At 48.0% G+C, this 576,716-nt stretch overlaps 3 protein-coding genes and 1 pseudogene across 11 annotated transcripts; 3 read left to right on the top strand and 1 right to left on the bottom strand.

Annotated features, from left to right (window-relative positions):
* The first annotated feature begins 18,171 nt into the window (after positions 1–18,171).
* Positions 18,172–35,061, top strand: LOC146772206 (activated RNA polymerase II transcriptional coactivator p15-like). 6 transcript variants are annotated; one of them, XM_085640105.1, is made up of 5 exons: positions 18,172–18,231; positions 21,108–21,196; positions 28,987–29,073; positions 33,674–33,782; positions 34,583–35,061. In XM_085640105.1, the coding sequence occupies exons 2-5, from the start codon at positions 21,125–21,127 to the stop codon at positions 34,660–34,662; spliced, it is 348 nt and encodes a 115-aa protein (XP_085496231.1). In that variant the 5' UTR covers positions 18,172–18,231; positions 21,108–21,124; the 3' UTR covers positions 34,663–35,061. The 6 variants fall into 6 exon arrangements, with proteins under 6 accessions (XP_085496231.1, XP_085496229.1, XP_085496233.1 ...); XM_085640103.1 differs by having other exon boundaries at positions 18,172–18,330; XM_085640107.1 differs by having other exon boundaries at positions 18,209–18,292.
* A 54,675-nt stretch (positions 35,062–89,736) lies between these two features.
* Positions 89,737–465,960, top strand: CELF5 (CUGBP Elav-like family member 5). Of its 4 annotated transcripts, none has more exons than XM_085638933.1 (13): positions 89,737–89,984; positions 135,099–135,181; positions 259,921–259,969; positions 363,466–363,594; positions 365,154–365,233; positions 370,688–370,834; positions 376,418–376,562; positions 378,774–378,920; positions 412,460–412,525; positions 422,821–422,904; positions 436,585–436,728; positions 437,122–437,290; positions 459,864–465,960. In XM_085638933.1, the coding sequence occupies exons 1-12, from the start codon at positions 89,753–89,755 to the stop codon at positions 437,247–437,249; spliced, it is 1,434 nt and encodes a 477-aa protein (XP_085495059.1). In that variant the 5' UTR covers positions 89,737–89,752; the 3' UTR covers positions 437,250–437,290; positions 459,864–465,960. The 4 variants fall into 4 exon arrangements, with proteins under 4 accessions (XP_085495059.1, XP_085495058.1, XP_085495061.1 ...); XM_085638932.1 differs by having other exon boundaries at positions 259,921–259,972; XM_085638935.1 differs by lacking the exon at positions 363,466–363,594.
* On the top strand, positions 118,435–119,560 carry LOC146772205 (BTB/POZ domain-containing adapter for CUL3-mediated RhoA degradation protein 2 pseudogene; annotated as a pseudogene).
* A 642-nt stretch (positions 465,961–466,602) lies between the features above and the next one.
* LOC146772203 (repulsive guidance molecule A-like) lies at positions 466,603–486,484 on the bottom strand. The gene is made up of 3 exons (XM_085638936.1): positions 486,298–486,484; positions 476,314–476,807; positions 466,603–468,026 (listed from the first exon to the last, which is right to left on the bottom strand). Exons 1-3 carry the CDS (start codon positions 486,374–486,376, stop codon positions 467,352–467,354), a joined length of 1,248 nt encoding a protein of 415 aa, XP_085495062.1. The 5' UTR covers positions 486,377–486,484; the 3' UTR covers positions 466,603–467,351.
* Positions 486,485–576,716: the final 90,232 nt, after the last annotated feature.

Here is a 576,716-nt window from a genome sequence, read left to right as displayed (position 1 = left end):
CTTGGATGATCTCGGTGTGAGAAGTGCTAGGCAAAAGTGAAAAAGAGAATAAAACTAGCTGCAGGATACGCAGTAAGCTTTATTGGAGTGTCCCTGGACTAGGATTAAAATCAAGCTACAACAGTAGGGAGTTCAACCTGCCATAGAGTGAATAATAGGTCTATATGTTTCAGCCTAGTCCACGCAACAGAAGTGTGGTGGCCTTCTTCAGAACCTTGTATGGAAGCTTCTGCAAGGTTCTGTGCAAGAACAAATTGTGTATAAATGCAGTGAAACATAACGAGTAGTCATATACAGAACCAGTGTTCGGAGAGGTAGTCGACGTTATCAAGGATCCACTAGAAGTTTACAAGCAGACGTCAGGTATCATGCCTCAACTTTAAGCATAGCAAACACAAGGAGATGATGGACGGAGCGCTGAAACTTTTCAAGCACTCATCCCTAGTCACAGATCTGGGTTGAATCCATCATCATTCTTTAGCTCACTTCGCCACCCCAGTTCAGACACAGCTATACGCAAATCAGTCTTGACCCTGTCCCTCATGGGAACAGTCCAGGCCAAACTCCCAAGCCATGTCTTCCCTGGACCGTAAACAAGCATCCTGGGACCGGTTTCTGGCTAATCAGCCGTCATCAGCCAGGCTAGCTTGAATCCTGTGGCAAAGTGAGCAAGGGACCCACATCTGGGCATACCCTGCCACCTAGGGACATGGGTCTGAACTGATGTGTCGAAGTGAGCTAAAGAATGATGGATTCAACCCAGATCTGTTACTGGGGGTGAGTGTCTGAAAAGTTCAACATCCTGTGATTCTGGGCAAATCACATAATCTCCCCATGCCTAACAAAAATTAATTTTTCCATCTGTAACGAAACTGGTGCTCATGTGAAGTGCTCAGATGCCCGATTTCTCGGGTCTAGTTCGTGCTATATAAAACTCTAAAAATACAATTTAAAAAAGCCAATAGGTCTAGCCCATGGAAGACCTAATTGCTTTGTCAATTGGGTGGGTGTGGCTAACAAGGGTAGTCAAGAAACCGATTAGGTAGGTGGGTGGGAGGAAGGGGGGGGGGGGGTGTAAAAGAGACCGTTAAAAATACAGGGAGCAGGCCAGAATAAGTAAAGCACCACATTTATAAAGACTCACTGGTGTGTTTTTAAGCAGAATTAACGGACTCCTGTGCAGCCCCTCTGCTTTACAAGTATTGGTGGCTAAGGCAGCCTCAAAGTGTCAAGCGTCTCACTGTCCACTAGCGGAACTGTCGTGTAGTTCCTAAAGATACATGGGATCTGCGCGTTTGTAGGTAACAAACCGGGATTGGTGTCTAGACTGATTCCGGACACCCCCCCAGGATATGTCCGCCTGTAGACCAGCTAGCTCGCAGTGCCACTATAAGCCCCCGAACGTTTCCAAGGAGCGAATAGTTTCTGGCAAACATTGAACATGACAACCCTTGACCCTTCAGGGATCGTGGATACAGTACTTTTCGCTCAGTCAATCGTGCACACTTAGTCTCAGAGAGATACACAGAATAAACGTTGGGGACGTTTTCAATAAGCATTTTTTGAACCCGCGCCATTTTAGTATAAAACATGTTTGCTGCGACAATCCTTAGACACAAGCAAATGTAAAAGATTACAAGCACCAGCAGGGTAAATAGAAGGTAGAATTCTACCATGGTGCTAAAACAGTGAATTTATGCAGGCATATAAACACAACAGTAATCAAGGATACTCCTACGATGCAGACGCTACCTAAGTGTACCAAGCATGTATGTGGGTGTAAAGCCAAGAATCCCCTAGGAAAGAGCCAGCCCCATTACCTGATGGGAGAGCAAGAAGGACCCCGTCTTGGTCATGAGTTGGACACCCCACAAGGGATGTCAGACCGCTGTGTGTTGAAGCTTCAACGTGCAGGGACCTGTGTGTCTTGTATCAGCGTGTAGGCGTCAACTCTAGTTACCTAGTGAAGGTGCGGTTCTTTTATACCACAAAGATAGCCTCTGGGTTCCTATCAGAATCGATATGTTGTGAGTACGTTTATGGAAATGAACCTAAATTAATAATTGCAACTATGCAAAGTTGCTCTGTCACACATCATGTGCAGGGAACTTTACTAAGCATCATCATGCATAATAAATGAGGCTAGTTTCAAGGAAACCAATCGACGTTTATTCAGCACATAACTGGGTAAAAGGTCCGGGATAGAACTGTTCTACAGAACAAGGTAGGACAAATGTAGGTAAATGGTCATTTTGCTACTTAGGCCTAGGTTGGGGAACTTAACACCTACTCCTCATCCGAAGGTCGACAAGGTCAACTAATGCTAAAATAAACCTACTAAAAAACAGAAAACCAGTGTCTAAAAACATGTTGTATGTAAAAAGGATGCTATTAAAATTCAAAAGCTCTACAAGCCCACTAATGAGTCAATATATGATCAGACTGAATGAGCACACTGAAAGCCATGGTGCTCAGTGTGATGGAAAATACTGGCACCCTCCCAGGAGCAACTGAATGAAACTCACCAGACATAGCAGGTTTGCTCAGAAACAAAGTGAAATTTATTTATTGGTACCAAATGTATGCATCATTGCTAATTAGCAAGGAAGAAGTCAGGTTTCCTGCCATAATGGCTCTCAGACTGCCTCTTCCCAGAGTGACTGGTTTCTGGGTGCTATATACGTTTAGTAATGCCATGTCAGCGGAACTAGAATAAGGCACCAAGCCAAATATGGCTAACCGGGATGTGCAAGATCTGCACCATGCCAATTAAACACCGCTACATATGGGAAGACCAGAAAGGCTGGCTCGGCACTGTGTAAGCAACTTGCAGAACCAGATAAAGAACTATCATGAAGTCTGGACAAGCAAAGTGACCTCTAAGGGGGTTCAGAATAGCTCTTGAAGCTTGTCCAGTCAAGGTCAGATAGGAAACCCTTTGGAACTCCAGGCCTTATGTTAGTGCGATATATCAAAGCATGATATCTTTTGAAGTGCATACACATGAATTTATATGGATATACATATATATTTTAATTTTCAACACAGTGAAAGCAGAAAAATAAAACAACCTTGTTTTTCATTCCAATTTGGCTTGTTTTGGAACAAATCTTGAATTGTTCCCATCACAGGGAGAGCAAAAAGTTTGTATCCTGTATGGGAGACGCAACATCACTGTCACTACCATTCGCAGACAATGGTCCATGTAAAACCTCTTGTATCAAGTCAATGGAGCAAAGGTGATCTTCTCCAGTTCCCACAGCAACGACTGAGGAAGCATTCAACACCTGCGAGCCTGTCATAGAGCCATTGTCCATTCCACCAGGAGCTGAAGCATCCTGTGGAGGCTCTACGAATGCCGTCATCATCATGGGAACACTCTGAGGACACTGATGCATGTGGGCCTTTAAGGGGTCCAGGTGTAAGTCTGTCCGGTGGTGCAACCAACGGAAGGGTCAGACACAGGTCCAACATGTATTTGTATCCGCAGAACAGGCAGCGGAACACAGGCAAGATTCCGTCAAACCAGACTGGTCTGAACAATAGGAATCACTGCTTGTTGGGATCCAGAAGCGAGGTGTGCCCAGATGAAGCACCATGCGTTCACGGCAACGTTACACCAGCAGTGCTTTTTTCATATCTCGATGAACTGGGACAACGATTGTGAAGCAGGGAAATCAAAAACCAGGACGCCCACTACAAATAGGAGCAGCGGAAGCCCTCCAAAAACGCTTTCCAGTACGGAGTGTATGAATGCTGGAATAACTCCGAAGGTTGTCTGAAAGGTGCTCCATAGTCCAGAACCTATACGTTTAAACGGGTGCATGACCCCCCTCATATCAGACATGCTAAAGATAAGATGAACCATTTCCACGAAATGGAGCTGGAAGTTTATGGACTAGTGCCTGTATCTCAGATGAAGACGTTGCAACCTGGCGATCAAAAGTCCCCCGGGAGGAGGTTATAGCCACATCCTTCTGAAAAAGCATTGCTTTCAGTCTGCTCAGAGAATTAACTGTGTGGGCCGGTGGAAACAATACTTGCATCCAAGTAACCCTTGGACTTACTGCGACCAGATAGGCGATGCTTGGTACCATCCCAAAACAGTCTTGATCATTAAGCATCAAATAGCTCCCACTCGAGAGTAGCTCGAACACAAGAATAATCACGGCAGCCGGGGGAACCCTTCAAGTGACAGGACAAATTAGCAACTGAAGCATAACAGGCTCCGTGAAGCGAAATGTCTTTGCAAACTAGGGACACATTTAAAGCACCTTCCCAGTTTGAACCGCAGATAAAAACTTCAGTGTCCCCGTTCCTACATCAAAATCTGTAAGGCAGTACTCGTGTACATACCCTTCTCCTAGCGCTTCATATCGGTCTACGTGAGGATATTGGAGACAGTACTGAAATTGGAATGTCGTAACTGGCAGTGTAATGTAGCCATCGATTAACCATTTTGTGGATAGTGACTCAGGCACGGTGAAAGGTAATTGGTCCAATTTTTCAATGTGCAAAATGGTATATTTTGCATCTCTTTGTGCTATTACCATCTGTCTTTCCGTTAGATTGTATACAGAGAACAGTCGTAATGTTGATGTAACACCAGGTCGCGTGGCCAGAAGGCAATGATTGTAGCATCCAGCTCAATAACAGAATGGACCGCAATTGTGATCGTCCATGTTGGAGACTAGACGAATCCTGTTCCATTATATCTACTGCAGAAGATACAATGTTGCCCAGTAAATAAATTAAGGAGGATAGTGTGGTCATGCCATTGTTGACCACTGCCAAAGCCTTTTCTAGGTTACCCATATCAATTTCATGTAGTCTCTCAGCAGCCTCCTGTTGACAGATTTTCCATAGCTTGTTGAAAATAGCATTCAAGAAGCGCTTGCGAAGTGGCTTTTGGGGACCTAACAAAAAATCCTTAAGATCCATGTCATTTGAGAGAAGAGATAAGTGTTGTTTCACTTGGGACAGTGTCAAGGTTTTTAGCCATTCTAGGCATAACTTCCCTACACTGTAAGATGTCACCCACCACAGAGAGTTCTGATTGGACACAGCGCTGATTAAGCCTATGTATACTAAACCCTTCAGTGGTACCCCTGAATCTTGACTGATACCTATTTGTGTCGATAGGCCAAACCAACCATCCCTTCCAATTGGGGTCTGATGAATTGTAAGAACCATTGTGTAGCAAGGCATCTAATGTATACTCGCTGCATAATTTTGCCAACCCTCAGTGTGTTAGTGAGGGAAGCTGAGGTGAGTTCAAATCCTTGTTCTAGGCTAGACAAGACAGGAAGTCTGTTGCACTGTGTTGATCAGGAAAATTATTTGATGTGGTATAGGGCCTCAGTTCCCTGAACCTGGTAAAGACAGTTGGGAAATAAAGGAAGCAGAGTATATCAGCTTAGTGATAGTGAGCATAATTTTCTTTGCAGGTGTAGGTACAAGCTTATAGTACTAAGAGGTCGGATCTGCAGTTTTCAACCCAGAAAAATAAGCAAACGTTTGTGTGAATGGGGTGGAACTACCTTTCGGTGGTGTTGGGCAATGCTCCCATTGATGGTTGTGCAGACTTTACGTAGAATACTTGCTTTGTGCAAAAAAATGTGACCATAGTGTTAGTAAAAGAACATGTCGCCAAAATTAGATGTACCATCCTACAATTCATCATTTGAAAATGCAGCAGATTATTCTAAATCAGATAGCATAGTATGCACAGTTTTAATGTCCCAATCATCAGAGAGAGTACTAGAGGTGATATCACGAAGAGAAATTTTGAATAAATGTGGTATTCTTAAAAGTTCAGTAGGACTATACACATAAGAAACGCTGTCCCAAGCTAATCCTTCAGGAACTGGAATTGCTGTAAGGTTCACTAAGGAAGGTCTCTCTGTTCACTGTGTGATGATGCATGCAGTTTCAGGACCAAGTTCACGTGCTGTACTGCAGAGCGTTTTGGGTGGTAATGTCCATTTAAAAGCAAGAAAAAGACAGTCACTAGACCAATCCAAAGGAGTAGGAACAGTAGACCAATTACAATCCAGAGCTGTAGCCAGTGAAAAACAAAGTAAGTCTTCTTCAGCCAAAGGTAGAAATCACAAATTTGTTTTTTTGTGTGGAACAGGCGGTGGAGGTAACTCGGGTTCACTTGGATCTAAAGAAAAATCATCAAAATCAATGAAGTATCCAGACGCAGTTCAATCTATCTTTGGTAGCTCAGCAGGTTTTGTGGAACTGGCAGATGCCTCAATTTGAGATATATTCACATAGACGTCTGTGTCATTTGTAGTTGGATGTTGTTCAATTGCAACAGGTTCAACAAAGGAGTAATTCCGGATATGGATTACGGACTAATATGGGGAAAAAAGGAAAAAATTCCTTTTTTAAGAAGAACCCTCACCCCCCAACCTAGTTGGTGGCATGCTTCATCATTGGGTTCCCACCCGAGGGGCTGAGTGCCTCCTGGGTGTACTTCGACGCCTGAGTTACAGCGGAGCGGGTGTTTTTGGACAGTGCAAACTGAGTGACTTGCGATTCTAGCCGCTGCAGGCATCAGCCTGCAGCGGCTAGAATCGCAAGCGTCCCCTGTTCATGAGCTACGGATATTTCAGGGTGGGTCACAATGTGCATACCCGGTGCATATAGGCCTGTCCTACCTGCCCGGACACCCAGGTCCCTCCAGGCCCTAGAGGTGCAGGCTATGGTATTAATGTCCTTTCTATGTGTATCGGGTCTGCTGTGAAACACCATGGCAGTCAGCGGGGTGGGGGTGAGTCCCGTCTGCTTCTACTGCTAAGTGTGGGATATAGCGCTGAGGGAAGTGCCAATAGTGCGCAAATAGTGCCTGAGCGCACAGATAGTAAAGACGTAGATCCAGGGCCCCGAAACCTCTCCGCTCAGACGGTTGGACCAGAATGCCCCAGCTGCATCTTTGTTGTTTACCTGCCCATACTAGGCTAACCAGGCAAGTTCTGAGAGTTTTGAATATTGCTTTGTTGAGTACAATCAATATTCACAAATAGATAAAGAAACTTGAGGAGCATCGACATTTTTGCAACTGCTATTCTGTCCGTGAGGGACCGGGAGAATCGTGTCAATCTGGCCACCTGGTCCACTAGTTTTGCAATGGCACGTCCATAATTCATGCTGATAAAAATTTCCAAGTCGTTATGTACTCATATGCCCAAGTATCGCACCGGGTCGTTCATCCAGGCCAGTGGGAATTCCAATTCATGCCTGACAGTGCACGGAGTCAGGGGGATCACCGTAGACTTATCACAATTTTCCCGGACGCCGGAAAATCTTTCAAATCTTACCTGTTCCCGCAACAGGGCTTCAAGGTTTGACTCTGGGTCCCTCACATATAGCAGCATGTCTTCTGCATATAGTGATATGCCTAAGGGCCTCTGTTAAAACCCCAGCGCAGCCCAGGTATGTAGTTGTCTGATCTTGCACGCTAGGGGCTCAAGAGTGAGCGAGAACAGCATGGGGGATAGGGGGCAACCCTGTCTAGTTCCACTGTGGTTTTGTATAGGTTCGGACACTGTTTTGTTAATGCAAACTCTAGCCACCGGAATCGTGTAAAGCAGCTGCACCCATTTTGAAAAGGCTTGCGGCATCCCATCCGCCGCATGACCGTGAACATGTATCCCCACTGCAGCTAATGTTATGCCTTGGCCGCATCTAATAGCACCATTGCCCCTCTGAGCTCTGGATTCAGACTGTGCAACACTGCAAACAGGGTGTGGCGGTTGTGCAAGGTAGGTCGTTGGGGTACAAACCCTGACTGAACTGGCAAGATCAGGTTTGGAACCAGGGGCTGCAATTATTTTAGCGAGGATTTTGGAGTCAATATTTATTAACGACAGCAGTCTGTATGATTCACATCTATTGGCCTCTTTATCTGGCTTCAGCAATGTCACTATTAATGCTTCCCTCAGGGTGTGTGGTAGGGCATCTCTATCACATGCCTCTGTGTACATCGCTAACAATTTAGGGGGCAGGCTGTCCACATAGGTCTTGTATAAACCCCCTGGCAGGCCATCAATTCCTGCTACTTTGCCATTTGGCAACACCATTATGGCTTCCTTCACATCCTCTACAGTTCAAGGTTGGACTAAGTACTCTCTTTGCCCCGATTAAAGCCACCCAAGGGCAATATCTTCAAAATATTGGGACCCTTCATTATCCGGGAACGTTGTATTGTGCCAGTACAGTGTGAAATAGAACTCGAACACATTCAGGATCTCGGGTGTGGTGTGGTGCGTGACAGATGCATGGTCCACCATTTCAACTACGTGTTCCTGTTCCCTAGGCATCGCCAACTTGCTTGCCAGTGATCTACCTGGCCTGCCACTTTCCCTATAAGCCCTAGCCCTCCAGGGCAAAGAATAGGTTTCTTTGCTAATCTTAGGTAGTTGTCGATCCTGCTGTGCAGGAGAGACTTCCTTCAGGCATTGGCGTATAGCCACTGTTGCTGCCTCCCTTTTATGTTACCTAACATAATTGCTTATACCTGGGCAAAATTTGCTGATGAGTTTCATCCCTAAGTCCAGGGCAGATTCTGCCCCTTACTCATTCTGTATTTGCTTCAATACATCTGGTGTAACTGCTATTGAGTAGGTACCATGAGTCCTGGTATAAATGGCAGCAAAAACTGTACCCCAAGTGGTACACTCCTCTAACAGGGGAGCTATCCCCATTGGCAAGCAAATTGTTAGTATTCCGTTTTTTTTTCCTGCGGGCCCGTATGGCGAAATACTACTTCAAGCTGTGCTATCCAGAAGGGGATTTGCTCACGTTTGGTTGGCATTCTTCCCATAATCGCATTCAGCGTTTGTGGGCTGATATTTGTCGTGGTCATTTGAGGTTGGCCAGCTTAAGTAACACTCGCAGACTGAATTGTTGGTGTTCGCATTACGAACTGTGTAAAGTTTCTGTATAGTTTTACTACATCTCTGTAAAGTGTACGTAATTTTGAAGCTGACAATGTATCAATGTCTGGATGCAGTGTGTAAGGAGACAGGAACGGCCAGGTCGCTCCATCTCTGCTGAGCGGATTGAGTCTCACATATTCTGTGGTGCGGGGCAGGGCGCCTTTAAACCAATTAATATGTTCTTGGTATGTTAACGGGACTTCTAGGTCCACGTATGGAAAGTATTCTTCAGGTGTGTCATCTTCAATGTAAGTATGAAATAAATGTGTGCATGCATCTGCTGGTGGGAATTTGACCCAAGAAAAGAATACCTCTGTTCTGAATGCCTTGTGTGCCTCAGTCACTGAGGTAAAACTACCACACACTGCCGGGAGGCCGTATTCCATTAATGTCATAGTAATTGCATGTCTGCAATTCTCTGTAATGTTAAGAACAGCTTCCTGATCTTCTTCCCCTGTATGCACAGCGCCGTCCCCAGGGACAGGCATTATGGAAGGAAGTAGTAAGGAAAAGCGACAAAGGTTTTGCACAGTATGGGAAACTATACTCCTTCAAGCATGAACAACCTACACCCAATACATAGGATATACCTACTCAGCTACGGCGGATTTTCCTCCCCACTCGTCTCTGGATAAATGTGAGATGGGGTCTTTGAGAAAGCACGACTGAACTACTCAGATTTGACAGCTAAATAAGAACCATACCAACACTGGCAGTGCCTTGTTGTGTAGTTCCTAAAGATACAAGGATCTGCGCATTTGTACATAACATGAACTGAGGGATTGGTGTCTAGACTGATTCCGGACACCCCCACAGGATATGTCAGCCTGTAGACCAGCTAGCTCACAGTGCCACCATAAGCCCCTGAACCTTACCAAGTAGCGAATAGTTTCTGGCAACCATTGAACATGACAAACCTTGACCCTTCAGGGATTGTAGATACAGTACAGTGCTTATCGCTCTGTCAATCATGCTCACTTAGTCTCAAAGAGATACACAGAATAAACGTAGGGGATGTTTTCAATAAGCATTTATTGAACCAGCGTCATTTCTAGTATAAAATATGTTTGCTGCGACAATCATTAGACAGAAGCAAATGTTAAAGATTACAAGCACCAGCAGCGTAAATAGAAGGTAGATTTGAACCATGGTGCAAAAACAGTGAAAGTATGCAGGCATATAAACATGACAGTAATCAAGCGTACTCCTATGATGCAGACCCTTCCTAAGTGTACCTAGCATGTATGTGGGTGTAAAGCCATGAATCCGCTAGGAAAGAGCCAACACCATTACCTGATGGGAGAGAATGAAGGACCCCGTCTTGGTCACGAGTTAGACACTCTGCAAGGGATGTCAGACCGCTGCATGTTGAAGATTCAGCGTGCAAGGACCTGTGTCTTGTATCAGCGCTGAAGCGTCTCCTCTAGTTACTTAGTGATGGTGCGGTTCTTTTATACCACAAAGTTAGCCTTAGGGTTCCTATCATAATCAATATGTTGTTAGTACGATTATGGAAATGAGCCTAAATCAAGAAATGCATTTATGCAAAGTAGTTCTGTTGCCCTAGGCTGAAGATAGCCATGACTTTCGTACAGAGTATGTTAATCCTGTTATGTACGTCATGTGCAGGGGACTTTACGAAGAATCCTCATGCATAATAAATGAGGCGAGTTTTAAGGAAACCAATCGACATTCATACATCACATAACTGGCTAAAAGGTCAGTGCAAAAACCGTTATGCAGAGGATGAATATAGGTAAAAGGTTGCTTTGCTACTTAGGCCTAGGTTGGGGAACATAACAGTACTGGCTGTCATGCTTGCGCCTGCAGAAGTAACGAGCCACACATGCGCAGTGTGCCAGGAGTCAGCCCAGCCCCTCCTGTGAATGATCCTCTCAGGCGCTGTGGTTCTGCTAATGGATTAAGGGTTATTAGGATCAAAATGAGCCAAGGACGTTCTTTCATTTCATGCCAACATTTTAAAAATTAAATTCTACGCTTAAAAGAAAATAAAAACAAAATTTCAACACATAATGCAAAATATTTGGCACCTGTGTCATTAAACTGAAACGAAGATCAGAGCATCTTTCACAGCAAATGTAATGATAAACCGGGATGGAGCCACCCAAAACTTGAGCGCTTGTATCAAATTTGGCAAATGCGACGATAAACAGGAAAAGAGCATCCTCTGTCCAAGCAAATGTGACGATAAACAGAAACGGAGCGACTGAAAATACATGCACTTGTGTTACTAACAGAAACCAAAAAAAAAAATAGTGTGCCAAAAAAACAGAAATGCCCGAAAGTGAAAGTAATGGGGCCAGTCTCTGTGTGAGGGGGCACGATACAAAACGGCAGGACAAAGAACACATATTAACCACATGGAAGCAAGTCCTTTAGAAGGGCATGCCAAGTAACGAACAGAAAGCAATGGTCGGGTAAGCCTACAGAGTAGAATACAGCATGTCTCAAAGAGTCTGCGCAGGCGCTGCCTAGGCGAGACCTAATAAAATTGAAGCCTCAGATGAGCGTCATTTTTCATGAACATATTAGTTGTTGCAAGGAAAGTGAAGTATTTTAATGTAGTTTGTTCAACAGCATGTCAACAATGCTGGCAAATACTATGAATTTAGTACTGTGGCTTCATTTGTTGACTTAAGTAATTTAATGCCACAGACAGTATTTTTTCAGTAACTAAGGAAACCCACATAGGTTTGGGCAGCACTGTGGAATCATGTAAGCTCAATGGCTCTGCAAATGTGAAATCTAATAGATCCATTGCTACAAAGCAACCTGAGTACCATAGCAGTGTGCAAGTGTGGCAACAGCACGTGTCACAAAGGTGTAGAAATAGGACATGGCATATCGTCTAGGCTGCAGCTGGATTGGAATTCTGTCTATCATAGATCTGCCAATGTATGATGTAACTAAAGCACCGCTGCAAAGTATTCTGGGTAATCACAGCACTGGCTGAGAACAGCAGCAGAACAAGCAAAAAAGGCACCAAGAAGAGGGCAGACAAAGGTGAATAAAAAGGACACTTGCCAGTGCAACGAAATTAAGCTGAAATCAGATCAGGAAATATGGAAGATGGGTGAAAGCATGCCAGAAATACAGTGTGGAAGAGAAAATTTGGACAGAGATTGAAAACAGCTAGGTGGAAAATGAGAGGCTGTATGATTAGGACAACCACGGGCAACAAACAGAAAAAGTAAACTGTTCAATAGTTCAAATATTTACATGCAGAATACAGATTTAAAAAGTTCCCTAGAAAGAAAGAGTTTGCTCACTCTTTAAATAAAAAAAGTCTGTAAAGTGAAGAACATTAGATATTTTGAAGGGACTGCAACATTATTGCCTAGATGCCACTAGGAAAGTAAGGATTTAGTCAGGATGAAAAGAAATGAGTTGAATGGTTCCAGACGAAAATTCTCCAAAGCTGAGTCCGAAAAAAGTTCCTTCTTCAGTACACAAAGATTTACTATATACAATATTCTCATGCAAAATGGAGAATTTCAATGTTTCCTCTCAAGAAAGACAAACAGATTGGTCATTCTCTCAGTAAAAAGCCATAATGTACTAAACAATATAAATTGTGCAGTGACTGCAAAGTCATTGAGTAGATCCCACTAAAATAGCAGATTTAGCAGGAGAGAAAGGGAATAAATAGAGGGAAGATAAGTAGGTGTTCTGATAGGAGGCTTTCAGGTGGGGAATAGCAATAATTGAGGTTTGTGGGTTTGGCTTCTTCTTAACGCTACGCAATGATATCATTATATATTGTTTACTTTCCATCTCTCTAGTGCTGCTGATGGGATCAGTTAGAAAGGGATCTGCATGTTATGCCACATCCTTGTTTAAAACCAAACAAGAGAGTTTTGTACGCAGACCCGTTACATTGATTTTTCTTGAATAACTTTCTATCGCTGTGCCCTATGTGCAGTAACTCTGGAATGTAGGACCAGAATTGAATTAACTTGGTCGTTTTGCTGTCCGCGACATGAGGCAGACGGTAGCTGTCGGAGTTATCAAGGCGGTTGAGAAGAAGGCTGCCAGTGCTGGCAAAGTCATCAAGTCTGGAATCAAGGCCTCTGGCAAGAAGTAGCGCCAGCCACACCCAGCTGCCCTAATGGCACTGGGTACCCAGAATCCTCTGGTCTCGTATCGCCACCTGCACTCTATGATCAGGGACTGGTTACTGAGCATTAGGGTCCATCACAAGAGCCTCCGCAGGAAAGGGAGGCTGGAATTGGCGCTTGTTCTAATATTTTGTGACTTACATTCTGGTTATTCCCCGTCTGTGATTTCTGAATAAAATATTGGCACAACGCCAAAAAAATAATAATAATTCATTGACTAATTTTGGTATGGATTTTATCAAATCTCACACCACATGCACCACACCACACACGCCCTCAACTCAAATTATTCTCACTGCTACCCAACAACCAGAACTCTGTATTACACCAAAAAATATATTCCCTCGATGATAAAAAAAAAAAGCATATGATTCAAACGTAACACTGAGGATTATCCTGACCACCACAGAGCAAGATTAAACATGTTATCACTAGCCTTGGCAACGCAAACTCCACATACATTTACAACCAATGCAGACCTATCCTCAATGCCTGGAATGTACAATCAATAAGTTAATGTCCCTCTAAGCACGCCTATCTCAAATAAATAATACCGAGAATTTTCTGACCTGCTTTTCTACATAAATCACCATCAGACATCTTCATCCTACAAATAAATGCCCCACTTCCTCCCTCTTTCATCTCCACTCACTGCTATCTCAGTCTGTGGTGCTCTCCTACGTTTCCAACACCAAAACACAAGGAACTCAATCTCCATAGGAAAATGGGCAAATTACAGCATGCCACATCTGATCTCCTAAGCCCACAGATCATTAAATGTCTCCCTCTCTGCTGAAAGATTCTTCACTGCCTCAGCTCTCTAACCACACATATCACTGTTTCAACTGTGCAGTAATACTTACACTAAAAAATTAATATACTGTTGACCCTTCATCTTTTTTCAAACAACGATACAGTAATGTGACTTTTTTTCCTCACTAAGATACTGGAACGTCTAGTACTCCACCAAATAAACAATGCATTTCTCTTCCGATAACCTTTCCAATCTGTGCCCTCCGCTCAATCTAAACAAAGCTATTTCGTGGAGCCAACTTCAATTCCTTAGCTCCTCTATCCTTGTGGCCTGAGATCTTTTGGCAGCATTCAACGCAGTGCATCACTCCATGGTAACTTTCCCTCTCCACAGCATTGGCATCATAAGAACTGCCTGACGGTGGTTTTCATCATACCTCTTGGATTCCCTCTTTCTGTGGTATGGGATTCTAATCTATCCCACTGCCAGTTATAGTCTCCAAGACCTTGTCTTATGTTTTTCATTTTCTCTCTCTACACTACATCCCTTGGGGATATCATCCCTTGTTTGACTTCTCTTGCCAGCCCTAAAAAACAAATTGTCCTTTTTGTCTCCTACCCTCTCTGCCCCCTTCATTGATCACGCATTTCTAATTGCTTGCTGCCAGTCGCCTCTGGGTGGCCCAACAATCTCTTCTGCTTAACTCTTTGTTCACACTCGTCTCTTCACCCAAGTTCCATCTATTTCCCTCACGGCCCTTTGACTTTCTACTTCTTATCCAGAGATCTTTGGCCTCTAAATGCACAGAGACAGGTTTATCCTGCCACTGTTTCTGCAGCTCTTGATCGAGTTCTTAACATAAGGGAAATTTGCTCAGCCCTCCCATTTTGCACTGCAGAGGTAACAATCCACTTTTGATTAGTAAAGTAGATTGCTATTACAGTCTTATTATGGCCTCCCTGTAACTCCTTCTCTCCCTATGACAGAGTTATTACCTTTGCTACTCAAACATATCCAAGCTTTAAATGAACACACCATCACTTAATGTTGGCATAACACCAGATGGATGTGTACCGTAACAGGGCGCTCTCAAAACTACTGCCAATTGTATTTAAAGGAGTCCACAAACTTCCCATTGCTTACTGGCTGGCATTCTGTCTCTGTACACACCAAAAATCTTCCAGTTTCCAATCTGAACCTCCTTCTAAATGCGCTTAACAGCTGTGTGCAGGATCTAAGTTCTAATGTCTTTACCTCAAAGTGACCATCGCTGGAACGCCCTTGCTCCTCACACCCTCAATCACTGAATTTTAAATTAGCATGAAGAGCCACCCCAGGTGCAGATAAAAGAAAAACAACTAATCCCTCACTTTGGATCTACGTGTAAGTAGGTCACTTTTTAAAAATAAAATTCAACAGTACATTGTGTCCATATGTTAATTACATGCAATATCTGTTACACAAAATGGCTTCAAAGTTACTCACCGAAACTGGGTAAATCGATCTCACTGTTGTGTTGAACATTTCAGATACAAATAGTTCCTGCTGGATAAATACATAACATAAAATCAATAAATACCAAAAGGCTTAAGTGTTATTCAAGAAATCAAAAACGGTCATTCCTATGGTCTTATTGTGACGAGCTACCAAGAATCTGTTGCTCATTTGCAAAATAAACACTATATCTGCAGAGTTTAATGTGCTATTTATTAGCACTGTGGAGTGTGGTAAGGGTGATGACTCAAAAGAAAAAAACCTCTAGTGAGTCATGACTAATGATGTTCCTCCCCTCTCTAAACAGTAGATATAAATAGCGTACTACATTTTATCCATCTGCATAGATAGTTTGCCCTGGATTTTATTCATGTGTATTTGTTTTCATTTTAACATGCAATCTACAAGGAAGTAAGCAGTGTTTTTCATGTAAATGTTGCCCTACTGTGGTAATAAACTCGAATTTGACTTTTGTACTGTAGTACTACATTTGTGAATGTGTATTTTAGTACAGTTGGTCTAAATAATGTTAGTAGGCAATATTTATTTTCACTGCCATGTATGTGTGTATATTAATTATATATATATATATATATATATATATATATATATATATATATATATTATGTGTGTTATGTAAGCAAACAAACACTATATACATAAATTGTTTTGTGTTTTACAGAGATGGCCTTTATTCATGGTGGCTGCTAGAGAAAGGATTTTATTTCTAGGAAATGCTTGGTCTTAAACGTGCTATTTACTGGTAAAGTGTGTTTGATTAATTTTAGGTGTGTTTTGTGGTTTCTTTTTCTAGAAAGGTTTTTAGTTCTTCTGGTATGTAACTTGTTTCTTAAATTTTCTTGTTTACCTCGTGCTTCTTATCTCCACAGGATGGAAGTAAAGGGTTCTGAAAACAAGACCAGTTTGTTTTTGGTCTGCGATTCACTAGAATCCAAATTAGAAGTGATTTTAGTCTGTTTTGTAAGCCAAGCATAGCTCCTTTCCAACACATGAGTGTTTTGATTGTCTGAGCAGCATGAGACTAAGATTTCAGTATATGTTAGAGGCCAAGATGGCAAGAGCATAGCAAAAGGAACTGAAGCGATGATTCGGATGGAGGTAGAAAAGCAAATTGTGAGCTATAGATCACTGAAAAGAGGTACATGTAGGAGGATCAGGGTAACGGAAAAGAGCACTAGAAATCAAAGTGAAAATTATGCAAGTTTAAAATGGGTACATCTTGAATAGGTGAGCGAGAATGGGATGCTAGTAATGGAGCTGCACTTGAGGAGGCTGTAGCATGTGTGGAATTACAGCAGGGAGAGCTAGATAGGGTTGCATGGAAAAATAGAAAATAATTATATGTAGGAAGAAGGGAACATATAGAATAGAGAGAGGGAGACAACCATATAAACCGATTTGATACTTTTTACTATATGTTTTGTTGTATAAAACACTTTACAAATATTCTGCATTAAGCATAAGCAATTCAGCCAAGAATGAGAGGATCAGAGCATGCATGGCAAGGAGAGAAAAGTTTATTCACCCGAAGGAACCTGGGAGTGGTGACAGAAGGACTGCAAATTTGAGTATATTAACTATCGTGTATAATGTGATTTGAAGATGGGATATTATAAATCCCCCACCCCCAAACTTTACTAGCTGTCCTAGTTTATGAAGGGAAACTTCGGGTTCTGAGACATTTGTACTGTTCCTGTTGGAAAAACAAAATGTAACCATCTGTAGTGTTTTCCACAGTGCAGGTGCTTAATGTATTTTAGCGCCTCTCCAATGTTAATTGACACTTCAGAAAAACAATAAAAAGTGTGGCATAGGGTGTAAAAATGCAAAACAAGTAGAAGCCAAATAGTTAATACGGAACAATGTTATGTGGCAATAATGTAATGAACTCACCCGTCTTGTCTCCACCCGCGCACTGTATATAGCTTTATTTAAAAGGATTTTTTTGTATTTCCTAGGGTTTTGGGCTCCCTTGGAAGTTTTTTTTTTTTAATTTCCAATTGTGTGAGCAATTTTAAGTATCATTGACTTCACTTATGAGCTTTTTGGCCTCGATAGATTGTTTATGTAACTTAACTCATTTACAATAGTCATGAAACTAATGCTGGAAAAAAAGCGATTATACAAATTGACCTAGTTGTGGGGGAGGAAAATATGGCATCCTTCCTTGAGAGTTAGGGTGTTTCATGTGTGAATTTAGTAAATACGAAGTGCCTTAAAATTTTGAGTATACGCTTAATTTTCACCTAAATAGTATTTGAAAATGGTGAACCATTTTAATTGTTACACCACTGAAACCGTCATTAAAACTAAGATGTAAATATCAGGTACGATTGCGACCTGACCACGATTTCACCAGCTTAGCCGATGTTCTGGAGTTAATGCCTGTAAAACATTAGCAAGGTCTGTAAAAACTAGTATTTTCCCTTTAAAAAAATATGAGATGAGAATGACAAAAAGCTAAATTAGTTTAATGGAAACCGACTGAAAAGTGCCTTGTTAAAACATAAGATAAAGTGACATGGTGCTGGGAACAGCTTCGGACCCTAACATGAATTATAAGCATGTATAAATGGTCCGTATTTTTTTCAGAGGCGGTCAATAAGATTCATTAAAGCGCTGCAAAGCGTTACCTTTTCGGCGCCACGGCCTCGTCGACGCGCTGCAGTTTACCACAGGAAAAATGGTGGCCTGGGGCAGGCACGTGCTCACGTGCGTAACGCAGAACGATCCCGGGTGGCCCTTGAAGATGCTGATTGGTTAACACTTCGTCTCAAGTGGTAGGTATTTAAGTGTGATTGCGGCACTGCTCTCCGGATTGGCTGAGCATCAGAGAGGCGCTTGTCCGCGAGGCGTACGGCTGCTCTGTGATTGGGTGGGTCACTGGCGGGCGGCTCTCTTGTTCGGCGGTTCCGAACGTTAGCTTCCCTGCTGAGGTGATAACCGCGGAGCCGTGAGGAGGGCTGGGGCACAGGTGAGGCCGGGTCGAGCGAGCCCGGGAGAGGAGGGAGGAGCCGCCGGGCCACGAGAGAGTCCACTTCGAGGCTCTTCAGAGGGTCAGGGTGTCTGGAAGGCCCAACGGGCCTCTGAGAAGTGTGACTAGCCCGCGCCCAAGAGGACGAGGGGGTACGGAAGGGCCTGGGGTTGGAGGGGCGCGCGGCGGCCTCCTGAAACGAGGCCTTGGACGGGGGCTTTGAAGGATGGGAGCGAGCGTGTCGGGTGTGGCCTATGCTCGCACGCAGAGCATGCTGGGACTGGTAGTCCTGCTGTTGTGGCACGTGCCTGGGGCGCCCCCTGAGAGTGCCTCGGGATGGCAGTGCTTGCACAGGTGGACAGAGGGCCACGGGTGAGGGAGGCACCCTGAAGGCCTCTGGAAGGGAGGGGGCGTTAGAACCGGTCCACGTGAACCCAGAATCCTGTGCTTGAAGGTTTATTTAGAAGACGACCCATTGCCCTGCAACATGGAGGGAAATGCGGCTGTGAGGCTTTTGGAATGGAAGAGTGCAGTGCGTTCGTGGGGAATTTTCGATTGAATCCTGGAGGCCCTTCATGTGAACCCCAGCCGGAGCCCTGAAGACTGATTGATCGCGGAGTAATCGACTTTTTTATACAGGACTATTATATAGTCTCTTTGTATTTCCATATCTATCAAAAATAATGGTTACGTTTACAAACCTGAAGAACTTGTATTAAAAAAAAAAAATGCTTCTCATCTGCCCTTACCCTTGTGGCGGTGGTGGTCGCTAAATGAGTGGCTTTATGATCTCGCCTTCGCTCTGCTCAGCGCCGGTCAGCTCGTCGGTGTTGCATGCTCAGCATATCTTCTTTGGAAGCCTACAGCTGCTCGTTAACGAAACCTGGCAGTGGGAGTTGACCACCTATAGCCTCACAGCGGTGTGGCTGGGACGTTGTAGGCTTTATAGATTTCCTTTTGAAGGCCATGGACACACCCAAGCTCCAGGCAGTTCTGGGATCCCAGTACAACCGTTTATCTAGCAAAATAAGGCCTGGCTACCCAATCTGATCCTGTCACTCACTGCACTTTTCAGACCCATTGCAGACAGACCTGTTCAAACTAATTTTTGAAAACGTGGTTGTCCATGGCCTTCAGTTTCGGTGCGCTGATAACTGTATTTTCAAGGAGTCGATGGAGTTTGTGCCGTCCGTGGAGTTCTTTTCCGTCCAGTTTAGCTTGAACCAGGCTCGCCGACTCGAGGTTGTGCCTGTGTTCATTCATCTGCATGCCCGGAGTTGAAGTCGCTGCCATGGTGTATCTTTTCCAGTACTTTGAGAGTCTGCTAAATCTGTAAACCGAGCTGCCCCTGTGTTGGAGAGCCCGTGCAACCCTGTTGAACACTGCAGAACTTTCCTGCGGGGTCGAGACCCCCTGTGTCTGGGCGGACAGCCAAGTGCCCTCTGCAACCCGTGCCTGTAAGACTGTGCCCGAGCCGCTGTTTCTTCTCGTGGGAGGCGCTTCAAGTGTCCCAAAGCTTGTCCTTGGACCTTGTTCGCCGGGTCCCTTGCTGCAGGACCCGATCTCCGAAGTCCGCCTCATCAATTGCTTCAGCTACGGTGCAATGCTGCCGTCTATCAGCAGGACGAAGAGTTTCTGTTGATGGTGCAGTTCATGAGAAAGTGCCGTGGAATCTGCTGAACAGGTAATTAAGTTTCCCCTCTTGTCCCCCCGCCCCAGTAGATTAACACCGGCCGTAGGGACACCGAGGCGCAGCTTCAGCCAGGCTATAAGTGGCGGGGTCCAGGACAGGGTTTGTAACTTTCAAGCGTGCTCGTTGCGCTCGCTTAATAATTCGGGGCGGGTAGTGGGAGTCATAGAGATGCACATAAGAACTAAAAATCACCAATTATACAAGGTAAGTACTTGTCTTTATATTGTACCTGTATTTTTTTCAGGTAGTATACCTATTCATCCCGTTTGTATCCTACTCCCCAGTTCAATTCCAAAAATCTCTCAAAATCGAGAGCTAGACTTTGAAGTCGTGTTACATAGAATTTTCAGTGAAGACTGATAAGCAGACGCTGGAGATGCCAGCAATACATATTTGTAAACAAAAGGATGCACAAGATGCCGGCACCTCAGGTGGGACTTTGAACCCACAATTATTGTGAACTCGTCGGCTATTCCTTTCTGTAGCTTGTTTTTACATTATGCAATCAAAATAAGACCATTGATGGATTTTTTTACATATTCCAAATATTTTTGTTCACATTTTTGTCTTTTATGATTTTCGTTGTAAAAACAGAAATGAAGAGATTGATTTAACATGGTGTGGTGTAAAATGCTTTCTTGCTATGATCAGTTGGACAAATCCTGCCACAAAGGGGTACTTTAAGGAGCGTGGAGATGATACGTTTGGCCTCTTCTAGTTTTTCCTATAACTGCTGATTGTTCATGTTCTAGCACTTCTGACATACTAAAAGCTCTCCCATTGTTGGATTTCAACCATGGCCTGCGTTGCCCTTTTCTCCCAGAACAAATGCACGTGCACAGTAGCTTTCATCTGCCAGCCCACCCTTTAATCGCCAGATGACTCTTCTCTCTTGCGTTGTGCCATGATGCTGCCTATTTTTCTGTGGACAACGTTTGGGGGTAGAGTACTGATAAAATGATGGGGGGGAACTGGTGGTATCTGATTTTTGCTTCCCCAGTTAGGGCTTAAGCATTCTGTACGTTGGTACATCAAAAGTGGTTTGCACTGTTAACAAAGTGTTCTCATTTACGTTGTTTTCTAGCATTGGTTTTCACCACAATGTCCAAGAGCAAGGGGAAAGTTTCGAGCTCTGAAAGCTCTGATGAGTCTTCGGATGAGAAGGACGTACAGGTACAGTTTAGGTTGTGTATGCTTATGTGTTTTCTAGAACAATTAACACATTGGTTTTTTTATGTATTTTACTGTTTAGGTTGCTTGGTGCTTATTAGTGGTGAAGTGGAGGTTGCTGATGAAAGGTTATTAAAATAAGAGCTTAGTGACTCGGTCCTATCGCTGTCCACCAAGCAATGTGACCTTGTTCATAATTTCTCCCTTCAAATACTCAAAGCATATGAATTCGTACTCCTGTGCTCCTGATCTTATGGAGTATTACATTCCGTTTTATCGTGTCTGTTCACTTTCCCACATAGTCGGTGCGTCTAGGGAATTAAATTTGAAGGAATTCCATCGGAATTTGTGATTTGTTCCCATGCTACTATTGACACTTTTACACTACAACTTTAGACTCGTAGGCTTAATACTGCCCCAAAGACTATCCAGTACCTTAAGGCAATTCAATCCCCCCCACTTTTGTTTTTTTAGTGAATGCTTTGTCTTGCTCAATTTTTGCTGTCATCATCATAAAATACTTTATTTCGGTTCTTTTACAAACCATAAAAGTGCGTATACAATACTTTGTCACAAAAGAAAAAAACATACATTTCACCAAGTGCCAGTGCAAAGGAGAAAATACATTGATGGTATAGGCACATAAAAAGGACAGAGTTTCACGATTTAAACATTACTGGTCTAGACAGTTTCTCAGTCTGACAGATGATTTTAAAAACTCCTTGATTTGGAGGATACGGTCACTGTGCAAAAGCTGCAAATACAAAGTGCCGGCCTGATTTGTTTAAAACCAAGTTTTTTTTAAAAGAGTTACTAAGTATCGCTTGCGTGGAAATTCATAAAATTTACATAAAACAATCAAATGCAGCCTATCCTGCGGAGACTTTCCGTCGCAGCTGCAAGGCGCTGTTGATTTATTAAAAATATCAGTCTTGGGTCTAATAACCAGGTGATGGAACAGATTAAACCTGAATCTGGTCAGTAAGAATTTTTCATGTGTGGTCGGTGAACCTACCAGGTATGGTTCAAGAGCCTCAGTAGTCTTTAGCATAACAAACTTCCTCACACTATGTTTCTGAAGCTCCACTTCTTCTCTCAGGGTCCTCCTGTCCATCAGGAAGGCCTGTTTAACGAACTCCAGATCTCCCTTTGAAATTAGGCATGGATTGGCAAAAAGTTCAGATCGTCCAAGTTTTGCAAAGTTTGACTTTAAATAGTTTAGCCAAGGGGAACACATTGCCTTGTCCAGGCCCATAAAGTCCTTCACAATTAAATGTGTTAGGGGTATGTCCTCATTTAGCCATTATTTGAGCCAGCAGGTCAGGGGACGTAGAGAAAGCAGATCACATAAATATTGCGTCCCCAACTCCTCATGTACAACAAGGTTAGACGTACCAATGGGGACACACAGTAGGCGCTTCATGAATGAATTTTCCACGATCTGTAATTGCTCCCCGCCAACATACCCCCAGATTTCGCTGCCATAAGATGCAGTTGCCACGGACTTAGCATTATACAATTTCAGCATGGCGCAAATGGGTTTTTTCCCCAGTTTGGCAGCAAGGTTGAAAATAGATGCATTAACCCTCACCATTTCTCCTTTCTTTTTTACAAGATGAGGTTCCCAATTTAATTTTGTGTCAAAAAGAACTCCTAGATAGGAGAAAGTTTTAGATAAGGGAATTACTTCTTCACCAATCTTAAATGAGAAGGACCTTTTTGGTTGCTGACCAACTTGTAGAACAAACTATTTTGTATTATTTACCAGAAGGTCTCTGTCCGTCATAAACAAATTAAAAACATTTAACAAGAATTGAAGCCCCTTTTCTGTTCTTGAAATTAAAACCGCATCATCTGCATAAAGAAGTATTGGAATTCCACGCCTGCCTACTCTTGGGCAGTGAGCACAAACATCCTGTAACACACCATCTAACTCATTAATATATAAGTTAAAAAGAAAGGGGGCCAGAATACAGCCCTGCCGGACACCCTTTCCAATGCTAAAGTTATTTTTTACTCTCAGATCTTGGGAGTATCTCACGTTGGCTCTGGTATTGCAATGTAAATCAACCAGAAAATCAACCAAACCGCTATCTACCCCCTTCGACCTCATGGACTTGCACTGCTTTCCCCTGTTTACACAGTCGAAAGCGGAGGACAAGTCCATAAAGGCGAGATGGATGGTGCCTTTTTGTATTACGGTGTATTTGCTTAATATCCGAAAGAGGTTGAGGCATTGGGTTATTGTCGAGCGGCCTTTACAAAAACCATACTGCGAGGGGGACATAATATTCTTTTCCTCAACCCAATCTGTAAGTCTTTGCAGTACAATTCTTCCTACAATCTTGACCATAGAGTCTATCAGTGAAATGGGTCGGTAACAGTGTGGACTACCCTTGTCCCCCTTCTTAAAAACCAGGACAATTGGAGAAACACCCCACGATTGTGGACATCCTTCTTTCACAGCAGCATTGAAGACACTCTAAGATGGGTGCCCAAAAATTAGGTTCAGACTTAAATAAGTCAGGGGGAATCCCATCAGGCCCAGGGGCTTTCCCACCTGTGAGCCCCAAAATGCCCTCAAAAACTTCACCTCTGTTAAAAACAATTTGTTCACCAGTATCAATACAGGCAGAAGTCGTAATCGCATCCACTGTACAACAATATAACTTCTTAAAATGCGCTTCCCAATCCTCCTTGGATATATGGCTTTCTAGGCCGGCTCCCGGCTCCTGGGCCAGGAACGGTTTCCTCACCAAGGCCCAAAATCTAGTACTACTCCGAAGGGTGGCAGGATCTAGAATCTCTGACCACGCCTCTTCCCTAAGGGATTCCTTATGTCTAGCAATAATATTTGTATAGGTCTTTCGACACAACTGAACATCAGCTTTAATCCTAGGTTTTGACGCCAGTGCTGCTCTTAGATTTCTGGCGGCTTTTGAGCAGTCGTGATTAAATCACCTAGGTCCTTTAAGATCCGACTTCTTTACATGTGCTGATAATTGCTGAGACACTTTATCCGCTAGACATTGGAAAGCATTTAAGACAGTATTTGGGAGTGCACCCTCTTGTGTACAAACCGTGATTTCATCTGCACATGTAACTTTAATTTCATTATACAGCAGATCGGGGGTAACCGTGGACCATCTCAACCGGCGTCTGCCGTCTGTGGTATTCACCCTACCAATAGAGGAGTCTTCTCTTTCTTTAGCTATCAGTGGACCCCTCATGAAAACAGTGAGCGGGTTATGGTCACAGAATTCATTAGCTTCAATGGAGAGGGATCCCACAAAAGACTGCATTACTGATGTTAACAGAACAAAGTCTATAAATGATCCCCTCCCATGCCCCTTAAATGTCGGGGTATCAAAGCACTTGGTAGGGGCCATCAAAGCCATCGTAGTTGTTAGGTCCAACTCATTAAGCATGTCATTTAGATGTTCCCCCTCAGTTGTATGCTCAAAATGGAAATCCTCACAACGTGAGCAATGAAGTTCTGTAATCATTTTAAAAAGGGGACCTCCACAGGGATGCACATTAAAATCCCCCATCACCATGAGGTTGTGAATGCAATCCTTCATAGAGTTACCAATGAAGGTGTTCAGTGTTACTATCTGACTGGAAACAGTACTTAAATTAATAGCATTATAGAAATTGACCAGGCCAGCCCTACAGTTATCCCCTGTTAAAACTAACCCAGTAATACCAGTATGGTTTGTTGTGATTCTCCGCACCTTACAGCAAAGTGCTATAGAAATAAACACAACCATTCCCCCTTTGGGTCTGCCCCTAGTGGTCGCTACTGCAGGGACATAATAAGCCTTATACCCTTCCAGAAAATGATTGCAGTCAGTTGACCAGGTTTCTTGCAAACAGATAATAGTCCTTATTAGACCGCTTTCCCCTTTTTTTTTTTTTTTTTTTGAGATTTTTTCCATCGATAAGATTTAATTTATCGATCTTTATCTTTCATAACTCCTTCCTCGCTCTTTTAAGGTATGTTTTTTCACTTTCTCTTCGTGAATTCCCGTTAGGCAAACTATTTCCTGTCCACTTCTCAGTTATTGTTTCTCATACATCTCTTGGTGAGTAAAGGCTGCAAGATGGTAAATGTGGTACCGTTATTGAGGCTATTTACTGTTATTCTCTGCTTTGGAACAGGGTAAGATTTAGGAATTAACTGGTGTTTGCTACCCATACTCTTGTGGGAACACCAATCGGTCTTTGTTGCAGTCGTCGTAGTTCAAGTTGACATTAATTACCACATTCATGTGTGTCTTCTCCCGAAGATGAAAATACAAAAGATGTTCTTCTAACCCAGCATATTTGTATCTGTTTGTCTAAAAGGATATGTCTTTTTGACAAGCTTTCAAATTGATATTTCTAGCTTGAGGTAACTGACATAATTCTTTATACGAGGTAGGTATGATTAGATTTTGCTTTTTGCGGGTTTGTTCTTATTCCTTTGGGCATTCTGATGTAATCTCTTAAACTTGAGCTTTCTGGAAGCTGTCCTATTGAATAAACTAACCCCACAGAAAGGTAAGGGCTTCTGAACAGCTTATCATGTGAGTTACTACTCAGCTAAACATTTGTCGAAGTCCTGGCAACACAGTTCAGACTCCCCACTACGAATCTGAGTAAAAGATCTTTAGTTTCTATCCTTTTTGGTTAAACCACCCTGTGAGTGGTGTTCTCGGGCATAGTAATTCACATCCTCTTTGACCCTGGAGTAATAATACCTATGGGCCATGTGGGATACAAGAATATCCTGAAAATTAAAATCACGTTAAAATTTTTTTTTTAAAACAATGTGCAGTATTTGCTACTTTTTAAAAGTATATTCAAGCTCCCCCCCCCCCCCCCCCCCTTCACTTAGTAAGTCTGTCAATCACCATTTACATTTGAGTATCCGGTAGACTGCTTCAGTTTGTTTTTGACTCTGCAGAAAAAGAAAGCATTTTCCCCACTGACGTGGTTATTCATGTTTGTAATCATGCCTGCTCTTAAATTGTGTAGTGTGGGAAATTGAGTGAGGAGGATAGCTTTGCAATTTTTTTTTTTTTTTTTTTTTTTTTTCTTCCACTTATTTCTCTTTGAAGCCAGATCTCCTTAAAATAAAACTTGTGCTAATGGTGCGGCTTAATGAGCATCGTGGCATTTCTTTTTAAAGCATGTTGGCAGAAGTCCACTTTTATCAAACCATGCAATTGGGACTGCAGATTAACTTAAATGGTTGATATTCATGTAGTCCCTCCTGAGTCTCATGTTGCTCTTGACTAGCATGATTGTGTGTTTTCTGACAGATGATGTACATGTCTGAGGCTTGAGTCTGTCTTTAAAAGCAAAACATGAATTGACCTACAACTTGGAAGGATTCATAAAGCTTTTAGACATTACATTAAGGAGTCTCTTAACAAGTGGAATATTGTTGTCTCTCTGCAACAACGCCGAAGATGCCACTGGGGTAAATATGCCACAACTACTGATACAGGCCTGAGTATAGTCGAACCATTTTAACCGGAACTGTTTACTTTTAAGTTGTTTGACTCCCTGCATCATCCATCAGTCTTCAGGCGAAAACAGGATTTCCACTTTCCACAAGGGTTGGAAGGAAATGTCCAAGCGCTTTCGGATTTTTGACATTTTTCAGAATGCTTCTGTTCTCTAGTGCTTGTAGAAGCCAGCACCAAGGTCTCCAGGCAAGACAAGTGTTTCATTTGTGTCCAAGGAAGTTTAATTGGAGTTTTCCTGATGACGAATTAACTTCCTGTGTCAGTTCTGGGCTATTTGAGGTCTCAGAGCAATTACTTTTTATTTTGGATCAAAAAAGTTAATACATTTTTAAAATCTTTGTTTTTTTTTTCCTTCCCCAACTTAATTGGTTTTGCACAGTAGATCTCAAAGCTGCAGGTTTTCATATAAAAATATGGTGGTCTTGAAATTTCGGCGCAAGTGGTCCTTGAGGATTTTCTTAGCTTATGGTCACTGTAGCTATTGATTTCAAGAGCCAAGGAATATTTGTGTTTCCATGTCTAAACAATTAACTGGAAAAATACTGCTAAACAAGGCAGTTTACCGTTATTGCAGGTGCCAACAGCTAAACTGCCAGTAACCTGCCCTTATCAACTTGTCCTCCATTCTCCACACTTGCACAAAGATTAGCAGTGTTGAAGGATCTTTTCAGTGAAAAGCAGGCAAGGTGCTTTCTTGGGGCTAGTGGAGGCACTCCATTATTGATGAAAGCTCTTCCTGTTCTGTTAATGGCAGTGTTTGCAATCAAGGAACAGACTCTCATTGTGTCGGTGTTTGGGTCCAGCATCTTTCTCATTCTGAATACCAGACTCCTTACTTGAGAAAGTTGTATCCCCAACCAGTGGCACCAAGCATCTGGCTATGGTAGGTCAAGTTTGACATCACACAAGTTGCTGGATTCTGTGCTAGGGTGAATTTTGAGAAAAGGATGTTATGTCCTATCTTATCCAAGAACCGGGAGGTTTTCTTCCTAACAAATGAACGGCTACTCAGTTTGAAAGCGCTTCTTGTTGTCAGTTAGTGCAAGGCTCCTGAATGCCAGTTACTTGGAACTTGGGGCTAAAAATGTACTATCATTAGGAATACCAATTTCCTAATTGTGTTTCTCTCTGAATTGTAGTTAGGAACTCGGCATTCCTAATGTTTGAAAAACTTTAGGTGCGACCCATTAATAATGGCACCCATCACAGCGATGGTGGCCAGCTAGGATCAGCAGACCACCATTCTTGTGATGTTCCTTTTTGCTAAAAATAAATAAATTTTCGATTAGCCAGTTCAGTTTTCATCCAGGAAAAGTGAATGAATTAAAAACAAAAATTCTTTGCAGTATAACTTTTTGTGCTTGCTCTTAAAAATATTTTTATTTATGTTCTCAAATGGGAATGGACTTTGTGAATGTTTTAACCACAAGTTTTAAACTAGTGGTAAAGTATTACTGGTTTGCGTTAGCAACTCTGCTGCAAAAAAGTAATGTATACCAAACCGTTTTGGTATTTGGAAGGGACAACCTAAACATGCCCCTTCTAAATACCAAATTCAAAATGCGTTTCGCATTTTGTACATTTTTTTTTTTTTTTTAAAGGCACTGTTCAGTTTGCAAGTGGACAGATTCTGTGATTTGGACCATTTGCTGCCGGAAAAAGTACTTTGCACATCTGGCCCTTAATAAACCTGTTGGAGCAGAGTCCTGTCCTGTCCATAAAATACTTTAGTCTTTCCTGCCCCTGATGGAGAAAGGGAGAACCTTTCCAACTGGAGAGGAGTGTCTGCTGGCTGTTCTGTAAAGAGCACAGGTAGGTTTTAAAACCTTGAGTGTTTTAATTCATACTCCTGCCTCGGTTGAACAGGAATCCTTATTGAATGTAGTCATTTTAGATGCCTGAGCACCTTCTCAATGACTTTGCTGCATTCTTAGGAAGTGAGGTCCTTGGTGTGGCAGTGGCCAAAATTAGACCATTTCGGATTCTTCTTCCCCCCCCCCCCCCCCCCTTAAACATTGAAGGACCTCTTGCAGTTTGCGCAGTATTTAGTGTCAATATAAATTTGATCTAATTCTAAAGAATACTGCCGAATGTGCTTTTAATTTAAATGTGTAATGGGATCTTGACTAGAGATATCAATTCTTATATTTGTGAATTCAAGTATGGTAGCCATTATGGATAACTAAGATTACACTTGGATGTCGTCCAGTTACACATAAGTAGTAAAGCTAGAATGAGCTTTTACTGTATTTTTCTCCCCCCCCCCCCCCCCCTCAGAAGAGAAAGCGAGAAGAGCCAAAAGGTAAAAAGGAAGCAAAGCCTGTGTCGACAGACAACGGAGACTCAAATGAAAAAATGTTTCAGGTAACAGATGCATAGATTTAGTGTTTATCTTTATCGAATTGTGTTATGAATTACTGCAAAAATCACTGCATTTTGTTTTTAGAAGGACTGATGTACCTTTGTGGAGCCTGCACAAATTTTGCAAATGTGCACATATGAGAAACTTGGTTTAATTTAAAGTTTATTACATGGCATTCGCGCCTCATCTGCAGATTGGTGCCACTTACATGGCAGGCTGGCCACTTAACCATCGTTCTTGAACTTTGAAGTGCGTTATTAAGGTAATAAAACAAATTGTTTTAGATTACACCTGCATTGAGCATCCATTTGTAGAATATCACATTGCCCAGAATATGTGCAATATTAAGAGCATCATACGTTTACGATTAGCTGTTTAAGAAGTAGTTGGTAACTTCTAGTGCAAAAGCACAGTACCGGCTCTACAAGGATGTAGTGTTTGCAAAGCTGTATTCCAGAGGTGGCTTTCAGACATCTTTGTGTTTTGGTAAAGCTTTCCACGGCTTTTTTTTTGTTTTTTGTTTTTTAAAACCTTTTATTTTAAATCAGTGACACAGCTATTCAGCCGACAACCCGGAGGTACGGCAGCTTTAGAGACTCAACACATGCTTGCGTCCCCATTTTACTGACAGGAGAGTCAAAGGTTCTGTTTCGAATAAACATAAATCCAACCCTAAACACAAACAAGGCGATAAGTACTGTAAGCACCAAAAGAGGTTCCCATCAGGGGGGACGAGCCCCATTTCGTCCAACAGACACAGGTCTATAGTAAGGGAAAGGAGGGAAAGGCAGAGACTCAAGAAAACAAACACATATCAGCAAGAAATTCAAAGCCGGAAAGAAAGCTAAGGGGAAAGCTGCTCCTCAGGCGGGTCCGGGTCTGGGGGCAGGCATATGTCCCCTCTGTACTGGTTCCATGGCCCCCATACAGAGTGCCATTTCCGAGGGCGCCCTCGAGCACAATACGCGGTCTTCTCCCTAAACATGCTCCAGTCCATGTTTTCCATCCACGCTGTCAATGTAGGAGGCCTATTGGAGCCCCACAGCCGAGCAATATCGCGCTTGGCTACCATGTTCCCTAGGGTCACCCACTGAGTCTGTGCCGCGTTGTGGTCAGTAGGACTCCAGACATTCAGGAGACAACATCGCGCCTCAGGCTGCATGACAATTCCCGTCACCTCCCCCATCACCTCGTGGACTCGCCTCCAAAACTCCATAATCGCACCGCATTCCCAAATAATATGTAGGAAGGTACCCACCATACCACAGCCTCTCTTACATAAGCCCTCCTCAGAGAAACCCATGTGGACCAACCTGGGCCCCGTCACATAGACCCTATGGAGTATTTTAAGCTGCACCAGCCGCAGGCGCGCGGGTATAGCGACCTCTTTGGGAGAAGAAACTGCAGACTGCCAATCCTCATCATCTAGTTCAAGGCCATCCCTGGTCCATTGATCGCGCAACCCTAGAAGAAGATCCGCCCGAACATTAATAAGTTTCTTATAAATGAGCGAAATCGTGCTCTCTGGCATATGGCCATCCAGGATCTGGTCCTCCAACGGAGAGGACTCTGGCACCTTCTCCCCTTCTACAAGGACTGACCGCAAGGCGTGGCGCACTTGAGCATATCGGAAGAACTCCGTGCTCCCCAGCTCGTATTCCTTCTGCAACTCCTCGAATGACTTTATCCTACCCTTAACCAAAAGGTCTCCAACCCTGGATATGCCGATCAGGTCCCATTTCTCAAACCCTTTAGTATGCCAAAGCTTCCCCAGAATATCGGAGTCAAACAGGGGTGGCAAGGGTAAGCTTACCCTTCCAGCCCAGTGAGTCCGTCGCCACCTTCCATACATGAACGGCCACTCTGGTGGGCCCTGTAAGGGTGAAGTCCGACGACTTCGAGTACAACGCTCTGTGGTAATTACCCCCACGGAGCAACCATCGGTCCATGGCGAAGCCGGGGCTCAGCGCCGGTCCACGGCATTGTTAAAGCTTTCCACGGCATTGTTACTTTTTATTTTTATTGTATCTACCAGACACTGATTGAATGCAAATTATAATTCTGTAATGAGTCTTGACTTCAGCATATTTGATATTTTAGTTCATAACTTCTCAGTCGGATCAAACAATCCTATTAGCATTTTTAATTATGGTAACGTTGTTTGATTTCAGGGAAGGTGGTCCTTATATCATTTATGCTGGGCCTCGCACCCTTAATAGGGACATGATGTGCTCCTTGGGTGATTGGAGAAGTTATCACATCTGTCTCATGGCTAGAATGTGGATTTATAGCGTGGCTCGTGTGTTAAGTGTTGGGGTTTAGTGCGTGAGTGGGGGCGGGGGTGCTGCAGTTATGTAGCCATGCACTATTGGTTGCTCTTAACCATGAAGTGCTCCCGAAAGTTGAAATATTGTTGCCTCTTTCAGATGAGCATGATATCCTGGGTAGGAGAACAGGACACTCCAGGCCGCTTTCATAAAATTTGGATTCCTTAATTGGAAATCATGTGGAAATGGTTTTGGTAAGGTGTCCAATCATCAACTGAGATAATGACAGTTCCCTTTGCTAGGCCACTTGTAGACTATGCAAAAATGGTAACTTTGATTAGGTAAGGTTTAATTTACTTTCAATTTTGCGGTACCATCGTTTGGCTGGGAAAGGAGACATTTGAGGGCTTGAGAGTGTGCGACTATCCATATTGGAAAAGAAACAATGAGACTCTTCCCATTTTGAGGTCATATCTGTCTGCTTTGTTAGAACGTTGGTTGATTTGTAGTTCCCGTTCTGCACAATTTGAAGTCTGCACCCTAAAGCCGGGTGTCCGTTTTTTTTTTTTCTCCCTCAGTGGAAGAAGATGGTGTAACTGATCCAAAGCGGACGGCATGGCTGGGAGCAGAGTACAGCCGTGGAAGAGATTTGTGGAATGAATTGAGGCAAAAACATTAATATGCAAGCTGGCAGCTCATCTCAGAGAACCATGCAGTCCTAATTTAGGCAAACAGTGCGTTAGCGTTATCTGTGTTCTGAACTGTCTGCAGGTGCAGACAACCAGCAAGGACTGACGTTCTTTCATTATTGCACAAGTGCCTATGCTCAATGGCTGTGCAGTCCAAAGAAGAGTAGAAGAAGAAATGCACTAATGGAGATAAGTACAGTTAAAAGCAAATTCAAAAACTCTAGTTCATCTTTCAAGTACTGGAAAGTTGATGCTTGTGGCCTGTGAAGGATCTCAAGGAGAGGAGCCGAATCGCAGGAGAGGAGAGAGCGTGCGTGGAGGAAGATGGGAGTACCAGGGACCAATGGCAGAGGGAAACAAGTACACACACTACTTCTTTGAGAGTCCCACAACTTGGTACACAGTCTCTCCTAATGGTTGCGACTAAACCTGCTGCATGTCCCTATAACCTGCTGCATGTCCCTATAATACGCAATAGAGGATACTTAATTGACTGGCTGGCAGTCTTACATTGCACATTTCACTCTTTGGACACCCTTACTGTCGGACGGCAAATCTTGAAGTCTTATTCGCAGGTTGCACTCATTGACTTTAACAGTTGTGCACAAGTGATTCTGGGCCCAGACCTCTCCAAGCACCGTGGATTCGACTTGAAGTTTTTGTGGTGGCCATACCCAGTGCCTGAAACCGTGGGATTATTTTCAGACAGTGGGCAGGATTTAAGCTGCAGCAGGACCAGTAGCAGGATGTTAAGACATTGGTTGTAGGGATCAGTACAAAAAGGAGTGAATTTAGCTGATTGAAGACCAAGGTAGAGGGTTAGGCACTGACACTTCAGATTACGACAAGACTGATGGTGGCAGGCAGAATACAACTTATAACCAACACAACATGGCTGCAGCAGTGAGCGGTAGATTATGGATGAGGAAAGGAGCATGCTCGCCAACTACAGTCAAGGAAGCAGATTGGAGTTGTGGCACTTGGTTGGTAGTGCAAGGTCTAGCACAGCTTTTGTAAGGAAGGTGCAGCTGTCCTGGGCTTCTAGCAACAAGTTCTCAACCTTGGGGTTGTTGGACAGGGGACTGCTTTCAATTGTAATCCTTTTTTGATCATCACAGAAGACTCACCTGCAGTGCCGAAGGAAATCTGGTCACACTGTGGCTTCAGTGAAGTGTTAAATGTTGGACGATTTCTTAGGACCCTGCAACACCTTTGCATTGTGTGGTGGTGGCACTAGTAACTCATTCAAAGGAGTAGTGTTCTTTTTCAGCCTTGTTGGCTCCCTTCAGATGCGTTAATAACCTTTTGTTCTTGTTTACAAAGGATGTGGTAAGAGTTAAATCGGCCCTAATGTAATTTTCTAAATGTAAATTTGTAACTTTTAAAATAACGTTGCCTGCTGCTGGGACATATTGGATTTTTTTCCCCAAGGGGAAACAATTGGCAAAGGGGCTTGTAATTACCCTGTTGGTTGGGCTGTTCTGGGTTTGACTTTGACAGTCACATGGTCCAGAATTAAGAATTTTCTGGAGCAGATTTAAAATTGTATGGATATTCAAAGGATGCTGTGCTTTAAAATACCTTTTAATGATGGGTGACAATCAATTTGTACTCTGTAAGCATTGGTGATTGCTTTCCCCCCTCAGATTGGGAAGCTGCGTTATGTCCGCGTATCTTCTTTCAAAAAGAAAACCCTGATAGACATCCGGGAGTTCTACGTGGATAAGAATTGTGATACTAAACCTGGGAGGAAAGGTACTTTTGGTGTTAGTTTTAAAAGATATTAAATGGTTCATATTGCACTTCTAGAGTAGTGACCACGTGTCTTTGATTAACTGAGTTTATTGTAGCGTAGGGCTGTGAGGATTAATATCTTCATTCTAGATTGTGGATATCCTAATGTCCTGCAGGCTCTAGGAGAAACATGTACCACAATCTTTCTCCTCTGACACTCCTACTACAACAGCTTATCTCCATTGCTTAACAATATTAACATTTTCCTGTTGGAGACTGGTTTATTTTTTGGGATTTTATTATGTAATCAAGATTGTCATCTTTTCTAGCCTTTAAGCACCTGTTTAACTGCAAATATGCCTTAACAGGTGCAGTTGGTGAAAAGTGTGGTTGGGGTTCCTTGCACTATCTTTGACAGAAAAACTGCTTTTTAGTGTCTGCCAATGAATAATTATCAAATGTCTGAAACTTCAATCTGGTGGTGGCAGCAAAACTTTAACTGTTGGGCATTGCATCAAGACTATCCCCTTTTGCTAGGGAAGGTTTGTGTGCTCTGTTGTAGATGGCAGTGTTCCTTTTAGTCTATTGACCCTAAATGCAAAGCTCATTCCAGTAAGGTTAGCTGAATATACCCCTTCCGTATACTTCACCAGTTGGTAGTTAATAAGAATTGAATTTTACATTGATGGTCATTTTCCTTATCAAAGCCAAGGGTAGTCTTGACTATGGTCTATGCCATCATGGGTATTGGTTTAATCATTGTGTGTAATCCTGCCTGCTGCAAGGACCTGTCTAACACTTGTCTGTTGGTTTTGTTTTAGGCATTTCTTTATTTCCCGAGCAGTGGCAGAGCTTGAAGGAGCAAATTCCAAACATCGACGCTGCCATAAGAAAGTTTTGAACAGTTGTTCACAAATTAAAATACTTGTGATCTTTCTGGCTTATTATACTTTGGACTGGGATAGTTATCTTGGTGTAGATCTGTGGGCTCTGTGACCATTGCATTTTGAAGAGAAATATAGAGCTGCCTGTTACCTGTGTACAGTCTGTTGAGCAAGCTGGAGTTCATTGGTTGTCTACCTCCAGTGTTTTTGACGGCTACGTCGTACACCTCTCCTATGTATTTTCCTTTCATGGTTAGTAAAAATAAATGTTTGTGTGTCAAGTATAGATCCCACTAGTTAAATATAAAAACCTGCAATGAGTATTTTTTTTTTTTGTGAGATGTATAATTAGCGACGCCAAATCTTGTTATATACACTGATTTACAGCGCACTGATTAAAAATTGTTAATATCGAAGTGCTGATTTTATTTTGTGTGCATTCAATAGATGTCCTATAGGTCGGTGAGGAACCTGTGTAACAGGTTTCATTGAAATATTGGGACCCTGCTGCACCCATACTGTTTTAGGTCTCATCTCTCAAACAGCTCAAGCTGTCTGCTTGTGAAATAATTTTTGTGGGCTACCCAAAAACGTACGGTAGGTTTACAGCCTGCCCATTGGTTGGTTTTCTCGCGCTAATTTGATTACTCGCTAATTCAATGGTGTTTCTTCCTTTTTGCCCTCACCTAGAGCATAGCTTCTTTGCCATCATTTTGATTGGATGACTTGTATCCTTCCGTAGCTCACTTCTAATCGACAATTTAAAAATAAAAAAATCGTTTTGATTAAGCACTCCATGAGGGTGCATGTGTCCAGCTCTCCCCTCTTCTGCTTCTTTACCCACCAAATCGCCAGCCTTGCACTCCGTGATATTCTCTGTCCTAAGTGCATCACTCATGGTCCCTGTGTTGCTCTTTCACTTGTGTGCTGCTTTTCTCCATCCTGCTGCCTTTTTTTTTGGTTGCCAAACCCACCTACTCACCATTCCGTTCCCCCACCCGCTCCTCATAGGCGGTACGGGTGTGGTTTTTGTTTTCTGCTTCTTACTTGGAGTGGGTTCAAGCAAACTGGTGCTGGGCCCTCTAAAAAAAAAAAAAAATAATAATTTTCTTGTATTTAAATTTCACCGTCAGTCTAGGATCAGTAAATGGATCCTGCATCACTTTGTAAGCGTATGCTTGCCTCCGTGTATTTTATTCATATTTGACATTTTTGCTGATGCTGCCGAACATTTGACCAACATGATTTTGGCGGATGCTGTATAGCATCGGCAATTAACATTAGCAATGCCAATAAGTCACTGCCGCGACCTATTGATTGTTGTCAATGTTTGGTTTCTTGGTTGCAAGGATTTTCAACAAATAATTTTGCATACTAAGGGGACCTTCAGCCCTGTTCCAGGACTGTACAGGGACAAGTATCGAAGCACTTCATTGCTGTAGGTTACTAGAGGTCTGAGCCGAAGTAGCTTCTCTCTTCTAGGATCTATCCCTTTCTCCTGCTATTATATTGTAGTTGTCTTGCTGTCTCCTGTTCCTCCTTCATAAGTGGTCTGGGGTTTTCTGCACAGCAGGCAGATCCTGCTAGTGTCTGATAACACAGCAATTGCATTGCTTTAGACAAACTCCGTGCAAGATGAATTTTTTTAACCTGACTCCTCTCCTTTACCTCTTCCCTTCTTCTCTGCCTTGTTTTTCCTTAAAAGGGAGTGCTTCCCTACCCCCCCTTTAAAGCCCTAGCAGTATTTCTTATTTTGAAGTGGGAGGTGTTTGATTTGTTCCTCTGCTGACTAAAGATAGGCTATGGTATTCTCCCTGATATTCGTACTAGACTTGAGCTCTGCGCAGTTTTCTTCAAACTAGGTACTGAAAAATACTTCTACCGCCATGTCTGAGAACTCTAAAGTAAAGGGCTCTTCAGGTCCTGCAAGAAATGTGGAAAATAAGGCCCCTTCCCCCCCGAGTGTCTGTACTGCCTCTACCCTCAGCACAAGGTAAGACTGTAAAGTCAGTTGTACTTTTTCCACCAAAACCTTAAAGGACAGGGTAGGGAGGTGTCTGTGGCTTCAGAAAGCAAGGACACAGATCTCCATCTTCTGAGGAGGCTTGTGACCCCCTCTTTATCTCAGAAGAGATCTCCTAAGCAAGAAAGATCCCATGATCAGGTGACACCAGAGGAATGCAGAAGGCCCTTAAAAATAATCCCAGCATGGGGTCTGCCAAGGACATCTCAAAGAAAAGAGCACATCTCCTCAGAGTACTGGGCTCTGTCTGATCTGGTTGTCTGATCTGGCAGTCTATCTGTTAAAACTGGCGCACACCAAGATGTCATCAAGGACGTGTGGTAAGGTTTACTGTGTGAAGCAGAAGGTGGAGAAAGGAGTCGAGGAAGGATGCTGGGATAATGGAAAGTTACCCAAAGTTTGTGGAAGGTGTCTGTACTTGGTGGTTGGGTTTGTACTAACGAAGGTAAGGACAGCTGATGCTTCTCTTTGAGATTCCTCTTGTTGCAGACCTCTATCGGTGGTTGTGACTTTAGGCTACATGACTCTAGTTGGGCCATCCTTTAAGGAGGACTCTTGACAGCGGACACCATTTATGCTTTCTTTCTTGTGAGAAGTTGGCCTGGTATATGCTGCCCACTAGTTATAGTGGGCACCTTGCACCAGTCCAAACAACCCTTATTGATGATTAGGTTTAAGACAACCTATATTGAAAGCTATCCTAGTGGTAGCTATGGAGATCAGCCTTCAGGCTAAGTCTTGATGGAGTGTAAAGCAGCTTGGTTGACCAGATTATAATCTCTTGAATCACTAAATGAAAGGAGAACGACACAAAGTGTGTGTGTGTGTGTGTATATATATATATATATATATATATATATATATATATAATGTATTTAATTCTAAACACTCCCTAATAACCTCTTTATGAAGCTAGAGAGCAAGGCACACAATAATACAGTTCTAAAACGACAGTAAATAGCACCATATACAATGAGCCCCAGGGGAGACCAAACCATATGTTAAGAAAGTGGTGTAAGAGCATGTAGAGTTGCTGGTACCCCCAAGGAACCACCCAAGGTAGTGACCCCGGAGACCCATGGGGGACACGTGCAGCGTGAGAACACAGCCATCAGCCCCGTACAATCCTATGGGAAAGTCACGGTTGGAATGTTACAGTTTAAGGACACGTAGGAGAGGACTTGGAGCAAACCCTTTCAGACTTAGAAGGTTCTAAGGCCAACACCCACGTGAGCACCGGAGTACTCGTGTTACCTATCCCAGGGAAGCCGGGTGCATAGGTGTCAAATGGTGTTGGGGAATCGTAGATGTTGTCAATGGAGAGTTGCTGCAAAGTGCTGCTGCTATGGAAAGGAAAAGTGTCCAGTGTGATCCAAGCCTGGATCGAAGACGTAAAGAACCTGAAAGCAGAGGGGACTGAGTCTGGGTCACTTGCCAGTGACCAGGGGCACGATAGACAAATGCTCACCGATGTCTGGTGTTTCAGGTGCGTTGAGGTGAAGCTTGACTCCACTGCCACGGAGCCCATGAGGTGTCGATGACGACCACAGTCTGCAAGCGAGCTGTCCCACGAAGGATTTTGAGTGCCGAGGATCCCTTATTCCTCAGAGCTGATCCACCAGCGGACTCAGTCATTGTGGTGGCTGCCATGAGGTCGCACTCGGCGTCGGTTTCTGTCTCCCCAGAGGACAGTAAGCAGATGGACTCCTATGGCAGGAAAATATGCAATACGTTGGCTTCGTACATGAACATTGCAAGTGCCTCAGCCCTGAAAATTGCAAGTGCCTCAGCCCTTCTCGGCCGATATGACCGATCTCTTTGGGACTCCCTCTCAAGGTTCACTGAAAAGCCCCCTAAAGAAGACCGGCAGGACTTCAATGAAGTTCTTCTTGAAGGTGGGCTTGTAGCCAATCAAATCTTAAGTGCGGCAGCGGATGCTTCAGATCTCGCCGCTCCTAGTTACTCCCATGGCGTCTGTTCTTGGCGCTCAACCTGGTTGCGACTAACGGGCCTTAAGCCTGATGCGCAGAAGAAGATTTTAAACCTACCTTTTAACGGCTCTTCCTTGTTTGGGGCTCACGCCGATGACAAAATGAATAAAATGAAGACAGAAATGGATACTGTCAAGGCTGTTGGGCTGGAGCAGCGCAAAGAATATCGGAAGCGCTTTCGTCAGGGCGACAAACGTTCCTTTCAGCAGAGGGTTCAAACCCCTCAATGGTCCTCCCAGAACCAGCAGAGGTCCCAATTCCAACAGAGGGGTCGTGACGGAGGAAGAGGGAACACCAAGCAGCAGCAGTCCACCACGAAGCAGCCTCCCAAACAGTGAGGCTTTACTTTCTCCGCGCCCGTTCGCCACTCCGGTAGGAGGAAGTATCGTGTTTCACCTGGAAGAGTGGGAAACAATTACAAGAGACAAATGGGTGCTGAATATTGTGCAGCATGGTTACTTGCTAAGGTTCAAGTCTCCCTCCACAAGTGCCCCCGCAATTGAAGCACCTTCCTCAATTTCAAAATTGGCTTTTAAGGACAAAGTAGCTATTTTTTCCTCTCCAAGAGAGCCATAGAGCAAGTCCCACCTCTCCAAAGAAATCAGGGGGTATACTCCTGCTACTTTCTAGTTCAAAAGCGAGGAGTAACCAAAGACTACAGACCTATCCTCGACCTGCGCCTGCTGAACACGTTTATCAGAAAGGAAAAATTCAGAATGCTAGCCTTGCATCAAATCTTTCCGCACCTTCAACAGGGAGACTGGATGTGTGCCATCGACCTGCAGGACGCCTACTTCCACATTCCTGTCTCAGTGAAACATCAAAAATTCCTCAGGTTTCAGGTCACCACTACCAGTACCGAGTGCTTCCTTCGGCCTCAAATCCGCCCCATGGACATTCTCCAAGTGCATGGCGGTGGTGGCTACCTTCCTCCACAGGCGGAAGATCTTCATCTATCCCGATCTAGATGACTGGCTCCTGAAAAGTTCCACATCTGTGCTACTCCAGAGCCATCTCTCGTACTGCCTCAACCTACTGCAGTCCTTGGGTGTGCAAGTCAACTACAAGAAGTCGGTCCTCAACCCCAATCAGCGGATACACTATCTGGGCGCCTCCCTGGACTCCGCAGAGGCAAGCGTGTGTCCTTCGGAGGAGAGTTTATCATCAATGCTTCTCAAGTGCCAAACGCTTCTCGACACTGCACTTCCCACGGTCAGACAAGTGTCTTCACTATAGGGATCGATGGCCTCTTGCATCTACATTGTACCCAATGCATGCCTTCACATGCGGCCTTTACAACAGGCGCTAGAGGATAAATAGTCTCAGAGGTCAGGTCGCTGGGAAGATCGTATCTCTCTCCACCAAGCTGCCAGGGACTCCATCAAATGGTGGATGAAACGTTCTCACCTGCTGCAAGGAGTCCTTTTTCATCAGATGCCTCCAACGCAGACAGTGGTCACAGATGCCTCAACGCAAGGCTGGGGGGCTCATATGGACCAGCTTCAGGTACAAGGGCTCTGGTCCGAGACAGAGAAGTTATCACCTCAACTTCTTGGAACTACGGGCGGTCCATCAGGCGCTCAAATCCCTGTACCCATCTCTTCAATCCAGCCACATTCAGATTCAGAGATACAATACAACAACTATGTTCTATCTGAACAAGCAAGGAGGCACCAGGTCACGAGTCCTGTCTCTGGAAGCCCAATCCATTGGCTGCTGGCGAGAGGCCTTTCAATCATCGCAGTTCACCTGCCAGGAACCCTGAACGTGCAGGCAGAAGGCCTCAGCAGAGACTTCGTAGAAGCGCATGACTGGGTGCTCAACAACGACGTCACTCAGGAGGTCTTCCGGCAATGGGGAGTGCCGGACATCGATTTGTTCGCAGACGCGGCAAACAAGAAATGCCCCGTCTTCGCCTCCAGGTTCCCCCAGCAGGGATCACGGGGAATGCACTTTTGATCAGCTGGTCGCAGACATTGTTGTACACTTTTCCTCCTCTCCTTCTCATCCCGGCAGTCATAGAGAAGTTCTACAGGACCAACACCAGAATGATCCTTATAGCACTGGAGTGGCCACGCCAGTGGTGGTACCCAGATCTCCTTCAACTGTCAGAGGTTCCACACCGGAGGTTGCCCTGCCTCCCGGACTTATTGACCAAGAACCAGGGGAGGGTGTTCCATCCCAATCTCCCCTCCCTCCGGTTGACTGCATGGCTCTTGAAGTCATCCAGTACGGACATCTAGACCTTTCGGCTGACTTTATGAACATTCTTCGAGAAGCAAAGAGGCCCTCCACTAGAAAGTCTTATGCCTTCAAGTGGAAGAGGTTTTACCTTTGGTGTAGGGACAACGCTCTTGATCCGACTCAAGGTCAAGAGCAAGTGATTCTTCCATACTTACTGCACTTGGCAAGGTCTGACCTAAAGTACTCCTCCATCAGGTTCCACTTAGCTGCTATCACAGTTTATAGAAAGTCTCCTACCCAGACCTCATTCTTTCAACTGCCTGTAGTCAAAGATTTCCTAGAGAGGCTTAAGAAAGTGTTTCCACCAGTGAGGTCCCCTTTTCCTCCCTGGGAGCTTAACATTGTTTTCACCAAATTGATGGGTGCTCCTTTTGAGCCTATCCATAAGGCATCTTTACAGCATTTGACCTGGAAGGCTACTTTCGTAGTAGTCATCACTTCAGCCCGCAGGGTAAGTGAAATTCGGGCCCTGTGCTGCAAGGAGCCTAACACTGTTTTCCACGCCAATAGAGTGGTGCTGCGGACTCATCCAAGCTTCCTGCCCAAGGTGGTCTCGGATTTTCACATAAATCAGGTTATTATGTTGCCCACTTTCTTTCCTCAACCAACCACTCCCCCCGGAGAGAGCCTTACGTTCTCTAGACCTCCGGAGGGTATTGAAGTTTTACCTTGCTAAAACCCTTTCGCTTAGAAAGTCTGACCGGCTCTTTGTCAATTATGGTTTAACAAATACCGGGCTGGCTGCTTCCGAAAGATCTATTTCTAGATGGATCGTTTCCTGTAGAGCCTTGTCTTACCAACTAGCCAACCAGGTTCTGCAGGGCAGACCACGAGCACACTCTACCAGAGGGAAAGCTTCTACTACAGCTCTCCTTCGCAACGTTCCTATATCTGAAAGTTGTAAAGTGGCTACATGGAGCTCGATACATACCTTTACACACCATTACTGCCTAGATTCATATGCACAGGCCGATGCCCAGGTGGGGCAGGCCTCTTTGAGGAATTTATTTGTATAACTGCTGTTTGAATGTGATGTTACTTCATGTTCTATATGCTCTGTTGCTCGTCTGCGAGACTTTGGGTATGGGCTTGCTACTCTATTCATAGTTTGACTATTGATGAGTATCCCCTGGATGAGAAGGATTAGTTACTTACCTGTAATCTTAGTTCTCATCCAGGGGTATACTCATCAAAGTCATAAGCGACCCACCCACCTCCCAGGACGCGCATTCTTTTCAAGTTATTGTTTATTGATTGCAGATCTGCTCGGGTGCATATGCACTGTCAAAAAGTACTGACCTAATTGCCACCTGTGGTGCATCATGCGAGCAAGGGGTCTCCTGCAGGTCTTAAAGGCATGGTACCCCTACTCCAATGCCTTAAAGGCAAGGTGTCAGTTTTCTTTGTTTCTTAGTACTCTGCTGCAGCCTACAGGCAAATGCCTGCAATTCCAACTTTGCTTTATGTCAATAAAGCATTCTTGTATGACAATTGTTTAGTGCTTCCTTTTTTCCTTATGGGTTGGGGGTACTACAATGCAAACCTATGTAATTTCAGCATTTTTGCCATGTTTGAAACATTTTAGGCTGCATGTATATGTTTTCACATATGCATATATATATGTATTTTCTATATGCTCCAGGATCCCGCACATAGGTGGGGATTATTCATAGATTATGACTTTGATGAGTATACCCCTGGATGAGAACTAGGATTACAGGTAAGTAACTAATCCTTATTTCATCCATCCCAGTCGGGTTTTTGTCCTCGGCACAGTACCGAATCGCCACTGCTTGGTGTTACGGAATATCTTAGACAGCAGCTTGACTGCGGTGGTACGGCAGCGCATATCTTATTGGCCTTGGGCGCGGCCTTCGACACAGTCTCACACTCCATCTTGGTGGATTGTCTTGAAGCCTCAGGTATTGTAGGAGTGGCCTTGTACTGGCTGATCTAGTTTTTAAAGGATCGCACATTCCAAGTCTTCTCACATACCACTAACATCGGGAGTACCGCAGTGCTCGATTTTGAGTCCTCTGCTTTTTAATCTTGATGTCCGCCCTTTGGCAGACATTGCAGAAAAGTCTGGGTTGACCATTTTCTCTTACTCCGATGATACTCAGATCATTTTCTCTCTTTCATCTGCTCAAGCTCGGACTGCGTAATATCTCTCTGTGGATGTCCAGTAATGCTTTAAAGCTGAACGGCTCTAAAACTGAGGTCCTCATTCTGGGAAACAATCCTGATCTCTGGGGAGCAAACCATTGGCCTGACTCACAGGAGCCTCTACCTGTTCTGGTTCCGAAGTTTAAGAACTTGGGTTTTATCATTAATAATCTCTCTCTCAGAGCCCAAGTGTCTGAAGTCACCCCAACTTACTTTGCTGTTCTCAGCTGTCTTAATTAAAAAAAAATCCTTTGGTTGATTCCTCCCACAGTCCAAATAACCATATTGCAGGCATTGGTGATCTCCAGACTTGACTATGGCAATGTATTGTACTTGGGGGCAGACAAGGCCGCCTGTGGGAGGGCAGGTCGGATAAACAAACGCGGAGGCTGAATATACTTTCCAAGGGTGGGCTTTTTATTATCAGTGATTGAGGTAACGGATGAAGTTTCTGATGTTCCGTCGTTCCGTACTTGTGGCGCTGGGCTGGGGATTGGAGGTGGATGGACCCCACTCTTCTAACTCGTCGGTGTCACCCCGGAGGCTCATAACAGAGGAGAAAAGGGAGCCGTCAATCACTGGTGTGAGGGAGGGGAAGTGAGAAGATGGGTATGACTGTCGCCACACCCAAGAGTGTTGCACCTAAAGGGTCTAGAGTGTTCCAGATCGAAATGGATAACAGCAAAGAGGGCGTTCTTTCAGGTGTATGTGATCTGTGAACAAGGTAAGGGCTAGCAGGTAATGAGAAGTAAGGCTTAGTGAAACGATGGATAAGGGTGTGCGTCAAGACTCAGAACAAACACAGGGGTTGTTGCATACGAGTGTTTCTAGAGGCCAGGAGTTTTGTGAGTTCTTTACCCGTGCCCGTTAACTTGCCCACCACCTCCCTCGTACCCTCCCCCACTGTTCCCGGAGACGCTGATACTCACCGGCTCCGCTGCAACTCTCCTGAGTTGCGGCCGCTCTCCAGCCTCCTCCGGTGGGCACCACCACCACCACTCCTCGCTCCAACGCTCATCAGCTTCCTCGTCTTCTCCAATGTTGTCTTCGTTCTGCAGTTCTTCCTCGTCCTTTCTCCCGAATTCACCGTCTTTGCTTCTCCGCTCCTCCTCGCTCTGCTTCCCGCTTTGTCCTCTCTCCCTCGTCGGACCAAGACACCCCTCCTTCGCTCCAACTCCCTTTCATTGGTTCCGGTAAAGGACTTCCGAGGTCATCTCCTCCCATTTTTGGTCTCAGGTCGTGGTCCCGCTGTAGGGAGATAGGAGAGGTGGGTGTGTTTCTTCGTTTTGCCTCCGCCGTCTGGTATGTACCTCTCTGGGATCGCAGTTCACAGGGCACAATATTTCTACTGGGAGGGTCCTCCGAGTCAGGTAAGATCCCCTCGCTCGCCTTCTCACACCGCCGTTTGGCATTTGCAGCTCATTCAAAACGCTGCTGCTCGCCTGCTTTTTTTGTTTGCCTTGACAAGCCTCTATCTCTCCTCTGCTCCATCAACTTCAGTTGGCTTAAAGTAAACAAACGCATCGAGTTCAAGGCTTTTTAGCTCTGGAAAACCCATTCGGGTAGCTGTGCGCTTTATAAATCTTTTAAATAAATATTGTTACCAGCACAATGGTCATCACTTTTTGCACAGAGCTAGTGTTCCGCGCACTGTAAATACTTACCATCAATGGGAACATTGCCCAACACCACCGCAAGGTAGTTCTGCCACATTCCCACATAAATGTGCATACATTTCAAGGTTCAATACATCAGACCCAATTTCATACTATTATAAGCTAGTGCAGACTCATGCAACTGCGAAGAAAATGATGCTGGAAAATACCAGGCTCATATATTCAGCACCTTTTATCTCCCAACTGTCTATACAAGGTTTTGACTATTGGAGGGACCCGATAGATACAAAATCCATCTGGGGGGCAAATGATTGGCCGGTTCAGGGAACAGAGGCTTTATTTAGAGCTTGCCTCATACCGTTACAGATATTCCTGAACAGAACAGTGCAACAGACTACCTGCTACGGGTTTGCAAAAATGAAAGACCTGAACACACCACGTATCTGCTTACCTATACCTATTGAATGACACACTGATTAGTAAGGAAGTGCTGGGTGCAATGATACACAATGGTACATACAGTTCATCTGCTCCCAATTGGAAGGGATGGTTGGTATGGCCTATCGACACTAATAGGTGTCAATCAAGGTTCAAGGGTACCACCAGAGGATTTAGTATCCATAGGCCAGACCCACGCTATGAACACACCGACGACCCAGGGGTAGTGTTTCTTATAGTGTTGGGAAGTTGTGCCTAGGATGGCTAAAAACCTCAACACTACAATAGGTGAAACAGCACTTGTCCCTTCTAGCTGACAACATGGATCTTGGGGATTTCTTGTTAGGCTCCAAGAAACCGCGCAAGAAACGCTTCTTCTATGCCATCTACAATGAATTGTGGAAAGCCTCTCAACAGGAAGCTGCTGAGAGACTACGTGAAATAGATCGGATTATCCTAGAAAAGGCCCTGGCATGACCACACTTCATGTATTTATTCACTGGGCAACATTGTGTCCTCGGCAATTGACATAATGGAACAAGATTTGTCTATTCTACAACATGGGCAATCTCAATTGCGCCCCATTATGCTTTTAAGCTGGACGCTGCAATCATTGCGTTCAGACCATGTGCCATGGCGATACATTAACAGCACAAGTTTGTTCTCGGTTTACAATCTGACCGACAGACAGTTGACTTTGGCATGCGGAGACGCAAAGTACACCATGCTGCTCATTGAGAAATAAGAGAAGTTACCTTTTGCAGTAGCAGAGTCACCATCTACGGAATGGTTAATTCATGGCTATATCACACTACCGATCATGTCATTTTACTTCCAATACTGCCTTAGATACATCCATCAAGAACAAAATATCTGCCAATACTGATAATGAATATTGATTAATAATCCAAAATCGGCGCGAGAAAACTCAAACAAACCACGCCGTCACTACCTAATAGTGTTTATTTAAAGAATATCTTTTCTTGTTCGTTTTGTATTTTTTGTCCATAATTAATTTGAACACAAGTAACACAAACAGTTTTTTCTCTCTAAAACAACAGTACAATCCTACAAAATTTGAGACAATGACTAGCCAAGAATTTGGCATATCTCAACATTAACAGATATACTAGATCATTCATACACCATTCCTCATTCATCAAGCAAACACTCTCACATATCTAAACCTTGGTACCTTATATCTATTCAATTTTATGGACCAAGGGCCTAAACCGAACAAGGAAAAAATTAAACCACTTGTTTTAAGTGTACATAAATCCTACTGATGATAATTGATTTTGTAATTAGTATACAATAGTTTTGAAATGCACACCAAGAACCGCATTTAAACCATTGTTTGGTATATCAAAAGAAAAGGTCTACGCGTTTCAAACCCACTGTTTTTTGCAAGGAGTTCTCCTCAGGACCAAGATACTGTGGAGTAAAAAACAAAAAAAAAAAAAAAAGTTTTACTTTAAAAAGAACCTCAACACCCTGAAAGGCAACACCATTATTGAGACACCTCTAACCACCATTTGGGGTAAGCTCTTACCGAATCGACACTCACCAATGTATGTTGTTTCACAATTGTCTAACGTTGAGCCACTACAAAAAAATAATAATAAAAAATAAAACTAAATGTCTACAAAATCAGTCAATGTCAGTTTTAGTCATTGAGTTGCCAACGACAAAGGACTCACTTACTATATCAATAGCAGGGCATTTCGCGATACAAGTTGAGGCATCCGCCTCGGAGGACTTATTTCGTCTCTCTTCACTTAAATCATTTGTAAGTAAGCCCGCAGCTGCAATTGAGAAAGGCATCTCAAATGTATGTCAGGTCACTAAATATTACTACAGAGTACGTACCAATGGTAAAACAACGACATACCTGCCGTTGAATTTAAGTAGAATGACAAATCTCTGTATGTCTTCCGACGGTACAATTCTTTTGATTGGCGCCGTTGCTGCAACAACAAGACGCAGACCGGCTTAGTTGAAATGAAAGGTGGGGCGGGGACCTCACAAAATACCATCCGTATTACCCGTGGCTTACCTGCTCAGAAGGCGGCTTCAAAATCCGTTGCGGGAAAACAATTTGGACACGCAGCATGTGTTTTCACCGATTGGCACTTTCGTCTGATATCCATTAAGAATTGTGGGAAAAACAGGATGTATGGGAAATGTACTTCACCAACTTGGTTCGTGTACCCGGAACTTCTTACGCATTGCAAAGAATTTAAATCTGGAAAGGTGTCGCAACACTCCACCGTGGCTGACATCTTGTATAAACAAATTCTATTTAAAGTGAACACACTTTTGCAGCCCGCATGTAACAACACTGGATTCTATGACAGCATTTCAGGAATTTATGAACCAACTCAAACCATACCAAATGTATGTCGTGACTAATTCAGAATGAATAACACTAGTCGCCCAATGCTTAAAAATGGCAGACTAGAAACGGGTTGAAAAAGGAGAAATATATTTCAACATGAACAAAAAGTTCCACAAATTGACTCCTTATAATTTATATATTTCTGATAGTTCATTCAAGCCTGTAATCGCAGTGTCAAATTTCACAATGAGCATTGCTTCTCGTTGTGATAATTTTAAATCTAAGTCCCCTCCTCTAGGGTCACGTTCTACTTTAGAAATGACCGTCCAGGATAGATCTTTTTCTGTATGTCCTTTCTTATGCCAATGATTGACAAGAGGAGCGGTTTCCACACTTTTCCTGATTCGAGACTTGTGTTGGGTTATTCGTTGTCTGACCTCTTGATTTGTTTTGCCTATGTACAACATAGGACATGGACATACAATCCCATAAATTACATACTTGGTCTTACAATTTGAGAAGGTTTCATGTTTCCAGTGAATACCTTTATGAGAAAATAATGATCCTTCGATAGTTTGATCGCAGCACATGCATGTGCCGCACTTGTGGTGTCCTATCACCGGAGTTAAACCCATCATTTGTCTTAATGTTGGTTCAGGGTTTCTTTTGGCTGCTACCCTCACTATCTGATCAGATATACTTCTTTCTTTTCTGAAAGCAAATAGAGGTTTACTCGCCAGAGCTGGCTCCAAGTTCTCTAACTGATGCCAGTTCTGATTGATGACTATTTTGAGTTGATTAGAATTCGGGCAAAAAGTAGTGACAAATACTTGTCGCTCTGTAAGGGATTTTTCTTTTTTGTTCAATAGTGTTTCTCTAGGAGTCCACCAGGCTCTCTTCATCACTGACCACGCCAATTTGTTTGGGTAGCCACGATCTTAGTTTTTCAACAAGGATATTAGCATGTGCAGTATATTCGTCCTTGTAATGACAATTCCGTCAAATCCTTAAAAACTGTCCATAGGGCAGGTTCTCTTTTAGGCTCCTAGGATGATTACTCAAAAATAACAAGGCCTTGTTCCTATCTGAAGGTTTCTTATGTAATGTAGTTACTAGGCCCCCTTCAGCTGGATAGACCTCAACATCAAGAAAAGGTATCTTTTGAAATGAATGATTGATGCTAAACTTGATGTCTGGTGATCTTTGGTTGAGCCAATCAAAGAACTGCATTAATTGCTCAACATTTCCTGACCATGCCACGAAAATGTCGTCGTCGAACCGCAACCAAGTTGTTAAGAATTGCTTAAACGGATTGTTGTTATATATGAACTTTTCTTCATACATTGCCATGTACAGAACCGCTAGTTCTGGGGCGAATGGACAACCCATTGCTACACCTTTTGTCTGATAGAAGAACTCATTTCCAAAGGTGAAAAAAAATATTTTGAGAGCAAATCTTGCAAATTCAACAATAAATTCTGTAGGAACCCTCACGGGTTTTGATCTTTTTTCCAGAAAATGTACCAAAACAGCCAAAGCTTCATCCTGTGGGATTTGGGTATATAATGAAGTGACATCAAGGTGCCGGTTCCGATCGGGTAAAAAAAATTCCCGTACGACTCGTATCCATATTTTTTTTACATACGATTCGTACAAGTCCCGTCCCACCAGTGAAGTACGATTCGTACGTGAAAAATACATACGAATCGCTGCGGGAAAAGTCTACGAGACGTACCCGGACAGTTTTACATACAAATCGTAAAACTGAAGTCCGAGCGCACAAGTACAATCCGTACCGCCCTTCCGAATATACAAGCGTATGTAACACGTCCCGTACGGACCGAACTCTGTACCACTCGTATCCCGGGTAAACTTGTGCCCGGGATACGAGTCGTACATCCCCCTCCCTCCCCTGCGTATGTCCGCACGTCCCCCCGTATGTCAGCACCGTACCCCCTCTATGTCAGCACCGTACCCCCCCTATGTCAGCACCGTACACCCCCCCCCCCCCCCCCCCGGACGCACCGTACCCCAGCCCCGTACTTGGACGCACCGTACCCAAGCCCCGTACTTGGACGCACCGTACCCCAGCACCATACCCAAGCCCTGTACTTGTACGCACCGTACCCCAGCCCCGTATTTGTACGCACCATACCCCAGCCCCGTACTTGGACACACCGTACCCCAGCCCCGTATTTGTACGCACCATACCCCAGCCCCGTACTTGGACGCACCGTACCCAAGCCCCGTACTTGGATGCACCGTACCCAAGCCCCGTACTTGTATGCACCGTACCCCAGCCCCGTACTTGTACGCACCGTACCCCAGCCCCGTACTTGGACGCACCGTACCCCTGAACCGTCGCCCAGCATCGTGTATGTATGGACCTTACAACAACCTTGCGTATGCGAGCACCTTACATGCGCGAAAACGACTCGTACTGAACCAGGACACTGTAAAACAGCACAAGGAGGGTCAATTCGACTCGCACAACACCACAAAACACGTCTACAGTACAAAAAACATCAAAATGACTGACCTGGCACATCCAAACAGGTAAAGAGGCCCAAACTCACAACCACCTCTTATAACACACCCACCAAAAATTCAAACTCAGGCCCACCCACAAATGGACCAATAAAAAGGGCCCATACACACAAACCATGATCCTTTGCAACAGACTCACTGCAGCTACAGAGCACACCCCAACAACTGCACCCATACACCTTAACATATACACCTTCACACAAACCCCCTCTCCACATTCCCACACACACCTTCACATTCACATTCACACCCACACCCTCACCCCACACCATGTCCACAGACAAGAATCCAAAGTTCACAAGGGAGGAGCTGGACATCCTTGTCAACGAAGTCATCAGAGTCGAGCCACAGCTCTTTGGAACATTGGTCAGACAGACCTGCATAGCCGAAAAATCACGCCTGTGGCAGAGGATCGTCGATAGGGTGAATGCTGTTGCGCCCATCAGAAGGACCAGGAATGAATGCCAAGCCAGGTGGTTCGATCTGCGGAGGGCAGTCAAGCGCAAAATGAACGAGGACTACGCCCAGAGCAACATCACTGGAGGTGGGCTGCCCCGCAGACCGGTACATTACCATCCCTGGGAGGAGAAGGTGATGGCCCTGCTTCCGCCGGTGGGAGTACACGGAGTCGAAGGAGTTGCAGAGCCTGGTGGGTACACTAACAACTTACGTAAAATGGGGGTAATGGCATCCACACCCCAACGACACAAAATGCACGCTACTACCGCCAAGCCCTCACCAGACACCACCACACTCAAAAACAACGCTCATACCACTAACGTGTATGCCACATCCACAAAGCAAGGCCATGCCATGTCCCAGGCTACACGAAGCACAAACCCAAGACTGGATGTCCGGGATGCTGGGAGGGTGGGGCTCACAAAACACATTGTTCAACTCTGAATCAGACACCATTGCCCTCAGCCCATATGTCCCAGGTACATACCCATGCACCATGCTCAATGCACAGGGACTGGCAAAGTACAGGCAAGGTAGCTGACACTTGGCCCTGCTGTAGCCAGCACAAGGCCCTCCTGTGCCCACTGTAAACTCAAACACCAACACCACAAGCTCAGATATCTAGGACAGGAACTCACACTCACTGTCATGCTAGCATGCACCACGAGGGGACAGATACATCACCTGGGAGACCCACAGCCAAATCACACTACACCCACCAGCAGGCCCTGTCACACACATACCCCTTACACAAGCACACACCCCCGGGCAGGCAATGGATTTACCCACTCTCACAATGGACATGTGACACAACAAGATCAATCCATAGCCAAAGAAGCATCCAAGCCAAAAATCTACATGTCAAACACTCAGGAGAACATATCAATCTGTCCCCCGCAACATGCCCATCCACAAGTGAACAGTGAGGGGAATGCTAGGCACATACAACTACCTGGAGGAACTGTGCCAACTTGAATATGTATGAAACATAGATGTTGCATGAAACAGCATTAACATTGTCTCTCTCTCACACACAGGGCAACCTCATGGATCTCCCCCCAACAATGGGGGGAAGAATCACAGTCCCAGGCTCGGGAGGAACCTGATCCCACCGGCAGCGACGCCTCTCAACACTCCGCGGATGACCCCAGCCCACCTGGACCCTCTGGTGTCCAAGCCCCTGCAGCACCTGCCTCAGGTACATCTGTGCCAACCACCACCCCCATTCCTGCCACATCCCAGGAGACACCCAGGAGCCCTGCCCGCACTGAACAACTGAGCCAGTCTGACCTGGAGGGACAAGGTTCGCCGGGCACCCAGGAGGAGGCAGACAACCCCGCAACTGCCATCCCTCAGGGGTCCCGTAGACCCGATGTGCCCACAACGGCAGGCCAGGCTCGTGTGGGCAGGGGTGGTGGGAGTGGAGACAGGCGGAGGCGAGAACTTAACCAGCCAGCTGAAGGGACTGGTATGTCACACATACGCAACATCATGGACGCATACCGGCATGACACCAGGGCCATCAGCCAGGTAGTGGAGACCCTCACAGAGATTAAGAACCAGCAGACCGAGCAACACGCCAGTCAACAACAACACCAAGGACGGATGGAGGCAAGACTGGCTGAGCTCCTGGTGGTGCAAATGGACATAAGCCGTTCACTCCGTCGGATCGCCGCCAACATGGCCAACCCTCCCTGTGCCACCAGGCGAAGACCAACACCAGCCACAGGAAGGGAAGAGGAGGATTCGTCCGACAGAGCGTCCCAAACATCGTCAAGGCCTGCATCTGAGGGTCCCCCGAGGAAGGTGGGTCGTCCACGGAAAAGACCGTGAGAGGCAGCGGATCATCCACATCTCCCAGGTCACCTGGCCTGGCACCTGGCCTTCATGCGCAACAGCAGCACCTCATCCACTGACATTCTCTGCCACATGGACTTGCTGGTCACAGTCTGACCAATGATGACAAACTCTGTGTTCTGGACTCTGATGACTTCAAATGCAAAGGATCCCATCTCCCCCTGTGAACTTTGGATTCTAGCCACACTGTATAGCACCTATTTTCACCCACAATAGACGCCCCCCACCGAGAATAAAACAAACTTTCTTTAATTAGATGTTGTAGTCATTTTGCATGAGTCCACAACATACGTGTGGGGAAATGTCAAACTATGCCTGAGTGTTGAACGAACTCCAGCCATCCATACCCTTGGATATGAGTCCGGTACAGGACACACATGGGTCACAATGTATCTTCCAATACAGACATGGAGCACAATAATCACCCGTGATGGGCTCAAGCTGCTGAGGGGGGGCTTGCAATACTGTGCGGACAGACCAATTTGGAAGAGCATCATTAAGGTGTAGAGGTCATGGCTCATGTGGAGGTGCCCGGGGAGGGAGTCCCAGGTATGTGTAGCCAGGTGGGAGAACTATGTCCTGCATGCTGGAGTGCGGTGGATGTGAAGAATGTTGGCCAGGGCAAGGTTGGATGCATGGAGTTGGCCCAACGGGGTCTTGGATGACAGACGTCCAAGGTTGGTTTGGGGTCTGCGGTTGTGGACTGCCTCCTGAGTGTGGGTGAGGAGTCTGAAGGTCATCCTGCAGCAGACAGTGATCCATTGCAGCTATATCAGGTGGACGGTGATGTGGCTGGGGCGCGGGATGTTGAAGCTGAGGTGTGCAGATGCATCCTGGATGTGGACAAGTTTTCCGGGAGTCTGGCTGTACTTGCTCCGTAGAGGGCGGGGCTGTAGTTGACTCGGCTGGTGTCGTGGACCTGGGGGACGGTCTGTCTTGCCTTGGAGTGGATCTATCTGTGGGTCATGTGCATCATGCGGAGGGTGTTGCAGCATGAGGTACAGATGGTGGTGAGTTGCATGGCAATTGTGAGCGACGAGTCCATGATGCACACTATCTTGTGTGCGTGGCCACTGGGTGCTGGTGCAGTGCCCTGGCGGGTGGGACACAAGGAGTTGACCCAGCTGTAAGGGGACAATCCTCAGATGATTACCTCAGTCCTGTACAAGTCCTGCCTCAGGTGGATGATGTTCAGCCATTCATCAACGGACCTCATGCCTTCTTGAAGGTTGGAACTGGCAATGGCTGTGTCTTTGGTGAGGGTGAAGAGCAGCTGGCTGTTAATGGCATACGAGTTGATGATGAGGTTGTGTGCGCATGTGATGATGGAGAGGGGGGTCATGGACACATTGAAGATTGACACGCTGAGAGATGAGCCCTGGGCCATGTGCCAGATGACGCCACTGTACTACATGCTGAAGGCGTGAGTCCCACTCCCATGGCCTTGCTGGTGAGCCACTTGGTGATTTCATCCTGGTCCATCCCCTGGATACCAGTGTTGGAGATGTGTGAGCTGACAGTGTGTGAGCACATCATGCATAATGCTGTGGAGAGGTCATGGGTGGTGTCCTCACCATTGTTGAGCAGGGCAAAGTTGTCGGTGTTGGATGGCAATGATGACAGTTGCAGTGGGGTGATTACTGTGGAAGACGGTCTTGTGCAGGGTGCCTGGAGCTCTTTGCGTGGAGGAAGGTTGCCAGTTGCTTGTTGACTGTCTTCCTGATGACATTTGCTGGCTAGGGAAGCACGTTGAGGTTCCTTGAGAGCCAGCGTTCCTGCCGTCTATTGTCTAAGAAGGTCCTGGGTCACTGCATGCCTCTATCTACCATGGAATGTGGCTAACTCCAAAAATGCATACATACATGCCGTGCTGGACGGGGGCTACAAGGATGGGGGATGATGTGTGGGAAGGGGCCTGATGGAGATCCCCAGGGGATGTTGCACATGAGCCGGGTGTTGTATCTGCTGTTGATGGTTGGTCCCGTGTATAATAGTGCGTTCTGCCTCTGTGTGCCAAGGCTTGCGTGTATGTCCATGAGCTTGCAGTGGTAGGAAGTTGCAAGGGATTGGCTCAGCCTTGCAAGGGTGGGGTGTCTTTTGGATAGAGAGCTGATGTCAGTGCACTCATGATGCTGATGAGCTCCTTTATGTCGTGCTGTTTTTTGTCCTCCTCCCCATCTGAAGGATCTCCAATTGTCCTTGCTGATGATATGGTGATGGCTGTGTGTGCCGTTTTCCAGGGTTGTAAGGCCACTAATGGGTATTTGTGTTGCAAGCTGTGCACAAGAGTCCTGCTACGTGTATGAGTCCAGTAGGTCTGCCTTGACCCAGGTGGCTTAATTGTTGATGTGCGTCACAGGAAAGTCCGTCAACGTGGCTAGATTGTTGGATCAGTTGCTGATCCAGTGAGTGAAGTTGCAGGGTGTGGCGGTGGTGTTGGCTCCAGTGTCCCACACAGCATGTCTGTGTTGACTTACATCAAGCATCTTTGGGGGATTGGTAGCGGGGTGTGTGGCAGTGTGTTGCCCGTCGGAGACGTGGATGCTAATGTGGATGGACCAATGATGGATGCTGGTCTTGTTCTCATCCAGCCAGAAGTTCCTGGCCCACAGCCACATGTATCCTGTGGATGTGAGGGTGTGCGTGACGATGGACGTGTTGATGGCTTTGCGGAATTGTGGATGTAGGGCTGGAGATCTGTAGATGAGTGTTAATCTGATGGTTTGCAGGGGGTTTGTGCCAAACCGGATTTGTGACCCTGAGTGCGTACTTGGGAATAGATATCAATTCATCCTCCGGGATTGTTAGTGCCGTCCCTGCGAGTGCTCTTGTATCCGTCTGAGATGGCAATGAAGAAGTTGTGTGCTGAGGATGCTTTCATCCAGGTCACTGCCATGATGATGATGTGTGGGCCTGTTGTGTTGAGGAGGTAACAGAGTCCAATGGCGTGCTGTTGGACGGAGCTGGTGTGGAGTAGGAGGGACATGACCTGGTTGGTGTGACAGGGCCTGGAAGGCGGGGCAGCGCTGTGTAGGCAGTTGGAGTTGCACACTCAGCATGCGAAGGTGTCGTGTGTGCGCTTAGGGTATGCCTGAGAGCAGGTGGTTGATTTTTGCTTGGACATTGCTTGGAGGGTGGCTGCAACCTGAGACTGTTGTGTGCTGTGGGTCATGCAAGGACATGAGGGTCGTGCAATGTGCACGTTGCATGCGCTGACGGTCCTGCCTTTGGCACCGCCTGGCCGCAACAGTGGCACAGACAAGCTGATGACAGTCTAATGAATGGGTGGAGGGAGGAGCATCTTGGAGGCGTGTGGGTTGCAGAATCCAGGAACTTGGTGGGCCCTTGCCACAGCGCCCGCAGCAGCAGGCGACATGTACTGGAAAGTAGGCCAAAAGTAGCACACAAAGACAAGGATGTCAGAAAGGACAACTGCAACAGGTGCATGTAAAGGAAGGAGTGTCAGGTTACTCATGGCTCACCCAGAGAAAATGGATGAACAATCACCAAAGATGACTGACACAGGATCAGGAAACAGAAGGCCGAGCTGCGCACAGGAGACACACCCTCAGCAGGCGTTGACGGCCCGTTGGTGGGAGCAACCTGACCAAATACATACACAACCATGGACTTCATGCACAATAGAGATCATTATCCATGAAGAACTGCATGCATGTTGCCGAACTACGCATACACTCATATGCACAATCTTTGACAACTAGGCCAGAGATGACGCATGCAAAGTGGCAAGAGTCCTGCATTGACAGAGATGAGGCACTTCGGAGGGTGAGGAACACCTTTATTACTCAAGCTCACACTGAGGGAAATGCATCAATGCGAACAGACTCAGAGGTGATTTGACTGGACATGTGGGACCTACGCTGGAAACACCCTTCACAACATGGATGTAGTAAATCCAAATGAACTGGCACACAAGTTAAGGGGATGAGCCAAACACCTCTTGCTGCACACGGAGAGGCTGCAATTCCCCATTGAGCCCGTCATGGGGATGTCCCACACTATGTCCACCCGTAGCATTCCGTATGTTTCAGAGGGAAGTTTTACACACATTGATGCCTTCATCAGAATCCTAAATCCATTACAGATGACTGTCACGAAGGGTGACTGTCAATTCATGGGAGTCATGCTACATGTTATGTGCCCCATGGTGAGTCAACATGTATGCATGGTAACACAACATGCACAAAGGCAGTCCCCACACATTCCAAACACGTACCACCCCCAAAATGCCTTGCTGCAATCCTTACCCAAAATGAAATTTCCCCATGTCCGTGCATGGAACGCTGATTCAGCACACGTTGCAATACTCATGAGGAATAGCAGGAGGACAACGATGACACGAGCAGACAACATGCGCAAGAACCTGGGAATGACAGAAACACAAGAAGTCAGCGAAAAGATTTTTTCTCCGCATACATGGACATTTACTAAACAGGAACAATGTTGTCCCCATGCTAATTTAAAAGAAACTGTCCCTGCTAAAATGTGTGGAATGACATCATAACTCGAGTGACACATCAGAACACAAATCTAAGTCACTTAGCATACAGTCAGCTGGACACACACATTGCAACACATGCCACCCAAGCCTCAAAGTGTGCACACTCAGACCCAGTGACACACCATTATGAGAAGTTGCGTATGAGCTGACTCCGGATATCCTCCTCCTCCTCATCACTTGCCTCGTGACCAAGCCCTTCATCCTCCACGGGTGGTTGTATTTTCTGCTCATCCTGCTCCAGGATGAGTGGCACTGCCTTCTCCACTGCCATGTTGTGCAGCATGCAGCACACGATGAAGATTTTGCAGACCTTCGCCGGTGCATATGGGAGGGACCCGCCTGTCTTGTGAAGGCACCGGAATCGGCTCTTCAGGAGGCCAAACGTCCTCTCAATCACTCGCCTGGTCTGCCCGTGTGCATTGTTGTACCGGTGATCTGCAGCTGACCTTGGGTTGCGGAGAGGCGTCATCAGCCATGGCATGTTGGGATAGCCAGAGTCCCCTACATGGAAACATCATATAAATAAGTGGGTCACAAGATGCCGTAAGAGCCAGAGATACCGCAACACACAGGACCAACAGAGTATACCCACCAACAAGACATGCTCGTTCGTTGTGCAGCCGCAGCATCATTTGTGGCACCCTGCTACGCCTCATGATGTAGGCATCGTGTGCTGACCCTGGAAAACGTGCACAGACATGGGAAATCAGCATGTTAGCAAGACACACCACAAGGGCATTTATAGAGTGGTAATGTTTACGGTTGCGATAGGCTACCTCCTGTGCCTGTGGTGGTACCAAAGCCACATGTGTCCCATCAATGGACCCAATGACATGGGGCATCCCTCCCAGGGCATAGAAATCACCCTTGACACCTGTCAACTCCTCAGGAGTCGGAAAATGGATGAATTCATCAAGGTGCTCCAACATGGCTGCCAAAACATCACGCAGGACACGGCTGAACATGGTCTGTGACATGCCACCAACATCAGCTATGGTGAATTGAAACGTACCTGTGGCAAAAAAATGAGGGCTGCCATCACCTTCATCTTGGGGGTCAGCGCAGTGGGATACCTGTGTCGCGGTTGGAGGTGTGGTGCCACCTTGGCGGTCAAGTCCTCAATCAACTGTTGAGTGAATCGATATCGTCGGATGCAGGCACGTTCCCTCATGGCTCCCAAGTCTGGCATTGTTCGGGGACAGGCAATGCCCTGCAGAATTTGTGATGAATGACGAGGATTGAGAGCATAACAACATCAATGTCAATGAACAGAGCACATGCTCAACTGCTACTACACATCTGCTAAATACAGAGTCTGGTGTGTGCAATACATCCAGGACACGTATGCTAGCTTGGTGATACTCTTACGAAAAGCCAGATACACCCGTTGATTGGCTAGTCTACATGACATGCCCTGAAATGAGCTTGGGGCCAGTCTGAGTGAACAGCCTGAGACATCACAGGAGTGACACACATCCACATAGCTGCATTTGAAGGATGTCATCTCATACAGACAGATGATGGCAAGCTAGACGCACAGGTCACATGGAAACTTATATGTACAGATCCAACACATTGCCATGAAGGGGTACACGTGAAAACAGAAAACACAGACATTGAGACGACTAAGATATGTCCTGAGGTGAAAATATCATGTCCGATGCATACAGACCCTGCTTACGTGGGAATCCACATGTGGCATGGTGTGCGTAGATGTGTGCCATGCCCATCTCCACACAGACACATGTTGGATGCAGCAACAGCAGATGTAGTTGACAGAACAGTAACAGCAAGGTCATGGGAACACATGACACACACATGACATAGTCACATCGGGGCTTGGTGATTGTGAAATGTCAGTTGTTAGTGTCCTTGTCCCTGGCATCAGGGGACAGTTGCGGGTGGTGGTGGTGACTGTGCCATACCAGTGATGCTGTGCTTGACACGTTTGTACTACAGGCACACATGTGCAAAGTGTGAAGGGGAAGTGTGCCACATAGTGCCCCATCACACATGACGTGTACAAAGGTCATCACACATCAATTGTGCAACTACATGAGGAGACATGTGCAATATCACTGCCTGACGCACCTAGGCCCTGCACATGAAATTCTGCAATGATACTGACTTGATGTACAGCCTTGTGCGAGTCGGAGACCTCCATTCCTTTCGTGTGCGCCTCCTATCACCAGTGTAAGCGTGTGAAATGCACCATACACACGCTCTGAGAGCGTGTGTACGGTCTGTATCACTATTGTAATGGTGCCGTCGGAGTACGCGTTGTACGGACCGTACATACGCTCTGAGAGCGTGTGTATGGTCCGTATCACTATAGTAGTGGTGCCGTAGGAGTACGCGTGGTACGGACCGTACATACGCTCTCAGAGCTTGCGCACGGTCCGTATCACTATAGTAGTGGTGCCGTAGGAGTACCCGTGGTACGGACTGTACATACGCTCAGAGAGCGTGTGTACGGTCCGTATCACTATAGTAGTGGTGCCGTAGGAGTACGTGTGGTACGGACCGTACATACGCTCTCAGAGCATGTGTACGGTCCGTATCACTATAGTAGTGGTGCCGTAGGAGTGCGCGTGGTACGGACTGTACACACACGCCTACTCCTACGGCACCACTACCACAGTGATACGGACCGTACACACGCTCTCAGAGCGTATGTACGGTCCGTATCACTATAGTAGTGGTGCCGTAGGAGTACACGTGGTACGGACCGTATACACACGCGTACTCCTACGGCACCACTACCACAGTGATACGGACCGTACACACGCTCTGAGAGCATGTGTACGGTCCGTATCACTATTGTAGTGGTGCCGTCGGAGTACGCGTGGTACGGACCGTATACACACACATGCGTACTCCTACGGCACCACTACTATAGTGATACGGACCGTACACAGCCTCTCAGAGCGTGTGTACGGTCCGTATCACTATTGTAGTGGTGCCGTATGTGTACGGGTACGTGTGAAACGCACCGTACATGTTTTTGGGATAAAAAAATTACATAGGGGTCAAGTATTAGGCCCAAAATGCATGCTGGTTGTCATGGATACAGAGATTTCAGTTGCAATGTGGCCATCATGTGGCCTTGAAAAGTCAGTTTGGCCAAAAATTACAATGTTGCAAAGTGGTGTTTGCCTTGCTATGATGCTCAAAATTTGAACCATGCAAATTCGTGTCATTGGTGTATGTTTAAAGGGATTGGAGGAAACGTAGGATGCAAATGAGTCTGACCAATCACTCTGTACTCCTGTAAATGAAAGCCCCCAGCAAGACAGATATAAGTTAGCCAGAACCCATGAGAGGGCACTTGCCTGCACAACTTTCCTGTCGACCACACTGCTGCTGTCTGTGCTTCTTCTGGCACCATGTCGCGGACTGTGGAGAGGGCCCAGCCATTCACCCAGGAGGAGAATCAGGCCTTGCTGGATGTCCTCCTCCCACAGTACCCCAGCCTGTATGGGAGACCAGGGGAGCAGGTGAGTGCTGACCCCACTACCTTTGACTGTGCACCTGTTTCGTGGCTGTCACTTCCGGCATTGTGTCCAGGTGTGACAGACATGCAATGAGGTTTAGAGTGGGTCCCGGGGGGGGGGGAAGTCTTATGTCTGTCATGCAGAGCATGAAGTAATTCCTGTGTGCACTCTTCACTTGCATTGTGCTTACTGTGACATTCACTGCATAGTGCATGACACATTCAGCCTGGCACATCCTGGGTGGCATTTTTTGGCTATTGTCCTGAGGTGATTCTGTGGTCCCCCCGGTGTGACAGGTGACTGTACCCAAAGATGTGTATGAGTTGAGGGGAGCTGTGGTGAGAGTGTCCAAGTGATGTGTACGCCCTCCTGGACATTGATGTGTGTGAAGGTTCCTTGTCATGTGGGTGAGTGTCTATGTGAAGTGTTGCACCACAGCTGCATGGAGGAGGCAACAGCTTTACCCATCTGATGTGAGGAGTAAGCCGTGCTGTGTGTCTGACTTGCTGGGCTAGCCCGACACCTGTGACACCCCACAGGCAAGTGGCACATGTGCAGAGTGAGGTATGCATCCGCTGTTGCCAATGGCAGGTGATTGATCTGTGCCTGTGTGTGTCTGTGTACTCTGCTGAGGTTGTGTCAGTGGGCTGGGGCATGTAACTGCTTTGAGGTGCTGTCCATCAGCCTGGTGTTGCATGTGATGCACAGTGTGTGCCATGATCAGGGAGTGTGTCACACCACTCCTGCCACCTGTGTAGTTTCAATGCCATGTAGTGCATTGGGGCATCCACAGAGGCCAATGTCGATATGAGTAAGATGGGATTACTTGGCAGCATCCTATGCCCTGTTCAACATATCATCGATGTTCAAATGTGTGTCTCTGTGACATGGAGCAGGTGTAGTGATGTTGTCTCACTTTGTCATCCTCACAGGTAACTGCCTACGAGAAGGGGGTGATTTGGAAGCGGATCGTCAGGGCCGTGAGAGTGGCGGGGGGTCGCAGTCGGCGCCTAGCCCAAGTCAGAAAACGGTGGCAGGACATCCGGTGCTGGACCCGGCGGATCGCCCGGGTCCAGCTGGGGCTCTCACCTCCACACCCCCACGGCGGGCGCCGACGCCTGACCACCCACATGATGCGTGTCCTGGAAGTGGTGTTCCCTGACCTGGATAGGCAGTTACAGGAGGGACAGCAGCAAGGAGGGGGTAGGTACCTGTCTGTTTGTTGTGTTGTGTGTCCCCAGCTTTTGGAAGTGCTCTGTAGCCTGGATACACTGCCAGGGTTTATATGTGCAGTGCATATTCTGTTCCCCAAAGTCAACCGGTGCTCTTATTCGTCCCTTCCCCTGCTTGACATGTGTCCCCTGGTCTGTGTGTAATCACAATTGCACATGGTCATCTAGCCTGCCAGTTGATCCAAGTGCACATTGCTTTCAGCATCATGTGGGAGGGTGGTCTGTGACATGTGTTGGTACCTTGCCTGTGCCCTGTTCTGTTCACTCTGTTGGGGGTACATATTTGTTGGCACTGATGATGAGTCTCAACATGGGAGTGTGAGGTTTCAAATGTACACCCTTGCAGCATGCATGACCAATGTTGTGGCCTCAGACATGATGTGCATGAGTTGGAGATATGCATAGTGCCAGGACGGTTGCTCATGTTACAGTCAGATCATTCCAGGAACAAGGAGCAGTGTGCCCACTACAGTCCCCTGAGACACCCTTGCCTCGTAAACATGTGTGTCATCCAACACTGTGTCCATTCTCAGTGTGTTCAGCATATGTTTGCCTCTGTGGCATTGTTCCCTGGCCTTATTTGTATTTATCCAAAGTGTGCTGGATGTGTCCACTGGACAGGGAGACCCCATTTGGCTTGTGTATACTCACACTGGGCAGTGCCTGTGTGTCTATTCACAACTATCTGTCAATGGTTTTTTGTCACAAATATGTGTTGGCAGCCTCACAAGGTGATGTGGAGTACATTTGGGAAGTCTTGCTGCACATTTTAGTAAAGCCTGATTAAGAGGTGTCACGTCTTGATCTGTCTCAATAACATTGTCTCGGGTATGGGGGATTTGTGCGGGCGAGGCCTACATGGCCAGACCTTATGTCTCCTTGCCAGGTCTGACCTGTGTGTGATAATTGGCTGGACAGAGACTCAACGTGCAGTGTCCCAGTGATGTTGTGCAGGGTTTAATGTTTGTGCTTTGCAGCATGTGTCAATTGTTAAGATACATGATTCCTGCTCATTCATGTTTTGCACCAGTGTGTGGTCAAGATGCTACGTAGTTCGGTCTTTGTGTGCTGACATCTGTGTGGACATTCTGGCTTGCCATGGGGGTGTCTTCTCAGTGCAGGTATGCCTATTTACAACACAATAGCAGGCCCATTAGCTCATGCATTGTCCTGTGTTTGGACATGTGTGCCACTCCACATGACAGGCAGTGGGTCAGATGTGTTGGCAACTGTGTCATCAGGTAACGGATGGCCATGTGACAACTGACATAATTCAAGTTGTTAGTCACAAGGTATTGTACCTTGCCACTCACAACACTTGTCAACAGGTCTTCATGTTTTCAATGCTTTAGTTTGATGTTTTGTTGTTAAGAACTATTATGTGCCTGCATGACTGATGTCTCCCAAGGAAGTGCACACCAAACCACCTTTACACTTTCAGGGAACACACTGGCGCAATTTTAAAGAAGGCACTGTTCTAATGAGACTGTTTTTCTGATTATACATCTACATGTTCCCCCAGTGTTGTGGAAATTGGGTAGGTCGTTGGTTGTTGGTGATACCAACTTACGAGTGTCAAGTCATCAAGCCCTCCGTGGGCCCATGTATATGTACTTGCTGCAACTACATTTCTTACTAACAGTGGCTTCTTTAAAGAAGGATGGCTGCTTCTTCAATGACTGGGTACATGTAGTTTTGTGTGCACCTCCTTGGGAGCCATCTGTAATGAAGGCACATGTGTGTTCTGTTCACAAAATGGCACATTCCCACATTCTGACCATGTCGATTGTGTCAAGTATTGTGATTCCCAAGGGACCAAGTTTTTTTAGTTTTGTGTTCCACAGTACTTTCAGGTCTCGGAGTGTGGGGACACCTTTGGTATTGAGGTGTATTACTTAGCCTTGGGTGCACCACTACTGTTTCTTTCAGGGTAAACAAGAGGTGGCATGACTTCATTGTATTGCTGTGCTCACCTGTTCCCAGACGCTAGCTCCTCAGTGTTTTCTCATTCAAGTTTTGTGCTGGTGTGTCCTATTGTTCCTTGTGTCCAAGTGGCATGGTGGTTCTACCAACTGGCAAGTACAGGGCTTACATATGTGCGGAGTAATCTAGCTGTTACTCATGATGCATTGCCTGATATGCACTGTGACCTATTGTTTTTGTACTCATGTGTCAGATGTATACAGGTGACTGATGTTTTTCTGTATCTTCACCTTGCCCACAGCATCATCATTGGAAACCGAGGGAGACACCGGCACGGACCTGGATGAGGGACCCAGCACCAGTGGCACCAGTGCTGGCGAGTCTGCGGGAGCCAGTGGCACGGAGGGCGAGGGGAGTCAGTCAGAGGACCTGTCTGGTGGCGAATCCAACTACGACGCAGACGGGTCCGAGGCTGACCTCATCGAGGGGGCGGAGGCTGCTACAACACCTGGTAGCAGCCCAACATCTGTCCCCGCCTCCTCCATTTCCAGCACGGCCCTCCCAGTTGCTCCGGTCCCTTCTGTCCGTGCAGGGCACCCCCATGTCTCCTTCAGGACAGGCACCGCACCCCCTGCCCCTGTCACCCCTGCTGCCCTCAGTGCAGAGTCTGTGGACATCCTGCGGCAGTTGCAGGTTGGGCAGGCATCGGTGCTGACTGTCCTCGATGGCCACACCACACTGCTAACACAGATGGTGTCGTTCATGGAGGGCATGTCAGCATCGATGTCTGAACAACGCAGGTTTCTGCGGTCCATGGACTCTTCACTGACGGCAGCAGTGAGTCTCCTGCAGCGCTTCGTCCCCCCCCACCCCAGCTCCATCCACACTTCCCTCTCCCATAGCTGTCCCATGCACACCCAGACATTCCCAAGCACGCACCCCACCAGACACAGGCAGCACACCACCAAGTAAGGGCAAGCGCACACCTCCTGTCACGCACACTCAGGGGGATGTAGGCACACCCACTGGGTCTGGGGCAAAAAGACATGCACGCAGCCACAGCCGGAGTCCGCAGGCCTCACAACCCGGTCCCTCCAAAAGAACTCCCCTTGGCTCCCCTGCCAAACTGACACCCGAAGAGCTGGCCATCACCCACACTGTGACACCACCCCACAAGCGGGCAAGGAAGTCCCCGGCCAGGGTAGTCAAGTCCCCCCCCTCCCCCACGGGCGCTGCACCCCATCCCTTGCCCACACCCCCTTGGCCACCCCCCCCCCCCCTCCGTTGGCCCTGGGGTTTCTTCCGGTGCAGGGATTAACCTGGACACCCTGGCAGCAGTGTGCAGCGACATGCTAGCATCCACCTTTGCCGCTGCCCCACCCCCTGCATTGGAGACGTCTACCCCTGCACCCACCACACCTGCCCTTCCCCCTCCTGTCCCTGCGGTGCCCGGTCCTTCCCCACATGATGCCCCTCCCCCCCCCCCCCCGGTCGATGAACCTGAGGGTTCCAATGTGCAGGCAAGCTAGGGGAGACTTGTGCCCATGTGTCACCTCAAGGACTTCTATTGTGGACTGGCCATTGGCCTTTGTATATAGTGTCATTACAATTTTTTATTTTTATGCTGAATAAAGCATTTATTTTTACTTTGCACACTATTGCATTTCAGGTATTGATGTTGGTGCTGAGGCTCCTGGAGTTGGTGTAGTGGTAATGTGTTATGGTTCTGAGAAATGTTCTACTCTGATGGTCATGAGGTGGACCATGGTTTCTGCGTGCCATCACAAGGTCTCTGCAAAGATTCATTGTTAGTGTGTGTTATTTGGATTTTGAGACATTGTCCCAAGGAGTGTGCCTTCCTCTGTGGCACCTGACATCTTCCCTGCAAAGAGTTGCACAATTGTTGTGCTGACCTGTGTCTACATTTCCTTATTTTGGTGACGGATCCCTTCAACTATGGCCATGGCTGCTCAGCAATGTCTCCGGCTGCATCGTCTGTGCCATCCTTGCTAGTCACTGTACTTGTGTATTGAGTATGTCGAAATGCCTATGCACTATGCATGTGTGTACTCCCGGCCTAGCACACATATGGTACTTTTTCAGCTAGGTATTTGGACACCTGACTCACAATTGTGGACATTGTATCTGTGTGAACTCCACCCTAGTCCTTCCATGTGAGACAACATCTTGGTGGCTGGCCCAGCACCTGCACATTCCTATCAGTCCTGGTATGTGCGTGACAGTGTGTGTTCCCTTTGGCTCTCTTAGTTTAGTAGGCAGTGACATGACTATACAGTCTTGTGGCATGATCTCAGTGTGTGTATTGTGCTGCATCCGCCAGGGGTGGGTATGCATGTGTTATTTGTCCTCACACCCACATGTGGTGTGTCATGCAGCGGGGGAGTGACATCCATCCTCCTGGGAGTGGGACACTGCTGTCAGTGGTGTGTTGTTATGGCACTATCATCATTGTCCACAGTTAGGAATGCGTACATACACCCATGGAGTTGTGGTCATCTGAAAATGAAGTACACCCCCCATGTCTCTGTCCAATGCTGGGAGTCCTCTGCAGCCACCCCTCACATGTCTGTCCACTGCTGGGAGTGATATGCAGCCACCCCTCATATTGCAGGCCACTGCTGGGAGTCCTCTGCACCCACCCCTCACATGTCTGTCCACTGCTGGGAGTGATATGCACCCACCCCTCATATTGCAGGCCACTGCTGGGAGTCCTCTGCACCCACCCCTCACATGTCTGTCCACTGCTGGGAGTCCTCTGCAGCCACCCCTCACATGTCTGTCCACTGCTGGGAGTCCTCTACAGCCACCCCTCACATGTATGTCCATTGCTGGGAGTCCTCGGCAGCCACCCCTCACATGTCTGTCCACTGCTGGGAGTCCTCTGCACCCACCCCTCATATTGCAGGCCACTGCTGGGAGTCCTCTGCAACCACCCCTCACATGTCTGTCCACTGCTGGGAATCCTCTGCACCCACCCCTCACATGTCTGTCCACTTCTGGGAGTCCTCTGCACCCACCCCTCACATGTCTGTCCACTGCTGGGAATCCTCTGCACCCACCCCTCACATGTCTGTCCACTGCTGGGAGTGATATGCAGCCACCCCTCATATTTCAGGCCACTGCTGGGAGTCCTCTGCACCCACCCCTCACATGTCTGTCCACTGCTGGTAGTGATATGCACCCACCCCTCATATTGCAGGCCACTGCTGGGAGTCCTCTGCACCCACCCCTCACATGTCTGTCCACTGCTGGGAGTCCTCTGCACCCACCCCTCATATTGCAGGCCACTGCTAGGAGTCCTCTGCACCCACCCCTCACATGTCTGTCCACTGCTGGGAGTCCTCTGCAGCCACCCCTCACATGTCTGTTCACTGCTGGGAATCCTATGCAGTCACCCACCCACCCCCTTGGTGCAGTACACTGCTGTCTTGGGCCTACACACACACCAATATAGTGGTAATATGCTGCACCAGGCCGTAGGCCAACATTCGTGGCGTGTCTACACCTTGTATCCCAAATGTACTGGTGCCGTAGGGGTACGTGTGGTACGGGCCATACCCCCGCATTCATGGGGTGTGTACGTTCTGTACCACGAGTACCCCTATGGTACAAATACAATGGGGATACGGCCCGTACCCACGCTATGTATGCATGGGTGCGGTCCGTATCACTATGGTAGTGGTGCCGTAGGGGTACGCGTGGTACGGCCCGTACACACGCCCTGGGAGCGTGTGTACGGCCCGTACCACGCGTACCCCTACGGCACCACTACAATGGTGGTACGGACCGTACACACGCTCAGAGGGTGTGTGTACGGGCCGTACCACGCGTGCTCCTACGGCACCACTACAATGGTGATACGGACCGTACACATGCTCTGAGGGCGTGTGTACGGTCCGTACCACGCGTACCCCTACGGCACCACTACAATGGTGGTACGGACCGTACACACGCTCTGAGGGCATGTGTACGGTCCGTACCACGCGTACCCCTACGGCACCACTACAATGGAGGTACGGACCGTACACACGCTCTGGGGGCGTGTGTACGGTCCGTACCACGCATACCCCCACGGCACCACTGATATAGTGCTACGGACCGTACCATGCTATGTATGTGTGAGTACGGTGCGTATCACTATTGTAGTGTTGCCGTTGGGGTAGGCGTACACGTCCATTCCGTTGTTGCATGACGCAGGGATTGGTGGACACGCCCCCCGGAGTGACCAGACCCTTGAGGTAATGTATGTCCTCAATATTGTAGGTTTTAATTTGGGTAGGGGGTATGTTTCCTGGCCCTCACACCCCCTTGGCCCCTGGGTGTTGTTCTCACCTTCTGCGGCGTGTGCGTCGGGTTCGGTGCACCAGGTCGTAGGCGAAGAGGGCAGGAATGACACGTAGGATGGGGTCCATGGCTGTCCGTCGTGTACCGGGGCTCCGTTTTCGCGTCGGACTCAGTTTTCCGGCTTTTTTTGGCTGCCGTAAAAAAATAGCTGTGTGGAGTGACGAATCGTATTTGCTGGTCCGTAAAACGCTGCCTGACTCCGTACGGACGTCGTCTATGCGCTGTCCAGGATCAGACTCGTAAGTAATTTTTAGCCGTACGGTGTTTTGTACGATTCGTACGGAAATGGTATTTCTGTACGAATTGTACTTGCTGGATTGTACGGTGGATTTCCCGGGTACGAGTCGTACGGAGAATACGCTCCGTACGACGAATCGTACCCGGGTTTTACAGGATCGGAATAGGCACCCAAGTGTCACCATTATATCTTTATTAGTTTCAAAAGTGACATCTTCAAGTTTATTGATGAAGTCTGTGGTATCCTGGAGATATGATGGAACCTCCACCATGAATGGTTTAAAAAAAGAATCCACATATTTTGAAATAGGCTCATTCAGGGAATCGCACCCTGAGACAATCGGCCTTCCTGGCGGACAAGTCTCATTCTTATGGACTTTAGGTAAAATGTAAAATACTGGAATTCGAAGATGCTTATTTTGTAAAAAATTATACTCTTTAGGGCCCAAGAACCCTTGCTCGAAGCCTTTTGTGAGAGTGGCAAAAAGGTTACATTGGAGTTCACTCGTGGGATCTTTAGGAATACGTTTATAACAGGCCGGATCATTTAGTTGTTTGAGCGCCTCCACTGTGTATTCTAGGGTCCCCCAGACCACAATGGAACCCCCCTTATCCGCAGATACATCCAAGCAGGCAGGTATGAATAGTTAGGTGAAGGGTACATACAGGAAACCTGGGAGTTACCATATAGATATAGGAGCAGAAATAAGGACACAGATGTTTTCTTAAGTGGTACTGACTGCGGGAAGGCTTTAAGTAGGTCTTTAGTGTCCAAAGAAGTGTCACTTCATGGAACATGTAATGCGTCAAACACAAACTTATCTTGCTAATTGAAGGGCTCCCCAGCTGCCGTGATTTATCAGGTTTTTTAATTACTTTCGAATGGAAGTTATTTAGTGCTGAATGATCAAAACTATTGTGGAATGGTGCCAGGCATCACACATCTAGACACAGTAAACTTCAGGGTTGTTTGCTGTAAGCAAGTATTGTTTCCCCCTCCCCCCGCACAGTTAGGGAGGTACCACTGTGGTTTTCGTTGAAAGTTTCCGGTATAAGGTTTGATTTGCTGAGCAGACTGAAAGCCATGTTGTTTCAACAAAATGTGGCCATAACTTCAGCCCAAGAGACTTTTGATCTCCAGGTTGCAAGGTCTTCAGCAGAGATACAGGCCCTGGTCCGTAAAAACTTTCCGATCCATTTCGGAGAAATGGTTCATCATATCCTTAACATGTCTGATACGAGTGGGATCGTACACTTATTTAAGCGACTTGGATCAGGACTCTTAGCCTTCTTACACTGTACTTGGAAGCGTTTTTAGAGGGCTTCCTTTGCTCCCGCTTTCGGTAGCGGGCATCCTGATTTTTAATTCTCTTGCTTTGCAATGGACGTCGCAATCACTCAAGAAATGGAGAGAGCACTGCTGGAACAACGTTGTCTTGAGCGTATGGTGTTCTACCTGACTATGCATCAGCTTCGAGAACTGGGTAAGCATTGGTTCCTGTCTTTCAGACGGGTCTGGCTAGACTGTTCTGTCTGTGTTCCGTTGCCTCTCCTGCGGATTTGGCTGCATGTTGGACCTGTGTCTGACACTTCCATCGGTTGCGCCGCTAGACATAAAAGCGCTACTGGTGCCTTTGCAGCCCTACGTGCGCAGTTGTCACCAGCGTATTCCCATGTTGATGACTGCATTCTTGGAGCCTCCACAGGATGCTTCCGCTCCTGTTGGAAGGGATATCGGCTCTGCTCCAGAATTACAGGCATGCAGGCATCTAATTCTTCCCCGGTGGCTGCTGTGGGAACGAGAGATGAACATCTTTGCTCACTCGACATGATACTGGAAGTTCTGGAGGGACTGCCACCTGCAGATACGATGTTCAGCAATGTTGGGTCTTCAGCGCAGGATTCTAAAAAAAGAATTGGCCTCCCCTGTGCTGGGAACTGTTTGGCAACTTTTTAAATATTTACTGAATTGAAGGTCAAAACTGACTTTGTTTTATTTTTTCTTCTCTGCTCTGAGCATAACGGCTTTCAAGGTGCTCAGTGTAATATTACCAACATATACAATTTTAGAGGACCTTTTTGAACGCCTTTTAGGGAAAGAATGACTTTACCTTTATGAACATTTTTTCAGGCTTTTAAAGTGCTTTTAGTATGTTTTATTGTAAATAATATTTATGCCTTTTTAATAGCGTTAGCTTTATCATTACCTAGATGACATTGTTGACCTTTGGATGAGGAGTGGGTGTCATGTCCTTTAGGATGGTCCTGTCCTGTATAACCCATTTTACATACATTGTCCCATCCACACGACAATAATCATTCTAAATAGGTGACCTTTTACCTAGTAGCTTGCTCCTGTCTCTTCGACACCAGGCTCTCGGTACTCTATCATAATCCCTGTACCTGACGTACATAAACATGTCCTCCGGCATTGCAGAATTATTCTGTATAAGGGTCACCACTTTTTTCATCCTTGGCCACCAGCCAGCTGTGCATGATCGCACTTCTTTAGAAAAGCATTGGTGATTGTTCTCAAAACTTTCCTGATTGTCGCAACACAAGGCTGTTGCTGGACCAATAAATACTTATAGAAACATCCTAATCGCCATCATTTGTATTTTCTGAGAGAAAGCAAGCACGAGTGTCTGAACGAAACGTACTGTACTGTTTTCCACGATCCCTGAGGAATCCGGGTTGTCATGTTCAGTTGTTGCCAGAGACTACCTACACCACTCAAGAATACAGGGGGGTGGTAGTGGCACTGTAGAGCTAGCTGGACTAACAGGTGACATATCCTGTGGGGGTGTCCAGAACCAGTTGGGACAGCAAGCCCTCACTTTAGGTCATCCAAAACACGCAGGTCCTTGGGGGCCCCTAGGAACTACATGACAGCACCCTAGCTAAATTATAGAGGGAACTCCGAGAACTGGAGAGAGGCTTTCATGCTGACAAAGATAGGAATAAACGAGCAAGAGTAAGGGAAGCACTCACTGACTACCAAAGCACTGCTGAGAGGGAATGCCTTTTCCACGGGAAGTACCGCAGAGCCAGGAGATACAGGGAAGGGGAGAGGCCGGGAAAAGCAGCATTCATCTGGTGGTTCAAATATAATGTATATGTGGAACAATTTAGTCACTGGATTTGCAGGTAGGAACTGAACCCAAGAATAGAATACCTCTGATCCGAACACATTGTGTACCTTAATCACGCAGGTAACACAGCCACCTGTTAAGGGTACGCCGTGATTTAATAATTTCCTAGTTACTGCATGTCTGCAGTTCTCTGTGATGTTGAGAGCGTTAGCCAATTCTTCTTCCCCCCAGCTACTCGCTGGGTCAGTCATTTTTAGAAGACAAGTTGAGGTAGGGTTTCGCACAATATGGGGAACCATTTATCCTTACAAGCTTGTTAAACCTTCAGCCGATACACAGGATATATCTGCTCAGCTGAGGACGATTCCCCATCCGACTTCAGACGTCTCTGAAAAGTGTGAGTAGGGCTTTCTGAGAAAGCACGACTGAACTACTCAGATTTTTACTGTTAATGTAAAAACCAAACCAACGTTGGCGGCGCCATGTCGTGTAGTTCCTAGTAGTCACCCAGAACCTGCGCATTTTGATGACCTAAAGTGAGGGCTTGGCGTCCCAACCACTTCCGGACGCCCCCACAGGATATCACCCGTTAGACCAGCTAGCTCTACAGTGCCACTACCACCCCCCTGTATTCTACAGAGATGTAGGTAGTCTCTGGCAATCACTGAACATGACAACCCTGATTTATTTATTTATATATTTATATAGCGCACTATGGCCCAGGGGTGTCTAGGCGCTGACATCCACCTCCTACCAGCCATGGGGAATCGGAGAAAAAGAGAACTAATCGCTGCTTATCCTTAGGCCTAAAAAAGCCAGGACTTCAGACCCTTCCTGAAAGGTATCAGGTCTGCTAACTTTTTCAGTGAGAGTTGCAAGTGATTCCACAATCTGGTGGTAATGTATAAGAAGCTTTTTCCACCCCAGTGAGATAGACGTGCCTTGGGAACTTCCACCAGCCGAAGGAAAGAAGACCGCAGCATTCTGGGAGGGCAATCAGATATACAGGACCCTGATTGTGCAGCACCGTCAAAGTGATGCAGACAGCCTACAACTTAATCCTTTTTTCCACCAGGAGCCAGTGAAGCGAATTAAGGGCCGCCTTTGCAGAAGTATATTTAGGTAATTTAAATAGCAGGCTGGCGGCTGAATTCTTCAAAACTTGCATCTTAACGAGGAGGGCTTCATTAATTCCAATCAAATGGTCGTTGCAGTAGTCCAGCCTTGACAGTACTAATGCCGAGACCACTGTTTTCTGTAGGTCAGGTGGTATAAAGCGGAAGGTTTTCCTCAGAATCTTCAAGGTGTACCAGATGGCTGATGTGACTGCATTCACATGGTGGGAGAATGAGAGAGTGGTGTCAAAGATGACTCCCAGATTCCTTACCTTGGGGACAAGAGTGGGGAGAGGGCCAAGGTCGCTAGGCCACCAGTCTGAGGACCAATGGGAGACATCTCTGCCAAAAAGAAGAACCTGATGGCGATTTTGGATCTATGCTCCTTTTCCCGCATTGTTTATCTCCTTTTCTTAGTATGCTACTTACTTGTTTATTGTACTTTTCTCCTTGATTATTTTGTTCTGGGATTAAGGCGTTTATTTGTCTGGGATTTAGGCGAGAATTCCTGTGGTGTATTCTTACTGTTGTCGATATTGGATTTATGTCCTTCCCTCCTTCCTTTGTAAAGCGCTCTGATATCCTTCGGGATCTTGTTCGCGCTATATAAAACTTTATAAATGAAAATAAATAAATCCATTTGCTCACCTGTCCCATACAGGCATGATAGTTGTAAATAGGACTGTGAGAGTCCTCTGAAATGGATACTGTAATCTGAGTTTCATCGGTGTATGACACCATGGCAAAACCGAAGGATTTGATAAGCCTGGCAAGGGGAACCACATATAAATTAAAAAGAGTTTGGCTCAGAGAAGAGCCCTGTGGGACCCCACATGGAAGATTAAAACTTTGAGAGCTCAGGCCATCCATCGCTACAAATTGTTCACGGTTAGAAAGGAATGAATTAAACAATCACAGGGCAGTGCCTGCAATACCTATTTCTTGAAGGCGACGTAGTAGGAGGCCATGGTCCACTGTGGCAAATGCTGCTTACAAATTCAAAAGGATCAGTGCCGCCATGCCTCCCTTATCTACTGAGGGCCTAATCTCTTCAGCATCCGTAATCAATGCAAACTCTGTGCTATGTCCGCCTCGAAATCCATATTGAGATGAATACAGAATGTTGTTATCATTGATGAACACAGTAAGTTCTTGATTCATATATTTTTCAAGAGCTTTTGCTGGCAATGGCAGGCGAGCTATTGGGCGGTAGTTGCCAGGGTCTGTTTTGTCCAGATTAGTTTTTTTAATAGTGGAAGAATGGAGGTCCATAATTTTGGGTAAATACCGGATTGAAGAACAAGATTGAACAGCTCTGAGCTGATCGGCTATCGGTTCGATTGCTGAGATTACAATCTGGGGGGCGGAGGCACAGATCCAATGGTGAGCCCGATTTGGCAGCAGAAAGAAGTTTGACCACCTGCTCGTATGTAATTGTTAGGGACCTCAGGAAGGAGCCCAGAATCCGGTCTGCTGAGGAGCTTTAGCCCAGGAAGATCCAGAATACTTGCCACCTGGGTAGGATTCAGTGTAAAATTGTCGTAAATATCACAAACCTTACTACAAAAGGTGGAAGCCAGAGTATCACAAAAGGCTTGATCCAGAATATTCTCTTTGTAGACCTGCACTTGGCTAAGTTTTTGATCTGTGAAAACTGTGTTTTGGTATTATTCTTGGCTTTGCCAATAGTCTCTGAAAAATACTTGATTTTTGCAGAATGAATCCTACCTTCATATTGGGTGAGTGTTTCGCTATAGCGCTCTTTTTCCTTGGGATCGTACTTGAGTCTCCAGCGCCTTTCTTGCCTGCGGCACTGCCTTTTAAGAAGGCTAAGCGAATCCAAAAACCATGGTTCAGTGGGGGCTGTCCTCGTAATTTTTCTCAGTTTTTGGGGGACGGTTGCCCGTACTGCCTACCTGATCCAGTCATGGTAGTCTAGGGCTGCTCTCTCTGGAGCAAGGGATAGGGGTGGTCTATTATGACTAAGTTCGGAAAATAACTCAGTGTGATCGAGGCGATGCCAGAGAAAGTGACTCTGGCTTTTTGTGGGCACCTGCATGTTACTTGCAGAAGATGGCATGGTAGGCATGAGCAAGACTGCTGCGTGGTCAGACCAAAGTAGTTGCAGGATGCTTTTAAATTTCAAAAGCGGACAATCTGAGAAAACCGCAACCAGTAGGTGACCGGCTCTGTGAGTAGGGCCTTCTGTCAGCTGTGTCAGACAAACGCTCGTGAGAAGGTCCATCAAAGCCTTCGAGTCATTGTCCTGTGCATTATCTAAATGAAAATGTAAGTCCCCGAGTATGGTGTAATCCTTGAAGTTAACTTTATGTTCTAATAATTGCCCCAGGGATTGTAGGAAATTGGCCCCAGGTCAAGAGGGGCAATAGATCAACATCCAGTTGAAAGAATGGGTGTGACTAATAGCTATTTGGAAAGTGAGTGCTTCACATGATGCTGCCACGGGGATATCATTGAAGGTAGCTTTTAAGTAGTAACTATAAACATCTGCGAGTCCCCCACCTTTTTTCCCTCTACGGTCCTTCCTAAAGATGGCAAAACCAGGTGGAATGGCTACCACTAGGTCAGGCCCTGAAACTTCATCTGCCCAGGTTTCTACAACGAATAGGATGTCAAGCCTCTGCTCTTCGTAAAAATTGGCAAATTCAAACTTATGTTTGATAAGCGAGCGTGCATTAATTAACGCACACTGAAGCCTTGACTGGCCTTAAGGGATGTCCCTCTAAGTGTGCTTTTGATATTAGAAAGCTCTAGGTTGCATATTAGGCACACAGAGCGTGTAACACTATTAAGACTAGGGCATGCACAGTGCAGACTGGGTATAGACAAGGCCAGCAGAGCCTCTCGGAAGTAAGTATGCATATTGATAACGGGCTCACAAGAAACAAGCAGCGGGGCTGGCGCAGTGCGCGGTCCGTGCACGGACAGGCGGAGATGGGCTTGCCTTTGGCACGCCGGAGGCAAGCCCACTGCGCACGACCGCTACGCGTCTGCGTCAGGGCCGATTTAAGTAAGGGGCAGGCTCAGCCTAGTTTGTAGTGCTAGAACCGCCAACCGCCCCAATATGGCGGCCATCGATGCGGCTGTACTCTCCTTCCCGACTGCTCTCTCCACACAAACGGCCGTCAGGCGCCGCGGTGGACCGGAGAGTGGCGGGAAAAGTGAGGTAAGTGCAACTAGGAAAAAGCATTGGCATAGCCAATAGGTCTCGCCTTTGGGACCTTATAAGAATTTAGTTACGCAGCGCAATATCCTTGGTGCAACAACATCAACTGTTACATGGCAAAACACTTATAAGGTCCCAAAGGCGGTAGAGAGGTAGATAGAGATAGAGAGAGGGGTAGAGGTAGAGGTAGCGAGAGGTAGAGGTAGAGAGAGAGGTAGAGGTAGAGAGAGAGGTAGAGAGAGAGGTAGAGAAAGAGGTAGAGAGAGGTAGGGAGAGAGGTAGAGGTAGAGAGAGGTAGAGGGAGAGGCAGAGAGAGGTAGAGGTAGAAAGAGGTAGAGAGGTAGAGGGGGAGAGAGAGGTAGAGAGAGAGAGGTAGAAACACGTTTATGTTCAAACGAAAGCAACTTCCTGATAATAACTCACGGCTTGCAGAAGGGAAACATGAGTACACATGCTAGGTACGCAGCACGTCAAAATATATCGACTAACTACCATGCCACTAGACAGGAAGCACATACAACCTCTACATAAGGATAAACAGTGGAATTGTGGTGGGCGTAGTTAAAGCACTTGGTATGGCCATAGAAAGAGGACGTACATGAACGGACTCCGCACAGTTGCCATCGTTGAACTACGTGTAATTTATTTTACGGAAGGGAATGGCTAATAAAAGGCATCAATTAAAATCGCAGGCACTTCAAAACAGTACAGGAATTGCCACACAACGTTGTAAGCCATGGCAATTGCGTTTTCGTTTAAGTAAAATGCACAGAAATAAGAGTTAGAGGGAATCCCAAACTGTGCCATTCAACAGAGTACGGAGCAGCGTCTCCTGCTCCTGCAGCTGCCCTGTTAGCTCTCGCTATGCTGTGTGAGGGTGCAGACTGAGCCCTGAGAGGCCAAGTGACTGCGAGGGAGGATCGCGCTAATTACCCGCCGCCACCGCCCGCAGCAGCTGTTTTGAAGCACACTCATGCTTGTGGCGGCATCCGCCTTGCGGGAGCGAGCAACAGCCAATTAGCATGCGCGTCGCTGCTCGCTCCCGCAAGGTGGATGCCGACACAAGCTCAAGTATGTGCTTCAAAAAAGAGCAGAGCGACTGCTAAAGGCCCTCCTAGGCAGCGCATGCGTGCTGCGTAGCCGAGACCTAAAAATGAATGAAATAAATCTAAAATATTGATGCTAAAACTTTCTAAAAACTAACTACAGGGCTAAAATGCGGGCTTAGCTGTAGTGTAGTTCCTAGAGTACCTGCGCTGTTTTTGGATAACATATACTGTGGGTCAGGTGGTAGACTGATTCTGTGCACCCTCACCGCGTATATTAGCCTATCTCTGCATTAGCTAGCTCACAGTGCACTAGAATCTCCTTTTATCAGAGAGATTTGTTTTTGGCAACCTCAGAACACAACAAACCCTGATTCCTCAGACTCGTGGAAACAATATACTACTTTTCACCCAGCCACTCGTGCTTGCTCCTTTTGTCTCAGAGAGATACACGGAAGAAACAGTTGAGCGTGTTTATAATAAGAATTTATTGCACTGTTGTTCTTCTTGTGTAAAATATATACGCTGTTAAAACTGTTACACAGTAGCAGAGAAAAAGGATCAGTAGTACAGTGAATAAAAAGGAATAGAACAGTTCTATCATTTTGCAATAGTCATGAACATATACATGAATATAAAATGCATTTATAAAATAGAGCGCATACTCCTAAGATGCCTGTCTAGATGTACCTAAGTGTACCTAGCATGTGAGTAGGTGCGAAAGAGCTAATAAGCCTGAGAGCCTAAAAGTCTAAGAGCCAAGAATCCCGCTAGGATTTAGTCTAACCCCATTACCTGAATAGTGAGAGTGTGGGACTTCGTCCTGGACTTGAGTTGGACCACTGTCAGCTGGAGTGATTGCATGTCGGAGCCTCAGCGTCTCTGGTCAGTGTGTCGGCCTTGAAGTCTCGGTTCCCTCCTTTCTACTGATAGCAAGAGGTGCTGTATTTATACAGTCCATGTGAATGTGTTAGCCATTGTTCAGTATGAGGATGACGTTGGAGATTAAACCTTGTGCGTAGATAGGAGAGTTGAAGTATACCCCCTGGAGAGTGTTCTCATAAATTATTCATATGTGCTAAGGATGACGTCTTAGCAATATCGATTGGGAAAAACCCACCCTCGGCGCGGAACTAGGTGAAAGGTTTAGTCCTTAAAAGGCGTTAGTCCTTCTAAGGCTCTATGTCCTTATAAGGCATTCTGTCCTTATTTGGAGTTATGTCCTTATAAGGCTCGTTCATATGAAATGAAGGGGAGATGATGTAGGTAAAGTGTATGATGTTCCCTAGACCTATATTAGGGTACCGATATGAAATATAACACCCACTCTACCTAATACTTAACAATAATAAATCACAATTGAGATACACATTTATAATGGTGTCAGTGCATAAGATTATCAATGTCATTTAAAATGTTTCTAAAAACGTTAAAAAAATCATTTAAAACCAGTTTAAAAATGAGGCAAAAAATGTTCTTTGTTAAAGTTTGACTTTTGTTGTAAAGTTCCGCAAATCACAGTTCTAAATGAGTTTGATCACTCAAGTTGAACTACTGCAAGCGTACTTAGAAGGCCATGCTTAGTTATGAAAAGTGTCAATATGAAAAAGTTATTTTGAGAAAAAGATGAAAGAAAACCTGATTCGTTCCCAGCACACAGTGAGCCAGATTCAGATTAAATGTCCTGGGTGGGAGACATAATATTATCGCTGCCTGCTGCCGCAGAGCACAAACACTGTAGTACCTCGCATAGCACGTCAAGAGTGCACAGATGAAATTCTGCGCTGCCAACAGCTGTTGGAGAGGCAGCCAGTGCTGTAGTCGATACCTCGGTGCCAGTGCTGGAGCTGAAATTCAACTCAGTTGAAAACGACACCTGCGGGTCCTCGAGGAATGCATATGTCAAGATGGGGATACGCTGAAGACAGAGTTGAGCATGGGACCGCAGTGGTTCCAGCCTGGAGTCTAAGTACGCCGGCGTCTCCATTAGAGGTGTCAGACAGATGTCCAGCTCGCATTCTCTCTGCAAAACAGGCATCGGAAAACAGTTCTCGAAGACTGGTCTGAACGATAAGAACCAAGTGGCACTTAGTTCTCATAGGTGAGGTGCACCCAGATGTTGTACCATGCGCTCACTGTAGTATCTCTCCAGGAGCGCTTTTGTAATCTCGCTGGCGGATGGTCCGTCCATTGCGTAGCAGGTAGACGATAATCAGGATTCCAGCTAGTGCGGGCAGGATCAGAGGTAGACCCCCGAACATTCTTCCAAATACGGAGTGTATAAAGTTAAGAATAACTTTGAGGATTGTTTGGAAGGTGCTAAGGAATCCTGACCCTATGGTCTTAAATAGGTGTACAATGCCGCTCGTATCTGACATATTGACGATACGACTCACCATTTCTATGAAATGTAGGTGCATTTAGTATGTATTAGCGCCTGTATCTCTGTCGAGGTCCTTGCAGCTTGAAGTTCAAAGGTTTCTCGAGCTGAGTTTAAGGGTACGGTCTGCTGTAAAAGCACGGCTTTCATTCTGCTTAAAGCATCAAACTGTATAAAAGAAACATTCAGTGAAGGCCATAGCGGCGCCTCCCTGACTGTATTTGTCGGAGGAAACAATACAGCAAGTAACCCTGGTGTTCACAATGACCAGATATGCAATGCCCGGGAGCATCCCACAACAACCTTGATCGTTCAGCATCAAGTAACTCCCATTCGAAAGTAACTCAAACGCTGGTGTGATCACGGCAGCTAGAGTTCCTTTCATGTGGCAAGACGGATTTGCTATTGAACCATTACAGGCTCCGTGCAAAACGATATATTGGCACATGAGAGAACCGCTTAAAGCTTTCTTGCAGTTTGTCCCACTAAGAAACACTTCTCGATCCTCACTCCAGCATCAAAATATATATGGTAAATTTCAGGATTTCTTAATGTATTCTTTACCCAATTTTTCATATCTGCCTACCTGCCTTTACTCAAGGCAATAGTGAAACTGAAAGGTTGTGACCGGGAGAGTGATTTGGCCATGAAGTAGCCATTCTGTTGATGGTAATTCAGCCACTGTGAATGGTAGCCTAACCAGTTTTTCAATTTGCAGCATTGTATATTTAGCTCCCCTTTGTGCCATTTCTATCTGTGTATCAGTTAGATTGTATTCTGAAAAAAGAGACGTACTGTTTATAAAACGCCAAGGCACAAATCCTGCACGCAAAGATTGCAGCGTCCATCTTAATAACATAATAGAACGTAACTGTGATTGGCCTTGTTGTAATATGGCTAAATCCTGTTCTAGTATGTCAATAGCAGAAGATACAATGTTGCCCAATGAATATATTCTGGAGGTCAAAGTTGTTAACCCATTATCCACCACAGCTAAAGCTTTTTCTAAGTTTATACGGTCTATTTCCCGTATTCTCTCTGCGGCTTCTTGTTGGGAAATCTTCCAGATTTCAATATAGGCAGCATAAATGCCTGCATATATGAAACGTTTTTGACGTTGTTTCCATGTCCTAGTAAAAAGTCCCTAAGATCTATGTCATGTGAGAGTAAAGATAAGTGTTGTTTAATTTCTGCAAGTGTTGAGGTTTCTAGCCAATCTAGGCACAACTTCCCAACACTGTAGGATGTCTCTACCCCTGGATGTTCTCTCTGTACATAACATGGGTCTGGCCCATGCATGCGGAGTCCCTTGGTGATGTTCAGGAACCGTTTATGACATGTGTTTGTGTCTAAGGGCCAAACCACCCACTCCTTCCAATTTGGGTCTGATCTATTGTACTTTAGTATGTCATCAACTGTTGCCCATTCCTTTATAGAAGAATTCTGCCACCCATAGGTTGGTGTAGGAAACCTTGGAGTGTTCAGGTCCTTTATCTTGGCTATTCCAGGACAGGATGTCCGTTGCACAGTCTCAGTTTAAACAAGCATTGGCATAGCCAATAGGTCTCACCTTTGGGACCTTATAAGTGTTTAGCCATGCAACAGTTGATGTTGTTTTACCAATGATATTGTGTTGCATAACTAAATACTTATAAGGACCCAAAGGCGAGACCAATTGTCTATGCCAATGCTTGTTTTAGCTATCTAATTTACTAAAGGAGGCGGGCGGGGAGGTTGGGGGCAGTCAGAACAGCAGAGGCAGCAATGTGTTAGGAAGCGAGGGGGCTGGAGCGTGGAGGGACAGAGCGCCCGACTGAGGTACCACTAAGAGCTGTGTGGGTCTCAGTAATGGAATAGACAGTTTTAGAGGTGTGAGGTGTATTGGCAGAGCGCTGCACGCGCCCCTATAATAGAAGAGCAGGGCAGGACTGAACGTGATTGCAGAGTTGTGTGGGTCTTGTTTCTTAAATAGCAGGCGCCTTTCGGTACATTACTGAGGAGAAATGGTAAACGGGCGTATCGTTTATTTATACAGGTCAGGACTGAGGTGCACTGTCGGAGCTCTGCATGTGTACTAGCAATCGAATAGCGAGGGATGGCCGCGGAATAGGGTTAGGGTCTACAGGCCAAACCTGCAGACGAGGCTGCATTGCACAATTACAGCGCTTGTACCTGGAGGTCGAAGCGCTAGGGCTCAGGGCTGTGAGGGCTCGCTGCCTTCCATTTATGGCCTTCTTTAACTTTCCGCTGCAAGCGAGGGAAGGAGGGGTGTTTTTTATGGTCGCATTAAGGCCCATGCCATGCATCCTTGCTGCGCCACTGCCCTATTGATGTGCATTGGCAGAGCTGTGCGTGCGTCCCGGTGCTGTTATAAGGACTAAGAGACGTGTTTGACATGCAGAGTCACAGAGCTCTGACTGAGGAGACTTGGGAGAGCCATTGCATGTCGGACCTATGGCATGCAAATAAGGATTGAGATGCACTGTCAGCTCCATTTGCATATTTTAGGAAAGAAAGGGTGGGTCGTGGATCTTGATTGAGATACATTGGCAATGCTGTTTTCATGTCCCAGTAATGGAAGGACAGGGCACCCTGCAGACTAAGATTGAGACGCACTGGCGGAGCTGTATGCGTGCTCAGCAATGAAAAACAAGTAACGACGCATCGGTCGGCGGTAGCTCACGTTCTGAAAGCACGTCCATGGTGACTGCTGAGTGCCAATCACCAGAGTGCGAGGGACCCTCCTGATTATTGTACAGCCCAGATTTTGCGATTTTAAAAAAGTGTGCGCATGAGCCTTTCTTCCAAGGTTCTGACCAAACAAGATATTTTCAATAAAGTTTTTGTTTAAATAAAGAAGTCTGATGTTTTAAGTCTTTCTTTAGTCTGTATGCGGAACTAAACATCCGTACCCAAGTAAAATTAATTGAACTAATTGTTCTGAAAGCACGTCAATTATTGTGATGTGTGTATGTTCTGCCAGTAGGTTACAGTAAATGTTCTAATAGGGACCAGCCCATGGTTTACTATACATTTCCTTAAAGGATATCAACCCCACGGTTTGACGGCAAGAACGAGAGCGCGTATTTCGGCACTGCGTGCTAGATGTTTCCCTTTTTGATAGGTTTTTATTGTTAAACCTATAAATAAGTTCCTCACGCTGCAGTATTTATTCGACAGGTTCCTAACGAGGAGAACCTGGCAACCCGCATTTTGTTTACCAGCCGGATAGCCCAGTTGTTGTGTTCAATTCGTTCCGAAGCGGGCGATTCCTTTGAGGTAGTTGCCTAGCCGACCTATTTATTTGTTGGTGCGGAGAGGTTTCCCGAGCAGAGGGCTAAACCCAAACAAGAACGGTATAGGAAAGTGGTAATGGGGAAGCAGCATCGACAACTGAGGGAGCTTTTCTTCGAGCCCTGAAAGGAACAAGAGGAACGTGTATCAGTATCCTGATACCTGTCCGGTTTCCCAATATTATTCCTATTCCTAAGGTTGTACCTCTTTTCAGAGTGCTCCTGTTGAGGAGACCTACCTCGGGACTGAGATCTCTTGTCTTTTGAGTTTTCTTTTTTATTATCCCACTTCTTTTGAGAAGAAGTAGGTGTCTGCTTAGAAGTGTCTTTTCGGGACTGCCCTGTAGTTGAGATTATAAAGCTCTTCCCCCCAAACTTTCCCTGCCTAATTCTGCATACACAGTTTCAATTATTTTGAGTAGTTCATTCTCCTGAATTAATGGAGAGAGCTCCCTTAGGCGTTGGCGGATTGCCACTGATGCTGCTTCCCCTTTAATGTTAGCTAGCATTATGGCTGATACCTGGTCGTAGTTATTTAATAACTTCATCCCTAAGTTTAGGGCAGGCTCGGCTCCGTATTCATTTTGTATTTGTCTTAATACATCTGCTATTACTGCTAATGAAGGAATACCATGGGTTCTGGTATATATGGCAGTAAAGACTGTACCCCAAGAGGTACAATCCTCTAACTGTAGTGTAATCCCCATGGGCAAGCAGATTGTTAAATTCTGTGTTTTTCAAATGGTGTTGTATTTGGGAATACTGCTTCTAACTGGGTTATTTTCTGAGGTACCCAGAAAGGAATTTGTTCACGCTTTGTGGGCACTTTGCCCATTACCACGTGTAATGTTTGTCGAGTAATTTTAGTACCTGTCCTCTGTGTAGGAGCTGCATTAGGTGTAATTACTGTAGGTTGGACCGCTAGTGTCCTCAAGACGAAGTGTGTCATGTTTCTGTAAAGTTTTATCAACTCTGTGTTGAACAAGCAGTTCATCATGTGTCATTGTGTCAATGTCACGATGTGGTGCATAGGTCACTAATATCGGCCATGTTGCTCCTGGTCTTCCTAAAGGACCAAGCCTTGCTCTTGTTGTAACGTGGGGTAGGGCGCCATTAAACTAGAAAAAATGTTCCTGGTAGGTAAGCGGTATTTCAATCTCTGCAAACGGGGTGTAGACCGCTGGAGTCTCTTCATGTGTGTAATAATGAAAAGTATTTGTTACGGCATTCGCTGCTGGGAATGTAATCCATGAGTAGAATACCTCTGTTTTGAAATCTTTGTGTGCCTCTATCACAAATATTACTACACTTCCTCTGGGTGGTAACCCATGTTTGACGAGTTTAACTGTCAATGTGTGTCTTACATTGGCTGCAATCTCAATTGCATTGGCATCGTCTTCTTCAGACTGATTAAGTGTCTGGTTTATTGGGTTTAAGGCTCCTTCTCCGTTAGACATCGTGTTTAAGACACGGAATAACTGTCCAAGGAATTTTAAGATAAGGTTTTTTGCACAATTTGGGAAAATTCCTTCAAGCTTGAATACCAACGTCCAATAAATAGGATATCTCGCCTACTCCGCTGTGGCGGAGTTTTTGTGCCCACCCACTCCAGATGTCTCTGGTTTTGTAAGTAGGGTCTCTGAGAATAAGCATGACTGAGCTACTTCGATTCTACTGTTAAATAAGTACCATACGGTGGCACCATGTAGTGTAGTTCCTATAGTACTCTTCATGCTGGACCTGTTCTGTTTTTGGATAACATATACTGTGGGTCTGGTGGTAGACTGATTCTGTGCACCCCAACCACGCTTTTTTTTTTTTTTTTTAAATCATCAGACCCCAATTGGAATAGATGGTTGGTTTGGCCTGTGGACACATATGTGTGTCAATCTAGATTGCTGGGCAAAACCAAAGGGTTTAGGATCAATAGGCCTGATCAGAGGTATGCACAGTCAGAACACTTCGGGTGGTGACATCCTATAGTGTTGGGAACTTGTGACTTGATTGGCTAAAAAACTCAACACTTTCTCAAGTGAAGCAATACTTGTCCCTTCTTTCTGATGACATGGATCTCAGGGATTTTCTATTAGGTCCCCAGAACCCACATCAAAAGCGCTTCTTTTATGGAATATACAACGAGCTATGCAAAGTTTCTCAACAGTAAGCTGCTGAAAGACTGCACAAGATTGATACGGTTAATTTAGAAAAGGCTTTGGCTGTGGTTGAGAATGGTATGACCACATTATCATCCAGAATGTATTCACTAGGCAACATAGTATCTTCTGCAGTTGACATAATACAGAAAGATATGTTTATTTTACAACATGGACAATCACAACTACTGTCCAGGGTATTATTAAGCTGTACGCTTCAAACATTAGGTTCTGGACACAACCCGCGGTGATATATCAACAGCACAAGTCTGTTTTTTCTGCCTGTGATCTAACGGAAAGACAGATGGAAATGGCATGAAGAGATGCGAAGTATACCATGTTGCACATTGAACTATTAGACCAGTTACCTTCCACCGTGGCTGAGACACCATCCACAGACCGGATAATCTATGGTTACATCACCATACCAGTCATGACTTTCCAATTCCTATATTGTCTACAGTACCAACAAGTAGGCAAATATGAAACGCTAGGGGAAGGTTATGTTCATGAGTACTGGGAGTTACAGTTCATGTTTAGATGCAGGAATGGGGACACAGAAGTTTTCTTTAGTGGTTCCGACTGTGAGGATGCTTTGTTTGGGTCCCTGGTTTGCTAGGACATTTCACTTCAGGGGGCATGCAACACTTTAGTTGTGAATGTGTCCTGTAATCTGAAGGGCTCTCCGGCTGCCGTCATTCATCTAGTTTTCCAACTGCTCTCGGATGGAAGCTATTTGATGCTGTATGATCAAGGTTGCTCCGAAATGGAACAAGGCTTCGCTTATCTGGTAACGGTTAATTCCATAGTCATTTGTTTATAGACAAGTACTGTTTCCATCTGCCCGCGCAGTAAGTGAGGCAACACTATGGCCTTCGATAAAGGTTTCCAACATACGTTTTGATTCTCTAAGCGAATTGAAATCTATGTGTTTTCAAACAAATGTGGCCTTTACATCAGCCAGAGAGACGTTTGATCTCCAGGTTGCAAGGTCCTCGTCCGAGATACAGACGCTACTCCATATTAACTTCCCGCTGCATTTTGGAGAACTGGTCCACCGTATCTTTATTATGTCTGATGCAAAGTGAATAGTGCATGTTTTATAAATGTATTGGCTCTGGAATGGTTAGAACCTTTTAGACATTTTTGGGAGTTATTCCATCATTCATACACTCCATGTTGGGAAGCGTTTTTGGATGTCTCCCACTAGTCCTGCTACTTGTGGCGTGAATCCTGATTTTAATTTTTCTGCTCCAAAAATGGACATCCCAGTTCAACCCGGAATGGAGACAGCACTGCTTGTGCTCCAATGCTGTGAGCGCCTGGTACATTGCTTTGGCACACCTCTGCATCGTGAACGAAAGAACGAGCACTGGTTCTTGTCTTTCAGGCCTGTTCGGCTTCACTGCATTCAACATGTATTCCGTTGCCTGCTGTGCAGCCATGAATGCGTATTGGATTTATGCCTCCGATCACAATCGGTTGCTCCACTAGACCTTGATGCACTAATGGACCCCTTAAAGGCCCATGGGTGTTGTTGTCCCTAGCGTATTTCATTGCTGATGAATGCATTCTTCAAGCCACTCTGAGATGCTTTGGGTCCTAGTGAAATGGTTACCGGATCTACGATACGTTGACAGGATGCAGTCCATCCCTCATCTGCTGCTGTGGGAACTGGATGGAATCACCTGTGCTTCATGAACCTGCTTCGAGGTGCGACCCTGGGAACATCGTCTTTGGTTGCGAGCACCAGCTATGTTGCATCTTCCACTCGGAACACATAAACAATTGGCTTGTCCGTGCGGTGGGAACGATCTGAACTGTTTTTCAACAAAAAGAATCAAAATAGTTTTTTTATTATTATCATTTTTCTAGGCACCATGGCTTTCTGAGTGCTTGGTAGTTTAAACAGTATAATGACTTGTAACGGCTTTTATGAATATTTTAAAGGGCAGCTTGTTTTTAAATGATTTCAAAGATGGTTTTAGACCTTTTTAGTTTTCATTTCATATAGCCTGTTGGCTTTTAGATAGCTTTTATAAATCGACCCTTAGTATGAGGAGTGGGTGTTTTGTGCCCGGGTTAGGCCCAAGCAAAGGAGCTACACATTGTTTTACATTGTCCTAATTTTGCACAATAAGATTTCTGCTGTGACCTTCTGCACATATTTGCGTGTGCGACAATGTTGGATACGTTTCTCTGAAACTACTTTGTATACACAGCTGGCTTTGCATAATATTATCACTATGCCTCGAACACCATGTACAATGCCTCTTAACGCACTGTGTACAAATGTCGTTCTATCTTCATCCACCGGGCGAACGAGCTATTTACATATCTATACCATCAATAATCTATAAGTACATTGCAAGGATGCTTTCTATTATAAATAATGAGCATCCCAAAAGAGTGGTACAAAGGGCAATTCGGCTGACACCGAGGGTCCCTGCATGCTGACACTTCACCATGTAGCGGTCTGACATCTCCGTGAGGGGTGTCCAGTTTGTGACCAAGACGGGCTCCTACACTCTCTCCCGCCAGGTAATGAGGTTGGATCGTCCCTTTGGGGGTGATTCTTGGCTTCACAGCTACACACAGTCTAGGCACACTCAAAGTAGGGTTGCATAGTAGGAGTATGCCTGATTACTGCCGTGTTTATTCGCCTGCCTATATACAGTGTTTTAGCACCATGGTAGAACTGTAGCTACTATTTACTTTTGGTGCTTGTAATCCCTTTCAACTGCTTCTGACTACTGATTATCACAGCACATGTATTCTATACAAGAATAACATTGGTTTAATAAATATATTGAAAATGTCCCAGTGTGTATTCTCTGGATATTTTGCTGAGCACGAATAGGCACGAGTGACTGAGCAAAAGGTTCTGATCTGTTTCCACGATCCCTGAGAGATCAGGGTTGTTATGTTCAGTGGTTGCCAGAAACCGTTCGCTCCTTGGTAAGATTAGGGGGGATTACGGTGGCACTGAGAGCTAGCTGGTTTCTAGGCCAACATATCCTGCGAAGGTGCCCGAAATCAGTCTAGGCACCTCACCCAAAGTTTATGTTGTCCAACATCCGCGCAGATCCTTCGGATCAGTAGGAACAACACAACAGTGAGCCTCAACCGAGTCCCAAGGCTGCAGTACCCAGACTCCGGTACTAGGTGGCGTGCCTCAGCACAGCCCCAGGGCTGCAGGACCCAGACTCCGGTACTAGGTGGCGTGCCTCAGCACAGTCCCATGGCTGCGGTACCCAGACTCCGGTACTAGGTGGCGTGCCTCAGCACAGTCCTATGGCTGCGGTACGCAGACTCCGGTACTAGGTGGCGTGCCTCAGCACAGTCCCATGGCTGCGGTACGCAGACTCCGATACTAGGTGGCGTACCTCAGCACAGTCCCATGGCTGCGGTACCCAGACTCCGGTACTAGGTGGTGTGCCTCAGCACAGTCCCAGGGCTGCAGGGCCCAGACTCCGGTACTAGGTGGCGTGCCTCAGCACAGTCCCAGGGCTGTGGTGCCCAGACTCCGGTACTAGGTGGCATGCCTCAGCACAGTCCCAGGGGTGCAGTACCCAGACTCCGGTACTAGGTGGCGTGCCTCAGCACAGTCCCAGGGCTGCAGGACCCAGACTCCGGTACTAGGTGGTGTGCCTCAGCACAGTCCCAGGGCTGCAGGGCCCAGACTCCGGTACTAGGTGGCGTGCCTCAGCACAGTCCCATGGCTGCGGTACGCAGACTCCGGTACTAGGTGGCATGCCTCAGCACAGTCCCATGGCTGCGGTACGCAGACTCCGATACTAGGTGGCGTACCTCAGCACAGTCCCATGGCTGCGGTACCCAGACTCCGGTACTAGGTGGTGTGCCTCAGCACAGTCCCAGGGCTGCAGGGCCCAGACTCCGGTACTAGGTGGCGTGCCTCAGCACAGTCCCAGGGCTGTGGTGCCCAGACTCCGGTACTAGGTGGCATGCCTCAGCACAGTCCCAGGGGTGCAGTACCCAGACTCCGGTACTAGGTGGCGTGCCTCAGCACAGTCCTAGGGCTGCAGGACCCAGACTCCGGTACTAGGTGGTGTGCCTCAGCACAGTCCCAGGGCTGCAGGGCCCAGACTCCGGTACTAGGTGGCGTGCCTCAGCACAGTCCCAGGGCTGTGGTGCCCAGACTCCGGTACTAGGTGGCGTGCCTCAGCACAGTCCCAGGGCTGCAGGGCCCAGACTCCGGTACTAGGTGGCGTGCCTCAGCACAGTCCCAGGGCTGCAGGACCCAGACTCCGGTACTAGGTGGCGTGCCTCAGCACAGTCCCAGGGCTGCGGTACCCAGACTCCGGTACTAGGTGGCGTGCCTCAGCACAGTCCCAGGGCTGTGGTGCCCAGACTCCGGTACTAGGTGGCATGCCTCAGCACAGTCCCAGGGGTGCAGTACCCAGACTCCGGTACTAGGTGGCGTGCCTCAGCACAGTCCTAGGGCTGCAGGACCCAGACTCCGGTACTAGGTGGTGTGCCTCAGCACAGTCCTATGGCTGCGGTACGCAGACTCCGGTACTAGGTGGCGTGCCTCAGCACAGTCCCATGGCTGCGGTACGCAGACTCCGGTACTAGGTGGCATGCCTCAGCACAGTCCCATGGCTGCGGTACGCAGACTCCAATACTAGGTGGCGTACCTCAGCACAGTCCCATGGCTGTGGTACCCAGACTCCGGTACTAGGTGGTGTGCCTCAGCACAGTCCCAGGGCTGCAGGGCCCAGACTCCGGTACTAGGTGGCGTGCCTCAGCACAGTCCCAGGGCTGTGGTGCCCAGACTCTGGTACTAGGTGGCATGCCTCAGCACAGTCCCAGGGGTGCAGTACCCAGACTCCGGTACTAGGTGGCGTGCCTCAGCACAGTCCTAGGGCTGCAGGACCCAGACTCCGGTACTAGGTGGTGTGCCTCAGCACAGTCCCAGGGCTGCAGGGCCCAGACTCCGGTACTAGGTGGCGTGCCTCAGCACAGTCCCAGGGCTGTGGTGCCCAGACTCCGGTACTAGGTGGCGTGCCTCAGCACAGTCCCAGGGCTGTGGTGCCCAGACTCCGGTATTAGGTGGCGTGCCTCAGCACAGTCCCAGGGCTGCAGGGCCCAGACTCCGGTACTAGGTGGCGTGCCTCAGCACAGTCCCAGGGCTGCAGGACCCAGACTCCGGTACTAGGTGGCGTGCCTCAGCACAGTCCCATGGCTGCAGTTCCCAGGCGCGGACAGCAGGTGGCGCTCCTCAGCATAGTCCCATGCCTGCAGTACCCAGATCGGGCAGCAGGTGGAGCCGCCTCGCTCCTCTTTGTGGTCCTGATGCTGCCGTGATGCTGTTTCCAGCTGAGAGCTCTGCCTCCGCCTCCTAATCCAGCCTGCGCTGGGGCTGGAGATGGCCAGACTGACGGAGAGCGAGGCGAGAAGGCAGCTGCAGCCCCGAGCCTCCCCCATGAGCGGCCCCGAGCCCCCCCAGGACACCATGAAGGATCTGGATGCCATCAAGCTCTTCGTGGGGCAGATCCCACGCAACCTGGAGGAGAAAGACCTCAAGCCGCTCTTCGAACAGTTCGGCAAGATCTACGAGCTGACCGTGCTGAAGGACAGGTACACGGGCATGCACAAAGGTAAGGGAGCCGGGGGGGCTAGCCGCGGGGACCCCCACCCGAGATGCAGCTGCGCCGTGATCCCCGAGGCAGAGCATCCCAAACACGACTGGGCTAGTGTCCCCCCTCCCCGGAGGCGGCCGCGCCTGCATCCCTGAGCCACATCCGCCACGGCATGGGACGTCTCCTGTGTCCCACCGGGCTCTGCTGCCCTGGTGTCCGCGGGAACTGCGACCACAGCACCCCGAGGGGCAGCCGGCGCGAGGTAGGACATGTCCGACCGGGTCCAGCTGCGCTCGCATCCCTGGAGAGCAGCGGTCCCGGGGCTGGAGCTGCTCTACCCCTGCCCTGCTTTGGCCAGGAACACAGCCGTCCACCCCCGAAATACTGCCGCTGAGGCACCCCTGAGAAGCAACCGTCCCCAAGTCCCCAAGACCCTCTGAGAACCATATCCCACCGCCTCCCGAGGGAAGCTACCCTAGAGGTGTGCAGGTAGATGCCGCCTTATAGGTGACCCTCCTCCTGTGAGGGGCACCAGCCCCCTCAAGCTGTGAGAGACAGCTGACCCTTCTCCTGTGAGGGGCACCAGCCCCCTCAAGCTGTGAGAGACAGCTGACCCTCCTCCTGTGAGGGACACCAGCCCCCTCAAGCTGTGAGAGACCGCTTCCCCTCATTCGGTGAGAGACAGCTCCCTCCTCGACAGTCAGCCCCCCTCCTCCCGTGTGAGACAGCTCCCCCTCCTCCTGTGAGAGACAGCTCCTCCTTCGTCCTGTGAGAGACAGCTGCCCTCTACTCATGTGAGAGACAGCTCCCTCCTCGAGAGACAGCCCCCCTTCTCCCGTGTGAGACAGCTCCCCCTCCTCCTGTAAGAGACAGCTTCCCCTCAACCGGTGAGAGACAGCTCCCCCCTCGAGAGACAGCCGTCCTCCTCCCGTGTGAGACAGCTCCCCCTTCGTCCTATGAGAGACAGCTGCCGTCTCCTCCTGTGAGAGACAGTTGCCCCCTCATCCCGTGGGGCCGCCGTCCCCTCGCCCTGAGATGCACCTAAGGGATTTTGGGTGCAGGTGTAAGTGCTCCTCATCCCTGACTTACAGTGCACCAACATCTGTACGCCCCCCCGCCCCTCCCTCCGGAGAGAGGTGAAAGGTTCAGATTCAGTGTAAGTGATAGGCGGATGTCTGTCACCGAACCTTCATACAGCCATCATTGCCAACGAACACGGAGACTTTACAGCGCCTTGACGGTAGCAAGGCGTGTTTTCAGCACTATACAAACACGCCAATATATGTCTAATTTTAATCACATACTTAACGAAAACTTGCGCCAATCGAAGCCCCTTCTGCCTTTTAACCATCACTCACAACCCCCCAGCGCACACATCCAAAGTATGTCATGCTGTCCACCAGAGCCGTGCTAACGATGGAACAGTGACATGCACAAAACAGGGCTGGTAGCCAGAGCCCCCTCCATCCGCACAGCTCTCACCCCAGGATACCTAATCCCACACAGCCTTCGGGTGTATGTGGGAGGCACGCACAGAGGGGTGCAGCAGGGAGCATTCACCCCTCAATACAGACACTGCCGACCTCCACCACCCCCCCCCCCCCCCTTGCTGCAGGTAGAGCGCCGTGCAGCCGAGGGGTTGAGGGGAGGCAGCAGGGCTCTTCTACTACAGCGGGGCGGGCCTCTCTGAAACGTACCCCCCTCCCTTCCACCCCACCACCACACTGCTTGCTCCGCCCCCAGTACACCTGCTCTCCCTCCCATCCCCCTCCTGCTACCGAGGAACGCATTCGTATGAATGGTGGAAGGGGGTGGGCACGGCAGACTCCCCCCTCAAATATCTAGAATAAAGTCCTATCGCCCCCACTCTTCATATGCAGCCCCTGGCTTCACCGGCCCCTCACGTCCGTTGTACGGAGACAGATCGTCGCACAAAGAAAAGCCCAGCCTTCTCCCCACACATCCTGGCTGGGTGGGGGTTCAGCAAAAGCCCCAGAATCTTTGTACCCCTCGTTCCCCCTGCCGTGATAGGCTGTAGGCAGAAGGGGCGGGCACGGAGTGCCTCCGCCGAGGCCGTGTTCAGCACCGCGGAGAGCTCCCCTCCCTCGGCACCGTGCGATGACGCCCTGTGGGGTCTCCGGGGCACCTCCCCACAACTTGGCTCTGTCACACTCGCTATGCCTGAACCCCACTCTCTCCTCTTCATCGCCTTCCATCTCCCCCTCCTTATTTTATCTCACCAACCTGCCCCATATACTTATGTATCCCCCCCATCCTGCCGCCCCATGTTCTTATCTCGTCGTGACTTCACCCCTCCTCTGCTCGACCTCCGTGGCCCCCCGTCACCCCGTCTCATTCAGTGTATCCACACGTGGATCACCCTCTCATTTCATGCCGCCCTGCCCCCCCAACACTTTACCCCACTCACATTCTCACCTGGCATACTCCATGTGTCCTCACTCCGCTCACTGCCGGCGCTCCACCTGGGTCCCTCCCCACCAGTTCCCTCTTCCCTCCAGCACGTCTCCCCACCCCTTATCTCTCCACCACAGCCACCATCTCAGCTTCACTCTGGCTCAATCCCTTATGCTACACTCCGCCACCATGTCTGTATCCCCTCCCCCACCCAGCCTGGCTTTGTAGTACTACCCACCTCCCTTTCCCCATTAGTCTGTTACTTCAACTTCTGTTGGTTGTAGGGACACTGCACAGGGTCACAGGTGAAGCTGCGCCTTCTGACAGCGAGCCAGGACCGCGGAGCCTCTTTGACTCTGAGGTGGTAGCGGGGCCGCGCAGGCCTGTGTACCTCATGGGTGGTAGGTGAAGGGTGGCACCTCCCAGATATACCCCAGCTTATGAAAGGCCATGGCTCTCTCAGGTGGAATTGTTTTTAAAACAATTGGGCCATTGCCGGCGAAGACCTGGGGAAAGCACCAGGGCTCACTGCTCATGAGTTTTAAATGTCCGGAGCCCGAGCGCGTCTACTGAGCCGCAGTTCTTGAGAGCACGAGGGGACCCCTGATGTCAAAGCGTGGCCCTCTCTCGGCCCCTGCCTGCCCGGGGCAAAACGTCACGGGGCCCCGTTGATGCCACAGCGTGGGCCATGGCTCGGTCAGTGCAGAACGACCATGGACCTTTTCCTGTCCAGACAGACCGCGGGAATTCGTGATTTGCAGGTGAACGGCTCAGGAGCGGAGTGGGTGTCCGTAGTGGCGTGAGCTGGGGCGGTCGCTCTATGGGGCAGTTCGTGCCTGGAGCTTTCGTGTATTGCGGGGGTGCTGTGGTGTCCAGAACCCCCCAGAGCAAGTCTCATGAAATGACTCGTGCAGGGAGAGGGGGCGTGGGGGACAGGGCCCCCCTTCTGCTGCCCACATGACCCTTTCGCCGCTGGTGCGCTCCCTCCGGCTCGGCCAGTCAGGCTCCCTGCACGGTGCCACCGTCGGTGGAAGACTGGGCCTAGGAGGTGTCTCCCCTTCTCACCCCTCCTCTACCAGGCGACCCCCCTTTGTCCAACCTGTGGCTTTCATCTGGTGTATCCCTTCCGCTTCCACCACCCCCTCGCCTCGCTCCTCTGCTCTCCCTCCCCCATCCTTCTTTCCGCGCCACTTTCACCCCCTCTCCTCTCGTGAGCTCCCCGTCCCTCCTCGTTTAACCTGTCTTCTTTCCACAGCCCCGCCGTCTCCTTAATGCGTGCCTCACTTACAGATTTCCCCCAAAAACCCACAAGCATCTATTGCTCACTCGCTCTCTCGGCCTCCCCGCCCTTTTATCAGCCTGCTTCCCACGCACAGGATCGTGTGTGGGAGGCGGTGCGGGGCGGAGAGCACTTGTGAGGAGTCCTTGAAGCAAACGTCACGGGCGAGTGTTGGTCTGAGATATTACCTCGCCCTTCCTCCCCCTCCCATGATAAGCCCTCTCTTGGGGTGTCTCCTCTGCCCCCCCCCCCCCGCTCTGGTCTCTACCTGGACAGGTCACTGCACGCAGAGGCCCGGCCTGGTCCCTAAAATCATGATTCGAGTGGGGAAGCGGTTACCATGACATCATTAAGAGGGGTGACTTGCACATGAACCTCGGAACGCCAAGCAGGGTCCATGTCCGGGCAGAGGTCGGTGCCCAGGGGGCTCCTGGCTGGCCCTGGTGTGCGGGGAGGGGCCCTGTAACGCTTCGCTCCTGATGTCGTGAAGCGTTTATTGAGGGCGGGCGCGCGCCTTGTCACCAAACTACCCCCGTCCTGCTGGGTGGCGCGCCGTGGCCGTTAGGGGTTGAAAAGTGTTTCTTTCCGCTGGCCTCTTGTAGGGGCGCCTTTTATTAGAGGGTTCCTTCCTTGACCCCAAGTGTCCATAGGTAGATGGTCAGCCAGCGAGTTGGATGTGCCCCTTGGTGGCAGTGTGTGTGTGTGTGTGTGTTATTACCTGTGTAGATGTATGAACATAGCACGGAGGCACAGTGGACACGGGCAACTTCAGGCGCTCGCTTACCCTCCCAGGAGGCGTGTTACACACCGTGACACCACGCAACTCTCTTCAGATGCACAGTGCCACACCTGGTGACCCTGCGTCATTTGTTGTGGGCGCCAGGCGAACCACTTCTTTAATCTTCTGTGGCACCTGTAATGTCGACACTGCCTAGACACACCTTCCCCACTCCTACTGATTCGAGAGCTAGCACAATCTCTTCCTGGTCATGGTCATTTGTAGTGTCTGGACACGCCTCGCAAAGCAATCACCAAATCACAAAGACCCGAGAACAAAGACGTCTCTGATGTCTGATATGAAATGTAAAAAAAAAAAAACTGCAACACTATATGCTGTAACTACCCGCACAGAAACAGACTTCAAAATCCGACTCCATAGGGGGAATTCGGAGCAAATTCAGTGTAGGACACCGCATTAAGCACCTGTTCATACCGCAGTCTGTGTAGCCTTTCCATCTCATTGTTTGGGCCTTTTCTCAGACTAATGAGGTAGATAGGCTTCTAGTTCATACTTTGGGGCCATCTTCGGGTTTTTACCACTTGTGCAATGCTAGGGAGTTCCCAATGTCTGCTCTACTCTTCTGAACATTGCTATATATTTAAACAGAAGGGCTTGATCAAATATGTATTTGCTGTGTTTTGCGAGGGCAGGTGGGGACGGGGCTTTACCTCGGCCTTCCTTGCACAGGGGATGCAGTTTCTGTGAGAGTGAAAACCAGGCACACTTTGTAATTCATGAAACAGCCCCCAGAGACCCCAGCAAAGCAGGGCTAGTAAAGCGCCTAAGTAGACAGACCTTGGAGCGGGGGCTCTGTGAATGCTGCTGAAAGGTCACAAAGCAGGAAAGTGTGAAGAAGCCAGTGCAATCACAGGGACTGTTCCCGACACCCCATTTGGAGAATGAATCAGTGGATGGTGGCTTCTTTTATATTCACATTTCTAAATTAGTTTCTCGCAAAACAAATGTTCGCAGGGATCACCCTGCCAAGCGTTTTCCAATTCTGCAAGGTTCTAGCTTTCACGCGCCGCTGTCTCCAAAGCACAGAAGGTCCGTTCGATTCATAGTTACCAGAATGTGCAGCCATTGCATGGTTGTGGCAGCTGCACACATCCGAGGAGAGAGGTGGTGCTTCTGACCTCGTATATCCGACTGGATCCCACGTGCCCTCCTCGGAGGGATGTGTCGGCTCCGTACTTGCTCCAGGCTCTCCTCCTCTCTGTGGGCCTGTCAGGGAGCATCATGGGTCCGAGACTGGCCCTGGAGCGCCGTGTGTCTGTGGAGCAGAGCTTGAAGGAGAGCTGCTGTTAGAGGCAAGGACGCGCCTGCTGGTGATAGTCAGTAAGCGGAGCGTGGATTGGGCGAGCTCCTGCTGTGGCCCCGTGGTCCTCAGTGGTAGCCGAACAGAGGAGCTGTAGCGGGTCAGCGGGAGGACCCTCTGTAGCCTGTGCGTTGGCTCTGAGCTGATGGGACTATGGAAGCAGGCCTCACTGAGGGTAGAGCTTCCTCCTAATGGTCCAGGCCTCCAGTCTCCTGTAGATTCATCACAGTACTGTTGGTTGTGGGAACCCAGAGAGCCTGCGTAGGAGGTTAACGGGTTAAAACACATACATGTGCTGATGTTCATAGCACCCTTCGTGGCTCTTCAAGCCTTCATGACAAGTTTAAGGAAAAGCAGAGTTGTGGTAGACATTATATAATTTCAATTTAGCTTTTTGGGAAAATTTCTGACCTTTTCCCTAAAGGCACAACTCCTACTGAACAGAGCTAGCCAGAGGGTCAAACTGATCCCGACTGGGCGCCTCCCATGTACGATTAATGACCCGGCTGATGCGTTAAGCGTTAATCAGTCTAAGGACAGTGAGCCACAAGTGTCACCAAAGGATGCCCTTTGCGGCCTAGTTTAGTCCTCAGCTGGATCTATTCGCTGGTGCAGACCTGAAAACACTGCGCCTTCTCCCGTAGATAATTGTGGCCTTAGAGTTTGAAGTTAAGGGTTGTGGATTGCCTAGTCAGGGACGTTTGTGACCCTCTAATCCTCGAGTTCAGAAGGTTTGTAGAATCGTGGCGCAGCCGAACCAGGAGAGATGTCCAATGATCCCAGTGGCCTCCACCCCGGACCAGGCCCGTCTGTTACTAGAAGTACGGTGCACGCCGTGCCAGCGTCCTCCGATGACCCCATAAGAGGGGCGCGCGACTCTGCACCAATGTACGCTCTTTCTGGCGCTGCATGAATAGTTCATCGACTCCTCAAATATGGCCACCTCGACAAATCTGTTAAAACAATCGCGCATTCTGCACAGCGCTGTCAAAATGACTGACGCCTTCCTTGAGATGGAACAGATTCAGCATCCGGGGACGTGGCCTAGCCTACATGGCTGCACCATGAGCTGCTATCCAGCCCTTTACAGAGAGGCAGGTAGTTGTGATACCAGAGTACAGGAGATTGTGCAATAAAAAATTAGGAATTCTGCAACAAAAATGGAGGGATTCATGAAAAAACTCTTTTGAAAGTTTTCACCTCTCCACTTGCAATACCCCCCCCCCCCACCCCGACCAGCCGACTAAATAAAAAATCACACATAAAACGAGAGCTATCCCCGCGTATGCAGGGCTCCTTTGAATAATCGCTGTGTTCCTCGTCCCCAATTCTACCTCACTCCATGTAGTGAGGTAGAATTGGGGACGAGGAAGACAGCGATTACTCTGTAGTTAGAAGGGTCCTTTCACTGTTGGTTGCGTATCTTCATTTTATTTCATGTTAGTTATTTTATATAAAGTACAGCTGTGTCCGCCTTGGACGCTCCCCTATGCTATAGGAATAATGCTACTGTTAAGAAGTTGAAAAAATATTGTTCAGTGGACACGTTGACTTTAGAAATGTAACCCGGCACAGAAGGGTATAAACACGTATGACAGCAGTGCCCGGCCCCTGCGCTAGGGGGCGCAGTAACCACAGGTTGGGATTGGTAAAGAGAGCCGATACAAACTGCGCTAAGGGGACTTCACCCTTCCTCTCATCTTACAATACAGACACACAGACCGCCTTCGGGGCCCCTACCGTCCACCCTCGTCTGCCTGCCAGTGTGTGCAGCGCAGTGGGGTAGGGTAAGGGGGGAGTTAAGGTGCGAGATGGCAACATTGTGCTCCTACAGGGCCCTTGTAAGAGAGAGAATTGTTTCTGTTCCCACAGTGCACTGAGGCGGAGCTGCTTTACCCTGTGCGGGATGGGTACACCGGCAGGGGAGGCGGGGCGCATCGCTTTCACACTCACAAGTGCTGCTGCCACTTTGTTTCACAGCCAGGCACACCCCGTGGCCCCGCCCCCCCCCCCGTGGCCACGCCCCCCTTCACCCCTAGAGATGATTTTCATTTGGGTACTGAGCAGTGCTTGTTGACCGTCTGGCTTTGGCTTCCAGAGGAGGCAGTGGGTGGGGGGAGGTGATGGGGGTGTTGCATCGGAGCAGGTCGTTCGTTGTGTCCCAGTACCGGGTGAGAACAGGGGTGGGGTCTGGCGGTGACAGTCAGTGCAGTGGAGAGGGCCTGCATAACCAGCATGGAAGACTTCTCTCGTGTTTACCACAACCTGCTGCGGCAGAGGGAGTCCCTTCCCTACCTTCAGCCTCAACTGTCTATGTGACCTCATGCACCCGTGACTGCACACACATGTGTGCCAGGAGCAGTCTCGGTATGCCTGGTTCAAGCTGTCTAAAGTGACACCCCCTCACCGTGGGTAGAACCCGAGGCAGAGTTGTCTCCGAGGGAGGGGCAGGCGGGGCGGCCTGGGCACAGGGACTGTGATGTCTGCATGTTTTTGTTTGTATCTTGGACTTTGATGCTATCTTTGTTTGAGGGAATCTTACATCGTCATTTGGTTGTTTGTGAAGGGACTCACAATGATTGCCTAGGAGTAGTCCTTCTTAGAGCAGGTACAACTCAGATGATCGGCTCTTGGTGGTGGGTATTCGGATATTAACATTCTTATGTTGACAGGCGTCATTTCGTTCCCTCCGACTCTGCCTGGCCCCTTCAAGTGTCACGATGTCCTGGTCAGGTGTCTTTCCAAAAGCGCTAACAGTTTGCGAGGAGTTCCGGGGTCCTTCCCTGATTTCCACCAGGGTCCGCGTGGTTGGACGCTAGCAGGGGTGTGCGCCTCCGATTTAAGGCATCCTGTCCAGTAAAGCCTCTTGCTGTTCCTTCTCTTATTTGATATCAATTTTGGGCTGTACTGCACTGTATCAATGATTTCTATTAAATAAAAGCTCTGCCTACCTCTCCTCTCGGGCCTCTATAGAGCCCTTCTCTGGCTAGTGACATAGCCTCGTACAGTGATCAACGAAACCTGAGATTTCCACCACCAGTTGAACCACATTCCACAGGATTCCCTTGTAGGAAGCATCGGGTAAGATGTCCTGGTCTTCATGCACCGATACAAAGGCTAAGAGGACAGACTATGGCAAAGAACAAACAACATAGAGCATATAGTAGTGATGTGACGTGTGCCCAATCTCCAGCATAGAGGGCAGACACAAGAGCGGGCCACTGTGTTCCACTTTGAAGCGACCTCAGTAGATTCTGGTCCGGCTTTAAAGCACGATCCTTGTGCGAAAATGAGCACCACCCACCACCTCAAAAAATGCAACTTCAACCAAGGAAACACCTGAGGCTGAGCATTCTCACTGCCAGCCGCCTCCCTACAGAGTCAACTCCATCATCACTCACCTGATGCCACCAGGGTTCTTCGTACTTGGAGAACAGAGCCAAAGAAAGTGAAGATGACATGGTGGCCTAAATCCCAAGAAAATGCAGCACGCTGCCCTTCCACCGACATCCTAAAGTAAACATATTACCCGGACAACCATAAGGCGAAACTTCACCTACAAGCATCACATCTTCCATCAGAGATCTCATTACCGGCCAACATGCAAGCCATAAAGATTGTCCAGGTGGTTGACAGAAGCCTTGTGCTGCTTCTACGTGACTTCAACTTCTGGGGCAACTCCACCAGAGCTTCTGCACTAGACCTTCACCAGCTTATCAACACGTGTGCCCACACATACTCGAACACTCGCATTACCTCCTCGCCAGACCTCCCAGTTACAGTCCTTACACACATGAGCAATAGCTCCTCCCCACAGACATCCCAAGCTGAAACTCCCATGCTCCCATCCCTACCCTCCAGGCCATGCCCACATCCTGTGGCACATAACCTAGACCTTATCTCTCAACACCCTGTTGTTTTTTCTGCAACTCTGAAGACTTGCTTGAACTCTCAGGTGTACTAATGTCCCCCAAGAACGGTTGGTTCTGACGACGGATGCCAGCAAGCTGGGTTGGGGGTTTGTGATTGCTCAAGATTCAGTTCAAGTGATCTGATTGGTCCAGGAGGCTCGGATGTCTTCCAACTGGAGGGAGTAGAAGGCTGTGTAGTTGGACCTGGTTTATTTTCTTCCTTGGGTTCTGCAGAGTGATGTTCTGTTGAGTGCAGACAACACTGTGGTGGTGTGCTATGTCAACCACCAGGGGAGTGCAAAAGAGGCTCCAGATTTATCAGTGGGCCGAAATTAATTTGTAGTCACTGAGGGTGTTGCATCTAACTAGGAGGTAGATCTTTTCAGCAGGTTGTTTACCTCCCTGCCGGAAATGTGTTTGGATCGCACAGTGTTTGGGGTGCTCATGCAGAAGTTTGAGGTGCCCAAGGTGGATCTGTTCACGACCCCAGAGAATGCCTTGAGGGAGAGGTTTTGCTCTCTGTGCCAGTTGGAGACTGTTTGGCGGGAGGATGCTCTGTCCTTTCTGTGGGGGACAGGCTAGATGTATGCCTTTTCTCCAATTGCTTTAAATTAGTGGGTTCTTCTGAAGGTCAAGTTGGACAGGGCTTCTGTAATCTTGGTGGCTCCAGTCTAGAGCAGGTGGCCTTGGTTTCCTATGTAGTTACAGTTGGCCGTGGGGCCTTGCTGGAAACTTCCTGGGACCTCTGTCCTATGTCGTTTCTAGCTCTGTCTAGGGTGTGTCTGGTCTGGTTGCCACTGTCTGACTGGCGGTTGAAAGGATGAGCCTGGTGGCTCTGGGGTGTTCTCCTGCGGTGGCTCTCTTCATTCAGCAGTCTCGTAGGCCTTCTACCCTTAAATCTTATGCCTGCCATTGGGTGTCCTTTCAGGGTTGGTGTTTGGATGGGGGCTGGTCGGCCTCGACTGTGGATCCTGTATGTGTCTTGGATTTTCCGAAGAATGGTTTTGAGTTTAGCTTGGCGGTTTCCTCTTTAAGGGCTCAGTGGGTAGCTGTGAGGGTTTTTCGGGGTCCTGTCTGTGATGCTGTTGTGCCTTTGGTGTGCTGGCTGTTGACTTGTTTTCTCTAGAAGCCTGTGGTTAGATCCTTGACTCTGGGTAGGGATCTCCTGTTGGTGCTGCAGGCGTTGCAGTCGGCTCCCCTTGAGCCGCATGGGGAGGTTTCCCTGAGGCTTTAAACTATCAAGGTGGTTTTCCTGGTGGCTATTACCTCAGCCAGAAAGGTTGGGGAATTGGGCTTGTTGCTTTGTTCAGAGCCATTTTTGAAGTGCTATCCGGGTGGGGTGGTTCTCCAGTCTGACTCTTCTTTTCTTCCTAAGGCTCCCTCCTCTTTTCACTGCTGGAGGAGCTGGTGCTGCCTTTTTTGTGTCCTGATCCTCAGAATGAGGAGGAGGTGTGGCTGCACAGTTTGGATTTTAAGCATGCTCTTGAGGTGTACTGGTTCGCACTCTTCCTTTTCGTAAGGTGGATTCCCTTTTTGTTACTTTTGGCCTGGTGGGTGTCTGAAGCCTTCTGTTGCTATTCACAGTAGGGGCTGAGGTGAGCTATCTTGGCGGCTTATGAGTCCAGTGGAGTGCTGGTGCCTCGGTCTGTGCAGGGGCAGTCAACTCCGGGGATGGCTGCTTCCTGAGCTTGTTTCTGTGGGGCTTCTATGGCATTGATCTGCAAGGCCACCGGAGTGCTCCCCACACCTTTTTGTCCCATTATTGCTTGGGGGAGGGTGGTGTTGGATCTTCCAGCTTTGGGGAGGCTGTTGCGTTCCTTACATGGGGACATCCTCTTACCGGACACACTATAAACCAAAAGTATCTAAAACTACTCCCTTTTCTCAAAGCATTTCTTAACAGAGAAAAATCAAAACTAAATAACCTTATTTAGTGACCTCCATAACATCCTGCTCTTAGTCCATAAAAACGTTCACAAAACTAAAATATATTAAACTGGGCACTGACGATTAAGTCTCATTTCTATATCTTAACTCTGATTTCATCCACCCAGTTGCACTTCCGCTCTAAAATGATGCCACAATCTTTTCAAATTCTTTATTCTAAGAAGGCAACTAACCACAGGAGAGTTAACAGCCTGTATATGAAGGCAGTAGCATCTTGGATGGCCAAAAAACGACTTGAAGTTAAACGGAGATGAGATGGAGGTATTGCTCTTTGAAGGTCAACCCTCGATCTGGAATGGCAGCTGGAGGCTGGACACGTTAGGCATTTTACCCGCTCCAGTTGACACTGCTAAAAACCTAGGAGTCCTTTTCAACAGCGAATCGTCACAGGACCGTCAGGTCAATCCTACAGTGTCAACCTGCTTTTGACAGATCAGAATGTTGAGGAAGATATTCTGTTTATGGCCCTCTCGGCTCGTACACATGTCGCTCTTGCTTTGGTCTTCTCAAGGATGGACTACTGTAATGCCTCTAGCTTGAGACCAACAAGTCAACACTAGCAAAGCTGCAACTCATGCAGAATAGAATGGCAAGGCATTATTCCTAAGATATTCCTAAGCAGCATCTGATGTCGAAAGGACTATGAGAATTGCTCTGGCTTCCTGTAGAGAAGTGTATACTTTTGAAGACCTTATGCACTGTTCATAAAGCTCTCTACATGGCTAGCCCAGTTGACATCAAAGCCATGTTCCAGTGGTATGTTCCTGCTATAAATCTCCGCTCAGCACACCAAAACTGGGTAACAATTCCTAAAGTCCCGCTTGGACAACAACGCACACGACAGCACAGCGCTCTTCAGCATCGTGAAAGAACTCGCCAACCCCAGCGCCAATGCCAGCGACATCCCGCCCTCACAAGAACTCTGCGACTCGCTGGCCACCTTCTTCCACCGCAAGATCGCCGACATCCACGACAGCTTCAGCACGACGACCATCATGGCAACACCAAGCTCCACCACACTCGCAAACTCCAACAGCATCAACCGCCTGACCTCCTGGACCAACGACGACGAAACCCGCAAGATCATGAACTCCATACACTCAGGATCACCGTCCGACCCCTGCCCTCACCACATATTCAACAAAGCCGACTCAGCCATCGCACCCCAACATCGGAAAGTGATCAACGCCTCCTTCGAGACAGCCACCTTCCCGGAAAGCTGGAAACACGCCGAGATCAACGTCCTGCTCAAGAAACCCAAGGTGGACCCCAAAGAACTCAAGAACTTCCGGCCCATCTCCCTGCTCCCGATCCCGGCAAAGGTCATCGAGAAAATCGTCAACACGCAATTGACCCGCTACCTCGAGGACAACAACATCCTGGACCCGTCCCAGTCCGGATTCCGAAGAAACCACAGCAATGAGACAGCCCTCATCGCCGCCACAGACGACATAAGGGCCCAACTTGACAACGGTGAAACATCGGCCGTCATCCTCCTGGACCTGTCAGCCGCCTTCGACACAGTCTGCCACCGCACTCTAATGACACGCCTCCAAGAAGCCGGAATCCAAGAAAAGGCCCTGGACTGGACCACATCCTTCCTCTCCGGCAGAACCCAGAGCGTCCGCCTCCCTCCCTTCTGCTCCGAAGCCACCGACATCATCTGCGGCGTACCCCAGGGATCTTCCCTCAGCCCGACGCTGTTCAATATCTACATGGCCCCCCTCGCTCAAGTCGCCCGCCAGCACGACCTCAACATCATCGCCTACGCCAACGACACACAGCTCATCCTCTCCCTTACCAAGGACCCGCACACCGCCAAAACCAACCTCCACGAGGGAATGACGGCCGTCGCCGAATGGATGAGGAAAAGCCGACTGAAGCTGAACTCGGACAAGACGGAGGTCCTTATCCTCGGACAACCCCCTCGGCCTGGGATGACTCCTGGTGGCCGATCACGCTGGGAACAGCGCCAACGCCCACTGACCACGCACGCAACCTAGGATTCATCCTCGACTCCTCCCTCTCCATGTCGAAACAGGTCAACCCCCGTCTCCTCCTCCTGCTACAACACCCTCTGCATGCTTCGCAGAATCTACAAGTGGATCCCCATCGAAACTAGACGGACGGTGACACAGGCCCTCGTCAGCAGTAGGCTGGACTACGGCAACGCACTCTACGCAGGTATCCCGGCCAAACACCTACGACGACTGCAACGCATCCAAAACGCCCCCGCACGACTGATCCTCAATGTCCCCCGCTGCAGCCACATCACCCCCCATCTGAGAGACCTCCACTGGCTCCCCGTCGACAAGAGGATCACCTTCAAGCTACTCACCCACGCACACAAAGCACTCCACAACACCGGATCGGCCTACCTCAACAGCAGACTCAGCTTCTACACCCCCACCCTACAGCTCCGCTCGGCCAGCCTCGCCCTCGCCGCTGTCCCCCGCATCCAACGAAAGACCACCGGCGGAAGATCCTTCTCCTTCCTCGCCGCCAAGACCTGGAACACCCTCCCTATCCACCTACGGCAGACCCAAGACCTGCTCACCTTCAGAAGACTCCTCAAGACCTGGCTCTTCGAGCAGTAGCGGCACCCCCCTCCCCTCCAGCGCCTTGAGACCCTTACGGGTAAGTAGTGCGCTCTATAAGTGCTATGATTGATTGATTGAGGCAGAACCTTCTCAGTCGCAGCGGCAAGACTCTGGAACACTCTTCCCTTCCATCTCACATCCATGAAGCTGTATTTCACTTTTATAAAGGCCCTGAACCCTGGCTGTTCCCTGTGTGGGTGGGCACAGCACAATTAGAAGTTCTCTAACAGTTCATTGTGCGGCATTGCAAGACTACAGCATCTAGACGCCCACAGGTCTTTTTGCGCTGTATAATTTTGAGTCATTCATTCATTCAACAGTCAAACCCTCAGGCGACTCCCACCCAAACGGCCACTTCCAGTAGCAAAACTATCAGACTCCCAAATTTTTCTCAATATCTACCATTCGTGCTGCTATGGCCGCCCTCTATCATCAACTCGAAGAATGTATGACATCATCTGCACCACGTGCCCAAAGATGGCGGCGATAATCCAGGCTCTCCCCCCCTCTGGCTGGTGCAGTTCCTCATGACCTTAAGTCTGTAGTCGTCACCGCCCTATCAAAAAAATGGACACGTTCCTTCCTCTAACACCAAATGGCTACAGACCACTAGCAACCCCCCTCCCACATCACCCTTCACTTCTGAGGACATTGGCCAAATCTATATCTAATGTCAAAATATGTTTGCAAACGGTTATTAGGTCGTGATGTATCTGTCGGTAGATATTTCTATCGACGACTAGGGCTATGTCCTGGAACAGAAGCTGCACTCTGTAGAGTGCTGGGTGGGCATTCTCTGAATCAAACAATATTAATAGGTCCAACATACAATGAATATAAAAAAAAGGGGAAAATAGGCAAAGAGGGGATGATAGCATGAATCGGCAAGAGAAAAGGAAGAGCAGATGGAAGAAAAAAGGAGGGTTAGAGAAAAAAATGGTATGTGGGTTTAATTAAAAAAGATGAGAAAAAAAGTGGGAACAACTATTGAAGTTCTATACCAGGGCCACTGGAAGTATACAGCAGGTGAGGACCAAATTAAGGGGCAGAGTTGACTATATTTTGGTGCAAAAAATGATAATTATATGAGGCCTAATGCTGCACATTTTGTGATAGTATTACTTCGTTATTTTGTCATTTTTACACGCCATTGCACTGCCCAGGAAAAGATTTCATCTCATTAGTACCAGTTTACAAACCAAATGCAGCAATTGGCAACTGGAAGACCACCAGTCAAGCTCCGCATAGGGCCTCTCACTGTGAAGGAGCACTTGTCGCAGGTTCTTAATACCTTCTCATCTATGTGAGCTAGAGACACTTTTTTTGTTAAAATCTGCAGATTCTGCAGCAGATGGTGATGGATTGTGTGGCAAATGCAGCAAATGAATAACTGTGGAAAGCACCAGGACCGCAGGATCACATAATTCCAAGGGCCCTGTGTTTACCTCCATACTAGTCAGCGCCTCCTGCAGTGTGGACTGATTTGAACTTTTGGGATGGGGGCTGTTTTTGGTCTCAATTCTAGCCTTGTAGATGGTGACCAGAGGTCCCCAGCACATCTCTCCGACGTCATCGGCTACGGTGTTGCCAAGCAACCGTGCTCGAGGGTTGGCCGCTTGCATATGGATACTGCCTCGGCGGAACTTCATGTTTGTTCAGCATTACATATATGTGGTGAGCTCGCCTAGGAATGTTTGAACTAACTGTGGCAGTTTTCCAAGAGGAGTGATTTGTATGTTTGCTTCAGAACCACCAGAAGCAACAACTAATGACTCTTTCCCCTAAAGCTGGGATGAAGGAAGAGTGGAACTCTACAATTACATGTGATGGGGGGGGTTCTCTGGCTCGAAAATCAATGGCATCCCCCGACCACCCCCCACCCCGTGGCGGCGGCCTTCGTCGCCACATGTCGAAGCCAGGGGGGAGTCGGAGCAGAGGGGAGATATTTTTATCTGTAGATTTCTGTGTTTGAGAGCAGGTTTGTGTCTCCATGGAAACAGGCTGCACACATACCCTCGATGCAACAAAAACTATCTGCTGTCAGATCGACCGCAAAAATGGGGGTTCTGGAAAACTATGCGGAGAGGATGGAGGGTTTTTTACTGCCCAGCCCATCACCGTGCGCGGGATCTATTGATGCAGCCATTGACGTCATAATAAACCAATAGGCCAAAGGTCGAGAGGTTCTGATATGTCGCCAGAACCCAGATATGGCATACAGCTCCCGCAGCCCTCCATTATTAGGCTAATGCAAGCCCTGGAGGAGGTCTGTGACCATGTACGGGAAGGAGGCCGAAGGGCGAGCTACATCATAAGAAAGGCTCTCAGTTTTCGATTTTTACAGATAAATACAGACAGAAAATTTGTTTCTGGTCTGCATTTTTAAAAGCGGAAAACTGTGCTTCATGTGGGTGACTCTCTGTGCTGTCTTCGTGATTTCCAGAACACCAGCTGGGCAGATACACAGCATGGGGAGTTAAAAACAGGTTGTGATTTCCCTAAATACAGACATATGTTGACATATATTTGTATTATAGTGCTGATATTTACCTGTGGGTGTAGTGTTTTGCTATCTTTGGCTGTTTAATTTGCTAAAACGCGTCAGGCTGAAAATTATGAGTGTGTAGTAAATTAAATGTGTAAATGTACCACTCTACGGCCCTATTCATTCTCAAAACACAATTTAAATATGGTTAAATACCAGTACGGTGGCTAAAAAAACAAATAACAAAAAACCCTCACGGAGCCTCTGCCCGGACAACAGATTCATTGAGGGTCCAGCGACATCGCGCAAGTGCACATGGTCCTGGCCCCCGGCTGAGCTCCATGCTGAGTTGTTCGCTACAATCAGGTGTGCAACCCGAGAGGAAACACCTCTTGCACATATAAGCACCGTAGCGTGTGCTTTACACACAGGGCACTGACAAACTCATAACTACCCCTGTAACACCCCACACATATAAGGTCCTGACGAAAGCCAGTAGAAGAAACGGCCTGGCTGAAACTAGTTGACCGCACAGGACGTCGGAGGCCATAGGCCTACCGTGCACATCCCACAGCCTTTGTTTTTATCGACTGCCTGGGGCCCACCATTAAAACAGTCTTTGGGACACCCAGGACAGTATTTTAAACCTCACTCAGAGCACACTCACAGCACCCTCACGAACCAAAAAAACCCGCTCCGCAGTAATCTGGCATCGAAGCACACCTGAGGTACACTCGGTACCTCGAGTGGGGCCCAATGATGAAGCATGCCACCAACTAGGTTGGTGGGTGAGGGCCTTCATAAAAAACCTAATGTTTTTTTTTTTTTTTTCACCCGCAGACATACAAACAATTTAAACCAGAGGCTAGTTCTCATTGATTATTAACACATAAACTGGGGAAACGGACTAGCCTCTCTAGTCCTCCTCTCTCTTTTTGATTATAACATTAAAAAAACAAATATGCATCAATACAGACAGAAATGTTAAAAAATAAATACCCTAATACCGGGAACTTTAATTGAAAGTTAAGGAACTCCGAGGTGACCAGTAATATTCTCAAAGGAATGACAGGGCGTAATCTGTTCTTATAAATTCCTGGTCACACAGTTACCCTCCCCAAAAAGCATTTAATTATTCTACTGTTCTTCTTTCACGTCAACGAGTGTGGTTGAAAATGTGTGCACTATCCTTGCAATCTGTAGTGCCAAATTAAACAGACCAATGCATTGCTAGTAAATTGTTGGAAAAACCTATTATATGCAGCTTACTGTAAGCCATTTACAATGTACTTCTAGTTCATAGAATGCAGGATCAAGAGATTTGTGCTTTTTTATCACTTATAACCTTCTACTATAAATGGATCTTTTCCACTAGTGGCCTTTCATTTCAGAAAACATGTCAGGAATTAAAAAGTTAGTACTCATTTTCATTGTTTTGCAGTTGTAATTCTGCTCCTTGATCGGCTTTTCACTCTCACTTGCTACTGGCTTTTGAATTTTGACATAACAACTCAACTGCAATAAGTTATTACAGTAGAGTGGCCACCTCATGTTCTGATTAAAGGTCACTAGTGATGTCACTAGCAGACTGTAATCTGAAAATTAGAGACAAGTATTTTACTAACATTGCATATTAAACATGCCAAGCAATTCAATGCTTCAAATCCATGTACACTAAACCTTCCGGGTTTTATCAACAAAAGGTGAACAAGGCCAGACTATAAACATTTTGTTTTTATAACCCCCTCAATGCAAAACAAAGTGAACGCGTAATTGACATTAAACTAGGTGTTGATTTGCAATCACCCACCTCCCCCATCCCAGACTGGATGGACACTATTTGGAAAAGCAGGAAATGAAGATTCTATGTGTTGAAATCCTGGCTCCTGCTTTGCCAGGTTCCTTTGGTAAATGTGAATCTCTGTGGTTGCTGACTTGAATGTAGAGTTGATCCTGCCGGAAGCGTTCTACCATTGAGCCTCCAGGGCTTCGATGCTCTCTCAGGCCTCCATCTCCTAAGACTATTCCGGTAATGAGACAGAAATACGGTTGGATAATTAAGGTTAAGCGGCTAGGCTGAGCCAATGAATTATGGGGGTGAAGACATCGCATGTTATCCAGTATTGGATCTTTCATAGATTCACATGCCTGAATTATTCCCTGTTGTCAAAGTGGGTGTTCCACGATACTATAATAAAGCAGTAAGTATAAATAACATAGGCTTTAATGGCACTAGGCCATGCATTTAATACCCTAGCTATGTCCTTTAAAACAAAAAAAAGACCAATCTTTGAACTATGACCAATCAGGTCGTAGCACCAGCTAAAACCTTCCCAAAAGAGAGGCTGACTTCCTCAGATTTTCACCGCACGTCGTCTGTGAAGGCAGTCTCCCTAAGCTCTGCTCAATTTTCTCTTCTAAAAAGCTATTTGCGCCTACTGTTCTGCTATGTCTGACAGAAAGGCTTTTTTCATCCATGTAAGACCTGTGGGAAGAAGAAAGTGCATGTGGATGAACCACATAAGGAATGCATTTATTGCCTTCTTCCCAAACATGAGGTAAAAAAGTGCAAGGTATATTGCACTTTCTCCTCAAAGACTCTGATGGACAGAGAAAGGAGGCTACTTTTTTTTTTTTACCGAGTTTTATATAGCGCAAACTTGACCCGAAGGTATTGGGTATCGGAGAGCTTTACATAGGACCAGTTGCATTTCATGAGGACACATTCATTTTTTTTTGTTAGGCATTTCTGTGGCTTCAGAAAATTAAACATCTGAAATTATCTGAGGAGGATAGTGACACCTCTTCTAGGTCTCACAAAAGGGCTGGATCCCATTATGGAGCGTCAGAGGAGTCCAGAAAATCTGTGAAGGCTTCTCGCCAGCCTCACAGCACCAAGAAAAAGGAGAAGATAAAACATTTCTCCTCAGAAACATCCTTAACTAGTTCATCAACCCCACCTGCCAAGGATAGAGATCACCCTCATGCCTCTTCTGTTGAGCCGTCCCAAGGCAGAAATCCTCTTCTAAATCCCTCTGAATGATGCCTTCACCATCAACACCGAGATCATAGACAACCACAAGTACCACTACCTCATTGTTGAGAGCGTCGATGGTGAAAATGACTACGACAGCCATCATCGACGCTCCCATCTTGTCAACGAAGATTCAGGTGTTGAAGAAGTTCCTGCCGATTCCTCCGTCGATGACAAGCCAGTTGTCGATACTGACATAAGCGATGGTCCCATCGATGCTCCCGTCGAGGACGGCCCCGTCAACGATTGTTCTGTCAACGGTGGTCCCGTCGATGGTGCCCTGTCTTCAACGTTGACCACAGCACCAGAGAAGTACACCTGCATCCCGGCGACACTAACGATGCCACTGTCGATTAAGATTTCTAAGGTTTCCAGAACCTGTCTGCGTCCTGAAGTCACCTCACCCAGCAAAATCTCTCCTCTACCACCAAGCCACCTGTTGGACATTGAGGAATCTGATGATGATGATGGTGGCCTGTTTGGTCCAGTTCACAGTCCGTCAGAACTGAATGTTAAATGTCAGGAGGAAGATGAGGATTATGAGAAGGAAAGGCATTATTGTTAACATTACTACCCTACACCTCCAAGACATTATGAGCCCAGAGTATACTATTCTGATCCTCAACCTCAGCAGGATACTGCGCATCTTCCAGCTTTTTTTATACAGGACCTCCAGGCCATGCTTACAGATTATCGGATGCAAAAGAAACAATTGATGGACGGAATGCTGGACAATGCAAACATTCACCCCCAAGCACAAGGATCTGGGTTAAATCCATCATTTATTTGCTCACCACACCACCCCAGTTTGGACCCAGCCATATGTAAATCAGTCATGACCCTGTTCCTTGTGGAAACAGTCCAGCCCAAATTTCCAAGCCAGTTCCTCCCTGGACCAGAAATAAGCCTCCTGGACCGGTTTCAGGGCATCACTCTTCATCAGCCAGGCTAGCTTGAATCCAGTGGCGTAGTGAGCACGGGATCCACGTCTGGGCATACCCTTCCCAGATGTTTACAGATTATCAGAGGCATTTCCCGCAACCCCCTCACCAGTAACCTGTTGCGCCACCCCTCTTGCTCCTGCACCTCTCCCTCGGCCAGCTTTTAAAATGATGCCTGCCTCCCATCTGGCTGTGCCACCAAGAGATGATACATCCTCATCTGATGATGAAAGAGAAGTGGATGAGATTGCTGAGACACAGCCTCCTTTGGATGAATATTAATGTTAACTGGTATTTGTATAGCGCATAATCACCGGCAGGTCTCTTAGCATTGTGGAGAGAGAAGTCAGAGCTGCTAGTGGCACCATAACAATACAAGGACAGGGAGCTAAACGGAGTCTAAGGCTTCTCTAAACAGGACCGTTTTGAACTGCTTCCTGAACGGGAGGAGTGAGGGCTCCTTGTGAAGGTGATCAGGCAGTTGGTTCCATAGTTGTGGAACCAGGACGGAGAAAGCTCTGCCCCCTTTGGATGCAGTATTGCAGCGTGGAAGGGCTAGGCGGCAGGCCTCGGCAGACCGCAGTATACGGCCCGGAACAAAGTACTCGAGGAGTTCTTTAATGTAGGCTGGGGCTTGCCCATAGATTGCTTTGTGAGCAATGCAGAGGCCTTTGAATTTTGCTCTCTGCCTGATGGGGAGCCAGTACAGCTTAACCAGCAGCGGGGTGGCATGAGACCTTGGGAGCCTGAAAATCATCCTGGCTGCATCGTTCAGTAACACCTGTAGTTTAATACGTTTCTGGGGGAGGCCGATATATAAGGCATTGCCATAATCCAACCTTGAGACAATAGTGACTGACACAATTGTCTGTAATGAGGTGGCTGAAAGGAGGGGGACTAGTTTCCGCAACTGCCTCATGAGACCTGTACAAGTGCCAACCACTGAAGTGACCTGGTTGGCCATGGAGAGCTTGAAATCAATTTTTATAACCAGACTTTTCACAACCGGCACCGGTGTGGGGGTAACACCTAGCTCCTGGGGCCAAAAAACGTCACTCCAAGGGTTGCTTCTGTTTGGGATCACAAGGACTTCCGTTTTCTCCGGGTTAATTTTCTGTGAATTGGCTGCCATCCAATTCACTGTAAATCTGGGAATGTTTTGTGCCAAATCATGCACGTGGGAGGAGTTGTCAATACGGAGGATGAGTTGGGTGTCATCCACATAGTTGAAGACTCTGCAGTCCCAACTAGCTAGGGCTGCCACTAGCGGCTGTAAGTATATATTGAAGAGGAATGGGGACAGAGCAGAGCCTTTGGGAACGCCACAGGTAAGTATGCCACTGTTCGATACCTGCTCACTCAACAGAATCCTCTGGGACCGGCATGACAGGAAGGATTCTATCCAGCGATGTGTTAACCCGCAGATGCCTACAGCAGTGAGTTTGGCCAACAGTTGTGTGTGGCTGACCGTATCGAAAAACGCTGATAGGTCTAAAAAAATCAGGGCGCTCGGTCTTTTATTGTCTGTCATAATTCTGAGCTCATCAAGTACTGACAGCACCACCAACTCAGTACTGTGGTGGGCTCTAAAACCTGCCTGTTGCCCCTGGAGTAGATGATGTTCCTCCAGGAAAGCCGAGAGGGTTATAAGGACATGTTGTTCCACTGATTCCAGTGCTCTCAGCAGTATCAGTCTTACCAGCCCCAATACAGGCAGGGGTATCAGCAAAAGTCCTACCGTAAATCTTCTTTGGCTGGTTTCTCTAAACTAGGGCCTCGCTGAAGACCACCTCCTCAGAGAAGCAACACAGGCCACAAACAGTGACCATCTCCAGGTACCAGCAACTCCACCTTCTCATCCTGCAGGTGTGAATATATCCAATTACCTCCATCAATGGCACACCATCACTTCAGACAGATGGGTATTAAACCTTGTCAAAGATGGCCATTCCCTAGAGTTTACAGAGAAACCACCTACCAATACACCAAGGGGAGGACTCCCCCCTCATCTTCAATTACTATGTAAGGAAGCTTTCTTACTACTTGCCGAAGGAGCAATAGAGAAAGTCCTGGTTGCCCACAAAAGCAAAGAATTTTACTCCTGTTTTTTCCTTATTCACAAGAATAAGGAGAGTAGACACCAATCCTAGATCTCAGGAAGCTCAACAAATACCTCCGCAAGCAATCTTTCTGGATGATAACTCTCTTCGACATTCTTCATTGTCTCAAAAGCGTAAATTTCATGATATCTCTAGACATGGAAGACGCTTACTTCCATATCCTCATCCATCCCAAACACTGCAAGTATATTTGTTTCATGGTAGCTGGTTACCCATTACCAATTCAAGGGCCTTGCCTTTGGCCTCAATTCAGCCCCTTGTATATTCACTAAGTGCATGGCCCCGGTAGCAGCTGCACTCGGGAAGCAAGGTCATCAGGTATTCCCTTACCTAGACGACTGGCTGCTAAAAGCTTCAACTAGAGGACAAGCTGCCTGAGCGACTAAGGCCTGTCTCTTGCTTTTTCTCAAACGGGGCCTCATCATAAATTGGCGAAAGTCCTCCACCAGTCTCAGTCAGACGATTACATTTCTCAGAGCCAATCTAGACTGTATACAAAACAAAGCCTTCCTCTCCCAGGACAGAAATGGGAGGTTAGCACAGCTGGCTCAAAAATTTGCAAGAAAACAATAAGTTTCTGTGAGACTGTCTAAGTCACTCCTAGACATGATCTCTTCTGCCATAAACTTGGTACCTTTGGCATGCCTCAAGAGGAGGCTGTTACAAGAGGAGCTGCAACTCCAATGGATACAGTCAGACGGGTCCTTCAAGGACTTGGTTTCCATTACCCCACGAATGGTACCCACGGTGGCATGGTGGCCTCATAAACCACATCTCTCTCAAGGCCTCACATTCCTGCCCCTTGTCCCAGATTTCATCATCACCATGGGTGCTTCCATGGAGGGCTGGTGAAGCCATTTGCAAGACCTTCTGCTCCAAGGAAGGTGGTCAACAACTCAAAAGTCTCTACACATCAACAGCTTGAAGCTAAAGACCATTTTTCTTACCCTGCAGGCTTTCTTCCCAAGGATTGCAAAATCCTCTGTGCTGGTCCATACCAACAATACGTCCAGCATGTATTATATCAACAAACAGGGAGGAACTTGATCTCTAACACTATCTCAAGAAGCCCTGTGGGATTGGCTCATACCCCACTGCATATTCTTAAAAGCCAAACTCTTCCTGGAGTCCACAACATGGTAGTGGACGCTCTCAGCAGGACCAAGGACAGTTGCCATGAGTGGGAACTGGACCAACACCAGTTAAACAAAATATTCTCATTATGGCCATTATAGGGGAAGTCAGCGCTGGACCTCTTCGCAACGGACAGCAATGCCAAATGCCAGTTCTACTCCAGTCATTTCCCTCTCCCAGGGTCATGGGAAATTCCCCTTCAATGTGCTAGTCTGGGATTTATCGTGCGCTTTTCTCTCCTTCCCACTGATTACCAAGGTGCTCACCAAGATGAAGATGGAATGATGCAGTCTCCTACTTATGGCTAACAAGTGGCCCAGGCAGCACTGGTTTCCGGAGCTGTTCCTGTTGGAAACCAAGCCCATTTGCCTGTATTGTTTCTACCCACCGTCCTCTAAGGGTATTTAATTTACCTACTATACTGCTTGCTAGTCTGAATCAAGCATGCAAATCTATGAAATATGCAAAACTAGATAAGAAAATAGGCTACTTACTTGTAACTTCAGACATCCAGTATTGGTATCTTCCATAGATTCACATGTGACCCACCCTCCTCCCATGCGAGGCTTCCCTTTTAACGAGGCATATTATTCCCACTTGTGCTTGAAAATCTGAGGAAGTCAGACTCTCTTGGGAAGGTTCTAGAGGGTGCTGCAACCTAATTGGTTATAGTTCAATGTTTGGTCCTTTTTAAAAAAAGGACAGATAGGCTATTAAGGTCATGCCCTCGTGCCATCATAGCCTATGTTAGTTATACTTACTGCTTTATTATAGTACTGTGGGACTCCCACTTCGTCCACAGGGAATGATTCAAGCTTGTGAATCTATGAAAGATATCAATACTGGATAAGTGCAGTTACATGTAAGTAACTTATTTTCTTCCACAGACTTAAGGTTCTGTTCACTAAGAGTATGATACAAGGGAAGTCCTGAGAGCTGAGCCACAACAAATGTCTGTTCTAGGTGTGTGGCTTCTGTTTAATGGCAGTGTATCTGCTTTGGGATCTTGTAACCCTGAAGTTGATTGAAAATGGTAATAGAATTCCATTTTGGGGCAGTTATTTAACATGGTGGGGTTTCTAAACAAGACATGTATGTGTTTATAAATATAAAATACACATCTATGAGACACCCACCATAAATATTCTTCCAAGTCAGTGAGCGCTGTGCAATTGTTATGCTCCTCAATCGAGAAATCACGCATTCGTACTGGGTGTGAAAATCACCAAGGGAGATATTGAGGAGGCGGAGTGTAAAAAAACTGAAGAAAACAGAAAAAAATTATCTTGGAAAGGACTATAGACAAATACACACGCACAGACACACACATTGCTCACAGGAACATTTGAACAAAATCATTAGATTTGTTTATCTATGGTTCTTTTTCAAAATTTGAATAAGAGCTGATCCTATTCCAGAACTATGTTGTGTTCTCCCCTGTCAACAAAACTCAGTGGGGTCTTTGAAAAGCCGCTGAGAAGCAGACACGGGTAAGCAGACCAGGTACCAGCCACGGTCCTGTATTCAAAAGAGGCTTTTTGCATCGCTAGAGAGACTGCATGTCGTGTTCCTCTCCGTTCTCCTCTGGAATCAACCCTCCGAGAAGCAATATCTTCTCGAACAAATGATTTTGTCTGCCATTGTAGAACCTTCACATTTTGGTACAACTTATCATCCTCTGCAACCAGATACATTGATCACTCAGGATCCGGTATCCTTGGTATCAGGGAGGTCGCCATCTTCTGGCAACGGTCAGTCAGATAGTCAACCAAGGAATCGTGGACTTCCAACTCAGTCGTGTTTTGTGATCACGCACCCTCTCAATAGTGAATGTAGATCACCAGACTGGGCTGTACCCAGTCTCGTGCCCTTGTCCGCTGACTTTTGCACTGGCTGTTCATGAAGCCACTCTTCAAGAACTTCCCAGAACTAAATCTGTTCAAATGTACGCATGACGCAAATAATTTACCTTTAGCTGGTGTTACAGGTAGGATTACTTGTACACCCCAGCTTTAATGCTATTTTGGTAGTCACATTATACTGTTTTGCTTTCATTATTTAGTCGGCTTGTTTGAAGGTAATGTTTTTGTGTTTTTTATAAATATTGCAAGATATTTCTGATTGCACAAGATCACACTGTAAGAGAACTTGATTGACTTTCTGAGACTCTTGTACTAAGGGAAACTTTTATGGTTCTTTGAACCGAAATAAAGTTATTCTTGACTGACTGACTAAGGGAGGAAGCTGTAGTATGGTAACAGCGATCAGCAGTTTGAGTCGCACAATTAGATCTCAGTGGTGAGTAGGGCTTGAACCTGATGTCAGTACTGGGGGGGAGGGAGCTTGGTTTATTTTTGGATTGGTAGGGGGCTCTACATTTGAGAACCAAATGATAAATCGGTTTATTTAGAATCCCATCACACCTGGAACTACTGGACTCTCAGGAGGTCACATACGAAGCTTGAATAAGAATACGAGACACCTAAAAAGGATCTTGTCTTCTAGATGGACAACTCATTAGTGAACGGTCGATCAATTTTATGTGCTTTGGCCAAAATGCATCAACTTACTGCTCCTGATGTTAAGATATCGAAGCAGCAAAATGTAGCAGGACATACCACCTTGTGATGACCACAGGCAGTCTGAATATGCGAGACGAGATGGACAGCTATACAGAACTCGCCCGGACGAATGTCACTTGATAAGCGTGGATGGCGAGAGGGCAGGTGTGCAAGGGATACTAATGTCCAGGGGCCACCTCAGCTTCCTTCAAGGCTCCTCAGGCGCCCATGAAATGGGGCCACCCCAAGCTACGCCACTCTTCTCTATAAATAGATGGGCGGCCAGAGGTCATTGGTCTGCCTTTCTTGGGATAGATCAATCTTTTTAACCTACTTCAGTTTAAGACAGAGCATCTAAACATTGACTGCTCTTTAGATAAAGTAGACATCGACTGCAGATGGAGAAGGAATTAGCTGGAGAAATGGGGACTTGGTTTTCAAAGTGGAGAGACACTTTAGTTTCAGAAGTTCCTAAGTGAACAGATTACAATGTCAAACTACCAAATGTAACTTTTATTTGAAGAAACAAGTAAAGAAATGTATATAAGGAAGTTGTTACCTCCATTACAGGTGTAGTCAGGGTAGGGGTGTGGCCAATGTAATTAAGGGTGTGGCTTGAAACACTTTAGCTAAAAATCAGTACTTAGCATATTGTGCTGCCTGACTGGTATTTCGCTGCTTCTGTCCATTCATCCAGATATATATATATATAACACAAGTAACATTACACCTACAACAAGCCAGGACTATTGGCTTTGTCAATCGTTGTAAATTGCATAAGATAAATAAGCAACAACTATGACTTTGTTGTATATAATATTGAAAATTCTTTCGTTCTTGTAAGCAAGGTTGTGGCTAAGGCGAGAGCTACCGATTTTCTGGCTGAGAAAACTGGTTCCAGCCTCACTTCAGCTCAACATCCTGTGATTCAAAAGATGACTATGTCCTTGTGTAATGTAATCGGTGCTCCTAGTTTTGCTATATAAAACTGAACAATGAGTCTCTTTGAAGTTACATCAAAAGCAGTGGCAGGTGGTACTATTGCAGAGTTAAGCTTTCTTTTTACCCCACCCTGAGGGTAAAAACGGAGGGCCCGGTAGAGACCCGTCTCAGCACCTACATTTAAGGACTGCCGGTGCTGAACACCGGAAGGACCTGGCCCACTTAAAGCCCTTGGTGTAGTAAACATTCTGTTACCACACTCCCAATACAAGTGTGTTGGCTACTCCAGAGAGAGAAGATCGTTTTTGAGCTAGTGTGTTTATAAAAATCAATAGCATTGTTTTGGGGCGCCTCTTTACCTGATACAAAACGTTTTTAAGAGGTGAACTAACAAAATTATAAGATCTTCAGCAGAGAGCCATTGAATGAATTAATGAATTCATGAGCAAATTTACATACCCATCTCACAATCTGTTTATTATGGTTCTGTGACGAAAGAACGAAGAAAGGTGGCAGATTTTTGCAACCAAACAAAGCCCAGTAACAAAGATATATATATATATATATATATATATATATATATATTCCATACATACATACACACGCACCGCACCGGAGCAGCCGCACCACAGCTGGAGACATCAATTCAAGTAAGCCGTGCACAACAGGATGTGAATATCTTGTTTAATGAATCATATGCAGGCACCAAAACAAGAGCAGGACGCCTACGTGTTTCTGCTTACGTCCAGTGTTGCCAGATTTTTAGACCCGTCCCAAGCCCAAAGCCGCTCAAATATAAGCCCAAAATAAGCCCAATCAGACCAGTTTCAGCCCAAAAACCAGCCCAAATTAGCAAGTCTCCAATTATGCACAAATTGTCATCAGAAACAATTTTAACGACAAATATACATTCTATTCAATATACAGATGGTGGGAGGGTGTTAACTGGGCACCTGCCTTAATGCTATTAATTTTTAAGACCAGTTCTCTCTGATGAGAGTCTAGAGAAGGACCGACAGGTGTTCTGTGAGCTTCAGCCCATTTGATCTCACTCCGAGTTATCTGGCTTCACTGTGGAGCAACCACCACGGCGGCATACATCAAGCCTTCTATTTGCAGAGTTGTCATCTATTTACAGAAGGACATGTCTGGAGACACATGTTTCAGTGCCCTGTGCCCAAACTCCGCTGCCAAGCCGAAATCCTGCAGCATGAAAGGGGTTGGAAGCTTCGGTAATAAGTATGTGCGCTTGAACGTCGGTGGTTACTTGTGTTACACCACTGTGCAGGTGCTTACAAGACAAGACACCATGCTGAAGGCTATGTTCAGTGGGAAAATGGAAGTGCTGACCGACAAAGTAGGTTGGATTCTTATAGATCGCTGTGGAAAACATTTCGGAACCATTTTGAACTACTTGCGAGATGACACTATTACACTTCCAAACACTGGACAGGAGATCAAAGAACTAATGGCATAAGCAAAATATTACCTGATCCAGGGCCTTGTGGAGATGTGCAAGGCAGCCTTACAGGACAAGAAAGAAACTTATACTCCAGTATGTAATATCCCTATCATCACATCTCCAAAGGAGGAAGAGAAACTAAAAGAATCGTCTACCAAGCCTGTGGTTAAGTTACTGTATAATAGGAGCAACAATAAATATTCCTACACTAGCAACTCTGATGATCATTTGCTGAAGAACATTGAGCTCTTCGACAAGCTTTCCTTGCGCTTCAATGGGCGAGTTCTGTTCATTAAGGATGTGATTGGGGATGAGATCTGCTGCTGGTCGTTCTATGGACAAGGGAGGAAGCTGGCCGAGGTCTGCTGCACATCCATCGTCTATGCCACTGAAAAGAAGCAAACTAAGGTGGAGTTTCCTGAAGCTCGAATCCATGAGGAAACACTGAACGTTCTGCTGTATGAGAGTCCTCTAGTACCAGATAACTCCCTACTGGAGGCTACCAGCCGCAGTCGAAGCCAGGCATCGCATAGCGAGGAGGACGAAGGGCTGAAACGTCGAGACCGGGTGCGCTGGATCCACGTGAAGAGATACAGCACATACGATGACAGACAACTCAGTCACCAGTCTGCCCATAGAGACTAACGGGCTCTGGCTTTTTTTTGTTTAGCTGTTTTATTTTAGAGGAGGTGAAATCACCTATACAGAATCTGTTTTAGAACACTAAGGCTGATTTTTGGTAGCTTGCAGGCTTTGTGCCAAATCCAAGTCTTTTTGGTGCTTTCTGGTTTTCAGTTGCATCCTCACCTGCGTCGAGGCGGTACCTCTGAGATCAGCAAAGTAACTGTGGCATGTGCCTGGAACCATCTAATTAACTTGGCCCATTGGCCAAGGTCCTTGCTGGTGAGACTGCTTTTTAAATAATTAAGATCATGAAACACAGGTGCCTTTTGATGCCTTCGAACAACTGCTATTGACATTGATGGGGGCAAAGGGCTCTACACTGTATAATCCTCTCTCAAATAGGGAGCTCCAAGCTGACAAACTGAAGGCAGCGTTCATAAGTAGGCATATTGTGTATACCCGTCAAAGAAGAGAACCTGAAGCGGCAAAGCCTTGTCTGGGCTCAAAGGGGTTCTCCTTCTTTGGCTCGTCCAGGTCTTTTGCGAATGCACAACACTAATATTTAAACCAGTCTTCCAGAATGTGTAAAATTTGTTTACTATTGCAAAATATTCACATCAGTTATATACGCTCTACTGCTGTAATAATGAGCATAGTGCAAGACATTTGTCGGTGATGCCCAACTGAGCATCTTTGTATTTAGGCCAAATCCTACCTAGGCATTAGCCAACAGAAATACCTACGTTTATGTCATTTTTTCATTTAATTAAACTACAATAGCAGTTCTCACTGTGACTTCTAAGAGCCCCTGCAGCTCCACTCTGCCTATTGCTTAAAGATTCAGCCCCCCCCCCGAAATTTGGCTCCAGTTGCGCCTCTGACTCACTCTCACTCACCTGAGGTCGGGCGTCGAAGTCCGGACTCAGCAACTGCGGGCGCCGCCGGGCGGCCTACTGCTGTGCTGCGTGACTCCAGGCTGTGCTGTCGACTGGTGGTGGGCTCACTGTCAATGGGCTGGCTAGCCTGCGCTACGCAGAGAGCGCTGCCTGCGAGCACCGCCCGCCGCCGCCTGCTGACTGTGGCCTGGGTGACCAGTGGACCACAGTGGGCGGCAGCAGCAGTGATACCACGTGCGTCCGACTCCTCATGACGACGATGACGATCATGCGTCCACTGTTGAGCCGAGCGCCGCGCCGAAAGAAAGAGCTCACTGAGTGACTCACGTCACTCAGTCCCAGCATTATATGAGAACCGCAGGGGCTGGCCAAAAAATGATACCCATGGCCGTCATTACAGGAGTGATGGCCCTGGGGGACCCCCACCTTGGCCCGCAGTGCCCACACACACAAGTTGACACAATAACAAAGCTAGGTGACCCCTCTGGGTGGTGCTGCGTGCGGCGGTGCAGCACGCATGTGCAAATTAGGAGTGAGTGCACCTACAGTACAAAACGTAACAAGTAAGCGTTCTGCACAACATCACGTGCGCCGTCATGGTCATGATGCATGCCTGCTGGCTGGCTGCTGCTCTAGGGTGGGCGGGGTCATCATGTGCGCACAGGCAGGCCCAGAATCGGACCTCCAATGAGTAGCAGTCTCTCAGCGCGCGCTGCGCTCTCATTTGCCACTGATAGTGACTGCCACCATAACGCCACGGACTCCTCGCGGTCGGTGCCCGCCCAGGCCAGTAAAATTGCGCACACCCTTTTAATTCTAGCCCAAAAAGTAGCACCCCGCCAGGCATGGGTTTTTCGGGCACAACTGGGAAAAAAGTCGCCCAATTGTACGGGAAATACATATCCCACCACCAACGTGACTTAAGAACAGTCCTTCCTCGATAGCACTGCCGTCGATCTTCGCGGACTAGACCGCTGCCTTATTTTAAGTTTGAACTCAAGTCAGGCGCCATGATAGTTTTCCAGCTTCATTCCCTCTCGCAGTTAATACACTTGAAATATCGACCTAGTTGTTCCATTGGGAAATTATATTGATAAACTTTATTCTACTTCCAAAAACAACCATAATCACATTCATACTGATGTCTCATATTGAACGTCACTGCATGAAGGAATTTAATTAATATTGAATTATTATTACCGTTCTGTGTAATGCAATGAAGTAAAAATATGAAACAGCATAATATATTGAAATTCATTCGAAGTAATGAGATAAAAGTGTTTGAAACAACATGACTTAATATCAATGATGTGCACCACAAGGGGAACATCACACTTCGTTTATCCCTGCGCAGCAATAAGATAGAAATGTGTGAAACAAGACAACTTGAATCAAATGCCCTGGTGTAGGTGCCTGAAAATCTGAACATAAGCCAGCATTCAAAACCCTTGCATCATTGCCACTAAGTGTACCTTTACAAATGTCCAACCAACAGCTTGAACTAGAGGCAACCCATTAGACAAAATATGAGAAACTTCACATGCATGTGCATAGTGGCAGCAACTTGACATTTACAGTTCCAGTGTGTAGGATCCTCAATGGTAAATCTTCAGTCCTCAAATATGGCCCACCTCCCAGATAAAAAAGCACAAAGATGAAGTAAAGCACATATTGAGACACCATAAAAGTCAGAATCGCAATCACTGCAGCGTATTTTAAATGGAAGGGTCAATGTGCAAGAACGTGATCAACAAATTGTCAGGCCAAGAGTATCCGCCACTAATTTTCCTATATTGTTCGTAGCGGAGGCCTGACAATTCAAGTGCCTAATATGCTGGGTCATAAAGTGCTAACTATCAGGCCCATGTTATACGGTCAGGTAAAGAGGAACCCTCTTGGAACTGATCGGATTTATCACATATCATTCATTCCCACTCAATTCTTTTAGAGCCAAACATATCTTCAAGGATCTCACATAAACCCAAAATGTGGGCCCCAAAAAACAATTATAAGCACATTGGTGAACAACTCAATCATTTTGTAAAGATACAATTTTATTAAAAAGATTATTTCTAGAAACATATAAAAATACAATGATGTGATGAAAAATCGCAGTTAAAAATTACAAATTACAGTGCACAATAGACAGAAAGATACGTGACGAGCATTAAAATCATCATATAGTGGTTATTTCACAAGAATCAATCAATTAAAAAAAAACAACAATAGATATTAAGATTGGATAGAAAAAGTTCTGTGAATATAACCTAAATGAACAAACAAGGGCGTTGACGAGTTTCGGTGGCAATAGACGATGTCTCTCTCAATGTCTACTCTATGGTGCAAATTCGCGTAACCTAATTAAAAAACAAACATAAGTATAGAATCACAATCATGTATTCATACATAAATTTTGGTTATATTCACAGAACTTTTTATATCCAATCTTAATATCTATTGTTTTTTTTTAAATTGATTAATTCTTGTGAAATAACCACTATATGATGATTTGAATGCTCTTCACGTATCTTTCTGTCTCTTGTGCACTGTAATTTGTAATTTTTAACTGCGATTTTTCATCACATCATTGTATTTTTTTATGTTTCTAGAAATAATCTTTTTAATAAAATTGTATCTTTACAAACTTATTGAGTTGTTCACCAATGTTCTTATAATTGTTTATCTGAAAGAGACACGTAAGTGATAGATTCCTTACCTTAGAATAATCCCCAGGCGTTAGACTGGATTCGGAAAGTTTTGCTAGCAGTACCCCTGCGTGTCAGTAGGTGGTGTTGTGCGGCACCGCGTCCGTTGCTGGCGTCATAAGCGCCGAGATGACGTCACGGAGACTACTTAGGTGCCACCCATGCACGCTGACGTCAGTTCTTTCTTTTTCCGCGCCAGCAAGCGCAGATCCTGATAGAACACGTACCGTAGTCACTTTTTGACTACCCTTTTTTGAGACTTGGTGCACGTAGGGATGCCAGGATTTAAGTCTTGTGGGTCCGTCCGTCGCAATATGTCGGTGGCGGACCCCCACGATGTTTGCCTCTACTGCCTGGAGACCGACCACAACTCCCGGTCCTGCCGGGACTGTCGGGCCATGGCCCGAAGGCCTTGAGGGAGCAGTGACGGAAGTTGCTAGAGGCCCAGCACTCGTACCAGCGCCGTTCCAGGTCCGGGGATGGTTCCCGAGAACACTCGCAGGGCCGCAGTCATCGCTCCTCAGGCTCCAAGTCTTTGCCCTCGGATTCGGGTGAGCGACAACATAAAAAGAAGTCGAAGAAGTGAGTTCGCTCTCCGACGTCCCCCCGTCGGTCCTCGGATGCGGACGAGGGGGATAGGGGTTCTGCCCCTGCGGCTCCTTTGGAGTCTGTGAGTCCTGTGGCCTTACCCACCTTACCCGCGTCCGTCGGCGACTCCCGAACAGGTACAAGAATTTCTTGCTACCTTGGACCGCCTTTTTAGGCCTCGGGCTCCCGTGGGTGCGCCTTCGGGCCCCGCGGTCCCGTGTCCGGATCCTGTGGGGCCGCCGGCAGATCCAGCTTCGGCGCCACAGTATCCTGCGCTGTTGGCTCCGGCTCCACAAGGTTCAGCGCTGCCAGCTCCGGCACCGGTGCCACCCTCGGCTCCACCCTCAGCTCCACCTCCAGCACCGCAGTGGGGGCCTTTTGTCCCGCTCTTGCCGCGGTTCCAGGACCATTTTGTTCCTACCTGGGATCCGCATTGGTACACGGCGCCGGCTTGGCCCCGGCCGGCGCCGTTCACGGCGCCGTTTCTGACGCCGTATGTTCCTTCTCCTGCTCCAGGTCTGCCGCCGTGGTCTGTTCCCCATGCAACTGAGGTGGAGGACGACTGGAAGGGGTCCGAGGACCCTCTTGCCCATCAGTGTGACTCCCTCACTGATGTCTTGTTGGGCACTTGGTCGCGGCCAGCCACAGGGTCCCCTGTGGATAAGAATGTCGCCAGGCGTCACCGCCCGGCACCTGGTGACCCTGCTTTTCTGACCACTCATCCTACGCCTGAGAGTCTGGTCATTCAAGCCTCGACGTCACAGAGTGCTTTACATACGGCCCCGCCGGATAAGGACTCTAAGAAGCTGGAGCAGTTCGGTAAGCGGTTGCTCTCTTCGACCAGCTTGGGGCTGAGGTCAGTGAACACCACTTGCTTATTAGGCCGCTATTCCCACGTAGTGTGGGATACAGTTGCGCAGGTGTTGCCTCAGTGTCCTGAGGAGATCCACGCTGTGCTGTCCCAAGCTGTTGCTGAGGGTCAAGATGCGGCTAAGTTCGCCATTCGGTGTGGTTTGGACACCGCGGACTCCCTGGGTAGGGCAATTTCTACGACTGTGGCGCTGCGTCGCCACGACTGGTTGCAATCGACTGGGTTCTCGCCCAATGTCCAGGGCTCGCTCATGGACATGCCCTTTGACGGCACTCGCCTGTTTGGCGATAAGGCCGACAGTGCACTGGAGCGTTTGCGGGCCACGGCCAAGTCCTTGGGTGTTTCTGCGAAGAGCCCGGCCACTCAGCACGGCCAAGGACGCGGCTTCCACAGGGGCGGGTCTGGGAATCAGCGTGAGGGTCAGTCCACCTCCGCCCCCGCTACTTCTTCCTCCAAACCTTCCTAATCAGAGCTTTGTGGTGCACCCCACGCAGGTGGGTGGCAGGGTTCGCCGCCACCTCCCCCACTGGCGCGACATAACCCCAGACAAGTGGGTGTTGCAGATCATCTGCAGGGGTTACTTCCTTCCCTTTCAGTCCTCCCCACCAGCCATGCCACCTCTGTGCCACCGCATGTCTGGAGATCACTTGGTACTTCTCCAGCTGGAAGTCACGGCCCTCTTGGCCAAGGGGGCCATCGAGTGCGTTCCTGGGCCGGACGTAGGGAGTGGTTGTTATTCCCACTATTTTCTGGTCCCCAAGAAGGACAAAGGGGGCCTGCGACCCATCTTGGACCTCCGGAATGTCAATCACTACCTCCAGAAGGAGAAGTTCAAAATGCTGACTCTGACTCAGGTCCTGGGTGCTCTCGACCCTGGAGACTGGATGGTAGCGTTGGACTTGCAGGATGCATATTTTCACATCCCCTTCCTGCCGGCCCACCAGCGTTACCTGCGGTTCACGGTAGGCCAGGAGCATTTTCAGTTTGCCGTGCTCCCCTTTGGCCTTGCCAGCGCCCCTCGGGTGTTCACGAAAGTGATGGCGGTGGTCGCAGCTTATCTGTTCAGGTCAGGGGTGTCAGTCTTCCCTTACCACGACGACTGCTTGTTGAAGGAAGGCTCGCCCCAGGCAGTCATCAACCACCTTCAGACTACAGCCGACCTCCTGCATTTGCTGGGGTTCTCCATCAACGTGCCGAAGTCGCACCCGAGTCCCTCTCAGAAGCTCCCCTTCATCGGAGTGGTTCTGGATTCAACGCTGTTTTGGGTTTATCCTCCCGAGCAGGGAGTCCGGAATATTCAGGCTATGATTCCGAACTTTCAGCCTCTGTCCCAGGTTTCAGTCAGGATGATGCTCCGGCTTCTGGGCCTGATGGCCTCCTGCATTCTGCTGGTGACACATGCCAGATGGCATATGCGGGCTCTGCAGTGGGACCTGAAGTCCCAGTGGGTGCAACATCAGGGCAACCTGTCTGATCATGTCCGGATCTCGGAGGGCACTGCATGGCAATTGCAGTGGTGGCTCATGAATCGCGATTGGGTCAATGGCAGATCCCTCTCCCTTCCCCAACCCGAGCACACAGTGGTGACGGATGCGTCCCTCCTGGGATGGGGTGGCCACTTGGAAGAGGCGGAGATCAGAGGCCTCTGGTCTCCGGCAGAGTCCCGGCTCCATATCAATCTGTTGGAGCTTTGTGCGATCCGACTTTCACTGAAGGCATTCCTTCCCTCTGTCCAGGGAAGTGTGGTGCAGGTGTTCACGGAGAACACCACCGCCATGTGGTAATTTCGTCGCGAGTGGAGTTGCGGTCTGTTGTACGCCTTTCCACCTATACCACTTCTGCCCAGAGTGTTGAAGAAGATTCGGCGCGACCGGGCCCAAGTCATCCTGGTGGTTCCGGATTGGGCACGAAGATACTGGTATCCCCAGCTACTCAGCATGGCGATTGACCCCCCGATTCGACTGCCTCTTCGGGAGGATCTTCTGTCGCAGCAGCAGGGGACGGTCCTCCACCCGAACCTGTCCCGCCTCCACCTCCATGCGTGGAGATTGAGCGGCGACAGTTAACAGCTTTTGATCTTCCTCCCGAAGTCTGTGATGTCATTCTGGCAGGCAGGCGTCCCTCCACTAAGTCGGTATACGCCTGCAGGTGGAACAAGTTTGAGGCATGGTGCGCAGCTAAGGCTGTGGATCCCCCTTTCTGCCCCTCTTTCTGCGGTCCTTCTGTTACTTCTTTCTTTGGCCCAGCAGGGCTCTGCTCTGGGCACTGTCAAAGGTTATCTTTCGTCCATCTCCGCCTTTTTACGGTTTCCAGATCAGCCCTCTCTTTTTAAGCCCCCGGTTGTTAGCCGTTTGCTCAAAGGCATTAAGCACACGTTTCTTCCCGTGCCGTTCATGATGCCTCAATGGGACTTAAACCTTGTCTTGACATATCTGATGTGCGCTCCCTTCAAGCCCCTTCATACCTGTCCTTTGCGTCTTCTCACTCTCAAGACAGCCTTCCTGGTTGCAATCACCTTTGCCAGAAGAGTGAGTGAGCTCCAGGCTCTTTCTTCCAAACCTAATTTCCTTTCTGTTCATCTGGACAAGGTGGTTTTAAGGACCCGTCCTTCTTTCCTGCCAAAGGTTGCCACGCCCTTTCACATCGGGCAGACTATCACTTTGCCCACTTTCTTTCCGCCTCCGCATCCTTCGAAAGAGGAAGAGAGGCTCCACCGTCTGGACCCAAAACGTGCACTGTCGTTCTGCCTGCAGCGCACAGGACAGTTACGGGTGGATGACCAACTCTTCGTTGGCTACGTGGGCGCCAAAAGAGGTCGGGCTGTGCACAAACGGACCATCTCTCGTGGGTCATTCTGTGCATCAAGGCCTGTTACTTGTTGGCTAAGAAGGAGCCTCGTGTGGGGCTGCGTGCCCATTGTACCAGGGCAACGGCAGCCACTACTGCCTTGGGACGCGGCGTCCCCTTGCAGGACATTTGTCAGGCAGCTACGTGGGCCTCGCTGCACATGTTTACCAAACAGTACTGCCTTAACTGTCAAGTCAGGAGAGACAGCTTCTTTGGCCGTTCTATTCTCCGTGACTTTCTGGTGTAATCTTGTTCGCAGACCCACCACCGGGGTTGGTATTGCTGGGGTATCTATTCTAAGATAAGGAATCAATCACTAACGTGCCTCTTTCAGATGCACAAGTTACTACTTGTGTAACAATATATCTGTAAGAGACATTAGTTAGTGATAGATTCCTTACCGCCCCACCCATCCTCCCCATTCTGCGACCTGATTTCTAGGGTTAAGGTCTAGTTCTCCAGTATTGGGGTGTCTTTCATAGATTCACATGCTTGAATATTCCCCGTCGTCGGAGTGGGAGTCCCACGGTAAATAATATAGCAAAAAAATAAAATATACATATATATATAGTCATAATATATATATATATATATATATATATATATATAAAGTAATCATCTAAGACAGAGATATAAATAGGTAATAACCTCAAGAATGTCCCTATATGAAATCTGTATAGAGATACATAGAAAGAGAAAAAAGACATTCGCAGTCTATCTCTGTCATTATGTTAGTCCAAACTACGGCCAATCAGGCGCCAGCTCCTCTCCGGAACCTTCTCCTCAGAGCTCCTCACCTCAGATTTTCTACTGCACGTCGTGTGACAGGGAGTCTCCCTGAGCTCTGCTCAGTTTTTTCTCTTCAGCATGTCTTCAAGTAAGAAGTCTTTGTTTAGACCTTGTTCCTCTTGTGGAAAACTACGTTTATTCTCGGAAGATCCACACAGTAAGTGTATTTACTGTCTTTACCCTGACCATGAAGTGGGTAAATGTAAATTCTGTAGAACCTGGTCTACAAAAACTCTTAAAGACAGGGAAGGCCGTCTCTTGTTGTGGCTCCAGAGACTGAAAGATAAAGATGAAGTGGTTTCTGAAGTAGAAAGCTTTACTTCTGGCCGTTCCCACACAGCCTCAAAACGCAGTAGTGTACATGATTTACCTTCGCCTTTTCTTAAAAAAAAGAAAATGTCTCTGTCTATGACAGCTGCCACGTCTTCTTCCTTGGCTACTGCGTTGTCGCCCACGAGACATAGCTCTCAGGCTGCCGAGGTTTCAACTTCCCAGTTTTCTGGCAAAAAACTGGCTTCATCGTCGACGAGGCTTCCGACGACGAAATCCGCAGTTTCCTGCTCGTCGACGGTGACTCTGACGACGACATCAGCATCAGGATCGTCGACGATGGTTCGGTCGACGTTGTCGTCGTCGACGATGATCATCAGTACTATAAAGACTGTATCATCTATATTGTCTATTGCATCGTCGTCGTCGAAGAAGGAAAAGATCTCGTCGACGTTACCATCGTCGATTGACCCGTCGACGAGTGCTCCGTCGACGAAGAAGAAGAAGACCTCATCGTCGTTCCCGTCGACGACGACTCCGTCGACGCCGTTTCTGTCGACGATGGTCCCGTCGACGATAGTTCCGTCGACGATAGTTCCATCAACGATTCCGTCTACGAAGATGTCTTCAGTAGCCTCTATGCCTCAGATCCTGTCGACTGCGGTCTCATTGGTGAAAATAAAGAGTAAAAGGACGACTTCTGCGCAGAGGTCATTAAAAGACCAAACTTCTTCCACGCCTTCAGCGTCTACTGCGTCCTTTGCCGCTGCTCCTTTGTTACCTTTGCCACCGAGTACTCAACAAGATATGTCAGGTGAGGTTATATCTTTGGATGATTCCCACCTTCCTTCACCATTGTTTGCCACTGATTCGGATCAAGATTCAGAAGAAGGTTTATCTGAATCATTTGGGGCGGCACACAGTCCATCGGATTTAATAATAAAATGCCAAGATGATACTAGTGAGGATGAGGAACGATTTTATCAGGAAGAAATTCCTACGGAAGGACAAACTGCGACGCTACCATTGTCGCTTATAACAAATCTTCAACTCATGTTGGACGATTATAATCGGCGTTTTCCTTTATCACCACAACAGTCTGTGGTTCCGCCTACTCCAGTGGTACCAACAACTATATCGGAACCAGTGCCGGTTCCAATACCTTCTATTGTACTACCTTCAGTACCGCTGCGACATTCTCCAACTCGGACAGTACCTCCTCATGATACTGAAGAAGAAGTTCCTCAGGACAGGGAAGATGGTGAGATTATGGATGATGGTGGCGATGATGATGATGAGGAGGATGATGGTATGGCGGAGTGGGATGTCTACCATGCCCAAACACCATCTCCCTCTCCGGTGATACCTGGTGACTCACCACCTGTTGACATTGCAAGTTTTCACCAGTTAATGGATAGGGCAGCCCAAAGGTTCAAATTAACAACGGAACACAAGGAAGAGGATTGTTTCCTGTACGATTTTAAAAATCAGCCTTTTAAGCAAACACATACAATCCCTATTATCGAATTCATTTGGGAGGAAGGCAAAAAGATTATGAAGACACCAAATAGTCTTCCGGCACAGGTGCCTAGATTAGAGAAAAAGTACAAGTCACCATTAGGAGCGCCAGCGTGCCTCACTGGTCAATCAAAGCCAGATTCTGTAATCACACAGGTAGCGCAACGTCTGGCTAGAAACCCTGCATCTACGATCACTGCATCACTGCACCACCTGATCGTGATGGACGTCGTTTGGATGCTATAGGGCGAACATTTTCTTCGATGGCTTCTACCATTGTGAGAGCGGCTAACGCCTTAGCCATCTTAGGTCGTTACGACCGTCAAGTATGGGCGGATATATCAGCGCTAGTTGAACAACTGCCTGAACCGTCGAAAAGTGAAGCTGTGAAGCCACTCCAAGAGGGAGAGAGCACATCTGCGGAGATAAGACTGTGCAGTTGATATCGCCTGTACGGGTTTCCGTCAACTTGCTGGAGCAGCGGTACTGCGCAGGCAAGGTTGGTTGCGCTCAACATCCTTTCGTCAGGAAGTGCAGGCACGGATATTAGACATGGCATATGACGGAGAGGCTTTATTCGGAGATCATGTGGATGAAGCTCTCCAATCGATAAAGAAGGATACAGACACTGCTCGCTCTCTGGGCACATTGCAATTTCGAAAACAGCCCTTTCGGGGTGCACGCGGACGCGGCACCTCCTCTAATTTTCGAAGAGGAAACAATCAGTATCGACCATATAACCAGGGTTCCAACCGTTATTCCTATAACCAACAGCAATCCTCTCGACAGCAGTCTTCCAAGACTTACAGAGGAAAATCCTCTTACAGGGGTTCCACTCTTAAGAGACAATGACTTGTATCAGTCCCAGAAAATTGGAGGTCGAATCTCTCTGTACTCTTCTCAATGGTCCTCCATAACAAGGAACCGTTGGGTTTTGGACATTGTAGAAAGAGGTCACACTTTAGAGTTCATCGAATTCCCTCCACCCACACCACCTACGGGACCACCACCGGCTCATTTCAAGGAACTGTTACATCAAGTTCAACTTCTAATGCACAAGGGAGCCATAGAGGTAGTACCAAGATCTCAAAGAGGAAAAGGATTTTATTCCCGATTCTTCCTTATCACCAAAAAGAACGGGGAATGGAGGCCCATTCAAGATCTGAGGGCTCTCAACAAGTATCTAAAGAAACAATCCTTTCGTATGTTAACGCTTGTAGAGATCTTGCGCTTACTCTCACAGGGAGATTTCATGGCAACAATCGACCTCCAAGATGCACATTTTCATATCCCCATACGACAACAACATCGGAAATTTCTACGCTTTCGAGTGGGTCGGAAGGATTTCTAATTCAAGGTATTACCATTCGGTCTACGCTCGGCCCCTCGAGTGTTTACAAAGGTGCTAGCTCCTGTGGTAGCGTTCCTACGTCTCCAGGGTGTTCAGATCTTCCCATATCTGGACGACTGTCTCCTAAAATCACAATCGGAGGTTCAACTTCTACAGCACACACGTCTTTGCCAGGAGGTGTTTTGCGCCTTAGGGCTCTCCATAAATACCATGAAGTCCCATCTACAGCCTTCTCATCGCAAGGATTTTCTGGGAGCAACTTTAGAAACAGTGTCAGCAGGGGCACTTCTCTCCCAGGACCGTCTTCAAAGGATTCTCCGACTGGTAACCTTGAGAGTTTTTCTGGCGGCAATTTCCCGTTTCCGTCAGGATGGTTCGACTTCACTTTGTTCTTCAAGGATTATCCATCAATTCTTCAAGGGTTGTTTCGCAACTTTCCTCCTGTTAGACGCCCTCCTCCGATGTGGCATCTTAACATCGTTTTGGCACAACTAATGAGACCACCGTTCGAACCTATTCACAAAGTTGAATTGAAGTATCTAACATGGAAGGTGGCTCTTCTTTTGGCGCTAACGTCTTCACGTCGCGTCAGTGACATTCATGCATTTACAATAAATCCACCTTTCCTACAGTTCAAACCAGATTCTGTAGTATTGCGCACAAATCCAACATTCTTGCCGAAGGTGCCTTCAGACTTTCATATTAACGAACCAGTGATTTTAAAAACTTTCTTTGCTAATCCTCAAACTCCTGCGGAGCAAAGATTGCATTCCCTGGATGTGAAACAATGTTTAAAGTTCTACATCAGCAGAACAGCTTCTTTTCGAAAATCTAATCAGCTCTTCATAGCTTATGGACGCTTTCACAAGGGACGTCCAGTTACTAAACCAACCATTGCACGTTGGGTTTCAGCTGCCATCGTCTTCTGCCATCAAAAGGCAAACAAGCCTTTGCAGTCACCAGTGAGAGCTCACTCCACTAGAGCAATGTCATCTTCAACCGCCTTATTTGCTGGAGTGCCTTTACATCAGATCTGCAGAGCAGCTACGTGGTCGAGCATACATACGTTTACAAGACAGTATTGCTTGGCAACTTTAAATGAAGAAGATGCTGCAGTTGGGCAGGCAGTTCTTTGCAATCTTTTTAAATAAGGTGAGCCTCTTCATTCCCTCCTCCATATTGTTTCCATTTACCGTTGAAAAAATGGTTCATTTACGCTGATATAGATATGCAGTAATATCATATACATAAGGATATTGATTGTCATTACAATTTCAGCTCTTTGTGATTATGGAAACAATGATAGTTGGTACTGCTAGCTATTCTATATTCAAGCATGTGAATCTATGAAAGACACCCCAATACTGGAGAAGAACAATTGTTACTTACCTGTAAACAGGTGGTTCTCCAGTATTGGTGTCTTTCAGAGATTCACATGCGACCCTCCCTCCTCCCTTCAGAGGCTCTCTTCTCCTCATACACTCTAAAAGTCACTTTGGTGCTACGAAAATCTGAGGTGAGGAGCTCTGAGGAGAAGGTTCTGGAGAGGAGCTGGCGCCTGATTGGCCGTAGTTTGGACTAACATAATGACAGAGATAGACTGCGAATGTCTTTTTTCTCTTTTTATGTATCTCTATACAGATTTCATATAGGGACATTCTTGAGGTTATTACCTATTTATATCTCTGTCTTAGATGATTACTTGTATATATATATATATATATATATATATATATATATATATATATTATGGCTATATATTGTGACTATATATATATGTATATTTTATTTATTGCTATATTATTTACCGTGGGACTCCCACTCCGACGACGGGGAATATTCAAGCATGTGAATCTATGAAAGACACCAATACTGGAGAACCACCTGTTTACAGGTAAGTAACAATTGTTCTTTCTTGGCACCAGTGGTCAGTTTCTTGCATGGCTCTGCGTTCCTGGCGCGGAAAGTCGTGTACAGAACTGACGTCAGCGCGCATGGGTGGCGCCTAAGTAGTCTCCGTGATGTCATCTTGGCGCTTACGACGCCAGCGACAGATGCGGAGTCGCACGACACCACCTACTGGCACGCAGTGGTACTGCTAGCAAAACTTTCCGGATCCAGTCTGACGCCTGGGGATTATTCTAAGGTAAGGAATCTATCACTAACTAATGTCTCTTACAGATATATCGTTACACAAGCAGTAACTTGTGCATTGGGGCCCACATTTTGGGTCTATGTGAGATCCTTGAAGATATGTTTGGCTCTAAAAGAATTGAGTAGGAATGAATGATATGTGATAAATCCGATCAGTTCCAAGAGAGTTCCTCTTTACCTGTACTTTCTGTACCCTGTCTCTTGGCCAGTGGGGTCACTCCCTTTTTCTACACACCATGTTGTACGCCACCAGTCTTACTGGGTTCAGTGTACCCTGATCCCCAGCCTCATTGTAGACCCAAACTCAAATTCTCAAATCACGTTTGACGATAAAGGAACAACCTGGATTGTACACCTCACAGTCGCTGCCCGTTGACACTGGATGATGTAGAATGTGTGAGATAGTGAAGGGACTAAATAAAGCATTCATCCTCTCCCCACCAAAGATCAACAGTTGAGTTGCACGATCAGACCTCAGTGCTGTGGTTGGGCTTGAACCTGGTGTCAGTACTGGGTTCAACGGGGCTTGGTTGAGAACTGGATTGGTAGGGGGCTCTACATTTGAGAATCAAATGATAAATTCATTCCACTAGCCCCTCGACACTTTAAAACTGCTGGTCGTAAATGTCTGCTTTTCTAGAAGAGTTTTTAAGCATAGAATTAGCATAGTGGTCCACAGTGAGCTAGAAAAGTGACAAAGTCGTTTGCCATTCTTGTAGCAAAGTTTTTAATCATAGGCTGGTGCCATCCACACCGAGCAGAAAAATGACGAAAGTTTTCTAGCACTACACACACAGTGTTACAGCTTTAGATTGGTAAATTGCCATCCAAGTCAACATCTTATCTCCCCAAATTTAGTTCTGACCCTGGTCGTCTATTCCTTTGAGAGGTTTCATTAGAGATTTGTATTATTTCACATCATTTACCACATACTTTGGGGAGGTTTCGTGGGCACCCCTTAGTTTGTAAATGTCTTTCTCTGCAAGCATGCACCAGCCAATGCCACACAACCATTCTCTACAGGTAGGAACCCTGCGTCCACCCCACAGTTTTGTTATCTCTCATCTGGCCACCACCAAAACCTGTGTAACTGAGTGACTTTTGATATTCTGGGCCAAATTTTTCACCCCATATTCCCAGCAACATAATTTTGGGATCCTCCTCTATGTGTGCTCCTATTGCTTAAGTCAGTTGCAGACTAATTTTATGCCAGCATTTCAAGATTTGTGGTATTTCCCACCATGTGTGGAAAAAGGCTCTTGGGTGACCACATTTGCACAGGTTGACAGTATATGCCCTTATGCATGGATCCGGGCCCATGTGTGGGATATGCGGTATAGTAATGTATTACTAACTCTATTGTTACTTCACGGATATCGTAAATTTAACATTTGAGAAAGAAATAGTGCAAATGACATGATTGTATCACTGGCTTTAAAATGTTAACATATCTTGGCTAAGAGCTGTGCCATACTTGATTTTTTTGCATATAAAACCAAAGCAAATGTCTAAGATTTCTTGTCAATTTGTTTTACTTCTCGTGTGGCTTGGTCCTAAACCTTACTCTTCGGTTTATCCTTTTTCCACAGGCTGTGCGTTTCTCACATACTGTGCCAGGGACTCTGCAATCAAAGCCCAAACTGCGCTGCATGAACAGAAGACTCTGCCTGGGGTGAGTATAAATCCAGCACCGCAGGCCGCGACAGCCAAGAAGGGTATTTCAAGGGTTTGCGGTGTAAGTGCGAGGATGAGTGCTCTTCCCGCAGGGCTACTCCTCACCTGAGGTCAGGCACCTGGGTAGGTTTAGAATGAGAAGGACATTCCCACTGTACAGTGGGTACCAAGGCTGTTTATGACCAGAAGGGTGTACCCACTATACAGTAGGTCCTAAGGCTGTTCATGACCAGAAGGATGTACCCACAGTAGGCAGTAAGGCTTTTCATGACCAGAAGGACGTACCTACAGTCCAGTGGGCAGTAAGGCTTTTCATGACCAGAAGGAGGTGCCCACCGTCCACTGGGTACTAAGGCTGTTCATAACCAGAAGGATGTACTCACCGTCCAGTGGGCAGTTAGGCTGTTCATGACCAGAAGGATGTACTCACCGTCCAGTGGGTACTAAGGCTGTTCATGACCAGAAGGATGTACCCAACATCCAGTGGGTACTAAGGCTGTTCATGACCAGAAGGATGTACTCACTGTCCAGTGGGTACTAAGGCTGTTCATGATCAGAAGGATGTAACCACCGTCCAGTGCGTACTAAGGCTGTTCATGACCAGAAGGGCGTACCCACTGTCCTGTGGGTGCTAAAGCTGTTCATGGCCCGAAGGACATGCCCACTGTCCAGTGAACACTAAGGCTGTTCATGACCAGAAGGACGTGCCCACCATCCAGTGGGTACTAAGACTGTTCATGACCTGAAGGATGTACTCACCGTCCAGTGGGTACTAAGGCTGTTCATGACCATAAGGATGTACCCACTGTCCAGTGGGTGCTAATGCTGTTCATTACCAGAAGGACGTACCCACTGTCCAGTGGGTGCTACCGCTGTTCATGACCTTGTGATGGACAGACATTAAGGTGGTGTGATGTGAAATTAACTGAATGTACCACCTTCCGCCTGCTTGTATTAGGGTTATACTCTATGCTCCTGTGTTTTCAGACTGCCTTTCTGGTGTCGCTTACCGATACATGGTTTGAAGGGCGGTTGGACCTGATGATGCGTGCATCTTGATATGTGTCTGACAAAGTCTTTTTAATATTTTGTCTAATCCAGCTGATCCACAGCATCTCCCTCCAGCCGAAGCACTCCAGCCCCGCTGACATGTTAATTTTGTCACCTGTCACATTGTTTTAACTCCCGTTCTAATAAAATACACCACACACTTATGGAGGTGGAAGGCTGCAGCTGTCTAATATTATCACAAGAAATACTGAATTAATAAGGATTCGTGTCACCAGTCATTGGTAGCAGACACAATATCGGAAGGCGTGTGGTAGGGGTAGCCATACCAGTATAGTTGCTGTTAGGAAGGTGACGTGAAGGAGGTAAATGGAAGCCCGCCGCCTGGTCACATAGAGCGGGCAGGTTTTAGCGCTTTGGGTTAATGTTTTTTAGTTCTGACCTATAGACAGCTTTAGCTGTCTGTTGTTAAAGATTTATTGTGTCTAAGATATTAAAGAATACATATAGACATATGTTGTATTTATTTAGATCAGTCCATTGCTCTTGATTGGATGAATTTCTTTTCTGTTTCATTTCCCTGCTCCTTCAGTTGGCTCCTCCCTTTCCTTTGTTTGTTTTACCTCTGAAGCATTTCTTCTTCACCGTGTCCTGATTGGGTGACTTGTATCATTCCACTGCTTGCATTCAGGAGAACTTATGTTTTTTCTTGCACGCCATGGGAGTGGATGTGTGTTCATGCTCTCTCCCTGGTGTGCTGCTTCCTTCATCAAATCCCTCCCCTTCCTCTCTGTTGTCCCCCCCCACCCCCTCCCTCCCCCCCCCCCCAAAAAAAGCTATTCCCTTGCCCCCCTTCCTGTTTCCTTCATTGCCTCTGGCCCCCGCCGCCCTGCTGGCAGTGTAAATGCTGTTTTTTCAATCGTCTGCAGAAACCATCGGTCCAGCCAATAGGTTTTCATTGGCAAAGCCAAAAGGCGAATCGATTATCTCTGTCAGTGCTTGTTATAAACATGTTTTTCATACCTCGGCCCGCATGGGGTGATAGTTCAGTTTTGCAGTATGCTACCTCTGACGAGGAGTCGAGTAGACGCGTCGCCCCTGTGCCCTGGATCGGCCGTGCATGAAGAGTCCAGCCCTCGCCCCAATTCTTTCAAGCCCTTCCTTCGCACATGAACCCCACGCAGGGGATGCACGGACCCGCCACGCGTCTGCTGTCACATCCACAAATAGAACTTGTGAACACGTGTGACAGGTCACGTTGGCAGGTGCAGGGAAACGGTAGTGGCGCCCAGCGGGCTGTGCAGTGTGTGACTGTCCCGTGTGTGTGTGTCGGGGCTCAGCGCGGCTGTCAGACGAGGGAGTGCCTGCGAAGTGTGACGTGGAAGTGTCTGTCTGTCTGTCCGTCCTGCACCCGGTTCACGAGGCTCCGAACTCCATAGAAAATGCCAGTGACGTAACATAGGCCCCCGCAGTGAGGGGGTGCGAGCTGCAGGGAGCCCCCTCAGCACAGTACCCTGTGGGGGGCCCTCCATGTACCTATCAGGGAGGTCTCCCTCAAGTTTCGATACCCCACTGGAAAATGCCACTGTTGGGAAAATATGGTCTAATGTCTTGAAGCTATTTGTGAGGTGCACTGCTGAGTGTAGGATGCGTTCAGGGTCGTCACATTTGTGTCTGACGGGCTGTTAAACATGGTATTGCCTCCACTGAGGTGAGAGAGGAGAAACACTTGTGCCATCTACAAAAGTTGTTTTGGAGTCGCGAAAGTCTAATATTTTTAAGAGGCAGAGTTCGTACTATGCTGCCTTGGTTTTATTAACATTTCTATGCTTCACTTCCATTACATGTCTGCATTTTAAAGGTCTTAGAAGTGGGTCTCACTTTGGTATTTAACAGTTGGTAGGACACTTCTACAGCATTTGTTGCTGGGCCCTATGTACTCTTTTTTTACAGAAGTGAGCAGTTTCTCCCAGCCACCAGGGTGTGCGAAAGGCAACCCTATGTCCTGCTTTGGGTGACGCATGATTGTGGCCCCGGTGGTGGTGGGAGCTGGGACCGAAGAATGCTCCTTGTACCCTTTTGGGCTGGTCACTCTCCCTGGGAACTCATCACCCCTGCACAGGCACCATTCCATGGGCGCTTGCTTAGATGTTCCCCGTCAGTCAAAAAAAGATGAGGGCAGATCTGAGTACGATTGCTGAAGGTCAGGATGCTGCACTTGCCAGTCTTGAACTGCCGTTAGGATGCAGGCAGCCTTAACATGCATGGATGAGGGGCTAGACCATCCCTTGCTCAAGGCGGATCTCTTTGAGGCGTTTCATGCCATGGGCCGCCAGGCATTGCTGGACAGGCTGGCCTCAGCCTCACAGGGATCCCTCTGACCATTGAACGGCTCAACTCTTTCCTAAGTCACCCGTCACTGAGAGTTAACCTGGTCTCCGTCATGTGCACTCCTACCTCGCTTGTCTGCAGGTGCCACAGGGTTCACCGTTATCCCCTGCGTTATCCAGTGCATATATCGACCCCTGAAGGACCTCTTTAAGAAGAGGCATGTATGGGTCAGTCCTGTGCAGACAATACTGAGGTGGATGTCAGAAGGATTCCTCCTGCAATCAGTGCACTACGTTCACCCCATTTGGCCCAAAGATGTGTCAATGTTTATCACTAGTAGTAATTTAGTATCCCTAAAACAGAGGTCTTTCTGCTAGGAGACAAAAGCCAAGTCATTACCCATGGGCATTCTGTGCCAGCAATCCCCTCTAAAGTCAAACACAAAACTGGACTTTGCATTAAAGCGGAAATATCGCTCTATACCTGGGTGGGAAGGTGGTGGTAAGTTGCTTCCATGAACTAAATCATATTAAAACTTTGTTTCTCCTACTTTTCCACAAACAAAAAGCAGGAGTGATTTTGGTGTGAGTAAATGTCAGACAATATTATTCTAACTGCTTACACCGCCATCCGTCCTACGAAATCACCTGCTTACAAAGAGCCGAGAACGCAAGAGTGGGCCATAGAGTCGTACTTAAGAGATCACATCATATAGGTTGGAAAAGCTTTACGTTGACTTTAGATCAAGGAATGTACATGCTTTAAATCGGGGGACTTGATGTGCAAATGCTTCTACAAATTAGCACCAATTCACCCAGCTAAGCGCATGACACTCTACTCTCCATCGAGTATTGCGTAGTCAGTATAAAAATTTGATGGACAACCCTAAAGTGCAGCTGAAGTCTGGAGAGTCAGACACTCTCTCTGTAGCAGATCTCGCCTTTGGAATCAGAGGTGTTAAAGCCCACAGACTCCTGCCAGCTTTGGATCAGATGTGAAGTCGCGCCTATTCTGAAGTCCTATGCAAGACCAATACCAATGGACCTACTTGTAGGGTGTGTACAGCTTACTAATGCTATGATTGATTGACTCACACCTGCAGCTCTCTTTGCGTGTCCCAGGTACGCGGATTGATGCCAGGCCGTGCATATACTGTTTTGCATACTGGGTGTACACAGCAGTACAGAGCTTTCTGGTGGTACTTCTTGGTTTGAGGGCTACGAGTAGGATGATTGCAGCTGTGTCGCACACATCAACGCTTAACACTTAGCAAATAAGTTAGTGTATTGCTTAGATCTAATGTTACTGCTGTAATGTCAGCATAAAACAGGTAGGGTAGAGTGCTCTCTGTTTTCCTCCTTGTTACCTTTTTTTTCTTACGAGGTTCTGCAGACTTCCAGCACTTCCTTTTGATTCCCATTTCCCTTTTTACTCCTGCTGCATCGCACACAATATCCCCATCCTTTTTAGGGTCGAGCCAGCAAGAGCCTGCGCATGCGTCTCGCTTGTGAGACACTGTTGTATACATAGAAGCGCTTGGAGCCCGCCTGTTGCTTACCATTTGTTGACTTGCATGGTACTCTTCAGTACGTAATTCGTCAAGGTAGTCCAACATAAATTCCGTTACTCTCTGTGGAGCAGGGACCAAGCACTGATTGATTTAACTTAATCAGTGCCCGTCTGCTGCTCCCGACGTGATTGAGGCACTATTTTGTTCTGTGTAAGTTTTAGTGCCCTTCAAATAGAAGGCGTGTGACTGGCAAATACATGCCCAGCAGGACAAACAAAATTGCAAAGATTTATTTTCTATAGGCAAGTATCTTTTGTTTTTCCAAGTGTTCTGTTCTTACTCTGTATTTATGTATTCTTTTGTTTTTGCTCGTGGGGTCTGTTCTCAAATATGAGGATTATTTTATTGCAAACCGACTGTTTCTTTCTTATGTGTAATTTCTGAAATGATGCTTTAATACATAATCGTGGAGTACACCCCAATCAACCCCACTCCAGTCCACGCTACCTCACCGCACACAAATCTGCCCCACTCAATCAGATCCACCTCACACCAATTCATCTCATTCTAGTCCTCCTAACCTACCCCACCCCACTAAAATTTGCCCCACTTCTATCCAAAACAGCCTGCCCCATTCCAATTTTCCACACTCCAATCTGTCCCCCTCTAATCCAAAACAATCTGCCCACTCCAAAACAATCTACCCCAGTTTAATCAAAAACAATCTACCTCACTCCAATCCAACACAATTTGCCCCACTCCAATCTAAAATAATCTGCCCCACTCCAATCTAAAACAATTTGCCACATTCCAATCTGCCCCACTCCAATCCATAACAATCTAACCCACACCAATTTGCCCAACTTCAATCCACCTCACCCCAATCCACTCACTCCATCCCAATTCACCCCACTCCAATACAACCCACTCCAATCCACCCCACACCAATCAATTCCACTCCAGTCCAGCCCGATCCAATCTACACCTCTTCAATCCAATCCACCCCACTTGAATCCAAACCAATCTGCCACACTCCAATCCAAAACAACCTGCTCACTCCCATCGAAAACAATCGTCCCACTCCAATCTGACCCACTCCACTGCAGTCCAATCCACCCCACTCTACTCCAATTCACCCACTCCACCTTAAAACAATATACCCCACCGCATTAAACTCCACCCTGCTCCATCCAATCCACCCAGCCCACCACACTCCAATCCAACCCACTCCAGTTCAATCCACTCCACTCCAATCAAGTCCACCCTAAACCAATTCACCTCACTTCAGTCCGCTCCCCTCCAATCCAATCCAATCCAACCCACTCCAAAACAATCAAATTTACCCCAATTCAATCCACTTCACTCCAATTCAATGCACCCCAATCCAATCCAATCCACCCCTCCAGTCCACTCACTCCAATCCACCCCACCAAATCCAACCCACCCCACCAAATCCAACCCACCCTACCTGAATCCAATCCACCCCAATCTACTCCAATCCACCCCACCACCTCAATCCACTCCAACCCATTCCACCCTATTCCACCCCACTCCATTCCACGCCACTATACGCCACACCACTCTACGCCACTCCACTCTGACACTGCACTCTACAACACTCTCTGCCACTGACCCACTGAACTCTACTCCCCTCGACTCTACTCTACTCTACTCACCCTACTCCACTCCACGACACTCTACTCTAACAAATCCAGTCATCTGAAAGAGACACGTTAGTGATAGATATCTTACCTTAGAATATCCCCAGGCGTCAGACTGGATCTGGTAAGTTTTGCTAGTAGTACCCCTGCGCGTCAGTAGGTGGCGTCATGCGGCTCCACGTCCGTTGCTGGCGTCGTAAGCGCCGAGATGACGTCACGGAGACTACTTGGGTGCCACCCATGCGCGCTGACGTCAGTTCTTTCTTTTTCCGGCCAGCCAGCGCAGATCCGGTTAGAGCACGTACCTTAGTCACTTTTTGACTAACCTTGGAGACTTTTTGTCTCCCTTTTTCTCCCTGGTGCATGTAGGGATGCCTGGATTTAAGTCTTGTGGGGCCTGTCGTCGCAATTTGTCGGTGGCGGACCCCCACGATGTTTTCCTCTACTACCTGGAGACCGACCACGACTCCCGATCCTGCCGGGACTGTCAGGCCATGGCCCCTAAGGCCTTGAGGGAGCGGGCCGGCAGCTGCTGGAGGTCTGGCAGTCGTCCCGGCGCCATTCCAGGTTCAGGGACCGTTCCCGAGAATGCTCGCGGGGCCGCAGTCGTCGCTCCTCGGGCTCCAAGTCTTCACCCTCGGATTCGGGTAAGAGACGACCTAAAAAGAAGTCGAAGAAGCGAGTTCGCTCTCAGACGTCCCCCTGTTGGTCCTCGGATGCGGACAAGGGGGATAGGGGTTCTGCCCCTGCGGCTTCTTTGGAGCCTGGGAGTCCCACGGCCTACCCGCCTTACCCGGGTCCGTCGGCGACTCCCGAACAGGTGCAAGAATTTCTTGCTACCTTGGACTGCCTTTTTAGGCCTCGGGCTCCCGCCGGCGCGCCTTCGGGCCCCGCGGTCCCGTGTCCGGATCCTGTGGGGTCGCCGGCACCGCCGGCGGATCTAGCTTCGGCGCCTCCGGGTCCTGTGCCATTGGCTCCAGCCCCAGCGCCACAAGTTCCAGCGCTGCCGGCTCCGGCCCCGGCGCTACCGTCGGCTCCGCCTCCGGCGCCGCAGTGGGTGCCGTTTGTCCCGCCCTTGCCCCGGTACCAGGACCATTTTGCTCCTACCGCATTGGGAGGCAGCGCCGGCTCGGCTCCGGCCGGCGCCGTTTGACGCCGTATGTTCCTTCTTCGGCTCTGGCTCTGCTGCCGCAGTCTGTTCCCCATGCAACAGAGGTGGAGGACGACTGGGAGGGGTCCGAGGACCCTCTTGTCCGTCAGTGTGACTCCGAGCAGGAATGGGTGGACGACTTGGGGGATGCTGGTGACCTCAACGTCTCTTCTGACCTGGGGTTTGCCTCCCCACACCTACTATGGAGGAGGGCGCCTCCTATACAATGGTGCTCCGTCGGGCAGCTGAGGTCCTCAACCTCGATCTTCCTATGGTAACCCTTAAGACTAATCTCCTCATTGAGGTGCTCCAGAGGGCGTCCACTTCGTCGGAGCCCCTGCTCCCCGTTAACAACACCCTCACTGACGTCTTGTTGGGCACTTGGTCGCGGCCAAGCACAGGGACCCTTTGGATAAGAATGTCGCCAGGCGTCATCCCCTGGCGACCCCGCGTTTCTGACCACTCATCCTACACCTGAGAGCCTGGTCATCCAAGCCTCGACGTCACAGAGTGCCTTTCCCACGGCCCCGCCGGATAAGGACTCTAAGAAGCTGGAACAGTTCGGTAAGAGGTTGTTCTCTTCGGCCAGCTTAGGGCTGCGGTCCATGAACACCGCCTGCTTATTAGGCCGCTATTCCACGCGGTGTGGGATACAGTTGCGCAGGTGTTACCTCAGTGTCCTGAAGAGGTCCACGCTGTGCTGTCCTAAGCGGTGGCTGAGGGTAAAGATGCGGCTTAGTTCGTCATTCGGTGTGGTTTGGACACCGCGGACTCACTGGGTAGGGCGATTTCTACGACTGTGGAGCTGCGTCGCCATGCCTGGTTGCGATCTACCGGGTTCTCGCCCGATGTCCAGAGCTCGCTCACGGACATGTCCTTTGATGGCACTCGCCTGTTTGGCTATAAGGCCGACAGTGCACTGGAGCGTTGTAAGGACTCGCGAGCCACGGCCAAGTCCTTGGGTCTTTCTGCGAAGAGCCCTGCCACTCAGCGTGGCCAAGGACGCGGCTTCCGCAGGGGCGGGTCTGGGAATCAGCGTGAGGGTCAGTCCACCTCCGCCGCTTCTGCCTCCAAACGTTCCTAATCCGAGCTTTGTGGTGCACCCCACGCCGGTGGGTGGCAGGGTTCGCCACCACCTCCCCCACCGGCGCGATATAACCTCAGACAAGTGGGTGTTGCAGATCATCCGCATGGGTTACTCCCTGCCCTTTCAGTCCTCCCCTCCAGCCATGCCACCTCGGTGCCACCGCATGTCACGGGATCACTTGGTACTCCACCAGCAGGAAGTCACTGCCCTCTTGGCCAAGGGGGTCATCGAGTGCATTCCTTGGCCGGAAGTAGGAGGTGGTTGTTGTTTCCACTACTTTCTGGTCCCCAAGAAGTACAAAGGGGGCCTGCGACCCCATCTTGGACCTCCGTAACGTCAATTGCTTCCTCCAGAAGGAGAAGTTGAAAATGCGGACTGTGGCTCAGGTCCTGGCTGCCCTCGACCCTGGAGACTGGATGGTAGCGTTGGACTTGCAGGGCGCATATTTTTACATCCCCGTCCTGCCGGCCCACCGGCATTACCTGCGGTTCACAGTAGGCCAGGAGCATTTTCAGTTTGCCGTGCTCTCCTTTGGCCTTACCAGCGCCCCTCGGGTGTTCACGAAAGTGATGGCGGTGGTCGCAGCTCATCTGCCCAGGTCAGGGGTGTCAGTCTTCCCTTACCTCGACGACTGGTTGTTGAAGGAGGGCTCGCCCCAGGCAGTCGTCAACCACCTTCAGACTACGGCCGACCTCCTGCATTTACTGGGGTCCTCCATCAACATGCCAAAATCGCACCTGAGTCCCTCTCAGAAGCTCCCCTTCATCGGAGCGGTTCTGGATTCAACGCGGTTTCAGGGTTATCCTCCTGAGCAGCGAGTAGGGATATTCAGGCTATGATTTCGATCTTTCAGTCTCTGTCCCGGGTTTCAGTCAGGATGACCCTCTGGCTTCTGGGCCGGATGGCCTCCTTCATCCTGCTGGTGACACATGCCCGATGGCATATGTGGGCTCTGCAGTGGGACCTGAAGTTCCAGTGGGCCCAGCATCAGAGCAACCTGTCCGATCATGTCCAGATGTCGGAGGGCGCTTCACGGCAATTGCAGTGGTGGCTCATGAATCGCGATTGGGTCAATGGCAGATCCCTCTCCCTTCCCCAACCGGAGCACACAGTGGTGACGGATGCGTCCCTCCTGGGATGGGGAGGCCACTTGGGGGAGGCGGAGATCAGAGGCCTCTGGTCTCTGGCAAAGTCCCGGCTCCATATCAATCTGTTGGAGCTTCGGGCGATCCGACTTGCACTGAAGGCATTCCTTCCCTCTGTCCGGGGAAGTGTGGTGCAGGTGTTCACGGACAACACCACCGCCATGTGGTATTGCAACACACAGGGCGGGGTGGGTCCTGGACCCTATGTCAGGAGGCTCTGCGCCTCTGGACATGGCTGGAACATCAAGGCATCACCTTGATGGTTCAACACCTGGCAGGTTCTCTGAAAGCCAGGGCAGACGAACTCAGCCACCGGTGCTTGATGGATCACGAATGGCGTCTTCACTCGGAAGTGGTGCAAGGTCTCTTTCAGCAGTGGGGAGACCCTTGGTTAGATCTATTCGCCACCGCAGAGAACGCGCAATGTCTTCAGTTCTACGCATTGGAATTTCCAAGGCGGCACTCGCTAGGCGACGCTTTTCGTCACGAGTGGAGTTGCGGTCTATTATTCGCCTTTCCGCCTATACCACTTCTGCCCAGTGTGCTGAAGAAGATTCGGCGCAACCGGGTCCAAGTCATCCTTGTGGCTCCGGATTCGGCACGAAGATACTGGTATCCCAAGCTTCTCAGCATGGCGACCGATCCCCCGATATGCCTGCCTCTTCAGGAGGATCTTCTGTCGCAGCAGCAGGGAACGGTCCTCCAACCGAACCTGTCCAGCCTCCACCTCCATGCGTGGAGATTGAGCGGCGACAGTTGACAACTTTTGATCTTCCTCCCGAAGTCTGTGATGTCATTCTGGCTGCCAGGCGTCCCTCCATTAAGACGGTATACGCCTGCCGGTGGAACAAGTTTGTAGCATGGTGCACAGCTAAGGCTGTGGATCCCCTTTCTGCCCTTCTTTCCAAAGTCCTTTTGTTCCTTCTTTCTTTGGCCCAGCAGGGCTCTGCTCTGGGCACTATCAAAGGTTATCTTTTGGCCATCTCCGCCTTTTTACGGCTTCCAGATCAGCCTTCTCTTTTTATGTCCCCGGTTGATAACTGTTTCCTAAAAGGCATTACGCACACGTTTCCTCCCGTGCCGTTCAAAATGCCTCAGTGGGACTTAAACCTTGTCTTGACCTATCTGATGTGCGCTCCCTTCGAGCCCCTTCATACCTGTCCTTTGCGTCTTCTCACTCTTAAGACGGCTTTCCTGGTAGATATCACCTCTGCCAGAAGAGTGAGTGAGCTCCAGGCTCTTTCTTCCAAACCTCCTTTCCTTTCTGTTCATCCGGACAAGGTGGTTTTAAGGACCCGTCCTTCTTTTTTGCCAAAGGTTGTCACGCCCTTCCACATCGGGCAGACCATCACTTTGCCCAACTTCTTTCCGCCTACGTATCCTTCAAAAGAGGAAGAGAGGCTCCACTGTCTGGACCCAAAACTTGTACTCTCGTTCTATCTGAAGTGCACACAGCAGTTCGGGGTGGATGACCAGCTCTTTGTTGGCTACATGGGCACCAAAAAATGTCGGGCTGTGCACAAACGGACCATCTCTCGGTGGGTCGGTCTGTGCATCAAGGCCTGTTACTTGTTGGCTAAGAAGGAGCCTCCTGTGGGGCTGCGTGCCCATTCTACAAGGGCAACGGCAGCCACTACTGCCTTGGGACGCGGCGTCCCCTTGCAGGACATTTGCCAGGCAGCTATGTGGGCCTCGCTGCACACGCTTACCAAACATAGCACCCTTTAGAACACTCCCAAGAGAGGCTGAGTCCCTCAGATTTTCACCACAAGTTTTGCATGAAGGGAGTCTCCCTGAGCTCTTCTTGTTTTTCAATACAGCTTTTTTTGTTTTTCAACCTTAATTAAACTGTGTCGGATAAGAAAGACCTTTTTTGTCCATGCAAGACATGTGGGAAAAAAAAGGTTCATGTGGATGACCCACATAGAGACTGCATCTACTGCCTCCATCCCCAGCATGAGGTTAAACAGTGCAAAACTTGTCACACTTTCTCATCTTAGACTCTAAGGTATAGAAAGGTTAGGCTACTCTTGTAGCTTCATAAGATAAGATCACAGAAAACATCTTCAGAAGAAGACAGCGACACGTCTTCCAGGTCAATACAAGAGAGCCAGAACCCATGATGGGACACCTGAGGAGGCCAAGAAACGCTCCAAAACCTTCCAGCAGCTAAAGACTCTCATAAAAAGGAGAAGCAGACTATATTCTTCTCAGAGTCAGCATTGTCTTTGCCATCTACTCCTTCGGCTAAAGAGGGTAAGCGTTCTGCTTCCTCGTAGTCAGATCTGGTGAGGTACAAATCCTCTCGGAAATCCATGTCCATGTCGATATCACCGTCAATGCCGCACTCATCGATGACAACAATTACCACCCACTGGTCGTCAAGACTGTCGACGGTACCAATAACGACTATGATGGCTATTGGTGCTCCCATCCTGTCTACGAGAATTCTGCCATCGACGAAGATCTCATCGACGCAGAAACTATGCACGAGACCATCGATGATAACACCGTCGACGACAGAGCCAGCAACATGGTCAACAATGACTCCTTCGACGATGGTCCCAACTATGAGTTCAACAATGGTCCCATCTACTATGACATTGATGATGGTTCCATCGACGAGTACTTCTAGCAAAGGCAATTCCATTTTGCTGATAAACACCGTTGACTCCTTTGTCTGCAAGGCGCATTAGCAAACTTTCCAAGACATTTCTGCGTCCTGAGGTCACTTCCCCAAACAAGGTCTCACGTTGCCCCCAAGGTACTTGCTGGACATGGAGGAATTGGACGAGAATGGTCCTTATGGGACAGCTCATAGCCCTTCAGAGCAGCATGTTAAGTGTCTGGAAGAGGACGAGGACTATGATGATGAGGAACAACCAAAATGATTACCTGCCTCCTCCAAGGCAATTCGAGCCTTATAGATATTAGTTGAACCCTCCTAGAGAGGATACTACGCACCTACCAACCTTCTTGATCCAGGACTTAATGGCTATATTGTTGGATTACAGGAAGCATTTCCCTCAACCTCAAAAAGTACGTACTGAGGCACCACCACCGCAGCCCACTGCCCCTTCTACTTCACCTGTGCTTCTACCTCCAATTCAGAGACTGACGCTTTGCCCCTTGGCAATACCTCCTAGAGACTAACCATCCTCTTCTGATGAGAACACTTAAGAGGGCGAGATTCATGATCCTCCACTGCTGGCAGATGATTGGGATGACTATGTAATTCCTGTGCTATCCTCACTTCCATATCAACCTGAAGACTCTACTCCGGAGGTTTTCACAGTCTCAAGGAGAGAGTGACTACCAGATTCCACCTTCCTATGGTAGTGAAGCAACCAGACTGCTTCCTTTGCGACTTTAAAGAACAGACAAGGAAGTCAGTACAATCCATTCCGTTTATCTATTATAATTGGCAGGAGGGGCCTGAAGACACAAAGTATAGGGCCCCGGAGGATTCCCCTTCATGCCTCAAAGGGCACCCCAAGACTGATTCAGTCATATCTCAGGCGGCGCAGAGCAGATAAAAAAATCCATTGACCCCTATTAAAACGTCATGTGACAAGGAAGGGGGGTTGCTTGGATAATATTGGCAAACGCTTCTCCACCATGTCTGCCATAACTATACGAGCTGCTGACACTGTGGCTATTCTTGGTTGTTATGACCGCCAGATGTGGTCCGATATAGGTGCCATGTTGGACCTCCTCCCAGAGGACAAGAGACAGGAAGCCAAGAAAATATTGCTGGAAGGAGAGTGTGCAGCCTCGGAGGTATTTGACTACGCATGGATATAGTCACTAAAGGCTTTAGACAACAAGCTGGCCAAGCAGTTTTATGGCGCTAAGGATGGCTTAAGGTGGTCCCATTCTGACCAGGAGTCCAATCTAAGATCTTGGACATGGCTTATGATGGTGATACTTTTTTCGGAAAGCATATTGATGACGCCTTGCTCACCATTAAGAGGGGCACTGAGATCGCCAAATCTCTTAGCACCCTACAATATCGGAAGATGCCCTTTCGAGAAGCACGTGGACGGGGTTTTTCAAGCAATAGAGGTGCATACCAATGCACCCAGCAGTTCCAGCCATACCAGCCATAGTATAGACGGGGTTATCGGCAGCCAGCATATCACCAACCATGTACAGCGAGTTTCTCCAGACAGGGGTTCCGCAGAAGACCACTATCCCAGAGCTGCGAAACAAGTCGCAAGCAGTGACCTCAGTCAGGTACCAGCTATTACCCCCTCCTGTCCAGTCGGTGCGAAAATCTCCAACCAAGTCCATCAATGACAGAACATCAAAACGGACAGATGGGTATTGGATTTAGTCACCTATGGCCATACCCTGGGGTTTACAGAAAGACCACCAAACACTTAGTCCAGGGGAGCGTACCTCCCTCGTCTTCACTTACTGAATAAAGAGGTCAGAATAATGCTCTCCAGGGAGCATAGAGAAGACTCCTGTAGCTTAAAGGGGAAGAGTATGCTACTCCCGTTTTTCCTCATACGCAAGAAATCAATAGTGGAAACCTATTTTAGATCTCAGGAAACTCAACAAATTCCTCAGGAAGCAAACTTTCAGGATGATTACACTCTCAAACAAAGATCAGCACCTCAACAGTGAAGATTACATGACATTTCTAGATCTGGAAGATGCCTATTGTCATACCCTCATCCACCCCAAGCATCGAAGATACGCCAGATTCACCATAGCTGGTACCTATTAACAATTCAAGGTACTTCCCTTCCGCCTGAAAATTGCTCCTCAGATATTCACCAATTGCATGGCCCCAGTAGTAGCAACCCTAAGAAAGCAAGGTAAGAAAGTCCCCTACGTGGATGACTTGCTGTTAAAAGCACCAACCTCTCTGTAGGCAACCAGCGCTACAGTAGCCTGCCTGGCACTTTTCACAACCTCGGCCTTACCATAAACCAACAGAAGTCTTCTGTCATTGCCAGTCAAGCAATGACATCACTTGGAGCCGACCTGGACACAATCCAGAACAAGGCTTTCCTCTCTCAAGACAGAAAAGAGCGGTTGGGAAACTTAGCACAAAACATTGCAGGAAGACAGTACGTTTCTGTGAGAATATACAAATCGCTTCTAAGCATGCTTTCTTTGCCAATCAAATTAATTTCACTGGCTTGCCTCAAGATGAGACTACTGCAGGAAGAGCTGCAACTTCAGTGGGTGCAGGTGACGGGGTCCTTCAAAGACGTAATCTCCATCACCCCACGCATGAGGGAAGAGTTAAAGTGGTGGTATCTCAGACCACTTCGTTTTGAAGGTCCCACCTTTCTACCATTGGTTCCAGATTTCATTGTCACAATGTACGCCTCTCTGGAAGGCTGGGAGGCCATTTGCATGACCTGCAGGCTATCCTCTCAAGGATCTCCGGATCCTCGGTGCTAGTTCATACAGACAACACGACCAGCATGTATTACATCAACAAACAGGGAGGAACAAAATCTATAACACTCTTCCAAAAAGCCCAATAGCTTTGGCTTTGGCTCATGGATCACAGGACATCCCTAAGAGCCGAACGTGTTCCGGGACTTCGCAATACTCTACCAAATGCTTTCAGCAGGACAAAGGACAGTTGACACAAGTGGGAATTGGACCAAAATGAGCTAGTCTAGGTGTTCTTGAGATGGGGTAAACTAGCGCTGGACCTATGTGCTAGAGACAGCAAAACTGAATGCCAGTGTCATGCCAGGAGAATCCCTCTCCCAAGATCATGGGGGATTGCCCTTTCGATGTTATGGTCCGAAATATAGGCATACTCTTTTCGCCCCATTCCACTGATTCCCAAGGTCCTCGCCAAGTTGAAGGCAGAACGCTGTTGTCTCCTTGGGGGGCACCCCCAAGTGGCCCAGGTAGCACTGGTTTTCGGAGCTTCTCCTCCTCTCAGAGGCCAAAACCACATTAACCTTCCACCAACACCATCTCTTCTGATCATGAACAGGTGCCAAATATGTCACCCAGAGCCAGCATCTTTCCAATTGTATGCATGGCTCCTGAATTCTATTAATTTCGAGATGTAAAGATTGCGCAGTATTCCAGAGATATTCTCTGCAAGTCTAGAGCGGATGGCACCAACAAGACATAGAGGTTAAACTGGAAAAGATTATGCATTTGGTGCCAGCAGAACAATCTGTATCCGTTCCACTCTTCTCCGGAGCAGATCTTACCTTATCTACTCTCCCTGGCGAAGTCAGGCCTGGTCTGTGCATCAGTAAATGTACACCTTGCTGCAATTTCTCAATATAGAGGTTCTTCTATGAATTTGTCTCTCTGTTCTACAAGACTCATAAGGCAATTCATGAAAGCATTATTCCAAACTGTCCCTCCGGTGAGAGCTCCGCCACCAGTATGGCATCTTAGCGTGGTTCTCTTGCTACTCATGAAGCAACCTTTCGAGCCCATTCATCGAGCTGTCGTCATATTTCTCATGTGGAAAGTTGATCTTCTCCTCGCTCTCACATCTACCAGAAGAGTCAGTGAGATACAGGCTTTTACCACTAAAGAACCTTTCCTTCACTTCACGGATGACTCTGTGGTTCTCAGGAGAAATTCTAAATTCATCCCAAAAGCTCCTTCACAGTTTCACCTCAATAAGCCTGTTGTCCTTAGGTCTTTTTTTCCCAATCCGGTGCACCAGCTGAACAGGCTGCGCACTCTTTGGACATTAACTGATGTCTCAAATTCTACCTGCATGGAACTAAGAACATTTGCAAAATGGACCAGCTACTAGTGGCCGATTGGCAAGGTTGTCAAGGCACCACAGTGACAAAACCAACCATTGCCAGATGGATCACAGCAGCAGTTCAAATTTGCCATCTCACAGCAAGCAAACCTTTGGCGAGAAGGACTAAAGCGCATTCGACAAGAGCATTCTCCACTTTAGCTGCTCTGTTTCCAGGCATCTACTTGAGAAAATATGCCTAGCTGCGACGTGGGGGAGCACCCACATGTTCCCGCAGCACTACTGCCTGGAATCAGCGCCGCGAACTGACACAGCCCTGGACAACGCAGTATTGTGTCATCTATCCCAGTTAGATGAGCCTCTTTACGTAGAGGTTTTTCTTCATTATGTTCAAGATGTAAAATGTGTCCTGATGTTGGTATATAACTGCTTAACAGTTCTCTCTATTTTACTAAGTAGACTTTTTTACACATGAATGCTTATCATCTCAGTGTAGATAATGAAGGTGTTTGCATGTCATTTTTTAAATGCCCTATCTGCAAATGCATATTATTGCGACCCACCATTTACTAATGGTAATTACATTTATCATGATTCTGCTTGCTTGCTACTCTGATTCAAGCATGTAAATGTATGAAAGGTACCTCAATAACGGATATGAAAATAAGTTACTTACCTGTAACTGCAGTTATCCAGCATTGGTATCTGTCATGGATTTACATGCAACCCACCCTCCTCCCCAGAGAGGCTACCCTTGTTCCTGTGATATAACTCACACTTGTGCTGGAAAATCAGAGGGACTCAGCCTCTCTTGGGAGTGTACTAAAGGGTGCTAAGCGCTGATTGGTTATATTTTAAACTTTGGTCCTGTTTTTTAAAAGGACATAGGCTATTAATCTGATGGCCTTGGGTCATTATAGCCTATAATACTTTTATCATACTTCTTCAATTAAGGTACCGCAGGAATCCCACTTCGATGACGTGGAATGATTCAAGCATGTGAATCTATGAAAGATAGCAATACTGTATAACTGCAGTTAAAGGTAAGTAACTTATTTTCTTCTTCGCTAGTCATGACAAAACCACTCTTTGCCACAGGCCTGGGTTTGTCATTGTGAATCCAATGACAGGAAACTTTAGGCGGCTGCTCCACTTCAAGTTACTACTGCAGCTTGAAGTGCTTTTAACCATTCACCCATGTTAACCTATGGGAAGAGCAACCCTCATAGGTAGTGAAAACACACATGGCTATTCTTCACTACCTGAGCAATCACCCCTTAAGACTTGCCCTTGTGGTAGTGAGAGGTCCTCTCAGGATGGCTAAAGATTATGAAAGGCCAGCCTGAGTTGAAGCGCAATTGAGCACACACAGACCTGGAATGGCAGGCTAAACACATGTTTAGAAACAACATAGGTGTTAATGCGCACACCGGCGTGCAGTGGCAGGCTGGACACATGTTCAAGCACATCATCGGTGCAAGGGCACAGACCGTCCTGCAATGGCAGGCGGGTCACTAGTTTTAAACATCATAGGTGCAAGTGCGCACAATGGCCTGCAGTGGCAGTCCAGACACCGGTAGGAGACCTGACCTACATTTGGAAACCTCGGGTAAGCGGGTGCGTACAGCGGGTGAGTACCCAAGGCCCTAAGGCCACAACAAGAGAATCTGCCTACCCGGGAGGTTTCTCAGGGGGCGACCGGAGCCCTAGATAGGGAAACCCACATGGGGGTTCGTACTTACCTCTGCAGTGAACACGCAGGTGTACCTACCCGGCCACTCACCTACTCCGAGCTCCACCCCTCAGTTCTTAACCTAGAGCCGCTCTAGTTGTATTGAAAGGCCCCCTTAGGGTTGGCTAATGAGTGAGAAGGGCCACTCTGAGCGTGATACATGTTTGACAGGGTATTCCGGTGGATGGCATAATAAGTGCGGCTTCCCACTACTAGCCAGTGCAGTACCCGCCCTGGGTATGGGGTGAACCCTTTTACAGGGCACTCTCAGGTACGACGCCTAAACCAAGCAAGTAAGCACCCCTTCCTGGCATGTGTAGGAAGGGCGCACACACTTTCCCGCTGCAGTACAGTGGGAAAGGCCCCAGAGTCCCACGGTCATGAAAAGAGAGTTGCCAAGAACCAGAAAGACAAAAAGCTTTAGGGAAACCCCCCTTAGGAGCGCTATGTTCAACAGCGGTGTCCTATCGCACTGGTTATAAATGAACAGGAGCAGTGCACGGTCTGATTAATGGTATCAGGCATGTCATCTCACACTGATTATACAATAATAGGTGCTGCGTGTGATATGGTACAGCTGGCATCTTACACTGATTATACCATAACATAGGCACTATGTGATAAGGTAATTGTATGCAAAGAAAGTTCAGTGTACATTCGTAAGTTCCAGACCCTTATTCAAAGATGGAGCGTTTTTCTTTTTATTAGCTCTGCATTGGGGAGGAACAAGGCACGGAAGAAGTGTTCCTTGGTGATGGAGAAGGGGCTGTGCCTTGCAATATTTTGTGAAGGCCCACAAAGGTGTAATTGTGTCTTCACAATACATTGCTAGGACTTGTCCCAGCCTAGAAGGCAGCAATAAGCGTGTTCCCCTTCAAAAACAAACCTGACATTGGTTAGGGTTAGGAGGCCAACAGTTTACACTTGTACATGTACGTCTGGGATAAGGGCCGGACTGAGAAGGCAAACCGGCCCGGGGGGTGGGGGGGGGGGTCAAAGGGGTCGGAGGGCTTAGGGGGGGCGGGTGTGAAACACTGCTGCTGCTTTTGTTACAGGGTGCCGATATTGCATCACTATTGCAAAACTGGCCCCCAATTAAAAAAAAAAAAAAACACCGGTCCAAAACCAGCCCCCACCCTTCCGGCCTGCTGGGAAAACTCCCAGTGCCCACTACGTCCAATCCGGCCCTGCCTGGGATAGATTTCTGACTGTAACCCTCTGGGTTTCAGTGAATTTCCAGAATGCATCACTTCATATTGGGATTTGTCTTTTTTTGGGAACGAAGCTGTTAATTTGGGATGTGCTTCTTAATTTCAGTAGTTTAAACTCAGCTGATAAGGAGTATCTTTGTTAACTCTGTCTTCAGTATAGGGGTTCATATAGTGAAGCTTCTGCAAATTATATACTGTCTGAAAGGTCATACCTTGAGGGCAACATGCGAGGAGACCCCATATGGTGGACAGATCAAAACAAAATAGGGGCATTCTGTGTTTTTTTAAACGCATGTTATTGTTTTAGAACAACATCATAGTCATTGCAGACCAGTGCCCAATTTGATAACAACAATACAAACACTAAAAACATGCCCAAAGGTTTTCTTTGAGAGCCTTCTGCCAGCGCTGCCTAATGGTGAGGTGGAGGAATACCAAGGCTGCCTGGTCTTGATTCCACCTTATGCTCCTTTCTTCCACCCCCTACACTCCTTTATCTTTATCTCATGAATACCGAGGCTGCCTGGTCTTGATTCCACCTCACGCCTCTTTCTTCCACCCCCCCCACACTTCAAATCTCTTTATCCTGTGAATACTAAGACTGCCTAGTCTTAATTCTATGTATTACATCTTTCTTCTACCACCCTACATTTTCTCATTATCTCACTCTTGCAAGTTCTTTTTCATCCTTGTTTTCTCCCGTTGTCACTGTTTTCCTATCTTTATCTTCCTCGTCTATCTCCCTTTTCTGCCTTTCGCACTAAGTTGAAGTCTGATCATTAAAAATAGGTTCGACCCCACTTAAATGAGCACTGGCTCCATCACCTACAACCACCTGCACACATTATTCACTGTATGGTTTTAAGATCACCTTTTAATTTGCATTTTCAGTGCGCTTGAAATAAGGTAATTACAGAAAGATTAGCAATTAGTCAGTGTGACATCCTCTTCCACAATCTGAGTGGTCTTTTTGCTGAAACCAGAGCCAGGCTTTGCCACCCACATTTAGCGATAAGAGTGGGGTCAGGCGGTTCAGCTCCCCTATAGGTGTGACCTTAAGAGCGCCTCTGTTATGTTCCTAACTCTGTTTAAAACGCTTAATTTGGCAAACAATTGAAGGCCCTCTTTGTAAAGAAGGGAGCCCACCGCTTTAAGAAACAATGCTGAAACCCAGTGGGTCCTTCCCAGTTTGGAGCTGCAGGGCTGTCATTGTAATTTCCAGCGCGTGCATACAGCGTCTGATATTCTCTCCTTCTTGTCGACAGACGTAGTAAATGTGACCCTCTGTGAGTCTGTTCCTCTGCATCTTGCCACTTTTAAAGCACACTGACTGCTTTAGCAGTTCGGGCATCGCCCCATTTGGTGGTTTTCTGTTCAAGTCCTGCTGCTTGATCCAGTGATGCGCCATGTGTCGCCTCCTTGTTTTGCTCACAGTTTGCTGCCTTATCCCATATTCATGTCAAAGCTGCATACATCGCTTGACTTCTTCCATCGTTTCTAATCTGTGCTCCTCTTTACGTCGGTGCCCCTGAGGGTCTTGTCACTTAGAGCGCACACAGTCCGCCTCCCCTCCTCAGCTCATGTGCTCTCTCTTTCATTCTGCCCTGCAGCGGCTTCTGCGCTGCTCTCTGGTAGGAGGCGGTGTGGCCCCTGAGGAGGGCTCTGTAAGCCTCGCAAAGCGTGCTTCCCTCTGCTGTGAGCTGTCATTATCTTCTAAATATGATTCTGTGTTCAGCATTGAGGGTTGTCGGAGTCATCCAAGTGGACTGACTTTAGCCCCCAAACCCCTGAGGTTTTACACTTCTACCCACCACCTTCCATATCAGCCGAGCGGATCTCTCAAAAAGTCCTTCTCTCCCTTTACCGCCCCAAACCAAGGAACTAAAATAGTCAATGTGGGGAACGTGACAGAGAAATGGCTAGAAAATGTAAATTCACGAGCTCCTGGTTGTTGCGGGCTCTAGCGGTGCAGCAGTAGCTGGTGCAAGCCCCGGCTCTGGGCGCAGAGCCATGGAGACCACCCCTAGCCTGGAGGGCCCAAGCAAGGACCCTGAAGGTTGGAAGTTTTACCCCAGTTTTACAGTAGGCCCTCTGAAGAAAGCTGCAGGGCCAGAGCCCGCGAGGGTCTGGGTCTTATGGTGCTCGCAGGTGCATTACCATTCATGCCATAGACTCTGCCCCTTGTCACCTTAATGCTCAGAGTACTGAGCTGTGTTCTAAATTTATTAATCTCTTCATTACCCTTGATTTACGTTTTAAAGGTCAAGGCATTTTTTTTAATTACAACTACAGGTTCTCATGAGACTTGTTAATTCCGTTTACTTCCCAGAGAGAAAGAGCCCCTGAATATGGGCCCCTCGCTTGCCCGGACTGATAGATCCCGTGCATATGAGCCCTTCCTGTTTCGCAGCTCGACCCATCCGTCCTCTCCCGTCTGCTGCTCCTGACACACACTCAGTCAGAGGCGGGGAGATGTCATCCGCGAGGAAGCTTCTTGATGGATCTAGGCGGCTTCCGCACATGGCTGCGTTGATGAGCAGAGAAAAAGCACAGGGTTACTCGACGACGATATTAATGACGTCCTGGGAGAAGAGGACCCAGTGCCATGTCACACTACTCCTGACCAGAGAGAAAACGGGGAGACCGCTCCTCACCACAGACCACCCCTGACTAGAGGGTAAATGTGAACCTGGGTGCCACAACCCCTACCTCTGACCAGAGGGCCCTAGTGCCACATACCACGCCCCCTACCTCTGACCAGAGGCCCTTGGTGCCACATTAAATTACCCATGACCAGAGAGATAACGAGGACGCCCCAAGGCACCCCACGCTACTCCTGAGCATAGAGATAGCGAGAAAGCCTGTGGTGGCCGTTGAGAGATGTAAAGTAGACCCCATCCCAAGCCTTCACCCGGCACCCATGCAGCCCCCCAGAGCCAAGCAGTAGACCCCAGTGCTGGAGCAGTTGGACCAGTCAGTGATTCTCCTACAGGGGGATGAGGAGAGGGGTTTTCCAGGCCAGGATCTTGAGACAGCTTTTTCACCTACACAGGGGTAGACCTCCTTCTGTCTCACCAGCAGCGATAAAAGACATAGGACCTGGGTGCCCGCCCTGAGAGGCTTCAGTGCAGATTGCTTGTAGCCACCAAGTCTTTCTCCACCATCTTTACCACAGAGAGGAACGTGTGGGGATTTGGACAGGTTTTAGAGAGTATCAAATAGCTGTTTTGAGAAGGGGGGGTGGGCTTCCTGCCCCCACTTTAGGAATAATGATGGTCTTCTGATTGTATGTAAGGATGAAGTACCTTCTTCTGGTAGAAGGGATTGGTATGTGAGATAGCCTGGTGTGCACGAGTGAGTGTGTGACTTAGTGTATATGCACGAGTGAGTACATGAATGTCTTAGTATGAATGGGAGTGTGTCTGAATGAGTGTCACTGAGTGTGTCAGTGTGCCAAAGAGTTTCTGAGGCACCAGATGCTGTAGAGACCATCTACGTATAGGAGATTGTTTTAAACGCGTTATCCAAGTCAGCTCATTACAGAAAGAAGAGTGCAGACCACAGCCATGCAAATTAGACAAATATGTTGTCTCAAAAAGGAAGTGCTCAAGAAGCTGATATGACGGGTTCCTTGGAGAGGATTCATAGGCGTTGCGCTTCAAGGTTTTTGGCCCAGCACTTAAAAAAGTCACTTAAGTAACTTTGTTCTTGTCAAGAAATATCAGTCTGTGCTCACACTGGTGAGTGTTGTCCCTAAGGTTATTAGAAAGGCCCTCATTTCTTTATTTTAAGATCCCTTGGAATCTGAATCAGTTCCCTAGGGAGCATCGATGGCTCTTTGTGCCAGGTGCTGAACACAAATGCTTAAATAGGTAAGCTAGATTTGGGGCTCTGGCTGTGTGCTGCACCACACCGAAGCAGGCTTTAGGTCCGTGCAAGGAACAAGTCTGCCCTGCTGGCATTGCCTGATGACATTTGAGGGGGTCTGGAGGGTGGCAATGTCTGCCGTCCCTTTATTGGTCCTGGTCTTCGCAGCCATTTTCAACAGGTGGGCCGTACGAGCCTTCTGGCCCGGCTGGACACATGGTTGCCCATGGCACCGCATTACATTGGATTTCATCATTTGTCAGTTCAGTGACAGGCGATGAGGCTTTCAGTGTTTAGCTTATCTTACAAGCCTCTTGTGTGCAGAGGATTTCACTCCTCTTCTTCTGTACGTAGCTCATTCGGTGCCCATTGTTTGTTTTATCCGTCCAGATTAATATTGTTTTTTGGTCACCTTTACACCAACACTAATTATACCCGGATTGTGTTGAAAGTGACACATTGGACAGCGACTGCCACCTGCTTCTGAAAGTGCATGTCCTTAATTTCGGTCCGGATGCTTGTCAGTGCCCTAAAAACTTATCTTATACCAACACTGATTGTGACCAACATTGCAACCTTTCCAAGTTTGGACATTAGGTCTGACCCAAGTCGAAGTTTGATTTCAAAAGTCAGTACGACTGCTGGGGCTTGGTGTTTTGCATTGTCGGTTCCTTGTTTTTTAGGTCTCGCCTGAGCCAAAGCATGCGCTGCTCTGGCGAGACATTTAGTAAGTGGGCTTTAATAAGTCCGACTACACGCTTTTGCTTGTGGCCTCAAGCTTGCGGTTACGCGTGGTGGTTACGCGCACAGCCGCCATCTAGCTTTCCATCATGGCTCTTTAAGCCTTACAACCCTTAGACCCTCCCCCACCACAGAGCACGTCTCGCGGCTGCGGGTCTTGTTTTTTAAACTTTCAGCGCGAGGCGCACACGCTTGTCTCTCTGAGCTTCTGTTTCACCCCTCTCACTCTCTTTCACTTTCCCTCTCTATTTCTTTCGTCTCTGCGTATGTCTTCTTCCTGTCTCTTTCTCTCTGTCTCTGTCGTTCTCTCCTCCTCTGTCTCTCTCACTTCCTTTTCTGATACTCACTGCCTCTGTGTCTCTCTCATGAGTGGCACTCACTGTCCCCGTGTCTCTCAAGTGTGGTACTCAGTGCCCCCGTATCTACCTCAGATTTTGATACTCACTGCCCCTGTGACTCTCTAGGGTGCGGTCTCTTACTAAATTGCATCCTTTGATGTGAGGTACTCACTTTGGCATGTGGCTCAGTGCCCCTGTGTCTCTCACAGGAGTGGTTTTCACTGACCTTGCGTCCCTTCCTGGAGTGCTCACCCTGTTGCTTCCTTTGGTGTGTGGTACTGACTGTCTCTCTTTCCCTCACTGGTATGGTGCTTTCTGTCTCCGTGTTCCTCTCCGGCTTGGCACTCACCTACTGTGCCTCTCAGATGTGATGCTCACTGCCGCGTGCCTCTCATGTGGAAATCAGTGCGCCTGTGTTCACCTCTAGTCTGGTACTGCCTACGCCGGGTCCCTTCAGGTGTGGCACTCATAGATGCTGTGTCTCCCTCTGGCGTGGTACGTAAACACCATCTTCTCTTCAGATGTGAAACCCACTGCCCGCATGCCCCTCTCTCCTGTGGTCCTCACTGCTGCCGTGTCCCTGTCAGAGGTGTTACTCACTGTCCTGTCTCTCTCTCTCATGAGTGGTACCTACTGCATCTGTCTCTCTCAGGAGTGATAGTCACTGCCTATGTCTCTCAGGGTTGGTGGTCACTGCGCCCTCTTTAGAAGTGGTATTCACTGCCCCTGTCTCAATAGTGGTACTTACTGCCCATGGCTCAGGAGTGGTACTCACTGCCCATGGCTCAGGAGTGGTGCTCCTATATCTGTCATGAGTAGTACTCACTCATGCTCCTTGGAGCTCTTTTCCTTCCTCACCTCCGGCTTCGCATTAAGAGCCCCCCCCCATATGTGTGCTTTCACTTTACAAATGGCAGAGTGCAACAAAGGCAGGATGGCGTGGAAACCTACCCCTCGGCACAGTCATCGCAGGTAAACTTCCTCCTCGGGAGCAGTACACTTTTATCTCCCCTCCACTCTGTATGCACGCTTTCACTTTAGCAATGGCAGAGTGCAACAAACTTTAACAGGCCATGGTGTGCTCCTTGAAGTTTTTTCTCCCACCGCTTTGCATTAAGAGCCCTCCTTTCTGTATTTCCTTTGCACGCCGCAGCATGCGTCTTGAATTTAATTTACTTCCCCCCTCCTGCTTCGCATTAGGAACCCTCCCTCCCCCCACTCGCAATGCGAGCATTCACTCTAGCAATGGCAGAGTGCAGCAAGGGCAGGAAGGCACAGAAACCTACCCCTGGGCACGGACATCACAGGTAAACTGCCCTTTCAAAGATAGCACAGCGGTGTGATGTGTGCTTACACAACATCACGCTGAGCTGCCTATTGTTTGCTTCTTTATTGCACAGTAACAGCAGCTAACTCCCCTTAATCCTCACATCCTTGAAGTTCTGCGATATCCTGTACTTGCCAAATTGTTTGGACTGTTTCTTTGTGTGCATTAGTAATGTACGTCCGTATTGATTAGTCATTCCTCTTTTTTTCACGTTATAGGTGTTTGCGCTCTTTAAGCGATACAACGAATGGCATTCATCTTTTTGCATAGTCTATTGCTCGTTTATATCGCCACGTTTATGGGTTTTTACACCTGACCCTGCGAGTCATTGTGCCGCGTCGCTCTTTATTGCGGTGTGTGTTTCTACTAAGCAAAGAAAATGTATTTTGAAATAGGTGCCTCCATGGCGCAAGTAAAAACTTGAATTCTTTGTACAGGAAGGACCGCAATCCTCTGGGCATCTGTTGTGTCCGAATTCATGGACAAGCGTGTTATTCAAACGGGTACCACCTGCCCTCTCTGATGAGAACTCAGGGGTTGTACTGCTTCCAGCGCACGCTTTGCTTTTCCAAGTGTGTTGCATAATTTTTTACAACAGCACAGGTGGCAAGTGTCTTATTAAGTTGCAACCGGTGTCAACGAGACAAGTGGAGGGGGTCGATCTATTTCTCTTCTTTCCAAACTGGAGTCTATAAGCAGGTTTATTTGGGCAACACTGCAGTCATGTGTGCATGAAAGGATTCAGCTCAAGTGATCGATAGTAATAATATTCTCCCATCTACAAGTGATAGCCATTATACAGCACAGTGAAGGCTTTGGGAGATAATTTACATTTTATTGATGTTGCGCTCCTTGAGAGTGCATGTTCTAGCAAGTCGTCTCCCCTCCTCCCCAGTCCTTACTTGCACCTGGACTTTTGCACGAGTTTAAGCTATTGGCATTGAAAATGACAATGCCTTTTATTTATATTTTAAAAACCAAAACATAAATAAAAGGCATTGTCACTTACAATGCCAATAGCTCAAACTCGTATAAATGCGAGACCTATTGACTATGCCAATGCTTGTTTTTTTATCACTACTTTGAGACTTTTCATTCATTGGTGGACAATCCACAATTATTTCCTAGATTTGATTAGGGGAATACTTTATATTTGAGCTTCTTCAGCCTCTACAGACAGTCACGCCGTGGATACCATGAAGCTTTTTAGGGAACTACTACTGCAACCATGTTTTGTAGCTGGATGGTATGTGGCTATTTATTCATAAAAAGTGGCCTTTATTTCTCTTTTTCTACAACAGGACTTCTTGTACTCCAGTATTAGTACATATTTCATAGATTCAGAAGCTTGAATAATCCCTGTCATCGAGGTGGGAGTCCCACGGTACATTATAAAGCAGTAGCAGTGATTAACATAGATTACAATGGCATAAAAGCATTGAATTTAATAGCGTATCCATTTCATTTAGAAAGAACCAAACTCTAGCCAGTCAGTCAACGGCACCCTTAGAACACTCCCAACAGAGGTATCTTTTCTCAGATTTTCACCGCAGCCCTTCTCAGTTCTTCTGATTTGGTTATTCCAGATTACTTCAGCTGCATTCCAGTATGTCAGAACTAGCAAAGAAAGGACTTTGTAGACCTTGTGGGACTTGCGGTAAGAAAAGGCTACACTCTGAAGATCCCCATAGAGAGTGTATCTACTGCCTTCATCCCACCTACAAGGAGGGAGACTGTAAAATCTGCAGGAGTTTTTCTATCAAAACCCTCAAAGACCATAGGGGAAGACTTTTGAATTGGCTTCAGAAACGAACGGCCAAAACTGCTGTAGTTTCTGAGGATGATAGTAGTTCTACTTCCTCATGAAAATACAGGAAAAGAGAGGTCGTACCATGATTCGCCTCAGAGGTACAGAAAATCCTTAAAAAGACCCACCATAGGTCTTCAAATGGCTCCTCTCATAAGGAAAAGAGGTAATGAGCTTCTACAGACTCTAAATCTGAGCCTACCGCTCCATCTGTAGCCCTCCCGTAAAACCTAGATCCTCCTCTGAACCAGAGTCTGGAAAGCACAAACTGGTTGGAAAAACATCATTGACTGTCAACACAGTCAATTGTCATTGACAGCAGCTAAAACTAAGATACCATCGACGAGCAGCTTAGCAACTATGATCACACATTGACCATCACCATCTCGCCGAAGACTACCACGTTGACGACAGCATCCGCACCGACGAAGACTACCTCGTCAACGACGACCACCACCACCTCATCGACTGCGACCGCCTCGTCGACGACGACAGTGACATTGATAGGGACTATTCCGACACCACCGACTGCCACGATGCTACTTACTGAAAAATGTTCCTCATCATTATCAAAACTAAAACATAAGAAGCCAATCATGCTGATTTTGACCACACTGTTGTCACTACCATTGATAACTGTGTCTACGAGACTTTTATCACCACCAGATAATATGCATCCTGAATTTACATCACCTACCAAGGTGTCTACACTACCACCCAACCACTTGCTAGATGTTGAAGGAACAGAGGGAGATGATCAGGGACCTTTTGGTGCAGCTCACAGTCCTTCTGAGTTAAATGTAAAATGCCACGATGAAGAAGAAGACATTAACTTCGAGCCCATTTATCGAGGGCAACAATATGTAAAGCAGTACCATCACTTGGCTCCTCCTCCAACACCACAAGGAATGGTTCAGGTTCCTGCTACTTTAGTCGAGGACTTACAAAGCATGCTCCAGGACTATTACAAGCATTTGCCAACACCAGCCGGAGGGAAACAACCTTTTCAACGCATCATTATATCGCACTACCTTTACATAGCAGTCATTACATCGCCACATCTTTTACATCGCATGTCATTACAACGCAGCCATTACATCGCATGTCACTACAGCGCATGTCACTACAATGCAGGCATTACATCACAAGTCATTACAATGCATACCATTACAACGCATAGTACCCCATCTCTATCCAACACTTACCCTACTGTTGCACTCACTGGAGTTAGAATAGTAATTCTTATCCCTATACTATCCAACACTTACCTTAAATGCGATGTAATGGTATGCATTGTAATGGTATGCGTAGTAAAGGTATAACGCAATGTAATGAAATGCGTTGTAAAGGTAGTTTCTGAAAATGCAGTGTAAAAACTGTGTTGTAGAAGCATGCATTGTAAATGTATGCGTTGTAACATCATACATTCTCAGCCGGAGCACAACATTAATCTACAGGTGTACCAACTCCTGCACCTAGGTCACCAGACCCTATGCCGCCTCCACCTTCTCCAAGGAAGACCCCACAGTCTCATATTGCCATGCCTCCTTGAGACGATCCATCATCTGCTGATGATAGAGATAGGGAGGAAGTTGCAATTCCAGATAACCAAACTGTCAACAACGAATGGGACGATTATCTTATCCCTACACCTTCACGCCGAGCACCACATCCAGAGGAACCTCCACAGGAGTATATTAGTGAATTTCATACTCTCATGGAAACAGCGGGCAAGCGTTTTCAGCTCCCAATCACTATCAAGCAGTCAGACTGTTTTCTGTATGACTTTAAAGAACAGTCCAGAAAAACGGTAAGGGCAATCCCTATGTGGACTGTATGAGGGAGGAAGGAATTAAAATACTCAGCGGTACTCAGATGCCAGGGGTGGCTCAAAGCTACATCATTCCGTCCTGAGGTTCAGATGAAGGTTTTGAATATGCCCTTCAACGGTGATGCTCTATTTCGGAAGCACGTTGATAACGCCTTGCAGACTATTAAATCAGATACTGAGACAGCTAGCACCCAGGGAGACCTTCAGTTCTGTAAGTCACTCTTTCGCAGGGTTTGTGGGTGAGGTTCATAGTCCTATCGGGGAGGATACCAGAGGTATCAACCACAATCCTTCCAGTAGCCCTTTTGCCCCGCCTACCAGCAACACCAGTCGTATTGAGCACCACCACCAGCAGCTTACTCCAAGCAACAACCGCTGAGAAGGCAGACTGCTTCAGCCAGAGACACCGGCAGAAAGCAGTGACAGGCTCACAGTGCCAGTTACACCATTTCCAGAACATCATTCGGCGGGAGCGAGAATTTCATAATACGTACATCAATGTAGGAAGATCACTACAGACAAGTGGGTCCTGGATCTCATCACATATTGCTATACCCTGAAGTTCATTCAGATTCCACCTCATACTCCACCAACACAATCCTTGCCATGTCATCTTCATCTTGTTTGCAAAAAAGAATTGGCTATGATAGCCAAGGAGGCCATAGAAGAGGTTCCACATTCTCAGAAAGAAATGGGTTTTTACTCCCGTTCTTTCCTAGTGATGAAAAAATCAGGAGTGGTGCCCCATTCTGGATCTCAGGAAGCATAACAAGTACCTAAAAAAGCAATCTTTCCGTATTATTACCTTCCAGGAGATCTTTCACCTCAATCACAGAGATTTCCTAACCAGTCTCAATCTCCAGGATGCCTATTTCCATATCCCCATCCATCCCAGGCATCGCAAATACCTCAAATTCACAGTAGTCGGCACTCATTGCCAATTCAGGGTGCTCCACTTTAGTCTCCGATCCGCTCCCTGGATATTTACAAAATGTATAGCCCCACTGGCAGTCTACCTGTGACAGAAAGGCATGAAAGTTTTCCCATACCTCGACGACTGGCTGATAAAGGCACCGTCCTTTCATCACGCATTGATGGATACAACAATGTTTCTACAAATATTTAAAACTTTAGGGCTTACAGTGAACTACCAAAAGACTCTGCTTTCTCCCTCAGTGACAATACATTTTCTAGGAGCAACTTTAGACACATTAATGGATAAGTCATTCTTGTCCGTAGACACGCAAATGAAGATTCCCGCACTAGCCCGCTCTCTTTAAAAAAAAAAAAGTGCATTTCAGTTTGCCTCCTCAAGTCTCTTCTCTGCATGATGTAATCGGCCATCCTTCTTGTGTCTCATGCTCTTCTCAAAATGCACCCTTTCCAGTAGGAACTAGTTGCACAATGGTTTCAAGTGGAAGGACAATTCAACAACATCATTCAGATCACACCAGTGATGAAAATAGCTCTTCCTTGGTGGACAAGCTCCGACAACCTTTCAGCAGGATTAACAATCCTCCCTCCCCTTCTGTATTATGTCATTACAACAGACTCTTCTCTAGAAGGGTGGGGAGCTCATTTGCAAGATCTTCAGATTCAGGGCAAGTGGTGACTAGAACAGTCAAGGATGTATATCATCTTTCTGGAGCTCAGAGTGATCTCACTGGGTCTCCATGCCTTCTTACCAAGACTACACAGATCATCAGTGTTGATAAGAACAGACATGACAACAAGTATGCATTACCTCAACAAGCAAGGACGTACAAGATCCCAGGTTCTGTCACAGAAAGCACAGGACATCTGGCAATTGGTATTAGATCATCAAGTGACCATAAGAGCAGAACATCTGCCGGGAATCAACAACTCTCTAGCAGACACCTTTAGCTGAACGACCCAGAGTTGTCACAAATGGGAATTGAACCAACCCATTCTGGACGCCATATTCCAACGATGGGGCAAACCAAAACTGGATCTATTCGCATCTCAAGAAAACAAGGAATGCCAGTTTTACACCAGGTTGTACCCTCAAGAAGGGTCCTGGGGGAATGTTATGTTATGTTATTTATACTTATAGAGCGCACAATTACCCTTAGGTGTCCTGGCGCTAAGTACTGATTACCTGAAGAAGCTGAAAGCATACTACTGAGAAAAGAGCCACGTCTTCAGGCCCTTACGGAAGGAATGGAGATCTGGGGCACTTCTAAGCTGAAGAGGGAGCTCGTTCCAAGCTCTAGAAGCGCAAAGAATAAAGCTTCTACCTCCCCAGTTGTTTTTTTTGAATGAGGCGACTTGCACTTGTTTGGCCCCAGTTGACCGTAGAAGTCTACCTGGAACATACCATTGAAGTTTACGTTTAAGAAACTCAGGTCCTATTCCCTTAACGGCCTTAAAGACGATACACAATGCCTTAAAGCGTGTTCTTAACTTTCCTGGAAGCCAGTGCAGTTTCTTAAGTTCTCCCTTGACAGAGACAAACTTTTGTGTTCCGGACAGCATTCTAGCCGCCGCGTTCTGAACCAATTGCAACCTGTTCATATGTTGCTTTTGAACATTAAGATATAAGCTATTGCAATAGTCCAGACGCGACATTATAAGTGCCGTCACCACTGTCTTAAGGTTGCTCTCAATAAGGAACAACTTAATTTTCCTAATTGTTCTAAGAACCATAAAACAGGCTGAGGTCACCATACTTACTTGGTCCCCCATTGTAAGTTTGTTTTCCACCAGAATTCCGAGATTTTTGGCTTTTCTTGTGGGTACTGGACAAAGGCCCAGGTCCTCCGGCCACCACTCCGGTGTCCACACCGGAGGATTGTTGCCAAATTTTAGGACCTCTGTCTTGGAAGAATTGAGTTTTAAACAATTGGAGGACATCCAGACTGATATGGCGCTCATACAGTCATGGAATCGATCCCCAGCCTCCTTTCCAGCTCCCTCTGTCAGCGACAACACAATTTGTGGGTCGTCAGCGTAAGAGGTGAGCTGGAAGCCAAAGGTCCTGATGACTCCAGCCAGAGGCGCCACATAAATATTAAAAAGCGTTGGGCTGAGAGCCGAGCCCTGTGGCACTCCGCAAGGAAGTGAAAAATGTTCCAAGGTGTTACGGTCTAGGTTTGCAGCTTGTGACCTGTCCGACAGAAAGGATTGTAACAGTTTCCAAGCGGAACCCTCTACACCAATTTCAGACAATCGGTTCATCAATACCTTGTGATGAACCGTGTCAAAGGCCGCGGATAGGTCCAATAAGATTAGTACAGCATTTCCTCCCCTATCCACGGCCTCTCTGATTTCCTCCGTGGATTTTAGCAGAGCCAACTCCGTGCTGTGAAAAGCTCCGAACCCATATTGCGATGGGTCCAAGGAATTATTGAGAGAAACAAAAGCACTGAGCTGGGTGTTCATTTACTTTTCCAAGATTTTGGCCGGAAAAGGAAGCCTGGAGATCGGTCTGTAGCTGTTAGGGTCTTTAGGGTCCAGAGTATATTTCTTCAGCAAGGGAAGGACAGATGCTTTTTTCCACATTTTGGGAAATAAGCCGGATGACAAAACGGTATTAAGCAGAGGGGTGAGTGCTGTTCCAATTACTTCCGGGATTTGTTTAATGATCCATACTGGGCAAGGGTCACTAGGAGCTCCTGATTTGATTGAATTTAGCACTTTGAGTGTATCTGACCTCTCCAGGGATGAGAAATGGTCAAGTGACAATAGGGAACCCGTTTCATCCACTTCCTTCTTGTTAGGACTGATCTGATCCTTATTGATCATACCGGTAAGTGACGAAAATATGATTTCTATTTTATGTCTAAAAAAGTTCGCAATTTTATTGCAGAATTCTGGATGACCTTGTCTCTTAGGAGTGTTTGGGATCGACAATTTGGTTATAGTTTTAAAGAGTTCTTTTGAATTAGATTTAGCCAGGGCTATTTGCAATGAAAAATACTCCTTTTTTGCTTCTAGGAGTGATTGTTTATAGCTGATGATGCAGATTTTGTATCTTTCCTTGTCTACTTCTGCATAGTGTTTGCGCCATATCCTTTCTGATTGCTTGCAGACCAATTTTTTGGCTCTAAGCTCTTCAGAATACCAAGGAGCAGTGGGTAAGGCTCGTTTGGGAGTCCATTTTTTTCTAGGTGGTAACTGATCACAGGCATTGGTAAGCAATTTGTTGTAGAGAGCCGTTGCCTCTTCCACATCCAAAGGAAGATGATACATTGAGCTTGTGAGGGAGTTTTCAAGCTTCTTGGCATCTAGTTTGCCCCAAGCTCTAGTTACGATCTCCAGGGCCTGTTTAGAGCTAGTTGAGTGAGCTGAATAGCTATTCTGTTCAAACTTGATAGCACAGTGATCAGACCACGAGATCGGGAGGACTGAGATGCCAACTAAGTCTTTATTATTAGAGTATATACCGTCCAAGGTATGACCTTTTTCATGTGTAGAGGTCTTCACCAATTGTTTGAGGCCTCCGGCACCCATGATTTGTTCCAACCGAGTAGTGTCGGGATCACTAAGGTTTTCAAGATGGAAATTAAAGTCTCCCAACACCGAGTAGAACTCTAAGCATAGCCCTTCTTCGAGTAGTGTACCCAAAATATCTAGGAGCCCACTTTTAGATCCCGGTGGACGGTATAATAATATGCCTTTGAAGGTTTTGTGATTTACAGAGTACATATTAAAAACTAGAGCCTCACATGTTAGGTTAGAGGCAGGGACAAAGTTGGGTACAGGTGACTCATGATAAATAACAGCAAGCCCTCCCCCTTTTTTAAATGGCCAGTCAAGCGTATAGCAATGAAACCCATGAGGCGTTGCCTTGACCAGATCAGGAACGGAGGTACTATCAGTTCATGTCTCTGTATTAAAGGCCAATTTTATATTGCTTTTCTCCAGTAGCAGAGCACATTCCAAGCTGTGCCTAACCAACCATCTGGCATTAATTAAGATACATTTTAAAGGACCCACCTCAGTATGATCAGTCCTTTTCCCTATTATGCCATCTGGGCTACTAACTGGCAGGTTCAGAATATGCGGGAGAGGTAGCCGGCAGCTGATACAACTAACAATGCTACGACGAGCTCTTTGTGTATCAGGGGATAACTGGAAACAGCGTGGTTTCGTTTTACCGGGGTTCAGTTTATGCAATTCTATGTTGGTATAGTGCAGTACAGTTGATGTGAAACGGCCAGGGGGACAGGCCCTGTGCCCGGCCGGAGCGCGAACGGGTGCAGACGCGTCAGCGTACGTGCTAAATAGGCCAGCGTGAGGCTACTAGAGCGCTAACTGGTCAAGTGTCTTGTTAGACGGCGACCGCAGAGGAGCCCGGAAAGGGGGGGTCCTGACTACCCTGAGCTCCACCCTCAAAGTATCGTAGCCGGGCACTGGCGGGAGACTCCTCAGGAGGAGAAATCTCAGATCGAGGATCATACTTCTGGCACCACACGACACAGAAACACCACACCGTGTGTCCTTAGGAATCAATCTTTATCAAACAGGTTAGCACTGCAAATATGTACAAGGAGAGCGCGGGCTCAATGAGTCTCGGAAGGGATAGGGGGTAGCGGGACAGTCTTTGGCACAAAGGTTCAAGGCAAGGATGTACCCGGCGCACAGCTCACAATCCTCGAGCTGGGGGGTAGGCTGGTTGTCGTGGGGTCCGGCGGGACCAGTGGAGTCTGTGGTAGCCGCGAGTCACTCAGCGGGCTCAGGTACAAGTTCGGGGGTTTTACGATCTTCGGGGAGCCGCGAGTCACTCAGCAGGGCTCAGGTACAAGTTTGGAGGTCTTACGATCTTCAGGGAGCCCTGCGTCACTCAGCAGGGCTCAGGTGGTTCGGAGGTCTTACGATCTTCAGGGAGTCGCGAGTCACTCAGCAGGGCTCAGGTGGTTCGGAGGTCTTACGATCTTCAGGGAGCCGCGAGTCACTCAGCAGGGCTCAGGTGGTTCTAAGTTCCAGGAGCCGCGACCGCGTCAGCAGGCTCTCGTTGTTCCAGCGTCGAATCTGCCGGACAGTCCCAGAGCACCCCTTGTTATAGGTCGACCCCTCTTTGATGTCCGGAGTCTGTGCAGGCAGGGGTCTTGTCACCTGGGGGTCGCTTGTCGGGGTTTCCTGCCATTGTCTTTTGATCCTTTCAGAGCGGGGTCGGGAGGAGTCCCAGACACCCAGCAGGCGTGGAGCCAGCCTTCAGGGAGGCCGGAGGGCCGATCGAAACCCATCGTCCCAGGGGAGTTCAGAGGTGCGATAGAAACTGCTCCTCCCTCTCTCAACCCCTGGAAGCGTGATGTCCTCCAGCCGGAGTGGCGCCTCTAGGCCCGGGTCGCGCTGGGGCCGGGCGGCCATCTTGGTGCATGAAGTGGGCACGCGGGCCCGGGGTGGCCGAAAGGAGAGAGGCCATGGACGAGGATGTCCGGGTCGAGTGCGTGTGTTCTTGGTGGAAAGGCTTGGTGAGGCCGGGGGATTGGGGCTGCCGGCACCAGGTTAGGTGGTGTGGGGACCAGTAGAGCCATGTTATGAGGCCGGGTCCAACACGCGTCCCCCCCAGCTGAAAGCCGGAGAGAACTGCCCATCATCTTGGGGGGTTCTCTTCGCTGAGGCGGAAGAACCGGGAGAGGCCATCGGCGTTGGCGTGGTCCGTCCCAGGGCGGTGTTCCACAGTGAAATCCATCCCCTGAAGGGAGATTGACCACCGCAGTAGCTTGGGGTTTTCTCCCCGCATCTGCATGAGCCATCGCAAGGGCCGATGATCGGTTTGGACTTTGAAATGTGTGCCGAACAGGTAAGGGCGTAGTTTCTTGAGTGCCCAGACCACGGCAAAGGCTTCGCGCTCAATGGTACTCCATCGCTGTTCTCTGGGCAACAGCCGCCGACTGAGGAAGGCGACGGGCTGGTCCAGGCCTTGGTCATTCATCTGGGACAGGACGGCCCCAATGCCATGCTCGGAGGCATCGGTCTGGACTACAAACTCCTTGGAGTAGTCGGGAGCCTTGAGGACGGTGGCCGTGCACATGGCCTTCTTTAGGGCATCGAACGCCTCCTGGCAGGCGGTTGTCCACTGAACCTTTTTTGGCTGTTTTTTGGATGTGAGTTCTGTGAGGGGGCCGACAAGGCTGCCATACCCCTTGATGAATCTGCGGTAGTAGCCAGTGAGGCCCAGAAAGGCTCGGACCTCCGTTTGGGTGGTGGGGGGTTCCCAGGCCACGATGGCGTCGATCTTTGGTTGTAGAGGGGCGACCTGGCCACTCCCGACCTGGTGCCCCAGGTAGACTACTGATCCTTGCCCAATTTGGCACTTGCTGGCTTTTACTGTCAGGCCTGCCTGGCGCAGGGCGGTTAGCACCCTCCGGAGGTGCTGGAGGTGCTCACTCCATCCGGAACTGAAAACGGCGATGTCGTCCAGATAGGCCGCGCTGAACTGTTCTAGCCCGGCCAGGACTCTATTCACCAGTCGCTGGAAGGTGGCCGGGGCATTTTTCATTCCGAAGGGCATTACGCGGAAGCGGTAATGCCCATCTGGGGTGGAGAAGGCAGACCGCTCCTTGGCCCCCTCGGTGAGCGCAATCTGCCAGTATCCGCAGGTGAGGTCGAAGGTGCTGAGGAACCGTGCTGCCCCGAGTCAGTCAATGAGCTCGTCGGCTTGTGGAATGGGGTGGGCATCGGCTCGGGTGACGTCATTGAGCCCCCGGTAGTCCACACAGAACCGGAGCTCGGGGGCGACACCGGGGGCCGCTGCCTTCGGGACCAGGACCACGGGGCTGGCCCAGGGACTGTCAGATGGCTCGATCACTCCCATGGTCAACATCTTTGAGACTTCAGCCTGAATGCAGGACCGGACCCGGTAGGCTCGGTGTCTCACCAGCGGGCTGTCCCCGGTGTCCACGTCATGGACACACCAGTCGGTGACTCGGGGGATCAGGGAGAAGAGGTCGGCAAATTGTCCTAGTAGCTGGCGGCAGTCCTCTTGTTGCTGGGCAGTGAGGGCTGGGGAGAGATTCACTCCCTCCACGGAGCCATCCTGCTCCTTGACACACAGGAGGTCCGGGAGGGGATCGGACTCATCTTCGGCCCCGTCATCGGTGGCCAGCAGGAGGCTTAGTTCTGTCCGCACGAAGTGAGGCTTGAGGCGGTTCACGTGAAGGACCCGGAGGGGATCCCGAGGCGACTGGACGTCCACCAAGTATGTGACTGGACTCTTCCGCTCAATCACTTTGTAGGGCCCGGTCCACCTGTCCTGTAGGGCGCCTGGCTTCACGGGAGCCATGACCCATACTTGTTGGCCCGGCTGGAACTCGACCAGAGTGGCATTCTGGTCGTACCAGCGCTTCATCTCTTCTTGGCTTGTCTCTAGGTTGGCCTCGGCCAGTGCTCGGAACTTCCTGGTCTGGTTCCGGAGGGTCAGAACATAGTGGAACACATCTCGTGGGGTGGTCTGGGGTGCCGCCTCCCACCCTTCCTTAACCAAGCTGAGGGGACCTCGGACGGGGTGTCCATAGAGCAACTCAAACGGGCTGAACCCTAGGGACTTCTGGGGGACCTCTCGGTAAGCGAACAAGAGGCAGGGGAGCAGGACGTCCCACTTACGCCGGAGGGGCTCTTCTAGGCCGGTGATCATCCCTTTCAGAGTCCGGTTAAACCTCTCTACTAGGCCGTTCCCTTGGGGATGGTACGGGGTAGTGAATTTGTAGGACACTCCACATTGTTGCCACAGGGACGTCATGTACCTCGAGATAAAATTAGTGCCGCGATCGCTCACGACCTCGCGGGGGAACCCTACCCGGGAAAAGATCCCCATCAGGGCCCGGCCCACTACGGGGGCCGTGACTTTGCGTAGGGGGATCTCCTCAGGGTATCGGGTGGCGTGATCCACCAGGATAAAACGGTGACCTTGGGAGGTGGGGGTGTCCAGGGGCCCCACGATGTCGATCCCGACTCGTTCAAAGGGGGTACTGACGACCGGGAAGGGTTGGAGGGGAGCCTTGCGCTTCCCCCCACTCTTCCCGCTAGCTTGGCACGTGGGACAGGACTTGCAGTGGGCTTCTACGGCTGCTCTCATCTTAGGCCAGTAAAAATGGGTCACGAGACGGCTGTAGGTCTTGTCTTGACCCAGGTGGCCGGCAAGGGGGACGTCGTGGGCTAAGCCCAGGAGGAAGTCTCGGAAGCGGAGGGGTACCACCAGCACCCGTCCGGATCCCAGCTCCACCGACTTCTGCTCACTATACAAAATGCTATTCTCCCAATAAAGTCGGTGCGTGCCAGTTTGGTCGCCTGCGGCTTGGCCCTCGGCCTGGCGCCGCAGTCCGACCAGGGAAGGACAGGTGGCTTGCTCCCGGCAAAACTCCTCCCGGGTGGGCCCACCCTCGTGGCGCCATTGGGCCAACTCGGGTAGATCGCCTAACTCAGGGACCGGGGCGGTGTCGGACAGGGAGGGCTCGTCGCTGGCGACGGGCCCCTCCGATGGGGGGGGACGGGAGGACCCTCGGGGGTTACTGCTCTGACTTCTTCGGTCGGGGCGTCTTCGACTTCTCCCAGGGGGGTGAGTAGGGCTGACATAGATCGGGTGGTGGCGCACACCCACTCGGGGAGCCCCATCATCTCTAGGTGGGCCTTGCGTTCGACGTGCTTCCAGGGAGAACTCTCCAGGTCGTTCCCAAGGAGGCAGTCGACCGGCTGGGAGGTTCTTACGGCAACCCTCAGTTTACCTATCACTCCCCCCCACTCAAACGGCACCAGGGCTACCTGACACATACTCTCTCTTTTATCGGCGGAAATGACTGGGCAAAAGACGTTGGGGAGGATCTGCTCCTCGGGGACTAAGTGCCTGAGGACACCGGTGATGCTGGCCCCGGTGTCCCGCAGGGCCTCTATTTGGTGGCCATTGATCTTAACGAGCTGCCCGTATTTCTTTGCGTTGGAGGGCAGGAGGCTACCAGGGACCATCTCCCTATCTCCCAGGGATACTAGGGCCATGGCTGCGGGTTCCCACTCCCCGGTTTCCTCAACCTCCTCCCCCAGAGCTACGTTGGCTATCTGTCTTGCAGGGGTGTTTTGGGTGGCCATGGGGCACTCTGGGTCATTGGCGTAGTGCCCGGGCTTCTGGCAATGAAAACAAGTGACGGTTACCCTGTGTCCCCGTCTCCCGGGGGGTCCGGTTACTGGTGGGGGGGGCGCTGGGAAAGGTGGAGATTGGGTCTTCGGGGGACTAGGCTGGGACTCTCTGGCCTCCCTGGTTCCCCCCTCCTCTCTGGCGGGGTGGTCCCTGACTGGCTCGGGGGTATTCTCCTACCATGCCCCGGGTCATCCGGGTGTTGGACCAGCGGTCTGCTTCCACCGCCAGCTTCCTGGGATCGGTGAGTTTGCTGTCAAGCAGATGCTGGCGTAGTTCCACAAAGCAGTTCGCAGCCAGGTGTTCCCACAATAGGAGGTCGGTGAGTTCCTCAAGGGTGGTGACTTTGCTGCCCTTGACCCACCCATCGAAGGCCCGACTAAAAAAGTTTACATATTCCACCCAGGTGGTGCCCGGGATTTTCCTGCAGTCCCGGAATCGCTGACGGTACATCTCGGGGGTGAGACCGTACCTTGTGAGTAGAGCCTTTTTCATGTGGCTGTAGGAGGTCTGCAGAGAGAGGGGTAGGTCGAGCAGGGTGTCTCTTCCTTCGCTCAGAAACCGTCCCCACAACCCTGCCCCCCAGTCCTTCTGCGGGACCCGATGGGAGGTCATGGCGACCTCGTAGGCCCTGAACCATTGCTGAATGTCATCGTTTTTATAATATTCCTTGACCACATCCTTGGGGATGTGGACCTTCTGTTCCGCTGGGGAGGTCGCCTCTCGGTTTCCCGGGGGCCTCCCTTCCTCACTTCTGGCCTTGAGTTCGATTTCCTTCAAGCTGCGTTCGTGCTCCAGTTGGAGCTTCCTTCCTTCGTGTTCCCGTTGGAGCTTCTTCTCTTCTAGCTCTACTGCTAGCTTTTTCTCTGCTAACTTTAATTCGCCTTCGATTTTGAGTTTAGCTAGCTCGAGTTCGTGATTGCGGCTTCTCTCTCTGTCCGCGAGTTCCTCCGGGGACAGGCCCCCGTCTGGTACGATGCTTCGCACCTGATTGCTGCTGCTTTCGCCTTGGGGGGGGGGGGGTTCGGCCTCGTCGGGGCGCTCCCCCGTGTCTTCCGGGCGGGAGGCCCCGGTATCCACCCAGGCTTTCAGTGCTTTCTGCAAATCTTCCTTGGTGTTGAGACCGGTGGTAGCGATTCTAAGTTCTTTGCAGAGTTGCTTTAGTTCTTTGTGTGTGTATTCTTCTAGTTGTTCCACCTGGAACACCCTGTTGGCGTTGATTTCTGCGGGGATCATGGTGTTTCCTTCTGCCATCTTTGTTGGTAGTGCGTCCGTCGTTCACAGTACGATCTCTCGGTGATGGGCCAGAATCCCGTCGCTTGCCACCAATGTTAGACGGCGACCTCAGAGGAGCCCGGAAAGGGGGGTCCTGACTACCCTGAGATCCACCCTCAAAGTATCGTAGCCGGGCACTGGCGGGAGACTCCTCAGGAGGAGAAATCTCAGATCGAGGATCGTACTTCTGGCACCACACGACACAGAAACACCACACCGTGTGTCCTTAGGAATCAATCTTTATCAAACAGGTTAGCACTGCAAATATGTACAAGGAGAGCGCGGGCTCAATGAGTCTCGGAAGGGATAGGGGGTAGCGGGACAGTCTTTGGCACAAAGGTTCAAGGCAAGGATGTACCCGGCGCACAGCTCACAATCCTCGAGCTGGGGGGTAGGCTGGTTGTCGTGGGGTCCGGCGGGACCAGTGGAGTCTGTGGTAGCCGCGAGTCACTCAGCGGGCTCAGGTACAAGTTCGGGGGTTTTACGATCTTCGGGGAGCCGCGAGTCACTCAGCAGGGCTCAGGTACAAGTTCGGAGGTCTTACGATCTTCAGGGAGCCGCGAGTCACTCAGCAGGGCTCAGGTGGTTCGGAGGTCTTACGATCTTCAGGGAGCCGCGAGTCACTCAGCAGGGCTCAGGTGGTTCGGAGGTCTTACGATCTTCAGGGAGCCGCGAGTCACTCAGCAGGGCTCAGGTGGTTCTAAGTTGCAGGAGCCGCGCCCGCGTCAGCAGGCTCTCGTTGTTCCAGCGTCGAATCTGCCGGACAGTCCCAGAGCACCCCTTGTTATAGGTCGACCCCTCTTTGATGTCCGGAGTCTGTGCAGGCAGGGGTCTTGTCACCTGGGGGTCGCTTGTCGGGGTTTCCTGCCATTGTCTTTTGATCCTTTCAGAGCGGGGTCGGGAGGAGTCCCAGACACCCAGCAGGCGTGGAGCCAGCCTTCAGGGAGGCCGGAGGGCCGATCGAAACCCATCGTCCCAGGGGAGTTCAGAGGTGCGATAGAAACTGCTCCTCCCTCTCTCAACCCCTGGAAGCGTGATGTCCTCCAGCCGGAGTGGCGCCTCTAGGCCCGGGTCGCGCTGGGGCCGGGCGGCCATCTTGGTGCATGAAGTGGGCACGCGGGCCCGGGGTGGCCGAAAGGAGAGAGGCCATGGACGAGGATGTCCGGGTCGAGTGCGTGTGTTCTTGGTGGAAAGGCTTGGTGAGGCCGGGGGATTGGGGCTGCCGGCACCAGGTTAGGTGGTGTGGGGACCAGTAGAGCCATGTTATGAGGCCGGGTCCAACATGTCTCCCTTCCAATTCCCCCGAATCAAAGAAAGACAAAGGGGCCGATTCCGATCTTGTATTTTTTTCCCGTACGACTCGTATCCGTATTTTTTTACGTACGAATAGTACAAGTACCGTCCAAACGGTGAAGTACGATTCGTACGGGAAAAATACATACGAATCGCCTCAGGAAAAGTCTTCGAGACGTCCCCGGACAGTTTTACGTACGAGTCGTAAAACTGAAGTCCGAGCGCACAAGTCCGATCCGTACCGGCGTTCCGAATGCACAAGCGTATGGAAAACGTCCCATACGGAGCGAACTGTGTACGACCCCTACCCCGGGTACACTTGTGCCCAGGGTACGAGTCGTACGCCCCCCCACCCCAGCCCCGTATGTACGCGCCATACCCCCAGCCCCGTATATACGTGCTGTACCCCCACCCCAGCCCCATATGTACGTGCCATACCCCCACCCCAGCCCCGTATGTACGCGCCGTACCCCCAGCCCTGTATGTACATGCCGTACCCCCACCCCCGTATGTACGTGCCGAACCCCCAGCCCCGTATATACGCGCCGTACCCCCAGCCCCGTATGTACGTGCCGTACCCCCAGCCCCGTATGTACGTGCCGTACCCCCACCCCAGCCCCGTATGTACGCACCATAGCCCCAGCCCCATATGTACGTGCCGTACCCCCAGCCCCGTATGTACGTGCCATACCCCCACCCCAGCCCCGTATGTACGCGCCGTACCCCCAGCCCCGTATGTACGCACCGTACCCCCAGCCCCGTATGTACGCACCGTACCCCCAGCCCCGTATGTACGCACCGTACTCCCAGCCCCGTATGTACGTGCCGTACCCCCACCCCAGCCCCTTATATACGCGCCGTACCCCCAGCCCCATATGCACGTGCCGTACCCCCAGCCCCGTATGCACGTGCCGTACCCCCAGCCCCGTATGTACGTGCCGTACCCCCAGCCCCGTATGTACGCGCCGTACCCCCAGCCCCGTATGTACGTGCCGTACCCCCAGCCCCGTATGTACGTGCCATAACCCCAACCCCGTATGTACGCGCCGTACCCCCAGCCCCGTATGTACGCGCCGTACCCCCAGCCCCGTATGTACGTGCCGTACCCCCAGCCCCGTATGTATGTGCTGTACCCTCACCCCAGCCCCGTATGTATGTGCTGTACCCTCACCCCAGCCCCGTATGTACGCGCCGTACCCCCAGCCCCGTATGTACGTGCCGTACCCCCAGTGCTACGGCACGTACATACGGGGCTGGGGGTACGGCACGGTCATACGGGGCTGGGGTGGGGGTACGGCGCGTACATATGGGGCGGGGGTATGGCGCGTACATATGGGGAGGTTGGGGGGGTACGGTCCGTACATATGCAATGTTGGGGTACGCACCGTACATGATGACACGTACGATGTGGGTGATGGCGTGTACGTCGCATAGCCGGCCCCCTTTTCCTCGTGCATCGCGGCGTACTTCGCTTTTCAGGCACTTTTTGGCTCCCTTAAAAATATAGCCGTGCGGAGTGCTGTGGGTACGAATCGTACTTGCTGGTCCGTAAAACACTGCCTGACTTGTATGTCTTTTTTAGCCGTACTGTGTTTTTTACAATTCGTACGGAAATTGTATTTCTGTACGAATCGTACTTGCTGGTTTGTACGGTGGAATTCCCGGGTACGAGTCGTATGGAGAAAACGCTCTGTACAACCATTTGTACCCGGGTTTTACAGGATCGGAATTGGCACCAAAGTGTGCAAAATACAAACGAATAAAGTGTAAAATATGCCCCGAGTATCACAATTCACAAGTTAAAAAAAAAAAGTTTCTAAAAGATTCTAAAACGGATTCTAGCAGTGTAGCGTTCAATCTAAGGGAGGTCTCACCTGGCGAGCATTACACACACCTTCGCTCAGGGAACCAGCACTGCGCGAGCGTGTCAGCGTACGTGCTAAATAGGCCAGCGTGAGGCCACTAGAGTGCTAACCGGTCAAAGGAATGCCTTTTTGATAAGATGGTCAGGGGTTTATGTGTACCCTTTCCTCCGATCCCTCTTATTCCCAGGCTTCTTACGAAAATGAACAGGGAACCATACTGGTTAATACTCATTGCTCCATGACGGCCCAGACAACACTGGTTCACAGAGGACAGCCACATCCAGCTGAAGCCCCAGAAGGACTTGCTGGCAATGAGCAACTAGCAGGTCCTTCATCTGGATCTGATTCCTCTGCATTTAGCAGTCTGGCTCCTAAACACCATCAGCTCCAACACCTAGCTATTCCAGAGCACTGTAGAAATATCCTCGCAAGAGCCAGAGCTGACTCCACCAACAAAAAAGATTGTCAGAAGTGGAAGCGTTTCGATGTTTGCCATATCTACTATCACTTTCCAAATCCGATCTGACACACTTGTCTATTAAAGTGCACTTTGCTGCTAATTCAATGTAGAGATGAACTTTGGGATCGCTTTCCCTGTGCTCTAACCAACTAATCGTGCAATTTCTTAAAGGATTATTCAGGGTTTTTTTCCCTGATAAAGTCACCCCCACCTGCATGACAGCTCAACACGGTGTTATCCCAATTGATGAAAAGCCCTTTTGAACCTATCCAAAGGCCAGATCTTAGGTTCCTGACATGGAAGGTGGCTTTGCTCTTAGCTCTTACTTCCACAAGAAGAGTGAGCGAACTTCAGACATACACTATAAGGGAACCATTCTCATAATTGAAAGATAGCATGGTAATTCTTCGAACAAATCCCAAGTTCGTACCTAAGGCTCCCACAGATTTCCATCTAAATCAACCTGTAATGCTAAAGACTTTTTTCCCAATCCTCAACCACCTGTAGAATCCAAAGGAGGACCAGTCTCTAAACCCTCCATAGCAAGATGGATTGTAACAGCTACACAATTCTGCCATGCTAATAAGGTTGGTAGGCCTTTAAGACAAAAAACTAAAGCACATTCTACTAGAGCAGTCTCTACAACGGTGGCCTTGTTTGCTGGGGTGCCCATCGAAAGTATATGCCACGCTGTAACCTGGAAGTGCAGGCACACTTTCATCCAACATTACTGCCTAGATTTGGCACAGAGCAGTGATACAGCCATGGTGTCAAGCGGAACTTCGGCATCTTTTCAAACAAGGTGAGCCTGGCATCATAAAATGTATAATGGTGTACCCGCAATCCGCTGTGGTATTTATGTCTTCTTTTATTACATATGCATTTGGTGAACAGTCAAAATATCGATTTTTAAATATCGAAGTACATTTATATCGCGTTTTAAATATCGTAGGGACAGAATATCGACAACCAGAATATCGAACTTAAGGAAGAAATATCGATGTTGCAAATATCGATGTTAGTAATATCGATATTTATATTAGTGTTATGTATTTTAGTATGTATTTGATGTATGTGTTCTATATTTTTTGTTAAGTATTGTACTGTTTTTTTAAATATATGTATACATTTTTTAGAAATTAGTAATTTAAAAAAAAGTTAATTATGCGTTTTAGTACCATAGCGGGGTGTGGGTTTATAGGGGAATAGGGTGGGAAGTAATTCGATTATAGTAAATAAAATAATTATTTTTAGGGATTATTAATTATTTTTAATTAAATTTTGTGTTTTAGTTCTGTAGCGGGTTGTGTGTTTATAGTTGAATAGGGTGGGAAGTAATTACATTTTAATTAAGTAATTATTAGTTTTTAATTATTTGTATTAATAATTAATTTGCTAATTATTAATTGGTAATTAATTATTAATAATTGATCATTATATTATTTGTATTAATTTATGATTGGAATGGGCTGTGGGTTTATAGGAGAATAGGGTGGGAAGTAATGTAATGTTAATTAAGTAATTAGTAATTGTTAATTATTGGTATTAATATTTAATTTATTGTGAATTAATTATTAATTGGTAATTAATTATTATTAATTGATAATTATATTATTTGTATTAATTTATTATTGGAGTGGGTTGTGGATTTATAGGGGAATAGGGTGGAAAGTGATTTATTTGTAATTCAGTAATTAATTTAAAAAATGGGTATTGATGATTAATTGTTTTATTTAATTATGAATTGGTTATTACTTTTTATTAAATATTTCTTATTGGTATTGATAATTAATTTGTTAATTATTAATTGCGTTATCAATTGTATTAAATATTATTTATTGGTATTGATTGATTTATTGTTAATTAATTATTAGTTGCAAATTAATTTTTATTGATTGATCAATTGAAAAGCATGTGAATCTACGAAAGATACTCCAATACTGGAGAAAAAATGTGTTACTTACCTGTAACTCTCGTTCTCCGGTATGGGTATCTTTCATAGATTCACATGCGACCCACCATCCTCTCCTTAGAAGTTCTCCTTCTTTGCAGGTGGGGTCTATTCCCACTCATGCTTGAAAATCAGAGAGGAGATGCCTCTGTTGGGAGTCTAAGGGTGCTGTTACCTGATTGGCTGGAGTTTGGTTCTTTTTAAATGAAATGGATACGCTATTATTTTCAATGCCTTTATGCCATTGTAAGCTATGTTAAACACTGCTACTGTTTTAGAATGTACCGTGAGACTCCCACCTTGACGACGGGGGATGATTCAAGCATGTGAATCTATGAAAGATACCAATCCTAGACAACGAGAGTTTGTCTATGTGGCTGTGCTTCAAGTCAATTCCCATGGACCAGTAAGATCAGAATGGAAGGAAAACATTTTTCTTACTTTTCCCCCAGATTTTGGAGGAATTTATGTTCACTTTATAATACAAAAGTGACTATGTAACTTTTCAGAAAGGCTCCAAGATTTGACTTTTCCTCTATAGCTGTTAATTTTTGCACCATGTACAGCCGTCAGCATGAACACTCATATTTAGGCTGGCATTTTTTTAGTGCTATGCCATCAGTAGGCAGTGGCTCTCAGGTGAATCTTCAACCCATCTTCAGGCCTTAGTTGAAGGGGATGGAATTCCAGATGATCTCATCTTTTGTGTTGCAAGATCTCCTCTCTGAACTGCTTGTATATAATCAGTTGGAGAGCATGTCATTTCGGGGATACCGACCTGAGGCGTGTAATTGGGTTGCAGGGTGCTGAATACCTTAGTCAAGGTATTCGGGTGGTCCCCACAATGCTCTACCTTTTGTGTAAGACAGAATATTTAAGTGAATGGTCAAAAGACTGTGCAAGGTTATCAGAGCCAAGGTGATGTGGTCAAAACGACAGTCGGAGGATGATGCAGACATAGTAGTTATGGGCTTGTGATAGTTAGTTAATAGCCTTGATCAGGAGTGTCTTGTAAAGGGGATTGCAGTACCTGAGGTATGAATAATGTGTCCTTGACGGGTAGGATTAGAAGGCAATGAATCTTGTCATTGTTGCAGACTCCTGAAAACACTTCTGCAAATTGCGTTGACTTGTGAGATGAAGTTAGTTCTGTGGTCATTAGTACCCTAGGGTTTTCCAGAATCCAAAGACATCCCATTCCACAATGGATTGTTGTGGTGATTAAGTGCAGTTTGGTTTTCCAGTTATCCATTATATATTTTGTGTTAACAGTCGGTTGTCTTAAATTGTGTGGACTTCATATATCAATATTGGGTAAGTGCATGGATTAAGGTACCCTGTTTTAATCATGGTCACAAAAACCTTACTGGGGCAATGCATGTGCCTTCAATCACTCCAATCGCACTAGGTGGCAGTGTGCTGCCTGTCGATAGCACCTTAACATATTATGCCATCTCACTCCTCTTATTACTATAAGAAAGTAACTTAAGCTAGAAATTGTATTTATTTAAGCCTTTGCTAAAATTAGAATCTATTTTTATCTAAATTGTCTATTAATATCTGCATTTGATTCATGCAGAGATTAGCTCTGTGAAATTGGTAATACCGTAACAAGAATGTTTAAAACAATATCTTGCTTGATTCACAGTCTATATGGAATGCCTTCTTGTGAAATGTCCTGCCCTGAAGAAGGGCGTGTCAGAAGGAATTTCTACAGGGCTGCAACATAGAAGATGTTGATCATTAGCAGAAATAACGTTCTTATGGGGCATAATACATTCAAGAGCCATAAATGGAGCCTTCTGGTGGGGACACCTATTGGATGTGTGTCAAGGTACTGTCAGTATTGTATGTAACACCTTCAATGAGGCACTTGGAACACAGGAGCCTGAATGACGAGCATTGTATGTAGATGTTTGTTTCTAACCTTCCCCTACAACAGAGAAAGTCGCGTAGGGTAATGAAGGCCTCTTCTCATGCCATTTTAGTGTGGCAAGTAATTATTGGTGCACGAGCTATGCTTGTTGTACATCATGTCATCTTACATTCTCCATCATGCAATCTTCTTTTGAATTTTTGTGAACTTTGCACATATGTGCCTCTGTTAGGTATAGCAGGTGTGATTCCAGGCCATTGGTGGCTAAACACCATTTGAATAAATATAATGCCCTAAATGTTGTCTACAAAAACTTCATAATAACTTAATAATAGAAAACATTTACCCGGTGAGACGATATGTTTGAAACTGATATTAAGGACACAATCAGTATGTCAGACGATGTTTCTCTATACAATATTCTAGCATAAAGCTGAATAGCAGAAAAGTTTAGCAAGATAGAGAAAAATAAACAATCTTCAACAAACACATTTCCCTTTTTCAGCCTTTTAACAAACACGTTTTTAAATGTAAATTGTTACGCTAGAATAAGATTTGAATCTAATTTTAATCTCAGTTCATAAAATACAGAAAGAAGAGAAATTAAGAAGTAAGACATGCAGCACATAACGAGATTCGAATAAGCACCTTTGGGACAGAGAGGATTTTTCTTAAATAGACTTATTGATACTACAAGCACAGTTCCAGAAGTTATTCCCTTTCCAAGCTGTTTTGTTTTCTATATTACTATCGAGTAAAAAGCAGAGTGCCCCTTTAAGGCTGCTCTGGAGCTCTACCGTCCCACATATATCCCTGATTCCTTGTCTTTGCTCGGATATCTTTTCTAAAAAATAAAAACTATATTTTCAAAGGTTTTCTTTCAGACACTGATCAACATTCCTTTCTAGATTTTCTTAAAGTCTAGGAGTTTGTGTCTGATTTAGATCTGGGCGAACGGATTACTCGATCACAACGGTGACTGATGTCCCATCTGCCGAAATATAAATCCCATAGGATATAATTGGAATTATATTTCGGTGGATGGGAAATGCATGTTTAGGGGTTGTGTGGAATGTGCTGCATGAAGTGTCTCCCCGGCGGAGAGTTTTTTGCTGTTCAATCGAGATTAGTTATCTCCTGGAGTGCTTGGAGGTCTTTCCAGGTTTAGTGGTACCAGATTCAATTAAATCACAGAAAGCAATATCCTGTAGCCCCTGACGCTCCATAGTTCTGGACGAGTGAGAGGTTTGTAGGAGAGCCTACGTGTTCCTGCAATAACCATCTCTAGATGATGATTGATGCTCACCTAATAGAGCGATGATGGATGTCTATTGACCTAAAGAGACTGATGCTGGATGGAATCCTCCAGTTCCATTTACATGATAAAGCTGAGAATGGGCCGAAAGTTTTGATAATGCTCCTTGCGTTGTTTAGATCCGGGTCACTCTTGCTTCGGGCGATCATTGTACCTTCAAGATTAATTCTGAAAAAGTGGAGAATCAGCTGCGAGAATATTTCTGGCATGAGGCCATGCTTTGCTCTTCCAAGGCCAGTTGATTGCAGAGATAAATCCCCCAGCTATAGGAACAACAAGTAGACGATCTAAGCAGGTTATTGCAAAAAGTCAAGACTGTGTCATTAACCAAGAGCTTCTCATAAGCACCTTGTAACACAGAGGGATTTTAATAAGCATATGTATTGCCATGTCAGAAAATGCTGGGAGTCCATTCCACACATGTGGATACTACACAAACAATTAAAGAAAGAGTGAAGTCCCTGGAACGACCCAGATTTTTCCTCAATTTCCGTTTACATCAAATGATAAACATGAGGATCTAGCTTTCTCTCCTTGAATTCAAGGTGGCCTCTGCAATTTGAAATTCCGGACCGTCTTCATTTATTTTCTGTGATCCACGATTCATGGCACATTTCTGCACATTGCATATCTCTAACCGTTGAGCTTGACTAGCTCGCGTTGGACACCTGCAGTGCAGCTGCAAAGCACTCTTTTGATAAAAAGCAACGAAAAAATGGAGTGCAAAGATTTTTGTTTGATCTTCGTCTTCACTCTCGGTTTATGTGTGACAAAGGATATGCATTTGATCTCTGTAGATGTGCGATAGCCCTTCCTTCCAACCTCCATGCCAACACGTCTCAATATTACACCCACTTGTCCAGCAAAATTAGGCTCAGATGTTACCTGGAGCTAGGGAACCGTCTTTTGTGGCTTACAGAAAGGTCTGCTCACAATTCCAGTTTATTTTTGATTCTAATATTAATAGGCTTTGTAAAGAACTACAAAAAACATCTATCCCTAAAAAGGCCACTTCCAACTGCGGCACGAATAAAGAACCTTCCAGTTGCATGTGTTCTCTCTTAGACCCAGACACACATTCACCAGGCAATTCCACAGACAGAATTTTAACATATTGTTTCTGCCGTTTTCTCATGTCTTAGAGGGTCAAGCCCTGGTTTCCCCGGAAATATATTTTTCTCCTTTAGGTTAGACTGGCGCAGCTTTGGGAAAAAAGAATTGAAAAACGAACTTTATTTTAGCAAAAAGTGTATTTTGGATTTCCATGTTCATTATATTGTGATCTACTTATTTTCCTACGTTCTAGTCTTTTCCAAGGAGGGTTTCACCTATCTTATTTCTAATTGCAAGAGTTCTTCCTAATTACCTCAGTAAGATTAGAATTATAGTTGTTAACTAAGCCTTTGTCCCTACATACTGGTGATTCTTGTGCTTTCTTTAGGTGGGTGCACCCTTCCAGGTGCCACATTATGTTTCTGTGGTGGGCACGTCTGGCTTCTGGTGCAGTGTTTAGCAATATTTCTGTGGTTGTTATTAACCGGATACTCACCTATAGATTGCCTGTACCCTTGAGAATTGTTATTACAAGTGACTTACTTTGAGGACAGATTCCCGAGAGGTCTTGCCTTTTTGGTAACCTAGTTTGTTATGTGACAGATTATCGTTTTTCATTTCCTATATTTTCCAGTACCCCTGGCTGTTCCCCTTCTTAGCACACTGAATGAGTTTGCTATTCTATTAAGTGTTTATGACTATCCCCAAAAAATCCCATGATTGACAAGAAAAGGTTATCCATCTTGGCTATCTAATATGAAATCATAAATAATCCACTCGCCATCCTGCTAACAATCATTGGTAGTGGCTGAAGATCACTCTTTCCATAACAAACAGTCAAAAGGAAGTGGCTTTGAACAGCAGCTGAACTGCATTCTGGGGGAGTGGAGTTTGATGGCTGTATTAATGATGCGGTGGGAGTTTTCACCCCAGCCTGTGCTCCTGACTCGCCCCGTTCTAGCATCTTCTTTTTCAAAAATAAGATAAAGATTCATTTCATAGCGTGTCCTTAGTAAACCTGACATATTTATTCTGTATTCGTTTAAAACAAAATAGGGAAAGAAAGTGTGTAATTTAATAGGATGCTGTCTTAAAAAGAGAGTCTATATCTTTCTGAACAAAGGTGAAGATATTTACTATTTATAAATTCAAGAAATCTATCCATGATGGAGAAGTAGGATAACAGGCAAGTAACTTTTGCATGCTCTTTTACTTGTCCTGTACGGTTTGGAGCAGGTCATGTCCCGCTGATTGGTATTACATGCCTTGTCGCTGATGTTGCGGCTAGTATACAGCGCGTCACCCCGGTCTGGCTGACGTTTATTTGGTCTGTCAGTGTTGTCACCTGTGATACAGGCCATGTCATCTCATGGTCCTAAGCTTTTTAATGTCACTGAGACAGCAAGCGATGTAGGCCTTGCCAACCCTTGCTGTTTGCTGTCGCTCTTGTCACATACAGGACTGGGCATGTCGCCTCCTGCTCATGATCCGTCATTTACTGTCACCGACACTATATATGAAAGAGGGTACGTGGTGCCCTGCTAGCTGGAAGAGATCTGCTCCGTCACTGATGTCACATGGATTACAGTGCACGCCATCTCATGCTCACCTCAAGTTATTTTCTCTGTCACTGTTATGGTGCAGAACATATAACCCCCCAGGGATTCAACAGTATTTTTTCAGTCTCTCTGTCGTACCTAGCTTGTCATCAGCTGCTGCTACAAGTGTTCACTCGCTGACAACTGTCAGTGATGGTGCACACCATCTCTCACCAGTGTCATGTATGGTGCATAGCATCTCTCAGTAGTTTAAATCACAAGAGAGAGTGAGGAATTAGGGTAGCTCGATCACTTCCCCGGGGAATGTATATAATAATCAATAGGAGCTAGCTACACTGATAACGCTCATGTTGTATGTGTCTTAGGGAAACATTAGTTTTTTTTAGAAGGCCCTCACCCACCAACCTAGTTGGTGGCATGCTTCATCATCGGGCCCCACCCGAGGCACCGAGTGTGCCTCAGGTGTGCTACGACGCCTGTTTGAAGCGGAGCAGGTTGTGTGAAGTGAGTGTTTGCAATGGTGGTGTTGAGAGTGAGATTTAAAAACTGTCCTGAGGGTCCCAGTGAATTACTTTATTGATGGGCCCTAGGCAGAGTTAAAAACAAAGCTTTTGGACGTGGTAGGAGAGACTTAAGGTCTCCCACGTCCGGTGTGGTCAACTAGTTTCAGTCAGGCCTTGGATTAAAAACTGGCTTTCTTCAGGACCTATGTGTGAGGGGTGAAACAAGGAACTTAGATATATAAGCGTACTATGTGGAGCACTCGATAAGGTGCTGTAGCTGTAAGAGGAGGGTTTCCTCTAAGTTTGTACCTGTAGGGGAAAAAAGATTGGACAAACAAATGGACACATAATTGTAAAAAAAAAAAAAAAAGAGAGAACACAAAGAGAGCGAGGAAAAACGAGGTAACTTGTCCCCTTCCCCAAAGAACTTTAGAAAAACAAAATGGACAAGTTTTTGGTGATTTCAAGCAGGCGTTGTGCGCTATCACCTTATTGGAAAATTAAGGAATGCACAACTGTTGTAGAAAAACCCCTCACCCACCTACCTAGTAGGTGGCATGCTTCATCATTGGGGCCCAGCTGGATTGCCTAGTACACTCCAGCTGTGCTACGACGCCTGAGTTACAGCGGAGCAGGATTGGTGAAGTTGAGCAGAGAGTGACATACTATGTGAGGTGTGGCTATAGGTTAAAAATGTCTCTGAGAGATACCCTTTTGAGAAAAATTTATTAGAAGGGTCCCAGGACAAATGTTAAAAATTATTCGGGATCACTGGTTAGGAATTTTATTTTCTTTAGTAACCGCTGTAACTCAGGCGTCGTAGCACAGCTGGAGTGTACTAGGCAATCCAGCTGGGCCCCAATGATGAAGCATGCCACCTACTAGGTAGGTGGGTGAGGGGTTTTTCTACAACAGTTGTGCATTCCTTAATTTTCCAATAAGGTGATAGCGCACAACGCCTGCTTGAAATCACCAAAAACTTGTCCATTTTGTTTTTCCCACATAATTGTAAATGCAGGTAGCTTAGGCACGAGGTCTGTGATTGCGATAAGTGGTGCCTAAGTAGTGAGCGGAAAAACCGACTGTGTTATGCCGTTAGTGTCGGCAAGTGAAAATGCTGCCCGATTAGCATTGCAATGCGGTAATGGTGCTAATAGCTGAAGGCGGTTAACATATTACTCTGGTGACCAAGGCAGACAAAATGCAAAAGAATGGGAGCTTACTTCCTAGGTTCAAGGGACAAACTCCATGAGTCACTGGCGGGGATCTGAGACACAAGTGCACTCTAAATGGGTACAGAAAGAGGGGTTAAGGGGGGGGGGGAGAGAAGAGAGGTCTCGTCATGCGGTAAGGATGCTCACACGGGAATAGCCGATGGCTGTGTCCCAGTGGCGGGGCCGCACTCCGAGATGTCTCCCATACTCCCACTTACTTGGCGTGATCTCAGGATCCGCTGTTGCACCTCTAGTAGCCGGCCAGGAACTCCGTTGGTGGAGATGCCGAGTGCCCAAATGCGGTTTAAGTAGGTATTTCGCACCGCAGCTGGAGCTCGTTGCGGTGAGGCGTGGCTCTGCTGAGAGTAGCGTCTGTGAAGAGGAGTGCAAAACAGACAGACACAGGAGACAGACTCGCACTAAGGGCCTCATGTAGGTAGCCAAATACCGGTCGGTAACGGCCGATTTTCGGTAATTATACCGTTACCGACCGGTATTTTGGCTTTTGGTATGTAGGGGGATCATTTTTGTATTCGGTAATTTACCGAATCGGTAAAATTACCGAATCGGTAATTTTACCGATTCGGTAAATTCCGAATACAAAAATGAGATGTAGGGGGAGTGTGTGGGTGTTTTCTGGAGTCGGTATTTACCACCAACTAATAGTTGGTGGTAAATGAAGAATGGATGTTGAAAAGCATTTTTAAGCGCTTAGAAGTGTGCAATGTGGCAGACATACATGCCCTTAGGGCATGTATGTGTGCCACATGTGCACACATGGCCGAATCAGGGGTGCAACAGGGTGTCAATGTGACACCCTGCCACCCTTGCATGTGTTCCCCCCATTACCGAATCGGTATTTACCGATTCGGTAATGAGGCATACCTTCCCATCAATGGGAAGGTATGCCTCATTACCGAATCGGTAAATACCGATTCGGTAATTACCGAATTATTCCGAATCGGTAAAATTTACCGACCAATTACCTACATATCATTTACCACTTCATAAATACCGAATCGGTAAGATTCGGTATTTATGAAGTGGTAAATGTGTCCCTACCTACATGAGGCCCTAAGTGTGGCACCTTTTTAAGATGCTATGTTAAAAACAAGGATTGGAGTTTATAAAAGTATGGCGTGTTTCAGGCAGGGTTATTTGCAAGAGTAACTGCTCGGGAAGAATAATAAGGGAAGATCACAGGTTCCGTGATGTTTCACGGCGTCGTGCATGACGTGATGCAGGGTCCGTGTCTGTGGTGAAAACAGACAAGGGACTTTGCGTGAGGGCCGCATTTCAGAATCTAGGTCCTGTGTGACAGTGTCTAGATGCCAAGCACCTATGGTATATGTCTAAAATGAAATGAAGCATATTAGGCACATTTGTCCAGACATGCGCCTGCGGAGTGCATTAAATTAAAAAGTACAGTGTCCTGTTATTTGGTGCCCACAATCACAGTAAGGGGCTGACTGGGTTAGTGGACAATATGATGGCCCTGATGGTGGCAGTGTCATCGTGAGCTCAGAATATGTCAGGTGGGGGTGTTAGTCATAGCCAGCAGCAATGTGCTCTCGAGTGGTGAGTAGATTGGCTCAGCGGCTGAGGCTATTCCAAGGTATACTGTCGTTTAACCCGTGGATGTGGGTTGAGAGGCGGTAAATCCAGCGCTGCTCTTTAGTCAGGAGAGTTTTTTCATTGGTGTTGGGATGGTGTGGTATTTGCTCAATGACTGTCCAGAGCATGTCGTTGGGCGTGTGCCCTTCCTGTAATTAGTGGTCCATCAATTTGCTGTTTGTTTTTTTACAGCGCATAGTGCTTCTATGTTCCACAATTCTAGTCTGCACTTTCCTGGTGGTCATCCCTACATATCTGAGTTTGGAGGGGCACTCAATGAGGAATATGAGGTTAGTTGAGTTACAGTTTGTGTGTTTGAGTTGCTGCCATGTTTTGCCAGGCTCCAGGTTTAGTGTCTTGCTATGTTGTCTAAGGTGACAGACACTGTAGTCACCACACGGGTAGTGACCGACCACATTAGGTAGGCCCCATGCTGTGTGTAATGTGTTTGTTGGTGGTGGAGTGTTAGTCTTGGGGCGGATGGACACTAGTCGGTCTTTCAGGCTGCTCGCTTTCTTGTAGGCGAAAAGTGGTTGCGTCCAAATCCTGTTGCCAGTGTTAAGGATTCTCCTGTTTTTGCGTATTATTTTAGCTACATGATTGGATATACCATTGTACGTGGTGACACAGGTCAAAGGTGTCGATGTTTCTGGTCGTATAGTATCTTCCAGGAGTGCCTCTCGGTTCTGGTTCCTGGCGCGTTTCCAGGTCTTTTTGATGATTTTGTTGGGATAGCCTCGTTCTTGTAGTTTTTGTGCCAGTTCAGCTGACTGGGTGTGGTAGTCTGTGGTAGAACTGCAATTGCGTCTAATTCGCAAAAAAATTCCAAATGGGAGGTTCTCCCTGAGTGGTCGCGGGTGGAAGCTCTCAAATTGGAGCAGGGAATTCCTAGCCGTTGGTTTATAGTACGTGGAGGTCTTGAGGGTGCCGGCCTCAGCTTCCATCATCAGGTCTAGAAAAGGTATTTTCTGATTGCTGGTTGTGCTGGTGAACCGTAAGTACGAGTCACGTTCATTGAGCCAGTTAAGGAAAAGGATCAAGGACTCTTCTGTGCCTGTCCATATCATCAAAATGTCGATATATCGACGCCAGAACTCTATGTTGTCTTTGTAAGGGTTGGTGGGTGAGAGGATATGTAGTAATTCGAAGTGGTATACATAAAGAACTGCCACGCTAGGGGCAAAAACGCTGCCCATCGAGGTGGCGTTGGTTTGTAGGTAAAAGGTACCCTCAAACTCGAAGTAGTTTTCCTTGAGGGCAAGTGTGGCACATTGTAAGATGAATTCTCTAGGGGTGGGGTGTTCCCATGGGGACCTGGTGAGCATATCGTCGAGCACTTTCAGGGTGGCATCCTGGGGAAGGCTCGTATAAAGACTCTCGATGTCTAGTCCCACTAGTAGTTGCGTCGAAGGGTCAAAGCTCATATCTTTGATTAAGGATAGTAGGTGTTTAGTGTCTTGGATGTAGGTTGAGGCTTTCTGCACCAGAGGGTTCAGAAAAAAGTCACAAAGCCTAGAGAGTGGCTCTAGGAGTGAATTTATTCCAGACACAATAGGGTGCCCCGGCGGGGGTCTTGTTTCCTTATGAATTTTGGGAACTGTGTAAAAGTAGGGGACTTTTGGGTTTTTCATGCATAAATAGTCAGCCTCTTGTTTGGAAATGTAGTGGTGATTCACAGCTGTCTCGACCAATCTGATCATTGTGGTCTGAAGGGCGTTGGTTGGGTCTTCTCAGAGACGTTTATAATTGCGTATATCGCTCAGTAGTCTGTGGCATTCTGCAGTGTAATCCTGTTTGTTCTGGATCACTATGCCCCCTCCTTTGTCTGCAGGCTTGATGGTTATATTGGGATTTTCATGTAGTTTCCGTAAGGCATCTCTTTCTTTTCTTGAGAAGTTGTTGAATGTCTATTGTTGTTTAATTTTCTCAACATCATTGTAGACAGCTTGTTCAAAGGTAGACACTTCTACTGGTATGCTGGCTGGTGGAGGAGTAAAAGTAGATTTGGGTATGAGACCGGTTTCGTTCGTGTTTGTCGTGTTATCTGTTGGTTGTTGTTTTTCGAAAAAAGCTTGGAGCTTTAGTTTTCAGAAGAATTCGGCTAGTTCCATATGGAGATGGAATTTGTCCACTCGTCTAGTTGGGATGAAGGAGAGTCCTTTGTTCAAGACCTTTTCCTCGGATGTCGTCAGTGGGGAAGAAGACAGGTTGAATACAAGGGATGTTGGCTGTTGCGGTTTTGCTAGCAGTGTCCGCTCGGTCCCGGTTGCGGTTCCTTCATTTTGTTCCTTGTGTTGGCGCTCACCGGGCTGGCTTCTTCCGACCAGTGCACTTGTTGCTGGTTCCTTCTGCGGCCCCTGGATCGTCTGCCCTGGCCTAAAAAAGGCGGTCTGTGGTTCTGTCCAAAGTAGGCTTGGGGTACCTGGTGGTATAGTGGGAGCCAGACAAAATATGGGTTCTGGTGGGGGTGTGTAACATCTGGTGGTCCGTAATTCTGGCCTTGTTGGTGTTGGGCACCCCATGGTTGTTGCCATCGTAGTGCGCGTCCCCTGGTTTTTTGTTGTCGAGAGGAGCCTGGGCTGGAGTCACTCGAAATGGAGGTGTTGTCCCCTGATGTGTCTGATGACCTGTCCTGTCTCTGTGGAGCTGTGTAGTTGTCGTCAGAGTATGGGTAGATTTTTGTGTAACAGAATTTCTTTGTGATCTTAGCCTGCGTTAGGTACTCCTTGTATTCCGTTAGTTCTTTGTTTGACTTAGCATCTATCACCACTGTGATTTATGGTGTATAGCATCTCTCACCAGTGTCAGATATGGTGCACAGCGCCTCTAACCAGTGTCAGATATGGTGCATAGCATCTCTCACCAGTGTCAGATATGATGCATAGCATCTCTCACCAGTGTCAGGTATGGTGCACAGCATCTCTCACCAGTGTCAGCTATGGTGCATAGCATCTCTCACCAGTGTCAGTTATGGTGCATAGCATCTCTCACCAGTGTCGGGTATGGTGCGTAGCATCTCTCACCAGTGTCAGTTATGGCGCACAGCATCTCTAACCAGTGTCATGTATGGTGCACAGCAATTCTCACCAGTGTGATTTATGGTGTATAGCATCTCTCACCAGTGTCAGATATGGTGCACAGCATCTGTCACCAATGTCAGGTATGTTGCACAGCATCTCTCACCAGTGTCGAGTATGGTGCACAGCATCTCTCATCAGTGTCGGGTATGGTGCACAGCATCTCTCACCAGTGTCAGGTATGGTGCACAGCATCTCTCACCAGTGTCAGGTATGGTGCACAGCATCTCTCACCAGTGTCAGGTATGTTGCACAGCATCTCTCACCAGTGTGGGGTATGGTGCACAGCATCTCTCACCAGTGTCAGGTATGGTGCACAGCATCTCTCACCTGTGTCGGGTATGGTACACAGCATCTCTCACCAGTGTCAGGTATGTTGCACATCATCTCTCACCAGTGTCGAGTATGGTGCACAGCATCTCTCATCAGTGTCGGGTATGGTGCACAGCATCTCTCACCAGTGTCAGGTATGGTGCACAGCATCTCTCACCAGTGTCAGGTATGTTGCACATCATCTCTCACCAGTGTCAGGTATGGTGCACAGCATCTCTCACCAGTTTCGGGTATGGTGCACAGCATCTCTCACCAGTGTTGTGTATGGTGCACAGCATCTGCCACCAGTGTCAGATATGGTGCACAGCATCTGTCACCAGTGTCAGGTATGGTGCACAGCATCTGTCACCAGTGTCGGGTATGGTGCACAGCATATGTTACCAGTGTCAGGTATGGTGCACAGCATCTGTCACCAGTGTCAGGTATGTTGCACAGCATTTCTCACCAGTGTCAGGTATGGTGCACAGCATCTCTCACCAGTATCGGGTATGGTGCACAGCATCTCTCACCAGTGTCAGGTATGGTGCACAGCATCTGCCACCAGTGTTAGGTATGGTGCACAGCATCTGTCACCAGTGTCAGGTATGGTGCACAGCATCTGTCACCAGTGTCAGGTATGTTGCACAGCATCTCTCACCAGTGCCGGGTATGGTGCACAGCATCTCTAACCAGTCTCAGGTATGGTGCACAGCATCTCTCACCAGTTTCGGGTATGGTGCACAGCATCTCTCACCAGTGTTGTGTATGGTGCACAGCATCTGCCACCAGTGTCAGATATGGTGCACAGCATCTGTCACCAGTGTCAGGTATGGTGCACAGCATCTGTCACCAGTGTCGGGTATGGTGCACAGCATATGTTACCAGTGTCAGGTATGGTGCACAGCATCTGTCACCAGTGTCAGGTATGTTGCACAGCATCTCTCACCAGTATCAGGTATGGTGCACAGCATCGCTCACCAGTGTCGGGTATGGTGCACAGCATCTCTCACCAGTGTCAGGTATGGTGCACAGCATCTCTCACCAGTGTCGGGTATGGTGCACAGCATCTGTCACCAGTGTCAGGTACGGTGCACAGCACCTGTCATCAGTGTCGGGTATAGTGCACAGCATCTTTCACCAGTGTCGGGCATGGTGCGTAGCATCTCTCACCAGTGTCAGGTATGGTGCACAGCATCTCTCACCAGTGTCAGGTATGGTGCATAGCATCTCTCACCAGTTTCGGGCATGGTGTGTTGCATCACTCACCAGTGTCAGGTAGGGTGTACAGCATCTCTCACCAGTGTCAGGTATGGTGCACAGCATCTGCCACCAGTGTTAGGTATGGTGCACAGCATCTGTCACCAGTGTCGGGTATGGTGCACAGCATCTGTCACCAGTGTCAGGTATGATGCACAGCATCTGTCACCAGTGTCCGGTATGGTGCACAGCATCTGTCACCAGTGTCAGGTATGGTACACAGCATCTCTCACCAGTGTCAGGTATGGTGCAAAGCATCTCTCACCAGTGTCAGGTATGTTGCACAGCATCTCTTACCAGTGCCGGGTATGGTGCACAGCATCTCTAACCAGTCTCAGGTATGGTGCACAGCATCTCTCACCAGTTTCGGGTATGGTGCAAAGCATCTCTCACCAGTGTTGTGTATGGTGCACAGCATCTGCCACCAGTGTCAGGTATGGTGCACAGCATCTGTCACCAGTGTCGGGTATGGTGCACAGCATCTGCCACCAGTGTCAGGTATGGTGCACAGCATCTGTCACCAGTATCGGGTATGGTGCACAGCATATGTTACCAGTGTCAGGTATGGTGCACAGCATCTGTCACCAGTGTCAGGTATGTTGCACAGCATTTCTCACCAGTGTCAGGTATGGTGCACAGCATCTCTCACCAGTATCGGGTATGGTGCACAGCATCTCTCACCAGTGTCAGGTATGGTGCACAGCATCTGCCACCAGTGTTAGGTATGGTGCACAGCATCTGTCACCAGTGTCAGGTATGGTGCACAGCATCTGTCACCAGTGTCAGGTATGTTGCACAGCATCTCTCACCAGTGCCGGGTATGGTGCACAGCATCTCTAACCAGTCTCAGGTATGGTGCACAGCATCTCTCACCAGTTTCGGGTATGGTGCACAGCATCTCTCACCAGTGTTGTGTATGGTGCACAGCATCTGCCACCAGTGTCAGATATGGTGCACAGCATCTGTCACCAGTGTCAGGTATGGTGCACAGCATCTGTCACCAGTGTCGGGTATGGTGCACAGCATATGTTACCAGTGTCAGGTATGGTGCACAGCATCTGTCACCAGTGTCAGGTATGTTGCACAGCATTTCTCACCAGTGTCAGGTATGGTGCACAGCATCTCTCACCAGTATCGGGTATGGTGCACAGCATCTCTCACCAGTGTCAGGTATGGTGCACAGCATCTGCCACCAGTGTTAGGTATGGTGCACAGCATCTGTCACCAGTGTCAGGTATGGTGCACAGCATCTGTCACCAGTGTCAGGTATGTTGCACAGCATCTCTCACCAGTGCCGGGTATGGTGCACAGCATCTCTAACCAGTCTCAGGTATGGTGCACAGCATCTCTCACCAGTTTCGGGTATGGTGCACAGCATCTCTCACCAGTGTTGTGTATGGTGCACAGCATCTGCCACCAGTGTCAGATATGGTGCACAGCATCTGTCACCAGTGTCAGGTATGGTGCACAGCATCTGTCACCAGTGTCGGGTATGGTGCACAGCATATGTTACCAGTGTCAGGTATGGTGCACAGCATCTGTCACCAGTGTCAGGTATGTTGCACAGCATCTCTCACCAGTATCAGGTATGGTGCACAGCATCGCTCACCAGTGTCGGGTATGGTGCACAGCATCTCTCACCAGTGTCAGGTATGGTGCACAGCATCTCTCACCAGTGTCGGGTATGGTGCACAGCATCTCTCACCAGTGTCGGGTATGGTGCACAGCATCTCTCACCAGTGTCTGGTATGGTGTGTTGCATCTCTCACCTGTGTCGGGCATGGTGCACAGCATCTCTCACCAGTGTCAGGTATGGTACACAGCATCTCTCACCAGTGTCGGGTATGGTGCACAGTATGAAATGAAATGAAATGAAATGAAAAGTGGATTTGTAAAGCGCAGTTGCTGCCAGAAGGCGTCCAAGCGCTACTTGAAGAATCTCTCACCAGTGCCAGGTATGGTGCACAGCATCTCTCACCAGTGCCGGGTATGGTGCACAGCATCTCTCACCAGGCGCGCAACACCCATTGGACTCAAAGGGCTTCAGCCCCCCCCGTCGTGTGTGGCAGCCCGGGATGAGACACCTTCCCGGGCAAAAAAGCAGCCGCACCCGAGCACTTCAAAGGTCTTTAAAAGACCATTTGCATGTTAATGAGGCCTTGCTGTTGTTTCACCCCTTCTAAGAGCCCCTGCAGCTCCACTCTGCCTATTGCTTAAAGTTCAGCCCCCCCGAAATTTTTGCTCAGCCCCCCCCCCCCGAAATTTGGCTCTAGTTGCGCCTCTGTCTCTCACCAGTGTCGGGTATGGTTCACAGCATCTGTCACCAGTGTCAGGTATGGTGCGTAGCTTGTGACCCGCTGCTGGCTCTTATACAGTTTCTCTCTCGCCAGCCTGTCACCTTGGCCCCTAGGAGGTCCGCGCCCCCCCCGCCCCCCAGTGTTAGGACATTAATGATACATTGAGTGTAGACAGGCTGTCTGACGGGGACGATGAGCGTGCAGCATCGGACAGGGAGGTCTCGGGCACAATGGCCCATCCGTCCCTGGCGGTACAAGCTGCCCTGAGGCTGCTTCAGAAGCCACGTGCGCTTCTGCCTCGCTATTGCCTTCACACGGACGGTTTTTGGAAAAGAGCTTTAGGCATCTTTAGGAACCCAAACGTACACTTGCCACCACCAGGTTCCTTCTTTTTCTTAGCAAGAGAATCATTTCGCCTCAGCTCTACCCCCGTTAGAGGTCGGATTCTGTCATGGCCGGAGGAGTGCCAGCGGAAAGGGGGCTCAGCACCCCCCCCCCCACACCTTCCCGTAGATGGAGGCGATGGGGCTGAACAGACCTCGACGCCACACCGCTCTCACTTCTGCTGCCTTCAAATGGAGAGGATTCAATTTCTGAAAAAACACATGGAAACACGATTGAGTCAGTGCACGAGACCTCCCCTCCCCTCCTCCACCGCTTCCAAAACAAGGCCCTCCCCACCCTCCTGCTTGAAGCAGCGCAGAGGCAGTGGTACTCGCTTGCTGCATGGTTACAGGTTACCATGGCGACGGGAGTTAATTAAGGCCTGCACTCCTAGGCCTGGGTGGGGTAGGCCTCCATCATGCCTCCGTCTTCAATCACAGGGTGTAGGGGAGCGTGCACCCCGGCTTCACGCCCCTCACAAAAGAACGTGAAATTAGCAGGGGCCAGGCTTGTCAGAGAATAACTGTAATTAGGCAGAGAGAAAAAAGAGGGGGGGGGGGGCGCATGGCGCTGCCAGGTGCTGTCCAACTTCACAGCCCCTCTGAGGGGAGGGCTCTGGACTCTGTCGGGGGCTGCAGATGAACCAGAGTCTAAGGACGTGGCCTTCACGCGTGGGGCTAATCCTCTCTTCCGTGTAGGCCTTCTCATCCACTGCGCTTTTAGAGCGCCTAGTTCGGTTTCTAAACACACCCAACGTTGGCCGGTGAGACCCCGAGGCGCTGCGGTACATCGGGATCTGTCCCGTGTAAAATTACTTGGTCAAGAGGGGTTAATGGGGTTAGATCGTGTTTTTATTTATTTTATATATTCATTTTTGAAATTTTCTGTAGCGCAAACGTTGCCCAGGGGCTTTCGAGCGCTTTACAAAGAATCAGGGTTGAGGTTCCGTCAATCAGTCACATTTGTATAGCGCAGCACTGTCACCCCTAGGAAGGGCTTTAAGTGGGATGAAAAAACTAGGGGCGGGGTCTCTCAAAAGGGCGTGGCCGATGTAATTAGGGCGTGGCTTAAAACACATAAGCTTCAAATCTGTGCTTAGCATAGTGTGCCGTCTGACCGGAATTTTGCTGCTTCAGTCACTGCGTCCAGATATAGAATACAAGCAACATTAGAGGTACGACATGCCAGGACTATTGGCCTTGTCAATGGCTGTTAGTTGCATAAGATAAATAAGCAACAATTATGGCTTCATTGTGTAGAATATTGAAAATGCGTCAGTTCTGAAATGATTAAACTGCTGATAGAACTAAAACGAGTTTCTTTTAACTTATCTCTAAGTCAGTGAAGGGTGGTGCTGCTGCAGAGTGAAGATTTTTGTTTCATCCTGAGGGTGAGGGCAACAATGGAGAGCCCAATAGGGATCCGTCTTAGCACCTGCTTTTTAGAACTGCCGGCATTGAGCACTGGCAGGACCCGGCCAACTTAAAGCCCTGACCCTAGGCATATCGGGGTGTGGTTGGATCAACAATCGGCAGTACCGTCATGCTTAGTCATCTGAATTACGTTGATGGATCTGAGAAAGGGAAGTGGTTAGCTGAGCTCAGGGGGAGTGGTAAGCAGAGATCAGGGGGAGTGGTCAGGGGCGTGGTCAGCAGAGCTCAGGGGGAGTGGTCAGCAGAGTTCAGGGGGCGTGGTCAGTAGAGTTCAGGGGGCGTGGTCAGCAGAGTTCTGGGGCGTGGTCAGCAGAGTTCAGGGGGAGTGGTCAGCGGCATGGCAGCAGAACTCAGGGGGAGTGGTCCGCAGAGCTCAGTGCGAGTGGTCAGCAAAGTTCAGGGGGCGTGGTGAGTACAGTTCAGGCTCAAGTGAAGTGTCTTTGAAGCAGGAGGGCTTTGAGCTCCTTTTTAGAAGTTGCAAGATGGGGTGCTGCAAAGAGGTGATGCAAGTGACCCTTGGGTCACTGCCAGTGAAGGACTGCTTCATACACCACTCTTGTTTACATGTTGGGGGCCTCAAGAGGACCCCGTTGACCCCGTTGGCCACCTGAGATGTTCAGTTCCTCAGACAGAGAGGAAGATGCTGAGGTGTGCAGGATTTTGCGACTGATGCAAGGGGTCTTGAGTGAGCGGCTGTCTGAAGCCCACCTCTAAATGGGGCCAGATGGAATTTTGGGAAGCAGGTGAGAAGTAAATTCCCACAGTCCAGTCTGGAGACAAGGATCACGTGAATCTCAGACTTCAAGTCCTAAGCAGGAATGAACCCCCTGGTACCCCAAAGTAGCCCGAGTTGGTAGGGTGTACTCTTTGCTAGAGCAGAAGTTTGCCTGTGAAGGTTAATCCAGTTGTCAAGGGTGAATCCATTGGATTTAGCGTGATCCCAGACATGCGCTTTACAATCCAGGGGAGAACATGAGTCAGTCTACAATTGGACAGGTTGGTTGGGTTTTTATAAGGAGCTTAACAGGAATTCCATTTTCTTTGGGTTGAATTTTAGGTGCTGGTTTGACATTCATTTTTAGGTTGAAGCCTACCAGACAGCTGAGCTGTCTGGTTTGCTAAAGACACTGTGGGGACATTCACAAAGCTTCCCTGGGAATGCATTCTGCCCATTGCTTACCATTGGCTTTGTTGATTGTAACTCACATTTCTGGCTTTCTATTTGCTGGCTTTATTTGTTTTAGGCTGTCCAAGTTCAGTTTGTCCCTTCCCTGAAACAAAGCTTTTTCACACTACCTCCTTGTATTCTTGCACTACTGCTCCTTTATGTAAACAGGACTGTAATTTGTGTCCGTATCTTGTTATATTTGCTGTGCATTTAAAAGATGACGTCAAATATCAGGTTGTCCTGTGAGGGAGCTAGGTGTTTACTTTTCTTTCTCTGATTTCCCTCTGCACTCTATGCCACTCTACTCTGCATCACTCAACGCTACACTACTGCACTCTGTGCCACTCCACTCTACATTACTATACTCTACACCACTCTACTCTGCACCACTTTACTCGGTACCCTTCTACTCTGCATCACTCCACTCTACACCACAACACTCTGCAGCACTATACTCTACTCTGCGCCACTCTACATGGCCCATTTTGGAACACATGTCCTGTTCGCCCACAACACCCTTCATGGAGAACATCATTGTATGAAAATAATACATTGATGACATCCTGGCCCTCTGGAAGGCAGGCGAAACCAGATGCGGTGAATTTGGAAATTGGATCAACACCTTGAACCCTTACCTTAGGTTCACATTATCATCATCCAGAAAAGAGATACTGTTCGTGGACCCACTTATCTCTCCTGAGGATGGACACCTCCGCTCCAAAACCTACAAAAAAAGCACATACTTTCCCAGTTTATTGTTATTTGATAGTCACCATCCGAAAGCTCTACGGGAGAACCTGCCGTACGGGCAGTTCCTGCGCTTGAGAAGAAATTGTAGGTCAATAAAGGATTACGACACTCAAGCCAAGACACTCAGAAGGAACTTTTCAGCCAGACACAACCTGACTAGAGTCATAAAACAAGCTGAGAAAAGAGCCCGCAACAATCATCGAGAAGCCCTTTTGGAAACCAACACAAGACTCAAGGAAGATGTCATGATGTGTGTGACCACCTTCACCCCAAATTCAAACAAAATCAAACACATTATCATGAAACACGGGTGCATTGTCAACACAGGCTTGATGCAAATTTCCCGACCACGGTTTGTCTTTGAACGTACACACAACCTAAAGGATCTCCTGGTACATACCAGACCACGGAGCATGAAGACGCCCACACAGAACACCCTATTGGCCCTTCCATCTGTCAAAGTGCACCACCTATGTGGATCCCGTGGTGCATGCTTCTCAACTCAACCTTCACAGGAAATCAAACTGAGCCCATGATTCACTTGGGTACAAAGCAACATACCAACTGAAACTCTAAAAAAGACATTTATTTAATCACACGCCATTCAATCTCTGATGACAAGAGCAGTAAAGACAAGGATCACAGAACATCAGAGCACAATCCGCTGCAGACGCAGTGCCACTAGGATGTGCGTCCCCTTCAGTGACCTCAGACATTTCCCTGATGACCTAAGGTGTTCCATTGTCAAGGCCAATTCCATGTGGAACACAACAAATCTCTTCAAGAAAGAACATCACTGGGTATTCCACCTCCACACTAATAGCAGAGGCTGAATGACGAGATCCCATGGTGTGAGATATAACTCCACTACTTAGGTACTCACTTGTATTGACTGATCATTTCCATTTACGCCTTAATTTATGGCACTATCACATAGGCTAACATAATTAACCATCACCATGGGGATATATACACTTCACATCTTTTGTTGAACATCTTTTTCCTACTACAATTCATCCAATGCCATGCCTTTTCCTAACCCTGTCCCTGTGAATGTATGTGTCCCTATGTCTGGTCTACCACAATGACATATTATATGCAGCAGACTACCTAACCATGCCTTTCTCATTCACTAGTCCAGATAATTCCAACACTAGTGATTAGGGGTTTTATCTACCTACATGGTCACTTCACCCCTGTCTGTAATTTAACACGTCACCACGTACCACTTAATGGGACATTCCATGGACACATTACACACTACAAGATGGCCGCCATGATCTGATAAGCGACCTATACATATTTCCTTCTTTTGAACAAACTTTGCTCTATATTGTGAACCGGTTCCCCTAACTTATATGTGGTTTGCACCTCCTCTCCTTCATGCCACATAAAAAAACGATATATTGGGATCCTTTTAAAGTGTTGTTACACTCTTTGTGACAGATCATCAATGTATATCTAACATATACCTTGACACATGGTCAATTACTTGTTTTACACGCACCAGCATTGAGTATAACACTACATTGTTGAGCATAATAGCTCGTTCAGTAGGTCGCGGACACATTATAATATGGCCGCCATCACACTGAAAACAAACATAGATACAAGCTGGAGCCACCTCCACTCACATCAGCTCCATCGTCAGCAAATCTTGGCAGACCATGGCGTGTTGTTGCACTCTTTGTGACAGATCATCGATGTATTTTCAATATATAGCACAACACTACATTGTAGAGCATATCAGCTCGTTCAGTAGGTCGCGTACACATCGGCTGGCCGACAGCATCGCACTGAAATAGAACAGACGGGAGCCAGACCGCCTCCACTCGTGTCAGCTCCAGAGGCAGCCTATCATCACACTCCATGGCGGTACACTGAAACAGCTGAGGGTGATGTTTTAATTGAACAGCATTTAAAAGTTGACCACCCCCTCTGCTTGGTCTTGATCCGGGCGAGCAGAGAAGAGTAGGTTGTGTGCATCTCACACGCATGAACCACGTAAGTACCTGAGTCCCTGGTGCCTGTCTGGGGTTTTGCCCAGTACTGTTGGCGCTAGCACTGCAGCCACCTCGTGGCACAAGTGATTTAATACAATTACCTTTTTATGTTGCAGTTAGCAGCTACGTGCTAACCTCTGTCTTGGCCTATGGGACTAGACTGGTCGATCTATAGGGCAAGATCAACTAGTCACTTCGATAATGACTTGTCACACTATGATTTATTGTGTGACACCTACACAGGTTTTTATGATACAGTATACATATTATGTCTGTCCACCTGCCTGTTTTGTATGTGTCTACGTATTACTTTTTGTCAAAGTTTGGCAATGATCTTGCACCAAATCACAGCAGGCATGCGTCTTCCTTTGGACATAGTCTGGTATTAGAAAAAGTAATCGAGATGACACATTATACCAGATACGAAGATATGCAGAATTAAATCTGAATTGGACGACTGTTTTTAAACTTTAACCAGGCATTTTTCCTGTCACGGGGATACCTTCTCGACACATCACGACATAGGTGTGTGGTAGTTTCTCCACCTCCTTTTTCGATCCTGAAGAAGCGCCATGGATCATTTTCAGACCGTAGGGTGCGAAACATGTTGACCCGATTACACTACACCCATAATCCTGCAGCTACTTGGGTACATTGTGCCCCCGTAGTAGCACCAACCTCGTTTATGGCTTTTTAACCTTGTCAGGAGGAGCCTCACATTAAAGATTCTTTTGATATCTCCTAGATAGTTCTAAATGAGTCACTTTCACATACATTAGCACCCCACACACCTAAGACTCTCTCAAATTTGCACTTTTCACCATACTGCTGAAAAACAAAAGATCTCCACTAAAGTGACCTTTCGGGGTACCTGTAGGGCATTGCAGCGCCAGCCCTACGAGGAGCAAACAGCCCAATGATGAAGCATGGCATGCCCCAAGGATGTGTGAGGGCAACAAAAAAAAAGCCCTTAGGGTTCCCCCCAGGTTGTGTCCACCCTCTTGCATCTTTCTCTCTTCTTCTGACTTTCAGAGCCCAGGTACTGGACCTTCATTGGCTCCCATCCGCACCCCCCCCCATCCCCCCTCCCGCCTCTTTATATGTTTTTGTAGCATAATATGTTACCGTGATAATCTGAAGCTCACCACCCCACCTACACCCCCCCCCCCAACTTGCTGACCAAGCTACGCTTAAGTGTTGACTGGGCGGCGAGTAGGAGCTAGACACCAAGCGGCCGGGTTGCCTCAGCACACCCAGCCTCGCACTGCTTGAGGAGCTGCCTGTGCCGAGTTATATTCTGAAAACGATCATTATTTTAATTTTTAACATAAGCATTCACAAAGTTGTTAAGACTTCCTGCTCGCCTCACTGTTCCTCCTTTGAAGGCCAGACACCCCAGCCAAGGCTGCAGCATAGATTACCCAGGGTGCCCCACGCTCCTGCTTAGAAGAGCCGAGCCCAGGCTCTTCCTAGGTCCTGGACTTGGGGGGACAATTGAGGACAATTAAAGGGAGCAGCTCTGGTGGTAACACATGAACTCCGGGTAGTTAAGTCTTTTTTTCGAAAGCGAGGGCCGAATCTGGGCATAGTGCGTGCACTCTGCGAAGCGCAACGCACGTAACTGGATTTCATTGCGGGAAAGCTCTGGATTAAATGCTTTTTTTTATCGCATCCGAGGAGCTCTGCACCCCAGAGGCAGGCAGATGGCACTCCTGTTTTGAGTAAACATTTTTCCATCTCCCATCTGATACGCCAAGATGTTCATCCTCGCGTCCACTTCGCTTTGCCGGAGGGTCCAGGCGCTATCTTGATATTGCAAATAGTATCTTGGGTTAACATGAATTTATTATGTACATTAAAATGTCACGAGCCTCTCCCTCGGGCTTTGTGGGTAAAAAAGGAGCCATTGGTAGGCCAGGCATCATTTGGAGAAGCTGCTGCGTGAAAATGCAAAAGCGTGGCCTGACCTCACCATGCCGTTCGGCCCCCTTGTTTCCTGGGTGGGTGTCACTCCTTGGCAAACCTAAAGGCTAAAATCCTTTGACAATATGAGTCCTATCTGATGTGGGACACACAATTCACCTAAAACACAAGAGTCAAAGACTCCAGCCTAATTTACATGATGTACCCAGAATGCACTGCAGAAAAATTACTTTTTTATATGCTGATAATAATGCCTGTCACAGTAAAAACAGTTCTTGGGTGGCGGAAATGAATAGATATGCAATAAAGAGTCTTTTGCTGGTAAGCTGGAGGAGCAAAAGCGAGGTTCAAACAGTCTCCCATCATTCAAAGGAGAGAGCTGTTGCTCTGGACAGTCATAGTCATAGAGGTTTGGTAAGGCATTAGGTCTCAAGACTGACGGGAGGAGGGCAACTCGCGTAGTTCTGTGTAGCGTAATCAAGCGGATTGCAGGATTACACGAGAAGCGTGAGCTATATTTTAGCGTAAAAATGCCCCCTTGCGTCCATTTTGGACATGAGGGGCCATTTTTGCACTAAGAAACCGCTAAATGCAACAGAACACATTTAACTTGCAGCTTCTCGCGCTTGCTAAATGTGTGTTTGGGGTAGTATTGCCCCCCAATTTACTCCTGTCATTTATCACTATTGTCTTAATCCAAAATGAATTTGAGGATGCATTTTGCGCTAAGAAATAATGCAGCAGAACACAGCAAATGCGAGCGGCTGCCTGCGCTTGCTAAATGTGCTCTTGCACTAGGATTTTTTCCATTAAAATTACGCAATAAGGAGTAAATGCGTAATTATCAGTAATTCTGCATCAAAGAGTAACACAGAATTATCGAAGTTGTTCTGGTGTCGATTAAATTATGCCTGGGCCTTCTGAAGAGCACGTCTAGGCAAGTGACGATAGGGGTCCACTTACTTTGTAGAGCATGCGCTGGACAGAGTTAGAACTTCAAAACTGCCAATGGGTGAGTTATTGGGTTCTTTTTTCATGCGCAATTTTCAGTGGTAACGCATGCTTCTCTTCCAGAGGATACTCATCAATAGTCATAAGCACTAAATAATCCCCGCTAACGTGCGGGCCCCGGAGCATATACAAAAATACATATATACATGTATGTTTGAGGAATACCTGCAAAAACATACATATATACATGTATACATATATAGACATGCAGCCTAATATACCTCAAATAGGCTAATCTGCCCAAATTACATAGATTTCTCTTTAAGAAAGTGATTTTTCATATAAATACTGTAATAGAGAACATACACTGTAATACTGTTCCAAGACAGCCCTTTATTTTCAGAGAAACAATAAGTAATAACAGGCAATTAGCCCATAGGCTGTATAGATGAGAGAACATCACAGTACAAAAAACACTTGGCACCTTGCCTTTAAGACTTCCCGGGCACCTGGAACACCGTGCCTTTAAGACCTCCAGGAGCCCCCTGCTCCCATCATGCACCACAGGTGACAGTTAGGTCAGTTCTTTTTTCCGGCTCCTTCTGTGAGGATCCTGAGGCATTGAGCTCATCAATTTTTGATTGTTCCAGTCAGAAATTGGTGTATTTCATCTCTACATGATGTTTTGTACTGCTGGCAGCTTTTTCAGTGTGTTCTGACATTTTTAGACCTTTTTTCTGTCAGAAATGTCGGCTTTATTCAACAAATGTCCTTCCTGTGGGAAGAAAATGGCAAAATCAGACCCACATTCGGTCTGTATTGTGTGCTTACCATCATCACACAATCCAGAAAAATGTTACTACTGTCAGCAATTCTCCAGAAGAACTCTTTGTGACAGGGAGAAGATAAAGCTACATACCCTGCTGAAGAGAGGAAAGGAACCTTCAAAAAGTGGTCTTGAGAGCAATCCTGCTTTCGAGAAACCCTCCTCTCAGGAAAAGCACAGAAAACGGCGTCGATCTGCTTCCCCGGTATCAAAAAGGAAGCTAACACCTGACTGTGCAGCGTCAAGATCGACGTCGGAAAAGCAAAGAAGGCATGCATTGGCATCGAGGGACAGATCGCCGTCGAAGCGGCAAGAGTCGCCAAAGTCGACGTCCAGGGATACTACTTCGGGCTCAAAGTATGTTGGTCCCGAGAGACCTCGATCGATGTCAAAGCCTGGGCCGATGTCGAGAAAACATCTTTTGTCGTTGTCGAGACACTGGTCAACGTGTAGCTCTCCGCTGCCATCACGACAGTCGGCGTCGAGAAGATCAACATCAAAGACTCCGCCGCAGGCTAGCAGGCGGTCGACGTCAAGGACTCCATTGCAGTCCCGCAGTCAGTCGACGTCGAGGGAACTGGCATCGAGGGCATCTTCGCACAGATGGGATTCCTCGAATACCCTGCCGCAGAAATGGTCGACGTTGAAGGTGGCACAATCTGTGTCGTCGGCGAGAGGTCATCGTTCGCTGTCGAGGGAAAGAAATCCTACGGCGCCATCTGTGGAAGTGTTAGACAGGTCGAGGTCGAGGTCCATACGGTCGACGTCGAGGGAGGTGTCATCTTCTCCTGGCATTAACATTGTACAGATCACACCGGAGGGCTCTCCAGTTCCGGGAGAGCAGACTCCGCCTGCCAACCCTTCTCCAAGGCGTCTAGAGAGTACCTGACAGAAGGCTCCACACAGAAGTCCGGGCTCGGATTTCTCCCAAACATACTCTCCTTCTAGAGTCTCTACTGGGCCTCCTCCTACCACATCCATGAGGGCATCTACATGCAGGTCCCCAAGGAGAGCTCGGTCTCCATCGGCTCGACGTTCACTCTCAAGAACACCACTCAGACGATCTAGATCTTGCCATTCTTCTACTCCAAGAAGGAGGAGACTGAGGTCTCCCTCATGGTCCTCATCCTCAAGATCATCTATGAGGGACTATTCACCATCATTGTCTGCAACACCCCCAGCCAGAGTGTCTCCCATTGATGATATCGGGACTTTTAAAGAGGTTCTATGCCGGGTTGCCGTCAAACTGAACATTGACATGTCGGCTCTGACTGTTTCTTCATCAGTCATATTCGAAACACTCCACCACTGAGCTTCGACGGGGCCTCTACTTCCTTTGGTGCCGGGTCTGCTTGAACCAGCGATGCAGACGTTCCTGACTCCGGCTACAGTTGGGTCCCCCCCCCCCCATGTATTTCTAAGAAGTATAAGGCCCCGAATCAGGACCCCCTGTTCCTTCAATCAGATTCTCCTCCAGATTTGCTTATATTGGCGGCAACCAGGAAAATGCATCCAGCAGCGACATCGTCCACAGTCCCCCCGGAAAAGGACAGTAAAAACATGGACTTGCTGGGCAAAAGGATGTGCAGCACATCTGCATCAGCGATGAAGGTGGCTAGTGCCTCTGCTCTTTTGGGGAGGTATGATAGGTCTGTCTGGAACTCTTTGGCCCAATTCACAGAGAAGCTGCCTAAGGTTGGACTGGCAAGATTTTCAGGAAGTCCTGCATGAAGAGGGATTGGTCGCAAACCAGGTCATCAGTGCAGCTGCGGACTCATTGGATCTAGCAGCGCATGGTTACTCCCATGGCATTTGTGCTAGACGCTCAGCCTGGTTGCATCTCACTGGTCTGAAACCTGATGTGCCGAGGAGGATTGTCAATCTTCCATTCAATGGCACGTCTCACTTTGGGTCTCATGCAGATAATGAGATGTCCAAAATGAAAACGGAATTGGACACTCTAAAGGCTGTTGGCCTGGAAAAAAGGAAGGAGTTACGGCGCAAGTACCGACCCTACGACCGTCGCTCCTTCCAACAGAGAGTTCAAACCCCTCACTGGTCGACACAGCAACAACATCAATCCAGCTCTCACTACCATCAGTGAAGACCGAGTCGAGAAAGGGGAGCTGCAAGACAAGTACCTTCCGCAGCGAAACAATCTTCAAAGCAATGAGCTCTGGCTTCCTCCATCCCCGTTACTCACTCCAGTGGGGGGAAGTATTATGTTTCACCTGGACGAGTGGAAGAAAATAACAAAAGACAAGTGGGTATTGAATATTGTGCAGAATGGCTACTTGCTCAGATTCAAATCCCCACCTCCATCAGTACCTCCTCGAGAAAGTTTTCTCCAGAAACACTACTTTTTGCAAGCGGAGGTAAAGAGCCTGCTACTGAAAGATGCCATAGAAGCAGCCCCTTCTCTACAACAAAGGCATGGAATCTTCTCTTGCTACTTTCTCGTACAGAAAATTGGTCTTACCAGAGAGTACAGACCAATACTAGATCTGAGACTTTTGAACAAATTCATCCGCAAAGAGAAATTTTGGATGCTAGCGCTGCACCAAATCTTTCCTCAACTGCACCAAGGGGACTGGATGTGCGCCACAGATCTGCAGGATGCCTATATTCATGTACCGATCTCCAGAAAACATTGGAAATTCCTACGTTTCCAGGTAGCTCTCCAGCATTTTCAGTTCAAAGTTCTCACTTTTGGACTTAAGTCAGCCCCACGGACGTTCTCAAAGTGCATGGCAGTAGTGGCGGCTTTTCTGCGCAAACAAAAGATATTCATATATCCTTACTTGGACGATTGGCTACTGAAGAGCTCGTCACCCACTTTGCTACAGAGCCATCTGTCATACTGCCCTCAAGTGCTGAGCAATCTGGGTCTGCAAGTCAACTACAAGAAATCGATCTTCAATCCGACTAAAAAAATCCACTATCTGGGTGCGTCTCTGGACACGGTAAGGGAAAGCATGTGTCCTTTGAAGGAGAGATTATCCTCAATCTGCGAAAAGTGCTGCAATCTTCGCCAGTCTCAACATCCCACAGTCAGAAGGGTATCCTCTCTGCTGGGCTCAATCACATCCTGCATCTTCATCGTGCTGAACGCCAGACTGCACATGCGCCCTCTACAGCAAGCTCTGGAGGACCAGTGGATGCAGATATCAGGTTGCTGGGAGGACCATGTGTTTCTTCCTCAGTCGGCCATGGATTCCATCAGATGGTGGATGAAACGTTCACATCTGCGGAAGGTAGTCCCTTTTCACCAGGACTTGCCTACTCAGACGTTCGTCACGGATGCTTCCCTACAGGGTTGGGGGGCTCATATGGGCCCTCTTCAGGTTCAAGGATTCTGGTCAGAGACTGAGCAAGGGTACCATATCAACCTCTTGGAATTGAGAGCGGTGCACCTCACGCTCAAATCACTGCTCCCGTCTTTTCACTCAAGTTCCCTGTTGGTTCAGATGGACAACACCACATCAATGCATTATCTGAACAAACAGGGGTGACCCGGTCGAGACCTTTCTCTCTCTCTCTTTCTAGAGGCTCAGACCATCTGGAAATGGCTGCTTGCAAGGAATCTGACTATCACGGCGATCCATCTTCCAGGCACTCTCAACGTCCAAGCAGACTCCCTAAGTCGGGACTTCGTTAAGGCTCACGACTGGGTCCTACACGACGACATAGAGCAGGACATCTTCCACCAATGGGGAGTTCCAGGCATCGACCTGTTTTCAGATGCAGCAAACGCAAAATGCCCCATCTTCGCCTCCAGGTTTCACCAACCAGGGTCCCAAGGGAATGTGTTTTTGATAAAATGGTCTCAGACATTATTTTATGCTTTTCCTCCAATCCCTCTGATACCCATGGTGATCAACAAGTTCTACAAGACCCATATAATACAATAGCACCAGAATGGCCTAGTCAGTGGTGGTACCCTGGCTTCTTCAATTATCAGAGGTACCGCACAGGAGGTTACCATGCCCGCCAGACTTACTATCCAAGAACGGGGGGAAGGTGTTCCATCCCAATCTCTCATCTCTACAACTGACGGCATTGCTCCTGAAGTCCTTCAATACGGGCACTTAGACTTGCCTTCTGACTGTATGAACATACTTAAAGAAGCCAGAAGGACTTCCACCAGACAGTCGTACGCTTTCAAATGAAAGAGGTTTTACTTATGTTGCATTGAAAATGGTCATGATCCCGTTAGGGGGTAAGAAACAGGTGATTTTACCATATTTGCTGTACCTGGCCAAATCTGGCTTTGAATTTTCCAATATAAAGGTCCATCTAGCAGCTATAACAGCATACAGAAAGTCTCCTATGCAGGTTTCCTTTTTCCAGATTCCAGTATTTAAGGATTTTCTCGAGGGGTTGAAAAAGGTCTACCCACCGATCAGAGCTCCTTCTCCTCCTTGGGAGCTTAATGTAGTCCTAGCTAGATTGATGGGTGCCCCATTTGAACCTGTTCACAAAGCTTCTCTGCAGCATCTTTCATGGAAGACCTCTTTTTTAGTGGCCATCACCTCTGCTCGCAGGGTTAGTGAGATCCAAGCTTTGTGCTGTAAAGAGCCCTATACTGTTTTTCATGCAAACAGAGTGGTTCTTAGAACCCATCCGAGTTTTCTACCTAAAGTAGTCTCGGATTTCCATATTAATTAGGCAATCACTCTGCCTACGTTTTTTCCTAATCCCTCGAATCCTCCGTAGAGGTCTCTCCATTCACTAGACCTTAAGAGGGTTCTGTAATTCTCCTTAGACAAAACCAATGCGTTGAGGAAATCACACCGCCTGTTTGTAAATTATGGTTCCATTAATACTGGCTGTGCTACTTCCAAACGTTCCATGTCTAGATGGATAGTCTTGTGTATCACTTGGTCTTACCAGTTAGCCAATAAGTCCATTTCAGGCAAATCAAGGGCTCATTCTACCAGGGGAAAGGCCTTGACCACGGCGCTCCTTAGAAATATTCCTATTGCAGAGATTTGCCAAGCAGCCACATAGCGATCTGTACACACTTTCGCTCGCCATTACTGTTTGGACTCTGACACACAGGCGGATGCCCAGTTTGGGCAAGCCTCGCTAAGAAATTTGTTTGGATAATTCATCCATAAGGTGTTATATTTCCTGTAGTTATGCTGTCGCTCGTCCGCGGGAAAGTGGGTATGGGCTTGCTTTTCTATTCAGTGCTTATGACTATTGATGAGTATCCCTGGAAGAGAAGGATAAGTTACTTACCTGTAATCCTAGTTCTCTTCCAGGGATATACACATCAACTTCATAAGCAACCCTCCCTCCTCCCCGGACGAGTATTGACAGCATAATAGCGTGTTGTCTGCACCTTATGTCCTGGTTCTTACTGGTTAGTTTACTGTAAAAAAGAACTGACCTGTCACCTGTGGTGCATGATGGGAGCAGGGGGCTCCTGGAGGTCTTAAAGGCCCGGTGTTCCAGGTGCCCGGGAAGTCTTAAAGGCAAGGTGCCAAGGGTTTTTTGTACTGTGATGTTCTCTCATCTATACAGCCTATGGGCTAATTGCCTGTTATTACTTATTGTTTCTCTGAAAATAAAGGGCTGCCTTGGAACATTATTACAGTGTATGTTCTCTATTACAATATTTATATGAAAAATAATTTTCTTAAAGAGAAATCCATGTAATTTGGGCCTATTAGCCTATTAGAGGTATAATAGGCTGTATGTCTATATATGTATACATGTACATATGTATGTTTTTTGGCGGTACTCCGTATTTTTTTCCTCAAACATGCACATAGCTCTGTATTTTTGTATATGCTCCGGGGTCCCGCACGTGGGTGGGGATTATTCAGTGTTTATGACTTTGATGAATATACCCCTGGAAGAGAACTAGAATTACAGGTAAGTAACATATCCTTTTTCATCGTCGAAAAAACTATTTTTCCCATACTCTTACTTTATTTTGGAACATGGCAATGCTTGTGATCAATGTAGGGGAACAAGACCACTCTTCTTTGCTAATGTTGTGTAGGGATTTCAGCCAATCACATGCTTTAATGTGTATGAACAATGAGCACAGTTCAGCCAATCAGCGCGCTTCTCTAGTTTTAAATATGTTCCTGGTGTTTGCGCAGATTTATTAAGGTTCGTACGTGCATGCCTAAGGACAGCTTTGTGTTTTTACTTAGAATTTCATACCAGATTAAATAAAGCGCACCAGGGTGTGGGAAGGTACCAGAGCGGAGCTGGGTACTCTGCGCCTGCCACATCTGGTGTGGTTCCATTCAACCACTGGTAGTATGTCTTGGATAAAGCTGCTTATGGAGATTCCCCTGTTCAATTAAAGAGACGCTTGTAGGGGCCCTCTTATAACTTTTCACCACTTTTTTTCCAATGTGCACCATATTTAATATGGTGCAGGCCTCAATTGTGAACTGTGGCACTCTTTTGTTCGGTGCAAATTAGTCAAGAGGGAGCAAAGTTATTAAGGAGGACATGTGGCTTTCCTGTGACATGCTGTGTCAACCTTAACTTCTCAGGCATGAATGCTGGCTTTCCTGTGACGTGTTGTGCCAACCTTAACTTCTCAGGCATGAATGCTGGCTTTCCTGTGACGTGTTGTGGCAACCTTAACTACTCAGGCATGAATGCTGGCTTTCCTGTGACGTGTTGTGCCAACCATAACTTCTCAGGCATGAATGCTGGCTTTCCTGTGACGTGTTGGGCCAACCTTAACTCTCAGGCATGAATGCTGTCTGTGCGATGAATCTATTTAGTATGAGCCCCCCGACCCCTCGCTCACTATTAAGTGTTTCCTCTTTACCCCACAAACAGAGTGCTCACGGCTGTCTCACCTGAAAATGATTTGCTCTTTAGCGCACGCGTGCCACACACTGGTGCACAAATGAACACAGGACAGAGCCCGGGAGATGCCACTGAATGGTCTTTTCAGGGGTGTAAACACGGGCATGCAGTCCTCCACAAGCAGTCCTTGTTCCTCCTACCTTGTGGCAGCCAGCATGTTCCCTTTCTAACACACGAGAGGGAACTCTACGTAAAACCCTCACTAGGAGCTTAATTTGTTAAGACAGATGCGTTAAGTTGTTGAGTTGGAAACCATGGGAGAAGGTGTGGAGCGGAAGCCTCCCAGAGTGATCATTGACAGTAGGGAAACTGAGCGGATGTGACGCTTCTGCGTCCTACAAAACAGAGCGATAGGTGACACAGATAGTGACAGCTCTCTTTAAAGCACTGTGGGCCAGATTTACAAGCCCCTTGCAACACTTTAACGCCCTTGTTGCGTCACTTTTTGTGAAGCAAAGGCGGCATAAATAATGCACCACATTGCGGCTAATTTATAACGTGACGCATCTAGGGAGATGCTTCATGTTGTAAAGCCCTGCGTCTCACTATACCTGCGTCAGGTATAATGTATGCAGGGTGGGCGTTCCCACACAAAAAAGCCATGTAGAACTGACACAGTGAAATTTACAACATTTCACTGCGTCACTCTACCCCTTCACTGCATCAAAATCCCTATGCCTGCTAAGACCAGGCGTAAGGAATGACACAGGACTTTTTAAATGGGACTCGCTTATTTCTTGTGGCTCATTGCTGGAGTTGTCACTTTCATGAGCAGCTCCAGCAATGCGTCACTTTTGTGCCAACAGATGCTCCAGAATTTCTGATGCATCTGTCAATCCTTGCACCATGGTGCGCTGTATTGTAAATACGGCGCATCCATGGTGGCGCAAGGGTTTCGTATGGAGGCACAGCGAAACTGACACATCTGTACAGATGCGTCAGTTTCTTGTAAATCTGCCCATGTATGTTTAACGGGTTCGGGTAATGGACATTAATATAAAGGTAAAGGGTGTCTTGGCGCACGCGGCGTTGCCTTGGGGTTCGAAGGGCAGGTTAGCACGGGGCATTATTAAAAAGGTACTGGGTGTCTTTGCGCATGCGGCGTTGCTTTGGGGTTCGGAGAAATGGAAAGGGCGTCTTGGCGCACGCGGCATTGCTTTGGGGTTCGGAGGGATGAACAGGACGTTTTGGCGCACGCGGCATTGCCTTGGGGTTTGAAGGGATGGTTAGTACGGGGCATTATTAGAAGGGTACAGGGCGTCTTGCCATACACGGCATTGCTTCGGGGTTTCGGTGGGATGGACAGGGCGTTTTAGCACATGCGGCGTTGCTTTAGGGTTTTGAGGGATGGACGGCATCTTGCCGCACGTGGTGTTGCCTTGGGGTTTGAAGGGATGGTTAGTACGGGGCATTAGTAGAAGGGTACAGGGTGTCTTGGCGCACGCTTCATTGCTTTGGGGTTTGGAGGGATGGACAGGGCTTCTTGGCGCACGTGGCGTTGCCTTGGGGTGCAGAGGGATGGTTAGCCCAGGGCATTAATGTCTTCCTGGTGAACGCTGTATAATTGCAGGGCTAGAGAGGGGATGCATGCCACAGGGCATTACTAGAAGGATATAGTCAATCAATCAGGATTTGTAGAGTGTGGCTGCTTCACCCATAAGGGTCTTGAGGCGCTATCAGATGATGCTGCTAGTTCTCCTATTGGTTGAAGTTTGTGGGTCCTTCCTGAACTGCTGGAGGGATGTGGAGGCTCTGAGGTGGAAGTCATTCCAGGTCTTGGCTGCCAGATGGGAGAAGGAGCGGCCTTCGCTTTTGGTGTGCCGGATGTGAAGGGTGGCAGCTAGGGCCAGCACTCCAGATCGGAGTTTCCTGGTGGGCTGGTGAAAGGTCTCACGTTGGTTGAGGAACGCAGGTCCTTTGTTGTGTATTGCCTTGTGTGCGTGGGTGAGTAGCATGTACTGGCATCTCTTCATGAGTGGCAGCCAGTGGAGTTTCCTGAGGTGAGTGGTTATGTGTGTCCATCTGGGGAGGTCTTGGTGCACGCGACGTTGCCTTGGGTTTGGAGGGATGGTTAGCACAGGGCATTTTCAGAAGGATACTGGGCTTTTTGGTCCATGCGGCTTTGCCTTGGGTTTGGAGGGAAGGTTAGTACAGGGCATTAATAGAAGGATACAGGGTGTCTTGGCGCACAACGCGGTGCCTTGGGATTCAGGGGGACGGTTAACACAGGGCATTAATAGAAGGGTACATGGCGTCTTGGCGCACGCGGAGTTGCCTTGGTGCTCGCAGGGATCATGGTTAGCACAGGGCATTCATAGAAGGGTACAGGGCGTCTGAGCGCACGCAACATTGCCTCGGGGCTCGGAGGGATGGTTAACACAGGGCATTAATGGCTTCCTGGTGAACGCTGTATTACTGCAGGGGGAGCTAGGGGTGCATGCCACGGGGCATTAAAAGAAGGGTACAGGGCGTCTCGGCGCACACGGCGTTGCCTTGGGGTTCGGAGGGATGGTTCGCACAGGGCATTAATAGACAGGTACGTACAGGGTGTCTTGGGGGACGCAGGCTGAGGGGCGGAGGCGGTCCAGTTGCCCAGCCGTGTGCTGGGGTATTTTGCAACGCTTTTTTCCTGGATTCCAGCAGGACCCGAAATAAGATTGGCAGGAGTCCAAGGCCTGGCACCGAGAGGGGAGACGATAGGCGGAATGGTGGTAGGGGAGGGGGCGGGGGGGGGGGGGGGTGGATAAATGTGCGCCAAGATGGACGGACGCAGGGAGTGACGGAAGGGTGGAGGTGAACGCGGATGGATGGACACGTGGGGTGGACACAGGGAGAGATGGAGGTTTCGAGGGCGACGCCCTCTTCTCTTCCCTCATTATGTGGTTCAGGGACACCTGTACCGTGGTGGCAGATGGATGCCGTGGACGACGTGGAGCTGGGGGTGGGGGCGCCCGGGCAGGGGAGGCACTGCCTGACGCTCTTCTGAATCTCAGGGGGGGAGGCAGCACCTGAGATACCCCCACCCCGACAGCCCTGTCACTCCAGCTATCAGAACCTTGTGTAGAAGAGGGGTTGCCGTGGAAACGGGTTTTCGCCACATGGAAGCTGACATTTGCGGTTGTCATGGTAACTGGCTCTTAGGGCATTCCGCTCTCCCGCTTTGTACCAGAGGGATGTTCCGCCATGGTCTGTGCAGATGGACAATATTTGTGTCTGTTTGTGTGTGCTGGGGGGGGGGGGGGGGGGGCGGTGATCGAGTTGGGATTAAGGGGGTGGGGGGAGGCAACGATAGGTGCTGCTAGAGATAAGCACGCCCCCATGCGATATGAGAAGGGACAGCCTCAGCGCGGCCTTTCCTGTTATATTACTAACGTTTATATAGCGCCTTGTTTCATTGATATAGCGCTCTGGCTCCTTCATAGTCGGGGCCTCATTTCAGTGCAGTGCAGATCTGGGTTGCCATCTTCTGCTGCGCGTGCTGTGCCTGCTCAGCCGAGGTTGTTTAAACTGCTAGTAATGAGCATGTAGGTTGATGTGCGCGTGCTGTGTGTGTACCCCCTTACTTTGCGTTTCCCGTTGTGCAGAGTGGCAGCGGGGGGCTTTCCCTGAGGCAGCTCAGTATCCGACCACAGACCCCACGCCAGCAGGGCCACACACAGACCGCCACCATGTGCCGTTCAGAGCCATCGGGGCCGGCTGGCCAGCTGAGCTCCGCCAACTACATGCCCGCCTCCACCCCGCTGATGGCATCACCACTGAAATCTGCAAGCCGTGCCCGCTGAGAGGCAGTTCTTCTGTCACAGGCCGGCCCCCAGTGCCAGGCATGAGTCTGTGGCCTACGAGAGGCGCGTTCAGATGCTAAAGCTGCTATAACATGTGGATGTGTAAAGCGCACACTTACCCAAGGGTATCTTGGCGCTGGATAATAGATGTTTATTGCTACCCAACTCAATTATACTCGTTTTATCGACCTCAGAAGGATGAAAGGCTGAGTGGCCCTGCCAGGATTTGAAACTGTGACCATGAGATCGAACACATGCCATGCCTCTACAGAGGGCACATTAGTCATTTAAGCTACCAGACCTGGCAAACACATGCCACCAGTGCCAGACACGCACACATTGTGCTGTTTACCCTGGAAGTTGGTCTGGCATAGGCTAGCCAGCCACTGCTAGGTATCTACTGACGGTGCCCTCTGAGGGGGAGACTCGGGTGAGATGGTGTCACAGGCTGGTCTCTAGTGCCAGACACGTGTCTTCAATGAGGAAACAAACCAGAAGAGGAAAAAGAAGCAGAGGAGACAGAAAAAGTGGGCGCTTTGATGAGAAGCATAAGACCTAAATACAGCATGTCCTCAATTGGGGGCAGGCCAAAGTGCTAAAAAACAAAATCACGCTTTTATCCGCAATTAACAGCTGGTAATAAAATCGATACCTTTCATGAGGCGGCGATACATGATCTATATAACACGAAAAGAACAAAATATATTGACAATCTAAATATATAAGAAAGAAAAGCATTATCAGATTTAACTCAGGATGATCAAATCGTAATCAAAATTGTGGATAAGGGAGGAAATTTTATCATTTGGGATAAGGGAGACTGCATAAAGGAAGCTCACCATCCGGTAGGCAATCCTAACTATTATGTAAAATTAAAGGAAAACCCAACAATGAGCTTCATAAGCGAATTGGATACAAAACTGAAGGAATGGACAAATGGTAACCTCATTGATGATGATGAAGGTAAATATTTAACAACTGAATACCCTATTATGGCGACCATTTATTTTTTGCCAAAGATCCACAAGCATCCAACCAAAGCTCCTGGGCGGCCAGTCATTGCAGCCAAAGGATCACTGTTTGAGCCGGTGGCAAACTATGTGGATTACTTTCTAATGCCCTTCGTCTTGGACTCTTACATTAAAGACACCAGTGACCTCTTAAGACACTTGCAAGGAACCCCGTGGCAAGATACATACAAACTGATCACAATGGACGTGGTATCCTTATATACCAATACAGAGAACCAAATTGGCTCATCAGCGTGCAAATATTTTTTGAAAGAACGAAATCTACACTATGCTCAACATAATACAATGTTGTTGGAGATGATAAGACTATGATTAACTCATAATGTTTTCCTCTTTGGTGAAGAAATTTACATGCAAACAAACGGCACAGCTATGGGTTTTCATTTACTCCAAGCTACCCCTGCCTAGCAATGGGCTTGTGGGAGCAGCAACTGGCTTGGCAACCAGACAACGACCAATTTGTAAACGAAATAATCATCTGCTTAAGGTTTATTGATGCCCTTTTTATTATCTGGGATGGGTCAGAAGAAGAGTTCAGTGAATATTTCAAAATCCTTAACTCCACAAAAGCAAATTTCAAATTCACGTACAATATCAGTCACTGGCGAGTGACATTTCTAGATACTGAAATATACATACATGATAATAAAATACATACGACGCTACATTGTAAGGAAACAGCAACAAATGCAGTGCTACATGCTGGTAGCTTCCATCAAAATACTCTGATCCAAAATATCCCATATGGCGAATTCTTGAGAATTCGGAGAATCTGCTCTGAAGAAGAAGAATGAGATAAACACAGTAGCTTGACGTCACAGAGATTGAGACGGAGAGGATATTCAGCTGGAATAATCAAAAGAAGTCGTGAGAGGACCCAAATGAAGACGAGAGAAGAATTCATCAAAGTAAAAACACTGATTACAGAGCCGGATACAATCCGCTTGATCACAGCATTTTCAAAGGAATCCAAAGCAATCCAGGGAATCCTTAAAAAGAATTGGAAAATACTGCAATTGGACCCAACTGTAGCAACAATAATGGGAAAACATCCGAATGTGACATACAGAAGAGCTAAAAGGACAATTTGGTTCAGAGCCATTTTCGTAAAGAAAATAACAAACAAACGCAATGGCTGAACACAACAGGATTTGTGAAATGTTATCATTTTAAAGTTTGCCAAATTGCAAACAATACAAAAGAAATCAGATTGGCAGACAAAAAAAATCTGGAAAATCCAAAAGTTAATTACATGCAAAAGTCAATGCGTAGTATATGTAATTGAATGTCCTTGTGCTCTTAAATATGACGAAGCACCATCTGTGAGCTAGAACATGTTTTTGCTACTATAAATAGAGACCGTCGCAATGCGGCAGCAAAACACATGGAATCTCAACATGGTGGAGATTGGAAATTATTGTAATTCTATGGTATTGAAAGTGTTGTCTGCCATGAGCGGGGCAGTAACAGACAAACGAAAAAATTGAGACAAAGGGAATCACGTCAGATACTGGCTCTTCGTTCGTACACACCGTATGGCTTAAATCAAGATGAGGAACTATATGTACATTTAGCATAAATGAATTAATCACTTTGTGCTGCTTCTCAAATGAAACTTATATTTAATCACAAATACTTCACTGATTCACTTTTTTACACATTTTTTCACATATAAATAGAAGAATTTGGGTGAGACTTCACTTTGAAGTTTAATAGGATGGGAGTAACATTAGTCAATAGATAAAGATATCGATCAAAAAAGGAAATGTAAGCTAGAGACATTAGCACTGGTAACAACCCACTGGAGGGTTGCTTCACACTGATTGCTGCTCTTAAGAGTTACCTCACACAATAAAGGTGGGAGATGATATTTGAAAATTGTCTCTATAATTAACCCACTGGAGGGTTGTATCGCACTGCATGGTCAATACCCACTGGAGGGTTGGACTTTGCTCTTTTGAGCGTTACCTCACACAATCAGGGTGTGAGATTAAGTTTGAGAATTGTCTCTAAAATTGCATAAAACACCTTACCAATTGATGTATAATATACAAGTATACTCTCAAAGATGTCTCGTTCCAATTCTGAAGTTACCCTTGGATGAAAATTAATTGAAACATATAATGTTTGTTTTGCACAATGTCACCTTTTTTAAAAAAAAATTTCACAAATGAAATTATCATGTTATTTCTTAAACTAAATATCCCATAAAGCTTAGCGATGTTCGGACAGGAAATGAATACGGAAGTTGTAATGCACATCAATGTATTTAATTGTTCCAAACAATTCGCTGAGTGTAAACCATGAACAAGGTCTCAGGAAGACTGAAACGCGTTGGTTTGAGGTATTTTTGCCCATAATTAATTGAAAAGTGCTGAGATTAAAACTTTTCAAATCTCCCCGTTAGTGCGATCCATTTTTCCTGTTGTGGAAGGCTGTTTGATGCGACACGGAGTGGCTCAGCCGTTGGATCATGCACCGCTGAGAGCGACGAGGAAGCCAGCAAGAACGAGCTGGAGTGTAAAAAAACAATATATATATATATTTATATACACATATACATACGTACATACTGCGGCAATAAATGATTGACAAAATGCTGAATAAATCAAACATTCACCCCCAGTCAAGAGATGTGGGTTAAATCCATTTTTCTTTTGCTCACTACACCACCCCAGTTCAGACCCAGCCATATGCAAATCTGCCTTGACGCTGTTCCTCATGGGAACAGTCCAGCCCGAACTGCCAAACCGGGTCCTTCCTGGACTGGAAACAAGCATCCTGGGACCGGTTTCGGGGATCACCCATCATCAGCCAGGCTAGCTTGAATCCAGTGGCACAGTGAGCACGGGACCCACGTCTTAGCATACCCTTCCCACTTAGGGTGAAAAATTCTGTGGCAACAAATGATGGATGGAGTGCTGTGTCTTTTGCTCCATCTTCCCAGCACTGCTGATTTGCTCAGTTCTGCCACCAACATTCGCTCTACCACCTCACGGTGGGGCCAGCGACATGACTTTGCAGCATGAGGCATTGGCCCCTGCGTGCAGGTTGCCCACTCCCCGAAATATTCCCCAGGCTTGGAGACTTGCCACAGCCCTGTAAATGGCCCCATACTTGCCCCCTTTTTTGCCATAATGCTTCACACTGACCACAGCTGCATACATTTGTGCTAGCCCGGCACTTTGGAACCAGTCTTACTCTCTTATTCCTCCCATAGACACTTTTACACTAATCCTGCACAATAACCAGAGTCCTGCACACGCGTTTCAGCCATACACTTTTGTACTAGACCTGCACTATTACCATGGTCCTGCATGCTTGTCTCAGCCGTGCACTTTCTCTCTAGACCTGTACAATCACCACAGTGGTGCATGCTTGTCTCAGCTGTGTGCTTTCTCTCTAGACCTGCGCAATTACCACAGTGCTGCATGCTTGTCTCAGCCGTGCACTTTCTCTCTAGACCTGTACAATTACCAGTCCTGCTTGCTTGCCTCACCTGTGCCCTTTCAGTCTCAGCCTGCACAATTACCCAGCTCCAGCGTGCTTGTTTCAGCCGTGCAAATCATCTCTAGGCCTGCACAGCTACCTCAGCCATACAATTTTCTTCTAGAAATGCACAAGTACCACATTCCTCTACAATTATTTCATCTGTGAACTTTCTCTCCAGGGCTACAGAATTAACAGACTCCTGCACTTTGGTGTCAGACGTTCATTTTCTCTCTAGAACTGCACAATTACCACCGTCCTGTGCTCTTGTTTCAGCCGTACACTATTATTCTAGGCCTGCATAATTACCACAGTCCTGCACTCTTGTTTCAGCCATACACTTTTACACTAGGCCTGCACAATTACCACAGACCTACACATTTGTCTTAGCTATACACTTTTATTCTAGGACTTCACAATTACCGCACCAGTTTTGCTCCTGTGGCCGAGCCGTCCACTTTTATTCTAGGCTTGCAGAATTACCACACTCCTGCACAATATATCTGTAGGTTGATACTTTGGGGGGGTCGATATAGTGACATACAGCTCCTGGAACCATAGTTCATTAAATAGCAGCTATGGAGGAGAAAGAGGTTGGGCCGTCGCGATAAGGGTGAGGGCTCCTAGGTATGGTGTCCCGATGAAGACACAATGATTTCACGTACACATGCCTTCTGCCATTCACATGACTCCTGGGTGTCATACCAACAAACCGTTCTATGTGATGCCGCACCACATTGGCACCGTGTGCGCCAGTCGCATATTATGCATGTTCCCGGAGGAGAGAGGCGCCCATGTCCTAAAGCTGCCGGTCTGGGCACCTTGTTGGTAAAACCTACCTCCACCCAAGACCAGCTGAATGCACCTCACCGAGTAGTAATTCGGAAGTGGTGGCACCAATGCTAAAAACATACACAGAAATCATAAATACTGCAAGTTTTTGGTAGGGGTGGACGGAACTCGCTGAGTTTAACTCTGCAGAATTTAAGGGAGTTAGAGAAAAACTCTTTGAGATTCCATGGAATTCCACCAGTGGCCGTAAAATATGCAGGTCGCACTGCAGTTTAGAGCCGGTAGCACAAGCAGTGCTAAAAATCAGCATGAACGTCATCATACATTGCGCAAGAGCGCGCTGCCATTCGAGTTGATTTTGCTGCCGCTCAAGTAGAAAATCTACTCGAGCGGCAGCAAATCTATTCGAGCCGCTGCCCTCTGCCCACGACCCATCGTGAATGGCTGCATTAGAAAATCACGCTAGGGGACCCCAAATCTCGCTAGCACTCACCAGTTTGTATATTCTATAGCCTCGTGGGAGAAAAATTCCACCACGTGGTGACTGGCTGCATTTGGCCAGAACTCTGTATTGAAGAGTAACTCAGAGTGGCCAAAATTCTGTCAATTTCGCTGGCGGAATGGAACATACTGCTCACCCCTAGTTTTTGGCAATATTTGATAGCGGAGGTGGAAGGAAATGCATGAAAAGAAAGGGTGAACATAATGCAACCCAGCACTGAAATTGTCACAAATGCTAATTGACATGACAGCCAAAGGGCCGCCTATGTTGCAGTAGCTTTCGAAATATTTGTCCGAAAATGGAGCAATATTTTATTTCATCGGGCTATTCGTGTAATAATGTTTCTTCCACTCTGTCTCATCATATAAACACATATTCCATTTTCCTAATCTGATACGACTGCTCTTAAAGCTTTAAATTCCGGATTATCGAGGCGCTATATTTCTTCACCTAACATGTGGTATAATTGTAACTGACCTCAGGAGAATTAAGTGTTGAATTAACCTCCCTCAATTTGAATCTCCAGCCTTTAAGTTGCACCCATTTCTCTGCAATGGGAGCATAACTCTGCTGAGCTGTTACTACTACCCATCTGCTTTACGGCTATGAGCTTTACTTCACATTTGCCCACCTTCACATGTAAATACCTGGACACTGCGGTCACCTAATGGCATGAGCTTTGCCATCCCCCCCAGCTCAACTTTGACCTAGGTAGCTCCAAGTCAAAGGATATTGCTAGTCCATCATTGGCAGTGCTAAAGCCTTCATTCCTGGTCGTTCTTCAGCCAAGCTCACTCAGATACATTAAGAGGAACCTGCACCTTCAGTGTTAGCAGTGCAGAGCCCTTCAATCCTGCTCTTTCCTTGACTAACCAACCTTGGATACATACAGGGGTCTCAGCTACTTCAGTATTAGTAGTGCTGATCTCTTCGTTCTCAACCCTTCATTGACTGACCCACCTTGGAAACATACAGGGGTTTCAGCTACCTCAGTATTATTAGTGCCGATCCCTTGCATCCTGCCCCTTCTTTGACTAACCAACCTTGGACAAATACAGGGGTCTCAGATACTTCAGTATTAGTAGTGCTGATCCTTGTGTTCTCAGCCCTTCATTGACTGACCCACCTTGGATACATACAGGGGTCTCAGCTACTTCAGTATTATTAGTGCCAATACCTTCCATCCTGCCCCTTCCTTGACTAACCAACCTTGGACAAATACAGGGGTCTCAGATACTTCAGTATTAGTAGTGCTGATCCTTGTGTTCTCAGCCCTTCATTGACTGACCCACCTTGGATACATACAGGGGTCTCAGCTACTTCAGTATTATTAGTGCCAATACCTTCCATCCTGCCCCTTCCTTGACTAACCCACCTTGGATACATACAGGGGTCTTAGCTACCTCAGTATTAGTAGTGCTGTTCTCTTCGTCCTCAACCCTTTGTTGACTGACCTACCTTGGATACATACAGGGGTCTCCGCTACCTCAGTATTATTAGTGCCGATCCCTTCCATCATGACCCTTCCTTGACCAACCTACCTTGGATACATTTATTTATTTAATTTTGCAGGGTTTTATATAGTGCAAACTTGACCCGAATCAGGTAGGAGAGCGCTTTACATACCAGCAGTTACGTTACACGAGGACACACATTCATTTTGGTTAGGCACTGGGAGATGAAGTGATGTGCCCAGAATCACAGGATGTTCAGCGTCATTGCCGAGACTCTAACCCAGTTCCCCAGATTCGAAGTCGACCGCCTAGCCGTTAGGCCAACTCCTCTCTCAGCTACTTCATTATTAGTAGTGTTGATTCATTTATTTTCGCCCATTCCTTGACTAACCCACCTTGGATACATACAGGGGTTTCAGCTACATCAGTATTATTAGTGCCGATCCCTACCATCCTGCCCCTTCCTTGACTAACCCACCAAGGATACATACAGGGGTCTCAGCTACTTCAGTATTAGTAGTGCTGATCCTTTTGTTCTCAGCCCTTCATTGACTGACCCATCTTGGATACATACAGGGGTCTCAGCTACCTCAGTATTATTAGTGCCGATCCCTTCCATCTTGCGCGCTTCCTTGACTAACCCACCTTGGATACATACGGGGGTCTCAGCTACGTCAATATTAGTAGTGCTGATCCCTTTGTTCTCATCCCTTCATTGACTGACCCACCTTGGATACATACAGGGGTCTCATCTACCTCAGTATTATTAGTGCCGATCCCTTCCATCCTGCCCCTTCCTTGACTAACCTACCTTGGATACATACAGGGGTCTCAGCTACTTCAGTATTAATAGTGCCGATCCCTTCCATCCTGCCCCTTCCTTGACTAACCTACCTTGGATACATACAGGGGTCTCAGCTACTTCAGTATTATTAGTTCTGATCCCTTCGGTCTCAGCCCTTCATTGACTGACCCACCTTGGATACATACAGGGGTCTCATCTACCTCAGTATTATTAGTGCTGAACCCTTCCATCCTGCCCCTTCCTTTACTAACCCCCTTAGGATACATAGAGGGGTCTCAGCTACTTCAGTATTAGTGGTGCTGATCCCTTTCTTCTCAACCCTTCATTGACTGACCCACCTTGGATACATACAGGGGTCTCAGCTACTTCAGTATTAGTAGTGCTGATCCCTTCGTTCTCAACCCTTCAATGATTGACCCACCTTGGATACATACAGGGCTCTCAGCTACCTCAGTATTATTAGTGCCGATCCTTACATCCTGCCCCTTCCTTAACTAACCCACATTGATACATACAGGGGTCTCAGCTACTTCAGTATTAGTAGTGCTGATCTCTTCGTTCTCAAACCTTCATTGACTGACCCACCTTGGATACATAAAGGAGTCTCAGCTACCTCAGTATTATTAGTGCCGATCCCTTACGTCCAGCCCCTTCTTTGACTAATCTACCTTGGATACATACAGGGGTCTCAGCTACCTCAGTATTATTAGTGCCGAACCCTTCCATCCTGCCCCTTCCTTGACTAACCCACTTAGGATACATACAGGGGTCTCAGCTACTTTAGTATTAGTAGTGATGATCCCTTTGTTCTCAGACCTTCATTGACTGACCCACCTTGGATACATAAAGGAGTCTCAGCTACCTCAGTATTATTAGTGCTGATCCCTTACATCCAGCCCCTTCTTTGACTAATCTACCTTGGATACATACAGGGGTCTCAGCTACTTCAGTATTAGTAGTGCTGATACCTTCGTTCTAGCCCATTCCTTGACTAACCCACCTTTGATACATACAGGGGTCTCAGCTACCTCAGTATTATTAGTGCTGATCCCTACCATCCTGCCCCTTCCTTGACTAACCTCCCTTGGATACACACAGGGGTCTCAGCTACTTCAGTATTAGTAGTGCTGATCTCTTAGTTCTCAACCCTTCATTGACTGACCCACCTTGGATACATACAGGGGTCTCAGCTACCTCAGTATTATTAGTGCCGATCCCTTCCACCCTGCCCCTTCCTTGACTAACCCACCTTGGATACATACAGGGGTCTCAGCTACTTTAGTATTAGTGGTGCTGATCCCTTCGTTCTCCCCATTCCTTGACTAACCCACCTTGGATACATACAGGGGTCTCAGCTACTTCAGTATTAGTGGTGCTGATCCCTTCGTTCTCGCCCATTCCTTGACTAACCTGCCTTGGATACATACAGGTGTCTCAGCTACCTCAGTATTATTAGTGCTGATCCCTGCCATCCTGCCCCTTCCTTGACTAACCTACCTTTCATACATACAGGGGTCTCAGCTACTTCAGTATTAGTGGTGCTGATCCCTTCGTTCTCAACTCTTTATTGGCTGACCCACCTTGGATACATACAGGGGTCTCAGCTACCTCAGTATTATTCGTGCCGATCCCTTCCATCCTGCCCCTTCCTTGACTAACCCACCTTGGATACATACAGGGGTCTCACCTACCTCAGTATTATTAGTGCCGAGCCCTTCGATCCTGCCCCTCCATTGACTGACCCACCTTGGATACATACAGGAGTCTCAGCTACTTCAGTATTAGTAGTGCTGATCTCTTCGTTCTCAACCCTTTTGATGAGAACAGGCCCCAGCTAGGCCCGCAAATACAAGGGTTCGCCCTCCTGTAACGAAAGCTAGAAGGAAGTTGGCACGGAAACTGCAAATACAAAAACAGAGTTTATTAACCCTTAAGGGTGGTCCTACAACCTATACAACACTCTTCAGTATTGCATAGAGTAGCACAAAGAACTTGCGTACACAGTCCCCTTTTATACACAACAGAGGGGCTCATAAGTGGGTGGATGCAACATGAGGCAAAGAGTATTACCTTTTATGGACATTTTCGATACAGAACCAATATGTGGGCGGAGTAAACAATTTCCTGAGCCCGCGAAAACATGGTCAAGCAAGGACTAACTGATAACAGATGTGGTCAAGTCTGGGCATGCGCCAGACGGACAAAGGAGCTATTTATAGACTGTTACTAGGCAGATTACAAGAACAACTAACACGAAGATAGGACTCTTCTCGTGCAGAGCACGTGGAGACATGACAATACAAAATGGAGTCCAGACATTAGGCAACATAAGAGGAAAGACATGTTTCAACTGGAGAGAATTCATGTCTTTAGTGAATGCTTAATCATATCGCCATTTTAGTTTTCAACAGACGACCCTTTCAGCATTTACTGAAGACATTCGGCTTATTAGAATAATCATCATATATGTCAATTTTCATCATCTCTTCCACCTCTTTGGTTAAATGCTTCTGATAGGTGACATTGGAAATAGCTTTCTTATCAGGAATACAGAATGACACACATAGAGAACAGAGTAAAGGACCACACTGGACACAAATGCAGCAGGAAAACAGAATTGCCACGATAATGCAGAGACCAGTTAAAACCTTCCATCCCCATGCAGTGATCAATGCCCAAAACCATCCAGAAAACGTTCAAGTGCCGTTTTCTGTATGAATCTCAGCTGCGATTTTATGCAATTTATTAATAGCATTATAAACTGATGGGGTATGATCAGGAATAAACACACAGCAACTACTTCCGATAATTTTACATGCTCCACCTCTATCAGCTAGCATAACATCTAATACCATACGATTCTGTAATGCAACAATTCTAGTAATTTGTAATTCCTCCGTAAGATTCCCAAGAGCAGCAGTGGTTTGATTCGTCACAGCCTCTACAACTCTTGTTAATCTTCGAACCTTCCTACTATTTAGGGCAGCTCCAACAAAGAAAAACAATCCTAAGTTAAAATCAACATACTGCTGTAAGCTAGTATCAGTTTGATCAACACCATCAATAGATAGAGTACGTTTATATCTATTTACAGTTACATTGTTCAATAATTTCAAATCTTTATGATAAGATGCAGGTGCTAAAAATACAGGGGGTAATAAGAACGCTACATAACATACTCCAGACCAGCCGGCTGGCAAACGATAATAACCCTTATTCCCACATACAAAGTATGTGTTATGGGAGGCTAAGAAAGTACTATTATTTAATCCGTCAATGTTCAGGACAATAATACAATCGCTAACACCAACTGGAATATAACCCACACTCTGGACACACAGGTCCGCTTGAGCTTGTGCTACTTGAATCACAAATTTTTCTTTCCCTGCTGTGTCTCTAGTGTTCGTGAAAATGTAGGGGATCGATTCATTGTCTGGTCGATATTCTTCCCATTCCCATATTGTCCCATTCACTTGTGGATAGCCTTCTTTATCCTGATGACATTCCTTATTAAGTCTGAAAAGTCAAGTCAAGTCAAGTCAAATAGGCTTTATTTCGACATAAAATATCTTAAAAAGCGTACATACATTAAAGGTCATTTAGAGCATTTACTAAATAGAAAACATAAAAAACCCTAGATATTCTAAAATTCAACATTTTTTCTACATTTGTCTAAAAGGAAAATTATTTAAATTAGCTAAAAGAATTAAAATCATGATTAAACAATTTGCCTAAGTCTTTTTGACCGTTTTCGCCATGCCCAACCTAAATACTTCGAGGTGGCGCATGCGAAGAATGGGCGAGTGTCTGTAAGTAAAATTCGTAATGCCACGTTACAATGTCTAGTGCCCAAAGTAAGGCACATCGGTTTTAACCATTTCATTCGGGGAACCTTATAGGCGGGGCACTCGAATAACAGATGGGGGACAGATTCATAACGCTGAGGGCAAAATGGACACCATGGCGCAGTCTGGTGTGGTATTTTCCAGTGACATGTGAGTTCCATAACCGGGAGAAGACCTAATCTGAATTTGAAATACAGAGATCTATCCCATGGGGCAGTAACAATGTCCAGGTACAGTTCTCTGATAGGGACATCTTTATGCTCCACAAAATTTCTGGTGGATTTGCAGATCGTTGAGGAAGAATTCCTTTTACTTGCCACCCATGTCCAATAAATTTGTTTTAGCATGGATTTGGGCGGGGCTGACTGTTGGTGCCATGCTTCTTCCAGCCCCAGATTTATAAATAGAGCCTTGACGTCCCTTAGCCATTTTATTTTTGCCCAGCCGGGGCAATTAATTATCTCCCGTAGGCCATCCGCATAACTTGAGAGCTCTGGCACTCTCCAGATGCGGGCCCACAGTAACAGGGGGCGTAGTTTTGCTTGATCTTCAATCGCCCGGCAACCCATGTCCAATTGCAGGGGTAAAATGGGAACAGAAGGACCGAGAGACATTAGGCTTCTCTGGAAGGCATTCTCAGCTCGAGTTAGCACTTTCATATTTGACATCCCCCAGAGCTCCGCCCCGTAAAGTGCTGCACTTACTCCTCTGGCGGAGTAAATATCCATTACTGCCGCTATTGGTCTTGTAGATGCTGCTCTCTGTTCTTTCAACAGGGCCCCAGTCACTCTTTTTAAGCTCAACAACATTTTGGTCAAGTGGCAGTCCCATTTCATTGTATCCACCAAGCGAATGCCCAGATAGTCAAACGTTTTAGTTCTTTCTAGAGCAACGTGCCCCAATGTTGGAGGGGGGCCAAGCTTGTGTGGGGGATTCAAAATGAGATACTTAGTTTTGTCTGTATTAATACAAAGGCCTCGCTGCTTACAGAAGGTGTCAAATCCAGAAAGAAGCTGCTGGAGGCCCATCGGAGATTTTGACAAAAGTAAAGTATCGTCAGCAAAGAGTAAGGTAGGAATTAGGCGACCTGCCAGACGGGGTGCATCTGCTGGAGACTGAGTCAAAAAATCCACCACTCCATTTACGTATAAGGAGAACAGGGTTGGGGCAAGTACGCAACCTTGTCGTACACCTCTGTTCACCTCTATTCTTGAGGTCTTTTGACCATTTGACCCCCAACGTATTTGGGCATAGTTATTTTCGTGGAATCTCATGATCAAATGAAGCAAGTAGGGTGGCATACCCAGGTCGCACAACACTTTCCACAAGTTGTTTCTAGGCACCAAATCGAAGGCCGTGCGGAGGTCGATGAAGGCCAGATATAAGGTACCCTTTCCAATTGTGACGACCTTCCAGTAGATCATAAGTAGCCTTAGCGATTGTTCTATCGTCCCTGTCCCGGATCTGAACCCAGCCTGAAAATCCGAGAGTATCTTATTCTCGTCAGCCCACTGCTGGACCCTAGATAAGAGGACCTTGCCCGCCACTTTTTGGGAACAGTCTATTAAGCTAATCGGTCTATAATTAGCTGGGTCATCTCTTGAACCTTTCTTGTGCAGGGGAACCACCTCAGCTGCCATCCAAGAAGCAGGGAGGGGGGCGCCTGCCATGATTGCGTTCAATAGCGAGGCAATCATCATAGCCCATTCGCTTATATCCATGCGGATAAGATCGCCAGGTAGGCCATCAGGTCCAGCTGCTTTGCGAGGAACCAGGGATTTTATGGCAATTTCAGCCTCTTTCCTGGAAAATAGACTCTCCTCATAGCTGCCGGCACCTTGAAGAATCTGAGGTAAAGGGAAGACCATCGCTTCTGCAGCAGGTGCAGTATACAGCTTCGAGAAGTGTGAGTGCCACTGGTCCTCGGTTATATTGCATGTAATGACGGTGTCCAGGGGTCTATGTTTTTTCCGTAACAGGTCCCAAAAACCTTTTGCATTTTTTTCTATGCTTGCTGCGCGAAGCTCCTGCCAGAAGGTGTCTTCCCAGTCTCTCCTGGCTATATTAATTGTGGATTTGTAGGACTTACGTTTAGCAGCTATTGCTAGGGCATCACCACTCTTTACTGCCATGATTAGAGCTCTTTTTCCAGCGCGGCACGCCTGTGAGTACCAGCCTAATTTGCCCTGTCGCTTAACATGGTTTTTGTTTACCTTGGGATTTGGTTTGACCAGGAACAAGTCCCCTATCGCTGTCGAAACCTCACTGAACATGGCTGCTGTCTTATGCGGGCTAGGAGGTTGATTTTCCAGGGTTTCAGAGGCTGCGGCAATAACGGCTCTGATGCAAGATAGTTTTTCTTCATCAATGGCCACTTTGTCCCATTTTAAACGTCTGAGACAATTGGAAGGGACCACCCCCCCCAATGACCTCTGCTCGAGTGCCGCAGGAACTCCAATTAGTGAGCCACTGGCCCTCCACCAATGTATTAGGGATAATGAGAGTGCATTGTGATCACTTTCCAAGGAAGGCAAGACTATCATATCCTCCAAGTGGGCCCACAAGGAAAAGTTTAAGAGGATATAATCTATCCTAGATGAGTGACCCACCCTATTATACGTATGTGCACCCTCTGGGTCTGACCGTGTTCTCCCGTTTGCTGCTCTCAAGCCAAACTCAAGTGTAAGGGAATTCAGTTGGACGATTCTGGGTGTCCACCTTTTGACAATTGGAAGATCGAGGAGCGGAACGCCTCTCCTCGAATCTTCGTCAAACAGGTCCAAGGATTCGTCGGCCATCAAAGGCTCGAATGTGCAGTTAAGATCCCCCATCACCAAAATTAATGAGTCGCCACGACACTCCCCCAGGGCTGCTTCTAGAGCCAGGAGGGTTGGTGACGAGGCCCTCCCAGAAGCCCCTCGTGTATAAATGTTAAAAATCTCCAGCTGCTCAACTTTATTTGGACATATTACAGTGAGCCACATCAAATCTGGTGATTTTTGGGGATGGTGATACATTCGCCAACCTAATGTTATATCGACCCAGACTAAAAGACCTCCAAATGGGCGCCCTCTTCCTGATACTGGTATACCTGCCGGGACAGAGAAGGAAGCATATCCTACTCTGTGCCTTGGTTCCACGCACCACGTTTCTTGAAAGGCACAGACGGCGTGGGGCTCTGTAAGCGCCACCCAGTCCGGGGCGTCCAACTTGTTATTCAGGCCTGCCACATTCCAACTGATAGCCTTCAGGATAGGACGAATCAGTGGCCCTACACATCCAGCAACCCTGCTCGGGGACCCCGAGTATTCTACTCCTTCCATGAGCTCAGTAGACTCAGATCGACTGCCTGAAGGAGAGGAGATGGTGGTGAAGGACGTTGGCTGGAACGTGTGGGGGGTAACTAATGACGAGGGGACACTCACTGCTGTGTACAACCCATTTGCCTTGGGTGGAGGGGCGTTTAATGCAACTTGATTATCGAGTCACCAACCCCATCCATGGGGTGGAGCCACTTGAGTCGGCGTCCTTGCCCTTACTCTGGCATCCAAGGTTGGATAGTGAGGATACCATGCACCTCTGCCCTCATCCGGCAAAGGCTTCTCAAACCCAGATAACGGAGGGGGACGATAGAAATACCCCAAGTCCCTGGTTTGTATGTCGCAAAAATTGTGTGGCGACTGCTGACTGCAGATCATACCTGCTGCTCTGGGATCACTGAAGTTAATTAGCACGCAGTCCCCGGTTAAGTCCTTGCGTCTATTTCCAATCCACCCCACACGGCGGACATGGGCTATCCTACCATCAATATGCCCTGGGAGAGGTCTATTTAATCTGAGCCAGGACAGGGTCTTGTGTTTGAGATCAGAGTACAACTCGCAAGAACCCTCTTCAAGCTCCGGGACCCCCGTGAGGATTACCACATACGGTTGGCACCCAGGGGGGAGGCTAGCATTGGGTGTGCTAATTTTTGTCCTGCCCGGTGGTAATTTAACTGGGGGTTTAGCTAGAGGTTTAGGCACAACCTGACTGCCGGAAATGGAAATAGGTACAATTATATTTCCATTCGGCACGGTTGGCGTATTTTCAGCTACCTTGGAGGTTGACGCTATATCCTCTGGGTTAGGGGCAAAATTAACTTTAACTTTGGAGGTCTTTGCTGCTTGACTATTTGATTTTTTCCTTGGGGGGCCCAGACTAGGTATAAGATTAGAAGTTTGTGGAGCAGGACTGATACCTGTATTTGGTTGCAGTAACTGTGGGGCCTTCCCAGGTATAGGTACTGTATGGCAAGACATTGACTCCGAGGGTACTAGTGTTACTGGTGTTACTGTACCACACCTTGACCCTCCGTTGTCTTCTCCCTGCCTCTTGGAGTGGAATTTAACCAGTGATTTCACAGCGTAGAAGTTATCCAACATTGATTGCTCAAGGGTGGCTAATTTCCGTGTGAGACAATCAATCTTGTCTGCAAGGGGCATCACCACAGACCTAAGTAGGCCCTCAACGTCTAGAGGTCGGAGGACAGTATCAGTGTGCGCTACCTGAGGAACTGGGGTGGTGCCAGGAGACGCTGGCGGGACAGGTGTGCCTAGCGGACAAACCAGGCCCCTGGGTAGTGAGACTCTAGTATGAGCATTAGTTGTTTTAGAGATACCCCCTTTGGTCGCGTTGTGCCTGCTTAATTTACTACGTGGTTTTAGAGGACCCCCCCTGTAAGGGCTAACAGGGCGCTTTCTTTTCCTGGGTACTGCAGAACCTGAAACTGGTTTCCCAGATGGAACAGTCGCTAAAGCCGCTACTAAGGAGGTACCAACTTCGGTAGGTGCAGCTGTAAAGGGAAGGTGTAAAGCCTTGTTAGATGTAACAAGAGGGCTTTGGGCGTTATTAATCTCAGATTCAGGGTCGTCGTATTGGACCCCCAGCAAGGGATTGCATGAGTCGAGTAGGTTAAAATGTGTTGAGTCATGAGCAATGTCTGGTGCAATGGTCGTTACCGTTTCAGAGCTTACCCTAATCCGACTCACCCTCTCGACAGTGACCGGTGAGTCGACTACCACAAGTGGTGTAGGTGGTACATTTACTGGGCTAGGGGCTAGGGCGAGGGTGCCCAAAGATGAGCGCTTGTGTGTCAGGCCCATAGAGTCCCGGGATAGTCTTCGTTCAGCTAGAACTATCTCCTTTTCTACAATGGAGACTGCCCGGGATATGAATTGGTCCATTGTGCCTATGACTGTGTTTCCCGCAGCTTTCCTAGATTTACTAGCTCTAGTGCCTGTGGCCATACTCCCGTTTTTCTCGTACCCACTTAGCAGAGCCAAAAGATGTGGCCCGGCCCGGCCTCTTCTGGCCACTGATGGCCAAAGATGGTCCCGCCCTTGTCCCGGGCTTCTCCCGGATACTCCCGCGTGCTCCCGCACAGCGGGGAAGGGGCGTCCCTTTATGGGGGCGTAACGCGAGGGGTGGGAGGGGCAGCAGGTCAGCAGGTGTGCCGGAAATCATGGGCTCCTGGTTAGGTGAGTCCCTGCGGCGGCGCTGATAGTACAGGCTCAATCCCTGCTTCCTCGAGACCTTCCTGATGGCTGTGAGCAAACGTGCTCCCAACAGCAACACAAGCCCAGAACTGCGACGCGGCACCCGCGGAGCGGGTGCGGCTAGTTGTGAGCAAAAGTCCAACAGCTACAGAGAAACGCCGGTAAGCCCTCAGCGTGTGTGAATCACACCGGAGTGAGGAGCTCGAACGCTTTTCACCCTCTGAGCGAGGGGTGGGAGGGGCAGCAGGTCAGCAGGTGTGCCGGAAAGCATGGGCTCCTGGTTAGGTGAGTCCCTGCGGCGGCGCTGATAGTACAGGCTCAATCCCTGCTTCCTCGAGACCTTCCTGATGGCTGTGAGCAAACGTGCTCCCAACAGCAACACAAGCCCAGAACTGCGACGCGGCACCCGCGGAGTGGGTGCGGCTAGTTGTGAGCAAAAGTCCAACAGCTACAGAGAAACGCCGGTAAGCCCTCAGCGTGTGTGAATCACACCGGAGTGAGGAGCTCGAACGCTTTTCACCCTCTGAGCGAGGGGTGGGAGGGGCAGCAGGTCAGCAGGTGTGCCGGAAAGCATGGGCTCCTGGTTAGGTGAGTCCCTGCGGCGGCGCTGATAGTACAGGCTCAATCCCTGCTTCCTCGAGACCTTCCTGATGGCTGTGAGCAAACGTGCTCCCAACAGCAACACAAGCCCAGAACTGCGACGCGGCACCCGCGGAGCGAGTGCGGCTAGTTGTGAGCAAAAGTCCAACAGCTACAGAGAAACGCCGGTAAGCCCTCAGCGTGTGTGAATCACACCGGAGTGAGGAGCTCGAACGCTTTTCACCCTCTGAGCGAGGGGTGGGAGGGGCAGCAGGTCAGCAGGTGTGCCGGAAAGCATGGGCTCCTGGTTAGGTGAGTCCCTGCGGCGGCGCTGATAGTACAGGCTCAATCCCTGCTTCCTCGAGACCTTCCTGATGGCTGTGAGCAAACGTGCTCCCAACAGCAACACAAGCCCAGAACTGCGACGCGGCACCCGCGGAGCGGGTGCGGCTAGTTGTGAGCAAAAGTCCAACAGCTACAGAGAAACGCCGGTAAGCCCTCAGCGTGTGTGAAGTCTGAAAAGTAATCGTCCCACTGTAGGTTTCCGTGTGGCAAAAAGCAAAGTGTACCATGCTCTACACGAGCCATTATGAGAGAAAGGAAGAGGTATAAACGGCGTTCCTCCTTTCTTCTGATGAGCTGGCATCATACCGCATATCCAACAGTCCGTAGCATTTGTAGCAACATGGGTATGATGCAACATCTGGATAAAAGTGTTATTCAAATAAGCCTGGCGATGCTTCAGTTCTTGATACGGGAGGGTATAAAAGTAGTGCTCCTCAGGCACTGGAGTGGTCAAGACAAGCAGCTCAGGAGCAGGAGTCACGTCTTCGACAAACCATGTGGTTATACCAACAATAGCCACACTGATAATAAAACTCGTCGCACAAACAATCTTCTTCTTTTCCATCTTGTAGTGAAAGTCAATATCTTCCTGAAACTAAAAGGTTGTCAGAACTCTTCCCCTTAGGCAGCCGTTGATTTCTTCACCAGCGGGCCAAGACGGGTGTCGCTACACTAATGCAGGGCTGATCCCCCCCCCCTTGCCACATTGGCTCTCCGTTTCACTAACCTAAGGGCCGTTCTGACAACGTCTTTGGATACACAAAGAAAATCACTTCCTCGGTCTGAGATGATATCTTCCTCCTCCAGGAATGGATTGGTCCGGGAAGAGCTCCTCAGTGTCGTTCGGTTCCACAGCACGGTCTTTCTCCGCAGTCAGGATTTCTCGATGGTCGGTCAACACAGCAGGCTCCACCAATCCAGGCGGCACTTTACGACAGTGCAAGGAGTGGATCCAGTTCTTCCGATTGGAGACCCGCACAGCTGTCCTCGTTGCGAGCAAGACTTGCTCAGGACCAACCCATCTCGGCTCCAGACTGTTCGTTCTTTCGAACACCTTTATCATTACCTGATCACCAGGTCGGAGATTATGGCCTTCACCAGTGGACAGATCAGGGAGCGCCTCTCGAACCTGTTGATGAATAGAAACCAAATTATCCGTTAACTGTGCCAGATAATCATTCATCATTACACAAGGTACATCATACAGTGATTTTGGTTTTGGTGGACCCCAAATATTCATTGGGCGTCCAAACACGATCTCGTAGGGTGTGAGACCGGTCCGAGAATGCGGTATCGATCTAATTGACAATAATGCCAGCGGTAAAGCATCTGGCCAAGTCAAAGAAGTCGAAGCTTGGATCTTCGCGATCTTAAGCTTCAGAGTACCAATATATTTCTCGACCAATCCCGCAGACTGAGGGTGAAACACTGCATGAAATTTTTGGGTAATGCCTAGCCCTTTCAGGACATACTTGATAACGTCTGCTACGAAATGAGGTCCGTTATCACTCCACAACAATCTGCAAACACCATATCGAGGAAAGAACTCCTTCAATAGCATCTTGGCTGTAGTCATTGCAGTATTGTCTTTCGTAGGGTATGCTTCAATCCATTTGCTGAAGGCACAAACCACTACTAGAACATACTTCAGATTGTTACAGCGCTCAAGCTGGATGTAATCCATCTGCAAAACCTCAAAGGGTGCAGTGGGTGTTGCAAATCCTCCTGCTGGAGTTTGTGTACCCTTTCCTGGGTTATACCTCAGGCAAATCATGCAGGTCTGCACTACCCTCTTTGCCGTACTAGCAATCTCCGGATGCTCCCAAACTCGTGTGAGTAATTTGACAATTGCGGAAGCTCCGACATGCGCTAGTCCATGTGCCATCTGAACCATAGGTTGTACGAAGGCTGTGGGTAACTTCCACTTATCCATCTGCTTACTTCTCCAGCACCCTTCATCATCTAATTCTCCATCATTGGACCATTGCTCCCGTTCCTTATCGGAAGCAGTCCTCTGTATCTCCAGCACTTCCCTCCTAGCATCGTGCCATCTTTCTGTCTGTGACTTCACAACATACATTGCAGTAGCACCAGGCTGCATCGCAGTCTCTCGTGCCACCCGGTCTGCTAAAGCATTCCCTTCTCCAACTTTATCAACCACTTTCTTATAAGCACTACATTTAACTATAGCAATCTTCTTTGGATATGTTAATGCAGTCAAAAGATTGTGAACTAACTCCCCGTACATTATCTGTGCTCCATGTGACGTTAGAAACCCTCTCTCCTTCCAGAGTAGGCCGAAATCGTGCGCTACTCCGAAGGCATAGCGGCTATCTGTATAGACATTCACACACAATCCTGTACTGAGCACACATGCTCGTGTTAATGCTATCAGTTCCGCTGCTTGAGCTGATTTCTGCGGTATGCGTGCTGTCTCCACTATTGTTTGTAATGTGGTAATTGCATACGCTGCTGAAGTCGTACCATCTGGTAGCTTCAGGCATGATCCGTCCACCCACAGTTCTCCATCTACATCTGTAAAGGGCGTATCCTGGAGATCAATACGACCCTTTGTCTGTTCCTCAGTCACAAGAATACAATCATGTGCTTTCCGTGCTTCAGACTGAGTTTCCGGAAACGGCAACAATGTGGCTGGATTTAACGTTGCACATCTCTTTAACGTAATATGAGGAGCCAAAAGCGTCAACTCATATCCCGTTAAACGAGCACTGGTCAAATGCTGCGTCTTTGTCTGGTTAAGCAGGGCATCAACAGCATGGGGGACTAGTACCAACAGCATATGAGATAACACAATTCCCTCGCTTTGGCGTATTGACACAGCTGTCGCAGCAACCGAGCGAAAACAACCAGGCAACGCTCGGGCAACAGGATCAAGTACAGCCGAAAAATATGCACAAGGGCGCTGCTTGTCGCCCTGCATCTGTACTAAAACTGATAATGCACATCCATCTTTCTCATGCACATACAGTGAAAAGGGCTTCGTATAATCAGGGGTACCTAACACTGGTGCTGAACAAAGGGCTTGTCGTAATTGCTGAAAAGCAATTTCACACTTATTTGACCAGGGAAGAGGGATCGGTGTATCCTTTGTCAAAAGCGCTAACAATGGTTTAGCTATGTGTGAAAATCCCAATATCCATTGCCTACAGAAGGAAGCAAGACCCAAAAATGCACGCACGTCCTTCTGTGTGGAGGGTACTGGCGTGTCCAAAATTGCTTGAATACGATCTGGTGTGAGTGCACGCCCCTCCTTAGACAAAAGGTGACCCAAATAAGTCACCTTTGGTCTACAGAATTGCAATTTCTTCTTCGACACTTTGTGATTGTGAAATGCCAAAAAGGAAAGCAAAGATAATGTACACTTCTCCCACAGCTCAGGAGTGTCAGCCGCCAACAAGATGTCATCGACATATTGTATAAGGGCGACACCCTCAGGCAGAACAAAGGAATCCAATTGCCTTTTCAATGCTTGACTGTAAATGCTAGGGCTTTCTGTATAGCCCTGAGGGACTCTACAAAATCTATAAGACCTATTATTTAAAGTAAAACCGAAAAGGTATCGGCTATCAGGGTGAATAGGAATCGAAAAGAAGGCATTTTTCAAATCAATAACTGAAAAAGTGGTCGCCGTTGGCGGGACCAGAGTAAGTAACGTCGTGATATCAGAAACCACTGGATATTGAGGTATCACTATCTTATTCACTTCCCTTAGGTCAATGATAAAACGATAAACCCTAGTATCGGTATCTTTCTTCAAAATGGGTAAAATAGGACTGTTGCAGACATTATAGGGAACTTCCTCCACTACTCCCACCTTAATCAAATCCTGCACAATCTGTATGAGTGCCTCCTCCCCCTCCTGGGAAATACGATACTGAGGGAGGCGCGGTAACACCGCACCCTCCTGGACACTAATGTGGACAGGCGGAATCACCATCTGTCCCACATCAGTATCCGAAGTAGCCCACAAAGTACGAGGGAGGGAAGCTAAGACAGTATCCTCTGCAACCACACACATCCGTTCTGTCATGGGGTGATTATCATTTAAGATCACACGTACTCCAGTAGGAGAGCAGCGGATCGTTGCTCTGAAGTACTTGAGCATATCAAGACCCATAATGTTGTCGGGCGTGTTCGGGGCAAGCAGAAACGGACAGGACGCAGAAAGGTTGTCAACATGGAATGCAAGGGGTCGGGAAAGAGGGCTTCGAGAGAGTGTACCATCAAACCCTACCGATGTAACCATTAAGCCAGATGGGGGAGCCCTCGGAACCAATTGTTTGGACAGCGCACTGCGAGTAGCTCCTGTATCAACTAGGAACCGATCAGTAGAACCCAAGACAGTTGCTGAAACATAAGGACCCTTCTGATCAACCGGCACTTCAACTGATTCAAACCCCCATCCAACGCAATCCTACGCGTGCTGTGAGTCATGGTACCCAGAACGGTCATTCCCAGACATCTGATACTGATTTTGTCGATCAAATACATTAGGTCTATCTCGTTGCTGCACGTTAGGCTCAAACCGAGCACGATCATTAGAGTTCCCTCTAAAATTCGAAAAGCCCCCTCTACCTCTCGGTGGTCCCTGACCACGTCCCTGACGAGATGCATACAACACCGGACAATCTCTGGCCCAATGACCCGACTGTTTACAATACGCACATTGATTTCTATTTACGTCTGACCGACCCGAAGGAGGACCATAGAATCCTCCCCTACCTCTTTCTACACCCCGACGAGGCGGACCATATACTTGTGCTAACATCACCTTAGTTTTCAAATCTTTCGATTTCTTCTCCTCATTCCCCTTCGCTTCTTGTTCCTGATGCTCATAATACTGAGCCATAGTCAGGAGGGATGCCGGAGACGAGGTGGACCAAGAACTTTCACTCGCTTTTAAACGAGCTGCTATTCCCGGTAATAAATTCGCCACATATTTATCAACAAAAAGATGTCGACCCGTATCATCCGTAAGTGACTGACCACTGAAATCATGGAATGTCTCCTCAAAGCGCGTAAAGAAATCTGAAACTGAGTCATCGACCTTCTGTTTACATGAGGCTAACATATTACAGTCAATCTTTTTAGGGGGAATAATCGTTTTCAACTTGGTCAAGATAGCAGCGGGGAGATCTAAAATAATCTGGGGCGGTTTTTGCGCGGGTTTTCTCTCCCTATCCTCATCCTCAATCTCAGACCATTTGGCCCTAAAAACGGCTTGATCATCCACCTTCCGCACAGAGCGCCACATATCCGGTGGTAAAATAAGCCCAAAAAACAAATCTATATCTGCTAAAGTCATGGTACAAGAATTCAAGGCCCCTTCGACTTCTTCGTAAAAGGCCGCTGGATTCTTGCGGGGGTCAGGCAATGCATTCTTTAATGCCATAACATCAGCCCTATGCCAGGGAGTATAAACCCAATTATACACAAAATAACCCTTAGCATCGGAGGAAGACATATCTGAGCTAGTTCCTGCTCCTTTAGGAGGAACATACAAAGGTGCTGCCTCTCGCATTGGTTTAGCATGCACTAGTTCGCTCTTATCTGAGTAGGAGGTAGATGATTGGTCGCCGCCGATACGTGAGTCCGATTGCTCCTCCTCCCCTGTCTTTAGTCGCGCTCTCTCTTTAAGTTCACTCGCCGCGTCCCGCAATGCAAACAGCCGTCGGACCGCATCGGGTACCTTAGAGGGGGAAAAAACACCGTTACGTAATGCTTTAGAATCTGATACTACATCATCAGGCTCGAAAGCATCTGAATATTTCCGAAAGGCAGCAATCACGTCATGAGAAAAGGTTTCAAGAAAATACAACTTCTCTCTATCCCGCCACTTTTCCAAAGAATCCAACAATTCAGCAAGGGATAACTTGCCCTTAAGTGCACGAAGAGAAATTTTCCGAAGCTCACCCATACGCTCAACTGAACATGGACCGCGTGTCTACCTTATCCGAAACCGATCCAGAATCCTGTGATCTTGGTGCGGACGCGCCAACATATGGGGGCGGAGAGCGATCTAATAAATAAAAATCATCGTCAAGATTAGTAAGGACAGGATAAAGTGGCTGGCGGACAGCATATTGACCCGAGACTTGCAACCTACGCTCTTTCTCTTGTCTCTCCGCCAGTTCTCTTTCCTCCCGACGCTTCGCTTCCTGTGCTCTCACATGATCATTTTTCCGTTGCTCTTTATCAAACAGCGCTTTCTCACGCTTCTCTCGCTCACGCACTTCCTTCACCCATAACCGTACACATTCAAACATGTCTTGCCGAGCACGCCGTTTACACATACACTGTTCCACATACTCAATCTTAGGCATATCAAACGATCCATACAAAGGCCGTCGTAACTCAGGATCCTTTTTGGTGTATTTCCTCCACACTGTGCTGTACATTATAGAGGAAAGACCATGCTTCACATACATATCCCTATTAGGAGTCCCCTCTGGGGGGGCTGGAGCAGATTCCTCGAGGTTTAACCGGTTTCCAAAACAGCAGCACCACTTACGGAGTGCGCTAAAAGCAGGCATGCTCAAAAATAATGCAAAATATGCAGTATTATCAAAAAAATGGCACTTAAACTTTGCGCCGTTCAGATTTACACAGCTCCGGAGAAATATCTCCACATTACCTGCCTATATGTGTTGCAACGCATATATTCTCACAGTAATTAATACAAAATATGACCGGTCATCACAAATCAAACTCAAATAGCCAACCCAGGCTTCAAAACTCGGAGCAAGTACCCTACAACGGTTCTTACCAATCAAGAGTGTCCAGGTTCCAACTGCCAAGTTCTAAAATTCGCCCAAACGGCTGTCGCGGCAAACCGACAGAAGAGATCTCAGTCGAGGACCGGCGCCACCCAGAAGGTCAGTTCGGAAGGGAAGGAAGAAAGCCTCGGGATGCCAGGACTAAAATGCCACTGGCAGTGATCACATCCCCGGCCAAATTCCTCACCTTCGTCACGACCAATCCTTCGAGCATCCGAGTCGCCGATGAGCCCCACGTGACGGGCGCCAATTGATGAGAACAGGCCCCAGCTAGGCCCGCAAATACAAGGGTTCGCCCTCCTGTAACGAAAGCTAGAAGGAAGTTGGCACGGAAACTGCAAATACAAAAACAGAGTTTATTAACCCTTAAGGGTGGTCCTACAACCTATACAACACTCTTCAGTATTGCATAGAGTAGCACAAAGAACTTGCGTACACAGTCCCCTTTTATACACAACAGAGGGGCTCATAAGTGGGTGGATGCAACATGAGGCAAAGAGTATTACCTTTTATGGACATTTTCGATACAGAACCAATATGTGGGCGGAGTAAACAATTTCCTGAGCCCGCGAAAACATGGTCAAGCAAGGACTAACTGATAACAGATGTGGTCAAGTCTGGGCATGCGCCAGACGGACAAAGGAGCTATTTATAGACTGTTACTAGGCAGATTACAAGAACAACTAACACGAAGATAGGACTCTTCTCGTGCAGAGCACGTGGAGACATGACAATACAAAATGGAGTCCAGACATTAGGCAACATAAGAGGAAAGACATGTTTCAACTGGAGAGAATTCATGTCTTTAGTGAATGCTTAATCATATCGCCATTTTAGTTTTCAACACTTTGTTGACTGACCCACCTTGGATACATACAGGGGTCTCCGCTACCTCAGTATTATTAGTGCCGATCCCTTCCATGCTTCCCCTTCCTTGACCAACCTACCTTGGATACATTTATTTATTTTGCAGGGTTTTATATAGTGCGAACTTGACCCGAATCGGGTAGGAGAGCGCTTTACATAGCACCAGTTACGTTACACGAGGACACACATTTATTTTGGTTAGGCACTGGGAGATTAAGTGATTTGCAGAGAATCACAGGATTTTCAGCGTCATTGCCGAGACTCTAACCCAGGTTCCCCAGATTCGAGGTCGACTGCCTAGCCGTTAGGCCAACTCCTCTCTCAGCTACTTCATTATTAGTAGTGTTGATCCCTTCGTTCTCCGCCCTTCATTGACTGACCCGCTTTGGATACATACAGAGGTCCCAGTCACTTTAGTATTAGTAGTGCTGATCCCTTCGTTCTCCACCCTTCATTGACTGACCCACCTTGGATACATACAGGGGTCTCAGCTACTTTAGTATTAGTAGTGATGATCCCTTTGTTGTCAGACCTTCATTGACTGACCCACCTTGGATACATACAGGGGTCTCAGCTACCTCAGTATTATTAGTGCTGATCCCTTACAGCCTGCCCCTTCCTTGACTAATCTACCTTGGATACATACAGGGGTCTCAGCTACTTCAGTATTAGTAGTGCTGATACCTTCGTTCTAGCCATTCCTTGACTAACCCACCTTTGATACATACAGGGGTCGCAGCTACCTCAGTATTATTAGTGCTGATCCCTACCATCCTGCCCCTTCCTGGACTAACCTCCCTTGGATACACACAGGGGTCTCAGCTACTTCAGTATTAGTAGTGCTGATCTCTTAGTTCTCAACCCTTCATTGACTGACCCACGTTGGATACATACAGGGGTCTCAGCTACCTCAGTATTATTAGTGCCGATCCCTTCCACCCTGACCCTTCCTTGACTAACCCACCTTGGATACATAGGGGTCTCAGCTACTTCAGTATTAGTGGTGCTGATCCCTTTGTTCTCCCCATTCCTTAACTAACCCACCTTGAATACATACAGGGGTCTCAGCCACTTCAGTGTTAGTGGTGCTGATCCCTTCGTTCTCGCCCATTCCTTGACTAACCCGCCTTGGATACATACAGGTGTCTCAGCTACCTCAGTATTATTAGTGCCGATCCCTGCCATCCTGCCCCTTCCTTGACTAATCCACCTTGGATACATACAGGGGTCTCACCTACCTCAGTATTATTAGTGCAGGGCCCTTCGATCCTGCCCCTTCATTGACTGACCCACCTTGGATACATACAGGAGTCTCAGCTACGTCAGTATTAGTAGTGCTGATCTCTTCGTTCTCAACCCTTTGTTGACTGACCCACCTTGGATACATACAGGGGTCTCCGCTACCTCAGTATTATTAGTGCTGATCCCTTCCATCCTGCCCCTTCATTGACCAACCTACCTTGGATACATAGGGGTCTCAGCTACTTCAGTATTAGTGGTGCTGATCCCTTTGTTCTCCCCATTCCTTGACTAACCCACCTTGAATACATACAGGGGTCTCAGCTACTTCAGTATTAGTGGTGCTGATCCCTTCGTTCTCAACTCTTCATTGGCTGACCCACCTTGGATACATACAGGGGTCTCAGCTAACTCAGTATTATTCGTGCCGATCCCTTCCATCCGGCCCCTTCCTTGACTAACCCACCTTGGATACATACAGGGGTCTCACCTACCTCAGTATTATTAGTGCAGAGCCCTTCGATCCTGCCTCTTCATTGACTGACCCACCTTGGATACATACAGGAGTCTCAGCTACGTCAGTATTAGTAGTGCTGATCTCTTCGTTCTCAACCCTTTGTTGACTGACCCACCTTGGATACATACAGGGGTCTCCGCTACCTCAGTATTATTAGTGCTGATCCCTTCCATCCTGCCCCTTCATTGACCAACCTACCTTGGATACATTTATTTATTTTGCAGGGTTTTATATAGTGCAAACTTGACCCGAATTGGGTAGGAGAGCGCTTTACATAGCACCAGTTAAGTTACACGAGGACACACATTCATTTTGGTTAGGCACTGGGAGATTAAGTGATTTGCCCAGAATCACAGGATTTTCAGCGTCATTGCCGAGACTCTAATTCAGTTACCCAGATTCGAGGTCGACCGCCTAGCCGTTAGGCCAACCCCTCTCTCAGCTTCTTCATTATTAGTAGTGTTGATCCCTTCGTTCTCGCCCATTCCTTGACTAACCCACCTTGGATACATACAGGGGTCTCAGCTACCTCAGTATTATTAGTGCCGATCCCTTCCATCCTGCCCCTTCCTTGACTAACACACCTTGGATACATACATGAGTCTCAGCTACGTCAGTATTAGTAGTGCTGATCCCTTCGTTCTCCGCCCTTCATTGACTGACCCGCTTTGGATACATACAGAAGTCCCAGTCACTTTAGTATTAGTAGTGCTGATCCCTGTGTTCTCAGCCCTTCATTGACTGACCCACCTTGGATACATACAGGGGTCTCAGCTACCTCAGTACTATTAGTTCCGATCCCTACCATCCTGCCCCTTACTTGACTAACCCACCTTGGATACATACAGGGGTCTCAGCTACTTCAGTATTAGTAGTGCTGATCTCTTCGTTCTCCGCCCTTCATTGACTGACCCACCATGGATACATACAGGGGTCTCAGCTACCTCAGTATTATTAGTGCCTATCCCTACCATCCTGCCCCTTCCTTGACTAACCCACCTTGGATACATACATGAGTCTCAGTTACGTCAGTATTAGTAGTGCTGATCCCTTCGTTCTCCGCCCTTCATTGACTGACCCACCATGGATACATACAGGGGTCTCAGCTACCTCAGTATTATTAGTGCCTATCCCTACCATCCTGCCCTTCCTTGACTAACCCACCCTGGATACATACAGGGGTCTTAGCTACTTCAGTATTAGTAGTGCTGATCCCTTTGTTCTCCGCCCTTTATTGACTGACCCACCTTGGATACATATAGGGATCTCAGCTACCTCTGTATTATTAGTGCCGAACCCTTCCATCCTGCCCCATCCTTGACTAACCCACCCTGGATACATACAGAGGTCCCAGTCACTTTAGTATTAGTAGTGCTGATCCATTCGTTCTCCGCCCTTCATTGACTGACCCAACTTGGATAGTTTCAAGGGTCTTGACCTCTTCAGTATTATGGTTCTTCATTAGCCAAACCAAAGCAGAATATATATGTGGAAGCGGTGAGCCATCTGCTCTGCGTCTGTCACTGGCCAAGTCAACCTAGACACAGTCAGAGCATATGCTGCTGTGTCCTTCACAGCGATGCCTAAATTATTCATCCAGTCAGCTCCAGTACAGATTACAGAGTCACTGCACAGTCGACAATAGTGGGTCTTCTGTTCCTGGTCTTTGCTTGGCCAACCTCTTTAAGATAGAGTGTTATGCTAAGCTACGTCATCATCTCTACTACTGGGCTTTCTGTTCTTGGTCTGTTTTGGCCCACTCAACAAATATTAGTCAAGGGAAGCAGCAACATTTATTGTCAGCAGTGCTGGGTCTTCAGTTTGTAGCCCCTTGTGACCAAGAGAATCTTGTGGCCTCATTGGCTGCGCCTATGCTTCTGTGTCCAACCCGACTCTAACAGCCAGGATACTGCTCACCTACGCGGAAGAAGGCTAGGGTGTCTGCTCTCTGCCCTTCCTTCACCAAGCTGCAGTATTAGTAGGAGGATATTGCATTTCCTTCTTGGTCTTATGGGAGTAGCTGCCTTTTCACCTACATTTACTTTTATCTGAACCCCTAACTAATGTAATATGGCGTCTGCAGCAACAGCACAAAAGGGAGTCGCAGATATGGGCGTGAAGAGGGATATAGACTACGGCAGGGAAGATGAGCAACCCTCACACTACGTACTGCCTGCGTAAAACAATGTTCCACCACTGAAAAGAGCTACTTGGTCTTTCAGTTAATAAAATGCATCAGTTGAAATGCTCCAGTCTTGTATACTATTAGCTGCAATTTCCTTATTCTAATTCAGACCACGACAAGGCAGAATAAACTTGTATTTTCAAGCTATACATTAATACACAAAAAGTATTATTAACAATAATGTAGGCGAGAGGCTTGGAGGCACAACAAGTTGGAGCCCTAGTCTCACACTTGAAGCTATCTAGATGCTGATCATTTCATCTTGATGTGATTTCATGAATCGCCTTCTGCGAATTGTAGACAGGCGTGTCACTAATATTATCACTGTTGCATTTATTAATGTAAACATTTTGAGTAATTTGAGAAAGTAGGACTAAAAACTCTAATATATTTCCACTAATCTAGAAAGGTGTGGCCCTACACTTGTATCTAGAAGGCTGTCCCGTGCTGGATTTTAATCGTAGATCACAAATGACGTAAATAGCCCCATTTAGATTCACCGTATATGCATTTCTCTCCGGCGGGTATCCTAAACGTACTAAATAGGTTGGCTTTCTCTGGACCAGAGTTAGACTACACTGATCTAGAGGGACATAGATGGATTCAGTTATGTATAAACTGATTGTACATTAATTCAGTTGGACTATAATTTGCAATTTATAGAAATTATTTTTATAGTTTACCCTAACCTAAACAAAACACAATTGCTACATTTTTGACCAATACATAGGAGGAAATCTAAAAGTGATATAGAGATGTAATCTATATTAAGTATGCTTTATTCATCCATCAAAGTTTGATATTTTTTTCTATGTGAGCGATCATTGCAAATTAACATAACAAATACTAAATGAATTAGGAAATATGAACGTGCAACAAGGAAAGAGTAGATTGCCAAAGGGGGTATAGTAATACAATTGGCTACCTGTCACGTGATATAGGAAAGGGGGTGGTGCAAGAAGAGCCAATCATTTTACCTTTCCTCTTGAAAGTTTCAGTGTCTTGATTTACCCAACAATGCTAATACAGTCGTCATTGCCTTTCACATACCTTGCAAATATTCCACAAACTCCTTTGCTATCACAAGGCTCTTTCTCTAAGTCACTTTTCTCACCTGTTCCTTTTCCCACTTAATTAACTGTGCTCCACAACCACTAAGTACCAGCAATGAATAGTATCGCTTGTTTGCCTGCAAACAGAGCAGCCATCTTTGACTAATGTATTTTCCCACTTGCATTGTTGCTCTGACTAGTATTTTGCATGGACCACAGAAAGAAATCACTGAATCCATCTTCGGTTTCCTTACTTTAGGCCCATTTAAAAATCCTCTATTTCTGTATACATTTTAATAAAATATCCTACTTTTGTGGCATGAGAATTTACATGCTGATATAGTGTTCGTGAAATATTGTATTCATAAAGTACAATATAGTATCCTTCACAGTCTCAGAACATATTTCTAGAATGTGTCTAAGTTATCTGCTTAGAGTTCAGTGAAAATGTATCTGCTGAGAGTTCATGGCATTGAATAGCATTATATCAAGTGATCATGTATACCTATACTTGTAATCCACTAAAATACGTATATTCAGCTTAGAATTGGCTCCAGATTCCAACAGCATTGTAGTCACAACAAAAGGTCATAACATATCCAAGCCACAAAGTAAATGACCACAGTAGGATGCAAGATCATCAACAATGTGTAGCTGTTAATGAGGTCTTCCAACTCCAGTAGCTCATTAAACATTTATTAAACATTAAATCTTTGTAATAACTATGAAATCAGGTTGTTTAAACACAGATGAACGTTGATCTCAAACGAGCTGTACTTTATTTTGATTTTATTTTAATTGTGGTCGAAGGTATCCATCTGTTCATCCAGTCACGTTTTCTCATTCAGGCAACTTGAAGAAAACTAAATTATCTTTAAAATTGTATCAAAAAGACATAAACACTAAAAATGTTTTTTGAAGAGGGTGCGGGGACAATAGCAAAAAGAGAGATTTGTAAAATCCATACTTGGCATCTGGTTAGCCACATTGGCTGGTGCTTTCATTTGGGGCGTTCTGGAGGTAGACGTGTTTGTTAGGCCAGGAGGATAGGTCTGAAAGCGAGCCCTGTCATAAATGGTCAAGGAGGCCGCACTCCCTCTCCACTGGGTGTGGGTTGGTTCTTCAAATATGATGGGTGAAAGGTGCATCATTTCTACGCAGCTGTGAATGGTAAGTTATGAGATTTTGTAATATTTCAGGGTGCTTTCATAGTTGGGTAATGGAACACCACGCAGTCACCCATCAACCTATATGTTGTAAGTGGTAATGCTTTGCACATGTGAGTTCGTTTCCCATCCTCGTCGCCAAAATGTTGTAAGTGGTAAAGCAGGCAGCAGGATACTTCCTCCAAGTTACAAGATAGATTTAATAAGAACACAGCAGAGCGCACACCTCGCCAGCTGACAAGACCATCAACTGACAAGAGTGGAACTCTCAAATTGTACAAGGTAGAATGCACACAGGTATTCTGGGGAGGTGGGGACACAAAGGAAGGTCGAATGACCACAGGTGGCCATCTTGTCAGAAGCACAAGTATACTACAGTATACTGTAGGGTGGCGGCCCACCAAGAAATGCTCTAATGCACGATTGGCCCGTTGAGCCCAGCATGACCAGTACCTAGATGGAAGGCCGCGTAACTCATGAAAAATAGCCTGAAACCAAAATTCTACTGAGCGTCTCTGAGCTGTCCGACACAGCGCATTATTGTCGCTATCAGCGCCAGCCAGCATGCATCTACATTCCAAGCGATAGAAGAATGTGTCACACTGAGGATGTGGCATCAGAAACTGCACGCACACATATTGTCTCAGCACGTGCCCGCTATCACCTCATTCTCTTCATCACTTCCTAGGGCAAAAGGTTTTAATCCGGGAATCCATCTAATGAACTATTAATCAATATCAAAATGACAGCAGCTGGAACCCTAGAGAATGCCTAATCAGAGGCAACGCTAATTACGTCCCATCGTTAATGTCACCGTAATTGTTGGAAGTGTGTAGTAAGTGCGCCCCACCGTTCTGTGTCCAAAATGCCTTAATTAATTGAGCCAAACCTTTCAGTGCATGTCATTAATTAAAAACAGCTTCATGGGGCATGCTTACTGTAAACGAATACACTTGTTGAAAGCTCCCACTGGCCACGCTAATATTTACTCTTCACAGCAGCAAAAATAAAACACCTGCAAAATATGTCGGGGAATACATATTACGCACTGCGCTCATCATAATGTATATACCTATGTTAGCATGCTTGATATAGCTTGTGAGCCTGTAAACCCCAGTAAACAACCAATGAAAGGTTGTTGTGTTCTATGCTTCCTGGAGGTTCCTCGTTTGACCTATGTTTCTGCCCTGCCCCCCTGTATGCCGCTAGTGTCCTATCATGTGATTGGACTTAGGAACAAGGATGGTCCTGGGAAGTCACTCCTCTTCTATTATGGTCAATGTGTTGTTAGAACTGATTGTCTCTCATCCGCGCCTGTTTCACACATCTTGTATATGATTAGACACCAAATTCAAGAGGGTTCTGGCAGGTCAGCCATCTTGTATCATATAACTGAAGTGTTTAGTAGTGAAAGGCATTTTAGCGGCTCTCCCTGCTGTGTGTACCACTGCTTCTGTAATGTAATAGGGCGGATGTCTATCAGTAAGTTCCTCTTATATTTATTACTCTCTGGGTATCACACAGTATACGTCAAGTAATCCTTGGTTGAATTTGAGGCCTTCCGGTTTGCGTTCTGTGTTATTCTGTCACGAGCTTGGCGTACTGTGACTCCTCTCGGCATTAGGCAGGTATATTCAAGCCTTGTCTTTTATGAAATGTCAAGTAGAACCGACTCTACCAAGCCTTGGTCTGGTGGAAGTAGGCAGTCCACTGCACGCTCTCCTTCAAGCATGTTGCTTTTGGTGGTCTTCAAGTTGGGAGTGCTTTTTGTCCCTGGAGGATGTTGTAAGAATATCCCAGAGGTCAGAAAAGGGCACAGGGGAATCCCCCCTACTGTGGGAGGCCTGCGCAAGCTCTCTGTCTTAAGAAGGACAGTGTTAGCTCTTAGATTCTTGCATGGGTGGTCGAAATAACTCTCTAAAAGTAGTCATGGAAGTGCCTTTTGTCCACTGTTTCAATCTCCGATGAGAGAAAATTAAATCATCTCCCAAACATGGCATGAAGGCACCCCGGGGCCATAAAACTCCCCCGTCTCATCAGCTGTTTTTAGACACAATCGGTATATTGACAGATACCTAATGCTTTTTCAAAATTTACAACCCCTTTTAGGGCCAGTTACAATGCATTTTTTTTTTAATGCTGATGAGGAAATGTGTCAATTAGGCACGTCCCATCGCAGTTAATCTGTTAATGCCATTAAAGGCGCTGGTAGGTGCCAAAAAAGACTTCTGTTGTACTGCTGTGGCCAATCGATGGACAGCTAATGGCGCGGCGTGTCCTCGCAGATTACGCACTCCCTGATTGCAAGCAGCAGATGCGATATCTTTAAACTTGACATGCATTACGAATGAATGTTAAATCTGATTTGGGTAGTTTCTCTTCTTTGTCGAAGTCTCAAATTGGTACCTTGTTGTAATCGCTCAGAGCCTGCTTCGAAAGGACACACAGCACCGTCCACCTCGGTTGCCTGCTATGTGTATATATAGATATGTCAATCAATCAATCAGGATTTATAAAGAGCGGCTAATCACCCGATACAGTATCCAGGCCTTTGCAGGCCCCAGAAGCTTATTCGAACAGCCAGGTATTGAGGGCCATTCGGAATTCCGGAAGTGAGGTGATGGTCCAGAGGTGCGTGAGGAGGCTGTTCCAGGTGTTTGCTGCGATGTGGAAGAAGGAGCGTCCTCCAGTTCTGCTTCGGTAGATGCGTGGAGTATGGGCAATTGAGAGAGAGACGGCGTGTACTCTTCTCAGTGGTTGGTGGAAGTTCAGGCGGTCTTTAATTTACGTAGGTCCTTGGTTGTGTAGAGCCTTGTGTGTATGTATTAATGGAAATTGACCTAAATAGCCCAAACCCAGCTATAAAGTAATGGAGTGGTGTACAAAAAGTGAGAGGAGAGGCTACAAGCACAGTGGAGGCCCTACAGACCGGATACGGCAGAGTACTAGCTGAGGTCCCTCACTACGAGGGATCCACTTGGAGGAGGCGTTACTTGGAGTAGATAAGCTCCTCTTACTTGTAGAAGATCTGGAGCGGGGGCAGAGGGAGTTCCCCAGGCTAGGAGCACAGCAGGAGAAGCTGGTTGTCATGTCATCTCTTCGCTTTTGCGCATGTTCTTGTCTTGCGTCTGAGGAGGTTGCTGTGAGTCTTATGTGAATCACCAGAGTTCTTGGTTTGGCGGTGCATGGTGCTGGCTCGTGTGATTGCGATACATGTCACATGAATGTTGACATCACCGCACATTGAGTTGACTGCGTTAGAACCCCAGGACATCGCAGTTTACCGTACGTGTCTAGTTGACGTAAATCTACCTTTACAACAATACAAACCAGGAATCTGGGAGGCTCATTTTAATCATAAAAGAGGCTAAAAAGAGGTTAAGGTTCCTTGTGTGTTCAGATACATTCAGGTTGTTACACTAGATTATTATCTTCACTGGATAATGTAGACAGAAAGGTCGATACTTAGCAAGGATGCTAGATACATTTTGAAAATAACAGTGCTTTAGGGGAAATAAGGTGGTTTAATTGGTGTGAAGACGTCATATTCTGACACATTTGATTTTGTCATTTAACCCATTGGTGGGTCGATAGCTGCTAGACCCGATTTTAGGTCTCGCCTACCAGACAGCGCAAGCTGTCTGGTTGGAAAAGACCTATCGTGGGCTTACCAAGAACTTACAGTGGGCTTTTTGACCATCACCCGGAGCATAACATCTATACCATCCCCTTGATTTGACTGACTTGCGTCCTTCCACAGCTCACTTTTAAGGGAACTACTTTTCTTCTTTTTGATTAGCACTCATGAGTGTACATGTGTTTCCCAGCTCTCTCTCTCATGTGTTACCCCGCAAATATCCAACCCCCAGCACTCCATGTTTTTCTCTCATGTGCTTCACCCCCTCTTAATTTTATGCTCTCCCTTGTGTGGTCCTTCTGCTCCCTGTGTTGCTGTCTCCCTCATGTGCTGTTCGCACTCTCGTGTGTTACACCCCCTGACTTCAGTGTACTTGACTCCACCTTGTACTGCTCCCCACCTCTGTGTTGATCTCTCCCTTGTGTGCTACCTTTCCCCTACTCCCCCCAACTACTCCCTGACCACCCACATCTTCTTTGCCCCCCACCCCGGTGGTCCTTTTTTATGTCTCGTCCTCGCTTACCATTGTATGGCTTTATTGTCTCTCTTATTTTCTTGCTTCTTCCTCGTTAGCTTATGTGGGCTTTCCTTCCTCTTGTGGTTGTCCCACCCCAGGAGCATGGACGCATTACTTGTGTTCTTCCACTACTCGTATAAGCACTACCTTTTTCTTTAAGCACTCCACGTGCATGTGTTTTCTAGCTGTATTTCTTGTGTTCTTCTCTCCACACCCTCCACAGCTCTCTGGTGTTCCTCTCTCACCCCCATGTGCTTCTCCCCCCTTTCCTTCAGTTACTGTCTTGCCTGTGTGCTTCTCCCCACCAGCTTCGGCTCCAGATTTGCAAGTTGCTTCCCCACTCTTGTTTGCTCTTTCTCTCATTTGATTTCCCCCATCTGCACTTAGTGTTGCTTCCTTCACACATACCCCCATGTTACATTCGCCCACCTCCCACACACCCATGTTGCATCTGCTCCTGACCAAGAAGTGTGGCTCAATGATTAGAGCGGCAGACCCTGATGCAGAGGTCTAGCCCGGGACCAGGGTTCAATTCCCCGCCTCGGCGGGTCTTGGGCTCAAAATTTCCACGGACCTGATAATTCTCGCCTCGGTGCCTATTCCAATCATGGAGTCCCACTCTGCAACTCTGAGCAATAGCTTGCTTAATCTCCACAACGGCCCCCACAACGCTAAGGATGCCTGGCCTCCACCTTGGGGGTGCCCAGGAGTGGACGCCTCACAGGGAAAGCCAGGATGGGTTCCACAACGGTATTCGTACAAGCGCCTTGAGACCCTTGCGGGTGAGTAGTGCGCTATACAAGTATCAAATTTACATTTACATTTACCGTGTCCCTGTATTGCTTCAGCCCTCTCCCGTCCGCTGTGCTGCTTCCCCCACCCAATTCCGCAGACTTTTTAGGTCTCGGCCTAGTGCATGCGCTGCTCTCGCCATGCGAGGGCTTCTTGGAATCAATACGGATTCCTAAGCCATGTCTCAGCTCCGCCTGTAAATTTGATTGGTATGTGTTGTTTGTTGTCATTTATTATTCTGATCTGACTTTACTTATTGTCCCGGACGGTTTGTAGCCCCTCCTGGTTGCCACCCTGTCCTTCTTAGGCCACGCCACGCAGGATTTGATCTTTTACTGGCGGCGTGACACGTTAGGCTTAATAATAACTTGCTGCCCTTTTTTTTAATTTAAACTATTGGATGCGTTTCCGAGTGGAATGCTTTGCATGCTTGTACGCTACTGTGGAGCGAAAGTGAAATCCCGGGTAAGTAGTCTACCGAGAGACCGCATCTTTGCGTTCCTTTGAACTCAAACCCCTGTTTTAAATGCGAAGCTCACACCACACTCTTTCGCTGCCGCTGCTCCATGCGAGCCGTTTTAGTTGGGTAGTCTCCATTTTTATTCTTCTGGATATTGTACACTGTTATTGTTGTGAATGGACCCCGCTCCCCCAGGGGAATAACCAACGTTAAAGTCCAAGGTCCTCGTTACGCTTGGACCGGTACTCCAGGTTTGGGTGTAAAGTACACGTGTTTGCACAATCAGGATTATTGTTTGTGTACAAATTCTGCCCACACCTCTGGGGACAAATTTTTTCAGGTGAAACGCCGTGAAATGTGTGCACGAAAAAAGTGTAAGACGCCAGATCTGCGGGCTTTGAACGGGAGAAATCGTTTGTTACCGTCTTGTTCTGCGGTTCGACAGGCAGAACTCTGGATGGGGAAGTCACGTCTCACCGGGGAAAACTTGAACACCGCGATTTTACCGCACGGTATTATATTGAATTAGAGGACGAATATCCCCTAAAGCGTGCACCATTAATATTGCCAGGCTATCGGTCGGGGGTTTGTGTACAATGATTAATGCTGCTGCCCTGCACGCGTGATCAGTGTTCTGTCTCCTGCTGCATCTGTTCACAGCTGGAATTTGGCAGGGTGACTGAAAACTGTAGTACGCATCGTTTACTTATTGTGTCATTTGAAAGGAATCCCCCCTCCACCTTTGAAGCCTTTTTCTTTTGTAACTTTTGAAACTAGCTGAATGAATAGAAATTATGACCGGTTAGTAGCCATGAACGTGCCTCGTTGGTGATGTTTGACTCAAGGCGCTTAATAGATGGAAAGCTACAGTTTTTATCAGATAAGACCGTGAAGTGCCAGCCCAATACAAATAATTTAAAAAACGTACGGGACTTCAAAGTCATATTCATGTTCACCCAAAATATTTGCAATTCTTAAACCCTCCCCCTCCCGCCCTGAGGCTATCAAAGAGACCTCATGTGTGAAACTTCTAGCCCACCCTCCAATGGGAGATGTGCCCCCCTCAGCCCCACCCCCTTCAACATCACTGCCAAAGGGGGCAGGAACAAATGGCAGGGGTTAGAAACAGAAGTATATGGCTTTACTGCCCTAGAAGGCACCACTGGTCAAAGGTTCACTAGAGGCCAATGACAACGAGGGGGGTCGCGGGAAGGGTGGGGGTAGGGGGTGCTGAGGAGTTCTTTTAGCGGATGCATCTTCTGTAGATAAGCGCACAAAAATAAAAACATTAATGCTCTATAGGCAGAACTAAAACCCCACTTCAGATCAACGATGCAGGATTTGTGTGACAGGAAAACTAAATCGTTTGTCAGCGAAATGACACTGTCACCTCTCCCTGATTTAAAGGGAGACCCTCTGTTATAGCTAAAATGCTGGAGTCTTTCACCGCTTTACGTCCTCCCTTCATCCATAATACATGGTGAACATAACGTCAGGAATAAATAGACCACTCAATGCTTCTGATATTAAAAGATGCCTCCTAGAGGCTACCACATATGGGCTCCCGGGAGTAGTAACGAATTTACAATCGAATACAGCCTACAAGCTGCTGGAACTTTTTTGTTAGCGTTTTTATCCAGTGAAGTGTTTAAGATGCAACTTTCTACTGTAAGCTTGACCTGTGAGCCCTGAGCTACACACATTTGTGTCATGTGGACTCAGTCATTCAGCTTTTTGGGGTTCATTTTCACATAAATGTACCCTTTTGAAATGCAGAGGGACTCCGGTGGCGAGCCCACCTCTGCAGCCCTTTGTCCCCTTAATGAAGGAGCCCTGGTTATCATGCGAAGCGTTTTGAATGTTTAAGGCGCTTTGCCATGTGAATTGGTTACATGGAGTTCAAGTTGCATCAGGAAAGGGGGCTCTGGGGGCAAACAAAACATTCTTAAGCTCCTTTGGTTACACCTAGGGACACAAAGGGACGCTGTGCACGGAGGCTAGAGAACCCCTCGCTGCAGCTCCATTTTACCCTCAGTACACTTCTGCTCCCGCAAGAAGCAAAATGGATGGAGGGACGGGGCAGCGGCTGCCCACAGTGCGAGCACTAATTAGCCAATAGCTGTGACTGGTCTCGTGACATCACACGTAATACCCCCAATCTCTCCTGGTTGTGCAGAGAGCAGCAATCTGGGGCTAGGGGTTTCAATTTACCTTTATAAGCATTATGAAAAACAAGCATTGAAAATGCAATAGGTCTCGCCCTTGATTAAGTTGAAGCCATTCCTTTGCTAATGGTATTGTATAGCAAAGCAAATGGCTTTAACTTAATGAAAAGCGAGACCTATTGCATTTTTTAATGCTTGTTTCTTTTTAGCTACTGATGCAACTCAGATCAGTAACTGAAAAGAAAGAAAAGTGACAGTCATTATGCAGGCACGCGGTCAATGCATACGTGTGTCTACAAAATGACGTGGCTGCATTCTTTTCTATTTTGTGCATGTCAAAAGTATTATTATTCTTTTTTTTAAAAAAAATATTTAGCCACACAGCATAGCATTAGGATGCTCTGCAGCATGGCTAAAAACTATTGACAAAGTCAACGGTTTCAAAGGTGTGACCTATTGGCTTTGCCAAAACGTGTTTATTTGTGTTCTTTCACACTTTCTTCATTTTTTTTAAATTTACTGATCTAGGTGGTGTCTACCATTTTTGATCCTTAAATAAGAAACTAAGAAAATGGCGGCCGCATAATTCTGCTGGCATGTGCATGCATTGTAACACATGCATGTGTCAGCAGAATGACATGTGCCAGTAGCGGTTGCGTCATCCAGCCTATTAAAAATATATATTTTTTTTAACCCACGCTATGCAGCATCCGGAAAAAGCATTTAGCTTTTTCTCCCTACACTGCACAGAATCACCAAAAGAGCATAGGGGCGAGACCTATTGGCTTTGCCAATCTTTGCTGTTTCCTAAAATGAAAGACGCCTGTACTTTGATCACGTGTGTGTCGTTCACCAGTCCATTCAATCACAGTCCATGTCTGGTCACTTTCGGAATGTCCCTTTTCTTTATAATCTCCCACCAATTTAATGGTCAGAGTACCGCACCGGATGCTGCAATCTGATTTTGATGTTGGCTGTGTACCTAGCGTTACAGGAGCGTGAGATATCCCCGTTGATGCACCGCTTGCCTCGAGGGTGTATTAAGCGCAAACTCTACTTCTTTTGAGGGGGTTGTGAACCTGCAGGCTCCATAGTTCCCACAAGGCTAATTTCCTACCACCCGAGGAGTTTCCAAAGCTAGGTTTCGTATCTATAAAATTATCTAACACTTCTATATTTTTCGGCAAATAGCTGTTTCCGATGATTCATGAAGCCAGCATGCCATATTCCGATGCTTGTATACACTCTTCTTGAGTCTGTTCCAGATCAATGTGTACATTGTTGTCAGACTTATCTTCCGTTATGGGTGCCTCCGTTTATATTCTTAGCTCTCTCCCTGCAGTTATTAATATTTTCTTAGGAAATTTTCTGTCAACAAAATTAGTAGTCAGAGTTCCTTGTTTCACGTCGTTTTAATTTAACACGCAAGACCTGTCGAGAACAGTAGGTTTTCTTTCAAAGTTCAAGGGTGCTGGCTTTCGAAGAGCAGTGATATTTTTTTGTAAGTGGTTCTGTAGAAAACCTGATTAGTCCATCTACCCTCATTCCCTGTTACCATCAAATCAAGAAAGGAAGTTCCATGTCTGCTGCTGCTCGGTGTGAAATAGAAGTGTGGGTCCAGTTGGTTGACCCATTCCTGGATCCGGTTCAGTTCTTCCGCTCACCCTTTTGCGATCATTAGGACTTCACCAATATCAAGTTTCCACAGGATGATGTTGGAGGAAGGATTACTTGTCTCATAAATAAAATGTAATGCAACATTGTGAAAGTAGAGACAGGCTAAGCTGGAAGCAGAGGTACACCCCACCTGGTGGCATATGTCCTTCTCGTAATGGAAACGTTTTTGTTTGTGTGAGGGATACTTCTTTCAGATCCATAATCAATGAGCCTGGTGTCTCTTATTGCCACTCTGGTTCACTAAGCATATCTTCCGCTACATGATGGGAGGATTTCTGTGCAATATTCCCGTACATGACTTCTGTGTCTCCACTGTCCATTAGTGCCCACCCTTGTGCCTCTGTTGTCCCACTAGTGCCCTCGCTGTGCTCTGCATGGTATTCTGGGGATGAACCCTAGACAGCCTCTGTTCTCCCATGAGTGCCCACCCTGGAACATGTTGTCCTGGAATAGCCACTGTTCTCTCACTAGTGCCCACCCTGGTGCTGCTCCTGGTGTTCTGGGAGTGAAACCTCTACAGCATCTGTTCTCTCACTAGGGCCTATCCTGTTCTCCGCATGGTATTTTTGAGAGTGAACCTTTGGCATCTGCTGTTCTCCCATGAGTGCCTGCCCTGGTGCCACTCATGCTGTTCTCCTCAGAAGCCTCTTTGTGTCTGTCTCTGATCAGAGTTGAGGTGTCCCTGAGTTCTCTGAGTGCTTTGTTGAGTCATAAGCACTTTATTTACTTTCTCTCCTCTTCCTTTCCAGATGGCGCGACCCATCCAGGTGAAGCCGGCGGACAGTGAGAGCCGTGGAGGTAGTTGTCATCTGTCTTTGTCGTTCTTTACCGCCTTGAGGTGGGCTGTGGGTATGGGCAGAGGGTCTGGTGAGTGGGGCCTTCAGGGTTGCCACTGGGATGGGTATGGCGGTTGGGTGTGTGGGGTGGGGCCTTCGTGGCAGCCACTAAAGTGGGTGTGGTGTTAGTTGAAAGGAACCCTGTTGGCTGCCGTTGGAGTGAGGGCAGGGGACATGTCAGTGGAGTCATGATGGCAGACAGTGAAGTTATCCTGATATGCTTTTACCACCTAATTCTGAGGAGTGTGGCGAGTCGTTAACAGTAAGACTGGTGCATCTATCTTTGGATAGCCACAACCTCTTTTTAGTTACCCAAGCCTATTATTTCCCAGGTTGGTTCTGAATGTTCATTATTTTCCGCAGTTATTGTATCTCCGCTGTGGTTGGTGTAGTGGCAGGTGAGCGGAGTAGCTTCATCTGTGATCTGCTTCTGCATGCCTTGATCTTCTGCAATGGTTTGCACTGGACCAAAGAGGCAGGAAATCAATTACGTACCATTTTAGATAGAAACATTCGATTTGGTGCCATTTTGTCAGAGGGCCCCCAACATGGAAAGTTGAAAAAAAAATGTTTTTACCCCCATTTTACTTGTAAAATATGGGACAAATCTGTCTGCTGCATTCTGGATTAGTTAGTGGCAAAAAGGATGCAAAAGCAGTTTACTTAAGTTTTAGCCCATGTAAATGTGCAAAATATGTAGTGCAGGCATTAAAGGGTCACAACAACCTTGCTATACAATACAGTTTGGCTGAACCTCGTACACAGAAGCCCCTCTGTGTCGTCCTCCATACATGGTGCCCTGGGTAGAAGACCTCTCCACTACTGAGACCTTGGAAAGACTGAGGCAAAGGTGGTTGCGTGTGACCATGCCTTCCCCAGCACTTCTGCCTTTTCAAGGGCAGCAACTGTCTGGCATCCCCTTTATTTTCCAGGTGTCTGCTCCTCTGAGTTTCTCATAAATGTCATTGGTCACCCCATACAAGATTTTGGCTAATTTGGTAACAGCCGCCATGAAACTATGCTGATTTACTGTTAATTCTACAAGATTTTGGTGACTTGGCACTAAGCACCAAGAGACATGAGTAATTTGGTAACAGATTCTACAAGATTTTGTTTTTTTGGCCCCAGATGCCACAAGACTTGGTGATGGGTACTAAGTACCAGAATTTCTCCAACATTGGATCTTATATATATTCACATGCTTGAATCCTTCACCGTCACCAAGCTGGGAATCGCCAGTACCTTAAAATAAACAGTACGTAATGTAGAATTGCCACAGGCCTTGAAACAACATATTATGTTTAGTAGCACATCCACCTCATTTGACAGAACTCAAACTTCAGCCAATGAGGTGGAAGCTTAAGCTCTCCTACTCCCCCTAGAGGCCACCACAGCTCAGAATTTTACCGCATGTCGTTTGTGAGGGAGTCCGCTGTCAAAACTCTGCTCTAACCTTTCAGTGAACCTGAAAATGTGTCCATTTTAGGACTGCCTTGGATTTCAACCAGCTCTGTCTTCGGCACTACTGTACTGTGAGTTGTTTTTGGAAAGATTGTTAAAAACGTTTGACTAGGGAGACCTTTTTGGTCTGACAAGCAACTGTCACCATGGCTGACAAAGGGAAGAGATCTCTTTTTATCTTGTGGCATCAAGAAAATGTACACCAATGATCCACACTCTCATTGTATTTATTGTCTTTATCCCAAGCATAAGTCAGTGGAATGCAAGATCTGTAAGTCTTTATCCACTAAGACTTTGTTGGTTGGCTTTAATCCTTATGAAGAAAGAGAATTTTCCTCCTTCTAAAGGAGATGCCCCCTCTTCAGGGAAAGATTCTGTGAGAAGTGCCCCCCCCCCCAAGCACTTCCATGAATGCAGTGCACAAGAGGAGACTTTTATAGTTTCCTGAGCATGATCTATTAGGTACAGTGCTTGCAGCCACCTCCTCTGCTGACAAACCAGAGTTTAAGCGCTATAGAGACTCACCTGTGACAAAAGAAAGCCGTCTTCAAAGGAAACCTCGTAGATGACGAGACAGTCGTCATCAGACTTCAACTCCTTTGTTGACAAAGATACTGTCGATGATGACACCGCTGTCAACGTTGAGTATTCCGCCGACAACTGCACCGTCGACTTCGAGCATGCCGTCAATGGTGAAAAGACCGTACACCTCAGGCATGCTGTCAACAGTAACAATACCGTTAAATCCATACCTATTCTTGAGTAAGTCTGGTCATCTTCTAGTCCGCCAGAAAAGGATAACAAACGTATTGACAATCTGGGTTGGAGAATTTCCTCTATGTCAGCAACCTCAATTAGGATAGCCATTGCCCAGGCGATTCTAGGGCGGTACAATCGCCAGACGTGGCATGACATAGCTCCATTACTGGATCTTGGGCCAGATGTGCGACCATTTAATTTTGCGAGTCTCTAATAGTGATTTTTTGTGACTCGCAATTAGGAACTTGCAAAATGCAAGGTACTAATGTGTCTTAGTCACATTTAGTGATTCCTAATGGGGTCACAAATGACCTACCTCATCAATATTCATGAAGCAGGTCGCAATTTGTGACCCATTGGGAATGGCCTGTAATCAGCAGACCACCACCATATCTGTGATTGCTTTTTAAATAAAGCATTTTTAAAAATTGAAATGCAGCCCGTTTTTCATGAAGGAAAATGGGATGCATTTAAAAAATAAAATATAATGTTTCCTTTTCATTTTTTAGGAGTAGTCAGTGGTCTGCAGGACCACTGCCTGCTCTTAAAAAAATGTTTTCGCTACCATTCACAAAGGGCAAGGGGTCCCCTGGGGTCTCCTTCCCGTTTGCGACTGGCTTACCACCTACTTGAAGTAGGGAGTAAACGGCAACTGTTTTGTGACCACATTCTGGTCGCAAAACAATCGTACATCCCCCTCTGACTCGCTAGTAGGAAGGGACGTCCTTGGCATGCCCCTTCCTAATAGCGACTTGCAAACCCTATTTTGCAAGTTGGTAATAGCTTACCAACTTGCAAAATGGGGTTGGTACATGGTAAAAGCCGTTTTAGCGGTCGCAAACGGGCCGAATCTCCGTTCGCAACTGCCATAAACGGTTGTACATGTGCCCCTTTATCCCTGAGTATAAGAAGAAAATGGTGAAAACTATCCTAAAGGAAGGAAAACTAACCTCTTCTTTCATTATTGATGAGACGATGGATGCTTCAAATATAGATTTTTGCCAGTTGGCAGGAGGGGCTGTTCTGAGGAGGCAAGGCTGGTTGAAATCCTCATCTTTCCGTATGGCTGTCCAATCTAAAATCTGCGACATGCCTTTTGATGGGATGACTCTTTTTGGTAAACATATTGATGAAGCTTCGCAAGGCCTTAAAACCGACACTGTTACAGCAAAGGCGTTAGGGTTGTTTCAGGATCGCAGATTTAGAACATCGACTTTTCATGGCTCATGAAGATCGCAAGATTTCAGAGCAGGATTCAACGAGTAAGGAGGTCAAGGACATCCTTATTATCTTCAAAGACAGTCTTGATATGAACAAGGATACGCCTTTAATCGAAACCAAAGCAAACCTACAGGTGGTCTGTTGGAGGGAAGAGAGATACTCCACAAGTACGAACTAAAGATATTCATAAGAGAGCCTGACTCCCAGCTCGTTTCCCCTTTCCCGTCTGGTCCTCAGAAGTTGCAGAGGAGAATTTCCCATTTTTCTCCCGCATGGAAGAATATAACATCATACAAATGGGTGTTAAATGTCCAGTCAGGCCATACCTTGGAGTCCATCCAGAGACCCCCAGTTTGTCCACCAAGAAAGGAACCTCATCTTCATTTAAAGGAGCTGCAAATATAAATTCTCATGCTTCTATCCAAAGGAGCCATAATAATTGTCCAGAAGTCGCAAAGGAACCAAGGCTTCTATTCCAGGTTCTTTCTAATAAAAAAGAAGGCAGGTCAATAGAGGTTTATACTGGACCTCGGAGAGCGGAACACGTTTCTAAAGAAACAGTCATTTGGGATGCTTACTCAGCAAGAATTTCTCCTGATGATGTAGGAAGGGGACTTTTTCATCTCCCTGGGCCTTTGAGATGCTTACTTCCACATACCCTTTCATCGAAAAACAGACAGTACCTATGTTTCTCTGTAGCGGGTCAGCACTACCAGTACAAGGTGCTCCCTTTTGTGCTCAAATCTATATTGAGAATATTCAGAAAATGTCTCACTCCAGTTGCTGCTTTTGTCAGGAGAGAAGGTCACCAGATGTTCCCATACCTGGACAACTGGTTAATCAAAGAGCCATCCAGAGAAAAAGAAAAAGCTTTCATGAATGCTTGCATTAATCTCTTCCAGGGACTAGGCTTCACTTTGAACAGGGAGAAACCTTTGTTGTTGCCACAAACAGAGATACAATTTCTGAGAGCAATACTCAACACTCAGTTGGGAAAGCCTTTCCATCGGTAGAGAGAATAAGAAAGTTACAGACAATTTAAATCAGATGCAGAGAGGGAGCTCCACATCAATGTGTTGGAACTCCGTGTCATATGACTGGCATTTACAAGCGTTCCCTCCCAGACTGGCAGGTCAGCTAGTCCTAGTCAGAACTGACAACACATCACCCATGTTCTACATAGGCAAGCAGGAAAGGACACAGTCTAGGATCCTTTCGGAAGAAGTTTAACTGCTGTTGAAATGGGACATTTCTCACAGGATAGACATTGCTATGGAACATCCGCCAGGCTGCTAGAATGATCAGACGGATGCGCTTATCTTGCAAATGATGGATTCTCACGAATTGGAACTATAACAGAAACGGATGGATTACGTTTTCAATCAGTAGAGTCCTCCCACAATCGATCTGTTTGGCACTCCGAACAGGAATTGCTGGTGCTATGCAAGCAGGTTTTGGCATCCAGAGAGGACGGGCAATGTTGTTTCGATCAGTTGGTTCAAGATATTCACCTACGCCTTTCATCCTTTTCCCCTAATTCCCAGGGTGTTGAGAAGGCAAAGGTAGAACATTGCACTCTTATCCTTATGCTACGGCCTGGCATCGCTTGTACTGGTGCAGCGTGCTGCTGCATTTAGTAGTACGTCCGTCCATTCCTTTGAAGGAGCATCCCAGGATGTTGTTCAGACATCAAGGAGGGATTCTTCACCATGATCCCAAGTTTCTGAACTTGACAGCATGGTACCTGACCACCTAGAATTTGTCCATTTGGATCTATCACAAGAGTGTAAACAGAGTCTACTGCATGCTCATTCTCTTGCAACTAATAAGACTTACAGCGCTAAGCGGAAACGTTCCTGAGTCAGGTGCAGGAGTAAGGGTCATCATCCGCTTCAAATAAAGCCTTCTCAGATCCTGCAGTATTTGGTAAGTTTGACCAAAAGTGATCTCAAATATTCTTCAGTCAGGGTCCATCTGGCTGTAATATCCAGATTCAGAAGGACCGACAGTTCGACATCTACTTTGTTTTCCCAAAGGATCATTAAACAGTTCATGAAAGGGCTTTTTAAAGTATTTCCACCTCTTTGGCATCCCGCGGTTCCTTGAGGACTTAATACAGATCTCAGTCAGCTGATGTTACCTCCCTTTGAGCGCCTTTTGAGCCTATACACAGAGTGGATTTAGAAAAATATTCATGGAAGGCAGCGCTACCCCGGGCTCTGACATCTGCTAGGAGAGTGGGAGAGATTCAGGCATTCACCATCAGAGAACCTTTTCTCTGGTTCACTGAGGACAAAGTGATACTCGGAACCAACCCATAATTAATTCCTAAAGTTCCTGCTGACTTCCATCTGAATAAGCCTATCATTCTTAGATGTACTTTCTCAATCCATCTTCACCAGGAGAAAGATCACTACATTCTTTAGACTTGCAGAGATGTGTAAAATTCTGTATATACAAAAAAAGGACATACGCACATCAGACCAACTATTTGTATAATTTGCACAAACATGAAAAGGTCAAGTCCTGTCCAAACAGGGGATAGTACGTTGGCCCTCAGCCTGTATTGCTTTCTGTCATGCCAAAGCCATTCGTCCTCTCGAGGGAAGAGTGGGTGCGCATCCCACCAGGGCATGGCTTCAACTGCAGCGCTCTATGCTGGCGTCCCCTTGAAAGACATCTGCTGTGCAGCTACCTGGAGAAGCAGGCATACGTTCATGAAGCATCAATGCCTAGATGTGGACGCAGAAGCTAACACAGCAGTGGGACAGACAGTACTGAGAAGCCTCTTTCACTAATGGTAAGTCTGCTTCCCGCTTTGTTATATTTCAGAATGTGTACTACTTGCTATTCTGATTCAAGCCCGTGAATATATAAAAGATAGAATGTTGGCGAAGAAATTAGTTACCTCTAACTCCGGTTCTCTGACATTGGTATCTTTCATATATTAAAAATCACAAGAAAGAGACTAGGGAATGAGCCTTCACTGACTCCCCTTCAAATATCTAAACTCACAAAAAAGAGAGAAAGACTCCGAAAATTTGATGATCGTCGGAGGACCCGAGAGGGGGAGATAAGACGAACGCCGATCTTTGACGAAAGTGTGACAATAAGACGGCGTTTCCACGACGGTCCCGGGTTCAGAGAATTACTCAAACTCAGAAAATGAATATATTACGGATAAAGTAGAAGGCAAATCTTATTTTTTATATTAAAAAATTTCTTTTTCACATAGACCAAATTTAGGGTCAGGACCATACTATCCAAGGGATCTACACCCTGATGAAGGCCTTTTTGGCCCATGAGGGCTAGAGTGGAAGGCTGAAACATGTTGGTACTTGCAGTGGGGATCTAGGGGCAGTTACCCCTCCTTTATATCCCCAGATCACATTATTTTTAACCCTGTCAAGGGGAACCAAGAATAAAGGTATAGTAATGGTATCTCTTTAGACAGTTTTATCCTCTTGCTTTTCTGCACTAGAGATCCCTTCTTTAGGGAACACTCTTCCCTTTCACAAACTTTCTTTTCTTTATTGTTTCTCCCTCACCCTAAAAAAAAAACAGCGCTCCATCCAGTGCGTTGGTCAGCGCCTGGACGTCTGCAGCAGCCCTATGATGAAGCATGCCACTGCATAGTGGGTGAGGGCCGTATTATCACATCTTTTGATTTTCCCTCTTTTTCTGTTTCTCACTAATTAACTAGTCCCATGTAGTGGAGGGGGCAGGAACAAAATAATTTTCTCTAAATTGGGTTAACGTCCCTGGCCCTGTTTTATTATTCCTTCTCTCTTTTTTGTGAGTTTAGATCTTTCATAAATTCACATGCGACCCTTCTCACTCCCAGGTCAGAGGCTCATTGTATACTATTCTCACACTTGTGCTTTGGAATCTAAGCTATAGTGGCTGAAATTTCAGTTCTTTCAAATGAGGTGGATGTGTTACTAAACTTACTATGTTGTTTCTGGCCTCTGGCCTTTTTACATTACATACTGTATGTTGTATATTTTTTACTATGTATACTGCTAATTTAATGTCCCGGGGATTCTCAGCCTGATGATGGGAAATAATTCAAACATGTGAATATATTTAATATACCAATGACTGAGAGCTGGAGTTACAGGTAAGTAACTAATTTAATGTAGGGGCTGACTTAATATTAGGTAAATGGATTGTACTCCATCAGGGTGATGAAGTAAATTACTCTGTCGCACTGATGGAGTACCTGCCTGCCACATTTAGAAATATCCATCAGCTCCACGGACATTTGTACCAATCAAAGGAAGCGGCGATGGAGCCTTTGAATGTATTGGAACTTTGCTGTACGGCTCCATCAAATATGACAGGGACATAATGTAAAGATTCAAAACTTTTTTTATTTTCAAAAACAAAACCTCAAAGTGGGTTTTTGTCTGAAGATAAATTAAAAATGCCCCCCTCCCCTTGGCAGTCATCTCCCTTGGCGATGTAGGCTTTTATAGTTTTTTTACTGCCTCTTGCTTTTGGGATTTTACTAACAGTGATGGGCAGTAAAAAACGACTCTATGCCCACCCATCTAAATTGGTTGGGCAGACATTTAACCTTTTCTCCGATGACCCTTACTCCATTAGGCTGTTGGAAAAGTTCGGCCGCAGCGGAGACAGAGTAGCCTCCGCCGTTGCCAAACTTTGGTCTGCATGCATATACATTCGGCAGGCACACCATTATTTTGGCGGTATGGATAGTCTGTCGCCATTTCGATGGATTATACTTACCGCCAATATATAAATTGGCTTGTTAGTGATTTGCCCCTCCCCCCCCCCGAGAATTATTTGACACCAAACTTTGTTGCAGATCTGAAAGCTATGGTGAGTCCAGCTCCAAGTTCTCCACACATCAGCACAAGGACCGTCTGCAGCGGAATTGTCAGGCATGGCTGGGACAGTGAGCAGGTTTCCATGTTTCCTATGCATTGCAGGGCAGGGGATCGGGCATAGTGACAGTCACAAAGAGAGCTTTTGAAGTGTAAAATAATCACAGTGTATCCACTCCACTGGGATTCTGCCCCTGGGTGACAGAGGGACTTCCACAGTAACATTTGAGTTCCTCTTTTGAAAAGAAGGGGGATGTTGTTGAATACGTTGAAGTAAAGATCCAGATTAAGGCAGTCCTTCTCAAGCTGTAGACATTAACATTGAAAAGCATTCATACAGACAATCGCTCCCCAATTTAATACATTGATTTGAAAATCGACTTTAAAAATATGATTGGGCACACCCTTCAGAAGGCCTGTATGTGCCGTCCAGCTAATACGTTCCACCTGTCCTTTATGTTGTAGCAATCACGTATGCCACAGCAGGTGTCTAAACCGCAGCTGGCCCATATGTCGTAATGGTCCTGCATTTTACAGTTGGTACATGTGTTACAGCTGGCCCGCACTCTGCTTCAGGCCAGTTTGTTGCAGTATGTCATGTGTTGCAGCACGGCCGTGCACAACTACCAGGCCACATTGCTGCTGGCCACATTGCTGCAGTATGTTATTCATTGCAACATGTCCTTTTATTTGCAGTAGAACCATACATGGCTTGCACATAGCAGCTGGCCGGCACAGTGGTGCTGTGCTTCTAGCACCACTAAACTCTGTGCCCTCCATTGCAGAGTCCGGCCCTGCCCCAATATTGGAATAAGGTGTAAGGACTGGTCCCTCAGAAAGTCTGTTGAATCCATTTCTTGACTTCCCCGGGGAAACAGTGACTCTTCAAGGTAACCACGGTGCCGCCCTGCATTTAATGGCACACAAGAAAGGTGTTAAGAATCTCCCTAGGAGCATACCAACCAGGAGGACAATCCGCAAAGAGTAGAGCACCTCCTGTGCACAGCTGTAGCTCTTGATTGTACCTAAAGATTAATGTAGACGTGAGTAGAAGGTCACAGCCTTGTATCGATTGTATAGGATCAAAGCAGATCATACTCAAGGCTATATCCTTTTATCCCGATAGGGATACTTTGGAATCAGTTTACGGAGCATGAGTTTTGACAAAGCTTGGTTGTTTTATGAGGAGCTTTTCATTTGTAATGAATAAAGGAAAGGACCAAGTATTAAACAGCCTTGCTCACCCCATATGGACCTCTTGAATCTTATATCATGCATTTAGGTTGTGTAATATTGATATTTCCAAAAAATTAATCTGTTCATTGTTCCCTGATGTCTTGCATCCGTTTGTTTTGCTCTGTTTGGATGACATATTTGTGTTTTCAAAGACTGATGCTGAACTTGTGAGTTTAGTACTGTCAAGAAGTCAACAATATCATTTGCATTGCAAGCTGGAAAGTGTAAGTTTAAGAAGGATGAAGGTTAATATATTGGATGTAGATTGAAGGCTTCTGGCATTTCCATAGATCCCCAGAATGTTTATGCTACTTTGAATTTGCCTTCACCTTCTAATACAAAAAGAAACTGAAGGTCTCCTGTAATTTTCAAGCTTTTGTCATCAATTCATTGGGAACTTTAATAAGATAACTAACAATATCGCTAATGTTAATGTAGGGAAAGTCGAAGAAATGTTTTCGTTCGAATGAATAAGAAGAAAAAGCTTTTTGTACACTGCAACAGATATCCACTCAGGCTCCAATTCTATGTCATCCTGATGCTTCAAAACAGTTAACGCGGAAATTGGGCAGTTGGATCCGATTTATTGCAAAAGCAAGAAAATAATGTTCGAGAACACCTTTCCTCTTATCCGTCTCACATTTTATCAGAACAGAACGATTCAGAGCACAATCCCTCAGCTCTTCAAAGAGAATGCATAGCCATGGAAATGGCCTGCACTGAATGGAGAGATTTTTGAATGGCGCTAGAGAACTGCTTTCAATTCGAGCTCACCATCGGAATTTGCAGTGTCTGAAACCTTCGATGCAGGAATCATTGTCAGGGGACACAGTATCTTTTTTGCACAGTATGGTTTCACTGTTGTTCATATTCCCGCTTCTAATAATCTGTCGGCCGAAGCTTTATCTTAGTGTTATCCAGAGACACCACTCCCTTATGATGACCCTGTCATTTCTTCCAGTGCGTGCCTGGAGTAGCTCTGTCTTCGTAGACAAAGTAAAGGTAGCTCAAGAACAGATGGATCCAAAAGAACTAGAAAAAGTTCAACTAAAGATTCCTTTTTGTTTGACGGCATGAGTTTTATTGTAGCCAGTAAACCATCTTTGTGCCAACTAAGGACCTACAGTTGGATGTGATGAGAATGTGTCATGACTCGGCCATATCTGGTCACAGAGTTAGGACCACGTTGAGATTTTTGGTGGCCAACTGATGTTTAAGAATATGTTCTTGCTTGTCCAATTTGTGCTCAGTGCAAATCATTACTCCCCACGTCTTTGGCTATTTACCGCTGTTGGCCCGTAACCTGTGGCTCCAGAACCATGGCATACAATTTCTATTGTAGACACCTTTTTAACAGCTGACGAAAAGGCCCTTTGTTTTTTCACTGATATTTGGTACTCTGGATTACCCTTTACTCTCATATCTAATAGAGGAACTCTGTAGCTTTCTGGTTTGGGAGAGCCTTGTGTAAGGCTTTGGGAATTGAGCAAGCTTTTTCTTCTGGTTTTAGCCCCCGTTAAATAGTCAGACAGAGTCAACTAATTCAATCTAAGATCAATATCTGTAATGGAACTGCCATGAAATGTATGATCATTGGTTTTTCAGTAGCCACTGAGTAGTTGGAGCAGTTTCAGATGCATTAACAGCTTGTTTCTTAAAGTTTAGACTATTTCAAAGTCAAGATGAAGGAAAATGCTGATAAATCTATATCAAATTCGTCTTGTTTTGTTCCTGGGAAGAAAGTTTGACTATCACGTTGTTTTCCTACTTCTTCATTCACTGCCAGTTTCAAACATGATTTTGTGGCCCATATGTTATGAACTCCTCATATTCATTCTGGGTCTTCTAACTAAAATTGACACATACTTGGAAGATTCATCCTGTCTTTCATTTATCTCATCTGAAGCCATATATTCTTGACTATCGTTGGTTTCCCTTTGTACTTTCAACAATTAGGGTACAAGGACAAGTAGAATACGATGTTGAAGAAATTTCTGATTCTCAAAAATGTTGAGGCCGCCTTCGATTTCTCATCCTTCTAATCTTCGTGAGTTTTCTTGGGAAGATGCTTCTATCGTCCACGGTCCTTTGTTAGTTTGTTCTTTCTTTCAATGACAACTCAAAATACCTGGAGCTTCTATAAGGGTCCGTACTGTTCTACCTGTACGGAGAATGCTAAGAGCGTGAAGAGCTTCCCAGAAGTTACAGACATGCAGGTGGCACACTCCATGAGTGGTTGGGCGGCCGGGCTGCAGAATGGCATGCTCTGTCTCTACTTCGGCACTCCCACTGGAAAGACCAGCATTTCCGCACTCGTAGTCACTCAGAAGTGTTCCACAAGCTGTCTTGAGCCCCGGGTGGGAGGAGCAGCAAGGGTTCAATCGTGGATGAAGGATGTCAAGCTTGGACTTCTTCATATGCCTAACAGTGTTTTGGGAAGTCTTATAATCTGCCTTTGCGAGATAGAGATCCGGCACCGACAAGCCTTATGATCTGCCTTTCCAAGATGAAGATTCTTCCAAAAATCCTGTGTGAGCTTCCGACTCAAGATGGAAGAGGTTTTTCTTGTGATGTCCGATCTTTTTTAAATCACACATAAGGAGTCCCCTGCAAGAGATGAATGGATCACAGCAACATTTGATGCTATATTTTTCATCGCTTGTTTGCTAATATTTTGTCTCCGAAATGTTATCCTTTGTGACTACAAAGTCTACTGGAATCCTTCTGCAGTCTTTCCTGCTTGGGTATTGTAGGGAGAGCTTGGGGCCTTGCTACTCACCTCTACTTTAGTCTTTGTCTACAATCAATGGCTGCATTATTGCCAAAGAGGTTCTTTTGTCCTTAGTGGTTTTTCCTTCTTTTTGGGATCTTCGTTAGGAGACACTTGACACTTTTGTATGTGATGTTGAGTGAAGGGTGGCAGCGTGTCGAGAGGGAACAGTCACTCTTTCCTCATACATCACTGCAGGTCCATATAGAGAGACATTCGGGAGATGTGAGCCCTATAGTCTGATTTCCAGCAATACTAGTGTACCCTGAGGCGGATGTACCCAATCCCTCTCCCCCCAGGACTACATGGTGCATGGGGCCGTCACCTGTATCCATACATGGGCCTTACCTGTTCAGCTCCTAACCTTGTATCATCCATATCGAGAGTTACAGAAGTGATGCTTCCCTCTGTCCTTACATGGCGTCCACCTCACCTTCTCACATCCTGTTCTCTATGCTCAACATTTAGAAGTAGGTTTGGTGTGGTGCATTCCCTCCATACAGGGTCATTGTTTTCCCTGGTTTACATCCAAGTGAAACCCTGGGTCTGACCCTATAAACACTACACTAGGCCTGGGGTCTGCGTTTCTGCCTCATCTTTTGTCACTGGGTGCAAGCGTTCTCTTTTTGGTTACTGGAGCATGGCCATTAGCTATAACCCTGAGTAGCTAGTGCTTCGGTTTTAAAAAGAATGGTAGGTTATAATTTTAACAAGAAAGCAAGTAAATTTAACGTAAATTAATTTCTACCCTGCATAAAGCCCTTACTGATCTGAAGCGCCATGCTAATTGATGTTATCTTCAAGTCTCCACCAAGGAAAGTGACAAAGCCCTTGAAATACTGGAACATTTTGGGTAATTCGTGGTGTCCGCCCATGGTGCTTTGCCATGAAGTCCCTGAAGGGGGCAGCAGCTCCAGCCTTTACGTGGTGGATCCCCAGAGCCTCAGCTGCTGCTGCCCCCTAGAGCCACTTCACTGCAAGAGCTCCTACTGGCCATGATTCTAGCCGAGGTGACATCATAGATTGACCATAATGCACCAGGCAGCGCCTAATTGGAGGCAGGTGGGGCACCGACCTACTGGGATTAGGAAATAAAACGCCTCCTAAGGGTCTGTTTGATAAGAGAAGATGGTTGTTCGGATGAGTACCAGTTTCTTTCTAAGGGGAGAGAGTTTCTTCTCTCTTCTTTGTTTCACACTGCAGTTTGGTGCAGCCCACGGTTCAGATTTGATTCTACTGACCTCATATCTAAATCGAACTGCTACTGAGTGTTATTCAGTGTTCAATTTTGCAACAGGGACTAGAGCAACAACAGCAAATTTTCTAAGGGGTTTGCCTGTTGGCCTTTTTGCCACTTACCTATCAAGGACTGAAGCAGACAGATTGAATTCAAGCTGTATCAAATATTTTTTTGATGTTGAAACCCTGTCAGAGGTATTCGATAGCTGTAAATAGAATGGAATGCGCTGCTTTAACAGAACTGCATGATACTCATTTTATCAATCTCAGAAGGATGAGTAGCTCACTTCTCCCAGACAATCCTCAACTCTGTGGCCTACGACGTCCATTTACCCATACTTCTTCAGCAGTAATGTGCTGGGCCCTCTGAGTGTCTCGACCAGTTTAGTACCTCTGAACAACTCCCCCTTGATCAAATTAGTTCAATACCTTTGCGTGATACTTATGTTGTACATCATTAATTTGCTTCAAACCTCTTAAAATCACCTACTCTCATTCAATCCCTATCTTTCCTCTGCTGTCCCATACTTCCATCAGTGTTACGTGCTCAACAAAAAGGTCTTTCTGTCTATTTTGGGTTTTCAATTGTAGTTGTGTGGAAAATGGTACTGACTTTCCTGTCTACCATAGATAATGTGCTGAAGATATTGGGGCAATTGAGAAAGCTCTAGAATACTCGTATTATTTGTTTGAGGCATGTGTGACTGTAGATACACATGCTTTGCATACTCCTGCCATCTAGTGTTTGGTCCGGATGTGTGCAAGTTATTTTTTAGGTCTCGCCTGAGTCAGCGCTTTAGCGCTGCTCTGGCGAGAGCTATAGAACACGGGGATTTGGAAGTGCAAACGAGTGCTTTTCAGGCCCCCAACTACAGTGCATGTGCGCCGGGCGCGCGCACCATTTGGCAGGCTGCGTGTACATTTCGCAGGCGCTTTGATGTTCTCAGTGAGCCGTGCGGCCACTGCGAACATCAAAGCGCCCGCGAAAGTGCACACCATTTGCCACCCCCTCCCTTATCCCACTTCCTGCTTGTTCCCCATGTGCTGATTTCCTCGTCACAAACCCACACTGTGTATTGCTTCCCCCCAATGCGCTCACTGCTTCACTGCCCCTCACTGTTCACTGTTCCTCCACACAGCACCGTGGCCTTCTGTTGCTCCCACCCCTCGGTTGCTCCTCACCCCTCCTCTTCCCATTTTATTTTCATTTCTTCTTTTTGGTGGGCCAGGCAGATGTAATTTTCTTCAAAGCTGCTCCATTGTAAATAAAGGCATTTCACGCACTTTTCATTTACTGTTCCTAGATGGGTATCTGCCATCTTGGAACGGTATTTTACAAAGAAAGAAAATAGCTGCCACAGCAGAATGACATAAACATGCACATGCATGTTCGTTTACATCATTGTGCTTTTTTTTTTTTGCCTATGCAAAAGGCAAGACCTATTGACCTAGCCAAGGCTTCCCTTTTCTGCTTTCATTTTGTCCTGGAAGCTTTAGCTGTAATGTTGTTCTTTTATTTGCAGCCCCAGTCCTCAGGTTGTTTGTTCTTTGAAGAGTGTTGAATGTAGGGTTGCCACCAATCCCAGCGGGAAATAAACAGCCAGCTGTTAACCTTTTAAAAAGTCTGGGCATGATTCTTAAGTAGAACTTTATGCTCATAGCCACACGGAGGCCCAGTGTGACGTAACGCTACTAACATATCCATGTATCTCTTTTCACCTTCCCCAATTACTCAGCTTACGTATGCGCAACGACCTTGGTTGAATCCAGCAAGTCAATTGATCACATTCTCGTGCACGAATGAAAGCAGAAATCAGATAACATCAAAAGCAGGACCTCTGCATTCTTAAACGGCGCGTTTCGTCATTCCCCGTTTGAAATGTGACTCTGCATAACGGGCGATCAGTACAATGCATTCTCCTTGAGTTCTGCCGCCCAAAGGCACCAAAGGTGCCAAAAGCCTTATTTGTCTTCAATGGCTTTGCCCTTCTGAAAAACAGAAATCGATAGCACTTGGGATCGCAGGCGCAACTGGGAGGACAAGCATTTGCAATGCATTAGGTCTCGCATTTACGGCACGCGAGATTGAGCTATTGACATTGCAAATAACAATGCCTATTGGCATTGTCATTTACAATGCCAATAGCTTTAACTCGTGTAACTGCGAGACCTATTGCATTGCAAATGCTTGTCTTCGAAGAAGTCATTTGAGTCACAAGGTAAGGTGTCTCCTACTCTTGGTAATAGTGCGCATGGACATCGAATCCATAGTTAGATTGTTTTCTTTCCGTCATTGGTTTCAAACATGTATTATGGCACTGCATTTCAAGACATTTTCAGGATCCTTTCGGTGCATAATCTACTCTACCCTTGTCGGTATTATTTCAAATGCATTTTACTATTACTCGTATCGAAATCCGGAAGCCTCACATTCCTCTGATCGGACCTTTCCGGTTGCGGCCTTCAGTCCTCACCCGTCCGGGCTACCTTACTCTCATTTGATTTCATCGATGATACTCTGCTGATGGAATGGACTCTGTTTCGATTCTGCCCCGGGGGCCATTCTAAGTACCCGTGGACATATCTGCATGAGGTTTGCAATCTGTGCTTATCTCGGGAGCCCAAAGAATAAAATTGTGAGGCCTGTCAGTTGTTTCGCTCAAAAAAGACTCTGCAGGCCCATCGGGCATGGTGCAGAAAATGGCAGGGATGGGAAATAGAACACACGTCTGATATCTTCGGACAGTAAGATATAGACCCAGAAGAGGAAGATCTAGAGGCCTCTGTAGCCGAAGAATAAGGGGCCTTTTTGATTGGAGATTTGGACTCCTAATTGGAGATAAACTTGGAGTCACACATTCTGCCTCCAGGTCAAGGTGACATGAATACTCAAACCCCTCACATGCCCACACTAAATCCCATGAAACAAAAGACTTCTGGACAGACACTGCCATCTGGCCATGGTCGGCAATGAGATTCAGCTTCAGCTGCCCCGCCAATGGTCTTGGCACTGAAGCACATGTAAAGCCTGCTGGTTCTGCACCGAGCCGAGCCTCCATCTCTTCGGCTCCGACTGCTCCAGCTCTGAAAGTTAAAGCTGGTTAAGTTCTGAAACTTTCAGCACCAAAATGTACTCCCGCTACACTCCCGGTGCCCACTTTAGAGACAATGGAGGAAAGCCTTGATCCGAAACAACAACGGATCCATAAACATCCAGAGACTGTCCCCATTATCACAAAGACTGCGTTAGTACCTTCTGCCAAGTGTCAAACCTCTTTCCAAGAAACCATTGATTTGCTGATACCTATGAAGAAGGAGAAAAGGGACAAGGCTGCCAGTCCTTTGCAACCTGTTCCTCCTTCTTCTCCATCTCACATTCCACCACCTGTATCTTCTGTACCTCACACACCACAGAATCCCTTAAATATTACACCTTAGGGATCTCCACATACAGACCCAGATGGGGTGTATGATGAAACTTATGGTGCACCACCACCACCAGACCCCAGGCAAGATTATACAATTGACCCCCTGGGGATACAGATACAGGCCTGTACCCTGCCAAACTCTCGCCTTCTGATGGTACTGGATCATACCAGAAGCTCATTGCTAGGGCAGCAACATACCATGGGGTTACACTTACACTACATAAAAAATCTATGGTAAAAGATGTTTTATTTGAGACATTATGCACCACACACAGGTTGGCTCAATCTCTTCCAGTGCTAAAAGCCATGATACACCATACAGATGATATTTTTAACAATCCTACACAGGCTTGCCTTATCACCCCCAGGCTAGATAAGAAATATGAGGCTGCACCCTCTCATCAATTTTTGTTGGAGGCCAGCTTCCACCAGACTCCCTAACTGTTTCAAATACCCGTAAACGAGTTAACTCACAAACTACAGCTGACGCTCCACCTCCTGATAAGGAGGCCAAACGTATAGATGCGACAAGGCTGCGCAATCCACCAATCATTGGCAAATTGCAAACACACAGGGATGGTTAGACAGCTCACTGGGATGAGATGATAGAACTCCCCCAATTTCTCCCAGAGGAACATAAAAAGAAAGGGCATGAACTGGTTCAAGAAGGAAAGTTGATTTCCAACTCCTCCATTAGATGTGCACTCGACTCTAGGGATACCGCCGCCCAGAGGCATCAATACAAGTGGCCTCCTACGGAGGCATGCCTGGCTGCGTATCTCTAGATTTAAGCCAGAAGTCCAGCAAACTTTACTTAACGTCACATTTGATAAGTGGCATCTCTTCATCCCACAAATAGATGAGACCTTGAAGAAAATGAAAAAAGATACTGAAGTTGCCAAATTTATGGAGGCACATCAAACACCTGCTCCTCAGGGCTCCTATTGTTGCTCCTCTTATAGAGCGAGTTCCAAAAAGCTGTATCTGCAGATGCCTCTGCATCCTTCTACAGGTCACAAACCCAATCCTCTCCATCTTGAGGATATTTTAGAGGCAACTACAGGGCTAGCAACTTCAAAGGTCGGAGAAAAGGTACACCAACTTGTAACGCCCCATCCTGTAACAAACAGTGACTCACTTGTCCTTCCCCCCGAATAGTCTATGCCTGTTGGGGGTCGATTGTGGTAGTTTCTTCCCACCTGGCAGTCCATAACATCGGACCAGTGGGTGTTGAACATTATCCAACATGGTTATTGCCTGAAACTCACCAGTACTCCTCCCAATATTCTACCTCGCACCCTCAAATTCTCTGGAACATCAACAACTGCTCAAACAGGAAGTGCAAGTGCTCTTACTCAAAGTAGATATAGAGGCAGTGCCTCTAGAACATCAAGGGTCAGGAGTTTATTTCCTGTACTTCCTTATTCCCAAAAAGGATAACTCCCTACGGCCCATTTTAAATCAACAGCCTTTGAATCACTACATACTATCATAGCACTTCCATATGGTCACACTGCAATAGGTGCTTCCACTTCTACAGCAAAGTGACCATATGTAAGCCCTAGACTGAAAGGATGCATACTTTCACATCCCCATTCACCCAGTACATCGCAAATACCTATGGTTTGTGATAGCAGGAAAACATTACCAATTCAAAGTCCTTCCATTCGGAGTCACCACTACACCCAGAGTGTTCACTAAATGCTTAGCGATGGTAGCAGTGAATTTACACAGAACATTCATGTCTTCCTGTATGTAGACGACTGGCTTATCAAAGCACATACACAGCTTCTGTGTCATCAACACACTCATATTACCATAAACCTCCTACATCTACTGGGGTTCACTATCAATGTTCAAAGTCCCATCTTTGACCTTCACAACTGCAACCATATCTAGGGGCTATGCTCAATTGGCTTTAGCCTACCCAAATGCAGCCAGAGTTTAACATTTTCAAATACTGCTACCACAATTTCAAGCCAATCAACACTTAACAGTCAAACCTTTCCTGCGTCTTTTGGGAATGATGGCATCATGCATCGCCATAGTGCCTCATGCCACTCTGAACATATGTCCTGTACAAGAATGTTTAGCAAAACAGTGGACTTAGTCACAGGGTCGACTGGACGGCAAGAGTTGGTAGACAGCCACACTCATCACTCTCTGCAGTAGTGGAACACACAAAACCTGTTAAGTCAGCCATTCATCAACCCTCTTCCACAGGTCATGCTAACAGCAGACGCATCACTCATACGGTGCGGGGCTCATCTACAGAATCTAACAGTTTAGACCCTCTGGGACACTAGACATCAGAATCTCCACATCAGCTACCTAGAGCTTCAAGCTGTTCACCTAGCAATGAAAGTATTTCTACCTCACCTTATAGGCAATGTTGTCCTAGTCCGGATGGACAATATGACAGCCAAGTGCTATGTACGAAAACAGGGGGAGAGGGACACTCTCTACAGTTGTCACACCTAGGGGTAGGCGATGAACTCTGCTCTGCGGGAGTTCACAGGGTTTTTAGAAGAGGTTGAAGTCTTTTCTGCATTTATCTGAAAGGTATTGAAAATTACATTAAGGCAAACATTTTGATGACAAGTGCTTGCATTTTCTTCACACATTTAGTTATGGGCTACGTGTTTCTGCACCAACTGGGCAATTCACATTCAATAACTAATTTCTGTCTGTGGAGTAAATTGTGAAATGTGTTTCATAGCCAGAGAGAAAGGCACTGATTGTAGGTATCTATTCATCTGTTGAAAAAGGAAGCAAAGAGCTGGGTCTGATGTGGGTTTTTCCGCTAGTGACACTGCGGACGACTCAGATGTTGTTGATGGCATCACTGCAGAGTGGTAACCACCCAGTATGTTTATATGGCCATGTCTGTCTCAAACATCCAACACTGTAAAACGGCACTCACAAAGGCACCTTTTTCCGCTGTCATTTATTATTTGCTCGTTTACTGCTTCTGTCTTAACAAGCTACTGCCAAGAAAAATCAGAAGGGCTGCTTTTCTGGTGAAAAGGAAACTATGCAGAAGCACACCTATGTAAACAGATCTAATGTGATGGAGGACACCGTGATTGAAGTTTCTAAGTACATTATTTTTTTCTCGTGTTGTGAATAGGTCTCATGTAGAGTTTATAAAAGCCATTTTTATTGGCTACCGAGTTTATTATTCATTAGGTGTGATGGTGAGAGCACTATTGAATACCACCACCGGGGGCGCACCTTGTTTACTGAGTTGTGGCCATCATACTTGTTATCTTAAAATACTAGGGGTGGCCGAGCAATACCCTTTCCACTCGCAGAATTCTGCAGAATTTGGTGCAGTTTTTCGGCAACCCCGCAGAATTCCACAGAGTAAAACTCTATGAGCTTCGCCCATGCCTAGTCACCACGCTCGCAGATCATTTGGCATTGCGCGCTGCATCGCAATATTTATCTCCTAGCAGAACACCTTCCAGAATGGACAATTACTTTGCCGACATCCTCAGTAGGATGCAGCAACAAGTCTAAGTGGGAAATCCACCCCTAAGTCCTCCTCCCATACTTCCACAAGTGGGGGTTTCCACAGACAGACCTCTTTGTGACCTCAGAGAACGCAAATGCCCAAACTTCGCCTCCAGGTTCCCAAACCCCCTATCCAAATGCAGTGGACTATGGATGAGTTGGTCAGGGATATTTGCCTATTACTTTCCTTCTCTTCCTCTTCTTCCATTTGACTCAAGCAAACGTCTCTCACCCTCATTCTGGTGGCACCCACATGGGCTTGTCAACCGTGGGTCACCACACTACTTGAGCTTTCAGTAGTTCCACACTAGAAGCTTCACCTTAATCCGGACCTTCTCACTCAGAATGATGGCGCAATCAGACCTTCAAACCCAAAGGAGCTAAACCTTTGGCTCATGAAATCATAGAATTTGGGTATCTAAATTTGTCACCAGAATGCATGACCATCCTAAGGAAGCACGTAAGACTACCACTAGAGCTTGTTATGCAACCAAGTGGAATGATTTGTTTTTTACTGTCATAACCAAAAAATTGATTCACTCAATGCATCTTTACAAAACATTATTTGTTACCTCTTGCATTTACAGCACTCTGGCCTTGCTTACGACCCCGTACGTCTACATCTTACAGCAGTGGCTGCCTACCTTCAAAACAGAGAACACTTAACCTTGTTCAGAGTGGCAGTCATTAAGGCATTCATGGAAGGCCTTCAAAGAGTGATCCCACCAAAGGTCCTACCTGCACTTGCGTGGAATCTCAATATTGTTCTAACAAGACGTATGCGTCCACCTTTTGAACCATTGCAAAATTGCCCCCTCAGTTTCTATCTTGGAAGGTTGCTTTCTTAATTGCCTTCACCTCACTGAGGCGTGTCACTGAACTCCAGGCACTGACTTTGGAAGTACCTTTCTTCCAGCTTCACAGGGATAGGGTGGTTCTTTATACCAACACACAATTCATTCCAAAGGTAGTGTCCCCTTTCCACATTAACCAATCAGTAGAGCTGCCTGTTTTCTTCCCTCAATCAGATTCTGTGGTAGAAAGAGCTCTTCATAGACTAGATGTCGAAAGATTTAATGCATTATATTGACAGTACAGAAGACTTTTGCAAAACAACTCTTTGTTGCTGTTCAAACCTCTCATAAAGGAAAGCCCGTTTCAAAATCAGCCATTTCCAGATGGATCATTAAATGTATTCAAACATTCTATGTCAAAGCCAAACAAACATTGTCTATACCCCCTAGAGCTCATTCTACTCATAAAATAGGGATATCTATGGCTTTCTTGGGCAACATTTCCACAGCTGGCATATGTAAAGCAGCTACATGATCTACACCACACACTTTCACTAAGTACAATTGTGTGAATGTACTTGCACGCCAACAAGCTAATTTAGGACAGGTTGTTTTACGTACACTTTTTCAAACAACTGCAACGTCCACTGGTTAGCCACTGCTTTTGGAGGACACTGCTGTGCAGTCTATGCAAAGCATGTTTATCTACAACCACACATGCCTTGAACATATTATGTTACTTACCTTGTAAGCATCTGTTCTTGGCTTGTAGTGCTGTAGATTCTCATGCGCCCACTCTCCTCCCCAGTCACCTATGGTCATTGCAGTTCTTATCTCTCCTTTCATATGCATGGGAATCTCTTTACTAATACTTAATTATATTCCATTCTCACCCTCTTGCGGGAAATCAATCGTACAATGGAGTCGATGCCCATGCGCACCATTACCAAGAGGAGGGAGGAGTCACCTTAGCTTGTGACTCAAAAAACTTCTTCGAAGAACAACTTGCCCACATCCGGACCCAACATTAGATGGCAGGAGTATGCAAAGCCTTGGAATCTACAGCATTAGATGCCAAAAACAGATGCTTACAGGGTAAGTAACATAATCCTTATATTTTTGCTTGCATTGCCTACTGTTTTTTTTTCGTAGGAAAGAAAAACATTCATAAGTTTATACATTATTATCAGTGGTGGTTCCTCTGGTATGGCGGAGGAGCATCGCCCTACTGCTTTTAAGCAGTGCGAAGAAGAAGCATAAAATGATAATAACTTTAAGTTATTATCATTTTATGCTTTCTGCTGCTTTGCGAGTAGGCAGGTGGGTGGGGCTGCTCTGCTCTCGGAGCAGGGCAGGGAAGGAGTGGTTTGCCTACTCCTAAGTGCGCAATGACTGATTGGTCCACCCGCTCGGGCCGCCCAAACAAGTCATGCGCACCTTCCCTGTTTTCCATGCAGGCTGCATTACAGCCTGAATGGAGAACAAGCCCAGGCTCCTATTGCCTGGTTGAACGTCCAACCAGGATGCTCAAAAACAATAACAATGCTGCATTGTGCTTCCGTCCAAGACAGAGAAGAGCAGGAGCGGAGACGTGGAACCCAGCGCAAAGGTAAGTTTATTTATTTATTGTTTGAATATGAGCAACACCCGCCCGCCCCGCCCCGCCACACCACCCGCGAGCTTTGCCAGCCACTGCTGAATATTATGTGTTTTATTTACTGGTGTTGGGAATTTTTACCTTCTCTGTTCCTGGTTTCTTTTTTGCCGCTTTTGAGGTATGCTCTTACATCTCTGAGCATTGCTAAGGTTGGGGTGATAGGGATTCTGGGTTTACATGTCATGCTCCCTAGCACTGAAAGCTGTAAACATTATTCTCAGGAGGCCAAATAAATCAAACTTCTTAGAGGGGAGAGGGTGCGAGCAAGGGTGGCCGGTGGTTCCAATGAGACTAGTTAGTGTAACTAACAGGCCTTTAATTAAATTAAAATAACACTGCAAAGCATAAAATAGAAGATTGCCTGAAATGAGTGAAAGGTAGAAATAAACCTTGGAATCATTAAAAACAAATCTAGAGCACGCCGTGGACGTCTTCAGTAGACATGGGGCCAAAATACAAGGAAGAGCAGTGCAGCCCAGGTGCTGCAGCAGCCTCTTTCTAGCAACACCTCTTTTCATAAATAATGTGAATTATGAGCCAGAAACGGGTGGTGGTGTTCAGGTGGCATCTAAGTCATTCATCTGACACTATATTGCCCCCTCTCATTGACCACAAAGGTGGACCATGAGGGCGGGGAGGTCTTTCAAGCTCTTGTAAACAGTTCTTCTCTATGAGTAACATGCAGCGCCCCTCAAGTGACCCCCACCCTACTCGCCGAGACAGCTGTTATTTTCCACCTGATCCTTGTTGGAGCACATGGCTGCAGGATGGCGCTTGTCACCTGTCGGCCATTTTCCATCATGGATGGTGGATGTTTATGCAGCACAGTAGCCATTGAAGTGGTGGTGATTTGTATTTTAGCAGAGGACAAAGCTGCTCTGAGGAGACATGACTCCAAATGAGTTTGGTGGCCTTGGGCCGGCGGCCACTGGTGCTCTGGGTACCCCCCTTCCCGAAGGCATCGTTAGCCAGTGTTTCTTCTCTAGTCTCTTACTTAATGCCGGGCAAGTAAAGCTCACTGCACCATGTGCCTAGAGGTCCTATCCAGCCGAGGACACGTTAGTGCCCTCCAGGCACACTGTTCATGCACTGGCAGACCAGACCATCTCTTGCACCAAGATGCAGGGAGGGCAGGGGCTTCGAATACAAGAGCGTGAGAGGGATGAGCGGCAGGTCATCCTGGACTCTGGCTAACATGAGAAACAAGCATTGAGAAAAGTGATGGCGAGGCTTATCGGAGAGGGATTTGAATATATATTCCCTCACAGAAGTCTGCCTTTGCTCGACAGGGCTTGCAGAAAATTATAGAACGCTCAAAAACTGGCACCCGGAGAGGGAGACTCCCACACAAGCATAAGTCCTGGCAACTGATCCCCCGCAGCTACGTGCCTAGGACTCTATTCGCTAAGACTGACGTCCTCTCTGTGCAGTGTGCCAGGGAAGCAGAGAGCGGAAAGCATGGCGCTGCCTTGGCACATGCATGCCTCCGCAGGCAGCATGCAGTGCCAGGCTGCAGAGAGGACTGGTTTCGTTCTCATACAAGGAGAACCGGTTCTACTACAGGGGTCTGGCCTCAGTGCAGGTAGGCCTGGTTCTCCCACTGAACCCGGAGTCTTATGCAGAGGCATTGGCTTCTTACAGTGGTATGGCCCCAGTGCAGGTAGGCCAGGTTCTCCCACTAAACCCAGAGTCTTATCTGGCCCCAGTGCAGGTAGGCCAGGTTCTCCCACTGAACCCGGAGTCTTATGCAGAAGCATTGACTTCTTACGATGGTCTGGTCCCAGTGAAGGTAGGCCTGGTTCTCCCACTGAACCTGGAGTCTTATGCAGAAGCGTTGGCTTCATAGGTGGTCTGGCCCCAGTGCAGGTAGGCTTGGTTCTGCCACTGAAACCGAAGTCTTATGCAGAAGCGTTGGCTTCATACGGTGGTCTGGCCCCAGTGCAGGTAGGCCTGGTTCTACCACTGAACCTGGAGTCTTATGCAGAGGTGTTGGCTTCTTACGGTGGTCTGGACCCAGTGCAGGTAGGCCTGGTTCTCCCACTGAACCCAGAGTCTTATGCAGAGGCGTTGGCTTCTTACAGTGGTCTAGCCCCAGTGCAGGTAGGCCTGGTTCTCCCACTGAATCCGGAGTCTTATGCAGAGGCGTTGGCTTCTTACAGTGGTCTAGCCCCAGTGCAGGTAGGCCTGGTTCTCCCACTGAACCCGGAGTCTTATGCAGAGGCATTGGCTTCTTACAGTGGTCTGGCTCTTCACAGATCTTGGTTCTCCTTCAGGGCTCTAGTTCTCCTGAAGTAAGCACTGGCTACTCATCCAGGGGCCTGTTTCTCCAGCAGATGACTAGTTCTTCCATAGGGCCTGGTTTACCCGCAAAGACATCTGGTTCTACCTCGGAGTACTGCTTGGGAAGCAGTGGCCTGGTCCTCCTGCACAGAGCTCCAAGGCCCACCTACCCACACACAGAAGCCTGGTTTCGGTGTTCTCCTGCAAAGAATCACAGATGTCTGGTTCTTTGTATATGACTGCTTCTTTTTCAGAGCCTGTTTCTCCTACAGAGAAGCCTAGTTCTCCCCATAAACCTTCTTACAGTGGTATGGCCCCAATGCAGGTAGGCCAGGTTCTCCCACTAAACCCAGAGTCTTATCTGGCCCCAGTGCAGGTAGGCCAGGTTCTCCCACTGAACCCGAAGTCTTATGCAGAAGCATTGACTTCTTACGATGGTCTGGTCCCAGTGCAGGTAGGCCTGGTTCTCTCACTGAACCCGGAGTCTTATGCAGAGGCGTTGGCTTCTTACGGTGGTCTGGCCTCAGTGCAGGTAGGCCTGGTTCTCCCACTGAACCTGGAGTCTTATGCAGAAGCGCTGGCTTCATACGGTGGTCTGGCCCCAGTGCAGGTAGGCCTGGTTCTGCCACTAAAACCGAAGTCTTATGCAGAAGCGTTAGCTTCATACGGTGGTCTGGCCCCAGTGCAGGTAGGCCTGGTTCTCCCACTGAACCTGGAGTCTTATGCAGAGGCGTTGGCTTCTTACGGTGGTCTAGCCCCAGTGCAGGTAGGCCTGGTTCTCCCACTGAACCCGGAGTCTTATGCAGAGGCGTTGGCTTCTTACAGTGGTCTAGCCCCAGTGCAGGTAGGCCTGGTTCTCCCACTGAACCCGGAGTCTTATGCAGAGGCGTTGGCTTCTTACAGTGTTCTAGCCCCAGTGCAGGTAGGCCTGGTTCTCCCACTGAACCCGGTGTCTTATGCAGAGGCATTGGCTTCTTACAGTGGTCTGGCTCTTCACAGATCTTGGTTCTCCTTCAGGGCTCTAGTTCTCCTGAAGTAAGCACTGGCTACTCATCCAGGGGCCTGTTTCTCCAGCAGATGACTAGTTCTTCCATAGGGTCTGGTTTACCCGCAAAGACATCTGGTTCTACCTCGGAGTACTGCTTGGGAAGCAGTGGCCTGGTCCTCCTGCACAGAGCTCCAAGGCCCACCTACCCACACACAGAAGCCTGGTTCCGGTGTTCTCCTGCAAAGAATCACAGATGTCTGGTTCTATGTATATGACTGCTTCTTTTTCAGAGCCTGGTTCTCCTACAGAGAAGACTAGTTCTCCCCATAAACCTTGTTCACATTCATATGTTCGAGCCCTCGTACCTTTGCATCTGGATCATGGTAATGACCTCCCCCCACTGCCTCCCAGACTCCACCCTGGCCCCCATTAAGGGCATCCTACATGTCTCATCCAGGGCCAGAAGAAATATGATCACATCACCACCATCCTGATGGACCTCCACTGGCTCCCCTTGCCAGCCCGCACAGTACTCAAAACCAGCTGCATCATTTACAAAGCTATCACGACCGGCATCCCCGTTTATCTGACTGACAGGCTCACCATCTCTGGTGGCTCTCAGCACACGTGCAGCCAGGACACCCTCAGACTGAAGGCATAGAAGTGTTAGAAAAGAAAAAGGCAGGAGGCTTTTTCTGTATACGTACCGATGATATGGAACAAAATTCCTGTATCCATAATTGATGGAACGCAAACAAAGTTGCTCCAATGTACGAAAGAGCCGAAGACACACTTCTTTAAAGAACGTTTAAATGTTGATTGTATCGGAGCCTTTAATGCTGCTCAGAGCTCCCCTCCCTCTTGGCTATGTTAGTGCTATAGAAATACCAAATACATAACAGACATATCATGTAGACAGTGAATATTACAGTCCTGCAGTGGTTGGATCCCTTTATAGCTGTTTTGAAGTCTCTGTATTATGCCTGGTCTTTCTATGTGCAGACATAGACAAGTAGATGTTATCTCTGCTTTTTTCTGGTAGGTTACCTGGACGATACTGAAGGTCTGGCTGAAGGACAGTTTTAGCTTTTGCACCGGAGTCATGTTTGCAAAAATGTTCATCCAAAAAGGGCTTCTTACTTACAGGACCGTTTGGCAAGGACTCTTCATCCATTTGTCTGTTCAAGTGTCATTCACATTTTGCTTCCGCCCACCACAGCATAAAGCGTGGGGCAGTGGGCAGCCTATTAAATCCTCTGGCTCTTTCATTGCAAGCAACTTTATTTAGCCTGAGCACATGCAGGAGATGCCGGGTGTAGGCACTTGTTGCCTTTTTTATTCCGTTTAATATTTGGTTTACGTCCTCGCTCTTCTTTTAATTATCCTTACTTTGCCAGTATTCCAGAGGCACAGGGGACCCAGTGCTACCTGAAAAGGGCTGCTGGACCTTCATTTGTGTTTTTATTTCTCCACATTGTTTTTAGCGAAGGCGCTCTAGCGCGTCTTCTCACAGCGGCACTTCCCTGACACACCTCCTCATTAAGGCCCTCTTAAGTGGCTAAAATGCACGTCCGCGCTGATGGCACGCCAAAGGCAAGCTCGTCTGCACCTGGCTATGGCTGAACAGCACCAAGCGCCAAGACCCCTGCCCCTTTAAATCCCAAATCCCCCACCCCCAACCTATACCAGAGCTGAACTGCTGGACATCGGCAATCTTGGTAAGTCTTGTTTCTGCCCCCCCTCACCCCCATAAAACTTAATTTAGAAACGGCCCATTATTGCTGCAAAAAATGTCATTTCTCCAAGCTAACCTCCGCATGTATGCAACAAGCCATGATTAACGGTCAATCCCAAACACACACACAGATCATAGTCATGGGAGCAAGGACCAAGCTGAAGGGCCTGCTCCTGAATATTCAGTCCTTCATCAAACACAATACAGAGTTTGCTGATTTTATGGAAGCCTAAAAACCAGATGTCTCCTTTCTGACAAGACCTGATGGATACCACAAACACAACAGGAGCAAAGGGGGAATTAGAAGTCAGATTGACCCCCACTCAAACAATCATAAATGCTACAAGATCTGACCCCTATCGAACAGACCACTTTATAATTAGGGACCCACAGGGAGCTTTCACTGTGCACTGAAAAACTTCCCTAGCAAGGCCCGCTCGTTGAAAAAGGCCTGCTGGTCTGTACTGTTCAATTTAAACAAACTTCAACAACCACAGCCTATATACACAGCATACAGCGACTTCAAACCCTCACACTGGTGTGTATTACAAATTAAAAACAAAAAATGTGAGAGAAGGCCAGTAAGCACCTCATGTACACAAACCCAAGGAGCTGCTGGATGGTACTCGCCAGTATGCCCACGTTATCATCATCGGTTGCTTACGTGGCCAGGAAGAAAAAGGAAAAAGTGTGTGCTTAGACTTCCTCAGAGGTGAGAAATTGAACAGAGAATAAATCATAAAGACTGTGTGCCAAACAACACTGAGTCTATATAGCTCACTCAGTGCCCACTGGACCCCAACTGTGAACAAGAGAAACTATTCTCACAATTAATGAGGTACCGCTCACATGCAATACATACTTTATTGAGTTCTGCGAGTGTCCTCAGGTTAAAAAACGGGCATGTATACGGCCACTATCACCCCCGAAAGGCCAACATGTTTCATTGCCAAAACTCTCTAGGCAACTTCGTCAGGGCATTTGGGGAAACCAGCCTTCACCTCTTATTCGTTACTGCACCATATCGAGTAGTTGCTGTCGGCCCTCGTACCTGCAACCCTCTTCAATGACTAATACTGTGCCAATAGGACACGTTTCGCCTGCCGGACTGCAAATGTCAGTCTCCACCGCACCCGCGTTATAAAAATGCAATGCCTCATCTCACTCGATCCACGAGGCATTGCGTTTTTACAACGCTGGTGCGGTCCGGCAGTCCGACAGGCGAAATGTAACCTATTGGCGCGGTATTCGTCATTGAAGATGGTTGCAGGTACGAGGGACGACAGCAACTACTCGATATGGTGCAGTAAAGAATAAGAGGTGAAGACTGGTTTCCCCAAATGCCCTGACGGAGTTGCCTAGAGAGTTTTGGCAATGAAACATGTTGGCCTTTCATGGGTGAAAGTGGCCATTTACATGCCCGTTTTTAGGTCTCGCCTGGCGTTAGCAGCACGCATGCGCTATTCTCGCCATGCGAGGGCCTTTTGGAATCGATACGATTTCAGAAGGGGGCTTTAAGTCACACCCTTCTTTTTAATTGGCTCCGCCTTGTCCACTTTTAGGACGGCCCATTTCGACTGGCCGACGCCATGTTTGTTGTGTGACGTATGAGGGCTTATGAGGGCTTGTAACTGGCAATCTGTTTGCTTTCCGTTCGCGTTTCTTTATAGCGTTGTGGTTAGTGTCCATGCTTGGTGTGTACAGGCACATTTGATGTTTATAAAACACCAGAAAATGATCGTTTAATATGTTAAAGCAACTAGTCTCTATGTTAGCCCGGAGCATCGAGCTCTCCCTGCCCCGTACACCGGCTCGCATTAGCGCTGCTCTGCCGTGCAGTGCGCACGTGAATATTTGGCGACTTGCTTTTATTGAGGGAAGAATGGAGATATGTTTTCATGGCTCCCCCTCACTTCCACATTAGCGCTGCTCTGCCGTGCAATGTGCACATCAGTATTTGGGTGCTTATGCTATATGTAACAGTCCAACAGCTTTCAGAACGCCGCATTCCGCCGCTTGTGTGCACGGCGTCCACTTCAGGGACACCGCGCTCTGTTTGTTTTTTGTTTTTTTTACTTTAAAACTAAGCGCGGCGCCGCTTGAGACACCGTGCTCGGTTTCTTTATATATGTTTTTTTAACTTTAACACTAAGCGCAGCGCCCGCTTCAAGGACACTGCGCTCAGTGTTAAAGTTAAAAATAAAAAAACAAGCACAGTGTCCTTGATGCATCGCCGCGCTCAGTTTTAAACTTAAACATTTGCAATGCAATTGAACCTATTGCATTGCAATTGCTTGTTAGTGCTGTGGTATTCCTCTATTTAGTTAGCACCTGGTATTGCATCTGTTTTCACACCCATTACATGTCTGTTGAATGGGAAAAGGACACAGACATCAGTCAACCCCGGGGCCCTTCTGAAATAGATACGGGTCAGCACAAACTACCCTTATGTGTAATATGTTCAGAAACTATTTGCGCTCGGCTTTCCTCTTAACATTTTTTTTTTATATTTTGTTAGCGTGAAATCTATTGACTGTTCGGAGTTAACATTGTTGCGCACTGCTGGTCTGAACTTGCATATTTTAAAAGCAAAGTTGTTTCTGGACAATACTGTCATAGTTGCTGCAGAATCTACACTACAAGGCTCACACATCTCACTTTCAGCAGTTTCAAAGATGATGCAGAGTTAAAGACACTGGCATCTACAAAATGTTGAATTTTTATGCTTTTAGCCAGGGTTCATTTTTATTTAAATTACATTCCTAGCTCACAAACAACAATAACCGATTACTTTTTGAATATACCAATTTTCTTGTGCCGGTGACTAATGTTGCTGGTGGACTTTTGAATGTCTGCATCGTCTTTTGATTTTTATTAGATCATGGCTGTGTTTTCTATATGGGATGTTGTTTCACACAAAGGTCGCCGTTTATTAGACAGTCAGCTGACTGGCTAGCTATGCGAAAGACATCTTGGTGACTTTCAGAAAGTTGACCTGGTGATTCAATTCCGCCCATGGCTTGCTATTGGTTTTGTGGTTTCTAGCTCACGTCAGTATTCTAGCACAAACTCGTTTTCTGTATTAAAAGGCCTTTAAATCTTATCTCGTCACATTTGCTGAGCATCCACAGACAGAGGTAAAATGTCAAGCTGTGTTTTCTTGAGCGCCTGGTGTTTATTTTGCTTTTAAGTTGCTTGAAAGTGACAAGCATTTGCAATGCAATAGGTCTCACATTTACGTGAGTTTAAGCTATTGGCATTGTAAATGACAATGCCTTTTATGTATGTTTTTATAACGAAAACACAAAATGCATTGTTATTTGCAATGCCAATAGCTCAAACTCGCGTAAATGCGAGACCTATTGAATTGCAAATGCTTGTTTAACCTGAGGACACTCGCAGCACTCAGTAAAGTATGTCTTGCATGTGAGCGGTACCTCATTTTAATTGTGAGAATAGTTTCTCTTGTTCACGGTTGGGGTCCAGTGGGCACTGAGTGAGCTATAGAGGCTCAGTGTTGTTTGGCACACAGTCTTTATTATTTATTCTTTGTTCAATTTCTCACCTCTGAGGAAGTCTAAGCACACACTTTTTCCTTGTTCTTCCTGGCCACGTAAGCAACCGATGATGATAACGTGGGCATACTGGCGAGTACCATACAGCAGCTCCTTGGGTTTGCGTACGTGAGGTGCTTACTGGCCTTCTCTCACATTTTTTGTCTTTAATTAGTAATACACACTAGTGTGAGGATTTGAAGTCACTGTATGCTGTGTATATAGGCTGTGGTTGTTGAAGTTTGTTTAAATTGAAAAGTACGGACCAGCAGGCCATTTGCAACGAGCAGGCCTTGCTAGGGAAGTTTTAATGTGCACAGTGAAAGCTCCCTGTGGGTCCCTAATTATAAAGTGGTCTGTTCGATAGGGGTCAGATCTTGTAGCGTTTATGATCCCTGATGGATACCCTGTAATTAGATTGGAAAGACAGCACAAAAGAGGCAGTGAAATTGCCATTGTGCATCGTAACCATATCAATGTTACCCACCAACCCCTAGTACATTTAAACTGTGAAGCACTTCTATTTAATTTAATAATATGCAACATATTTACCTTTAACAGCCTCCTTATCTACCGCCCGCCAGGCCCAAAGGAAAGCTTCATTCAATCCTTACTTGCATTCATGGAATCAAGTATTGGTTACTCAAATTTCATGACTTTAGGAGACTTTAATTTCCACTTAAAACACACTGATGATAAAAATACAGGGCTCTTAATTGATAATCTTCTTAGCTTTGACATGGTATAACAGGTAAATAAACCTACTCATGATGCCAATCGTATCCCAAACTGCATTTTTACCAACAATATTGATTTACTGATCGAAAAGATTCTGCCTCTAGTATGGACTGATCACAAGGCCATTCTGTTTAAGTTGCATGGACTGGCTGAATATTCCCCCTCTTCCAAAGGATCTACAGAATTGACATATCGTGCATGAAAGAAAATTGACTCATAAACAATCTTCTTTGCAACTCCAAACCCCTATTAGATAATACTGTGAAGCAGTCTGTCACCAGGTATGAGGCCTGTGTGGGGGCTGCGGTATCACAAGCAAAACAAAGACCATACCCTTCGATCCATACCCTCCGTGCACTGGTACTCGCAAGAGCTCAGGGAATATAAAAAGACATGTAGACATCAACAGCGGCTCTGGAGAAAAATGTACAGCTCCGAGGAAAAAACAAACTATAAAGCCATGGTAAAAAAACTATAAAACTATGGTTCAGACAACAAAAACTATATGTTTCAGAGATAAACTCAGAACAACAGATAATATGACTAAGGAGCTGTTTAAAACAGTTAAATCACTTACATCCTTGGGTAACACTAATGCAGCAGCCCCTAGCCAAAAATATGTAACAAACGAGTTCTTTCTCTCAAAAGTGAACAAACTCTTTGTGGACTTAATATAGCACCAGATAATTCAATCTCTGTCTTGGGGACAGACACAGGGGATGACTTTTGAGAATGACCATGTCCACCATCCCTCTGCATTAAATTCTTTCAACCCACGTTTTGAGGGGAAAGTTTCTAATCACCTCCACAAAGACCAGAGCTCCTGGCGATCCCTGCCACCCGCATGTCTCCGCTACCATTTCCACCCATCTCACACCATTACTCAACAGGGCGCTCAAGTCAGCCATTTTCCCAGAGGTCTGAAAAAATGCATCTATTTTGCTTCTTTTAAAGAAATCCTCTCTTGAGCCCTCAGATTTTAAAAACTATAGGCCTATATTGTGCCCACCTCTTCCTGACAAAATTTTAGAAAAGGCCATGAATCAGGAAATTTCGATTTTCCTTGAAAACCCAAACAGTCTGGATCCTGCTCAACACAGACTCAGGCCCTACCACTGTACGGATCAGTCCTTAACTTGAGCTGGTGGTTTATGGTGCTCGGCACCGGCACTTAATTGTCAACAATGACGTTTGTGACAGTGTGCCACAAGGTGGTGCTGACAGCCTAATTTAAAGATGACCACAACAACAGTCATTTACTAATTGAATATACATTTAAAATTACTGTTATCTGCTGCCCAAACCATCCTTAAACTTTGGGGGCCTGAAATAGTTCGGATTTGTCACACTTGTAGAAGTGTGATGATTAGTAGTTGTGTTGTTACTATAATCGGCAGCATAGCAGGGGCAATGTGTAGTGCAACCTGCAGTGGTCTCCCGACGAGAGCGCTGGTACTTATTTTTGTTACAAATTAAGCACTGGTACGAATCTGCCTTATTGGCGGAAACTGAACAAATCAGGGCTACAGTGGACAAAGGAGAAAATGTGGCCCAGATCCTATTGGATCTTTCGACCTTGTTCGATACGGTTGGCCACCTTTCTCTGGTAAATTGCTTAGAAAGTATAGGCATTGAACGTTCTGCCCTCAGAATATTACAATGTTGTTTGTCCAATCGAGAACAATTTGTCACATTAGACCGTTTTATCGATATCACGCTCTAATCAAACTGCTTCAAACTTCTGGGTTCACGGTATTTCCTATGCAGATGATACCCAAATAGTGGTATCAGTGTCTGCTGATCCTGATAAGTGGCCAATGATTTCAGAACGCGTATGTTGAGAATAGTCACCTGGATGCAGAAGAATTTTCTAAATCTGAACTCAGAAAAGACAGAAGTATTGCTATTTGGCAAGCATCCCTCATTTTGGAATTTATCTTGGTGGCCTTGCCTTGGACCCCATCGGAGCCTTGTTCAGAAAGCCTGAAATCTGGGAGTCATTTTTGACTCAGAGCTCACGGTTATTGACCCCTCTAAGCAGGTTACATCATCATCTTTCCTCATGCTAAAAATTCTAAAGAAAATCCTACTGTACCTTCCAATAGAACTAAGGAAAGCATCACCCTCGCTCTTAGTTCTACCCAAAATAGACAACTGTAATGCTCACTCTGTAGGCACTCAATCACACCTTCTCAACAAACTACAAACCCTTCAAAATGCGGCTGCTAGAGTACTCAAAAAGCATTCAAATTCTGCTCAGCCTCCAAAGCCATCACAGACCTCTATTGGCTGCCCATTAGGGCAAGATCATATTTAAGGTGTTATGCTGGGCCCTTAAGGCACTGCATCAAGTTGGTCCCCACTTTCTCCAGGATACTTTCAAATGGTATGCTCCTTCTCGTACCCTCCAGTCTAGTACTGCTAGGCAGCGATGTGTACCCAGAATAAAAAGATGGCAATGGGGGGGAAGACGCTTTAACTATTCCACCTGTAAATGGTGGAATTCCCTCCCTTTTCAACTCGGAGATCAGCCCAACCTATGGAAGTTCAGGAAGGAACTGAAGACGTATCTGTTCAGCATCAGACTTCTGTAGATCTCCTGCTACCTAAATCTCCAGGTTTCTGTTATCTGACTTCCTTAAAAACGTCTTGTTTAAATGAAACTAACGCCAAAATGCCTTTTTGATAATCGCACACTCTATAAGATGTATTAACGTAGCATAACCTAACACAGCCACCAGAAAAGAAGGTGGATCACTTCAGTGCCAGGGCTGGTGTGGCTAAGCTTCTTTGTCATTAATGTATTTTTTTATGGTTCCAGTTTTTTTTTTGGGAGGGGGCAAATTGCAAATGTTTTTTTAAAAAAATAAGCAAGCACCAGTTCTTGCACTTTTTGAGTTTAACTAGTGAAGACTCCTTTTTCTTGCAGAGTGTAGATAATTAGATGCTTTTAGTGTTTTTGTGGATGAGATAGTAGTGTAGGTCAAAGAGACTTTCAAACTCTTTCTCTCAGTGCACACTGTTGGCAGATTCTGTTCTCTCTGGGTTTGTGGTTGGACCTGTCTCGGCCAGTCTATATTTCCAGTCTACGATCACTCAGTCTGTATTTGGTGAGAGCTTGTCTGTGCTTTTGGTTTTTCACCACTGACCGATATTCTGCCCGATTAAAGTTTCTTCCCAGGGATGTGTAGACTTCCATCTTGTTGTGTTGCTTCAGGTGTGTCTCCCAGTACATTGTGTGGAGCTTCCGCTGGGTCTAGTTCTAAAAGTCCCTTCGACATCTCTCCTCAAGCTTGTGTTCTTCCTATTCCTTGGGGGAGGGGTTGACCAACTTGGCCTTTCAGAACTTGCTAGTGGAGGGTATTTAGGTGACTTTCCTTGATATGACACCAGAATTTAAGATTACATTAACATAGGGAGAAACTGGAGTTAGTCCATCGGGAGCCTTATCATCTCGCAGTTCATTTACTAAAGGGATATGGTACCGTTATACATTGAGATTGTCAGGAAATGATCCTGGTAGGTCCAAGAGTTACACTGCATAACCCTAGCTGTGGTGTGTTGAGTGTTGGGGCAGCCGCCGCACGAGCAACAGCCTTTGTGTTGTTGCTGTACTCGCGTTTAGCTCAGGGGTTGTCCCGTCGTTTTCGCCCATAATTATTCTAAAGGATTTTTTCTAAGGGATCTATTGTAAGGGACGGGAAACACGTCATTAAAGAACATGTGGGTGCCTAATGCGAAAGAGAGCGCCCTCGTTCATATGAAACCCCTCAGGGCTCTTATCTACTGTGGCTTGGAAACCCACGATCAATTAACCTAAATTTACCCGTATGTCGTGCCTTGTCACCTTTTAGGTGATTTTGCAATTGAATTATATGCATATTGTATCTTTTGAATAATTAATATGTCTCTTCTAATCTTCACTCAAAAATCGTCCTTCCAAGTTCTGTATGAACGAAGGTTCCCTGTCCTAGCGGATAATCTTACTCACTGTCACAAGCTGTTGAAGAAGTCCATTAGCCAGCAGTTCTCTCCCTTTATAGAGGGCTCTTAACACCTTAGCACCTGTACAGGCAGGACTTTGTCCAATACAGACCACTGAAACAAACCAGCCTAGTCTTGGTTCCTGATGGCGCGAGTAGAATACTGGAGGTTGGCCATGTCGTTGGCACGGCACTGCTGGACTCACTGGCAGCATTCGATGCAGGTGGCCGCACCGTCCTCACCTGAACAATATTGGTATCTGTGGAAATAACCTGAAATGAATTGCATTATTTTTCTGAGCCCTGATCGTTTGTTAAAAAAACAAAATAATTCAAATATATTTTTAGGAGATCTTACACGGCACCCTCACCTTCAGAAAAGGCCACTCTGTGTGGGATCTAGAGCTTGTTTTCAATGTGTGTGTCTAAATCAGTCTTCATCTGTACGATCTTAACTGATGCCAAACTGGCAGTCTGGGAATCTAATTTCTCAGTAGTAATCACTTTATCTTGTTGCCTCCAGGAGCGCTGGCTTGTGTCTGCTGGGGAGTTAAGGTCACTTAAGTCAGGACTGGAAACAGGGTCGTGATCTGGGGGAGGTGTCCCTGATCTAGTTAAAGGTGTGCTCTGACTATTGTAACGTCATATACTCTGGTCTTCCAAAGAATGACACCAGCACACTGGAAAGAGTGCAAAAACAGTCTGCCACACATTGTCTCCACCTCAGGAAACAAGACCATGTCAATCTGACCACTGACCCCGGGCAGAATAAAGAACTGAATTTAACGATTTATGAACAATTCATGAGGCCTATTGGAGCAAAGTCTCATCATCCGTACAAAAACTGCCCCCTCATTGCATTCAAGAAACTTCCACAAGAAGCTGAAAACATGGATCTTCCAATAGGCTGTGACAAGGCTGAATATACCTTTTTATAGACGCCAGGATACTCTTCCGGGTGATAAGGGCACTAAACACATAAACATAACATAGCGTAACATCCAGGAATATATGCAAGAGATATGGTGCTTTTGGAACTGCGGAACCAGGTTCGGGTCTCTGCCTCGGCTCAGCACCCTCTGATTTTGAGCAAACCCCTTATTCCCACTTTGCCTAAAAAATGTGTAGTGTAATCTGGTGCTCGTGCAAAGCACTCCAAAGCCCGTGGGCCAAGTTTGTGCTATGTAAAATTTCCCCCCAAAAATCCCAGGTAAAGACTAGACAGTCACCCCCAGTCTGATCCATCAAAGAGAGTTCAGTCTGCTAAAACAGGGAGGAAGATTCCTGGGAGGGTAAGGACCCAAAGTCTGGCACAAGATGAACCTCCTCTTAGGGTTGAATCCACTAGTCAACTGCACTTCAGAAAAGAAATGAAAACTTAAGTTCTCAGACTGGCCTTCACCATCATACACTCTCAGGGGTAGAGTACAAGAGAGGAATACCTTGCACCGTATTGGGCTCTCACGGCTCCTCACATCATCTGAGTGCCACACTGCCCTACTTCGTGTTCTCATTGTTTGACTCTGACCACGAGTTGAGACTGTTCTAGCTTCACAAAACTCTGTATATAAATGAATATATTATGTCCTAGGCTTTTCCATGATATGGAAAAACCATCCTCAGTATGATTGGTAAAAGAGTGCTGTTTCAAGCGGACCGCACTAACATTTGGTTTCTGATAGATTTAGTGTTATTTAGAAAGGCACTACTTTAGGTTTAGAGAAATCTCTGCGTTCTGCTGCCTGTTGATGTTTATGTTCCTTTTTAGAATGCTAAACTATTCAGAGCTCTTTGCCATTTGCAAGTGTTAATTCTCTAGATTATGCACCAATGCAGCTTCCTTGGCTTTACAGGGAAATTCCCCAGTTGACACCATCTGCAGGGCAGCAACAGGTGCTCCGGGGCATGCTTTCTGTGAGTACTGCGCTCCACAAGTCTGCCCTAAACCCAGTATCTGCTTTAGCAAAGCTATAACGAAGAGTGTATATGATCAGAATATTCCAGGAGCCACAGCTGCCATCGCCACAGAGATACTTAACTCTAAGGAGTGTTCCTGCAACTTGAGTCAGAGGAAAGAGGATTGTAGGAATACAAACAAGACACCTGCGATAGGAATTTCAGCGGTGTGGTATGTTTAGTCTTACAATCTCAATGATATGTGGGAGCATACAATGAGTGAGAACTAAAATGGACAACCACAAGCCCTGGTGCACTCTTTGCACACCTCAGAGACTTGTCTCACAAAAGAAACATGCATTGGCAAAGCCACTGCATCTCTCCTTTGGATGCCAGTGCAGGCCTTTTGGCTTTGCCAATGCTTCTTCCAATACGATTTAGCATCACCAAAATGAAAACCTTTTTGCTGATGCAAAAAAGTGCAATGATGTGTGCACACCACTCAAGCATCATTACCCATGTTTGCCAATGCATCATGACGCTATAATAGCCCAGCATGATGATGTATGCGCATAAAACATGCGGGACCTACAATTTTGTTAAAAAAATCAAATAAAAAAATTAATTGATTGCAGCTGAAGCGGCGAGGGAGAAGCCTAGGAGTGGGTGTGAAGACAATTCAACGTGGGCGATAATTTGGGAGTAGGAGGTGGTAGAGAAATAGAGGAGCTTGATGTGGGAGAAGTTAATATATATTTATATATATCTCAAAACAAAGCTGGGCAGTAAATTTAGGGGAATGAGTGTACGAACTGGGGGAAGGAGCAGGAAGCAGCAACATGAAGCGTGCAGCGAGGAGAGGTATTTGGTGGGAAAAGCAGCACACAAAGTAGAAAGCAAGAAGATGCATGCACAGCCATTAATTGCTGAAAGAAAGAGAAACAAGCATTGGCATAGCCAATACGTCTCGCTTTTGGGACCTTATAAGTGTTTAGACATGCAACAGTTGATGTTGTTGCACCAAGGATATTGTGCTGCATAACTAAATACTTATAAGGTTCCAAAGGCGAGACCTATTGGCTATGCCAATGCTTGTAATTAAGAGGTAAACAGTTACCACTAGCGCCGAATCTTCATTTTAGAAGCAGTCATAGCGCTATTTGTAAGCTTCACAATGTTGCGGTCTCTTTTATAAAGATGTTCAGTGTGGTGAACACCCCGCCATGGATTTGTATCTCAGTGACTGAGAACGTGACCTCTTCAAACACTGAGCTCAATAAAAAGACTTTCAAAAGTAACGACTTTTCTCCATATTTTTATTTCCACAGATGAATGTTCCACAATTGACATTCACACACTACCAGCGCTGGACAGGGAAGGGCGCTCACAAAGACAGGCCCCACCAATGCTATAGTTACCTCCAAAGAGCTGCGCAGCGCTTTACAGATCTCTGTTTTCATAGAATGACGAGTCATAAAAGGTCACATTTCACCCTCGTGTGGGAGGCGTTATTGCGCAGGGAAGGTGAGACCAAAGCCAGCGCTCTTCTCATCTATAATTCTGTGGCGTTGTTAGCAACACGTAACTTTCAGACGGGGCTTTAAGTGGGAGGAAAAAGGGAGCGTTTCCTAAAAGGGGTGTGGCCTGCCCATTTCAGGGCGCGGCTTAAACATTCAATCCAAAATTCCCATAGAGTGCCACCTTACCCACAAATTTGCAGAGCATCACAAATGCAACTGGCGTACCGGATCATTATTCTGTGCGCGCTGCAGAGAGGCCAAGGATGGGATGTGCACATGTTCTTGAACACCTTTTTGACCCACCTACAGGCATTGAGTGACACTCACACTGCCTTCAGCCTGAACGCAGCTGTTATCCTAGAATCACCCGGATGTGTTACAATTCAAAGCATGCACTTACCAGAATGATATGCTGTCTGAAAAACGTATCGTGGCACAACAGCCTGTAAATAGCTAACACTGTTAGGAAATGCAATATTCATTTATTGTTATTACGTGAAATATAAATAGGAACGACATAGATTACCTTGACCTTTTTTACACGCACTTTTTAAAAAAGTTATCAGTGTTTTTGCCTGTAAAGTTGAGGACATGAATCCAGGGTCCGGAACGGACCCGTATCAATGTCCGTTTTTAAATACTACCGGGTCTGAGACCCGGAGAGACCCGCCCGACTTAAATCCCTGCTTTCCGCTCTTACACTTAAAGCACTAAAGTGACGCGCGCTAGGGTGAAATCCTCTCACTGCGTCAACGATATCATGCCCAGAGTTGCAGAGATAAGTATGTGTGTGTTTGTTTTAGCACGTGCCGAGTCCGACGCAGACTCCCAAGCGTAAAGGGGTGAGAGTGTGCCGCACACACAGCATGGGGATCTGTCTGTCACCACCCTGGGCGGTCTATGACGTTCAGATCTCACACACGGAGAGGAAGGAAGGGGCAGATTTACAAGCCCTTTGCGCCACTTTTGCGTCACTTTTAACGTGGGAAAAGTGACGCAAAAGTGGCGCAAGGGCCTTGTAAATCTGCCCGAAGTGCTTTGATGATGTCAGAGCGGGCTGCTGCGTGGCAAAGCTCTGCGTTGCGCACATTTAGTTTTCCAGGTGGGGCATGCGGTCACAGGTGCAACTAGAGTGAAATTTCGGGGGGGGGGGGGGGGGGGGTGCGGGGGCGGCTGAGAGAAAATTTCAGGGGGGGGCTAATTCTTCCAGCAATAGTGGAGATGCAGGGGCTTTAATAAGGGGTGAAAAACAACAAAGCCTCGTTAACAAGCAAATGGTCTTTTAAAGACCTGTGAAGTGCTCAGGTGCGCTGTGTGTGTGCCTGGGAAGCTGTCTCAGTCCGGACTACCACACATGGGGTGGGGGGGGGGGGGGCTGAAACCCTTTGAGCCCAATGGGCGTTGCGCATTTGCATGCGGTACTCTAGAACTTGTACCACAACCCTGTCGATTCCAGAGAAAGCGAAGCAGCACATCTGAGAAGAGTAAACTGTCCAATCAACATCACGGAGGCCCGGCTGTGAGGCGCTAGCTAACACGATCCCCTTAAAGGAACAGCAGCCCAGCAGAGAAGCCCCTGTGAGCACACAATACATGATGGAAATACGTGTCTGATAATAAGGCTGGTGTCCCCCGAGAGGAGTCTGCCTAAACAATCTTCATGGGCCTGTTCTTGATTCTCAAGTAGAAACGGTTCACCTATTACCAAAATAAGTGGCTGACTGACTGGTCACCATAGTATTGTTTAATATCAACTGTCTGGAACACTATTGATTGAATCCACAATATCATGACGGTGCTTAGATGTGGAATTAAGAATTATAAAAATACTCTTCCCCATGTATAGTTACCACAAACATGTGCTTGGAGTCGGTGTTCTGCATCCTATATTTATCTAGGTTGATATTGACCTAATATTAGAACGTTTAGCCTCTGAAATGCGATCCAACTGTCACCCAAGTCCGCGCACACACATCAATTTCAATGACAAAAAAGGTGTCAACCTTTAATGTGGTCACACATTAAACAACGCGCTCTGCCTCCCCCTGAAAAACATTCCCGCATACCTTGGTCCCCCTCTCAGTCTGCACGTGAATGAACGGGTCTGGAGCTTCCAGGGGTTTCCCACACTCAGCCCTGGTCACAAAACTGAAGAGATAATGTGAGGCAGAGTCCGGCCGAGGAACAGCTGCTTGCGGGTGGGGGCGCAATGACTGGAACATCAGGAGGAGGCTAACGACATGTGGGAGAGTCAGAAAGATGGAGCTGAAGGGTTATGCGCCTGCTTCTGTAATTTGAGATCAATCCATAGGAGACATTTCTTGTAAGGATTTCATCCTTTAGTGGTACACAAAAATGATGTGTTAGTTAAGGAGCCACACAATTTAACAATTCTGGAAAAAAAAGTATATGAAGAATTATTATCAAAGCCAGTAAGTTTTGCTTGTTTCATAGTGTACGCTCCAGTGTGTTAACTGTGATCCTGCTGTGTACGGTTTAAAATTGTGAGGGCCTATCAGGGTGCTTCGTTTTTCACAACTACTTAGAGTGATTAAGATGCGTGTGCGTTTACAAGCAACTTGCTTCTAGAACAGCATTAAAAGCTGGCTTTTCGAGTGGCGCGCGCACGCACTACAAAGCATTTAAGGAATGCAGCAGGCACAGTGCGGGGCCGCTGCTCGCTCCCGAGCTCCCTAGGTCAGGGGAGAGAGAAGGCGGGACATGCACCCATCTTTGGCCAATTGCATGCTGTCTTTCTTAGAAAGACGCACACAAAGGCCAATAGCGTGTAAAAGCACACGCACAAGAGTGTACTGCGAGTTGAAAGTCCTTACTAGAAGCCTCGCAGTGCAAGGCATGCGCGCTGGCTCAGGCAAGACCTAAAAAGTAGTTTCCAGGAGAAGGTCACAAGGAATCCGAATAAACAGTGGCGGCTGCCACAGATCGGAGGTAGGGAAGCGGGAGGTGGGGAGGACGCGGGGGTAGAGGGTATAAGAAAATAAAAACGTACCTTCTCGCCGCTTCTCTCCCCCATAGTCCTACCTCGCTCTGCCACAGGAAGCACACCCAGGCTACCTGTCAGCCAATCTCAATGCTGCCTTAGCAGCATTGTGATTGGTCTGAGTGCCGTGTTTCTGCGCTGAGACCCTGACTGGGAGCCTGGGCATGTTCTCCACACATGCTGTAATGCAGCCTGCATGGAGAACATGCGAAGTGCGGAAGATTGTTTTGGGTGGCCCGAGAGGGCTGGCCAAGCAGTCACTGAGCACTTTAGGAGGGTGCTACCACTCCTCCCGCCCCCCTCACGCAAAGCTGCCTAAGTAGGAGAAAATTAAATTATAATAATGCGAGTTATCATTTTATTTTCCTTTTGTTTCACTGCAAACAACACTGGGACGACGCTCCTCTGCCTTATGTGAGGAGCTGCTACTGCAATCAAACTAACAAACCATTCCCAGTGCCAGAGCCTGGGAGAGTGTGTCTGCACACCTCACTGATAGGAGCTTCTCACTAAAAAAAGGAACCTGTGACAGAACCTAGCTAGTTCACGTCTTCCCACCTCAGAGGTAGGGAGCTTCTCTCACTAACAAACCATCACCAGTGACAGAACCTATCTAGTGCATGTCTGCACACCTCAGAGGCAGGGAGCTTCTCTCACTAAAAAACATCCCCAGCACCAGAGCCTAACGCAGTGTCTGCACACCTCACCGATAGGAGCTTCTCTCACTAACAAACCATCACCAGTAACAGAACCTAACTAGTGCACGTCTGCCCACCTCAGAGGCAGGGAGATTCCTTCAACAACAAAACATCACTAGTGACAGAACCTAACAAGTGAATGTCTGCACACCTCAGTGGCAGGGAGCTTCTCTCAACAGCAAACCATCCCGGTGCCCAGGCCTAAAGCAGCGTGTCTGCTCACCGAAGAGATGGGGAGTTTCAACAACAACCATCCCAGCACCAGAGACTAAGGCAGTGTGTATGCACACCTCAGGGTTAGGGAGCTTCTCTCAACAATAAACCATCCTCAGCCTCAGGGCTTCTCTCAACAACATTTGTGGCACACATACAGAATCATATTTAAGCCCTGAAGAAGTTCAGTACATGAACGAAACGTGTTGGCTGTGGTTTTTCAGTATGACAATGAAGTAACAAAATAATAATAAAGAAGATTTTTTTTTTCCTGCTAGCCCCCCCGTGAGGCCCTTCTCTTAATTTCTAATGACCCCCTACACCCCACACACCATCAGATTTCGTTCTCAGTGGCCACCCTGACCCCGCCTGTGACCTGTCAGCGGGGGCATGTCAGTGTGAAGTGTCAGACCTGGCAGGCAGTGAGTATTTGAGAGGAGAGGCCCGTCCAGCTCCCACCATCGAGGCTGCCAGGGGGAGACAGGCATGACCCCTCACGAGCTGCCAGGTGGAGACAGGCGTGACCCCTCACGAGCTGCCAGGGGGGAAAAGGCGTGACCCCTCCCAAGCTGCCAGGGGGAGACAGGCAAGACCCCTCACAACCTGCCAGGGGGAGACAGGCGAGACCCCTCACAACCTGCCAAGGGGAGATAGGCACAACCCCCTCCGAGCTGCCAGGGGGAGACGGGTATGACCCCTCCCGAGCTGCCAGGGGGAAACAGGCATGACCCCTCATGACCTGCCAGCGGGAGACAGGAGTGACCCCTCATGAGCTGCCAGGCATGACCCCTCCCGGGCTGCCAGGGGGAGACAGGTGTGACCCCTCACGACCTGCCAGGTGCAGACAGGCACAACCCCCCTCTGAGCTGCCAGGGGGAGACAGACGTGACCCCTTCCGAGCTGCCAGGCAGAGACAGGCGTGACCCCTCATGGGCTGCCAGGGGGAGACAAGCGTGACCACCTCATGAGCTGCCAGGCAGAGATTGGTGTGACCCCCTCCCGAGCTGCCAGGGGGAGACAGACATGACCCCTTCCGAGCTGCCAGGTAGAGACAGGCGTAACCCCTCATGGGCTGCCAGGGGGAGACAGACGTGACCCCCTCATGAGCTGCCAGGCAGAGACAGGCATGACCCCTCTTGGGCTGCCAGGGGGAGACAAGCGTGACCACCTCATGAGCTGCCAGGGGGAGACAAGCGTGACCCCCTCATGGGCTGCTAAGGGGAGACAGGCGTGACCCCTCCCGAGCTGCCAGGCAGAGACAGGCGTGACCCCTCATGGGCTGCCAGGGGGAGACAAGCGTGACCCCCCCATGGGCTGCCAGGCAGAGACAGACGTGACCCCTCATAGGCTGCCAGGGGGAGACAAGCGTGACCCCCGCATGACCTGCCTGCGGGAGACAGGCGTGACCCCTCCCGAGCTGCCAGGGGGAGACAGGCGTGACCCCTCAGGACCTGCCAGCGGGAGACAGGTGTGACCCCTCACGAGCTGCCAGGGGGAGACAGAGACAGGCGTGATCCCTTACGAGCTGACTTAGTGGTATATCAGTGTTTTACTGGTCCTTTAGTGATCCGGGAAATGGAAGACTCAAGTTCCAGTTGTTGTGTGTGATTTGCCCGCCGTGGCCGGCCTCGCTGGAGAGGGGAGACGCTCCTCTCGCGGAGGTTGTCGCCCCCGGAGCATATCACGGTCCACAACACTGAAGGGCGGCGAGGGCTCGAGCAAGCTGGGCTTGTTTACAGCTGCTCTTTAGTGCCCCTCCGCCGCCCCCAAAGAGGGCTGTAAAGTTGACCCTGAGTGACTGATGCATCCACGGCAGAGTCTGTGTCTCTTCCCCGTAGATACCCGTGAGTTGAGTAATAAGAACACCTGGAATGTAGCGCCAAGAAACTCATTGAGCTAAACGTGCGCTTTCAAATTCACATTATGTTCACCTGTGAGGCAGTTGCACTCCAGGTAAGGATGAGTTGTGAGTCGCCCCTGTGAGACTGTTTCCCACCCAAACCCGCTTGTTCCCTGGACCCCTTTAGTGAGATGCTATCTGGGGAGGGGGGGGGCGGGGTCTTCTGTCTCCTCCGCGATCCCGTATTTTCCCCTCGAAGTATCTGCACTTTCCGCTTCCTGGGGTGGGGACTCCACTGCCCCTGCCCCCACCCTTCACTAAGAGGACTCCTGACTCGCACCCCCCGCCCCCCTTCCGTCTCTCCACCCCTGTACCCCGTGATGGAGGATGTGAGAGGCTGTCAGTAGGGACCTGTCACCCCCGTGACCTGAAGACCAGTTAAACTGACACCACGCACAGCAGTGATTAACAGCACCGCGGCATCCCCGGGGGCTAATTACCGCACAATAGCCCCCAGGGCCAGTGGTGGCAAAATGCAAAGCCCCCAAATGTATTCCAAGGCCTTGCGTATCGACTCTCGCACGCACTTCATTGGTTAAAACCCGCAGGGGGTGGGGGAGAAGTACTGTCTGATACCCCAATGTAGACGTTTCTGTTCTGCAGCTGAACCGTTGTGGAATGCATTGTTTCCTAGAGCTGCGTTTTATGCTTCAAAGCGCTACACCGAAAACACAGAATTCTGAAATACTAGAATGATATTATTCCCAAGGGGTGAACATTGCCCAGTGAGTCCCACTCCACTACGGTGTTATCTCCACTATCACCCACCAGAGGCCAAGGCCGTGCTGCCTGGAGGGTGCGTGAAGGCCCCAGTCACTGCTCCCACCACAGTGATGGAACATCCCTCGCCTGGATGACAGCAGACAGTGTCAATGAAGACACCGGCTTAAGGAAACTTGGGGGTGGGGGGGGGCAACCCTGCAAGCTACGTGGAGGGGCCCCCTCCGGGCGCAATCAGGAGCTCCGCCGCCAGAGTGCTGAGCTGAGGGAGCCCCTGCAACTTGCCCCCCCCCCCCACCGCTGGGGCTGTGGGGGCCTGTGTTACGCCCCTGAATGAATACCTCTGTTCTCCGTGCTGGGGTAGGCCCATGGTTCGCCTATGCGCGACATGCCGCTTTGTCGCTTTGAATAAGATGCTAGTATTCTGGCGGCCCCCACTACAACGCCGACCCTGTGTACGTGACCCTCACATGGGCCTCCCTGGGTTACGGTCAGCGTTGCTTTTCATGGGAGTCGTTTGGGCTGGAGTACACAGTCCTCCCTGCACAGACAGTGCCCTTGCGGTGTGCCCTGCAGAGGGGTGCCGCATTCTGCAGAGCCGCCCTAGTGTAAGCACGCAGGCCTGGTACACAGACTCCAGGGGGCACGGGGAGAACACGCAGGTTAACCTTTGAACTTGTTCGGCGACCTCTACAACCAGCAGACTTGGCAGAAAAAGCATGGAAACGTTCATCGAGAGTCAAGAAAACAAAACATATTACACACATTATAATATATGCAATTAGTCCACTGAATAAACATCGTTTTATGTTTTTTAATTCAGATTATCGTAAATATTTCGTTGAAAAAAGCCCATACAGTTCACTTTAAGGTTTGTGTTCTGTACAAAGTGCATCAACCTTTATTTTTTAATGACATTTAAGGGGCGCTAGTTACTAAATACAGAAATTTCAGAGGATATTGAATTTCACACACCAGGTTACACGACGTATTACGGAGGGTTCTATTGGAAAAGTTACCTAAAGAACGCCTGCCCTCCCAGCCCACTCCCCTGGCTCCCTCCTCTTAGAAGGATAGCAGCATTTCAGAAAAGGCAATTTGAGGGAGACCACAGGGGTGGCAGGGACTGCTCCTTAATTTGCATAATTTATTCTGTCCAGAATGCACCTGTGCACTTGGTGAGAGGGGGATGGTCTCTTATCGCTGTCCTTTCCCACATATTTTATTCATGGCTTGTGCACTGGTGAAATAAATCTGTGGAGTGTGTTGCATTGAAGAAATAAGCAAGGAAGTCGGGGGGGGGGGGGGGGGTGTTATTCATCTCACCGTAGGTCTGAAAACATTTCCCCAGAATGGGGCTAGAGGTACAGAAGGAAAGAAATGTTTATTTTCTTGTCTTTTCATGTTCTACGAGTTTTAGGAAGAATGTGCAGTAGAGGCTTTTGGGGGCCTAATAAGGACATGTCTAGATTTTTAGATAGGTTAGTGTCTTTGAGAAGTCGGTGCGGGTGAGAAGGAGTCAGTCTCGTTTTTTTACTCTTTGCTTAGGGAACTGGTCTCCATACACCAAGGCAGCCAATGAGCCCTCAGAAAAACAAATCCTTTCAACTCAAGCCCCTCCCCCAAACATCAAATTCCGTGTGTTGTCCTTATGGCATGAAATATGTTGTTCCTCACTCCTGTCACGTTTTCTTCCCTCCTGTCCATCTCCCCTCACACCTGCCTGGCCCTCATCACAACGTCCTTCCTCCCTTCATACGTGCACAACTCTCTTCACCTTTCCTTTGCCCACCGCCCTAGATCTCCCTGTCTTTCCTCTGTGCCTTCTTCCTCCATGCTTGCCTCTCACTTCTGTCTTTACACCCCTCACACCTGTTCTTCAGTCATCCCTCCTCCCCTCCTCCTCTGTCATGTCTCACTCCCTGGTATTCTCTCTCACACATGCTAGTCTCGCTACCCTTCGTCCCTTTTCACCTGTTCGTCTCATCCTTCCACCCCTTCTCCGCTGGCATGCCTCAATCTCTTGTGTTCCTTCTCACGCCTGCCCTCTTCGCTACCTTCTGTCCCTTCTCACCTGGCACTTGCGTTCCTCTCGCCCTCCTCTGCGTACACTTGCTCTCACTCTACACAATCCATGGATCCAGTGAGAACTCCAGTGATGCTCTACCCTGGAGTAGTCACCCAGTCTCATAGGCTTATCTTCCCTCAACAATGACCAACAATGATCATCGAATCCCCAGCCCCCCATCTGCCACTCTCCGTGCCGGACAATGGCCCGCCCGGATCGAGGTCACCCTGGTGGGGTCTGACGGTGTCTGGAGGACCTGTGCTTCCTGCAGGTTATGGCTTGTGTATGTATGCAGGACCTAACCAGAGACCTTTGGTAGCTGAAGGCGTCTTTTCCCCTACACCACACAGTCACATCCCAAAAGAACCCCAAAGATTAGGGACCACAGGTCAATAATGTTTCAGCATCAATGAGTGGTTTTCAAAGTATCTTGTAATGCTATGTTTGAGGCATAGGAGCTGCAGAATTCACACTCTGTGCATAGATCGCCATCTGGTGTTGGGCTCGGATGCTTGCACCTTGTTGTTGTCTTGGAAGAAGTCTTTTGTAGTCACGAGATAGGTGACTCCTCCCTTGGACGATAGTGCGCATGGGCATCGACTCCATCCTCAGATTGTTTTATTCCGCCATCGGGTTCGGATGTAACTTCTGCACTCCGGTTCGGTACTGTATTATCCAAACCTTTTCGACGTGTAAACCATCAAAAAACTCGACGGTATTGTTTTCGTTCGCGTGCCCTTCGACGCACTCCTCAAATACCCGATTCTAGTCGTCGACGCAGGCCGCTGGACCTATCGACGCCATCGGCCCTACGGCTAATGGAAAGGACTCCATTTAAAAAATGCCCCCAGTGTGGAGCTAAATTCCCACACAGCGACCAAGACAAGGTCTGTAACCTCTGTCTCTTGCCCGAGCAGGAGGAGAGTAATTGCCAGGCCTGCGCCTCCTTTCGATCCAAAAAGACTATCCGTGATCGCCGGGCCCGACGACACGTTATGGCGCAACGAGCAGCTCCGGTGCCGGAGGACATCTTCAACGATGGCCCTGATGTCCCGGAGGAGGATTCGGAGGATCTGGAAATCGTTTCCGAGGCAGACGACTCCGACTCAGATGACCACATCACTCCAGGTCACCGAGTGAGTACAACTGCCCCTACGCCAACCCCACCTGAAAAAAAAGAAGGCTCCAGTCAAGACTTAGCCTGCTGGCCCCAGTCGCGATCGAAAGAAAGCTTCAGAAGCCCCGTCCCCGGGCCCGGCTCCAAAGACAAAGGAGAAGCCTTCCGGCGGCTCGGGACCGACCAAGTCGCATATCAGTGCCCCGCAGACACCATCGGCACCGACTCCCGCAGTCTCCAAAAAGCCATCAGCACCGAGCACCTCGGCCCGAAGGAAAAGGCCTCGGATTCGAAACCAAAACATTCGGAACCCAAAAAGATTTCTACATCGAAGCTGAAGGATCCAAAAACCCCTTCGAAGGCTCCTGGGCAGAAATATAAACCCCGCTTGGACCCGAAAAAATCAGCGCCGAAAGCGGCTACCGAAGAGGAAGAACTTTTTCGACCCGATCCCATCGATCCAAAAAAAAACCTCTCCAAGTGGACCCCAAAACAGGAAATGTGATCAATGTTCCACACAAGAAGAGGAAATTGGACACCCCACACATCCCTGAGGTGCCTGTAAAGAAAAGAGACTGTGCCACTTCACCTTTACGACCCTCTTCTCCTGTTCTTCCTGCTAAGCCTTTCTCTCCTCCAAATTCTCCCATAATTCCACCATACTCACCACCACCACAGGATGATGATGATTTAGGGGGTGGGGGAGGGAACAATGACCCTTTCACTGACCCTGATGATGACACAGACGTACCACAGGACGATTGGGATGATTATGATGATCCAGTAGGTCCTCCAGACCTTCCTGATCCCGATGCATACCCAACAAAGCCATCTCCCCCAGATGACAATATTGGTTTTAGTCAGCTTATAAACAGAGCTGCCCAGTACCATGGTGTTCAAATGCATTCGGATCCTACAGAGGAGGACTTCCTGATATACACCTTTGCACAAAAGACTGTACAAACCTTACCAATGTTAAAAGGTGTCATTAAGCACGCCCCAGACATATTCAAAGACCCTGTAAGGGCTAGAATTCTCAATCCCAGAATTGACAAAAAATATAAACCCGCTCCCAATGATCCCACCTACGTCAAGGGTCAACTACCTTTAGATTCTCTAGTGGTGACCAACGCTAGAAAATGTGCCAACTCTCAAACCTCCGGTGATGCTCCACCTCCGGACAAAGAGTCCAAATTATTAGATGCTTCGGGCAAACGAGTTGCTGCCCAAGCAGCTAATCACTGGAGGATAGCCATTGCGCAGGCATTACTTGCCAGGTACGATAGGGCCAACTGGGAACAGCTCCAACACCCACCGATCACGCACGGAACCTAGGGTTCATCCTCGACTCCACCCTCTTAATGAAAAAGCAGGTCAACGCCGTCTCATCCTCCTGCTTCAACACCCTCCGCATGCTCCGTAAGATCTACAAGTGGATCCCCACCGAAATGAGAAGAACGGTCACCCAGGCCCTCGTCAGCAGCAGGTTGGACTACGGAAACGCCCTCTACACAGGAGCCGCGGCCAAATTCCTGAAACGACTTTAAAGCATTCAGAACGCCTCTGCACACCTGATCCTCGACATCCCTTGCCGCAGCCACATCACACCGCACCTGAGAGACCTGCACTGGCTCCCCATCAACAAGAGGATAACCTTCAAGCTCCTCACCCACGCACACAAGGCACTCCACAACACCGGACCAGTGTACCTTAACAGACGACTCAGCTTCTACACCCCAACCCGCCAGCTTCGCTCCGCCGACCTCGCCCTCGCCTCAGTCCCCCGCATCCGAAGAGCGACCTCCGGCGGCAGATCGTTCTCACACATCGCCGCCTAGACCTGGAACACCCTCCCCATCCCCCTATGGCAGACCCAATACCTGCTTACCTCCAGAAGACTCCTCAAGACCTGGCTTTTCGAGCAGTAGCAGCATTCTCCCTCCCCCCCCCCCACCCAGCGCCTTGAGACCCTCGCGGGTAAGTGGTGCCCTTTAAAAATGTTCTGATTGATTGATTGATTGTTTACGACCAGCTGGAAACCCTATTGCAGCATTTGCCTGATCAATATAAGACCAAGGCCAATGATTTGATTCAAGAGGGCAAATTAATAACTAATGCATCAATCAAGTGCGCCCACGATGCAGCAGACACTGCATCTAGGTCCATTACCACTAGTGTGTTACTAAGGAGACATGTCTGGTTGTGCATTTCTGGCTTCAAACAGGAGGTACAAACAACTATCCTCAATCACCCGTTCAATCACAAACAACTTTTTGGCCCAGCTGTGGATACAGCTTTAGAAAAAATGAAAAAGGACACGGAGACTGCTAAATCCATGGGAACATTACAGTCTCCATCCACACGAGGTTCCTTTCGACGCTCCTTCTATAGAGGCACATCCAAAAATATCAGTGCAGACACTGCTACTTCCTCCTACAAAAACCCCACAAAAACATCCCCCAACAAGGGATATTTTAGAGGTGGATACAGAGGAAATAACAACAAACGAAGAGGCCGAGGTAACAACAACACTCGCGCCTCTCCCTCTAATAAGCAGTGACTTTCCTCCAGACCATTCCGCTCCGGTCGGAGGGAGGCTCTCACAGTTCCTACCTGTCTGGAAATCCATCACTACAGACAAGTGGGTAAGACAAATTATCCAGTATGGTTACTGCCTGGAAATTACAAAAACTCCACCCAACATACCACCCAAGCAGCGTCCAATGTCCATGGAACATCTGACACTCCTCAAACAGGAAGTTCTTTCGCTGCTTCAAAAGCATGCAATAGAACCAGTCCCCATACAACATCAAGGAACAGGAGTTTACTCTCTATATTTCTTAATCTCCCAAAAAGACGGTACCCTAAGGCCAATATTGGACTTCAGACCTCTCAATCTCTGCATACAGTCAGATCATTTTCACATGATCACTCTCCAACAGGTTCTTCCACTGCATCAACAAGGCGACTTCCTTGCCACACTAGATCTCAAGAATGCCTACTTCCATATTCCCATACACCCTGCTCACAGAAAATACCTAAGGTTCACAGTGGATGGCCAACACTATCAGTTCAAAGTCCTTCCATTTGGGGTGACCACAGCACCCAGGGTGTTCACAAAGTGCCTTGAAGTAGTAGCAGCACACTTGCGATGACATCAAATCCATGTATTTCCATACCTCGACGACTGGCTCACAAAAGCCAAGTCATACAAACAGTGTGTTCACCAAACTTATCAAACCATTCAGCTGCTACACAACTTGCGGTTCACAGTAAACTACACCAAGTCACACCTTCAACCCTCCTACATATATCAGTATCTAGGAGCCACAATAGACACTTCCAAAGCTCTAGCATACCCCAATCCTGCCAGGATAGCCAATATGCAAACCCTCATCTCTAAGTTTCAGCCCCAACACTCTCTCCCAGCATGAGTGTTATGCAGCTCATAGGAATGATGGCCTCTTGCATTTTCACTGTACCTCACGCAAGACTTCAGATGCGCCCTTTACAGGAATGCTTAGCACGTCAGTGGAACCAGGCTCAAAGTCAACTTACAGATCTGGTGTTGGTGGACAGCCGCACACATCTCTCTCTGCAGTGGTGGAACACACAAAACCTCTCCAGAGGGCGGCCGTTCCTAGAGCCAGTTCCACAGATCGTGCTAACAGCAGACGCATCACTCACCGGCTGGGGAGCCCACCTACTAAACCACAAAATTCAGGGCAGGTGGACCACTCAACAAAAACTGTTCCACATCAATTACCTAGAATTACTGGCAATTTTTCTAGCGTTAAAGTCGTTCCAAACACATCTCCTCAACAAAGCTGTCCTAGTCCGCACAGACAATATGACAGCAGTGTATTTCATACAGAAACAAGGAGGAACACATTCTTTGCAGCTGTCTCACCTAGCGCAAAGTATATGGAGATGGGCCATTCCAGAAAACATATATCTTCTGCCAGAACATCTTCCGGGGGTGAACAATCAGATGGCTGATCTGTTAAGTCGTCAGACTCAGCAGATACACGAATGGGAACTTCACCTGCAAGTTCTTCAACCCTTCTTTCAGATGTGGGGCTAACCAGACATACATCTGTTCGCCACACATGCAAACGCAAAATGCCCAACCTTTGCCGCCAGGTTCCCGCAACCGTTGTCCAAGGGCAATGCGATATAGATGAACTGGTTAGGCAGATTTGCGTACGCTTTTCCGCCACTCCTGCTCATTCCACTAGTAGTACGCAAGCTCAAACAACAGTCTCTCAAAATGATCCTAGTTACTCCAACATGGGCACGGCAACCATGGTTCACAACACTACTCGAACTCTCAGTAGTTCCACACCAAAAATTACGTCTCTCCCCAAAGCTGCTAACGCAGAACCATGGAGAGATAAGGCACCTAGATCCAGCACAACTGAATCTAACAATCTGGCTCCTGAAATCCTAGAGTTCGGTTACCTTAACCTCCCACCGAACTGTATGAACATTATTAAGGAAGCCAGACGCCCCACTACTAGAGCTTGCTATGCAGCTAAATGGAAGAGATTCGTCATTTACTGCAATAATAACAAAATTGACCCATTAGATGCTTCAATTCAGAACAATATCTGCTATTTGCTACATCTACAAAGATGCAATCTGGCATACTCATCTATAATATTACATCTGGCTGCCCTTGCCGCCTACCTACAACACACACAACATTTGTCATTGTTTAGAGTACCCGCTATCAAAGCCTTTATGGAAGGTCTTAAAAGGATAATTCCTCCAAGACTGCCACCCTCTCCAGTGTGAAACCTAAACATTGTTCTTACTAGACTCATGGGTCCCCCATTTGAGCCTTTACACAAATGCGAATTACAATTCCTTACATGGAAAGTAGCTTTCCTTGTCGCAATCACCTCTCTCAGAAGAGTAAGTGAGATCCAGGCTTTAACCATACAAGAACCATTCTTACAAATACATCGTAACAAGGTGGTTCTTAGGACAAATCCAACATTCCTTCCCAAAGTAATCTCTGCTTTCCACCTTAATCAATCAGTAGAGTTACCTGTATTTTTCCAAAATCCTGATTCCATAGCGGAAAGAGCTCTTCACACGCTCAACGTCAAAACAGCTTTACTTTACTACATACACAGGACTAAAACCTTTAGGAAAACAAAGCAACTATTTGTAGCTTTCTCTCCACCTCATAAAGGCAATCCTATTTCCAAAGCCAGAATTGCCAGGTGGATAGTAAAATGTATTCAAATATGCTATCAGAAAGCAAAACGTACGTTAACAATTCCCCCTAGAGCGCATTCAACACGCAAACTAGGGGCCTCCATGGCATTCTTAGGGAACATTCCCCTAGAAGACATTTGTAAGGCAGCAACATGGTCTACAACACACACCTTCACCAAACACTATTGTGTAGATGTGCAGGCAAAGCAACAAGCTTCTGTAGGCCAAGCTGTTCTTAAAACACTTTTTCAAACCACTGCAACCGATACAGGCGACCACCGCTAGGGGAGACACTGCTGTACAGTCTATGCACAGAGTGTGAATTCTGCAGCTCATATGCCTCGAACGGAAAATGCTGCTTACCAGTATGCATCTGTTCTTGGCATGTAGAGCTGCAGAGATTCACACGCCCACCCACTTTCCCGGAACCTGTATTGGTTCCATTGTTATATTTCTTACATACATTCATGGACATCTTTCTGTTTCTTACAAGCTCCATCATTTCCCTTCATGGCGAAAAACAATCTGAGGATGGAGTCGATGCCCATGCGCACTATCGTCCAAGGGAGGAGTCACCTATCTCGTGACTACAAAAGACTTCTTCGAAGACAACAACAAGGTGCAAGCATCCAAGCCCAACACCAGATGGCGATCTATTCACAGAGTGTGAATCTCTGCAGCTCTACATGCTAAGAATCGATACTGGTAAGTAGCATTTTTCTTCTCCAGTAGGTACAATTTTTTTTGCCACAAACTGGTCTGCTGCCAGCAGTAAAGCTCTGGACATCAAAATATATATGGCCTGATTTAGATCTTGGCGGGACTACTGTCGTACCGTCACGGCGGTTCCAAGTACTCCGTCGAGGTGACGGTGTTCCATCCACCATATTTAGATGTGGCAGTCTTCTGCGCTGGCTAACAGTACTTTGTCGTCGGCGGGTTTGCGCCGAGTCGATTTAGATGTCCCCGTTGTGCTGGCGGTGGATTCCTGACAGAGTGAGTCTCATGTGGTGTGGAGACAGGTAAGTACTACTCATTATTGCCTAACTACACATATATGTTGTGATTGGGTCAAAATGTATATGTAGGTTATGAGTAATGCCCTTTTTTTGTTTTTTCAAATAGCATGGTAGTCAAACAACATACACACACTACTGAATGTACACCCAAAGGCATCACATGCATAACACCCTCAGCCGCCACCACCAAATAAATATTTTTTTAAGTGTCAATACAAGTTGGTACATTTTACTACGATAAGTTGTAAGACAAACACTTATGCATGACACATAAAAAAATTGCATGTGATAGAAATGTAAAAATACACAAGCCTAACGCAAAGGTTAACACACGATTCATAGTGAGTCAAGTGACACAGAAGCCTACCTTAGATTACTGCGATAGCAGGGTTGCTTAGCATCGTGGTTAAGTAGCGGCAGCACAGAAAAGCACCTGGACGATGGGGTACAAGACAGAAACGGAAGTAGGAAACTGAAAAAAGGTACGTTTTCACTTCTTTTTCTTCAGTTCTGCCAACTTGAGTTTGGCGGTTTCTCTGCCACAGTTGCCTCGACGGAAAGGCACATTCTAATCAGCACAGCAGTAATGTTAGCGGGACTCCAACAGCCATTTTGCCTATGACGCTGTCGATTCCATAGACTCGCCAACATCCAAACACAGCAGGTGGACCACCAAGTGGCAGGCAGGAAAACCACCAAAAAAGCGACAGCGGGACTAGATCCACCAACATCTAAATCAGGCCCTTTGTCTGTGGTACCCGGCTGGGAGATAATAGGCCTGCGAAGGTCCAAGGTCTTGGGGCCACCAGACGAAAATTCCTGGCAGGCCAGTTTAAAAACAGTGGCTTATATTGCACAACTGGTCACTCAGCCTGTTACCTTTGAAGCTAATTAAGCGAGAGTGTCCCGGGATAACTGGTGGGCCTCTGGAAAATATTATTTTGCAAAGCTGTGAAAAACCCACAGTTCCACATCAAATTTTGATTTTCTCCTTCATATGGGTTATACTGTGTTTTCCTCTTAGTCAGGGGAAGTACCTACAACAGTTTAATCCCCTTGAACTAAAGTAAATAAAAATTGTTTGCCTCAAGTGGATTTGCACCTCTTGCTTCTGTGCATTTCTTTTAGTGTTTTGAAATGTAAATTCCGTTGGACCAAAAGGTGTGAATCCTTGTGACGTGCTCAGAAAGCAAGACCACCCCCCCTTTCAGTAGTGTTAATACTGTGTAGCTTCATTCACACACGTTTACCAACTTGCTTTTTGCTCTTCTGGATATTTCTGAAGTGGCCCAACTATTGTTTAAGGGTCTGATTTATTTTCCTTACAATTGTCTCTTTTATTTTGGGCTCTGATTCAGTCAGCTCCATGAAAGACTTTCGACCTCCCCAAGGCAGGCGCTTAAATAAGCCTCTCGTCTCACCTTTATCTCTTATCTCCATTACAGTACAACCCTGTTCAAAAGTAGGGAGCTAGGCCAATGCATCTGTCCCCTTTATGGATGTCCCATTTAGGTCTTTCGGGATGTGCAGTGTGAGTCACCACTCAAGGGGCCACGTGACGGGCATGGCTCTGGGCATCAATCATGTGGCTAGATGTCATTTACACTGGTGTCCCGTGGTCTGTCCTTTTATGGCTCTGCAAACTGGGACAAGTACAACCTTTCTGCACATGACTCTCAGGGTAGTGAGGGCGAGCAGTCACAGGCTTCTCTAGAGGTATTGGAGGGGTGCTCGACGTCAGAACTAACCAATCAAACACCAGCATAATAAATGAATGCCTTAACCCAGTGCTTACCTTAGTAAGAAAACAATTACTTTAATCATACAGTTGTACTAAATGCTATACACTCCAATGAACATGCACATGTCACTGACTCTGAGCACTATCTCTTTTAGGTGCTACACCCATCTCCATCCCTCTCTGTTTAGTCCCAGGAGATCTCCCCATGTTCTGAGTTTGTCCATCTCTAAGAGCGATCATGTATAGTGTGAATTAGGCTTATGTGCAGTTCTGATTACTCCTGGATCAAAAATATGCTCAGCCTTTCTTACCCCTTCCTTGAGATAGGTAAGCTGTTGTTAGTCCTTTCTTCTGCTGCGGCACACCCAGAGCTGTTCTCCCATACGCTCAAGAGCTAAGGAGAACTGGCAAGTCCTTGCCAGAGTTTGTCAGAGGCTGGGCCGGGCCACGTGCAGCTGTGCTCCTGCTCAGCCTCCTCTTCAGAGGTCACGGAGCCAGGTGTGAGAACTTGGCTTGGTATATGCTGTCCACTAGTTCTAGTGGGCACCTTGCACCAGTCCAAACAACCCCTTATTGATGATAGGTTAAAGACAACCTTTATTGAAAGCTATCCTAGTGGTAGCTATGGAGAGCAGCCTTCAGGCTTAGTCTTGAAGGAATGTAAAGCAGCTTGTTTTACCAGTCTATAATCTCTTGAGTCGCTAAATGAAAGGAGACCACACCAGGTATATATATAAAATATATGTATTTATTCCTAAACACACCCTACTAGTCTCTTTATGAGTCTAGAGGTAAAAGCACATATGTCACACTTCAAATATCACAGTAAATTAGCACAATATACGTTAGGCCCTATGGGCGAACCAAACCATATATTAAGAAAGTGGTATAAGAACCACGACTTGACTAGACACAAGGTCTATAGCCTGTAGAATGACTGGGACCCCAAGGAACCACCCAAAGGGGGGGTGAGGACCCTTTTACAAACATAAGAGATTTTTTTAGCAAAAACAATATTGCGCAATTAATCTCTATAATCAGTAAAAACGGACCAGTCTATCAATTGTCTTTGAAGTTGCTATCTGGTACTCCGTAAATAGGAATACATATATGTGACTCAGGGGACTCACGGGGGACGTGTGCAGTGTGAGAACACAGCCGCGAGCTCCCGTTAGCTTCTATGGGGAAAGTCGTGGTTAGAATTTTAAAGTTTAAGGACACTTAGGAGTGGACTAGGAACAAACCCTTTTTGACTTAGATGGTTCTAGGGCCAACACCCACGGGAGCACTGGAGTACTCATGTTACCTCACCAAGGGAAGCCGGCTGCATAGGTGTCAAATGGTGTTGGGTCGCGTTGTCGTTTTCAATGGCAGCTTGCTGAAAAGTGCTGCTGCCGGGAAGATGAGAAGTGTCCGAAGAGATCCAAGCCTGGATCGAAGATGTGAAGAACCTGAAAGCAGAGGGGACAGAGTCTGGGTCACTTGCCAGAGACCAGGGGCACGATAGTCGAATGCCCACCGATGTCAGGTGCTTCAGGTGCGAGGAGGGGAAACTTGACTCTTCAGTCACGAGGACCAGGAGGCGTCGAGCACAACCAGGAGCTGGATTCAAGCTGTCCCACGAAGGATGCGAGTGCTGCAGTGTCGGTGCGCGGATTGGACACAACAAGCCTTGGCAACAGCAACCCACGCAGGAAGAGGAAAGATGCTTCGGTGCAGACCAGCAAGGTCCTGGGGACTCCCCAAGCGATGGAGAGTCAGGGCATGTCTGGAGCAACCAGGTAAGCCCAATTAAAGTAAGACTTGCCTTCACAGGGACCCACCAGTCGACGGACCAGGGATCGCGAAGGAGCCTCGAGCAAACACACAAAGGGCGGGCTCACAGAACACTCGTGGAATGTAGGCCAGCAATCTTCATTTGAAAAGGTGCTCGGGGTCTGGGCTACAAGTAACCCAATGCACAGCCTCAAAGGACGTCGAGAAGCTGATGCACTTGCAAATGTGCACGCTGTCCAGGGGTTCCGGTTCCACGGTACCCACGAGGGGTACGGGTCACAGCTTTGCTGGGGACTCGGGTCAGCCTCTGGGAAGTTTGGAAACCCACCTCCTGTGTTGCAAATTCTTCAGCGTCCGGCGGGAACTTCAGAGATGCAGACCGGACAGATGCGTCTTTGGTGTCTGCCAAGCAGGGGAGTAACTCTTTTACTCCAAGGGAGATTCTTCAGTCATCTAGTCGTGTAGATCGGCGAAGTTCCGGGATTTCTGTAGCAGAGTTTCGTCCAGGTGTAATCTAAAGTTCTGCAGTCAGGGGTTCCTTCTTTATACCCAAGGAAGGGGTTGGACTAACTCTGGGGACCCACCTATGGGAGGGTTTGGAAAGAGGGGTGGCTACACCCATTTCCTTTGTCCAGTTTCATGCCTGAGCAGTGGCTGGTAGCCGCTGCAACCGGTTTGAACTGGGCTATGCACAGGGACACCAAATGTGACCCCAGTGCAGACTTCAAGGCACTCTTGGAGTGCACCCACCCAGCCCCAATCCACTTAAGCCTGTCTGGGAGGTGGTAACACCTCCCCGTGACAGGAAGCTTATTGTCCAGGCCTCCCCTTCTGGAGTTTCGGTCAGCAGCAGGAGGCCAGACCCGTGTCTGTGGCTGGCAGCATCCATTTTGTGATGCCAGGACTCTGTTAGCTGGTACCGGGTATACCGGTGCTGTCATGTCTCTCCATCTAGAAGGGTGGGATCATACTCCCACACCAGTTACTGGTGTGGGGGTATGATTCCAAGGTGTTTGACACCAAAGTTAGCATTTACCTTTTGGTTATAATGCACTTAAGAGTATATGATCAGGCTGCATCACAGACAACCCCGGAGAAGAGATTCCGAAGGTTGCAGAGGGGGCTCTGCTCATGCATGGGCACCCTCTCACACAAAACCAAGCACCCTGCCTTCAGGATTGATAAGGCCTGCCATAGGGGTGACTGATAGGTTTATATGTGCAGTGATAGGGTGAGATATAGTTAACCTATATATCAGTAAGGGGTGCATGCACCATCTTACCCAGGCTGCAGTAGCAGACCTGTGGTGTCATTTTGGAGGGCTTCCCAGGGGTGGCATAATACATGCTGCAGCCCCTGGTAGGCCTCTGGGGTACCTATGCCCTGGGTACATAGTATACCATATACTAGGGACTTATAAGGGCACCCCAGAATCCAATCTGTAGTGTACCTAAGGTACTAGGAATCATTTTAGAGAGGAAGCAGCAAGGCTGGGGTCCTGAATAGCAGGGCCCCAGCTAGACTAAAGTCGAAAAACAGTGTTACATCAGCAAAAAGTGGGGGTAACCATAAGAAGCAGATCCTACTCTCCTACACCAGGTCTGAGGGGGATGAGATTGAGGACATGGCCACAGAGGTCTTGAAGGTGTGACTCCATTATAGCAGGTGCAGCCTGAGGGTTGGCTGACCGGCAGTCCTTAAGGTTTGCGGTTCTGATAGGACCAAAGGTAGTGCAGTCCAGGAGGGCCTTGGCAATCGGCAGTTGCAGCCCCTTCTGGAACTACTATATTCAGCAGATGCAGCATAGACTGAGATTTAGGTCAGCAGCAGTTGCAGCCTCCATCCTGGCCTACTGCAGTCAGCAGATGCAGCCCGTTTCGGGCAGCGTCGTGATTGTCACCAAGAGCCTGAGTGAGGATCTGGGGGGGCCCACAGGCACAAGGTTCCCTCCAAATTGTTCTTGTGAAGTCTCCTTTTTTCCTGGGTGCCCCACACCCACCGGGGACCTTCCTCTCGGCAGTACCAAGTAGACTCATTTCCTTTCCTAGCAAGCAGGCATGCTTCTAGGCACTTCAAGGCAGGTGCACAGAGCCGCCAGCAGGAAATCCAGACTTCAGGTGATGTTCCCTCATCTCTGGGAGACTGGCTGTCCGCCCTGGTTGCACAGCAGTCTTTCTAATTGTCTGAAGAGTACTCCTTTCCATGGTCATAAATGACTTGCAAATGGAACAAAGTGCAATGGGTTTTGGTCCCACTTTAAAACATCCTTTTTCAGACAGTGGATGCGGACCCACTGTCTCAAACAGTAGTACCTGTGTGGGGTCCGCTTTCAAGCGTCCTTTTCATACTGCTCTCCTGACACAGCCTTTATGTAGAGTGATGCTTCTCGCAGGAGGTAGCACTGGCTGTCTGGGGCTGTCTCCACCCTAGAGCACCTACAACAGAGGCACATAAAGGTGTGAGGTTTCGGCACTTGGCTTCATTAGTCCACCTGACAAAATAGTCAGGGATAAACAAAAGGGCAGGCTTTACCTAGCAACTTCATCACCTTTCAAAATCGTGTCGGCGGTCCTACTCCTCGCTCCTACCATCCACCTAATTGCACTGATGAAAGACTAATCAGCAGCCTTGTTTACCACAGGCTCCTAGAATTTCTAAAGCCAGCCCTGTCTGCATTCATCACTTCAGTATCTGGGTTCCTCCCTTCAGCTACTGGAATGCAAGCAATACTCTTCCTCGCTCTATGAGTACAGACCTCCCCTTCCATCTTGTGCTAGGCCAGGGCTCGAGTATTCAAAATGGATGCCACTGGCCACCAAAATTCTGGATCACTTACACCATGCATGAGTTACACTTGCTACCCACACAAACTTGCTTAATATGCACTCAGGATGCAGGGTCGGACAGGGATAAAAATTAGGCCTGGGCTCCAAAATAAAAGTGGGTCCCCTTAGCGAACCCGATAGCTAAAAAAGTGGCCCACATTTGAAATCAGGGCAATTTTGAACATTTAAATATATGCTGTATAGGTATTTTACAAGGTATGTGAGACTGCATTTTTGTTTGCTGCAGCCAATGTTTGTGGCAATATCGGGGAAATCATCAGTAAAACAAAAAAACAGCCACCTTGCCAAAAAACAGGCCCACAAACTGTTAAAAAACTAGCCCACACATTAATCCATCAGACCAGCCCATCGGGCGCTGCCTGATTGCCCTATAGGTCAGTCCGACTCTGTCAGGAAGTCAGAACAAGGGTAGAAACATACACATTGAAGCAGAACTCTACATAGATGGGCGAGAAGGCCTAAACCCAAATGACCCAGATAAAAAAGTCTGGTCACGCTATTAATTCTCTTAACCGCGCTATGCTGCCAACATTGCTTTGCGCTCTGTTCTCATGACTGACACATAAGTTCACTGTCGCTACTGAGGGCGTGTTTGGTGATTTCCTCCAGTTCACAGGACAAGTCCAGGACCTCTTGTAGTGATGGATGAATCTAGTAGGCCTCTGTGCACACACATCCTACCATGACTTGGGGCCTAAAAAACGAGTTTGTTTACCAGATACACATGCAGTAGGACACTGATTCCCACCCCAACATATATTCTTGACTATGATGTCTCCTGAACACAAATGGCGAGGAGGAAAATGGACGGTGGAGTCTCGCCATCTCAGATAGATCAACCAAGGAAGGTCCTTCTCTAGCCAAACAATGGATAATTATTTCCCTTTTGCAAATAATCTGCTTCCTCAAGAAACCTCAGAGGTTTGTAAAAGGGGGGGTGAGGACCCTTTTACAAACATAAGAGATTTTTTTAGCAAAAACAATATTGCGCAATTAATCTCTATAATCAGTAAAAACGGACCAGTCTATCAATTGTCTTTGAAGTTGCTATCTGGTACTCCGTAAATAGGAATACATATATGTGGGGTGAACATCTAGTGCAAAGTAATCATGTATGCTATAAAGTCATGAACGCACATAGGTTATGGAAAAGTTAGAGGCTACGAAGCCTTATGAAGCTGTGTATATAAGGTCAGGGAAAGGGGATAAAAAACAGAAAACTGAGCCCCCTGATTTTTCTGTTGGACACCATTGAACTTTAGCATCTCTTCCCCCTTGCCACCCTCTCATTTAAACAGTACTACTCCCCTCCATTCCTTCTACGCTTACACCTCCTATTTTTAGGTCTAACCTACCAGACAGCTTTCAACTGTGTCCGCAAAATATCTCTTCTAGACCACACCAACAACTGCCAGTGGGCTTGGAGTCCGCCCAGAGCTTCCCTTTGGTTGGTTTTAAAGTCAGGCAGGCTTATTTGCTTGCTTCTCAGTCTCTTCTTGTGTTTGGCCCTCTCATGGAGCATAGACTCTTTTCCATCCTTTTAATTGGTCTACTTGTATTGTTCCTCTTCTCACATTCAGGGAACTGTTTTTTTTAGCACTCTGAGTGCATGTGTTTTCCAGCCTCTCCCTCGTGTGCTGCTTCCCCATGAACACCTGCCACCACACACTCTGTGCTGCTCGTCTATGCCTTCCAAACTCATCCATTGCTTTCTCCACCGACTTTTCTTATTATTTTTTGGGCCGCGCTGGGGGAGCTCAAGCGCCTTAATTGTTCTGTTGCCCCCTTACCACTCCCTCCCACCTGGTTCCCTCACCAACTCCTCCCTTGCTCTGCAAGGCCCCCCTCCCCCTGCGGTCCTTTACAAATGAGTTTTATTTTTGGAGGGCCCATCAGTTGTTATTTGCTGTGACGTTGCTCTGCGGTACAAAAAGAGCTTTTGTGCAAATATATGTTTTTGTTGTATTTACCACACAAATTGGCAATTGCCATCTTGGATCAGTAAATATAAAAAATGGTACCTAGAGAATAGCACACTTTTTTAAAAAAAAAAATGGATACACGGCCTGTCCCTCTTCCCTCATCCTGTTTCCTTTCACAGTCAGTTCTCTTATCTCCAGCTCTCTTCCTTTCACGCTTGCCTGCCTCTATTCCCTCAGCCCTTCTCCCTTCACATCTGCATGTTCGCCTCATTCCTTCTCCACTGACACCTGTCTCCTCTTTCCTCCAGCCGCCTCCTACAGGTCTGCCTCTTGCCCCTCCACTCCTGCTCCCTACACCTGTCACACTTCACATCATCCCTTTTCCCACGCCTGCCCGTCTCTCTTCCCTCAGCACTCTCGCCTCACACCGTTGTTTTCTCTCCAGTCCATTCTTACATGTTTATATCTACACCCGTCTTACCCATGTTCCTGCCCTGTTCCCTGTCCCTCATTCTATCCTGTCATTCTCACATCTCCCTCCCCCGCACCTCTCTTTCCCTTTCCTGTTTTCTCCCTTTCTCCTTCGCCTGTTCTCTTTTCCACACTCGCACCCTCTCCTTTCTCTGCCTTCTCTCTTTCCTCGCACCTTCTCTTGCCCCTGCTTTCCCTCTCCTCTTCTCCCACCTTCTCTTGCCCCTGTCCTCTCTCTTTCCTTGCACCTTCTCTTGCCCCTGCCATCTCTCTTTCCTCGCACCTTCTCTTGCCCCAGCCCCCTATCTCCTTTCCTCGCACCTTCTCTTGCCCCTGCCCTCTCCTTTCCTCGCACCTTTTCTTTCCCCTGCCCCCTCTCTCCTTTCCTCACGCCTTCGCTTGCCCCATGCCCTTTCTCTCCTTTCCTCGCATATTCTCTTGCCCCTGCCCTCTCTCCTTCCCTCGCACCTTCTCTTGCCCCTGCCCCCTCTCTCCTTTCCTCGTACCTTCTCTTGCCCCCTCTCTCCTTTCCTTGCACCTTCTCTTGCCCCTGCCCTCTCTCTCCTTTCCTCGCACCTTCTCTTGCCCCCTCTCTCCTTGCCTTCCACCTTCTCTTGCCCCATCTCTTCTTTTCTCGCACATTCTCTTGCCCTGCCCTCTCTCTCCTTTCCTCGCACCTTCTCTTGCACCTGCCCTCTCTCTCCTTTCCTCGCACCTTCTCTTGCCCCTGCCCTCTCTCATTCCTTGCACCTTCTCTTGCCCCTGCCCACTCTCTCCTTTCCTTGCACCTTCTCTTGCCCTTGCCCTCTCTCCTTTCCTCGCACCTTGTCTTGCCCCTGTCCCCTCTCTCCTTTCCTCGCACCTTCTCTTGCCCCTCTTCCCTCTCTCTTTCCTTGCACCTTCTCTTGCCCCTGCCATCTCTTTCCTCGCACCTTCTCATGCCCCACCCCCTCTCCTTTCCTTGAACCTTCTCTTGCCCCTGCCCTTTCTCCTCTCTCTCCTTTCCTCGCACCTTCTCTTGCCCCTGCCTTCTCTCTTTCCTCGCACCTTCTCTTGCCCCTGTCCCCTCCCTGCTTTCCTCGCACCTTCTCTTGCCCCCTCTCTCTTTTCCTTGGACCTTCTCTTGCCCTAACCCTCCCTCTCTCTTTCCTCTTACCTTCTCTTGCCCTTGCCCTCTCATTCCTTGCACCTTCTCTTGCCCCTGCCCACTCTCTCCTTTCCTTGCACCTTCTCTTGCCCTTGCCCTCTCTCCTTTCCTCGCACCTTGTCTTGCCCCTGTCCCCTCTCTCCTTTCCTCGCACCTTCTCTTGCCCCTCTTCCCTCTCTCTTTCCTTGCACCTTCTCTTGCCCCTGCCATCTCTTTCCTCGCACCTTCTCATGCCCCACCCCCTCTCCTTTCCTTGAACCTTCTCTTGCCCCTGCCCTTTCTCCTCTCTCTCCTTTCCTCGCACCTTCTCTTGCCCCTGCCTTCTCTCTTTCCTCACACCTTCTCTTGCCCCTGTCCCCTCCCTGCTTTCCTCGCACCTTCTCTTGCCCCCTCTCTCTTTTCCTTGGACCTTCTCTTGCCCTAACCCTCCCTCTCTCTTTCCTCTTACCTTCTCTTGCCCCTGCCCTCTCTTTCCTCGCACCTTCTCTTGCCCTTACCCTCCCTCTCCTTCGCTTGCACCTTCTCTTGCCCCTGCCCTCTCTCCCCTTTCCTCGCACCTTCTCTTGCACCATCTCTCCTTTCTTCACACTTTCTCTTTCCCCTGCCCTCTCTCTCCTTTCCACGCACCTTCTCTTGCCCCTGCCCTCTCTTTCCTCGCACCTTCTCTTGCCCTTACCCTCCCTCTCTCTTTCCTCGCACCTTCCTTTGCCCCAGGCCCTCTCTCCTTTCTTCGCACCTTTTCTTGTCTTGCCCTGTCCTCTCTCTTTCCTTGCACCTTCTCTTGCCTCTGCCCTCTCTCTCCTTTCCTCACATCTTCTCTTGCCCCTGCCCTCTCTCTTTCCTTACACCTTCCCTTGCCCCAGCCCTTTCTCTTTCCTCGCACCTTCTCTTGCCACTGCCCTCTCTCTTTCCTCGCACCTTCTCTTGCCCCCTCTCTCCTTTCCTTGCACCTTCTCTTGCCCCTGCCCTCTCTCTCCTTACCCCACACCTTCTCTTGCCCCTGCCCTCTCTCCTTTCCCCACACCTTCTCTTGCCCCATCTCTCCTTTTCTTGCACCTTGTCTTGCCCCTGTCCTCTCCTTTCCTCGCACCTTCTTTTGCCCCCGCCTTCTCTCTCTTTTGTGGCACCTTCTCTTGTCCCTGCCCTCTCTTTCCTCGCACCTTCTCTTGCCCTTACCCTCCCTCTCCTTCCCTCGCACCTTCTCTTGCCTCTGCCCTCTCTCTCCTTTCCTCGCACCTTCTCTTGCCCCTGCCCTCTCTCTTTCCTCAAACCTTCTCTTGCCCCTCTTTCCTCGCACCTTCTCTTGCCCCTGCCCACTCTCTCCTTTCCTCGCACCTTCTCTTGCCCCTGCCCACTCTCTCCTTTCCTTGCACCTTCTCTTGCCCTTGCCCTCTCTCTTTTCCTCGCACCTTGTCTTACCCCTATCCCCTCTCTCCTTTCCTCGCACCTTCTCTTGCCCCTCTCCCCTCTCTCTCTTTCCTTGCACCTTCTCTTGCCCCTGCCTTCTCTCTTTCCTCGCACCTTCTCTTGCCCCAGCCCCCTCTTTCCTTTCCTTTCACTTTCTCTTGCCCCTGCCCTCTCTCTCTCACCTTTCCTCGCACCTTCTCTTGCCCCTGCCTTCTCTCTTTCCTCGCACCTTCTCTTGCCCCTGTCCCCTCTCTCCTTTCCTCACACCTTCTCTTGACCCCTCTCTCTTTACCTTGCACCTTTCCGGCCTTTACCCCCCCATCTCTCTTTCCTCTTACCTTCTCTTGCCCCTTCCCTCTCTCTTTCTCCGCACCTTCTCTTGCCCTTGCCTTCTCTCTCCTTTCCTTGCAAGAGCCTTCTCTCTCCTTTCCTCGCACCTTCTCTTGCACCATCTCTCCTTTCCTCACACTTTCTCTTGCCCCTGCCCCCTCTCTCCTTTCCACGCACCTTCTCTTACCCCTGCCCTCTTTCCTCGCACTTTCTCTTGCCCTTACCCTCCCTCTCTCTTTCCTAGCACCTTCCCTTGCCCTAGCCCCACACTCTCCTTTCTTCGCACCTTCTCTTGCCCCTGCACTCTCTCTTTCCTTGCACCTCCCCTTGTCCCTGTCCCATCTCTTTCCTAGCACCTTCTCTTGCCCCAGCCCCCTCTCACCTTTCCTCGTACCTTCTCTTGCCCCCGTCCCCTCTCTCTTTCCTTGTACCTTCTTTTGCCCCTGCCCTCTCTCTTTCCTCGCACCTTTTCTTGACACTGCCATCTCTTTCCTTGCACCTTCTCTTGCCCCCTCTCTCCTTTCCTCGCCCCTTCTCTTGCCTCTTTCCTCACACCTTCTCTTGCCCCGGCCCCCTCTCTTTTCCACGCACCTTCTCTTGCCCCTGCCCTCCCTCTCCTTTCCTCGCACCTTCTCATACCCCTGCCTTCTCTCTCTTTCCTCACACCTTCTCTTGCCCTATCTCTCCTTTTCTCGCACCTTCTCTTGCCCCTGCCCCCTCTCTCCTTTCCACGTACATTCTCTTGCCCCTGCCCTCTCTCTCCTTTCCTCGCACCTACTCTTGCCCCTGCCCTCTCTCTCCTTTCCTCGCAACTTCTCCTGCCCCTGCCCACTCTCTCCTTTCCTTGCACCTTCTATTGCCCTTGCCCTCTCTCCTTTCCTCGCACATTGTCTTGTCCCTGTCCCCTCTCTCCTTTCCTCGCACCTTCTCTTACCCCTGTCCCCTCTCTCTGTCCTTGCACCTTCTCTTGCCCCTTCCCTCTCTTTCCTTGCACCTTCTCTTGCCCCTGCCCTCTCTCCTCTCTCCTCGCACCTTCTCTTGCCCTTGCGCTCTCTCTTTTCCTCGCACCTTGTCTTGCCCCTGTCCCCTCTCTCCTTTCCTCGCACCTTCCCTTGCCCCGGCCCCCTCGCTCTCTCTTTCGTCGCACCTTCTGTTGTCCCTGCCCGCCTCTCCCCCTCCGTCTCTCCCGATAGCCTGTGTGCCTCTGAACGCTGAAGGATCTCTCCCTTCCAGGACATTTCTCGTCCTACCACAGCGCTCTGCCTGTAAAAGGCACAGCAGCCCGAGGGCTGGCACCGCAGTGCCCCCTCCCCCAAAGCACACCCCCTTCCAGCTGCTGGCCATCTGACCTAATTCCCCGCTCTTGCCACGGGAGGCTGTCACACTGTCGTCGGCGCCCCCGATGGCTGGCCCTAGAGTGGGCCTCAGCGCCATCAGGCGGCGTGCCTGGGAGAAGGCGTTGCCACGGCGACGCAACTCAACATCCAAGGATGCTGCACAGTTTCATGCTACCCGGACATCATGAAATTAGCAAGGGGAGGGTGAAAGGGGCGGTAGGGGCACGAGCAGCGGGGGGATGCCTGGGCACGAGCAAAGGGGGGACGTGGATTAGGAGGGGGTGAGGGGCTAGAACCTGAAGGAAGAGCCTGTGAGAGGGACATAAGAGCAGGGGAGAGGATGTGGTCCGTCGGCTGCGCTGCCGCCTTTGGTGCTGGAAACCAGGGTTCGAGCCTCGAGGTCGCGTCCACATCCTGTGTTTCTGGGCACATCACTTAATCTCCCCGTGCCTGAATATGTCATGTAAATACGGTGCTCATGTACAGCGCTCCACCCTTCGGGTCGAGTTCACGCTATATAAAAGATGCAAAAAAAGAGAGGAGTGCGAGAGATATACGAAGACGCGCCTGGCACGTGTAAGGGGGTTCCCGACGGCCAGAAAGTGACAGGGACCTTAGGAGGAGGAGAGTGCAGGGAGGTGGCGAGCCCACAGGAAGAGAGGCTGCCTGTCTCTCAGAGAGGCACTGGGGCGTAGGATGGCGAGGGTGTGCAACAAGAGCGGGTGGAACCTATGGAGACAGGTGATGCCTCGCTAGCAGAGAATTTCAGTTCAGCAGGGCTCAAAGGAAGAGCTGCAAAAAGAAGGGCTGTCCGAGTGTCAGTGGAAGAGAGACTGAAAGAAGATTGCACCAATAAGGGGCGGTGGAGAGACTTACAGGAAGTGGGGTGCCTCACTGTCAGAAGCTGTGATCCATAGCAAGAGGGGGCTCACATGAAGACCTGCGAAAAACCATCACCAGGGAAAGAGGGGCAGAGGATGAGGAGTGGTGCCTCAGAGAGGGGGTGAGGCCTGGAGGAAGCAAGACTGCGTCTCTCAGAAAAACAATTGGTTTCTGGGGTCCATATTCATCAGGGTGTCCCCAGAAAGCAGCCGGCTACAAAGATATTGCCTGGGAATGTGGTATAGTAATAGCCGTTCCCCGTTCCATAGGGGACCCTTTGAAATGCCGGGTTCATGTCACTTCCCATGTTTATCATTCCCTGCAGTGTTGGTAATTCAGGGGAGTGCATGACAGCATTCTAATTCCTGCTCATCTTGGAATCAGTGCCTCAGAGTATTACAAACTACTGATGAGTAATGCAAGCTTTACTTCTTCCTCCTCCAGCCATGGACAATTTAAGGATTACGGGGACCCCAGGCTAAATATAACTTGGGGCCCCCTGCTCGGAACAACTCAGAATGTATCATCCATTTTCAGCTCAGTCACGTATGTGAGCCCAACCATGGACAGCCCCTCTCTGGCTGGCCGGCACCAGAGAAACAGAAAAACGAGCAGCCTCAACCGCTGGCGGTGCGTTAGAGTGCCCCCTCGTCTTTTGTGCATATGGGGGGTGTTTTTTTGTTTACGGCGCTCCCATACCTGCACAGTGAGGAACAAGGATTCTGAGTCAGGTGCATTATGCTGTGATTGCACCAGCCCAGCAGCTCCACATGGCCAAGGCCAATGGAACCCTAGAGGCAGCGTATAATGCGCTCTGCGCCGCACGCTGACAGGTAACCATCCATGGAGGGTCCTACCTTGGTGCAAGTGGTCTCCAGCTGTCCTGTTCCAGAAAAGCAGAAGGACCAGTGCTCCAACCAAGCCTGGTATCCACAATGTGTGGTGACGCCAGTCTGTGAACGGTGCTTTTGTTTATTGCGCTGCTTGTGCTGCGTTGCGTGGGACTGGTATTCAGCAGCCGCGGCCCATGCAGGTATGAGCAGTGGGGCCAGGTGGGGGGGATTTCGACAGATGATGACGAGGGAAAATTAAACCAATAATTAATTTTCCCTCATCATCGTCCGTCGAAACACCCCACCCCTCTCTTACCTGCACAGGCTGCAGCTGGTATTCAGAGTCACGTAGCAGTAGGCTATTATAACAACAGTCTGGCAACAGCACTAAAAGGACAATGCAGTCATAGAGGTACCACACAATGCCAGTCTTTACTGCTCAGTAAGGGGCACATGGTGCATAAAGTCAAAGGCCTGTGAAGTTGGACCACCCATGCACAGAAGGCAGGGAAAGTCAGCGCCACGGACCGAGCCCGCCCCTCACAGGGACCAAGCGAGTCGATGAAGCGAGCACCCAACAAAGGCGAGAAGGACAGAAGGGCAGGGCGAAAACCAGAGCCGACAGGACCCGGAACCCCAAACCCAGGGACAAGAGATGAGGCCCCAAGCCACACCGGAAGCGCACAGGCCCGGAAGCAGAGAACCGGAGGCACCAGCACCCCCAGACAGCCAACAGCACTTACGGAAACAAAAACCCGCAAGTGAAAAAAGACAACAGGGGCAGGCCCAAGCGCAACAGGACAAAAAAAAGCCCGGGCCACACAGAAACTCCGCAGCAGAATGGCCGAAGAGCCAACACCGGAGACCCGAAGGGAGCAAACAGCACCAAAGGGACCCAGAAGAACACCCTCACACAGGCAGCCACAAACAGGGGCGAACCCAGCAAACACCCGGGAGCACAAGGCAGGGCCAGCAAGGCAGGGGAAAACCCCAGAGCAACCAAGGAACGGCAAACAGAAGCCAGACTGGAAAATCACCCAGAGTGAAAACCACAGACCCAGCCCAGAACCAAAAAGGTCACGACAACCACAATGGGAAATGGAGAGCAGAACAGCACATGTGCGGTGTCAACCAACAAAACGGCCCACAATGTAACAACGGATGAACGGCAGAGGGGACTCAACAGGATCAGAATCAGCGACCAAGAAGGCGAACACAGGCCCCTGCATGAGACGCATTAAACCATAGAGCCACCAGCCCCCAAACCCCCCAGCCGTACCAGGACAGAAGCGGGAAGAGGCCGGGGCAAACCGAACCAAGGAAGGACCAGAGGCATCGAGACCAACAGGAAGGAGAAAAACAGCCAGGCAACAAGACTGCAAGGAACGTCACACGAAAACGCGTGAAAAACCGAGTGCAGGGAACCTGCGAAAGGCACTGAAATGTACCAGGTGGAGTACACTCGCCGCCGAAGCGAGCACCCAAAACACCATACGAGGAAGGCCCCAATCAAGTGGAAGAAGTAGCATGGGAAGCAGGTAGTGAAAGCCCAATGCCAATGAGCAGTGCTCCAGTACCGTGGCAGTAATCCACTCACCTGAGCGCAAAGCACCATGAGAAAGTGCCACAGAGAGGAAGGAATGGGACACCCAAACACAAACCAGATCAGCTGAAGTCAATCTAGCGATCAATGGATCAATTATAGAAGTCACAAAGATTCCCTCACATCCTCCCATAAGAGTACGACAGTTTGCCAACATATGACACATTGACATCAGTTGCGGGACACAAACCCTGACCTGCGATAACCCAACAACCACAGGTACAAGACATACCACTGAGCCATAGCTCCAGGGCCATACAGAAAAAACCAGGGGAGCAAGACAAAATCACAACCCCCAGGGGTCAAGGAGAAGCACGGCGAACGCAAGAAGCCGACCGCCGAGACAGGGTGCATGAAGAAGAGGGAGCGGCACAGCCGCAGACCCGCACACGACAGGGAGAGTCCAAGAAGGACCCCAAAACCCACAGCACCCGGAAGACCCAGGCGGGCCTGCCGCCGAAAGCAGACCAGGCCATGCAAACCAGGGCGGAAAGGTATGAAAGAACTACGGGCACAGAGCGGACACCGACGGCAAGCTGAAAGCCAACCGAGCCCCGCGCCCCAAACAGACAGAGGGGGCCGAGGGACCCTTCGGAAAAAACAGAGAAGCCCACAGCCGCCCCCACAGAGAGGGGCAGCCAAAAGCCAAAACCCAAACCCCAGAGCCCGCTATAGCAGGGCACCAAGCACAAGGCGGCGGGGGAGGGGGGAGGGCAGGGCAGGGCCGCGACTGCCAGAAGGAGGAGGAACCAGCAAGAGAACCCGACAAAGCAGGGCCACCACCTGGGAACCCCGAACAACCGGGGCAGAGCAGTGGGAGTGGGGAGAGAAAGAAGGCAACACACCGCCAGCTCGCAGGAAGGACGACAGAGAAGCAAAAGACATTCGCCTACAGCCACCACCGCCCGCACCCGAATGGACGGCGGGTGGCGCCAGCGACAGAGATGAAGACAGGCGCCCCAACCTTTAGGCCACGCGGTCAACCTTGCATACAGAACGGAGGGACCGTAGGCCCAAAGCCTGGAAGGGAAGAAGGACAAGGGCCGCAAACCAACCGAAGCCGTGACCCCGCGGCACACCCCACATAAAGAAGAGTTTGAAATTTTGCCAACCAACGACACCTTGACAGCGCTTGCGGGACTCAAACCCTCGTCCTGTGAGAGCCTTGAAAACCAGAGGCACAAAAAAACCAAGAGCCACAGCACCCGGTCCAAAACAGCGACCAGTAGAGCACGCCACAGGGACACAACCCGGGAAGTTGCAAAGAGCACAGGCACCCCGAAGGGCACGCCGGCCCCGAGAACAGAAGTGCACAGGCACCCACAGGACCATGACAAACCACCAGGAAGAAAGAAAAAACCAAGTGGACCAGACGAGGAGTAAACCGCGACCACGAGCATGGAAAGCACAGCGAGGAAACACAACCTCGAAGGCCACCAGAGGAAAAAAAGGAACAGCTGGGCCCCACAGGACTCTGTCCAGGAGAAAGAGGAAGGCTCAGCCAGATGGAAGACGAGCGAAGCCAGAGAGACCCGGACCCAGGCCCCTAGCGTGCACTCCGTGGGGCAATACAAGCCAAAACCGAAGCAAACGGAACCGAGCCCGGACCACGTTGAGAAAGAGTCACAGACCCGAATACACCGGGAAGGAACCACACGGGGACAGTAACTCCGTTGTACAAGGAGTCCCACAGCAGCCCGGGCAGGCAAACAGCGGAGAAAATAGGAAGCCCCACGTGTAAAACCAAATGACGCCCCGTAACAAGGCGTCACAAACACCCACAGAAACGGCACAAGTTGCATAAACCCTGGCAACACATGGATCCGAACATGTAACTTTCAGAACAAGAAACAAATACCTTAAGCACTAGGCCACAGGCACCACAGATCCAAACACTCTCAGGAACAGCGGAACCGCCACCGTAGGAGAGAAATACGCCCGTGAGATGCCCCGCCCACCGGAGCCGTGGGCGAGGCGAGGACCGGGAACCAAACGCGTCCAGCCGCGTAGCCGAAAGGAGACCACAGCGCCGAGGACGGCACCGCCCCGGACAGCAGAAGGTGAGCTCAACGCCAGCCCCTAGGGGATGGCCCGCGGAGACAGGGACATGGTGGCGCTGCCGCGGCAAACGGGTCGCCGGGTGCCTGAGGCAGAGCCGCCCCCCCCCCCCCCCGCCCCACACGGTCGTGACGGGGCAGGGGAACACAGGGAACACGCACCAGTGATGCACGAACCAGGGGAGACTACAACCCACCAAGGAACAGTACCGGGTTGAAAGAAATACCAACCGAACACACCAAAGGGAACTGCAAGAACCACAGTAACCAATAGGCCACAGCAACTCCCAACGCCCGGGTAAAACTGAAGGGAACGGGAGCGCGTATCAGTGCGAGGCGAGGGGCCAGAAGGGATCAGACACAGCAGAGCCGCAGACCACCCCGCCGCCCCCCTATTGACCCCTGGCTCGCTAAAGCAGAGCCTAACCGGCCCCAGAGAGACCGAGGGAAGGAAGGGGGGAGGTCCAAAAGCCCCCAGAGTCCGCTAGCGCAGGACCACCAGCCAAGGACCCATGCTCCCGCTAAAGCAGGAACCACTTACCTGAAGACGCAACTGGAGAGAAACCATGCGCAGAACAAAAAAAACAGGCTGATGGGTTGGGCCGGCCCGCCTCTTATAGGGGTCATGGGTGACTGGGTCGGCCATATTGGGAGGGGATGGGAGGCATGGGATGCTGACTTTTGGCTTTGGAGGGTTCTGGTGTGGAGCTGAAGCTCACTGTGTTAGTCATGTGGCGAGGAAGACTAACGAGGAGGTAATGTGGTATAGTAATAGCCGTTCCCCGTTCCATAGGGGACCCTTTGAAATGCCGGGTTCATGTCACTTCCCATGTTTATCATTCCCTGCAGTGTTGGTAATTCAGGGGAGTGCATGACAGCATTCTAATTCCTGCTCATCTTGGAATCAGTGCCTCAGAGTATTACAAACTACTGATGAGTAATGCAAGCTTTACTTCTTCCTCCTCCAGCCATGGACAATTTAAGGATTACGGGGACCCCAGGCTAAATATAACTTGGGGTCCCCTGCTCGGAACAACTCAGAATGTATCATCCATTTTCAGCTCAGTCACGTATGTGAGCCCAACCATGGACAGCCCCTCTCTGGCTGGCCGGCACCAGAGAAACAGAAAAACGAGCAGCCTCAACCGCTGGCGGTGCGTTAGAGTGCCCCCTCATCTTTTGTGCATATGGGGGGTGTTTTTTTGTTTACGGCGCTCCCATACCTGCACAGTGAGGAACAAGGATTCTGAGTCAGGTGCATTATGCTGTGATTGCACCAGCCCAGCAGCTCCACATGGCCAAGGCCAATGGAACCCTAGAGGCAGCGTATAATGCGCTCTGCGCCGCACGCTGACAGGTAACCTTCCATGGAGGGTCCTACCTTGGTGCAAGTGGTCTCCAGCTGTCCTGTTCCAGAAAAGCAGAAGGACCAGTGCTCCAACCAAGCCTGGTATCCACAATGTGTGGTGACGCCAGTCTGTGAACGGTGCTTTTGTTCATTGCGCTGCTTGTGCTGCGTTGCGTGGGACTGGTATTCAGCAGCCGCGGCCCATGCAGGTATGAGCAGTGGGGCCAGGTGGGGGGGATTTCGACAGATGATGACGAGGGAAAATTAAACAAATAATTAATTTTCCCTCATCATCGTCTGTCGAAACACCCCACCCCTCTCTCACCTGCACAGGCTGCAGCTGGTATTCAGAGCCACGCGGCAGCAGGCTATTATGACAACAGTCTGGCAACAGCACTAAAAGGACGATGCAGTCATAGAGGTACCACACAATGCCAGTCTTTACTGCTCAGTAAGGGGCACATGGTGCATAAAGTCAAAGGCCTGTGGAGTTGGGCATAGGCGTATGCCCTTTAAAAGGTTAAAGCACTTGCTGAATCAGCCTAGAATCTAACAGGAATTTGTCTCTTTCCCCCACGATCTCTCTGTTGGGGGCCGTGCTGGGCGGACAGCCTATGCTGGCTCAAAAAAAGGAACACAAACAAACTGGCAATTTTAAAACTCATAACAGTCCGGTACTGTCCCGAAAGCTTAATGACGGGGCCCCTAAAAGGTGGGGGCTCTATGCCAGAGCACACTTCGCCCATGCCTTGAAATATATCTGCGCTTGCGGTGTGGGGGGGGGGGGGGGGGGTATCCCCTAGTGATGTACTGGGACTTGAGCCAGGACCAAGAATTGTGGGTTGAGGTCTAAGAAGCCATCACATTGTTATGTGTCTGTGTTTTTATAGCTCGTTAATCACCAGCGAGGGTATTCAGGCGCTCTGTAGCAGGTGTGCGAGGCCAGCCCTAGGGCTTTACTCGAAAAGCCAGGTCTTCAGCTTCTTGCAAAAGTGAAGAAGAGTGGAAGAGGCTCTGATGTGTTGTTGGAGGTCGTTCTACCATTAGGGCCAGGTATGAGAAGGCGCGGCCACCTGCTCTGCTTTTGTGAATGCGTGAGCTGTGTGCTAATGATTAATAGCAGAACGAAGGTGTCTGGACAGTTGGTGGAAGTGAATGCGGCTGTTCAGGTAGGGAGGGTCAGTGTTGTGGCGAGCTGTGCAGATGTCGGTGAGGAGTTTAAAGCGAACACGCTTATATATCTGGAGCCAGTGGAGTTCCCTAAATTGTGATGTGATGTTGACTTGGCATGAGAGGTTGAGGACTAGCCTGGCTGCTGTATTTTTGACAGTTAGCAGTCTTCGTGTGAACTGGTTGGTAATCCCTGTGCACAGTGTTTTTCCATAGGCTAGTCTCTGGTGAGGAGGACTCTTGTTGATTATCTTCCTGGTGTTGACTGGTAGCCACTTGAAGATTTTCTTCAGCATTCTTAGTGTGTTGAAGCAGGCCGAGACCACTGTGTGTGCAAGGGAGGGGCTATACTTGGTGATACCTGAGTAAGCCAGGGAGAGGCTGTACCCAGTGATACTCCAGTCCACGCCTGAGTGAGTCAGGGAGGGGCTGTACCTGGTGATACTCCAGCCCAAGCCTGAGTGAGCCAGGCAGGAGCTGTACCTGGTGATACTCCATCCTCCGCGTGAGTGTGCCAGGGAGAGGCTGTACCTGGTGATACTCCAGCCCTCGCCTGAGTGTGCCAGGGAGAGGCTGTACCCAGTGATACTCCAGTCCACGCCTGAGTGAGTCAGGGAGGGGCTGTACCTGGTGATACTCCAGCCCAAGCCTGAGTGAGCCAGGCAGGAGCTGTACCTGGTGATACTCCATCCTCCGCGTGAGTGTGCCAGGGAGAGGCTGTACCTGGTGATACTCCAGCCCTCGCCTGAGTGTGCCAGGGAGGGGCTGTACCTGGTGATACTCCAGCCCACACCTGAGTGAGCCAGGGAGAGGCTGTACCCGGTGATACTCCAGCCCTCGCCTGAGTATGCCAGGGAGAGGCTGCACCTGGTGATACGTCAGCCCTCACCTGAGTGTGCCAGGGAGGGGCTGTACCAGGTGATACTCCAGCCCTCGCCTGAGTGCGCCAGGGAGAGGCTGTACCCGGTGATAGTCCAGCCCACTCCTGAGTGAGCCAGGGAGAGGCTGTACCTGGTGATACTCCAGCCCTCGCCTGAGTGTGCTTGGGAGGGGCTGTACCTGGCGATTTTCCAGCCCTCGCCAGAGTGTGCCAGGGAGGGGCTTTACCTGGTGATACTCCAGCCCAATCCTGAGTGAGCCAGTGAGGGGCTGTACCAGGTGATACTCCAGCCCTCGCCTGCCAGGGAGAAGCTGTACCTGGTGATACTGCAGCCCTCGTCTGAGTGTGCCAGGGGGAGGCTGCACCTGGTGATACTCCAGCCCTCGCCTGAGTGTGCCAGGGAGGGGCTGTACCTGGTGATACTCCAGTCCTCGCCTGCCAGGGAGGGGCTGTACCTGATGATAATCCAGCCCACCCCTGAGTGAGCCAGGGAGGGGCTGTACCTGGTGATATTCCAGCCCTCACCTGAGAGTGCCAGGGAGGGGCTGTACCTGGTAATACTCCAGCCATCGTGTGCCAGAGAGAGGCTGTACCTGGTGATACTCCAGCCCTCGCCTGAGTGTGCCATGGAGGGGCTGTACCTGGTGATACTCCAGCCCTCGCCTGAGTGTGCCAGGGAGGGGCTGTACCTGGTGATACTCCAGTCCTCGCCTGCCAGGGAGGGGCTGTACCTGATGATACTCCAGCCCACCCCTGAGTGAGGCAGGGAGGGGCTGTACCTCGTGATATTCCAGCCCTCACCTGAGTGAGCCAGGGAGGGGCTGTACCTGGTAATACTCCAGCCATCGTGTGCCAGAGAGAGGCTGTACCTGGTGATACTCCAGCCCTCGCCTGAGTGTGCCAGGGAGGGGCTGTACCTGGTGGTACTCCAGTCCTCGCCTGCCAGGGAGGGGCTGTACCTGATGATACTCCAGCCCACCCCTGAGTGAGCCAGGGAGGGGCTGTACCTAGTGATACTCCAGTCCTTGCCTGCCAGGGAGGGGCTGTACCTGATGATACTCCAGCCCACCCCTGAGTGAGCCAGGGAGGGGCTGTACCTGGTGGTACTCCAGTCCTCGCCTGCCAGGGAGGGGCTGTACCTGATGATAATCCAGCCCACCCCTGAGTGAGCCAGGGAGGGGCTGTACCTGGTGATATTCCAGCCCTCACCTGAGTGAGCCAGGGAGGGGCTGTACCTGGTAATACTCCAGCCATCGTGTGCCAGAGAGAGGCTGTACCTGGTGATACTCCAGCCCTCGCCTGAGTGTGCCATGGAGGGGCTGTACCTGGTGATACTCCAGCCCTCGCCTGAGTGTGCCAGGGAGGGGCTGTACCTGGTGATACTCCAGTCCTCGCCTGCCAGGGAGGGGCTGTACCTGATGATACTCCAGCCCACCCCTGAGTGAGGCAGGGAGGGGCTGTACCTCGTGATATTCCAGCCCTCACCTGAGTGAGCCAGGGAGGGGCTGTACCTGGTAATACTCCAGCCATCGTGTGCCAGAGAGAGGCTGTACCTGGTGATACTCCAGCCCTCGCCTGAGTGTGCCAGGGAGGGGCTGTACCTGGTGGTACTCCAGTCCTCGCCTGCCAGGGAGGGGCTGTACCTGATGATACTCCAGCCCACCCCTGAGTGAGCCAGGGAGGGGCTGTACCTAGTGATACTCCAGTCCTCGCCTGCCAGGGAGGGGCTGTACCTGATGATACTCCAGCCCACCCCTGAGTGAGCCAGGGAGGGGCTGTACCTGGTGGTACTCCAGTCCTCGCCTGCCAGGGAGGGGCTGTACCTGATGATAATCCAGCCCACCCCTGAGTGAGCCAGGGAGGGGCTGTACCTGGTGATATTCCAGCCCTCACCTGAGTGAGCCAGGGAGGGGCTGTACCTGGTAATACTCCAGCCATCGTGTGCCAGAGAGAGGCTGTACCTGGTGATACTCCAGCCCTCGCCTGAGTGTGCCATGGAGGGGCTGTACCTGGTGATACTCCAGCCCTCGCCTGAGTGTGCCAGGGAGGGGCTGTACCTGGTGATACTCCAGTCCTCGCCTGCCAGGGAGGGGCTGTACCTGATGATACTCCAGCCCACCCCTGAGTGAGCCAGGGAGGGGCTGTACCTAGTGATACTCCAGCCCTCGCATGCCAGGAAGGGGCTGTACCTGATGATACTCCAGCCCACCCCTGAGTGAGCCAGGGAGGGGCTGTACCTAGTGATACTCCAGCCCTCACCTGAGTGAGCCAGGGAGGGGCTGTACCTGGTAATACTCCAGTCCTCGCCTGCCAGGGAGGGGCTGTACCTGATGATACTCCAGCCCACCCCTGAGTGAGCCAGGGAGGGGCTGTACCTAGTGATACTCCAGCCCTCGCATGCCAGGAAGGGGCTGTACCTGGTGACCCCGCAGCCCTCGCCTGAGTGTTCTAGGGACGGACTGCGTGCACTGACCCCATCAGCCCTGGCCTGTGCGTGTCAGGGAGGTGCTGTATGTGTCGAGCCCTCGCCTGAGTGTGGTAGGAAGGGGCTGCACATGCTTACCCTCAGTCCTTGCCTGAGTGTGCCAGGAAGAGACGTGCCCTTGTTTTCAGGCTGCTCACAGATGCCAGCAGGGCTCTCGCTTGTAGACCTGTTGCCTTTCAGGTCACTGCACTCTCAAGCACGAGGCAGGCAGACACACGTCTCATGATGTCGCCTTGATTTGTAGCGAACAGCTTTGCACCCTGTCACTTGCAATAAGGGACAACTCCCGCCCACTCACCACGAGCCTTGTCACGACATGTGCCGTGCCTTAAAGGGGCCGGGGAGCCTGAGCGCCGCGTCATTGCCTGCCTGTTTCTTGGTGTGGGGTCCTGTCAAGTGCATCTGTGCACACAACTGAGAAGTGTCTGTATCCAGAGGCCGAGCCCTGCCTCACGGCTGTATGGCAGAGACCTCTTTGAAGGTAAAAACTGCAGCAACAGAGCCCTTCCTGTGTCACTGTAATGAGACAGGGCCCTGGATAATGGCAGAGTAGGAACAGTGCACACACCAGTATGCCTGTGCAACACAAAGCCCTGTGTGTATCCCTCTGTAGTGACAGCGAACCGGTCTGTAACGTGTTTGTGAGCAGGGACGGAGCACCCAACCTTTATCTTTGAGCAGTAACAACAAAAATATGTGTATCTCTGCATATGTGCAGTGATATATATATATTCACTGAAAAAAACCATAGGTTTCAGGCACGTTATAGTTAGGAATTAGCATTTAAAAAACCTTAGAAATTCACTCAAAAAACCATAGGTTTCAGGGGCGTTATAGTTAGCTGGACTTTTCACTCGTACAAAACCATTGAAATTCCCCCGTAATAGTTAGTTCAGCTAACTATAATTCGCGCGCCCGCAATGCACTGCTGACGTCACATATTACATCACTCATGACATGGTCAGTGACATCACTCATGACATCACTGATGACATCTCAAATGACATCACTGATGACATCATCCAGTAATTGTGTGTTTTTCTGAAAATTACATATGTTTTATATATGTATATCTCAAGGTCAATGGAAGAATAAATGGGCATATAAGTGTCTAAATGGATGATTTGTTTTTGAAAAATTGATTGTATAACTGACTGATTAAGTGTATCTTAGTGAATACATGGCTTAGTGAGTAATGTTTAAACATGTAAATATCTGTATCAGTCTCTCACTTTGTGTATAAGTGGCTGCATGGGTTGGTGAGTAGCTACATGAGTGTCTATATAGGTTATTAGGTTTTTTTTTGAGTATCAGTATGAGTGTCTGAGTGTCTGTATGGTTCGGTGGGGGGGTATTACGTAGTGCATAGGTGCATGAATGAGTGACTCACTGTATGTGTTGAAGACAGCAGGTGTGCAGGACTGTATGAGTGGATGAGTGTGTGCATGGGTGTGTTAGTGAGTGAATGACTGTCTCAATAGTGTCTTTATGAGTAACTACATATGTTTTAAACTAGTATATGTGACTATTGGTGTATATAAGTGAGTATATGTGAGAGTGAGAGATTCAAAGAGTTCCTGTATGAATAAGTATGTGTTTCTATAAGTGATTGTTTAAAAGACTAAGTATGTGTAAATTTCTGTAGAAGTAAGTGTGGTGGTGTGTGTATAACTGTATATGCAAGTAAATGGATGTTTGATTCTTTATTAGCATGAGTGACTATGTGTGTGAGTAACTCTATGGATGAGTGGCATTGTGTAACAGGATGTATAGGTGTATGAGTACATATGATGAGTGAGTACATGTATGAGTGACTGTATAGGACTGTTGGTGAATGAGTGGATGTGTATGTGGATCTTAGAATTACTGAATAGGTTGTTGTAACTGATATTGGTATGTCCATTGTTTTGAAAATTTTAGTTTCTATTTTTGAATGTGTGTATCAAAGGTTATATTAGAGGGAGAGGAGGTCTGCCACTCTATCACAAGGATGATGTCATCAGTGATGTCATTTGAGATGTCATCAGTGATGTCATGAGTGATGTCACTGACCATGTCATGAGTGATGTAATATGTGACATCATCAGCAGTGCATTGCGGGCGCACGAGTTATAGTTAGCTGAGCTAACTATAACAGGGGAATTTCAATGGTTTTGTACGAGTGAAAAGTCCAGCTAACTATAACGCCCCTGAAACCTATGGTTTTTTGAGTGAATTTCTAAGGTTTTTTTAAATGCTAATTCCTAACTATAACGTGCCTGAAACCTATGGTTTTTTCAGTGAATTTCAAAGGTTTTTTAAATGCTAATTTCTAACTATGCCTACAGAGATAGGACATGTGAAGAAAGAAGAAAAAACGCACAGAAAGAAAACAAGCATTTGCAATGCAATAGGTCTCGCATTTATAAGATTTTGAGCTATTGGCATTGTAAAATTACAATGCCTTTTATTTATGTTTTGGTTTTAAAACAAATAAAAGGCATTGTCATTTACAATGTCAGTAGCATAAACTCGCATAAAAGCAGTGTGTGGAGTGCAGCAGTGTGCGGCGTGCAGCAGTGTGCGGCATGCAGTAGCGTGTGGTGTGCAGCAGTGTGTGGTGTGCAGCGGCTTGCAGCGGTGTGCGGCGTGCAGCAGTGTGCGGCGTGCAGCAGTGTGCGGCGTGCAGCAGTGTCGTGCAGCATGCAGCAGTGAGTAATGCAGCAATGTGCAGCAGTGTGCGGCGTGCAGCAGTGTGCGGCGTGCAGCATTGTGCGGCGTGCAGCATTGTGCGGCGTGCAGCATTGTGCGGCGTGCAGCAGTGTGTGGCGTGCAGCAGTGTGTGGCATGCAGCAGTGTGTGGCGTGCAGCAGTGTGTGGCATGCAGCAGTGTGTGGCGTGCAGCGGCATGCAGCAGTGTGCGGCGTGCAGCAGTGTGCGGCGTGCAGCAGTGTGTGGCATGCAGCAGTGTTTCGTGTAGCAGTGTGAGGCATGCAGCAGTGTGTGGCGTGCAGCGGCGTGCAGCAGTGTGTGGCGTGCAGCAGTGTTTCGTGTAGCAGTGTGTGGCGTGCAGCTGTGCGGCGTGCAGCAGTGTGCGGCAGTGTGGCGTGCAGCAGCGTGCAGCAGTGTGTGGCGTGCAGCAGTGTGTGGCGTGCAGCAGTGTATGGCGTGCAGCAGTGTGCGGTGTGCAGCAGTGTGCGCAGCATTGTGCGGCGTGCGGCAGTGTGCGGCATACAGCAGTGTGCGGCGTGCAGCAGTGTGCGGCATGCAGCAGTGTGCGGCATGCAGCAGTGTGCGGCATGCAGCAGTGTGTGGCATGCAGCAGTGTGTGGCATGCAGCAGTGTGTGGCATGCAGCAGTGTGTGGCATGCAGCAGTGTGTGGCATGCAGCAGTGTGTGGCGTGCAGCAGTGTGTGGCGTGCAGCAGTGTGTGGCGTGCAGCAGTGTGTGGCGTGCAGCAGTGTGTGGCGTGCAGCAGTGTGTGGCGTGCAGCAGTGTGTGGCGTGCAGCAGTGTGTGGCGTGCAGCAGTGTGGGGCGTGCAGCAGTGTGGGGCGTGCAGCAGTGTGGGGCGTGCAGCAGTGTGGGGCGTGCAGCAGTGTGGGGCGTGCAGCGGCATGCAGCAGTGTGGGGCGTGCAGCAGTGTGGGGCGTGCAGCAGTGTGGGGCGTGCAGCAGTGTGGGGCATGCAGCAGTGTGGGGCGTGCAGCGGCATGCAGCAGTGTGTGGCGTGCAGCAGTGTGTGGCGTGCAGCAGTGTGCGGCGTGCAGCAGTGTGCGGCGTGCAGCAGTGTGCGGCGTGCAGCAGTGTGCAGTGGGCTGCGTGCAGCAGTGGGCTGTGTGCAGCAGTGGGCTGCGTGCTGCGTGCAGCAGTGGGCTGCGTGCAGCAGTGTGCGGCGTGCAGCAGTGTGCGGCGTGCAGCAGTGTGCGGCGTGCAGCAGTGTGCGGCGTGCAGCGGTGTGCGGCGTGCAGCGGTGTGCGGCGTGCAGCGGTGTGCGGCGTGCAGCGGTGTGTGGCGTGCAGCAGTGTGGGGCGTGCAGCAGTGTGGGGCGTGCAGCAGTGTGGGGCGTGCAGCAGTGTGGGGCGTGCAGCAGTGTGGGGCGTGCAGCAGTGTGGGGCGTGCAGCAGTGTGGGGCGTGCAGCAGTGTGGGGCGTGCAGCAGTGTGGGGCGTGCAGCAGTGTGCGCCGTGCAGCAGTGTGCGGCGTGCAGCGGCATGCAGCAGTGTGTGGCGTGCAGCAGTGTGTGGCGTGCAGCAGTGTGTGGCGTGCAGCAGTGTGTGGCGTGCAGCAGTGTGTGGCGTGCAGCAGTGTGTGGCGTGCAGCAGTGTGTGGCGTGCAGCAGTGTGCGGCGTGCAGCAGTGTGAGGCGTGCAGCAGCGTGTGGCGTGCAGCAGTGTGCAGCAGTGTGCATCATGCAGCAGTGTGCAGCAGTGTGCGACGTGCAGCAGTGTGCTGCGTGCAGCAGTGTCGTGCAGCATGCAGCAGTGAGTAATGCAGCAGTGTGCGGCGTGCAGCAGTGTGCGGCATGCAGCAGTGTGCGGCGTGCAGCAGTGTGCGGCGTGCAGCAGTGTGGGGCATGCAGCAGTGTGGGGCGTGCAGCAGTGTGGGGCGTGCAGCAGTGTGGGGCGTGCAGCAGTGTGGGGCGTGCAGCAGTGTGGGGCGTGCAGCAGTGTGGGGCGTGCAGCAGTGTGGGGCGTGCAGCAGTGTGGGGCGTGCAGCGGCGTGCAGCAGTGTGTGGCGTGCAGCAGTGTGTGGCGTGCAGCAGTGTGTGGCGTGCAGCAGTGTGTGGCGTGCAGCAGTGTGTGGCGTGCAGCAGTGTGCGGCGTGCAGCAGTGTGAGGCGTGCAGCGGCGTGCAGCAGCGTGTGGCGTGCAGCAGTGTGCAGCAGTGTGCGGGGTGCAGCAGTGTGCGGGGTGCAGCAGTGTGCGACGTGCAGCAGTGTGCGGCGTGCAGCAGTGTGCGGCGTGCAGCAGTGTGCGGCGTGCAGCAGTGTGCGGCGTGCAGCAGTGTGCGGCGTGCAGCAGTGTTTCGTGTAGCAGTGTGAGGCATGCAGCAGTGTGTGGCGTGCAGCGGCGTGCAGCGGCGTGCGGCATGCAGCGGTGTTTCGTGTAGCAGTGTGTGGCGTGCAGCAGTGTGTGGCGTGCAGCAGTGTGCAGCGGCGTGCGGCGTGCAGCGGCGTGCGGCAGTGTGTGGCGTGCAGCAGTGTGCGGCATGCAGCAGTGTTTCGAGTAGCAGTGTGAGGCATGCAGCAGTGTGTGGCGTGCAGCGGCATGCAGCAGTGTGCGGCGTACAGCAGTGTGCGGCGTGCAGCAGTGTGCGGCGTGCAGCAGTGTGTGGCGTGCAGCAGTGTGTGGCGTGCAGCAGTGTGTGGCGTGCAGCAGTGTGTGGCGTGCAGCAGTGTGTGGCGTGCAGCAGTGTGTGGCGTGCAGCAGTGTGTGGCGTGCAGCAGTGCGAGGCGTGCAGCAGTGTTTCGTGTAGCAGTGTGCGGCGTGCAGCAGTGTGTAATGCAGCAGTGTGCGCAGCATTGTGCGTGCAGCAGTGTGCGGCGTGCAGCAGTGTGCTGCGTGCAGCAGTGCTGTGCAGCATGCAGCAGTGAGTAATGCAGCAGTGTGTGGCGTGCAGCAGTGTGTGGCGTGCAGCAGTGCGCGGCGTGCAGCAGTGTGCGGCGTGCAGCAGTGCGCGGCGTGCAGCAATGTGCGACATGCAGCAGTGTGTGGCGTGCAGCAGTGTGCGACATGCAGCAGTGTGTGGCGTGCAGCAGTGTGTGGCGTGCAGGAGCATGCAGCAGTGTGCGGCGTGCAGCAGTGTGCGGCGTGCAGCAGTGTGCGGCGTGCAGCAGTGTGCGGCGTGCAGCAGTGTGCAGCAGTGTGCGGCGTGCAGCAGTGTGCAGCAGTGTGCGGCGTGCAGCAGTGTGTGGCGTGCAGCAGTGTGTGGCGTGCAGCAGTGTGTGGCGTGCAGCAGTGTGTGGCGTGCAGCAGTGTGTGGCGTGCAGCAGTGTGTGGCGTGCAGCAGTATGCGGCGTGCAGCAGTGTGCGGCATGCAGCAGTGTGCAGCAGTTGCCGTGCAGCAGTGTGTGGCGTGCAGCAGTCTCGCATTTGTGAAAGTTAGAGTTTTTAGCATTTAAATCTAATGTCCACGGTCCACTTTCACTTTCGTCCGTTGTTAAAGCTTTGTTGTCTTTATGGGGCCATGTGTTTGAAACACATGGCCCCATAAAGATAAGAAAGCTGACCCTTTGAAGTAGTATGATGGCGAGGCTGACTGCAAAGTTGAAAACACTCCATTAAAAGCTCAGTTTTTCTTTTCTTCTGCAGTTTTATATAACGTGAACTCTACCCTAAGATATTGGAGTGCGTTCACGCCCTTAATTACATCGGCCACGCCCCTTTTAGAGACCCTCCAGTTTATTCATCCCACTTAAAGCCCTGAGTTTGACCATGTCATTTGTATATTCTTGTGTGTCTATTAGCTGTTTGCACAGATGCCGTGCTGGGTGTGGAGGAAAAGCGTTGCCTTGTCCTGTCCATCCTTGACTTACGACAGCGACTACAAGCCAGGCTGGAACTCTGACAAATGTCTTTCACCCCCACTGCCCTTTCCAGCCTGCCCCTCCCAACAGATCAAATTAAGCTGTTTTGTGTACTTCCACGTACAAGAGTGGCTGTAAAACTCGGAATGTACTAAAAAGGGCCGAATCACGAGGGTGACAATGCGCTCCTTGCAAGCGCTTCGAGCTCACCCGATGAGGCGCTGTTTACATGAAGTGATGTGTACGCACGAAGAATGTTTTTTCCAGTTTTATATAGCGCAAACTTGACCGAAATGGATTAGAGTGCTTTACAGAAGCACCAGGTTACGTTACACAAGATCAGATTTGCAGTTTTACATTTTTATAGGCACATGGAGATTAACTGAATTGCCTAGAATCACGGGCTGTTGTGCGGACATCGGGGCTTCTAAAGCCAGCATTTCTGACCGTAATGCCATATCCTCTCGTTTTTACAAATAAGGCATAGTTGTTAAACTTCTAGTTTGGCAAACAGTAAATGAAACACACAGTGACTGCAAAGTTAGTTGTCATTTTGATTGTATCTAGCCGCATAGGTAAACAGAGCCAGCTTTGATCCCAGGGAAGTCTGACTGCCAGATTGCCCCGTATGACAGTCCGACCCTTGCCATCACTACTGTCGAGGCTGAACCGGATACGGGTAGAGAAGGCGCGCCAGGCGTGAGTAGTGATTCTCATGCAGTGGTGAGTAGGGGGAGCAGCTGTGGAAGGATGGAATCTGTTCTGCTCAGAGTTCATTAAAATTCTATCCTGGTGCCTCTTCCTTTTCCCAGCATCCCTCGGGCCTGGTTAAGATCATTTTTATTAATTCATAAAACTCTGTGAAAGCATTGAAGATGCTGACAGCAGCAACCTGCACGGGTAGGGAAGAGGAGCTGAAACGGTGGTCTGTATCCGGAAAAAGTCTAGCCAGACTGGGAATGTGTAAGCCTGTGGCTAGCCCCTCAGATAGAGGGTGGAAGTGTATGGGGACTTTGGGACCCTGCTCCTCCACGACAAGCTGAAGAAAGCCTCGGCAGGAGCCATAAATGACAAATCACTGCTATGATCGAAGCGGCAGAAGTGACTTTACGCCCCTTTAACACACACAAAATGCTTTGATTTTGAGGTCTCCAGTCACATGGAGGGTTGTTAATCCACCACCCCGTTAGTTTGTGTAAGAGGTCTGGGTCAACAAGCAGGAAGGGGGTGGCAAATGGTCACGGCCGCTTTGATGTCCATCAAAGCGGCCGCGAAAGTGAAAGTGATTAGGCAGTGCTTTTCAGGCTGCCAAATGGTGCGCGCGCCCGGCGCACATGCACTGTATTTGGAGGCCTGAAAAGCACTGTTTGCACTTCCAGATCCCCCTTTTACAAAAGCTCTCGCGAGAGCAGCGCTAAAGCGCTGTCTCAGGCGAGACCTAAAAAAGAAATGCAGAAAGAAGCAACAGAAGACCTCATAGACGAAGAAAAGTGCAGGAAGAAGGATAACGTGCAGAAAGAACAAACAGAAGAGCAGAAAGAAGCCTTGTTGCAAAATCATCCTGTACCCTCAACCTTTTCAGACGGATACTGGTGGTAACTGAGTCTGACTAACCAGTCCTAGAGCCAGTGCTATGTTAAAAGACACTCAGAATACAGTGAAAACACCTACATACACTAGGGAACACTATGCGTTGGGGTCCCCCTGTGATCAGCATGACCTCCTCTGTAAGCCCCTAGTATATAATAGGGCAGGGGATTAAAACTACCTCTTAAAACGCGCCACAGGGCGTGTTTGCACACGTCACCTCAGGCCCCGTCCCCTCACTTCCCCACTGTGTAAACACGCCCTGTGGCCGTTTTAAGTTGGGAGATTAAGTCCCCTTGAATCCTGAGGGTCCCTGGGGTCCAACTAGACCACTAGGTACCTCCAGTAAGCGCCACAGAGCTGCGTTGCAGAGATGTAAAAAGGGGCATGGCCTAGACCACCTCTCTACAACGCAGTGCAGTGGCGCTTACTGGAAGCACCTGGTGGGCTAGTTGGCCCCCAGGGTCCCTCAGGATTGAAAGGGAATTATTTCCCCAACTTAAAACGCGCCACAGGGCGTGTTTGCACACGTTACCTCAGGCCCCGTCCCCTCCCTTCACCACTGTGTAAACGCGCCCTGTGGCCGTTCTAAGTTGAGAGATTAAGTCCCCTTGAATCCTAGGGGTCCCTAGGGTCAAACTAGCCCACTAGGTACCTCCAGTAAGCGCCACAGAGCTGCGTTGCATAGAGGTGTAAAAAGGGGCGTGGCCTCAGAACACCTGTCTGCAACGCAGCTCCCTGGCGCATACCTGTTGGGCTAGTTGGCCCTAAGGTACCCTCAGTATTGAAGGGGAATTAATTCCCCAACTTACAACTGGCCAGGGGGCGCGTTTGCAGAGTGCTGCAAGGAGGGGGCGTGGCCTCCAGCGCGATACCGGTCTTTTATTTATTTTATTTTTTTAAGAAGGAGGGCTGTGTGGCCCCCCTTCTTTTTCTAATTTACTGGCCCTGAGGACCCCATCCCCCAGGGCCTGCACCCTAATTTTTTTTGTTGAAAAAATAAATTTGGCCCTCCCAAGGCCGTAATCGGCCCCGGGGACCCCAACCCCCGGGTCATGGCCTTTTTTAAATAAAATTCTTTAGGAGGGGGCTGCGTTGCCCCCCTCCTCAGGCCACTTATGGCCCCGGGGACCCCATCCCCCGGGGCCGGCCTTTGTTTTTTATTATTTTAAAAAAATATATATTTATAGAAACACCTAGGACATGCTGGACAAACCGTATGTACCTATCACCATGACGTTTTGAGTGATATTCATTAAAAGGCAACTATGCATAGAATGAATCCACATGGAATGTATTTACACCGCTAGTGAAGCTCTGACGTGTCTGACGCCCTACCGTGCCTAATCCCAGCGCCCCCGCCGGTGGGTACTCTCCAAGTAGACACCCTTGTCGTTTATTTATATAAACATGCGTAGCTATTGACGGGCACATTTATTATACACGCACACCAAGCCATTCAAAGGGGATTCGACAAAAATTAGACCAAACTATGCAAGAAACCCCCCTCACGGTTAATAAAACACACATCCACCGCCGGATGTGTAATACCTTTTATTTTACTCTCTGGAAAAGAGACAAACCTCACTTGAGAGTCACAGCGTGCTCCTGGCTGAGCCCAATGCTGTGTTACACCCACCAGTGCCCGCCGAGTGCCTCACACCTCTGTGTTGTATTCCACCAGCTAGTGCGTATGCTATGACACTCTCTAGCCCATGTGCACTGTAACACCACCCCGTGAATATGTCATGCCACACTTACCTTCGCACGGGTTATATTGCCCCATCTAACGTGCCTTCCTCGATGCCTATGTTATAACACACAGCGCTATGCCATACATATTACAATCTGGGATCCATATCTTTGTCACAGTGCATATGCAACGTTACACTCCCCAGCACATATTTTATATTACAACTTTAGAGACTAGTTAGGTTACACAACACTGCCCTGTGCATATTACACCCCAAGGCGCATATCGCATAGCACGCGCTAGTGCCTGTGCTATCTCGCGCTCTCCAATGAATCTGTCATTGCGCACAATGTATTGCATATTATATTTCACGCCCCGGTTCATCTTATACCACACTTTTTGGTGCATAGTTTATACCATATACTATATCTAGTTTTCATTTTCAATCGTGCTCTCAGGACTATGTTCTATATAACACTGCGTCCACCTACCCTTTTCACGGGCATTACATTTTGCGATGGGGGGTGGAGGGTCAGGGGGTGTTTCTGCCAAGTGTGCCCGGAGTCACAGTCACAAACGTCCTCTTCTTCCTGAATAAAAGTGAGATTATGCTGCATACTTGTTCATATTTTAAGTAGTTCGCACAGACACACATTTTAAAAACAATAAAGTTCCTAATACCCACCTTCTCTGAACAGTTAGCTTGCTGCCCCATCCACCTCCTCCCTATCCTCTGTTGTCTGAATCCATGGACTAGCCTCTTCCCTCCTGCCATGCATGGTCTGATGTGCTGCCACTGCCCTCCATTTAGCATGATGTACCAGTCCACTCCTCCTGCCCTCCATTGCCCAATTATATGGCCCATCATTGACCTCCTGCTTAGCCTCTGTGCTTAGCTTGCTGCCCCTATTCTCCTTCCCCCTGCCCTCCGATGTCTTTGTGCATGCCCCTGCTCCATCCTTTTTGCCCACCATGTTCCATGGACCTGCCACTCCTATCTACTCTGAGTGTTCTGTTGAGCTGCCACTCCCCTCCCACCTGCCTAGCATTGTCAGATGACTGTAACCTGTCCCTGCCACCTCCACCCTGCCTGTCCACATGCCATGACCCTATCCCCTTCCTCCTGTCCTCCATGGTCCATTTTACTGCCACACCCTTCTGCCCTCCCTGGTCTGTTGTGCTGCAACTGCTCCTCCTGCCTGCCCCGTGCGGTCTGTTGTGAGGCCCCTTCCCCTGAACTCTCTTGTCTGTGCCCAGGTCCTGACCCTCCCTATCCTCCATGGTCCTTTGTGCATGTCCCTGCACCCTCCTTCTTGCCCATCATATCCATTGTACTGCCACTAATCCTCCTGCTTGCCATGCATGGTCTTCTGTGCTGCCATGGCCCCTCCCACCTTCCCTGTGTTGTCAGCTAGCTGCCCCTGACCCCCTCCCACCTTCCCTCCATGGTTTGTGTGTATGCCACCATAGTCTCATTGTTGCTCTCCATGGTGTGTCTTGTTTCTAGTGCCCATCCTGCCAGACCTCCATGGTCATCTTGCTGCTCATGCCCTGCCCCCTTGCCCCCAGCCCTCTTGTTTCCATTTGCAGACCCCTATTCCCTCCCTCCTGGCTTGTCTGTTCCATTGTAATGCCCCTGATCCGTCCCTCCTGCCCTTTATGGTCTGTTATGCTGCAGCTTTCTCTCCTGTCTGTCCATTATGGTCTGCTGGCTACCATAGCCTCTTTCCCCTCTGTTCTCTGTTGTCCATGTGCATGGTCCTGTCCCCTCCCTATTGCTTTCTATGGATTGTTGTGCTGCACTCCCGTCCCGCATGCGCTGTGTGGTGTATTGTGCTGATGCAAACCCTGATGCCTGCCCTGTAGGGTCAGTTTGGTGCACCTCTTAATGTCCCTCCTGTCCTCTGTTATCCGAGTCCATGTCCCTACCCCAATTCCTCCTGCCTACCATGATCCAATGTACCATACTTGCGAACATTTTGAACTTGGTAAGAGGGAGATGTTGAAAAAAAACTGGGGTATTGATTTTCCCCTTTGAGTTACATTGAAAAAGAGGAGATTGTAGACAGGAGACAGATCAAATAAAGCCCATTTGAGCTTAAAAACATTGGACGTTTCCTGGCTGAAACGGGTCTGTTGGCATGTATGGCTGTACTACCACTGCCTCTTCCTTCTGCCCACAATGGTCTATTATATTGCCACATCCTCTCTTGCCAGTCCTGTATTGTTGGTTTGTTGCCCCTGCCCCCCTTTCCACTGCCCTCCATAGTCTGTTGTGCTGCCACTGCCCTTCCTGCCTGCCCAGTGTGGTCAAATTGTTGCCTCTGCACTCTCCTACCTGCCTTCAATTTTCAGAGTCCGTGCCCCTGGCCTCTGATTTGATTCTTTTCAAATCCCCATATCTACAACCAAAATGAATTTGATCTTGTGGGATGTAACCAATGCTCATGTAAAGCACTCCAATACCTGACAAGTCTGCACTATATAAAACTGCGAATACACAAAAAATAAGTGTTTTGCACACTTCTGTCATTGGGCTACATGTGGGCTACATCTGGGTGATATGTGTGCTGCATTTGGGCTCTTTTGTCTCTGGTGGCCATCTTGGGAGATTTATTTGTTATGAAGTTTCCTAATTTCCTCATTTACTGCAGTCTCCTCAGTAGGAAATGCTTTCAGTTTTTTACTTTGATTCCATCACGAAGGTATTCAGATATGTCACACATTTGCCATAAATTCTGAATGTTAGCACTCTAGTTGCTCGTTAGATCACTGTAGTAAAGCTACTGCTCACCACGGAAGTCTGCTGCTGGTATTAAAAGTGCATGTTTCAGTCTGCATATCAGAATTTTTTAATGAAATAGAAGAGGATTTGAGAAGTCACTCAAAATGTGCCCTAATTTTTCTTTCTTCAGCACTAATCATAATTTCTATGGCAAAATGAACCCCCTCATTGTGCTCCTTTTTCAATTAAATGTTTTAAGTGTTACCAGTTTATTCAATCAAGATGGCTTCAGGTGTGCCATACTTTTGTCATAAGTAAGACTGTAAGCGCTCTAGTTGTTCTTAAGAACACTCTGGGACATTCTGTCATTGGGCTACATCTGGGTGATATTTGGGCTACATTTGGGCTCTTTTGTCTCTGGTGGCCATCTTGGGAGATTTATTTGTTATGAAGTTTCCTAATTTCCTCATTTACTGCAGTCTCCTCAGTGGGAATACTTTCAGTTTTTTATTTTGGTTCCATCAAGAAGGCATTCAGATGTGTCACACATTTGCCATAAATTCTGAATGTTAGCACTCTATTTGCTCATTCGATCACTGTAGTAAAGCTACTGCTCACCACGGAAGTCTGCTGCTGGTATTAAAAGTGCATGTTTCAGTCTGCATATCAGAATTTTTTAATGAAATAGAAGAAGATTTGAGAAGTCACTCAAAATGTGCCCTAATTTTTCTTTCTTCAGCACTAATCATAATTTCTATGGCAAAATGAACCCCCTCATTGTGTTCCTTTTTAAATTAAATGTTTTAAGTGTTACCAGTTTATTCAATCAAGATGGCTTCAGGTGCGCCATGCTTTTGTCATAAGTAAGACAGTAAGCGCTCTAGTTGTTCTTAAGAACACTCTGGGACATTCTGTCATTGGGCTATACTTGGGCTACATCTGGGTGATATTTGGGCTACATATGGGCTCTTTTGTCTCTGGTGGCCATCTTGGGAGATTTATTTGTTATGAAGTTTCCTAATTTCCTCATTTACTGCAGTCTCCTCAGTGGGAATACTTTCAGTTTTTTATTTTGGTTCCATCAAGAAGGCATTCAGATGTGTCACACATTTGCCATAAATTCTGAATGTTAGCACTATAGTTGCTCATTAGATCATTGTAGTAAAGCTACTGCTCACCAGGGAAGTCTGCTGCTGGTATTCAAAGTGCATGTTTCAGTCTGCATGTCAGAATTGTTTTATGAAATAGAAGAGGATTTGAGAAGTCAAAATGTGCCCTAATTTTTCTTTCTGCAGCACTAATCATAATTTCTATGGCAAAATGAACCCCCTTATTTTGTTCCTTTGTAAATTAAATGTTTTAAGAGTTACCACTTTATTCAAACCAAGATGGCTTCAGGTGTGCCATACGTTTGTCATAAGTAGGACTGTTAGTGCTCTAGTTGTTCTTTAGAACACTCTGGGAAGCTGCAGTAGAACACAAAGGAATCAACTGACAGTCTCTGCCCTTGTTGGATGTACATGTTTTACGGAGAATGTCAGACTTCATTCTCACATGACTGAGAAAGATAATGTGAATTTACAGAAAATATGCTCTCAGTTTAGCTTATAGATCACCTTCCAAACATCTGTGGGAAAAGCATGAGAAAAGAGTTTTCTCTCAAACATGATTCATGATATCACAGCAGAAGGCTTTTTCACATGGTAAAATCACCTTAGAACACACCACAATTCCTAAAATGAGTATGGTAACATCAACAAATGATTTATAATGTAACTAAAGTCTTAAAACCTTCAATTAACTGCAATGCTTTTTAATGAGGTGCTATCATGTATATTGGTCCCAAGATGGCTGCCAACACTTCTTGGATGAAGTTCTGACAGCCAATCAGATCTCACGATGAGATGTGTGGTTAGGCTCCGCCCACATATATATGTGATTTTACTTTAGATTTTCTCAGGAACTACTGAACGGATTTACACCATTTCAGCAAAAGGCACGAGTCTGAACTGAGGACTACCTATTTGCCAAATTTGGTGTAATTCCGTTCAGCACTTCGGGCTGTAGCTGCGTCAACAGGTCCTATGGGAAAATGCATGGGGAAAACGTGTTTTGGGACCCCCCTATTTTTCTCTGGCCCCGCTTGACGAATCACCGTGAAATTTTCAGGATAGGAGCGGACCGGAGCTGGCCAAAAGTTTGGAAAATTTCACGAAGATTCATCAATCGACGCCAATGTTATTCCAAATAGAATGTTGCGGATTTCCTATGGAAAATAGGTCCTAACTATAACTACCTACTGGCGACTGCCAGTGGGTAATATACACACACACATATATAAATATACATATATATATATATATATATATATATATATAGTTTACAGGGATGTTATAGTTGGGCTCAGATTTCACTCATACAAAGCCAGTGAAATTCAGCAGTTATAGTTATCTGAGCTAACTATAACTTGCGCCACAGCAATGCACTGCTTCTGATCTCACATATTACATTATTCATGACATGGTCAGTGATGACATCACTGATGACATCTCAAATGACTTAATCAGATGAGTGTGTTTTTAAGAGTTTCTGGGAGTTAAACATACATAGTAACCCACTACAAAAGTTAAATCAGTATACCAGGTGCACTACTGCTGAGTGATACTACTTGTAACATATATTACGTGTGTGCCTGTGTGACTGTATGTATCCTTGTGTGTATGGTGTGTACGTGGCCGTATGGAGGTATATGTGGGTGTGTGAGTAGCTGTGTGGGTGAGTGAGATGCTCTGTGAGTGGCTGTATTGGTGAGTGAGTGGGTGTGTCAGTGGCTGCATGAGTAAGTGGCAGTGTGAGTGGGTCTATGGGTGGGTAAGTGGGTGGGTAGTAACTGTATGGGTGAGTGAATGGGTGTCTGAATGGTTGTATGAGTCAGTGACTCTGTGTAAGTGGCTGTATAGGTGAGTGAGGAACTGAGCAGATGTTTGCTTAAGTTAGTTGGTGTGAGTGGCTGTATTAGAGAGTAAGTGTCTGTGATTGGCTGTATGGGTAAGCGGATGTGTGAGTGCTTGTATGGACGTGTGAATGGGTATGTAAGTGATTGTGTGGTTGTGTGAGTAAGTGTGTGAGTGCTTGTATGGGTGAGTGAGTGACTGTTTTGTGAGTCTGTTGGGTGAGTGAGTGGGTGTGTGAGTGAGTATGTCGGTAAATGAGTGGGTGTGTGAGTAGCTGTGTGGGTGGATGACTGGCTCTATGGGTGAATGAATGGTTGTGTGTGTGGCTGTACAAGTGAGTTGGTTGTGAGTGCCTCTATGGTGGAGTCAGTGGGTGTGTGAGTACTGGTGTGGGTGTATGAGAGGTTGTATGGGGGTGTAAGTGGGTGTGTGAGGGGTTCTGTGGATGATGTCATCAATGATGCATGTCCCCCCTTTCCTGGGCAATTTGGACCCCATCCCCTAGGGCTGTGTCTTTTTAAAAGGTGGGAGGAGGGCTAAATATGCAGCTCCCTCTCTGTAATAGCAATTTTGCTCCGCTTCTTGCAATTTTGCTCCGCTTCCAAGCGAGAGCATATTTCATGCTCTCGCTTGCTGGAAGCAGAGCAGAGTTTGCTATGGCTTGGCACGAGCGGTAAAGCTCCCACCAAGCCATAGCAAACAGCTATGTCCTGGGTGTGGGCTCCCAGGACATAGTAGGGGGGTAGCGGTCCCCAGGGCCATCTTTAGCTCCAGGAGGGGTGCCGCGTGGCCCCCCTCCTTTCTTGATGGGGAGGTGGCAGTCTCCAGGGCCAAAAACGGCCCAGGAGGGGGGTGGCTCACGGCCCCCCTCCTATCTTTTGAAAAGAAGTTGGCCCCGGGCATGTGATGGTTCCTGGGGCTAGGGGAAGTCTGAGAGCCCCACAATTAAAAATCAATAACCAACCGGGTAGGTGGTGGCCCCTGGGGCACAGGGTGCCCAAGAGGCCTCCTCGATTAATTGGTGACATGTGGCCCCAGGGAGGTGGTAGGTCATGATATTTCTACTCTGACCCCTTTTCTTCTTTTTTAAATGTTTTTTCTGGGACTCTGCTCAAGTCAGGTCTCAAGATGGCTGCCAACATTTCCTGGTTTTAAGTGTTGGCAGCCAATCAGATCTTAGTCACGGATCCTCCTTGTCCCTTTATATACAAATTTGGATTTTCTTTAATATTTCAAAAACTGCTGAACAGATTTACACCAATTTAAAAAAAAGGTCGCTTTCTGGACCAACAGCTACCTTTCTGCCAAATGTGGTGTAATTCTGTTCTGCAGTTCCGGCTGTAGCCGTGTCAAAAGTTTCCTATGGAAATTAATATGGGGAAAAGGCATTTTGGGACCCCCCTTTTCTCAGCCTCCGCTTGACGGATCGCCCTGACACTTTCCAAAACAGCAGATGAATTAAGCATGGAACTAGTATTGAAAAATTTGCGAGGATTTGTGAAATGACGCCAAAGTTATTGGCAAATGAAAATACACTCTTCGTATGGAAATTAGGTCCTTATCAGGATTCATGGTAACCTGACACCTAAAATGGCACCCGCAGTTCTCCATACCTGTCTTGGTATTGCGGACCCCAGGCAACACATTTAGGTATCTGGAAACCACGAATCCCAAAAGGGATCCGCAGATAGGGCAAGTTCATACCCGAGCACAGCAAACCAAGGGTAAGCTTCACCACCTGTGCCTCACAATTTATGGGTTTGTGGGCATGGCTTCAGAAATGCACAACCCTGGAAGGAGAGGCAAAGGTCAGAGAAGCTTGCCCTTGGTTCAGTGCACTCAGACATGGTGCTTTCTCTGGCTTTACAGTTCCAAACCTAGGGGTAAGAATCCCCCCCAAAAAGGCTTGGCTGCCAAGGTCTGTGGGCCAATCCAAAACAGGGAGTAGGGTGTCTTTGGGTGCAGCACCAGGCTGTAGGCACTGTGGCCAGCCACTGCTGCATTTAATGCATCAGATGGAAATTAACTCTATCAATAAAAACAAGCATTGGCATAGCCAATAGGTCTCACCTTTGCAAGAGACTTTTATTTTGCTTTGCAGTCAACAAAGAGACATTTTGACATGCTATTTGCAGAGCAATGTTCGTAAGCTTGTGTGGGCGGGGCAAGGCAGACACCATTCATTTAGCTATCTTAACTAGAAGTGCTGTCGACCAAAACGCTTTCAGTTTTGGACCCCAGAAAAGGCAAGCAACAAAAGCCATATGGACCCTCTCATTGGGACAAAAAGTGAAACTAACCGGCAGGACAGTGCCTGTCCCCCACTTGTGTCATGTAAAGCATTACCCAACCACCACCAAAACCCTTCCAGACCCGCTAAACCCTGCAACTGAAGAGGAAGCAGTTCTCTCCAAAACATGGCTCCATTTCACAATGAACGTGTTCTGACAGAAGCAGTTCTCCATGTGTAGTGCCCTGCTGGCCCCATGCCGATCAAGCCACCCTGTCAGTATGGCCCCCACATAAAAACTATTTCTTTGACCAGGCTCACGCAGTACAGCATGGAGAGGCCGGTGGCAGCACACTAGGGGCTAAGCGAGTGGTCTAGCATCATCAAACAAAGTTTGGAGGAGTAGAAGTGGTGGAGCTTCGAAGGAAGGAGGACCACCTCGGTACACCAACCTCTGTACCTCCTACTTCCTTTCCTTGCATCTGGTGGCAGTAGCATTGCCCCACCTGTATTCCTCCAATGGTGTTTGTAGTGCTCAAAATTAAAGGGCAGTCGCAAGCCTGTTCCATAGCACTCCTGCAGCTGATGCCAACTTCCATTGCAAATGCGATGTGGTTTCATATTCGGGGAAGTGAATGGAAAGGTAGAGCCGAGGTTTCCTGCTCATCTACGAAGGGGCTAGTGCTGTTCGTACTTATATCTAAGCAGACCACTCAGGATATTGAGTACACAGTGAGGACACTCAGGGAAACAAAAGGGAGGACGGGCTTAAGGTTAGGTGTATGGTGGGAGGGAAATGGAGACAAAACACCAAACAATGCTGATTGTTTTAGAAAGAGGATGTAGCATAACATCCAGTGCTGCTGACTTTGGGAACTGGGTTCGAGTTTCGGCATTGGCTCTCCCAGAGTATACAAAAAAACAAAAATGGAGAGAAAAGCCGATCTGAGAAATTTAAATAAAACAATGGAGAAAGCCAAAAAAATGCTGTTTGTAAAATACTTACGGAACGGAATGAAAATGACAAATACTGATCCGTACGTTTTTTAGCACTATGGCAATTGGGATGGGTGAACGCGTACAGGAAGAAAAGCTGACATTTCAAATGCATGTCAATCGGAAAGGGTAAACGCGTACAGGAAGAAAAACCGACATTTCAAACACATGGGCAGGAACAAAGTAAAAAAATAGAACACTTCAACAAACCTACAAGCACAAAAGGGCAAGCCAACAAGTAACAGGGGCATGATCCATGGGAGTGGTCGACAGACAAAAAGGAGGGGCATATAATCAACATTAACCACACAGAAGCAAGCCTTTGCTCAGGACATGCAAAGCAACAAATTAAAAGCGATTGGCGGGCTGTAAACCCACAGAGCAGATACAGCATGTCTCAAAGTGGCAACTCATGTGCTGCCTAGGCGAGACCTAAAAACCATGAAATTAACCGAAAATAAACACTTAAAAACAAAGTTATGTTTCCATCATAAATACCCAAAACCACTAAAATTGTCCATTAAGATATGCAACTCACACCATAACTCACATCACTTGCCATGTGGAAGGCATAAAACACACATTTCAAAATTAGACTTTAAAAAAGTCTGACTACCTAGAGCAAAACATGTCTGAGTTATGACAGAGAACATTGAAGGAAATCCAGGGCACTGAGGGGAGTCTGCAGGACAAAGAGCACTGAGTGGAGCCTACTGGACAGAGATCACTAAGGCGAGTATCCAGGAAAGAGGGTATTGAGGAATACTACAGGAAAGTGGTCACTAAGGGGAGGCTACAGGTATGAGGCACTGAAGGGAATCTACAGGAAATAAGTTATTGAAGGGACTACAAGAAAGAAGGCTTTGAGGGGATCTAGAGGAAAGAGGTCACTGCGGAACTTTACAGAAAAGAGGTTACTGAAGTAGTCTACTAGTAAAAAGGCTTTGAAGGAGATTACAGGAAAGAGGTCACTCCAGGAGTCTACAGAAAAGAGGTCACTGATGAAGTTTACAAGCAAGAAGGCTTTGAGGGAGGCTGCAGGAAAAAGGTCACTGTGGGAGTCTATAGGAAAGAGGTCACTCAGGGAGTCTACAGGAAACAGGTTATTGGGGGAGTCTACAAGAAAGAAGGCTTTGAGGGAGTCTATAGGAAAGAGGTCACTGAAGGGATCTACAAGCAAGAAGGCTTTGAGGGAGTCTACAAGAAAGAGGTCACTGAGGGAATCCACAAGCAAGAAGGCTTTAAAGTAGGCCTGGGCTAAAATTCCGTTCCGCTTGCGGAAATTGCGATAATTTGAAAATGTTGCGTTCCGCGGAGAGCGCGAAAATGTCAAAATTTCCGCAATCCGCATTTTACCGGAATTTTTTTGCTTGCTCGCGCTGTAAAATAATACATTCTCGCGTGCGCGCGATTGCCTTACCTGAATCCCCGCATTCGCCGACAAGTTTTCCCGATCCGGTCGCGTTCTCCACGAGATGTTGGATTGTTGGTAGCCATTAGCGCTGTCTCGCGACAGGTCGCGCCCGCAGTAATGTCATTCGTCGCGCGATCACGTCTTTCTTCTCGCGATCATGCACCACGAGACAAGTGAAAACAAGTTGGCCGCGCCCGCGAGCAACCACATGGGTAAGTTGGCGAGCCGCGCCCACGCAGAAAATACCGCGAACGGGCGGGAAAAAAACTTTCGCATCTTCGCGATATTTCCGCGTGTTTGCGGAGATTTTTAACATTTTCGCGATCAATTGCGAAAGGGAATTTCGCAAATTCCGCCCACCTCTACTTTAAAGGAGTCTACAGGAAATAGGTCACTGAGAGAGGCTGCAGGAAAGAGGTCACTGAGGGACGCTGCAGGAAAGAGGTCACTGCTGGAGTCTACAGGAAAGAGGTCCCTGAGGGAGTCTACGGGAAAGATGTCACTGAAGGGAGTCTACAAGAAAGAAGGCTTTGAGGGAGTCTACAGGAAAGAGGTCACAGAGAGTCAACAACAAAGGGGTCGCTGAGGGAGTCTACAAGCAAGAAGGCTTTGAGGGAGTCTACAAGAAAGAGGTCAATTAAGGAAGTCTACAGGAAATACAGCACTGAGGGTGTTTACAGAAAATATTCCTCTGAGGGGAGCCTACAAGAATGAGAACACTAAGTGAAGTCTTTGGAAAGAGAGTAGCAAGAGTGGCCTACAGGGAAAAGGTTTGCAATTAAAATCTACAGGAAAGAATCCACTGAGTGGAGTCTACAGGAAAGATGTCACTTAGGGAGTCTACAGGGACGAATCACTGAGGGAGTATACAAGGAAGAAGACTTTGAGGGAGAATACAGCAAAGAGGTCAAGGAGGGATTCTACAGGAACGGGTCACTGAGGGAGTCTACAGGAAAGAGGGCTTTGACTGGAGCATACAGGAAGGAGGTAACTGGATGTAGTCCACAGGAAGGACAACATTGAGGGGAGCATACAGAAAAAAGGACATGGCAGGGAATCGACCGAAAAGAAGACACTGCAGAAAGTCTACAGAGCAGTGACGGAGCCCCTTTTCTGTCTCTGTGCAGTGACAGGGGGTGGCCTCAGTATAGCATCGTTCTTGCACTGGGTGTTTAAGCAGTGATAGGGCTCGTGTCTGTGCTCCCGAGTAGTGAAAGACTTGTTTGTGTGCTGGAGCAGTAACAGTGCCCAGTTTCTATCTCTCAGGGCCAGCTTTAGGGCAGTGCAAGTGGTGCAGCCGCACCTGGTGCTGAGCTTGTTTCGGGGGAGACTGTGTTTAGAAATTATTTATGGGTTTAAAAGCATCTGCTGCAGCCTTCCTTGTGTGTCCATCAATTTTCAGGAAACGATAAAAATGTCAAGACAACTCTGGTAAGTAATGTTCCTCCTGGAGAGAGATCTTTTGTCAAGTTTCAGTTTTGACTCATTATAAAGTAGCACAGAAGGTTAATATGCCTGCTGCAAAGATCCTGTACCATGCAGGTCACAGAACTGTATTTTATGCAGATAGCTCAGTGGGTTACTGCTTTCGTCACAGACATTCTATAGTTACTTGCAGTTCACAAGTTGTGATCTTAATATAGCACATTGACCTTTGAACTGTAATGAAAGAGCTTCATGCAAACTTCATGGTATAGGTTAGAACTTTATGTTTTTACCCATTCTTTTGTTGTTCTAATGTTGCTAAAAAAAGGGTTTGCTTGAATAGAAATAGATTCTTATTGGTAAAGCCAACCCCATTCACTGTGGAATGTTTTAAATCCCGAGTTTCCACTTTTCCAGACCAAACACTCTTAAAACATGCTGATTAGTAGTATGGATGGCGTGACTCCTACAACTTGTAATCCTCATTGTCTTATGTGACATAGACTAACACGTATGATTCATTTTTTTGTATAATGTGTGTGTGATGTAAAGTGCTCTCACACCTTACACTTGTATGAGTAGCGCTGTAAAACAACTGAAATGCATGTGAGAGAGGGCTATGGAGAGATGAGGGGCACTGCTGGAGGGTGGTAGTGAGGGAATCCATGAAGAAGGAGGTCAGTAGTGACTAATCACTCACAATCTGCATCTCTGAAAATGTTTGCACCCTGTCTGTGTCTCTGGACAGGTGCCTGCCTGTGGGCCAATTTATATTTCGGCGGACGGGTTTCTCCGTGCTGGATATCCCGCCTGCCGAAAGAAATATAAATTCCACTATATACTATGGGATTTATATTTCGGCAGAGGGGATAGCCGTCACCGTTGTGACAGAGTAACCCGTCCACTGAATATAAGTCAGGCCCGGTGTCTTTGAGCAGTGACAGAGCTCGGGGGTCTCTCTTGGCTTTGAAGTCATCTGTGCTTGAAACAATGAAGATCTCATTTGTGTAACTTCTGATATACATTTGACTCCCTCCGCCCCATAGTTCCCCCATTATGAAACTACTTGTAATATATATGTCACGTGATGCCCATACACTTGCGCTCTTCTTGACAAGCACATTTCATCCCTTCCTGTTTGAATCATTCGTGTTGGCATGAATGTGATGTTTGAGAAAACAAACACCTACACTACCAATTTTAAGAATCCATTTCACCTAGCATGGTTCCTTCATCTTTCCTAAAGAATAGAATTGTGCAAATGTTAGAATCTGTCCAGTGAGTGCCTTTTATCTCAAAATTGCATTCTACAAGTATTTTTTGTATTTTTTTGTATTAAGGGATCACGTTTCGCTTCTTTTCCTTTTTTTCTACCCCCAACCATCACCTGCTGCACTATTTCCTCCATGATTTCTTCTCTTCCTCGGGGCAGAAGCCTGATTGCTTTCTACAGTACCCTTCCCCCTTTCCTCCTCTCTCCACCCCCTACTCTTCCCTCCAACTGTCTTTGTCTTGCCTTTTCTTGGAGAGTACATCTCTAACCTTTCTCCTTATCCCCAACACCCACTCCTGCTTGCCTCCCCCTTCCTGGGCATAATTTTTATCTTTTCCCCATTTTGTAAAACTAGAGGGCACCTTCAAGTCTTTGTTTTTTCTTCCCCTTATCTGCCCCCCGTTTCTCTGCCCCTTTTCATTACCTGTTCTACTTTCGCTTCTGTCTGCCATCTGTGCTCCTCGTGTGTTAGGGCTGCAGTATATATAGAAAACAGACTTCAACACCTTTATACTGTTTCCCCAATCTTTCAAATAATAAATAGGCTGAAATTCCTGCATTTTAAGGAATCTTTTGAAGTTGTGTTCATTTTGCTGACTTGGAATTTGATACCAGGTCTTGATGGGTTTTTTTCATGTTTTTTTTTCTAATTTTTGGCCATTCTCATTATTAGAATTTCTAACAAAACATTTTCGACATTTCGGATTTTCATACCTTGTATTCATGACTGGTTTTTCGATTAAACCACATATCACAGCGCGCCACAGCCAGAATACTGTCGAATATTGCCCTGATCCGAGATTTACAGAAGATTGATGGTTCTATGTTTAACTGTAGGAGACAGGAAGTTGTTTGTGGGCATGCTCAGTAAGCATCAGTCCGAGGATGACGTGCTGCACCTCTTTGAGCCTTTTGGGGTGATTGACGAATGTACAGTTCTGCGCGGACCGGATGGAAGCAGTAAAGGTGTGAGTTTCATCTCTATTTCTCACCTGTCTGTAGCTTAAACCTCCCCGGGCTGCTCTCTGGAGGGGCGTCCAGCAGGGTCAACGTGAAGCGTGTGCGCCCCACCTGGACCACATAGATGGCCCAGCGGGCAGTGTGACTAGCGGTGGATTGTTCTGTGTTGCCAGTCTAGACGTCATTGTCCTAGAAAGTCAGATGAGGAGGGTGGGAGATGTTTTCCAGAAGGATCCGAGACGGTAGGGACACCTTTTGTCACCTGCTTGTGTGATTGGCTCTCCTAGTTGCTCCTCCCAGACATTTAGAGTGCAGATTTTTCTTTAAAAAAGAACTGCCGCCCCCTTAACAGTCTGTATTGATAGATAGTAATTTGTAGACCTGAAACACCATATATATTTATTTTTTTATAAAAAATCACTTTCTGAGTGGTTCACTTGTATGTTTCTTGGAAACAGGAAGCTGGATGTGCCTCTGCTCGGCGCCGCCTTCATTAGGCCAGTATTGCACTCTGGGTAATCTTTCAAGCCGCACTCTCTCTCCCTTGATTTACCCTCTCTATGAGGTTTTGCCAGGAAGGGCCTCTAGGGGGCAGCAGCGACTGAGGCTCTGGGGATCCACTCTGTACAGAAAGTGACTGCTGCCACCTATGGCTCTTTATGGCTAAACCTGCCACATGCTTCAGGGCTGCACCTGGCATTACCCACAATGCACGAGTGAGCCATACAAAATGGCGCCGGTTAGATGCTCTTCCTACTTCCTGGTTATGAGAATCAAAGAAAGTAAAGGGAACACATGGAAATATATAAATGTAGTGGTTCGAGTTTATTAAGGTTTGGCTTTCAGTAGGGAAAATATCCTGGTGAGTCTTAGGGGTGACAGAAGGAAGTTTGCCAATCAAGAGCCTTCTGGAAACCCTGGCACTTCCATGCTGTTAAAGGCCACTTTGTGCACAGGAGACATCTGGGACAGTGTTGTGTACTTGTGTGTAGTTGCATCACCTAAGTGTAAGTGGGAATGCCACTTACGCCTCGCTCCCCTTGTCATTTACCACCTGGGCCTACCCTAAAATCATCAGCCCGTGACCAAGAAATTGAAAGATGTTGCAAGATTCCCATACTTCATCGTTGCCCGGGACACCTACTCAGCTTTGGAATATATCCTCTTTTGCATTAAAAAGGGAAAAAATACTATTTAAGTGGCAAACTGAGCAGTCATGGGGAAGCAAAGTATACATACACGCATAGATGTTTCCTTTGCACAAGGTGAGGTCTATAAATGTTGAGGAGCCCTTAGCTTGAGGACAAGTCCATCTCATCTGCATCTTGTCAAGTGGAGCGTTGCTCTGTTGGTGGAAAGTGGTGTGTAGGTTACTCATCTGTCTGTCTGAATTAGACTAAATTGCCTGTGCTTGCAGACGCTTGCCCAAGAGAGCACTTCTCCCTGTTGTCTGTCTACCATTTTTGTAAGTCTGTTGCTTGATTTCCTTGCTGGTTATTATAGTCTCACTACAATCTTTCTTTTTTTTCTCTTCTCTTTGTCTCCTATTTGTTTCTTTTGTCCAGGCTGTGCCTTTGTAAAGTTTTCTTCTCACACGGAGGCACAAGCAGCTATCCAGGCTCTACATGGCAGCCAAACTATGCCAGTGAGTATCTCGCCATCCTTCATGTGTGTGCCAAGATGACATGCATTAAGTACTAAGCACAGTGTCACAAGGTGAGCCTTGGGTGGGTTGGTCCAGAGCTGTAAGAAGCCGCTTCATCTCCACGAGTGTACGACCCAAAGACCGAGCAAGGCCTCTGGACTGAAGCCTCATGAGACAGCCAGAGGCATTCAAGGACTGAGTGCTCTACTCATTGGCCTGAGTGACCCTTGGGTGGGTTGGTCCAGAGCTGTAAGATGATGGGTCATCTCTGTGAGTGTACGACCCAAAGACCGAGCAAGGCCTCTGGACTGAATTCTCGTGAGACAGCCAGAGGGATTCAAGGACTGAGTGCTCTACTCATTGGCCTGAGTGACCCTTGGGTGGGTTGGTCCAGAGCTGTAAGATGCTGGGTCATCTCTGTGAGTGTACAGCCCAAAGAACGAGCAAGGCCTCTGGACTGAAGCCTCGTGAGACAGCCAGAGGGATTCAAGGACTGAGTGCTCTACTCATTGGCCTGAATGTTCCATCGGGTGGGTAGCCATAAGGATGCAGAGTCTTTCATTCCTATGACCTGATGGCTGTGGGATTTGTGTTCAGTATCTACCGCCTTTTACTTCAAGAGCCAGCTGGACCGGGGAGATTGCCTCAGGTGTAAGGAGTCTTTCACCCGAAAGGCTGGATGCGCTGCTGAGAGGACCATGGTGCCCCGTCCCTCCGCTGAGCCCTAAAACCTTCCCACATCAAGAGTACTTTAAGAAAACCAGCATCATGAGAAATGTCACAGAGCTCACGAACATCCCTTCTTCTGACAAACCTGAAACACGTATAGCCATCACAGAGTGTGAACCAACCGATACCGTCAACCACTGTTTCATTAACAAAAGGACCGCCTCTCGACTTCCGGCACCCACAGTGACAAACAATAGCAGTGGCACCCGAGTTCAAAGTCGAGGGAGACTAAACCACACCCCCTCTCTAAGGCAAACTGAAAGCCCAGTAAAATAATTCACATGGAAAAATGGTCCATGAAAAGGAAGATGTCCTCGATATTTCTGAAGATAACCAGAAAACAAAAGAAAAACGAGAATGCCGGAACCATGGAATACAGAAACAGTGTGAGGCGAGAAAGTGCTTTTATTGAGGGAATAAGTGCCACGACCTGGCCTTCCCTTCAAGAAGCACAAACCCCGGCGGTGGCATCGCCATGGAGCGGAGGCAGCAGGCAGGCAGAGGGCGGTGCCGCACTGCCCCCCTGTGTTGCAGTGGCTTCATTTCTGGAGGTTCTTTGTAACGTAAAAGGTAGTCACCGTGACAGCAGCGACACCCAGTGCTGGTGGCAACACAATCGGGCAGTGGCTGCGAGTCTGGCAGGTGGCCACACACTGGCAGTGCCTGCCTCGCTTCTTATATTCAGCTTATGTGAAGTCACTTGATGGTCCGCCCCTCCTAGAGACGGTGGTCCTTGGGAGACAGTGGGCATCGTCCCCTCAGCAAGCACCTCTCTTCTGCCTGCTCCAGCAGTGTTGTTAGAGGTTTGCACCCAGGCATGGGCCTTCCACATTTCATCTTTGAGAGCTCAATACAATGAGCAGTAGCACCTAGATACCACTACGAGGCGCTTCCTTCAAGAGGTGTGTGGCAGTGAACTGGGTCTCTTGTGCGAAGAGTGCTGCCTACTGCTGGGGTGTGGGGCGGTGGCGGGGGCAGGGGACACTGCTTCATGGGTGGATGGCGGTGGGTGCTGGGGTGTGGGGCAGGGGACACAGTTTCATGGGTGGATGGTGGTGGTGTAATCCAGAGTATTAATTGGATTCCGTGACTGGGGGCATGAAAGTGTTTGCGCCTGTGCCATCGTCACTCTAGTGTGTGCCTCGTGTGGTGCGCTATGTGTGTGAGTTTACACATGAGCGCAGTCGTATCTTCTTGTGAATACACTAGTGGTGAATGAGCGGACCAGGGCATCCACTGCAGGGATCTGTGTTTGATCTGATGGTCACAGGTTCAAACCTCAGTGGGTCCACTCACTCTTTCATCCTTCCAAGGCTGATAGAATGACTACCATTGAGTTGGGTAGCAATAACCATCTGCTGTTGAGGGCGAAGATACCCTTCGAGATGAACATGCGGTTTACAAATACACCTTGTGTTATATACTAGAGCAGAGGTCTTCAAACTTTTGGATGCCGAGACCCCCCTGTCAACATTTTGAGGCGTAAGGACCCCCTCTTGACAAAAATGTCTAAACCTGTTGACTAAATTGCGTGGGATGAAAATGTAAATAAGGTTATGTGATGCCGCGTATTTTGGGATAGCATTGCTTCATTATTTTGATATTTGTTACACACAGTAACGCTGAGGAAAGATTTCACCCAATCAGTACCCATTTATAACCAAAATACAGCAATTATCATCAGAAAGATTTCAAGTCAACCTTTGTGAAGGGCCTTCCACTCTGCAGCAATACGTGCTGCCACATTAGAAGCTCACCTGGCCCTGACCGTAAGAAGCAGGGGTCCCTTAAAACCCTGGCGGTTTTGTGTAGAGTTAAGCCTTTTACCCATGCAGCTTTCCTCTCACCCCCTCCCTTCCATCCCTCTCTCCTCTCCTAACCCTGGATCCCTCTCTCACTTTGCAGGTCATTTTCTTTCACCCCTTTTTACAACTTCTGAACTCTCCCCATTCAACCTCTCACTTCACCTTTAATCACCTCTTGCCATTCTGTCCTTTCACTGCCCTCATCTCTAACAGTCTCTCACATGTATCTCATCGCCTCTCTGGCCCTGTCACCTCCCGTGCCCCTCAGCACTTCTCATTCACCTCGTCTCTTCATTCAAATTTTTGTCTATTTGTATCTTACACCTCTCCAGTCCCCCCATTCCTCTTTCACATCTCCCCTTTGTTCTAACAGAAGCCCTCACCTTTGGATCACACTCACTTCTTGCGTGTCCACTCTTCTCTTCGGCAATTCACATTTCTCCTCATCCCTGACCTCTTCAATCAAATTCTCTCACTCCCTTGCTGTCCTCTCTCATTTTGGGTGCGGATGCAAGTTCAGAATGGGATGAATGAATGTATGATTACTGATGGGCTTGTTTGAGTGAGTTGCATATTGAGTAGTGAGGGGGACAGGTGAGTGAAGTGTCACATGAGTGCAGGATGAGTAGTGTACTCGTGTGACTGCAGGTTGAGGTATAGTGTGAGCAGGACAAGTGCATTTTGAGAGCAGAGTGATCACTGTGAGTGCAAGGTGAGCGGGTGAATGGTGCAAGTGCATGGTGATCAGTGTGAGTGCATTGTGATCACTGTGAGTGCAGGGTGAGCGGGTGAATGGTGCAAGTGCATGGTGATCAGTGTGAGTGCATTGTGATCACTGTGAGTGCAGGGTGAGCGGGTGAATGGTGCAAGTGCATGGTGATCAGTGTGAGTGCATTGTGATCACTGTGAGTGCAAGGTGAGCGGGTGAATGGTGCAAGTGCATGGTGATCAGTGTGAGTGCATTGTGATCACTGTGAGTGCAAGGTGAGCAGGTGAATGGTGCAAGTGCATGGTGATCAGTGTGAGTGCATTGTGATCGCTGTGAGTGCAAGGTGAGCGTGACAATGAAGGGCGAGAATGAGGAATGAGTTGTCTGAATGCAGGGTGCATTCCCAGACCCATGAAGTAACTCAGCATGTTATTGACGGGGGCGTAGACTTTAATATCTAAGTTAAACTATTGCAGCATTAATCGGGGATCGAGGGTCAAGGAAATAAATAATGTGCTGATCCTGCAACAAACTTCCAGTCCTATGGTTAGGGTTGCCAGCAGATTATTTTGGTGGCCCAGTCGGTACAAAAAAAAGCAGTCACCTAAAGCGGTATCTTCAGCGCTTATCTGTGCATACTTCCCAGGGCCGGCTTTAGTGCTGGTGGTGCCCTGTGCGACAATGTTTGTTGGTGCCCCCCACAATGACCACCCCCACCACGGATTCTCTCACTAGCACCCTTTAACAGTGACCAAGTCTCCATAACCCCACACTCTCAGATGCATTGAATTAGTTATATAGTGCCACTCATACCAGTGTAGGGTGTCCGAGCACTTTGCATCACACATACATTACACAGAGACAATCAATCATAAGTGTGTAAATCAGTGTATAGGAAATGTTACATAAGCCAAAGGACTAAAAGTATAGGAGTCACATGTCATCCATACTGGTAGGCAGTATAGTTCAAGAGTGCTTGGTGTGGAGAAGCACAAACTCAGAGTCGAAAAAGAAACAGCATAGTTGGGAGTTTCCTTTAATAATAAGAATTGATTTCTAGCCAAATTAACCCTTTTTGCAACATTAATCAATGGTCTAATAATGTATACTTTGCAGTGTGTATGCAGTTCTAGGATGAAAGTTAATCGCTCACTATTCTCTATTAGGACTTTAAGTTATAAATTGCAAGTAATAAAAGGATGCCTCTTTTAAAGCAGTAACCTGCTGATCTCTTCACATCATACGCACTCTGTAATCTACTTGGTACACGTTCTTTGCAGCAGGCATATTAACCCTCTGCACTAACATCACCTAAGTCAAAACCTCAACTATACAACATTCCATCTCTCTCCAGGAAGATAATTAATCACACAAGTTATCTTGACATTTATGTGAGGCCTGGTAATTGCCGGGGAAAGAAACGCTGCAGCAGGTGCTTCAAAAGCACAATAAACTTTCACTCACGGCGCCCCCAGGAAGCCAACTTTGTATTCCTTTCCATGAAATGCATTCTCACACTACGGCAGTGAAAAAACACGGGGGTGCCGGAGATAGGAATCCAGACACTGCCCAGCTGAGCCCCCAGCAGCTCAAGTTTCACTGCAGCAGCCGACACAGGAGGGGGGGCTGAAGCTCTTGGGCCGGGCAGAAGTGTGACTGGGAAGGCGCGACCCCCTTTGCATCACTCCACGGCCCCCCTGGGGGTCGCGCCCCACAGTTTGAAGACCCCTGTACTAGAGTCATTGTGGCCTTGAAAATGCATGTCCGGGACCACAAATCTCTTTCTCTTTCTCTCTCTTTGTGTTTTATAAGGTGTGGGATGGTTGTACAGTGGTGTTTTGTAATATCACAGCTGACACAGCTCACAGTGTTTTAACTGTGTAGATAAGCTCCTCCTCCTGCATTCCTGTGTTCACTCTCCTAGGTCCCTGTTGCCTGCACTTCAAATTCTTTTTTAAGCATTCACCACCATGTTCTCATATGTGTATTTGCCCCCCCCTTCCTACGCACACTGCCCATTCCATGATTCATGTTCCCACCTTTCTCTCTATTGCATTTTTGTTGCCACTTGTCTTCTGTTTCTTCTTTACCCTCTCACTCCTGTCCACCTTTCTTGTCCCACCTTCCCTCGTTCACTTGTCCTTTTCTTCCTCTCACCGCTTCCAACCTCGCCTGACTCCCACTAATGCTGTCTCCTCCCTTTAAACACAGGGTGCCTCCTCCAGCCTGGTGGTGAAGTTCGCAGACACGGACAAGGAGCGCACTCTCCGGCGGATGCAGCAGATGGTGGGTCAACTGGGCATCTTTACGCCATCCCTCACTCTGCCCTTCAGTCCGTACAGTGCATACGCACAAGCTGTGAGTACCTGACGCCTCTTTATAGGCAGTAAGCGCTTGTGTGGTGTCATAGTGTGTGACCTCTACAGCTGTGTTGTGACCTTGGGGATGGGAGTCCCATCCAGCGGTAATTCATCCTTTTTAAGGTTGAGGCCTTATTTGTATATTGTCACCGAAAAATCTGAACATAAGGATGCCTCGCAGGGCCAGAAGGTGGGGCTTGCAAGCTTAATATCATGGTGCCTGCCAACAAATGCCTCAATACCTTTATCCGTTGCTGTTCTCTTGCAGACCATAAGGTGTCACTGGAGGTCACAGTCTGTTCTCAGTGCTAACTCTGGCCACTGGAGGTCACTGCCGCACTACTTTGGTAGAATCACCCCAAGAACTAAGCAAAACTCAAGATTACAGGCCGTGTGGTATCCCTCTCTTTGAGGAAGAATATATGGAACTGAAGGATCAAGAGAGAGAAACAGAACGAATCAGTATCTCCATCGGGAGCAGCTGTGCAGCAGCCCCTGCAGGATGCTGCACGGCACAAAACAATGTGATATCCTTCCGACCTCACCCTGTCATGCCTGGTGTCTCCTTTCTATCAGTTTCTCTTCACCCACTCGCCCTCAGTGTATTTCTCCCTCTCCCTTCCCTGACTCTCTCCTGTTCCGTCTCCTGTCCCAGTTTCTCCCTCCGCCTCTTGCGTACGTTCATCCCGCTCTTTTAGTCCTTGTTCTCCCGCCGCGTCTGTGATCAGTCACGCGCTCTTTCTCATGACCTCTTGTGGACACCAAGTGTCACAGCAGCATCAGAATCTACAGGGTTGCTGCCATGCTTGCCTTGGCCTCTAGGGGTCACTCCTCTGCCCCTGCCTGCCCTCTCCCAGTAGGACTTCAGAATGTGGAACACCCTGAACCCCTAGGTGGCGCTGCTGCACCATTGTCTAGGCACTAGCTGTCGGTTTTCTTCTAATGCCACAGTCTGACCTCTAGGTGTCGCTATTGCCCTATTGTCTGGTTACCATAACATGTTTCTGCTCTGTTTACAAGCCTACTAGATCTGCCCCAGCTGATGCCAACGGTGACAGTTCACAGGGCGTCACTGTGGCACCACTGCCTCACTACAGTGCTTACTGAGGGGATGTAGGCGGTGCTGCATGTAGGAGCCCCAGCCCCACCTGCTTCCACAGGCAGAATGCTGCGATGCACAGTTTGGGAGTTCAGACGGTCCCTGCCTGTGGTGATGCCAGTTCTCTTTCTCTTCACTGACCCTGCCCCACCCCACCCAGTCTCCCTAGATGTTGCTCTCTTCGGTTGGGTAATAAGGTTTTTTTCCACAGAGGGTTGCTTGCCTGGCGCATCCTGTTACATTTCACAGTTAAACCAGACTTCAGGGTTTATGTGTTTTAAATCACACATTTGTAAGGCTAAGATAGTTTCTAGGTGATTGTAGCCCCCCCCCCCCATTTACACAGAGTCTGCCACGCCGCATCAGTTTACAGCGGCGTGGGGGAGGGGGAGGGGGCGTGCCACGTACGTGATGCACTCTGAGGACAGTGCTGTGTGCAACACCACACCCCTGACTGCTCAGCCTGACCTAGAAAGCTGTGTGTGCTCCGGAGGTGAAAGGCCTAGAGCTGGGGCAGAGCACCAGGGTAGCCTGCTAAAAATAAACCGTGTGTGCGGGAGATACTACCGCGGCTTCGTGCGCGTGTGTGTGTGGGGGGGGGTTCTACCACTGATAAAATATAACCATAAAGGCAAAAGTGTCAGTGGAGGAATTTGCACCTTATGAGTCTGTGCATGCATGTGTGTACACGTGTATCGCGTGCATGTGAATGCAAATGTGCATGGGTTAAGTATGGCTGCATGTTTCTGTGTGTTTGTCTGTCTTTGAGCGCATGTGTCATCATCATCCAGCTTAATCGATCTTAAGCAAAACAAAGATCATAAAAGCACGATACACCCAGAATGAAAACACAACATCCATCAAATAGTACAGTTTAAAAAGCATAAAATTCCAAGTGCACCTCAATATTACTATAAATGGCAAAAATGTTTCCTTTTCTTTATACAAGCCCAAAGGAAGTTGTCTACTACAAAGCAAATAAAGGGGTTACCAAGTGTTTTAAGAAATCTGAGAGCTACTCCGCATTGCCTCGCGGTGTATTGTCTCAGGACGGTCATATGTATCGAGCTCTTTCATTTTATACAATTCACAGAGAAGAGTGGCAAGGAGGGCTACTTGTTCCGAGACTCCATCACATGGTCAAACGATCAGGTCTCAAAACGTATGTTTACCCACTGGATGACCCACCATCAGAGGAAAAAGATTCATACGAAATCTTACTAGGATGAATCTGTACTGTAAGCTCTGAATTTCCTCTCGATAGTGGTAGTCACCCTCTGCTAGAGTCGGGAGGTTTCGATCTATCCTCTCTGTTGGTTTGACTTTGTTTATCTCTGTGCGCTCTTAAACAAACTTAGCTCCCAAAAAAGCTTTTAAAACCTTCTTAGCAATTTGGAGGCATCCTCTAGGGTTTATTTACAAATCCTCCAGACCCAAAGTGCTCAGGGTCGACCTTACATAATGCAGCCATCCTATTTTATGTACATTATTTAACTCAAGGCAATCCTTTATAATATGTTGTGTTAAGAATAGCGTGTTCTTCCTCCAATTTGAATGGCATAAAACTAAAGGGGCTAACCTTACCAAGTCTCTAATATAAGGGAAGTCCAATTCCACATGGCAATTGAAGTTGGAGCCTGATAGCGGGAGGGAAATCAGCCTCTTAAGGCATTTATCCTCGGTAATCTGCAACTGTTCAATTTGAGACGAACCCTACACCCCTGCTCCGTAGGTAGTTGCCGAAACTGTCTTAGCCTTATAGATGCTCTTTGTGACTTTTATAGGTTTGGTTCCCAGTTTCTTGGCAAATTTAATAATGGCTGCCATGCTACTCTCCATCGCTAATACCCTATTTTTGACCATATGGACCCAAGTGTGGCCTTTATCAAACATGACTCCAAGGTAAGGGAAAGAATCTACTACCACTAATTTGCGAGTCCCTAAGTGGAAGGATGGAACTTTCCCACGCCCTGTGGGATATGCTATTAAAATAAACAATTTTGATTTGTTAACCCTTAAATCAAGGGAAGTCATAAAGGAGACATAAGCCGTTATCATGTGTTGCAAGGCCCTGCCTGGTCTGGCCACTAGGACAGTGTCATCTGTGTATGCAAGTAAAGGCAGAGTTAAAGACTCAAACTTCAGGATATCTGGAGCCATGCCCGCTAATGCTGCCTCAACCCCATTCGTGTATAATGAAAACAGGAATGGAGCGAGGACGCATCCTTGCTTAACCCCCGTAGGATCCGAAATGAGCCGGTACTAGCCCCGTCCTTACAATACTGCACCAAAGCAGTGGTCTGGGAATTGACCTGTCTGATAAATGTAAGAATTTGGGGGTCCACCCCCATGGCCTCTATTGTCTCCCATAGCTTACGCAATTAAATGCGGCTGAGAGATCTATGAAGGCCATGTAGATTATTTCCCCTTTAGCCCAGGTGTATTTCTCAATGACAAGGCTCAGGTTCAAGCACTGATCAATCGTGCCCCTTCCCCGCTGGAAGCCATATTGGGCTGAAATCAGTATATTTTTAACACAGGCCCATTCTTCCAGCCGATGTAATAGTAGCTGTCCCATTCGTTTTGAGGTGGTATCTAGCAAAAATATGGGCCTGTAATTGCCTGGGTCACCTCTGGCTCCCTTTTAATGCGCATGTGTCAATTGTGAAGAAGGAGCACAACTTGTACTTCCAGCTTTTCTGCAGTTTTATTCAGGTAGGTTTAGCTGAGAGTCCCCCCCTTGCTTACCTAGGGCATCATCTAGTGAGCTTGTAGACTAGAGCTCTCCGTCCCCCAAGCCCCCAGAAGGCGCCAGTGGTTTACCCCCTCCCACCTTAAGTGAGTGGGCAGGAAGAGATTGCCACCTTCATGATGAACTTGCCAAAGTGCAGGAATGTCATGATCCGTGAACTCTGGGGGTAGCACCCCCCCTTCCCCCCTGTAGCTGGGAGTGCCAGCTTTTCTTAATGCATGAACATATCGTAGGTAGCGCATGCACACTTATATAAACTCTAGTCTGCGGTAAGAAAGTGATGGTTGTAAACACTTGAATTCATCTGAATCGCTGGTAAGTACTCTGGGAGCATTCCATTGTATCAAGTTTAGCTCGCCTGTGCCATTACTGAAAAGGGCCAACCATTTGCAAATAAATATTGCCCCTGATCAAAAAGGGTCGGCCCAGCTCGAACTGCTGGCCTGTGCCCTATCTGGACGGGAACACAAGCGACCACAGAATGGTTTCAGACTTGGTCCACCTCGTCCATGAGGCGCCGGTTCAGGCCTGTGGAGCAGTAGCTCAGAACCTACATCTGAACACCCCAATCGCATCTAAGGTGACTCACTTTCATAGCAAAAAGGGATAGATGGAAATGATTGGATTAATCTGAACCAGTTGTAATAACTCTGGGAGCATTCCACTCCAACGCTTTGCAGCTCCTCTTTTACATGTGGGTGTCGTGTGTGCAGAAAGTGCTGGAGACAATCACTCAGTGCCTCTGGAAGGCCAGCAAAGCTGCAACAAACATTCACAATGGTTTTGAGTGGAATCAGGCACACATTCTCTACTGTAAAGCTACTACACAACAGGAAGTTATTTTATTACAAGCCGCATGCAAAACTTCCTCCTGAGCGGGAAACCTGTCCTATCATTTTTGCAGGTGTGATGTTTAGCAGGGGGCAGTAGGTATGGAGAGATGGGGTGAAGATGCATGGAGAAGGGCAAGCAGAGACAGGGTGGCAGGAATGGGGAGATGGGGTGGAGACTCATGGGCAGTGTGGCAGGCATGTACAAGGCATACATGTACAGGGCAGGAGGCATGGGAAGGAGACATCTGGGCAGGGTGGAAGACATGGACAGGGCAGACATTTACAGGGCAGGAGGAGACATCTGGACATGGTGCTAGACATGGACAGGGCAGCAGGCATGGGGAGATGGGGTGGAGATGCATAGACAGGGTAGTAGGCTTGGAGAGATGGGGTGGAGACGAATAGGCAGTGTGGCAGACGTGTATAGGGCGGCAGGCATGGGGAGGAGACATCTGGGCAGGGTGGCAGACATGGAAGGGGCAGACGAACAGGGCAGAAGACATGGGAAGGAGACATCTGGGCAGGGTGGCAGATATGGATGGGGACAGACATGGGCAGGGCGGCATGCATGGAAGATGGGGTGGAGAGGTGTGCACAGAGTGGCAGACATGAACAGGGCCAAACATTGACAAGGGCAGCAGGCAGGTGGCGATGGGGTGCAGACATACAGGCTGGGTGGCAAACATGAACAGGGCCAGACATTGAAAGGCCAGCAGGCATGTGGAGATGGGGTGCAGACATACAGGCTGGGTGGCAAACATGAACAGGGCAGACATTGACAGGGCGGCAGGGAGGGGAAGTTGGGGTGGAGACACATGGACAGGGTGGCGTAGGCATGGAGAGGGAAGGACACTGACACCCATTGTACTGAAGCACCCTTTTCTACTGTTCTTTTAGCTGATGCAGCAGCAAACAACAGTCCTTTCCACCTCTCATGGGAGCTACCTGAGCCCCGGTGTGGCCTTTCCCCCCTGCCACATTCAGCAGATTGGAGCAGTGAGTTTGAATGGACTTCCTGCCACCTCGATAACGCCAGGATCAGGTTAGTACCACACTGCTGCTCAAGGGCTGGTTTCCGCGCTGCACGTTTTGGTTGGGCTTCATTTATGATGGATTGCTTGGCCACAGTTAAAAGTATTTGGTGGGCTCCACTGTGGTAGATTGTCTGGCATTCAGCATTGATACAGTAGTTTGCTTTGACACTACGGTGATCTGCTTGGGTTTCGGCTATGGTAATCTGATTGGGTTTAGACTTCTATGATCTGGTTGGGTTTTGAAGAACATAGATTAGTTGTCTTCTGGTTGGGTTGTGGGCATGATGGATTGTTGTATGGATTACAGCTACGGTGGGTTGGAGTGGGTGTACATCCGGGGTCTGGTTGGCGTCCCTCCCCTATGATGGATTAGATGAGTTCCAGCTAGAATAGACTGGTTGGGTTCGAATGATCGTAGACTGAACAGTATCCAGCTGTGATGATCATTTGGGGTCCCACAATGATGAACTGGTTTGGTTCCAGCTCTTTCATTGGTTGTGTTCCCATGTTGGATCAGTTGGGCTCCAGCTCCTTCATTGGTTACAGTTAACATTGATTAGATGGGCTCCAGCTCCGTCATTGGTTACCGCTAACATTGATTGGTTGTGCTACAGCTCCGTCCTTAGTTACAGCTAACATTGATTGGGTGGGCTCCAGCTCTGTCATTGGTTACAACTCACATTGATTGGTTGGGCTCCAGCTCCGTCATTGGTTACAGCTCACATTGATTGGGTGGGCTCCAGCTCTGTCATTGGTTACAACTCACATTGATTGGTTGGCCTCTAGCTCTGTCATTGGTTACCGCTAACATTGATTGGTTGGGCTCCAGCTCTGTCATTGGTTACAACTCACATTGATTGGTTGGGCTCCAGCTCCGTCATTGGTTACCGCTAAAATTGATTGGTTGGGCTCCAGCTCCGTCATTAGTTACTGCTAACATTTATTGGTTGAGCTCCAGCTCCGTCATTGGTTACAGCCAACATTGATTGGTTGGGCGCCACTGTAATATACTGGTTGGGCTGCAGGTATTCTACTGTGGTTCGGTTGAAGCGTCAATGATTTGGTTGGATTTCAGTTACGCTGGATTGGTTGGGTTCCAGCAATAATTGACTGATGGATTCCAGGACTTGATGAGACCAGAACTGGAATACCCAATATGCCAACTTTACTCTCTGCAAGGACAGCGGAGTCTGGAGAAGGGAGTTGTACCACATCTAGAGGACTACTTGAGCCTGGAAGAGTAGTAAGAGTAGCTATAGGCTGGGCAGGAACTGGATAAGATCTGAAGGCTGGAGAAGACTGTGGTCTAAAAGCTAGACAGGGATGAGATACTGGATACAGAAGACAAAACTAAAGAGAAGAAATGCACTACACAGGCCAAATGAAATGGTGAAAGCAGAAGTAAGAGGAGAATAAGCCCTTTGATATGCTCCTTGAAAAGTGATCAGTCAGCGACGGCTCGAAGAACTTTTAATAAGACACAAACAAGTTTTTGAAAGCCACAGAACGCATAGAGAGACAAACATCAGACAGGACAAAAGTACAGGGGCGCGTGGGACCAGAATACTGGAACAGGACACTTGGGGATTGTAAGGAACGGGGAAACGACCAAGAGTGACAGAAAACAGGAAGAGGACTCTGGAAAAGTCTGGACATAGATCCCTCACCATGAGTAAACTTAGCTAAGCCATTCTACAGCATGCTCAGACTTTACAAAGTCCACTTTAAAGAAAGATCCATTCTATGCGTGTTTTAAGAATAACACTACAACACTGATTCATGTAGTGCCAGTCAATCTTGTAGGGTGCTAGATCACCGCACTACAACAAACAGTAGCGTTGCCAGGCCTACTGACCTGATGCCATTTACTCGCTGTTCTTCGTCGCTGCTCTTTACAAAGCAGCTTCCGCTAGGGTCTGGACTTCACTCCAGCATGGGCACTGGATTATAAAGATTTTGTATTCACCTTAGTTACATGTGTTTACATTCTAACAGCTGGAGTTTGGGGGTTCAGTCCTGGATTGTCTTCCTCATGGACACATCACTTAGGGTGCTTACGGTGGAGCAATGGGGTTCCTACAAGAATTACATTGTTAGCCTTTTTTTCCTGTAATGTTGAATTTGACCTCGAGATATGATGAGTATTTCTGAATTCTTTGATTGATTAATCTGCATTCCAGTTATGACTCTCACCTCTGTACGTATTTATTTATCCACAGGTTTACACTCGCCTCCAGTCATCGGCACAGCATCGGTCCCTGGGCTCGTGGCACCGTTGACAAATGGGTTTACCGGGGTGATGCCTTTTCCCAACGGACATCCTGCTCTAGAGACAATATACTCCAATGGCCTGGTGCCTTACCCAGGTACCTGCCAGCCTCAACAGAGGCATACATACACTGCTAATCTGTTAGTGCCCTCCACGAAAACCTATTGTTCCAACCTTTTCAACTGGAATGCGGAAGTAGATTGTGTTCAAATAGTGTGATGTTGTTTCTCGTTAAACAGCATTATTTGGGGTGTCACAATTACAGTGGGGCTTCATGATTTAATATGGGGTGCTGTATAGATTAAGGCCACTACCATATACTGGCTTCTCTCTTTGTCTGGCAGATGGGTACAACTGTAAATTTTGAAATCCCTCTTGCTGCTGAATCAGCAAACCCAGGGGACCCAATTCATATGCATAGTCATAGAGACATGGTTTAATACCTCACACTTTTTCTTGTTTACATCTTTTTGGTGTTTTTTCTAAACTTTTGTAGATTAAACCTGGTAATCTTGCGATAATCCTAGTTTTTCAGGTGCAATGCGTAAACAGATTTTAGAATTCTCCAGTATTGGTATCTTTTATAGAGTCATATGCTTGAATCATTCCACATCGTCGAAGTGGGAGTCCCACGGTATCATAACAAAGCAATTTGCAACAGTATAATAGGAATAGCACTGAACCTTTGGTCGTATCTATGCCCTTTAAAAAAAAGAACTAAATGCCAACCTTTAGCCAAGCAGGGTACGGTGCTCTATAGAAGACTCCCAAAAGAGGTTGAATTTCTCAGATTTTTTACCGCATATCATGTGATGGGAGTCTCTCTGAGCTCTGCTCAGTTTTCAACATTTTACACAATTTGTGGGAAGATTTCTCTTCAGAACTTCATCTGTATCTACATTTGAACTGATAGCCTGACTAGACATCATGTCAGACCAACCTAAAAAAGGATTTTTTAGATCCTCTGACACCTGTGGGAAAAACGACTTCATATTGATGACCCACATAAGCAGTGTATATATTGTCTTCATTCGGAGCATAAGGTGAGGGATTGCAAAATTTGCCACACTGTTTCCCAAAGAACGCTCAAAGATAGGGCAGGTAGATTGTTGTTGTGGCTCCAGAGACTTAAAACTAAAGAATACCCTCTTTCACATAAGGACAGCGAGGGGTCTTCAAAAATGGTAACATCCAAAAAATGGGATAGATCTGGTGAAGGGCGCTCACCCCCTCGCAAACTTCAAAATCTCCTCAGTATCAGCGGTCACCTCATTGTCGTAGATGGATTAGTCGATAAGTACAATGCCGAGAGTGACATTTACTTCAGGGGCTTCGCCCATGATCCTTTCCTCATTGTCGTTGTTGATGACAAATTTATTAACAGCTAAGATACTTAAAAACATGCCATCTTCACAATCGTCATCTCTTGCAGCCCGTTCAGTCAGCCTAGCGATGAAGATAGCATTTGCAAGGCTACCATCTACTAGGAATCCATTGTAGGAGAGTAGGATCTGCTTCTTATAGTTACCCCCACTTTTTGCTGATGTTTCACTGTTTTTTTACTTTAGTCTGGCTGGGGCCCTGCTAACCAGGACCCCAGCTTTGCTGCTTCCTCTCTAAAGTGATTACCAGTACTTTAGGTACACTCTAGATTGGATTATGGGGTAATCTTATAAGTCCCTAGTATTTGGTATACTATGTACCCAGGGCATAGGTACCCCAGAGGCCTACCAGGGGCTGCAGGATGTATTATGCCACCCCTGGGAAGCCTTCCAAAATGACACCACAGGACTGCTACAGCAGCCTGGGTAAGGTGGTGCATGCACCCCCGACTGAGATATAGGTTCACTATATCTCTCCATATCACGCTACATATAAACCTATCAGTCACCCTTATGGCAGGCCTTACCAATCCTGAAGGCAGGGTGCTGGGTTTTATGTGAGAGGGTCCCCATGCATGAGCAGAGCCCCTCTGCAGCCTTTGGAACCTTTATTCCAGGGTTGTTTGTGATGCAGCCAAACCATATACTCTTAAGTGCATTATAACCAAACTGTAAATGCTAACTTTGGAATGGCTGCATGGAAACATGTCGTGTTTGGTGTCAAACACCTTGGAATCATACCCCCACCACAGTAACTGGTGTGGGAGTATGATCCCACCCTTCTAGAGGGAGAGACATAACATCACCGGTATACCTGGTACCAGCTAACAGAGCCCTGGCATCACAAAATGGATGCTGCCAGTCACAGACACGAGTCTGCCCTCCTGCTGCTGGATGAAACTCCGGCAGGGGAGGCCTGGACAGTAGGTTTCCTGTCACAGGGAGGTGTGACCACCTCCCAGACAGGCTGTAGTGTATTGGGGCTGGGTGGGTGCTTTGAATTCAGCACTGGGGGCACATTTGGTGTCCCTGTGCATATTTCAGCTCCAACCGGTTGCAGGGGCTACCAGCCCCTGCTCTGGTGTGAAACTGGACAAAGGAAATGGGTGTAGCCACCCCTCTTTCCTGACCCTTCCATAGGTGGGTCCCTAGAGTTTGTCCCACCCCTTCCTTGGGTATAAGATAGGAACCCCTGGCTACAGGACTTTAGATTACACCCGGACGAAACTCTGTTACAAAATCCTGGAACTTCGACGATCTGCAAGGTGCTAGATGACTGAAGAATCTCCCTTGGAGTAAAGGAGTTACTCCCCTGCAAGGCAGGCACCTAAGACACATCTGACCGGTTTGCATCTCCGAAGCTCCTGCCAGACTCTGAAGAATTTGCAACACAGGAGGCGGGTTCCCAGACTTCCCAGAGGCTAACCCGAGCTCCCATCAAAGCTGAGACCCGTAGCCCTAGTGGGGACCATGGAACTGGAACCCCTGGACACCATGCACATTTGCAAGTGCATATGCTTCTCGTCAATCCTTGAGGCTGTGCTTTGGGCTACTTGTAGTCCACACCCCGAGCAGTGTCTCCATCGAAGATTACTGGCCGACACTCACCGAGTGTCCCTTGGGCTGGTATTGTGTGATTCCTCTAGAGGTCCCTTTGCGATCCCTGGTCTGTCGACTGGTGGGTCCCTGTGAAGGCAACTGTAACTTTAATTGGGCTTACCTGGTTGCTCCAGACGTGCCCTGACTCTCCATTGGTTAGGGAGTCCCCAGGACCTTGCTGGTCCTCACCGAAGCATCTTTTCTCTTCCTGCGTGGGTTGCTGTTGCCAAGGCTTGTTGGGTTCAATCTGAGCACCGACACCGCAACACTTGACATCCTTCATGGGACAGCTCGAATCCAGGTCCTGGTCATCGTCAACGCCTCCTGGTCCTCGTGGCTGCAGAGTCAAGCTTCACCTCTTTGCACCTGAAACACCCGACATCGGTGGGCATTCGTCTATCGTGCCCCTGGTCACTGGCAAGTGACCCAGACTCTGTCCCCTCTGCTTTCAGGTTCTTCTGATCTTCGATCCAGGCTTGGATCACACCGGACACTTTTCCTCTTCCCGGCAGCAGCACTTTGCAGCAGATCGCCTTTGAAATCAATGACGATTCCAGACACCATTTGACACCTATGCACCCGGCTTCCCTAGGTGAGGTAACTCGAGTACTCTGGTGCTCCCATGGGTGCTGGCCCTAGAACCCCCTAAGTCTAAAGGGATTTGCTCAGAGTCCTCTCCTAAGTGTCCTTAACTTCTAAAATTCCAACCACGACTTTCCCATAGAATAGTACGGGGTTCGCGCCTGTGTTCTCATACTGCACCCGTCCCCCGTTGGTCTCCTGTGTCACTACCTTGGGTGGTTCCTTGGGGTCCCAGCGATTCTACATGCTCTAGGCACTGTGTCTAGTCAAGTCGTGGTTCTTATACCACTTTCTTAATATATGGTTTGGCCCGTCCCTGGGGCCATTGTATATTGTGCTATTTACTGTCGTTTTAGAACTGTATTATTGTGTATTTGCACTCTAATCTCATAAAGAGATTAGTAGTGAGTGTTTAGAAATGAATACATATATTTTATATATACCTTGTGTGGTTCTCCTGTCATTTAGTGATTCAAGAGGTTATAATCTGGTAAACCAAGCTGCTTTACACTCCTTCAAGACTTAGCCTGAAGGTTGCTCTCCATAGCTACCACTAGGATAGCTTTCAATAAAGGTTGTCTTTAAACCTATTCATCGATAAGGGTTGTTTGGACTGGTCCAAGGTGCCCACTATAACTAGTGGACAGCATATACCAGGCCAGCTTCTCACATTGGTGTGCAGTGGTTGGATTCAAGCTTGCTATTGCTTTACCAGATAATCTCTTTGAGTGGCTAACTGAAAACCACTATAGGTAGATATAAATCAAGTCTAAAATAAAGTAAGTTCTACTGAACTGGGAGTTGGATTAGCAAAGGTACCAGTACACCCCTTTTCCCCAACTCAAGAGAGTCTAGTAGCTCCCACTAGGTTAGGTAGGTGCAACACCTCACTACACTAGTATGTCTTCAAGACCTGAAGCCAGTGGCTCCTTGTCATCCAAGTATGACCATCTCACATTCGTGGAATTGAGAAACATGTGTACAGCTAGGAAGTTGAAGACAGGGAGGAGTGCAAACACTCAACGCCTCATGAAGGCTCTGCTGTTAGATGATCTCAGAAAGACCCCAGGGTCTGATGAGGCAGGCAGGTTGGGTGGGGCAGCAGAAAAGGAAAGGCCAAGAGGTGACAACACCTATGACCAGGAGGATCAAGATGATTCTAACCTGGAAAATCCAATCCATCCTGAAGGTGAGGGAGAAGGCCTCAGTGGCCCTCTCCATACCCCACCTGGAAAGGTTGGTGGTGTGCCTCTTGGTGGACCTCTATCTCTCATAGGACCATTTTTCCTCGCCACTTATGAGAGAAAGTGCAGACTGCTTGAGTTTGAGAAAGCTAAGCTTAGGATCAAGAGAGAGCAGTTGGCCCTAGCTAGAGCCCCATGGTGGGAGCAACAGTGTCCCGAGAGATCATACTCATGACCATAGGAACCTGAACAAGATTGTCCCTCCCTACCAGAGTGGGGATGACATCCACAAATGGATAACTGCACTGGAAAGGGCCTGTAAAGTACAGAGGGTCCCTCAGGAGCAGTGGGCAGCAATCTTGTGGCTCTCCTTTGCAGACAAAGGTAGAGACAAGCTCCTCCTGTTAGAGAAGAGGATGCTAACAATTACAAAGTCTTGAAGAGTGCACTGATAGATGGGTTTGGCCTAACCACTGAACAGTACAGGTTGAAGTTCAGAGATACCCAAAAGGCACAGACTCAAGACTGGGTTGACTTTGTAGATTGTGCTACTAAGGCTCTGGAGGGCTGGTTACTTGACAGTAAAGAGTGTGATTTTAAAGGATTGTACAATTTGATTATGAGGGAGCAGATCCTTAATAATTGTCAAAATCAGCTGTTGCATGAGTACCTGGTGGACTCTGATCTGACCTCTCCCCAAGAATTGGGCCAGAAGGCAGACAAATGGGTCAGAACTAGGGTGAGGCAGAAGGTTCAGAACTAAGGTGGTGACTCCAAGAAGCACGATTCTAAAAACTCTGATAATGGCGGGGACAATGGTAAAGACCAGAACCCAAAAATCTGCATCTGGTGGGGAGTCCCAATCTAACAAAGGAAAAGGCCAAAAGAAACCATGGTGTAAAATCTGTAAACAGAAAGCCCATTGGACAAGTGATTGTACCAAGTCCAAAGACTCAACTCCAGCCACCATTGCCCCTAAGGCAACTGTTCCCCCTAGTTCAACTCCAAGTGGTGGCACTCAGAATAAGGGTGTAGCAGTGTTAACCCTGGGTTCTGAGGTGGACTCTGGCCTAGTCAGAGTTCCAATTCAGGCTGTACTGATCTGTGATGGAGGCATGGATATGTCCTCCTTTGTGAGTCCCAGTAATCTGGGCAAATACAGACAGCAGCCTTTAATCAATGGAAAAGAGGCTGTGGCATTCAGGGACACAGGAGCAAGTGTCACAATGGTGACAAAAGATTTTGTGGCTCTTGAGCAGATCATACTTGGTGAGATGTACCAAGTGACCAATGCTAGCAATGTCAAGACAGACCAATCCTTGGCAGTTGGTCATTTCTAGTGGGGAGGGGTAGCTGGTCTTAAGAAGGTTGTGGTAATTGCAGACCTCCCTATTGAATACTTGCTTGGAAATGATTTAGAAACTTCAGCTTGGGCTGAAGTGGAGCTTAGGGCCCATGCTGAAATGTTGGGAATCCCTGCACATGTGTTTGCTGTGACCAGGTCACAGTCAAGAATGTCAAAAACTGAACAGGCCCTGGATCCTGGAAGAATGGACCAGGTGCCTCCCAAGAAAAGGAGCAGCAGGGGTAAGGCAGTGACTTCCCCCTGACTCATGAAGTACATCAGTCTCTTGAGGGAGATGATCTCAGGCCTGAAGAAGGAACTGTCCCAGATGAGCTTGAACCTGATCAGGTTGAGTTCTTGGGGACAGGGGGCCCTTCCAGGGCAGATCTGAGCCAGGAGCAGCTGAGCTGCCCTTCTCTTGAACCCCTCAGAAAGCAAGTCGCTGAAGAGGCTGCTGGGAATGCTAGTGGAACCCATAAGATATGTTGGGATGATGGACTCCTGTACTCAGAGAGTAGAGACCCCAAGCCTGGTGGCTCCAGGAGGTTGGTTATACCTCTGAAGTTCAGGGGCTTCCTATTAACACTAGCCCATGATATTCCCTTAGCAGTTCACCTGGGCCAAAACAAGACTTGGGACAGGCTTGCCCCTCACTTTCATTGGCCACATATGTCTGAAGACACCAAAGAGTTTTGTAGCTCCTGTGTCACCTGTCAAGCCAGTGGTAAGGCAGGTGGTACCACAAAGCCCCCCCTGATACCACTACATGTGGTGGGGGTTCCCTTTGAGAGGGTTGGGATTGACATAGTTTGTCCAATGGATCCTCAGACAGCATCTGGGCACAGGTTTATACTGGTGGTGGTGGACCATGCCACTAGGTACCCAGAAGTCATTCCCCTTAGGACCACTACAGCTCCTGTGGTGGCAAGGGCCCTACTTGGAATCTTTTCTAGAGTAGGTTTCCCTAAGGAGGTAGTATCAAACAGAGGTGGAAACTTTATGTCTAGTAACTTGACTGCTATGTGGAAGGAGTGTGGAGTGAATTACAAATTCACCACCCCTTATCACCCACAATGCAATTGGGTTAGTTGAAAGGTTCAACAAAACCCTCAAGGGCATGATCAAAGGTCTGCCAGAAAAGTTTAGGCACAGATGGGACATACTTTTGCCCTGCCTTCTCTTTGCCTACAGAAAGGTTCCACAGAAGGGGGTTGGTTACAGCCCATTTGAGCTTCTGTTTGGACATCCAGTTAGGGGTCCATTGTGTCTAGTGAAGGATGGATGGGAGTTACCTCTCAAACCCCCTAAACAGGATATTGTGGACTATGTACTTGGTCTCCGCTCCTGGATGGCTGAGTACATGAAAAAGGCAACTAAAAACCTTGAGGCTAGCCAGGAATTACAAAAGGCCTGGCATGGCCAAAAGGCTGTGCTGCCTGTTTACCTGCCAAGGCAGAACGTATGGGTGTTGGAGCCTGTGGCCCCAGCAGCCCTCCAGGACAAGTAGAGTGGCCTACATAGCATAATTGAGCAGAAGGGAGAGGTCACCTACCTGGTGGACCTAGGAACTCCCAGGATCCCCCACAGGATGCTCCATGTCAATAGGCTCAAAGCATATGTTGACAGGGTTGACATGGGCTTGCTCTTGGCTACTGATGAGGGACAGGAGGAAGAGAGTGACCCACTCCCTGACCTGCTCTCTCAGAACCCTGATGATGGATCAGTAGATGGTGTAGCCTTGGCAGGCAGCCTCACGGTCCAGCAACAAACTGACTGCAGAAAAGTTCTCAGCCAGGTAAGACATATGTTTTCTCTGACTCAAAGTCAGACCACCTGGTGCACTCATGAAGTGGACACTGGAGACAGTCTGCCTGTTCAAAATAAGATTTATAGGCAATCTGACCATGTCAGGGACGTTATCAGGACTGAAGTTCAGAAGATGTTGGATTTGGGAGCATTGAACCCTCAGATAACCCTTGGGCTAGTCCAGTAGTCTTAGTGCCCAAACCTCACACCAAAGATGGCAAGAGAAAGATGAGGTTTTGTGTAGACTACAGGGGTCTCAATGCAGTCACTAGGTCTGATGCCGACCCAATCCCAAGGGCAGATGAGTTTATAGATACTTTGGCCTCAGCCAAGTTTCTGAGCACATTTGATTAGACAGCTGGCTACTGGCAGATCAGACTAGCTGATGATGCAAAGCCAAAGACAGCATTTTCTACCCCTAGTGGGCACTACCAATTTGTGGTGATGCTCTTTGGTTTGAAAAATGCACCTGCCACTTTTCAAAGGTTGGTGAATAAAGTCCTTACAGGCCTGGAAGCCTATGGTGCAGCATATCTAGATGATATTGCTGTCTTTAGCTCCACCTGGGAGGATCACCTGGTCCACCTGAGAAATGTTTTGGAGGCCCTGCAAAAGGCAGGCCTAACTATCAAGGCCACTAAGTGCCAGATAGGGCAGAGTCAGGTTGTGTACCTGGGCCACCTTGTGGGTGGAGGCCAGGTTCAATCATTGCAGAGCAAAATCCAGACCATAATGGACTGGGTTGCTCCAACCACCCAGACTCAAGTCAGAGCTTTCTTGGGCCTGACTGGGTACTATAGAAGATTTGTCAATGGTTATGGATCCATAGTGACCCCCTTGAATGACCTAACATCTAAGAAAATGCCCAAGAAAGTTCTGTGGACAGTCAGCTGTCAAAAGGCATTTGCTGACCTAAAGCAGGCCATGTGCACTGCTCCCATTCTGCAAAGTCCTAACTACTCCAAAGAATTCATTGTTCAAACAGATGCATCTGAACTTGGGGTTGGGGCTGTGTTATCACAATTGAATGGTGAAGGTCAGGATCAGCCAGTAGCTTTTATTAGCAGAAGGCTGACCCCCCAGAGAGAAACGTTGGTCAGCTATTGAGAGGGAGGCCTTTGCTGTGGTTTGGGCTCTGAAGAAGTTGAGGCCATACTTGTTTGGCACTCACTTCATTGTTCAGACAGACCATAAGCCCCTCTTATGGCTAAAACAGATGAAGGCTGAAAACCCAAAACTTTTGAGGTTGTCCATTTCCCTACAGGGGATGGACTATACAGTGGAACATAGACCTGGGAGTAATCATGCCAATGCAGATGGACTCTCCAGATATTTCCACTTAGAACATGAAGACTCAACTGGTCAATGTTAGTTTAATGTCCTTACGTTTTTTTTTGGGGGGGGGGGGGGAGGGGTTTGTGTAGGAGAGTAGGATCTGCTTCTTATAGTTCCCCCACTTTTTGCTGATGTTTCACTGTTTTTCGACTTTAGTCTGGCTGGGGCCCTGCTAACCAGGACCCCAGCCTAGCTGCTTCCTCTCTAAATTGATTACCAGTACTTTAGGTACACTCCAGATTGTATTCTGGGGTACCCTTATAAGTCCCTAGAATATGGTATACTATGTACCCAGGGCAGAGGTACCCCAGAGGACTACCAGGGGTTGCAGCATGTATTATGCTACCCCTGGGAAGCCTTCCAAAAGGACACCACAGGACTGCTACAGCAGCCTGGGTAAGGTGGTGCATGCACCCCTTACTGAGATATAGGTTTACTATATCTCTCCATATCACTGCACATATAAACCTATCAGTCTCCCCTATGGCAGGCCTTACCAATCCTGAAGGCAGGGTGCTGGGTTTTATGTGAGAGGGTGCCCATGCATGAGCAGAGCCCCCTTTGTAGCCTTCGGAACCTTTATTCCGGGGTTGTTTGTGATGCAGCCAAACCATATACTCTTAAGTGCATTATAACCAAACGGTAAATGCTAACTTTGGAATGGCTGCATGCAAACATGTCATGTTTGGTGTCAAACACCTTGGAATCATACCCCCACACCAGTAACAGGTGTGGGAGTATGATCCGACCCTTCTAGAGGGAGAGACATGACAGCACCGGTATACCCGGTACCAGCTAACAGAGCACTGGCATCACAAAATGGATACTGGCAGCCTCGGACCCGAGTCTGTCATCCTGCTGCTGGATGAAACTCTGGCACGGGAGGCCTGGACAATAGGTTTTCTGTCACAGGGAGGTGTGACCACCTCTCAAACAGGCTGTAGTGTATTGGGGCTGGCTGGGTGCACTCCAAGAGTGCATTTAATTCAGCACTGGGGGCACATTTGGTGTCCCTGTGCATAGTCCAGCTCAAACTGGTTGCAGGGGCTACCAGCCCCTGCTCTGGTGTGAAACTGGACAAAGGAAATGGGTGTAGCCACCCCTCTTTCCTGACCCTTCCATAGGTGGGTCCCTAGAGTTTGTCCCACCCCTTCCTTGGGTATAAGATAGGAACCCCTGGCTACAGGACTTTAGATTACACCCGGACGAAACTCTGTTACAAAATCCTGGAACTTCGACGATCTGCAAGGTGCTAGATGACTGAAGAATCTCCCTTGGAGTAAACGAGTTACTCACCTGCAAGGCAGGCACCTAAGACGCATCTGACTGGTTTGCATCTCTGAAGTTCCCGCCGTACTCCAAAGAATTTGCAACAAAGGAGGTGGGTTCCCAGACTTCTGAGAGGCTAACCCGAGCTCCCAGCAAAGCTGAGACCCGTAGCCCTCTTGGGGACCGTGGAACCGGAACCCCTGGACACCGTGCACATTTGCAAGTACATATGCTTTTCGTCAATCCTTGAGGCTGTGCTTTGGGCTTCTTGTAGTCCACACCCCGAGCAGTGTCTCCATCTAAGATTACTGGCCTACACTCACGAGTTTCCTGTGGGCTGGTATTGTGGGATTCCTCTCGAGGTCCCTTCGCGATCCCTGGTCCGTCGACTGGTGGGTCCCTGTGAAGGCAATTCTAACTTTAAATGGGATTACCTGGCTGCTCCAAACGGGCCCTGACTCTCCATCACTTGAGGAGTCTCCAGGATCTTGCTGGTCCGCACCGAAGCATCTTTTCTCTTCCTGCTTGGGTTGCTGTTGCCAAGGCTTGTTGGGTTCAATCCGAGCACCGACACCACAGCACTCGACATCCTTTGTGGGACAACTCGAATCCAGCTCCTCGTTGTCGTTGACGTCTCCTGGTCCTCGTGGCTGCAGAGTCAAGCTTCAACTCTTCGCTCCTGAAATATCCGACATCGGTGGGCATTCGTCTATCATGCCCCTGGTCACTGGCAAGTGACCCAGACTCTGTCTCCTCTGCTTCAGGTTCTTCTGATCTTCGATCTACCCTTTTTCTCTTCCCGGCAGCAGCACTTTGCAGCAGATCGCCATTGAAATCAACGACGATTCCCAACACCGTTTGACACCTATGCACCTGGCGTCCCTGGGTGAGGTAACTCGAGTACTCCGGTGCTCCCGTGGGTGCTGGCCCTAGAACTCCCTAAGTCTAACGGGTTTGCTCAAAGTCCTCTCCTAAGTGTCCTTAACTTCTAAAAATCCAACCGCGACTTTCCCATAGAATAGTTTGGGGCTCGCGCCTGGGTTCTCACACTGCACGTGTTCCCCGTGGGTCTCCAGTGTCACTACCTTGGGTGGTTCCTTCGGGTCCCAGCGATTCTACGTGCTCTAGGCACTGTGTCTAGTCAAGTTGTGGTTCTTATACCACTTTCTTAATATATGGTTTGGCCCGCCCCTGGGGCCCATTGTATATTGTGCTATTTACTGTCATTTTAGAACTGTATTATTGTGTATCTTGGACTCCAATCTCATAAAGAGGTTGTTTGGACTGGTGCAAGGTGCCTACTATAACTAGTGGACAACATATACTAGGCCAACTTCTCACATCCATCATTGAAGGGCCCAACTGAGAAGAGTTTGCGCAGGAAGGACTCATCGAGGACGGACTCATCGAGGACAACAGAATCACACTTTTCGAGGAAACGTTCATCAACGAAGGACCCGGCGACGAAGAACCCATCGACGAAGGACTTGTCGACGAAGGACCCTTCGACAAAGGACCCATCCAATACAGATCCGTCGACATTGAACATGGCCACAAAAGGGCGCTTGATGCAGGATTCGCCGACAAGTGAGTCGTTCATGGACAAGTCCGCTGAAATAAAATTTGTGTCATCCACAAACACACTGACATTCATCACTCCTAGGAAGGAGATCCATCCCACCCACACCTCGCCATATAAGGTCTCCTCACCTCCACCCGTACATCTCTCCGATGAAGATTCAGAAGATGACGATTGTTTCAGTGTAGCTCACAGTCCATCTGAGCTTAATGTCAAGTGCCAGGATGATGACGAGGGGGACCAATATTACAAGGAATGCTATTACATTGGGAGCGAACAAGCTGAGCAATATCAGCAGGAATATTCACCTTATATGCAGCATGTCTGCCAGAACCAGTCTATTCAAATGCCAGTGTCCTTAGTGAAGAACTTACAACATATGCTGCAAGACTATTATCGTAGGTTCCCTCAACCAGCAGGTGGAGCCACACAGCACAGCAGCCATCCACTCCTCGGTTTTCTCCTCCACCCCGGATGCCACTTACACCACAATCAAGGCCACTCACAGCTTCTTCTACTCCACCTCCTCCGGTGCCTTCTTTCATAGCTGACCCTCCTAATGAGGATTAACTTTCCACAGACGAGGAGGGAGAGGAAGGTGAAATAATGGACACTGCATCACGCCCTAATGAGTAAGATTATTATTTGGTACCAATTCCATCCCCTCCACGACCACCAGCCTCAGATTCCCCGTCAGAGGATATTGGCGGGTTCCACAATGACCTTCCACTATTTTCCAAACAAACAGATTGTGTCCATTATGATTTTAAAGAGCCTACCAAAAAGTCTCTTTGGTTGATCCCTATGATGGATTACATTTGGCAGGAAGGTCTAGAGATAATGAAATGGTCAGTCTCAACAGTCATTCCCAGACTAGATAAGAAATATGAAGCCCCTGAGGACTTTCCAGCATGTCTGATTGGCCAACCAAAACCGGATTCAGTGGTTTCCCAGGCAACCGAATGTGCTCCAAAAATCCATCCAATCCAGTCTCAGCACCTCCCAAAAAGGATGGTCGTAAGCTTGATAACATCGGCAAAAGATTTACCTCTATAGCAGCCACAACAGTCAGAGCTGCTAACTCTCTGGCAATACTGGGTCATTACGACTACCAAATTTGGTCAGACCTTTCTACCTACGTCGACTTGTTACCTGAGGACACTAAGGTAGAAGTTCGTAAGATTCTACAAGAGGGAGAGAATATTTCAGCTAAGATTATAGATTGTGCTATCGATATCTCAACCACAGTTTTCAGGCAGCTTGCAAGGACAGCGGTTCTCAGGAGACAGGGATGGCTCAGAGCTACCTCTTTTCATCTTGAGGTACAAAGTAAAATGTTAGGTTTACCCTTCGACAGGGAATCCTTATTCAGTAAACATGTGGATGAGGTGCTTCAGTCCATCAAAGCTGACAGACACTGCTGGGTCTCTCAGAATGTTACAGTATCGGAAACAGAGCTGTCGAGGAGCCAGAGGCAGCTGGAATTACTCACATAGAGGAAGTTTTCAACCCTATGGAAGTCAATACCTGACTGGTCAACCACAGTATCATCTGCAATACCAGAATCAACAGCAACAACCTTACAGGAAACAATTGGCTGCACCATTCAAACACACCAATAGAGGCAAATTCTCAACCTGTGGAAGGAATTCCAGCAGAAAACAGTGACCCTCTTATAGCGCCAGCTACCCCTCCCTACTCACCTACTCAATTAGTGGGCCGCATTTCCCATCATCTCCATCAATGGTCCCTCATAACATCGGACAAATGGGTCCTCGATGTCATTGCACGGGGTCATAACTCTGGAGCTCATCTAAGCACCTCCAAACACCCCACCAAAGGGACCACCCATTCCGCACCTCAAACAACTCCTCAGTGAACTATCCATAATGTTACAGAAGAAAGCAATAGAAGTTGTCTCAAAATGTCAGAGAGAAATGGGATTCTATTCTTATCTCTTCCTCATTTGCAAAAAGTAAGGAGAATAGTGCCCTAATTTGAACCTTCGCAAATTGCACAAATATCTGAAAAAAGAATCTTTCCACATGGTAACACTCCAGGAAATTCCTCACCTTCTCAATTCTGGAGATCATATGATGGACTTGGATCTTCAGGATGAAAGCTTTCATGAACCAATCCACCAGAAACACTGCAAAAGTTTGACGTTCAAGGTAGCCAGCACACACTACCAGTTTACTGGCCTTCCCTTTGGACTAAAATTGGCTCTGCATATCTTCACAAAGGCCCTAGCTCCGGTAGTTGCTTATCTCAGACAGCGGGAAGTAAAGTTATTTCCATACTTAGACAAGTGGCTAATAAAGGCAAGGGCACATCACCAAAATGCCAAGGCCATGTTGACCTGCTTCACGCTCTTTTACAGTCTCGTCCTTTCAGTCAACGATCAAAACTCTCATTTGAATACCACCCAAACTCTAACGTTCTTAGGGGCATTCGTGGAAACAAATCCGAACAAGGCCTTTGTGTCAAAGGACAGACTATTAAATATTCAGCATCTAGCAAAAAGATTAGCCACCAAAAAGTCAGTTTCTGTCTGGATATACAAATCTCTACTAGGAATGCTTTCTTCATGCATTCACATAATTCCCAATTGTCTTCTACACACGAGACCGCTCCAGAGGACTTGGACAAACAATGGCTTCAAGCCAAAGGCTTGTCTGAGGACATTGTTCGAATCACCCCTCACATGTCCAAAAACATTTTCTGGTAGGCACAAACATCCATTCTTTCCAAGGCACTTTCATTTCTGGCACAAATTCTAGATTATACTATCACAACAGATGGGTCTCTGGAAGGATGGGGTGCTCCCTCCAAGAACTGTGAGAAAAAAGGGGTGGAATGGTCCACGCCTACATGACGCACAGCAAGCGCACTCGTGAGAGTTTTCAAGTTTTAGTATACGATTTAATAAACCAAACATCAAAGTAACATGATTATCAAGTATTCTAGTACATAACATGAGTCAAAAGCGTATTTTTAAGCATACGTTGTAGTTAAATGAAACATTCTTGGTTGCTGTGATGCTTGACAAACTAAATTAAATAATCTCGACAGTGAAATTCTTTAAACGACAAAATACGTCTGTATTTTCATCTTGTATCCCAATGCATTTCGGGTTGTTAATCCTCCAAGAACTGGCCATCAGCAGAAAATGGCAACCAGAGGAGAAAAACCTGCACATAAATCTTCTGGAGCTGAAAGCCATTGCCTTGGCATTGAAAGCTTTTCCCCCAGGATTACACACTCCTCAGTTCTCATTCGAATGGACAATACCACCAGCATGTTCTACTTGAACAAGCAGGGAGTAAAGCGCTCACTATCACTATCTACTCAGGCACTGCACATTTGGACCTGGGCACTCCAGCACCACATAACACTCAAATCAGGACATGTTCCAGGAGTATCCAACATCCTTGCAGACTCATTAAGCAGGACCAACATCGCCTGCTACGAGTGGGAACTTGACCAGTACACACTGGACAGCCTATTCCATCACTGGGACAAACCAAGACTAGACCTATTTGCTACGAAGGAGAACAAGAAATGCCAGTGCTTTGCAAGTTGGCATCACCAAGAGGGGTCAAGGGGATATGTATTTTCCATGAGATGGTCAGGAATCTATGTTTGCGCTTTTCCCCCTATCCCTCTCATTCCACCATTTCTCATGAAGATGAAACGAGAACCATGCCGCGCTCTCCTCATTGCCCCATGCTGGCCCAGACCGTTCTGGTTCACGGAGCTTCTCCTCCTGTCCGAACAACCTCAAGTTCATCTCAAACCAATACCAACGCTGCTCTCCATGAACTAGTGTAGGACGTTGGCTATGTATATACTATACCAAAGTAAGGTATAGTGTGCACAGAGTCCAGTGGAACCCCAAAGGTAGGCAGAGGTAAAAGTAGATAACACCTTACCCTCTATTTGTGGTAGTGTGGGCGAGCAGTAAGGCTTTATTAAAGGGCAGTGTTAAGCATTTATTGTACACACTCAGGCAAGGAATGATGTCACACACTCAAAAACTGAACTCAGGCCAATTTTGTTTGTATAAAAATATGATTTAGTTATATTTTATTTTCTAGAACCAAGCCAGGTCTGGTACAGGTAAGTATCATAACACTTTGCAGGAATAATGCAGTTAAATACAGTTGAATGCAATAGGATTGGTTACAGGTAAGTCATTTGGTTGTAAAGCAGTTTAAATTACTTTTCCGTTACTTTACAGATTACTTTTCAGATTACTTTTTAAGTTACTTTTTCTGCTCAGTGTGATATGCCTAGATATCACACTGGGACATTTCCAAGAGAAAAGGTAAGTCAGTGCTTTAAATGGGCCGGTACTCACCGGTACTGAGTACCGGCACTTCTTATTTTTAGCACTCGGAGTACCAGCACTTCTCTGCTGCCAAAGAGAGTACCGGTACTCATAAACGGTAGGCGCATTGGCTGCCAGTGCTGGTGACCTGTCTGACAGCCAAGGCATGTCTGTAGCCGTGACTGGTGAGCTGAGCCCCTGCTGAAGCTGAGGCCCCGCTGAACTATTCAGCGGGGGCTCATTTGTATACCGTCCTGGTGTTGACCATCATGCTGTGTTGCAAACACCAGATCTAGCCAGCCCAGTGACAGCGCAATTAAGAAGGCAAAAGGTTACGAGGTTAAAATGGCTTTAATCCTACCAGATTCTTTTGCCCGAGTGTGTGCTTATATTTTTCTGTTTGCCTGTGCCTGTTTTTGTGTGAGGAAAAAAGCAAGAGAAAGGGAGAGATTCGATACACTGTTGGGAGGTATATTAAAAGGGTGTGTGTGTGTGCGTGCGTGCGTCTGTCTCTCTGCAAGCAACAGTATGGAAGCTGCAAATATTATATAACGAGGAAATGTTCAAACATCACTGCGTTTGACTGTCGTTTTGTGTAACGAATTAACCTGTTTCATTTATAGAAACGCATTTCTCATGTGTTTTGGTATGTGCTGCAACTAGTATTGAAGTCAATAGGTATCAGCATGTCTTGCTCTTAGCCTCGCCCCTATCCCCGCCCACTCGCCCCATTTAAATGAGTACCTGCACTATTTTTTTCCCATTTAAAGCACTGAGGTAAGTAAATCAGTTTTTGTACATTTGCAGTTTCTTAAGGTTTCATACAAACCAACTCCACACTTAATAGAATTTTCAAAGAAAAGCAGTCAATGCAATCCTATGGAAGGAAATGAAGTTATCGGTTTACAGGTAGTTGTGGGAGTTGGGTTTCTGGAGTTAGAACCAGGGTTTCCCCCGGGTCAGGGATGCACTCTCAAAGCACCCTCAGCGACACTAGGGAGGCCGGGTGCCGAGTGCCGATGCCCAGTGTGGGATAGGTGGCCTCCGGTTGGTGGCTGCTCACAAGCAGGCCACAAGTTTGTGGGAGCAAAGCTCCTGGATTTAAGCTCAGGGCAAAGTGGGATCCAGTTTAGCATGCAAAGTGCACCCACAGCGGCACAAGGACGGCCGGGTGCAGGGTGCTGTTTTGGCGTTGGGTTCCCCGTTGTTTTCAATGGGAGTTGTCAGTTTTGGCTGCAGGCTCGGTCCAGGAAGACTTCCGGAGGAACCAACAGCTGGGCAGGTAAGTTGGAGGGCTCAGGGACGTAGGTGCACCTCGGGTTCTCTTCCCTAGGGCCCAGGGCGGCTGGGTGCAGGGGTATCTTTTGAGGTGAGATTTCACCTTACCAGGCCACTCGCAGTTGGGGGGTCTCCGTGCAACGTCGGAGAGTCCTGGAGGGGTCAACCCATGGTGGATTCGAACTCTGGAGAGCTGGGGGACCTCGCTGGGACCAGAGGGACACTCAAACTCAGGCCATAGGCGTTAGGTGCAGTGGTGGTTCCAGGCATTAGGGTTTCTTTGTCCTCAGCAGGCTCAGAGTCTGTGCTGGGAGTTTCCTTTGAACAGAGCTGCTGTTCACAGGAGATCCGGTCTTTGTTGAAGGCAGTCAGTCCTCCCAGGGGTTCTGGAGGTCACTGGCTGCAGGACAAGGCGACTTTTGGCGCAGGATCTTTGGAAACGGCAGACAGGTCGGTAGGGCTGTGGCCAAGTCATTTTTTCTCTGCAGTCTCCTCTGCTGGACGTCTTTTTTCCTCCTTCTTTTTCATAGTTTGGGGCAATCTGTCTTCTTGGTTCATGGCTGTCCCCCTAAATACTGTATTTAGGAGGCATTTTAGGGGTCTCGAGGTCAGTAGCCAATGGGCTACTGTCCTTAGGGTGACTACACCCTTGGTATGCTCAACCCACGTGGAGGAGTGGGCACAATCCCTAATCCTGATTGGAGAGTGCCTGCCATCTGCAAGATGGCGGGCACTGAAGAGTGGGCTTCACCTCGCCTTCCCCACCTGAGGGGTGGGGTTGGCAGAGGTGGGCACACCTTCTGGGCTGTGCTAATTTTTCCGGCCTGTCTTCCTGCTGAAAAGGAGGGGAGACAGGAAGGGGCCCTGCTCCTGATAGCAGGAGATGCTGGGGGTCGCGTTACAAAGGCGGCAAGGCCTCTGAAGCTTCCATGCCACAGATGGCTCTTCCTGATCTGGGGAGGTGTAAACACCTCCGCCCAGGAAACGCTTTGTTTCTGGGCTCAGGGAGTGAAGGCTTCCACCCCAGTGGTCCAGAAACTTGTCTTGTGGTGACAGGCTGATGTTTACCAGTCAGAGAACCCACCAGAAGCTGGTCATTTTTTAGGGGGTATCTCTAAGGTGCCCTCTGAGTGCATTGTATAATAAATCCCACACTGGCATCAGTGTGGGTTTATTATGCTGAGAAGGTTTCTACCAAACTTCCCAGAATTCAGTAAAGCCATTAAGGTGCTGTGGAGTTTGTAATGACAAACTCCCAGACCATATACTTTTTATGGCTTTACTGCACTTACAATGTCTAAGAATGGACCTAGACACTGTAGGGGTATAGTGCTCATGCAACTGTACCCTCACCAGTGGAATAATGCACCCATCTAGAGGGGTGTCTTACCTATATCATAGGCAGTGGGTTGCAGGCATGGCACACAGGAATGTGTTCCATATCGACTCTTCACTTTTCTCTGCACTAAAACATGCAGCCTGCAATGGCAGAGTGTGTTGGTTAAGGGACAGGACCTTTAAGGGTGACACAATATGTGCTGCAGCCCTTAAAGAACTTCCCTGGTCACAATGCCCTTGGTACCCATGGTACCTTTTACAAGGGATTTACATGTGGTCAGAGAGGTACCAATTGGGGTACAAAGGTACAGTTTTGGGAAAGAATACAGGCACTGGGAACCTGATTGCCAGGGACCCAGGGCACATCAAGTCAAAGTGCCTCAGAAATCTGGCAAAAAGTGGGGGGTTACTGCAACAGAAACCCAGCTTCCTACAACCAGGACCAGGTCCGTCATCCCAACCCAACATCGCTGCACTTATCCGCGTGGCTCTTGAATACAATGAGTTTGCCAGGGTAGATATTCCTTCAGAGTGCAGACAAATTCTTGCCCAAGCAAGAGCAGAGTCCACCAACAAAAGCTACAAACACAAATGGAAACTATTTTGCTTCTGGTGCACATAACATAACATTCTTCCCTTAACATCGTCCACTAAACAAATCGTCCCGTCTTACTTTGACTAAGTCTGGACTAATACATTCTCCATCACAGCTCATCTTGCAGCAATCTCTAGGTTTAGACACTCTAGTGAAGCAACATCGTTGTGGTCTTCCAAGATCATCAAGCAGCTCCTCAAAGGTCTCTTAAGGACAATTCCCCCAGTGAGAAGACCCCCACCATCATGGCTCCTCAACACCGTTCTAGGCCAACTCATGAAAGCCACATTCAAGCCAGTTCACAGATCTGAATTGAAATACCTTACATGGAAAACAGCACTTCTACTGGTGCTTACTTCTGCTAAAAGAGTTTGTGATATTCAGGGTTTTTACCACGAAGGAGACTTTCCTTCATTTTAAGTCCAACAAGGTCATTCTTCGCACCAATCCCAGATTCATCCCGAATGTCCCTTAGAACTTCCATTTAAATTAGCCCATTGTGCTTCACCTCTTCTTCCCAAATCTGCAGACCGTTGCAGAAAGGTCTTTATATTCTCATGATGGCATGAGACGTCTCAAGTGTTTTTTACACAGAACTTCTCAGATCCGCACTGGAGATAAGTTATTCGTAAAAGTACAAGTTATTCGTACTCGCACAAGGTTGTCCAGCTTCTAAACAGACTATTGCCAGGTGGATAGCGTCCACCATTTACTTTTGCCACAGACAGGCTGGAAAACTATTGCAAGACGAGGTTAAAGCCCATTCCAGCAGAGCTGTTGCCACTTGCACAGCTCTGTTTGCTGGTGTGCCCATCCAATACAAAATGGTCCAGCAGGCACACCTTCATAAAACACCACTACCTTCATGAGACATACAAGACAGATGCAGCTGTGGCCTAGCAGTATGGAGACACCTATTTCAATAAGGTATGCCTCTCATGATTTCAATCCCACCGTCCACTGTTTGATGTATGTACATATGTTCATAGTTCTTTTCCACAAATGTTCATATGTATCCACGTTTAGTATCAATCAATCAGGGAATTGTGAAGCGCGGTACTCACCATAACGGTCTCAAGGCACGGTGGGTTGCAGCTCCGGGTCAGCCAAAGGTCTTGAGGCTCTTCCTGAAGGTGTGCAGATTGGGGGCGCGTCTGATGTTGATAGTATAAGTATCTAAACATATTTTTCGTCTTTGTTTTTTAACTGCTAACTATTCTGATTAAAGCATGTGAATCTATAAAAGATCCAATACTGTAGAAGACCCACCCTCCTCCCCCTGAGGAAAATCTAAGAAACTCCGCCTCTCTTGGCAGTATTCTAGAGGGTACTGTAGCCTGATTGGCTAAAAATTGATATTTAGTTATTTTTAAAAGAAGGAGATAGATAAGCTATAGAACCAAAGGTTCTCTTCCAGGGGGTACTCATCAATAGTCATAAGCACTGAATTATCTCCGCCCGCGTGCGGGAACCCGGAGCATATACAAAAAAATACATATAGATGTGTATGTTTTAGAAAAGGAGTACATAGTACTATATAAACACACACATATACATGTATATCATATAAATATGCAGCCCCATACATATCCAATAGGCTAAGAAGCCAAAGTTACATGTATTTCTCTAGTATGAAAATAACACATATACATATAATGTAAGAGAAGGACATGCACAGTAATAGCATTCCGCAATAACCTTTTATTTTCATAAAGGAAAACAGGTAATAGCAGGCAATTAGCCTAAAAAAGGCTGCATAAATAAATAACATCCTTGTACAGAAAAGGAAACTGGCACCTCAGAGACCCTGAGCACCTTGCCTTTAAGGCCTCCAGGAGCTCTCTGCTCCCATCATGCACCACAGGTGACAGTTAGGTCAGTTTTTTTTCCGGCTCCTTCCGTGAGGAACCTGGAGCTTGAGCTTAACTGATTTTGACTTTTTCCAGTCAGAATTTGTTCTCTAACTACTTTATTCGACATTTCTTGTTACTGGTTGTCTTTTTCTGACAAATTGGTCATTCTTTTTAGTCAGTATGCCACCTTTATTTTAGAAATGTCCTTCCTGTGGGAAAGACCTGCTACCACTGTCTTCAACCTTCAAGAAGAACATTGAAAGACAGAGAGAAGATCAGGCTTCTCGGTTTGATGGAGAGAGGAAAACATCAGAAAAATGGGCCAGAGAGTCAGCATACCTCTAGAGAGCCCTCCTCGCAGAAAAAACAGTGACGATCTACATCACCAGATGCTAGAAGTAAGAAAAACATCACAGCGCGTCGTCGACATAGAGACCAACGATGCAAGTGAGATCGACGTCGAAGACAAGATCACCGTCGAGAAGTAAGTCGACGTCGAGACCAACGACGCAAGTGAGATCGGCGTCGAAGCCAAGATCACCGTTGAGAAGTAAGTCGACGTGGAGACATGCTTCGGGCTCGAAGTATGATAGACCTCAGTCGACGTCGAAGCGCCCGTCGACATCAATTCAGAGGTCTAGATCTCCGCCTCCTTCTCAAAGGTCGGCGTCGAGACATTCCAGATCACCCTCTCTGACCCATCAGCGGTCTACGTCGAGGGCACGATCGCCGTTGAAGAAGTCGACGTCGAAGATGCCGCATGTACACCAGCGGTCGGCGTCGAAGAGACCAACGTCGAGGGCTTCTTCTTACAGGTCTCCACCGTCAAGAGTGTCTGCGCCACGGTCGACGTCGATGGTGGCTCACTCCGGTTCGACGTGGAGAGACAGACAACTTGTTTCTGCTGAAGACATAGAAAGACCGACGTCGAGATCACGGCGCTCGACGTCGAGGAAGCTTCTTCCTCACCTGGTATCACTATTATACAGGTTTCACCGGAGGGCTCTCTGACTAACAGGAACAAGTCTCCTCCTATCAACATGTCACCAAGATGGTTGGAGGACATTAGGCACTGGAAAATCCAACCCAGGCCTGAGAGACCGCCTTCCACCGAACCCTCACGACCTTCTGCTGGTAGGTCCCCGAGGCGATCCAGATCTCCTTTACGGCGGCGTTCACGCTCAAAGGAGCGCCCAAGGTCCCGCCGATCGCATACACCAAGGAGAAGACGGAGGTCACCTACAACATCCCTTTCAACAAGGTCTTCGTATAGAGACTACTCACCAACTATCTCGTCAACGCCACCATTCAAGCGCCGAGATGCCTCCGGGTAGTCGTGCGCTATACAAGTACATCTACATTCAGGGTTTCCCCAGTTGATGATATTGGGACATTCAATGAGGTGCTCTGTAGAGGTGCCAGCAAGTTGAATATAAGCATGACTGTTCCTCAGGTGACTACTTCTATCATATTTGAAACTCTGCACCATCAAGCCTCTGCAAAGCCTCTTCTTCCTTTGGTGCCAGGATTGTTAGAGCCTGCGATGAAAACCTTTTTGACACCTGCCACAGTGGGCTCGGGGTCCCGCAAGAATTTCAAAAAAGTATAAGGCCCCAGACCAAGATCCTTTGTTTCTTCGGTCTGACCTGCCACCAGACTCCCTTATAGTTGCCGCCACCAGAAAGGCTCATTCCAATACTTCCATCTTGTCTGCTCCTCCAGAGAAGGACAGCAAAAACATGGACTCTTTGGGAAAGAGAATGTGCAGTACTTCTGGATCTGTCATGAGAGTGGCTAGCACAGCTGCTCTTCTGGGACGATATGACCGGTCTTTATGGGACTCTAACAAGATTTACAGAGAAATTACCCAAAGACGACCAACGGGATTTCCAAGAGATTTTACAGGAAGGTGGGCTGGTAGCAAACCAGATCATTAGTACAACGGCTGATTCTGTAGACTTGGCAGCCCATGGATACGCACATGGTATTTGTTCTAGAAGATCAGCATGGCGTCGACTCACGGGTCTCAAGCCCGATGCTCAAAGAAAGATAGTCAATCTGCCCTTTAATAGCTCGTCGTTGTTTGGCTCACATGTGGACGACGAAATGGCAAAAATGAAAACTGAGTTGGATACCCTCAAGGCTGTAGGCCTCGAAAAAAAGAAGGAATTCCGTCGTCTGTTCCGTTCTTATGACAAACACCCTTTCCAGCAGCGGGTTCAAACTCCTAACTGGACCTTGCAGACCCAAGGCCAGACGCAACAAAGGTCCCAATTTCAACAACGTAGACCGGGACGAGGTAGAAGTGCGAACAAACAACAGTCAACAGCACCAAAGCAGCCACAAAAGCAATGAGGTGTGTCTTCCTCCAAATCTGTTGTCCACTCCAGTGGGAGGAAGTGTTTCATTACATCTGGAGGAGTGGAAACGTATAACAAAAGACAAATGGGTCGTCAATATAGTACAAAATGGCTATCTTCTCAGGTTCAGAACTCCTCCTCCATCTATACCTCCGAGAGGGATTTCTCACCACGACCATCGGTTGTTGCAATCGGAGGTAAACACCTTATCTGATAGAGACTACTAGCTGCAGATTCCTTAACGTAGAATTATCCCCAGGCGTGAGCCTGGACCCGGAAAACTTTCTTGCCCAGCATCCCTGCGCGCCGGGGGGGGTGGTACCATGCGACTCCGCCCAACGTCTTCCACGGGCGTGACGTGAGCGAGGTCACATAAGCCCCACCCCGGCGCGCTTACGTCATTTTTCTTCTTTTCCGTGTGTAACGCGGATCCGGATCGTGTTCCTGGCCTGTTTCAGGCCTTCTTTTTCCGCTTTAAGCGTTTTTTCTTGAGAGCAGTGTGCGAATGCCTTCAGGCTTCAAGACGTGCTCGTCATGCGCGCGCCAGATGTCGGTGACGAATCCTCACCCCATCTGCTTGTGGTGTTTGGGGGAGCACCACGACTCCACAGACTGCGAGGCATGTCAGCAAATGAAGCCGAAGTCCCGGCGGGAACGCCGGATGAAACTCCTTTCGGCACGCATTTCCAGGTCGGTGGCATCTCTGCGCCCGTCCACCGCAGAAGGCTTCAAGAACCGCCGCTTCCGTCTTTGACATCGTCCCTCTCCCAGGCCGCAAGGGTGTCACTCACCTGTTGGTAAGTGTCGCAGTTTGTCCCCGAGGCCTGGTCCCCGGCCTATTGGGGGCGTGGGTTCTCCGCAGGTGGTGTGGCCCCGCGCGTGGCCACCCTATCCGTCGTTCCCCGGCGCGGGGGCGACCAGAGCCCAGATGGAGGCCTATGCAGCGGCCTTGCAGGCCTCTTTGGCTCTTCCCTCTTCTCCTTCTCTACCTGGGACGTCTGCGGATCCCTTGCCGCGTGCGGGGACTTCTGCGGCGTCGCCGGTGGCTTCGTCACCGACAGGTTCGGCTCCAGGTTCTGAAGACCTGGTGCCGTCGGGGTGCGGCCCTTTGGGGTTCCCTCCTTCGGACCACAGTGCCTCTGCCTTGCCGCAAACCCCCGCGGGTGTCCCTGTGGTGTCGCGGGAGGTTGCCGGAGCTCGGGTGTGTCCTCGAGTCCCGCTCGGTCCTCTGGGCAGGTGGCGGCCTTGTCCGAGGCCAAGATGACGCAGCTCAGGCGCCGGTGGCTGCTGGCCCTGGCGGTGCCGCAGGGGCCGGCTAGGGGTTGGAGCGTGTCCCCGGGCCCCCCTCGTTCCTCCACGCAGGTGGCTGCCTCGTTGGAGGTCGAGTCAACGCCTTTTTGGTGCCGTTCCTTAGCCGCCCCCACTCCGACCCAGCCCCGGTCTCCCATGCCTCGCGTTGTAGCGGAGGTCGTTCCGGCGTCCCCCTCGGTGCCGGTCGACGTTGACCTGACGCCGGTGGCGGACTCTACGGCACGGTGCCGGCGTCGGGTCGTTGATTCGTCTTCAGATGCCCCCTCTTCTCCAGAGGTTCGGCGGTTGTTGGTTTCATCTTCTCCGGAAACGGGTCACCGCATCGTAGCTTTCTCCCCCGCGTCCTCTAAGGACGGCTCTTCGCCGTCACCGCGCCCGCAGACTTCGCCGGAGACACCTCAAGTTCCCCATTCCTCGGTCCCCCTTCCCCCTTCCCGGGCTTGGCCTTTCCTTCCTCCGGTTGGGCTGGGAGACGGCCGCCTTAGCTTGCAGCCGTCGCCCACGGAGGAACTGCTTTCCCTGCCGCGGGGCCCTACGGAGGCGAGTGCTGCCTTCACTCGGGCTGTTTCCACGGCTGGGGGCGCAATATCTTCGCCTCCTCCAGTTCAGCTTTGCGGGCCCTTAACACTCTTTGTGTATTGGCTAGAGCCACTTCTTGCTTATGGGATTCGGCGGAGTCCCTTATGTCTTCCGCTTCTCAGGAGGGTGCCTGTGTTGATCTGCGGCACCATGTGTTGGATGGCCGGGAACTGGCTGCGTTTATTCTTCGCTCTGCTCTGGACATATCAGAGGTGATTCAGTTGTACCATGGCTTTTTCGGTGGCCCTTCGTTACCATGCCTGGCTACGGGATAGTGTATTCCCTGAGAACGTTAGAGAACGGCTGGTTGACCTTCCCTTTGATGGCGCTCTTTTGTTCCACGCCCCTGCGGATTCTGCCATACAGAGGTTTCATGCGGGGCTTCGTCCTCCTCCTCCTCCGCCCCCCCTTCCCCTCAGTGACCTGTACGTCGGTCTGTGTTTTGGGAGGTGTTCTTCCGTTGTTTTCCTGGGGTCCTGTAACGAGTAGCCCCGGTTGCGTGTTCTGTGTGGTTGATGTGCCTTAGGGTCCCCCTTTTTTTCTGGGACCTTGGTGCTGTTGGCTGCTGGTCCGGACCTTTTTTGACTTATGGTTTTGGCTGTTGGTAAGCCTGTGTAGGCCCTGAGATTAGGCCTTCTGTGTATTCTTTACTGACTGATTGGCAAGCCGCCTGCAGTTTTCTCCGCAGGTCTTTCTGTTTGTCCTCTGCTGCAGAAACATTTTCCTAAGAGGTGTTGCCATGTTCTTGGGACGTAACGTACCCTATGTGGGGTAATGGTAGCTATAACATAGTTCTAGTGTGTGCTGGGGAGGTGTGGTCGCACTTCGGGCATCTGCTCTCCGTGGCGTTGCGGTATGTCTCGGGTGCGATATTCTTGGTGATTGTTTTGAAGCAGCTTGCGTTGCGCCCCGGTCTGTCCTTCTCCTGGGTCGCTATGTCGCTAGCCCAGTCTGGCCTGCTGTTTGTGGCATTTTGTTGTAGCGGTTCCACACTTCTGTCCGGTGTTTCGGCTTGGTCCTCTGTCTGGTGTTCCGGGGGGCTGGCTTTTCTTGGTTTTTGTGTTCTGGTGGACGGTTTGGTTCGTCCTCCGTCTCTCTCTCTTTCTTTTCTTCCTGGTACCACTTCTTTCGTGGGTCAGTGTGTGTGTGTTTCTGGACTGGCCCCTCCCTTGGGGTGTGTCCTGGCCCTTCCTGGCCTCTGCCTTCGGCTGGCATCTGGCTTGTCCTGGGTGCACCATTCCGTGGTGTTGCCTGCTGCTTGTTCTAACCCACCGTTGTGGCCTTTGATGTATTCCCTTGTGCCCTGCCTCTGGTTCCGCTGAAGCTCTGTGCAACTGTGCCTTTCTTTTACGTCTGCGCTTTGGCGGTGGGGCTGTTCCTGCCTTGTCCTCTGCTTGCGGCTGAGGTGTGTTCAGCTTTTTTCTGTCACTGTGTATGTGTTTCTTACGATGGGCCCTGCCTCCGCTTCTACCTCTTCTTCCTGGAGGTTGAGGTGGTCCTTGTGTTCCTTGGGGCTTTCGGGCGCTGTCCGCCCTTTCGGGGTGTTTGGCAGTTCTCCCTTGGTTGGGCTTAGGATATCCTGGCCTTTCCCTTCTTGTCCCTGTGACGTGTCCCCTGCTGGGGCCCTGTGTCTCTCCTGGTGGGAGGCTCTCTCTCAGGCCCTCCTCCTTCCTTCTGGGTATGGCTCGGGTATCTATTCTACGTTAAGGAATCTGCAGCTAGTAGTCTCTGTCAGATGTACAAGTTACTTACCTTCGGGAACGGTGTATCTGGTAGAGACGATTCTAGCCGCAGATTCCTTGACGACCCGCCCTTCCTCCCCATTCTGCGAGGACCCTCTGCTTGGGTTTCTGCAGTCGCCTCCCTCTGGGTGGCTTGTCTTCTGTGGGTGTCCTCTTCGTTTTCTTCTGGTCAGGCATCCCTCAAGCTGGTTTCTTTCCAGCATGAGGGCCTTCTTCTGCTCTTTTCCTCTATTATTAGATTTTCTGACCCCCACCGGTCTTCTTCGTTTGGGGTTCTTTTACCTGTCCTTTGACCTCTTACTCCTTTCAGGGGTTATGGCCCTCCTTGGCAGTGTGGTCTGCGGATCGCTTGCCTGCCCTTTGTCCTCCTACTCCTTTCAGGAGGTAGGGCCATCCTTGGCAGTGTAGTCTGGGGATGGGTTGCTGTTGCTCCTCTGTTCCGGGCTTGTGGCCCTTCCCCTTGTGGTTGTGCTTGCAGTCTCTCTCTCTCTCTTTCTGTCACGGCGCTTTCACATGCTTGTGCCTCCAGGATGGCTCTTGCCTTGGTTTGCAAGGTGGTTCCAAGGAGTGGTGCTTTGCGCTTTTCTTGCGATGGCTTCACTGCTCTTGCCATCTGGTGCTTTACTGCCACCTGCTGCTTTTGCCTTGGCTTGCACGGTTGTTCCTCAAAGTGGTGCTCTGTTCTTTTCCTGCTCTGGGCTGCTGTTGTCGCCTTTTGATGCCTTGGTGCCACCTGGTGATGTTTCTTACCTGTTGTTTCTCTCTATTTTTATTTCTCTGATTTTTTCACACACTGTTGCCATGCTCTCCTCAGTTTTCTTGTGATGGCTCCGCTTTGTGGCGCGGAAAAGTTCTCCGAAGCAAACTGACGTCAGCGCACCGGGGCTTATGTGACCTCGCTGACGTCATGCCTGCGGAAGGCGTCGGGGCGGAGTCGCGTGGTACCGCTCCCTGGCACGCAGGGATGCTGGGCAAGAATGTTTTCCGGGTCCAGTCTCACGCCTGGGGTTAATTCTACGTTAATGAATCTGCGGCTAGAATCGTCTCTACCAGATACACCGTTACCAAAGGTAAGTAACTTGTACATTAAGGAACGGAGCTATGGAAAAAGTTACCTTTCTCAAAGAAATCAAGGAGTCTACTCTTGCTACTTCCTTGTGCAGAAAAGAGGGCCCACCACAGAATACAGACCAATACTGGACTTGAGACTATTGAACAAATACATTTGCAGAGAGAAATTTCGAATGTTAGCACTTCATCAAATATTCTCACAGCTCCATCAAGGGGATTGGATGTGCTCCATCGACTTACAGGACGCATACTTCCACCTGCCAGTATCAAAGAAAGATTGCAAATTTCTACGGTTTTAAGTGTCATTCCAACATTACCAGTACTCAGTTCTCCCGTTCTGGCTCAAATCAGCCCCCCAAACATTCTCCAAATGTATGGCTGTGGTGGCCGCTTTTCTCCACAAGCAGAAAATATTTAGTTATCCTTATCTGGACGACTGGCTCCTGAAGAGCTCATCTCCCACACTGCTGCAGAATCATCTGTCATGCTGCCTTCAGCTACTCAACAACTTGGGCCTTCATGTCAATTTCAAGAAATCCATACTAAATCCAACGCAAAAGATCCATTACCTAGGCTCCTTCCTGTATACCGAAAAAGCAAGCATGTGTCCTTTCAGAGGAGAGGTTGTCCTCAATCCAAGAAAAATGCCTGAACCTCCTTCACACGCATCTCCCGACAGTTCGACAGGTGTCATCACTGCTGGGCTCGATGGCGTCATGTATCTTTATAGTACCAAACGCACGATTGCACATGCGTCCATTACAACAATGCTTGGAAGACCAATAAATGCTGGTATCAGGGTGCTCGGAGGATCATGTAGTTCTCCACCAATCAGCCAGAGACCCCATCCTGTGTTGGATGAAGCGATCGCACCTGATGAAGGAAGTCCCTTTTCACCAGGACCCTCCAACCCAGACGATAGTCACAGACGCCTCTCTCCAGGGATGGAGTGCTCATATGGGTCCTTTACAAGTACAAGGTCTATGGTCCGACTCAGAAAAAAGTTACCACATCAACCTGCTAGAGCTGAGAGCTGTACATCAAGCTCTAAAGTCACTTTTCCCGTCGTTCAAGTCTCGGTCCATTCTAATCCAAACGGACAATACAACGATGATGTATTACTTGAACAAACAAGGCGGTACCCGATCTAGAACACTCTCCATAGAGTCTCAAACCATATGGAACTGGCTTCTAGCGAGAGACTTGTCAATAGTGGCCATTTATCTACCGGGCTCGCTCAACTCCCAGGCGGACTTCCTCAGCAGAGACTTCGGCGAAGCCCACGATTAGGTTCTCAACAACGAGGTCGCTCACAGCATTTTTCGAGATTGGGGAATGCCAGACATCGACCTGTTTGCAGACGCGGTAAACGCAAAATGCCCGTCTTCGCATCCAGATTTCCCCATCAAGGATCTCAAGGGAATGCCCTTTTGATTGAATGGTCTCAGAGCTTACTGTACGCTTATCCACCGATCCCGTTGATCTCAATTGTAATCAACAAGCTGTACAGGACCAAAGCCAGGATGATCCTAATAGCCCCGGAATGGCCTCGCCAGTGGTGGTTTCCGGACCTCCTTCAACTATCGGAAGTGCCTCACAGGAGGTTGCCATGCCGTCTGGATCTCCTATCCAAACAGGCAGGGAGAGTATTCCACCCCAACCTCTCCTCCCTCCGGTTGACAGCATGGCTCCTGAAGTCATACAGTATGGACACCTACATTTGAATCCGGACTGCATGGCTATTCTCAAAGAGGCCCTCCTTGGCAGTGTGGTCTGCGGATCGCTTGCCTGCCCTTTGTCCTCCTACTCCTTTCAGGAGGTAGGGCCATCCTTGGCAGTGTAGTCTGGGGATGGGTTGCTGTTGCTCCTCTGTTCCGGGCTTGCGGCCTTCCACGAGGAAATTGTATGCCTTCAAGTGGAAGCTTTTCTTCCTATGGTGTGTGGACAATGGACATGATCCCATCCGGGGTCAGGAACAGGTGATTTTATCATACTTGCTGCATTTGGCTAGATCTGATCTTCAGTTCACGTCTATCAAAGTCCACCTTGCAGCTATCACAGCCTATAGGAAGTCCCCCAACCAGACTTCTTTGTTTAGAATTCCTGTGGTAAAGGATTTTCTTGAGTGCTTGAGAAAGATTTACCCACCAGTCAGGTCTCCTTCTCCTTTATGGGAGCTTAACATTGTATTAACAAAGTTGATGGAAGACACTTTCGAGCCTATTCATAAAGCTTCCTTGTAGCATTTAACATGGAAAGCCGCTTTCCTGGTGGCTATTACATCTGCTCGCAGGGTGAGTGAGATCCAGACTCTCTGTTGCAAAGAACCTTACACTGTGTTTCACGCCAACAGAGTAGTTCTCAGAACACATCCTAGTTTTTTGCCTAAAGTAGTCTTGGACTTTCATATTAACCAGACTATCACTTTACCTACCTTTTTTCCGAATCCTTCGAATCCTCCGGAAAGATCTCAACACTCCCTAGATTTCAAGAGGGTTCTGAAGTTTTACCTAGACAAAACAAAGACACTGAGGAAATCAGAACGTTTGTTTATTAACTATGGTCCTGTTAACACAGGTTCTGCAGCCTCCAAAAGATCCATCTCGCGATGGATAGTTTCTTGTATTATTCTGTCATACCAATTGGCCAACAAATCCCTTCCGGAGAAACCTAAGGCTCATTCCACTAGAGGGAAAGCTTCTACCACGGCTCTCCTGAGGAATGTCTCCATGGCAGAGATTTGTAAAGTAGCTACATGGCGATCAGTTCATACGTTTACTCGCCACTACTGTTTAGATGCTGACACGCAAGCAGATGCTCAGGTTCGGCAGGCCTCGCTGAGAAACTTGTTTGCTAATACCGTTTAACATGTGTATGTCAATTTTGTTTGCTGTTTTTTGCTCGTCCGCGAGGAAGTGGGTATGGGCTTGCTACTCTATTCAGTGCTTATGACTATTGATAAGTATCCCCTGGAAGAGAAGGATAAGTTACTTACCTTTAATTCTAGTTCTCTTCCAGGGGTATACTCATCAAAGTCATAAGCAACCCTCCCACCACCCCGGACGAGCATTAACAGTTTATACAGTATTGTTGCATCTTAGATACAGGTTCCTACAGGTTTCTTATACCGTACAAAATAACTGACCTAACTGTCACCTGTGGTGCATGATGGGAGCAGAGATCTCCTGGAGGCCTTAAAGGCAAGGTGCTCAGGGTCTCTGAGGCCTTAAAGGCAAGGTGCCAGTTTCCTTTTCTGTACAAGGATGTTATTTATTTATGCAGCCTTTTTTAGGCTAATTGCCTGCTATTACCTGTTTTCCTTTATGAAAATAAAAGGTTATTGCGGAATGCTATTACTGTGCATGTCCTTCTCTTACATTATATGTATATGTGTTATTTTAATACTAGAGAAAAACATGTAACTTTGGCTTCTTAGATTATTGGATATGTATGTGGCTGCATATTTTTATGTTATACATGTATATGTGAGTGTTTATTTAGCACTATGTACTCCTTTTCTAAAACATACACATATATATGTATTTTTTTGTATATGCTCCGGGTTCCCGCACGTGGGCGGAGATAATTCAGTGCTTATGGCTTTGATGAGTATACCCCTGGAAGAGAACTAGGATTACAGGTAAGTAACTTATCCTTCAGTGCTATTCCTATCTATTATACTGCTGCGCATAGCTTTGTTATGATACTGTGGGACTCTCACTTCCACAACAGGGAATGATTCAAGCATGTGAATCAATGAAAGATACCAATACTGGAGAACCACAGCTACAGGTAAGTAACTTATTTTCTTCCATTTTACCAAGTGAAAATATGCCTGTTTATATTTTCATTTTGCATGAGAGAGAAAAAGGGGCCCAAAAGCACTTGCTAACTATCCTTCATTGTACTTCTCAATGGGGAAAATATTGTTTATGGTGAAAACCCCTGTTTCCCACACCTCCACCATTTTTGGGTGTCTTACCTTTCACTTCCTACCCGTAAAAAGGGTTTATTTCTACCATGTCAGCAATAAATCTCCAAAACTCTGCAATGCAAGAAATGTTGTGCCCAACGACGTGTACATTTTTGGGTGGGCCCAAACTTACAGGGCACTCCCAGCCTGGAACAAGCACCTCTTGTCACAGAAGGAGATTTACTAACATTGAAACCAATCTTAATGCATGTTTTCATATGAGTGCCATGCTGACATCTGTGAATTGCAAAGACATCTTGCATTCATAAAAGAAGTATTTGCACATGCAAGTTAACCATACAAGTAGCATCTGCAAATGTACTCCTGGAACATTCCACCCTCCTCCAGCGCAGGTTGCTTTTGGCTCTGCCCAGTCTGTTATGTGGGTGTTGGAGGGTGAGTGACTCCTGTTTCTAGTACGTTTTGTAGGTACATTTTCATGATTAGATTAATGAGTTAGTTTGTGGAGCAGAGTTAAGATGTGGTTATGCAAACATTTTAGGCTCCTCTTTTTCTACAGTAGGATATTCTGGTTCAGGGGTGCAGCGCTCTCGCCAGAGAAGGGTAATATCTCTCGTAATGGATTTCCATGTATACTCATAAGCGCTTGAATCGTCCAGCCCATGTGCGGGGACCGCGGAGCACTTCTTTATATATCTTCTTAAGTGTATATTCTTCGCCTTTCTTCAGGAAGGCCTGTAAAGACACTTAAGAGAGAGAAACAAATAATGAAGTCTAAGTGCACAGGCTACACTGGCCAAAGTCTTCATCCTGAAGTGAAAAAGGAGCCAGTGCACTATATTTGAAGGAATTTGAAATATTTTACGGACAGAATGACTCTCCTTCACAAAACCCATTTTCATGATAGTGATGAATTAGAGCAGGGCAGTGTTGCCTCATAGGCTGACATTGTATGGCTCAAAAATAGAGGCTGTGCCTTTAAGAATCCAGAGACCACCAGTATCCGATCATGCACAGGTGGTGGCAGTTACTTCAGTTCTTTTTTAAGGTTTTATTGTCTCAATTTGATCTCGATAAGGGTGTGGATACTCAAACTCTTTGCTGCTGTCTATACTTGTTACAATTCCATTCTCTAACTCCTATTTCTCCTCTCCTTTTTTTCAGCTCAAAGTCCCTCGTTAACAGCAGAGACGATACATCCAGCCTTTGCGGGCTTGCAGCAGTACGCAGGTACCATTAGCCCTTTCATGCAGGGTTTTCTTACTGATGGGTGTAGAATTGGCTAGGCCCTCATGGCTGCAGGGCATGTGCAATCACAAAGAGGCTGACTTCTGATTGAAATTAGGATGCAGTTATGGATAGACTTGAGTGTTGAACACGCAGCGGAGTCTGAAAGCAGTTGCAATGCAACTTTGCCATTATGGAGCACTCATGATCGACAGATTAATCAACTAGGAATGTAATATCATCTTGAACAATGCTGAAACCTTGACCAAACTTGGAGGGCATGCCACCATTGAGAGAGTGTCATTGGATATGCAATAGCATCTTCATCCGCTGGCAAAGATACTGGTTCAAGAGGAAGGAAGAGCCATGAATAGGCATGTCTAATGTGCACCATTTGGATGTAATGTTTAACAACCAATATATATACTTTTTTTATTTCAAAAAATTAATACATTAAAAAAAAGGAAGGGCCATTAAGCTGTTGTCATGGGACATGGAGTGGCCGCTCTGTATCCTGACGGATACTGATCCAAGATGAAGGATGAGCCATGAAGAGGTTGCCATGACATGCAATGGCCTCTCTGTCTCCTGACAGATATTGATCTAAGATGGAGGATGGGCCATGTAGAGGTTGCCATGACATGCAAAGGCAGCTCTGCCTCCTGACAGATACTGATCTAAGATGGAGGATGGGCCATGAAGCGGTTGTCATGGGACATGCAGTGGCCGCTCTGTCTCCTGATGGATACTGATCCAAGATGGAGGATGAGCCATGAAGAGATTGCCATGACATGCAGTGGCCGCTCTGTCTCCTGACAGATACTGATCCAAGATGGAGGATGGGCCATGTAGAGGTTGCCATGACCTCTCTGTCTCCTGACGGATACTGATCCAAGATGGAGGATGAGCCATGGAGTCATTTGTCGGGTGGCGTACAAAAATGGCTCTTAACCGCAATGGATACCTGTCTTCCTCCCTCTTAAAAAAAGGTAAACAACCACCGTCCCCGGGCACCTTGGTTCACAGAGAAATTAAAAATGGAGAAAACTAAATGTAAGTGTTGGAAAGACGCTGGAGGAGGAGCTATGCACTCATTTCCAAACTTGCCTATAAGAGGGCCAAAAGAGAATATCATAATCTCTGTAAGTCCGTTCGTGCGGAATATGTATCTGCAACTATCTCCAGTGCTCTGAACTGCTATAAGACATTATTTAAAATGGTCAAGGAGCTTTCTGGCTCGGAAACGCAATCTAGGCCCCCTTCTTTGAACAATCGGCAATGCAAAGACCTACGCAAATTTTTTCTCCAGAAAGTGGAGACAATATATTCTGATATAGAGGGGATGCAGTCTGACAATTCCCCCCAGTCGCAACCTGACAATCCGCCCCCAGACAGCATCTACACTGTCTTTAATAGACATTGTCTATTCTGATCAAGATAGGGCGACCTATGAATCCATGACTAAATTGGATACATGGTCTCCACTAGACATGGACTCTTTTAAACGTATTTTAGACAGTGTTAAATCAGGCACTCGCAGAGACCCTCTCCCTATCTCTGTGCTCCAGCAGCTTGAGCCACCATCATTGATGGTAATTATGGAACTATTGAATGCCTCCTTACAGGAAGCAACAGTTCCACCAGAGTGGAAACATGCTATGGTGCTCCCCCTACTGATGAAGGCTAACGTGGATCCTGATCTGCTCTCTAACTACCGGCCTATTACTTTGCTACCGGCCTTTTCAAAGATTTTAGAGAGGCATATTAATCTACAGCTGTCCCAATTTGTAGAGTCACAAAGGTTTCTACACCCATCTCAATCTGGCTTTAGAGCCAGCTTTTCAATGGAAAGAGCACTCCTTGGAGTCACAGAAAGACTACATCGCCACCTAGATTCTGGAGACACGTTGGCCCTCATATTGCTTGATTTAAGCGCAGCTTTCGAAACGGTGTCTCACACCGTGTTAGTGAAAGCCTTATGATCATTGGGCATCAGTGGGTCGGCTCTCAACTGGCTCATTTCTTTCCTTGCTAATTGGACCTTCCAGGTCTTCTCTCCTACGTCCAGTTCTGATACCCATTCTTCACCTTATGGGGTTCCTCAAGGCTCCATTCTTAGTCCCCTATTATTCAATTTATACGTCAGATCTTTGGCTGATGTTGCAGAGGAAGCTGGGCTGTCCTTGTTCTCTTACGTAGACGACACCCACTTCCCCCCTTAAGATGGGCTTGGGTAAAATTGCTTCGTGGATGCAGGCACATTATCTGAAGCTCAATGGAGAGAAGACACCGAGGTCCTGGTTTTGGGGAACAATAAAGATCTTTGGGGTCCCCAGCACTGGCCTATTGAAATGGGTGCCCTTCCTCAGCCCTCCCGCCAAGTTTGTAACCTAGGCTTTATCATCAATGACTCATTAACTATGCAACGTCAAGCAGTAAAGGTGGCTGCTACATGTTTCACCATCTTGAAATGGCTTAAAAAGATTATTTCGATGCTGCCGGATCATACCCAGAGAACCGTAGTCCAGGCTCTTGTCGCCTCTAAACTGAACTACGGCATCATTCTTTATTTGGGAACCAACAAGGAGGTGACTCGTAAGCTGCAGATTGTCCAGAACTCTGCCACCAGATTAATATGCCAGGTTGCTAGAACTGTTTCTGTCTCGGGCCCCCTGCGTGATCTTCATTGGCTCAGGGTGGAGAACCGAATTAAGTTCAAAGCCCTGAGCTATATGTTCGAAATCAAAACTGGAGTGGCCCCTCAGTATCTGCAGTCCTTGGTTTGTCCTCATGTGCCTTCCAGTTTCCTCCGCTCATCGACTCAAGTGAAATTCTCGGTGCCCAAAATCAGACTGTCGCGGATGGGCGGTCGATCCTTTGCTTGTCTTGGTCCCTCCTTATTGAACACTCTTCCCATATCGATTCGCAATGAAACAGTGTATAGCCAATTTTGCAAATCCTTAAAAACTTGGCTTTTTTACCAATAACATTCAACTTGATTTGTTCTCTGTTCTGGCTTGTGCTGGGAAACCCTTTTGGGTAGCTGTTGCGCCTTATAAATTAAATACAACATAACATAACATGCAATGGCCGCTGTGTCTCCTGACGGATACTGATCCAAGATGGAGGATGAGCCATGAAGGGGTTTTCAGGGGTCATGCAGTGGCCTCTCTGTCTCCTGACGGATACTGATCCAAGATGTAGATGAGCCTCTGGAAGATCTTCATGGAATGTCCAAGAGCCTCATTATCCATTGAGAGACCTACTGGTCCAAGAAGGAGAACAGGCCATTGGGAGATTGTTGTGGGACATGCAGCTGCCTCTCCATCTGCTGATGTGGAGACTGGTCCCAGACGGACTCAACTGTTGACGGTTGCAGCCAGTTTTGTGAATTGAGAAAAGCACTGTGAAAAACCTCAAAAGTCATGGGTCAAATGGGTTTCCACATACAAGTACCTCACACAATTTGAAATAGTTCTGTAACATTTCCTAAAATGCCCTGAATATTTCACCCGCTTTTTTAATGTAACAGCGAGGTGGCTACCATAAGAATGACAGATGCTCTAAAGAGATGGACTTTCAGAACTGTGAAATTCACATTTCTTTTCAAATTTACAGTCAGCACGTGAGAGGGACAGCGGATAGTGTGACAGTGACTGTAGCTGGGTCTACTTGCTGACTGATATTCCTAGAAAGATGCCGCTGGAACACACCTTGCATGTTAAAAAAGATTAGGGGGCATACTTACAAAGACTTAACGCCACCAGAACATCACATATTGCGACGTTTGGTGGCGTTAACTTCGCCTTATTTACAAGATGGCATTAAGCCACTTAACATGGCTTAACACTGCTGTGTAAGGAACATGCTACTTACCAGTATGCATCTGTTCTTGGCATGTAGAGCTGCAGATCTACACACTGTGCATAGATCGCCATCTGGTGTTGGGCCCGGATGTTTGCACTTGTTTTTGTCTTGGAAAGTCTTTAGAAGTCACAAGGTATATGACTCCTCCTTTGGATCATAGTGCGCATGGGCATCAGCTCCATCCTCAGATTGTTTTTCGCCAGCAGGGAAATGATGGAGCTTAGTGAGAAACAGGAAAGATGCCCATGTGTGGGGTATCTAAGTAAGATAATACTGGAACAGATAAAGGTAGCCGGGGAGGCGGGTGGGCGTGTGTAGATCTGCAGCTCTACATGCCAAGAACAGATGCATACTGGTAAGTAGCATATTCCGTTCGAGGCATATGAGCTGCAGATTACACACAGTGCATAGATTGTATAGCAGTATCCCCTCTTAGCGGCGACCACCAGTATCTGTTGCAGTAGTTTGAAATAGTGTTTTGAGTACAGCCTGACCCACACTAGCCTGTTGTTTGGTTTGCACATCAACACAATAGTATTTTTTGAATGTGTGTGGTGTAGACCATGTAGCTGCTCTGCAGATATCATCTAAAGGAATGTTCCCTAAACATGCCATTGAAACCCCTATCTTTCGTGTTGAGTGGGCTTTAGGAGGAACAGATAATGTACGTTTTGCTTTATGGTAACAACTCTGTATGCATTTGACAATCCACCTAGCTATCCCAGATTTTGATATGGGGTTGCCTTTGTGTGGTGGTGAGAAAGGCACGAATAGTTGTTTGGTCTTGCGAAAGGGTTTTGTTCTCTCTATGTAGTATAGTAGTGCTCTTTTGACATCTATGGTGTGAAGAGCTCTTTCTGCAACTGTTTGTGGCTGCGAGAAGAATACAGGCAGCTCTACAGACTGATTGAGGTGGAAGGGAGAAATGCCTTTAGGGAGGAATTTAGGATTAGTTCGGCGAACAACTTTATTAAGATGCATCTGGAGAAAGGGTTCTTGAATAGTTAGTGCTTGTAGTTCACTAACTCTTCGTAGAGAAGTAATGGCTACAAGGAAAGCAGTTTTCCATGTTAAGAATTGTAGCTCACATTTATGTAGAGGTTCAAATGGAGGCCCCATTAGTCTTGTGAGTACAATGTTTAAATTTCACACAGGCGAAGGTGGTACTCTGGGGGGAATTATTCTCTGGAGTCCCTCCATAAAGGCCTTTATGGCAGGTACTCTGAAAAGTGAGAGATGTTGTCTATTGTGTAGATATGCTGCTATGGCAGCAAGATGCAATCTAATAGAGGTATAGGCTAAGTTGCATCTTTGGAGGTGTAGTAAGTAGCCTATGATGTGTTGGATAGACACATCTAGGGGATTAGTATAGTTGTTATCGCAGTATACTACAAATCTCTTCCACTTGGCTGCATAGCATGCTCTAGTGGGAGGCCGTCTAGCTTCTTTGATGACGTTCATACAATCAGGAGGAAGGTTAATGTAACCAAATTCTAGGATTTCAGGAGCCAGATCGCTAGGTTGAGCTGAGCTGGGTCCGGGTGTTGGATTTCTCCATGGTTCTGGGTTAAGAGGCGTGGAGAGAGGTGCAGTGTTTGGTGCGGGACTATTGAGAGTTCCAGAAGTGTGGTGTACCATGGCTGTCTGGCCCAAGTTGGAGCAACTAGGATGAGCGTTAATGAGTGTTGCTGTAGTTTTGCACCACTAGCGGAATGAGTGGGAGAGGCGGAAAAGCGTACGCAAATCTGCCTGACCAGTTCATCCATATCGCATTGCCTTTGGACAATGGGTGAGGATCCCTGGGGGCGAAGCTTGGGCATTTGGCGTTTTCTTGGGTGGCAAAGAGGTCTATCTGTGGTTACCCCCAAATGTGAAAAAATGGTTGAAGAACTTGTGGATGAAGTTCCCACTCGTGGATTTGTTCTGTTTGACGGCTGAAGAGATCGGCTATTTTGCTTTGTACTCCTGGGACATGTTGGGCTAGGAGAAAAATGTTCTGAGGTATAGCCCACCTCCCTATGCTCTGTGCAAGCTGAGAGAGCTGCAGAGCGTGTGTCCCACCTTGTTTTTGGATATAATACATGGCTGTCATGTTGTCCGTGCGGACGAAGACAGCTTTGCCTGAGACGTGTGTTTGAAAGGCTTTTAGGGCTAGGAATATGGCCAGTAACTCCAGATGGTTGATGTGGAGTAACTTTTGTTGAGGTGTCCACCTGCCCTGCATGGTGTGATGCAGTAGGTGAGCTCCCCAGCCGAAGAGCGATGCGTCCGCTGTCATTACTATTTGAGGAAATGGCTCGAGGAACGGTCGTCCTTTGGAAAGGTTCTTGGTATTCCACCACTGCAGAGAGCGATGGGTACGACCGTCTACCAACACCAGATCTGTCAGTTGACCCTGGGCCTGGTTCCATTGGCGTGCTAAGCACTCTTGGAGAGGACGCATCTGGAGTCCGTCATGAGGCACTATAAATATACAAGAGGCCATCCCTATCAGTTGCATAAGCCCTCGAGCTGGAAGAGAGTGTTGCGGTTGGAATCTGGTGAGAAGAGCTTGGATGCTCGCTATCCTGGCGGGACTGGGATAGGCGAGCGCTTTTGAGGTGTCTATTGTGGCACTGAGGTATTGTTGCATGTGGGACGGTTGCAGCTGGGACTTGGCGTGATTTATTGTGAACCCCAGGTTGTGAAGTTGTTGAATAGTGGCATGAGTGTGTTGTACACACTGATTGTAGAATTTAGCTTTTATGAGCCAGTTGTCTAGATATGGGAAGACATGTATGTGTTGTCTTCTTAGATGTGCTGCCACTACTGCTAGGCACTTGGTGAACACTTTTGGTGCTGTGGTGACTCCAGATGGGAGTACTTTGAATTGATAGTGCTGACCGTCCACTACGAATCTGAGATATTTTCTGTGAACGCTGTGAATGGGAATGTGGAAATAGGCGTCCTTGAGGTCTAGAGTAGCAAGGAAGTCGCCCTGGGAAAGCAGAGGGAGGACCTGCTGAAGTGTGACCATGTGAAAGTGGTCTGAATGTATGTATAGGTTTAGGGGTCTGAGGTCTAAAATAGGCCTTAGAGATCCATCCTTTTTTGGTATGAGAAAATAGAGGGAGTAGACTCCCTTGTTTTGTTGGTGCAGGGGAACTGGTTCTATTGCGTTTTTTTGTAGGAGGGAGATTACCTCCTGCTTTAAGAGTAACAAATGTTCTTGTGACATTGGACGGTGTTTGGGTGGTATGTTTGGGGGGTAGATGTTAGTTTGAGACAGTAGCCTGATTGATTGATTTCGTGGACCCACCTGTCTGAAGTGATGTTTATCCAGGCAAGGAGAAATTGGTGAAGTCTTCCCACGACTGGAGTGGAATAGTCGAGGGGAAGTCATGGGGTAGGTGTGGAGGCAGAGCGGGAGTTATTGTTTTTGCCTCTGCCTTTGCTGTTATTCCCCCTGTAACCACCCCTTTGGTAACCTCTTGTAAAGGTGGATTGTGCGGGAGCTTTGTAAGAGGTGGAGGGGCTATCAGAGGAGTAGCCTCGATGGGTGCTTCTGAAGGATGAGCGACAAAAGGACCGTCTGGGAGCTTGCGATTGCAAGGCTCCCATAGACATGGATTTTTCGAGGGATACGTCTACATTGGGTTAAAATAGGTGTTGCTCATCAAAAGGCTGATTGAGTATAGAACTCTGTACTTCGGGTTTAAAACCTGATATACGTAACCAGGCATGCCTGCGCAAAAGGACACTGGTGTTGATTGCCCATGAGGCGGTATCTGCTGCATCTAGGGCACAGCGAATGGAGGTGTTAGTGATGGTCTTACCCTCTTGGATTAGTTCACTGGCCCTGTTTTCATATTTGTCAGGGAGGTGCTGCATTATGGACTCATGTTCGTCATAATGTGCCCTGTCATACCTGGCTAGGAGCGCTTGAATGTTAGCAATGCGCCAAATATTTGCTGCCTATGATGCTGTGCGTTTGCCAGAGGCGTCTAGGAGTTTTGATTCCTTGTCTGGTGGTGGTGCGTCACCTGACGTTTGTGAATTTGCTCTCTTCCTGGCATTAGAGACTACTAGGGAGTCTAGTGGTGCGGGGCCCTTAATGTATACTGGGTCAGTAGGGGGCAGCTTTATATTTCTTTTCTATTCTTGGGTTGATGACGCGAGCCCTGACGGGGTCTTTAAAGATCTCTGGTGCGTGCTTAATGACCCCTTTAAGCATGGGCAGTGTTGAGGTAGACCTTTGTGTGGTATCAAAGGTATCCATAAGAAAATCCTCCTCTGCTGGGTCTGTATGCAGGGCCACCCTGTGGTATTGGGCAGCTCTTTGAAGGAGCTGGTTGAATCAGATATTGTCCTCTGGGGGGGAAGGCCTGGAGGGATAAATATCATCTTGTGGGGTGTAAGGGACATCTGGGACACTGTAATCATCCCAGGGGTCAGGGGAGCCAGTAGGAGTAGGGCCCCCAAGAGGTTGATCGTCCGCACCTCCCACTGCATCATCTGAGGTGTTATCATCATCATCTTCATCATCTATTGGGGTAGGTGATGTTGTGGGAGAGTGGTGTAGTGGGGGAGGAGGAGGAGGAAGAGGAGAAGGAATCCTTAATGGAGAGGTAGCAAAGTCTCTCTTCTTTGGTGGTGGTGCGGGTGCAGGCATGTCTAGTGGTCTTTTCTTGATGCTGAGCATTAAATGACCAGTCTTAGGATCCTTCATTAGAGTCTTTTGGGTAGGATCTGGTCGAAACAGTTCATCTGTGGGAGACAGATCCTTCGGAGGTGAGGGCTTCGGTGCCGTACGTTTTTTGGGTGTCGACTCTTTAGCGGTTCTAGGCTTGGAACCGTGTAGTTTTGAAGTGTCTTTATCAGTTGGAACCGGTTGCTGTTTTTTCGGTTCAGAGGTCTTCGGCATGGAAGCGTCGGGGCCCTTCGGCGGGTGTTTTTTAGTCGGCTCCGAGGGTGTTGTCGGTGCCGAAGGAACTGGTGCTAGCCTTCGATGCCGAGTGCTTCGGTGTGGGAGCAGCGGTTGGCGTGGATGAGGTCGATGACGCCTTTTTCTTCGGTGCCGAATGTTGCTTTTCGGTACCGAGGGTAGGCTGACTGGAGCCCGAGTCGCTTAAAGGCTTACTAGGCTTCTTTACCGGGCCAGAAGGCGGGGCATGAGAAGCAGTGTCTCGGCGTGCACCTGAGCCCGAAGGTGGCGGTGGTACCGAAGCCTTTATTGACGGTGTCGAGGGGGTGGATGGGTCGGGGTCGACGTCTGTACTCACAGCCCTTTGAGCTGGAGTGATGTCTTCGACGTCAGAATCATCTGCTTCCTCGACTCGATCCTGCTCCGGAACATCGACGCCTTCTTGAAAGATGTTGTTGGGGATCGAAGATGACGAGCGTGCCATTGTTCTTCGAGCTCGTCAGTCCAGGATAGTCTTTTTGGAGCGGAAGGAGTCGCAAGCTGGACAGTCTTTGGCCTCGTGCTCCGGTGAGAGGCAGAGGTTGCACACCTCATGTAGGTCGGTGTGGGGAAACTTCGACCCACATCGAGGACACTTTTTAAATGGCGTCCTGCACATGAGCCGGAGATGAGGCCCGGGTGGGCCCGAAGGCCTTTGTCGATGACCGGAATCGAAGAATTTGAAGTTGAAGAGTCGCGTGTGGCTGTAAACGCGATCGAAAACAATACTATCGAGATGGGAAGGATTGCGCGTCAAAAGAGAAAAAGGTTTACGGTTCCGAACTGGAACGCGAGAACACATGCGAGCCCGATGGCGGAAAAAAACTTTCTGAGGATGGAGCCGATGCCCATACGCACTATGATCCAAAGGAGGAGTCACATGCCTCGTGACTACCAAAGGCTTTCCAAGACAAAAACAAGTGCAAACATCTGGGCCCAACACCAGATGGCGATCTATGCACAGTGTGTAGTCTGCAGCTCATATGCCTCGAACATAATGCTTTTATTCACACAGCACTTAGCATGAAAGCATCGTCCAATGGGTGTTACAGTGGGCGTTCTGCCCCAGATTTACAAGGCTGGGGCAGCACCAGAAATAAGACCAGGAAATTCCTGGTCTTAAACAGGCAATACGAGGATAAATGTTTTATTTCTCCTCTTATATTGCTCTTTCCACATGGATAGAGCAAATCGCCTGTTAAGATTGTTTATGTGCAGGAAGGTGTCCTTCCTGCACATAAACAATCGCCCCTGCAGCACATGCACCCTTGCAACAGAGCGCTAGGGAAAATGGAGGGGTGCCTCGTATTTTTGTCAAATCCGGCACATCCCTGCATTTGAAAACTGTCGGAGCGAGGCGTGACCAATTTTGGAGTAAGACCATGCTCTGCCAGTTTATTGTAAATATGTCCCAAGAGGTGAAAGCTCTTTCAATGACTTTCCAGACTCATCACAAAATGACATATGTTTCTTCTTCATTCTTGCACAGCCATTTATCCGACCGCTGCCCTGACGCCGGTGGCCCAGGCTGTCCCACAAGGCCCCCCCGTCCTTCAGCATCAGCAGAGAGAAGGTGAGTCTCATACAAGTGACCTCCCATTCCAAACTCCTAAAGCAAAAATAAATATTGATACATACATTTATTTGGAATGAAAAGACCCTCTAGTTCCTACCAGGAAACCTGGCTAACAGGCCTAGAGTGGTGGCTTATTGTGGAGCGATAGTTGGGTCTTATTGGGGGTCCAGGTGATGGCCTACAGAGGTGTCAAGCCTTGGTGTTGAAGATTATGTCCCTCATTCCCCCTGTGTTAAAGAGTTTCAAACGCCTTCCAAAGGGTTTCCTTTCTTTTTCTGCTGGTTACATTGTATCCTTTTCTCATGCGAAATTCACTATTTTTATAGTGAGGCGCTCCAGTCTCAGCTGCCTGCATGCTGGCTACACTGTGTTCTCTTTCTTCGGGAACGTGAATTTTTTCTTTTTAGCTAGTGATGGTGCGAGTTGCTGCGTACATATGCATTTGCTACTTTTACCACATAATCTAACGTCTGGTGCATGATTTGTAGGTTTTCAGAAAATAACTTTCAATAATGTATTCCTTATATGGATATAAATTATAGCATCACAAATTATATTATAGTATATTCATCAAACAATATTTTTAAACATAATAATGTGAAATTAATTGAATCCATGTGCTTACCAGTGTAGTGCCCACATTTCCTACCACAATATTTTATTAGTCAGTATTTTTGTCCTTTGCATTATAAGTATGTAAGGTCCATATTTTGCTTGTCAACATTTGGCCGACAATCTTTTTATACTATCCACTTTTTGTAGTCAATATTCTCTCATACAACGAGAACCAAAAGGGTTTACCCTGAATGAGTGAGGGAGAAAATGAAAAACACCCTGGGCCAGATTTACAAGAAAGTGCCACAGTGCAGCACCGCAAGCACAGGAATGCGACATATTTACAATAATTTGTTGCATTCCTGTGCTCTCCCCTGCGCTGGCGCACAAACAACTGCCATGCACCGATGCAGGCACCCTTGCACCATGGTGCAAGGATGCGTGCGTCATGGGGAGATTGTTTCTGTGCAAGAAGGGGCATCTTCCTACTCTTCCTACTCAAAAACAATCACTACAGGCATTTTACTCTTTCAATGCGTGCTGTAGAATGTAGAACGAGGAGAAATGAAAACATTTCTCCTCGTGCCTCGTTATGTCACCCCTAGGGTGGCGTAGCATTCTGACGCATTTCCAGGTTCACGATTCCTCGTAAATTTGGAAATGTGTCTGTATCTGGGTGTTGGGTGGGAACACCCACAGCAACACCCATGAAACACCCCTTTCACGCAAAGTTTTGCATGTAAAGGGGTCATATTTATAAGGACAGGAAAAGTCACACAGGGTGGCTTTTCCTGTCCTTGTAAATATGAGGCAGTGAAATGCGCCACCGGTGCGTCACGAAAAGTGACGCACTGGTGGCGCAAGGGGCTTGTAAATCTCCCCTCCCCTGTGTTTGTGTTTTTTTCCAACACGAAGGACCACCCTGAGGTGTATCACCTTGAATCAGAAACTTGGGCAAGGAGTCGCCTTTCTATGCTCTCTCACGTTTTCAGCAGTAGAGGAGCGCCCTTCTGGCTTGTAAGATGCAGGTGGGCCGATGTATGCCAAGTTGTCAGGATATCTTCATAAGTTTACATGGAATTAATCTAAGGGGAATTCTGTACAGCACTCTGCTGCCTTTCGACTAGGTTCACACAATATACGTACATCTCCACTCAAAAGAGGGCATCAGGTGAATGTTCTCCAAACACAAACTGGCATCATCAAACCAACAAACATTCTAGACCAGAGTTTCTAATCCTGTGGGCCGGGGATCTCTGGGCACCCGTGAAACCTCCTCAATGGGTCAGCGACTGCTTAAAAAATTAAATATCATTAACAGATTCAATAAAGTGTATACAAATTAACAAGTAAAATGCTAAATTGAACATTTGAAAAAGTTCTGTAAATGTAAAGGAATTTGACATTGAGGGTTGAGAATTAAGGGGCATATCATCAAGGACCGGCGATAATTATCGCTAAGCGCACTTAGCGCTAGGATAATTATTGCCGGGTAACATGGAATTTTATCGCTGAGATAGCGTGTTTTAGCAACGCTTATCCCAAAAGCGATAAAATTCAAGGCGCTAACTGCCAAATTGTGAGATTATCGCTGGAAATCCAGCGATAATCTCACAAAGTTTGGCGATAGCTTGCTGATAAGGAAAGGCATACTTAGCCATGATATCAACTCTACATAGGATATCATGGCTAAGTCAGTCTTGAAGCAGGCATCAGGAAAGTAGCGATAACAGAGGTTATCGCTACTTTGCTTGTCGCTCTGCAGGTTAGCATGCCCATTGATAATTGCAGAAATGTCGCTTAGCGACATTTCTCCAGTTATGTCAGGGCAGGAACGCCCACTTTACATCTCATTAGAGATGCAAAGATGGGCGTTGGGGGAAAGGGCGATAATGCAAGGATTCACGCGATAGCGTGACCTTGCTGATTAGGTGATACAATTATCACCGCCTTTCGGCCGAAAACGGCCGCAAAAGCGGGGATAATTTTTTATCGCCGCCTTGATGATATGCCCCTAAGTTAGTATCCTAAGATTGATTCCCGGGAGCAGTGCAAATGCTTCAAACAGAATATAGTATGTACGACGAGTGGCCTCAATTGAATTTAGAAAAGTTCCAACCTTCCCATTAAATTTTAAATTTTGATTTTTTTATATTTGTTTGTGAATTAAATTAAATATTAATCATGTGACCATTTTTTGATGAATGCTTTGTTTCTGTATTTTTTGTCTGTTCTGTTGCGGTTCATTTCATCAGAAATTATTAGGCCAGGGTCTCCGGCTTCCAGTAGTGACTCATTGTAGGGTCCATGGTTTTTAGAAATGATTCAGTGGGGGTTTCCGGGTTCCAATGATGATTAAGTGGGGGTCCACAGAAGTCACAAAGTTAAGAACCACAGTTGTAGACTACCTATGGATAAAGAAAACTGTTTCTCCTCTACAATGGATGACCCATTTAAAAATAAGTCTCCCCTTGATTTTTTGAAGTATTCACTTGTTCATAGCTAAGTCACGCCAGAGTAATCTGTAATCTGCAAGTTTTACCAGTATCAAAATGGAATCAAGTAGGCTTTCCCTTCTTCCACGACCCAGGATTCAACACAGGCAGCAGAGCAAACACATTCTGGCCACTAGAGGGCACCATTGCAAAACTTTACATTTTACAGTTTCGTCCTGGGAGATGGGAATGCCACAGTGGCTCATAACCTACTCATAACGTGCTGTGGGGTTCTTGGACACTGAACGTTTATCATTAATAGAACTGCAATGTTCTTTAGCAGGTATTGCACAGGGAAATACAAGGTTGACACCAGGGCATCAATTTCATTTGTTAAAAGAAAGAAAAGTAAGAAAACACGAAAAAACAAGGTTATCCAGCTGCGCCTACTGTAGCATCCCACCTGCTAAAATGTCCAAACGGGATGGCACAGTCCAGTGGCATCCAGTGGTCGCAGTCCTGTGGATTTAAGCTTCGGCGAAGATTGTATTTCCTATTAACTTGATAACACGTCTCCTGCTTGCTGAGACCACTTCAAGAAGAGCAGCCTCCAGACCAGGTCTTCTGGCGCCATCCTCTCTGCAGCCTACAGACTTCAGGAATGGCCCTTTCAGGGGGTCAGCCTCAACTCTCAGGCGGGACATACCCTCTCACGTGTATCAGCTGCATAGGAGAGGCTAAGGTGCTGGTTCCGTTTCTGCAAGCAAGAGGGTTAGAGTGTTTGTCGAGGTGCCACCAGCCCTACTCACCGTCCTTTCCCAGATATCTCCATTCTCTACTCTACTGGGGTCAACACAAATCTTCTGTTTTGCCAGCGGCAGTAACACTATCATGTTCTGAAGGCATCAAATGAAAGCCCATGGCATGACCCTTGGCGAGAAGACCAGGTGCCAGGCTTCTGTTCAGTTCCTCATCTCCAGTTTCTGAGATGCAGGCTAGAGGCCTAGGACTTCCATGTCCAGGTGAAGCAGGTTACCGAGGTCTGACATTTTGGACATTTTCATCTTCTGTATTACTGTGTTAAACATTTATGTCGGAGACAGAAATTCTGCAACCAAAAATTGTTGCATCGTGTTACGAAAAGGGACCACTGAATCCTCCTGTGCACCATCATCTCACATCTTGTCTACAGGTTCCTGCATTATCAGTTTATCTTTGCATAGAGAAGTGACTGCTTCCTTTTAAATCAAAGAATTTCCAAGGAAGTATTTTCTGAGCAGTCTTACAAAAAAGAACAGATGCCTCCCAGTGAAATTATAGTAGGCATGCCCAACTTGCAGGAAGCTAGACATTTGCATGGTTGGGAGAAAAGGTTTCCAACATGGAAAGTTCTTTATCTTCTGGTATAAATCAAGATTTTTGTCAGCACATCATTTGCCCAGATGCATCTTGGTGCTAGGACAAAAAGAAACCCGAGAAGAAAAAGAAACAGTGCCAACTGAGACAGGTGAACATAGAGGAACTCTGCTAACTTAAATGATGGTGCTTGTAGGCCTTATTAAAGGCAGAACAGTCTAAAAGGGACGGGTATGAGGCAGGGGCGGCTCCTCCATTAGGGCCGAGGAGCGTCGCCCCACTGCTTTCTCGCAGTGCGAGAAGCAGAAATATAAAATGGTATTTTAAATACTACTTTATGTTTCTGCTTCATGCGCTGCAAGAAAGCAGAACAGTATGCCTAGTTGGGGACGGGCGGGTGGGCAGTTCATGGAGGAGTAGCTTGCCCAATGTTGTGGGCCCTGTGCCGACCAAACCAGTCATGCGCACTCTGCATTTTCTCTATGTAGGCTGCATGAAGCCTACATAGAGAAAATGGACTCCCTACAGGTGCCCAGCTGGGCACTGTCCGCACCAATCACAATGCTGCCATTGTAGTGTTGTGATTGGCTTACGGGAGGGAGGCCACCTGCTTCCTGACACGGCCCCGGCCAGGAGCGGAGGAGGCGCGGGACCAGGTAAGTTAACTTTTTAAAATGTATTTTTAAATACATGGCTGAATCCTGTGAAAAGTAAATTAGTGCTTGTCAAGTGTTTCTCTTTAAATTCAGAAACTGACTCTTTTTTTTTTTGATAACCAGCTTTTATTGATTTTTGCATATAGAAAAACGATACAACACACAAGTAGCTTGTCGGGAAAAGGTATACAGCGTTTGCTTGAGGCATTGGCATTCAGCTGACACAATACAATAGTAAAAAAACAACAGTAGCATTCCTGTCTCTATTCTGGACCATAGGCTAATTGGTCCAGCCATTTCCCCCAAACTCGATCATGCTTAAGAGGACAGCCCCTGGCCTCTTAGACCGATTTTCCTTGTTGTGCGCACCACTCCACTCCCCAGCGCTACTGTGAAAAGGTGGGAGGAGTTTAGGGGACTTAAGGCAAATGGCAATGCCACGCTTGGCGACCATAAAGGCCGTTCCCAAGAAGGAACGATCGGCCCTCGTGCTCCCAGAGACCTCGAGGACACCCAGCAGAAGCACTAAAAGGGAGAGGGTAACCTCCCACCCAAGCACTTCGGTCAGCTCTTCCACCACCACAAACCAGAACACTTTAATCTCTGGGCATAGCCGGACCATGTGATAGAAATCGGCAGTAGTGTCACCACAGTGCGGGCAAGCAGGCTCAGGGAGGAGTCCCCTGCTCGGTGAAGTCTAGCCGGGGAGAGGTAAGCACTATAGAGGTAGTAAGTTTGGATCAGCGTGAGTCTGGAAGAAATTGTTCTAACCCTGGGCACCATCAGTGCGTCCCGCCAATCATCATCCTCAAGGGGGCCTAACTCGTTCTCCCACCGGGTTCTGAGATGATCTAGAGTGCCTGGGGCATTGACAATCAAAGTACGATATATTTTGGAGATTCCACCTCTTCCCAAATCACCCATCAGAAGTTTAGCCTCCCATGAGCTGAACTCTGGGAGGGAGTCTGTCTGCAGGATGCGAGACTGAAGAGCGCGTCTCAATTGGAGGTATTTATAAAACTGCATATTGGTCAGTTCATAAGTAGTTTGGAGGTCCTGAAAAGACGCATATGTGTCCCTGACCACACGTCTCCAAGCTGTGAAATCCCCATGGTGTATCATCTCCCAAAGCCCTGCAGCGCCGCCACCTCCCTCAACCAATTGCCATGCCAAAGAGGTGTTAGTTGCGCAGGTTTGGTGTTTCAGCGGGTGTGGCGAAGGCTGCCCTCCAAGCCAGAAGAGCTGTTTTGGTCACTAGAGATGTGGAGTTGGAGATGAGGGAACCACAAAGCATGGGTAGAATTTGAGGAAAGCAATTCAATTGCAAACGCTAAGAGGAGTGGGGACAGGGGGCAGCCCAGCCTCTTACCTCGGCCGATGGGGAAGGCATGGGATACAACACCATTGATCTGAATACTCGCCATAGGGTTGGAGTAAAGGGCCTGGACCATTCTGCAGAAGCAAGGCCTGATCTCGGCCCATATCAGCACTAGCTGCAGCTAACCCTAGTCCACAAAATCGATAAAAAGTAAGGCTAATTCTGGAGGCAGAAGATGACGGTGGGCCAGGGCCACGTGAAGGCGCCAAAAGCAATGTATCGTGCTATGGGCTGGCATAAAGCCACATTGGTCTGGATGTATCAGTGTGCATAGGACATGTATGAGACAGGTGGCCAGCAGTGTTGTGAAGATCTTAACTTCTCCGATAATGAGGAATATTGAACGGCAATCGGCGCATGCTTTAGATAGAGGTTGCGTTTTGGGAATCACCACGATCGTTGCATTGTCTATCCCTGTGGGAAAGGTGCCTGACTGACCAACTTCCTTATAGAGGGCAAGGAGTTTTGGGGGTCAGGAGATCGCAAAATATAGTGTAGCACTCTATGGGAAAGCCATCAGGGCATGGAGTCGTCCCGGGAGCCACCGCTGACAAGCTGCCCCTACCTCCTCGGCAGAGAAGAGCTTATCCAACATTCGATCTTTGGTGGGAGATAGGCAAGGGAGAGGAACGTCGTTGAGAAATTGAGAGGTGGAGGCCATATCCCTCTTGGGGGGGGCTGTATATAAGTAGTGGTAGTTGCGGGCAAATGCCGGTGTAATCTCAGAGAGGGTATGGGACAAATTACCATGCCCATCAATGATTTCAGGTACAATCTTGGTCACTTGGTGGTGGGAGGCCAGCCAATACAGCAGCTTTCTGTTCTGGTCCCCCCACCCATAGACTCAGGCCATTGTGGCACGCCAGAGATGTTTGCCAGCTTCCAGGGATTGGAGATGAATTTCTTCATAAAGAAGATTAAGTTGTCGGGGTATCGCTACCATGATCTGTCTCAAGGCTTCCCTCTAGTTGTAGGGCAAGCGTTTCCAGCTGAGTGATGTGAAGGGAGCGGGCACTTTCTTATATTCGGACGCGCCCCTTTGCAAACCCTCGTATAGCTGCCTTGTCGGCGGCCCAGAGGGTGCTAACAACTGCGACTGAGTCCTTATTAATGTGGAAGTATGCTTGTAGCTCAGTGCTCAGTGCCTGAACATAGGTTTTGTCCTGGGGATCCCAGGCAATAAAAAGCCACATAGGTCATCAACCATCCCTGGGGGAACCAAGATGGTGTTAGAGAGGAACGTAGCCAGATATGCCACAGAAGAGAATGTGGGCATGGGAGTTGGCACAACAATCAAGGACGGGCATGAAGACAAGGTCTATACGTGAGTGGGTGTGATGTGCAGCTGATGTGTGTGTGAATTGATGACGCATCGGGTTTCATACCCTCCAGGCATCGCAGAGGGCTAGGGCAGTGGCCCAGTCAGAGAGGTGATGGGCTCCTGAGTGCCTAGATACAGAGGGAGGTCCAGTGGCGTTGTCCTTCAGAACAGGGACCACATTGAAGTCGCCTTCGATCAATGTCAACCCTTGTGCAAGAGCCAGTAGGATCTTGGACAGATCGTAGAGAAAGGCACCGAGGGCCGCGGGCGAAGCATAAACACTTAGTAGGTTGATGGTCTGGCCCTCAAGCATTCCAGTGAGTGCAAGAAACAGGCCCTGTGGGTCTTGGACCTTGCGGGAGACCGAGAGGGGAATGGCCACTCCTTGCGACCCAGAAGTGTAACCTGTATGAAAGATCCTGTCATATCCTTTGTGTGCCAGGAAGGGGCATCGGTTACCAATTAGGCGAGTCTCTTGGAGCAGGAGGACCTCATAGGAGGTGTCTGTAGCAAACGTGAGGACTGCAGTATGCTTCACACGATTTAGGAGGCCGTTAACGTTCCAGGCCGAAATGCGAAAGGAAGCCATCGTGGGGGTAAAAAGTGGCACGTGCAATAATGATGAGGGGGAGGGAGACGGACCTTTGTATACGTGGACAGGAGTGTGCGCCTGCAAGGCATGATTGGGAACCTAACCTTAGTTCATGCTGCATGGAATATATTGTGGGTGGGTGTCGAAGCGTAAATAGAAGAAAAAAAAGAAGTTAGTACTAGCAACTGAAGTAACATTGACATTGTACTGAATCCCCATCCCCCAGCTCCCTCCCCACCCCATACTTACACTCTAGAAGCATCTGTCACCCTAAAAAGTAAAACTAGGAAGAAAAAACGTATGTATAAATGGGGAAAAAGGAGTGGTGGACACCTCCACAGTTTAGGGATAAGTGACTGCCATCAGAGTAGGTTGAACAACGTTCAGCTCAGAATGCACTTGTGTTCCGTAGACACTAAGTAGTGTAAGGGTTACAGTGCGGGACTCTGAGAGAGATCTGTATCCGCTTGGTTCTCTGTAGGTAATGAGGACGCTACATCCAGGAGGGCTGCTTGATCCAATCTCTGCTTCCCTTTACCAGAGGCCTGGGAGTGTTGCAACAAGGAAGGAGAGTGCCCTTGTGCTTGGGGAGACCGCAAGGGACATTTGGACATTCAGGGGTCTCAGCCAAGTGGTCCCTTTCTATTCCAAACCAGGAGGACAGTTGGTCCTCGGGCATCCAGGATTTAATCTACGCTTCTAGAAAGTCTGCAACTGGCTGAGGTTCAGTGCCTTCAGGGATGCCAATCTGGCACATTGTTGCACCGGGAGCAGTTCTCGGCATCTTCGGCGTGGCGGTGCAGTTCTGATGTGCGCATGAGAAGGCTGGAGACCTGGGATTCAAGAGATGTGAATTCATCCTCCACTGTGGATATCTAAGACTCAGCTTCAGTGATCCGGGCCGTGATGTTTCAGAGGTCTAGACAGAGTAATGCCACACCCATGCGCACCTCCCTAATTTTGGTCTCCACAGCCGCTTGTAAGGTTTGATTGGCCTAAAGAATGGTGGCAAGTTCCCCATCTGTTGAGGGGGCTTTGTTCCCCCCTCCCGCTGCTTCTAGGATGTCTGTTTGTGGTTCCGGTGGTGTATTGCTCCATTCGAGTCTGTGAGGACACTTGGCAGGCAGACTTATCTTTATCCATGTGCTGGCACAGGGACCTTATACAGCACCTCCTGCGATGGAGATTCAGCCCGCTTGCCACAGCTCCGTGGCTGTACCAGCAGCCGACCTCATGGTGGTGGAGAGTGTTCTCCGAGACTAGGATAGGGGGCGGAGGCAGCGATTTAGGTGATCATCAGGCACCACAATGGTCAGCATGGATGGTTCTCACAGGGTGTCCCCCAAGGCAGGGCAGGAGCGGAGCAAAGAGAAGGCGGTCTGCATCTCCCCAACCCAGCCCTTGCTTAGGGGAGGAGAAGGTATAGTGCAGTATCCCAGAGTGTAACGTTAAGCGTTATGGTGGGTAAACCAAGGTAGAACAGCGGGGAGTCCAAGCAGGCTCAGTGGGAGGGCCAGGCCAAAGAGTAGGTCTCTCGGGGTAATAAAACAAAAGCAGGCTGGTGTGGAGCTCAGCGGAGGCGGCGCAAGACCATGACCCACCACCACGTGCAAATAAATTGCAAGTAGAGCACAGGGTCTGTCAACCACTCTCAAAGAACAATGCGTTGCGAAAATAAAGTGAAGCAGAGTGGTATGTACAGATGCGGCTCGTGTCTTGTGGGCAGTGAGGCACTGCATCTCTGGGTGTGGAAGGGGGACAGTTGCACCGTCTTTGAAGGTGGATCTAAGCCTGCGCCGCTCACCACCAATGCAAGGGGGAGTAGCCTTGAGGAGCAAATAGACTAATCAGGAAGGCTCCGCAGCTCCTCACTCACCCCTGCGGCCCAGGCAGCTGTGCTCGCCTGGCATGTCGCAGGACCACGTGATCGGAGGCTCTAGAAGATCACTGGGGAAGAGAGCACCACAATCGTAGCCGGCGGGGCCCAGGCAAGCCCAAGCAGTTGGCGCACTTCCTGGGTCTCTGTCCCCTCCAAAGGCGAGCGGGGACGTGTCACAGACTCACTCAGATAGGACTGCAGGTCGCACCACCTCCCTGCCTGGGCTCCTACACCCGCAGCTGCAAGATGGCGCTTCGTAGTCTCAGGCTTTTTCTCCGGGCAGCTGGTTCAAAGGCTCTGGGGGTCCCCCCATCGTCATGTCCGAGTCCCAGGCAGTAGGGTGGCGAGGGGGGAATTGGAGCAGATCATACCCACGGAGCGCCAACTCCGACCAATTGGCCTGCACCTTATAGCCCTGCCAGCCAGCGAGGGAGGTCAGATCACCTCCACATCAGTGTCTTGGTGCAGGGTGGTCGGGGGGAAAAACAATGCCACCAACGCTCCACCTCTCTCAGGCACAGCCAACTTTGCTCACAATGAGGGCCTCCACTACGGAGCAACATCTTTCTCCCGGTCAACATGGCCCAGCAGCGCCGCAGCTCGCAGTATAGGGTACAGGGACTGCAGATCAATGGCAGGTATTAGACAAGATAAATGCCGGATTAGAGGGTTCAATGTGGAGCTGCGTTAGGGAGCGTCTGCCATGTTGGCCTCTAATACTTACTCTTTTAAAATTTTTGTTCAGAGTTTCCGGAGTAAAAAAGATTGAAAAATAAACCATGTCATTTACAAAGATTGAAAACATTGAATTTAGTTATTTTACTGTTTTATTACTGTTTTAAGCAGTAGTTTAAAAAGGTAAAAATCAATCATGTTCAAAGCCAGTAGCTCAGCACCCACATTATAGAGGCAAAACTCATTGGCTTTGCTAATGCTTGTTAGAAATGAGAGGAAGAGTTTCCTGACGCAGTGCCCAGATTCGCTCAATACGGTACAAGACTTCTCATGTACCATCTAAATTAATTGGATATAAGTGGAGACAAAATAAACAAGCTGATCGCATTCTCTTTGAGGGCGGTGGAGCAGAACTGATGGTACAACAGGAGATGCAAGGTCACTGCCACCCTAAACTATTTCCTCGCTCTGGATGATTGATGCAGTTTTTTTTCATAGGGTTTGGGCTATTTTGGGGACCAAGGATTCCTACCAAAGATTCTAATTTCCACATTAGCTGTTCCAATTGTTTGCCCATCTTTTACCAAATCATTGAGAGCAGTCTGTGTTCTTCCAAGGTTGCTAAAATGGTTCACTATTATCAAATCAGAAGAGCACAGTATTTCAGACTAACAAGATTTCTTTTTTTTTTTTACTGAGTGTTCTGTTGTCATTGGGAAGGCTGCCCCTCAGCAGATAACTAGATGTATTGGGCTGCCTATGAACTACTGAATAGTATTAGCTGCTGTCATCCTCCAACACATTTACAAGCGGAAAGCCTTGCAAAGAAGCTGTCTTAGTAATAAAGCAATGTTTTATCCCTTTGTAGTTTTGTGAATACTTTTTTTCAACTCAATAGTACCTGAAATGGAGCATTCCAGTGGCACAAATGAACATGTTACACTAAATGGAGGTCAGATTATATGCGTTCTGTATACTCATGCTTTCCTGCATGGCTTCCACAGCCACTCAATCCCATGTAAACTCTTCCCTTACTTGCTTAAAGTCCGATTTTCTAGTCTTTCTAGCTTAGCAATCTGTCAGCGTGAAGAACATTACTGACCTGTAAACGCTTTTCCAACTTTGGAATTTTCCATCAATTTACAAGTGCTCTTAAATCACCATTTCCCCTGTTCCAAAAAGCAATCCAAGAACACTTTGGCATAGAGTAACAAATCAACTGATACCTCAATGACCACCATGGCAAACACCAGCTCCTTTACTGCATGCAGTCCACATTCAAGCCCAAGTACAGTACAGAAACACTCATCACTACAGCCCTCTTTCTCCTGCACCTCTCTGCTTTTAACACAGTCTCACACCCCCTCCTCATCAGGAACCTGCACTATATTGGTGTCCAAGGACCAGCTCTCTGCTGGACCTGCTCCTTCTCAATGGATACAACTCAAGCTATCAGTCTGGCACCTTATTCCTCGGAAGCTCGCAAACTCATGCAAAGTTCCTCAAGGTTCACCTCTCTGCCCCAGCCTCTTCAACACATGCATGATCTCTCTGGCCAATGTCATCGATGCACAAGATATCAACATGCTCTCCTACGCAGACTTCACATAACTCATACTATGCCTCTTGTACAAGACCCTATACACAAGAAAGAAGTTCACTGAATACATGACCGAAGTCACTAACTGGATAAAAGCCAGCTGTCTCAAGCTCAACACCGACAAGACAGAAGTAGTGATCTTCAGCAAGACCACCTCACAATGGGACTCCATCTGGTGGCCGGCCGAATTCGGACCCACCCCAGGAATCTAGGAATAATCGACAGCAAACTAGACATAGCCACACAAGTCAACGCTGTCACTGTATCCTGGTTCCACACCCCGAATATGCTGAGGAAGATCTTCATATGTCTCCAAAGCAACACTAGAAAAACTGCCACTCATGCTCTAGTCACCAGCATGTTGGGCGGTTGGAACACCCTCCATGCTGGGATCACCAAGCAACTCACTAGAAGACTACAAACCACCCAACTCAGCATCCAGACTCATCCTCAACCTCCCACACAGAACTCATGTCACACCACCTCAGTGAACTACAGTGACTCCCGATATATAAATGTGCTCAATTCAAACTCCTTACAAACACGTTTAAGGCACTACACAACTCAGGTCCCACCAATCACACAGACACCGCCGCTCCACAAGACTTCTACTCGCCAACATCCAATCCATACACAGAACCAGGTCAGGAGGACCGGCATTCTCTTACATCGCTCTTAAAGCATGAACCGACCTCCCACCCCACTTCAGAGCCTCCTCCTCTCTTCATGAATTATGCAAGGTACCGTAGACCTGGGTTTTCAGTAACCAACCTACCACAGACAGGGCAAGGCACACACACCTGCTCAGCACCAGGATACCCTTTTGTGCTTTATAAATAAATACCCATAGGATTGGGTTGGTTAATCATAGCTGGCGTGACATCACCAAGGTACACCTCTAAGAACAATCCTTAATGCCGAGCTAGCACTTCCTTTGAAAACACCTTGAAAACGCTACAATTCTTACATGACTTGAGGAATTATTCACTCAAATAATCTAGAGTCATAGCTAAAGGCAACTAATTTCCTCCTATAGAGGTCATGTGAGCTCTTCCTCAAAGGATGGGCTAAATAATAGTTGCTTTTATTTATGTTACATTGCTGTGGTGAACATGACACCATTATGTCCTCTTGGGTATTCCTCTCTACAATGACAACAAATCACAATTTGCACACAATTTTGTCATCTTCCCTTTTCAACCTCTGCCCATCCTTTTTCTCAACCACCAGGCCCTGAGGGATGCAACCTGTTCATCTACCACCTCCCTCAAGAATTTGGGGACAACGAGTTGATGCAGATGTTCCTCCCTTTTGGGAACATTATCTCCTCTAAAGTGTTCATGGACCGAGCCACCAATCAGAGCAAGTGCTTTGGTAAGTGTGTGCATGCTTTGTGGAGCAGATTGGGTCATGCTCCGGGGGAGAAGCACAATGCCAGTTGCATTACACGTGGCCAGACTGCTTCATGCACTCTGATACAGTTATCATGAAACGCCAATTATGCCGCAAATCCAACTTACACTTCTCTAGATCCATTCTCGGCTCATGCATGCACGTTTGATCGTCTCAGTCTATGTGCACGTGTACAATACTATAGTTTGCTCTTCCACAGACATCCCACTCTTCTCTTCTTTGGTGTAAAAGAGAATACCATTCTACGTATGTTCTTTACCGCTGCAATGCTTCCACTTATTTGATATTTTCCAACTCTTGCCATTGTTGCGAATGATGACAATGTTGACCCACGTTGCCTGCTCTCCTCCACAGGCTTTGTTAGTTTTGACAACCCATCCAGTGCTCAGACTGCCATACAGGCCATGAACGGTTTCCAGATTGGGATGAAGCGATTGAAGGTGCAGCTGAAGCGACCGAAGGATGCAAGCCATCCTTACTGACAGGCTGCACATTGCCGATCAGCACAGCTATGGCGAAGCAGGTGAGTGTGCCTTCTGGAGGGCCATACACCAACTGGGAGTTCAAACAACCTGCCTATACAATACATGAGACTCAAACATGCTATGTTAGACCCACAGGGACCATGCACAGCCACCCCACACAGCATTACACCCCACAGACCCAACTCGATCGTGGGCCAACACGCCAGGGAAGTCCTTGTCCAAATTAGTAGCCCATCTAACCTACCTGGATAACGGGCCCATGCTAATTAACCCCCCACCACAACATGACGCTCAGACAATCTACACAGTGACAAGTTCAAACGTCAATACTGGGGACTTCAGCTTGTCTACTCAACCACAAACTATTCTCACAACCTGCCCCACCATCCATAGACAACAATCATCCCTCACCAACTGCCACACCCATTCAGTGTACTCGACAACATATTCTGACGCCATTGACTACCAGATGGGAGGGGTTCTAAGGAAGCTTGAAGCTGGCATGTTAAAGCACCCCCCCCATTCTAGGTCTCGCTCTTGTATAAAATAGGGGCCGAGATAGAGATAGAGAGTTGGAGACATATGAAGCATAAGCAAAAGAGCAGGGGTGTGTGGAGGATTTCTGCAATGAAAACGGTCCTCTGGTGGTTACTGAGAAAGCAAAGCTTGGGCAGGCGAGTAAGTATAATTAAGCTACTATTTAATCTACATCTTGGGGATTTCAACATTCGTAAACATAGAATAATTCGAATATATATAACACATCAAATAAAATATTATACATAACTAATTTCTCTACCCAAAGTAAAGATTGCCTTTTGAGGGTCCTGTTTGTTCAATCAATCAGCTCAGATTTAAAGAGTACGGCTATCACCCGTGAGGTATCCAGGCGCTACGTTCTCGTTGGACTCAGTTGAAGGGTAAGGTTGTTCCAGGACTTGGCGGTGAGGTAGGAGAAGGAATGTTCTCCACTGTGGCTTCGGCATGTGCAGGGAGCGTGGACAAGGGAGGCGGAGTGCAGGTTTCTGGAGGGTTGGTGGAACTTCAGGCGGAGGTTGATGTGTGCTGGTCATGGAGGGCCTTGTAGGCCAGTCAGTATTTTGAATAGGCATCTTTTCTGGACGGGGAGTCAGTGGAGGTTCCTGAGGTTGGGTGTGATGTGGGTCCATTTGGGGAGGTCGAGGATGAGTCTAGCGGCAGAGTTCTGTATTGTCTGGAGTCTCTTCAGGAGATGGGTGGGGATTCCAGCGTAGAGCACGTTGCCGTAGTCCAGCCGGCTGGTGCGTAGGATTTGGGTGATGGCTTTTCTGGTGCTGACGGGGAGCCTCTGAAGACCTTCCTGAGCATCTGGCTGGTGTGGAAGCAGGTGGATAAGACTGCATTGATCTGAAGTTTCATGGTGAGTGTGGCATCCAGGATGACGCTAAGGTTGTGGGCATAGTCTGTTAGTGTGGGTCCGAGTTCAGAGAGCCACCAGATGTCGTTCCTCAGGGAGGTGTTCCCAAGGATCAGCATTTCCGTCTTGTCCGTACTGAGCTTTAGGAAATGTCGTCTTCATCCAGTCCCATGACTCTTCATACAGTTGTGGAAGTTGGTTCTAGTGGCAGAGGGGTCTTCTGATAGCGAGAGAATGAGCTGGGTGTCAACTGCGTAGGATAGGATGTTGAGGCCATGGGTTCTGACTATGTTGGCCAAGGGCATCATGTAGGTGTTGAACAGGGTGGGGCAGAGGAATTAACCTTAAGGGATGACATAGATGATGCCCTTGGGTTCAGAATTGAAGGGTGAAAGGCGGATTCTCTTTGTATGTCCTGTGAGGAAGGATGTAATCCATTTGAGGGCATCTTCCTGAATCCCGATGTTAACGAGTCTTTTGATGATGGTGTGGTGGGATACGGTATTGAATTCGGCTGAGAGGTCGAGGAGGATCAGGACTACTGTTTCACCCCAGCCGAGGAAGGTTGGCATGGAAACAGGATTGAGAGGTGTCCAGCAGATAGTTTCTCTCCAGATGTTCGGTGATCTGAATCAATACAGGGTCACAGAATTTCGCGGATGACTACTTTGTGCATAGACTTTACATTACGCAATTGTTCATATGGTCGATAGTATAGATCTTTTAGTCATTTTTAGGTCTTGCCTAGCGATGCAGCGCTTTCGCTGCTCGCTATGCGAGATCTATTGTCGTCGACTTGAGTTTGGAAGTGGGACAGGAGATGTGCACTTTCCCCCGGACAGCCGATGTGCACGCTCACGGCGTCTGTTTGAGCTTCGGCCCAGACAGCCGATGTGCACGCATACGGTTTGCAGCGTTAGCACAACGCACTCTTCCGCTTCGTTCCCACACGCGGACGCTTTCGCTTTCCCTCTTGCTCTCTCCCTCCCTGTCTCCATTGAGATGTGCATGCGTGGACAGCATATGTGCACGTGTACGCCTTCCCTCTTCCTCGCTCCCTCCCTACCTCCATCAGGCCCCTTCTGTTGTGGATCTGCCCATTTCCTACGGTGCCCCTTCGTTTCTCTTTTCTTTCCTTTTTATATATTCCTGCACCCTACGGGCCGCAAAAACAGCCTGATGCTGATGTGCTCCTGGATTATGAGAGCCAGGCCAAGAGGCTCAAGACTGATAAACACTGCAAGCAGGCGGCCTATGTTACTCACGAGGACGACGATCGGCGAAACCACCGGGTTAGTGGTCTGGGGGTAACTGTGCCATGCACCTCCAATAAACGCTCTGGCCGAAGGTTGACTGAACACAGGGTCGCTGCTGTCGATAGCGTGAAGGTACTAATAAGGGGAGAGGAGTAATGGAGGACTTGAGCACAGGGACACCTAGGCCGGTTATATGCATTGTACTGGCAAGCAGAAAGTAAATGTAGGGGTTCCGCTTCCGTGGGGAGGGAGAGTATATTTCACCCGATATTAGGGTCAGACACCTGAGATGTTTGTTTATATTTGAAGATTATCTTCTGCCCCATTCTACCAAGATCACGGCTTTTGCTGAGAAATCCGGGTCATACAAATGTGATTTCTGGGCGCTTTATGTGAAATGTGTTAAGTTTTGTATTCAAGGACTCACCTGTAGGATTTTTTTTCTTTAACCAGTTTACTCTTTGGTAAAAACAATTTCAATTGCTGCCCTTTTACGTGTCCGCTGTGGAGGGGGAAAAAGCATTCTGTGGTAAGTGATGGGCCCTCGAAAATCGTTCGTTCGTTCTCCTTTTTTGTTTGAGGAAGCTTTGCCCTGGAGATCCCTAGTTGGCATTCTAAGTTGGTAGGCAACAAATGGTGCACGTGGGTAAAATCAATTTTTTCATTAAGCACAGCAAAATTCTTTCAGCGCTTGATATTATGCATACTTTTTGAGCGACTGTTGTCTTGACCCGTTTTGACCGAGTGGAAGCAAATGTGCTGAACTTTTTCTTATTTGACTGTATCTGGACACATACTACTGACGGTATCTTAATGCAACACATTTCCTTCTGGAATCTGTCCACTTATCCGTCTTTAGGAATGAGTTACAGAATCCATCTTATGAACACAGACCATTTTCTATGTCACTGCGACCGACACAAATATATTCATATATGCTTTACAATCGAGATACATCCTACTCCTTCATGCGTCAGTTGCATTGTTGTCAACTTTCTTCGTTGAGCTTCTTGCGTATATTTCCTTTACTTGTTATGTGTTTTGGAACAAGTTCTAGACAGATGATTTTTGAGAGGAAAGGCATACGCTTTCTGACCATGTGGATTTTCTTTTCCAAGGTCTTTCTACCATCTGGCAATCTCCATTTGCAAAGGAGTTGGCAGATTTACGTTGTGTATAAAAGTTCGCCCTGATCATGCCAATTCTAAGGCATGCTGCTAATGTATCTTGATATATCCATACCAGCTTCTTGGTTAACCCCCCTCTCCCCACCCCCATTTCAAAAGTTTGTTCGTAATGGTATGTTCTGGGGGCTTCTTGGAACATACTTAAGATACTTATGACATTTGTGCAATTTTTGGCATATTGTAAAAATGGACCTAACCTAACCTGAAATAATGTTTAAGCTTACATAAATAGATTCCCTACTATGTGGCACTCTACCTACCGCCTGTAATGTCAAGTAGGTGATATATTTCCGCATTGTTTGGCATGGATGAATGGCCGAGAACGGAACTTTGCAAAATGATCTCTTTAACACACTAATACCTGCCTGTACCACCTCCCACAATCTGCCAGGCAAATATGGAAGGCCACTTAGCACTCCCAGCCCCGAGGTACATGTCTGCCTTTCTGTGTAGTTTATACATGTTACAGCCAACAGGGACTTCCTTCATCGACCTAACTGAACTGTGTGCTGCAGCTTAGCTGTTGCATAATATAACAAGCATTTGCAATGCAACAGGTCTCGCATTTACGCGAGTTTGAGCTATCGGCATTGTAAATGACAATGCCTTTTATTTATGTTTTGGTTTTTGAAGCATAAATAAAACGCATTGTCATTTACAATACCAATAGCTCAAAACTCACATAAATGGGAGACCTATTGCATTGCAAATGCTTGTTTACTTCAGTTTCAAACACATGTAGTAATAATGATACAGGTGTATATGTAATTGATGTGAGATCAAGACTGGATAAGCCAGATAGATTGGCTTTGCCAATGTTGTTTTAAAATTAAAAAAACAAATTCGAAAGAAAAATAATCCCAAAAAAGATCAGTATGGAACAGTGCTAATAGCAGTTCTCGTCCAGGAGATCCTCATCAATAGTCATAAGCACAGAATAGTCTCACCCACCTGTAGGAACCCTTGAAGCACATATAGATATATACACATCAATCTAAAAATTATTTAGACTCACAATTGCAGCCTATAAACAAGCTAAGGAGTCAACATTTTATTTTCCATTTAAAAAGAAAAACATTTACTTTCATTTAAGTCACCATAGACTCTGAGTAAAGGTGAATATATCAAACCTTTCACAAGCTTTCTTTTAATGTGAGGGAATGGGGTGTATTATATGGTGTGGTTGGGCAACCTCACTGTGTAATACACTTACCAACCCCTTTAGGACCCTTTGGTTTCATTTGTCAAACCCTTAGCTCAACCCTGGGTAGCTGTAGCACTGAGCAGCAAGGCTTATACAGAGGAATACGTGTTAAGCATTTAAACAGCACCAAAACAATTGAAGAAGAAATTGACACAACACTCAAGAAATCCAACACCAATTTATAAAAATAGACTGTATTTTTATAAGAATGTAGACACTAGAACGGAAAAGATCCAGAGGGTTCTGGAGATATAGATTTTACATGCAATAAAAAAATCAAAGCAATTTCACTCAATCACGAACAACCCGTGGTAAAGTCAACAAATTGGACACTTAGAAACTTTTTGAAAGAAAACTTAATGTGGTTGGTTAGAAGTACTTGGGGCGGCCAACGCCAACATGGAGCTAGTCACGGGGACCAGCAATATCATCAAGAACAGTTACCTTCACAGAAGAAGCAGTCCTTCAGCAGTTCCTGGCACTTTACCTACGCTGCAGAACATTCCAATGGAGTGGTCGTGATGCATTGGATGAAGGATGCTTAAGATACACAAAGAATGCTGTGTATGCGACGTGGTCAACAGGAGTCTTCCTGCAGGGATTCTTGGTCCTCAAAGATAATGAGGGGTTCCTGTTTGTAGGGTCAATGTCCCACAAAGTCCTCTGCAGTCTGGCTGAAGTCCAGTCACCACTGGACTACCAGACTCCCGATGTCACTGTCACAGGCTAATCCTTCCTGGGTCAATAACTTTCCTTCTGAGGGTTCCAGCAACTCTTTTAACAGCACTCCCAGACTCAGCGGACTAGGGTCCACTCTTTGTTTCAGGCCTTGGTCCTCGTGCTGCATAGCGGCAGTGGTAGCAGCTTGAAGACTTTGGGCTACCAACTTACCCCAGAAGACTTCTTCTGCTGTGCTGTCAACAGGAGGCCGGTTGGCTGGCCCTTGGAGTTCTTTTGGCTTGACTAGGCTCTTGAAAAGGCTTCTCCTGGAGAAGCACACAGCAGGCACTGTTCCTCCCTTTGCTAGCCAGCAGGTGCAGTCCTCGTCGGTGCAGTCTCTCTCTGCTGGTCCCTCTGTTCAGCGGGGAAGTCCTTCGTCTGAGTGGGTCGGGATCGGAGTTCTGGGTGCTCTATTTATCTGCAGAAAATGCCCTCAGGGTACCAGGCAGTTGGTGGCTAATGAGCTACCAGATTCCCTCCCTTCTGATGACCACTTCCTGGGAAGTGTGGCATTTGGTTATCCCAGGATGCACCATTCTGCCCACTCCCAAGATGGCGAGTCCCTTCTCTCGACACTCAGAGCTCCCTGGCCCACCCCAGGGTGTGGCTACCTCAGGGCTACAGGCCCCAGGAAAAAAACTGTTTGACAACTGGTTTCTCCTTTTCTGTCCCCAATGCCAGTAAGTCTGCCTAAACAATAGAGCAGCCACTCTCTCAAGTGTTATCCATTTGCCCTTTAAAGGTGGCTTCTCCTTTACAGCTCTACTTTTGAGCTAACACCCATGTGGCCTCCTGCAGGAGGGAGGTAACACCACTCTCCTATGCAGGCCCCTATTGTGTCCTTTCCAGTGAGTCGTTAGCTTTCTGCCTTCATGGGGAGATGTGCTATCTGCAGGCAAGCCTCATGTACATCAGTAGCCGGGCACTGGAAACCTTGGGCAACCAAAGGGACAACTTCTAAAGTTGCACTTGCCTCCCAGTTATATTACAATCAATTTAAGCAGTAAATCAAATTTAATGCACTGATTGTTTTGATACCAAACAGTACTAGCCTTAGTAGTCCCAGTCAGAAGTTAGAAAGGCTGGGATGCCTGCCTGTAACTCTGTACTTGCCAATGGGCTGCTAGCCTTTGCACAGTAAAAACGATAATTTAGGGTTTTTACTGCTGGAACATGTAAAAGTACATGTTCCACTTTTTAACACACAGCACCCTGCCTTATGACTCATTAGGCCTGCCTTAGGGGTGACTTACATATATTAACAAGCATTTGCCATGCAATAGGTCTCGCATTACGTGAATTTGAGCTATTGGCATTGTAAATCTCAATGCATTTTAATTTTGTGTTTAAAACATACATTAAAAAGATTGTCATTTACAGTGCCAATAGCTTAAACTCGCGTAAATGCGAGACCCATTGCACCTGTACCAATACTTTAAGGTCTTTCCTCTCCCTGTACTGTGTAAATCAGCCACCGCTGGAATAATGGTGTCATTTACGTCATCAGAATTTGTATACTAGTGCCTTGGACCATTAGTGCAGCATTGGAGCACTTCCTTCTTTATGGTGCTTTTGTCATGAGTGTCTGGGATGTTTGTCTATTGGTTATGTATGTGTTTTTGGATTTCGATGGTTAGGAGAGATTTGTTAGAGTTCTCGTGGTAATGGTAGGGTGGCTCAGTGAGTTGAATGTTTGAAGCTGACAAATGCAGTGCTCTAGAAGTCAGGAGTTTGAATCCTGGACCAGCACACTCAGTTTTCCATCCTCCCAAAGTTGGTAAACTGAAGATCCATAAAATGGGCCGTGGTAAAATAACATCTGTTCCCTACAGATGTGGCATAAAGTGCGGTATGCAGCACTAAATAACAGCGAACAGTGTGTGTTGGTTAATGTGAACTAGGCTATCCTGCGTAGGAAAAACCAAGCCCAGCATCTGTAAGAATTACAAACAATAGGTATTCTCCAGTGTTATTTTGTTTGATGATGTCTTGTTTTTGTTTTGAAACCGAATATGTCATCATTAGCAGATAGCCCTAGATGGTAAAACGATCTCCTAAAGTGCTTTGAAACCTCCGGGTCTAGCTAGAGCTATATAAAACTCTCAAACAAATAAATAAATAAATACCCTTCTAGAGTTCTTTGTAGCCTGCTGTACATAAGGAGGTGCCGAAGGACTGGGCCACTGATTCTCAGAGACATTTCTACGAGAGGGGTCGTTTCAAACTCCAACCACAAAAAACAGCTCAGGTGGAGAAAGCTAATCACCCAGGTCGGTTGTGATTGCACAGTCCCGAAGGCGCCCAGCCCACTTGGGCTCGCTCGGATCCCCTCTTTGAGAGTTTTGGACGGAGTCCGGATGGCCCCAGCGCCTCCCTGAGATGTCACTTGATGGTTTTGGAGAGCCGCGCTGAGCTGAAAAGCCCCTAGGATGCTTCGAGGCACTGACTCACGCACCTGCAATCAACCCGAGGGCCGGCGCGCGCTGCTTCCCTCGCACACCTCAGTGGCTCTAATCTCCCTGCGGTGTCTGCCTCTTCCGGCAGCTCCCACTGAAGGGCCTAGAAGACCACATCCCACAGGAAGCGCCCAAACCCTGAGTGCACAGGCCCCTGGGCCACCGGAAACTGCAGGCAGGCATGGTGCAGTGTTTCTATTTCACTGACTTCAGGCAATCTAAGAGCAGGCATGAGCCCTTCCGGTTCAAGAACCACCCTGTAGCCCGTCCCCCGGGTGAAATAAATGTGACTACTTTAAGAAAGGTCAACAGGAGAAAGACAGAAGTATTCCACTCCCCTGGGTTTCTATTAGGATAATACAGCTTCACACCGCTGCCAGCACAAAGTTCGATAACAGGGCAGAACAAGCGCTCGCCATAGCGCTGTTTATATTTGCATCGCGCTTTCACTTTCAGTGAAAGCGTGATGCAAAAATAAACACGTAGCGCCCTGTCTCCTTCTGGGAGGCCTATCAGGACTGAATCTCAGAGGCTTGTTTACATAACACGCCTCTGAAATAAGAAATTGCTTCACGACAGCTGTGAAGCAGGAGACCCAGTCCGGATGGGCCGTCCCAAAAGGACAAAGGGCGGTAACACAGAAGCCTCATTTTCAATGGGAAGCCACCGTTTACCATAAATGGTGACGCTACAGAATGAAAATGAGGGACGGAGCTTCACGCCCCCTTCAGAAATATACTCACCCACAATATGTCGCGCAGATGCGAGCAGCACTTGAGCGCTGCAACGCAGGTCTGCAAGACCCAAAAAAGGAGGTTTGGGCTTTGCGATTACTTAAAATAGAAAAGTCAAGGGAGCAGTTTTATACTGCCCTTGCGGTCTGCAGTGGCAGACTGGGAGCCATTTTTTACCTTGTCCCAACAAGTGCTGCAGTTCCTGGGAGAGACACTAATTTACATGCCCTTGGTTCCATTTACTAGGGACTTACAAGTAAGATATGCCAATTAGGGACAAGTCGATTGAACATGCACCATTTCAAGGGTCTGAGCACATGCACCAAGTCCTGTTAAGCAGGGCCCAGGGCATTAGAGTCATTACACCAGTACCTAGTAGTCACAATGGGGGCAAAAAGTTGGGGTATACCTGTAAAAAGTCTCTTTCCTTACAATCAATATTTTAAGAATATCTTAACTGACCAGTCAGAATGAACTGCCTCGGGAGCTGCAGTCAGTCATTAGAGCAGTGTGCGGTCTTCAAATGAATACACCAACTGCCCCTCCAACCATGCTTCCAATCTGTCCAATTACTTGGGTTTTTCTAACAGAGATTTCCAGACACACATTTCTCACCTTTTGAATATTTCCCAGGTGTAAGACTGGATCCGGAAATTGTTCGGCAGAACCTCTGCTCGCCAGAAGGTGGCGTCGTGCAGCTCTGCACCAATGCTGTTCCGCCCTACAAAAGTTATGCAGGTCCTATAGAGGCGCCAATCCTTCAGGCTGATGTTGCTTCTTTTCGCACTACTAGACAAGGATCTTAAGCTCTCTTTCGTTTCTGACGCGTACGTTCATATTTTCCACAAAATTTTGTCAGTGTGCAAAGGATGTCACCCCCTAAAATTACAGGTTTCAAGCCATGTAGGGACTATCAAACAAATGTCTGTAAAGGATCCACATCAGGTGTGCCTATGGTCCTTGGGGTTAAGCCACCATTCCAAGCCCTACGGTAACTGGACGTCAATGAACCCAAAGGCCATCAGGGAATGCGCAGCGAAACTTGACATTCTGCATAGTAGGATCTTTATTGATAGTCATAAACATTGAATAATTCACTCTACCCAACCTCTGACGCTGCTCTGTCGACTCCAGGAATGAGATCGAGCTAGAACCTTGTACATTGAGCTTGACTTGGAACGATCCCGTCGCAGAGCCTTCTTATGCTTGATGAAGAAAAGTTATATACCTGTAGTCCTAGTTCTGCATCGTAGGTATCTTCATTGAAGTCATGAACATTTAATAATTCCTAGCAGCCTGTGTGGCCCACAGAACACCTTCTTTGACATAAATATACATGTAGATCTATATACACATGTATATTATATATAAATATATACATTTTAGGGAAATTTAATTGAAGAATGTTAATCACGGAAAATAATTTTCCATAAAGTCTCAGTGTAGGCTGTCAGCGATCCATTTTTGTTCTGAATGCTGTAGGAGAATTGTTGACAGAAACTCTAACATAGCCTTTCAATGCTCCACGGTTTGTCATGGAAAAAATCCTGCCTGTGTACAAACAGCATTAGGAAAAAATGAAGCCAGTTAGGCTACCACTGATAGGAGCTACAAAAGAAGCTTGTACCTATAAGAGCCTCAGACGCACCCTATCCCACAATGCACTGTAGTGCCAATTTGTCTGTGAGTGTCAGTTCTTTTTTACGGCTCTTTAAGGCAGGATATCTGAACACCGGAGGTGTGTTTTTCACACCTGTAAAATATTTCTCTTAATATTCTGCACTTAAAAAAAATATTATATTCGACAAGTTGACATCCCTTTTGTCACGTAATTTCATTTTGTTTTTTTCTACTTTGGACAGGATGTTTTAGTCAGAATGCCTTCTCTTTTTGCCAAATGCCCATCATGTGGAAGAAAGAAAGCGAGCACTGATGCTGATAAAGCCTGTGTGGCACGTATTTCACCTTTACACCTCACAAAAGGATGTGACATTTGTCAAAAAATTGTCAAAGAGGACGCTTAAGGACAGAGAGGGCATCTGGCTGCTTGGTTTGATGCAAGACTTGAATGCAGAACTACAAAGAAAGAAAAGAAAGAGAATGGAAAGGTCCGCCTCTCACCATTCTGAGGAGAAGTGTCAGAAATCAGGTATAGACTCCCACAGAGGGAGAGCTAAAGACAGAAAATCTCTTTCTCAATATTGGTGCCATTTTCTTCGGCGCCATTCACTGACGTCAATAATATCAACATTGCCGTCAAGAGGTTTGGCCCAGTCTTGTTCGCCATCCAAGGAAGGGTCAACGTCAACCCGGCATCATCACAGCTCGGAGTACAAGTTGGCAGCAAGATTGTCATCTCCCCTGTTGACACCGAAGCCTATGACCGTGCCACCTTCATACTCTCGATCAGCATGAGAAAGTTGCTGATTGACATCGAGATCCCAGCAGTCTGTGCCGAAGTCGGAGCAGTCAAAGACGAAGACTCATTTGACATTAAGAAGGCAACTTTCCCCATCGAAGACGCCGGTTCCAGCAAAGAAGGCTTGCATGACATCGATCACACCTCCCTCGACATCGAGGGTACCTCAAGTCAGCTTATCTTCTTCTCTGGAATGGCCCAGATCTCCCTCTACACATTTATCTGTCTCTCAGCAGTCAAGAGGTTCCACTGGATCAATCGGAGACCACGCCTTTTCCTACAAGGCCAATAATACCTGCGGACAATCCTTCACAGATTACTTTGAATCTGTCTCCGGTGGGAAGGTTTTCAAAAGCCACATCCATGTTGTCTATTAGAAAATGGAAAGCTCCATCTCCGATTACAACTTCGCCACCAAGGACGCCTTCTCACCAAGAATCCAGCACAGTCCAGATCAAGGTCATGATCACCTTATTCCACCTCAACGCATTTGTCCTATATTCCAACTTCTCCCAAGTCTCCGGCTAGGATTTCACCCGTTGACAACTATCACTTTTCATGAGTTAGTAAGAGGAGCTATGAAGCTAAATATTACTATGGATACGCCTCAACCAACAGTATCGGTGATCTTGGAAACTGCAGCCAAGAACAACGCCAAGACCTTTCTTCCCGCTCTTTTGAACATTATAGAGGACATGCTCCATTATTACGCCACACTGAAGTCTGCTACGCCAAGGCTTCTAAAAAAGTACAGACCATCACAACAGGATACATCTTGTCTAGAGACGAATATGAAACTGGATCCAATTATTGTAGCACCGGTGAGTTCATTACATGCTTCTGCTCCGGAATCCACAGCCCAACCAAATAGGAAGAGTAAACCAATGGATGCTTTTGATAAGAAAGTCTGTGGAACAGTCATCACCAAGTTGAGGAATGCCAATGCTGCTGCCCTGTTGGGCAGATATCACCGAAAAATCTGAGGTGGAATGAAAGTCTTTGTGTGATTTACCAACCCACAGGTAACAAGACTTCCTAGAAATGGTGAATGAGGGTTCCTCAATTTCCAACTAATCGATTAGTGCATCGGTGGACTCTGAGCTCTCGGCCACATCATTGTGGAATGGCATTTCCTTGTGACGAACACCCTGGCTTAGACTGTCTTCACTAAAGCCCAATGCCCAGTTCAAGATCGATAATTTGACGTTCTCAGGTTCCTCTTTATTTGGCCAACATACTAAGGAAGAGATGTTAAGAATGAAAAATGAGGCTGAAACATTAAAGGCTGTTGTCCTTGAACAGCAAAATAAAGCCTTCAAACAACAATACAGATATAGATAGGACAGGCAGTTTTATTACGATAGGGTTCATATCCCTAGGTGGCCATAAGAGTGTTTGCAACAAAAGTGGCAATCTCAGAGCCAATATCAAAATTGCTATCAAAGAAGGAGGTCCACCCCAACTAAGCCCTCTCATCCCGAGGGCATACACTCATCACACAACAATGAGAATCAGACACCCCCTTCAGTTTTCTACTCCTGTGGGGGTAGCAGTGACATTCTTCCCTTGAAGAGTGGAAAGCCATACGCTCGGACATGTGGGTGCTAAATATCATACAAAAGGGGTTTGTGCTCCTTTACAAGAACACTCCATCATCGGTTCGTCCACTGCCAGTCACAATGCCTCATCTGGACAACCTCCAAAAAGAGATGCATGCTCTACTGCAGAAAACAGCAATAGAAAAAGTACTTTCTAGTCCAAAAGAAAAGACTTTCCAAACCGGTTTGGGCAATTCTGGATATCTGACTCCTCAACAGATATATAAAGAAGGAAAAATTCAGGATGCTATCCCTCCATCAAATATTCCCCCACATAAGAAAAAGTGATTGGCTCTGTGCAGTAGACCTACAAGATATATATTTACATATTCCAGTAGCTCATCATCACAGACCATTTCTAAGATTCCTAGTGAGAACAGATCATTATCAATAAGCTGTGCTTCCTTTCAGACACAATTCAGCTTCCCTCCCATCCCCCCAACCATCTCCAAATGCACAGCAGTGGTAGCAGCGCATCTAAGAAAGAGAGGTATTTTTCTGTATCCATACCTGGATGACAGGCTAATAGCCACAACAACCCTATTATAGAAGCTGGGTTTACAAATCAATGCCGAGAAATCAATCACCACTCCAGTTCAGTGCCTCACGTTTCTAGGGGCAATAGATACACAAAAGGCAAAAGTGTTTACCTTGGAGGAGACAGCTTCATCAATTCAGATGAAATGTGCACAGTTAATAATGCAGCAAGTCAAACCAACTGTTCATCAGATAGCATCCCTTCTGGAATCAATGGCATCCTGCATAATCATAGTCCTGAATGCATGATTTTTCCTGAGACCTCTACAGATTTGCCTAGTGTGGTCGCAGATAATGGGCTGTTGAAAAGATGAATTTGACAGAGTGCATGTCAGTCTCTCACCCAGTGGACCAAATCCCAGAAATCAGAAGGAAACACCCTCACAGACTATCATCACAAACACCCCACTGTCAGGATGGGGTGCACATAAGGACCACCTCTCGATGATTCAAGGGCGTTTGTTTCAAAAGGAGAAGTCTTATTACATAAATGTGTTAGAGCTCAAAGGCGTACATCTAGCTCTAAAGTCTTTTCTTCCCTCTCTCGCTTCCAAAGATCTGATTGTTCAAATGGACAATACCACTACAATGTACTATATCAACAAACAAGGGGGAACAGAATCAAGACAATTGTCTCTCCAAACTCAGACATGTGCCATTGGGCACTAGCAAGAGGGCAATCAATAACAGCCGTCCACATTCCGGGAATCCTAAATGTAGAAGCAGACTTCCTCAGGCACTTTCATGCCTCAAGTAGGTTCTCAATGTTGAGGTACCTAACAAAATCTTCATGGGATGAGTACTCCAACGTTTGATTTATTCTTTACATTGCAAAACAAACAATGTCCAGACTTTTGCATCCAGGATTTTTTCATTTTGATCAACCGGTCGACTATTTGTCTACACTTTTCCACCAATACCACTCATACCACTATTAATCCAGAATGACAAAAATTGAATATCAGAATCATTCTAATTGCACTGGATTGGTCGAGACAGTGGTGGTACACAGATGTCCTCCAAATATCCATAGCACGTCACAGGTGCCTTCCACTAAGGCCAAATCTCCTATCCAGGCTCAAGGGCCAATTTTTTACATCCAACGATTGACTACTGAAATCACTCAATACGGCCATCTAAATCTTCCTGAAGATTATATAGCTATTCTTAAAGAATCAAAGTGACCGTCTTCACAATCATATTATGCCCTCAAGTAAAAAGGCTTTTGTATGTCGTATCAAAACAAAGGGCATGATCTTGTTAGTCTTCAATGTCATCCTCCCGTACTTACTGCACTTGGCCTGGTTAGGTCAACAGTGCTTTTCCATTAAGGTCTACTAAGCAGCTATTACCACATACAGAAAATCTCCAACGCAACCATCTTTCTTCAAAAGTCCTGTGGTCAAAACATTTTTGAAAGGAGTTAAAGTTTTTCCTCCAATTAGGAGACGACCTTTTCTTTGAGAATTAAACTTGCCGCTATCAAAGTTGATGGGTCAACCATTTGAACCCATCCATAAATCAACATTGCAACATTGGTCATGGAAAACAGCATTGTTAATAGCCGTTACCTCTGCACAGAGTTAGTGAGTTACAGGCTTTGTCATTTTCAGTACCTTTCACAATTTTCCATCATTATATAGTTCTGTGTAAGCACCGTTCCTTTTTACGGAACGTGGTCTCAGATTTTCATATTGACCAATCTATCACACTTCCTACATTTTTCCCTAACCCTTTTACAGCAGCGAAGTGACGTCTGCATTTGGAGAAGTCGAAATATATAAGGAAGTCGAACCATCTTCTCATAAACTATGGCTCATTAAGATTTAGCTGCTTCTAAACAATATATAGCTAGATGGCTAGTTCATTCTATTTCTTTATGCTACCAAACCTTTACCAGGAATACCTAAAGCTGACTCTACAAGAGGGAAAGCAGCAACCACAGCTTGGGTCAGACAAGTTCCAATCTTTGATATCTGTGAGACAGCTACTTGGAGAGCTATACATACTTTTACAAAGCACTTTTGACTAGACACACGACACTCCAGCCAAAGCAAATTTTGGGCAAGAAACGTTGAGAAATCTGTTTAAATGGTTCCAAGTTTTCGGCTGGATGGGTTTGTTCAGTGTAGTACGGCTATTACAGCTTACATGCATTAGAAATTTACCCCATACACATACCTGGCAGCCACAGTATGGAGATCTTTTTCTCCGCTTGCTACTCTATTCACTGTTTATGACTATCAATAAAGATCCTACAATGTAGAAGAAAAAGTTACATACCTGTAGTCCTAGTTCTGCCTCGCAGGTGTGGCTCCTCCGTAACCGCAGAGGAGCATCCCCGCACAGCCAGCAGATGAAAAATAAAATGATAATAAAACAATGTGATTATCATTTTATTTATCACTTCGTGAGCAGCCTTACTGAGCCATGGAGTCTGAGGCAGGGCAAGGCCATGGCAGGAAGGAGTGGGGGCACTTAGAAGTGAGCAGGTCAGTTAGGCTGGCTGTCTTAGGCCGGCCAAACAGACATGCACACTTATATTTTTCCAACCCAGGTGTTTTGCACAGCCGGGTTGGAGAAAAGCCACAGGCTCCCTGTGTCTGAGCGAGCATCAGGTCAGCCCACTCAGGCCAATCCAGGCACTTCTACCATGCTAGCTATAGCATGAGAGCAACGTCTGGATTGGGTGGGGAGCCTGTGCTGTGGCCCATAGACATCTGGGAGGAGAGCTGAAGAGAGCACTGAGGCAGCCGGTCGCTCCAGGTAAGTTTTTCTTTTTAATCCCCCCCCCCCTCCACTTTAGATTGCCAGTGGCTGCCACTGCTGCTTCATTTGCATCTTCAATGAGGTCATAAACAACCCACCTTCCTCCCCGGCTGTCAGTGCATATGTATTGTGTACTTCACATAAAGAACTGCCACTTGCAGGCAAACTGCCACTGCTGTGAATTGTGGGATAGGGTGCTTCTGTGGCTCCTAAGGTTCAAGCTTCTTTTTTTTAGCTCCCATCAGTGGTACTCTATCAGGCTTCATTTTATCCTCATGCTGTTTGCACACAGGCAGCCTGCTTTCCAAGACAAACGGTTGAGCACTTAAAGGCTATGTTGGAGTTTCTCAATAATTCTTATACAGCATTCAGATGCAAAATTCATCTCTGACCAACTACACGGAGACTTTATTAACAAGCATTTCCAATGCAATAGGTCTTGCATTATAAAAGTGTGAGCAGTTGGCACTGCTAATAATAATGCAACACTAGCTATTGGCATTGTAAATGATAATGGCATTTTTTATGTTTGTTTTATAAAATAGATTAAAAAAAGGCATTGTCATGAACAATGCCAATAGCTTAAACTTTTGCAAATGCGAGACCTATTGCATGTCTATTTATTAAACTGGTCTGCATATCTATGATCCAATACTTGAGAAGGACAATGGGGAGTTTGGTTACTGTAGAAGTCTTCTAAATCATAGGAGGTACCCCACCCACAACCTAAAAGAAGGCCATGTATTATCATATGGTCGCTCGGGGCCTCACCCATGCAAAACGACACATAGCAAACCGTTGGATCAAGGAAAGATGGTTCATGACTTATGGTGCAGGAATATTACAGATTCGTCCCTTATCGAGGAGACTGACAAGATTAACAGGTGCAGTGATTCAAAAGTGGATGATGACTTACAAGAGTGAAGGGACGAGTGATATGAATACTCCAAACACAATCAGTCTAATCAGGAAACAACTTGGTATTGCAAGTATAGGTTAACAATGGGTTATACACGTGACGGATTCCCAACAGCGCCAATATATGGGAAGGAGCGCTTTTAACACGTCATATTCTTTAACATTTAGAAGACTTTCACCAGCCTCGATCAAACAATAACTTTTGACACGGATCTTGGCATACGTGCAGGCGGGAGAAGCATCTTAGACACGGGGGAGGATGGAGCAGCAGACCTCTACATGCACAGGGGACGCTGGGGCTCGCTTTCAGCAATAAGAACACGCATAGCTTCCCGGGTGGGATACTAGGTACGTGTAGCCGCTCAGACGTGCGATCACCGGGCGACCATCGTTTCTAAAGCTCGCAGACACTGATTTACACTTACCACCAAGCCAAACCGTCCACCACCATCCTCCTGCTGCTGCTGTTTGCGGAAGTGACGCACAGCTGATCCGTCCCCAAGAAGCAAGGGGACTTCCTGAGAGAGGCTGCCTACTAGTCCCAGCACACAACCTCTAACCGGAAGCTACCTCCATGCACCCGGCTTATGTTCCAGAACCAGGAAAAGAATGTCTCCTCCAACTGCAAGTCCCGTCATGCTCTGTGCTGGTGGCCTGGCGCTGCCCTGTAGGTGTACGTGACACGCGCCTTGCCCTCAGCTGCTCAGGGTGACGGATGGAGCCGCGCGTGCAGGTGAGTCGCTGTGTCCCGCACTGCTGGCGGAGAACACGTGTGCTGCCTGCAGAGTCTTCAGTGACAGTGCTTGGTGCTGAGCGGCTTGACACATGCTCTGTACTCGCACATGGGGTCACGTTCTGCCGCCCGGCCCAAGTCCTCGAAGTGGGTGCGCCATGGACACTCTCGGGGCCTCCTTAGTTCCGGCCTTATTGACACAGGAGCTCGAGCCGTCACCGTATAAAAGCAATTTCACACTTAGACTGTTTTCACCTTCCACCAGGTGAGGAGAGAATAAAACCATATTTCATTAACCTAACAAGCGCTCGCCATGACGTTTTCGTTTGCCTTTTTCTGCCGTCCCACTTGGACAGCCTCGCCTGCTAAAAGGTTTCTTATCTTTATGGGGCCATGCGTTTGGCCCCATAAAGATAAGAAACCTTTTGCGACGAATGCAAAACAGGCAAGGCCGTCCAAATTGGACGGCCGAAAAAGCCGAGCGAATACCTCACAAGGAGCTCTTTTCCAATGGCTGGCCACCGTTTAGCATAAACGGTGACACCAGCCAATGGAAAAGAGGGGCGGGGCTTAATGCCCATTACAGAAAATACCCCATGTCATTAAATCTCGCCAACGAGAATGCGCATGCGCGCAGCCTAAGCCAGGCGAGACCTGAAAATAAAATCAGTGATGAATTCTTCAATTCAATTTTCCTAAAAAAATAAATATATATATTAAAGAAGGTGTTCCAGGATCTGCGCAGGCTGCAGGGAATTATTCAGCACTTATGACTTCAAGGAAGATACCTTCGATGCAGAACTAGGTCTACAGGTATGTAACATTTCCTCACCAAGCATAAGGCTCTGCACCGGGATTGTTCCAGGTCACACTTAATGTACAAGGTTCTATATCGATATCGTTCCTGGAGCCGACAGGCGCTTAAAAGGTTGGTCTTTGTCACGCTCAAAGTCCTCACATAAGCATAAGAAACACAAGAAATTTAAATGGGATTCCACTCCCTCGTACCACTAACATTTTGCCTGAGCAAGCATAGGGGTGGAGCCACCATTCTCAATCTCGCTCCCAAAGTTGGGCAACTTTGGAGTGGATTCTGCAGCTGGTTTCAGTGAAACCCATGTTTCTAGGGCCTTCAGCTATGGTGCATCGGATCAAAGAGTTCCATACAGCCATGTTCCAGCTCTTTGGATCCGTACCAGTCCCCAAGGTGCAGAGAGGCCTTCCACCGGGGATACCGCCAGCGGGTCTTCCACGCCTGTTGCGCCTCTGGCTCTTGTTCCGACTCTGCTTCTGGTGCCACCACCCACAGCAGGTCCGGGTACGTTGACACAGACATGTAGCCTGAGGAGGCAGCCCCATTTGTTCTCTTCAATGCCGAGTCCACGTCGGTACGACCTCTACTGATTTTGCACCCAAATCCGCCATAGGTGCTACTTCCACATCTTGAATTGCCACAAGGTCTACAACACTCTCTGCATTCCCTTTTTGAGATTGATTCGGATAATTAATGTGTCCTGGGTGAGGAGTTCACTCAGCCCTACCAGGATGAAAGTTGGTACAAGGACTTATAGGAGGCTAGTGGTCTCGATACCTCCCTGGAGAAAGGCTTTTTTTCTTCCCCCAGACCAGCCACTGAGAAACTGGCTCCCTACACCATGGTGATGCATAGGGCGCCTGAAGTGTTCATCCTTCGCTCCACACATTGGCGTTTAAAACCAGTGTCTTGACAGAAGTCTTCCAACCAGGGCAAACATCTTCTGACCCTTTTTTCCATTTAATGAGGAACTGATGGATGCTTTATTGGGGGCTTGGGCCAAACCTTGTCCATATACTCGTTCTGCCGACACATCGGCGCTACCTGCGGTTTATGGTAGAACAGGGGCATTTTCAGTTCACTTTGGACTCGCCAGCGCCTATTGAGTGTTGGCAGCACACCTTCTGTGGTCAGGGGTGCCAGTGTTACTCAACCTCAATGACTGGCTGTCAAACTTTCAAAACTCTGCAGCCTGACTGGTCCTCGACATCCATCACCGCAGCCACATCTCCAAACACCTCCGAGAACTCCACTGGCTCCCAGTTAACAAAAGGGTTAACTTCAAGCTCCTCACGCACGGCTACAATGCCCTCCAAGATGCAGGATGAGCATACCTGAACCACCGCCTCTCATCCCACATCCCCATCAGACACCTCCGCTCAGCTAGCCCTGGCCACTGTCCCTCGGATCCACAAGACCCAGGGAAGGTCCTCCTCCTACCTCCCCGCCACGACCTGGAAAACCCTGCCAACCCACCTCGGACAATACCCGTCACTGACCCAATTTAGGAAGGATCTCAAGACCTGCCTCTTCAACTGAACATCAAAGCACAGATGGATCAGCACCCCTCAGGCTTCACCCCAGACCCTGTGCCCTGAGCCTTATGTCCCTGAAAATGCTAGACCACCAAGGAATTTGCTTGCTGGTGAATCACCTGGAAGGATCATTAAATACCAGGGCAGATGAGCTCAGCAGTTCATGCCTAGCGCATTACAAACAGCAGTTACACCAGAAGGTGGCGAAAGGTCTCCTCCGCGATTGGGGAGAACCTTGGCTTGATCTCTTTGCCGCCACCAACAACACACAATGTCGGCACTTCTGCACATTGAAGTTTCCAAGGAGTCTCTTGCTCCACCTAGAGTAGAAGGGAGTCCTATATGCCTTTCCTCCAATACCACTCCTGCCCCAAGATCAGGACAGACCGGGCCCAAGTAATCGTGGCTCCAGATTGGGCACACAGAGTTGGTATCCAGAACTCCAGGACCTGAGCAGGCTGGCTCTCCTGGAGGACCGTCTATCGCAGTAATAGGGTAGCGTTCTGCACCCTTGCCTTCACACTCTCCAACTCCATGCTTGGAGATTGAGCGACAACAGATGAACACTTTCAACTTTCCTCCGGAGGTGGTTCATGTCATTTTGGCAGCCAGGCGTCTCTTCAGCGAAAACTAGACACCTGTTGTGACAAATTTGTGGCTTTGTGCGGCACATGCCGGATTGAACCCCTCCAAGCCAAGTTATCTGACATTCTGTGATTCTCACTTGCCCGGCAAGGCTTTGCTTTGGGCACAGTTAAGGGTTATTTTTCAGCCATCTTATAGTTGCCAGATCAGCCCTTGTAGTTTAGATCACTAGTTATGATGTCATTTTTGAAAGGGCTACAACATGTTTCCCTCTTCTCCCTTTCTCATGCCCTAATGGAACCCAAATCTGGTCCGGACTGATCTGCAGTGCCCCAGTTTGTGCTACTTCACATCTGTACTTTACGGCTTCTTATTATCAAGACTGTGTTCATCACCGTCACCTCGGAGCCTTGGTGAGCTTCAGGCTCTGTGTCAGTACTCCATACACTTCCTTCTTGCCATACAAACTGGTTCTGCACACTTGGGCACCCTTCCTGGCAAAAGTTGTAATGCGGTTTCACATCAGTACTATCACTTTGCCAGGATTTAATGCTCCGTCTCACCCTTCTAAGGAGGAGGAGAGACCCCATTGCTTGGACCCCAAGAGAGAACTGAACTTATACAGAGATCCTACTAAAGAACACCAGGTGGATGATCAACTCTTTGTGGGGCACCCTGGAGCAAAAAGTGGCAAGGCAGTGCAGATGAGAACTATCTCCCGCTGTATCATGTTCTGCATTAAAATCTGCTGCACACAGGCCATAAAGCAGGATCCGGATGGGCTGCATGCTCATTCCACCAGGGACAAAGCTGCTACTGCTGCATTGTCATGCAGAGTCCCTGTCAGTCTATCCAGGCATCCCTCCAAACCTTTACGAAGCACTGTTGCCTGTAAAGTCAGGTTTGCCAGGAAGGGCATTTTGCGTGCTATGTCCTGCAGGACCTTCTGATTCAGGTCTATTCACAAACCTCCCTCCGAACAGGTATTGCTTTGGTATCTACTTAAAAGATGAGTCTTATCAGAAAAACAAATTACTTCTTTTTGGTAATTCTCCTTCTGGTAGAGACCGTCTAGCCGCAGATTCCTTTACGAGTCTCCCTCCTCACCATGTTGTGATCTACCATTAATAAGAACCCAAGTCTAGGAATCTGCACAGTAGATTTGCTTATGGGGCTCTATATGGGGATGGGGGGGCAGTCTCAAAGGCAACTGACGTCAGTATGTGGGGGTGGCACTTACATAGGCCCTCCATGTACTTTCTGGAGCGGAATGTTATCAGTGCAGAACCGCACGTTGCTGCATGCTGGGGGATTGCTGAAAGAGTCAAGATCCAGTCCAACGCCTGCGGAGTATGAAAAAGGTGAGGAATCTGTGGCTAGATAGAGTCTCTCCCAGAAAGAGCATTACTGAGGGTAAGTATCTTGTTCTTTTTTACTTTTAAAGAGAGACATTGTATTTTTATTTTTAAAAATAGGCTTGTACAAATGCATTTCGTGAAACATTAACATTTATAGGTGTGCTAAAGTCCTGCAAATAAAAGTACATATGAATGGGAACCAAGACTACAAGTAGCTTTTCACTCCATAAAAAGTTCTGGCACTGTGTTCCGTTGTACCCCCCCCCCCCCCTCCCCCCTCCCCCCCCTACCAGAGATTCCAGGTTGGTGCTGGCCAGGCCTCTGCGGAGGCAGATATACACAACATTTCACATGTATTAAACTCTTTCCTTCTCTTGTCCTTCTCACTGCAGGTAAAGGGAACATTTCTAACTAACTACCAACGTAAAATCGATCTTATTAAAAGAAGATCCCGTGACATGCAAAGGAAGAAAAAACAAAAAAAGACTGAATCACAACTGCTACCCATCTACCCTGCCGTATCAAGTCCCTTTACCATGCTCCTTCCCAAGCGGGCGCCTTCCAAGGAGGTGTGCTAAAGAAGGCCTCCAGCTTCTCTGGATGAGGCTCTCACACACCTGCTGTACACCTGGCCCAAAGCACCTCACCTGGGAGCCTTCACCTAGAGAAAACTTGGAACAGAACTAGAGAACTCGCAGGGACCAGAACAAGGAGAGAATTTCATTCTTTTTTCCTCAATATATATTTATTTCAACTTAATTTATTTTTTGAGGCTATCAAGGGACCAAGATTTTTCAAGTCGGTTATTCTATACAGAGATTGTGCTGCAAGAGGGGCTACGTTTGTAAAAACTGGAATTCTTTTGCTTGGCTTCCGCATACCCAGTTGTTGCTGGATTGTACACGTGGTCAGGCGGATATCACGGGTGTAGACCTAGCATGAGGGAAATATTGGGTTTGGGGTAAACATTTTAAACAAAATGCCTCCAGAAATTAGTATCAAGAGATTAATTCAGAATTCAAACAGAGCTTTTGTGTAACACCTTCAGAGCACACACGCCTTGCACTCTCTCCTAGGACATGAGTACTTTATCACTGAACTACCAAGATTGGAAACCATGCCCTGGTCTCTTGGGGTGGGCCAGTTAAGAAAGCACAGCATTATGCGTACAGCTTAAATTACAGGACATGCCAAGCTTACAGCAAGGCATCATCCTGCAATCCTCCAGTCACCTCCTGATGGAGGCCATTCAAAGGATCCTTTTAACCGTCCGGCTCGCACCCGCGTGGCTTCCAACTTCTTATTGGCCTCACAGGACTAAGACGTTGAAGAATCTACAACTGGAGCGCAGACCTTGCTGCCTGGAAAGGGGACACATGCAGCTCAAACACACGGCAAGCTAATGCCCATCAAAAATCTGCAACTAGAGCACGGATCTGGCTGTCGAGAACACGTGTGCAGCTCAAACACAGGGCAAGCAGGGGCCTCAATAATTCGGAGCTAAAGCAGGATCCTGGCTTTCTGGAAAATGGACAAGCGAGTAGCTTAAACACTCGGCAAGCAGGTGCCCCTCAAGGATCCTCAACTAGAGCACAGACCTCGCAGTGTGGAAAGAGACCAGCACACGCTCAAACACAAAGCCCACTATTTTTTTTTCTTTTTTGTTGCCCCTTTTTACATTAGTTTGTAAAAGAGGTGAAAACATGTGCCCTCAATCGTCGCTCCTGGATTAGAAAGCTGAAGAACGCCATGCCGGAGAAGAACGGTGGGCTATGGATGTCTAGGTTGTAGCAAGTTTGTCCAATGTAGGAGCTGCAATTCTTCCCCACAGCACCAAAGCTTTGATTAAGCCTTGTAGCTCATGCCAGTCTTGTGCCAAAGGGGGTGCCCCTTATTTATTTTGCAGCACACTTCTGTGTCGCAGATGCAGTTACTCTTCCATGGTGCCCTAAGGAGCAGCCGCTTAAGAGACTGTGCCCTAGACTCCCTCAACACTTCACTAACCGAACAGAGCTGCCAACGAGCACCACCAAGGGAAGTATAAAGCAACTAGCTGCCGAGGCCTCTTTTCAACACAGTTCTGGCATCTCCATCATAGTACCACCACCTACACGGATCGCCTCCCATCCTCTGAAGCCTGCACCAGCTCCAAAAAGATGCTTCAGGCCCATACACTAATCAGTACGCCAGGTAACGAAGAGGCAAGGCTTGATTGCAACACAGTAGGAGCCCAACCTGTGTCATTCCTACAGAACAGGTCCGAACTCTGAACTGACTCACTAAAACAGTGACGGGTCTGCCAAAATGTAGCCCTCTGTGAACAGACAGCATTGGAAACATCTCAATTCTAAAGCGGTCTGAGACAGATCAACCCATAAGCCAGGATGGGCTTTAGGTATTAGGGATGGGGCTGGACACATTACTTTATCCTAGTGACAAAATGAGCAGTCTTTTGAAAAAGCCGATTATTAAAATGATCGGCAGTTATGTGCCAAACCCCAGAGACGTGTCTGCCTACAACAAGCCCCCGCCAATCTAGTGTTATGACTGCACGTATACTGCTCAGAGGTATCAGGAGTAGAAAGCGATCCTAAAATTGCCTTGGTTTGTTACTTTGGATAGATCAGTGGCTGCATAACACGGGCCGTCTCCAACAAAAGCACTAAGACGGGCCGTCTCCAACAAAAATTCACGCCTGAAGTGTCACCAGAGTAACGCACAAGGCTGAGAAGTTAGCTAAGCTCCTGGGAACCTGCGATAGCACAAGTCACCTACACTGTCCTACCGGCTTGGGGGATGAAGAGGAAGGAGAGCGCTGGCAGGTACCTTTGACAATCCCCACCGGTCCACTTCCTGGCTGGACCGGTGTTCTGGACTCTCTGCAGGTGTTGTACGGGAACTGCCTGAAACCTAAACACGCGAGAACGATGTTGGGTGAGCCTTAACGCAAGAGCCAGACTGCTGCAAAACTCTTCTGCCCTCGACCAGAGGCTCACCGGACCTCACCAAGTTCAAAACCGCTGGACCCGAACTCCTTGACTTCTGCCGATTGATGTAAATATTACTCGTGAGAACAGCGCACATACTGCTTGGGGGGCGGTGGGAAGAGACGACTCCATTTCTCATCTTCTTAAACATTCCTTATTCCAACTGTGTTCAAACAGACACAGGGATTTTTAAAAAGTGACCTTTTTATCTTTTTCATGACACTGCCTTCTCTTTGGGTAACCCAAAGCCAGCACCCTCTCCTTCCTTGCATCCCTCCAGACCAGAGACAGCAGCCCTGACCTGCACTACAGCACAGCACCCTCGTCAGCCTCTGAGCGACTGCTACATGTGTAACAAAAACAGAAGCAGGAAGGTTTCTAAGGGTAAACAGAAGTGCAACAATGGTTTCAATTGCACACGTTTCTCCACGCATGCGTTACAAACACACACACACACACACACACACACCATGCCCCATGTCCTGCTAAGATGTCTACTACTTTGTGCTCTAGTAGAAGCCTTTTCCACAGGGTGCGCTGTGAGGCTTTTCCGAAAGCTTTAGGCCTGTACAGAAGCCGTCCCCTCCCTTTATCCGAATACCTGCTCAGCCAAAATGTGTTCATGACACGTTTCAACACCGGACTGCAACAAAAGCCGGACGAACTCTAAAGGCAGCGCACCTCCTCAAACAGGGTGGCCATCTTTGTTGTATATACATTCTTTTGTTTTAAATATTTCTGCATCCCTTTCTTTCTCCAGGAAAGAGAATGGCAGAAACAAGTTTCCTGATTATGAACCAGAAAATATGTGCCATTTACAAGGTGTTTTCAAAGCAACGTTTACAGGTAGCGTGGGTCACCTCCATGGACTGACCGGAGTGCTGCTCACAGACTTGGAGGGGTGGGTGCCATGGGATGGGTGAGTCGGTACACTCCATTACATTCGTCACCCTCCTGCCACCTGGTGCAAAGCCTGGCATCCTTACTGATTGGGTGCAGTGGTTGTCCACATAGCACTAGGGGCACACCGTGTGATCTTGTGTTCTTGGACCGACTCGCACCAAGCAGGTTTTCAGGAGCAACCTTCAGATTTCAGGGAACAAGGAGACACTCTCCGAGAGCTATGGACATGAACCTCGACACGCTCAACAAGAGACGCAAGAGGCCAGGGGGCATTTTTACAAAAAAGTGAGACATTCAACATGCCCTTTGCCCATGGACTTTGGAAACGGAGAGTTCATTCTCGTCTCAAGCTTTAGGTGACCCCCAACCAGCCCTTCCCCATACATAACCCTAAGTGACTCCTTCCCTTCCACTGGTGTGCATACGTGGATGAGTGTGCTAGGACTTATGCGCGTCTGTTGTGCTGCTGGGTGACAAACATCCTGTTTCATCAATGGGGGGGAGGGGGGGGGGGAGCTCTGAACTGTGTTTCTTTGCAGAGTGTAAATATCATTTTTATACTTCACATCTGTTACGTATGTGATTTGTACGATGTAAGAAATTTCTCAACAAAAAAACTATTTAAAAAAAAATACTGAAATGCAGCACGCCATGGAGTCTGTTTTAGGGGAGTTCTCTGTGGCACTTGCACCACTAGGGGCTTGTTGGGTGTATTCGGCCATTCCTGGTCTCTTCGAGATCACAGATCACCAAGCTAAAGGCTCAATCCCTTGCTAAAGCCCTGCGTCACCCCCCTTACACACAACGTACTTTTGGAGCAGGCGTGATCCTTTCCAAGTTACATATGCTCCCTTTCCTATTTTTTCATAGTGTTCTCACTTTATTTCTCTATTTTACTCATTTTCTGATCTCACCTCTTGCTGCTTTCATATTTATCTACTCTGCCTCCTATAAAGTTGTAAAGGATTCGGTTTCTTTAACTATTACTATAAAGCGTAATCCCATCCCAGGACTGGGATTTTTACAACCCAATGCTTAGTCTGCTAATTCTTATAATTCCCAATACAATAAGTTTCCTACTGCATAGAACACGAAGGTAAGAGGCATTGTGGGATACCAGTGTATGTCCTAGGAATTGCTCTTTAATACCACACCTAGGTTTATTTAATACAAGTTTCACCAGACTCTCGGTCCAGCCAGTGGTTGAGAGGACAGCACAGATGTATGAACCTGCGAGCTTTACGCGTCATCAGTCCCACTGTGCTGTCATACCAACTCTTGAGGAACTAGTTTCCTGGCCTTAAATCCGCTCTGCGGGACCAACCTACTCATACATTTGTTTACATTTTTTGCCCATTTCCTAGCTGGGAAATAACGGAGGTCCTGATGTCAACTGCAGAGATAAACAGGTTGTCTAAAACCCAGAAACGTAACCTGGTTATTTATTTTGATGACTGAAAAAAATTATACACATCTGATCATTCTTTTATAGTTGATAAAAAGTCTCAAATTGCTTAGACTAAAAGCAGATTGCCTTTCACCCACTTTTTGCACCAAAGAATTTTTCATTTTTTGATTATAAGCACCATTTACTTAATGCTCAATACTTGCGCCTTATATGACTCTGTTGCAGCTTTAACAGAGCAAACAGGGTGTAACTTTCACCAAAAACTATGTAACTGTACTTGCCATTGTGTGCTGATCTCAAAAAGCCACAAAATACCTTCCTGTGACACACGTTTTGCTTTCGATCCCATCCTACCCCAAATTAAGTCCAGGAATTAAAGCACATTACAATTACGCAAAACTGCTACTGATTTCGCAAATCTCCAAGCCCAGAAAATGCAATCTAAGGTACCATTTGTTGAGCCAAGCACCCACATTTGCTGTTCATTGCTCATCACTGCTCAGGTTCAGCAAGGCGTGTTGTGGTGCACTGTGGGTAATCTGCCGCCACCCCTGAAGCTTTTTCATATCGAGAAGGTGGTCCCCTGTAGTGTACAGGAGATGATACCTGTAGGCCCTTTGTTACCACACGGCTTGCAAGAGCCAGCAGTCTCTCCCCGAGTTACATTACAATAACACTCAGGCAAATTATTTTTTTCTTCAAAAAGAAGCTGGTAGTAGTGGTCACTACACAACAGATATTATTTAAAAGCATTATTGGAAGACTTGTTCGAGTGGACGGGCTCTTTCTGGAATGTTACAGGTAAAGTTTGGAGGAATGCACTTTTATTTCAAAAGGGCAAACCTGGCTCTAAGGCAGCAAAGCACAGATCATAATAAAGGCGATACACATCACCGTCCTCCAGCAGCCGCAGGCCACAAAAATCCAGACCAACACAGTTCATGGCTCGCTAACACAGACTCCAAAGGCTGATTAAATGAAGTGTTAATAATTTAATAAAAAGTATAAAAAAATTAAAATAAATTTTAGAAGGATCTTATACGCTGTATGAAATTAAAGAATGTGACGTATCCATTCCACTTTTCTGAAGCAACTGCAGAGTGTTGAAATGTGAGACTGTCAGGACTAATGTGAAAAATCCTGCGAGCTGAAGATCCCAACACTTATTTAATAATAAAAGGTTTTACTTGATATTTCATTTGTCTAGTCATGTTCGTTTCGCCAAACTCAAGTTCGATGAATCTGGGGCTCAAAGTCGCCCCCTGTATACTGCATGGTAGGGCCTTGCGCGAGAGTGAAGACATCTTAATGTTACCAACATTTGTTTGAACCTACAACAGCTGAAGAGTGTGGGCACCCCTTTCATCCTGGGATGGTCAGGGACCAGAGTCAAGTGGTCTATATACACTACACTTTACCTATACAATATGGCTTTGGACAAGCACTGCCTGGCCGTCCCCCACCCCCTCTTCCCAGCTCACCTTAATCCTGACTCACAATAGGCGGGAGATTGTGCTGCCCTTTGCAACTCTTGATGTTTAGGGATGTTAGTGATGAGCACAAGAAAAAAATGTAGCAAAGTGATTAAAAAAAAACTTTTTTGCGAAGTCCGCTAGTTAACCGCATCTCCCTGGCATAATCACCATGTCTTCATGCACCCCAAAACAAAACTATACAATCCCTGTATTGAATACAAACCACTAAACAACCAGCTAGCATCCTCTTCGTAAGTGTTCCACCACTGCACATCGTGCAAGGGCACACCCACCCCACGCAGCAAATCCACATCCATAGGAGGGCGAAGCAGGAACAATATTGTGAACTGCAGACAGATTAAATATGAATAATTTTACTCTGTTCTTATCGCCGTTTGAACATTACAAATGCAATGAAAACACATATTACATACAAGTCTTAATGTACAAACACTTTCAGATTTTGAGTGTCCAGGTCGGAGTGTTTTCAGGACTATGCAGGCAGAACCAGGTGTTCCAGTAGCTCTACAGATATCTGGGTTAGAGGGGAGCAGTCTCCACTCTACATATTGTGGTTGCACAGTCAACACAAGTGTTGGGCATTTAGGAAAAAAGGGCAGTCTGTGCTTCCACCTTTCCAAGTGTCAGCTCGTTCACTTCCACTGCAGTGAAGGAAACCATGGCACACAGCGCCCACGCTTTTCCATGGCAGGGAGTTGGTGGCGTATAGACCTATCGGGCCTCTGAAGAAGCCAAAAGGGAGTACACAAAACCATATCATGTCAGAATGCTTGTTTTTGATTTCAATAAATCTCTCTGGCGGACTATTAAAATAAGGAAATAAGTCAGGATAGTTTCCAGCAGCATAAGACCATGGTTAGGTTTTGCCTTCCGGTACCGAAGGCGGCGGCATGATGTGGTGGAGTAACATTCTGGCTTCTTCAGGGATTCATTTCTGTCACACAGAAACTTGGTGGAACCTTGCCTTTGGCACCATAGCAGCAGAGTGAAGACGGGAAGCAGTTGGCCATCCTACCCTACCCTACGTCTTCCGGTGATGGCCTTATGCCACACCATAGATGTGTACAGGACATCCCTTCTTAGGCCTTATCCACAACACAACACAGCAAGAAGAAAAAGGACAGAGCAAAGCAGAGAGGTGGAAGAGTGTCCCTTCGCTGCCAGCGATCCGACCGGCAGGATGACTGTCTTCGGGGCAGCACTGAGCTTCAGCCTGCTTGGATACAGTGCCTTGAGGTCTTCAAGTGCCCCATGTGCCGCCTTGGAAAACTCTGGGTCACCCGTAGTGAGAAGGTCAAAGACGCAAGAATGGAAGTACACGTCCTCTACCTGCAGAATGTCCCGACACTGCTCGGTGGCTGCCTCCACGGTGTAGGCTTTATGGGATACTGGCCAGAGTGGACTGGACCGCTCCAAGCTCAGCCGGTGCTCCTGGATGAGTTCGTCCCTGGGGCACCCATGCAGGCAGAGCTGCAGGCTGCTGCTGCTCTCCTCCGACAGGTTCAGAGTGTCCTCTGGCACCCGGATGGCGAAGGTGAGGTAGCGGCCCACTTGGCGGATGAGGATAGTGCTGCCAATGTAAAGCGCTTGGATTTCTACTTGGCCAAACGCTGGCTTTTCAGTGATGCGCAAGCTGCCAGCCCCTTCAGCAAGCCCACCGTTCCTTGTCCCATCGTTGAATGCCAGCGGGAGGTCCCCCGTGGACGCTTGGTAGACCTTCTGTTCAACACAGCCAGGATAGCTCTTGAATATCACAGTGATCTGAAAGGAAAAGCAACAATTGGAATGAGTTGAACCAACAGGATGGTAGAGAACCCTATGCCCTGGATGAGGGCGAACGAGGGAGCATCACCAGGTTGTACAGTCTGTTGTGCAGGACACATCTTGCAATCTACCACGTTCTGGGACAAAATGAAGTTTCACTTTAAGCAGTGTAGTAAACTCACTCAACACATGTAAGACTTCTATCAGTCCTCACTCTGAAGGCAGCAGACAGGCCCCCTCTTGCACTTTTTACTCCTATAGGTGCCTTCTTCCACGCTTGGCATTATGACTGGTGTTCAATGATGAATCTCCACACAGGGCCGTTGCTTTATATTTAAACTTTGACTCCTCCCACCCCCTTCAAGGCTCTACATGGAGATTCGCCTCTCTTGCTTCTCCTGTAGAAGTGTTTTAGCTTGCCTTCTGCATGGTCCAGTGATCCAACACTCCTGTAGCACAAGGACTTCTTCATGTTACTTAAAAGGTAACCAAGCAGCTATTTCTCCTTCTGTGCAGTGTTACCCCTTTCTCTTTTACAGTGCCTGTTTAATGTGTTACTGTAAGCACTACAGACTGTGCGCTCCTGTGCCTGTGTCACACTTCGTATGTGCTGGTCCCACTATAAGCTGGCAGGGAGCTACGGCTCACTCACATTCATTGCCTGTGTTACTGTAAATTCTGCAGAAGGTGCTCTCAATTCTGCCTGTATGACTTGCATTACTGTTGGTTCTGCTGCACATGTTCTCACCCCTGCGCCTGTAAGACTTGTGTGACCGTGAGCTCTGGAGGGGGCGGCCATCTTGGTATGGTAAAACAAGGATACACTATGGACAAAACCCTTTAAGAGGGATGACGGGTTGCAGCAGTGGACCCATGGGATTCGGTGCACGGCAGATGAAATGAGCAGTAAACAAGTGGCCGGGTGCTGTGCTCTAGGAAGCTGCCAGGTGCTGCACATTAATAATTTTAAACAAGCATTTACAATGCAATGGTCTCGGCATTGTCAAAGTTAGAGCTATTGGTATTGCTCATGACATTGGCCTACTGCTCTCTCCTCTAAAATGGCAGTGCTTGGAGATATGTTCCCAAAGTGGCAGCTTTAATTAAGGGCAGAGGTGGTAACAGTGTGGACCTTTCCTGCTATACTACAAATTGAAACATGCAGTTCAATCTATATAACCATGTTTATGAATCTTTCACAAGAAAGGATTTCCCCCCAAACAGGCTATGACAGCAGATACTAGGTGCACTGCGTAATTTCTAAAACGAACCAAAAACAACTACAAAGAAAGAAAGAAACGAGAGAAATAGCCAAGTCGAGAATATCCTTCTTTCTCTGTCGCTATACCTTATTGGGAGGCGGACATAGACTTAACTAACAAATGAGTAAAAAACATTTTCTTCTGTAATCGATCTAAATCACTACACTTTAAAATTCAAACACTCAATGGTACACTATTGCCACTGAGACGGTTAGAAATAGGGCTCGTGCAGAACCATTCTGCATTGGGTTTCGCTATGTCCAGTAATATATAAAATTGCGGTTGTATTAGCTAACCAAAATTACACAACTACCTTGGCACTGGCCTCTCTCTCCCCTCTCACAGCTTTGTCGGGTCATGTGCTGAAGTCCATACTGGAAACCTGGTGCCCGAAAATATATTGAGTTGAAAATAGGAGTCCCCTCGTGTTGTATCAGGATGTGTTGCTCCCGCCCACAGTACAGAAGGATCTCTTCGGTAGGCAGGGCAAGACAGAATAAACACAGCTAAAAGTCCCGTACAGATTTTTTGTTCTTCTGAAAGAAATTACTGCAGGGCCTAAATTGTGCCACTGGGTTCAAGTGGGGAGCACAAAACTAATCTAGGAACAAAGGACCCCGAGGAAGTATGAAAGTAGGATTCCTTTCTGTCTTGATCCCCTCTAACCCCACCCCTGCCTTCACCGCAGGATTCCCTTCAGGTGTGTGAAGTCGGTAGGTGACCCCCGCTGCAGCCGGCCCTCGATCTGCCCCAGACGCTCGGCCAAGAAGCCGGGGGAGTCCGACAGGGCCACGTTTCCGAGGGAGGCGGCTAACCTGTGCAAATCCTAATCCAGGGCCCCCATGAACCCCCCCCCCCGATGTCAGCCATGGTAGGAAGGCACAAGCGCAAGGTGGGAGAAAGAAAGCGAGAGGTAAAATAAAAAAAGAGTGTGGCGAAGAAAGGAAACAGGAAAAGATGGGACATACGGGGCAAAGCGAGGCCCCCTGCTAAACCAGGAAGTAGCGTACGGGACAATATGGCGGAGTTAAACAATCGTCAGTCCCAGAGAGTGGCGCCAGGGGAAAGTTTAGCAACAGCGCTCACACACCTCAGCTGAAAGTTTAGCTCGGCCCCTGCGAGCCAGATGAACATAAAACAAGAGCGGGGGGCTGCGGAGAGCAGCGCGGCGGCGAGGCACTCACTGTTCTGGCCGTCGGAGAGAGGGAGCCGTTGGGGAGGTAGGGGTTGCCCAGGTCTGGGATCATGATGAAGGGATAGCCCGGGTACGGCGGGCCCTTAAACAGGCCTCCATCTTGCCTCTTTGCGGCTGTAACATGGCGGGGAGGAAAGGGAGATAGTGACGTCTTTCTCCGAGGTCAAGCAGAAATGCCTCTGCGAAACGCAGCGTCATGTTCGGATTCGGGGGCGTGTTTTTCTTTCTCTCCTCTTCCCATTGGCTGGAATGTTTATATTCCAGAGGAGAGAATGTAAAAAACACGCCCCCGAATCCGAAAAAGACAGGGCTTAAATGGACAGACGCCCCTCTCCTCCAATGGCTGGCCTCCGTTCAGGAAGCCAGCCAATGGAGAAGAGGGGCAGGTTCAAGCCCCGTACTAGAAAACATAAAATCTCGCGAGCGAGACTGCGCAGCCTTCGCTAGCCGAGACCTAAAAAAGAGGGGCCTAAAAAAGGAAAAAATATGAAACTAAAATGATTGTTGCACCACAAGTCAAGGAACTGAAGCTCACTCGAATTCAAGTGGATGTGCACGTGATAAGGTAAATGCCACCTATCAAATGGCATTACAGCTAGTAAGTCAAAGTTGTCGGATCTACTCTTCCACGCTACAGGCCGTCATGAGCGGGAACAAAATGTGAATGACAAACAGATCAATGGCTGACTCTACGTATGCATGATTTTTATGTTTAGCCAGATCTACAAGAACAAAAATACTTTGATACACACACTGCCTAAGCGCTATGCAGAAAATTACAAATGTCTGTAAAAAAGTTTGTTGGCAAAATATACAATCCTTCCCGAGAGGCCTCCCAAGGATTGTCAAATGGAAATCTTCTGCCACCATAACATGTCACAGAGGGAAAACCACCACAAGCTTTGCTCCCCACATTCTTATAGGCAGACACCATGTATGACGACTCCTTTGTCTGCATGCTTTAACTATCCATCCTTAAGGGCGCACTGTTCAGCATCTGTTTCACTGCAAATAAGACGCTCTTGGTAATAAACAAAACAGACATGAGGCCTCCGACAGTCTTTTCAAATTAGCCAATCTGGTCTGTAGCCTTGATCACTGGCCTGACACCATGACCAACGCTGGCCTACTGTATGGGGCATAAGCTTTGCCGCAAGGCCACCGCCCAGCATACACACGACACAAACATGTACAAAACTACAGTTTGCTAAACAATATACAATCTGTCCTAATGGGCCAAACAAGGATTCTCATAGTGCAAATGTTCTACCATGAGGGTTACAACTATGAAACCCCTCGTGGTAATCTGTGCTTACATGTAACAAAATACCTGTGTACAGGTTGTGTCACAGAATACTAATGTACTTTACAAGGCCGACTGGTATTGACGTGTGCTTTTCACAACCGACCTAGGGCATCTGACAACATGTTTTCGAACAACCAAACAAGCAAGGTTAAGCTCTTCACCGAAGCGGTACAAAAGGGGGTGGTGATGGACGGAGCATCAGAACCAATGAAACACTCACACCCAGTCAACAGATCTGGGTTTGATCCATCACCGTTCTTTAGCCCACTCTGCCACCTCAGTTCAGACATGGCCATATGCAAATCAGTCTGACCCTGTGCCTCATGGGAACAGTCCAGCCCGAACTGCCAAGCCATGCCTTCCCTGTACCGGATCCAAGCTTCCTAGGACCGGTTTCTGGCATTTCAGCCTTCTTCAGCCAGGCTTGCTCTTCACCGAAGCCAACTCAGGCCTACTGTACAGTACAAAAAACTGCATCAACTTTACCACAAACCAGCCAGCAGTCCGTCAGAAAAGAACACATATATAACCAGAATACATTTGGCAAAAATATAAACAATCCCTCCTAAGAGGGCTCAACAAAGCGTCTCAGAGTAAATGTAGTCTCAAGATGTGTCAGACAGAGAGTAGCCAACTCCGAAACCCTTGCCTACTACGGTAATTACTCGGATCCCAAGAAACAAAACTGCAAAATCTGCTCTTGCAGGCCTATTGTCGTCAACATGCTTTTCACAATAAATAACTCGGGCCCATTGCCTTTATCACATGTTTTCATAATAACGCTTCGAACCTATGGCAATTCAGGCCTGCTGTATTTAGCATGAGCTTCTAGTGAGGCAAAAGGTCTAATAGAAGCACGCTGTGTAAAAGCACACACTTCCCGCTCAACAAAATGCTGTAGTTGGGCAAATCCGCATATAGGAGCCAATGGCCCTCTCGGGGGCTTCTCGGAGCTTTTTGTTCCTATTGATCACATAAGGAAAAAAAACATTACTGCACAGTCAACCCAGACCCCAAAAATGGGCAGGTGCAAATAGATGTGCCCGGAGACTGAAAGTTTAAGCTTTGCATCGTGAGAGTTGCAAGCTATGTTAACAGGCTACACTATGCATATCCACCAGATGGCGCCATCCCACTGTGAATGGGCCAAACCCCACCCCAGACACGGATTCAATGTAGTTCTTTATCTTGAACACTTACAAGGTGAGGGGAGGAATCCTTGCCAATGGTCCAAACCACTGGCAGTTGTGTGTGTGTGTGTGTGGGGGGGGGGGGGGGGGGGGGTATTTTAACCCCTTGTTTTTTCGACCACTGAAACTCTGGACAGAGGACTGACTTCTGCCAATACCAATGCCAGTACCCTGCCTCTTAAAGCGCATACTGCTCGCTGGACAAGTTCTGAGTCTACATCACAATGCCCAGCTTGTGCTCATCCAAGTGAGACTGACTTACATATTATATTCTTTTGTCCCGCTTACAGAAGTGCAAGGAAATATTGGCTTGTTCCCCTCCTTAAAAACCTGGGCTTTTTGAAATAAGTCCGTGGCGAACCACTGTTTCTTTTATAACAAGAGAGTGGCACCAGCAGACAGTGTGCCCCGACTGTAATATCTCATACGACCAATGTGTCCCTGTTTAACACCTGTTTGTAACCATGGCCTATGCAGGTATAATCACAGGCTTGCTTACCCTCACAGAGGAATCTAGATTAAAAGACAAATTAAGTTTGAAAAGTCAAAAGTTTGTAACTTTACATTTAAAAAAAAAAATGTACTACAGTCCATATAATTTGTTCTAACTTTAAAACTTGGAAAAGATTATTTTTTCCTTTTTAAAGGTATGGCACGTGTTAACAAGATTACTCCGATATGTTAGCTAGCCATAATCTGTTCGCCTATAATAAACTGTCACATTTTCCAACATGAAAGATAACCCTCACAGGCTGCTAAAGGCCCTAACCCAATATTATCACTTTCTCATTCTATCACTCATCCTAAACTCTTACTTTAATCTTAAAAAAACTTACCCTAACCATTCCGGGAGAGGTGTCCTCATACAGGCATTACCTTTTTCCTGGATTCCCCCTTTCTTCAGAGTCTTAAATATGTATTTTCAGACAATTCGCTTTCAGGCTTTGAATTTTGCACCCGTGCTCTTTCGAGCTTTTGATTTCAAACTGTTAATTGATAACCTCAGAGATGGAGTCGCCAAAGAGCAGGCACAGAACAAACCCCTCCTTCTACCCATAAAGATGCCTCACAAGGAGAATGCATCACAAGGAGAGGATGTAGCCTAACGGCTAGAGCGGTCGACGTCAAAGCTGGGGAAGCGGGTTCGAGTCCTAGCTACTACGCTCAACATACTGTGATTCTGGGCAAATCACTTAATCCAATCCCCCCCCCCCCCCGCCTAAGAAAAATCAATGTGTCCTTGTGTAATGAAACTGGTGCTATCTAAAGCGCTCCAATACCTGATTTCTCGGGTCTAGTTCGCACTAGAATAAAATTCCCCCAAAAAAACCAAATCTTAAAAAGTTGAACACTAGCATTGATGTGATGCGGTGGAGAAGTGTGGCTCAATGGGGTGGAGAAGTGTGGCTCAATGATTAGAGCGGCAGACCCTGATGCAGAGGTCTAGCCCGGGACCAGGGTTCAATTCCCCACCTCGGCGGGTCTTGGGCTCAAAATTCCACGGACCTGATAATTCTCGCCTCGGTGCCTATTCCAATCATGGAGTCCCACTCTGCAAATCTGGGCAATAGCTTGCTTAATCTCCACAACGGCCCCCACAACGCTAAAGGATGCCTGGCCTCCACCTTGGGGGTGCCCAGGAGTGGACGCCTCACAGGGAAAGCCAGGATGGGTTCCACAGCGGTATTCGTACAAGCGCCTTGAGACCCTTGCGGGTGAGTAGTGCGCTATACAAGTATCAATTTACATGAGGTTGATAATGTGAATGGATATTAATTAAACGAATTTGGCTAATATCTTCTGATAAGGTTCAGAAAGGTCTTGACCAAACTGTAATATTAGACTAACGATAAAAAGCTGCATCACTGGTCCCCCTAAAACACCAGGAGGTGCGTCCAACTTTAAAGACGGACTCAACTCCAAAAGAGGTCGCAAGAGAAGATGGAGAAAGGAGGCGGACAATATAAGCTTATGTAAAGTCAATCCACTGCATTTCGCCCATCGCCAGGGCAACAGACAACCATCACTGTCCAGTCAACCAAGGACAGTGGGGGTCCATGATGTACATAAATACACTCTTTTTGGGACAGTCGGATGGATCCATCTCCAAGGAGATCCGGTTTACTGAAGGATTAACGAGGCGCAGCAACATGGTTTTTATGACAGCCTCTACACATGCCTCATCTTGAATCAAAAATGTTTTTCCCCCAAGCTCTTTGGCATCTTTAAGGAACCCACATCCCTTCTCTGCATCTTTGCGGTTGCCATTGGTCTAGAGATACCCTCACTCCATCCTCTAGGCCTCTCCACTGAGGACCAGACACTATAGCGACAGACAACCTATCAGAAGTACAACAACTCTGCAGAGGGGGGGGGTAATACAAGGGGTACGAGAGGGGTCTCTTAGGGGCCGGGCGACAGGAATATCCAAGGGCCCTGGTAGTTTGGGTAGGGTTACGGGAGGGAGTATAGGAGGGCTACATCAAGTTGCATTGGGGAGCAAGAGGCAGGTTTATTGGGGGGGCCTGCAGTGGTTGGAAGGATAAAAAAAAACACGTCTGATGGTCTGTAGGAGAGGCTGCGATAATCTGGTGGTGATAACAGGCAGCCTGTTGGATGCGACAGCCTACTGTCAGGTCTGCTGGCCGGGGCGTTTGTTGTGACAAGCTGCAGACGATCAGGATGAGAATCTGTGTGGTGAAAAAGTAACAAATAAGCCTTGGCAAAATTTGAAATAATCCGGAGTAATAGCAGTAATTTAGTGTTAATCTTGCGATGCAAAATTACAACTGTTCGTGTAATTGTTGGAATTAGCAAACAAAAAATCCCTGTCCAAGAGCATAAGTCTAGACCCCTGGTGGCTACTGCTTCTCCTGTTATGTTGCATTTATCACTATTTTCTTAACGCAGAATGCATCCCCGGGTCCATTCGGATGCAATGGGGCATTTTGCACCATGAAAATAGCCCTAGATGCCAGTATCGTCCCTTGAGTTGGTCTGTTCATCGTGACATGCCGTCGGTTTGCTTGTAGGAGGAAAGGCAGGTGGTGTGTTTTGGCAGACACTGAGGGTTTGTCTGTAGGGGTCACATGAGAAGATCCCTGTGTGAGGCATCGCAGGCAGCTGAGGTGGTAGATGGGCATAGTAGTGGGAGAGACCCTACAACAGAAGCAATGGAGCGGCAAGGGGGGGGCACAACAGGAGCCTGTGGAGGTAAGAGCGGCTCGAAGAGGGGCCATGAGCCGGCCAGGCTGGGACACTGAAGGACAGGCCACGATCGAGTGGGGTACATGAGGCAAGCCTGGCTTCTCCACTACACACAGTCGCTTACCTTGTTGGTGGCTGTTGCGCTGGAGCCCGGGGCCACGGCGACGTTCGTGACTTGCACGGAGAGGTACTGATTGTCAATGAGGGGCCAGGCCCCTGGCACTTTACAAGTCTGAAACTCATCCTTGAACGTCCTCAGATGAGGGTCCCCAAACAATCCGCAGTGGGCGAAGCGCCTCTGAATGTTCGCCCTGGCCACATAGTTGCAGGCCTCTGTGCGCGAAGGGCCCGCGGGGTCCCGGGCTCTGGCTGCTGAGGTGGGCCCGTCGCTGGAGCAGTTGTGCTGCGAGAAGAGTTCTCGGATGCGAAAGACGGCCGAGTGGTACACCAGGTCCCCCCGACAGGCTCTGGCAGTCTTCCTGGTGCACTGAGAGTAGGCCCGCAGCGCTGCGCAGTAATCCGCGTCTGCGGGCGCGTCCTCCGGGGCAGCATGGCTGGGCGAATAGGCAGAGAGGTATTCACTGTTGCACCACTGGATCCGGCACTGCTGGCAACGCACTGCAAGAGAAGAGAGCAAGATAAGAGCACTGGAAAGAACTGCTGCCACAGACCCACACCGGACATCACCTCTCTGGGCTCACCTGCTGACCAGACTACAGCCTGTGGCGACCTACAGTGTCACCGCCTGCAGACACCACTGACCGGTGTCCAGCCTGTGGCCGACCTACAGTGTCACCGGACACCACGTGGCTCCATGTCACTACTGACCGGTGTCCAGCCTGTGGCCGACCTACAGCGTCACTACCTGCAGACACCACGCGGTGCCATGTCACTACTCACCAGTGTCCAGCCTGTGGCCGACCTTCAGTGTCACTACCTGCAGACACCACGCGGTGCCATGTCACTACTGACCGGTGTCCAGCCTGTGGCAGACCTACAGCGTCACTACCTGCAGACACCACGCGGTGCCATGTCACTACTGACCGGTGTCCAGCCTGTGGCCGACCTGCAGCGTCACTACCTACAGACACCACGTGGCTCCATGTCACTACTGACCGGTGTCCAGCCTGTGGCAGACCTACAGCGTCACTACCTACAGACACCACGTGGCTCCATGTCACTACTGACCGGTGTCCAGCCTGTGACAGACCTACAGCGTCACTACCTACAGACACCACATGGCTCCATGTCACTACTGACCAGTGTCCAGCCTGTGACAGACCTACAGCGTCACTACCTACAGACACCACGTGGCTCCATGTCAACACGGACCGGTGTCCAGCCTGTGACAGACCTACAGTGTCACTACCTACAGACACCACGTGGCTCCATGTCACTACTGACCAGACTACAGCCTGTGGCCGACCTACAGCGTCACTACCTACAGACACCACGTGGCTCCATGTCACTACTGACCGGTGTCCAGCCTGTGACAGACCTACAGTGTCACTACCTACAGACACCACGCGGTGCCATGTCACTACTGACCGGTGTCCAGCCTGTGGCCGACCTACAGTGTCACTACCTACAGACACCACGTGGCTCCATGTCACTACTGACCGGTGTCCAGCCTGTGACAGACCTACAGCGACACTACCTACAGACACCACATGGCTCCATGTCACTACTGACCAGTGTCCAGCCTGTGACAGACCTACAGTGTCACTACCTACAGACACCACGTGGCTCCATGTCACTACTGACCAGACTACAGCCTGTGGCCGACCTACAGCGTCACTACCTACAGACACCACGTGGCTCCATGTCACTACTGACTGGTGTCCAGCCTGTGACAGACCTACAGTGTCACTACCTACAGACACCACGTGGCTCCATGTCACTACTGACCAGACTACAGCCTGTGGCCGACCTACAGCGTCACTACCTACAGACACCACGTGGCTCCATGTCACTACTGACCGGTGTCCAGCCTGTGACAGACCTACAGCGTCAGTACCTACAGACACCACGTGGTTCCATGTCACTACTGACCGGTGTCCAGCCTGTGACAGACCTACAGCGTCACTACCTACAGACACCACGTGGCTCCATGTCACTACTGACCGGTGTCCAGCCTGTGACAGACCTACAGCGTCACTACCTACAGACACCACGTGGCTCCATGTCACTACTGACCGGTGTCCAGCCTGTGACAGACCTACAGCGTCACTACCTACAGACACCACGTGGCTCCATGTCACTACTGACCAGACTACAGCCTGTGGCCGACCTACAGCGTCACTACCTACAGACACCACGGGGCTCCATGTCACTACTGACCGGTGTCCAGCCTGTGACAGACCTACAGCGTCACTACCTACAGACACCACGTGGCTCCATGTCACTACTGACCGGTGTCCAGCCTGTGGCCGACCTACAGCGTCACTACCTACAGACACCACGTGGCTCCATGTCACTACTGACCGGTGTCCAGCCTGTGGCCGACCTACAGTGTTACTACCTACAGACCACGTGGCTCCATGTCACTACTGACAGGTGTCCCGCCTGTGACAGACCTACAGCGTCACTACCTACAGACACCACGTGGCTCCATGTCACTACTGACCGGTGTCCAGCCTGTGACAGACCTACAGCGTCACTACCTACAGACACCACGTGGCTCCATGTCACTACTGACCGGTGTCCAGCCTGTGGCCGACCTACAGTGTTACTACCTACAGACCACGTGGCTCCATGTCACTACTGACAGGTGTCCCGCCTGTGACAGACCTACAGCGTCACTACCTACAGACACCACGTGGCTCCATGTCACTACTGACCGGTGTCCAGCCTGTGACAGACCTACAGCGTCACTACCTACAGACACCACGTGGCTCCATGTCACTACTGACCGGTGTCCAGCCTGTGGCCGACCTACAGTGTTACTACCTACAGACCACGTGGCTCCATGTCACTACTGACAGGTGTCCCGCCTGTGACAGACCTACAGCGTCACTACCTACAGACACCACGTGGCTCCATGTCACTACTGACCGGTGTCCAGCCTGTGACAGACCTACAGCGTCACTACCTACAGACACCACGTGGCTCCATGTCACTACTGACCGGTGTCCAGCCTGTGGCCGACCTACAGCGTCACTACCTACAGACACCACGTGGCTCCATGTCACTACTGACCGGTGTCCAGCCTGTGACAGACCTACAGCGTCACTACCTACAGACACCACGTGGCTCCATGTCACTACTGACCGGTGTCCAGCCTGTGACAGACCTACAGCGTCACTACCTACAGACACCACGTGGCTCCATGTCACTACTGACCGGTGTCCAGCCTGTGGCCGACCTACAGTGTTACTACCTACAGACCACGTGGCTCCATGTCACTACTGACAGGTGTCCCGCCTGTGACCGACCTACAGCGTCACTACCTACAGACACCACGTGGCTCCATGTCACTACTGACCGGTGTCCAGCCTGTGACAGACCTACAGCGTCACTACCTACAGACACCACGTGGCTCCATGTCACTACTGACCGGTGTCCAGCCTGTGGCCGACCTACAGTGTTACTACCTACAGACCACGTGGCTCCATGTCACTACTGACAGGTGTCCCGCCTGTGACAGACCTACAGCGTCACTACCTACAGACACCACGTGGCTCCATGTCACTACTGACCGGTGTCCAGCCTGTGACAGACCTACAGCGTCACTACCTACAGACACCACGTGGCTCCATGTCACTACTGACCGGTGTCCAGCCTGTGGCCGACCTACAGTGTTACTACCTACAGACCACGTGGCTCCATGTCACTACTGACCGGTGTCCAGCCTGTGGCCGACCTACAGTGTCACTACCTACAGACACCACGTGGCTCCATGTCACTACTGACCGGTGTCCAGCCTGTGGCCGACCTACAGTGTTACTACCTACAGACACCACGTGGCTCCATGTCACTACTGACCGGTGTCCAGCCTGTGGCCGACCTACAGTGTTACTACCTACAGACCACGTGGCTCCATGTCACTACTGACAGGTGTCCCGCCTGTGACAGACCTACAGCGTCACTACCTACAGACACCACGTGGCTCCATGTCACTACTGACAGGTGTCCCGCCTGTGACAGACCTACAGCGTCACTACCTACAGACACCACGTGGCTCCATGTCACTACTGACCGGTGTCCAGCCTGTGACAGACCTACAGCGTCACTACCTACAGACACCACGTGGCTCCACGTCACTACTGACCGGTGTCCAGCCTGTGGCCGACCTACAGCGTCACTACCTACAGACACCACGTGGCTCCATGTCACCACTGACCGGTGTCCAGCCTGTGACAGACCTACAGTGTTACTACCCACAGACACCACGTGGCTCCATGGTGCGCTTGGCTGTCGGCACAGCTCTGCCTCCAACCGCAGCGGGTTGTGTTCTCTATGGGCGGAGTTCGAGGGTGCAGGTATGAGGTCATGGTCCCACCTCAGAGTGGGCGCCGACTATGCCCCCCCCCCCATGGAGTGTGCCCGGTGATGGGCAGTAAGAGAGTAACACCGCAGTGGGGACACACTTGATAAACTCTCCCAAGCCCCAGAAATCCCCCAAGGCCCTAAACCCCTCCTCAGGACACAAAATCCTCGTACGGAATGACTCAGTCTGTACCGGAAAACACAACCCCCCCCCCCCCCAAAACCTTAAGATGGGGGGGAAACGAATGACCCACTTCAGTGGAAGGATGTAGGCGGATGACCCTCCGGATCGGGAAGGAGGGGGACAACGCGCACCCCAATACACGTGTACTAAGAGCTGGGGGGTACGCCCCTCCAGATCTGGATGGAAAGCGCCCCCACCCTTTCCAGGTCTGGGAGAAGAGCCCCCTTCCTCCCAGGATCCGCAGCTGGGAGGAGAATGGCGCCTCTGTGCTCCAGGCCGCCACTGCTTGTTTTCTTTGGCAGGGGCGCAGGCCAGCGCTGGGCTTGGGGGAGGGGTGGAAAGAAAGTTGTGCAACACCCCCAAAAACAACGTTGGTGGCTACAAACACGGGCTAAAAGGAGGGGCACCGGCCTAAACCACGGGTGGTGGTAAAAGGGTGTGAGGCTTCCTACAAGACCCACCCGATTGAGAGCAGGGACCCGAGAGCACCCGTCGCTGAAGACCCGAGACTGTGGGTGGGGCTTTAGTGGAATGGGGGCTACTTGTATTCATTCTGTAACGCCCACAACTGGATATGCTGGTTAGGAGGAGGGGGGGGGGCAACGGAGGGCACCGATACGGTTTAAGGTTAATCACTCCTCCCCAACAAACAATCCGGTCACGTGCACCATTATTGATAAAACCCTGGACGCCCCCTTAAAACAGGATCTACACCTCACTCTACCTCTTGCAATGTCGACTTGAGCGCGTGTATTCGCCGCCCCCCAAGAATTATTCTCAAAATGCACAAAGCCCACATGACTCAACCTGCACACGGGCACAAGGAACTTGTCTTCCCTTCAGTGACCCCAAAGTGCACCACTATTGCGCGCTGACCTGCACCCCCCCCCCGCACTCACCAGACCCGGGGAGTGCACTGCCCACTCATCTGCATACACCCCAGCACCCCACTATCAGACCAGAGTATGCACTGCCCACTCATCTGCATACACCCCAGCACCCCACTATCAGACCCGAGTGTGCACTGCCCACTCCTCTGCTTACACCCCAGCACCCCACTATCAGACCCGGGTGTGCACTGCCCACTCCTCTGCATACACCCCAGCACCCCACTATCAGACCCGGGTGTGCACTGCCCACTCCTCTGCATACACCCCAGCACCCCACTATCAGACCCGGGTGTGCACTGCCCACTTCTCTGTATACACCCCAGCACCCCACTATCAGACCTGGGTGTGCACTGCCCACTCCTCTGCATACACCCCAGCACCCCACTATCAGACCTGGGTGTGCACTGCCCACTCCTCTGCATACACCGCAGCACCCCACTATCCGACTCAAGTGCACTCTATGGGTTCCGTAGCAGCGCGCTACTTGCCAAAAAAGCCCACATCAAGGGTAACAAGAGCTATATAAATACAAACCTTTTTCCCCTCGTCTATTCTTCCGCTACCCTCCTGAATCCAAATAACTGCCTAACCTATCCACCACTCAAATTATTTTCATATTTCACAATAATAATTCAACACTAATCCTTTATGGGTTCCGGAGTAGCCTGCTACTCCCCCCAAAAAAGAGCATAAACGCCTCATCAGGGGTAGTAAACGCTATATAAATGCAATTACAATACACTGCCCTGATCTGCGCACACACCCCCCTGCACCCCATCAGACCACAGGTTTGCACTGTCCCCAGTGAGCCCTGATCTGCACACACCCCTGCACCCCATCAGACCACAGGTGTGCACTGTCCCCAGTGAGCCCTGATCTGCACACACCCCTGCACCCCATCAGACCACAGGTGTGCACTGTCCCCAGTGAGCCCTGATCTGCATACACCCCTGCACTCCATCAGACCCCAGGGTTTGCACTGTCCCCAGTGAGCCCTGATCTGCATACACCCCTGCACTCCATCAGACCCCAGGGGTTGCACTGTCCCCAGTGAGCCCTGATCTGCTTACACCCCTGCACCCCATCAGACCACATGTGTGCACTGTCCCCAGTGAGCCCTGATTTGCATACACCCCTGCACCCCATCAGACCCCAGGGTTTGCACTGTCCCCAGTGAGCCCTGATTTGCATACACCCCTGCACCCCATCAGACCCCAGGGTTTGCACTGTCCCCAGTGAGCTCTGATCTGCACACACCCCTGCACCCCAGGGTTTGCACTGTCCCCAGTGAGCCCTGATCTGCACACACCCCTGCACCCCATCAGACCACAGGTGTGCACTGTCCCCAGTGAGCCCCGATCTGCACCCCATCAGACCACAGGCGTGCACTGTCCCCAGTGAGCCCTGATCTGCATACACCCCTGCACCCCATCAGACCCCAGGGTTTGCAGTGTCCCCAGTGAGCCCTGATCTGCACCCCGTCAGCCCACAGGTGTGCACTGTCCCCAGTGAGCCCTGATCTGCACACACACCCCTGCACCCCATCAGTCCACAGGTGTGCACTGTCCCCAGTGAGCCCTGATCTGCACACACACCCCTGCACCCCATCAGACCACAGGTGTGCACTGTCCCGCATACACCCCACCAGACCCCAGGGTTTGCACTGTCCCCAGTGAGCCCTGATCTGCATACACCCCTGCACCCCATCAGGCCCCAGGGTTTGCACTGTCCCCAGTGAGCCCTGATCTGCATACACCCCTGCACCCCATCAGACCCCAGGGTTTTCACTGTCCCCAGTGAGCCCTGATCTGCATACACCCCTGCACCCCATCAGACCCCAGGGTTTTCACTGTCCCCAGTGAGCCCTGATCTGCAGACACCCCTGCACCCCATCAGACCACAGGTGTGCACTGTCCCCAGTGAGCCCTGATCTGCACACACACCCCTGCACCCCATCAGACCCCAGGTGTGCACTGTCCCCAGTGAGCCCTGATCTGCATACACCCCTGCACCCCATAAGACCCCAGGGTTTGCACTGTCCCCAGTGAGCCCTGATCTGCACACACACCCCTGCACCCCATCAGACCCCAGGGTTTGCACTGTCCCCAGTGAGCCCTGATCTGCATACACCCCATCAGACCCCAGGGTGTGCACTGTCCCCAGTGAGCCCTGATCTGCGCACACACCCCTGCACCCTATCAGACCCCAGGTGTGCACTGTCCCAAGTGAGCCCTGATCTGCACACACACCCCTGCACCCCATCAGACCCCAGGGTTTGCAGTGTCCCCAGTGAGCCCTGATCTGCACACACACCCCTGCACCCCATCAGACCCCAGGTTTTGCACTGACCCCAGTGAGCCCTGATCTGCACACACACCCCTGCACCCTATCAGACCCCAGGTGTGCACTGTCCACAGTGAGCCCTGATCTGCATACACCCCATCAGACCGCAGGGTGTGCACTGTCCCCAGTGAGCCCTGATCTGCACACACACCCCTGCACCCCATCAGACCCCAGGGTCTGCAGTGTCCCCAGTGAGCCCTGATCTGCACACACACCCCTGCACCCCATCAGACCCCAGGTTTTGCACTGTCCCCAGTGAGCCCTGATCTGCACACACACCCCTGCACCCTATCAGACCCCAGGTGTGCACTGTCCCCAGTGAGCCCTGATCTGCATGCACCCCATCAGACCCCAGGGTGTGCACGGTCCCCAGTGAGCCCTGATCTGCACACACACCCCTGCACCCCATCAGACCCCAGGGTTTGCAGTGTCCCCAGTGAGCCCTGATCTGCACACACACCCCTGCACCCCATCAGACCCCAGGTTTTGCACTGTCCCCAGTGAGCCCTGATCTGCACACACACCCCTGCACCCTATCAGACCCCAGGTGTGCACTGTCCCCAGTGAGCCCTGATCTGCATACACCCCATCAGACCCCAGGGTGTGCACTGTCCCCAGTGAGCCCTGATCTGCGCACAAACCCCTGCACCGTATCAGACCCCAGGTTTTGCACTGTCCCCAGTGAGCCCTGATCTGCAGACACCCCTGCACCCACCACCAGACCAGGGTCAGATTGGGAATGTAGGCCCTAGGACAGTGGACGATGGGCCAGTATCTGAGGTGCAGCTGTGGGCCACTTTTCTGGGCAGCATGGAGGAGGATGTGGGCTGTGTCTGTGCTGCTCAAAGGCAGCCAGCGGCCCAGTGGGGGCCGGAGTGTCCTCACTGGAGGCAGATGGGCATCTATTACCTCCCTTGTACCAAAGGAGTGGAGGTGTCATTCCCAGGCTCTGGCTGGGCCCATTCATGAATGTATGCAGATTGAGCAGAGCCAGGGGGCCTGAGCGGAAGAGGCCTCACTTATACTCAGGTGCGGGTCGCCAGTGTAAACTAATCAGTGCACAGAGTCCTGGCAACAATTGCAGTGAAGTTAAGAAAACATGTCTCTTTTAAAGAACCCCCCCCACCCCCACACTTCTTTTCATGATACCCAAAACACTGAAGCAGTGTTTTGCGAAAAGGCGCAATCCGCAAATGTGACCCCTCTTTTTAAAGGTGCCTATTTTACATCCCATGCCAACCCTGCACCAGACCCCGGGTCTGCACTGTACCCAGTGAGTCCTAATCTGCGCACACAACCGCACCCTACGATCGGAGCCCTGGTGTTCACTGTCCCCTGTGAGCCCTGATGTGCACACACCCTCGCACCCGACCATCCGCCCGTTACTGTGGACTGTTCCTTTAACCAAGGAGACCAGGAAAGGGGGTGGGGGGCAACCCAGGAGATGTGAGGGGGGAGAGTGGGAAAAATGTTGGGGGCATAAAGGGCAGACGCCCAGGACAATGTGGGGGTAAGAAATGAATGGGCTGAGAGGGAAGGCAACGGTGAGGCTGCATAGTCAGGACAGTGGCAGAGGACCTGCCGATGTCAACAACATTACAACTTTGGGGTTTGACTGACAAGGCAGCAAGCAGAAGGCAGCGTGGGGCAGATGGACTGAGAGTTTTGGCAGCAAACGCTGGACGGTGTGAGAGGGGCAGGGCTGTATGTGGAGGGAAAGGAGCAAGGCAGTATGTGGAGGCAGCAGACCAGCCCTTAAGGCCGAGGAGGAGGACAGTGTGAGATGAGCAGGGCAATGTGCATGGGACCTAGTGGGGGGCAGTGTGAGAGGAGCAAGGCAGTGTGCGAGACCAAGTGCAGCACAGTGCTTGAGGGCGGTTTAAGTGGATCAGGGCAGTGTGCGAGGGGTAAGGGTCGAGAAGGACAGTGTGGGGGAGGAAGCAGAGTAAGAGGAACAGAGGGGCAGTGTGCCAGGGACACAGGGCGGCGTGGGGGGAATGGGCAGCTGGTAGGGAGGCGGACCGGGGCCGAGGCGCACTCTCTCTAGTGATAGTTGCCCCTTCCCGGGGCACACCATCTCTCCCCTCTGAAGCCAGTGCCCAGTCCTCCTCTCCCCTCCCACCCCACGGGCCCGTCCCTCCCTGCATCAGTACCGGTGCCCCCCTGCCCCCGGGCAGTGGCGCCCTCCCTGCCCCGTCTGTACCTGCAGGGGCCACGGATGCGCAGACGGCCAGGAGCATGATTCCGCGCAGCCGCAGTAGGAGCGCCTCCCCCATGCCCATCCATCCGGCTCGTGCCTGCGGGAGCCGCGCGCCTCCAGTGCGGACCGTCTGCGGAGCGACGTACGACTGAGCGCGCGAAGAGCGTACGAGCCTGTGGCACTGCGCGCACGGCGAGCCCCCAGCGTGGGCACGGCCAATCCGGAGCGTCGAGCACGCCCCCGTCGAATCCGGAGCGCCGAGCACGCCCCCGTGAACCGCTCTGAACCCACTCAGCCAATCCCTGCGCCTACCCAGATGGTGACCCGCCTATGTTTTATGTCAATCATATGCATAGACCTCGCCACACCCCTACCAGTGCCCAATCTTTGCTGTTAACCTAGTGAGTGGCAGTTGCAGTGTCCAACCAACGAGCAATAGTAAGCTTGTGGGGGATTTTGAAACAAAAATCGAGGATCTTTAATTTCCCCATTGAAGTACATTGAAGCAAAGGCAATCTAGGGTGGGAGACTGATGAAGTAGAGTCACTTTAGCTTTAAAATCTAGAGTCTCCCACCTGAATCGGGTTAGTTGGTCTGCACACATACTTAAATGCTAAAACTCAGTATTTATGTTTGCGAATCACAACTTTTTTTCACTCAAAAGGTTTTTCCGCCTCTTGCACTTAAAAGTTCCACAATTCCAATTCAAAATAAAGTGAAGCATACCCCTTCCAAGGCATTTTTAATGTTCTAAGAGTCCCTCGTAGGGGTTGCCATCTTGCATATCTGGTATGGATCGGTCAGTTGGGATTTATGTTAGGGCCCCGCTTTTAATTAGTTCATGTATACTGCCGCTTAATGTTGTGCTGAAATGGGACAATTTAGGATGTATGCCAGCAGCTGGAACATGAGGCCAATGTACAAGATAGTAGTGTAAGCTCCCAAATCTATTAATTCCTGAGAGATCGGAAGATCTTAAGAATAGCTATCCCTTTGTTTTTGGACTCTTTCAAAGAAATCCACTTGTGTCTACAGCCTTTTTCATATAGTTTAGCATTCGTTAATGCCACTACCCCTCCCCAACTTCATTCATCCACAACAGTCATTAGAATTAAAGGTTTTACCCTCCACGGGACAGGAGTCTAGTGAGGAAAATATACCATGAAGAAAGATACAAGGTCAACCCCCGTTAACTACACATAAAGCCCTATGCCGACCGTCCAACCTTAAAGCTTATGGAAATAACACTGGAAATGTTTTTACCTGGTTATGACAAAGCTAGCAGACCTGACTTACTTATTGTGAAAAGGGAGTTTTTAAGACAATAGGCCTCAGCAGACCTGTCGGACCTAAAGAACTACCGGCCCATCTCGCTCCCCCCTTTGCTGTGAAAGTGGCAGAGAAGACCATCAAAGCAGAACTAACTAGGATCATTGAAGACAACACCATCCTCGACCCTTCCCAGTCTGGATTCCGCAGCAACCACAGCACCGAGACCGTCCTGCTCGCCGCCACAGACGATATCCGCACCCCCCTAGACCAAGGCCGCACCGCAGCCCTGATTCTACTCGACCTGTCAGCAGCATTCAACACCGTCTCCCACCGCACACTCACAGCCAGACTACACAACGCAGGTATACAAGAAACCGCTCTCGACTGGATCCAATCGTTCCTCACCGGCAGAAGCCAAAGGACCAGACTGCCACCCTTCCTCTCCGAACCCATGGAAATCAACTGCGGAGTCCCACAGGGATCATCGTTCAGCCCAACCCTCTTCAACATATACATGGCCCCCCTCGCCGCCATCATCCATCAGCATGGCCTCAACATAGTATCCTACGCAGATGAAACACAGCTCATCCTCTCCCTCACCAAGGACCCCCCCCAGCACCAGACTCAGCTTCCAGGAAGGAATGTAGGACGTCGCAGCCTGGATGAGCAAAAGCTGCCTAAAGTTCAACTCGGAGAAGACAGAAGTCCTCATCCTCGTAACCACCCCATCGGCATGGATCAACACCTGGTGGCCTACCGCACTCAGCACCCCAACCCCCACGGACCACGCTAGAAACCTCGCATCATACTCAACTCCTCCCTCTCCATGAACCATCTGGTCAACGCCATCGCCTCCAGCTGCTTCAACACCCTCCGTTTCCTCCGTAAGACCTTCAAATGTATCCCCCTCGGGTCAAGGAAGACAATCACCCACGCACTCATCACCAGCAGGTTGGACCACGGAAACGCCCTCTGCGCCGGCATAAACAAGTCTCCACTTCGCAAGCTCCAGACAATACAGAACTCCACCGCCAGACTAGTCCTTGGCATCCCTCGACACGAGCACATCAGCCAACACCTACGAAATCTCCACTGGCTACCTGTCGAGAGGAGAGTCACCTTCAAGATACTCATCCACACCTACAAATGCCTACACACCACCTGATCCCAATACCTCAACGACAAAATCACCCTCCACGTACCCAAAAGGAACCTCCGATCTGCCCACCTCGTCCTCGCCGAAACCCCTCACTTCCTCAGAGCCAAAGCAGGGGGAAGATCCTTCTCCCACATTGCAGTCAATACCTGCAACGAGCTCCCGATCGACATCAGACGTGCCCCGTCCCTGAACACCTTCAGGAAGGCTCTCAAGACCTGGCTCTTTGGCTGAATGGACCTACTGACCGCCCCCCCCCCCCCCCCCGAGCCTTGAGACCCTCACAGATGAGTAGCGCGCTCACAATTCACTGATTGATTGACTGTTATTACTTTCTGCTAAAGCCTATAGCAAGGGCCACTGGAAGAATGTGATTGTGCAGCTGTGGCTATTTTCATATAATTATAGATTTGACACATAATCCACCATCTGCTGCATAATCTGCAGAGTTTAACATGTTTTTTTTTCTATTTTAAACAGTTCAAAAGCTACTAAAAATGCACAGAAACGTGTTGCTGTGCAGTGAAAGGCCCTTTGGGAAGCTGGACTTGTCATCCTTTTGTTCCTTTTTGCTATATTTGGGTGTTAAAATGGTGCTTATGAGGTGCAACTAATGTCCAGACAGTAATACCAAGTTTAATAATAACAAATTAATGAAGTAATACTATTATATCATGTTCTGCATTATGCCACATAGTTTGTTTTTTCTTGCTGCATAATTTACTCCACCCTGCACTATGATTCGGCCCTCTACAACCGCCTAATTCCAGTGGCCCTGTGTAAGGACATGCTATGCTGAGCATGGAATGTAAAGAGGTCACTGCTGACCTAGTGATACAAGGTTGGAATTGAAATGTGATGTAGCGTGTGAGCATTGCTCAGCTGCGGATGCTGTTATCAGATGCTGTTAATTAATACATATCATTTGGAACTACATAAGGAGAGTTCTTGAATCCTTACACTGGCGACGAGGATGGGATCTTTCATCAATAATCTCTCCTTAATTCTTTTGTTATTAGTACACCTGACAATTTGATCCCTAATCAAGGAATCAGTTAGCTGCTCAAAAAGACATGACAATGCCAAACCCCTTAACGCAGTAACATAATATGCTATATCTTCATCTTGTTTTTGTATTCTAGAGAAAAACGTACTAAATTTGTTTTGGGAGTAAACTGAATATCAAGCATTTGTATAGACATCTCGTACACATTATTCGGTTGTCCATCACCCATACCCAAAGATACTTCAGGTAAGTCTTCATATATCCTCCTCCTTTTAATCCCAAGATGATGAAGTAGAATTGCTTGCCGCCTAAGAGGTCCATAACGATCACCACCAATAGCCAACATATAAGTCACAAAGAGCTTCTTCCAGTGTTTCCATGGCACAGGTGGATCCCCAGGAGATGACAAGAAGGGTGGAGGTGAAGACATGGATAGATCTCCCATTCTCACTTCAAGAGAAGTGGATGTCGGAATGGATGAAGTTGAGGCGAAAGTTGTACATGGTTGGAGAGAAGATAGTGAAATGAGTGCTGAGTTATGGGAGTATTTTAAAGTCAAAGAGGAATTGAGCATAGTTGATGGCAAGCTAATGAGAAGAAGTCAATTTGTCCCTCCCAAAGGTATTCAGACCAGAATTCTCAATATTGTTCATGAGGGTCATTTGGGACGTGGTGTTGTGAAAAGGAAAGTTAGGCAGTCATACTGATGGCTTGGTATGGACCGGGTCATTGGGGAAAAGGTGAGAAATTGCTCCATGTGTGCAAACAGTGATAAAACCAAAGTGATTAGATAGCCCCCATTAGCTGTTGTGACGTTTCCAGAAAAACCCTGGGAGAAATTAGCCATTGATTTTTTAGGACCCATATCCGAATTAGGATCAAATAGCAAATTTATTTTAATCCGAGTATCTTACCATACTAAATGGTTTGTGATTAAGGATGTTGGAGAAGTAAAGACTTCAACCATTATCAAGTTCACCGATGAAGTTTTTGTGGAAGAAGGGATACCAAAGAAAAGTGTGTCTGATAATGGTGTGCAATTCGTATCTAGGGAGATGACGGACTATCTCTCTCTGGCATGGGAATTGTGCATGAGAAAGTGGCTTTTTTCTAACCTCAAGCCAATGAGTTGGTTGAAAGAATAAACCGATTGGTGATGGACAACATACAACTGTCCTTTGCTAACCATCTTCCCTGGAAGAGGGAACTGAGGAGGATGATTTGGGCACATAGGACACCTCCTCATTCTGTGACTGGTGTTTCTCCTTTTGTATCCTTGAAAGGAAGGAAACCAGGGATGAAAGAGTGTCCTGTGTGGTTGAAGGGAGTTGAAGCAGATGTTGAGGTCAATCAAGAGGAAATTCAAAGGAATGTCCTAAGGACGCAGATGAAAAACATGCTATATTATAATGAGAAGAAAGGTGTGAAGCGGTGTTGTTTAAAACCAGGAGATTGGGTGGTTGTTAGGATAAGGGGATTTGTTTGTAAGCGTGAAAGCAAGTATTCTGCTCCATGCAGGGTAAAGGAGGTCAAACGTAGTGTGGTGGTTCTGGAGAATGGTGTCACAAGGAGTATGGGTGATGTTTGTAAGAGTCAAAGATAGTGTCAATCTATCACTAAGCAAAAATCGCTAACCGGGTACCTCTATGGCTACTTGTCTGTCCGACTTACTGAATATCCCGGCATGTGTCGCCCGTGAATAGAGGCTAAAGGGAGAATGTATATTTTCTGCCTCAGCTTAAAATCCCGTTTACGTGTCTGCTTCTCCGGAAGTGCAACACACCACTTCCGGTTCGTGAAATGCATAAATATCAATTATGCCACATACTGAACTACGGTTGTCTATAAAGAGTCAGACCGCCACCATACAATGGCACAATTCTCAAAACAAATGTCCCACATTTTCAAGTACATAATGTTGGCTTGAACTGTCAAAATAGACACGCGCCTGATGTTAAGCTGTAGACCTCCCACCCACCCTAATGCATTATGGGATATGTAGTTATTCTGTTTTCCACATGCATAGGAAAATGGTGCCGTTCTCAAAACAAATGTCTCACATTTTCGAGTATATAATGTAGGCTTGAACTGTCACAAAATACAAACAAACACACGCCTGATGTTAAGGTGTAGACCACCCCTCCACCCTAATGCATTATGGTATTTGTAGTTATTCTGTTTTACACATGCATAGGGTGGAGGAAAAAAGGTGGCGGAAAAAGGAAAAATGGGGACAGCAACACACCTTACTCCTCAAAAGTCTGTGTGCTCTAACCAGAACTAGATTGCACACCACCCAACTGTACCCCCTTTATTTCACACCAAATGTGAATATTACTATGAATATGAACAGAAATTGGGAGGTATTATTCATGGGAGTGTGTATCTATAAAGTATTCCATGGTATATCTTCATTTAATCCTGTGATATGACTCTTCATGCGGAACACCCATCTCTGTTCCCTGTGCCGGAGTACCTTCTCTAAGGGCCCCATGTTAATGTCATATTTTAATTTATCGATGATAAACCACATGAAATCATCCTCTGTGTGTGTCATTTCAACAAAGTGTTTTGTCATGCGGGTGTTTGTTTTTCTGCATCGAAAAGCACTTCGGTGCTCACCATCCTGTGTTTCACCTTCCAGGTAGTCATCCCAATATATACTAGTAAGCACGGACATGTGATTATATAAATGACCCCACTCGTGTTACAGTTTGCATGTGAATTTAATACCCACGGTGTTCTTAGGCCCAAATCCAATTGTGTCACTTGTTTAGTAAATGGGCATACAGAACATGAGCCACACGGGAAATGCCCTGTCACTGGTAAGGCTTTTTGCTTAGTGATAGATTGACCGTGAGATACGATTGAGATCTTCCGTTTAGGAGGGGCATGGAACAGGTCCGTGTAATTCACAATATGGACTAACATTACGATGCATTGAGTTAGACAATTTTAAATACAGCAATTTTATGAAAGACACATAAACGGGGGACCCAATGCGTATTTCGCAAACAATTTGTTGTCTCTCCCACACGTATTGTGCACAGTTGTGATGCTGATAAAGGGGAACACTAGGCTATCTTTTCACCATATAGTAACAGCCTTGGTGTTAAATGTGATTGAGAGGCCCACGTTCTCTGATACAATCGTGCGACTAGCTTGTCATAATTTATACAATGTCATTAGAATAGCCCAGTTCATGAGAGATATTGAGGACCGAATGTGTGTATATACACCAGTATTGGGTTTTCTGTCAAGATTGTTTTTAGGTCTCGCCTGACCCAGCGCATGCGCTGGTCTGGCGAGACTTTTTGTGAGGGCTCAAAAAAGTGCTACCACTGTAGCCTAGAGCTACAGTGCATGTGCGCGGGCACGCACGCCTCACTTTTGCGGCCGCACGGCCGCTTTGATGTTTGATCGCGATTGCGATCACTTTCACGCCGCTTTGATGTTCTCCGTGAGCCAGTTTTTTTTTCCTCCTGTTTATTACTTCTATGTAGTAATGGTGGCACCCGTGCGCCACCATTACTACAGAGCAGTAATAAACAGAAACAAGCATTGGTATAGCCTATAGGTCTCGCTTTTGGGACCTTATAAGTATTTAGTTATGCAACTGTTGCATGGCTAAACACTTATAAGGTCCCAAAAGCGAGACCTATTGGCTGTGCCAATGCTTGTTAATGACTGTAGATGATGTAATATAAATAATGGTTATTTCTCTGACCTTGATTTTGACTTTAGGTTCCCACATATAGATAGAGGCCCGGTTAAAGGTAAAGGCAGACAATTAGTCTGCTGCTGGTGAGAGCACTGATTCACCCGTGTGTGTTCCTTCACGTGTGTGGTGGTTTGACACAATTTCTCACTTACACCCGGGTACTAGCCATTGGGCATGAGTGTGAATATGCTTATAACATAGGAATGTTTTTGTGTGTTACAGCAAGCAGACCAGACTGAAGTTGGTCCTGAGAATACCCATATAAATAAGTATGGTTTTTCGTTTATCACAATGTTTAGCAGAGTGAAAAGACATTGGTCCTGAAGAATGCCACGAACCCTTGGTCACCTGGCAGAAACATGTTGACCTAGTCAGATAGGGAACATCCTTACCCATATCGTTACACTGTTTTTTAACTCCACCCATTGGGGAAACTTATTAAAATTGTTTTCCCCAATTGAGATGGTTTTAACGCACTTTTGATATTATTTTTGCACTCTGCCCCTCACTCACATATAACATTGGAGTGGAAAACACCTCACGCTCCTCTCCTGAGGGAGAGTTGTAGCCCACACAGCGCACCTTGCGGGGGCTGTGTGCAAGAGGGAACCCAATGATGAAGCATGTCACCCTGGGTGAGTGAGGGTTCTCGTCTTTAAAAAGCAAATGCCCATCTTCCTTAGTTTTTCTTAGTTTGGTTTGTGCACACCCATATTCACATTCTAGTTAAGAAACCATCGGGTTATCTTTTGTGTGTATTATATAGTGGAGTCGTACCGTGGATGGTAATAATTCCTCCGATAGAGACCTTGAAGTGAGATAATAAAATCCACACGAACAAACAGTGGGATAGAAGATTTGAACAAGGATAATCCTTGTTAGTCCCTCTTAGGTAGGATTTTTAAATTTATTTTGATCAACAGTGTTATGTGTATATTTGTAATTTATTACAGTATACTTGAAGGCTGAGGTAGTTGTGGTAATGGTGCCATCGGTCTGATCTGTTTATTGAAAAAACATACAACAAAGGCAGTAGGGCTGATTCAATTATTATGCAAGGCATTTGTTAAAGCCCGTAGGCCTTTGAATGTGGATTGCTTTTGCACTGTTTCAAAGCAAGCCGACAGGTATTTTAAACATGAAATTTCAAAGATGACTTTTGTAGGCAATGATTTCGGGGTTGACTACCCCTTTGATAAACCTTTGTGGTAGAGGATGAGCACTGTAATAATTACTGCTAGACACTCTTTGAAAGGCCTGACAGGCTTGGTTCTCTGCAAGGATCTTACATTTAAAATAAAAATAAGTAAGAATACATCAATTCTTACAAATAAGTACATATAATATACTTACATAGCGGGGCATAGAGTGTCAGATACACTCTGCCTCCATCCATGACAGCACAAAGCTTGGTGTAGTGAGTCAGCCCATTCTAGCAATTGGCCTTCATGCCCTGTGATTGATGACATTTTTCTGATCATATGTGCACACATCCCTTAAAATTAGTGTGTTTAAGTGCCAGGGCTGGTGGATCAGTCCTTTAATTTTCAGCTTTTTTCTTTCACAAGTCACCATTCATTTCTTTACTTCTCATCTTTTCTTTTTCTTTCTCTCTTTTTTTTTTAGCATACTACAACTCCTCAGACAGTGCTAATGGACCACTTGCTTTCAGCGTATGTCCTGTGCAGTCTGTCACATCCTGCACCCAAGAACCCATTATGGTGTGGTATTGTCCATACTGTATAAGTTGTTTACCATTTCAAGATGGTCAGCACATTTCTTCCCTAAACAACATCTTTGCAATTTCACTCCTGCCCAAGAGCAGTTGTATACTTGAGCACAGTTGGTGCCTATCAGGAGACAACATGGAAACTGTGCTGAAAGTTTTTGTACCCATTCACAAGCTATAGCCTTAAAGAAAAGTGTTCAAAAAGGAGCTAGAAGGTAAAGTTTGTGTTGTAAAAAGCCTAAGTACATGCACATCGTTACCTTGTCAACAAGAAAACACCCGAAAAAAATCACATGACTATGACAGCTAAGTATTATAGAATATCCATAGTCTTTTGTAAGGATAGACAAAATAAATCCTTTTCCGTTTCCAGCAATGCCCATTCCCAGTTATAACGGGCTACAAAGAACTTTAGCCAGATGAAACTAATTTTACTTTCACCATAACCAACAGAAGTCAGAGTACGCGAGGCTTGTAACAAAACACCTTTATTCCATGTACTTAAACAAACAGCAAACCACAAGCAATCGAAGGAGTACCTGGAACCGTACAATAAATGCCTCAGATCAGGAAAGCACCATGGTGCAAAACACGTGGGGAACGGAGCTGAACAGGTCCTGATAACATAACCTGATGACGCCACATCACTAGAACAGCTTTCCTTAACCTTTTGACTTCTGTTGACCCCCTGGTGAATCATTACTGGAATCCGGGGACCCCCGCTGAATCATTACTGGAATCCGAGGACCTCTGCTGAATCATTACTGTATACCAGGGACCCCCGCTGAATCATTACTGGAATCCAGTGACCCCTGAGGAATTATTACTGGAATCAGGGGACCCCCACTAAATCATTACTGGAATCCAGGGATCCCCACTGAATCATTACTGGAATCCCGGGACCCCCACTGAATCATTACTGGAATCCGGGGATCCCCACTGAATCATTACTGGAATCCATGACCCCCTCTGAATCATTACTGGAATCCGGGTATCCCCACTGAATCATTACTGTAATCCAGGGACCCCTGCTGAATCATTACTGGAATCCTGGAATCCCCACTGAATCTTTACTGGAATCCGGGGATCCCCACTGAATCATTACAGTGATATAATGATTTTTTTAACCACAAATCCAAACTGCATCTTCTAACGGTGATTCTGCACGGTTCTTACCTGCACCTTGCACTCTTTCGACTGCCCCTTACCGGCTTTCCCGCCCGGTCCACCGTGGCTGAGTGCCGTTTGTGTGAAGGGCGTGTCAGGATGCAGGGGGGTCATTCAGGAAGCACTTCCGGTCCTGGAGAGGGTGGAGTAACGATCCTGCACGCTCTCCTACATTAGACCGATGTGCCAGCGGATGCGTGCAGAGGGCGCGCGCAGAGGGCACGCCGCTGGTGCAACAAAGGTGCGCCTAAGGCAAGCCTGTCTGCGCCCGTCGTCACCTGTCCAGGACCGGGGGCCACGACCCCTGCTTCTTCTAAACCAGCCCCGAGTATTGCATGTTCAAGAAATACACTTTTAGCCATCTCTCAACATGTATCAAACTACAAAACACACTGCACAAAAGCCCACCCAGGGCATACGGAGGGCCCGTTCTCCTCTCTTGGCTGCCAATGATGCAGCATAACACAATTAGACTGGTCTCATAGAGAAGTGGACGACCTGTTAGGACTTACATGCATTTATTTTAATGCCAGGTCTGTACCTAAACACTCCCTTGATATCTGGGACGCCCTTAACGAGAGGAACCCCGACCTGGTTTTCATAACTGAAACCTGGTTGGATGAAAACAACTCCCCTGATATTTCGAATGCCCGTCCGGCCGACTATAAAATACTAAAACAAGATAGGCAAGGACGGAAGGGAGGAGGGCTGGCTATTTTGTTTAAAGATTATCTCACCTGCCTGCATGTCAAAGTGGCACAACTAGGAGAGCATTAAATATTATCGGTTCAGGTATCCAAAGAGGGCCACAAAATACTTGCTGGAGCAGTGGTCTACAACCCAACCGGACATCAAGCTGAACTTAGTGCTAAACTACTCACCCAACTTCTCCCAGCATATCTGAAACACAAGAACTACCTAGTAATAGGGGATTTTAACTTTGAGAAAGCAAACAACTCTGCAGTAACACACCTGGAAAGTGATATGCAGATTCTCCAACTCAAGCAGCGGGTCAAAGGGCCCACACACATCGCAGGGCACACACTAGATTTACTATTTTCTAATATTGAGTCCACACTTATCCAGGAGATCAAACCTCTATCCTGGACAGACCATTCACTCATACCCTTCTCACTCAGTCTGCCAGTAAAATCAATCGAGCCCTTTAAGCCCTCGCAGGTGGCAAACAGAGCCCGGAGGCTGGCCACGCAAGACTCTTTCCTGTCCCCCTTTACCCTCGGCAACACGAAGACCCGGAGTGCTCTCCCAGTTAACATGGGAGCGGTAAATCTCGAAACCGTGATCACAAAAACATTGGACCTATGCGCACCCAAACTTAAACCTAAACTGATAAAAAGATCCCATTCTGAGAAGTGGTACACATCCGAACTCAGGGCACTTAAAAGAAAGTGCAAAACTACAGAACACCAATGGAGACTGTCCAAGCAAGAAACGGACAGGCAGAGGTACAAGTCTGAGTTGAGGATTGATAATAATGCTATCAAAAAGGCCAAGAAGACCAACTTTGCGCAACAAGTAAACGAGAACTGCAATTCAGCAAAAGAGTTGTATAAAATAGGAAGGGAACTCTGTAGACCTGCGAGTATGTCCCAAACACTGACCCCTCAGAAGAAGGCTGCGAAAAGATCAGCAAATTGTTTCCTGACAAAATCAGTCAAATCTATTCCTCCTTCAGCACCAACACCCCGGTAGTCACCACCAATTGGGAATGCCTGACCCCTCACCCAGATGCCCCATCTAGTATGGGCAACTTCTCCCTTCTCACAGAGGACGAGGTCTTAAAAGCAACGGGGGAAGTTGAATCAGGATCTCCCCTTGATCCATGCCCCTACTTCATCTTCGCTCGGATCACAGCAGTAATACGTCCTTATGTCACCCAGCTACTCAACAAATCCCTCGATACTGCAGCTTTCCCTGAAACTTGGAAGCAGGTGGTAGTGACTCCCCTGTTGAAGAAAGCAGGAACAAATGTTCGCAACTCTGAAAACTATCGGCCGATCTCTCAACTTCTATACCTGTCCAAAGCCTTGGAGAGGTTGGTAAACAGACAATTATCAAACTATTTAGAGTCTAACGAACTACTTAATCCCTCTCAAACCGGCTTTAGGGCCACTGATAGCATGGAGGCAACTCTTCTGGCCGTCCTAGATAACATAAGATCTCTGACAGATCGGGGGGCTGTTGCCCTGATCCTGTTGGACCTGTCGGCAGCTTTCGACACGGTCTCACACAACCGCCTGCTGGAAATTCTGCATGAAAAAGGAATCCATGCCAAAGCCCTTCAGTGGCTCGGCTCGTTCTTGAGCAATAGAACACAAACGGCAAAAATGGGCCAGTTTTTATCCAAACCCAACACCATCAGCTGTGGCGTCCCACAGGGAGCATCCCTGAGCCCCACACAATTTTTAACGCCCAGGTGTCATCCTTGGCGAAAATCAGCAGGAAACGGGGCTTCAATATCTTCAATATTTGCTCCTATGTGGACAACACACAGCTGACGATAGCTCTCGAAGGAAGGCATGAGGATACCAGGTTAAAATTGAACAACTGCCTCTCAGGGATGGCGTAATGGATGTCAGAACATTGCTTGAAAGTAAACTCAGGGAAATCCGAAATCCTGCTCTTTGGAGGAGCCAACCTAATCTGGGATGCTACCTGGTGGCCACAAACCCTGGGAGATGCCCCAGCACCCAAGCAATGTGCAAAAAACCTGGGCGTCCTCAACGACAATACAATTTCCATGAAGGACCATGTGCCGGCCCTATGTGGAAGAGGTTTTGCAACTCTGAAGCTCCTAAGAAGACTTTTCCCCTGGATCCCACTGGAATGCAGAAGAATAGTTACGCAGGCCCTGCTTATCAGCAAGTTAGATTATGGAAATGCACTTTTTGTAGGCATGGCAGAGTACCTCTTTACACGCCTGCAGGTGCTACAAAACGCTGCGGCCAAACTGGTGTGCAATAAAAGCAGTCTGAGCTCAGCATCGATGTGCATGAAACAGCTCCACTGGCTACCCGTGCGCCAGAGAGCATTATTTAAGCTGCTCAGTCATGCACACAAGGCCCTGCACCACTGCGGCCCTAGAATTATACACAATAAAATTGAATTCGGGTGCTTAAGGTCATGCAACCAAGCGCAGACCAGGTCAAAACGTATAAGGAATGTGAGGTCAGAAGGTCGTTCATTCTCATATCTGGCGGCTAAGCAATGGAACAAACTAACCCAAGACCTATGCCTCACTCCTGGCTGCACAGCATTTAGAAAGAAACGTAAAACACATCTGTTCCCCAAGGCCTAATACCTGACAGTTCCACCACACCCATCGGCGGCCCTACCACGAGCTGTCGCTACACAGCGCTGTGATATCCTTCGGGATGAATGCTGCGCTCTATAAATAAATAAATAAATTCTTGGAATCCGAGGACCTCCGCTGAGTCACTATTGGAAGCAGGGGACCCCCGCTGAGTCACTATTGGAAGCAGGGGACCCTGCTGAGTCACTATTGGAAGCAGGGGACCCCCGCTGAGTCACTATTGGAAGCAGGGGACCCCCGCTGAGTCACTATTGGAAGCAGGGGACCTCCGCTGAGTCACTATTGGAAGCAGGGGACCTCCGCTGAGTCACTATTGGAAGCAGGGAACCCCCGCTGAGTCACTATTGGAAGCAGGGGACCCCCGCTGAGTCACTATTGGAAGCAGGGGACCTCCGCTGAGTCACTATTGGAAGCAGGGGACCCCCGCTGAGTCACTATTGGAAGCAGGGGACCTCCGCTGAGTCACTATTGGAAGCAGGGGACCCCGCTGAGTCACTTTTCGAAGCAGGGGACCTTGCCCTAAGCAATTTCTGTGATTTGAATCTCAAACAAAACGACTTCATTTTTAGCCTCCAATTTGAAATTCCTTAATGTTTAGAGAATGTTTGAAATTTTTCAGTTTGGCTTTTCTGGTTATCTATACTTTATTAATTGCAGCACTTTTTTAAATGTTCTAAACAGTCTCGGACAGCCTTAGTTGGCATTGGAGGCCCTCAGGGGGTCCACAGAGCACAGATTAAGAACCGAACATGCTGTCGGACTTTACTTGACAAACTAATGCATTGTGGGAGTGGAGTCTTGGTTCAGTTCAATGTAATTTACTGGACAATTGCAGTGGGGCACCCCTCGCTCCTACTCCTTTGCGAACCTTTCCACTGTTACAAGAGGCTGCAGGCCTGGCCCCTTCTCGCCTCTGTGCTGCGGGGGGAACAGAGCTTCGGGGACCGGGAAGAGAGGCCCCAGCCCCCGAGAGCGGCTCTTTGTCCGTGTGAAGTCACCCTCATCCGGCCTGCTCGCCTGCACCTGAGGCCGGCTCATCCCCGGGCCTGCGAGGCTCCTTCCTGAGCCATTCATCTGGGATTATGCTGACAACAAAAGCAGCCTGTCTATAAAAGCTGGTGCTACTGCCCCCTTACCCCCCTCCAGGGTCCCTGGGGTCTGGGCGCCCTGGGCACCGCTTCCTCACCCCTCTTTCGCTGCCTCGGAGTTATTACTTCCAGTGTGCCCTGTGCAGGTGCGCGCCCCATGGCCACCTCCTGCCCCCACCCCATCAGGATAGGGGCTGTCAATCAAACACCTGGGCCAGTCCACGCTGCCGAGCCCCGCTGCCTGCTCGGGGCACTAACAGGTCACTATTTGCACCTTTAATGCGTGGACTACCGGCACACGTGGGCAGAACGGAGCGGGGCCGCCGGTGCTGCGAGGACATTACATCAAAACAGCGCCTCGAAAGATGTGCCTAAAAACAACTCGTCCACGCCCTCACCACGGCCCTCTTACAATGCCTGGAAGGGCCGCCTCACGGCGCCTCCTTTCCCAGCCTTCACAATGAATTGTCTCAAAGTGCTTGTCCCCAGGAAGGCCTCCAAAGGACGTGCTTTCATTTATTTATTTATTTTATTTAATGCGATTTTATATAGCGCGAACATTACCCGTAGGTGTCAGAGCGCTTTACAAAAGAACCAGTTACGTTACATAAGGACTTTGGATTACAAGCGTTACATAAGAGATATAAACAGATTTTTTTTTGCAAATGTACAAGTTGTAAAGTCACTCAAGGAAGAGATACAAACAGATAAACTCTAAAATCACATAGGAATGGTAGTAAGTACAAGGTCTACTACATATACTAGTGCAGTGGTTCCCAAACTTTTGACTCCTGAGGACCCCAATTGAGTCTCCACTGGAAGCCAAGGACCCCCAAACAATTTGTAGGATTTAAATTTCAAACATTAAAACAGTTATTAAAAAAAAATAAACACACGTGTGCACACAAAACAAATACTCGAATTACTAAAGATTTTAGGGGCATATTTACAAGTCTCTATCGCCATGGGAACGTCACTTTTTGCGATGTTCCTGTGGCAATAGGGGCTTCGCCTTATTTACAAGGCAGCGTTAAGCCACATATTATGGCTTAACGCTGCCTTGTAAATAAGGCCCCCTTTCACGTAATGCTTAGCGTGAAAAAGCTGGGCAGTGGGAGTTGCAGTGGGCGTTTCACTCCAACACCCATTGATTTTGACGCTGCCCTCTATTTACAAGGTCAGCTTAAATAGGAGACAGTACCAAAATTAAGACCATGAAAAACCTGGTCTTAACTTGGCAAAATGAGGAGAAATGCCTTATTTCTCCTTGTTTTTGCTTTTTCCAACAGAAAAAGCAAAGCACCTTTGATTGTTTATGTTCAGGAAAGTGGCCCTTTCTGCACATAAACAATCTTTAATAAAAATGACGTTTTGTAACTTCCATGTGTGCTGCATTAGGCAGCACACATCGATGGGACAAAATGGCATTACAAAATTGTTCATGTGCAGGAAGTGGGAACATAGCTGCATCAGGATAATGATAGACTGGGAATAAACATATGTTGCTAACTATTACCATTCAGTTTGCAAGCAGCTCTATGATAACAGTTTATAGGACACTGCTAGATTACGAGAGTTCCTTATGAATTGCACAGTGACAAAAGAATCTCTGTGACAAAATCAGTAACCCACTGACCTATGCACATAAAATACTGTTTTTTAAAATGCATGGTACACGTTCTTTGCAGTAGGCATATTAACCCTCTGTATCACATTAGATACGTCAAAGCTGCCACTGGACAAAACACTCATCTCTCTCCAGCAGGTACATTAATCACTGGCATTTTCTTGACACTTTTATACTGCTAATTTTACAAGGAACTTTGCAGTGCTTTTAAAACTGCTGCCCGCGGACCCCCTGGGAATGAGCCACGGACCCCTGGGGGTCCTCGGACCCCAGTTTGGGAAACACTGTACTAGTGGTTCGAGATATATATATATATATACACACAAATTACAAATTCACTCAGGATTACATTTTAACAGCGATTAGGCTCGGACAATTATATAATACGTATTTACAGAGCAGGAAACTCTTGCCAGCGTTCAGCCCGTGTTCAGGTGGTGTTGGAAGGAAGGCGCTGACAAACAGTGGGGATCAGTCCTAGTGTCAGTTGCAGCCGAAAGATGGAGGGTCCAGGTCATGGAGGTAAATATCTCCCTACAAAATGGCGGGCAACGCATGCAAAACCGAACCGGCTGAACAGTCAGAGAGAACACCTACCCCTGAGTGGGAAGGCAAAGTCACCAAAATTTGAAAGAGGAACCACAGGGTGTCATCGATCCCTCACCGGGCACCGAAAGTAAGGGGAGAAGTCAGCGCATCCATTACCCGGAGGGGGAAGGGGGGGCGATTTGAGGGGGTGACAGTCGCTGTGGCTCCAAGCGGTCGTCAGTAATGAATTAATTAAAGTATTAAGTCAGTGCACCTGGGGAGCTCCCTACACACTCCGAGAACTGAAACAGACCTAGGGTAACAAGGCTGGCGCCTCTTAGCAGTGGGTAGAGAGGCAGGCCAGCTCCCAATTTGCGTCTCCGTCCTGTCCCAAGGGGCCACCATCTTGAGGTCAGGCAACCAAGTTTGCCCGTTTCTCCACTTTGCCTGCTTTCGTGATTGTAATCCCGGGGACCTGGTGAGTAGCTTCTACTTTCCACCTTGGAGGCACTCACCAGTATAGTGTTCGGGTCCTCAGGACTCCTCCGCTCAGATCCGTTTGCCTTGTTGATCTGCATCATGCCTTAGAGACCGTGGGTGATCGGGAGCAGATCACCAGGTATTGATTCCCTGGGCCTGCACCGATGAATCGATTAGTCAGGCCCAGCAAGGGCTGAGCTGCGCTCCCGAGAGATCTATTGCCTCGGTGTTGATCGCCTGTGATCCAGGTGCAGGGGGGATCGAGCTCGCCCTGTCCCCTCCTCCTCTGGCGGGATGCTCTCTGCAGTCATGGCGGTTTCTGACCAGGGGTCGAACACCTCGGAGGTGATCACGGTCGTCTTCGGAGAACCCAGGGGGAACGCTGAACCGTGCATTCAGTCGCCGGGGGGGCTGGGGAGGTTTTGGGGGGGGGCAAATCGCCAAAGGGCGATCCCTCACCTGGGAGCTCCCAGACGGAGCTCCTTACTCGTCGGCCATCTTCCCGTGCTTGGAGTAGAAACATCTCCTGACCTGTCACTGAGGGTCAGAGGGTGAAACGCGGCGTCTCTCAATGGAACGCGTCGCAAGTCGCGCTTGTGGCACAGAGGGGCCCTCAGTTACCACGCATAAAAACACAGGGCCCAACTCAGAAGGGCCTTTGCGCTCACTCGTGGTGGGGGCCCCACAGACCTGGTGGGGGCGGCACTCGTAGTGGAACCTCCGTACAGCATTACCCACTGAGGAGGTCCCACCACGAGTCCGGAGGCCGTGAAATCAGCCCTTAGTTATGGGGTGTATGTCAGAGAAGCTTGTACTGCTGCAGCGTTCTCTCTTCCTGCTCAGTGTGTACTCCAGGATTGCTGTGCTGCTGACCGAGCCCCACCTTTTGTACCTCTACAGGGAGTTGTACTGATAGTACCAATGTTGTATCTGTATGGGCGTATGTCAGAGAAGCTTGCACTGCTACAGCGTTCTCTCTTCCTGCGCAGTGTGTACTCCAGGAGTGCAGTGGTGCTGACCGAGCCCCACCATTTGTACCTCTACAGGGACATGTACTGATAATACCAATGTTGTATCTGTATGGGCGTATGTCAGAGAAGTTTGCACTGCTGTAGCGTTCTCTCTTCCTGCGCAGTGTGTACTTCAGGATTGCTGTGCTGTTGTCCGAGCCCCACCTTTTGTACCTCTACAGGGACTTGTACTGATAATGCCAATGTTGTATCTGTATGGGCGTATGTCAGAGAAGCTTGCACTGCTGCAGCGTTCTCTCTTCCTGCGCAGTGTGTACTCCAGGATTGCAGTGGTGCTGCCCGAGCCCCACCTTTTATGCCTGTAAAGGGACTTGTATTAATAATATCAATGTTGTATCTGTTATGGGTGTATGTCAAAGAAGCTTCCACTGCTGCTGCATTCTCGCTTCCTGTGCACTGTGTACTCCAGGATTGCAGTGGTGCTGCCGAATCCCCCCCTTTTTTTTTTCACCTCTACTGGGACTTGTACAGATAATATCAATGTTCTATCTGTTATGGGTGTATGTTAGAGAAGCTTGCACTGCTGCTGTGTCCGCTGTTCCTCAGCAGTGTGTTGTCCAAGATTTCAGTGCTGCTGCCCGAACCCCATCTTTTGTGCTTGTAACATAACTTTTACTGGTAATTCCATTGTTCTTTCTCTTATAGGTGTCTGTTAGAGAAGTGCGCACGTTTGATGCCCATGCTATAAATAGTCTGTGATCATTTGGGAATCTTGCACAGCTGCTACCATCACTGTTCTATAGGTAAGGATAGCTTGCATATTACTGTACTACTGTCTGCATGAAGGATATGTGCAGTGTAGCTTTTCATGCTGTACCTCTTCCGTATGCGAAGGAAGCTTGCACTGCTGCTGCCTTCACTGTTCTGAAGGTGAGGTTAGCTTGTATATTACTGTGAATTCTGTACAGCTGTCTGTGTGAAGGGCGCTTACACTGTTGCTTTTCATGCAGTACTTTTTCTATATGTAAAGGAAGCTTGCACTGCCGCAGCTATCACTGTTCTGTATTTAAGGATAGCTTGCATATTACTGTGAATGCTGTACCGCTGTCTGCATAAAGGATATTTACACTGTTGCTTTTCATGCTGTATCTTTTTTATATGCGAAGGAAGCTTGCACTGCTGCTGCCTTCACTGTTCTGCAGGTGAGGTTAGCTTGCATATTACTGTGTACACTGTACAGCTGTCTGAGTGAGGGACACTTACACTGCTGTTTTCATTCTTTATATCTTCTGTATGTGAAGGAAGCTTGCACTGCTGCTGCCTTCACTGTTCTACAGGTAAGGTTAGCTTGCATATTACTGTGAATGCTTTACAGCTGTCTGCATGAGGTACACTTACACTGTTGCTTCTTTTGCTGTACCATGTCTGTGTGTGAAGGAAGCTTCCACTGCTGATGCTATCACTGTTCTGTAGGTGCAGATGGCTCTATATTACTGTAAATGCTGCACTGCTGTCTGCTCAAGGGACACTTACATTGTTGCTTTTTATGCTGTACCTTTTCCGTATATGACGGAAGCTTGCGCTGCTGATGCCAGTGTTGTATCTGTTATTTGTGTATGCTGGTTATGTTTGCACTTCTGCCTCCCTTGCTGTACAGGTGAAGGAAGCTTGCACATTAGTGTGACCGCTGTATGTGTGTGTGTGATAGGTGCAGCGCGTATTGTGCACGTGTGTGTATGTGTCCTCCTGCTACCAGGCCTGTACCGCAGTACCCAGTGTGTGTGTGTGTAAATGCCACGGGGCACTATTCTCAAAGGTATTAACGTACCTATGTGAAACCAATGTAAAGCTATCTGGCCAGGTTGTTCCTTACGGCTTTTACAGTGTGTGCTAAATATTTCACATCTCTTCAGTTTCGACGACAATGTATTTGTATTCACTCTTTAAACTGGTATCAATTGTTTATATCAGGGCCACTCTAATTATGTGGTAAGGAGAATCAAATTATGCAGCAGGTTTGACTAAATTATGTGGAAGACTAGGCAAATTATGCCTGGTAACGGGCATTTTGGGACAGTATTACTGCATTGCACTATCTGGACACAGGTTCCACCTCATTACTAACAGTTTAGCACTGAGGTAGCGAGATTGGTAACTGAAAGGTGGCAAGTCGACTTTTGGAAAGGGCCTTTTGCTGCACGCAACACGTGTCACTGCATCTCAAGTAACGTTTGATCCGTGTGAGTTGCAAACATATTGGGTCAGATGGTGCATTATGAGAAAAATCCACAATTATGCGGAGCGCGCAGCAGCGCCACAACAGTAGCCTGAAGTCGCAGTGCGAATGAGCGGAGGGAGAGGGGAGAAGGTGCAGAGAAACAGCCCTTGCAGAGAAATTTTTAAAACAAAAAGGCACATTTTATCAGCCAGTGGACAACGATGTGCAGAAATGGGGTGGCGGGGAGGGGCCCAGCCTCCCGGGGGTGTTGGAGGGATAAAGCGTACAGCTGCACAGATTAGGAAACTGGAATTCCTGCGGCCTGCGTTTCCTGAGGGAGGGGTTAGGGGGGTCCCGAAGCCCTCCCAACTTCCCCCGGATAATCCGTGATGTCATCACGCGCCGGGCTGCGCCCTGTTCCCACAGTTAAACGCTAGCAGGTGGCCCTGTCTGGTGTGGTGGTCTTCAGAACTCTGGGTTGGGCCCCTGAGGGGCCTATTGGGCTGCAGGGAGCTGGGTATCCCCAGGAGTGAAGTGCGTGCTAATGGTGGCCAGGTTGGTTAGGGTCAGTAGCCAACAACTTGTGCCAAATAACCATCCCTGCAAACCCACGGCTCCAAACTGTGACCCTAATAAAGCGCCCCCCCCCCCCCGAAAAAAAAGCCTAACTTGGGGTCGGCCTTTGAGAAATGTTTACACTCTCTCGAATCGATCAGCACACATCACTACATTTTATCCCACCCCATCAGGGGTTTACACAAAAATTTACGACTTTTTCTTGAAAAATAAATGGCCCTCTTCTGCAATGACAAAGGCCTCCCTCGTGGACTTGTGATTCTCGGATAGACCATGGCTTTCTTGACGGGCCACCGTTTTCGGGTTAGCCAATGTTATTTGATTGGCTCGTTCTGTTCCAGCTCGGGCCAGTGTTTTATGGCTCGGATGTGTTTCCCTTCAGCTGGACTAGAGCCTTCGGGTCGGGCCAGCGTTTTACACCGGGTCTGTGTTGTCGAACTGGGAGCATATTTTTCCCGGTTGGGCAAGTGTTTTCCAACTCAGCAAATATTTTCTGCGTTTTCCACTGTTTTCTCTTTGGGCAAATGTTTTCCAATTGTGTCCATCGTTTTCTCACTGGACTAACTTATTATTCTTGGGCAAGTGATTTTTGATTGGGCCAGTTGTTTCCTGTTGGGGCCATTGTTTCTGGCTGGCCGAATGTTTTGTGGTTGGGCCGGTGTTTCTAGTGGGGCCAGCGCTTCCCAGCGTGTAGCAGCGGTTTCAGATCAGCAACTCTTTTCAGGTTGGGACATGGTTTTGGGCCAAATTATTTCTGGCCTGACCAGCGTTCTCTGGTTGGGGGTAATTTTATCGTGGCTTGACTAATGTATTGTGATTGGCCCATTCTTTTTTTGGTAGGGCCAGCACTTTTCCGGTCTACCGCTCTTGTCTACCTATGATTATATTTTCCGGCTCTGCAATCATTTTGCATTGCAGCATATATTTCAAATGTAGGACATTGTTATCTGCTTGTGGCAAAGGTTCCCGGCTTGGGCTAGTGTTTTCCAGTTGAGTCAATGTTCTCTAGTTGAGCCGGTAGTTTCCAGTCAGGCCAGTGATTTTTGGTTGAGGCAAAAGAGCAATATTTTGTGGCCTGGCTGGTGTTTTCTGGTTGAGACTTGGTTTTTCCGTCAACTCAGAGTGTTCTGGTCAGCCCGTTTTCTGGTTGAGCCAGTTAATGGTTGGACCAATAACCTTCCTCCTAGTGTCCCGTCGTCGGGTGTGAGCAGGTTCAGTCAGTCCCACAAGAAAATTTTAAAGCGCAAAAGACCTTATGAAGAACTTCTAAAATAGGAGCAAAGGCCTCACTTTCCAGGTGGAGAACTGGAAACATGGAGGGTGCCAGCCAACTTTTATAACTAGGGCACGATAGAGCAGCAGGTGCAGGGGCACCAGGGCCCTGGTGTAAGGGCCCCCCCGCATCCAAGTTACGGTTGCCTTTACTGCACAATCATGGCACCAGGGCCCACGTTCCTTGCTTGCATGATGGCCAATGGCACCATGGCGATGGAGGAAGGCTTCATTAGAGTCTTCTCTCCTAATTATAATTACATTTATATAGCACTTACTACTCCTGTCGAGGCATGGATGCGCTTTTTTTGTGAGTTGCACACTACTCTGGAACCCATAAAGGAGTAGTGGGGAACTAGTATAGTGAAATTTGAAAGTAATTTGAGCGGCGGATATGTTAGTCTGCTATTTGGATTAAAAATTATAGTAGAGGGATGGTGGAGGGAAGGGTTTGCATGTATATGGTGCTTGCTGCCCCTGATGAGGTGTTGTAGCACTTTTCCGCGAGTAGCAAGCTACTCTGGAACCCAAAAAGGATTAGTGGTGAATTAGTGTAAGGAACTATGAAATAAATTTAATTTGAGCAGTGGACATGTTAGTCTGTTATTTGGATTGTAAAAGGAATAGTGGAGGGATAGAAGAGGGAAGGGTCTAGAAAGTTTTTTGTTGGGATCTGAATAGTAAAAGAGGTATGAATGATGCAAGGAGGGGCAGAGGAGGGGAGAGTCTAGAAAGGGTTATCCTGGGGATCATAGTAGTGGCGTGGGGCCTGGGATGAATGAGAGAGTGGAGGTAGGGGACATATTGATAGAGGTATAGGGTGAGAAATAGGGTAGTGCATTGGAGAGAGTAGTAGAAAGAAGTTTGAGATGAGTTAGAGTTGAGGTAGAAGATATATTGAGAGAGGTATAGGGTAAGAAATAGGGTACTGCATTAAAGATGCTGAATTAGAAGTAAAGTAATAAATATAAAGATACATAAGTACATGGAAGTTATATATGTATAAGGGGGTAGTATGTGGAGATTAAAGTTGCTTTGAATAAACTCAGAATTTCAGGGGTTGATATACTTTAAATTCATTTAGTTGTTCTTTTATATCAACGGTGAAGAAAATTTAGATAACAGGATTTGATAAAAGATCTACTTATTTATGCAGTCACTTATATACATGTTAAACAGAATAATGTAACTATAAGTAATTTGTACATTTGTTAAGCAGAACTAATGAATATCTATATCTTTACAAACATAATTATTACACGTTTATACAGAGCAATACACATATCCATGTACACATCTATAGCCCAAATAAATGCTTCTATAGCGAGGGATATGCCGTATATTTATGTTTGAGTGTGGTGGTTATGTGGGAAAGAGCTGTAGTACTTAAGTAACTTTTAAAAACCAGTTCAGTAGCATGCAAACACTTTCTCTCAAAATACTGAATGGAGGTGTGCAGGTTCACAAATGAAGGCGGAGGAGGAGGAAAGCTAGCAGGGGAAGTGGGCTTTGGGGGGCTGTCGCTTGACGTTGACTGACCAGGCAGATGGAGCAAAAAATGTTGCAGTGTGCAAACCTGGCGTGCAGTTGGTTAGTATAGAAACCTTGCATTTATGTCTAGCACAGTAAAAATAATCACTGCATGAGAGTGGGGGGACCCCCCCCCCCAGAATTCAAATTGCCCCCATGGTTCCTCGTACCGTTGTTGCCCCCCATACTGTGTATTGCTTGCTAAGATGTAACACCGCTGGCCCTCGCGTTTACTCAGAGCCACCCTAAATCCAAGAGCTGGAGCAGAGTTTGGCAGACAGGGAACTCTGTCGCAAATGCGGCGAGCACCCTGTCTACCAAACCCTCTGTCCATACTCCTCACTGAGGAATGGGCGACCGTGAGCGATCCATCGGCCGCGGCCCCGTTGGCGATGCGGGTTACGGTCGGTGTTGTTTTCTAATTGATAACCATAACTAGCAAATTTCAACAGTTTCAAGCATTACAGCCAGAACTATAATTCAGTTTTTAAATGTTTTTCAGTGAAAAAATATATATGTGCACATTTGAAAAAACCCAGGAAAAATACATACATTTATCTTTAAATATAGCACAATCTTATCCATTTTTATCAAAGGTTTTTGAATATAGAGCTCCACAGAACCCTATAGGATAAAACAAAACCCTGTATAAAACTTGAAAAAGCAGGTTTTGCAGATGAAGTTTTCAGCTCTGCTAGGCCAGGCTGCTCGAATCCCTTGAACGACGGCCCTCCTCAGAAAGTATGAGATGATGGGTTAAACACAAGTCCTCTGTTTTTTCTTGTTTTCCAGAAAAAAGCGAGCTTCTCCCTGAATTTGACAGTGGGCCCCTCCGACCTGTCTGTGCACATGTCTGGAGCCTCGGGATCCCGCATGTGGCAGTGGGTGAGAGGGGGGGCGGGGGTGTCCGCACCGCTGGCTTTAATTCTGCAATTAGTCCGGGCCCTCTCTCCAGCGTTTGGGGAGAGGGGGTGGGGGGTCCGGCCACATGTGCTCACAGAGCCCGGGCAGCCTCGACTCCACCCTCTCCCTGCTCTCAAAAACACTACAATTGCACCAATTTTCCCTCTTCCGGTTTGGACTCAGAGATATGTAAAAGCAGGTGAGAGGAAACGGGAAGAAAGGGGAGGCGGAGGGAGGGTGTGGAGAGGCAGGAGAAAGGGAGCAGAGAGGAAAACCATGAGATGGAGAGGAGAGAGAGTGGCGAAAGGGGGAAAAAGCCTACTACGTAATGCAATTTTCGTTCTTTTTTTTCTGTACAGTATGTATGTAAAGCGCTCTGATACCTACGGGTCAAGCTAGCGCTATATAAAACTTTTAAAATAGAATAAATAAATAAAAGGATTGAGAAAGCATGGGGAAGGAAAGATGAAAAGGGTGAAGGAGAGGAGGGGTTGTGGGGAAGAAAGGACAGAAGGATGTGAGAGGGTAAGACACAGCTTAATTTGTAAAAATCTAGGTGCAGGAGCCTAAAGATTTCCTTAGAGTCTGCTGCGTCCATATGTCAGGGTACCTCCAAACCAAGGCTGCCCAAACCCAATTCCACCTCACGCCTCTTTCTTTCACCCCCTACACTTCCTGTCTCTTTATCACATTAATACAGAGGCTGCCTAGTCTCGGTTCCACCTCGTCTGTCTTTCTTCCACCCTCTACGCTTCCTGTCTCTTTATCTCATGAACACCGAGGCTGCCTGGTCTTGATTCCACCTCATGATGCTGCATTCTTACTCCACCCTGCACTTCAAGTCTCTTTATCTCATGAATACCAAAGCTGCCTAGTCTTTCCACCTCACGCCTCTTTCTTCCACCCCATACACTTCGTCGCTCTATCTCATGGATAAGGAGGCTGTCTAGTCTTGATTGCACCTCATGCCATTTTCTTCCACCCCTACACTTCCTGTCTCTTTATCTCATGGATACGGAGGCTGCCTGGTCTTGATTCCACCTCACGCCTCTTTCTTCAACCATCCTACACTTCCGGTCTTCCATCTCATAAATACTGGGCTGCCTGGTCTTGATTCAACCTCATACCTCTTTCTTACACCACCCTACACTTCCTGTCTGTTTATCTCATGAATATCGAGGCTGCCTAGTGTGGCTTCCACCTAATGCCTCTTTCTTCCATCACCCTACACTTCCTGTCTCTTTATCTCATGAATACAGGGGCTGCCTCATCTTGATTCCACCTCATGCCTTTTTCTTCTTCCACCCCACACTCTCTGTTTATTTATCTCATGAATGCCGAGGCTGCCCGGTCTTGATTCCATCTCACGCCTCTTTCTTCCATCCCCTACACTCCTTTATCTTTATCTCATGAATACCGAAGAGCACCTCAATGCCGCCCTCAGCTGCACTCCTCCACCCACCACGACCAACGCCAACTCCGCAGCCAACAAACTCCATAGATGGATCGCCGACTGTGGAAACACTCTCGCCCCACTCCAGAACTCTGACAGACAATGCACCACGAAAGCCACCTGGTTCACCACGGACCTCTGAGAATTGAAGCGCATGTGCCGACGACTCGAGAAAGAATGGAGGAACAGCAAAACCTCAGAAGCACGCACCGCTTACAGGACCGCCATGACAGAACACCACCAACTCATCAGACCCAGAAAAGAGGAACTTCATCCAGGACAGAATCCTCTCCAACTCCCGTAACTCCAAGGAACTCTTCAGCATCATATAAGAATTCACCAAACACCCCCACCCCAACAAATCCATAGAAGCCCCACCTCCGAGGACATCTGCAACAAAATCGGCTCCTTCTTCCATCACAAGTTCAGGACTCTCTACGACAACTTCGACGAACAGAACCAAGTCACTGACCCAACACTGACCACCAGCAACGCCATTCAGCCGACCATCACCACCTGGATCCCTGTCACAACGGAAGACACCACAAATACCATGAGGAGCATACACTCCGGAGCTCCCACCGACACCTGCCCGCCGCACATCTTCCACAGTGCCGCCATAGCACCTGAACTACGACATACAATCCACTGCAATCATCATCAGAAAACACGGACTCAGCATAGTATCCTATGCCGACGACACCCAGCTCATCCTCTCCCTCACCAAGGAACCCAACAGCACCAGACACAGTTTTCAGGAAGGAATGAAGGACGTTGCATCCTGGATGAGGAGCAGCAGCAGCCTGAAGCTCAACTCGGAGAAAACTGAAGTCCTTATCCTCAGATCCCCACCTCCATGTGGGAATACACCTGGTGGCCCCCCCGGCTCTCGGCAACCCGACCATGGCTGCAACCTCGGCATCATACTCGACTTCTCCCTCACCATGACATTTCAGCGATGTATCCTCCACATGCTTCAACACCCTCTGCGTACTCCGCAAGACCATAAAATTGATCCCCCCCAAATCCAGAAAGACTGTCAACCACGCACTCATAACCAGCAGACTGAACTATGGGAACACCATCTACGCCATAATCAACAAATCTCTACTCCACAAACTCTAGACCATCGTGAACGTCGCAGCCAGACTCGTCCTCAGCATCCCACGGCAAGACCCCAGCACCTACGAGACCTCCACTGGCTCCCTGTCAAAAAAAGAGTGACTTTCAAGCTGCTCACACACGCCTACAAAACTCTCCACAACACCGGACCCCAATACCTGAAATAAAAATCTCCTTCTACGCCCGCAAGAGAAACCTCTGCTCTGCCGACCTTGCACTGACCGAAATCCCCTGCATCAGCAGAGCCAGAACGGAAGATCCTTCTTCATTGCAGCCAAGACCTGGAACAAACTCCCCCCCAGCATCAGACGGACCCCCAAACTGCAAGCATTCAGGAAGAGCCTCAAGACCTGGCTCTTTGGATGAGCTGGAGCTGCCCGAATTCCCCTCTCATCCCCCAACGTCTTGAGAACCTCAGGGGTGAGCAGTGCGCTTCACAAATCCCTGATTAATTGATTGATTGAGGCTGCCTGGTCTTGAGTCCACCTCTTGCCTCTTTCTTCCACCACTGGACATTTCTTGTCTCTTTATCTCATGAATACCGACGCTGCCTGATCTTGATTCAATTTCACGCCTCTCTCTTCCTCCACCCTAAACTTTCTGTCTCTTCATCTCATGAATGTTGACGCTGCCTGGTCTTGATTCCACCTCATGCTTCTTTCTTCCACCACCCTACACTTCCTGTCTTTTTAGCTCATTAATACCGAGGCCGTCTGATCCTGATTCCACCTCACGCCTTTTTCTTCCGCCCCCTACACTTCCTGTCTCTATCTCATGAATACCGAGGCAGCTGATTCTTGACTCTGTAGTAAGGACAGACAGCAACACATAACAGACATTATCAACCAATGGTTCTTTCATTGCAATAGGGGGCTTGGCAGATCATCAAAAAGGGGAGCCACGATGACAGAACCCTGGGTGTTAGTGCTCACAAATGAACAGACCCTAGAAAACGAAAGCAAAACAGAGGCCCCCAAGAGTTGGGTCGTAGATACATTCGGTCCAAGTAGACTGGAATGCTTGTAAAGAAGCGCGGTGCATTGTGGGGAGGCTAACGGTGGAAGGGTCTGGAATTTCTGTGGAGACTGGGAAATATGATGTGTAATCACGGCTTCCCCAGTGCAATGAGTTGTGTGGGCTCAGACACGTCACTTTGTATTTCCTCACTTTAGTTACATTATTAGTCAACGGTGAACGCGCTTAGAAACGAGTCATCCTTGTACAATGCGCTACCTTACGCGCTGGACGTTCCATGCGGTTCTCTCAGGCGGGCGGAGGGAGGTGGGGGAGTTGTTGGGGTGGCCCCCATCACAGGAGGGAGGCCGAGGGTCCGTCCACATCTGCAGGAGTCATAGAAATAAATCTCCCGCTGACACCAAATTGCCTCCCCCAGCAGCCGTGTCTGAAGTCTCGGTGGGGGAGGGAGGGGGCAGCCTGCTAGAGCCATTGCTAATAACATCTCCATGTGGTGGGGGAGGGGCGCCCGTGCAGAGGAGGGGGGCGTGGGGGGCTGTAAACTTTGCTTTGCTCCCTGCACATTCCAATGAAAGACAAACCTCTGCTGTGGAGTCTGCAGCCTCGGACCCTCCCGCAGAGGGTAGACAGGGAAGGCTGTTACATATCCTACCTGTGCACGGACCCACCCAGCTATCACCCGTCTCCGGAAACACCCAGCCACCTGTGCACTAACCCACCCAGCTATCCCCCGTCTCCAGAGACATCCACCCACCAGTGCAGTAAACCACCCAGCTATCCCCCGTCTCCAGAGACATCCACCCACCTGTGCAGTAACCCACCCAGCTATCTCACGTCTCCAGTGACATCCACCCACCTGTGTAGTAACCTACCGAGCTATCACCCGTCTCCGGAAACACCCAGCCACCTGTGCACTAACCCACCCAGCTATCCCCCGTGTCCAGAGACATCCACCCACCTGTGCACTAACCCACCCAACTATCCCACGTCTCCGGATAAACCCAGCCACCTGCGCACAAACCTACCGAGCTATCTCCTGTCTCCAGAGACATCCACTCACCAGTGCACTAACCCACCCAGCTATTCCCCGTCTCCAGAGACAACCACCCACCAGTGCACTAACCCACCCAGCTATCCCCCGTCTCCACTGACATCCACCCCCCTGTGCACAAACCTACCCGACTACCCACCCCCTGTATCAGCATCTCTCTGCTCGTCTCCCGAAACACCCACTCACCGCCTATTTATTTATGTATTTAATACACTTTTATATAGCGCGAACTTTACCCAAAGGTGTCAGAGCGCTTTAAAAGAGAACCAAGTAAGTTGCATAAGGTACCCGTGATGGAATTTACATATTACCAGGTTACAGATCCTGGCCAACACATCCTTCCGCCCACAAAGTCCAGTAACCATATCATGCCTCCAACGTGTCCCTCGCCCGGAGGCTGGCACACAGATGGGTCTGGGGCCCCCAGAGAGAGGCCATGGCCAGTATGGGAGGCCCACATGACGTGCGTCACGCTGTCAGACCCTTATGTACACATACACCCCCCCCCCCCCCAATCTAAGGTAAGCTGTCACGACACAGACTTGCTCCTGACACTCGTTAAGCCAGGATTTCGATGTGCATGCTGGTACTTGTAGTTCTGGTGTATGGAGAAGCAGATGGCGCGTTGCTCCACCTCGGCCTTCTTGCCCACATCATCCATGTTCTCCCAGAGGCTGCGGGCTGTCCCTGGTGCTCACAGTGGTCTCACTGAGCTCTCCCGACCTTTGACCCCGGCCTTGTTTTGCGGGAGGGATAGTGTTACTGAGCCGCTGCTGCTGACCCCAGGGTGGCCCCTGCTGACAAAGGGCCTGTGTTTTGGTTGGCTAGGATGCACAGCACCTGTCAAAGCAATAGCAGAGGGGTCCTTGCCCCCCCTTCTTTAACCAGGGAAGCCCCCCCCCCCCTTCAGCACCTGAGGAGCCTGGAGGCAAGCAACAGGAAGGAAGAGGGTTCTGGTGGGGGTGGGTGGGGTGCAGCCTGAACACAGCTGGGCATTCTAGCCACAGTCAGGCAAAGGCCAGGCTCCTGCAAGCCCTGGGGGCCTGGCACCACACTCTTTCCTGGAGGGGCCCTTGTTCAGGCCCCCCTCACCCGTGGGCGCGTGGTGCATCAGGCAGATGGCTTTATAATGGCATGAAATCCCAGGCGAGTGGCGTCAAGAGTAGAGTCGTGGAATGTAAGCTTGTAAAGGGGCAGGGGTGGCGCTGGGGACCCGGAAGTGGATGGGTTCAAGGAGCCTGACTTCTCCTTGGAATATTTTTGTCTTCTCATCCATGAAGCTAGAACATTCTGAGGTGAAAGATTGCCAGACACACAGACACATGTGAGATACAGGAGGGCGGTGTCCGTGAGGAGCATAAAATTGGGCGCCCCAAACCCAAATCTTAGGGGGGTCACGAAGCCTACCTCGCCAACAAATTCAAATTCTCAGGCGGCTCCAGACCTTCACGCAAGGCTGAAAATATACTGCTCGAACCTCCAACTTTCAAAAGGGAGAGACTCGTGGCGCAATCCTTCTCAGGGAATGCGGCCAGAATTTGGAGCTCGCTTCCTCCAAACCTTCGGACCCCCGCCTCTTTCCGGATTTTCAAAACAGATTTTATAAGCTCTTCTCTTCGGAAGGCACTTCTATGAATAATTCGCATCATCCCATGTCATGACCCTCATGGCCACATAACACTCTCAAGGGCTCAATTTTGTAAATATGTATTCTATACTTGTATAACCCTAATCTCCCCACCTTTATCAATTTTGTAATCTTGAATGTGTCTGTAGCTGGTTAATATGTACCTTTCACCACAGGTATCTAGAGGTAGTTTCACCTACTTCCATGCTACTCTCATTAATTAATTAATTAATTAATTGTGGGTTTATATAGCGCTAGAATCGACTCCCGGAGGAGTATCTCCGCGCTTCGACCGCTGGGGAACCCGTCCTGGCTCACCCTGAGAGATGGTCCCTAAGGTGCGACCAAGCATCCCCAGCGGTCTGGGGGGGCCGTTGTGAAGATGAGGCAAGCTAATGCCCAGAGTTGCCGAGTGTGGTCCCTGACTGGAGTAGCCACCGAGGCGAGAATTATCGAGCCCGCTGACCCTGGTCCACGACCCTGCCGCGTCGGGAATCGAACCCTGGTCCCGGGCCGTCTTCTGCTTACGGGTCTGCCGCCTCTAACCAGTGAGCCACACCTCTCCACATTCCGTATGTAATTTACATCGCTCTATTGTAAAGCGATCTGACACCTCTGGGGAAAGTTTGCGCTACGTTAAATGCATAAATACATTAAAAAAAAAAGCCTAGAGGGCAGGTGGGGTCTGGTCCCCCTCAGAAAGCTGACATCAAGTCAAGTCAAGTCAAGTCAAAAAAACTTTATTTCGGAGAATCTCCATAAAAGTACATAAAATGAATAAAAAAACATTTAAGAACAATGAATAAAAGTGGTTACAAGTTAGTGGTACAGCCGCAAGGCTAGATTCCTGTCAATTACATGTAATCATGTGCCTTTATGGCAGAGTACAAAACAAATCATGATGACATATTTAAGTACCGCTTCCGTTTGTGCCATAGAGCCCCCAGAAATTTTGCCACAGCAAACACAATGTGTGCAGCCATTTCGCTTTTGAGAATTCTAAAGGCTTCATGACATCTGGTAAAACCCAGATTCCTACAAATGGGAATGATCCATTTCCTGCGCGCCTCAGTATAGCCCGGGCAGAAGAATATTAGATGTAGCTCGGTTTCGTCGCTTACACTGCATGCCGGGCAAATACTGGATGTCGGCGTGGACCAACGGCTAGTAAGAGCACGAATTGGCAAGGATCCATGCCTCCATTGCAAAAAAAGCTTCCTGATTATTGCAGGGTAAACATTGTCAAGGACCAGTTCAAAACTATATGTGGTCTTCGTGTAAAGGAATTGATGTGTTAAGGACCCTAAAGATTTTGACGGTCGAAGTAAGGGAGCCTTGGAATCATAGTACAGTTTGGTAAGAGCTTTTTTGGGAAGCTTGGAGCAGGCATTCTCAGGGTCATTCCAAAGTGCATCTAGACCCAGGCTCACCAAACTATTCCTTACAAACTTAAGCCAGTCAATGTTCCCCGCATTTAGGAGGCCAAGAACTTCCTGTAGACCCTGTCTATAGTGAATCAGTTCAGGCACCGTCCATAATCTACGCCAATAGATCACGGGACGAAGCGCCAACTCTTCCTCCAGGGGTCTAATGCCTAGGTCAAGTCTTAGAGGCACTAGGGGTGTACTCCGAGGAAGAGCTACTAAACGCCTAAGAAAACTGTTCTCCTCCTTTCCCAAGCTGTCCAGGACTTTGTGACCCCATAGTTCGCTGCCATATGTGACTGCTCCTCTGGCTTGTACTCTATAAATATGAAGGGGTGGGCCTATAGGTTTGAGGGTCGACCTATTCCTCCCTATCATCCTTAATATTCCACTGGTATGTTGCACTAATTTCATCCTGGCTTTCTCCTGGTGTGGACCCCACCCCAGTTCCTCGTTAAGGGTTACACCAAGATATTCAAAGGTGTTTACTCGTTCAAGTATGTTATTCCCTATACGTGGGATGCGGCAAAGCCTGGGTGGCGGATTGAAGGCCATAAATTTAGTCTTTAGGGTATTGATCTCGAGTCCATGCTCCCTACAGAAGTCCCCAAATCCATCCAGCACACGCTGGATTCCCATCGGTTACTTGGAGAGAAGGAGGGTATCATCCGCAAACATAATAGCTGGAACCCTCCTTCCCGCCAACTTCGGGACGTCTGAATTGGGGACCCCATTGAGGTGATCAATGACACCGTTGACAAAGAGGCAGAACAGGGTTGCTGACATCAGAAACTCCCAACTCCCTCTGCCCTGGCACACTACAGGTTTTGCCTTCCAGTATTTGCCACGGGGGGGCTGCTAAATTATTGGGGATCAAGACTGATGACCCCCGACATAAAGCACAAGACGGCTTCTCCTTCCAATACCAGAGCGCAAGAACGGCTTCTCCTTCCAATACCGGATCACAAGAACGGCTTCTCCTTCCAATACCGGAGCGCAAGAACGGCTTTCCCTTCCATTACCGGATCACAAGAACGGCTTCTCCTTCCATTACCGGATCACAAGAACGGCTTCTCCTTCCAATACCGGAGCGCAAGAACGGCTTCTCCTTCCAATACCGGAGCGCAAGAACGGCTTCTCCTTCCAATACCGGAGCGCAAGAACGGCTTCTCCTTCCAATACCAGAGCGCAAGAACGGCTTCTCCTTCCAATACCGGAGCGCAAGAACGGCTTCTCCTTCCATTACCGGATCACAAGAACGGCTTCTCCTTCCAATACCGGAGCGCAAGAACGGCTTCTCCTTCCAATACCGGAGCGCAAGAACGGCTTCTCCTTCCAATACCGGAGCGCAAGAACGGCTTCTCCTTCCAATACCAGAGCGCAAGAACGGCTTTCCCTTCCATTACCGGATCACAAGAACGGCTTCTCCTTCCAATACCGGAGCGCAAGAACGGCTTCTCCTTCCAATACCGGAGCGCAAGAACGGCTTCTCCTTCCATTACCGGATCACAAGAACGTCTTCTCCTTCCAATACCGGAGCGCAAGAACGGCTTCTCCTTCCATTACCGGATCACAAGAACGGCTTCTCCTTCCAATACCGGAGCGCAAGAACGGCTTCTCCTTCCAATACCGGAGCGCAAGAACGGCTTCTCCTTCCAATACCAGAGCGCAAGAACGGCTTCTCCTTCCATTACTAGAGCGCAAGAACGGCTTCTCCTTCCAATACCGGAACGCAAGAACAGCCTCTCCTTCCATTACCGGATCACAATCACGGCTTCTCCTTCCATTACCGGATCACAAGAACGGCTTCTCCTTCCAATACAGGAGCGCAAGAACGGCTTCTCCTTCCAATACCGGAACGCAAGAACAGCCTCTCCTTCCATTACCGGATCACAATCACGGCTTCTCCTTCCATTACCGGATCACAAGAACGGCTTCTCCTTCCAATACCGGAGCGCAAGAACGGCTTCTCCTTCCAATACCGAAGCGCAAGAACGGCTTTCCCTTCCATTACCGGATCACAAGAACAGCTTCTCCTTCCAATACCGGAGCGCAGGAACGGCTTCTCCTTCCATTACCGGATCACAAGATCGGCTTCTCCTTCCAAAACCGGAGCGCAAGAACGGCTTTCCCTTCCATTACCGGATCACAAGAACGGCTTCTCCTTCCAATACCGGATCACAAGAACGGCTTCTCCTTCCAAAACCGGAGCACAAGAACAGCTTCTCCTTCCATTACCGGATCACAAGAACGGCTTCTCCTTCCAATACCGGAGCGCAAGAATGGCTTCTCCTTCCATTACCGGATCACAAGAACGGCTTCTCCTTCCAATACCGGATCACAAGAACGGCTTCTCCTTCCAAAACCGGAGCACAAGAACGGCTTCTCCTTCCATTACCGGATCACAAGAACGGCTTCTCCTTCCAATACCGGAGCGCAAGAACGGCTTCTCCTTCCATGATTGGAGCACAAGAACAGCTTCTCCTTCCATTACCGGATCACAATCATGGCTTCTCCTTCCATTACTGGAGCACAAGAACGGCTTCTCCTTCCATTACTGGAGCACAAGAACGGCTTCTCCTTCCATTACTGGAGCACAAGAACGGCTTCTCCTTCCATTACCTGATCACAAGAACAACTTCTCCTTCCATTACTGGAGCACAAGAACGGCTTCTCGTTCCATTACTGGATCACAAGAACGGCTTCTCCTTCCAATACCAAAGCGCAGGAACGGCTTCTCCTTCCAATACTGGAGCACAAGAATGGCTTCTACTACCATTACCTGATCACAAGAACGGCTTCTCCTTCCATAACCGGATCACAATCACGGCTTCTCCTTCCATTACCGGATCACAAGAACGACTTCTCCTTCCATTACTGGAGCACAAGAACGGCTTCTCCTTCCATTACTGGAGCACAAGAACGGCTTCTCCTTCCATAACCGGATCACAATCACGGCTTCTCCTTCCATTACCGGATCACAAGAACGGCTTCTCCTTCCATTACTGGAGCACAAGAACGGCTTCTCCTTCCAATACCGGAGCGCAAGAACGGCTTCTCCTTCCAATACTGGAGCGCAAGAACGGATTCTCCTTCCAATACCGAAGTGCACAAACAGCTTCTCCTTCCAATACCGGAGCGCAAGAACGGCCTCTCCTTCCAATACTAGAGCGCAAGAACGGCTTCTCCTTCCAATACTGGAGTGCAAGAATGGCTTCTCCTTCCAATACGGGAGTGCAAGATCGGCTTCTCCTTCCAATACTAGAGAGCAAGAACGGCTTCTCCTTCCAATACAAGAGCGCAAGAACGGCTTCTCCTTCCAATACTGGAGTGCAAGAATGCTTCTCCTTCCAATACGGGAGTGCAAGAACGGCTTCTCCTTCCAATACTAGAGCGCAAGAATGGCTTCTCCTTCCAATACTGGAGTGCAAGAATGGCTTCTCCTTCCAATACGGGAGTGCAAGAATGGCTTCTCCTTCCAATACTAGAGCGCAAGAACGGCTTCTCCTTCCAATATGGGAGCGCAAGAACGGCTTCTACTTCCAATACTAGAGCGCAAGAACGGCTTCTCCTTCCATCATTGGAGCGCAAGAACGGCTTCTACTTCCAATACTACAGTGCAAGAACGGCTTCTTCTTCCAATACCGTAGCTCAAGAACGGCTTCTCCTTCCATTACTAGAGCTCAGGAACGGTTTCTTCTTCCAATACCGGAGCGCTAGGATGGCTCCTCCTTCCATTACCGGATCACAAGAATGGCTTCTCCTTCCAATACTGGAGCGCAAGAACAGATTCTCCTTCCATTAACGGATCACAAGAACGGCTTCTCCTTCCATTACTGAAGCGCACCAACGGCTGCTTCTTCCATGATTGGAGCGCAAGAACGGCTTCTCCTTCCAATACTAGAGCGCAAGAATAGCTTCTTCTTCCAATACCGGAGCGTAAGAACGGCTTCTCCTTCCAATACTAGAGCTCAAGAATGGCTTCTCCTTCCAATACTGGAGCGCAAGAATGGCTTCTCCTTCCAATACTAGAGCGCAAGAATGGCTTCTTCTTCCAATACCGGAGCGCAAGAACGGCTTCTACTTCCAATACCGGAGCACAAAAATGGCTTGTTCCATTACTAGAGCTCAAGAACAGCTTCTTCTTCCAATACCGGAGCGCAAGAATGGCTTCTCGTTCCATTACTAGAGCTCAAGAACGGCTTCTCCTTTCATTACCGTAGCACAAGAACGACTCCTCCTTCCAATTCTAGAGCGCAATAAGGGCTTCTCCTTCCATTACTGGAGCGCAAGAACGGCTTCTACTTCCATGACTCGGGACACAAGAACGGCTTCTCCTTCCATGACTGGAGCGCAAGAATGGCTTCTCCTTCTAATACAGGAGCGCAAGAACCGCTTCTCCTTTCATGACTGGAGCGCAGGAAGGGCTTCTCCTTCCATTACTGGAGCTCAAGAAGGGCTTCTCTTTCCATTAATGGAGGGCAAGAACGGCTTCTCCATCCATGATTGGGGCACAAGAACGGCTTCTCCTTCCAATACTAGAGTGCAAGAACGGCTTCTCCTACTATGATTGGAGCGAGCACAAGAACGGCTTCTCCTTCCATACTGGAGCGCAAGAATGACTTCTCCTTCCATAACTGGAGCGCAGGAAAGGCTTCTCCTTCCATGACTGGAGCGCAGGAAAGGCTTCTCCTTCTATGACTGGAGCGCAGGAAGGGCTTCTCCTTCCATTACTGGAGCGCAAGAAAGGCTTCTCCTTCTATTACCGGAGCGCAAGAAGGGCTTCTCCTTCCATTACTTGTGCACGAGAACGGCTTCTCTTTCCAAGACTGGGGCACAAGAACGGCTTCTCCTTCCAATACTAGAGCACAAAAACGGCTTCTCCTTCCAATACTAGAGTGTAAGAGTAAGAGCGGCTTCTCCTTCCAATACTGGAGTGCAAGAATGGCTTCTCTTTCCAAGACTAGAGTGCAAGAATGGCTTCTCCTTCCATGATTGGAGCGCAAGAACGGCTTCTACTTCCAATACTGGAACGCAAGAACGGCTTCTCCTTCCAATACTAGAGTGTAAGAGTAAGAGCGGCTTCTCCTTCCAATACTGGAGTGCAAGAATGGCTTCTCTTTCCAAGACTAGAGTGCAAGAATGGCTTCTCCTTCCAATACTAGAGTGCAAGAACGGCTTCTCCTTCCAATACTGGAGCACCAGAATGGCATCTTCTTCCATAACTGGAGCGCAGGAGGGCTTCTCCTTCCATGACTGGAGCACAGGAAGGGCTTCTCCTTCTATGATTGGAGCACAGGAAGGGCTTCTCCTTCTATGACTGGAGCGCAGAAAGGGCTTCTCCTTTTATTACCGGAGGGCAAAAACGGCTTTTCCGTCCATGATTGGGGCACAAGAACGGCTTTTCCTTCCAATACTGGAGTGCAAGAACGGCTTCTCATTCCATTACGACTTTTCCTTCCAATACCGGAGCACAAGAAGGGCTTCTCCTTCTATTACCGGAGTGCAAGAAGGGCTTCTACTTCCATTACCTGAGAGCGAGAACGTGAAGGAAGTGGCCGGTTTAGGGTCACCCGGGTCTCTCACGACCACCTCTCAGCCTTCCATACCAAAAGAGAGCTGACATTCAGGCGTCCAAGACAGGAGTTCATGCACATCTTTAGTAGTCAAAGCAAGCACGGATTTGGTAAGCAGAGAATAATTTGAAATCTACTGGCAACAGTAGGAAGTAATGGCAATAAAAGTGCGCACATCTTTTTGAGTTTGAGGAATGGGCATTTTAACACTAACACTAATACGCCCCGTAGTTAGCTTTCTACCCTCCTTCGACAGTAGGTCACCTAAATAGGTGACCTCCTGTCACCAATATTGAAATTTGGAACGGGACACTTTACGTCCGCGGTGTGCCAGGTGCAACAACAATTTAACTGTACTGTCCCTACAACCTTGTTCTGTGTCAGAAGCGATGACCAAGTCATCAACATACTGAAGCAATACATTACCTGCAGGAAGCATAAGGGAGTCCAATTGGGCATTTAAAGCTTGACTATAGATACTGGAGCTCTCAGTTTAGCCCTGAGGAGCTCGACAGAATCTGAAACTCCTGCCAGCTAGGATGAACCCAAACAGATATCTGCTATCAGGATGAATAGGAATACTGAAGAATTCATTTTCCAAATCAATGACAGAAAATAATTTAGCAGAAGAGGGAATCATTGTCAGAAGAGTGGTGACGTCAGGAACCACCAGAAACTGGGAAATCACTATTTTATTACCTTCACGCAAGTCAATCACAAAACGATAAACATCTTCATGGTCATGAGAGGAACCTGGGGGTGCCCTTTTAAGAATCGGAAGAATAGGGCTAATGCAAATATTAGCAGTCGTCTCCTAAACCACACCTTTCTCAATCGAATCCTGTTCGATCTGCAACAAGGTTCGCTCTCCTGCCTGCGATATTTTATATTGAGGGACACGGGATAGAAAGGCACCATACTTAACGCGTATCGAAACAGGCGATATCTGCAACAATCCCACATCTCTGTCACCTGTTGCCCACAGAGTGGATGGTACATCTTTAAATTCAGCAGGAATGGGCACATCTTTGGACAGACACTGCTTAGCGCACACCACATCCGGACCTATTGTCATAAAGATACTGTCTGGCGAACAATAAATTGTACAGGGTATATAGTACACGCACTGCGTAATAGTAATTTGGTTGTTAATTGGTTGTTTCGTGCTCCAAGGTCTCGCTTTCCGAAAATGAGTGAGTAGAAACGTGAAGAATGCACTCCCCCAAGACATGGGGTGTGTCCCTCGGGCACAGATGTAGTCCTCTCAGGGAGGTTTCGAATGTTATTCAAATGAGTAGAGTTAAACTTTCATCAATTTGAAGAAACTTTATTCGTCATTTTTGGTGGCGTTCATTTCAAACACGTCACAGTAAACACTGACATAGGTTACGTATTCCCAATGCATTTCGGCGTGAGCCTTCATCAGGGGAGATCTACAAATGGTAAAGAGGATGGATGAATGTGGGATCCATAGATAACATAGCATATATTTACATTGAATGTTGTTGGTTAAATAAACAGACAAAAAGGTGAAAAAAAGTTGAAAAAAAGCGGGTTAGTCGGAGTGAAAAAAGAGGTCAAACGGATGCGGGTGACTCGTTTATGAAAAGTGAATCATCGTGTATGTATAGTTCAGTCGCAAATAGGATGTCTAGTGCTTTTAATGAAGAAATTTCCCTAAAGGATACCCAAGGAATGGTTACAAACGGTAAGAGACTACCGTGAAGCGTGCGAGTAGAAAGTGCGAGTAAAGACGTGTAAAATGTTCTTACCGGGAGCTTAACGCCTCATCGTGTCGTCCGTGTGTGGCTGTTCGCGTCTATAATCGTTTTAGGACGAGTTTAAATGTTGAGAGAGGGGCGTTGAAAGTGTGTCACGTGTCAAGTAGCAGTGTGTATGAACATAGGACTAAAGGGTTGTAAACGTAAAAATGGTGAAAGGACTGGTGTGCCCGAAACTACCCTATTTGTCATTATTAACGCGTACTGCGTAAATGAGGATGTGTGAAGGAAACGTGAGGTGATCACAAAGGGGTGATGTGTGTTGTTTAAGGGAACAGTTGAGAGCAGAACAGTCATAAACGAAAGTTGGTTATAAGTCGGTCTAAATCAAAGATGCATTGTACGGTAGTTGGCAGGTGATGTATATTACCAGATTAAAAATGTTAATAAATCAATGATTAAACATATTCACAATTCATATGGCAATGCAGGTATGAGAAATGAGTACTTATGTAAGTAATTATAAATAACATGAAAATTCAGTACGATCATTTAAGCCGTTCGGCTTCATCGAGTTCAGAAAATAAATCCAATGATTTTCTCTTTGCAACATGAAGTTGCGATTGTCTCTCCCTTCTTTCTTTGTTACTGTTTCCAAGACACAAAATTTTAGTTGGCTAACGTTGTGGCCAACTTCCAAAAAGTGTTGAGCAACTGATGATTTTTGTTGTTTAGTCCTAATGTTGGATTTATGCTCGTTGAGTCTTATTTTCATTTTTCTTTCGGTTTGTCCAACATAAATTTTGCCACAGGGGCATTTGAGCATGTAGATGACATTAGATGTATCACAGGTTGCCGTTGTTTTCAATTTAATTTTATGCCCTTTCATAGGGTGTGTGATGTAATCACCTTTAATGATGTTATTACAGTTGTTACAATTCAAACAAGGGATAGTTCCTTTGAATGGAAGTGTTGTAGGAGGTAGTTGTTGTTGTTTCAAGATTTCACCTATATTCTTGTTGCGTGTGTAGGCGAAAATTGGTTCCTCATCAAAAATATGGTTGAAGTCCTGTTCTAATCTGAGCAATTGCCAATGCTTTTTGATTATTCGTCTGTAGCATGTGCTCATGGTCGAATATTTGGAAACTATCGTAACTTGATTGCTGGTTGGTTTAGGTGGTGTAATGAGAAGTTGATTCCGGTTTTTGGAATCAGATCTTTCTTTCGCTTTTAGTAGTACCTGATCAGGGTAACCACGAATTTTGAATCTTTGTGTAAGGGTGTTAAGTTGATCCAGCGATTTATCTTGATTCGATACAATTCTTTTTACTCTGAGCATTTGGGAGTATGGAAGATGTTGTTTGAGTGGTGGCGGGTGAAAACTTTGATAGTGGAGGGTATTGTTCCTGTCTGTGTTTTTTCTATATAGGTCAGTCTCAAAACCCGTAGGTGTTTTGATGATGGTAACGTCCAGAAAGTTGATGATATCTGAATGGATGTTGAAAGTGAATTGTAATCGTTGATCAATTTGGTTTAGGTTGTCAAGGTGATTCTTGAGAGCGTGATCCGAACCTTTCCATATGATAAAAATATCATCAATAAATCTGAGATATAGTTTTAAATTGCTGATCCAAGTAGATGAACTTAAGATGTGATCTTCCTCGAATTGATTCATGAAAATATTGGCATACGCTGGGGCAGCGCAATTTCCCATAGATGTGCCAGTTAGCTGTTGATACCATTCATTGTTGTATACAAAATAGCTGTGGAAAAGGGTGAATTGCATTAGTTCCATCAAGAAAACCTGTAAGTTGTGTGGGTGTTTGGAGTGTAGCAATGCCTGTTCAATCGCCTCTAAACCCATTTGATGAGGGATGGAGGTATATAAGGAATTAACGTCCACTGTACATAAGATAATGTGTTCATCTTCTGATATAGATACTTGGTTGAGTTTAATTAAGAAATCAGTGGTATCTTTCAGGAATGATTTCATAGAGTTAACACTGGGTTGAAGATGGCGGTCTAAAAATTTGCCAACTGGTTCATGAAGACTACCACGTGTTGAAACAATAGGTCGACAGGGAGGTTTGGTGGGATGCTTGTGAATTTTGGGTACCATGAAGATGGTTGGACTTTTTGGGTTGGATTGAATAAGGAAATTTTGAACCTTCTCATTAATGGTGCCATTATCAACGGCAGCTTGTACGATGGCCTGTAGAATCACACTGTATTGTGTTGTAGGATTACTTTCCAATTTCAAATATGTTTCGGAATCCTGGACGTGGGTCGATATTTGAGAGTTGTAATAATCTGAATTGAGTACAACTAGTGCTCCACCTTTGTCTGCTTTGGTACAGATAATGTCGGGATTGCCGGCGATGGATCTTAAAATGCCTATCTCTTTGTTGGTGAGATTACTGCGTGTTGATCTACTTCTGCTGTAATTGAGTTTAGATAAATCGTTCTTTACACATGATTCAAATAGGTCCAGACATTTATGGCTAACCGGAGCCATAAATGTGCTTTTAGGTCGCAAACCCATCAAGGGATCTTCTTCTTGTTCTTTAGTGGGTGTCAAGATGTTGTCAAAGAAGTGTCGGAGTCTCAGTTTCCTCATGAGCTTATAAAAGCTGATGTGCAATTCAAGTAGGTTACTGGTTGTTGTTGGTACAAAAGATGTACCCTTCTGTAAGACTTTCAGTTCGATGTCACTGAAGGCGTATTCAGAAATGTTAATAACCAAGTTGTTTATTGATTCGTTTTCTTTGTACGGTCCCTCTTGGTTGAGGTGGTACGAGTATGTGGAGGATCCTTGTCCTTTTCTTTGATTTTTTCTGTGGCTCCTCCTGGGTCGTCTTGTCCTGTGGGGCCTACCTCTAAAAAAGGAGGTGTTTCGCTATTTAGGGTTGTAGTTGACGTTGATGGTGTGTCTGCTGGAGTTGTTGCTGATATTTTGTCCTTTGCAGGAGGCCTTCTTTGTGGTTGTGTGAAATCACTGTCAGAAGAGGAGGTCTCAGTGTTGTTAGTGTATGGTTTGTTTTGTCTCCGTCTGGCGTAGATTTCGGCCCAGGAGTATACCTCACCCATTTTATAATCCGTTGTGTCCCTGCGGAACTTTCAGATTTTGCGTTCGTTAACTTCAGCTGAATGTTTTGCCAACTGCTTATTAATATCCTCCAAAATTACATTAAGATCTTCTGTGGTTAATGATTTTTCTAGTTCGGTTTTGATGTCATGTATTTCTTTAGTGAGTTCCTCCAAGATGGTTGATAATTCTTCTATAATTAATAGGATCAAGTCTAGGGAGCATTTATTGAGAATTGCGAACCATTTGTCTTTAAATTTCTGTTGATTCTTACATAAGGATGGTTTAAGTGGTATTCTGAGTCCCCTTGGCCCCGTGGCATTCAACTTTTTTAATAAATCCAGACCCATCAAATTCTCACCACAATTAGCTAACAACAAAAATGGCGAATCCACAGTGAAAGGACCTATGGTCAATGCATGAGGTTTTAAAATGGGGCTTACAACCGTTACACCAGAAAAACCTACCGAAACATTATTATGTCCAGACAGAGCTGCCCCAGGGACCAAAGAGCGAGAAATAGAACTGTTTGTTGCATCTGTATCCACCACAAATTCTTTAGTTGGGCCTTGCAAGTTTGCAGCAACATAAGGACCGCGCTGATCTACAGGTATCAGAATTGGTCCCTCACTCTGTCCCTGGCTGTCCTAGCTGTAAGACATTCCTGTCAACTCATCTGTGTCATAATCACCATGATAATACTGTCCGCCCTGAGGGTCATCGAAGTAATTATTATCAGAATTACCCTGTGAGGCCGCAGCATTCTGAAACCTGTCCACTCCTCCAGCTCCACGACCCCGCCCATGAGAACCTCGTCCTCTTGGGGCCACCACCTTCTGCAACAACATGGGACACTCGCTACACCAGTGTCCCTCCTCTTTACAATACGCACACTGATTCGGCCCTACCGGTGTAGTATTCCTACTAGTGCGTGGAAGCTGTTGGGCCAAACCACCACGTCCTCTACCATTCTCTCTAGAAGCCTACTGCAACAGCACCTTCGTCTTCAAATCCTTGTGCTTCTTCTCCATCCTTTCCTTATCCTCACTTTCCCTGTGCCATATTCAAAATACCAGAAGGAGAAGAGGTGGACCTTGTGCTCTCGGAAGCCTGCAATCTAGTCGAAATCCCGGGAAGCTAATTTGAAACAAATCTATTAACAAACTATCGGACACCTCCCTCAATGAGACAAATCCTGCCCACTATAATCCGGAAACACATTTTCAAACCGAGTGAAAAAAATCAGACACACTCTCCTCTTTCTTCTGGCGACAAGCGATAACTTGTCCCAGTCAACCTTTCTCAGTGGAATAAGAGAATGCATATACGTTATAATGCGACCTGGCAAAGCAAGTATCTCTACCCTCGGCTTATCACCTGGCTTCCTGTCCTGATTCCATGCTTTTATCTGATCCCAGGTACCACCCAATTCCGCAACATGATCCTGTGTGTGCACTTGTCACCAAATATCAACCGGAACCAGCAAACCAAAAAACATTTCAATATCCGCAAGCGTCATTACTGTTGAAGGGGTTGCCTCAGTCAATTCTTTATAATATGCAGTAGGATTTTGCCTAGGGTCAGGTAGCTGAGCCTTAAGAGACAAAACCTAACTCCTTTTCCATGGAGTATAAACCCACTGTTCTTGGAAACGGGCTGCTTCACCTTGTCTGATTTGTGCTGGTCCCTTAACTCTGGTATCTAGGGTGATATATAGGGTGAACCTACCTCATCGGAAACTGGGATACTGTGGTGGGCCTCTTCTCAATCAGCCTACCGCGATAAGCAATCAATGTTGCGACACTACAAAAAACTTGGCTAGGCTCCATATTACTAGCATATACACGATCCTTAATATTATATCAAATCAGCGGTGCTGCATCGTTGAAACACTGCTTCCACAGACCAATCAGAGTAGCAGACACATGCTCACGGGCATGCTTCCGTACAAAAGGCTCATAATCCTTCATCACATTCCACACATCCGCCACACTGTAAATGGGATTTCGAGCTCACTGGGCAGCCTGATTAGCTACTACCTTTTTCTCTTCATCTCCCACATCAGATCACACTAACGTTCACCCCATACGTTCCTTAAATTTCGTCCAGTCTCTATCCTCAGGGCCACGTAATGGTGTCCCACTACTCAGTAATGTTGGGGGATGAAAGAACAAAGTGGGAGTAGCAACAGAAGTAACAGGCACCAACGTTGCTGCCAGTTGCGTCGTAGGTGTAAGAGCTGGCGAAAGGGACCCTGAAACAATAGGTGAGGCAGGGGTACTGACAGTCATCGTTGCTGCAGACGGCAAAGACAGGAGGTGCTGTAGCCAAAGCAGTCTGATCAACAGTAGCAGTAGCGGAAACAGCAGAGACAGAAAAAGTTAGTGGCTGTGACTGGGAGGAAATAGTGGGGTATATTCTCTACAGGCCATATGGAGGCGGGGGTCTAGTATCTAGTAATTCTTCCACAAAAGTATCATTTTCTTCTCGGGTATACATAAGATTTATCTATATTCAATTGAAACATACTATCTGCACGTTTGATCCCTACCTCTTGCTTTTCTCTGTCATGTGCTGCAGCTTTCTGAGTCAATGTTTGCATTCTCCCCTTCCGGGCCTCTTACTCTGCTTTCCTTCACCTCTGTTTAGCTTCCTTTTGCCACGTTCAAAGAGAATCAAACATAGACTGCCTACGTTTCTTCGCAAACAATTTTTCCTGTAAGAAACCAATCTTGTGCTCATTAAAGGTACCCGTTAACGGCCACTGTAACCCGGCATTGTCCCTCGTATATTTGTGCCATAACGTACTAAACATAATAGGGCCAAGGCCATGCTTCACATACATATCAAAATTCAGAGTGCCTTCTGGAGGCGCTATCCTACTTTCTTCCAATCGAGCATCAGTAGAACAACACCGACTGCCCAAACAAAACAGTTTTCTTCGAGACCAGGCATTCTCAAAAGAAAACAAGTTCACTACTTATGCCTGGCAAAGTACTTGCAAACACTTTCTCCCCAAAATCGGTCCTCAGACCGTACGAAATACAAACCAAAATGGTACCATATCCACAAAGAACCAAAACAAACTCACCTTATATATTCATTTCAAACAAATGTATTCTCCACTGCCGACTCTTCGGACCAAACGGTCAGATCCAAGGATTTCGCCATTCAGGACTCCAGTCGGGATGACCACTGGACCACTGGGTGAGGCACCGTCCGGCGTGACAGAAAGGGCAGCTGCGAGTTCAGGAACTCTCTCATGCAGGTATCCTTGATCCGTCTGTCCCACCCGAGGATATCCTCCAACCTCCCCACCCGTCCGTGGGAAGGGATGGGCCACTCACCCGAAGGAGTCCCTGTTCGGGCACCAACTGAAGGATGTGGCCCGTTTAGGGTCACCCGGGTCACTCACGACAAATCTCTCAGCCTTCCATACCAAATGAAGAGTCGGTCAGACAGTAGAGAATACAAACCAAGTATATGTTTATTCAGCTACACTAGAGTGGAGTCCCGTGTGTCCAGTCGCTTAGGGGTGCTGCAGAGAGGACTGACTTCAGCAAACATAGGAATACATTATGTTAATTTCCGAACCAAGGAAGACCCGCCCATAATGGAATTTTTCAGGCAGGTGCAGCTAACACAAAGAAGTACAGTAGGATGGGTTTGGATTCTGAGGCTGGGCACACGGTATCTTCTACCCAAGGTCACTCTGTCCGTGCCTGCCACTAGACTGGTGGGAGAAGACCTTTATCTAGTGGGAAAGGTATGCGCTAATAAGAACAGCGTATTCATTAGCAGAGCAAGGCCTAACCTTGGAGAAATGAAACTTTACACAGCCTGCTTCGCAAGGAGACAATGAACAGCTAATGGCATGATTCAAAATGGCAGCTAAACATAAAATGGTGCAGCGAATGCTAACTTACATAAAACAATTACACAAACAGAATAGCAAAAACATGTTCAATTCATCAAACGGCTTCTCCTTCCAATACTGGAGCGCAAGAAATGCTTCTCCTTCTGTTAGACCTGTCAGCCCTAGGGTGGTCTTTCCCTGTATTTTTGCCCTTGCCTCATTTTTTCCACCCTCTTTTTCGTTGGCCTTAGATCTCCGAGCGCCTTTCCACTGCTAATCAGTGTTAAGGTGCAGGTGCTCTCTTCCCCCAAGATGGCTGCCACAGGCCCCTGCTACTGCGGAGTGGCCTTTTTAGTAGCACCTTAGTTGCCAGGAGCTGGCTGGGACCCTACAACAATGTTGCAACACCAGCCCGCCTTTTTGTCCTATAGCTAGAGTGGGGAAGCTCCTGGAACTTGCTGGAACCTTCTAGAAGAAGGGTGGGGTTTTGCTTTTGCCGCCTTAGAGGGTGGTCACCTGACCTAGGGCAACTTAAGGAAAGGAGGGAACATTTTTTAGTCAGTTTGGGCGACGCAGACCTGGGGGAACCTACGCAGGAGTTTGAGGCAGTAGGGCCTAGTCAGGGACTTATGCCACTGAAAGTGACAGGGCTTAGGTGCTGCCTTTTAAGTTGAGTGAGGGACCCTGAACTAGCCCACTGATCTGGCCCAGCGGGAGGGGAACCCGGGGACAACCTACCAAGCCTGACTAAGGACTCTTGTCAAGCACCAACTCAAAACTACCCCCCCCCCCCCCCCCCTCAAGAAACTAACCCACAAGGGCGCAGGAATCAACAAGCGCCGAAGAAGATCTTTTAATCATCACCGAACTGCTGGGAGATCAGCCAGGTAACAGCGCTGTGACACCCCCGCGCTCCCTGGCTCCACCTGGGATCCCCCCACCCTTTACCACAGCCTCACTGTCGTGGGACCTGGCCCTCTGAACTAGCCCGTCCAGGGCTGGCGCGCTGGCCCTTCGCTGAGCGCCCACCGAAATCGCCCCCACACTGCAGGCCAGACCGTAATTTCCCCCCCGGCTGTGGGGGTGCCCGCAAGAAATCACTCCGCTGCAGCACCGGGGCCGTGTAGACTGTCCCTGTCACCCCCGGGGCCCACGGGGAAGACCGGGGCCCCGTCACGATCGTCGTCTCCTCTGCAATGCGGCCCTCCACAAGGAGAGGGCCGCCAGTATCCTAGGAAGGCCTCGCTGGGCCTGGAGGCCATCGCCTAAGGTCACGTGACGGGGGCGGGCTGCGTAACGCCACCCCTGCCGACTGCCGAGTGGTGTGGGAGGCCGCGCCCCCGCAGGCCGCGCTGCTGTTGGCGGCTGCGGGCGCGCCTCCACCACAACCTTCGCCGCCGGTCCCCGGGTCCCAAGAGCCTTCGGAGGGCCCGGGACCAGCCTCCACTCAGCGCGGGGCCCACCGGCCGGCCTCAAGACCTGCCGGAAACCCCCACAGCCCTGCGCTTCCCCGACGCCCCCTAGTAGCCGGGCAACCCCGGGAGGCGCGCACGACAACCCCCAAGGAGGAGGCTCAGAGGAGAGCGAGCCCCCACCAATCGAAGACCGTCGCAAGGGCCCCGAGGAGGCCGAAACCACAGGTAACCCCCGGGGAGGAGGGTGGAAGGCCGGAGAGAGGCCCAGAGTTCGCCCCTCCCCCGGGGTAGTCTATCCTTGGGCCATGTTGGCCCCCACTTGCCCCAGGACGGTGATATCACTGGCCAAGGGAGCTACTGTTGGTATCTACCGCCCAGGCTGTGGAGGAGGTATAATCTTGCCGGACAGACAGTGCTTTGTACATAAGGGGGTGACGATGAATTAATGCCATGCTCGCCCCTAATGGAACGCTGATCCTTGCTTCCTGAACTGGTCCTTGGAGCCTCAGGGGATTGGGCTAATGCCTAATAGTTGAGTGGTGGCCTAGTGGCCGTGTTTCACATTCTGATGAATTGCCCAGTTTAGCGCTATGGTTCCATGCCATGTCTGAAGCGCTAATGCTTTGCTATGTGTAGCGCTATGTCAAATGCCATGTTTTAACGCGCTATTGCCTTGCTATGTGCAGCGCTATGTCAAATGCCAAGTTTTAAAGCGCTATTGCCTTGCTATGTGTAGCGCTATGTTAAATGCCATGTTTTAAAAGCGCTATTGAATTGCTATCTGCAGCGCTTTGCGTAAACGCTGTGTTTGACGCTCCCCAGGATCACCAGGTGTTGCGCTTTGATTCAAGGCCAGGTTTTGATGTTGGAATGAACTGCTAATCTATTCCTAATGAAATGCTTTTGATCCTAAGGTTGATCTAGATAAAACTGATTGGTTTTATCCAAACTACTGTGTGGTGTCAATTATTGCGTGCGTTTCCTGTCTCAGTGGATGCGTGTGCTGTATGGTCACTTTACACGTAAGCCTTTGGGTGCCTACCTGCTCGCGCCACGCTACCCCGATAGGGCCTGGTGACCCCCGGTCCTACACCTTCCAATACTGGAGCTCAAGAATGGCTTCTCCTTCCATGATTGGAGTGAGCACAAGAACAGCTTCTCCTTCCAATACTGGAGCGCAAGAACGGCTTCTCCTTCCAGTACTAGAGCGCAAGAACTGCTTCTCCTTCCATTACTAGACCACAAGAATGGTTTCTCCTCCACAGATAATCCTTTTAAGGGCCCTGCACATGGGTTAGACCTCGGATCACCTCGGCTTGGCCAGTGGAAACTGGGTGATGGGTTCTGAGCAGTGCTGGCCTCGGAAGTCCAAATATCTGTTCCATTTTTAGGTATCGCCTGGCTATCGCGTAAGCGATCGCAAAGCGAGACTATTGTAAGGGGCTCCCAAAAGTGCTCCGAAAAGCGGATTGCATGGCGAGCACGCGCACAATCACGCGCATCGTGCCGCCATGCAATCCGTTTGGCATCGCACTTCATAGGGTCCGCTCCCCCGCCTGGAATGCGCTCCCCCGCCCCCGCCAAGCGTGCGCGCCACGCTCCGCCGGGCTTGTCTTGTTTCCACTGCAGTGTGCTCAGTCCTGACGCTCTTCACTAAAGCCTGTTTTATGCTGCAGTGTGCTCTGTGCTTAATGTCACTTCGCTGTACAATCTTCTTGAAGTACCTTACTCCAGTGGAGGTTGTGTCTGTTGTACTTTATGACAGTGTGTCGTTCTCTTTTTTCCACTACAGTGTGCTCAGACCTAATGCTCTTCACTGCAGTGTGTTTTGTGCTGCAGCGTCCTCTTTGCCTAATGTCCTTCACTGTGCGAGGCGCTTGATGTACCTCAGTCCAGTGGACGTTGTGACCGATGTGTTTCAGGGCAGTGTCATCCTCTTTGTCTCCACTGGGGTGTGTTCTGTGCATGTTGTGGATCACTGGAGTATGCTTAGTGCCGCCGGATGCACAACACTGCAGATGTACTTCACTGCGCCGTGCTTCACTATGAAGTGTTTGCGTATAGATTTACACAACTGCACTGTGCCTCTACGTGCAGTGCCGGGTGTGCCTCATGCAGTGCGTGCAGTGCCCAATATACTTCCCTAGCTTTTGCTTGGTGCCTGATACCCTCTGCAGTGCCTCATGTGGTCAGTATGTGATGGATTTCACTGCAGTGCATTCAGTAACCTCGATTGTGTTTGGGGCTTGATTGGGTACATAGTGTATTTCAGTGGGTTGTGTTCAGTCCCCTTTGCACTGCAGTGTGTCAGTTGCCACAGCGTGTCCAGTACAGTGTGCAGTTCACTGGAGGGAGTCATATTGCCTGGGATTCTTCCTTGGACCTCGTTTTCTGAATGCAGCAGGCACTGAACACCAGTTCTGGCTGGAGTGTGTTTAGTACCTGGTATGTTTGGCTGAATTGTGTTGAGTGTCTGGTGCGCATCTATTAACTGTGTTCTTTGGATCATGCTGGCTTCTCTGGATTGCATTGAGTGCCTCGTGCACTTGTGTGAATTGTGTTCAGTTCTCAGGCCCTGCTGTTTATCTTCTGGTTGAGATGACCGCCGAATGACGTGGTTGGTTGTTCTCAGCGCCTATGTACTTGTCCGCGGTGTTTTGACTGTGTGTCTTCTTCTTTTTGTTCGGTGCCCGGCGTCTCTCTGGATGGAGTCCTGCCTGCCGGGCCTTGCACATCTCGTGTTGGCATCGACAAAGATAGGTTTGCCTGCAGCATGTACTATTTTTTTTTTTTTAATAAAACCTCCAACAACTATGTGCTCCTTAATCCTCAGGGAATATAAACGGAAGTACATTTTTGCCACTTCGCTGAAGTTATCCCTGTGGTCACAAATGTTCTGGGGTCACAAATCTGACCCCATTTCTATGCCTTTCTCAATTATGAGAACTTGTTTGCAGAGTCAACCCTCAGACCAGCAAGCAATCACCCGCCGTTTACCTGGCATGAGATCGATGTAGCTCTACCTACATATTTGTGCTGATTCGTAGGCTACTGCTGAGACCTGACAACTTGATTGGTTGGGATCCCCCCCTGCGGTGTATGAGCTGTAAATACATTGGTGTTCTCACTTCTTCATCTTGGATAACACTCGCAAGGTTCAGAAGTTACCCAAAACATGTTTTCTTAATCAACAGCTGAAATCTTACCATAACTGGTAACATATCGACACTATGACAGAAATAACAGCCATTCCAGTCTGTATTGGGTGATGTCACTTTTTATTTTCAGCATAGAATATCTGACAAAAATAGCAAACCATTTTGATAAAATAATCATTTGAGCAATAAACAAGCTTTTCCAAAATATTGCTTTACCCAGAGGCTACTGTAGATCTTAGAAAGCGTGGGCATAATGCTTGCCCCAAATGAAACTGACTAAGTCCGATTTCTTCAAGAAATATTTTAGAAGGAGTCTTCTTGGCACAAGAAAAAATTTAATGGAAATTCATGTAAATCAATGCATTTTCACATACATTTTTTTAAAGCAATTGACCTGTCAATCAAATGAAGCCTCATACTCTCGAGGAGTTGACCGGTTTTTCAAAATGTGTAATTGTATTTCCTGTGTGTCAGAAATTACATCCACTATGCCATGGCCAGCATTTTGTCACAGATGCCCTCCAAATACCCTCTTATGCCAAGAATTACATGCAATATGCAAGTGCCAGAATTTCCCCCTTTATGGCATCCGTGTACTGTGGATGGCCCATATGCTAAAAATTCCCTCTAGTATTTTAAACCAGCATTTTATCATTTTTTAAATGTTGCAAAGAGACCCATTCACCAATGTCCACCCACCAGCCTTGCGAAGATTCGGTGTGCTACGTTGCTCCTCGGGGTAATGTTCAGAGATGGGGTGTTTCTCTCGGAAGTCTTGTTTTAATAGATAAAGAATTGTGCTCATTTTATCGACCTCGGAAGGATAAACATCCTAGTGCTGCTAGCTTGCACAGGGCCTCGAGGCTTCAGTGAACAGTAAGGTGAGCCTCACCCTTTGTCAGGGAGCGCACAAGCAGCAGGGGTGTCATTTGTATGCAGCACACAGACCCCTGGAGAGCAGGCCCGACGCCTCGAGGCGCTAATAAAAGGAGCGCTCACACGGTGTTTACTCGGAGAGAACGGGGCCGACGCATTGTTGAAAGGAAGAAAGCACACTCCCAGCACAAGGCCATTTGTGTACTACACTGTGCAGAGAAAAGGCTGTGTCAGCACATGATGCACGGTATGTATGGGCAAACCCTCGTGTGCACCAGTGAGGAACGTGCAGGACCCGCGTGTGGACACCAACAGCTGATCCCCAACAGGTACTGGTGCGTGTGTGCACGTGTCTGTGTGTGCCTGTCTGCGTGCCTTTGTCAGTGTGTATGCATGTGTGTGTGCGTGTGTCAGTGTGTATCCATGTGTGTGCGCTCGAGTGTGTGTGTCTTTATACTTATTACAGCGCGGACCAGGGCTAAAACGCAAGCATAAGTGCGCACTCGTGAAGTTATTGGGACTGAAAACTGTCCTGCTTTTAAGATACTACTGCAGATCCCGCGTGGGCGACTCTGAATACGTGTGTTTGTCTACACACATGTAAGTCACATAAATTGCATGTAGTTTTAAAACGCACCTTCACGTAAAGTAGCTGTTTTTTTATAGATGAAGAATTGTGCTCATTTTATCGACCTCGGAAGGATGAACATCTTAGTGCTGCTACTTAATTTTAGCGCTCTGTCAAATAAACAGCAGCCCAGTGCTGCTGTTCGAAGTGGGCTCGCATATTAACGTCAGTAGGGCTAAAAGTGACCCCCGGACCATACTTTGAGAATCCAAGTTATATAACACGCATTCTCAAACAAGCATTTGCAATGCAATAGGTCTCGCATTATTAAAGTTCGAGCTATTGGTGTTGCATTATTTAGCAATGCCAATAGCTCAAACTTTAATAATGCGAGACCTATTGCATTGCAAATGCTTGTTCTTATGAATTTGTTGTGTTGCTGAATTTCATATGAGGGCCTCAGTGTTTGCATGATGTGGACGGGGCTGGTAGTGTATTTGTGACGAGGACTGATGGCCTCTGATCTGGGAGGCCTCTGCGGTGAAAAGTGCTGGTGGGATCTGCAGTGGAGTGTTAAGGGACAAGTGCTGATTGCGTCTTGTGCAAGTGGTAGATCCGTGGTGTCAGTCCAACCTCAGGTCAAGGGTGACAGTTGTCATGCCAATCCAACTCCAGGCCAAGGGTGACGGTTGCCATGTCAACCCAACTCTAGGCCTAGGGTGACAGTGGTCATGTCAGCTCAACCCAAGGCCTAGGGTGACGGTTGTCATGCCAACCCAACTCCAGGCCAAGGGTAACAGTGGTAGGGTCAATGCAAATCCAGGCCTAGGGTGACGGTTTGTGGAAAACGTGTAATATTTTACTTGGCATAAGCTGCAGCCATTTTGGCTGTGGTGTCCTTTTAAGTTTCCTTCGTAATTCTTTCGTCTTTTCACTCTGCTTGTGCTATCTATTTTTGTTGACTTCCTGACTCAGCTAAAAGCAATGTACGTGCTGAGAGTTTGTAACTGCCAATACACCTGGTAACTGTCAATCATTTACTGCAGCCATAAGCACTCCTGCTCCCCCTCCCACTTTGCTGACCAAGTGGTTATTCATCTGCTCTTGTTTGCTAAAAACTATTTCCAAAACTTGTTCTCCCTATTTCTGTTCACATGCTTACTGAGCAGAAAACCTGTATAAAAAACCTGTGTTCTGTGACTTTAGTGTACTACCGCCTCCAGCATTTGAGAGTGCTGTGTGTATGTGGTCCCACTCATGAGTGATTAATAAACTTGTTATTTATTCCTACTCCAGTGCTGATCTCTACTTTGCTGGTTTTTGAACCCGTGGACAAAAGGGTGACCCTGCACCAGTGTATCCCTAAAAAGGTATATTTCCACAGGTTGTCATGCCAGTCCAACTCCAAGCCAAGGGTGTCGGTTGTCATGCCAAACCAACTCAAGGCCTAGGGTGACAGCAGTCGTGTCACTCTAACTCCCGGCCTAGGGTGACGGTTGTCGTGCCAGCTCAACCCCAGGCCTAGGGTGACGGTTGTCATGCCAGCCCAACTCCAGGCCTAGGGTGACAGTTGTCATGCCAGTCCAACCCAAGGCCAAGGGTGACGGTGTCATGCCAGTCCAACCCAAGGTTTAGAGTGACGGTTGTCATTTCAACCCAATCTCAGGCCTAGGGTGACAGTGGTTGTGTCAGCTCAACCCAAGGCCTAAAGTGACGGTTGTCATGTCAGTCCAGCTCCAGGCCTAGAGTGACAGTGGTTGTGTCAGCTCAACCTCAGGCATAGGGTGATGTGGTTGTGTCAGCTCAACCCAAGGCCTAGAGTGACGGTTGTCATTTCAGTCCAACTCCAGGCCAAGGGTGACGGTTGTCATGCCAGTCCAACCCAAGGCTCAGAGTGACGGTCGTCATTTCAACCCACCCTCAGGTCTAGAGTGATGTGGTCGTGTCAGCTCAACCCGAAGGCCTAAGGTGACGGTTGTCATGTCAGTCCAGCTCCAGGCCTAGGGTGACGGTTGTCATGTCAGCCCAACTCCAGGCCAAGGGTGACGGTTGTCATGTCAACCCAACCTCAGGCCTAGAGTGACAGTGGTTGTGTCAGCTCAACCTCAGGCATAGGGTGATGTGGTTGTGTCAGCTCAACCCAAGGCCTAGGGTGACGGTTGTCATGCCAGCCCAACTCCAGGCCTAGAGTGACGGTTGTCATGCCAGTCCAACCCAAGGTTTAGAGTGACGGTTGTCATTTCATCTCAACCTCAGGCCTAGGGTGACAGTGGTCGAGTCAGCTCCACCCAAGGCCTAGGGTGACGGTTGTCATGTCAGTCCAACTCCAGGCCTAGGGTAACGGTTGTCAAGTCAGTCCAACTCCAGGCCTAGGGTGACGGTTGTCAAGTCAGTCCAACTCCAGGCCTAGGGTAACGGTTGTCATGCCAGTCCAGCCCAAGGCTTAGAGGGACGGTCGTCATTTCAACCCAACCTCAGGCCTAGGGTGATGGTTGTCATGTCAGCTCAACCCCAGGCCTAGAGTGATGTGGTCGTGAAGGGGCTGAGCCCAGATCTAAGACTAGAAGTCTTCTCCTCTCACTATAGCGCATACTCCAGGGTGTCACTCTCCATGGCGCAGCAGGTGCAGTAGCACCAAGGTAAAGGGCTGCTTGGGGCTCTTTCCATTTCAGTTTTACAGCTTGTGCTCCGCAGCCGAGGGCGTATAGGGCCCATTTCCCAAGGTTGTATTAGGGCCCATGGGACTTGTGCCGCGCCACAGCGCTTACTGACACCCTCCGAGGCACGCTGCGCTAGAGAAAGACTATGAATCATGCGCGCAACACCCATTGGACTCAAAGGGCTTCAGCCACCCCCCCCCCCCCCCCCCCCTCGTGTGCGGCAGCCCGGGATAAGACACCTTCCCGGGCAAAAAAGCAGCCGCCCCCGAGCACTTCACAGGTCTTTAAACGACCATTTGCATGTTAATGAGGCCTCGCTGTTGTGTCACCCCTTCTAAGAGCCCCTGCAGCTCCACTCTGCCAATTGCTTAAAGTTCAGCCCCCCCCGAAATTTTTGCTCAGCCCCCCCCCCCCCCCCGAAATTTGGCTCTAGTTGCGCCTCTGCTATGAATAATCTATATATGAAAGAGAGACTGTAAATGAACGAATACATCGTCAGAAGGCATTTAGCAGCACAGGGCTGGCGGCTCTTGTGAGGCTGTGGTGGACACCCATGCCCCTCAGAGCCCCCTGACTCCGCCAGGATAGCTCTGAAAAGCAAAACCCGCAGGGTGGGAATGTTGGGGACCCTCGCCCCGCCCCACAGAAGGGCCCAGGTAATATTTCGAGTTCCGCTAGCAGCACATCTGTAAACATCCTGGGGCGGTGAGGTGGAGTGGGGGCGGGGGCTGTCAGCGGGCCGTGGCACAGGCGGATGGAAGCCATGGGGGCAGGGAGCTGTGTTCGAAAGGAACAGGTGTGACACTGTTGACGTTTGTCACTCAACAGAGCCCCGACCTCACCCGGCGGCCCGTCCCCCGTTCCGGCCAGGCACACATCTGCGGTCTCTCTCCCCCTCCACATAAAACTCCCCTCCTCACTCCCTCTCGCCTCACCCTCCCTCGTTCCCTTACACTCATCTCTCTCTCTCTCTCACACGCACACACACACACACACTCATCTCTCACTCACACATAATACTCCCCTCAGTCCTGCTCGCCTCACCCTTCCTCGCTCCCTTGCACACTCATCTCTCTCTCACTCTCTCTCTCACACTCACACACACTCATCTCTCACTCACACATAATACTCCCCACTCCCTCTCGCCTCACCCTTCCTCGCTCCCTTGCACACTCATCTCTCTCTCTCACTCTCTCTCTCAAACACACACTCATCTCTCACTCACACATAATACTCCCCGCACTCACTCACTCCCTCTCGCCTCACCCTTCCTCGCTCCATTGCACACTCATCTCTCACTCTCTCTCTCATACTCACACACACACAAACTCATCTCTCACTCACACATAATACTTCCCTCACTCCCTCTCGCCTCACCCTTCCTTGCTCCCTTACACTCATCTCTCTCTTTCTCTCACACACACACACTCATCTCTCACTCACACATAATACTCCCCTCACTCACTCTTGCCTCACCCTTCCTCGCTCCCTTGCACGCTCATCTCTCTCTCACTCTCTCTCTCACACTCACACACACTCATCTCTCACTCACACATAATACTCCCTCACTCCTGCTCGCCTCACCCTTCCTCGCTCTCTCGCACACTCATCTCTCTCTCTCACACACTCACACACACTCATCTCTCACTCACACATAATACTCCCCACTCCCTTTCGCCTCACCCTTCCTCGCTCCCTTGCACACTCATCTCTCTCTCTCACTCTCTCTCTCAAACACACACTCATCTCTCACTCACACATAATACTCCCCGCACTCACTCCCTCTCGCCTCACCCTTCCTCGCTCCATTGCACACTCATCTCTCACTCTCTCTCTCATACTCACACACACACAAACTCATCTCTCACTCACACATAATACTTCCCTCACTCCCTCTCGCCTCACCCTTCCTCGCTCCCTTACACTCATCTCTCTCTTTCTCTCACACACACACACTCATCTCTCACTCACACATAATACTCCCCTCACTCACTCTTGCCTCACCCTTCCTCGCTCCCTTGCACACTCATCTCTCTCTCACTCTCTCTCTCACACTCACACACACTCATCTCTCACTCACACATAATACTCCCTCACTCCTGCTCGCCTCACCCTTCCTCGCTCTCTCGCACACTCATCTCTCTCTCTCACACACTCACACACACTCATCTCTCACTCACACATAATACTCCCCACTCCCTCTCGCCTCACCCTTCCTCGCTCCCTTGCACACTCATCTCTCTCTCTCACTCTCTCTCTCAAACACACACTCATCTCTCACTCACACATAATACTCCCCGCACTCACTCCCTCTCGCCTCACCCTTCCTCGCTCCATTGCACACTCATCTCTCACTCTCTCTCTCATACTCACACACACACAAACTCATCTCTCACTCACACATAATACTTCCCTCACTCCCTCTCGCCTCACCCTTCCTCGCTCCCTTACACTCATCTCTCTCTTTCTCTCACACACACACACTCATCTCTCACTCACACATAATACTCCCCTCACTCACTCTTGCCTCACCCTTCCTCTCTCCCTTACACTCATCTCTCTCTTTCACTCTCTCACACACACACACACTCATCTCTCACTCACACATAATACTCGCCTCACTCCCTCTCTCCTCACCCTTTCTTGCGCGCTCCTATGCACACTCATCTCTCTCTTTCTCTTTCTCTCACATTCACACGCACACACACTCATCTCTCACTCACACATAATACTCGCCTCACTCCCTCTCTCCTCACCCTTTCTCGCGCGGTCCTATGCACACTCATCTCTCTCTTTCTCTTTCTCTCACATTCACACGCACACACACTCATCTCTCACTCATACATAATACTCCCCTCACTCCCTCTCGCCTCACCCTTCCTCGCTCCCTTGCACACTCGCCTCTCTCTCTTTCTCTCTCTCACACACACTCATTACTCTCTCACACTCATCTCTCTACTTCTTACACATAAAAACACATGAACACCTACACACTCATACACACCCATCTCTCTATCCCTCACAAATTACACTCCCCTCACTCATTGTCACCTCACCCTTCCTCTCTCCCTTACACACTCATCTCTCTCTTTTTCTTACACACACACACACACACAGGCTCTCTCTCACACACTCTTCTCCCCTCTTTCTCATCCCTCTCTCTCTCCTTCACACACACGCACTTATCTTCTATCTATTTATGTTACGTTCTTTCTCTCTCACCCTGATCTTTCGCTCTCTCTCTCTGTAGCTGTCCCTCATCCCCTTTTTCTTCCCCTTCTCTGACTACATTTCACACTTTTACACTGGTTCCACAACCTAGCTTCTCTCTGCCTCTCTCAGTCATACTGGCTCCCGAGCCTGGCCTTTCTCTGTCTCCTGTCGCACTGGCTTCCGAGCCTGGCCTCTCTCTGCCTTTCTCTGCCACACTAGCTCCCGAGCCTGGCCTCTCTCTGCCTCGCTCCTGTCACACTGGCTCCCGAGCCTGGCCTCTCTCTGCCTCGCTCCTGTCACACTGGCTCCAGAGCCTGGCCTCTCTCTGCCTCTCTCTTGTCGCATTGGCTCCCGAGCCTGGCCTCTCTCTACCTCTCTTGTCACACTGGCTCCAGAGCCTGGCCTCTCTCTGCCTCGCTCCTGTCACACTGGCTCCAGAGCCTGGCCTCTCTCTGCCTCTCTCTTGTCGCATTGGCTCCCGAGCCTGGCCTCTCTCTACCTCTCTTGTCACACTGGCTCCAGAGCCTGGCCTCTCTCTGCCTCGCTCCTGTCACACTGGCTCCAGAGCCTGGCCTCCTGTTGTTGATAGATCCTCACACCAGAGATAGACAAGAATAGTAGTTTATTAGGAGCACAGAGAAGCGTTGGCAATCCCACCAGAAATCAGCATACAGTGGTCACACTCCAGAACATAGCTCTGTCACTAAGCATAGCAACATTGGAATGATATGAGTATTCTATACTTAAAGTAACATAGCACCACTCATGTAACCAACCAATTTAAGATTACAACACATCCCCCTTCCTTACATAAAGGAAGAAAAAAAAACACATTAATAAACAAGATTAAGGCATATCACATTAACAAATATGATCAAAGCATATCAGAAATTAATGTAACCACAAAACATTTGATCACAAACTATCACTATCCCCAATCCTTCATCTTAACATATTTACAATGAATCCCCACATACATAATCTTGTAAGTATCTGGGTGGACATCTTAACCTTTCAGGCCTAACCCTATTGGTAATACTGTCACCAGAATCACTGGGTGTAGTTTCAGTAACCCTTCCACTAGCCTCACCATCACTCATGAGAAAATGGGGATTAAAACTCACACCCCTATTACCACAAGCAATCCCATCAGTCCCATCACCTGTTTTTTTCTTCTTATAAAGTGCCACCCTTCTCAAATTCCAATTTTCCCCATTGTAAAGCGTAACATGTCTACTATGGACACCTTTCACTTTATACGGTCCACGAAACTTGGTAAATCCAGCACAAATACGTCCCGGTTTCACCTTCACCCAATCATTACGTTCTATGTTTGTCTTAAGCATCAAATCTTTGCCTTCCCCTTTAATATCACCACCAAGGTTAGCTAAACCCAAACACCCTTTCATCCAAGCAGGAACTAATTTGGTACTAGCTGCACGCCCCCTCATAACCACAAATGGAATTTCACCTCCCTCTGCCTCTCTCCTGTCATACTGGCTACAGAGCCTGGCCTCTCTCTTCCACACTAGCTCCAGAGCCTGGCCTCTCTCTGCCTCTCTCCTGTCACACTGGCTCCCGAGCCTGGCCTCTCTCTGCCTCTCTACTGTCGCACTGGCTCCAGAGCCTGGCCTCTCTCTGCCTCTCTCTTGTCGCACTGGCTCCCGAGCCTGGCCTCTCTCTGCCTCTCTCCTGTCACACTGGCTCCAGGGCCTGGCCTCTCTCTGCCTCTCACCTGTCACACTGGCTCCAGAGCCTGGCCTCTCTCTGCCTCTCTCCTGTCGCACTGGCTCCAGAGCCTGGCCTCTCTCTGCCTCTCACCTGTCACACTGGCTCCAGAGCCTGGCCTCTCTCTGCCTCTCTCTGCCTCTCTCAGTCACACTGGCTCCAGAGCCTGGCCTCTCTCTGCCTCTCTCCTGTCACACTGGCTCCCGAGCCTGGCCTCTCTCTGCCTCTCTACTGTCGCACTGGCTCCAGAGCCTGGCCTCTCTCTGCCTCTCTCTTGTCGCACTGGCTCCCGAGCCTGGCCTCTCTCTGCCTCTCTCCTGTCATACTGGCTCCAGGGCCTGGCCTCTCTCTGCCTCTCATGTCACACTGGCTCCAGAGCCTGGCCTCTCTCTGCCTCTCTCCTGTCGCCCTGGCTTTCTAACGGGGAAACCCGTAATCCAGATGCCCCCGATGGAGGACACCGCAGCTCTCGGGCAGTGGGGCATTAATCATGGGCCTCCATTATCACTTCTGCCCCAGCTCCCTTCGAATAGATGTGTTCGGTCCTCCATGTTTTGGTCATGGTATTTTGGTCATTACAATCTAATAGGGTAACCCAAGGTGAGCCACGGGTCCTGGGTACAGTATGGTACCGGCAACAGAATGATCCTGCCGTGCGGCATTAATCCACGTATTATTAATCGTACTAATAAGATCTTTGCGAGAGAGAGAAGAGAAAGACACACTTTAGTTTTTTCAGAAATAAATTGAATTTATATTTAAAGTTTATTCAATATCATACAATACATTGAGAAAAATGACTGTGGTTGCTCTAGAACAGTGCAGAGAGAAGTGTCAATAGCAGTGCTCTTGTGCAGAGTGATATAGAAAGAAAAGAAACATTTGTCAATGGAAAAAAACTTACTTTTTCAAAAATGGAACAATGGCTCAAGTGGGAACCACAAGAGCACAGCTATTGGCACTTCTCTATGCACTATTCCAGAGCAACCGCAGTCATTCTTCTCAATGTATTGTATGGTATTGAATAACCTTTAAATATACATTTATTTATTTATTCTAAATGAAGTGTGCCTTTCTCGTTGCTCTCTCGCAAAGATCTATTAGCAGTGTCACTAATACGTGGATTAATGCGGTATGTTTCGGCATTAGGGCCATAATATTTTGGTAGCACAATGTGTCTGTAGTTGATGTTCTGACACACAAACCTTTCAGGCCATGGTGTCTCGCCTGAAAGGCTCACACATTGTTGCGTTGGACAGGTCCAGTCTCTTATTTCTGCCCCACTCCTCCATGGCCCGAGAGACCATGGCCCACGAGTCCTGTTCACGATACCTCTGGAGAGTGAGTAACGGAAGCCATGTCTACCTTCTGATGGAGCATTAACAGGGTATCACCCATCTTCGGGTTCAATATCACCCAATTTCATGGCAAATAAAAAATCGACAGAATACTCCAGGGTGTAGGATCTGGGGGTTCAACTGTCCATTTTAGGATCCAGAGGCTCTTGGCTTCTTCGACTCTCCAATAGCGACACCCACGATTCCCAGGACGCGGTGGACAGGGCAGGACCGATGCACTGGGATTGGTCAGCTGCCCAAGATGGCCCCAGTCATAGGCGGTAAGGGTCTTGGGTGCAGTTATAATGCAGTTGTAGACTTCAACATCAACAGACCGTTCCATCCAAACGTTTTGAAACCTCTGCTGTGTTTCAGTGAAATGCCAATGCTAGGCTTGGATCTTCAGTTTGAAATGTGTGCAGTACAAGTTAAAAAAACATGAGACATGATACATAACCCTATTTGAGAGCTGGATTGGGAAACAAATGAAATAATAAATAAGTAATACAATAAAAATAAAAAATAAATGAAAAGAGGAGTGTGAGGAAACATTCTCACTTGCAGACGCCCCCTCGCACCCCACCGCCCCCACCGATGCCTCGGCTGCACATTAAGCTGCTCATCTGAGAGAAGGTGCAGGAGGCAATTAAAAGGATTTGGGGCTCAGCCCTAATGGGGGCTGACACGGCGTTGGCCCCGATCCGCAAGTGTGAAGCCAACCGAGGCTCATGCAGGGAACAAAGCGAGAGTCACACACCGAGGGCAGGCCAACTTGAACCCTCCCGCCCCGCCGAGGGCCTCTGCTCGCAGATAATTACCGGAGCTGAACTTGTCTTTTTCACAGGGCTTCCCCGGCTTGAACTTTTCACCCCCTTTTCACACTGCGCGGCAGAGGTGTGAGCCGCGTGTTTGCGCGCCAGCCGCGGGGGTCACGTAAGGTTACTGGGGCTGGGAATGAAGAATGGGGGTGCTTGTGACCCAAGACCAGAGACAGCACACTATGGCGCCGTTCGGGGTAGGGGCGTGCTCACCTGGCGTCTCTAGAGTAGGGGTGGCTGCAGGACTTCAAGGGATGAACAAACTAGAGGGTCTCTCAAAGGGGCGTGGCCAAATGTACTTAAGGGCGTGGCTTAAAACATTTCAGCTAAAAAATCTGTGCCTAGCATAGTGTGCAGCCCGATTTGTAGTTTGCTGTTTCTGTCATTGCATCCAGATATATGATACAAGTCACATCATACTTACAGCAAGTCAGGACTATTGGCTTTGTCAATGGTTGTTAGTTGCATAAGATAAATAAGCAGCACCTATGGCTTGTATATCATATTGAAAAAGCTTCCACTTAAAGCCCTGGTGACACCACGACAATGTTGCTGCTCCTGAGTTTCAAAAAGAGAAGGGAAATCCAGAGAGAAAATGACTCTCTTTAAAGGATGTCCCTTCCCCTACAACGCTCACCTGGCATGACGTCATGCTGTAACTTCTCCACTAGTGAGAAGTGAGCAGTGTGAGCATGCGCACATGATGTGCCTGCTGTCACTGCACTCCGTAAAAAAACGGACCGCCTGTGCCAGGGCACAAAACGGAGCCCGATAGAGACCTGTTTCGAGACCCCCTTTAAAATACTGTTGGTGCTCAGACCCGGTGAGACCCGGCCCACTTAAATCCCTGGGTCACTGGAACCTCTGGAATTTCACACTGCGGAATTCAGCCGTTACAGAAAAACTCTGCAAGATTCTGCAGAGTTCTGCGAGCAGACGGAATCAGCATGTCACGCTGATTTTTAACATTAGGAGCTTGTTTTGCACTGCAAAATCAGCATAAGCGGCACCACGTGGCATGCCACAGGGCGCTGCTTCTATGCTGCCGCTCAAGAAGATTTTCTACCCGAGCAACAGCTTTCACGCTGAGAAATGTCACGACAGCCCGTGACTTCCTGCGTTGAGAAAATCTCACCGGGCGCCATCCTAGCGCCCAAAAATCACGCTAGGGGACGCTAGTTCCAGCTCGCCAGCTTAATGTTAGCAAACAGTGCACGAGAAAAAGCTCCACCATGCAGTTTTTGGCGGAGGTTTGCCAGAACTCCGCGTTAGAAGTGTAAGATGGATTGGGCAAAACTATGCAAATTTGACTGGCAGAGCAGAATGTATTGCCCACCCATACTCCAGAGGGGGCAAATGAGGCCTGTACCCCAGCTCTACTTGTCCATCATCAACAAACAAAACACCCCTTTACATGGATAACGCTGGACCACCGACCCATCAACAACAAAGTAAACCACAGACCCCTCTATATGGATAACGCTGGACCACCTACCCATCATCAACAAAGCAAACCACAGACCCCTCTATATGGATAACGCTGGACCACCGACCCATCAACAACAAAGCAAAGCACAGACCCCTCTATATGGATAACGCTGGACCACCGACCCATCAACAACAAAGCAAAGCACAGACCCCTTCTACATGGATAACGCTGGACCACCGACCCATCAACAACAAAGCAAAGCACAGACCCCTCTATATGGATAACGCTGGACCACCTACCCATCAACAACAAAGCAAAGCACAGACCCCTCTACATGGATAACGCTGGACCACCGACCCATCAACAACAAAGCAAAGCACAGACCCCCTCTACATGGATAACGCTGGACCACCGACCCATCAACAACAAAGCAAAGCACAGACCCCTCTATATGGATAACGCTGGACCACCGACCCATCAACAACAAAGCAAAGCACAGACCCCTCTATATGGATAACGCTGGACCACCGACCCATCAACAACAAAGCAAAGCACAGACCCCTCCTTCATTTAACAAGGGTAGTGATGGAGACAGTGGCGGCTGGCACGGCTCGCGGGTTTGCCCAGCAGGCATGTGGCGGGGGGTGGTGGAGGAAGAATGGTGGCGCGGACTGCAATGTAAAAAAAAAAAAACACTTCCCGGTCTTGCGTCTCTGTTCCTTCTCTCCTGTGTCCGACTCCAGGAACAGGAAGCAGGCAGCCAGGCTCCGTCCTCTAAGCCAATCACAACGCTGGAATGCAGAATTGTGATTGGTCTGAGTGCCGTGACATAGCGCTCAGCCAGGGGCTGGGGGGCAGGCATGTTTTCCATTCAGGCTGTAATGCAGCCTGCACGGAGAACAGGGAAGTGCGCATGACTGTTTTGGGCGGACCGAGAGGGCGAACCAAACAGTCATTGCGCACTTAAGAGTGGGCAAACCACTCCTCCCCTGCTTTGCAGCCCCGTCACGCAAGCTGCCGCAGCCGGAGGACAAAATAGAATGATAATAACATTACGTTATTATCATTTTATTTTTTTCCTTTCTTAACTGCTGAAGAGCAGTGGGATGATGATCCTGCGCCTTAGCGGAGGAGCCGCCTCTGGGTGGAGGAAAGCTCCCAGAGGAGAGACAGGTCCCCAGTGTACAGCCTATTGGACTTGAGTTTCTTGTGTTAGGCTCATGAGGACAGCCTTACAAAGAGCAGAAGCTGCTGCCTTAGCTGAGCTCATGAGAGGCAGGAAATGGCTTCATGTGTCATAAAAATGTAAACAGTCTCAGACTGAGCAAACTTACGACTTAGTTCATGAGCGCCAAAACATAAAGCGTAGTGACGTCATAGACGGACGCAACCTGTGGGCAATGTTAGCATGAGCAGAACACCATGACTGCTGTGAGTTACAGCTTCAATGAGCTAAAATAAGAAAGAGTGCTGGAAATGTTCATAGTGAAAAGCGTAGAAGAATCACCCACAGCTCAAAGGTGTGTCATGCAGGGGACAGGTGCGTGGTCAACACATCTCACTACTACCCCCGTCTCCTCTAACATTACTCCTCCTCTCATCTGGCTGCAGAAGAGTAAGAGCGCAACTGGGATGAACTTATAGCTCCTTCCTCAACTACAATAAGGCGCTACAACTGCACACTCTGCTCAGTTCTCTCCTCCCACTGGTCGCCTCAGGCTCTAGACTCTGTCATCATGACCCTACAGCCCTTCTCCTCTACATCTGCTAGACCTAGGGTGACCAGGCGTCCCGGTTCCTTATTTTGAATAAATGTCCCGGTTTTTGGGACAAAGGTGAGGTAATTGCAATTGAGAGGAGAATTAGAAGGTGTGCTCTCCTTACACACGGTAGAAGAATGAAAAAAAATAAGCAATTTAATCTGTTCCCGCAGTTCGGCTGCATGCTCCTGATGGAGCAGGTAAAGCAAATTTTTGTATACCTCCTCTATTTTGCATGAAAATAGTAATCACTTAACCGACTGAAATAATAATTTGAATTAACTGTTTGATGTGTTATATTAATCAACTATTTGCACCTTTATTAAACACCACGTGGGACTCATTGCTATTTGCATGACAGAATAACACTAATAACTAAATTTTGTATGCCTATTAATAGTAGTACGTGTGATAATAGGATATCGCATGATTTATGTCGCTTTTGTGATGTTTGCGTTCCCGTTTTGGACCGAAAGGTAAGTTTTATGGCTTTAAATGTCACTAAAAGCTAGGAAAATACTAATACATGAAGGGATTAGTGAGGGTTTAACATTAGAATCTTCATTTCTGTGTCTTAATTACTCTTTTGTGTTTGTTTTGCTTAAGTTGGCATTTGGGCCTACCAAAACATGGCATCCAAAATGGAGTTTAGAAGTGGCCACGTCTCGTGAGCGCGATGTCTACTGCGCAGACTCGGATGGCTCCGTAGACCTCCAGGCATCCTCAAGTCAGCACAGTGTTCCTGGTCAAGGATAGGAACGTGGAGGACTGCCAAACTCCAGTCAATAAAATCTGTTCTAAATGAACAATAGAGACATACAAGCATGGTTCTACAATGTCGCATGAGGACGACATGGACAGAGGAAGTGAACCAGCAAAATCCATGAGAACCCAAGTTTATGAGAAAATTGGACGATATTACAAACTTCATCAAATTGACCAATCCTTAGTCTAAGAATATTTCATGTTATCCCGAATTTCATTATAAAAAGGGTAGAAAAATAGGGAGGGTTTGGCAATCCGGACCTTTCGATGACCGCACACCCCTATCGACCCCACAGGCAATGGCAGATGCTTGCACGATTCTTGGTCCTTTGAAAATCTTTGGGACTGTGATGTGCTGAGCAAAGAACTTTTCGGACTTTGAGCCATGGCCTGCTCTATTGGGACAATTAAACGGCTAAATTCGATTTATGCAGAGCCAATTGAATCAGGAAAAGTCCCGATAGCAGGAATAGGTAAATATAAATGTCATGCGATTTGTGCTGATTGATCAAAATTCTAAACTTTGATTGACCGAAACGCTAATATTAATTGCAAACAATGTGTAGATAAACAAATAATTGATTAACAGAAATTACGAGTTTGTGGTTTTTCAATGAAGAGATTAGAGGATTCTGAGGCTTAAATGTGTTTCAGCTGGTTCTAAATCACCATCAACCAGTCCAACTAATTGGTCCGTCGACCAGGTGGTGGGGTGCCTTGATGTTTACGGTTAGGATCCTATAGGTGGTGATGCAAATGTATATTCTGTAAAATAACTTTTCTCCCCTATAGGTAATAAGGTACCCCCCACATGTCCAGCGCTTAATTATCATCCCTCCTGTGTGCAGACTCGAGAGAGAAAATGTATGAGTGTTGGTGTTATGGGTCCCACCAATGAATGCGTGTGTGAATGAGCTAGTGTGACGTGGGGTCTACGACGCAGGAAGAATAGTTGTAAATTTGCACTTTTTCCCCGATTTCGCGCTGGATCACTCCCAGCACGAGCAGATGGGAGACAGGGTGGACAGATGTTTTCAGGGGCATAGGGTGGAGGTCCTGCCATTGATAATGTTAAGTAAATGTTGCCTTGTAAATGTATGTGTGTGCATGTGTGTGTGTGTGCGCGTGCACATATGTTTAAAAGCCTACTATATATATAAATGTGGACATATTTACCAGGCTATGCAAAAACCGGGACAGGCCAGATATAGAAGTAAGACTAAAGGTTTTAGTCCTACTTTTATTTCTGGCGTGTCCCGGTTTTGGTTCTCAAAATCTGGTCACTCTAGCTAGACCTCAAAGGCCTCTAGCCTATCTGCAATTACCCATAACACTCCTCTACAGAATAAAGCGCATAATCGAAGGCAGGGCGCTTGTCAGCGCTACCCACAACCTACTTAGGCGCTGTACAGCTGAAGGACCCCTGGCAACGGGGCGATGCCTCTGTCAACATCTCCACCAACTCACCTCTGGAGAAACACAGGTAAATGCCCTCTTCCGAACCGCGCGCACCACTCCTTCAGCACAACATAAGCGTCTCGAGGCGATGCACTTTGCTTAGCGGCGCTATTCACACTTATTATTTCATGTAATAAGTAATTCAAGTCTGTGAGGAAGAAGAAACGCTGTAGACAATGGCTTTAAGTTATTTTTTTCTACTGTCAATCTTGAGTGCCAGGTCAGGAGGTGTACAGATTGAGAGGCAGGGCCGGACTGGCCGTAGCGGGCACCGGGCAATCCCCCGGTGAGCCGCAAGGGTGGGGGCCGTTTTTGGGCCCCTGGGGGCCATTTTTGTTACAGGGCCGTTTTGCAGCATAGCTGCAAAATCGGCCCTGTAACAAAATCGGCCGAAAACCGGCCCTGGCAAAGAGCTCGGCGGCACCCCCAGATCCCAGGGGGGCCGGCTGAGCACTTTGCCAGGGCCGGTTTTGGTTCTCAGTCCGGCCCTGTTGAGAGGTAGGGGAGATGAAAAAAACCCAATAGATTTCAGAAATAAGTGCGGCTCTTCAGTTACTTATGCTATTCTACAATGCAAGTGTTTTCAGATACAGTTACTGTACTGTATACTGCTGAGAACTTTTGGACATTCAAATGCAAGTATACATTTATCAGTTAAAAAAATGTGGAAAAATACCAATTGCAGCTTCATTTATACAGCAAACACAAAATAAAATGGATAAATACAGTAAAGGTGAGGAGAAAATACATATGGATAAATACATTCGGAAATGTCAAAAAAATAAATACCATATAACTGGGAGCCTTAATTATATATGTGGATGCAAAGACAGAAGCAGCAAAATTCCAGCCGGGCGGCGCACTATGCTAAGCGCAGATTTTAAGTTTAGGAGGGGCATATCAGCAACAACCGGTGATTATTATCACTAAGCGCACTTAGCGCTCGGATAATTATCGCCGGCTAGCGTGGATTTTTATCGCTGAGATAGTGTGCTATCAGCAACGCTTATCTCAAAAGCGATAAAAATCCTCACGCTAACTGCCTAACATGAGATTATCGCTGGAAACCCAGCGATAATCTCACGCAATGTGGCGTTAGCTTGCTGATAGGGGCTCACAAACTTAGCCATGATATCCACCTTCCATAGGATATCATGGCTAAGTCAGTCCTGAAGCAGGCGTAAGGAAAGTAGCGATAACAGGGGTTATCGCTACTTTTCCTGCCGCTATGCTTCATAGCGTGGGGCTTGATGATAGGAAAAAATTTCGCTTAGCGACATTTCTCCTGTCATGTCAGGTCAGGAACGCCCACTTTGCACCTCATTAGAGATGCAAAGCCGGGCGTTAGGAATTCCAACGCTAACGCAAGTTTTCACGCGTTAGCGTGAGCTTGCTAAATAGGCGATAAAATGATCGCCGCTTTTCAGCCGAAAACGGCCGCAAAACCGGCGATAATTTTATCGCCTCGCCTTGCTGATATGCCCCAGAGTTTTTAAGCCACGCTCTTAATTACACCGGCCACACCCCTTTGAGACCCCCCCCAGTGTTTTATTGCAATTAAAGCCCTGGCTGTAGGTGAGTCATGGGGGTCTGTCTGTCTGCCTCTAAGGGTGAGGGCGAAGGAGACCACATGCCCTAGGCATGCCAAGCACACCTGGTGTGGCTAAATGAAAATGTTTATTACCATCCATGGTCAACCAGTACCCTCCCACCAGTGCTAGAGAGACCCTGTGAAAACATGAGAGTGTGCAGTGCCTCCCTGTGTGAAGTGTGCGCTGTGAAGGACATGCATGTGATCCCCGTGCTCTGGAACAGCATGAAACGCATGGGGTCCTAGTGCTCTGGAACAGCATGAAACGCATGTGGTCCCCGTACTCTGGAACAGCATGAAACGCATGTGGCCCCGTGCTCTGGAACAGCATGAAACGCATGGGGTTCTAGTGCTCTGGAACAGCATGAAACGCATGTGGCCCCCGTGCTCTAAAACAGCATGAAACGCATGGGGTTCTAGTGCTCTGGAACAGCATGAAACGCATGGGGTTCTAGTGCTCTGGAACAGCATGAAACGCATGTGGCCCCCGTGCTCTGGAACAGCATGAAACGCATGGGGTTCTAGTGCTCTGGAACAGCATGAAACGCATGTGGCCCCCGTGCTCTAAAACAGCATGAAACGCATGGGGTTCTAGTGCTCTGGAACTGCATGAAACGCATGGGGTTCTAGTGCTCTGGAACAGCATGAAACGCATGTGGCCCCCGTACTCTGGAAAAGCATGAAACGCATGGGGTTCTAGTGCTCTGGAACAGCATGAAACGCATGTGGCCCCGTGCTCTGGAACAGCATGAAACGCATGGGGTTCTAGTGCTCTGGAACAGCATGAAACGCATGGGGCCCCCGTGCTCTGGAACAGCATGAAACGCATGGGGTTCTAGTGCTCTGGAACAGCATGAAACGCATGTGGCCCCCGTGCTCTGGAACAGCATGAAACGCATGGGGTTCTAGTGCTCTGGAACAGCATGAAACGCATGTGGCCCCGTGCTCTAAAACAGCATGAAACGCATGGGGTTCTAGTGCTCTGGAACAGCATGAAACACATGGGGTTCTAGTGCTCTGGAACAGCATGAAACGCATGGGGTTCTAGTGCTCTGGAACAGCATGACATGCATGTGGCCCCGTGCTCTAAAACAGCATGAAACGCATGGAGTTCTAGTGCTCTGGAACAGCATGAAATGCATGTGGCCCCCGTGCTCTAAAACAGCATGAAACACATGGGGTTCTAGTGCTCTGGAACAGCATGAAACGCATGGGGTTCTAGTGCTCTGGAACAGCATGAAACGCATGTGGACCCCGTGCTCTGGAACAGCATGAAACACATGGGGTTCTAGTGCTCTGGAACAGCATGAAAAGCATGTGGCCCCCATGCTCTGGAACAGCATGAAACGCATGGGGTTCTAGTGCTCTGGAACAGCATGAAACGTATGTGGCCCGTGCTCTAAAACAGCATGAAACGCATGGGGTTCTAGTGCTCTGGAACAGCATGAAACGCATGGGGTTCTAGTGCTTTGGAACAGCATGAAACGCATGGGGTTCTAGTGCTCTGGAACAGCATGAAACGCATGTGGCCCGTGCTCTAAAACAGCACGAAACGCATGGGGTTCTAGTGCTCTGGAACAGCATGAAACGCATGTGGCCCCGTGCTCTACAACAGCATGAAACGCATGGGGTTCTAGTGCTCTGGAACAGCATGACATGCATGTGGCCCCGTGCTCTAAAACAGCATGAAACGCATGGAGTTCTAGTGCTCTGGAACAGCATGAAATGCATGTGGCCCCCGTGCTCTAAAACAGCATGAAACGCATGGGGTTCTAGTGCTCTGGAACAGCATGAAACGCATGGGGTTCTAGTGCTCTGGAACAGCATGAAACGCATGTGGACCCCGTGCTCTGGAACAGCATGAAACACATGGGGTTCTAGTGCTCTGGAACAGCATGAAAAGCATGTGGCCCCCATGCTCTGGAACAGCATGAAACGCATGGGGTTCTAGTGCTCTGGAACAGCATGAAACGTATGTGGCCCCGTGCTCTAAAACAGCATGAAACGCATGGGGTTCTAGTGCTCTGGAACAGCATGAAACGCATGGGGTTCTAGTGCTTTGGAACAGCATGAAACGCATGGGGTTCTAGTGCTCTGGAACAGCATGAAACGCATGTGGCCCGTGCTCTAAAACAGCACGAAACGCATGGGGTTCTAGTGCTCTGGAACAGCATGAAACGCATGTGGCCCCGTGCTCTACAACAGCATGAAACGCATGGGGTTCTAGTGCTCTGGAACAGCATGACATGCATGTGGCCCCGTGCTCTAAAACAGCATGAAACGCATGGAGTTCTAGTGCTCTGGAACAGCATGAAATGCATGTGGCCCCCGTGCTCTAAAACAGCATGAAACGCATGGGGTTCTAGTGCTCTGGAACAGCATGAAACGCATGGGGTTCTAGTGCTCTGGAACAGCATGAAACGCATGTGGACCCCGTGCTCTGGAACAGCATGAAACGCATGGGGTTCTAGTGCTCTGGAACAGCATGAAATGCATGTGGCCACCGTGCTCTACAACAGCATGAAACGCATGGGGTTCTAGTGCTCTGGAACAGCATGAAACGCATGTGGCCCCCGTGCTCTAAAACAGCATGAAACGCATGGGGTTCTAGTGCTCTGGAATAGCATGAAACGCATGGGGTCCCCGTGCTCTGGAACAGCAGGAAACACATGGGGTCCTTGTGCTCTGGAACAGCATGAAACGCATGGGGTCCTTGTGCTATGGAACCGCATGAAACACATGGGGTTCTAGTGCTCTGGAACAGCAGGAAACGCATGGGGTCCCTGTGCTCTGGAACAGCATGAAACGCATGTGGTCCTTGTGCTCTGGAACAGTAGGAAACACATGGGGTCCCTGTGCTCTGGAACAGCAGGAAACGCATGGGGTCCTTGTGCTCTGGAACAGCATGAAACGCATGGGGTTCTAGTGCTCTGGAACAGCATGAAACGCATGTGGCCCCGTGCTCTAAAACAGGATGAAACGCATGGGGTTCTAGTGCTCTGGAACAGCATGAAACGCATGTGGCCCCCGTGCTCTACAACAGCATGAAACGCATGGGGTTCTAGTGCTCCGGAACAGCATGAAATGCATGTGGCCCCCGTGCTTTAAAACAGCATGAAATGCATGGGGTTCTAGTGCTCTGGAACAGCATGAAACGCATGTGGCCCCGTGCTCTAAAACAGCATGAAATGCATGGGGTTCTAGTGCTCTGGAATAGCATGAAATGCATGGGGTCCCCGTGCTCTGAAACAGCAGGAAACACATGGGGTCCCTGTGCTCTGGAACAGCATGAAACGCATGGGGTCCTTGTGCTCTGGAACAGCATGAAATGCATGGGGTTCTAGTGCTCTGGAACAGCAGGAAATGCATGGGGCCCCTGTGCTCTGGAACAGCATGAAACGCATGTGGTCCTTGTGCTCTGGAACAGTAGGAGACACATTGGGTCCCTGTGCTCTGGAACAGCAGGAAACGCATGGGGTCCTTGTGCTCTGGAACAGCATGAAACGCATGGGGTTCTAGTGCTCTGGAACAGCATGAAACGCATGGGGTCCCTGTGCTCTGGAACAGCAGGAAACGCATGGGGTCCCTGTGCTCTGGAACAGCATGAAACGCATGTGGTCCTTGTGCTCTGGAACAGTAGGAAACACATGGGGGTCCCTATGCTCTGGAACAGAAGGAAACACATGGGGTTCTAGTGCTCTGGAACAGCATGAAACGCATGTGGCCCCTGTGCTCTGGAACAGCATGAAACGCATGGGGTTCTAGTGCTCTGGAACAGCATGAAACGCATGTGGTTCCCGTGCTCTAAAACAACATGAAACGCATGGGGTTATAGTGCTCTGGAACAGCATGAAACGCATGTGGTCCTTGTGCTCTTGAGCACTAGGAAACACATGGTGTCCCTGCGCTCTGGAACAGCAGGAAACGGATGGAGTCCTTGTGCTCTGGAACAGCAAGAAATGCAAGTGGTCCCCATGCTCTAGAACAGCAGGGTGCACATGGGGTCCCCATGCTGTGGAACGGAAGCAAGTCATGCCTCAAGTTTCAGTGTTATGGACCAGCAGTGATGCTTGCCTCAGATACCACTGTTCTGGTTTGGCTGTGGGACCTGGCCCTAGGTCAGGCCCATGTGTTTTGCTTTACAGCCGGGCCTGGCTCAGGCTCCAGTTTTCTAGATCAGCAGCAGGGCCTGACTCAGGTTCTAGTGTTCTAGATTAGCAGTGGGCCCAGCTCAGGTTCTGGTGTCCTAGATCAGCAGCAGGGCCTGGCGCAGGTTCTAGCTTTCTAGATTAGCAGTGGGCCTGGCCCAGATTCTTCTGTTCTAGATCACTAGCAGGGCCTGGTTTAGGTTCTGGTGTCCTAGATCAACAGTAGAGCCCAGCTTAGGTTCTGGTGTCCTATATCGGCAGCAGGGCTTGTCGCAGGTTCTAGTGTTCTAGATTAACAGTGAGCCCAGCTCAGGTTCTGGTGTCCTAGATCAGCAGTGGGCCTGGCTCAGGTTCTTCTGTTCTAGATCACCAGCAGGGCCTGGTTTAGGTTCTGGGGTCCTAGATCAGCAGCAGGGCCTGGTTTAGGTTCTGGGGTCCTAGATCAGCAGCAGGGCCTGGTTTAGGTTCTGGTGTTCTAGATTAGCAGGGGGCCTGGCTAGGGTTCTTCTGTTCTAGATCTTCCCGTCTCCATGTTTCATAGTAGTCCCTTCCATTCATTCTTTATGAACACCTCAATTCTTCGCTTTACCTCTTTTTCTTCATATCTTGTTTTTTCTTTCCTTGCCCTGTTTTCTCTGCCCATACGGCCTTGTTCCTAGCTCCGTTCCCCTTCCCTCCTTCATTTTTGTTTTTTCTTCTGCGCTCTTTTTCTTTCATCATTTTCTCATTTTTGTTTTATCGTCCTCTCGTTTATTTCACTTTTTTCTTTATTTTTCCCCCCATCTTTTTTATTACCACTTTGTTGTTCTCTGTTTTCCTACTGTCTTTATTAGTTGTCGTTTTCCTTTCTATTTTGTAACATCTCCTATTTGAGCTGTCTTGCCACTTTCATGCAGTAACCTCATTTTTAGGTCCCAGCCTACCATACAGCGCAGCTGTCTGGTTTGCTAAGGACATCTTGGGGACATTCACAAAGTTGACCTAGGAATGCATCGTGCTCATTGCTTGCCATTGGCTTTGTTGTTTGTAACTCACATTTTTTTGCTGGCTTTATTTGGTTTAGGCTGTCCAGTTTGAGTTTGTGCCTTCCCTCGCGCAATTCTTATTTACAGTTTGCTTCTGAGCATTCCCTTTCTGTAATCGGGCCTGTAAATCTTGTTCTTTTCTCATCACATTTCCTATGCATTTAAAGACCGAGGTCTAATGTCAGGCTCTGTCTTTCAAGGGGCTTGTTTACTTTTCTTTCTCTGACCTCAAAGTGAGAGGATTTATGTGACAATCTTGCTGGATACTGGGGGCAGTAAAGAGTTTTTTTTCTAGCACATGACAACATTTAAATGAACTATGTGCATATTTCAGAATATACCAGAATTAGGAACACCAATGAAGCACATTTTTTCTTATTTCTGAAGTGTGTTGGAAACACATACTTTAACATAATCAAAACAAATCATTACACTGGGTGACGCCATTTCCACACAGTATCATTTGTGTCTATGTGTTTCATCAGTAAAACTGTAGGTCTGTGCACATGTGATGGTCATTTCAATTGAAGATGTGTTGTCTGTAATGGCAGTGCGCTACAACGCCATGCATTCTCCACTCTATGCCACTGCACTCTGCATCACTCTACTTTACACCACGCCACTGCACTCTGTGCCACTGCACTCTTCTCCACTTCACGCTACACCTCTCTACTCTACGCTGTACCACTCTACAGTATGCCAGTACTCTCTTCGCCACTCTACTCTACACCAATTCTCTCTTTGCCACTGCACTCTACACCACTGCAGTCTAGGCCACACCAATCTACACTGCACAATTCTACTGTAGGCCACTGTACTCTACGCCACTCTGCAACACTGCACTCTATGCCAATACACTTTCCTCTGTAACACTCAACTCTATGCCCCTGCACTCTACGCCAATCCACTGTATGCCACTCTAATGTACTCTGCACCATTGCTACTCTATGCTCTGCACCATTTTACTCTATGCCATTACACTCCGTGCCACTCTACTCTATCCTGCACTACTCCAATTCACTCTACTATGAAATAATCTACTCAATGCTACTGCACTCTACACCACTGTACTCTACACTACTTTACACCACTACACTCTATGCCACTCTGCCCATCACCTCTCCACTCTACACCACTTTACTCTACTCTGAAACAATCTACTCTACGCTCCTGCACTCTATGCAACTCTACTCCAGTCTGCGCCACTCCACTCTAAACCACTGCACTCTACAGCACTTTACTCTTAACCACTGCACTCAATGCCAGGGCACTCTACACAACTGGACTCTATATCACTGCACTCTACTCTGCATCACTGTGCTATGTGCCACTCGACTCCACTCTACACCACTGCACTCTGACACTCTACTCTGCAACACTACACTCTTTGCCACTGAACTCTACGCTACTCCACTCTACACCACTGCACTCTATTCTGCATCACTGTACTCTACGCCACTCTACTCCACTCTACACCACTGCACTCTGACACTCTACTCTGCAACACTGCACTCTTTGCCCCTGAATTGTACGCCACTCTACTCTGCACTACTTCACTCTACGCTACTGCACTCTACACCATTGCACTCAACGGCACTATACTTTATTTTGCACCACTCTATGCCACTGCATTTTATGCCACTCAGCTCTACTCTGCACTCTACCCCGCTGCACTCTCTGCCACTTGACTCTACTCTGCGCCACTACCCTCTGCATCACTCAACTCTACACCACTCTGCACCACTCTAATCTACACCACTGCACTCTACACCACTGCACTCTTTGTTTTGTCTTGTACCCAGACACTCAGCCTGCCAGGGCAGTGTGTGCGTGGGTACAGGGCCTCTAAGAGTGGCACAATGAGTGCTGCAGCTCTTAGAGGCCTTCCTGGGTCACAAAGCCCTGGGTACTTAGGGTACAGGGCCTCTAAGAGTGGCACAATGAGTGCTGCAGCTCTTAGAGGCCTTCCTGGGTCACAAGGCCCTGGGTACTTAGGGTACAGGGCCTCTAAGAGTGGCACAAGGAGTGCTGCAGCTCTTAGAGGCCTTCCTGGGTCACAAAGCCCTGGGTACTTAGGGTACAGGGCCTCTGAGAGTGGCACAATGAGTGATGCAGCTCTTAGAGGCCTTCCTGGGTCACAAAGCCCTGGGTACTTAGGGTACAGGGCCTCTGAGAGTGGCACAATGAGTGCTGCAGCTCTTAGAGGCCTTCATGTGTCACAAAGCCCTGGGTACTTAGGGTACAGGGCCTCTGAGAGTGGCACAAGGAGTGCTGCAGCTCTTAGAGGCCTTCCTGGGTCACAAAGCCCTGGGTACTTAGGGTACAGGGCCTCTAAGAGTGGCACAATGAGTGCTGCAGCTTTTAGAGGCCTTCCTGGGTCACAAAGCCCTGGGTACTTAGGGTACAGGGCCTCTGAGAGTGGCACAATGAGTGATGCAGCACTTAGAGGCCTTCCTGGGTCACAAAGCCCTGGGTACTTAGGGTACAGGGCCTCTGAGAGTGGCACAAGGAGTGCTGCAGCTCTTAGAGGCCTTCCTGGGTCACAAAGCCCTGGGTACTTAGGGTACAGGGCCTCTAAGAGTGGCACAATGAGTGCTGCAGCTCTTCGAGGCCTTCCTGGGTCACAAAGCCCTGGGTACTTAGGGTACAGGGCCTCTAAGAGTGGCACAAGGAGTGCTGCAGCTCTTCGAGGCCTTCCTGGGTCACAAAGCCCTGGGTACTTAGGGTACAGGGCCTCTGAGAGTGGCACAAGGAGTGCTGCAGCTCTTCGAGGCCTTCCTGGGTCACAAAGCCCTGGGTACTTAGGGTACAGGGCCTCTGAGAGTGGCACAAGGAGTGCTGCAGCTCTTCGAGGCCTTCCTGGGTCACAAAGCCCTGGGTACTTAGGGTACAGGGCCTCTAAGAGTGGCACAATGAGTGCTGCAGCTCTTAGAGGCCTTCCTGGGTCACAAAGCCCTGGGTACTTAGGGTACAGGGCATCTAAGAGTGGCACAAGGAGTGCTGCAGCTCTTAGAGGCCTTCATGTGTCACAAAGCCCTGGGTACTTAGGGTACAGGGCCTCTGAGAGTGGCACAATGAGTGCTGCAGCTCTTAGAGGCCTTCATGTGTCACAAAGCCCTGGGTACTTAGGGTACAGGGCCTCTGAGAGTGGCACAAGGAGTGCTGCAGCTCTTAGAGGCCTTCCTGGGTCACAAAGCCCTGGGTACTTAGGGTACAGGGCCTCTAAGAGTGGCACAAGGAGTGCTGCAGCTCTTAGAGGCCTTCATGTGTCACAAAGCCCTGGGTACTTAGGGTACAGGGCCTCTGAGAGTGGCACAATGAGTGCTGCAGCTCTTAGAGGCCTTCATGTGTCACAAAGCCCTGGGTACTTAGGGTACAGGGCCTCTGAGAGTGGCACAAGGAGTGCTGCTGCTCATAGAGGCCTTCCTGGGTAACAAAGCCCTGGGTACTTAGGGTACAGGGCCTCTAAGAGTGGCACAAGGAGTGCTGCAGCTCTTAGAGGCCTTCATGTGTCACAAAGCCCTGGGTACTTAGGGTACAGGGCCTCTGAGAGTGGCACAAGGAGTGCTGCAGCTCTTAGAGGCCTTCCTGGGTAACAAAGCCCTGGGTACTTAGGGTACCATTTACCAGGGGCTGACACGTGGCCAAGGTTTGCCAATTTGGGTTTTTGGTTTTCAGGGAAGGAACATAGGCCCTGGGCACCTGATTGGCAGGAGCCGAGGGCACACTCACTCAAAGTACATTCAGCAATTCAGCAAAAAGTGGGGGCATACCATGCAAGAAAGATGGCACTTTCTCACAGTTCCCACTACCATGAATCAGAATACAACTGAATTTGGATGAAAACAAGAAGAGGAAGCCTTCTCCTATCTTCCCGGGAGTGAACCAAGACATAAGGACATGCTTTTCCTTGTATCCAAGCTTTGGAGGTGCTTCTCCAGAGTCTCATTCGACCTCCTGTAATTCCAAGGTGATGGGGGAGTAAAAAGTTATCTTTGGTGAAGAACTAGCTGACCAATGGGATCGAAGGCCTGGCTAAAGAGAGTGACTGTGTGATTTAGCCTGACTAATCACTGCTCGATGTGTCCTGGTGTCCTGGAAGCCGTCCTTAGTAGTTTGGGAGTTTCAGGACTGACCAGGAAAAACGTGTGCAACTTCTGACAGTGATGGGTTGGACGCTTGCCTGTGGCCCGGACGCGAAGTCCTAAAGAAATCTGTCTTCCCCTAGAAACTCTGACCGGGGTCCCTCTCAATAGAGCTTCTTAAAGTTTGGAAGAATTCGAGTATGCCAGCCTTTGAGGTAACTGATCTAACGTCCCAGCCTGTTTGAGGCAAAGCAAGTTGATGGTAACTTTTTAATTTTTGTTTTCAAGAGTGGTCCATGTTGGCTGCTTTTGGTAATGCATATGGACTTCCATTGACTTTCACCCTTTTAATGCTTTTAATGGGAAATATAAAAAAATTGCAAGTCCTAAAATTCAAAGTGCTGAATGCTAAAAAGGCAGGACTAGCTGAAGTCGTCACGTAACATGGGGATCCTGGCAGTTCTGAACACTTGTCTTTTTAGGTCTCGCCTGACCCAGCGCATGCGCTGGTCTGGCGAGACTTATTGAGAGGGCTCCAAAAAGTGCTACCAGGCCAGCCTAGAGCTACAGTGCATGTGCACGGGCGCGCGCGCCGCGCTTTACCGAGATTACTTTCACTTTCGCGGCCGCACGGCCGCTTGGCATTGCCAATAGGTCTCGCTTTTGGGACCTTATAAGTATTTAGTTATGCAACTGTTGCATGGCTAAACACTTCTAAGGTCCCAAAGGCGAGACCCATTGGCTATGCCAATGCTTGTTGTCTTTTGCTAATGGTGCAGAAGAAGGGTGGATGGTCACATCTTTAAACTCTGGTCATCTCAATGTTGAGGTTCTGCTAGGACCTGTATCTCTCAAATTAACTGTAATGTCTAGGCAGCATTATGTTTTATAAATGTAAATATTACTGTACTTATTATCCATTTAATAATTCTAGTGCTGAGGCAAAACACATTGGTAACCCGTCCCTAACCTATCCTGGCATGACCAATTCTTCTGAAGTTCAGGCATGGCGCTCTTGTGGGTGGTTCCTTATGGTACAGTGGGTTCTCGGTACATATGCTTCAACCTTGGCCGATGCCCGGTGGCGCTGTCCTATGCAGCTATAGAGGAGTTTGGCTCTGGTTCGCCCCTGGCCGTCCCCTACCCAGCCGGACTTCGGACATTGTTTTCCTCATCTCCCCGTTGTGTCTCTTTTTCCCTCCCCTCCCTCCTCCCCTCTGTGATTCTTTATCTGCTTCCCCTTTTCCAGCCTGACCTTTCTGTGTCCCCTGAAGCACTTTATGTTATGCTATTCTTTAATAATCTCCTGTAACTATGTTATACTGTTTTCCCTTTCTATGTTATGCGACGCTACAGAAACATATGTAACTATGTAACAATGTTCTGAAACAATGTCCTACCTCATGTAAAGCGCTCTGATATCTCCGGGTCTAGCCAGCGCTTTATAAAACTTTTCAAATAAAAATAAATAAAAATAAATCTACACCAGTTCACTCTGCGCCACTCCAGTGTATGCCACTCTACTCAACTCCTCACTACGCGACCCCAATAAACGACCCTCTCTGCCATTCCACTCTACGACACTCCGCGCCACTCGTCTTTACTTTAGGCCATGCTGAACAGCAGCCACCCTGGCGTACAACATGGCTAAAACCCATTGGCAAAGTCAATAGCTCTTGCATAGGCGGGACCTAATGGCGTTGCCAATGCTTGTTCCTCCGGTTTCTTCTCCGTCTTTTCTTTTCCCCTGGATCTTTATCTAAATTTGCCTTTTTTTTACCCCCCACTCTCCCTTCCCATTTTGTTTGGCTCTTTTTCTCTTCATCGCGTCACTTCCTGCGCATTGTTCCTGATTCTTTCTTTTCGTCTTTCTTTGGGTATAAAAGGTGACCGCGCCCCCTCCCCTCAAACACCGTTTCCCACGGATGCACCCCAAATTGTAACTAAAGTGAAACAAAATGTGTGCGTGAGTGTTTTTATCATGGAAGCAAAACGGGCCTGGGGGAGGCGTTGGGGGAGGGGCTGGCCATTTGTTTGGGACAATGTCAGGGGTCTGATCTCTGGCGGGAAGGGGTCCTACGGTGAAAAGGAAAGAAAGATTCAAGATTCGGGGACCCGAGGGGTCCGGGCTCCTATTGAAATGCTGCAGCCCGCACCTCCTCCCACACCTCTCTTGAGCCATTCACTGAGGGCTGCGGGGTGGGGGAGGGGCTTCCGTGCCCCTTTCTTCACCCCTTTGGGGTATTGTGCAGAGCTCCTGGGAGCCCCCGACTATGAAAGGACCCGGTGAGCCAGCAGCTGCCCCCGGCGGGGGGCTGGAGAACAAGACCACCGCCCCCACCACCACGACCCCTCCCTCCCCGAGGCCCCGCAGTGCCTGTCAATTCATAATACCAAAAGTACGCACCTTTTACACCGCACGGGATCAGCCACATAGCGCCAAGCTGCACTGTCTGTTCACATTGGTACATTCCAAACTCCCCCATGTGAGTTACGATGGATTCGTCAACAATCATTATATATACTGTAGCGTACAAAAAACATATTTAGTGCTTGGGAATAACTTACCCTCCCGGCTTTGTATCCCAACAGCTACCAAACAGTGGTCGAAAAAAGTGCTTTCTATTCACTAAGCGCCTTGGACGTCTCATGAGCTGCTTCAGAGCGCTAGGCAGCACGACAACCGATCATGCAGGGGCTGGCTTTTACAGCAATTAGGGGCATATTATCAAGAAAGGCAATAAAATTATCGCCGCTTTAGCGACAGAAAACTGGCGCTAAAACGGCGATAATGGGCTTGATAATATGCCCTATGGAATTCCAGTTGAAGCCCATGTTAGATGTGAAGGACGTCTAACCTGAGATTCAATTGGAATGCCATAGAGCATATTATCAAGCCCATTATCGCTTTAGCGGCAGTTTTTTGCGGCTAAAGCGGCGATAATTTTATCGCCTCTCTTGATAATATGCCCTATAGGGGCATATCAGCAACAACCGGCGATAATTATTGCTAAGCGCACTTAGCGCTAGGATAGTTATCGCCGGCTAACGTGGATTTTTATCGCTGAGATAGCGTGCTATTAGCAACGCTTATCTCAAAAGCGATAAAAATCCTAGCGCTAACTGCCAAATGTGAGATTATCGCTGGAAACCCAGCGATATTCTCACGAAATGCGGCGTTAGCTTGTTGATAGGGCCTCACAAACTGAGCCATGATATCCACCTTCCATAGGATATCATGGCTAAGTCAGTCCTGAAGCAGGCGTAAGGAAAGTAGCGATAACAGAGGTTATTGCTACTTTTCCTGCCGCTATGCTTCATAGCGTGGGGCTTGATGATAGGAGAAATGTCGCTTAGCGACATTTCTCCTGTCATGTTAGGTCAGGAACGCCCACTTTGCATCTCATTAGAGATGCAAAGCTGGGCGTTAAGATTTCAATGCATGGTTTCACGCGTTAGTGTGACCTTGCTAATTAGGCGATAAAATTTTCGCCGCTTTTCACCTGAAAACGGCCGCTAAAGCGGCGATAATTTTCTATCGCCGCCTTGATGATATGCCCCTATATACTTTAACTCGGAATTTTCAAGCACAAATCATTCCATTGATCAGGGCAGACCCACCTTTCCAATTCATAAAAGTGGATGTGCACGTGGACATGGATTTACTCACACTAACGTTGTCGTGTGAGTAGTTGTGCAACTGTGGGATAGGGTGACCAGACGTCCCCGTTTTCCCAGGACGGTCCCCGTTTTTGGGGAAGTGTCCCCGTGTCCCGACACTTTTCTCTAAGTGACTCAAATGTCCCTGTTTTCAAACAGTGTCCAGGTTAAACACAGAAATGTCCCTGTTTTTTCATTGTTCCGGTTGAGCATGCGCGCGCATGCTCTCTTTGTACTGTTTACGGCATGAGTCGTCACTGAGGTAAGCGCTGTAGCAAGAAGGGAAATCCTTTGAAGAGAGACATTTTACACGCAGCGCCACCTACGTCATCGTGCCAGCCAAAGTTTCTACTTTGGATAAAACAATATTTCTTCGTCCTGTAGCTTGTATTCATAGCCATACAAACTTTTCAGTAGCCCTTATGCATACCGTGCAACGATTAATGCATTGCTCATTGCATGTTTTATTCATAAGCAATTGATGCATGCTCTGTGTTCTCCATATCAAAGCTATGACTTGACCTTTTGACTGACCTTTCAGATCACGGCAAATTAAAGGAGCAGGGTTAACGCCTGTGGAAGAGGCGAGCAGCGCTGCTCGAGCTTTTTGCTCCGGTCTTCACACTATTGCGCTATGAGATGATACCAATGGCTAGAGTGCACTATACATACCCCAGTAAGGTAACATGACATCCCAGCAGTGACCACGCAAATGTGGGAGGACTGTGTGGTCGGCCAGCCTTTGCCACCCTTAAGACCCTAAGGCAGTAATACCTGGAGAGAAGTGCTTTTTTTTACATCCGTCCATGGCTGGCATTTGCAATTTAGCGTTCCGCAGTTTACCTCCCATGCTTTTCTGTCATGAGCAACATTGGTGAGTTGTACTTTATGTGGTGCTGACTCACAGCTATAGAAACGAGCATTGATAAAGCTAGTAAATCTGGCGTTTGCTAGCCTGTGATGTTTTATTGATTTTTGGCAAATATATGCTGTAGTCCTTAACAGTGTAAACGTAATAAAAAGTACTAATGCTGCTGTGTAAAGGAGAGGGGTGCCAATAAAAGACCGCAGATTTGTTGTCTGTTATGCTTCATCTCAGTCTGTGGAGGGAGCTGTCATTGTAGTCCTTTTTCTATGTCTATGACAGCTGTCAAATAGTCCTACTTTTATGTTGATGGTTACTGCAATCTGTAGTCCTACCTCAATGGCTATGACCTGTCCCCGTTTTTAGGTCTCACTGAGCCCAGCGCATGCGCTGGCTCGAAGAGACATTTTGTATGTGGGCTCCAAAAAGTGCTACCAGGCCAGCCTAGAGCTAGAGTGCATGTGCGCTTACTTTCACTTTCGCGGCCGCACGGCCGCTATGATCGCGATCGCGATCACGTTCACGTTCGCGGCCGCACGGCAACAAAACAAATTCACACACATATACGCATAAAAAAATAACAGATTCCGATTGATCTGCTTCTTACAGTCGGCAGATTACAACCATCAAATAAGCTCCATTGTTTTTTAAAGCACCACAGCTCTGCAGCAGTCTGTGGTAATGAATGACTCGTCATCTCTGCGATTACAATAAAAAGCTCCCCTTCCAGTTACTACTTCAGCAGCCGATGGCTATCACCAACGACTCCTCCGTGCAGTACACTTCACGATTAAGATTCGCACCGTAACACTTGCAAAATGAAATTGGGAAATTCTTCCCTTAGAAGCCTATTCCTGGCATCTGGCAAGAAGAAACCAGGATTTGTAAACCTTGTCTTTTAACCACAAATTTCAACATACATTCTAAAAATGGAATTCTCACAACCACTTGCCGTTTAAATAGACGTCGCTGTTAAATGCACTGGTATTAGATTTCCAACACGACTATCAGGGAATAACAAATAAAGCTCAATGGTGGTAGATGGACGAGCTAGCAACAAAAGACATCTTCGTAGACAATTAATCGCATGGCCTGAATTTCGCCAGGCATGTGAATGAAAATAAAGTGGCAAAGCAGATGTCAGTCTCATGCTATAGATGGCTGATACAGACAGGCAAAATGTTCTGTATACGAATTAAAATATGACAGGACTAAATTATGACGGATCTAATTACAACATAAGCAGAATCCCAGTGCTTCCGCTGGCAGTCTGAGCCTAACAATAGTATCAAAATGTTCTTGAGCTCGTTCGTACAACAGATAAAACATCTTTATCTTATTTTTTTTTAAAAGCTGTCACGTGGGTTGTGAATGAACCCGCGATGGTGTGAGACTCCGGGGAAAACCCTGGGAAGCCCTAGGTCTCTTCAGCCCGATGTGTCCGTCTCTCGTCGCCCCTCCCCTCCCCCACCTCACGTCTCCTTCCTCCTTCCAGTTCTCACACTCTGCTTTCCTCCCTCCCTATCTCACTTCCTGCACACGAACCTTTCCTGGCTGGGGACCAAATCTAAGAGACTTGAGTGAGATAACTAACTTAGGAACACAAGACAAGCTCACAACAAAAACAAGCACTTTCCCAGCACTTGAAGCTGTGTGCGTGCACGACCCAGAGACGCGAGGCACGTCCAGCATTCACCGGTCTGAGGCTCGTGCACGGAACTAGCGGTCGCAAAGCCTGGGGTGCACAAGATCACACCTCAGATCTGGTGCACGTCTGCCACTCACCAGGCTCACGGAATTAGCAGCAGGTGATATGGATTCAGCGAAACCTGTCGCCGGGGACACATGGTGGCCACAGGCAATGGTGAATGCTCCCCGAATGTCATTTCCTGATGCCATATTTGTTTTTAAAATCATCTCACGGGCAGAAGCATGCACACCTGTCACTAACAAACCATCCCCTGCACCAGAGATTAATGCAGTGTGTCTGCACGTCTCAGGGGCAGGGAACCTACACACTTATCACTAACAACCATCCCCTGCACCAGAGATTAATGCAGTGTGTCTGCACGTCTCAGGGGCAGGGAACCTACACACTTATCACTAACAAACCATCCCCTGCACCAGGGTTTAATGCAGCATGACTGCACGTCTGAGGGACAGGGACCCTGCACACCTATCACTAACACACCACCCACGCACCAGGGACTAATGCAGCCTGTCCTAATAGAGTCCGGCGGGGGCCCCTCTACGTACCTTGCAGGGGGGCCCCCTCAATTATAGTTACGCCACAATGGCAGAAAGTGCAACAAGAGCACTCTTTTTTCAGTGGAAGCACACAAGTGAATGGGTCTGTAGCACTTCTGAAAGTTCATTCACTGTTGATCACATAAGGTCGCTGTGATGTAGTTTTACTCCTGCTTATATTACTGCCACAAGCATGCGGTAATAAGATTTCTGCACAATTTTCTCATGAATCCAGGTCACCTGAATAAACTCGTCCAACTGGTATGGCTGTGCCTTTCTGGTCCTAGCAATCTTGAGCAGGTGAGCGGTTTGTTGAGGGTTTCAGAATATTTCCTAGTAGATTACACAAATCAGGATTCCTTGCAGCGTCCAACTTTACTACCAAAGCACAAGTACTCATTTTCTCTGCCTATTTAAAGAAAAAGCAAAGAAGAAATTGCTTAAAGGATGCTGTGCTATTACATTATGAAGAAAAATGGAGGTTGGCCTATTAAAGGTACAAATGGGGCTCGGCCCAACACACAGACATGCACGCACACACATACACGCACAGACACACACACGAACAAGCATTGGCATAGCCAATAGGTCTCGCTTTCCCTTCGTGCAATGCGGTTTTTGAGCATTCCTCGTTTGAAAGCAGGGGGGTTCCGTCCCGTTCGTTGTTTCTCCTTCCAGCCTGCTCCTTCGTGCCAACCCAAGAAAATTGAATCAAAGAGACAGCTGAAACTGCTAACCAAACAGAAACTGCTGTCATTGGATAGGCGTGGTTAGAAGCGGGAATCCACGGAGTTCTGCTCATCATGTGGCTCCGGCACCGGGGAATTGGTCGCTTCCTGTTCCCGAAATTAACCGCCACCTAGAATTCCTCCCCTGCTCCCAGATGTATCCCATGTCAACCTTCACCGTGGAGCCCTTGGGTAAGTAGTCCACTGCTTTTGAAGAGCACGGGCCACTCTAGTGCGTCTTTTACAGAGGCAGTGTGTGACTACAGCAGTTCGTCAGAGAAGTAGTCTAGTTCACACGGAAGTTGAGTGTGTCACTGTCAGGGAGCACTCTCCGCAGCAAAGCTTCCTGAGCGTCACCCCAGTGCCGCTTGGTTGCCAAACGCAGCCGGTCATCAGCACATAGCCGCCAAGATTTCAGTCTGCTTATGTGTGATTTTTCCTTTTTTTACAACACTTTTGTGTGTGACAGTTCAGAGCTTTATGTGTCACTTGATTAGGGTGACCAGATGTTGAGAAGCAAGTACTGGGACAGGTCAGTTATATAAGCAGGACTAAAGCCTCTAGTCTCACTGTTACATCTCGTTTCTGAGAAGTGCAGTACTTTCTAATTAACAGTATTATGTTTTTCTTGAGAAGTGCAGATACTCTCCCTCTCAAAATAAACAAGCATTTGCAATGCAATAGGTCTTGCATTTATAAGAGTTTGAGCTATTGACATTGCAAATAACAATGCCTTTTATTTTTGTTTTCGTTATTAAAACATAAATATGAAAACAAAACTAAAAGCCATTGTCATTGACAATGCAAATACCTCAAACACACGTAAATGCGAGACCTATTGCATTGCAAATGCTTGTTTGTTTTGAGAATCTGGTCACCCTACTGTCGGAGGGAAGGGGAGAGGGCATCTCAGAGTAGGGCTGCCCTGGAAGCTTGTAACCACCCGCAAATGTGCACATTTGTGGGTATTCACCGGCCATTCTGCAACATCTTCCCACTCTGGAAACGGCCAGAAATGTACTCCTGTCAAGGGTAGGAGTAAATAACGTTCGATTATAGGAATGGGAGGGGACACTCGCCAAATGGTGGGGGAGTAGGAGGAGGACGTGTCCCTCTGGTGAAGAAGAGAGCACAGCTTACCAAGTGTATTTACTCGATTCATTTTACTGCTCCAGAACCCAGTGCTAATGACATTTGACATTTTGGAATGAAATTTACTGCCAGCTCACACTGTTTATTTACTCCAAACTCCTCATACTCCGTGCGTGTACTACAAACTCTTCACACTGGCTTTGTGTGTACTCCAAACTCCTCACACTGTCTGCTCGCGTACTTCAAACTCCTCATACTGTCTGTGTGTGTACTCCAAACTCCTCACACTGTTTGTGTACTCCAAACTCCTCACACTGTCTGCTCGTGTACTCCAAACTCCTCACACTGTCTGCCCGTGTACTCCAAACTCCTCACACTGTTTGTGAACTCCAAACTCCTCACACTGTCTGCTCGTGTACTCCAAACTCCTCACACTGTTTGTGTACTCCAAACTCCTCACACTGTCTGCTCGTGTACTCCAAACTCCTCACACTGTTTGTGTACTCCAAACTCATCACACTGTCTGCTCGTGTACTTCAAACTCCTCATACTGTCTGTGTGTGTACACACTGTCTGCTCGTGTACTCCAAACTCCTCACACTGTCTGCTCGTGTACTTCAAACTCCTCACACTGTTTGTGTACTCCAAACTCATCACACTGTCTGCTCGTGTACTCCAAACTCCTCACACTGTCTGCTCGTGTACTCCAAACTCCTCACACTGTTTGTGTACTCCAAACTCCTCACACTGTCTGCTCGTGTACTTCAAACTCCTCACACTGTTTGTGTACTCCAAACTCATCACACTGTCTGCTCGTGTACTCCAAACTCCTCACACTGTCTGCTCGTGTACTCCAAACTCCTCACACTGTTTGTGTACTCCAAACTCCTCACACTGTCTGCTCGTGTACTCCAAACTCCTCACACTGTTTGTGTACTCCAAACTCCTCACACTGTCTGCTCGTGTACTCCAAACTCCTCACACTGTTTGTGAACTCCAAACTCCTCACACTGTCTGCTCGTGTACTCCAAACTCCTCACACTGTTTGTGTACTCCAAACTCCTCACACTGTCTGCTCGTGTACTCCAAACTCCTCACACTGTTTGTGTACTCCAAACTCATCACACTGTCTGCTCGTGTACTTCAAACTCCTCATACTGTCTGTGTGTGTACACACTGTCTGCTCGTGTACTCCAAACTCCTCACACTGTCTGCTCGTGTACTCCAAACTCCTCACACTGTTTGTGAACTCCAAACTCCTCACACTGTCTGCTCGTGTACTCCAAACTCCTCACACTGTTTGTGTACTCCAAACTCCTCACACTGTCTGCTCGTGTACTTCAAACTCCTCATACTGTCTGTGTGTGTACACACTGTCTGCTCATGTACTCCAAACTCCTCAGACTGTCTGCTCGTGTACTCCAAACTCCTCACACTGTTTGTGTACTCCAAACTCATCACACTGTCTGCTCGTGTACTTCAAACTCCTCATACTGTCTGTGTGTGTACACACTGTCTGCTCGTGAACTCCAAACTCCTCACACTGTCTGCTCGTGTACTTCAAACTCCTCACACTGTCTGCTCATGTACTCCAAACTCCTCACACTGTCTGCTTGTGTACTACAAACTCCTCACCCTGTTTGTGTACTCCAAACTCCTCATACTCTATGTGCTTGTGTACTCCAAACTCCTCACACTGTCTGCTCGTGTACATCAAACTCCTCACACTGTCTGCTCGTGTACTACAAACTCCTCACACTGTCTGCTCGTGTACATCAAACTCCTCACACTGTCTGCTCGTGTACTACAAACTCCTCACACTGTTTGTGTACTCCAAACTCCTCATACTCTCTGTGCGTATACTAAAAACTCCTCACACTGTCTGCTTGCGTACTACAAACTCCTCACACTGTCTGCTCGCGTACTACAAACTCCTCATACTGTTTGTGCACTCCAAACTCCTCATACTCTCTGTGCGTGTACTCCAAACTCCTCACACTGTCTGCTTGCGTACTCCAAACTCCTCACACTGTCTGCTTGTGTACTACAAACTCCTCATACTCTCTGCTTGTGTACTCCAAACTCCTCACACTGTCTGCTTGCGTACTCCAAACTCCTCACACTGTCTGCTTGTGTACTACAAACTCCTCATACTCTCTGCTTGTGTACTCCAAACTCCTCACACTGTCTGCTCGCGTACTACAAACTCCTCACACTGTTTGTGTACTCCAAACTCCTCACACTGTCTGCTCGTGTACTTCAAACTCCTCATACTGTCTGTGTGTGTACACACTGTCTGCTCATGTACTCCAAACTCCTCACACTGTCTGCTCGTATACTACAAACTCCTCACACTGTTTGTGTACTCAAAACTCCTCGTACTCTCTGCTTGTGTACTCCAAACTCCTCACACTGTCTGCTTGTGTAGTACAAACTCCTCACACTGTTTATGTACTCCAAACTCCTCGTACTCTCTGTTTGTGTACTCCAAACTCCTCACACTGTCTGCTCGTGTACTACAAACTCTTCACACTGTTTGTGTACTACAAACTCCTCACACTGTCTGCTTGCGTACTACAAACTCCTCACACTGTCTGCTCGTGTACTACAAACTCCTCACACTGTTTGTGTACTCCAAACTCCTCATACTCTCTGTGCGTGTAATACAAACTCCTCACACTGTCTGCTCGCGTACTACAAACTCCTCACACTGTCTGCTTGCGTACTACAAACTCCTCACACTGTCTGCTCGTGTACTACAAACTCCTCACACTGTTTGTGTACTCCAAACTCCTCATACTCTCTGTGCGTGTACTACAAACTCCTCACACTGTCTGCTCGCGTACTACAAACTCCTCACACTGTTTGTGTACTCCAAACTCCTCACACTGTCTGCTCGTGTAGTACAAACTCCTCCCACTGTTTGTGTACTCCAAACTCATCACACTGTCTGCTCGTGTAGTACAAACTCCTCACACTGTTTGTGTACTTGTGTACTCCAAACTCCTCACATTGTGCGTGTAGTCCAAACTCCTCATACTCTGCTCGTGTGCTCCAAACTCCTCACACTCTCTGTGCGTGTACTCCTAACCTTTCATACTCTCCGTGCTTGTACTCCAAACTCTTCACTCTGTCTGCTCGTGCACTCCAAACCCCCCACACTGTCTGTTGATGAAAGCGAGCTCCTCCGAAAGGCGGCCCACGAACCTCAAACTCGACCGCCCTCAGCCCACCCTCAGTCTGAGCCGGTCCTTGGCCGAATAATGCCCCGGGCAGAAAGACACGTGGCGCCCTTGCTGCTGTTGGTGAATACAACGAGGCAGCAGGG

Source organism: Triturus cristatus, chromosome 12, assembly GCF_964204655.1.
Source record: "Triturus cristatus chromosome 12, aTriCri1.1, whole genome shotgun sequence".
Lineage (NCBI taxonomy): Eukaryota > Metazoa > Chordata > Amphibia > Caudata > Salamandridae > Triturus > Triturus cristatus.
This window is presented reverse-complemented; position numbering and strand designations above follow the sequence as displayed.

Excerpts from the sequence above, each read along its gene's own strand:
- LOC146772206 (XM_085640105.1), top strand. The coding sequence starts at position 21,125 with ATGTCCAAGAGCAAGGGGAAAGTTTCGAGCTCTGAAAGCTCTGATGAG. Across the intron at positions 21,197-28,986 it reads CGGATGAGAAGGACGTACAG|AAGAGAAAGCGAGAAGAGCC; the intron begins GTACAGTTTAGG and ends CCCCCCCCTCAG. Across the intron at positions 29,074-33,673 it reads CAAATGAAAAAATGTTTCAG|ATTGGGAAGCTGCGTTATGT; the intron begins GTAACAGATGCA and ends TTCCCCCCTCAG.
- CELF5 (XM_085638932.1), top strand. The coding sequence starts at position 89,753 with ATGGCCAGACTGACGGAGAGCGAGGCGAGAAGGCAGCTGCAGCCCCGA. Across the intron at positions 135,182-259,920 it reads AACAGAAGACTCTGCCTGGG|ATGGCGCGACCCATCCAGGT; the intron begins GTGAGTATAAAT and ends CTTCCTTTCCAG. Across the intron at positions 436,729-437,121 it reads CAATCAGAGCAAGTGCTTTG|GCTTTGTTAGTTTTGACAAC; the intron begins GTAAGTGTGTGC and ends TCTCCTCCACAG.
- LOC146772203 (XM_085638936.1), bottom strand. The coding sequence starts at position 486,376 with ATGGGCATGGGGGAGGCGCTCCTACTGCGGCTGCGCGGAATCATGCTC. Across the intron at positions 476,808-486,297 it reads CGCATCCGTGGCCCCTGCAG|TGCGTTGCCAGCAGTGCCGG; the intron begins GTACAGACGGGG and ends CTTCTCTTGCAG. Across the intron at positions 468,027-476,313 it reads GCGCAACAGCCACCAACAAG|ATCACTGTGATATTCAAGAG; the intron begins GTAAGCGACTGT and ends TTTTCCTTTCAG.